The 547,014-nt window shown below is 56.9% G+C and overlaps 30 protein-coding genes and 3 long non-coding RNA genes across 95 annotated transcripts; 13 read left to right on the top strand and 20 right to left on the bottom strand.

The window, feature by feature from the left end:
* Positions 1-17,400: 17,400 nt before the first annotated feature.
* On the top strand, positions 17,401-65,906 carry LOC309853924 (USP6 N-terminal-like protein; the record flags this gene model as incomplete). The annotated part of the gene is made up of 13 exons (XM_082712527.1): positions 17,401-17,423; positions 17,998-18,083; positions 60,123-60,162; positions 60,466-60,546; positions 60,881-60,988; positions 61,377-61,486; positions 62,158-62,206; positions 62,571-62,691; positions 63,366-63,460; positions 63,684-63,749; positions 64,284-64,383; positions 64,671-64,823; positions 65,125-65,906. Exons 4-13 carry the CDS (start codon positions 60,508-60,510, stop codon positions 65,904-65,906), a joined length of 1,623 nt encoding a protein of 540 aa, XP_082568653.1. The 5' UTR covers positions 17,401-17,423; positions 17,998-18,083; positions 60,123-60,162; positions 60,466-60,507.
* A 50,658-nt stretch (positions 65,907-116,564) lies between these two features.
* On the top strand, positions 116,565-123,078 carry LOC309853296 (USP6 N-terminal-like protein; the record flags this gene model as incomplete). Its single annotated transcript, XM_082711135.1, has 13 exons — positions 116,565-116,668; positions 117,073-117,155; positions 117,452-117,521; positions 118,098-118,183; positions 119,350-119,389; positions 119,692-119,772; positions 120,107-120,214; positions 120,603-120,712; positions 121,384-121,432; positions 121,788-121,908; positions 122,582-122,676; positions 122,900-122,965; positions 123,019-123,078. The coding sequence occupies exons 3-13, from the start codon at positions 117,456-117,458 to the stop codon at positions 123,076-123,078; spliced, it is 882 nt and encodes a 293-aa protein (XP_082567261.1). The 5' UTR covers positions 116,565-116,668; positions 117,073-117,155; positions 117,452-117,455.
* Positions 123,079-129,119: 6,041 nt separating this feature from the next.
* LOC309853295 (USP6 N-terminal-like protein) lies at positions 129,120-182,853 on the top strand (the record flags this gene model as incomplete). The annotated part of the gene is made up of 12 exons (XM_082711134.1): positions 129,120-129,332; positions 131,358-131,531; positions 131,944-132,020; positions 132,352-132,421; positions 132,996-133,081; positions 179,527-179,566; positions 179,869-179,949; positions 180,283-180,390; positions 180,775-180,884; positions 181,555-181,603; positions 181,968-182,088; positions 182,732-182,853. The coding sequence occupies 12 exons, from the start codon at positions 129,120-129,122 to the stop codon at positions 182,851-182,853; spliced, it is 1,251 nt and encodes a 416-aa protein (XP_082567260.1).
* A 9,362-nt stretch (positions 182,854-192,215) lies between these two features.
* Positions 192,216-194,599, top strand: LOC309853358. The gene is made up of 3 exons (XR_014305618.1): positions 192,216-192,353; positions 193,719-193,882; positions 194,513-194,599. It is a non-coding gene; the product is annotated as an uncharacterized lncRNA (long non-coding RNA).
* Positions 194,600-214,476: 19,877 nt separating this feature from the next.
* RDH13 (retinol dehydrogenase 13) lies at positions 214,477-225,822 on the bottom strand. The gene is made up of 7 exons (XM_082711422.1): positions 225,623-225,822; positions 223,403-223,521; positions 221,753-221,908; positions 219,294-219,398; positions 218,230-218,442; positions 217,329-217,430; positions 214,477-215,974 (listed from the first exon to the last, which is right to left on the bottom strand). The coding sequence occupies exons 1-7, from the start codon at positions 225,685-225,687 to the stop codon at positions 215,745-215,747; spliced, it is 990 nt and encodes a 329-aa protein (XP_082567548.1). The 5' UTR covers positions 225,688-225,822; the 3' UTR covers positions 214,477-215,744.
* A 10,014-nt stretch (positions 225,823-235,836) lies between these two features.
* Positions 235,837-246,934, top strand: EPS8L1 (EPS8 signaling adaptor L1). Its single transcript, XM_082709814.1, has 20 exons — positions 235,837-236,079; positions 236,689-236,741; positions 238,329-238,369; positions 238,498-238,556; positions 239,083-239,244; positions 239,579-239,728; positions 240,239-240,321; positions 240,951-241,206; positions 241,469-241,595; positions 241,762-241,850; positions 241,940-242,014; positions 242,124-242,272; positions 242,814-242,955; positions 243,061-243,089; positions 245,150-245,276; positions 245,364-245,495; positions 245,639-245,744; positions 245,929-246,103; positions 246,378-246,510; positions 246,596-246,934. The coding sequence occupies exons 1-20, from the start codon at positions 235,852-235,854 to the stop codon at positions 246,680-246,682; spliced, it is 2,403 nt and encodes an 800-aa protein (XP_082565940.1). The 5' UTR covers positions 235,837-235,851; the 3' UTR covers positions 246,683-246,934.
* On the bottom strand, positions 237,306-240,965 carry LOC309852708. Its single transcript, XR_014305342.1, has 2 exons — positions 240,828-240,965; positions 237,306-240,342 (listed from the first exon to the last, which is right to left on the bottom strand). It is a non-coding gene; the product is annotated as an uncharacterized lncRNA (long non-coding RNA).
* Positions 246,935-248,837: 1,903 nt separating the features above from the next.
* On the bottom strand, positions 248,838-268,031 carry PPP1R12C (protein phosphatase 1 regulatory subunit 12C). 3 transcript variants are annotated; one of them, XM_082709816.1, is made up of 22 exons: positions 267,667-268,031; positions 263,649-263,779; positions 263,443-263,561; positions 257,897-258,056; positions 254,792-254,936; positions 254,615-254,689; positions 253,332-253,405; positions 253,128-253,255; positions 252,751-252,824; positions 252,337-252,495; positions 252,189-252,256; positions 251,579-251,662; positions 251,278-251,368; positions 250,990-251,073; positions 250,852-250,912; positions 250,610-250,692; positions 250,478-250,518; positions 250,314-250,395; positions 250,070-250,174; positions 249,802-249,852; positions 249,569-249,619; positions 248,838-249,483 (listed from the first exon to the last, which is right to left on the bottom strand). In XM_082709816.1, exons 1-22 carry the CDS (start codon positions 267,985-267,987, stop codon positions 249,397-249,399), a joined length of 2,274 nt encoding a protein of 757 aa, XP_082565942.1. In that variant the 5' UTR covers positions 267,988-268,031; the 3' UTR covers positions 248,838-249,396. The 3 variants fall into 3 exon arrangements, with proteins under 3 accessions (XP_082565942.1, XP_082565941.1, XP_082565943.1); XM_082709815.1 differs by having other exon boundaries at positions 250,610-250,695; positions 267,667-268,029; XM_082709817.1 differs by lacking the exon at positions 252,337-252,495 and having other exon boundaries at positions 250,610-250,695; positions 267,667-268,029.
* Positions 268,032-272,618: 4,587 nt separating this feature from the next.
* On the bottom strand, positions 272,619-284,941 carry TNNT1 (troponin T1, slow skeletal type). 6 transcript variants are annotated; one of them, XM_082709827.1, is made up of 15 exons: positions 284,850-284,941; positions 282,771-282,838; positions 281,802-281,841; positions 281,680-281,693; positions 281,461-281,490; positions 281,194-281,226; positions 280,467-280,488; positions 278,549-278,609; positions 278,144-278,260; positions 277,861-277,938; positions 275,665-275,778; positions 275,025-275,134; positions 273,468-273,558; positions 273,314-273,354; positions 272,619-272,751 (listed from the first exon to the last, which is right to left on the bottom strand). In XM_082709827.1, the coding sequence occupies exons 3-15, from the start codon at positions 281,831-281,833 to the stop codon at positions 272,706-272,708; spliced, it is 789 nt and encodes a 262-aa protein (XP_082565953.1). In that variant the 5' UTR covers positions 281,834-281,841; positions 282,771-282,838; positions 284,850-284,941; the 3' UTR covers positions 272,619-272,705. The 6 variants fall into 6 exon arrangements, with proteins under 6 accessions (XP_082565953.1, XP_082565951.1, XP_082565948.1 ...); XM_082709825.1 differs by lacking the exon at positions 282,771-282,838 and having other exon boundaries at positions 284,850-284,936; XM_082709822.1 differs by lacking the exon at positions 284,850-284,941 and having other exon boundaries at positions 282,771-284,788.
* TNNI3 (troponin I3, cardiac type) lies at positions 284,884-288,958 on the bottom strand. The gene is made up of 9 exons (XM_082709828.1): positions 288,850-288,958; positions 288,036-288,187; positions 287,774-287,786; positions 287,541-287,627; positions 287,076-287,117; positions 286,652-286,783; positions 286,181-286,270; positions 285,520-285,696; positions 284,884-285,031 (listed from the first exon to the last, which is right to left on the bottom strand). The coding sequence occupies exons 2-9, from the start codon at positions 288,044-288,046 to the stop codon at positions 284,948-284,950; spliced, it is 636 nt and encodes a 211-aa protein (XP_082565954.1). The 5' UTR covers positions 288,047-288,187; positions 288,850-288,958; the 3' UTR covers positions 284,884-284,947.
* DNAAF3 (dynein axonemal assembly factor 3) lies at positions 288,955-294,515 on the bottom strand. The gene is made up of 12 exons (XM_082709818.1): positions 294,409-294,515; positions 294,222-294,310; positions 293,823-293,956; positions 293,371-293,464; positions 291,907-292,064; positions 291,447-291,629; positions 291,166-291,291; positions 290,939-291,061; positions 290,654-290,783; positions 289,923-290,037; positions 289,704-289,778; positions 288,955-289,619 (listed from the first exon to the last, which is right to left on the bottom strand). The coding sequence occupies exons 2-12, from the start codon at positions 294,304-294,306 to the stop codon at positions 289,280-289,282; spliced, it is 1,563 nt and encodes a 520-aa protein (XP_082565944.1). The 5' UTR covers positions 294,307-294,310; positions 294,409-294,515; the 3' UTR covers positions 288,955-289,279.
* Positions 294,516-297,911: 3,396 nt separating this feature from the next.
* Positions 297,912-305,021, bottom strand: SYT5 (synaptotagmin 5). Of its 3 annotated transcripts, none has more exons than XM_082709821.1 (9): positions 304,352-305,021; positions 303,139-303,262; positions 302,414-302,586; positions 300,733-300,852; positions 300,452-300,619; positions 299,938-300,105; positions 299,577-299,691; positions 299,187-299,320; positions 297,912-298,516 (listed from the first exon to the last, which is right to left on the bottom strand). In XM_082709821.1, the coding sequence occupies exons 2-9, from the start codon at positions 303,215-303,217 to the stop codon at positions 298,316-298,318; spliced, it is 1,158 nt and encodes a 385-aa protein (XP_082565947.1). In that variant the 5' UTR covers positions 303,218-303,262; positions 304,352-305,021; the 3' UTR covers positions 297,912-298,315. The 3 variants fall into 3 exon arrangements, with proteins under 3 accessions (XP_082565947.1, XP_082565945.1, XP_082565946.1); XM_082709819.1 differs by having other exon boundaries at positions 299,577-299,694; positions 304,352-305,019; XM_082709820.1 differs by lacking the exon at positions 304,352-305,021 and adding an exon at positions 303,696-304,266 and having other exon boundaries at positions 299,577-299,694.
* A 66-nt stretch (positions 305,022-305,087) lies between these two features.
* PTPRH (protein tyrosine phosphatase receptor type H) lies at positions 305,088-325,399 on the bottom strand. 2 transcript variants are annotated; one of them, XM_082709812.1, is made up of 19 exons: positions 325,382-325,399; positions 324,615-324,730; positions 323,707-323,740; positions 323,226-323,489; positions 321,070-321,333; positions 318,914-319,177; positions 317,746-318,030; positions 316,722-317,021; positions 316,121-316,387; positions 314,056-314,134; positions 313,890-313,937; positions 309,130-309,220; positions 308,627-308,717; positions 308,342-308,418; positions 308,122-308,256; positions 307,691-307,813; positions 307,355-307,515; positions 305,793-305,928; positions 305,088-305,706 (listed from the first exon to the last, which is right to left on the bottom strand). In XM_082709812.1, exons 2-19 carry the CDS (start codon positions 324,663-324,665, stop codon positions 305,596-305,598), a joined length of 2,781 nt encoding a protein of 926 aa, XP_082565938.1. In that variant the 5' UTR covers positions 324,666-324,730; positions 325,382-325,399; the 3' UTR covers positions 305,088-305,595. The 2 variants fall into 2 exon arrangements, with proteins under 2 accessions (XP_082565938.1, XP_082565939.1); XM_082709813.1 differs by lacking the exons at positions 317,746-318,030; positions 325,382-325,399 and having other exon boundaries at positions 324,615-325,311.
* Positions 325,400-334,327: 8,928 nt separating this feature from the next.
* TMEM86B (transmembrane protein 86B) lies at positions 334,328-336,138 on the bottom strand. 4 transcript variants are annotated; one of them, XM_082709808.1, is made up of 3 exons: positions 335,898-336,138; positions 335,456-335,702; positions 334,328-334,975 (listed from the first exon to the last, which is right to left on the bottom strand). In XM_082709808.1, the coding sequence occupies exons 1-3, from the start codon at positions 336,030-336,032 to the stop codon at positions 334,593-334,595; spliced, it is 765 nt and encodes a 254-aa protein (XP_082565934.1). In that variant the 5' UTR covers positions 336,033-336,138; the 3' UTR covers positions 334,328-334,592. The 4 variants fall into 4 exon arrangements, with proteins under 4 accessions (XP_082565934.1, XP_082565935.1, XP_082565936.1 ...); XM_082709809.1 differs by having other exon boundaries at positions 335,456-335,699; positions 335,898-336,137; XM_082709810.1 differs by having other exon boundaries at positions 335,456-335,699; positions 335,912-336,034.
* Positions 336,139-337,247: 1,109 nt separating this feature from the next.
* Positions 337,248-358,355, bottom strand: PPP6R1 (protein phosphatase 6 regulatory subunit 1; the record flags this gene model as incomplete). 14 transcript variants are annotated; one of them, XM_082709799.1, is made up of 26 exons in its annotated part: positions 357,819-357,915; positions 357,108-357,212; positions 353,351-353,489; positions 349,343-349,575; positions 348,909-349,095; positions 348,678-348,815; positions 348,530-348,595; positions 347,095-347,207; positions 346,858-346,971; positions 346,375-346,537; positions 346,132-346,284; positions 345,562-345,696; positions 345,054-345,118; positions 344,845-344,960; positions 344,660-344,745; positions 344,465-344,554; positions 344,294-344,391; positions 341,921-341,978; positions 341,656-341,837; positions 339,488-339,618; positions 339,216-339,396; positions 339,055-339,125; positions 338,843-338,924; positions 338,379-338,489; positions 338,226-338,297; positions 337,248-338,132 (listed from the first exon to the last, which is right to left on the bottom strand). In XM_082709799.1, the coding sequence occupies exons 4-26, from the start codon at positions 349,567-349,569 to the stop codon at positions 338,129-338,131; spliced, it is 2,643 nt and encodes an 880-aa protein (XP_082565925.1). In that variant the 5' UTR covers positions 349,570-349,575; positions 353,351-353,489; positions 357,108-357,212; positions 357,819-357,915. The 14 variants fall into 14 exon arrangements, with proteins under 14 accessions (XP_082565925.1, XP_082565926.1, XP_082565914.1 ...); XM_082709800.1 differs by having other exon boundaries at positions 357,306-357,824; XM_082709788.1 differs by lacking the exon at positions 357,819-357,915 and adding an exon at positions 357,452-357,756.
* A 3,264-nt stretch (positions 358,356-361,619) lies between these two features.
* On the bottom strand, positions 361,620-373,203 carry HSPBP1 (HSPA (Hsp70) binding protein 1). 5 transcript variants are annotated; one of them, XM_082709783.1, is made up of 8 exons: positions 372,888-373,203; positions 372,276-372,570; positions 370,013-370,217; positions 368,061-368,285; positions 365,114-365,269; positions 364,902-364,998; positions 364,302-364,413; positions 361,620-361,915 (listed from the first exon to the last, which is right to left on the bottom strand). In XM_082709783.1, exons 2-8 carry the CDS (start codon positions 372,477-372,479, stop codon positions 361,841-361,843), a joined length of 1,074 nt encoding a protein of 357 aa, XP_082565909.1. In that variant the 5' UTR covers positions 372,480-372,570; positions 372,888-373,203; the 3' UTR covers positions 361,620-361,840. The 5 variants fall into 5 exon arrangements, with proteins under 5 accessions (XP_082565909.1, XP_082565910.1, XP_082565911.1 ...); XM_082709784.1 differs by having other exon boundaries at positions 372,276-372,573; positions 372,888-373,077; XM_082709785.1 differs by having other exon boundaries at positions 372,835-372,980.
* Positions 373,204-376,800: 3,597 nt separating this feature from the next.
* On the top strand, positions 376,801-395,463 carry BRSK1 (BR serine/threonine kinase 1). Of its 2 annotated transcripts, XM_082709765.1 has the most exons (19): positions 376,801-377,271; positions 378,811-378,905; positions 379,007-379,092; positions 380,694-380,834; positions 384,569-384,685; positions 384,766-384,799; positions 384,883-384,951; positions 387,620-387,766; positions 388,163-388,194; positions 388,459-388,629; positions 389,145-389,242; positions 389,934-390,093; positions 390,304-390,364; positions 390,781-391,150; positions 391,553-391,601; positions 391,698-391,821; positions 392,464-392,662; positions 393,932-394,021; positions 394,775-395,463. In XM_082709765.1, the coding sequence occupies exons 1-19, from the start codon at positions 377,136-377,138 to the stop codon at positions 394,930-394,932; spliced, it is 2,337 nt and encodes a 778-aa protein (XP_082565891.1). In that variant the 5' UTR covers positions 376,801-377,135; the 3' UTR covers positions 394,933-395,463. The 2 variants fall into 2 exon arrangements, with proteins under 2 accessions (XP_082565891.1, XP_082565892.1); XM_082709766.1 differs by lacking the exon at positions 376,801-377,271 and having other exon boundaries at positions 379,007-379,096.
* On the bottom strand, positions 392,859-401,143 carry TMEM150B (transmembrane protein 150B). 15 transcript variants are annotated; one of them, XM_082709774.1, is made up of 10 exons: positions 400,714-401,143; positions 400,273-400,315; positions 399,884-399,959; positions 399,479-399,538; positions 399,320-399,387; positions 398,933-399,102; positions 397,218-397,401; positions 395,534-395,747; positions 395,322-395,387; positions 392,859-394,885 (listed from the first exon to the last, which is right to left on the bottom strand). In XM_082709774.1, exons 3-8 carry the CDS (start codon positions 399,949-399,951, stop codon positions 395,554-395,556), a joined length of 744 nt encoding a protein of 247 aa, XP_082565900.1. In that variant the 5' UTR covers positions 399,952-399,959; positions 400,273-400,315; positions 400,714-401,143; the 3' UTR covers positions 392,859-394,885; positions 395,322-395,387; positions 395,534-395,553. The 15 variants fall into 15 exon arrangements, with proteins under 15 accessions (XP_082565900.1, XP_082565902.1, XP_082565904.1 ...); XM_082709776.1 differs by having other exon boundaries at positions 392,859-394,882; XM_082709778.1 differs by having other exon boundaries at positions 392,859-394,062.
* A 12,098-nt stretch (positions 401,144-413,241) lies between these two features.
* On the top strand, positions 413,242-420,191 carry KMT5C (lysine methyltransferase 5C). 4 transcript variants are annotated; one of them, XM_082709761.1, is made up of 9 exons: positions 413,242-413,365; positions 414,953-415,190; positions 415,346-415,511; positions 415,917-416,026; positions 416,817-416,980; positions 417,104-417,123; positions 418,395-418,531; positions 418,628-418,806; positions 419,019-420,191. In XM_082709761.1, the coding sequence occupies exons 2-9, from the start codon at positions 415,081-415,083 to the stop codon at positions 419,510-419,512; spliced, it is 1,380 nt and encodes a 459-aa protein (XP_082565887.1). In that variant the 5' UTR covers positions 413,242-413,365; positions 414,953-415,080; the 3' UTR covers positions 419,513-420,191. The 4 variants fall into 4 exon arrangements, with proteins under 4 accessions (XP_082565887.1, XP_082565888.1, XP_082565890.1 ...); XM_082709762.1 differs by having other exon boundaries at positions 413,260-413,365; positions 419,022-420,191; XM_082709763.1 differs by lacking the exon at positions 413,242-413,365 and adding an exon at positions 413,377-413,513.
* Positions 420,192-424,541: 4,350 nt separating this feature from the next.
* On the bottom strand, positions 424,542-426,006 carry COX6B2 (cytochrome c oxidase subunit 6B2). The gene is made up of 4 exons (XM_082711233.1): positions 425,886-426,006; positions 425,643-425,772; positions 424,828-424,928; positions 424,542-424,721 (listed from the first exon to the last, which is right to left on the bottom strand). Exons 2-4 carry the CDS (start codon positions 425,752-425,754, stop codon positions 424,668-424,670), a joined length of 267 nt encoding a protein of 88 aa, XP_082567359.1. The 5' UTR covers positions 425,755-425,772; positions 425,886-426,006; the 3' UTR covers positions 424,542-424,667.
* A 168-nt stretch (positions 426,007-426,174) lies between these two features.
* GARIN5B (golgi associated RAB2 interactor family member 5B) lies at positions 426,175-433,743 on the bottom strand. Of its 2 annotated transcripts, none has more exons than XM_082711231.1 (11): positions 433,382-433,743; positions 433,032-433,186; positions 432,638-432,896; positions 432,262-432,286; positions 432,037-432,101; positions 431,848-431,948; positions 431,706-431,758; positions 431,548-431,624; positions 428,598-431,314; positions 426,445-426,532; positions 426,175-426,355 (listed from the first exon to the last, which is right to left on the bottom strand). In XM_082711231.1, the coding sequence occupies exons 1-10, from the start codon at positions 433,529-433,531 to the stop codon at positions 426,505-426,507; spliced, it is 3,630 nt and encodes a 1,209-aa protein (XP_082567357.1). In that variant the 5' UTR covers positions 433,532-433,743; the 3' UTR covers positions 426,175-426,355; positions 426,445-426,504. The 2 variants fall into 2 exon arrangements, with proteins under 2 accessions (XP_082567357.1, XP_082567358.1); XM_082711232.1 differs by lacking the exon at positions 426,175-426,355 and having other exon boundaries at positions 426,450-426,532; positions 428,598-428,926; positions 429,979-431,314.
* Positions 433,744-435,333: 1,590 nt separating this feature from the next.
* On the bottom strand, positions 435,334-445,303 carry IL11 (interleukin 11). Of its 3 annotated transcripts, none has more exons than XM_082709756.1 (5): positions 445,218-445,303; positions 437,242-437,414; positions 436,958-437,044; positions 436,675-436,836; positions 435,334-435,954 (listed from the first exon to the last, which is right to left on the bottom strand). In XM_082709756.1, the coding sequence occupies exons 3-5, from the start codon at positions 436,985-436,987 to the stop codon at positions 435,784-435,786; spliced, it is 363 nt and encodes a 120-aa protein (XP_082565882.1). In that variant the 5' UTR covers positions 436,988-437,044; positions 437,242-437,414; positions 445,218-445,303; the 3' UTR covers positions 435,334-435,783. The 3 variants fall into 3 exon arrangements, with proteins under 3 accessions (XP_082565882.1, XP_082565881.1, XP_082565883.1); XM_082709755.1 differs by lacking the exon at positions 445,218-445,303 and adding an exon at positions 438,587-438,742; XM_082709757.1 differs by lacking the exon at positions 445,218-445,303 and adding an exon at positions 437,844-437,964.
* Positions 442,437-444,542, top strand: TMEM190 (transmembrane protein 190). Its single transcript, XM_082709758.1, has 5 exons — positions 442,437-443,318; positions 443,411-443,446; positions 443,890-444,015; positions 444,087-444,171; positions 444,260-444,542. The coding sequence occupies exons 1-5, from the start codon at positions 443,261-443,263 to the stop codon at positions 444,498-444,500; spliced, it is 546 nt and encodes a 181-aa protein (XP_082565884.1). The 5' UTR covers positions 442,437-443,260; the 3' UTR covers positions 444,501-444,542.
* A 117-nt stretch (positions 445,304-445,420) lies between the features above and the next one.
* TMEM238 (transmembrane protein 238) lies at positions 445,421-450,040 on the bottom strand. Of its 2 annotated transcripts, XR_014305340.1 has the most exons (3): positions 448,425-450,040; positions 445,691-445,767; positions 445,421-445,545 (listed from the first exon to the last, which is right to left on the bottom strand). XR_014305340.1 is itself a non-coding variant. In XM_082709759.1 (2 exons), the coding sequence occupies exon 1, from the start codon at positions 448,963-448,965 to the stop codon at positions 448,432-448,434; it is 534 nt and encodes a 177-aa protein (XP_082565885.1). In that variant the 5' UTR covers positions 448,966-450,040; the 3' UTR covers positions 445,421-445,545; positions 448,425-448,431. The 2 variants fall into 2 exon arrangements, 1 of the variants encoding a protein (XP_082565885.1); XM_082709759.1 differs by lacking the exon at positions 445,691-445,767.
* A 502-nt stretch (positions 450,041-450,542) lies between these two features.
* RPL28 (ribosomal protein L28) lies at positions 450,543-452,961 on the top strand. 2 transcript variants are annotated; one of them, XM_082709752.1, is made up of 5 exons: positions 450,543-450,720; positions 451,037-451,128; positions 451,230-451,353; positions 452,603-452,721; positions 452,828-452,961. In XM_082709752.1, the coding sequence occupies exons 1-5, from the start codon at positions 450,624-450,626 to the stop codon at positions 452,915-452,917; spliced, it is 522 nt and encodes a 173-aa protein (XP_082565878.1). In that variant the 5' UTR covers positions 450,543-450,623; the 3' UTR covers positions 452,918-452,961. The 2 variants fall into 2 exon arrangements, with proteins under 2 accessions (XP_082565878.1, XP_082565877.1); XM_082709751.1 differs by having other exon boundaries at positions 450,682-450,750.
* Positions 452,962-461,240: 8,279 nt separating this feature from the next.
* UBE2S (ubiquitin conjugating enzyme E2 S) lies at positions 461,241-465,723 on the bottom strand. The gene is made up of 4 exons (XM_082709760.1): positions 465,501-465,723; positions 464,740-464,887; positions 463,144-463,334; positions 461,241-461,712 (listed from the first exon to the last, which is right to left on the bottom strand). The coding sequence occupies exons 1-4, from the start codon at positions 465,501-465,503 to the stop codon at positions 461,383-461,385; spliced, it is 672 nt and encodes a 223-aa protein (XP_082565886.1). The 5' UTR covers positions 465,504-465,723; the 3' UTR covers positions 461,241-461,382.
* A 5,606-nt stretch (positions 465,724-471,329) lies between these two features.
* On the top strand, positions 471,330-475,892 carry LOC309852693. Its single transcript, XR_014305341.1, has 2 exons — positions 471,330-471,594; positions 475,351-475,892. It is a non-coding gene; the product is annotated as an uncharacterized lncRNA (long non-coding RNA).
* SHISA7 (shisa family member 7) lies at positions 475,349-491,648 on the bottom strand (the record flags this gene model as incomplete). Of its 3 annotated transcripts, XR_014305339.1 has the most annotated exons (7): positions 475,349-475,428; positions 475,501-478,058; positions 479,951-480,100; positions 480,575-480,640; positions 482,306-482,460; positions 483,942-484,633; positions 491,277-491,648. XR_014305339.1 is itself a non-coding variant. In XM_082709731.1 (6 exons), the coding sequence occupies 6 exons, from the start codon at positions 491,646-491,648 to the stop codon at positions 477,415-477,417; spliced, it is 2,079 nt and encodes a 692-aa protein (XP_082565857.1). In that variant the 3' UTR covers positions 475,349-477,414. The 3 variants fall into 3 exon arrangements, 2 of the variants coding, with proteins under 2 accessions (XP_082565857.1, XP_082565858.1); XM_082709731.1 differs by having other exon boundaries at positions 475,349-478,058; XM_082709732.1 differs by lacking the exon at positions 480,575-480,640 and having other exon boundaries at positions 475,349-478,058.
* ISOC2 (isochorismatase domain containing 2) lies at positions 491,631-498,216 on the bottom strand. Its single transcript, XM_082709754.1, has 6 exons — positions 498,089-498,216; positions 494,421-494,558; positions 493,976-494,185; positions 493,727-493,797; positions 493,468-493,585; positions 491,631-492,034 (listed from the first exon to the last, which is right to left on the bottom strand). The coding sequence occupies exons 2-6, from the start codon at positions 494,553-494,555 to the stop codon at positions 491,954-491,956; spliced, it is 615 nt and encodes a 204-aa protein (XP_082565880.1). The 5' UTR covers positions 494,556-494,558; positions 498,089-498,216; the 3' UTR covers positions 491,631-491,953.
* Positions 498,217-499,556: 1,340 nt separating this feature from the next.
* Positions 499,557-505,501, bottom strand: LOC309852686 (uncharacterized protein C19orf85; the record flags this gene model as incomplete). Its single annotated transcript, XM_082709753.1, has 3 exons — positions 505,449-505,501; positions 504,061-504,288; positions 499,557-500,013 (listed from the first exon to the last, which is right to left on the bottom strand). Coding segments are annotated over exons 1-3 (687 nt in total). The 5' UTR covers positions 505,451-505,501.
* Positions 505,502-512,364: 6,863 nt separating this feature from the next.
* ZNF628 (zinc finger protein 628) lies at positions 512,365-519,387 on the top strand. The gene is made up of 2 exons (XM_082709728.1): positions 512,365-512,602; positions 516,078-519,387. Exon 2 carries the CDS (start codon positions 516,083-516,085, stop codon positions 519,242-519,244), a length of 3,162 nt encoding a protein of 1,053 aa, XP_082565854.1. The 5' UTR covers positions 512,365-512,602; positions 516,078-516,082; the 3' UTR covers positions 519,245-519,387.
* A 98-nt stretch (positions 519,388-519,485) lies between these two features.
* NAT14 (N-acetyltransferase 14 (putative)) lies at positions 519,486-522,601 on the top strand. 5 transcript variants are annotated; one of them, XM_082709746.1, is made up of 3 exons: positions 519,486-519,875; positions 520,563-520,679; positions 521,488-522,601. In XM_082709746.1, exons 1-3 carry the CDS (start codon positions 519,786-519,788, stop codon positions 522,034-522,036), a joined length of 756 nt encoding a protein of 251 aa, XP_082565872.1. In that variant the 5' UTR covers positions 519,486-519,785; the 3' UTR covers positions 522,037-522,601. The 5 variants fall into 5 exon arrangements, with proteins under 5 accessions (XP_082565872.1, XP_082565875.1, XP_082565873.1 ...); XM_082709749.1 differs by lacking the exon at positions 519,486-519,875 and adding an exon at positions 519,885-520,051; XM_082709747.1 differs by lacking the exon at positions 519,486-519,875 and adding an exon at positions 520,064-520,163.
* Positions 522,602-523,308: 707 nt separating this feature from the next.
* On the top strand, positions 523,309-546,539 carry SSC5D (scavenger receptor cysteine rich family member with 5 domains). 4 transcript variants are annotated; one of them, XM_082709725.1, is made up of 14 exons: positions 523,309-523,573; positions 524,109-524,135; positions 524,427-524,735; positions 524,941-525,060; positions 525,253-525,366; positions 525,956-526,264; positions 528,115-528,432; positions 528,622-528,798; positions 530,812-531,129; positions 532,539-533,147; positions 533,222-533,536; positions 533,656-533,823; positions 541,420-541,584; positions 544,880-546,539. In XM_082709725.1, exons 1-14 carry the CDS (start codon positions 523,549-523,551, stop codon positions 546,463-546,465), a joined length of 4,560 nt encoding a protein of 1,519 aa, XP_082565851.1. In that variant the 5' UTR covers positions 523,309-523,548; the 3' UTR covers positions 546,466-546,539. The 4 variants fall into 4 exon arrangements, with proteins under 4 accessions (XP_082565851.1, XP_082565850.1, XP_082565852.1 ...); XM_082709724.1 differs by having other exon boundaries at positions 533,219-533,536; XM_082709726.1 differs by lacking the exon at positions 533,222-533,536 and having other exon boundaries at positions 523,313-523,573.
* The last annotated feature ends 475 nt before the right edge of the window (positions 546,540-547,014 follow it).

The following is a 547,014-nucleotide window of genomic DNA, read 5'->3' as shown; positions in this document are numbered from 1 at the left end:
TCCAGAAAGAACGCAGGCATCCAGGGGAACGTAGCCTAGTGAAACCTTGCACAGTTCGGGGGCATCCAGGACCACAAGGTGACAACAAAGTGACAAATGGGAATTGTTTGAGGCAGCTAAATCTGCTGGGAATTCTCGACGGGACGTGGGGTCCTTGCCATGACTGTCCTGCTACTGGAAGGCTTGGGCTTCTGCCTTTGGACACCATATTTCTTAGCTTTCCCTCTCTCAATTCCCAGCATTTCTTAGTTTGTCCCTTGGACTTCTTCAGCCCCTCTTCTTTCTTCTTCCCTAGAGGAAGACAGCTCCATGGCCAGTGTCTTCCAGGACACTCTCCTTGGCATTCTGTTCTTTTCTCTTTAATCCATGTCCCTGTGTTCTGACCTCCTCTGGTCCCAGAGCTTCCGGTTCGTTCCTCCGTCCCCAAAGGAGACGCCGTTTGCCCCCAACCTACTTAGCAGAATGCCTAAAGGTAACACCAAGAAGAAGACGCCCATCCCCGCCCAAACGTGTGGTCCTCACGGCTCGGCTTTTGCAGCCAAAAGCGGCCACAGATGACACATTATGAGTGAATACCTCAGTCACTAAAGCTGATATTTGAATTGCATGTAATTTTCACTGTCACACGTTATTATTTTTTTTTAATGTCTAGCCATTTAACAATGGCAAAGCCATTCTTGGCTCACGGTTCTACAGAAAGAAATCAGGGCAGGATTTGGTGGACTGCCAAAAGAAGTCCATGTGACAGCTGCTGCCCATGGAGTACCTCAGGCATTTTCCCAAGCACACAGAGATTAGAACGTCCAGGAACAAGCTTTGCTGAAGGGAGATGGATCACAGGATGCGGCGAGTCCAGACCTGGGGCCAGAGGCAGGCAAAAGGGTGTCAGGGCTCCTTAAGGCATCTGTCCCCGGCTCCTGCTCCCGTGACAATATCATTAGAGTTCAGCTATCCCTGGGCCATCAGCCGACATTTTTAAACTCTATTTTTATTTGAGAGAGAGAGCATGAGTAAGAGGGGCAGAGGGAGATGGAGAGAGGATGTCAGCAGACGCCAGGGTGAGAGTGAATCTCGAAGCAGCGCTGGACTCCATAAACCTGAGATCATGAGCTTAGCTTAAACCATGAGTCAGAGAACCCCCAGGCTGAGCCCCCCAGGCTGAGCCCCCCAGGCACCCCCAATGTGTTGGGAAGATAGCGGTCACGGAGGCCGCATGCATGTGACCTGAGTCTCCTGCAACTCAAGAGAGGCATGCCACTCTACATCCCAAGTCTGGTCCTGCCCTCCGTGGAGACAACCTTGAACACTGGGACCCTGGCTGAGCCTCGCCCACCCCACTCATACTGCCCTGTGGGGCTCAACTAGGACGCCTCAGACATTCGTCTGCAAGACACCATGAAATTGTCCAGAGCAAAGCCTGGTTCGGAGATTTCAAACCCAAACCCTGATGGCTCCAGTATTGCCCAGGAACCAAATGATAAGTCTGGACAGGCTAATGTTTCCGCCCACAGCATGACGGGCCTTGCAACGGGGTGGGTTAAGATGGACGACCGGGTCAGGCATCCCCTTAGCAGAGGGGACGCTCTGCTCCACTCTAATATGTAGAGAATTTTCTGTCCCCATAAAGAGGGCACCAAGCAGCAGAGGCTGATCTGGCCCAAGACCAAGGTGGGAGGAGGTCCGAAACCCAAGGTCAGGACTAGGGAGACCGGTGCTCGAGTCCACACACCTTCTGTCCCCCATGAGACCCACCCCAGTGAGCCCACGGTCTCAGGGAAGCTTCATCGTGGGTCGTGCCTCTTTTGGCCTCACAGTAAATATCGGGAGACCTGAAGCCCAGCCTGGGAGAGTCTGTGGGCTACTGATCATGCCCCAAACCTCAGTCCTGACTGGGAAATGAAAGAATCACTAAAAAAATTCTTGGAAACAAATGGAAAGGACAACAGATTTCTTCAAACATTTGGGATGCAGCAAGGACCGCCCTCACAGGGAAGTGTAGAGGGATACAAGGTTTTCAGAAGAAATGAGGAAGGTCTCAAATACACAACCTCACCTTCCACCTAAAGGCGACAGAGAAAGAAGCACAAATCAAGGTGATTTCCAGCAGGACAGAGAATTCATAAAGGTTAGAGCAAACATCAATAAACAGAAACCAAAAGAACAGAACAACAGACAATGAAGCCAAGAGCTGATTCCTTGAAGGACTCATAGACCAACAGAAACGTAGCCAGATGTATGTACCAAAAAGTAAAGAATGGAGAGACAAGAGATCACAACCGATATCAAAGAAATACAAGCAATCTTAAGAACACAAGTTGAGCAACAATAGGCAAACAATGAGGCAATCTGGAAGAAATGGAGGCACCCCAAGAAACAGAGATATAACCAAAACTGAAAGCAAAGAAGAAAGAGAAAACCTGAACAGAACCACAACCACCAAAAAGAAAAATGGAAAGGAGGGATCAAAACTCTCCCAGCAAACAAGAATACAGCACTGGACGGCTTCCCAGAAAGTGACCTCACTCCCAATCCTCTTTTTCTGTGTATGACGACCTTGTCCAGCCACTACACACCTTCCCCTTCCCTCGCCCTTTAGAGCCCTCCTCCACCCACTCGACAAGAGGCCGCCAAGACAAGAGCGGTGTCTGAAACCCTTTAGATCTTCAGATCACATCATCTGTGGCTTGGGAAAACAGCAAGAACCTCCCAAGAGAAGTTCCTCCACCACCCGCTTCGGTCCCTTTCCCAGGCCAACAGAGCCCATCCGCTGGTTCCGAGCTCCGTGCAGTTCAGGTGCGGCAGGACCTTGCTTGCAGAGATGGCCTCCCCTTCATAAAGGCCTGGGCCAAGCAGGGCCAGGTGAGCAGGCTCCCAACCCACAGCGAGCCAGGGACCCATCCTGCCCTGCCCTGCCATGGCCCTGCCAGCCAGCAGTGCTCACCGTCCCCTCTCCTTCCACACAGGGCAGCCACACTGGCTCTCACTCCAGCTCCAGTACCCTCTCCAATACTCCGGGAGCCCTGCGACCCCGTGGCTTCTAGCACTTCTAAGTGTCCCTGGACCTCGGCGAGGTGGAGAATGCCGGCGCTCAGGGTCTAGTCTGAACCAGCTCCAGGGAGAGGGGGAGCTCCCTGGACAAAACTGCCCTAAGCGGGCCCTAAGGGTGACCTGGGGGCCCTGGTCCCTAGGTCCCCAGGCTTCCTGTGGGCCTTGTTTTTCCTGCCCCTTTCATGGGCTTGTGGGGACAAGGTCGTTGCTCAGACGGGAGTGGGACACTGGATGTTCAAGCCGGGAGCCAGACCCCAGGTACGCCCTGTGGTGGACTTGGGTAAGGACCTCCTGAGGAGTGAGCTGCCTGGTGCAGGCAGGCCTGGGGCTGTGGAGTGAGTAGGACAAGCTGCCCCTTTTGTCAGAACCTGGGCAGACAGCGGGAAGAAGGAAGAGGCCACTGGCACCCGGCTGACACTCTGTTCCTACTCCTCTCCTGGCCCTTTAGGCACAGGCTCGGTCTCAGTCCATCATTTTAGGGACTGGACCCTGGCGTCTGGCCGATATGGGAAGGGCCCCGGGTCCCTCAGCGTTGTCTACCTGGAGGCCCCTCTGCGGAGAGCCCTGCGTGGACGGGGGAGGCGGCCTGAGCCGAGCCCCCCTGTTCTGTCTGGGTGTCTGTCTGGTGTGTCTTGCAGACAGTCTCCGCACCACAGGACAGGCCGGCTTTGTGTTGGACCACGACAACATTTTATTGAATATCAGCAGTCAACGGGGGCTCAGAACCAAGAGTGGGAGTCTTCCCCTGGGGACGGACACCAGCTTCTCCTTCAGAGGAAGGCGGAAGTCCCACGGAGGCCTGGGCACTAGAGTCCCCCACTTGGCGCCTGTGCTTACTGGGGGTGTGGGCATGTTTTGGGAGTTTGAGCCCTGAAAAGCAGGTGCTGAGGCCAGTGGACCTGAGCCAGGGTCCATCGTCCGGGTTCCCGGACAGGTTCCTGACACGTCTGCCTGGCCACGGCCATAGCCCCAGGGCTGCAAGGGGACCGCTGGAGACAATGCTCTGATGGCTCCTGCCTCCTGAGGTTTGGAAGGGGAGGGCGGGGCTCACCGGCCTGTCCCGGCTGTCCCCAGGCTGGGGTGACCTGTTATCCCTAGCGCTGCCCTCGGTGGGAGTTGTGGATCCATGGGGCACACCCAGGATGCAGGCAGACTCACAGAGTTCTTCGAGCACTTGACCAGCTTTGGGTCAGAACTCAGGACTGCCCAAGGCCAGGGGGCCTCGGATCCCTCAATCTTCCTTTTGGGCATGGTAGGGCTCATGTCGTCTCTGCTCCCTGGGGCGATCTGGCAATGCTGTGAGTCAGAGCAGAGGGGCGCCTCCCCACCGTCCCGGGATCCTGCCCAGAGACAGCAGTTAGGCGTCCCGCTATTCCCAGGAGAACCAGAGGAAGAGCCGGGCAGGGGAGGCCCCAGGCCTGCTGCTCCTCTGCAGTGGGGCCTGAAGCCATCTGCAGACCTGTGACCCTCCACCAAGGTCTCGCTCCTGGGAGCAAGAACCGTCTCCCCAACTCCCACACCTGCATGGGGCACCCCTGGGCTCGACGCGGTCCCTAACTGCGGTGAAGCCTGAGGACGGTGTAGGCCATAGCTGTGAGGACGCGCTCTCCGTCCAGCATGTAGGCATCCCACAGCTTCCGGGTGAGCACAAAGGGGGTCTGCGGGGAGAGCGGGTGTGGGAGGAGCCTCCTCAGGGTGGCCCAAGGGGTCTTCACAGGGTGAAGGCCTCCCCTCTGCCCAGCCACTGACGCCCCACTGACTGTGTTGGATGTTTCCCTGCAGCCAGCTGAGTGGGTGACCGGGCTGTGCAGCAGACCTGGCGGACCCAGCACACTTCTTGCAAGAAGTGGGATATGCCACCACCTGGGCTTCATCAGGCCGTAGGCCTCCAGAGGGACCCGGCGGGAAAGGTGGCAGCCAAACAGGAGGTTCAAGGTCCCTTGGGAATGGGACAACAATCTGAAAACGAAGCTACCAAAGGCCATGGCTACAGATGCCCTAAAGAGGCTGTGCACTTTGCCGGTAGGTAGGCGGGCTGGCTGGGGGTCCCAGCCTGCCCCTCTGCTGCGGCCGCCCTGCCGGGAGGGAGTCCTGAGTTTCAGGTCCCGCCTAGGTGCCCTACAGGTCCCCTACCATGCATGGCGTGGGTCTCCAAGTTCATCAGCTGTGCCAAGGCCCAGAAGGTGTCTTCCTCACGCAGGTACACCAGCAGTATTTCCACAATGTCACTGATAGACGTCCACCTCCTGCAAGACGCAGACCCCATGGAATGGGCACTGGTTGCTGGGGAGAGGTCAGGGCAATGGGAACCGCCCTCCCCACACCAGTCCCGATCCACCCACGGGCTCTTCAGGACCCAGCCCCAAGTGTTAGCACCACAGATGTGCAGGCCAGAGCCCCCCAGCACCCAGCCCTCGGGAACTTAAGGCCCGTCCCTCCCCACACTGATGTCTGCATCCCAGTCCGGTCTCAGTCCTAGGGTCTGGGCCCCTCCTCTGTGTGTCTGGGCATATGGGAAACAGAGTCCCAACTAGGAGTCCTGCCTGCTCAGGCATCCTGGAGACAAAGGGCACCTTCAGGGCAGGAGGGCAGGGGCAGGGACTCTCACAGGGTTGTAGACCGAATAGGCCAGGAGGACGTGGAACAGGGCTCGCTGCCTAGGACGGGGAGAGCAGGGTAGCTGGCTCTTGTCTGACCAAGTCACATGGGAGCCCCCCGAGGAGCAGAGTGCAGCCCCAGGGAACTCGCGGGCTTCAGCAAGGCTCAGGGCGTGATACTTGTGGTGGGGGATGCAGGTGGTGAGCACGGGACCCTGGGTGGGGCCGGGTGGCATTTGGGGGTTCATGATCCTGGCTATCTTTACAAACAGTGTCCACTGTTGAAAATACAATGCCAGTCCATGCAGAAACACACCCAGCGGGCTGTCCCCTTGAGCGTGTGTCCCTCGTTCATCCATGTGTGTCCTGGCCCGACCGAGTCTGTGGTGCCAGGCCCCCAGCTCCCTGTAGTCCCCCTGCCACAACCCCACACTCTGGCTCGGCTCCCCTTGTACCAGCTCCATGCCTTCTTTAAGGCTTCTGCTCACATGGCTTCCCTGAGAAGCCCTGGCCCGGCGCTCTCCCCATCGCGGCAGCCCCGGAGGAGAAGGTAGTGACCCCTGTGTCCTCTCGACCATGATCACCATGCGGCTGGACCATGTTTGCTGCCATTCCTCCTCTCTTCTCAGTGACCCCGCATCCCCCACCCAGGAGTCACCTGGGTCACGCCTTACACCCCGGAGCTCCTGTGTCCCCAGAGCCCTGCTTGTCCCCAAGCCTCACCTGACGCCATAGCGGTCCCCCAACATGACTTGGTTCCGGAAGGTCCGGTTCACATCCAGGTCGATTTCCCTGATGTCCTTGGAGGAGAGCTGGGCCTGCTCCTTTATTTTCAGGGGGCAGAATCGGGAAGGAGTAACCAGCCTCAGGGCACGGAACTCCAACTGCCGCCAATTGGCCCCAAAGCAGGGACTGTCCGGAGCCGCCCCATGACTTGTCCTGAGGACACGTCCTTCCATCCCTGGTTTCTGAGGTGAGGCCCCCCACAGGAGCCCATCCGGCCGGGGACACCTGCGTCAGGGATCACACTCGGCAACCCAGGAAGCCCAGGACAGTCACGAGGGTCAGCCCGCGTGTCTTCACCTCCTCCGACCAAGCCCAGTCCTCCGGGGCCTGAGGCTCGCCTCTCCCCACGGTGTGCCCTCAGCTCCTGCCCAGGCCTTCTCCGAGGGCCACGTCTCCATGATGGCGCAAGGACTTAGCTCATAGAGCCCCTGTTGGGGGGACTTCACCTTCTCAATATGGAGCAGGAGGGCCCACATATTACCCCTCACCTGGCGAGGGATCCCATGATAGACACGCAGATACATCTGCAGGAGACAAGGCAGTGCTGTGACCCAGAACCAGGGCCGCCCCAACAAGCCCAGGGATTGCGAGGCAACTGAAAGCTTCTGGTCTTGGCTCTCGGGGCATCCCCTGAGAGGCTGGGACTCCCTTTAGCTGGGTCCCATATGCCACGAAGAGGAGGGGACTGGGGCACAGACCAGTTTCTCCCTCCACTGCCTGCTTGGGCCTGAAGAGGATGGGGCTCTACCAGCAGACTCGCCCCAGAGAGGGGCACTCCCATTGGGTCAGGGTCCAGGGGAGGCAGGGGGCTTTACCCCCAACGCCAATGGGACGGACGCCTTCTGTGGGCATATGGCACCCACCTTCTCGCTGGGCCCATAGTGGTCCCAGTTGCATAGATCTTCACCCACTTGTCGGCCCTGCAGGTGTCCTGGCGATGTTGCTGGAACAGGAGAAGGAGGGCATCGGATAAGACACGCGGAGCGGGAGACGGCCCATGGGCAGCATCCAGGTGCTCTGCGGGTGGGGACCTCATGGGAACAGACTGAGAAGAGCCTAGGAGGCACAGGGCCACTCCCACAGACCATGTCTCTGGGGCTCAGGTGTGTTCCAGCCACGTGAGGATTCCCGGACAGTAGCATAGGTGACATAGCCTTAGGGACAGATTTGGGGACTGGGTCTGCTCTTCCCTGGCGCCATGCTCACCATCCGTGTCCTGCCCATGACCCAGGACAGGCTCGAACCTTGGCCCCATGGCTGCTGAGGCCGGGCAGCTCCTTCTCCCCAGAAGGCAAGAGAAGCAGAGCCCTGAGGACCAGGCCCCGGCCCCAGAGTCCCCAAGACCCGGGAGGGGTTCCTGACCCGGGGAGGGCCGGGGCTGCCAGCTGCCTGTGGCTCGGGGGGGAGAACAGCATCCCTCCTGTGGGTGAGAAGGTGCTTGCTGCCAGGTGGACTGGGCTGGGGTCCCTCAGCGGTCCTCCAGGAGGGACCTTCTCCTAATGTGGGATGGGCCACCTCTAGACCTATCAATGCCACCTGGGTGTCCCCTGTGACCATCAGTCTGAGGACACCATGGGCTCACGGGGCCTGCTTGTCCAGTGTCTAGCCTGCCTCTCCTTCACTGTGTGCATCAGCCTGCTGTCCCATGACTCCCCCCATCTTGCTGGTCACTCCGGCCGCTCTGGCCGCCTGTCTTTTCAAGAGCCACGAACATGACCACACCCTCCCACTGATCTCCACGGCCACAGGTCATTGGGTGGCGAGCAGTGCCTGGAGACACGGAAGCAGCGCTGTGACCACTCACGGAGTCTCTAGCCACGGTAGGTCTCGCGGGGCCCCTCAGCATAACAACCTCCTTCCCTCGTAGCAAGGCCACTGTGCGGTCCCATACTCTAATGCCCCCCTTCCATGACAGCCTCCTGTCCCTCTTCCTGCTCCCGCACAGGTCTGTCGGCCCCTGCCTCTGCTGCCCATCACCCCTCCCTGACCTTGCCATGGCTCTGGCCTCATCCTACCAACCCCAAAATCATTCGGAATCTATGGTGGGCTTGACTGGGGGTGTCACCTAAGGTACCCCTTGGCCATTGCCCCAGACCACACCACCCTCCCACAGAAAGGACACCACCGTCCCAGAGCCCCTCATCCTCTTCAGACCCAGCTGAACAAACTGGACGCACAGACAGAATGCAGGAGGCAGGCCCCGGGCCTCCCCGAAGCAGGTATGGAGGCCCCTCGTTGGGGTGCCAGAGGCCTGGCCCAAGGCCCAACTCAATTCCTGCCATGTGCTCGATCTGCCTTCCGGGTTGCTCAGCTTCAGCCAGAGCAATATGCCCCTCAGAGAGCTCCAGGGAACAGGCCCTGGGCTAGGGACATGGGTCCTGCTACCAGAGAGAGAAGTTCCTGTCAATGCATTCTGCCCCTGAGCTGGAAGGAGGAGGTATTCAAGTATTTCTCATGTCGTGTGCCTTGGCCTTCCAAACCTTCATGGTATTTTTTGATCAACACCTATGCTTGATATCGCCACAGTCAACTCTGGTCATCTCTTCCTTGAAGTTTATTGATTTTCCATCTTATTTAAGGAAGATGTTTTCTATAGGAAAGAGGTGAAGACCATTTCTCACATCATCTTCCAATGTCCTGAGCCTTGCACCATACTATGTAGACACTACCTTCCTGGTTTCTGAGTATGATGGAAAATATGCATCTACCTTCCTCCTTTTCTGCTTAGAGAATTAGTGCTCACAGCAGCATTTAACTGAAAGACCCATTTATTTCCATATTTCTCCAGCACTGATACTCAGAAATTGGCAAACTCTTCTGACCATTTTAAAGGTGCTCTTCATAGACTTTGGGTAATAAAAAGAATTTTTTTTTTTTTTTTTTTTTTTTGCTCCTTTGCACTACAGTCTATTCTTAGGGCACCCTACTGGCTCAGTCAGTGGAGTATGGCTTTGATCTCAGGACTATGAGTTCAAGCCCTATGTTGGGTGTGGAAATGACTCAAATAAAATTTAAAAACTTTAAAAATTATTGTTGAACATCATTGATTGGTTCTTCAGTTTATTTGTTGGGCATTTGGTTGGACGAAGTACACAATATTGTCATTGGACCGTGTTGCAATCCCTCCATAATTTCTTCTCTTCTCAGGGCTTTCTATGTCTTGCTTCAGGGCCCACTCTCTACCCACTGTCATCATTGTATTATCCCATACTGCCTTCTCAAAGCTGTATGGCTTTGCAAGTCACATGGACACATACAATCTTCTTCAAACTGAATTTTATGTGTGAGGGAGACAATAGACGCATTCATTTTTTAAAGATTTATTGTTTATTACTTGAGAGAAAGAGAGCACAATAGGGAGGAGCCGTATGAGGGAGGGACAGAGAATCCCAAGCACACTCCCTCCTGAACACAGAGCCCTACTCAGGGCTCAATCCTAGGACCGTGGGATTATGACCTGAGTGAAACAAAAGCCCACCACAACATGATTATCCATTAAGCACACCAAGACCTACAGCTTCTCAGGACCAGCCCCCTCCCCAAATTGAGCCAACCGGAACCCCACCGTGTTGGTTGTAGAACCACATAGGGTGGGGAAGGGAGAATCCTTGGGCCTCTGTAGGGGATCCTGACTTCCCATCCCTGACGAGGTGGTGTGATCTTCCATAAGCCGAGCTTTCTGTGGACCCACGGCAATGTTCTGTACGTTGGGTGTCCAGGACGTTCCTGTCTTCTAGTAGGTTTGTTCTGAAGTACTGGATGATTTTAGAATTGACTCCTTCATATGATCAATAACATTCCTTCTAAACTTCACATTGTGGCTATCGGTGGAGAATACCAGGAACCTGGCTCCATCCACACATTAACATTAGTAGATCCTTTACAGATGTTCAGGGCTTTTGTATGGATGTTTAGGATTACTGCACATCACGAGTTTGGACTCATTCCACCTCTCTTGCTCTTGCCTGTACTTGTCAGCCTCTCTCATCAGTGCAGAATGCAGCATCCTTGTGTTCACAACAAACTGAAGGAGAAACGGTTTGGATGAAGCATGTTGGCTATGGGTTTGGGGATCAGATGAAGAAAGGTCCATTCGATTTTGAGTTTGCTGAGGGTTTTGATCATCAACTGATATTGAATTTTATCGAATTTTATCATCTGTTGAGATGATCCTATGACTTTTGTCTTTTATTCTATTCATGTCTTGAATTATTTGATGAATATTGTGGGGAAATCTTTATTGAGATAGCATTTACCATACTGTATAATTCACTCAGTGGGAGGGTACAATTCAGGGGTTCTTGGTACAGTGCCAGAGTTATGGGACAGAGACCACCATCAGTGGAGCACCCCAAAGCTGTCACATCAGAAGTTTGGTTTCTCCCTGCCCTCAGCCTCAAGCATCCATGAATCTATTTTCTGTCCCTATAGATCTGCCTGTTTTGGACATTTCCCAGAAATGCAATCACACAACACATGGCCTTCTGAGCCCAGCTTCCTTCATGGACAGGAACATTTTCAAGGTGTGTCCATGCTGTAGCAGGGTTCAGAATTCCTCTCTCTTTTTGGACCCGTGATACTTCACCATGTGATTAATCATGTTCTGTTTATCCATCACCCACTGATGGACATTTGGGTTGTTTCCAGCTTGTGGAGTTGTGAATGGTGCTCCTAGGAGCCTTCCCCTCTATGATTCTGTGTGGAGAGTTGTTTTCAATAACTCAGGTGGATCTCCATGCCGGAAATTGCTGGGGCTCAGGGCAACTCCACGCTTCAGTTGTTCAGGATCTGCTGGACTTCAAAAGGAGGACATTAACATAGTTCTCACTGTGCTCTCATCGTCAGATCCCACAGACCTTATGCCTAAGATCCCAACCACACGGGTTCCATCCAAGGGTGTGGTTCAGACTTGGCATGCATTTCAGTGATTAAGTTCCTTTCATCTTCTTGGCTCTGGAATAGCTTCTCAGTCTTTCTTCAGCTTCCATGACCTTGATGTTCTGGTGGTGATAGAGAAGTTATCCTGTGAAATGTCTTCTGAGTTGGCTTGGGTTGTGTGGAGTTTGCTCACGGCCACAGAAGGCACTGTAGAAGTGAGGCTTGGCTCTTCTCCTGCCTCCTGTTGGGGGTGTCCACTTGGTTTGCCTGTGACGAATGGTGCTCGCCCCAGTGGTTGGATCAAAGTGGTGTCTGCGAGGCCCTCAGCATCAAGATACTCTTTTACCCTTCGTAAGGAATACGTACTTTGCTGGAGACCATTTGAGACCCATTGTCTTCTCATTCACGTTCATTGAGTCAGTCATTTATTTATGTTAGCATGTCAGAAAATACTCACATTTTCTCATTGTGCTCAGAGGGATATCAGTTCTGTTACTATGGTTCCTTATTTTTACTCTTGGCTTGTTTCTGATTTAGCCAGTAGGAACCACTTTGAGCTGACTTCTGAGTCCGTTTCACACGTATTCAAATTCCTTAATTCCTATCTTACTTTCTAGCACAGCCTGGTTGTCCAGATCCCTTATGGGCTCTCATACTGGCATGAGGCATTTCTCTGAGGATGACCTGGCTTTCTTTTCATGCACAATGGTATTTAGGAGCCAAGACTGGGTTCTGGGTGTGCTTATAAACTTCTGGAATTTTCCCCAGTCTCTTCCAGTCCACCATCCAGACCTTCTCGATGAACATAGTACATACACGGGTGTCTGTGTGTATGTGTGTGTGTGTGTGTGCATGGTGCGTGTGTACATAAAGGGTGTGTATATATATATAGTGTACACACACAAAGAAACACACATTTACACTGATTTCTGTATCTTTATATATCTTTTATATTTCTACTGTTCTTTCTTTATATAGAAATTAAAAATTATATTTTATGCAGACACTAAGGATTCTAACAATTTGGAGTTCATTCCAGTGTCCCATCTTCCATATTCAACGAGAGAAGCCTGTAGCCATTTTCATTGAAATACCAGCTTACTCGATGGATTCCTTTGCTCCTACTCTGTCTCCTGTGCCAATGCACCACGGCCTAGCTCATTTCCCCAAGCCAGCCTCTCCCTTCATGAGAGACCCTGGGCTCAGTTTCTCCTGCTCCACTGCCACCTAGGATGGTCCCTTCTTCCACCAGATCTGGATTTGATGTGCTTTCATTGCCTACCCCCGGCCCTGTTTCAAGATGCCCCCAGGATTTGTTTGAGTCAGGTAGACTAAGGTGACAGACACAGAGACACCATGTCTGAGAGGAGAGGTCACTATTCATGGCTCTGGAGAGAAGGAGCCATGCCACTCTGGGCCCCATGGGGCCCCACAGGGAAGCATGTGGTGAGTGTGGAGGCTCAGGGACTGAGAGGAGAGCATGGGCCAGGTATCTATTGTGGGTTTTGTGGGAAGGAACAGCTGAGTCAGGGTATGCGAGCCAAACAGGCTTAGGATTGGATAGTTTGAAAAATTTCAGTGAGCTCTGGATTATATCTATGGTCCCTAGTTGTCTGGTACCTAGCCCTGGCATGATGAGGCCAGGGGGAGAGTGTCCCAAACCATACAAGTTTCGTGAAAAGAGCAGATGAGAGACACAGGTGGTTTGCATCTCCACAGGGAGTTTCAGGCTAGTTGTTTTCTGCTTCGAGGAACTGGATGACCCTGGCAGGGACAGACTGTCTGCAGGTGCAGAATTTATGTATTTCCTTGACAGAGAGAGAGAACAAGCAGGAGGAGTGGCAGAGGGAGATGGAGAAGCCGGCTCCGCACTGAGCAGGGAACACTGGGATCATGACCTGAGATGAAGGCAGACGCTCAACCCATTCCCCCCTTGGTGCCCCTCTAAAATCCCTCTGAAAAGTAAACAGAGATATCTTTGTAAAAATACATTCTATGTCACAAGGAACAGGTCATGGGGCATCAGGTCTCAACCCCGAGGGCACCTGACTGTCCCCTCCACCATGAACCAGCACCGGCATAAACTGAGGTTTGGATGGGAAGGCAGACTCGTGACCTTCCTATGTTGATGCCCTGACCCCCAGGGTGACTGTATTTGGGGATGGAGTCCATAAGGAGATAACTAGAGGGAGACAAGATGCCCAGGTGGGCTCTGTTGAATCAGGTGGACACGGCCTGCTACGGCCTCACACCTCCATGGAGAACTATAATACACAGATGCTAACACACAATACGTCATTAACAAAATGTAATTACGATGACAATGGTAGTGACAGGCAGAGCCTGAAAGGAGTGGGCACGTGGGTAGGGTGCCGGGGCGGTGCCTCGAAGGAGGGAAGGGTGAATCCAGTGGAGTTTGCAGCACTCACTATGGCGCATTGGAGGGGGCTGCAGGGTCGAGCAGGGCACGGCTTTGCTGAGACCCTACTCAGGGCGATGACGCCATCCCAAAGCTTGCAGGTGTCCTTGGAACCTGGGCAGATGGACTGTGGCAGGGGTGAGGCCGGTGTGTCGGGCTGTGCTGGATCCAGAGCATTGGTTGGGAGCAGCAGGGACGGAACCCGCTCCTGGTCTCATCTGCAGCCCAGAGGATGCTGGTCTGAGCCTCATGGTGGGCAACGGGGTCCCAGGAGGTGGTGGTACCTTGCTGGTCCATGCCGGGCCGGGAGCTCCCAGAGAAACAGAGGTCTGCTCCCTTCACCGGACTGGAGCCTGCTGAGGACCTCCACTGGTCAGTCACCCGCAGGGAGCTCGGGGGCCTCTGCACCCCTGAAGGGGCCACCCTGAGTCGCAAGTGCCACGCACACACCTGGGCCCTGCACCAGGGCCGCCTCGACAGGCTCAGCTCCAACCAGCCTGCCGACAGTGTTTGTTGGAGGACTGCAGGGGCTACCGGGACGTGGCTGTCCAGAGCTGCACGTGGGAAGCCCAGCCACCCTCCTAGGGCCTGAGGTGGGGCCGCGCCTGTGCCCCAGGCTGGGGCTGGGGTCTGAGCCAGGCTGTATGTCTCCAGGCTGCAAATTGGCCCAAGGTGTGAATCCCTGCCCCCTCACAGGGATCCTGAAGACCCTCCGGCCAGCGACTCAGCTCAGGGTGCAAGTCTGTGACCCTGTCCCCTGCGACCAGCACCCTTGGGTCTCCCACAGTGTTGGCTTCCAAGCCCTTCCCCCTGGAGGGAATCCCATCCTCCGTCTGCAGCCACGAGCACCTCCGGGCTAGGTTTGTCTCGGGATTTGCCCCTGAGTGGAGGGAGCTGGGTGGACACTCCCAATCCCATTGAGTGGGGAGAATGCTCTGGGCATTTTAATGATAGACATTTAATGGTAGACATTTTAAACTGATAAGAACAGATACTACACTTGATCTTAGCCAAAAGGCCGAGAAGCGATTAATGGTAGACATTTTAATGATACTATGTCTTCCTAACCATGAGCACGGAATATTTTTCTCCTTCTCGGTGTCTTCCTCGATGTCTTTCACAAGTGTTGTCGTTTTCAGAAGAGCGATCCTGTACCTCCTTGCTGGGTTGATTCCTCCGTATCTTCTGGGTTTGGGTGTCATCGTAAGTGGGATGGATTCCTTCATTTCCCTTTCATCTCCCTGTTAGCGCACAGAAAAGCAACTGACTTCTGTGCATTCGACGTCTATCCTACGACTTTCTCAATTCCCAGATGAGTTCTAGCCATCCTGGGGTGGAGACTTTTAGGTTGTCCATAGAAAGGTTCCAAGAAGAGGATCTCATCTGTGAGGAGGACAAGTCTGATGTCTTCTTTTCCAATTCAGATGCTTTGAATTTCTTTGTGTTGTTTGACGGCTGAGGGTAGGACTTGCTGTGCTCTGCTGGCAGCTGTGGTGAGGGTGGACATCCCTGCCGTGCTCCTGGCCTGAGGGGAAAAGCTCTCGGCTTACCCCATTGAGAGTGGTACTCGCTGTGGGGTCTCTTAGACGGCTTTTCGAACATTGAGGTATGTTCCCTCTCTCCCTCCACTGTGGAGAGTTTTTATCAAGAATGGAAGCTGTCCTTGGTCCCAGACTCTCTGTGCATCCATTAAGATGCTAATACGGCTTGGGTCCTTTATCTAGTGAAAGTGGGGCATGGCATTGGAGGATTTGCAGGAGGGAACATGGGTGGTGGGTGCGGGGTGGGCAGTAGACCTGAAGACTCTTGAGAGCTCTAAACTTCCAGTGCGAAGCTAAAGAGGTCCCAGAAACGCGAACAGAGAATGTAGGGAATGCAGTCCCTCGTCCTGGGATGGTCAAAACTTGGTATGGGGACAGAAGGGGAGGACACTACTCTTCCAGAGCACAGATGAATGTGGACAACCATTGAATCACTGAGTGGCACTCCTGAAACGCATGTACCATGACGTGTTGACAACACCGTAGTACACAGGGACGACGAGGGGCTTCCTGTAGAAATCCTCATGGGTCCATGAAAGGCCATGATTCTGCCGTTCTAAGGAGGCGGCACCTCTGCAGACATGAGAGCGATTCCTCCCATGGTCTGCAATGTGTATTGAAAACCACTGATTTCTTAGTTATTTGAGAGAGAGAGAGAGAGAGAGAGAGAGCTGAGGTGGAAGGAGGGCAGAGGGAGAGGGAGAGAGACCCTGACGCGGACTCCCAGCAGCATCCAGGAACCAACACAGGGTCCATCTCTCCACCAGGCAGATCATGTCCTGAGCCAATATCTAGAGGGGGACCGTCACCCAACCAAGACCCCCAGGCACCCCTCCAATGTGCTCGAGGACAGAACGCACGCTGGCAATCCATGGGTTGGGAGCACATTCATAAACCTGTCTACGAAGCAGGGGGTTGCCTTAAGGGCCCCCGCATAGGAGCCAGGATAGTGTGAGGGTGCCAAACATTCCCTTCCCACCATGGGTGGTACCAGGACCCTCCTAGAGAGTGAGAGCTGCAGGGGGAAGGGCTCAGTGCAGACAGAACCCCGCTGACCCACACGGATGACACGGGACCCGCCGTGGAAGGAATGGTGGCGCCTCAGGGTTCCGCAGCTGCCTGGCGAGCACTGTGCTCTGTGTCCGCCGGCAGCTGGAGTCGCTCGCGCTCTCTGTTCCCGGCTCTGCCAAACGTTCACTGATGTGCTCCCCCCACGAACCCCGTGTAGACCACAGGCGCAGCCCCCACAGCGACAGGTCACAGGTGAGTGTGAGCTGCTCCTTTCGGGCCGCTGTGGGGCCTACAGGCTCAGGGGGACCAGCACAGGCCTCCAGGGCTGTGGCCGAGAATTCCAGACCCCAAGCGCAGTCCTTAAAACGGCGCGTCAGCCTTTCCACATCCCCCTGGAGGGTAGGCTGCACCCGCTGCCACCCGGTCCCAGCCTCATAGGCAAGGAGCCCACAAGCCCCTCCCTCCAGGGACCACAGAGTCTCTCCTGCTCTCCCCTCCGCCCCTCTTCGGACAATTCCCAAACCCCAGGCTGCCAGTTGGGGAGCCCGTTCAGACTCTTGCTGTCATGTATTCATGTGGGGACGTCACGCTCACAGGCTTTTCCCTGTTGTCCCATGAGCTTGTCACAACTCAGAGTCACATTCAACCCCCCCCCCAAGCCTGCAGGGACACTCGCTGGCCGGTCATTCCATCCAGCCTGGCACTGTCGGCCCCAGGCTCGGGGACGCCACCCCAGCTTCAGGTAAGCAATTCCCGGAGAAACCCAGACCTCCCTGTGCTCCTGGGTACAAGGTGTACGGGTGAAGTACCGTGGGGACTGTGGGGACCGAGGGTACTGTGCTCTCAGTGTGACCACGTGCCAGGGACGGTGGCTGGGAAGGGAGTCTGGAGGCAGGAGTGTCCCTGGGAGGCATTGCCCACGTGGGATCCGTCGACCCAGCACAGCCCTTGGAGCCCCAGGGTTCTCTCCACTCTGGGCTCAGACAGACTGGGGATCTGCCTGATGGGAACACACGCCTTGGTTCCCTGGAGGTTCTCATGCAGGGTCCCCTCGGGATGTTTTTAGTTGGCAGCACCATGAACCAGGACCTGGAGACACGGATGGCCTTGGAACGGGCCCACATCCTAGCCAATTACACCCAGGTGAGGCCCAGAGGGGACCTATCAACTCGCCGGACCCTCATTGCAGGGATGGGGCCCGAGCCGAGGATGGGCCCGTTCAGACCAGAAGAGGACAAGAGTCTTCGGGAACAAGTGCGACATGAGGGAGGGTCCCGGGCATGGGAAGCAGCTGAGGGTCCATCAGGGATCCTAGGTGTCCATCGTCGATGAATTCAAGGTGGGGATCGTAGACGGCAGGAGTTCGGGAGGCCCTGCTGGATTCCAGACAGCGGGTGCTCAGGAGATCCAGGTGGGGTCCTAGGCGTGTAGGAGCAGGTCTGGCCCCAAGGGAGACTTCAGCAGCGAGAGCATGAATGCCCCAGGCAGGGACCAGAGCCACAGTCCCGTAGAGGAGACCAAAGTGGGGCATCACGGACAGACGCAGGCACGCTGTCAGCCTGCTCCAGAGCCGAAAGGGCCTGGCTCTCATGCTGCCCCTTTTCGGAGGGTCCTCGGCTCCCTGAGGATGCAGGGGCAAGGGGAGCCATTCTGCTCCCTCCTTTCCCCCTGCCCCTAGCTCAGACGGGACCCCCACCACGGACCCTCTCTGTTTCAGGCACGCCCAGCGGGGTCTCCAGGGGACGCCCAGGAAGGTGCTGACCTCTCGCTGTGCAGGCTCACGGACCATCATGGCTTCCTGCAGTGAGTCCCGAGGCCTTCCTCCGTCTAGCTCAGGGGCAGAATGCATTGACAGGAACTTCTCTCTGTGGAGGCAGGACCCATGTCCCTAGCTCAGGGCCTGGCTCCCTGCAGCCCTCTGAGGCCCGACTCTGCTCTGGCTGGAGCTGGGTGAAGCGGGAGGCAGACTGAGATCATGGCAGGAATGGAGCTGGGACTTGGGCTGGGCCGCTGGGCACCCCAACAAGAGGCATACACGCCTGTTTCCGGGAGGCCCAGGGACTGCCTCCTGCATTCTGTCTCTATGTCCAGTCAGTTCAGTTCGGACTATAGAGGGTGAGGGGCTCTGGAATGCTGGCGTCCTTTCCGAAGGAGGGTGGTGTGGTCTGGGGCGAGGGCGGAGGGGTACCCCCAGTGACATCCCCAGGCTAGGACCGCCACAGCTCCCAAAGGCTTCTGGGGGATGGCAGGTTGATGCCAGGTACAAGGCCAGGTCAGGGAGGGGTGATGGGCAGCAGAGGGAGGGGCCGACATACCTGGGCGAGGGTCACGGAGAGGGACAGGAGGCTGTCCAGGAGGGGGGAACCAGGACAGGGGATGGCACAGTGGCCTTGCTACTAGGAATGGAGTCTGTTAGGTCGAGGGGCCCGGCGAGTCCTCACCGTGGCCAGAGATTCCACGTTCGGTCGCCACGCTACTCACAGGTCCTCAGACCCTGCTCACCGCCCAGTGATATAGGTGGGACGGTGGGGTCTTACCCGTGGCTCTGACAAGACTGGGGCCAGAGTGGCAGAAGTGACCAGCAAGAGGGGTGGAGTCGGGACAGCAGCGTGATGGACACAGTGAAGGAGTGGCAGGCCAGACACTGGGCACGTGGGCCCGGTGAGCCCGTGATGTCCTCAGACTGATGGTCACAGGGGCCACCCAGGCAGCAGTGACAGGACTAGGAGTGGCCCATCCCACTTTAGGAGCAGGTCCCTCCTGGGGGACAGCTGAGGGACACCAGCCCAGCCCACCTGGCAGCAACCACCTTCTCACGCCCCAGGCGGGATGCTGCTGCCCCCACCTGAGCCACAGGCAACTGGCAGCCCCAGCCCTCCACGGGGTCAGGCATCCCCTCCCGGGTCTTGGGGGCTCCAGGGTGGGGGGCCTGGTGCTCAGGACTGTTTCTCTTGCCTTCCAGGGAGAAGGAGCTGCCCGGCCTCAGCCCCCGAGAGGCCAAGGTACGAGCCTCTCCTGGGGCATGGGCAGGACACGGTGGGTGGGCATAGGGCCGGTGACGGCAGACCTAGTCCCCAAAGCTGTCCCAAGGGCTAGGTCACCAAAGTCCCTGTCCCAGGAATCCGCACGTGGCCAGGAACGCGCCTGAGCCCCGGTGACTCGGTCCGCGGGACGGCCCTTTGCCTCTCAATCCCCTCTGAGTCTGTTCCCAGCACAGTCTCGGCCCCCAGGGCTTCTGGACACTCTACATGGGCCGGTATCCCGCTCCGCGCAGCTTATCCGCTGCCCCCCTTCTCCTATTCCAGCAACATCGCCAGGAGACCCGCAGGGCCGACAAGTGGGTGAAAATGCTACGAAACTGGGACCACTAAGGGCCCAGTGAGAAGGTGGGTGCTGTGGGCCCGCAGATGGCATCAGTCCCATGGGGGTGGGGGGAAAGCCCCCTACCTCCCCAGACACTGACTCCACGGGAGTGCCCCTGTCTGGGGAGAGTCTTCTGGCAGAGCCCCAGCCTCCCCAGTTCCAAGCCGGCAGCAGAGGAAGCGACGGTTCAGGGCTCAGTGCCCTCCTCCTCATGGGAGACGGGGCCCAGCTCCAAGGAAACCGAGCCTCTCGGGGACGCCACGGAGCCAAGCCAAAAGCTTCCGGATGCCTCTTGCTCCCAGGCCTGGCAGGGCAGGCCTGGTTCTGGGTCCCAGCACTGCCTTCTCTCCTGCAGATGCGTCGGCGCCTCTATAAAGGGGTCCCTCCCCAGGTGAGGGGTCAGGTGTGGGCCCTGCTGCTCGATATTCCAAAGGTCAAGTCCACCCACCAGGGGCTGTACGAGGTAAGCTTTGCGCCCTCAGCAGAGAGGTGGCCCTTGGAGGAGGCCTGGGCAGGAGCCGAGGACACCCCGCAGGGAAATGCTAGTCAGGGTCCTGGCTGGAGCTCAGTCCTGAAGGACAGGGCTCCATATGGGGGAGGGGAAGACCCGAGGGCTGACCCTTGGTAGTGTCTTCGGACCCCAGGCCTGCCCACACGATCCCTGATGCAGGCATCCTGAGCACGGTGGATCCTGGGGGAGGGGGCCGCCTCAGAGACCACGAAAGGAAGGAGGTGTCCTCAGGACATGGCCCAAGGCGGCTCGGGACGCTCTCTCTCGGGGGCCGTCGGTGGCAGTTGGGGATCTGAGTGCTGATGCTGGCTCCTCCTCCCCGGTTCTGCCCCCAGAAAATGAAGGAGCAGGCCCAACTATCCTGCAAAGACATCAGACAAATCGACCTGGACGTGAACCGGACCTTCCGGAACCACATCATGTTCCGGGTCCGCTATGGCGTCAGGTGAGGCTGGGGGACAAGCAGGGCTCTGGGGGCACGGGAGCTCATTGGGGGATCCGGCGCGACCCAGGGGGCTTCTGGGTGGAGGACACAGGGTCGCTAAGGAGAGGTAGAGGAATGGCAGCAAATGTGGTCTCAGCCACATGGTGAACGTGGAAGGGAGGACCCAGGGGTCCCTACCCACACCCCGGGGCTGCTGCGATGGGGAGGGCATGGAGCCAGGGCCTGGCGGGGATCCATGTGAGCGGAACCCAAAGGTTGGCGTGGAGCACGTAGGAGGGGAGCCGAGCCAGAGTGTGGGGTCGTGGCAGGGGTCACTACGGGGAGCTGGGAGACTGGCAGCACAGACTCGGCCGGGCGAGGACACACATGGACGGACTAGGGGCACACGCTCAAGGGGACCGCCCGCTGGGTGTGTTTCTGCGTGGACTGGCATTGTATTTTCCACAGTGTACACTATAAAGATAGCCAGGACCGTGAACCGCCAAATACCACCCAGCCCCGCCCCCGGTCCCGTACTCACCAGCCCCATCCCCCTCTGCAAGTTTCCCCCGCCAAGTCTGGCTGAACCGCGGGTCCCCTGGAGCTGCACTCTGCTCGTGGGTGGTGGGGCTCCCAGGCGGCTCGGTCAGACAAAGCCACCCACCCTGCTCTCCCCATCCCCAGGCAGCGAGCCCTGTTCCACGTCCTCCTGGCCTATTCGGTCTACAACCCTGTGAGTGTCCCTGCCACCAGCACTCCTGCTCCGCAGGTGCCCTTTGTCTCCAGGATGCCTGAGCAGGCGGGACTCCTGGTTGGGACTCCAGTTCCCATGGGCACAGAGACACAAGCGAGGGACCCTACACCCTAGGACTGAGGCCGGGCTGGGGTGCAGACCTCAGTGCGGGAGAGGGAAGGCCCATGAGTCCCTGAGGGCTGGGTGCCTGTGGGCTCTGGCCTGCACCACGGTGGTGCTAACGATCAGGGCTGGGTCCTGAAGAGCCCGTGGGAGGATCGGGACCTGGGTGGGGAGGGCGGTTCCCTTGTCATGACCTTCCCCCAGCAAGGTGGCCCCATTCCATGGGGTCTGGCTCTTGCAGGTGGTGGGCTAATGTCAGGGGATGAGCGACATTGTTGGACTCCTCCTGATGTTCCTGGGTGAGGAAGACGCCTTCTGGGCCCTGGCCCAGCTGATGAGCTTGGAGACCCACGCCATGCACGGTAGGGGGCCTGCAGGGCACCTGGGCAGGAACTGCAACTCAGGACTTCCTCCCTGCAGGGCGGCAGAGCAGTGGGGCCACTGGGACCCAAAGCCAGCCCGCCTCCACACTCGCAAAGGGCACGGCCTCCTCAGGGCGATTGTAGCCATGGTCACTGGCCCCAGCGTTTGCAGACCGTTCTCGCCTTCCCACAGGGCCTTCAGCACCCTGTCTGGCAGCCAGCTTACCCGCAGGGTACCCCGGCAGGCCACGGTCAGACGAAGACCTGATGGTGGCATGACCCGCTCCCTGGACCCTCAGTCCAGCACCCAAGCCCAGGCCATCACCCTCCATGTGGGAGCCTCATTCTGCCCCTCAGGGCTGGTGACCCCCTTGTCCCTGCTGTAACCATCACAGGAACTGTGCTGGGTCTGACGAGCCTGGTGCTCAGCCGGGCCACCCACTCACCTGGGTCTCTGTGAGGAGGAGGGACCTCTGGCACGGCCCCCAGACCTGGACGGCTCTGCTGTGGTTGTGGACCAGCGGGCGCAGCCAGGGCTGGGAGGGCTATGGCCACACACTCCAGTCAGGGCATGGGAGCGGAGCCCCCTGGCAGAGTCACCCCCCACCGGGTGGGGGACAAGACTCTGATGGTGGGGGTGCCTGCGGCCTTCTCAGGGTTATTCGCTCCGGGATTCCCAAAGCTGGCCCGATTCCAGCGGCATCATGACATCATCATGAAGAAGGAGCTCAAAGGCCTGAAGAAACACCTCGTGAGTAGACGCTCCCCGGAGGACCAGCCCTCTCCGCCCAGGGCAGGGTTATGGGACCCACAGAACCCTGCCCATGCTGCCCAGAGCCCGGTGTCCTGCTCTGTCTCCTGCTGGGCCCAGGGTGCCCTCGGGGCTGAGTGGAGACAAGGGGTGTGTACACCTGGCTGCGCGGGTGGTGTGAGGCCACTGGCTGGGCCCCGAGCACCTTGTGTCCTTCTGCCAGGACGAGCAAGGGATGAGCGCGGGGCTGTACACCACCAAGTGGTTTCTCCAATGTTTCATCGGCCGGGTAAGACCCTCAGGCAAATCTGGTCCCTGACCTGCTCCTGGCCCCGGGCCCAGGGGAAGCCCGAGCTCAGCCTCACGATCCAGACCAGCCAGTCCCGACCACGAAGGCCCTGAGCCTGAGGCTCACGGTCCAGACGCATCCTGCAGCCTCGAACGGGGCCCCTGGAGGAGGTTCCGGGGACCGGCCCTGTCTGTCTCCGCCTCCCCAGGAAGGCCAGGTCAGCCTGGGAGCAGACGGGACCTCGGCCCATTCTGCGGCCAACCTGCAGTCCCGTCGGGGTTTGTGGGCACCGAGAGTGGGGCAGAGACTGTGGCCCCGCATTTCTGGGTGTCGTACTGGCCAGTCCGTTCCCGCCCAAGGTCGTCTAAAGCCCATCTTCCCCAGGAGGAGGACACCCACGGGACGGGTTGCAGATCCCCGTCCGTCGCAGCCAGGGAGACGGGATGGCAGGGGCAGGGCAGACGGGAGGCCTTCACGCAGGCTGAGAACCACTGGGCCTAACTGAGGCTGCTCCCCCAACACCCGCTCACCCGCAGACCCCAATCGCGATCACCCTGAAGCTCTGGGACACCTACATCCTGGTCAGAGAGCGCATCCTCACAGCTATGGCCTACACCGTCCTCAGGCTGCACCGCAGTAAGGGACCGCGCGGGAGCCCAGGTGTGTCTGATGCAGGTTTCGGGGACTGGGGAGATGGCCCACTCCTCCCAGGAATGAGGAGCAGGGCTGGCCTTGGTGGAGGGACACTGGCTGGCTGGTGGCTTGGGGGCTGCCCTGCAGAGTAGCAGGGGCCACTGGCCCTCTCCTGCGAGGCTCTGCCCGTGGTGCTCCTGGGAACAAAGGGACGCCCATCCGCTGTCCCCGGGCAGGATCCTAGGATGGTGGAGAGGCGCCCCTCTGCTCTGACTCACACCCATTGCCCAGAACCCCTCCTGAAGCTGCCCCTGGAAGGGCTACAGGACTTCCTTCAAGACACCCTGGCCCAGCCCTGGGCCCTGGAGGATGAGGCCGTCCTCAGACACCTTCGGGCCTCCATGGCCCATCTCCGACGGAGGAAGTGCGACCTGCCCCTGCCAGGTGTGCTCCGGTCCCCAGCCCCTCCCGCCTCACCCTCCTGGGGCAGCTCACAGTGGACCCAGTCCCCGGGGGCCCTCCTCTGTGTCTCTGTCCCTCTGTTCTTCTGCTCCAACCTCGGGGAACCCAGGCCCGGCCCGTGCATTGTGGTGCTCCCTGTGGGGGCAGGGCATGCGCAGCCTGGATTAACTGTGAGGGGCAGGCCGGGGTGGACACCCAGGGAGCCGGGAGCACAGCCTGGGGGCACAGCCTGCTAGGCACAAGCAGCCTACTGGAGACGCTGACCCAGTCTGCCTCTTTGCAGCCGGCCCTGAGGAGCTCCCCAAGATGCCCTTTGGCCAGGAGCCGGGGTCCCCAGCCCCAATGGCCCTCTTCCTCTCTCCTACCCTGGAGATGCTCTCCGGAGCAGACGGGCTGGCCTCCCCAGGCCCAGCCAGACACGCTGAGGAGCCGGGACCCCTTCCACGCCAGGCCATGATCAAGGCCGAGCAGCCGCTGCGGGAGGGAAGGTCTACGCAGCCCTTGGCTGCAACCCTACGGCCGGGAGCCCCTGGCACCCCAGTCTGTCGCGGCAGCCCCGGCAGCAATGCAGTTCCCTCCCCAACCTCCGAGGACACCAGGGGGATATGTGCAGCGGGCCTGTGGACATGGCCTTGAGGCCACAACCGTGGGCCCCTTTTCCTTCAGCCACTACCAGAGCCACACCTGTGGCCACAACCCAGTCCAGGCCCCAAAATGTTTCTGGGTCTCCTGGGATGAGGTCTCCCCAGCCCAGGAAGGAGGACGCTGTAGGGCCCGGGACACCATTCCTGCCCTGGGGCCTCCGCAGCCCCTACCCCTGTGTGCGCTTAGACCGGCCCAGCCGAGACACCTGCAGGCCAGTGCAGAGCCCGCAGCCCCGGAGCCCTGCACATGCCTGGGCCCCGCTGACCGCCTCCTCGATGCACAACGTCGATTCCCCAAGGCCTCTGGAGAAGAGCTTGGGGGCTGAGAGGCTCTGGGCAGCCAGCACGGTGCCCTGCCTCCTCACTCTGGACTTTTTAGAAGATCGCACCCCCGCCAGGAGGTACAAGTCACTGACCTAGAGGGACCTCTGCTGGCCTGACCCCAGGCCCGGGGGAGCAGAGACGACACAAGCTCCCCACCCCCACAAAGACCAGAAGGAGAACTGAGGGGTCTGAGGCCTCATGGCCTTGGGCAGTCCTGAGTTCTGACCCAAAGCTGATGAAGTCCATGAAGAACACACTGTGTCTGCGTGGGGACTGGGTGTGCCCCACGGGTGCACGACTCCCACCAAAGGTCACCCCAGCCTGGGCGCACAAGGAAGTGCAGTGGGCTCCGCCCTCCCCTCCCCCTCAGGAGGAGGCAAGGGCCACCAGAGCCCAGGACTCCAGCGATCACCTGGCAGCCACGGGGCAGTGGCCGAGGCCAGGCAGACGTGTCAGGACCCAGTCCGGAACCCCGACGCTGCATCCCAGCTCAGGTCATCATCCTAGCACCTGCCTCTCAAAACCCCAAGCTCGGGAAACATTCTGACACCTGCACTCAGCACAAGTGGAAGCGACAAGTGGAGGACACCAGCGCTCAAGCCTCCGTGCAATTTCCTCCTGTCCCTGAAGGAGAAGCAGGTCTCTGTTCCCAGGGGAAGGCTGGCACCCATGGTTCTGAGCCCTTCTTGACTGCTGACATTCAATAAAGTGTTGTCGTGGTAGACACAAAGCCGGCCTGACTTATGGAGCCCAGACTCTCTGCGAGACGCGCCAGACAGACACTCAGACAGAAGAGGGTGGCTCGGCCCAGGCCGCCTCCCCAGTCCCGGCAGGGCTCCCCGCAGAGGGGCCTCCAGGCAGACAACGGTGAGGGACCCGGGGCCCTACCCATCTCGGTTTGACGCCACCATCCAGACCCTGAAATAATACACTGCGACCCAGCCTGTGCCCAAAGGGCCAGGATGGGGCTGGCAGCAGAGTGACTGCAAGGTGCCGCTGGCCTCAGGTCACCACAGTCTGTGCAAAGCTCGTCCTCCTTCCCTCTGCCCACCCAGGCTCCCACACAAGGAGCGCCGGGCTCTGCTCACTCTGCAGCCTCAGGCCTGCGTCCACCACGCAGCTCAATCCTCAGGAGGTGCTGCCCACACCCACACACACAGTGCGGGCCCGGGGTCTGGCCCCTGGCTTGAACACCCATGTCCAACTCCCTTCCGACCTACCGACCTTGTCCGCACAGGACCACGAAAGGGACAGGGACAACAAGGGCCCACAGGGCTCTCCCGGGACCTAGGGACCAGGGCCCCAAGGTCGCTGCTCGGGTCTGTCTCAGGGCAGCTCTGTCCAGGGACATTCCACTCTCCCTGGAGCTTGGTCAGCCCAGACTCTGAGCCCCGCACTTCTCTATCATTCCGCCATCCGGGGACACTTACAGCGCTAGGGGCCGCTGGGTCCCGGGGTCCCGGAGTGGTGTCAGAGAGGGTCCTAGAGATGGAGTCAGAGACAGTGTGGCTGCCCTGTGGCCGAGGAGAGGGGGCAGGGAGCCCTGCTTGCTGGCAGGGGTGGGGTGGGGCGGGGCGGTGCAGGTCCCTGCCTTGCAGTGTGGTTTGGAGCTGGCTCACCTGGCCCATCTTGGTCAAGATCTCCATGGAGGGGATGCCACAGCTGTAGGTGAGGTCTTGTCCTGCCTGTAATTTTTTTTTTTTTTTTTGATGGGGTCTTTGTACAGTTTGGGGATCAAGGTAAAGTTGGCTTCATAAAATGAGTTTGGTAGATTTCCTTCCATTTCTATTTTTTGGAACACTTTCAGGAGAGTAGGAATTAATTCTTCTTTAAATGTTTGGTAGAGTTCCCCAGGGAGTCGTCTGGCCCTGGGCTCCTGTTTGTTTGGAGATCTCCATCTCCTTACTGGTTACGGGTCTCTGCAGGTTTTCTGTTTCTTCCTGGCTCAGTTGTGGTAGTTTCTATGTCGCTAAGAATGCATCCATTTCTTCCAGCTTGTCTCATTGGTGGCGTAGCGTTGCTCACAATATGTTCTTAGAATGGTTTGTATTTCTTTGGTGTTGGTTGTGATCTTTCCGCATTCATTCATGATTTTATTAATTTGGGTCCTTTCTCACTTCTTCTGGGTAAGTCTGGCAGGGGTTTATCAATCTTACTAATTCTTTCAAAGAACAAGCTCCTAGTTTTGTTGACTTGTTCTATTGTTTTGTTTTGTTTTGGTTTTGGTCTCTATTTCCTTGTTGTCTGCTCTGATCTTGATTATTTATCTTCTCCTGCTGGGTTGAGGTTATCTTTTCTGTTCTTTCTCCAGCACCTTGAGGTGTAGGGTGAGGTTGTATATTGGGGACCTTACCTGTTTCTTGACAAAGGCTTGTATTGCACTATACTGTCCTCTCAGGACCGCCTTTGCTGTGTCCCAGAGGTTTTAAACACTTGTGTTTTCATTTTCATTTGTTTCCATGAAATTTTTTAAATTCTTTACGTTCCCGGTTGACCCATTCATTCTTACTAAAGGATGGTCTTTAGCCTCTAGTGTTTGAGTTCATTCCAACGTTGCTCTTGTGGTTGAAATCTAGTTTCAGAATATTACTGTCTAAAACTATGCAAGGGATGACCCCAGTCCCTTGGTACTGGTTGAGACCTGATTGGTGACCCAGGATGTGATCTATTCTGGAGAAGGTTCCATGTGCCCTAGAGAAGAATGTGTACGCTGCTGCTTTGGGATGGAATGTTCTGAATATATCTGTGATGTCCATCTGGTCCAGGGTGTCATTGAACGCCTTTATTTCTTTGTTCATCTTTGGCTTAGATGATCTATCCATTTCCCTGAGAGGGGTGTTAAAGTCCCGTACTGCTATCCTTTATTGTCAGTATGTTTCTTTGATAGTGTTCTTCATTGATGTGTATAGTTGGCTGCTCCCCTGCTAGGGGCACAGATATTTAAAATAGGGAGATCTTCTTGTTGGACAGACCCTTTGAGTAGGATAGAGTGTCCTTCCCTCATCTCTCGTTATAGTCTTTGGTTGAAAATCTAATTTATCTGACATAAGGATTGCCACCCCAGCTTCCTTTTGATGTCTATTAGCAGGGTAAATTGCTTCCTACCCCCTCACTATAACTCTCCAGGTGTCTTGGGGTCGAAAATGAGTTTCTTGCAGACCACCTACTGATGGATCTTATTTTTTTAATCCGTTCTGGTACTTTGTGTCTTTTGGTTGGGGCACTGAGCCCATTTACATTCAGGGTAACTATTAAGAGAGATGAATTTTGTGCCATTGGATTTCCTGTATGCTGACTGTTACTGTATATTGTCTCTGTTCCTTTCTGGTCTGTTCAATTTAGGCTCTGTTTTGCTCAGAGGACCCCTTTCAATATTTCCTGTATGGCTGGTTTGGTGTTTGCAAATCCATTTAGTTTCTGTTTGTCCCAGAAGCTTGTTATCTCTCCTTCTCCCACAGCCCATTCCATGTTAAGATGGAATATATTTTTACAAAATAACTCCATTTGCTTTTCAGAGGGACTTTGAGAGTGGTGCCTGGGTGGCTAAGTGGGTTGAGCATCGGCCTTCAGCTCACGTCTTGATCCCAGGGTTCCCTGCTCAGTGCAGGGCCTGCTTCTCCTCCTCCCTCTGCCACAACTCCTGCTTGTTCTCTCTCTCTCTGTCAAAGAAATACATAAAATCTTTTTAAAAATGAAAGGGAATTGAGTGAGAAGAATGTCTCATTCTGTGTCTTTGCAAATGTCTTCATACTTGGTGTAACTGGAGAGACCTTGGCCTTCACACCCGTGTCTATATATTGGGGAGAGGGCTAGGTGGGTGGGGGTAGCCCCGTACCCCATTTCCCTGTTTAGAGGGTTCCAAATAGAGATTGTCAACTGAGAACGGTGCAGCCCACCAGGACGTGGGTGTGGCCACCAAGGGGCGGGGACGGAGGAACAGGCTCCTCAGGCTCACCTGGACAGGTAGAGACCATGGGGTCCCTTCCTGCCCTCTGTCCCTGAGCCAGGTAAAGAGGGCCCCAGTGTAGGCAGGAGAGACCAGGCATGGGGTTTGGACCTCGGGGGGAAGAGAAGTTATTAGTCATATTCTGTACTTTCTATATTTCATGATGCTTTGACTCTCAGGGCCTTGCACACCTGGAGACGTTCTGTTCCTCCCAGGGTCATCCAGTTCCCAGAAGCACAAAACAAGTATCCTGCAACTCCCTGTGGAGATGCAAACCACCCATGTCTCTCATCTGCTTTCTTTCATGAAACCCCTGTAGTTTGGAACACTCTCCCCACCACCTCGCTAGGGCTGGGTACCAGAAAACTAGGGACCAGCAGTATAGCCCTGAGATCATGGAAATGATTCATCTCCTAGGATAAAGCTCCTACAATCATCAAGACATCAAGGTCATGGAAGCTATTTAAACACTAACAAGCTTTTCCAGAGGTGGACACAGAAGCCTTCCTATTGCGTGCTTATGTTTGTATGAAATGTCCAAAACAGGCAAATCGATAGACACAGAAAGGAGATTCGTTGATGCTTGAGGCTGACAGCAGGGAGAGACTGAGATTGGGACTGACAGCTAAAGGGTCCAGGTTTCTCTCTGGGGTGACACTCATGCTCCACTGATGGTAGTCTCTGTCTCATAACTCTGGGACTGGGACTGCACCAAAAACCCCTGAATTGGACCCTCCCAATGGGTGAATTATACGATATGGTAAATACTATATCAAGAAAGAGGTCGCCAAAATATTAATCAAAGTCATTCCAGACATGAATAGAATAAAAGACAAAACTCATAGGATCATCTCAATAGATGATAAAATTTGATAAAATTCAATCTCAGTGGATGATAAAAGCCCTCAGCAAACTCAATATCGAATGGACCTTTCTTCATCTGATATGAAAACCTACAGCCATCATGCTTCATTGGAACCCTTACTATTTGGTGGGGCTCCTGGGTGGCCCAGTGGGTTAGGCCTCTGCCTTTGGCTCAGGTCATGATCCCAGGGTCCTCGGATTGAGCACCGCATCGGACACCCTGCTTTGCGGGGAGCCTGCTTCCCCCACCCCCTTCCTGCCCCTCTCTCTACTTGGGATCTCTGTCTGTTAAAATTTTTTAAAAATCTTTAAAATAAAAAAAAACTTTCTCCTTGAGTTAATGATCAACACAAGATTGCCGCATTCTGCATTTCTTAGAAAGGCTGACAAGCACAGGAGAGAACAAGAAAGAGAGGCGTAAAGATGGCAGGGATAAAGCAAACTCATGACATGCAGAAAACCTGACCCTACGTGCAAAAGCTCCAAACCTGGTCAAAGGATCTGTTATCGCGAACATGTGGATGGAGCAAGGTCCCTGGATATTCTCCATAGACAACCGCAACGTGAAGTTTAGAAGGAACTTTGTTTATAATACGAAGGAGTAAATTCTGAAACAATCCAATACTTTGGGACAAACCCGTTGGAAGACTTGAAGGATCTCGACACCCAACCTACAAGACCTTGGTGCGGGAAAGTACAGAAGAGCTGGGCGCCCAGAGGAGCACGCCGCCGCCAAGGATGGGGAGAGGGGATAACCCGCGGACGCCCGTGGATTCTCCCTCCCCCACCCCATGCGGTTCTGCAGGCAACAAGGCGGGGTTCTGGATGGCTCTGTCCGGGGAGGGGGCCTCTCCTGAGGAGCTGCAGGTCTCGGTGTGGCCAAGGGGCCATTGTTTCATGGTGGGCCTCTGTTCACGGGTTTCTCCCATTCACAAGGAAGAAAAGGAAATGAAGCAGATAGAAAGCCCACGTTGGGGAAGTTCCCCGAGGATGGGAGAAAGGGAGGGAAGGGCAGGGATGTATATACGAGAAGGGATAGGTCATTAAAAAGAAGCACAGAAAAACTCATTTTTTCACTGAGCTTGACGTTAATGACCCCCAGAAGCTACTCGTTTGCCATGTTCAGGGCTTTGTGACATCAGAGAGGAAACACACCTGCCCAGACACACAGGTTTTCCCCGCCCAAGTTCGATGCTCTGGAAGGAGGCTCTGTGCAGGGGGGGGAGGGGTCGGTGCCCCAGGGTGACCTGTCCTGATGGCTGATGGTGGGAAAGCCAGACACAGCGGCTGGAGAATGAGAGCCAGCAGCAGAGACGGCTTGACCCTCAGGCCCCAGAGAATTTCCTGGGGGAACCGTGAGCCGCGGGAGGCACAAAGAGATAGCAGTCTTCCCAGGGGGACCCCCAGCGGGTGTGACACAAGGCGGGTCTGGGGTTCCTGGAAGGCTCCAAGCAGTGGAGCCAGAGGAGCGGCTCTCCCTGGTCCAGCTCCCAAACCCGGCAGCCGCCACTGCCACACCCTGTCCTCATGCACAGAACCCCCGGGGGCCCAGCCGCTCTGAGAGTGGGTGCAGAAGCTACAGGCTCCGAGCGGCCCTTCCCTTAGGGCCATCGCCTCATGGGACCCTTCGTTGTTTCCCATGTCCTTGGAATGCCCCCAAAGTTCCAGGAAACACAGCCGTGTACTTGAAAGGATGTTTCTCTCTCTTTTTTTTTTTTTTTAAAGAACTTTCCATTGTTTTACAACTAAAGCTTTTGTCAACATTTCTGGCTCACCGCTTAGCATTTCCAGAACTGAACATCCACGCCAGTGTCTGGGGGCACTTCAGAAACATCAGCCTGCCGTCTCCAAGGGCCAGCTCTCGGCGAGGCCATTTAGGACAGCTTCTCCCTAGGCGTGTGAAGACTGGAGTCTGAGAGGACACGCCACTTCTGGGGTCGCATCTGTGGCCCGGCCCCCCGCTGGCTTCTTGGGACACTGGAAGGCCACGGGGCTGACAAGGGGCAGAAACCAAGGCCCACCACCCACCCACTGTGTCTGAATGTCACACCAGGATGCAAAGGGGAAATAGCTCCTCAAGACACAGGGATTCTTTTGTTGCTTGACGGCAACGTGGCAGGAGCAGGTTCTCACACCTGGCACAGAGACTCCACTGTGCAGTGGAGGGTGTGTTCACCTGGGTCCCCCTTGAGAGCAAACCCTGAGACAAGGAACTGGGTGGGAGAAGTTTATCTGGGAGTAGGTCCCTGGAGGCAGGTAGAGGGGGAAGGGCTGCGAGTCAACAAGATGGCGGCATGGGGGAGGTTGAGTGGCCACCGCGTGTGCAGCTAGGACGGACCCACCAGAACCTTCGAAAGTCTCTCAGAGCTGTCCACCCAAGGTGGGACAGAGAAGGGGACTTATTCACCAACTAACCATCTGTCCCTCGAGCACCCCCTGCGGGGCATTAACCCTCCCTAACCCAAGCACGAAGGCTGTCTACGTGTGCCCACGGGCTCCTTCCTGCTTCCCAAGTCATGGTCTCAGAGAAGCACAAACAGGAGGCTGGGCAGATTCCATAAAGACTCAGTTTGCACCTGGGACCAGCTGTGATGGCGGGAAGATGGGGGCATGAGAGGCGTCTGAGCCCGTCCACCCCTGCACTAGTCAGAGCCACCAGAACTCCATAAGAAGGGTGGCTAGAGCCAACACTTCACAGAAGCAGCCAAAGGGACACTTGTCTGCGTGGCTGAAGACTTTCCGCGGTGCCTAGGGCCCACTCCCCAAGGCTATAATGAATATTCGTCATCTGTCATCCACCATTCTGTGTGTCTCTGTCTAGTGGCTGCTTCCCCAGGAGGGTGACCCAAACCTTCATCGTTGGGAAGTCTGAGCCCGTCCTGACCCGTGACGGCTGGGTCTCCCAACCATGCTATGTGCCACTGCCCAAGTCCACGTTCCTCCTTATCGCAGACCACGTCTTCTTCCGCACAATGCGGACCCCATGCCCGTAGCTCTGTCCACCTCACGAACGTCCCCTCCCTGCTGTCCTTTGTAGACACCCCCCTCATAGGGCTATGCTGGGACGGCCGTTCATGCTATGCTCCGACCAACATGTCAGCCCACCCATAAGGTACCCACGTCGTCCCCCTCCACGCTGTAGCCCCTGGGAACCGCCTTCACGTCTTTAAGAGTGAGCTACCATATGCCTTCTTTGATGTGGAGGTCTGAGCCGCCTGATCCTAATGCCGGGACCCACTGGGCCTGCTCTTGCCCAACCCCTAAGCAACGCATCGGCTGAGGACAGATTTCTGCCTGCCTGGCTGACATTAGGACTCAGGAAGTCTAGCAAACCCCAGGTCCGGGTGGGCCCCTCAGAAGACACACATGGGCAGAGATACAGTCCATTGTGGTCTCATGAGACAGGCACCGTCGCCCAGACTCGTCCAGTGCAAGTGCTCCGTATCCTTCCCGCACCCTCAGGATCATGGGGTCAGCTCACTCTGCTTATCCAGTCCGGTGACTGCCACCTCATTCAGGGAGAACCGCTGGGTTCTGACCATGTGGACACTCCCGTGACCTCTCCATCTAGGTTGTCCAGCTTGAGAGCAGAGGCCAGCAGGACATGGACGGGGTAGACTGACGCCACTCCTGCACAGAGGGTCCCTCCCGCGAGGCTGCCGTGTGCTACATGGGCCTCACTGTGGACCGTGGTTGGGGGCCCAGCCACCTGGGCTGGAAGACCACACCAGCCTCTTGTTTCCTATCTCACGGGAGAGGGATCTCTCCATTTGAGTGCCTTCAAGAAAGGCTCCAATAAAGAGAATGTCGTTTCTGGGAGCAGACTCTACATATGTGGTGGGACGAAGAGCCTCCCTTGTCCATCCCCTCCAAGTCCCTCTCGGTTCCACAAATCCTCTCTCTGGGCCATAAGCACCAGGGGATCACAGCCTCCCTGCAGCAGAGTGAAGCTGAGATGGGGTGGGCCTCACACACTCTCAGTCCCCCCACCCAGTGCTGGGGAGGGGGCAGTCAGGGGTCTCTGCTGCTCTCCCTGCCCAGATGCATTCCCTAAGAAAAGAAACTTGTAAGCAAGGAGAGGAATTTATTGGTTAACATGGAGGATAGTACAGGGCTCTGACTGGCTTCTGGTCTGGCTGGATCCAGGGGATGCCCCTGTCCTTAGAACTTGGGCCTCTCCACCCCCTCCCCTGCTCAGCTCCTCTGCCTCTGCTGGCTCCCTTCATGACCACATCAGGGCCCTATGGCCTCTGCCTTGCCAAGTCCCTGGTTTGAATCCAGCAAGAAATCAGTGCCTGTGTCTCCTTGCTGGGTCATAACTCCCATCCCTGAACCAGTTAGCTGCAGCCCGGGGGCACCCCACAGAGGACCAGGAGGTGTCTGAGAGGCAGGAAGAGTGGAAGGTGAGTCCCCAAGCAGCACACAGCCCTCCCACACGCCCTGGTCCAGGCACGGGCTCTGGGCGGGCTCACCCTCCTATCCCAGGAGGACTCTCCTCAGGGTGCAGCCACAGGCACTGGACCGGCCAAGCCTGCACTGAACCTTCCCCTCAGCTTCCCACAGTGACAGCAAGGCTCCCACAACATGAATCAGGTTGTGCCCGAGATGTAGGCCCAAGCAGAGGGACACGCTTCTCTCCTTCTCCAAAGACTGCCCCCATAAGAAGGAGTTTTTCCTGATGGACAAACGGACAAGGCAAATGACGATTCAGTTTCCCACCAACCCACAAGGGGCCATGACCGCCATGATGGACGGGAAGAGCAGGTGGATAGCAGTGTCCACTCTCAGAGCCACTCTCCTAATCCCTGGAATCAGTGACTATATTAGGTTGGCAAGAGGGAATGAAGGTTGCGTATCAGCTGGGCATGAAAGAGGGAGGTGGTCCTGAATTGCCCAGGTGGGCCCTCCATGGAAACACGGGGTCCTTGTAAGGACGAGGCTTCGAAGGACGGGATCATGGCAACTGAGGCTCAAGTCATGTATTGTTGGCTTTGAAGACGGTGGACTCCAGGAGACCGGGGATGCTGGCAACCTCCAGAGGCTATTGATAAGGCAAGGGAACACGTCCGCCCCTAGAGCCTCCAGAAAGAACGCAGGCCTCCCGGGGAACGTAGCCTAGTGAGACCTCGCACAGATCGGGGGCCTCCAGGACTGCAAGGTGACAACAAAGTGACAAATGGGAATTGTTTGAGGCAGCTAACCCTGGCGGGAATTCTCTACGGGGCATGGGATCCTCACCGTGACTCTCCTGCTGCTAGAAGGCTTGGGCTTCTGCCTTTGGACGCCATATTTCTGAGCTTTCCCTCCCACGATTCCCAGCATTCCTTAGTTTGTCCCTTGGACTTCTTCAGCCCCTCTCCTTTCTTCTTCCCTGGAGGAAGACACCTCCATGGCCAGTGTCTTCCAGGACGCTCTCCTTGGCATTCTGTTCTTTTCTCTTTAAACCATGTCCCTGTGTTCCGACCTCATCTGGTCCCAGAGCTTCCTGTCCTTTCCTCCGTCCCCAAAGGACACACCATTTGTCCCCAACCTACTTATCAGAATGCCTAAGGGTAACACCAAGAAGACGCCCACCCCTGCCCAAAAGTGTGCTCCTCGCGGCTCGGCTGTTGCAGCCAAAAGCAGGCACAGATGACACGTGATGAGTGAAAACCTCATTCACTAAACCTGATATTTGAATTTCATGTAATTTTCACTGTCAAGGGTTATTATTTTTTTTGTAATGTCTAGCCATTTATTTATTTATTTTATTTTAAACCTAGCCGTTTTTTTTTTTAAATTATTTATTTATTTATTTGACAGACAGAGATCACAAGCAGGAGAGATGCAGGCAGAGAGAGTGAGAGGAGGAAGCAGGCTCCCTGCTGAAGCAGAAAGCCCGATGCGGGGCTCAATCCCAGGACCCCGGGATCATGACCTGAGCCGAAGCAGAGGCTTTAACCCACTGAGCCACCCAGGTGCCCCAAAGTCTAGCCATTTAACAATGGAAAAGCATTCTTGGCTCACGGTTCTACAGAAACAAATCAGGGCAGGATTTGGTAGACTGCCAAAAGAAGTCCATGTGACAGGTGGTGCCCATGAAGTACCTCAGGCATTTTCCCAAGCACACAGAGATCGGAACACCCAGGGACAAGCTTTGCTGAAGGGAGATGGATCACAGGACGCGGCGAGTCCAGACCCGGGGCCAGAGGCAGGCAGCAGGGTGTCAGGGCTCCTGAAGGTATCTGTCCCCGGCTCCTGCTCCTGTGACTGTACCATTAGAGGTCAGCTATCCCGGGCCATCGGCCGACATTTTTAAACTCTATTTTTATTTGAGAGAGAGAGCATGAGTGAGAGGGGCAGAGGGAGATGGTGAGAGGATGTCAGCAGACGCCAGGGTGAGCGTGAATCTCAAAGCAGCGCTGGACTCCACAACCCTGAGATCACGAGCTGAGCTTAAACCATGAGTCAGAGGCCCCCTAGGCTGAGCCCCCCAGCCACCCCCGATGTGTTGGGAAGACAGCGGTCACGGAGGCCGCATGCATGTGACCTGAGTCTCCTGCAGCTCAAGAGAGGCATGCCCCTCTACTTCCCAGGTCTGGTCCTGCCCTCCATGAAGACAACCCTGAACACTGGGACCCTGGCTGAGCCTCACCCGCCCCACTCACACTGCCCTGTGGGGTTCAACGAGGATGCCACAGACATTCATCTGCAAGACACCATGAAGTTGTCCAGAGCAAAGCCTGGTTCAGAAAGAGAGCTCAAGCCCAAACCCTGAGGGCTCCAGCATTGCTCCAGGAACCAAATGATCAGTCTGGACAGGCTAAGGCTTACACCCACAGCACGACGGGCCTTGCAACGGGGAGGGAGAGACGGATGACGAAGGCAGGCATCCCCTTAGCAGAGGGGATGCTCTGCTTCACTCTAATATGTAGAGAATTTTCCGTTTCCCATAAAGAGGGCACCAAGGAGCAGAGGCCAATCTGGCCCAAGACCAAGGTGGGAGGAGGTCCGAAGCACAAGGTCAGGACAAGGGAGACCGGTGCTCGAGTCCACACACCTTGTGTCCCCCATGAGACCCAACCCAATGAGCCCACGGTCTCGGGGAAGCTTCATTGTGCGTCGTGCCTCTTTTGGCCCCACAGAAGTGATCGGGAGACCCGAAGCCCAGCCTGGGAGAGTCCGTGGGCTACAGCTCACGCCCCAAAACTCAGTCCTCACTGGAAAATGAAAGGAGCATTAAAAAATTTATGGAAACGAAAAGGACAACAGATTTCTTCAAACACTTGGGATGCAGCAAGGACCACCCTCACAGGGAAGTGCAGAGGGATACAAGGTTTTCAGAAGAAATAAAGAAAGTCTCAAATATACAACCTCACCTTCCACCTAAAGGAGCCAGAGAAAGAAGCGCAAATCAACCTGAATTCCAGCAGGACAGAGAATTCATAAAGATTAGAACAAACATCAATAAACAGAAACCAAAAGAACAGAACAACAGACAACGAAGCCAAGAGCTGATTCCTTGAAGAACTCATACGACCAATAGAACCGTAGCCAGATGTACCAAAAAGGCAAGAAGAGGACCTACATCGATAAAATCATGATGGAGAGACAAGAGTTCACAACCGATGTCAAAGAAATACAAGCAATCCTACGAACATAAGATGAGCAACAATTGGCCAACAATGAGGCAATCTGGAAGAAATGGAGGCACCCCTAGAAACAGTGAAACGACCAAAACTGAAAGCAAAGAAGAAAGAGAAAACCTGAACAGAACCACAACCACCAAAAGAAAAATGAAAACGAGGGAGCACACCTCTTGCAATAAGTGGGAGATGCCACCACCCAGGCTTCGTCAGACCGTGTGCTGCCAGAGGGACCCGGCAGGAAAGGTGGCAGCCAGACAGGAGGTTCAAGACCCCTTGGGAATGGGACAATGATCTGCAAACGCTAGGGCCAGTGGCCATGGCTACAGACGCCCTGAGGAGGCCGTGCCTTTTGCCAGTGGGGAGGCGGGCTGGCTGGGGGTCCCAGGCTGCCCCTCTGCTGCGGCCGCCCTGCAGGGAGGGAGTCCTGAGTTCCAGGTCCTGCCCAGATGCCCTGCAGGCCCCTACCGTGCATGGCATGGGTCTCCTAGCTCATCAGCCAGGTCAGGGCCCAGAAGGCATCTTCCTCACCCAGGAACATCAGGAGGAGTCCCACAATGTCGCTCATCCCCAGACAGTAGCCCACCTCCTGCAAGAGCCAGACCCCATGGAATGGGGCCACCTTGCTGGGGGGAAGTCAAGACATGGATAACCACCCTCCCCACCCAGGTCCCAATCCTCCCACCGGCTCTTCAGGACCCAGCCGTGAGCCATAGCACCACAGATGTGCAGGCCAGAGCCACCGGGTACCCAGTGTTCAGGGACTCAGGGGTCATCCATCCCCCTCACTGAGGTTGGCATCCTAGCCCGGTGTCAGTCCTAGGGTGCTGGGCCCCTCGCTTGCTTCTCTGGCACGGTGAGAACTGGAGTCCCAACTAGGGGTCCACCCTGCTCAGGAATCCTGGAGACAAAGGGCACCTGCAGGGCAGGAGGGCTGGCAGCAGGGACACTCACGGGGTAGTACACCAATAGGCTCAGAAGACATGGAACATGGCTTGCTGCCTGGGGACATGGAGAGCAGGGTGGGTGGCTCTTGTCTGACCAAACTGCATGAGAGCCCCCGAGGAGCAGAGTGCAGCCCCAGGGGACCTTGGTCATCAGCGAGGCACAGGGGATGGACACTTGCGGCGGGGGATGCAGGTGGTGAGCACGGGGCCCGGGGCGGGGCCCGGTGGCATTTGGGGATTCATGGTCCTGGCTATCGTTATAAACAGTGTCCACTGTAGAAAATACAATGCCAGTCCACGCAGAAAAACACCCAGCGGGCTGTCCCCTTGACTGTGAGCCCCTTATTCGTCCATGTGTGTCCTCACCCAGCCGAGTCTGTGCTGCCAGGCCCCCAGCTCCCCATAGTTCTCCCACCCACGAACCCACCCCAGCCTGGCTCCCCTATACCAGCTCCACGCCTACTTTATGGGTCTGCTCACATGGCATCCCTGAGATCCCTGGCCTGGAGCCCTCCCCATCACGGCAACCCCAGGGGGGAAGGAAGTGACCCCTGGGTCCTCTCGCTCATGTTCACCATGTGGCTGGACCATGTTTGCTGCTATTCCTTCCCTCTCCTCAGTGACCTCGTGTCCCCCACACAGAATCCGCTAGGTCACACCTGACCCTCCGAAGAACTCCTGTGCCCCCAGAGCCCTGCTTGTCCCCGAGCCTCACCTGATGCCATAGCGTTCTGCCAACATGATGTGGTTCCGGAAGGTCCGGTTCACATCCAGGTCGATTTGCCTGATATCCTTGGAGGAGAGCTGGACCCGATCCTTCATTTTCTGGGGGCAGAACCAGGGAGGAGGAACCAGCATCAGAGCACAGAACCCCAACTGCCACCAACTGTCCCTGAAGCAGGGAGCATCCCGAGCCGCCTCGAGACTTGTCCTGAGGACATATCCTTCCATCCCTGGTCTCTGAGGTGAGGCCCCCACAGGAGCCCATCCTGCCTGGGACACCTGCATCAGGGATCATACTCGGCAGCCCTGGAAGCCCAGGACACACCCGAGGGTCAGCCCGCGGGTCTTCCCCTCCTCCGCACCGAGCCCAGTCCTCCTGGGCCCCGAGCCCGCCTCTCCCCACAGGGTGGCCTCAGCTCCTACCCAGGTCTCCTCCAAGGGCCACGTCTCCACTTAGGGCGCAAGGCCTTAATTCGTAGAGCCCCTGTTGGGTGGACTTCACCTTCTCAATATGGAGAAGGAGGGCCCACACCTGACCCCTGACCTGGCGAGGGACCCCTTGTTACACTCGAGGATGCATCTGAAGGAATCAAGGCAGTGCTGCGACCCAGAACTAGGGCTGCCCCACTGAGCCCGGGGATCGCGAGGCATCTGGAAGCTTCTGGTTTTGGGTCTCGGGGCATCCCCGGAGAGGCTGGGTCTCCCTCTAACTAGGCCCCTCTGCCACGAAGAGGAGGGGACTGGGGCCCTGACCCATTGCTCCCTCCGTCGCCCGCTTGGGCCTGGAGAGGCTTGGCTCTGCCAGCAGACTCACCCCAGACAGGGGCACTCCCATGATGTCGGGGTCCGGGGGAGGCACAGGCTTTACCCTCAACGCCAATAAGCCACAAGCTTTCTGTGGGCACAAGGCACCCACCTTCTCGCTGGGCCGCAGTGGTCACAGTGGCATAGCATCTTTGCCCACTTGTCGGCCATTCCTCCCCTCTCCTCAGTGACGCCGCATCTCCCGCTCAGAAGCCCCCTGGGTCGTGCCTGACCCCCCGAGTAGCCCCGGGTCCCCAGAGCCTGCTTATCCCTCAGCCTCACCTGACGCCATAGCAGTCCCACAACATGACATGGTTCCCGTAGGTCCGGTTCACATCCCGTCGGATTTGCCTGATGCCCTTGGAGAAGAGCTGAACCCAACCCTTAATTTTCTGGGGGCAGAACTGGGGAGGAGGAGCCAGCGTCAGCACACAGAACCCCAACTGCCACCAACTTCCCTCGAAGCAGTAAGTGTCCTGAGCCGCCCTGTGAACGATCCCTCGGCTTCTGCCCTGCCCTCCTCCAAGGACCACGCCTCAGCTAAGGGTGCAAGGGCTTACCTCATAGTGCCCCTGTTGGGTGGACTTCACCTTCTCAATATGGAGCAAGAGGGCCCACACCTGACCCCTCACCTGGTGAGGGACCCCTTGATAAACGAGCGGACACATCTGCAGGAGACAAGGCAGTGCTGGGACCAAGAACCAGGGCTGCCCCACCAAGCCCAGGGATCGCGAGGCATCCAGAAGCTTCTGGTCTTGGCTCTTGGGGCATCCCCTGAGAGGCTGGGACTCCCTCTAGCTAGGCCCCATATGCCACGAAGAGGAGGGGACTGGGGCCCTGACCCATTGCTCCCTCCACTGCCTGCTTGGGGCTGGAGAGGCTGGTGCCCAGACAGGGGCACTCCCATGGGGTCAGGGTCCAGGGGAAGCAGTGGGCTTTACCCCCAACGCCAATGGGACAGATGCCTTCTGTGGGCGTGTGGCACCCACCTTCTCACTAGGCCCATAGTGGTCCCAGTTGCGTAGCATCTTCGCCCACTTGTCCGACTTGTCCACCCTGCAGGTCTCCTGGCGATGTTGCTGGAACAGGAGAAGGGGGCAGCAGATAAGAGACGCGGAGCGGGAGACCTCACATGGGCAGCGTCCAGGTGTCGTGCAGGTGGGGCCATCATGGGAAGAGACTGAGAGAGCCTAGGAGGCACAGGGCCACTCCCACTGACCACATCTCCAGGGGTCAGGTGCGTTCGAGCCTCGTGTGGATTCCGGGGACAGTAGCTAAGGTGACATAGCCTTGGGGAAAGTTTTTGGGGACTGGGTCTACTCTTCCCTGGCCCCATGCTCACCCTCTGTGTCCTGCCCATGCCCCAGGACAGGCTTGTACCTTGGCCTCATGGCTGCTGAGGCCAGGCAGCTCCTTCTCCCTGGAAGGCTTAGCAGAGCCCTGAGGACCAGATCCCAGCCCCAGAGCCCCCAAGACCCGGGAGGGGAGGCCTGACCCCAGGGAGGGCCGAGGCTGCCAGCTGCCTGTGGCTCGGGGCGGGGGGGGACAGCAGCATACCCTCTGTGGGTGAGGTGGTTGCTGCCAAGTGGGCTGGGCTGGGGTCCCTCAGCGGTCCTCCAGGAGGGACCTGCTCCTAAAGTGGGATGGGCCACTCCTAGCCCATCAGTCTGAGGACACCATGGGCTCACGGGGCCTGCTTGCCCAGTGTCTAGCCTGCCTCTCCTTCACTGTGTGCATCACCCTGCTGTCCCGACTCCACCCCTCTTGCTGGTCACTTCGGCCGCTCTGGCCGCTTGTATTGTCAGAGCCACGAGCACGAACCCCCCCGCGGCACAGATCTCCACAGCCACAGGTCAGTGGGCGGCGAGCAGTGCCTGGAGACACAGGAGCCACGCTGTGACCACTCACGGAGTCTCCAGCCACAATAGGTCTCGCGGGGGCCCTCGGCCTAACAACCTCCTTCCCTCGTAGCAAGGCCACTGCGCCGACCCCTTCTCTGGTGCCCCCCTTCCATGACAGCCTCCTGTCCCTCTTCCTACCCCCGCACAGGTCGGTCGGCCCCTCCCTCTGCTGCCCATCACCCCTCCCTGACCTTGCATGGCCCTGGCCTCATCCTACCAACCCCAAAATCATTCGGAATCTATGGTGGGCTTGACTGGGGTGTCACCTAGGGTACCACTTGGCCCTCGCCCCAGACCACAGCACCCTCCCACAGAAAGGACACCACCAACCCAGAGCCCCTCCCACTCTGCAGTCCCAGCTGAACTGATGGGATGCACAGACAGAATGCAAGAGGCAAGCCCCAGGCCTTCTCGAAGCAGGCGTGGAGGCCCCTCGTTGGGGTGCTAGAGGCCTGGCCCAAGGCCCAACTCAATTCCTGCCATGTGCTCCATCTGCCTTCCAGGTCGCTCAGCTCCAGCCAGAGCAGAGTCTGCCCCACAGAGGGCTCCAGGAGACGAGGCCCTGGGCTAGGGACATGGGTCCTGCCTCCACAGAGAGAAGTTCCTGTCAATGCATTCTGCCCCTGAGCCGGATGGAGGAGGACCCCAGGACTCACTGCAGGAAGCCATGATGGTCCGTGAGCCTGCACAGCGAGAGGTCAGCACCTTCCCAGGCATCCCCTGGAGACCCAGCTGGGCGTGCCTGAAACAGAGAGTGTCCGTGGTGGGGTCCCGTCCGAGCCAGGGGCAGGGGGAAAGGAGGGAGCAGAATGGCTCCTCTCGCCCCTGCATCCTCATGGAGCCCAGGACCCTCAGCAAAGGGCCCAGCATGAGAGGCAGGCCTTGTTGGCTCTGGGAGCAGCCTGACAGCGGCGCCTCGGTCTACCAGAGATGGCCCTCACCTGGCTTCCCCCACTCCTAGGGCCAACCACAGCCCCTTGGACTCCTCTGCAGGACTGCAGCTCTGGTCCCTTTCTAGGGCATTCATGCTCTCGCTGCTGAAATCTCCCTTGGGGACAGACCTGCTCCTACATGCCTAGGACCCCACCTGGATCCCCCGAGTTCCTGCTCTCTGGGATTTCAGCTTGGGCCTCCCAGCTCCTGCGGCCTATGATCCCTGCCTTGACCCCATCAACAACTGACCCCTAGGATTCCTGATGGACTCTCAGCTGCTTCCCATGTCTGGGATCCTCCCCCGCTTCACACTTGTTCCCATGCACTCTGGTCCTTGTCTGGGCTGAATGGGCCCATCCTTGGCTCTGGACCCCATCGGGGCCTCCCCTGGGCCTACTGGCTCCAGTCCACACCCCTGAAGTGGGGAACCATCGAGTCAATGGGCAGGGGGCAGTACAATGTTTTTAACTATGTAAAACGCTGTATTGAGCCTAATATATGGGTTCAACACAGATGCACATATTCCCATTTCTCACTCGCTTTAGACATGAACAACTGCCATTCTAACCTGTGCTTCTGTGTCTGGCTCTTTTCACGTAGCTTAGGTCCTCCAGGTGGATCCGTGTTGTGATTGACTTGTTATATATACAGATATTTTTCAATTCACATATATTGGTTATATATTGTCAATGGACAAATAAGATTAATTTCCGCATTTTCTCTGTTATGAGGCACACTGAAACATTGATTGCATGTGTGTACTTTTTAAAATTTTTCATTGGAGTGGCTTGACTTCCAGTATGAAGTTGAATGAGACACGTGATCGTAGATTTTGCTCTTATTCCTGGTTTCAGGGAGAATATCTAGTGCTTCCCCATTACACCTGATGGAAGCTTCTGGATGGTTTTGGAGATGGCCCTTACGGGTTGAGGAGGTTCCCCTCTATTCCGATTTTGCTGGAGGTTTTCATCACGAATGAGTGTTGGGTTTCATCAAATGTTCTTTCTGTATCAAGTGATATGACCTGTGATCTTTTTCTTTAGATCATTAACACGGCACGTTGCAATGATCCATGTGCACCTGTGAACCTATCTTGCATTTTCAAGAGAATTCGCACTTGGTTGTAGTGCCTTATTCTTTTATATATTTTAGCATTTGAATTCATTAGATATTGAATGAGGGTTCTCATTGGGTTCAAAGGGATATTGGTCTGTAGTTGGCCCTTATTTTCCTTCTCTCTTCTTTCTTCCTTCTTCTCTCTCTCTCTCTTTCTTTCTTTCTTCCTGTCTCCCTCTTCCTTCCTTCCTTCCTCCCTCCCTCCTGCCCTTTCTCTCTCCTTTTCTTGCTTCTTCTTTCTTTCCTTCCCCCTTTCCTTTTATCCCTTCTTCCCTCTATCCCTTCATCTTACCCTCTGTCCCACCCTCTCCACCTTCCTCCCTTCTCTTTCTCTCTGACTCTCTCTCCCACCCTCTTTTCTTCCTTGTTTCTCTCCATTGTACTATTAGTTGTGGGTATCTAGATAATGCTGTCCTCATAGGTTGGGACATAGCCCCTCCTATCCTGTTTTTTCTGGAAGAGACTTCATATCATGGGTGCTCTTACTTCTTTAAGTCTCTGGTATAATTTACCATCGAAACCATCTGGGCCTGAGGATTTCTCAGTAAGGTAACTACAGATTCATTTTTTAATCATCGCTCTACAGCTCAGATACCATGCTTTAAAGATGTCATCTGGCCTTCATCTAGGTTTCTGGTTCACACCTCCCAAACCCTTGCATTTTCTAGAGCAAAAAGTGTACCTTTTGTTTTAAGCATTGGTCTCTAGACCTCTGTTCCTGAAATTCTTTCAGAGCCATGGAGGTGATGTGAATGTCTTGTTATACATAACCAGCCACTCTCCACCACAGCTGGGTTTACGATCTTGAGGGGAATTTTGGGAAGGCCACGTGTGATGAGGGGTTTGGAGGCTCCATAAAAACTCAAAAGGCGGGTGGTCAGAGTGCTTACAAGTCGGTGAACCCTATTCTAGGAGACTGGGCCCAAACTCCTGAAGGGACCAGAGTCCATTTCAACCTCACCCTATGTATCTCTGTATCTGGTCACTCATTCAGTTCCTTGACCATCCTTTGTATGAAACCTAGTCTAATGACTGGTAATGAACCTAGTATGAAACACTAATCTACTAGTCAGCTGGTCTCCCAAGTTCTGTGAGCTGCTCTAGCAAATGAATAGACCTGAAGGAGGGGATTGGAGGGTCTCTGATTCTTAGTTGGTCCGTCAGAAGCACTAGAAACAACCAGATTGGGTCTAAACTGGAGGCTGTCTTATGGGCCTGAGTCCTTCAGCTACAGTGCTCTCTTAAGGGAGGTACAGTCAGAATGGAGTTCATTTGCTGGGATACCTGGTCAGTGTCTGTGAATACTGAGCTCATTCCTTGCTCATATAGAAACACACACGTGCGCACGAGTGCGACGCGCAAGTGCACACACACGCGCGCGCTAAAGACTGCTCTAGTTATATGTTGCCTCTTGAGGGTGATAGCAAGTGTGGGGTTTTGAAGAGTTGTTCCATGTCATTGGCCTTGTCCAATTTATGTGTGTAGACTTGTTTGTCATTTCCCTTCTTCCCCTTTCCATGCGTTCATGCATTGCAGTGATATCTTTCTTTCCTAGTATTGGTGAATCGTGTGTTCCTGTTTTTTATTCTTTCTTTCTCGCTAGCCATTTATCAATGTTCAGATGAGAAGCAACTTCTGGAAGGATATAAACAGTGCACCGTGTCTCCATGGTTCACTACATGCAAAACAGACCTTTTTTTCGCTTAAGAATGTATACTCATGTAACCGATGATCTTTGGAAATAATGGGCCTTATACACTTCATTTCTAAATTTCCCATCCATTTCTATTTTTTGGAACAGCACCAGGAGGATAAGGGTCAATTCTATCAGGTGGGGTAGAACTCTTCTGGGAGGCCATCCAGTGCTATACCCTTGTTTGGGAGAGTTTTGATCACTCGTTTCAATTTTTCAGTTTGGGGGTTATGGATCTAGTCAGGTTTTCTCTTTCTTTCTTGTTTTCAGTTTTGGTCATTTCTATGTTTCTAGGGATGCCCCCATTTCTTCCAGATTGCCTAATTGGTTGGCCTATTGTTGCTCAGAATATGTTCTTAGAATTGTTGGTATTTTTCTGATGTCGGTTGTGATCTCTACTCTTTCATTCGTGATTTTATCCTTTTGGGTCCTTTTCTTTTCTTTTTGATATATCTGGCTATGGTTTTACTGTTCTTGTGCATTCTTTCAAAGATGCAGGACTTGGTTTTGTGGATCTGTTGTACTGTGCTTTTGGTTTTGGCTTATTGATGTTTGCTCTAACATTTATTAATTCTCTACCTGGTTGAATTTCAGCTTTAGTGGCTGTTCTTTCTCCAGCTCCTTTAGGTGGAAGGTGAGGTTGTGTATCGGAGACTTTTCTTGTTTCTCCAGAAAGGTTTGAATAGCTCCATGCTTCCTGTATGGACTGCCCTTGCTGCACCCCAAGGGTTTTCATATGAATGTCATTCCACGGGATTACTGTAAAGTCACTGTTTTTTGTACATTCTCTATTTCCTTTTGAGCTTTTGTTCCCTTCAGGTCTCTCTTCACTTGCTGATCCTATTTACTATTTCTTGCAGGGTTGGTTTTCTGATCACAATTTCTTTTGATTTCTCTTTGCCCCAAAAGCTCTGTGTCCTTCTTTCCATTCTGAATGTCAGCCTTGCTGGGCAAAGGATTCTCGCCTGCCTCTTTTTCTCATTTATCCTCTATATATGCCATGCCAGTCTTTTCAGCCTGCCAGGTTTCTCTGAACAAGTCCAGTGCCAGCCTTATGTTTCTACCCTTGTAGGTTAAGGACCTCTTATCCTGGGTTGCCTTCAGGATTTTCTCTTTGCTCTGAAATTTACAACCTTTATGATGCTATGTTGAGGTGTTCACATCTTTTTATTGATTTTGAGGTGGACTCTCCATTCCTCTTAGACTCGAATGCCTATTTTTTCCCCCAAATCTGGAAAGTTTCAGCTACAATTTGCTTAAATATCCCTTCTGCTGCCCTCTCACTTACTTCTTCCTCTAGGATCCTACTTCTTCTAAAATTGTTTGCCTTTGTGGTATCCCTTAGGTCTCAAACTCTCCCCTCCTGACCCAGGAGCTGTTTCTCTCTCTTTTTCTTAGTGGTTTGTTCTTCTTTGTTTTCTAGAACACGGACTCCCTCTTCTTCCTCATTTATCCTGCCAGTTAGAGCCAACATTTTTGTTCCATCTCAGAAATAATCTTTGGGATTTTGACCGGATCCAATTTTAGTAATTTTATTTCTCCAGAAAGGGTTTCTCTAGTGTCTTCTGTTTTTTTTTTTTTTCTCCAAGCCCAGTTAGTATCTTTATAATCATTATTCTGAATTCTAGCACTGGCATCTAACTTATATCCATATTGATTAAGTCTCTGGCAGTAAGTACCACGCTATCATGTAAGAATCCTAACAACAGTAATTCGCAAGCTTGGCTGCAGCATAGGAAAATAAGTCAGAAAACAGATCTTGAGGACTCTGCTCTTGCTGCCAACACCTCCCCCATGTATGCACAGCACACAGGGACCCAATCGGCATGCTCTCCCGTGGCACTGGGCTCTCAGGACAGCCTCGAGGATGTGACAGTGAGCTCACTGTGCCCTAGGAGGAGGTCCAGTCCTGCTGAATGTTAAACTGCTCATCTCTCACCCCCTGTGTCTGCAGCAAGTATTTCTCATGCCGTGTTCCTTGGCCCTCCAACCACTCATGATATTTTTTGATCAACACATATGCTTGATATTGCCACAGTCAAGTCTGGTTGTCTCTCCCTTGAAGTTTATTGATTTTCCATCTTATATAAGGAAGATGTTTTCCTATAGGAAGGAGGTGAAGACCATTTCTCACAGGATCTTCCAATGTCCTGAGCCTTGCACCTTACTGTGTAGACACTACCTGTCCTGCTTTCCGAGTATGATAGAAAATATGCATCTATGTTCGTCCTTTTCTGCTTAGAGAATTAGTGCTCATAGTAGCATTTAACTGAAAGACCCATTTATTTCCATTTTTCTGCAGCACTGATGCTCTGAAATTGGCAAAATCTTCTATTTCAAAGGTGCTCTTGATAGACTTTGGGTAAAAAAAATTTAGTTTTGCTCCTTTGCACTATAATCTACTCTTGGGGCACCCCACTGGCTCAGTCAGTGGAGTATGTGGCTCTTGACCTAAGGATTATGAGTTCAATCCCTATGTTGGGTGTGGAGATGACTCAAATAAAATTTTCAAACTTTAAAAATTATTGTTGAACTTCACTGTTTGGTTTTTCAGTTTATTTGTTGGGCATTTGGTTGGACGAAGGAAACAATATTGTCATTGGACAGTGTTCTAATCCCTCCATACTTTCTTCTCTTCTCAGGGCTTTCTACATCTTGCTTCAGGGCCCATGCTATCCCCAGTGTCATCATTGTATTGTCCCATACGGCCTTTTCAAAGCTGTATGGCTTTGCAAGTCACATGGAGACATACAATATTCTTCAAACTGAATTTTATGTGTGGGGGAGACAATAGCCGCATTCATTTTTTGAAGATTTATTGTTTATTACTTGAGAGAAAGAGAGCACAGCAGGGAGGGGCCAAATGAGGGAGGGACAGAGGACCCCAACACCCTCCCGCCTGAACACAGAGCCCTACTCAGGGCTTAATCCTAGGACCGTGGGATCATGACCTGAGTGGAACAAAGTTCCACCACAACATGATTATCCCTTAAACACAACAAGATCTACAGCTTCTCAAGAGCCGTCCCCTCCCCAAACTGAGCCAACCGGAACCCCCCTGTGTTGGCCTTAGAACCACACGGGGTGCGGAAGGGAGAATCCGTCGGCCTCTGTAGAGGATCCTGACTTCCCATCCCTGACAAGGTGGTGTGCCCTTCACATTTTCTCATTTTGCTCCAAGAGTTATCAATTCTGTTCCTAGAGTTGCTTATTTTGACTCTTGGCTTGGTCCTGATTTGGCCAGTAGGAGCCCCTTTGAGCTGGCTCCTGGGTCCGTTTGACACGTCTTCAAATTCCTTAAGTCCTATCTTAATTTCTAGCACAGCCAGGTTGTCCAGATCCCTTATGGGCTCTCACCCTGGCATGAGGAATTTCTCTGAGGATGACCTGGCTTTCTTTTCATGCACAATGGTACTTATAAGCCAAGACCTGGGTTCTGGGTGTGCTTATAAACTTCTGGAATTTCCCCACTCTCTTCCAGTACACCATCCAGACCTTCTCGGTGAACATAGTACATATACGTGTGTCTGTGTGTCTGTGTGTCTGTTTGCGTGTGTGTGAGTGTGTGTGTGCATGGTGCTGTATACATAAAGGGTGTGTATGTATATAGTGTACACACACAAAGAAACAAACATTTACACTGATTTTCGTATCGTTTTATATCTTTATATTTCTACTGTTCTTTCTTTATATAGAAATTAAAAATTATATTGGGACGCCTGGGTGGCTCAGTTGGTTGGGCAGCTGCCTTCGGCTCAGGTCATGATCCCAGCGTCCTGGGATCGAGTCCCACATCGGGCTCCTTACTCAGCAGGGAGCCTGCTTCTCCCTCTGCCTCTGTCTGCCATTCTGTCTGCCTGTGCTCGCTCTCTCCCTCTCTCTCTGATAAATAAAATCTTAAAAAAAAAAAAAAAGAAATTAAAAATTATAATTTATGCTGATACTAAGGATTCTAACAATTTGGAGTTCATTCCAGTATCCCATCTTCCATATTCAAAACTCCCTTCTCCAATGAGAGAAGCCTTTAACCCATTATCCTCGAGATATCAGCTTACTCGATGGATTCCTTTGCTCCTACTCTGTCTCCTGTGCCAACACACCATGGTCTAGCTCAATTCCCCAAGCCAGCCTCTCCCTTCATGAGAGACCATGGGCTCAGTTTCTCCCACTCCACTGCCACCTGGGAGGATCCCCTCTTCCACCAGATCTGGATTTGATGTGCTTGCCTTGCCTACCCCCAGCCCTGTTTCAAGATGCCCCCAGGATTTGTTTGACTAGGGTAGACTAAGGTGACAGACACAGAGACATACCATGTCCCAGAGGAGAGTTCACTACTCATAGCTCTGGAGAGAAGGAGCCATGCCACTCTGGGCCACACGGGGCCCCACAGGGAAGCATGCGGTGAGTGTGGAGGCTCAGAGACTGAGAGGAGAGCAGGGCCAGGTATCTATTGTGGGTTTTGTGGGAAGGAACAGCTGAGTCAGGGTATGCGAGCCAAACAGGCTTAGGATTGGATAGTTTGAATAATTTCAGTGAGATCTGGGTTATATCTCTGGTCCCTAGTTGTCTGGTACCTAGCCTTGGCATCATGAGGCCAGGGGGAGAGTGTCCCAAACTACATGATTTTCGTGAAAAGAGCAGGTGAGAGACACAGGTGGTTTGCATCTCCACAGGGACTTTCAGGCTAGTTGTTTTCTGCTTCGAGAAACTGGATGACCCTGGCAGGGACAGACTGTCTGCGGGTGCAGATTTTGTTTATGTCTTTGACAGAGAGAGAGAACAAGCAGGAGGAGTGGCAGGGGGAGAGGGAGAAGCAGGCTCCGCACTGAGCAGGGAACACTGGGATCATGACCTGAGCTGAAGGCAGAAGCTCAACCCATTGCCCACCTAGGTGCCCCTCTAAATTCCCTCTGAAAAGCAAACAGCGATATCTTTGTAAAAATACATTCTATGTCACTTGGAATAGGTCGTGGGGCATCACATCTCCACCGCGAGGGCACCTGACTGTCCCCTCCACCATGAACCAGCACCAGCATAAACTGAGCTTGTGAATGGGAAGGCAGACTCGGGACCTTCCTATGTTGATGCCCTCACCCCCAGGGTGACTGTATTTGGGGATGGAGTCCATAAGGACCTGTCTAGAGGGAGACGAGATGCCCAGGTGGGCTCTACTGAATCAGGTAGACCCGGCCTGCTATGGCCTCACACCTCCATGGAGAAGAACTAAAAATAAACAGACGCTAATGCACAATAAGTCATTAACAAAACGTAATTACAATGACAATTGTAGTGACAGGTAGAGCCTGAAAGGAGTAGGCACCTGAGTAGGGTGCCAGGGAGGTGCCTCGAAGGAGGGAAGGGTGAATCCAGTGGAGTTTTCAGCAGTCACTGGGGTGGGCACAGTGGAGGGGGCTGCAGGGTCGAGCAGGGCAGGGGTTTGCTGGAGCCCTGCTCAGGGAGATGACACCATCCCAAAGCATGCCCGTGTCCTTGGAACCTGGGCGGGTGGACCGTAGCAGGGGTGAGGCCAGGGTGTCGGGCTGTGCCGGATCCAGAGCACTGGTTGGGAGCAGCAGGGACGGAACCCAAGGAGGGTCACGGGGCTCCACTGACTTTCTGGCCACAGGACAGAGGGGCTGATGACTTGTTCCTAGTGCTCAGGATGGAGGGAGAGGGTCATGCCTGGGACAGACCTGGGGCGGTGTGTGAGGTGGACTGAGAGCCAAGGAGCTGAGGTGGAGTGTGAGAGCTGCCTGAGTCTGGATCCAGGACAAGCTGGAAGAGGCTGGAGAACCCCAGCTTTGGCCTGGATTTCAGGTCACCAAGCCTCACACGGCTCCCTTCCGATGCTGTCCTGGATCTTTCCTGGCTCTCCAGGGAAGGGGGGTGGGGAAGGGGAGGCTAAGGGGAAGGGAGACATAGATGCAGGTCATCTGGGACATGGGAGGGATACACAGGAGCGATGGAGGCACCACCTCAGACGGAGGGGTGCAGGACCCCTTTAGCTGTACTCTTTCCCATCTGGTCTCCGGGGATTTTTCCGGGCGGTGGGGGAAAGGGGTCGTCAGGAGAGGAAGCAATTGGGACTCAGCATCCCATAGAGCACAAACAGCTTTCCTGGGTCAGAAGAGCACCCGTGCCACGGCCTCAGGACCCGAGGGCCCCTTCCCTTCCCCTCTCCATCCCACTCAGCAGGATCCCCAGGGACCACAGACCCCACCTCCTGCAGAGATGCAAAGCCAGGACATAGAGGACTGGAGCAGCCATCCCGGCCTAATGGACTGGAGAAAGGGGACTAGGCAGGCCAGGCTTGGGGATCCTTGTTGTAGCCCGTGATTAGTGACCGTGAAGGGCAGGCTCCAGAAGAAGACAGGGACAGCCGCCATGTGGAAGACCAGGTAGGTCCCGGCAGGGGAACACCACTGGGAGCGCCGGAAGGCCAGGCTCAGGCTGGACACTCACATCGAGGCCCAGGAGCAGGTGGAAGGCCTCCCATCCTCCTGAAGCCAGTCACATGGGGGCTCTGTCTCCAGATCAGCACAGACCTCAGTCCTGAGGTGCACACAGAGGGCCGGGGCACAACTCAGGGTGCTCGGGGTCACCGAGGTGCCCTGTTGGTAGCAGCGGCCCCAGGTGGGGACGTGGGCCACTGAGAAGCTCTGGGTGGCTGTGGCCACCGGGAGACAGAGGCCCACCATGAGACAGAAGCCAGTTACCACCTCCTGGACCACGACTGCCTGTCATGTCCCAGGGGGCCACCCATGCAGGGTTTTCTACAGCTGGATGAACACCGAGCAGCCAAGGCTCAGGCTGTGGGCAGCGGCCAGCTGCAGGAAATAGATGGGTGGGCACTGCTCGGACGTGGAGGCAGAGAGTCAAGGCCACCACACCATTGCCCAAAACCCCGCACAGGACTGCTAGCACCGGGAGGGGGAGGAACAACTCTGACTACGCCCGTTCCCTGTCTCATCTACAGCCTCGAGGTTACAGGTCTGGGCCTCATGGTGGGGAACAGGGTCCCAGGAGGAGGCGGTGCCTCGATGGTCATGCTGGGCCGGGCGCTCCCAGAGAAACAGAGGTCTGCTCCCTTCACCGGTCTGGGGCCTGCTGAGGGCCTCCACTGGTCAGTCACCTGCAGGGAGCTCGAGGGCCTCTGCACCTCTGAAAGGGCCACCCCGGGTCGCAAGCGCCACGCACGCACCTGGGCCCTGCACCAGGGCCGCCCCGACAGCCTCGGCTCCAACCAGCCTGCCGACAGTGTTTGTTGGAGGACTGCAGGGGTGCTACAAGGATGTGGCTGTCCAAAGCTGCACATGGGAAGGCCGGGAACACTTCTGGGGCCTGAGGAGGGGCTGAGCATGTGCTCCAGGTTGGGGTTGGGGGTCTGAGCCAGGCTGGATGTCGCCCAGCTGCAAATTGGCCTAAGGTGTGAACCCCCGCCCCCTCGCAGGGATAGCGAGGCCCCTCTGGAGAGTGGCTCTGCTCAGGGTGCAAGTCTGTGACCCCGTCCTCTGCGACCAGCACCCTTGGGTCTCCCACAGCAATGGCTTTCACGCCCTTCCCCATAGAGGGAATCCCGTCCTCCATCTGCAGCCACGAGCACCCCCGGGCCAGGTTTGTCTCGGGGTTTGCCCCTGAGTGGAGGGAGCTGGGTGGACATGCCCGATCCCAGAGAGAAGAGGGTGGCTGGAGCCCCGCGCTCCCACGCTCAGACCCTTTCCACAATGACCCTGCGGCCAACACCTGGCCTGCTGCTCCCCGGAGGAGCTCTCCCAATGGGTGTGTGGCATGGGAGCGTACTGGGGTTGAGCTGAAAGCGTCTCTGCCGAACCTGAGAGAATGGCCTGACGTCCGTGGCTCTTCGGACCCCACTTCCGAATAAAACGTACCCGCAGTCATCCTGTCAAAATCACCTCTGCCCTCTCTCTCTCGATGGCTTTGGGGAGACATCCCCGGTACGTGTGAAGATGGGCAATGGCCATGAAGGGGGCTCCTGGGAGCTCAAGAAGGGGCTGCATCAGGGACCTACAGAAGGGCCAGCACCCAAAATGACCCTGGATGCAAGCACACACATCACGGGTGTGGGTCTCAGGGGGGAGCCTTCTGCCTCTGCAGCCCAGGTAAGGACCGCGTGTGGTCACCTTCTCCAGGGACATGAGCCCTCACACATGGAGCTCACGCAACAGAGACTCACAGCCCCCTGTCCTGGGGGCTGAATACCAGGTTGCAGGCGTGGGCAGGGAGGGTCCTCCTGAGGTTGTCTCCTGGAGTGTGGATGGCCGTGCTCCTCCTGTGTCCTCCCTGGTCATCCCTCTGAGTGCACACGCCCCTGGTGTCTCTTTGTCTTCTCATAAGGACACCAGTCAGATTGAATCAGGGCCCTACTGTATGAGCTCATGGAACCTTAGTATGTCTGGAAAGGTCCTTTTTAAGAAACTATTATATTTCAATTTGATTAATGACCATAGAACGTATTCCTCATTTCAGAGGGAGTCTTCAGTGGTCCGTCAGTCTTCCATGACACCCAGGTCACCTCCATCCCCACCCCGCCTCCCCTCCAGGATCCCTATTGTTCTCAGAGTCAGGAGTCTCTTGTGCTTTGTCTCTCTCTTTGTTTTTATCTTATTTTGTGTTTCCCTCCCATTTGCTACGATCCTCTCTCCTGTCTCTGAAATTCCACCGTGAGTGAGAGCACGTGATCATGGTCGTACTCTGACTGATTGACCTCGCTGAGCCTCATACTCTGCACTTCTATCCACACCGTTGCAAATTCCAAGAATTCATTATGTTTTTTAAAATATATTGGATTTATTTTGTGACACAGGGCAAGCAAGTATGAACTCGGGAAACAACAGAGGGAGAGGGAGAAGCAGACACCCCGCTGAGCAGGGGATCCCGATGTGGGACTCGATCCCAGGAGCCTGGGATCCTGTCTACCCAAGAGGCAGACGCTTACTCAACTGAGCCACCCAGCTGGTGCATGAAATCATTGTTTTCATGACTGAGTAATATTCCATGGTGTGTGTATATGTATCTCCCCCTCAGCTTCTTTATGCATTCCCCTCTTGATGGACGATGTCTGGGCTCTTTTCATCGTTTGCATATTGTGGACACAGTTGCTGTAACTATGGGGTGTGCGTGTCCCTTCCCAGCACCACGTTTCTATCCTTCAGGCGATTACCGAGTAGTGCATGGGTGGGTTCGAGGGTAGCTCTGTCGTTCCTCTCCTTCTGAGGAGCTGCCATCCTGTCTTCCAGAGTCCTGCCCCAGACAACATTCCCATCAATGGAGTAGAGGGTCCCATTTCTCTGCATCCTCTCCAACATTTCTTGTTTCCTGACTTGTTCATTTAAGCCATCCTAACCAGGGAAAGCTGGTGTCTCATTGACACTCTGATTTCTAATTCCCTGATGCTACGTGATGTTGACTATATTTTCATGTCTCTGTTGACCACTTGTACATCTCCACTTGTACGTTCATGCCTTTTGCACATTGCATCAATGTATTGGGGGTGGTTCAGGTTGATAAGCTCATTACAGATTTTGGACACTTGTCCTTTAACTGATATAACATCTGGAAATTTCCTCTCTCATTCAGGAGGCTGTCCTTGTCTTGATCAACTCTTTCCCTTGCTAGGCAAAAGCTTTTAGTCTTGACGAATTCCCAATAGTTCCTGTTTGCTTTTGTTTCCGTTGCATTTGGAGGCGTGTCTGAGACAAGCTGCTGAGACTGAGGTCTGAGCGGTCGCCGGCTGCGTGCTTCTCTGGGCTGTGGTTGGATTCCTGCGTCACGGGGAGGTCTTTCAGCCCTGCTGAGTCCATTTCTGGGTGTGGTGCCAGAAAGCTGTCCAGGTTCCCTCTCTGCATGTGGCTCTCCAATGTTCCCAACACCAGTTACTGAAGGGACTGTGTTTCTCCATTGACTAACTAGCCTGCTGGTTGACAATGACCAGACCATAGAGTTGAGGGTCTACTTTGGGGTTCTCTATTCTGTTCCAATGAACTCTGTGTCGGTTTTGTGCCGGTCCCATACTGTCTTGATGTTGACGGCCGTGGACTAGTTCTGGAAATCCAGAAGGATGCCAGCAGCTTCGGTATTCTTTTTCCACCTCCCTTTAGGTATTTGGGGTTTGTGCTCATTCCCGAGAAACACTCGGTTTGCTTATTCCAGCTCTGAAAAACAGGCCAATGTATACTGAGAGGGATTCCATTGAGTGGGGAGAATGCTCTGGGCAGTGTAGACATTTTAATGATACTATGTCTTCCTAACCATGAGCACGGAATATTTTTCTCCTTCTCGGTGTCTTCCTTGATGTCTTTTACAGTGTTCTGTTGTGTTCAGAAGAGTGATCCTTTACCTCCTTGCTTGGGTTGATTCCTCCGTATCTTCTGGGTTTGGGTGTCGTCGTAAGTGGGATGGATTCCTTCATTTCCCTTTCACTCCTTGTTAGCCCAGAGAGAAGCAACTGACGACTGTGCATCTGTCGTCGATCCTACAAATTTCTCAGTTCCCAGTTGAGTTCTAGCCATCCTGGGGTGGAGACTTTTAGGTAGTCCATAGATAGGAATTCAAGAAGAGGAACTCATCTGGGAGGAGGACGAGTTTGATGTCTTCTTTTCCAATTTGGATGCTTTGAATTTGTGTTGTTTGACTACTGAGGGTAGGACTTGTCATGCCCTGTTGACAGCTGTGGTGAGGATGGACATCCCTGCCGTGCTCCTGACCTGAAGGGAAAAGCTCTCGGCTTCCCCCCATTGAGACTGGTACTTGCTGTGGGGGCTCCTACATGGCTTATCGGACATTGAGGTATGTTCCCTCTCTCCCTCCACTGTGGAGAGTTTTTATCAAGAATGGAGGCTGTACTTTGGTCCAAGACTCTGTGCATTTATTAAGATGCTAACGCCTTGGGTCCTTTCTCTAGTGAAAGTGGGGCATGGCATTGGTGGATTTGCAGGAGGGAACGTGGGTGGTGGGTGCAGGGTGGGCAGTAGACCTGAAGACTCTTGAGAGCTCTAAACTTCCAGTACAAAGCTAAAGAAGTCCCAGAAACGAGCACAGTGAATGTAGGGAATGCAGTCCCTCGTCCTGGGATGGTCCAAACTTGGTATGGGGACAGAAGGGGAGGACACTTCTCTTGCAGAGCGCAGATGAATGGGGACAACCGTCGAATCACTGAGTGGCACTCCTGAAACGCATTTACCATGACGTGTTGACAACACCGCAGTACACAGGGACGACCAGGGGCTTCCTGTAGAAATCCTCGTGGGTCCATGAAAGGCCATGATTCTGCCGTTCCAAGGAGGCAGCACCACTGCAGACATGAGAGCGATTCCTCCCATGGTCTGCAATGTGTATTGAAAACCACTGATTTCTTAATTATTTGAGAGAGAGAGAGAGCTGAGGCAGAAGGAGGGCAGAGGGAGAGGGAGAGAGACCCTGACGCGGACTCCCATCAGCATCCAGGACCCAACACAGGGTCCATCTCTCCACCCGGCAGTCCATGTCCTGAGCGAATATCTAGAGGGGGACCGTCACACGACCAAGCCCCCCAGGAACCCCTCCAATGTGCTCGAGGACAGAACGCACGCTGGCAACCCATGGGTTAAGAGCACATTCGTAAACCTGTCGACGAAGCAGGGGGTTGCTCCAAGGGCCCCCGCATAGGAGCACAGGATGGTGGGAGGGCACCAAACCTCCCCTTCCCACCATGCCTGGTACCAAGACCCTCCCGGAGAGTGAGAGCTGCAGGGGGAAGGGCTCAGTGCAGACGGAACCCCGCTGACCCGCACCTATGACATGAGACCCACCGTGGACGGAACGGTGGCGCCTCAGGGTTCCGCCGCTGCCTGGCGCACACTGTGCTCTGTGTCTGCCGGCAGCTGGAGACGCTCCCGCTCTCTGTTCCCGGCTCTGCCACACGTTCACTGACGCGCTCCCCCCACGAACCCCGTGTAGACCACAGGCGCAGCTCCCACAGCGACAGGTCACAGGTGAGTGTGAGCTGCTCCCTTCAGGCCACTATGGGGCCTATAGGCTCAGGGGGAGTAGCACGGGCCTCCACGGCTGTGGCCGAGACTCCCGGACCCCAAGCGCAGACCGTGAGCCGGCGAGGGCAGCCTTTCCACATCCCCCTGGAGGGTGGGCTGCCCCCGCTGCTGTCCAGGTCCCAGCTCCTGGGCAGAAAGCCCGCAAGCCCCTCCACTCCAGGGAGGACAGAGTCCCTCCTGCTCTCCCCTCTGCCCCTCTTTGGGCAATTCCCAAAACCCAGGCTGCCAGTTGGGGAGCCTGTTCAGAATCTTGCTGGCATGTGTTTATGAGGGGACGTCCCGCTCACGGACTTTTCCATGTTTGCAATGAGCTTGTCACATCTGAGTCACAGTCGATCCCCCCCAAGCCCACAGGGACACTCGCTGGCCGGCCATTCCATCCAGCCTCGAGCTGTCGGCCCCGGGCTCGGCTACGCCACCCCAAGCTCAGGTCAGCAATCCCCGGAGAAACCTGGACCCCCATTTGCTCCTGGGTACGGGGTGAAGGGACCGTGCTCTCACTGTGACCACGTGCTGGGGACGGTGGCTGGGAAGGGAGTCTGGAGGCAGGAGGGTCCCGGGGAGGCAGTGCCCGCGTGGGATCCGTCGACCCAGCATGGCCCTTGGAGCCCCAGGCTTCTCTCCACTCTGGGCTCAGACAGACTGGGGATCTGCCTGCTGCGAGCACACGCCTTGGTTCCCTGGAGTTCTGATGCAGGGTCTCCTCGGGATGTTTTTGGTTAGCAGCACCATGAACCAGGACCTGGAGACGCTGATAGCCTTGGAACGGGCCCACATCCTTGCCAATTACACCCAGGTGAGGCCCAGAGGGGACCCATCGACTTGCCGGACCCTCATTGCAGGGATGGGGACCGAGCACAGGATGGGCCCCTTCAGCCCAGACAAAGACCAGAGTCTTCGGGAACAAGTGCGACGTGGGGAGGGTCCCGGGCATTGTGAAGCAGCTGAGGGTTCATCAGGGATCCTAGGTGTCCATTGTCAATGAGTTAGAGGCAAGGATGATAGGTGGCAGGAGCTCAGGTGGCCCAAGCTGGGATCGCAGACAGCGGGTGCTCAGGAGATCCAGGTGGGGTCCTAGGCGTGTAGGAACAGGTCTGGCCCCAAGGGAGCCGTCAGCAGCGAGAGCACCTATGCCCCAGGCAGGGACCAGAGCCGCAGTCCCGTAGAGGAGACCAAAGCGGGGCATCACAGACAGACGCAGGCACCCTGTCAGCCTGCTCCAGAGCCAACACGGCCAGGCTCTCATGCTGCCCGTTTTCTGAGGGTCCTGGGCTCCCTGAGGATTCAGGGGTGAGGGGAGCCATTCTGCTCCCTCCTTCCTCCCTGCCCCTGGCTCAGACGGGACCCCCACCACGAACCCTCTCTGTTTCAGGCACGCCCAGCGGGGTCTCCAGGGGACGCCGGGGAAAGTGCTGACCTCTCCCTGTGCAGGCTCACGGACCATCACGGCTTCCTGCAGTGAGTCCCGGGGCCCTCCTCCGTCCAGCTCAGGGGCAGAATGCATTGACAGGCACTTCTCTCTGTGGAGGCAGGACCCATGTCCCTAGCTCAGGGCCTCGCTCCCTGCAGCCCTCTGAGGGCCAGACTCTGCTCTGGCTGGAGCTTGGTGACCCGGGAGGCAGACCATTTTGTGGCAGAAATGGAGCTGGGACATGGGCTGGGCCCGTGGGCACCCCAATGAGAGGCGTCCATGCCTGTTCTAGGGAGGCCCAGGGCCTGCCCTCTGCATTCTCTCTGTGCATCCAGTGAGTTCAGCTGGAACTACAGAGGGTGAGGGGCTCTGGAACAGTGGCGTCCTTCCGTGGGAGGGTGGTATGGTCTGGGGTGAGGGCTGAGGGGTACCCTCGGTCACACCCCCATGCCAGGCCCGCCACAGCTCCTGAAGGCTTCTGGGGTTTGGCAGAATGATGCCAGGGACAAGGCCAGGTCAGGGAGGGGTGATGGGCAGCGGAGGGAGGGGCCGACCCACAAGGGCGAGGGGCACGGAGAGGGACAGGAGACTGTCCTAGAGGGAGGAACCAGGACAGGGGTCGGCACAATGGCCTTACTATGAGGGATGAAAGCTGTTAGGCCGAGGGGCCCCGCGAGACCTCACCGTGGCCGGAGACTCCACGTTTGGTCGCCATGCTACTCACAGGTCCTCAGACCCTGCTCGCCGCCCAGTGACCGGTGGCTGTGGAGATCGGTGGGAGGGTGGGGTCGTGCCCGTGGCTCTGACAAGACAAGGGGCCAGAGTGGCCGAAGTGACCAGCAAGAGGGGTGGAGTCGGGACAGCAGGGTGATGGACACTGTGTGAGTGGCAGGCTAGACACTGGGCACACAGGACCCGTGAGCACGTGGTATCCTCAGACTGATGGTCACGGGGACACCCAGGCAGGAGTGACTAGGAGTGGCCCATCCCACTTTAGGAGCAGGTCCCTCTGGGGGACAACTGAGGGACACCAGCCCAGCCCACCTGGCAGCAGCAACCTTCTCATGCCCCAGGCGGGATGCTGCTGCCCCCACCTGAGCCACAGGCAGCTGGCAGCCCCTGCCCTCCCTAGGGTCAGGCCTCCCCTCCCGGGTTTTTGGGGCTCTGGGGTGGGGGGCCTGGTGCTCAGGACTCTGCTTCTCTTGCCTTCCAGGGAGAAGGAGCTGCCCGCCCTCAGCCCCCGAGAGGCCAAGGTATGAGCCTCTCTTGGGTCATGTGCAGGAAACAGTGGGTGGACATGGGGCCAGTGACAGCAGACCCAGTCCCCAAAGCTGTTCCCAGGGCTAGGACACCAAAATCCCTGTCCCAGGAATCCACACGTGGCCAGGAACCCACCTGAGCCCCGGAGACGGGGTCCGTTGGACGGCCCTTTGCCTCTCAATCCCCTCTGAGTCTGTTCCCAGCACAGTCCCAGCCCCCAGGTCTTCTGGACGCTGCATATGGGCCGGTATCCAGCTCTGTGTGGCTTATCCACTGCCCCACTTTTCCTGTTCCAGCAACATCGCCAGGAGACCCGCAGGGCCGACAAGTGGGTGAAAATGCTAGGCAACTGGGACCACTACGGGCCCAGCGAGAAGGTGGGTGCTGTGGGCCCGCAGATGGCATCTGTCCCATGGGGGTGGGGGTAACATCCCCTGCCTCCCAGGGACCCCGACCCCACCGGAGTGCCCCTGTCTGGGGGGAGTCTGCTGGCATAGCCCCAGCCTCTCTAGTTCCAAGCCGACAGCAGAGGAAGCCACGGGTCAGGGCCCAGTGCCCTCCTCCTCATGGGAGACGGGGCCAAGCTCCAAGGAGACCCAGCCTCTCGGGGACGCCACGGAGCCAAAGCCAAAAGCATCCGGATGCCTCTTGCTCCCAGGCCTGGCGGGGCGGGCCCGGTTCTGGGTCCAGGCACTACCTTCTCTCCTGCAGATGCGTCGGCGCCTCTATAAAGGGGTCCCTCCCCAGGTGAGGGGTCAGGTGTGGGCCCTGCTGCTCGATATTCCAAAGGTCAAGTCCACCCACCAGGGGCTGTATGAGGTAAGCCCTTGTGCCCTCAGCAGAGGGGTGGCCCTGGGAGGAGGCCTGGACAAGAGCCACGGAAACCCCGTGGGGAGAGGCTAGTCTGGGCCCTAGCTGGAGCTCCATCCTGGAGGACAGGGTTCGGTGCGGGGAGGGTAAGACCCAAACGCTGACCCTTGGTAGTGCCCTCGGCCCCCAGGCCTATGCACACGATCCCTGATGCAGGCATCCTGGGCACATTGGGCTCCAGGGGCGGGGGGGGCCGCCTCAGAGAACACGGAAGGAAGGAGGTGTCCTCAGGACACGGCCCAAGGCGGCAGGGGACACTCTCTCCTTCAGGGGCCGTTGGTGGCAGTTGGGGATCTGTGTGCTGATGCTGGCTCCTCCTCCCCGGTTCTGCCCCCAGAAAATGAAGGAGCGGGCCCAACTATCCTGCAAAGACATCAGACAAATCGACCTGGACGTGAACCGGACCTTCCGAAACCACATCATGTTCCGGGACCGCTATGGCGTCAGGTGAGGCTGGGGGACAAGCAGGGCTCTGGGGTACGGGAGCTCCTCGGGGGGTCCGGCGCGACCCAGGGGGCTTCTGGGTGGAGGACACAGGGTCGCTGAGGAGACTGAGAGGAATGGCAGCAAATGTGGTCTCAGCCACATGGTGAACGTGGGAGGGAGGACCCAGGGGTCCCTACCCGCACCCCGGGGCTGCTGCGATGGGGAGGGCATGGAGCCAGGGCCTGGCGGGGATCCATGTGAGCGGAACCCAAAGGTTGGCGTGGAGCACGTAGGAGGGGAGCCGAGCCAGAGTGTGGGGTCACGGCAGGGGGCACTACGGGGAGCTGGGGGACTGGCAGCACAGACTCGGCCGGGCGAGGACACACATGGACGGACTAGGGGCACACGCTCAAGGGGACCGCCCGCTGGGTGTGTTTCTGCGTGGACTGGCATTGTACTTTCCACAGTGGACAGTGTAAAGATAGCCAGGACCGTGAACCCCCAAATGCCACCCGGCCCCGCCTGGGTCCCGGATCACCAACCGTATCCGCCTCCGCAAGTGTCCCCCCCCTAGCCTGGCTGAAGACCGCGGGTCCTCTGAGGCTGCACTCTGCTCCGGACGGGGGGACGGGGGGTGCCTCCCATGCGGCTTGGTCAGACAAAGCCACCCACTCTGCTCTCCCTGTCCCCAGGCAGCGAGCCCTGTTCCACGTCCTCCTGGCCTATTCAGTCTACAACCCCGTGAGTGTCCCTGCCGCCAGCCCTCCTGCCCTGCAGGTGCCCTTTGTCTCCAGGATGCCTGAGCAGGCGGAACTCCTAGTTGGGACTCCAGTTCCCATGGCCCCAGAGACACAAGCGAGGGGCCCTACACCCTAGGACTGAGGCCGGGCTGGGGTGCAGACCTCAGTGCGGGGGAGGGAAGGACCCTGAGTCCCTGAGCGCTGGGTGCCCGGGGGCTCTGGCCTGCACTGCTATGGTACTAACGATCAGGGCTGGATCCTGAAGAGCCCGTGGGAAGTTCGGGACCTGGGTGGGGAGGTTGGTTCCCTTGTCATGACCTTCCCCCAGCGAGGTGGCCCCATTCCATGGGGTCTGGCTCTTGCAGGAGGTGGGCTACTGTCAGGGGATGAGCGACATTGTGGGACTCCTCCTGATGTTCCTGGGTGAGGAAGACGCCTTCTGGGCCCTGGCCCAGCTGATGAGCTTGGAGACCCACGCCATGCACGGTAGGGGGCCTGCAGAGCACCTGGGCGGGACCTGCAACTCAGGACTTCCTCCCTGCAGGGCAGCAGAGCAGTGGGGCGGCTGGGAACCCCAGCCAGCCCACCTCCCCACCAGGAAACGGCACGGCCTCCTCAGGGCGATTGTAGCCATGATTACTGGCCCCAGCGTTTGCAGACCGTTCTCGCCTTCCTACGGGGCCTTCAGCACCCTGTCTGGGAGCCGCCTTGCCTGCCGGGTCCCCCGGCAGCCCACGGCCAGACGAAGACCTGACGGTGGCATGTCCCGCTCCCTGGACCCTCAGTCCAGCACCCAAGCCCAGGATTTGGGCCTACGCAACACCATCACCCTCCCTGTGGGAGTCTCATTCTGCCCCTCAGGGCTGCTAACCCCCTTGCCCCTGCTGTGACCACCGCAGGAAGTGTGCTGGGTCCGACGGCCCTGGTACAAAGCCTGGCTACTCACTCAGCTCGGTCTCTGGGAGGAGGAGGGTCCTCTGGCCCAGCCACCAGGCCTGGACGGCTCTGCTGCGTTTGTGGACCAGCGGGCACAACCAGGGCTGGGAGGGCTATGGCCACACACTCCAGTCAGGGTTTGGGAGCGGAGCCCCCTGGCAGAGTCAACACCCACCTGGTGGGGGACAAGACTCTGATGGTGGGGGTGACTGGGGCCTTCTCAGGGTTCTTCGCTCCGGGATTCCCAAAGCTGGCCCGTTTCCAGCGGCATCATGACATCATCATGGAGAAGGAGCTCAAAGGCCTGAAGAAACATCTGGTGAATAGACGCTCCCCGGAAGCCCAGCCCTCACCACCCGGGGCAGGGGTATGGGACCCGCAGAACCCTGCCCATGCTGCCCAGAGCCCGGTGTCCTGCTCTGTCTCCTGCTGGGCCCAGGGCGCCCTCGGGACCGAGCGGGGAAGTGGGGTGTATCCACCTGGCTGCTGGTGTGGCGTGAGGCTGCCAGCTGGGCCCCGAGCACCTTGTGTCCCTCTGCCAGGACGAGCAAGGGATGAGCGCGGGGCTGTACACCACCAAGTGGTTTCTGCAATGTTTCATCGGCCGGGTAAGACCCTCAGGCAAACCTGTTCCCTGACCTGCTCCTGGCTCGGGGCCCAGGGGAAGCCCAAGCTCAGCCTCATGTTCCAGACCAGCCAGGCCCGACCCCGAAGGGCCTGAGCCTGAGGCTCTTGGTCCAGACCCATCCTGCAGCCTCGAACGGGGCCCTTGGACGAGGTTCTGGGGACCGGCGCTGTCCGTCTCCGCCTCCCCAGGAAGGCCAGTTCAGCCTGGGAGCTGACGGGTCCTCTGCCCAATCTGCGGCTAACCTGCAGTCCTGTCCGGGTGTGTGGGCACCGAGAGTGGAGCAGAGTCTGTGGCCCCGCATTTCTGGGTGTCCTACTGGCCAGTCCCTTCCCGCCCAAGGCTGTCTGGAGCCCATCTTCCCCAGGAGGAGGACACCCACGGGACGGGTTGCAGAGCCCCGTCCGACGCAGCCAGGGCGACGGGATGGCAGGGGCAGGGCAGACGGGAGGCCTTCACACAGGCGGAGAACCCCTGGGACTAACTGAGGCTGCTCCCCCCACCTGCTCACCCGCAGACCCCAATCGCGCTCACCCTGAAGCTCTGGGACGCCTACATCCTGGACGGAGAGCGCGTCCTCACAGCTATGGCCTACACCGTCCTCAGGCTACACCGCAGTAAGGGACCCCGCGGGAGCCCAGGGGTGTCTGATGCAGGTTTCGGGGGCCGGGGAGATGGCCCACTCCTCCCAGGAGCGAGGAGCAGGCTGGCCTTGGTGGAGGGACACTGGCTGGCTGGTGGCTTGGGGGCTGCCCTGCAGAGGAGCAGGGGCCACGGGGCCTCTCCTGCGAGGCTCTGCACGTGGTGCTCCTGGGAACAGCGGGACGCCCAACCGCCGTCCCCGGGCAGGATCCTAGGATGGTAGGGAGGCGCCCCTCTGCTCTGACTCACACCCGTTGCCCAGAACACCTCCTGAAGCTGCCCCTGGAAGGGCTGCAGGGCTTCCTTCAAGACACCCTGGCCCAGCCCTGGGCCCTGGAGGATGAGGCCGTCCTCAGACACCTTCGGGCCTCCATGGCCCATCTCCGACGGAAGAAGTGTGACCTGCCCCCGCCAGGTGGGCTCCAGTCCCCAGCCCCTCCAGCCTCACCCTCCTGGGGCAGCTCACAGTGGACCCAGTATCCGAGGGGCCTCCTCTTTGTCTTTGTCCCTCTGTTCTTCTGCTCCAACCTCGGGGAACCCAGGCCCGGCCTGTGCATCGGGGTGCTCCCTGTGGGGGCAGGGCATGCGCGGCCTGGATTAGCTGTGAGGGGCAGGCCGGGGTGGACACCCAGGGAGCCGGGAGCACAGCCTGGATACAGAGCCTGCTGGGCACAAGCAGCCTACTGGAGACGCTGACCCAGTCTGCCTCTTTGCAGCCGGCCCTGAGGAGTTCCCCAAGATGCCCCTGGGCCAGGAGCACGGGTCCCCAGTCCTGACGGCCCTCTTCCGCTCTCCTACCCTGGAGACGCTCTCCGGAGCAGTCAGGCTGGCCTCCTCAGTCCCAGCCACACATGCTGAGCAGCCGGGACCCCTTCCACGCCAGGCTGTGATCAAGGCCGAGCAGCAGCTGCGGGAGGGAAGGTCGACGCAGCGCTTGGCTGCACCCCTGCTGCCGGGAGCCCCTGGCACCCCGGTTCTGTCGCGGCTGCCCCAGCAGCGATGCAGTTCCCTCCCCAACCTCCCAGGACACCAGGGGGGTGTGTGTAGGGGGCCTGTGGACATGGCCTTGAGGCCACAACCGTGGGCCCCTTTTCCTTCAGCCACTGCCAGGGCCACACCTGTGGCCACACCCCAGACCAGGCCCCAAAATGTGTCTAGGTCTCCTGGGATGAGGACACCCCAGCCCAGGAAGGAGGAACCCTTAGGACCCGGGACACCCTTCCTGCCCTGGAGCCTCCGGAGCTCCTGCCTCTTTGTGTGCTTGGACCGGCCCAGTCGAGACACCTGCGGGCCAATGCAGAGCCCGCAGCCCAAGGGCCCTGCACACGCCTGGGCCCCGCTGACTGCCTCCTCGATGCGCAACGTCAATTCCCCAAGGCCTCTGGAGAAGAGCTTGGGGGCTGAGAGGCTCTGGGCAGCCAGCACGGTGCCCTGCCTCCTCACTCTGGACTTTTTAGAAGATCGCACCCCCGCCAGGAGGTACAAGTCACTGACCTAGAGGGACCTCCGTTGGCCTGAAACCAGGCTCGGGGGAGCAGAAGCGACACAAGCACCCCAACCCCACAATGACCAGAAGGAGAACTGAGAGGTCGGAGGCCTCATGGCCTTGGGCCGTCCTGAGTTCTGACCCAAAGCTGGTGAAGTCCACGAGAACACACTGTGTCCGCGTGGGGACTGGCCGTGCCCCACGGGTGCACGACTCCCACCACAGGTCACCCCAGCCTGGGCACAGCAGGGAAGTGCAGTGGGCTCTGCCCTCCCCTCCCCCACAGGAGGAGGCAAGGGCCACCAGAGCCCAGGACTCCAGCGATCACCTGCCAACCTCGGGGCAGTGGCCGAGGCCAGGCAGACGTGTTGGGACCCTGTCCGGGAACCCCGACGCTGCATCCCAGCTCAGGTCAGCATCCTAGCACCTGCCTCTCAAGACCCCAATCTCGGGAAACGTCCTGACACCCGCAGTCAGCACCAGTGGAAGCGCCAATGGGGGACCCTAGCTCCCAGGCCTCCGTGCGATTTCCTCCTGACCCTGAAGGAGAAGCAGGTCTCCATCCCTAGGGGAAGGCTGGCACCCTTGCTTCCTAGCCTCTCTTGACTGCTGACATTCAATAAAGTATTGACGTGGTCGAACACAAAGCCTGCCTGAATTGTGGAGCCCAGACTCTCTGCAAGATGCACCAGACAGACACCCAGAGAGAAGAGGGTGGCTAGGCCCAGGCCGCCTCCCCAGTACCCGCAGGTCTCCCCTCAGAGGGGCCTCCAGGCAGACAATGCTGAGGGACCCGGGGCCCTTCCCACCTCGGCCTGACGCCAGCGTCCAGACCCTGAAATAATGGACTGCGACCCAGCCTGTGCCCAAAGGGCCAGATTGGGGCTGGCAGCAGAGTGACTGCAAGGTGCCGCTGGCCTCAGGTCACCACAGTCTGTGCAAAGCTCGTCCTCCTTCCCTCTGCCCACCCAGGCTCCCACACAAGGGACGCCTCCATAGGAGGGGCAGCGGGAGCCAACCCTTCACAGAAGCAGCCAAAGGGACACTTGTCTGCATGGCTGAAGACTGTCCCCGGGGCTCAGGGCCCACTCCCCAAGGCCATAATGAATATTTGTCATCTGTCGTCCACCACTCTGTGTGTCTCTGTCTAGTGGCTGCTTCCCCAGGAGGGTGACCCAAACCTTCATCGCTGGGGAGTCTAAGCCCGTCCTGACGCTTGACGGCTGGGTCTCCAACCATGCTATGTGCCACTGCCCGAGTCCACGTTCCTCCTTATCGCAGACCACATCATCTTCCACACAATGTGGACCCCATGCCCGTAGCTCTGGCCACCTCACGAACATCCCCTCCCCGCTGTCCTTTGCAGACACCCCCCTCGTAGGGCTATGCTGGGACGGCCGTTCATGCTATGCTCCGACCAACATGTCAGCCCACCCATAAGGTACCCACGTCATCCCCCTCCACGCTGTGGCCCAGGGAACCGCCTTCAAGTCTTTAAGAGTGAGCTACCGTAAAGCCTTCTTTGATGTGAAGGTCTGAGCCGCCTGATCCTAATCCTTGGACCCACTGGGCCTGCTCTTGCCCAACCCCTAAGCAACTCATCGGCTGAGGACAGATTTCTGCCTGCCTGGTTGACATTAGGACTCAGGGAGTCTAGCAAACCCCAGGTCCGGGTGGGCCCCTAAGAAGACACACATGGGCAGAGATAGGGTCCATTGTGGTCTCGTGAGACAGGCACCGTCGCCCAGACTCGTCCAGTGCAAGTGCTCCGTATCCTTCCCGCACCCTCGGGATCATGGGGTCGGCTCACCCTGCTTATCCAGTCCCGAGACCGACACCTCATTCAGGGAGAACCGCTGGGTTCTGACCGTGTGGACACTCACGTGACCTCTCCATCTAGGTTGTCCAGCTTGAGAGCAGAGGCTAGCAGGACCTGGACGGGGTGGACTGACGCCACTCCTGCACAGAGGGCGCCTCCCGCGAGGCTGCCGTGTGCTACACGGGCCTCACTGGGGACCGGGGGTGGAGGCCCGGCCACCTGGGCTAGAGACCACACCAGCCTCTTGTTTCCTATCTCATGGGAGAAGGATCTCTCATTTCGAGTGCCTTCAAGAAAGGCTCCAATAAAGAGAATGTGGTTTCTGGGAGCAGACTCTACATATGTGGTGGGACGAAGAGCATCCCTTGTCCATCCCGTCCAAGTCCCTCTCAGTTCCACGAATCCTCTCTCTGGGCCCTAGGCCCCAGGGTACCACAGCCTCCCTGCTGCAGAGTGAAGCTGAAATGGGGTGGGCCTCACACACTCACAGTCCCCCCCAGTGCTGTGGAGGGCGCAGTCAGGGGTCTCTGCTGCTCTCCCTGCCCAAAAGCCTTCCCTAAGAAAAGAAACTTGTACACAAGGAGAGGAATTTATTGGTTAACATGGAGGGTAGTACAGGGCTCTGACTGGCTTCAGGTCTGGCTGCATGGGATGGACCGTGGCAAGGGTGAGGCCGGGGTGTCGGGCTGTGCCGGATCCAGAGCATTGGTTGGGAGCAGCAGGGACGGAACCCAAGGAGGGTCATGGGGCTCCACTGACTTTCGGGTCACAGGGCTAAGGGGCTGATGACTTGTTCCTAGTGCTCAGGATGGAGGGAGAGGGACCTCCCTGGGACAGACCTGGGGCGGTGGGTGAGGTGAACGGAGAGCCAAGGAGCTGAGGTGGAGGGAGACAGAGCTGCCTGAGTCTGGATCCCGGACAAGCTGGAAGAGGCTGGAGAACCCCAGCTTTGGCCTGGATTTCAGGTCACCAGGCCCCACACGGCTCCCTTCCGATGCTGTCCTGGATCTTTCCTGGCTCTCCAGGGAAGGGAGGTGGGGAAGGGGAGGCTAAGGGGAAGGGAGACATAGATGCAGGTCATCTGGGGCATGGGAGGGATACACAGGAGCGATGGAGGCACCACCTCAGACAGAGGGGTGCAGGACCCCTTTAGCTGTTCTGTTTCCCATCTGGTCCCCGGGGATTTCTCCGGGGGGCAGGGGAAAGGGGTCGTCAGGAGAGGAGGCAATTGGGACTCAGCAGCCCATAGAGCACACACAGCTTCCGTAGGTCAGAAGAGGACCTGTGCCCCAGCCTCAGGACCCGAGGGCCCCTTCCCCTCCCGTCTCCATCCCACTCAGCAGGTCTCGCTGTAGGAGGATCCCAAGGGATTCCAGACACCCCCCTCCTGCAGAGATGCAAAGCCAGGACATAGAGGATTGGGGCTGCCGTCCTGGCCTAATGGACAGGAGCAAGGGGACGAGGAAGGGCTCGGGGATCCTTCTTGTGGCAGGTGATTAGTGACCACGAAGGTCAGGCACCAGAAGAAAACAGGGACAGCCACCATGTGGAAGACCAGTTAGGTCCCAGCAGGGGAACACCACTGGCAGCGCCGGAAGGCCAGGCTCAGGCTAGACACTCACATCGAGGCCCAGGAACAGGTGGAAGGCCTCCCGTCCTTCCTGAAGCCAGTAACATGGGCGGTCTCTCTCCATGTCAGCTCAGACCTCAGTCCCGGGGTGCACACAGAGGGCCGGGGCCCAGCTCATGGTGCTCAGGGCCACTGTGGTGCCCTGTTGTTTGCAGCGGCCCCAGGAGGGTACGTGGGCCACCGGGAAGCTCTGGGTGGTCGCGGCAGCCAGGAGACAGAGGCCCACCATGTTGCAGAAGCCAGTTACTACCTCCAGGACCACGACTGCGTGCCATGTCCCGGGGGGCCACAGCTGCAGGGTGTTCTACAGCTCGATGAACACTGAGCAGCTAAGGTTCAGGCCATGGGCAGCAGCCAGCTGCAGGAAGTAGACGGGTGGGCACCGCTCGGGCGTGCAGGCAGAATGTCCAGGCCACCACACCGTTGACCAGCACCCTGCACAGGACCGCAAGCAACGGGAGGGGAAGAACACCTCTGCCTACACCCACTCCTGGTCTCATCTGCAGCCCAGAGGATGCTGGTCTGGGCCTCATGGTGGGCAACGGGGTCCCAGGAGGTGGTGGTGCCTTGCTGGTCCATGCCGGGCCGGGCGCTCCCAGAGAAACAGAGGTCTGCTCCCTTCACAGGACTGGAGCCTGCTGAGGACCTCCACTGGTCAGTCACCCGCAGGGAGCTCGGGGGCCTCTGCATCCCTGAAGGGGCCACCCCGGGTCGCAAGCGCCAAGCGCACACCTGGGCCCTGCACCAGGGCCGCCTCGACAGGCTCGGCTCCAACCAGCCTGCCGACAGTGTTTGTTGGAGGACTGCAGGGGCTACCGGGACGTGGCTGTCCAGAGCTGCACGTGGGAAGCCCAGCCACCCTGCTAGGGCCTGAGGAGGGGCCGCGCCTGTGCCCCAGGCTGGGGCTGGGGTCTGAGCCAGGCTGAATGTCGCCCGGCTGCAAATTGGTCCAAGGTGTGAACCCCCGCCCCCTCGCAGGAATCCTGAAGACCCTCCAGCCAGCGACTCAGCTCAGTGTGCAGTCTGTGACCCTGTCCCCTGCGACCAGCACCCTTGGGTCTCCCACAGTGTTGGCTTCCACGCCCTTCCCCCCGGAGGGAATCCCGTCTTCCGTCTGCAGCCACGAGCACCTCCGGGCCAGGTTTGTCTCGGGGTTTGCCCCTGAGTGGAGGGAGCTGGGTGGACACGCCCAATCCCATTGAGTGGGGAGAATGCTCTGGGCATTTTAATGATAGACATTTAATGGTAGACATTTTAATGATACTATGTCTTCCTAACCATGAGCACGGAATATTTTTCTCCTTCTCGGTGTCTTCCTCGATGTCTTTCACAAGTGTTGTCGTTTTCAGATCCTGTACCTCCTTGCTGGGTTGATTCCTCCGTATCTTCTGGGTTTGGGTGTCATCGTAAGTGGGATGGATTCCTTCATTTCCCTTTCGTCTCCCTGTTAGCGCACAGAAAAGCAACTGACTTCTGTGCATTCGACGTCTATCCTACGACTTTCTCAATTCCCAGATGAGTTCTAGCCATCCTGGGGTGGAGACTTTTAGGTTGTCCATAGAAAGGTTCCAAGAAGAGGATCTCATCTGTGAGGAGGACAAGTCTGATATCTTCTTTCCCAATTCAGATGCTTTGAATTTCTTTGTGTTGTTTGACGGCTGAGGGTAGGACTTGTGCTCTGCTGGCAGCTGTGGTGAGGGTGGACATCCCTGCCGTGCTCCTGGCCTGAAGGGAAAAGCTCTCAGCTTACCCCATTGAGAGTGGTACTCGCTGTGGGGGCTCCTAGACAGCTTTTCGAACATTGAGGTATATTTCCTCTCTCCCTCCACTATGGAGAGTTTTTATCAAGAATGAAGGCTGTCCTTGGTCCCAGAATCTCTGCGCATCTATTAAGATGCTAATACGGCTTGGGTCCTTTCTCTAGTGAAAGGGGGGCATGGCATTGGTGGATTTGCAGGAGGGAACGTGGGTGGTGGGTGCGGGGTGGGCAGTAGACCTGAAGACTCTTGAGAGCTCTAAACTTCCAGTGCTAAGCTAAAGATGTCCCAGAAACACTAACAGAGAATATAGGGAATGCAGTCCCTCGTCCTGGGATGGTCAAAACTGGTATGGGGACAGAAGGGGAGACACTACTCTTCCAGAGCACAGATGAATGGGGACAACCGTCGAATCACTGAGTGGCACTCCTGAAACGCATGTACCATGACGTGTTGACAACACCGCAGTAGACACGAACGACCAGGGGCTTCCTGTAGAAATCCTCGTGGGTCCATGAAAGGTCATGATACAGCCGTTCCAAGGAGGCGGCACCTCTGCAGACATGAGAGCGATTCCTCCCACGGTCTGCAATGTGTATTGAAAACCACTGATTTCTTAGTTCTTTGAGAGAGAGAGAGAGCTGAGGCGGAAGGAGAGCAGAGGGAGGGGGAGAGAGACATTGACGCGGACTCCCAGCAGCATCCAGGAACCAACACAGGGTCCATCTCTCCACCCGACAGATCATGTCCTGAGCCAATATCTAGAGGGGACCGTCACACGACCAAGACCCCCAGGCACCCCTCCAATGTGCTCGAGGACAGAACGCACGCTAGCAACCCATGGGTTGGGAAGACATTCGTAAACCTGTCGACGAAGCAGGGGGTTGCCCAAGGGCCCCCGCATAGGAGCACAGGATGGTGGGAGGGCGCCAAACCTCCCCTTCCCACCATGCGTGTTACCAAGACCCTCCCGGAGAGTGAGAGCTGCAGGGGGAAGGGCTCAGTGCAGACAGAACCCCGCTGACCCACACGGATGACACGGGACCCGCCATGGACAGAACGGTGGCGCCTCAGGGTTCCGCCGCTGCCTGGCGCACACTGTGCTCTGTGTCTGCCGGCAGCTGGAGACGCTCGCGCTCTCTGTTCCCGGCTCTGCCACACGTTCACTGACGCGCTCCCCCCACGAACCCCGTGTAGACCACAGGCGCAGCTCCCACAGCGACAGGTCACAGGTGAGTGTGAGCTGATCCTTTCGGGCCGCTGTGGGGCCTACAGGCTCAGGGGGAGGAGCTGGGCCTCCAGGGCTGTGGCTGAGACTTCCAGACCCAAGCGAAGACCTTGACCCGGCTCCTCAGCCTTTCCACATCCCCCTGGAGGGCAGGCTGCACCCGCTGCCACCCGGGTCCCAGCCTCATAGGCAAGGAGCCCACAAGCCCCTCCCTCCAGGGAGCACAGAGTCTCTCCTGCTCTCCCCTCCGCCCCTCTTCGGGAAATTCCCAAACCCCTGGCTGCTAGCTGGGGAGCCCGTTTAGACACTTGCTGGCATGTGTTCATGTGGGGACGTCCCATTCACGGGCTTTTCCATGATGTCCCATGAGCTTGTCGCATCTCAGAGTCACATTCAACCCACCTCCCAAGCCTGCAGGGACACTCGCTGGCCAGTCATTCCATCCAGCCTGGCACTGTCGGCCCCGGGCTCGGGGACGCCACCCCAAGCATCAGGTCAGCAATTCCCGGAGAAACCCAGACTCCCCTGTGCTCCTGGGTACAAGGTGTACAGGGTGTAGTACCGTGGGGACTGTGGGGAACGAGGGTACTGTGCTCTCAGTGTGACCACGTGCCAGGGATGTTGGCTGGGAAGGGAGTCTGGAGGCAGGAGTGTCCCTGGGAGGCATTGCCCACGAGGGATCCGTCACCAAGCACGGCCCTTAGAGCCCCAGGGTTCTCTCCACTCTGGGCTCAGACAGACTGGGGATCTGCCTGATGGGAACACACGCCTTGGTTCCCTGGAGGTTCTCATGCAGGGTCCCCTCGGGATGTTTTTGGTTGGCAGCACCATGAACCAGGACCTGGAGACGCTGATGGCCTTGGAACGGGCCCACATCCTAGCCAATTACACCCAGGTGAGGCCCAGAGGGGACCCATCAACTCGCCAGACCCTCATTGCAGGGATGGGGCCCGAGCCGAGGATGGGCCCGTTCGGCCCAGAAGAGGACCAGAGTCTTCGGGAACAAGTGCGACATGGGGGAGGGTCCCGGGCATGGGAAGCAGCTGAGGGTCCATCAGGGATCCTAGGTGTCCATCGTCGATGAATTCAAGGCGGGGATCGTAGACGGCAGGAGTTCGGAAGGCCCCGCTGGATTCCAGACAGCGGGTGCTCAGGAGATCCAGGTGGGGTCCTAGGCGTGTAGGAGCAGGTCTGGCCCCAAGGGAGACTTCAGCAGGGAGAGCATGAATGCCCCAGGCAGGGACCAGAGCCACAGTCCCGTAGAGGAGACCAAAGCGGGGCATCACTGACAGACGCAGGCACGCTGTCAGCCTGCTCCAGAGCCGAAAGGGCCTGCCTCTCACGCTGCCCCTTTTCGGAGGGTCCTGGGCTCCCTGAGGATGCAGGGGTGAGAGGAGCCATTCTGCTCCCTCCTTTCCCCCTGCCGCTAGCTCGGATGGGACCCCCACCACGGACCCTCTCTGTTTCAGGCACGCCCAGCAGGGTCTCCAGGGGACGCCCAGGAAGGTGCTGACCTCTCCCTGTGCAGGCTCACGGACCATCATGGCTTCCTGCTGTGAGTCCCGGGGCCCTCATCCGTCCAGCTCAGGGGCAGAATGCATTGACAGGAACTTCTCTCTGTGGAGGCAGGACCCATATCCCTAGCTCAGGGCCTGGCTCCCTGCAGCCCTCTGAGGGTCCGACTCTGCTCTGGCTGGAGCTGGGTGACGCGGGAGGCAGACCGAGATCATGGCAGGAATGGAGCTTGGACTTGGGCTGGGCCGCTGGGCACCCCAACAAGAGGCATACACGCCTGTTTCCGGGAGGCCCAGGGACTGCCTCCTGCATTCTGTCTCTATGTCCAGTCAGTTCAGCTCGGACTACAGAGGGTGAGGGGCTCTGGGATACTGGCGTCCTTTCCGAAGGAGGGTGGTGTGGTCTGGGGCGAGGGCGGAGGGGTACCCCCAGTGACATCCCCAGGCTAGGACCGCCACAGCTCCCAAAGGCTTCTGGGGGATGGCAGGTTGATGCCAGGGACAAGGCCAGGTCAGGGAGGGGTGATGGGCAGCAGAGGGAGGGGCTGACACACCTGGGCAAGGGGCACGGAGAGGGACAGGAGGCTGTCCAGGAGGGGGGAACCAGGGCAGGGGATGGCACAGTGGCCTTGCTACGAGGGATGGAGTCTGTTAGGCCGAGGGGCCCGGCGAGTCCTCACCGTGGCCAGAGATTCCACGTTCGGTCGCCACGCTACTCACAGGTCCTCAGACCCTGCTCACCGCCCAGTGACATAGGTGGGACGGTGGGGTCGTACCCGTGGCTCTGACAAGACTGGGGCCGGAGTGGCGGAAGTGACCAGCAAGAGGGGTGGAGTCGGGACAGCAGCGTGATGGACACAGTGAAGGAGTGGCAGGCCAGACACTGGGCACGTGGGCCCGGTGAGCCTGTGATGTCCTCAGACTGATGGTCACAGGGGCCACCCAGGCAGCAGTGACAGGGCTAGGAGTGGTCCATCCCACTTTAGGAGCAGGTCCCTCCTGGGGGACAGCTGAGGGACACCAGCCCAGCCCACCTGGCAGCAACCACCTTCTCACGCCCCAGGCGGGATGCGACTGCCTCCACCTGAGCCACAGGCACCTGGCAGCCCCGGGTTCCCGGGGTCAAGCATCCCCTCCAAGGTCTGGGGCTCCAGGGCGGGGTGCCTGGTGCTCAGGACTCTGTATCTCTTGCCTTCCAGGGAGAAGGAGCTGCCCGGCCTCAGCCCCCGAGAGGCCAAGGTACGAGCCTCTCCTGGGGCATGGGCAGGACACGGTGGGTGGGCATAGGGCCGGTGACGGCAGACCCAGTCCCCAAAGCTGTCCCAAGGGCTAGGTCACCAAAGCCCCTGTCCCAGGAATCCTCACGTGGCCAGGAACGCGCCTCAGCCCCGGAGACTCGGTCCGCAGGACGGCCCTTTGCCTCTCAATCCCCTCTGAGTCTGTTCCCAGCACAGTCTCGGCCCCCAGGGCTTCTGGACACTCTACATGGGCCGGTATCCCGCTCCGCGCAGCTTATCCGCTGCCCCCCTTCTCCTGTTCCAGCAACATCGCCAGGAGACCCGCAGGGCCGACAAGTGGGTGAAAATGCTACGAAACTGGGACCACTACGGGCCAGGTGAGAAGGTGGGTGCTGTGGGCCCGCAGACGGCATCAGTCCCATGGGGGTGGGGGGAAAGCCCCCTACCTCTCCCGGACACTGACTCCACGGGAGTGCCCCTGTCTGGGGAGAGTCTTCTGGCAGAGCCCCAGCCTCTCTAGTTCCAAGCCGGCAGCAGAGGAAGCAATGGTTCAGGGCTCAGTGCCCTCCTCCTCATGGGAGACGGGGCCCAGCTCCAAGAAAACCGAGCCTCTCGGGGACGCCACGGAGCCAAAGCCAAAAGCTTGTGGATGCCTCTTGCTCCCAGGCCTGGCAGGTTCTGGGTCCTCCCTGGTTCTGGGTCCAGGTACTGCCTTCTCTCCTGTAGATGCGTCGGCGCCTCTATAAAGGGGTCCCTCCCCAGGTGAGGGGTCAGGTGTGGGCTCTGCTGCTCGATATTCCAAAGGTCAAGTCCACCCACCAGGGGCTGTACGAGGTAAGCCCTTGCGCCCTCAGCAGAGAGGTGGCCCTTGGAGGAGGCCTGGGCAAGAGCCACAGACACCCCGCAGGGAAATGCTAGTCAGGGTCCTGGCTGGCACTCCGTCCTGAAGGACAGGGCTCCGTGAGGGGGAGGGGAAGACCTGAGGGCTGACCCTTGGTAGTGTCCTCAGACCCCAGGCCTGCCCACACGATCCCTGATGCAGGCATCCTGGGCACGGTGGGCTCCTGGGGGAGGGGGCCGACTCAGAGACCACGAAAGGAAGGAGGTGTCCTCAGGACACGGCCCAAGGCGGCAGGAAACGCTCTCTCTTTCGGGGGCCGTTGGTGGCAGTTGGGGATCTGTGTGCTGATGCTGGCTCCTCCTCCCCGGTTCTGCCCCCAGAAAATGAAGGAGCAGGCCCAACTATCCTGCAAAGATATCAGACAAATCGACCTGGACGTGAACCGGACCTTCCGGAACCACATATGTTCCGGGACCGCTATGGCATCAGGTGAGGCTGGGGGACAAGCAGGCCTCTGGGGTTCGGGAGCTCCTCGGGGGGTCCGGCGCGAACCAGGGGGCTTCTGAGTGAAGGACACAGGGTTGCTGAGGAGAGGGAGAGGAATGGCAGCAAATGTGGTCTCAGCCACATGGTGAACGTGGGAGGGAGGACCCAGGGGTCCCTACTCGCACCCCGGGGCTGCTGCGATGGGGAGGGCATGGAGCCAGGGCCTGGCGGGGATCCATTTGAGCGGAACCCAAAGGTTGGCGTGGAGCACGTAGGAGGGGAGCCGAGCCAGAGCGTGGGGTCGTGGCAGGGGGCACTACGGGGAGCTGGGGGACTGGCAGCACAGACTCGGCCGGGCGAGGACACACATGGATGGACTAGGGGCACACGCTCAAGGGGACCGCCCGCTGGGTGTGTTTCTGCATGGACTGGCATTGTATTTTCCACAGTGGACAGTGTAAAGATAGCCAGGACCGTGAACCGCCAAATACCACCCAGCCCCGCCCCGGTTCCCATACTCACCAGCCCCATGCCTCTCCGCAAGAGTCCCCCCACAAGCCTGGCTGAACCGCGGGTCCCCTGGGGCTGCACTCTGCTCAGGGGTGGGGGAGCTCCCAGGCGGCTCGGTCAGACAAGAGCCACCCACCCTGCTCTCCCCGTCCCCAGGCAGCGAGCCCTGTTCCACGTCCTCCTGGCCTATTCGGTCTACAACCCTGTGAGTGTCCCTGCCGCCAGCCCTCCTGCCCCGCAGGTGCCCTTTGTCTCCAGGTTGCCTGAGCAGGCGGGACTCCTAGTTGGGACACCAGTTCCCATGGCCCCAGAGACGCAAGCAAGGGGCCCTATACCCTAGGACTGAGGCCTGGCTGGGGTGCAGACCTCAGTGCGGGGGAGGGAAGGACCCTGAGTCCCTGAGCGCTGGGTGCCCGGGGGCTCTGGCCTGCACCGCTCTGGTGCTAACGATCGGGGCTGGGTCCTGAAGAGCCCGTGGGAGGATGGGGACCTGGGTGGGGAGGGCGGTTCCCTTGTCATGACCTTCCCCCAGCAAGGTGGCCCCATTCCATGGGGTCTGGCTCTTGCAGGAGGTGGGCTACTGTCAGGGGATGAGCGACATTGTGGGACTCCTCCTGATGTTCCTGGGTGAGGAAGACGCCTTCTGGGCCCTGGCCCAGCTGATGAGCTTGAAGACGCATGCCTTGCAAGGTAGGTGGCCTGCAGAGCACCTGGGCGGGAACTGCAACTCAGGACTTTCTCCCTCCAGGGCAGCAAAGCAGTGGGGCGGCTGGGACCACAGCCAGCCCGCCTCCCCACTGGCAAAGGACACGGCCTCCTCAGGGCGTATGTAGCCATGGCCTCTGCCCCCAGCGTTTGCAGACCGTTCTCGCCTTCCCACGGGGCCTTCAGCACCCTGTCTGGCAGCCAGCTTACCCGCAGGGTCCCCCGGCAGGCCACGGCCAGAAGAAGACCTAATGGTGGCATGTCCCGCTCCCTGGACCCTCAGTCCAGCACCCAAGCCCAGGCCATCACCCTCCCCGTGGGAGCCTCATTCTGCCCCTCAGGGCTGGTGACCCCCTTGTCCCTGCTGTACCGATCACAGGAAGTGTGCTGGGTCTGACGAGCCTGGTGCTCCTCCAGGCCATGCACTCACCTGGGTCTCTGTGAGGAAGAGGGACCTCTGGCACGGCCCCCAGACCTGTACGGCTCTGCTGTGGTTGTGGACCAGCGGGCACAGCCAGGGCTGGGAGGGCTATGGCCACACACTCCAGTCAGGGCATGGGAGCGGAGCCCCCTGGCAGAGTCACCCCCCACCTAGTGGGGGACAAGACTCTGATGGTGGGGGTGCCTGGGGCCTTCTCGGGGTTCTTCGCTCCGGGATTCCCAAAGCTGGCCCATTTCCAGCGTCATCATGACATCATCATGGAGAAGGAGCTCAAAGGCCTGAAGAAACACCTGGTGAGTAGACGCTCCCGGGAGGCCCAGCCCTCTCCACCCAGGGCAGGGGTATGGGATCCGCAGAACCCTGCCCATGCTGCCCAGAGCCCGGTGTCCTGCTCTGTCTCCTGCTAGGCCCAGGGTGCCCTCGGGGCTGAGTGGGGACGAGGGATGTGTCCACCTGGCTGCGCGGGTTGTGTGAGGCCACCGGCTGGGCCCCGAGCACCTTGTGTCCTTCTGCCAGCACGAGCAAGGGTTGAGCGCGGGGCTGTAAACCACCAAGTGGTTTCTACAATGTTTCATCGGCCGGGTAAGACCCTCAGGCAAACCTAGTCCCTGACCTGCTCCTGGCCCTGGGCCCAGGGAAAGCCCGAGATCAGCCTCGCGCTCCAGACCAGCCAGGACCGATCACGAAGGCCCTGAGCCTGAGGCTCACGGTCCAGACCCATCGTGCAGACTCGAACGGGGCCCCTGGAGGAGGTTCCGGGAACCGGCGCTGTGTGTCTCCGCCTCCCCAGGAAGGCCAGGTCAGCCTGGGAGCAGACGGGCCCTCGGCCCATTCTGCGGCCAACCTACAGCCAACCTGCAGTCCCATCGGGCACCGAGAGTGGGGCAGAGTCTGTGGCCCTGCATTTCTGGGTGTCGTACTGGCCAGTCCATTCCCGCCCAAGGTCGTCTAAAGCCCATCTTCCCCAGGAGGAGGACACCCACGGGACGGGTTGCAGATCCCCGTCCGACGCAGCCAGGGGGACGGGATGGCAGGGGCAGGGCAGACGGGAGGCCTTCACACAGGCGGAGAACCAATGGGCCTAACTGAGGCTCTCCCCCCACACCCGCTCACCCGCAGACCCCAATCGCGCTCACCCTGAAGCTCTGGGATGCCTACATCCTGGACGGAGAGCGCGTCCTCACAGCTATGGCCTACACCATCCTCAGGCTACACCGCAGTAAGGGACCACTCGGGAGCCCAGGGGTGTCTGATGCAGGTTTCGGGGACTGGGGAGATGGCCCACTCCTCCCAGGAATGAGGAGCAGAGCTGGCCTTGGTGGAGGGACATTGGCTGGCTGGTAGCTTGGGGGCTGCCCTGCAGAGGAGCAGGGGCCACGGGGCCTCTCCTGCGAGGCTCTGCCCGTGGTGCTCCTGGGAACAGCGGGACGCCCAACCGCTGTCCCCGGGCAGGATCCTGGGATGGTGGGGAGGCGCCCCTCTGCTCTGACTCACACCCGTTGCCCAAAACCCCTCCTGAAGCTGCCCCTGGAAGGGCTGCAGGGCTTCCTTCAAGACACCCTGGCCCAGCCCTGGGCCCTGGAGGATGAGGCCGTCCTCAGACACCTTCGGGCCTCCATGGCCCATCTCCGACGGAGGAAGTGCTACCTGGCCCCGCCAGGTGTGCTCCGGTCCCCGGCCCCTCCCGCCTCACCCTCCTGGGGCAGCTCACAGTGGACCCAGTCCCCGGGGGCCCTCCTCTGTGTCTCTGTCCCTCTGTTCTTCTGCTCCAACCTCGGGGAACCCAGGCCCGGCCCGTGCATTGTGGTGCTCCCTGTGGGGGCAGGGCATGCACAGCCTGGATTAACTGTGAGGGGCAGGCCGGGGTGGACACCCAGGGAGCCGGGAGCACAGCCTGGGGGCACAGCCTGCTAGGCACGAGCAGCCTACTGGAGACGCTGACCCAGTCTGCCTCTTTGCAGCCGGCCCTGAGGAGCTCCCCAAGATGCCCTTTGGACAGGAGCCGGGGTCCCCAGCCCCAATGGCCCTCTTCCTCTCTCCTACCCTGGAGATGCTCTCCGGAGCAGACGGGCTGGCCTCCCCAGGCCCAGCCAGACACGCTGAGGAGCCGGGACCCCTTCCACGCCAGGCCATGATCAAGGCCGAGCAGCCGCTGCGGGAGGGAAGGTCTACGCAGCCCTTGGCTGCAACCCTACGGCCGGGAGCCCCTGGCACCCCAGTTCTGTCACAGCTGCCCCAGCAGGAATGCAGTTCCCTCCCCAACCTCCCAGGACACCAGGGGGATATGTGCACCGGGCCTGTGGACATGGCCTTGAGGCCACAACCGTGGGCCCCTTTTCCTTCAGCCACTGCCAAAGCCACACCTGTGGCCACAACCCAGTCCAGGCCCCAAAATGTGTCTGGGTCTCCTGGGATGAGGTCTCCCCAACCCAGGAAGTAGGACGCTGTACGGCCCGGGACACCATTCCTGCCCTGGGGCCTCCGCAGCTCCTGCCCCTGTGTGCGCTTGGACCGGCCCAGCCGAGACACCTGCAGGCCAGTGCAGATCCCGCAGCCCCAGGGCCCTGCACACGCCTGGGCCCCGCTGACCGCTTCCTCGATGCCCAACGTCGATTCCCGAAGGCCTCTGGAGAAGAGCTTGGGGGCTGAGAGGCTCTGGACAGCCAGCACGGTGCCCTGCCTCCAAACTCTGGACTTTTTAGAAGATCGCACCCCCGCCAGGAGGTACAAGTCACTGACCTAGAGGGACCTCTGCTGGCCTGACCCCAGGCCCGGGGGAGCAGAGACGACACAAGCTCCCCACCCCCACAAAGACCAGAAGGAGAACTGAGGGGTCTGAGGACTCATGGCCTTGGGCAGTCCTGAGTTCTGACCCAAAGCTGGTGAAATCCACAAAGAACACACTGTGTCCTCTGGGGACTGGGCGTGCCCCACGGGTGCATGACTCCCACCACAGGTCACCCCAGCCTGGGCGCACAAGGAAGTGCAGTGGGCTCCGCCCTCCCCTCCCCCTCAGGAGAGGGAAGGGCCACCAGAGCCCAGGACTCCAGCGATCACCTGCCAGCCACGGCACAGTGGCCGAGGCCAGGCAGACGTGTCAGGACCCAGTCCGGAACCCCGACACTGCATCCCTGCTCAGGTCATCATCCTAGCACCTGCCTCTCAAAACCCCAAGCTCGGGAAACATTCTGACACCTGCACTCAGCACAAGTGGAAGAGACAAGTGGGGGACACCAGCGCTCAAGCCTCCGTGCAATTTCCTCCTGTCCCTGAAGGAGAAGCAGGTCTCTGTTCCCAGGGGAAGGCTGGCACCCATGGTTCTGAGCCCTTCTTGAGTGCTGACATTCAATAAAGTGTTGTCGTGGTAGACACAAAGCCGGCCTGACTTATGGAGCCCAGACTCTCTGCGAGACGCGCCAGACAGACACTCAGACAGAAGAGGGTGGCTCGGCCCAGGCCGCCTCCCCAGTCCCGGCAGGGCTCCCCGCAGAGGGGCCTCCAGGCAGACAACGGTGAGAGACCCGGTGCCCTACCCATCTCGGTTTGACGCCACCATCCAGACCCTGAAATAATACACTGCGACCCAGCCTGTGCCCAAAGGGCCAGGATGGGGCTGGCAGCAGAGTGACTGCAAGGTGCCGCTGGCCTCAGGTCACCACAGTCTGTGCAAAGCTCGTCCTTCTTTCCTCTGCCCACCAGGCCCCCACACAAGGAGCGCCGGGCTCTGCTCACTCTGCAGCCTCAGGCCTGCGTCCACCACGCAGCTCAATCCTCAGGAGGTGCTGCCCACACCCACAAACACAGTGCAGGCCCTGGGTCTGGCTCCCGGCTTGAACACCCGTGTCCCACTCCCATCCGACCTACCGACCTTGTCCGCACAGGACCACGAAAGGGACAGGGACAACAAGGGCCCACAGGGCTCTCTGGGGACCTAGGGACCAGGGCCCCAAGGTCGCTGCTCGGGTCTGTCTCAGGGCAGCTCTGTCCAGGGACATTCCCTTCTCCCTGGAGCTGGGTCAGCCCAGACTCTGAGCCCCGCACTTCTCTATCATTCCGCCATCCAGGGACACTTACAGCGCTAGGGGCCGCTGGGTCCCGGGGTCCCGGAGTGGTGTCAGAGAGGGTCCTAGAGATGGAGTCAGAGCCAGTGTGGCTGCCCTGTGTCTGAGGAGAGGTGGCAGGGAGCCCTGCTTGCTGGCAGGGGTGGGGTGGGGCGGGGCGGTGCAGGTCCCTGCCTTGCAGTGTGGGTTGGAGCTGGCTCACCTGGCCCATCTTGGTCAAGATCTCCATGGAGGGGATGCCACAGCTGTAGGTGAGGTCTTGTCCTGCCTGTAATTTTTTTTTTTTTTTGATGGGGTCTTTGTACAGTTTGGGGATCAAGGTAATGTTGGCTTCATAAAATGAGTTTGGTAGATTTCCTTCCATTTCTATTTTTTGGAACACTTTCAGGAGAGTAGGAATTAATTCTTCTTTAAATGTTTGGTAGAGTTCCCCAGGGAGTCGTCTGGCCCTGGGCTCCTGTTTGTTTGGAGATCTCCATCTCCTTACTGGTTACGGGTCTCTGCAGGTTTTCTGTTTCTTCCTGGCTCAGTTGTGGTAGTTTCTATGTTGCTAAGAATGCATCCATTTCTTCCAGCTTGTCTCATTGGTGGCGTAGCGTTGCTCACAATATGTTCTTAGAATGGTTTGTATTTCTTTGGTGTTGGTTGTGATCTCTTCGCATTCATTCATGATTTTATTAATTTGGGTCCTTTCTCACTTCTTCTGGGTAAGTCTGGCAGGGGTTTATCAATCTTATTAATTCTTTCAAAGAACAAGCTCCTAGTTTTGTTGACTTGTTCTATTGTTTTGTTTTGGTTTGGTTTTGGTCTCTATTTCCTTGTTGTCTGCTCTGATCTTGATTATTTATCTTCTCCTGCTGGGTTGAGGTTATCTTTTCTGTTCTTTCTCCAGCACCTTGAGGTGTAGGGTGAGGTTGTATATTGGGGACCTTACCTGTTTCTTGACAAAGGCTTGTATTGCACTATACTGTCCTCTCAAGACCGCCTTTGCTGTGTCCCAGAGGTTTTAAACACTTGTGTTTTCATTTTCATTTGTTTCCATGAAATTTTTTAAATTCTTTACGTTCCCGGTTGACCCATTCATTCTTACTAAAGGATGGTCTTTAGCCTCTAGTGTTTGAGTTCATTCCAACGTTGCTCTTGTGGTTGAAATCTAGTTTCAGAATATTACTGTCTAAAACTATGCAAGGGATGACCCCAGTCCCTTGGTACTGGTTGAGACCTGATTGGTGACCCAGGATGTGATCTATTCTGGAGAAGGTTCCATGTGCCCTAGAGAAGAATGTGTACGCTGCTGCTTTCGGATGGAATGTTCTGAATATATCTGTGATGTCCATCTGGTCCAGGGTGTCATTGAACGCCTTTATTTCTTTGTTCATCTTTGGCTTAGATGATCTATCCATTTCCCTGAGAGGGGTGTTAAAGTCCCGTACTGCTATCGTTTATTGTCAGTATGTTTCTTTGATAGTGTTCTTCATTGATGTGTATAGTTGGCTGCTCCCCTGCTAGGGGCACAGATATTTAAAATTGGGAGATCTTCTTGTTGGACAGACCCTTTGAGTAGGATAGAGTGTCCTTCCCTCATCTCTCGTTATAGTCTTTGGTTGAAAATCTAATTTATCTGACATAAGGATTGCCACCCCAGCTTCCTTTTGATGTCTATTAGCAGGGTAAATTGCTTCCTACCCCCTCACTATAACTCTCCAGGTGTCTTGGGGTCGAAAATGAGTTTCTTGCAGACCACCTACTGATGGATCTTATTTTTTTAATCCGTTCTGGTACTTTGTGTCTTTTGGTTGGGGCACTGAGCCCATTTACATTCAGGGTAACTATTAAGAGAGATGAATTTTGTGCCATTGGATTTCCTGTATGCTGACTGTTACTGTATATTGTCTCTGTTCCTTTCTGGTCTGTTCAATTTAGGCTCTGTTTTGCTCAGAGGACCCCTTTCAATATTTCCTGTATGGCTGGTTTGGTGTTTGCAAATCCATTTAGTTTCTGTTTGTCCCAGAAGCTTGTTATCTCTCCTTCTCCCACAGCCCATTCCATGTTAAGATGGAATATATTTTTACAAAATAACTCCATTTGCTTTTCAGAGGGACTTTGAGAGTGGTGCTTGGGTGGCTAAGTGGGTTGAGCATCGGCCTTCAGCTCACGTCTTGATCCCAGGGTTCCCTGCTCAGTGCAGGGCCTGCTTCTCCTCCTCCCTCTGCCACAACTCCTGCTTGTTCTCTCTCTCTCTGTCAAAGAAATACATAAAATCTTTTTAAAAATGAAAGGGAATTGAGTGAGAAGAATGTCTCATTCTGTGTCTTTGCAAATGTCTTCATACTTGGTGTAACTGGAGAGACCTTGGCCTTCACACCCGTGTCTATATATTGGGGAGAGGGCTAGGTGGGTGGGGGTAGCCCCGTACCCCATTTCCCTGTTTAGAGGGTTCCAAATAGAGATTGTCAACTGAGAACGGTGCAGCCCACCAGGACGTGGGTGTGGCCACCAAGGGGCGGGGACGGAGGAACAGGCTCCTCAGGCTCACCTGGACAGGTAGAGACCATGGGGTCCCTTCCTGCCCTCTGTCCCTGAGCCAGGTAAAGAGGGCCCCAGTCCAGGCAGGAGAGACCAGGCATGGGGTTTGGACCTCGGGGGGAAGAGAAGTTATTAGTCATATTCTGTACTTTCTATATTTCATGATGCTTTGACTCTCAGGGCCTTGCACACCTGGAGACGTTCTGTTCCTCCCAGGGTCATCCAGTTCCCAGAAGCACAAAACAAGTATCCTGCAACTCCCTGTGGAGATGCAAACCACCCATGTCTCTCATCTGCTTTCTTTCATGAAACCCCTGTAGTTTGGAACACTCTCCCCACCACCTCGCTTGGGCTGGGTACCAGAAAACTAGGGACCAGCAGTATAGCCCTGAGATCATGGAAATGATTCATCTCCTAGGATAAAGCTCCTACAATCATCAAGACATCAAGGTCATGGAAGCTATTTAAACACTAACAAGCTTTTCCAGAGGTGGACACAGAAGCCTTCCTATTGCGTGCTTATGTTTGTATGAAATGTCCAAAACAGGCAAATCGATAGACACAGAAAGGAGATTCGTTGATGCTTGAGGCTGACAGCAGGGAGAGACTGAGATTGGGACTGACAGCTAAAGGGTCCAGGTTTCTCTCTGGGGTGACACTCATGCTCCACTGATGGTGGTCTCTGTCTCATAACTCTGGGACTGGGACTGCACCAAAAACCCCTGAATTGGACCCTCCCAATGGGTGAATTATACGATATGGTAAATACTATCTCAAGAAAGAGGTCGCCAAAATATTAATCAAAGTCATTCCAGACATGAATAGAATAAAAGACAAAACTCATAGGATCATCTCAATAGATGATAAAATTTGATAAAATTCAATCTCAGTGGATGATAAAAGCCCTCAGCAAACTCAAAATCGAATGGACCTTTCTTCATCTGATATGGAAACCCACAGCCATCATGCTTCATTGGAACCCTTACTATTTGGTGGGGCGCCTGGGTGGCCCAGTGGGTTAGGCCTCTGCCTTTGGCTCAGGTCATGATCCCAGGGTCCTGGGATTGAGCACCGCATCGGACACCCTGCTTTGCGGGGAGCCTGCTTCCCCCACCCCCTTCCTGCCCCTCTCTCTACTTGGGATCTCTGTCTGTTAAAATTTTTTAAAAATCTTTAAAATAAAAAAAACCTTTCTCCTTGAGTTAATGATCAACACAAGATTGCCGCATTCTGCATTTCTTAGAAAGGCTGACAAGCACAGGAGAGAACAAGAAAGAGAGGCGTAAAGATGGCAGGGATAAAGCAAACTCATGACATGCAGAAAACCTGACCCTACGTGCAAAAGCTCCAAACCTGGGCAAAGGATCTGTTATCGCGAACGTGTGGATGGAGCAAGGTCCCTGGATATTCTCCATAGACAACCGCAACGTGAAGTTTAGAAGGAACTTTGTTTATAATACGAAGGAGTAAATTCTGAAACAATCCAATACTTTGGGACAAACCCGTTGGAAGACTTGAAGGATCTCGACACCCAACCTACAAGACCTTGGTGCGGGAAAGTACAGAAGAGCTGGGCGCCCAGAGGAGCACGCCGCCGCCAAGGATGGGGAGAGGGGATAACCCGCGGACGCCCGTGGATTCTCCCTCCCCCACCCCATGCGGTTCTGCAGGCAACAAGGCGGGGTTCTGGATGGCTCTGTCCGGGGAGGGGGCCTCTCCTGAGGAGCTGCAGGTCTCGGTGTGGCCAAGGGGCCATTGTTTCATGGTGGGCCTCTGTTCACGGGTTTCTCCCATTCACAAGGAAGAAAAGGAAATGAAGCAGATAGAAAGCCCACGTTGGGGAAGTTCCCCGAGGATGGGAGAAAGGGAGGGAAGGGCAGGGATGTATATACGAGAAGGGATAGGTCATTAAAAAGAAGCACAGAAAAACTCATTTTTTTCACTGAGCTTGACGTTAATGACCCCCAGAAGCTACTCGTTTGCCATGTTCAGGGCTTTGTGACATCAGAGAGGAAACACACCTGCCCAGACACACAGGTTTTCCCCGCCCAAGTTGGATGCTCCGGAAGGAGGCTCTGCGCAGGGCGGGGAGGGGTCGGTGCCCCAGGTGACATGTCCTGATGGCTGATGGTGGGAAAGCCAGACACAGCGGCTGGAGAATGAGAGCCAGCGTCAGAGACGGCTTGACCCTCAGGCCCCAGAGAATTTCCTGGGGGAACCGTGAGCCGCGGGAGGCCCAAAGAGATAGCAGTCTTCCCAGGGAGACCCCCAGCGGGTGTGACACAAGGCGGGTCCGGGGTTCCTGGAAGGCTCCAAGCAGTGGAGCCAGAGGAGCAGCTCCCCTGGTCCAGCTCCGAACCCGGCAGCCGCCACTGCCACACTCTGTCCTCATGCACAGAACCCCAAAGGGCCCAGCCGCTCTGAGAGTGGGTGCAGAAGCTACAGGCTCCAAAAGCGGCCCTTCCCTTAGGGCCATCGCCTCATGGGAACCTTCTTCGTTGTTTCCCATGTCCTTGGAATGCCCCCAAAGTTCCAGGAAACACAGCCGTGTACTTGAAAGGATGTTTCTCTCTTTTTGTTTTTTTTTAAAGAACTTTCCATTGTTTTACAACTAAAGCTTTTGTCAACATTTCTGGCTCACTGCTTAGCATTTCCAGAACTGAACATCCACGCCAGTGTCGGGGGGCACTTCAGAAACATCAGCCTGCCGTCTCCACGGGCCAGCACTCGGCGAGGCCATTTAGGACAGCTTCTCCCTAGGCATGTGAAGACTGGAGTCTGAGAGGACACGCCACTTCTGGGGTCGCATCTGTGGCCCGGCCCCCCACTGGCTTCTTGGGACACTGGAAGGCCACGGGGCTGACAAGGGGCAGAAACCAAGGCCCACCACCCACCCACTGTGTCTGAATGTCACACCAGGATGCAAAGGGGAAACAGCCCCTCAAGACCCAGGGATTCTTTTGTTGCTTGACGGCAACGTGGCAGGAGCAGGTTCTCACACCTGGCACAGAGACTCCACTGTACAGTGGAGGGTGAGTTCACCTGGGTCCCCCTTGAGAGCAAACCCTGAGACAAGGAACTGGGCGGGAGAAGTTTATCTGGGAGTAGGTCCCTGGAGGCAGGGAGAGGGGGAGGGGCTGCGAGTCAACAAGATGGCGGCATGGGGGAGGTTGAGTGGCCACCGCGTGTGCAGCTAGGACGGACCCACCAGAACCTTCGAAAGTCTCTCAGAGCAATCCACCCAAGGTGGGACAGAGAAGGGGACTTATTCACCAACTAACCATCTGTCCCTCGAGCACCCCCTGCGGGGCATTAACCCTCCCTAACCCAAGCACGAAGGCTGTCTACGTGTGCCCACGGGCTCCTTCCTGCTTCCCAAGTCATGGTCTCAGAGAAGCACTAACAAGAGGCTGGGCAGATTCCATAAAGACTCAGTTTGCACCTGGGACCAGCTGTGATGGTGGGAAGATGGGGGCATGAGAGGCGTCTGAGCCCGTCCGCCCCTTCACTAGTCAGAGCCACCAGAACTCCATAGGAAGGGTTGCTAGAGCCAACACTTCACAGAAGCGGCCAAAGGGACACTTGTCTGCGGGGCTGAAGACTGTCCCCGGGGCTCAGGGCCCACTCCCCAAGGCCATAATGAATATTCGTCATCTGTCATCCACCACTCTGTGTGTTTCCGTCTAATGGGTGCTTCCCCAGGAGGGTGACCCAAACCTTCATCGTTGGGAAGTCTGAGCCCGTCCTGACCCGTGACGGCTGGGTCTCCCAACCATGCTGTGTGCCACTGCTCGAGTCCACGTTCCTCCTTATCGCAGACCACGTCTTCTTCCGCACAATGCGGACCCCATACCCGTAGCTCTGTCCACCTCACGAACGTCACCTCTCTGCTGTCCTTTGTAGACACCCCCCTCATAGGGCTATGCTGGGATGGCCGTTCATGCTATGCTTCGACCAACATGTCAGCCCACCCATAAGGTACCCACGTCGTCCCCCTCCACGCTGTAGCCCCTGGGAACCGCCTTCACATCTTTAAGAGTGAGCTACCATATGCCTTCTTTGATGTGGAGGTCTGAGCCGCCTGATCCTAATGCCGGGACCCACAGGGCCTGCTCTTGCCCCACCCCTAAGCAACGCATCTGCTTAGGACAGATTCTGCCTGCCTGGCTGACATTAGGACTCAGGGAGTCTAGCAAACCCCAGGTCCGGGTGGGCCCCTCAGAAGACACAAATGGGCAGAGATAAAGTCCATTGTGGTCTCATGCGACAGGCACCGTCGCCAAGACTCGTCCAGTGCAAGTGCTCCGTGTCCTTCCCGCACCCTCGGGATCATGGGGTCAGCTCACTCTGCTTATCCAGTCCGGTGACTGCCACCTCATTCAGGGAGAACCGCTGGGTTCTGACCATGTGGACACTCCCGTGACCTCTCCATCTAGGTTGTCCAGCTTAAGAGCAGAGGCCAGCAGGATATGGACGGGGTAGACTGACGCCACTCCTGCACAGAGGGTCCCTCCCGAGAGGCTGCCGTGTGCTACATGGGCCTCACTGTGGACCTTGGTTGGGGGCCCAGCCACCTGGGCTGGAAGACCACACCAGCCTCTTGTTTCCTATCTCACGGGAGAGGGATCTCTCCATTCGAGTGCCTTCAAGAAAGGCTCCAATAAAGAGAATGTCGTTTCTGGGAGCAGACTCTACATATGTGGTGGGACGAAGAGCCTCCCTTGTCTATCCCATCCAAGTCCCTCTCGGTTCCACAAATCCTCTCTCTGGGCCATAAGCACCAGGGGATCACAGCCTCCCTGCAGCAGAGTGAAGCTGAGATGGGGTGGGCCTCACATACTCTCAGTCCCCCCACCCAGTGCTGGGGAGGGGGCAGTCAGGGGTCTCTGCTGCTCTCCCTGCCCAGATGCATTCCCTAAGAAAAGAAACTTGTAAGCAAGGAGAGGAATTTATTGGTTAACATGGAGGATAGTACAGGGCTCTGACTGGCTTCAGGTCTGGCTGGATCCAGGGGATGCCCGTGTCCTTAGAACTTGGGCCTCTCCAACCCCTCCCCTGCTCAGCTCCTCTGCCTCTGCTGGCTCCCTTCATGACCACATCAGGGCCCTATGGCCTCTGCCTTGCCAAGTCCCTGGTTTGAATCCAGCAGGAAATCAGTGCCTGTGTCTCCTTGCTGGGTCATAACGCCCATCCCTGAACCAGTTAGCTGCAGCCCGGGGGCACCCCACAGAGGACCAGGAGGTGTCTGAGAGGCAGGAAGAGTGGAAGGTGAGTCCCAAGCAACACACAGCCCTCCCACACGCCCTGGTCCAGGCACGGGCTCTGGGCGGGCTCACCCTCCTGTCCCAGGAGGACTCTCCTCAGGGTGCAGCCACAGGCTCTGGGCCGGCAAAGCCTGCACTGAACCTTCCCCTCAGCTTCCCACAGTGACAGCAAGGCTCCCACAACATGAATCAGGTTCTGCCCGTGATGTAGGCCCAAGCAGAGGGACACGCTTCTCTCCTTCTCCAAAGACTGCCCCCATAAGAAGGAGTTTTTCCTGATGGACAAACGGACAAGGCAAATGACGATTCAGTTTCCCACCAACCCACAAGGAGCCATGACCGCCATGAGGGACGGGAAGAGCAGGTGGATAGCAGTGTCCACTCTCAGAGCCACTCTCCTAATCCCTGGAATCAGTGACTATATTAGGTTGGCCAGAGGGAATGAAGGTTGCGTATCAGCTGGGCATGAAAGAGGGAGGTGGTCCTGAATTGCCCAGGTGGGCCCTCCATGGAAACACGGGGTCCTTGTAAGGACGAGGCTTCGAAGGACGGGATCATGGCAACTGAGGCTCAAGTCATGTATTGTTGGCTCTGAAGACGGTGGACTCCAGGAGACCGGGGATGCTGGCAACCTCCAGAGGCTATTGATAAGGCAAGGGAACACGTCCGCCCCTAGAGCCTCCAGAAAGAACGCAGGGCTCCCGGGGAACGTAGCCTAGTGAGACCTCGCACAGATCGGGGACCTCCAGGACTGCAAGGTGACAACAAAGTGACAAATGGGAATTGTTTGAGGCAGCTAACCCTGGCGGGAATTCTCTACGGGGCATGGGATCCTCACCGTGACTCTCCTGCTGCTAGAAGGCTTGGGCTTCTGCCTTTGGACGCCATATTTCTGAGCTTTCCCTCCCACGATTCTCAGCATTCCTTAGTTTGTCCCTTGGACTTCTTCAGCCCCTCTCCTTTCTTCTTCCCTGGAGGAAGACACCTCCATGGCCAGTGTCTTCCAGGACGCTCTCCTTGGCATTCTGTTCTTTTCTCTTTAAACCATGTCCCTGTGTTCCGACCTCATCTGGTCCCAGAGCTTCCTGTCCTTTCCTCCGTCCCCAAAGGAGACACCATTTGTCCCCAACCTACTTATCAGAATGCCTAACGGTAACACCAAGAAGACGCCCACCCCCGCCCAAAAGAGTGCTCCTCGCGGCTCAGCTGTTGCAGCCAAAAGCAGGCACAGATGACACATGATGAGTGAAAACCTCATTCACTAAACCTGATATTTGAATTTCATGTAATTTTCACTGTCAAGGGTTATTATTTTTTTTGTAATGTCTAGCCATTTATTTATTTATTTTATTTTAAACCTAGCCGTTTTTTTTTTTAATTAATTATTTATTTATTTGACAGACAGAGATCACAAGCAGGAGAGATGCAGGCAGAGAGAGTGAGAGGAGGAAGCAGGCTCCCTGCTGAAGCAGAAAGCCCGATGCGGGGCTCAATCCCAGGACCCCGGGATCATGACCTGAGCCGAAGCAGAGGCTTTAACCCACTGAGCCATCCAGGTGTCCCAATGTCTAGCCATTTAACAATGGAAAAGCATTCTTGGCTCACCGTTCTACAGAAACAAATCAGGGCAGGATTTGGTAGACTGCCAAAAGAAGTCCATGTGACAGGTGGTGCCCATGAAGTACCTCAGGCATTTTCCCAAGCACACAGAGATCGGAACACCCAGGGACAAGCTTTGCTGAAGGGAGATGGATCACAGGACGCAGCGAGTCCAGACCCGGGGCCAGAGGCAGGCAACAGGGTGTCAGGGCTCCTGAAGGCATCTGTCCCCGGCTCCTGCTCCTGTGACTGTACCATTAGAGGTCAGCTATCCTGGGCCATCAGCCAACATTTTTAAACTCTATTTTTATTTGAGAGAGAGAGCATGAGTGAGAGGGGCAGAGGGAGATGGAGAGAGGATGTCAGCAGACGCCAGGGTGAGCGTGAATCTCAAAACAGCGCTGGACTCCACAACCCTGAGATCACGAGCTGAGCTTAAACCATGAGTCAGAGGCCCCCTAGGCTGAGCCCCCCAGCCACCCCCAATGTGTTGGGAAGACAGCGGTCACGGAGGCCGCATGCATGTGACCTGAGTCTCCTGCAGCTCAAGAGAGGCATGCCCCTCTACTTCCCAGGTCTGGTCCTGCCCTCCATGAAGACAACCCTGAACACTGGGACCCTGGCTGAGCCTCACCCGCCCCACTCACACTGCCCTGTGGGTTCAACGAGGACGCCACAGACATTCATCTGCAAGACACTATGAAGTTGTCCAGAGCAAAGCCTGGTTTAGAAAGAGAGCTCAAGCCCAAACCCTGAGGGCTCCAGCATTGCCCCAGGAACCAAATGATCAGTCTGGACAGGCTAAGGCTTACACCCACAGCACGACGGGCCTTGCAATGGGGAGGGAGAGACGGATGACCAAGGCAGGCATCCCCTTAGCAGAGGGGATGCTCTGCTCCACTCTAATATGTAGAGAATTTTCCGTTTCCCATAAAGAAAGCACCAAGCAGCAGAGGCTAATCTGGCCAAGACCAAGGTGGGAGGAGGTCCGAAGCCCAAGGTCAGGACAAGGGAGACCGGTGCTCGAGTCCACACACCTTGTGTCCCCCATGAGACCCAACCCAATGAGCCCACGGTCTCGGGGAAGCTTCATTGTGCGTCGTGCCTCTTTTGGCCCCACAGAAGTGATCGGGAGACCCGAAGCCCAGCCTGGGAGAGTCCGTGAGCTACAGCTCACGCCCCAAAACTCAGTCCTCACTGGAAAATGAAAGGAGCATTAAAAAATTTATGGAAACGAAAAGGACAACAGATTTCTTCAAACATTTGGGATGCAGCAAGGACCACCCTCACAGGGAAGTGCAGAGGGATACAAGGTTTTCAGAAGAAATAAGGAAAGTCTCAAATATACTACCTCACCTTCCACCTAAAGGAGCCAGAGAAAGAAGCGCAAATCAACCTGAATTCCAGCAGGACAGAGAATTCATAAAGATTAGAACAAACATCAATAAACAGAAACCAAAAGAACAGAACAACAGACAACGAAGCCAAGAGCTGATTCCTTGAAGGACTCATACGACCAATAGAACGGTAGCCAGATGTACCAGAAAGGCAAGAAGAGGACCTACATCGATAAAATCATGATGGAGAGATTAGAGTTCACAACCGATGTCAAAGAAATACAAGCAATCCTACGAACATAAGATGAGCAACAATTGGCCAACAATGAGGCAATCTGGAAGAAATGGAGGCACCCCTAGAAACACTGAAACGACCAAAACTGAAAGCAAAGAAGAAAGAGAAAACCTGAACAGAACCACAACCACCAAAAGGAAAATGGAAATGAGGGATCAAAACTCCTTCAGCAAACAAAAACACAGCACTGGATGGCTTCCCAGAAGGTGATCTCACTCCAAAACCTCTCTTTTTCTGTGTATGACGACCTTGTCCTGCTGCTACACACCTTCCCTTCCCTCGCCCTTTGGAGCCCTCCTCCACTCACTCAACCGGAGGCCGCCCAGTCAGGAATGGTGTCCGAAGCCCCTTAGATCTTCAGATCGCCTCGCCCATCGCTTAGGAACACAGCAAGACCCTCCCAAGACAAGTGCCTCCGCACCCCGTGTCGGTCCCTTTCCTTGGCCAAGAGAGCCCATCCTTTGGCTGTGAGCTCTATGCAGTTCAGGTGGGGCAGGACCTTGCTCGCAGAGATGGCATCCCCTTTATAGAGGCCTGGTCCAAGCCAGGACAGATGAGCAGGTTCCCAACCTCACGGGAAGCCAGGGACCCATCATGCCCTACCCTGCCCTGGCCCTGCCAGCCAGCAGTGCTCCCTGTCCCCTCTCCTCCCACAAAGGGAAGCCACACTGGCTCTCACTCCAGCTCCAGGACCCTCTCCAACACTCCAGGTGCCCTGCAACCCCAGGGACCCTAGTGCTTTAAGTGTCCCTGGACCTCGGGGTGGTGGAGAATGCCGGCACTCAGGGTCGAGTCTGAACATGCTCCAGGGAGAGGGGGAGCTCTAGGGACAAGGGGAGCTCCCTGGACAGAGATGCCCTGAGGCGGGCCTTAAGGGCGACCTTGGGGTCCTGGTCCCTAGGTCCCGAGAGCTTCCCGTGCTCCTTGTTGTTCCTGCCCCATTCAAGGGCTGGTGGGGACAAGGCCATTGCTCAGATGGTAGTGGGACACTGGATGTTCAAGCCGGGAGCCAGACCCCAGGTACGCCCTGTGGAGGAGTGGGGTAACGACCTCCTGAGGAGCAAGCTGCCTGGTGCGGGCAGGCGTGGGGCTGAGCAGTGAGTAGGACATGGCGCCCCTTGTGTGGGAACCTGGGCAGAGAGGGAGAAGGAGGAGCTTCGCACAGACTGTGGTGACCTGAGGCCACCGGCACCCGCCTGTCACTCTGCTCCTACCCTATCCTGGCCCCAAGAGAGAGCACAGGCTCGATCTCTGTCGATTATTTCAGGGACTGGACTCTGGCATCTGACGAGATGGCAAGAGCCCCGGGTCCCTCAGCGTTGTCTGCCTGGAGGCCCCTCTGCGAGGAGCCCTGCGTGGACTGGGGAGGCGGCCTGGGAAGAGCCCCCCTGTTCTGTCTGGGTGTCTATCTGGCGTGTCTAGCAGACGGTCTGGGCACCACAGGACAGGCCTGCTTTGTGTCGGATCATGACAACAATTTATTGAATATCAGCAGTCAACGGGGGCTCAGAACCAAGAGTGGGAGTCTTCCCCGGGGATGGACACCAGCTTCTCCTTCAGAGGAAGGTGGAAGTCCCACAGAGGCCTGGGCGCTAGCGTCCCCCACTTGGCGACTGTGCTGACTGCGGGTGTGGGCACCTTTCACGAGTTTGGAGCCCTGAGAGGAGGGGATGAGGCCGGTGGACCGAGCCGGGGTGCAGTGTCCGGGTTCCCGGACAGGGTCCCGACACATCTGCCTGGCCACAGCCATAGCCCCAGGGCTGCAAGGGGACCGCTGGAGACAATGTTCTGGTGACTCCTGCCTCCTGCGGTGTGGAAGGGTGGTGGAACCCACCGGCTTGTCCCTGCTGTCCCCAGGCTTGGGTGACCTGTGATCCCCAGCGCTGCCCTCAGTGGGAGTCGTGGATCCATGGGGCATGCCCAGGACGCAGGCAGACACACAGAGTTCCTCAAGCACTTGACCAGCTTTGGATCAGAACTCAGGACTGCCCAAGACCATGGGGACGCCATTCCTCAGTCTTCCTTTTGGTTGTGGTGGGGCTCGTGTCATCTCTACTTCTGGGGGCGATCTGGCAATGCTGTGAGTCAGAGCAGAGGGATGCCTCCCCACCATCCCAGGATCCTGCCCAGAGACAGCAGTGAGGCGTCCCGCTATTCCCAAGAGCACCATAGGAAGAGCCGGGCAGGAAAGGCCCCATGCCCGCTGCTCCTCTGCAGTGGGGCCTGAAGCCACCTGCCGGCCTGTGTCCCTCCACCTGCTGCTCCTCGTTCCTGGGAGCGGGGGCCGTCTCCCCAACCCCCACACCTGCATGGGGCACCCCTCGTTTCCCACGCAGTCCCTTACTGGGGTGCAGCCTGAGGACGGTGTAGGCCATACCTGTGAGGACACACTCTCCAGCCAGCATGTAGGCATCCCACAGCTACAGGGTGAGCAAAAAGGGGGTCTGTGTCCAGAGCGGGTGTCAGAGGAGCAGTCTCAGGGTGGCCCAAGGGGGGCTCCACAGGGTGAAGGCCTCCCCACTGCCCAGTCCCTGACATCCCCCTGACTGGGTCGGATGTTCCCCTGCAGCCAGCTGAGTGGGTGGCCAGGCTGTGCTGCAAGCCCGATGGACCCAGCACACCTCTTGCAAGAAGTGGGAGATGCCACCACCCGGGCTTCGTCAGGCCGTGTGCTGCCAGAGGGACCCGGCAGGAAAGGTGGCAGCCAGCCAGGAGGTTCAAGGCCCCTTGGGAATGGGACAATGATCTGCAAACGCTAGGGCCAGTGGCCATGGCTACAGACGCCCTGAGGAGGCCGTGCCCTTTGCCAGTGGGGAGGCGGGCTGGCTGGGGGTCCCAGGCTGCCCCTCTGCTGCGGCTGCCCTGCAGGGAGGGAGTCCTGAGTTCCAGGTCCTGCCCAGATGCCCTGCAGGCCCCTACCATGCATAGCGTGGGTCTCCTAGTTCATCAGCCAGGTCAGGGCCCAGAAGGCATCTTCCTCACCCAGGAACATCAGGAGGAGTCCCACAATGTCGCTCATCCCCAGACAGTAGCCCACCTCCTGCAAGAGCCAGACCCCATGGAATGGGGCCACCTTGCTGGGGGGAAGTCAGGACATGGATAACCACCCTCCCCACCCAGGTCCCAATCCGCCCACCGGCTCTTCAGGACCCAGCCCCGAGCCATAGCACCACAGCTGTGCAGGCCAGAGCCACTGGGTACCCAGCGTTCAGGGACTCAGGGGTCATCCATCCCCCTCACTGAGGTTGGCATCCCAGCCCTGCTCAGGCATCCTGGAGACAAAGGGCACCTGCAGGGCAGGAGGGCTGGTGGCAGGGACACTCACGGGGTAGTACACCAATACGCTCAGAGGACATGGAACATGGCTCGCTGCCTGGGGACAGGGAGAGCAGGGTGGATGGCTCTTGTCTGACCAAACTGCATGAGAGCCCCCGAGGAGCAGAGTGCAGCCCCAGGGGACCTTGGTCATCAGCGAGGCGCAGGGGGTGGACACTTGCGGCGGGGGATGCAGGTGGTGAGCACGGGAACCGGGGCGGGGCCCGGTGGCATTTGGGGATTCATGGTCCTGGCTATCGTTATAAACAGTGTCCACTGTAGAAAATACAATGCCAGTCCACGCAGAAAAACACCCAGCGGGCTGTCCCCTTGACTGTGAGCCCCTTATTCTTCCATGTGTGTCCTCACCCAGCCGAGTCTGTGCTGCCAGGCCCCCAGCTCCCCATAGTTCCCCCACCCACGACCCCACCCCAGCCTGGCTCCCCTATACCAGCTCCACGCCTACTTTATGGGTCTGCTCATGGCTTCCCTGAGATCGCTGGCCTGGAGCCCTCCCCATCACGGCAACCCCAGGGGGGAAGGAAGTGACCCCTGGGACCTCTCGCTTATGTTCACCATGTGGCTGGACCATGTTTGCTGCTATTCCTTCCCTCTCCTCAGTGACCTCGTGTCCCCCACCCAGAATCCCCTGGGTCACACCTGACCCTCCGAAGAGCTCCTGTGCCCCCAGAGCCCTGCTTGTCCCCGAGCCTCACCTGATGCCATAGCGTTCTGCCAACATGACGTGGTTCCGGAAGGTCCGGTTCACATCCAGGTCGATTTGCCTGATATCCTTGGAGGAGAGCTGGGCCCGATCCTTCATTTTCTGGGGGCAGAACCAGGGAGGAGGAACCAGCATCAGAGCACAGAACCCCAACTGCCACCAACTGCCCCTGAAGCAGGGAGCATCCCGAGCCGCCTCGTGACTTGTCCTGAGGACATGTCCTTCCATCCCTGGTTCTGAGGTGAGGCCCCCACAGGAGCCCATCCTGCCTGGGACACCTGCATCAGGGATCATACTCAGCAGCCCTGGAAGCCCAGGACACTCCAGAGGGTCAGCCCGCGGGTCTTTCCCTCCTCCGCACCGAGCCCAGTCCTCCTGGGCCCCGAGCTCGCCTCTCCCCACAGGGTGGCCTCAGCTCCTACCCAGGTCTCCTCCAAGGGCCACGTCTCCACTTAGGGCACAAGGACTTAATTCGTAGAGCCCCTGTTGGGTGGACTTCACCTTTTCAATATGGAGAAGGAGGGCCCACACCTAACCGCTGACCTGGCGAGGGACCCCTTGTTACACTCGAGGACGCATCTGAAGGAATCAAGGCAGTGCTGCGACCCAGAACTAGGGCCTCCCCACTGAGCCCGGGGATCGTGAGGCATCTGGAAGCTTCTGGTTTTGGGTCTCGGGGCATCCCCGGAGAGGCTGGGTCTCCCTCTAACTAGGCCCCTATGCCACGAAGAGGAGGGGACTAGGAACCTGACCCGTTGCTCCCTCCACTGCCTGCTTGGGGCTGGAGAGGCTGGTGCCCAGACAGGGGCACTCCCATGGGGTCAGGGTCCAGGGGAAGCAGTGGACTTTACCCCCAACGCCAATGGGACAGATGCCTTTTGTGGGCGTGTGGCACCCACCTTCTCGCTAGGCCCATAGTGGTCCCAGTTGCATAGCATCTTCGCCCACTTGTCCGACTTGTCCACCCTGCGGGTCTCCTGGCGATGTTGCTGGAACAGGAGAAGGGGGCAGCAGATAAGAGACGCGAAGCAGGAGACCGCACATGGGCAGCGTCCAGGTGTCGTGCAGGCGGGGCCATCATGGGAAGAGACTGAGAGAGCCTAGGAGGCACAGGGCCACTCCCACTGACCACATCTCCAGGGGTCAGGTGCGTTCCGGCCTCGTGAGGATTCCGGGGACAGTAGCTAAGGTGACATAGCCTTGGGGAAAGTTTTTGGGGACTGGGTCTACTCTCCCCTAGCCCCATGCTCACCCTCTGTGTCCTGCCCATGCCCCAGGACAGGCTTGTACCTTGGCCTCATGGCTGCTGAGGCCAGGCAGCTCCTTCTCCCTGGAAGGCTTAGCAGAGCCCTGAGGACCAGATACCAGCCCCAGAGCCCCCAAGACCCGGGAGGGGAGGCCTGACCCCAGGGAGGGCCGAGGCTGCCAGCTGCCTGTGGCTCGGGGCGGGGGTGGACAGCAGCATACCCTCTGTGGGTGAGGTGGTTGCTGCCAAGTGGGCTGGGCTGGGGTCCCTCAGCAGTCCTCCAGGAGGGACCTGCTCCTAAAGTGGGATGGGCCACTCCTAGCCCATCAGTCTGAGGACACCGTGGGCTCACGGGGCCTGCTTGCCCAGTGTCTAGCCTGCCTCTCCTTCACTGTGTGCATCACCCTGCTGTACCGACTCCACCCCTCTTGCTGGTCACTTCGGCCGCTCTGGCCGCTTGTATTGTCAGAGGCACGAGCACGAACCCCCCCGCGGCACAGATCTCCACAGCCACAGGTCAGTGGGCGGCGAGCAGTGCCTGGAGACACAGGAGCCACGCTGTGACCACTCACGGAGTCTCCAGCCACAATAGGTCTCGCGGGGGCCCTCGGCCTAACAACCTCCTTCCCTCGTAGCAAGGCCACTGCGCCGACCCCTTCTCTGGTGCCCCCCTTCCATGACAGCCTCCTGTCCCTCTTCCTACCCCCGCACAGGTCGGTCGGCCCCTCCCTCTGCTGCCCATCACCCCTCCCTGACCTTGCATGGCCCTGGCCTCATCCTACCAACCCCAAAATCATTCGGAATCTATGGTGGGCTTGACTGGGGTGTCACCTAGGGTACCACTTGGCCCTCGCCCCAGACCACAGCACCCTCCCACAGAAAGGACACCACCAACCCAGAGCCCCTCCCACTCTGCAGTCCCAGCTGAACTGATGGGATGCACAGACAGAATGCAAGAGGCAAGCCCCAGGCCTTCTCGAAGCAGGCGTGGAGGCCCCTCGTTGGGGTGCTAGAGGCCTGGCCCAAGGCCCAACTCAATTCCTGCCATGTGCTCCATCTGCCTTCCAGGTCGCTCAGCTCCAGCCAGAGCAGAGTCTGCCCCACAGAGGGCTCCAGGAGACGAGGCCCTGGGCTAGGGACATGGGTCCTGCCTCCACAGAGAGAAGTTCCTGTCAATGCATTCTGCCCCTGAGCCGGATGGAGGAGGACCCCAGGACTCACTGCAGGAAGCCATGATGGTCCGTGAGCCTGCACAGCGAGAGGTCAGCACCTTCCCAGGCATCCCCTGGAGACCCAGCTGGGTGTGCCTGAAACAGAGAGTGTCCGTGGTGGGGTCCCGTCCGAGCCAGGGGCAGGGGGAAAGGAGGGAGCAGAATGGCTCCTCTCGCCCCTGCATCCTCAGGGAGCCCAGGACCCTCAGCAAAGGGCCCAGCATGAGAGGCAGGCCTTGTTGGCTCTGGGAGCAGCCTGACAGCGGCGCCTCGGTCTACCAGAGATGGCCCTCACCTGGCTTCCCCCACTCCTAGGGCCATCAACAGCCCCTTGGTCTCCTCTGCAGGACTGCAGCTCTGGTCCCTTTCTAGGGCATTCATGCTCTCGCTGCTGAAGTCTCCCTTGGGGACAGACCTGCTCCTACATGCCTAGGACCCCACCTGGATCCCCCGAGTTCCTGCTCTCTGGGATTTCAGCTTGGGCCTCCCAGCTCCTGCGGCCTATGATCCCTGCCTTGACCCCATCAACAACTGACCCCTAGGATTCCTGATGGACTCTCAGCTGCTTCCCATGTCTGGGATCCTCCCCCACTTCACACTTGTTCCCATGCACTCTGGTCCTTGTCTGGGCTGAATGGGCCCATCCTTGGCTCTGGACCCCATCGGGGCCTCCCCTGGGCCTACTGGCTCCAGTCCACACCCCTGAAGTGGGGAACCATCGAGTCAATGGGCAGGGGGCAGTACAATGTTTTTAACTATGTAAAACGCTGTATTGAGCCTAATATATGGGTTCAACACAGATGCACATATTCCCATTTCTCACTCGCATTAGACATGATTAACTGCCATTCTAACCTGTGCTTCCGTGTCTGGCTCTTTTCACGTAGCTTAGGTCCTCCAGGTGGATCCGTGTTGCGATTGACTTGTTATATATACACATATTTTTCAATTCACATATATTGGTTATATATTGTCAATGGACAAATAAGATTAATTTCCGCATTTTCTCTGTTATGAGGCACACTGAAACATTGATTGCATGTGTGTACTTTTTAAAATTTTTCATTGGAGTGGCTTGACTTCCAGTATGAAGTTGAATGAGACACGTGATCGTAGATTTTGCTCTTATTCCTGGTTTCAGGGAGAATATCTAGTGCTTCCCCATTACACCTGATGGAAGCTTCTGGATGGTTTTGGAGATGGCCCTTACGGGTTGAGGAGGTTCCCCTCTATTCCGATTTTGCTGGAGGTTTTCATCACGAATGAGTGTTGGGTTTCATCAAATGTTCTTTCTGTATCAAGTGATATGACCTGTGATCTTTTTCTTTAGATCATTAACACGGCACGTTGCAATGATCCATGTGCACCTGTGAACCTATCTTGCATTTTCAAGAGAATTCGCACTTGGTTGTAGTGCCTTATTCTTTTATATATTTTAGCATTTGAATTCATTAGATATTGAATGAGGGTTCTCATTGGGTTCAAAGGGATATTGGTCTGTAGTTGGCCCTTATTTTCCTTCTCTCTTCTTTCTTCCTTCTTCTCTCTCTCTCTCTTTCTTTCTTTCTTCCTGTCTCCCTCTTCCTTCCTTCCTTCCTCCCTCCCTCCTGCCCTTTCTCTCTCCTTTTCTTGCTTCTTCTTTCTTTCCTTCCCCCTTTCCTTTTATCCCTTCTTCCCTCTATCCCTTCATCTTACCCTCTGTCCCACCCTCTCCACCTTCCTCCCTTCTCTTTCTCTCTGACTCTCTCTCCCACCCTCTTTTCTTCCTTGTTTCTCTCCATTGTACTATTAGTTGTGGGTATCTAGATAATGCTGTCCTCATAGGTTGGGACATAGCCCCTCCTATCCTGTTTTTTCTGGAAGAGACTTCATATCATGGGTGCTCTTACTTCTTTAAGTCTCTGGTAGAATTTACCATCGAAACCATCTGGGCCTGAGGATTTCTCAGTAAGGTAACTACAGATTCATTTTTTAATCATCGCTCTACAGCTCAGATACCATGCTTTAAAGATGTCATCTGGCCTTCATCTAGGTTTCTGGTTCACACCTCCCAAACCCTTGCATTTTCTAGAGCAAAAAGTGTACCTTTTGTTTTAAGCATTGGTCTCTTGACCTCTGTTCCTGAAATTCTTTCAGAGCCATGGAGGTGATGTGAATGTCTTGTTATACATAACCAGCCACTCTCCACCACAGCTGGGTTTACGATCTTGAGGGGAATTTTGGGAAGGCCACGTGTGATGAGGGGTTTGGAGGCTCCATAAAAACTCAAAAGGCGGGTGGTCAGAGTGCTTACAAGTCGGTGAACCCTATTCTAGGAGACTGGGCCCAAACTCCTGAAGGGACCAGAGTCCATTTCAACCTCACCCTATGTATCTCTGTATCTGGTCACTCATTCAGTTCCTTGACCATCCTTTGTATGAAACCTAGTCTAATGACTGGTAATGAACCTAGTATGAAACACTAATCTACTAGTCAGCTGGTCTCCCAAGTTCTGTGAGCTGCTCTAGCAAATGAATAGACCTGAAAGAGGGGATTGGAGGGTCTCTGATTCTTAGTTGGTCCGTCAGAAGCACTAGAAACAACCAGATTGGGTCTAAACTGGAGGCTGTCTTATGGGCCTGAGTCCTTCAGCTACAGTGCTCTCTTAAGGGAGGTACAGTCAGAATGGAGTTCATTTGCTGGGATACCTGGTCAGTGTCTGTGAATACTGAGCTCATTCCTTGCTCATATAGAAACACACACGTGCGCACGAGTGCGACGCGCAAGTGCACACACACGCGCGCGCTAAGGACTGCTCTAGTTATATGTTGCCTCTTGAGGGTGATAGCAAGTGTGGGGTTTTGAAGAGTTGTTCCATGTCATTGGCCTTGTCCAATTTATGTGTGTAGACTTGTTTGTCATTTCCCTTCTTCCCCTTTCCATGCGTTCATGCATTGCAGTGATATCTTTCTTTCCTAGTATTGGTGAATCGTGTGTTCCTGTTTTTTATTCTTTCTGTCTCGCTAGCCGTTTATCAATGTTCAGATGAGAAGCAACTTCTGGAAGGATATAAACAGTGCACCGTGTCTCCATGGTTCACTACATGCAGAACAGACCTTTTTTTCGCTTAAGAATGTATACTCATGTAACCGATGATCTTTGGAAATAATGGGCCTTATACACTTCATTTCTAAATTTCCCATCCATTTCTATTTTTTGGAACAGCACCAGGAGGATAAGGGTCAATTCTATCAGGTGGGGTAGAACTCTTCTGGGAGGCCATCCAGTGCTATACCCTTGTTTGGGAGAGTTTTGATCACTCGTTTCAATTTTTCAGTTTGGGGGTTATGGATCTAGTCAGGTTTTCTCTTTCTTTCTTGTTTTCAGTTTTGGTCATTTCTATGTTTCTAGGGATGCCCCCATTTCTTCCAGATTGCCTAATTGGTTGGCCTATTGTTGCTCAGAATATGTTCTTAGAATTGTTGGTATTTTTCTGATGTCGGTTGTGATCTCTACTCTTTCATTCGTGATTTTATCCTTTTGGGTCCTTTTCTTTTCTTTTTGATATATCTGGCTATGGTTTTACTGTTCTTGTGCATTCTTTCAAAGATGCAGGACTTGGTTTTGTGGATCTGTTGTACTGTGCTTTTGGTTTTGGCTTATTGATGTTTGCTCTAACATTTATTAATTCTCTACCTGGTCGAATTTCAGCTTTAGTGGCTGTTCTTTCTCCAGCTCCTTTAGGTGGAAGGTGAGGTTGTGTATCGGAGACTTTTCTTGTTTCTCCAGAAAGGTTTGAATAGCTCCATGCTTCCTGTATGGACTGCCCTTGCTGCACCCCAAGGGTTTTCATATGAATGTCATTCCACGGGATTACTGTAAAGTCACTGTTTTTTGTACATTCTCTATTTCCTTTTGAGCTTTTGTTCCCTTCAGGTCTCTCTTCACTTGCTGATCCTATTTACTATTTCTTGCAGGGTTGGTTTTCTGATCACAATTTCTTTTGATTTCTCTTTGCCCCAAAAGCTCTGTGTCCTTCTTTCCATTCTGAATGTCAGCCTTGCTGGGCAAAGGATTCTCGCCTCCCTTTTTTTCTCATTTATCCTCTATATATGCCATGCCAGTCTTTTCAGCCTGCCAGGTTTCTCTGAACAAGTCCAGTGCCAGCCTTATGTTTCTACCCTTGTAGGTTAAGGACCTCTTATCCTGGGTTGCCTTCAGGATTTTCTCTTTGCTCTGAAATTTACAACCTTTATGATGCTATGTTGAGGTGTTCACATCTTTTTGTTGATTTTGAGGTGGACTCTCCATTCCTCTTAGACTCGAATGCCTATTTTTTCCACCAAATCTGGAAAGTTTCAGCTACAATGTGCTTAAATATCCCTTCTGCTGCCCTCTCACTTACTTCTTCCTCTAGGATCCTACTTCTTCTAATATTGTTTGCCTTTGTGGTATGCCTTAGGTCTCAAACTCTCCCCTCCTGACCCAGGAGCTGCTTCTCTGTCTTTTTCTTAGTGGTTTGTTCTTCTTTGTTTTCTAGAACACGGACTCCCTCTTCTTCCTCATTTATCCTGCCAGTTAGAGCCAACATTTTTTTTATAATTTTTTATTTTTTATAAACATATATTTTTATCCCCAGGGGTACAGGTCTGTGAATCACCAGGTTTACATACTTCACAGCACTCACCAAAGCACATACCCTCCCCAATGTCCATAATCCCACCCCCTTCTCCCAAACCCCCTCCCCCCAGCAACCCTCAGTTTGTTTTGTGAGATTAAGAGTCACTTATGGTTTGTCTCCCTCCCAATCCCATCTTGTTTCATTGATTCTTCTCGTACCCACTTAAGCCCCCATGTTGCATCACCTCATGTCAGGAAGATCATATGATAGTTGTCTTTCTCTGCTTGACTTATTTCGCTAAGCATGATACGCTCTAGTTCCATCCATGTTGTCACAAATGGCAAGATTTCATTTCTTTTGATGGCTGCATAGTATTCCATTGTGTATATATACCACATCTTCTTGATCCATTCATCTGTTGATGGACATCTAGGTTCTTTTTAGAGCCAACATTTTTGTTCCATCTCAGAAATAATCTTTGGGATTTTGACCGGATCCAATTTTAGTAATTTTATTTCTCCAGAAAGGGTTTCTCTAGTGTCTTCTGTTTTTTTTTTTTTTTCCAAGCCCAGTTAGTATCTTTATAATCATTATTCTGAATTCTAGCGCTGGCATCTAACTTATATCCATATTGATTAAGTCTCTGGCAGTAAGTACCACGCTATCATGCAAGAATCCTAACAACAGTAATTCGCAAGCTTGGCTGCAGCATAGGAAAATAAGTCAGAAAACAGATCTTGAGGACTCTGCTCTTGCTGCCAACACCTTCCCCATGTATGCACAGCACACAGGGACCTAATCGGCATGCTCTCCCATGGCACTGGGCTCTCAGGACAGCCTCGAGGACGTGACAGTGAGCTCCCAGTGAGCTCACTGTGCCCTAGGAGGAGGTCCAGTCCTGCTGAATGTTAAACTGCTCATCTCTCACCCCCTGTGTCTGCAGCAAGTATTTCTCATGCCGTGTGCCTTGGCTCTCCAACCACTCATGGTATTTTTTGATCAACACATATGCTTGATATTGCCACAGTCAAGTCTGGTTGTCTCTCCCTTGAAGTTTATTGATTTTCCATCTTATATAAGGAAGGTGTTTTCCTATAGGAAGGAGGTGAAGACCATTTCTCAGATGATCTTTCAATGTCCTGAGCCTTGCACCTTACTGTGTAGACACTACCTGTCCTGGTTTCCGAGTATGATAGAAAATATGCATCTATGTTCGTCCTTTTCTGCTTACAGAAATAGTTCTCATAGTAGCATTTAACTGAAAGATCCATTTATTTCCATTTTTCTGCAGCACTGATGCTCTGAAATTGGCAAAATCTTCTATTTCAAAGGTGCTCTGGATAGACTTTGGGTAAAAAAAAATTTAGTTTTGCTCCTTTGAACTATAATCTACTCTTGGGGCACCCCACTGGCTCAGTCAGTGGAGTATGTGGCTCTTGACCTAAGGATTATGAGTTCAATTCCTATGTTGGGTGTGGAGATGACTCAAATAAAATTTTCAAAATTTAAAAATTATTGTTGAACTTCACTGTTTGGTTTTTCAGTTTATTTGTTGGGCATTTGGTTGGACGAAGGAAACAATATTGTCATTGGATAGTGTTCTAATCCCTCCATACATTCTTCTCTTCTCAGGGCTTTCTACATCTTGCTTCAGGGCCCATGCTATCCCCAGTGTCATCATTGTATTGTCCCATACGGCCTTTTCAAAGCTGTATGGCTTTGCAAGTCACATGGAGACATACAATATTCTTCAAACTGAATTTTATGTGTGGGGGAGACAATAGCCGCATTCATTTTTTGAAGATTTATTGTTTATTACTTGAGAGAAAGAGAGCACAGCAGGGAGGGGCCAAATGAGGGAGGGACAGAGGACCCCAACACCCTCCCGCCTGAACACAGAGCCCTACTCAGGGCTTAATCCTAGGACCGTGGGATCATGACCTGAGTGGAACAAAGTCCACCACAACATGATTATCCCTTAAACACAACAAGATCTACAGCTTCTCAAGAGCAGTCCCCTCCCCAAACTGAGCCAACAGGAACCCCACTGTGTTGGCCTTAGAACCACATGGGGTGGGGAAGGGAGAATCCGTCGGCCTCTGTAGAGGATCCTGACTTCCCATCCCTGACAAGGTGGTGTGCCCTTCCATGAGCCGAGCTTTATGTGGGACCTGCGGCAATGTTTTGTACATTGGGTGTCCAGGTCCTTCCTGCCGTCCAGTAGGTTTGTTCTGAAGTACTGGATAGTTTTAGAATTCACCCTTTCATATTATCAATAACATTCCTTCTAAACTTCACATTGTGGCTATCGGTGGAGAATACCAGGGACCTGGCCCCATCCACACATTAACATTAGTAGATCCTTTACAGATGTTCAGGGCTTTTGTATGGATGGTTGGGATTACTGCTGCTCGTGACAAGTTTGGAATCGTTCCACCTCTCTTGTTCTTGTCTGTACTTGTCAGCCTCTCTCATCAATGCAGAATGCAGCATCCTTGTGTTGATCATAAACTGAAGGAGAAAGGGTTTGGATGAAGCATGTTGGCTATGGGTTTTTGGATCAGATGAAGAAAGGTCCATTCGATTTCAAGTTTGTTGAGGGTTTTTGTCATCAACTGATATTGAATTTTATCATCTGTTGAGATGACCTATGACTTTTGTCTTTCATTCTACTCATGTCTTGAATTATTTGATCAATATTGTGGGGATATCTTTATTGAGATAGCATTTACCATACTGTATAATTCACCCAGTGCGAGGGTACAATTCAGGGGTTCTTGGTACAGTGCCAGAGTTATGGGACAGAGACCACCATCAGTGGAGCACCCCAAAGCTGTCACCCCAGAAGTTTGGTCTCTCCCTGCCCTCAGCCTCAAGCATCCAGGAATCTATATTCTGTCGCTATAGATCTGCCTGTTTTGGACATTTCCCAGAAAAGCAATCACACAACACATGGCCTTCTGAGCCCAGCTTCTTTCATGGACAAGAACATTTCCAAGGTGTGTCTATGCTGTAGCAGGGTTCAGAATTCCTCTCTCTTTGTGGCCCAGTGATACTTCACCGTGTGATTAATCATGTTCTGTTTATCCATCACCTGCTGCTGGACATTTGGGTTGTTTCCATCTTGTGGCCGTTGTGAATGGTGCTCCTAGGAGCCTTCCCCTCTGTGATTCTGTGTGGAGATTTGTTTTCAATCATCTCAGGTGGGTCTCCAGGCTGGAAATTGCTGGGGTGCAGGGCAACTCCACGCCTCAGCTGGTCAGGATCTGCTGGACTTTAAAAGCAAGACATTAACATAGTTCTCACCATGTTCTCATCGTCAGATCCCACAGACCTTATGCTGAAGGTCCCAACCAAATGCGTTCCATCCAAGGGTGTGGTTCAGACTTGGCATGGATTTCAGTGATTATGTTCCTTTCATCTTCTTGGCTCTCAGTCTTTCTTCAGCTTCCATGACCTTGATGGTTTGGTGGTGATAGAGAAGTTATCCTGTGAAATGTCCTCTGGGTTGGCTTGTGTTGTGTGGAGTTTGCTCACGGCCACATTTGGGTTTTGCATCTCTGGCAGGAACTGTGCAGAAGTGAGGCTTGGTTCTTCTCCTGCCTCCTGTTCAGGGTGTCCACTTGGTTTGCCTGTGAAGAATGGTGCTTGCCCCAGGAGTTGGATCAACGTGCTGTCTGCAAGGTCCTCAGCATATAGATACTCTTTTACCCTTCATAAAGAATAAGTACTTTGCTGTAGATTTTGAGACCCATTATCTTCTCATTCACGTTCATTGAGTCAGTCATTTATTTATGTTAGCATGTCAGAATAGACTCACATTTTCTCATTTTGCTCCAAGAGCTATCAATTCTGTTCCTAGAGTTCCTTATTTTCACTCTTGGCTTGGTCCTGATTTGGCCAGTAGGAGCCCCTTTGAGCTGGCTCCTGGGTCCGTTTGACACGTCTTCAAATTCCTTAAGTCCTATCTTACTTTCTAGCACAGCCAGGTTGTCCAGATCCCTTATGGGCTCTCGCCCTGGCATGAGGCATTTCTCTGAGGATGACCTGGCTTTCTTTTCATGCACAATGGTACTTATAAGCCAAGACCTGGGTTCTGGGTGTGCTTATAAACTTCTGGAATTTTCCCCACTCTCTTCCAGTACACCATCCAGACCTTCTCGGTGAACATAGTACATATACGTGTGTCTGTGTGTCTGTGTGTGTGTGTGTGTGTGAGTGTGTGTGTGCATGGTGCTGTATACATAAAGGGTGTGTATGTATATAGTGTACCCACACAAAGAAACAAACATTTACACTGATTTTCGTATCTTTTTATATCTTTATATTTCTACTGTTCTTTCTTTATATAGAAATTAAAAATTATAATTTATGCTGATACTAAGGATTCTAACAATTTGGAGTTCATTCCAGTATCCCATCTTCCATATTCAAAACTGCTTTCTCCAATGAGAGAAGCCTGTAACCCATTATCCTCGAGATATCAGCTTACTCGATGGATTCCTTTGCTCCTACTCTGTCTCCTGTGCCAACACACCACGGTCTAGCTCAATTCCCCAAGCCAGCCTCTCCCTTCATGAGAGACCATGGGCTCAGTTTCTCCCACTCCACTGCCACCTGGGAGGATCCCCTCTTCCACCAGATCTGGATTTGATGGGCTTGCCTTGCCTACCCCCAGCCCTGTTTCAAGATGCCCCCAGGATTTGTTTGAGTAGGGTAGACTAAGGTGACAGACACAGAGACATACCATGTCTGAGAGGAGAGTTCACTACTCATGGCTCTGGAGAGAAGGAGCCATGCCACTCTGTGCCCCACGGGGCCCCACAGGGAAGCATGAGGTGAGTGTGGAGGCTCAGAGACTGAGAGGAGAGCATGGGCGAGGTGTCTATTGTGGGTTTTGTGGGAAGGAACAGCTGAGTCAGGGTATGCGAGCCAAACAGGCTTAGGATTGGATAGTTTGAATAATTTCAGTGAGATCTGGGTTATATCTCTGGTCCCTAGTTATCTGGTACCTAGCCTTGGCACCATGAGGCCAGGGGGAGAGTGTCCAAACTACATGATTTTTGTGAAAAGAGCAGATGAGAGACACAGGTGGTTTGCATCGCCACAGGGACTTTCAGGCTACTTGTTTTCTGCTTCTAGGAACTGGATGACCCTGGCAGGGACAGACTGTCTGCAGGTGCAGATTTTGTGTATGTCTTTGACAGAGAGAGAGAACAAGCAGGAGGAGTGGCAGAGGGAGAGGGAGAAGCAGGCTCCGCACTGAGCAGGGAACACTGGGATCATGACCTGAGCTGAAGGCAGACGCTCAACCCATTGCCCACCTAGGTGCCCCTCTAAATTCCCTCTGAAAAGCAAACAGAGATATCTTTGTAAAAATACATTCTATGTCACATGGAACAGGTCGTGGGCATCACATCTCCACCCCGAGGGCACCTGACTGTCCCCTCCACCATGAACCAGCACCGGCATAAACTGAGCTTGTGGATGGGAAGGCAGACTCGGGACCTTCCTATGTTGATGCCCTGACCCCAGGGTGAATGTATTTGGGGATGGAGTCCATAAGGAGCTGACTAGAGGGAGACGAGATGCCCAGGTGGGCTCTATTGAATCAGGTGGACCAGGCCTGCTATGGCCTCAACCTCTATGGAGAAGAACTAAAAATAAACAGACGCTAACGCACAATACGTCATTAACAAAACGTAATTACAATGACAATTGTAGTGACAGGGAGAGCCTGAAAGAAGTGGGCACGTGGGTAGGGTGCCGGGTAGGTGCCTCGAAGGAGGGAAGGGTGAATTCAGTGGAGTTTTCAGCAGTCACTGGGGTGGGCACACGGGAGGGGGCTGCAGGGACGAGCAGGGCAGGGGTTTGCTGGGGCCCTGCTCAGGGAGATGACGCCATCCCAAAGCTTGCAGGTGTCCTTGGAACCTGGGCAGGTGGACCGTAGCAGGGGTGAGGCCAGGGTGTCAGGCTGTGCCGGATCAAGAGCACTGGTTGGGAGCAGCAGGGACGGAACCCAAGGAGGGTCACGGGGCTCCACTGACTTTCTGGCCACAGGACAGAGGGGCTGATGACTTGTTCCTAGTGCTCAGGATGGAGGGAGAGGGTCATGCCTGGGACAGACCTGGGGCAATGTGTGAGGTGGACTGAGAGCCAAGGAGCTGAGGTGGAGTGTGAGAGCTGCCTGAGTCTGTATCCAGGACAAGCTGGAAGAGGCTGGAGAACCCCAGCTTTGGCCTGGATTTCAGGTCACCAAGCCCCACACGGCTCCCTTCCGATGCTGTCCTGGATCTTTCCTGGCTCTCCAGGGAAGGGGGGTGGGGAAGGGGAGGCTAAGGGGAAGGGAGACATAGATGCAGGTCATCTGGGACATGGGAGGGATACACAGGAGCGATGGAGGCACCACCTCAGACGGAGGGGTGCAGGACCCCTTTAGCTGTACTCTTTCCCATCTGGTCTCCGGGGATTTTTCCGGGCGGTGGGGGAAAGGGGTCGTCAGGAGAGGAAGCAATTGGGACTCAGCATCCCATAGAGCACAAACAGCTTTCCTGGGTCAGAAGAGCACCCGTGCCACGGCCTCAGGACCCGAGGGCCCCTTCCCTTCCCCTCTCCATCCCACTCAGCAGGATCCCCAGGGACCACAGACCCCACCTCCTGCAGAGATGCAAAGCCAGGACATAGAGGACTGGAGCAGCCATCCCGGCCTAATGGACTGGAGAAAGGGGACTAGGCAGGCCAGGCTTGGGGATCCTTGTTGTAGCCCGTGATTAGTGACCGTGAAGGGCAGGCTCCAGAAGAAGAAAGGGACAGCCGCCATGCGGAAGACCAGGTAGGTCCCGGCAGGGGAACACCACTGGGAGCGCCGGAAGGCCAGGCTCAGGCTGGACACTCACATCGAGGCCGAGGAGCAGGTGGAAGGCCTCCCATCCTCCTGAAGCCAGTCACATGGGGACTCTGTCTCCAGATCAGAACAGACCTCAGTCCTGAGGTGCACACAGAGGGCCGGGGCACAACTCAGGGTGCTCGGGGTCACCGAGGTGCCCTGTTGGTAGCAGCGGCCCCAGGAGGGGACGTGGGCCACTGAGAAGCTCTGGGTGGCTGTGGCCGCCGGGAGACAGAGGCCCACCATGAGACAGAAGCCAGTTACCACCTCCTGGACCACGACTGCATGTCATGTCCCAGGGGGCCACCCATGCAGGGTTTTCTACAGCTGGATGAACACCGAGCAGCCAAGGCTCAGGCTGTGGGCAGCGGCCAGCTTCAGGAAATAGATGGGTGGGCACTGCTCGGACGTGGAGGCAGAGAGTCAAGGCCACCACACCATTGCCCAACACCCCGCACAGGACTGCTAGCACCGGGAGGGGGAGGAACAACTCTGACTACGCCCGTTCCCTGTCTCGTCTACAGCCTCGAGGTTACAGGTCTGGGCCTCATGGTGGGGAACAGGGTCCCAGGAGGAGGCGGTGCCTCGATGGTCATGCCGGGCCGGGCGCTCCCAGAGAAACAGAGGTTTGCTCCCTTCACCGGTCTGGGGCCTGCTGAGGGCCTCCACTGGTCAGTCACCTGCAGGGAGCTCGAGGGCCTCTGCACCTCTGAAAGGCCACCCCGGGTCGCAAGCGCCACGCACGCACCTGGGCCCTGCACCAGGGCCGCCCCGACAGCCTCGGCTCCAACCAGCCTGCCGACAGTGTTTGTTGAAGGACTGCAGGGGTGCTACCAGGATGTGGCTGTCCAAAGCTGCACATGGGAAGGCCGGGAACACTTCTGGGGCCTGAGGAGGGGCTGAGCATGTGCTCCAGGTTGGGGTTGGGGGTCTGAGCCAGGCTGGATGTCGCCCAGCTGCAAATTGGCCTAAGGTGTGAACCCCCGCCCCCTCGCAGGGATAGCGAGGCCCCTCTGGAGAGTGGCTCTGCTCAGGGTGCAAGTCTGTGACCCCGTCCTCTGCGACCAGCACCCTTGGGTCTCCCACAGCAATGGCTTTCTCGCCCTTCCCCATAGAGGGAATCCCGTCCTCCATCTGCAGCCACGAGCACCCCCGGGCCAGGTTTGTCTCGGGGTTTGCCCCTGAGTGGAGGGAGCTGGGTGGACATGCCCGATCCCAGAGAGAAGAGGGTGGCTGGAGCCCCGCGCTCCCACGCTCAGACCCTTTCCACAATGACCCTGCGGCCAACACCTGGCCTGCTGCTCCCCGGAGGAGCCCTCCCAATGGGTGTGTGGCATGGGAGCGTACTAGGGATGAGCTGAAAGCGTCTCTGCCGAACCTGAGAGAATGGCCTGACGTCCGTGGCTCTTCGGACCCCACTTCCGAATAAAACGTACCCGCAGTCATCCTGTCAAAATCACCTCTGCCCTCTCTCTCTCGATGGCTTTGGGGAGACATCCCCGGTACGTGTGAAGATGGGCAATGGCCATGAAGGGGGCTCCTGGGAGCTCAAGAAGGGGCTGCATCAGGGACCTACAGAAGGGCCAGCACCCAAGATGACCCTGGATGCAAGCACACACATCACGGGTGTGGGTCTCAGGGGGGAGCCTTCTGCCTCTGCAGCCCAGGTAAGGACCGCGTGTGGTCACCTTCTCCAGGGACATGAGCCCTCACACATGGAGCTCACGCAACAGAGACTCACAGCCCCCTGTCCTGGGGGCTGAATACCAGGTTGCAGGCGTGGGCAGGGAGGGTCCTCCTGAGGTTGTCTCCTGGAGTGTGGATGGCCGTGCTCCTCCTGTGTCCTCCCTGGTCATCCCTCTGAGTGCACACGCCCCTGGTGTCTCTTTGTCTTCTCATAAGGACACCAGTCAGATTGAATCAGGGCCCTACTGTATGAGCTCATGGAACCTTAGTATGTCTGGAAAGGTCCTTTTTAAGAAACTATTATATTTCAATTTGATTAATGACCATAGAACGTATTCCTCATTTCAGAGGGAGTCTTCAGTGGTCCGTCAGTCTTCCATGACACCCAGGTCACCTCCATCCCTACCCCGCCTCCCCTCCAGGATCCCTATTGTTCTCAGAGTCAGGAGTCTCTTATGCTTTGTCTCTCTCTTTGTTTTTATCTTATTTTGTGTTTCCCTCCCATTTGCTACGATCCTCTCTCCTGTCTCTGAAATTCCACCGTGAGTGAGAGCACGTGATCATGGTCGTACTCTGACTGATTGACCTCGCTGAGCCTCATACTCTGCACTTCTATCCACACAGTTGCAAATTCCAAGAATTCATTATGTTTTTTAAAATATATTGGATTTATTTTGTGACACAGGGCAAGCAAGTATGAACTCGGGAAACAACAGAGGGAGAGGAGAAGCAGACACCCCGATGAGCAGGGGATCCCGATGTGGGACTCGATCCCAGGAGCCTGGGATCCTGTCTACCCGAGAGGCAGACGCTTACTCAACTGAGCCACCCAGCTGGTGCATGAAATCATTGTTTTCATGACTGAGTAATATTCCATGGTGTGTGTATATGTATCTCCCCCTCAGCTTCTTTATGCATTCCCCTCTTGATGGACGACGTCTGGGCTCTTTCCATCGTTTGCATATTGTGGACACAGTTGCTGTAACTATGGGGTGTGCGTGTCCCTTCCCAGCACCACGTTTCTATCCTTCAGGCGATTACCGAGTAGTGCATGGGTGGGTTCGAGGGTAGCTCTGTCGTTCCTCTCCTTCTGAGGAGCTGCCATCCTGTCTTCCAGAGTCCTGCCCCAGACAACATTCCCATCAATGGAGTAGAGGGTCCCATTTCTCTGCATCCTCTCCAACATTTCTTGTTTCCTGACTTGTTCATTTAAGCCATCCTAACCAGGGAAAGCTGGTGTCTCATTGACACTCTGATTTCTAATTCCCTGATGCTACGTGATGTTGACTATATTTTCATGTCTCTGTTGACCACTTGTACATCTCCACTTGTACGTTCATGCCTTTTGCACATGCATCAATGTATTGGGGGTGGTTCAGGTTGATAAGCTCATTACAGATTTTAGACACTTTTACTTTATCTGATAAAACATCTGGAAATATCCTCTCTCATTCAGGAGGCTGTCCTTGCCTTGATCAACTCTTTCCCTTGCTAGGCAAAAGCTCTTAGTCTTGACGAATTCCCAATAGTTCCTGTTTGCTTTTGTTTCCGTTGCATTTGGAGGCGTGTCTGAGACAAGCTGCTGAGACTGAGGTCTGAGCGGTCGCCGGCTGCGTGCTTCTCTGGGCTGTGGTTGGATTCCTGCGTCACGGGGAGGTCTTTCAGCCCTGCTGAGTCCATTTCTGGGTGTGGTGCCAGAAAGCTGTCCAGGTTCCCTCTCTGCATGTGGCTCTACAATGTTCCCAACACCAGTTACTGAAGGGACTGTGTTTCTCCATTGACTAACTAGCCTGCTGGTTGACAATGACCAGACCATAGAGTTGAGGGTCTACTTTGGGGTTCTCTATTCTGTTCCAATGAACTCTGTGTCGGTTTTGTGCCGGTCCCATACTGTCTTGATGTTGACGGCCGTGGACTAGTTCTGGAAATCCAGAAGGATGCCAGCAGCTTCGGTATTCTTTTTCCACCTCCCTTTAGGTATTTGGGGTTTGTGCTCATTCCCGAGAAACACTTGGTTTGCTTATTCCAGCTCTGAAAAACAGGCCAATGTATACTGAGAGGGATTCCATTGAGTGGGGAGAATGCTCTGGGCAGTGTAGACATTTTAATGATACTATGTCTTCCTAACCATGAGCACGGAATATTTTTCTCCTTCTCGGTGTCTTCCTTGATGTCTTTCACAGTGTTCTGTTGTGTTCAGAAGAGTGATCCTTTACCTCCTTGCTTGGGTTGATTCCTCCGTATCTTCTGGGTTTGGGTGTCGTCGTAAGTGGGATGGATTCCTTCATTTCCCTTTCATCTCCTTGTTAGCCCAGAGAGAAGCAACTGACGACTGTGCATCTGTCGTCGATCCTACAAATTTCTCAGTTCCCAGTTGAGTTCTAGCCATCCTGGGGTGGAGACTTTTAGGTAGTCCATAGATAGGAATTCAAGAAGAGGAACTCATCTGGGAGGAGGACGAGTTTGATGTCTTCTTTTCCAATTTGGATGCTTTGAATTTGTGTTGTTTGACTGCTGAGGGTAGGACTTGTCATGCCCTGCTGACAGCTGTGGTGAGGATGGACATCCCTGCCGTGCTCCTGAACTGAAGGGAAAAGCTCTCGGCTTCCCCCCATTGAGACTGGTACTTGCTGTGGGGGCTCCTACATGGCTTTTCGGACATTGAGGTATGGTCCCTCTCTCCCTCCTCTGTGGAGAGTTTTTATCAAGAATGGAGGCTGTCCTTTGGTCCAAGACTCTGTGCATTTATTAAGATGCTAACGCCTTGGGTCCTTTCTCTAGTGAAAGTGGGGCATGGCATTGGTGGATTTGCAGGAGGGAACGTGGGTGGTGGGTGCAGGGTGGGCAGTAGACCTGAAGACTCTTGAGAGCTCTAAACTTCCAGTACAAAGCTAAAGAAGTCCCAGACACGAGCACAGTGAATGTAGGGAATGCAGTCCCTCGTCCTGGGATGGTCCAAACTTGGTATGGGGACAGAAGGGGAGGACACTTCTCTTGCAGAGCGCAGATGAATGGGGACAACCGTCGAATCACTGAGTGGCACTCCTGAAACACATGTACCATGAGGTGTTGACAACACCGCAGGACACAGGGATGACCAGGGGCTTCCTGTAGAAATCCTCGTGGGTCCATGAAAGGCCATGATTCTGCCGTTCCAAGGAGGCAGCACCACTGCAGACATGAGAGCGATTCCTCCCATGGTCTGCAATGTGTATTGAAAACCACTGATTTCTTAGTTATTTGAGAGAGAGAGAGAGAGAGCTGAGGCGGAAGGAGGGCAGAGGGAGAGGGAGAGAGACCCTGACGCGGACTCCCATCAGCGTCCAGGACCCAACACAGGGTCCATCTCTCCACCAGGCAGATCATGTCCTGAGCGAATATCTAGAGGGGGACCGTCACACGACCAAGCCCCCCAGGAACCCCTCCAATGTGCTCGAGGACAGAACGCACGCTGGCAACCCATGGGTTAAGAGCACATTCGTAAACCTGTCGACGAAGCAGGGGGTTGCTCCAAGGGCCCCCGCATAGGAGCACAGGATGGTGGGAGGGTGCCAAACCTCCCCTTCCCACCATGCCTGGTACCAAGACCCTCCCGGAGAGTGAGAGCTGCAGGGGGAAGGGCTCAGTGCAGACGGAACCCCGCTGACCCGCACCTATGACATGAGACCCACCGTGGACGGAACGGTGGCGCCTCAGGGTTCCGCCGCTGCCTGGCGCACACTGTGCTCTGTGTCTGCCGGCAGCTGGAGACGCTCACGCTCTCTGTTCCCGGCTCTGCCACACGTTCACTGACGCGCTCCCCCCACGAACCCCGTGTAGACCACAGGCGCAGCTCCCACAGCGACAGGTCACAGGTGAGTGTGAGCTGCTCCCTTCAGGCCACTATGGGGCCTATAGGCTCAGGGGGAGTACCACGGGCCTCCACGGCTGTGGCCGAGACTCCCGGACCCCAAGCGCAGACCGTGAGCCGGCGAGGGCAGCCTTTCCACATCCCCCTGGAGGGCGGGCTGCCCCCGCTGCTGTCCAGGTCCCAGCTCCTTGGCAGAAAGCCCGCAAGCCCCTCCACTCCAGGGAGGACAGAGTCCCTCCTGCTCTCCCCTCTGCCCCTCTTCGGGCAATTCCCAAAACCCAGGCTGCCAGTTGGGGAGCCTGTTCAGAATCTTGCTGGCATGTGTTTATGAGGGGACGTCCCGCTCACGGACTTTTCCATGTTTGCAATGAGCTTGTCACATCTGAGTCACAGTCGATTCCCCCCAAGCCCACAGGGACACTCGCTGGCCGGCCATTCCATCCAGCCTCGAGCTGTCGGCCCCGGGCTCGGCTACGCCACCCCAAGCTCAGGTCAGCAATCCCCAGAGAAACCTGGACCCCCATTTGCTCCTGGGTACGGGGTGAAGGGACCGTGCTCTCACTGTGACCACGTGCTGGGGACGGTGGCTGGGAAGGGAGTCTGGAGGCAGGAGGGTCCCGGGGAGGCAGTGCCCGCATGGGATCCATCGACCCAGCATGGCCCTTGGAGCCCCAGGCTTCTCTCCACTCTGGGCTCAGAAAGACTGGGGATCTGACTGCTGTGAGCACGCGCCTTGGTGCCCTGGAGTTCTGATGCAGGGTCTCCTCGGGATGTTTTTGGTTAGCAGCACCATGAACCAGGACCTGGAGACGCTGATGGCCTTGGAACGGGCCCACATCCTAGCCAATTACACCCAGGTGAGGCCCAGAGGGGACCCATCGACTTGCCGGACCCTCATTGCAGGGATGGGGACCGAGCCCAGGATGGGCCCCTTCAGCCCAGACAAAGACCAGAGTCTTCGGGAACAAGTGCGACGTGGGGAGGGTCCCGGGCATTGTGAAGCAGCTGAGGGTCCATCAAGGATCCTAGGTGTCCATTGTCAATGAGTTAGAGGCAAGGATGATAGGTGGCAGGAGTTCAGGTGGCCCAAGCTGGGATCGCAGACAGCGGGTGCTCAGGAGATCCAGGTGGGGTCCTAGGCGTGTAGGAACAGGTCTGGCCCCAAGGGAGACTTCAGCAGCGAGAGCACCTATGCCCCAGGCAGGGACCAGAGCCGCAGTCCCGTAGAGGAGACCAAAGCGGGGCATCACGGACAGACGCAGGCACCCTGTCAGCCTGCTCCAGAGCCAACACGGCCAGCCTCTCATGTTGCCCGTTTTCTGAGGGTCCTGGGCTCCCTGAGGATTCAGGGGTGAGGGGAGCCATTCTGCTCCCTCCTTCCTCCCTGCCACTGGCTCGCACGGGACCCCCACCACGGACCCTCTCAGTTTCAGGCACGCCCAGCGGGGTCTCCAGGGGACGCCCGGGAAAGTGCTGACCTCTCCCTGTGCAGGCTCACGGACCATCACGGCTTCCTGCAGTGAGTCCCGGGGCCCTCCTCCGTCCAGCTCAGGGGCAGAATGCATTGACAGGCACTTCTCTCTGTGGAGGCAGGACCCATGTCCCTAGCTCAGGGCCTCGCTCCCTGCAGCCCTCTGAGGGCCAGACTCTGCTCTGGCTGGAGCTTGGTGACCCGGGAGGCAGACCATTTTGTGGCAGAAATGGAGCTGGGACATGGGCTGGGCCCGTGGGCACCCCAATGAGAGGCGTCCATGCCTGTTCTAGGGAGGCCCAGGGCCTGCCCTCTGCATTCTCTCTGTGCATCCAGTGAGTTCAGCTGGAACTACAGAGGGTGAGGGGCTCTGGAACAGTGGCGTCCTTCCGTGGGAGGGTGGTATGGTCTGGGGTGAGGGCTGAGGGGTACCCTCGGTCACACCCCCATGCCAGGCCCGCCACAGCTCCTGAAGGCTTCTGGGGTTTGGCAGAATGATGCCAGGGACAAGGCCAGGTCAGGGAGGGGTGATGGGCAGCAGAGGGAGGGGCCGACCCACAAGGGCGAGGGGCACGGAGAGGGACAGGAGGCTGTCCTAGAGGGAGGAACCAGGACAGGGGTCGGCACAGTGGCCTTACTATGAGGGATGAAAGCTGTTAGGCCGAGGGGCCCCGCGAGACCTCACCGTGGCCGGAGACTCCACGTTTGGTCGCCATGCTACTCACAGGTCCTCGGACCCTGCTCGCCGCCCAGTGACCGGTGGCTGTGGAGATCGGTGGGAGGGTGGGGTCGTGCCCGTGGCTCTGACAAGACAAGGGGCCAGAGTGGCCGAAGTGACCAACAAGAGGGGTGGAGTCGGGACAGCAGGGTGATGGACACTGTGTGAGTGGCAGGCTAGACACTGGGCACACAGGACACGTGAGCACGTGGTATCCTCAGACTGATGGTCACGGGGACACCCAGGCAGGAGTGACTAGGAGTGGCCCATCCCACTTTAGGAGCAGGTCCCTCTGGGGGACAACTGAGGGACACCAGCCCAGCCCACCTGGCAGCAGCAACCTTCTCATGCCCCAGGCGGGATGCTGCTGCCCCCACCTGAGCCACAGGCAGCTGGCAGCGCCAGCCCTCCCTAGAATCAGGCCTCCCCTCCCGGGTTTTTGGGGCTCTGGGGTGGGGGGCCTGGTGCTCAGGACTCTGCTTCTCTTGCCTTCCAGGGAGAAGGAGCTGCCCGCCCTCAGCCCCCGAGAGGCCAAGGTATGAGCCTCTCTTGGGTCATGTGCAGGAAACAGTGGGTGGACATGGGGCCAGTGACAGCAGACCCAGTCCCCAAAGCTGTTCCCAGGGCTAGGACACCAAAATCCCTGTCCCAGGAATCCACACGTGGCCAGGAACCCACCTGAGCCCCGGAGACGGGGTCCGTGGACGGCCCTTTGCCTCTCAATCCCCTCTGAGTCTGTTCCCAGCACAGTCCCAGCCCCCAGGTCTTCTGGACGCTGCATATGGGCCGGTATCCAGCTCTGTGTGGCTTATCCACTGCCCCACTTTTCCTGTTCCAGCAACATCGCCAGGAGACCCGCAGGGCCGACAAGTGGGTGAAAATGCTAGGCAACTGGGACCACTACGGGCCCAGCGAGAAGGTGGGTGCTGTGGGCCCGCAGATGGCATCTGTCCCATGGGGGTGGGGGTAACGTCCCCTGCCTCCCAGGGACCCCGACCCCACCGGAGTGCCCCTGTCTGGGGGGAGTCTGCTGGCATAGCCCCAGCCTCTCTAGTTCCAAGCCGGCAGCAGAGGAAGCCACGGGTCAGGGCCCAGTGCCCTCCTCCTCATGGGAGACGGGGCCCAGCTCCAAGGAGACCCAGCCTCTCGGGGACGCCACGGAGCCAAAGCCAAAAGCATCCGGATGCCTCTTGCTCCCAGGCCTGGCGGGGCGGGCCCGGTTCTGGGTCCAGGCACTACCTTCTCTCCTGCAGATGCGTCGGCGCCTCTATAAAGGGGTCCCTCCCCAGGTGAGGGGTCAGGTGTGGGCCCTGCTGCTCGATATTCCAAAGGTCAAGTCCACCCACCAGGGGCTGTATGAGGTAAGCCCTTGTGCCCTCAGCAGAGGGGTGGCCCTGGGAGGAGGCCTGGACAAGAGCCACGGAAACCCCGTGGGGAGAGGCTAGTCTGGGCCCTAGCTGGAGCTCCATCCTGGAGGACAGGGTTCGGTGCGGGGAGGGTAAGACCCAAACGCTGACCCTTGGTAGTGCCCTCGGCCCCCAGGCCTATGCACACGATCCCTGATGCAGGCATCCTGGGCACATTGGGCTCCAGGGGCGGGGGGGGCCGCCTCAGAGAACACGGAAGGAAGGAGGTGTCCTCAGGACACGGCCCAAGGCGGCAGGGGACGCTCTCTCCTTCAGGGGCCGTTGGTGGCAGTTGGGGATCTGTGTGCTGATGCTGGCTCCTCCTCCCCGGTTCTGCCCCCAGAAAATGAAGGAGCGGGCCCAACTATCCTGCAAAGACATCAGACAAATCGACCTGGACGTGAACCGGACCTTCCGAAACCACATCATGTTCCGGGACCGCTATGGCGTCAGGTGAGGCTGGGGGACAAGCAGGGCTCTGGGGTACGGGAGCTCCTCGGGGGGTCCGGCGCGACCCAGGGGGCTTCTGGGTGGAGGACACAGGGTCGCTGAGGAGACTGAAAGGAATGGCAGCAAATGTGGTCTCGGCCACATGGTGAACGTGGGAGGGAGGACCCAGGGGTCCCTACCCGCACCCCGGGGCTGCTGCGATGGGGAGGGCATTGAGCCAGGGCCTGGCAGGGATCCATGTGAGCAGAACCCAAAGGTTGGCGTGGAGCACGTAGGAGGGGAGCCGAGCCAGAGTGTGGGGTCGCGGCAGGGGGCACTACGGGGAGCTGGGGGACTGGCAGCACAGACTCGGCCGGGCGAAGACACACATGGACGGACTAGGGGCACACGCTCAAGGGGACCGCCCGCTGGGTGTGTTTCTGCGTGGACTGGCATTGTACTTTCCACAGTGGACAGTGTAAAGATAGCCAGGACCGTGAACCCCCAAATGCCACCCGGCCCCGCCTGGGTCCCGGATCACCAACCGTATCCACCTCCGCAAGTGTCCCCCCCCTAGCCTGGCTGAAGACCGCGGGTCCTCTGAGGCTGCACTCTGCTCCGGATGGGGGGACGGGGGGTGCCTCCCATGCGGCTTGGTCAGACAAAGCCACCCACTCTGCTCTCCCTGTCCCCAGGCAGCGAGCCCTGTTCCACGTCCTCCTGGCCTATTCAGTCTACAACCCCGTGAGTGTCCCTGCCGCCAGCCCTCCTGCCCTGCAGGTGCCCTTTGTCTCCAGGATGCCTGAGCAGGCGGAACTCCTAGTTGGGACTCCAGTTCCCATGGCCCCAGAGACACAAGCGAGGGGCCCTACACCCTAGGACTGAGGCCGGGCTGGGGTGCAGACCTCAGTGCGGGGGAGGGAAGGCCCCTGAGTCCCTGAGCGCTGGGTGCCCGGGGGCTCTGGCCTGCACTGCTATGGTACTAACGATCAGGGCTGGATCCTGAAGAGCCCGTGGGAAGTTCGGGACCTGGGTGGTTCCCTTGTCATGACCTTCCCCCAGCGAGGTGGCCCCATTCCATGGGGTCTGGCTCTTGCAGGAGGTGGGCTACTGTCAGGGGATGAGCGACATTGTGGGACTCCTCCTGATGTTCCTGGGTGAGGAAGACGCCTTCTGGGCCCTGGCCCAGCTGATGAGCTTGGAGACCCACGCCATGCACGGTAGGGGGCCTGCAGAGCACCTGGGCGGGACCTGCAACTCAGGACTTCCTCCCTGCAGGGCAGCAGAGCAGTGGGGCGGCTGGGAACCCCAGCCAGCCCACCTCCCCACCAGGAAAGTGCACGGCCTCCTCAGGGCGATTGTAGCCATGATCACTGGCCCCAGCGTTTGCAGACCGTTCTCGCCTTCCTACGGGGCCTTCAGCACCCTGTCTGGGAGCCGCCTTGCCTGCCGGGTCCCCCGGAGCCCACGGCCAGACGAAGACCTGACGGTGGCATGTCCCGCTCCCTGGACCCTCAGTCCAGCACCCAAGCCCAGGATTTGGGCCTACACAACACCATCACCCTCCCTGTGGGAGTCTCATTCTGCCCCTCAGGGCTGCTAACCCCCTTGCCCCTGCTGTGACCACCGCAGGAAGTGTGCTGGGTCCGACGGCCCTGGTACAAAGCCTGGCTACTCACTCAGCTCGGTCTCTGGGAGGAGGAGGGTCCTCTGGCCCAGCCACCAGGCCTGGACGGCTCTGCTGCGTTTGTGGACCAGCGGGCACAGCCAGGGCTGGGAGGGCTATGGGCACACACTCCAGTCAGGGTTTGGGAGCGGAGCCCCCTGGCAGAGTCAACACCCACCTGGTGGGGGACAAGACTCTGATGGTGGGGGTGACTGGGGCCTTCTCAGGGTTCTTCGCTCCGGGATTCCCAAAGCTGGCCCGTTTCCAGCGGCATCATGACATCATCATGGAGAAGGAGCTCAAAGGCCTGAAGAAACATCTGGTGAATAGACGCTCCCCGGAAGCCCAGCCCTCACCACCCGGGGCAGGGGTATGGGACCCGCAGAACCCTGCCCATGCTGCCCAGAGCCCGGTGTCCTGCTCTGTCTCCTCCTGGGCCCAGGGCGCCCTCGGGACCGAGCGGGGAAGTGGGGTGTATCCACCTGGCTGCGGGTGTGGCGTGAGGCTGCCAGCTGGGCCCCGAGCACCTTGTGTCCCTCTGCCAGGACGAGCAAGGGATGAGCGCGGGGCTGTACACCACCAAGTGGTTTCTCCAATGTTTCATCGGCCGGGTAAGACCCTCAGGCAGAACTGTTCCCTGACTTGCTCCTGGCTCGGGTCCCAGGGGAAGCCCAAGCTCAGCCTCATGTTCCAGACCAGCCAGGCCCGACCCCGAAGGGCCTGAGCCTGAGGCTCTTGGTCCAGACCCATCCTGCAGCCTCGAACGGGGCCCTTGGACGAGGTTCTGGGGACCGGCGCTGTCCGTCTCCACCTCCCCAGGAAGGCCAGGTCAGCCTGGGAGCTGACGGGTCCTCTGCCCAATCTGCGGCTAACCTGCAGTCCTGTCCGGGTGTGTGGGCACCGAGAGTGGGACAGAGTCTGTGGCCCCGCATTTCTGGGTGTCCTACTGGCCAGTCCCTTCCCGCCCAAGGCCGTCTGGAGCCCATCTTCCGCAGGAGGAGGACACCCACGGGACGGGTTGCAGAGCCCCGTCCGACGCAGCCAGGGCGACGGGATGGCAGGGGCAGGGCAGACGGGAGGCCTTCACACAGGCGGAGAACCCCTGGACTAACTGAGGCTGCTCCCCCCACCTGCTCACCCGCAGACCCCAATCGCGCTTACCCTGAAGCTCTGGGACGCCTACATCCTGGACGGAGAGCGCGTCCTCACAGCTATGGCCTACACCGTCCTCAGGCTACACCGCAGTAAGGGACCCCGCGGGAGCCCAGGGGTGTCTGATGCAGGTTTCGGGGGCCGGGGAGATGGCCCACTCCTCCCAGGAGCGAGGAGCAGGCTGGCCTTTGTGGAGGGACACTGGCTGGCTGGTGGCTTGGGGGCTGCCCTGCAGAAGAGCAGGGGCCACGGGGCCTCTCCTGCGAGGCTCTGCCCGTGGTGCTCCTGGGAAGAGCGGGACGCCCAACCGCCGTCACCGGGCAGGATCCTAGGATGGTAGGGAGGCGCCCCTCTGCTCTGACTCACACCCGTTGCCCAGAACACCTCCTGAAGCTGCCCCTGGAAGGGCTGCAGGGCTTCCTTCAAGACACCCTGGCCCAGCCCTGGGCCCTGGAGGATGAGGCCGTCCTCAGACACCTTCGGGCCTCCATGGCCCATCTCCGACGGAAGAAGTGTGACCTGCCCCCGCCAGGTGGGCTCCAGTCCCCAGCCCCTCCAGCCTCACCCTCCTGGGGCAGCTCACAGTGGACCCAGTATCCGAGGGGCCTCCTCTTTGTCTTTGTCCCTCTGTTCTTCTGCTCCAACCTCGGGAAACCCAGGCCCGGCCTGTGCATCGGGGTGCTCCCTGTGGGGGCAGGGCATGCGCGGCCTGGATTAGCTGTGAGGGGCAGGCCGGGGTGGACACCCAGGGAGCCGGGAGCACAGCCTGGATACAGAGCCTGCTGGGCACAAGCAGCCTACTGGAGACGCTGACCCAGTCTGCCTCTTTGCAGCCGGCCCTGAGGAGTTCCCCAAGATGCCCCTGGGCCAGGAGCACAGGTTCCCAGCCCTGACGGCCCTCTTCCACTCTCCTACCCTGGAGACGCTCTCCGGAGCAGTCAGGCTGGCCTCCTCAGTCCCAGCCACACATGCTGAGCAGCCGGGACCCCTTCCACGCCAGGCTGTGATCAAGGCCGAGCAGCAGCTGCGGGAGGGAAGGTCGACGCAGCGCTTGGCTGCACCCCTGCTGCCGGGAGCCCCTGGCACCCCGGTTCTGTCGCGGCTGCCCCAGCAGCGATGCAGTTCCCTCCCCAACCTCCCAGGACACCAGGGGGGTGTGTGTAGGGGGCCTGTGGACATGGCCTTGAGGCCACAACCGTGGGCCCCTTTTCCTTCAGCCACTGCCAGGGCCACACCTGTGGCCACACCCCAGACCAGGCCCCAAAATGTGTCTAGGTCTCCTGGGATGAGGACACCCCAGCCCAGGAAGGAGGAACCCTTAGGACCCGGGACACCCTTCCTGCCCTGGAGCCTCCGGAGCTCCTGCCTCTTTGTGTGCTTGGACCGGCCCAGCCGAGACACCTGCGGGCCAATGCAGAGCCCGCAGCCCAAGGGCCCTGCACACGCCTGGGCCCCGCTGACTGCCTCCTCGATGCGCAACGTCAATTCCCCAAGGCCTCTGGAGAAGAGCTTGGGGGCTGAGAGGCTCTGGGCAGCCAGCACGGTGCCCTGCCTCCTCACTCTGGACTTTTTAGAAGATCGCACCCCCGCCAGGAGGTACAAGTCACTGACCTAGAGGGACCTCCGTTGGCCTGAAACCAGGCCCGGGGGAGCAGAAGCGACACAAGCACCCCAACCCCACAATGACCAGAAGGAGAACTGAGAGGTCGGAGGCCTCATGGCCTTGGGCCGTCCTGAGTTCTGACCCAAAGCTGGTGAAGTCCACGAGAACACACTGTGTCCGCGTGGGGACTGGCCGTGCCCCACGGGTGCACGACTCCCACCACAGGTCACCCCAGCCTGGGCACAGCAGGGAAGTGCAGTGGGCTCCGCCCTCCCCTCCCCCACAGGAGGAGGCAAGGGCCACCAGAGCCCAGGACTCCAGCAATCACCTGCCAACCTTGGGGCAGTGGCCGAGGCCAGGCAGACGTGTTGGGACCCTGTCCGGGAACCCCGACGCTGCATCCCAGCTCAGGTCAGCATCCTAGCACCTGCCTCTCAAGACCCCAATCTCGGGAAACGTCCTGACACCCGCAGTCAGCACCAGTGGAAGCGCCAATGGGGGACCCTAGCTCCCAGGCCTCCGTGCGATTTCCTCCTGACCCTGAAGGAGAAGCAGGTCTCCATCCCTAGGGGAAGGCTGGCACCCTTGCTTCCTAGCCTCTCTTGACTGCTGACATTCAATAAAGTATTGACGTGGTCGAACACAAAGCCTGCCTGAATTGTGGAGCCCAGACTCTCTGCAAGATGCACCAGACAGACACCCAGAGAGAAGAGGGTGGCTAGGCCCAGGCCGCCTCCCCAGTACCCGCAGGTCTCCCCGCAGAGGGGCCTCCAGGCAGACAATGCTGAGGGACCCGGGGCCCTTCCCACCTCGGCCTGACGCCAGCGTCCAGACCCTGAAATAATGGACTGCGACCAAGCCTGTGCCCAAAGGGCCAGGATGGGGCTGGCAGCAGAGTGACTGCAAGGTGCCGCTGGCCTCAGGTCACCACAGTCTGTGCAAAGCTCGTCCTCCTTCCCTCTGCCCACCCAGGCTCCCACACAAGGGACGCCTCCATAGGAGGGGCAGCGGGAGCCAACCCTTCACAGAAGCAGCCAAAGGGACACTTGTCTGCATGGCTGAAGACTGTCCCCGGGGCTCAGGGCCCACTCCCCAAGGCCATAATGAATATTTGTCATCTGTCGTCCACCACTCTGTGTGTCTCTGTCTAGTGGCTGCTTCCCCAGGAGGGTGACCCAAACCTTCATCGCTGGGGAGTCTAAGCCCGTCCTGACGCTTGACGGCTGGGTCTCCAACCATGCTATGTGCCACTGCCCGAGTCCACGTTCCTCCTTATCGCAGACCACATCATCTTCCACACAATGTGGACCCCATGCCCGTAGCTCTGGCCACCTCACGAACATCCCCTCCCCGCTGTCCTTTGCAGACACCCCCCTCGTAGGGCTATGCTGGGACGGCCGTTCATGCTATGCTCCGACCAACATGTCAGCCCACCCATAAGGTACCCACGTCATCCCCCTCCACGCTGTGGCCCAGGGAACCGCCTTCAAGTCTTTAAGAGTGAGCTACCGTAAAGCCTTCTTTGATGTGAAGGTCTGAGCCGCCTGATCCTAATCCTTGGACCCACTGGGCCTGCTCTTGCCCAACCCCTAAGCAACTCATCGGCTGAGGACAGATTTCTGCCTGCCTGGCTGACATTAGGACTCAGGGAGTCTAGCAAACCCCAGGTCCGGGTGGGCCCCTAAGAAGACACACATGGGCAGAGATAGGGTCCATTGTGGTCTCGTGAGACAGGCACCGTCGCCCAGACTCGTCCAGTGCAAGTGCTCCGTATCCTTCCCGCACCCTCGGGATCATGGGGTCGGCTCACCCTGCTTATCCAGTCCCGAGACCGACACCTCATTCAGGGAGAACCGCTGGGTTCTGACCGTGTGGACACTCACGTGACCTCTCCATCTAGGTTGTCCAGCTTGAGAGCAGAGGCCAGCAGGACCTGGACGGGGTGGACTGACGCCACTCCTGCACAGAGGGCCCCTCCCGCGAGGCTGCCGTGTGCTACACGGGCCTCACTGGGGACCGGGGGTGGAGGCCCGGCCACCTGGGCTAGAGACCACACCAGCCTCTTGTTTCCTATCTCATGGGAGAAGGATCTCTCATTTCGAGTGCCTTCAAGAAAGGCTCCAATAAAGAGAATGTGGTTTCTGGGAGCAGACTCTACATATGTGGTGGGACGAAGAGCATCCCTTGTCCATCCCGTCCAAGTCCCTCTCAGTTCCATGAATCCTCTCTCTGGGCCCTAGGCCCCAGGGTACCACAGCCTCCCTGCTGCAGAGTGAAGCTGAAATGGGGTGGGCCTCACACACTCACAGTCCCCCCCAGTGCTGTGGAGGGCGCAGTCAGGGGTCTCTGCTGCTCTCCCTGCCCAAAAGCCTTCCCTAAGAAAAGAAACTTGTACACAAGGAGAGGAATTTATTGGTTAACATGGAGGGTAGTACAGGGCTCTGACTGGCTTCAGGTCTGGCTGCATGGGATGGACCGTGGCAAGGGTGAGGCCGGGGTGTCGGGCTGTGCCGGATCCAGAGCATTGGTTGGGAGCAGCAGGGACGGAACCCAAGGAAGGTCATGGGGCTCCACTGACTTTCGGGTCACAGGGCTAAGGGGCTGATGACTTGTTCCTAGTGCTCAGGATGGAGGGAGAGGGACCTCCCTGGGACAGACCTGGGGCGGTGGGTGAGGTGAACGGAGAGCCAAGGAGCTGAGGTGGAGGGAGACAGAGCTGCCTGAGTCTGGATCCCGGACAAGCTGGAAGAGGCTGGAGAACCCCAGCTTTGGCCTGGATTTCAGGTCACCAGGCCCTACACGGCTCCCTTCCGATGCTGTCCTGGATCTTTCCTGGCTCTCCAGGGAAGGGAGGTGGGGAAGGGGAGGCTAAGGGGAAGGGAGACATAGATGCAAGTCATCTGGGCATGGGAGGGATACACAGGAGCGATGGAGGCACCACCTCAGACAGAGGGGTGCAGGACCCCTTTAGCTGTTCTGTTTCCCATCTGGGGATTTCTCCGGGGGGCAGGGGAAAGGGGTCGTCAGGAGAGGAGGCAATTGGGACTCAGCAGCCCATAGAGCACACACAGCTTCCGTAGGTCAGAAGAGCACCTGTGCCCCAGCCTCAGGACCCGAGGGCCCCTTCCCCTCCCGTCTCCATCCCACTCAGCAGGTCTCGCTGTAGGAGGATCCCAAGGGACTCCAGACACCCCCCTCCTGCAGAGATGCAAAGCCAGGACATAGAGGATTGGGGCTGCTGTCCTGGCCTAATGGACAGGAGCAAGGGGACGAGGAAGGGCTCGGGGATCCTTCTTGTGGCAGGTGATTAGTGACCACGAAGGTCAGGCACCAGAAGAAAACAGGGACAGCCACCATGTGGAAGACCAGTTAGGTCCCAGCCGGGGAACACCACTGGCAGCGCCGGAAGGCCAGGCTCAGGCTAGACACTCACATCGAGGCCCAGGAACAGGTGGAAGGCCTCCCGTCCTTCCTGAAGCCAGTAACATGGGCGGTCTCTCTCCATGTCAGCACAGACCTCAGTCCCGGGGTGCACACAGAGGGCCGGGGCCCAGCTCATGGTGCTCAGGGCCACTGTGGTGCCCTGTTGTTTGCAGCGGCCCCAGGAGGGTACGTGGGCCACCGGGAAGCTCTGGGTGGTCGCGGCAGCCAGGAGACAGAGGCCCACCATGTTGCAGAAGCCAGTTACTACCTCCAGGACCACGACTGCGTGCCATGTCCCGGGGGGCCACAGCTGCAGGGTGTTCTACAGCTCGATGAACACTGAGCAGCTAAGGTTCAGGCCATGGGCAGCAGCCAGCTGCAGGAAGTAGACGGGTGGGCACCGCTCGGGCCTGCAGGCAGAATGTCCAGGCCACCACACCGTTGACCAGCACCCTGCACAGGACCGCAAGCAACGGGAGGGGAAGAACACCTCTGCCTACACCCGCTCCTGGTCTCATCTGCAGCCCAGAGGATGCTGGTCTGGGCCTCATGGTGGGTCCCAGGAGGTGGTGGTACCTTGCTGGTCCATGCCGGGCCGGGCGCTCCCAGAGAAACAGAGGTCTGCTCCCTTCACAGGACTGGAGCCTGCTGAGGACCTCCACTGGTCAGTCACCCGCAGGGAGCTCGGGGGCCTCTGCACCCCTGAAGGGGCCACCCCGGGTCGCAAGCGCCAAGCGCACACCTGGGCCCTGCACCAGGGCCGCCTCGACAGGCTCGGCTCCAACCAGCCTGCCGACAGTGTTTGTTGGAGGACTGCAGGGGCTACCGGGACGTGGCTGTCCAGAGCTGCACGTGGGAAGCCCAGCCACCCTGCTAGGGCCTGAGGAGGGGCCGCGCCTGTGCCCCAGGCTGGGGCTGGGGTCTGAGCCAGGCTGAATGTCGCCCGGCTGCAAATTGGTCCAAGGTGTGAACCCCCGCCCCCTCGCAGGAATCCTGAAGACCCTCCAGCCAGCGACTCAGCTCAGTGTGCAGTCTGTGACCCTGTCCCCTGCGACCAGCACCCTTGGGTCTCCCACAGTGTTGGCTTCCACGCCCTTCCCCCCGGAGGGAATCCCGTCTTCCGTCTGCAGCCACGAGCACCTCCGGGCCAGGTTTGTCTCGGGGTTTGCCCCTGAGTGGAGGGAGCTGGGTGGACACGCCCAATCCCATTGAGTGGGGAGAATGCTCTGGGCATTTTAATGATAGACATTTAATGGTAGACATTTTAATGATACTATGTCTTCCTAACCATGAGCACGGAATATTTTTCTCCTTCTCGGTGTCTTCCTCGATGTCTTTCACAAGTGTTGTCGTTTTCAGATCCTGTACCTCCTTGCTGGGTTGATTCCTCCGTATCTTCTGGGTTTGGGTGTCATCGTAAGTGGGATGGATTCCTTCATTTCCCTTTCGTCTCCCTGTTAGCGCACAGAAAAGCAACTGACTTCTGTGCATTCGACGTCTATCCTACGACTTTCTCAATTCCCAGATGAGTTCTAGCCATCCTGGGGTGGAGACTTTTAGGTTGTCCATAGAAAGGTTCCAAGAAGAGGATCTCATCTGTGAGGAGGACAAGTCTGATGTCTTCTTTCCCAATTCAGATGCTTTGAATTACTTTGTGTTGTTTGACGGCTGAGGGTAGGACTTGTGCTCTGCTGGCAGCTGTGGTGAGGGTGGACATCCCTGCCGTGCTCCTGGCCTGAAGGGAAAAGCTCTCGGCTTACCCCATTGAGAGTGGTACTCGCTGTGGGGGCTCCTAGACAGCTTTTCGAACATTGAGGTATATTTCCTCTCTCCCTCCACTATGGAGAGTTTTTATCAAGAATGAAGGCTGTCCTTGGTCCCAGAATCTCTGCGCATCTATTAAGATGCTAATACGGCTTGGGTCCTTTCTCTAGTGAAAGGGGGGCATGGCATTGGTGGATTTGCAGGAGGGAACGTGGGTGGTGGGTGCGGGGTGGGCAGTAGACCTGAAGACTCTTGAGAGCTCTAAACTTCCAGTGCTAAGCTAAAGATGTCCCAGAAACGCTAACAGAGAATATAGGGAATGCAGTCCCTCGTCCTGGGATGGTCAAAACTGGTATGGGGACAGAAGGGGAGACACTACTCTTCCAGAGCGCAGATGAATGGGGACAACCGTCGAATCACTGAGTGGCACTCCTGAAACGCATGTACCATGACGTGTTGACAACACCGCAGTAGACACGAACGACCAGGGGCTTCCTGTAGAAATCCTCGTGGGTCCATGAAAGGTCATGATACAGCCGTTCCAAGGAGGCGGCACCTCTGCAGACATGAGAGCGATTCCTCCCACGGTCTGCAATGTGTATTGAAAACCACTGATTTCTTAGTTCTTTGAGAGAGAGAGAGAGCTGAGGCGGAAGGAGAGCAGAGGGAGGGGGAGAGAGACATTGACGCGGACTCCCAGCAGCGTCCAGGAACCAACACAGGGTCCATCTCTCCACCCGACAGATCATGTCCTGAGCCAATATCTAGAGGGGACCGTCACACGACCAAGACCCCCAGGCACCCCTCCAATGTGCTCGAGGACAGAACGCACGCTGGCAACCCATGGGTTGGGAAGACATTCGTAAACCTGTCGACGAAGCAGGGGGTTGCCCAAGGGCCCCCGCATAGGAGCACAGGATGGTGGGAGGGCGCCAATCCTCCCCTTCCCACCATGCGTGTTACCAAGACCCTCCCGGAGAGTGAGAGCTGCAGGGGGAAGGGCTCAGTGCAGACAGAACCCCGCTGACCCACACGGATGACACGGGACCCGCCATGGACAGAACGGTGGCGCCTCAGGGTTCCGCCGCTGCCTGGCGCACACTGTGCTCTGTGTCTGCCGGCAGCTGGAGACGCTCACGCTCTCTGTTCCCGGCTCTGCCACACGTTCACTGACGCGCTCCCCCCACGAACCCCGTGTAGACCACAGGCGCAGCTCCCACAGCGACAGGTCACAGGTGAGTGTGAGCTGATCCTTTCGGGCCGCTGTGGGGCCTGCAGGCTCAGGGGGAGGAGCTGGGCCTCCAGGGCTGTGGCTGAGACTTCCAGACCCAAGCGAAGACCTTGACCCGGCGCCTCAGCCTTTCCACATCCCCCTGGAGGGCAGGCTGCACCCGCTGCCACCCGGGTCCCAGCTCATAGGCAAGGAGCCCACAAGCCCCTCCATCCAGGGAGCACAGAGTCTCTCCTGCTCTCCCCTCCGCCCCTCTTCGGGAAATTCCCAAACCCCAGTCTGCTAGCTGGGGAGCCCGTTCAGACACTTGCTGGCATGTGTTCATGTGGGGACGTCCCATTCACGGGCTTTTCCATGATGTCCCATGAGCTTGTCGCATCTCAGAGTCACATTCAACCCCCCCCCCAAGCCTGCAGGGACACTCGCTGGCCAGTCATTCCATCCAGCCTGGCACTGTCGGCCCCGGGCTTGGGGACGCCACCCCAAGCATCAGGTCAGCAATTCCCGGAGAAACCCAGACTCCCCTGTGCTCCTGGGTACAAGGTGTACAGGGTGTAGTACCGTGGGGACTGTGGGGAACGAGGGTACTGTGCTCTCAGTGTGACCACGTGCCAGGGATGTTGGCTGGGAAGGGAGTCTGGAGGCAGGAGTGTCCCTGGGAGGCATTGCCCACGAGGGATCCGTCACCAAGCACGGCCCTTAGAGCCCCAGGGTTCTCTCCACTCTGGGCTCAGACAGACTGGGGATCTGCCTGATGGGAACACACGCCTTGGTTCCCTGGAGGTTCTCATGCAGGGTCCCCTCGGGATGTTTTTGGTTGGCAGCACCATGAACCAGGACCTGGAGACGCTGATGGCCTTGGAACGGGCCCACATCCTAGCCAATTACACCCAGGTGAGGCCCAGAGGGGACCCATCAACTCGCCGGACCCTCATTGCAGGGATGGGGCCCGAGCCGAGGATGGGCCCGTTCGGCCCAGAAGAGGACCAGAGTCTTCGGGAACAAGTGCGACATGGGGGAGGGTCCCGGGCATGGGAAGCAGCTGAGGGTCCATCAGGGATCCTAGGTGTCCATCGTCGATGAATTCAAGGCGGGGATCGTAGACGGCAGGAGTTCGGAAGGCCCCGCTGGATTCCAGACAGCGGGTGCTCAGGAGATCCAGGTGGGGTCCTAGGCGTGTAGGAGCAGGTCTGGCCCCAAGGGAGACTTCAGCAGGGAGAGCATGAATGCCCCAGGCAGGGACCAGAGCCACAGTCCCGTAGAGGAGACCAAAGCGGGGCATCACGGACAGACGCAGGCACGCTGTCAGCCTGCTCCAGAGCCGAAAGGGCCTGCCTCTCATGCTGCCCCTTTTCGGAGGGTCCTGGGCTCCCTGAGGATGCAGGGGTGAGAGGAGCCATTCTGCTCCCTCCTTTCCCCCTGCCGCTAGCTCGGATGGGACCCCCACCACGGACCCTCTCTGTTTCAGGCACGCCCAGCAGGGTCTCAAGGGGACGCCCAGGAAGGTGCTGACCTCTCGCTGTGCAGGCTCACGGACCATCATGGCTTCCTGCTGTGAGTCCCGGGGCCCTCGTCCGTCCAGCTCAGGGGCAGAATGCATTGACAGGAACTTCTCTCTGTGGAGGCAGGACCCATATCCCTAGCTCAGGGCCTGGCTCCCTGCAGCCCTCTGAGGGTCCGACTCTGCTCTGGCTGGAGCTGGGTGACACGGGAGGCAGACCGAGATCATGGCAGGAATGGAGCTTGGACTTGGGCTGGGCCCCTGGGCACCCCAACAAGAGGCATACACGCCTGTTTCCGGGAAGCCCAGGGACTGCCTCCTGCATTCTGTCTCTATGTCCAGTCAGTTCAGCTCGGACTACAGAGGGTGAGGGGCTCTGGGATACTGGCGTCCTTTCCGAAGGAGGGTGGTGTGGTCTGGGGCGAGGGCGGAGGGGTACCCCCAGTGACATCCCCAGGCTAGGACCGCCACAGCTCCCAAAGGCTTCTGGGGGATGGCAGGTTGATGCCAGGGACAAGGCCAGGTCAGGGAGGGGTGATGGGCAGCAGAGGGAGGGGCTGACACACCTGGGCGAGGGGCACGGAGAGGGACAGGAGGCTGTCCAGGAGGGGGGAACCAGGGCAGGGGATGGCACAGTGGCCTTGCTACGAGGGATGGAGTCTGTTAGGCCGAGGGGCCCGGCGAGTCCTCACCGTGGCCAGAGATTCCACGTTCGGTCGCCACGCTACTCACAGGTCCTCAGACCCTGCTCACCGCCCAGTGACATAGGTGGGACGGTGGGGTCGTACCCGTGGCTCTGACAAGACTGGGGCCGGAGTGGCGGAAGTGACCAGCAAGAGGGGTGGAGTCGGGACAGCAGCGTGATGGACACAGTGAAGGAGTGGCAGGCCAGACACTGGGCACGTGGGCCCGGTGAGCCTGTGATGTCCTCAGACTGATGGTCACAGGGGCCACCCAGGCAGCAGTGACAGGGCTAGGAGTGGTCCATCCCACTTTAGGAGCAGGTCCCTCCTGGGGGACAGCTGAGTGACACCAGCCCAGCCCACCTGGCAGCAACCACCTTCTCACGCCCCAGGCGGGATGCGACTGCCTCCACCTGAGCCACAGGCACCTGGCAGCCCCGGGTTCCCGGGGTCAAGCATCCCCTCCAAGGTCTGGGGCTCCAGGGCGGGGTGCCTGGTGCTCAGGACTCTGTATTTCTTGCCTTCCAGGGAGAAGGAGCTGCCCGGCCTCAGCCCCCGAGAGGCCAAGGTACGAGCCTCTCCTGGGGCATGGGCAGGACACGGTGGGTGGGCATAGGGCCGGTGACAGCAGACCCAGTCCCCAAAGCTGTCCCAAGGGCTAGGTCACCAAAGCCCCTGTCCCAGGAATCCTCACGTGGCCAGGAACGCGCCTCAGCCCCGGAGACTCGGTCCGCAGGATGGCCCTTTGCCTCTCAATCCCCTCTGAGTCTGTTCCCAGCACAGTCTCGGCCCCCAGGGCTTCTGGACACTCTACATGGGCCGGTATCCCGCTCCGCGCAGCTTATCCGCTGCCCCCCTTCTCCTGTTCCAGCAACATCGCCAGGAGACCCGCAGGGCCGACAAGTGGGTGAAAATGCTACGAAACTGGGACCACTACGGGCCAGGTGAGAAGGTGGGTGCTGTGGGCCCGCAGACGGCATCAGTCCCATGGGGGTGGGGGGAAAGCCCCCTACCTCTCCCGGACACTGACTCCACGGGAGTGCCCCTGTCTGGGGAGAGTCTTCTGGCAGAGCCCCAGCCTCTCTAGTTCCAAGCCGGCAGCAGAGGAAGCAATGGTTCAGGGCTCAGTGCCCTCCTCCTCATGGGAGACGGGGCCCAGCTCCAAGAAAACCGAGCCTCTCGGGGACGCCACGGAGCCAAAGCCAAAAGCTTGTGGATGCCTCTTGCTCCCAGGCCTGGCAGGTTCTGGGTCCTCCCTGGTTCTGGGTCCAGGTACTGCCTTCTCTCCTGTAGATGCGTCGGCGCCTCTATAAAGGGGTCCCTCCCCAGGTGAGGGGTCAGGTGTGGGCTCTGCTGCTCGATATTCCAAAGGTCAAGTCCACCCACCAGGGGCTGTATGAGGTAAGCCCTTGCGCCCTCAGCAGAGAGGTGGCCCTTGGAGGAGGCCTGGGCAAGAGCCACAGACACCCCGCAGGGAAATGCTAGTCAGGGCCCTGGCTGGCGCTCCGTCCTGAAGGACAGGGCTCCGTGAGGGGGAGGGGAAGACCTGAGGGCTGACCCTTGGTAGTGTCCTCAGACCCCAGGCCTGCCCACACGATCCCTGATGCAGGCATCCTGGGCACGGTGGGCTCCTGGGGGAGGGGGCCGACTCAGAGACCACGAAAAGAAGGAGGTGTCCTCAGGACACGGCCCAAGGCGGCAGGGGACGCTCTCTCTTTCGGGGGCCGTTGGTGGCAGTTGGGGATCTGTGTGCTGATGCTGGCTCCTCCTCCCCGGTTCTGCCCCCAGAAAATGAAGGAGCAGGCCCAACTATCCTGCAAAGACATCAGACAAATCGACCTGGACGTGAACCGGACCTTCCGGAACCACAAATGTTCCGGGACCGCTATGGCATCCGGAGAGGCTGGGGGACAAGAGGCCTCTGGGGTATGGGAGCTCCTCGGGGGGTCCGGCACGAACCAGGGGGCTTCTGAGTGAAGGACACAGGGTTGCTGAGGAGAGGGAGAGGAATGGCAGCAAATGTGGTCTCAGCCACATGGTGAACGTGGGAGGGAGGACCCAGGGGTCCCTACCCGCACCCCGGGGCTGCTGCGATGGGGAGGGCATGGAGCCAGGGCCTGGCGGGGATCCATTTGAGCGGAACCCAAAGGTTGGCGTGGAGCACGTAGGAGGGGAGCCGAGCCAGAGCGTGGGGTCGTGGCAGGGGGCACTACGGGGAGCTGGGAGACTGGCAGCACAGACTCGGGCGGGCGAGGACACACATGGATGGACTAGGGGCACCCGCTCAAGGGGACAGCCCGCTGGGTGTGTTTCTGCATGGACTGGCATTGTATTTTCCACAGTGGACAGTGTAAAGATAGCCAGGACCGTGAACCGCCAAATACCACCCAGCCCCGACCCAGTTCCCATACTCACCAGCCCCATGCCTCTCCGCAAGAGTCCCCCCACAAGCCTGGCTGAACCGCGGGTCCCCTGGGGCTGCACTCTGCTCAGGGGTGGGGGAGCTCCCAGGCGGCTCGGTCAGACAAGAGCCACCCACCCTGCTCTCCCCGTCCCCAGGCAGCGAGCCCTGTTCCACGTCCTCCTGGCCTATTCGGTCTACAACCCTGTGAGTGTCCCTGCCGCCAGCCCTCCTGCCCCGCAGGTGCCCTTTGTCTCCAGGTTGCCTGAGCAGGCGGGACTCCTAGTTGGGACTCCAGTTCCCATGGCCCCAGAGACGCAAGCAAGGGGCCCTATACCCTAGGACTGAGGCCGGGCTGGGGTGCAGACCTCAGTGCGGGGGAGGGAAGGCCCCTGAGTCCCTGAGCGCTGGGTGCCCGGGGGCTCTGGCCTGCACCGCTCTGGTGCTAACGATCGGGGCTGGGTCCTGAAGAGCCCGTGGGAGGATGGGGACCTGGGTGGGGCGGGCAGTTCCCTTGTCATGACCTTCCCCCAGCAAGGTGGCCCCATTCCATGGGGTCTGGCTCTTGCAGGAGGTGGGCTACTGTCAGGGGATGAGTGACATTGTGGGACTCCTCCTGATGTTCCTGGGTGAGGAAGACGCCTTCTGGGCCCTGGCCCAGCTGATGAGCTTGAAGAGGCACGCCTTGCAAGGTAGGTGGCCTGCAGAGCACCTGGGCGGGACCTGCAACTCAGGACTTTCTCCCTCCAGGGCAGCAAAGCAGTGGGGCGGCTGGGACCACAGCCAGCCCGCCTCCCCACTGGCAAAGGACACAGCCTCCTCAGGGCGTATGTAGCCATGGCCTCTGCCCCCAGCGTTTGCAGACCGTTCTCGCCTTCCCACGGGGCCTTCAGCACCCTGTCTGGCAGCCAGCTTACCCGCAGGGTCCCCCGGCAGGCCACGGCCAGAAGAAGACCTAATGGTGGCATGTCCCGCTCCCTGGACCCTCAGTCCAGCACCCAAGCCCAGGCCATCACCCTCCCCGTGGGAGCCTCATTCTGCCCCTCAGGGCTGGTGACCCCCTTGTCCCTGCTGTACCGATCACAGGAAGTGTGCTGGGTCTGACGAGCCTGGTGCTCCTCCAGGCCACGCACTCACCTGGGTCTCTGTGAGGAAGAGGGACCTCTGGCACGGCCCCCAGACCTGTACGGCTCTGCTGTGGTTGTGGACCAGCGGGCGCAGCCAGGGCTGGGAGGGCTATGGCCACACACTCCAGTCAGGGCATGGGAGCGGAGCCCCCTGGCAGAGTCACCCCCCACCTAGTGGGGGACAAGACTCTGATGGTGGGGGTGCCTGGGGCCTTCTCGGGGTTCTTCGCTCCGGGATTCCCAAAGCTGGCCCATTTCCAGCGTCATCATGACATCATCATGGAGAAGGAGCTCAAAGGCCTGAAGAAACACCTGGTGAGTAGACGCTCCCGGGAGGCCCAGCCCTCTCCACCCAGGGCAGGGGTATGGGATCCGCAGAACCCTGCCCATGCTGCCCAGAGCCCGGTGTCCTGCTCTGTCTCCTGCTAGGCCCAGGGTGCCCTCGGGGCTGAGTGGGGACGAGGGGTGTGTCCACCTGGCTGCGCGGGTTGTGTGAGGCCACCGGCTGGGCCCCGAGCACCTTGTGTCCTTCTGCCAGCACGAGCAAGGGTTGAGCGCGGGGCTGTAAACCACCAAGTGGTTTCTACAATGTTTCATCGGCCGGGTAAGACCCTCAGGCAAACCTAGTTTCTGACCTGCTCCTGGCCCTGGGCCCAGGGAAAGCCCGAGATCAGCCTCGCGCTCCAGACCAGCCAGGACCGATCACAAAGGCCCTGAGCCTGAGGCTCACGGTCCAGACCCATCGTGCAGACTCGAACGGGGCCCCTGGAGGAGGTTCCGGGAACCGGCGCTGTCTGTCTCCGCCTCCCCAGGAAGGCCAGGTCAGCCTGGGAGCAGACGGGCCCTCGGCCCATTCTGCGGCCAACCTACAGCCAACCTGCAGTCCCATCGGGCACCGAGAGTGGGGCAGAGTCTGTGGCCCTGCATTTCTGGGTGTCGTACTGGCCAGTCCATTCCCGCCCAAGGTCGTCTAAAGCCCATCTTCCCCAGGAGGAGGACACCCACGGGACGGGTTGTAGAGCCCCGTCCGACGCAGCCAGGGGGACGGGATGGCAGGGGCAGGGCAGACAGGAGGCCTTCACACAGGCGGAGAACCAATGGGCCTAACTGAGGCTCTCCCCCCACACCCGCTCACCCGCAGACCCCAATCGCGCTCACCCTGAAGCTCTGGGACGACTACATCCTGGACGGAGAGCGCGTCCTCACAGCTATGGCCTACACCATCCTCAGGCTACACCGCAGTAAGGGACCACTCGGGAGCCCAGGGGTGTCTGATGCAGGTTTCGGGGACTGGGGAGATGGCCCACTCCTCCCAGGAATGAGGAGCAGAGCTGGCCTTGGTGGAGGGACACTGGCTGGCTGGTAGCTTGGGGGCTGCCCTACAGAGGAGCAGGGGCCACGGGGCCTCTCCTGCGAGGCTCTGCCCGTGGTGCTCCTGGGAACAGCGGGACGCCCAACCGCTGTCCCCGGGCAGGATCCTGGGATGGTGGGGAGGCGCCCCTCTGCTCTGACTCACACCCGTTGCCCAGAACCCCTCCTGAAGCTGCCCCTGGAAGGGCTGCAGGGCTTCCTTCAAGACACCCTGGCCCAGCCCTGGGCCCTGGAGGATGAGGCCGTCCTCAGACACCTTCGGGCCTCCATGGCCCATCTCCGACGGAGGAAGTGCTACCTGCCCCCGCCAGGTGTGCTCCGGTCCCCGGCCCCTCCCGCCTCACCCTCCTGGGGCAGCTCACAGTGGACCCAGTCCCCGGGGGCCCTCCTCTGTGTCTCTGTCCCTCTGTTCTTCTGCTCCAACCTCGGGGAACCCAGGCCCGGCCCGTGCATTGTGGTGCTCCCTGTGGGGGCAGGGCATGCACAGCCTGGATTAACTGTGAGGGGCAGGCCAGGGTGGACACCCAGGGAGCCGGGAGCACAGCCTGGGGGCACAGCCTGCTAGGCACGAGCAGCCTACTGGAGACGCTGACCCAGTCTGCCTCTTTGCAGCCGGCCCTGAGGAGCTCCCCAAGATGCCCTTTGGACAGGAGCCGGGGTCCCCAGCCCCAATGGCCCTCTTCCTCTCTCCTACCCTGGAGATGCTCTCCGGAGCAGACGGGCTGGCCTCCCCAGGCCCAGCCAGACACGCTGAGGAGCCGGGACCCCTTCCACGCCAGGCCATGATCAAGGCCGAGCAGCCGCTGCGGGAAGGAAGGTCTACGCAGCCCTTGGCTGCAACCCTACGGCCGGGAGCCCCTGGCACCCCAGTTCTGTCACAGCTGCCCCGGCAGCAATGCAGTCCCTCCCCAACCTCCCAGGACACCAGGGGGATATGTGCAGCGGGCCTGTGGACATGGCCTTGAGGCCACAACCGTGGGCCCCTTTTCCTTCAGCCACTGCCAAAGCCACACCTGTGGCCACAACCCAGTCCAGGCCCCAAAATGTGTCTGGGTCTCCTGGGATGAGGTCTCCCCAACCCAGGAAGTAGGACGCTGTACGGCCCGGGACACCATTCCTGACCTGGGGCCTCCGCAGCTCCTGCCCCTGTGTGCGCTTGGACCGGCCCAGCCGAGACACCTGCGGGCCAGTGCAGATCCCGCAGCCCCAGGGCCCTGCACACGCCTGGGCCCCGCTGACCGCTTCCTCGATGCCCAACGTCGATTCCCGAAGGCCTCTGGAGAAGAGCTTGGGGGCTGAGAGGCTCTGGGCAGCCAGCACGGTGCCCTGCCTCCTCACTCTGGACTTTTTAGAAGATCGCACCCCCGCCAGGAGGTACAAGTCACTGACCTAGAGGGACCTCTGCTGGCCTGACCCCAGGCCCGGGGGAGCAGAGACGACACAAGCTCCCCACCCCCACAAAGACCAGAAGGAGAACTGAGGGGTCTGAGGACTCATGGCCTTGGGCAGTCCTGAGTTCTGACCTAAAGCTGGTGAAATCCACAAAGAACACACTGTGTCCTCTGGGGACTGGGCGTGCCCCACGGGTGCATGACTCCCACCACAGGTCACCCCAGCCTGGGCGCACAAGGAAGTGCAGTGGGCTCCGCCCTCCCCTCCCCCTCAGGAGAGGGAAGGGCCACCAGAGCCCAGGACTCCAGCGATCACCTGGCAGCCACGGGGCAGTGGCCGAGGCCAGGCAGACGTGTCAGGACCCAGTCCGGAACCCCGACGCTGCATCCCTGCTCAGGTCATCATCCTAGCACCTGCCTCTCAAAACCCCAAGCTCGGGAAACATTCTGACACCTGCACTCAGCACAAGTGGAAGAGACAAGTGGGGGACACCAGCGCTCAAGCCTCCGTGCAATTTCCTCCTGTCCCTGAAGGAGAAGCAGGTCTCTGTTCCCAGGGGAAGGCTGGCACCCATGGTTCTGAGCCCTTCTTGAGTGCTGACATTCAATAAAGTGTTGTCGTGGTAGACACAAAGCCGGCCTGACTTATGGAGCCCAGACTCTCTGCGAGACGCGCCAGACAGACACTCAGACAGAAGAGGGTGGCTCGGCCCAGGCCGCCTCCCCAGTCCCGGCAGGGCTCCCCGCAGAGGGGCCTCCAGGCAGACAACGGTGAGGGACCCGGGGCCCTACCCATCTCGGTTTGACGCCAGCATCCAGACTCTGAAATAATACACTGCGACCCAGCCTGTGCCCAAAGGGCCAGGATGGGGCTGGCAGCAGAGTGACTGCAAGGTGCCGCTGGCCTCAGGTCACCACAGTCTGTGCAAAGCTCGTCCTTCTTTCCTCTGCCCACCAGGCTCCCACACAAGGAGCGCCGGGCTCTGCTCACTCTGCAGCCTCAGGCCTGCGTCCACCACGCAGCTCAATCCTCAGGAGGTGCTGCCCACACCCACACACACAGTGCGGGCCCTGGGTCTGGCTGCCGGCTTGAACACCCGTGTCCCACTCCCATCCGACCTACCGACCTTGTCCGCACAGGACCACGAAAGGGACAGGGACAACAAGGGCCCACAGGGCTCTCTGGGGACCTAGGGACCAGGGCCCCAAGGTCGCTGCTCGGGTCTGTCTCAGGGCAGCTCTGTCCAGGGACATTCCCTTCTCCCTGGAGCTGGGTCAGCCCAGACTCTGAGCCCCGCACTTCTCTATCATTCCGCCATCCAGGGACACTTACAGCGCTAGGGGCCGCTGGGTCCCGGGGGTCCCGGAGTGGTGTCAGAGAGGGTCCTAGAGATGGAGTCAGAGCCAGTGTGGCTGCCCTGTGTCTGAGGAGAGGTGGCAGGGAGCCCTGCTTGCTGGCAGGGGTGGGGTGGGGCGGGGCGGTGCAGGTCCCTGCCTTGCAGTGTGGGTTGGAGCTGGCTCACCTGGCCCATCTTGGTCAAGATCTCCATGGAGGGGATGCCACAGCTGTAGGTGAGGTCTTGTCCTGCCTGTAATTTTTTTTTTTTTTTGATGGGGTCTTTGTACAGTTTGGGGATCAAGGTAATGTTGGCTTCATAAAATGAGTTTGGTAGATTTCCTTCCATTTCTATTTTTTGGAACACTTTCAGGAGAGTAGGAATTAATTCTTCTTTAAATGTTTGGTAGAGTTCCCCAGGGAGTCGTCTGGCCCTGGGCTCCTGTTTGTTTGGAGATCTCCATCTCCTTACTGGTTACGGGTCTCTTCCGGTTTTCTGTTTCTTCCTGGCTCAGTTGTGGTAGTTTCTATGTCGCTAAGAATGCATCCATTTCTTCCAGCTTGTCTCATTGGTGGCGTAGCGTTGCTCACAATATGTTCTTAGAATGGTTTGTATTTCTTTGATTTTATTAATTTGGGTCCTTTCTCACTTCTTCTGGGTAAGTCTGGCAGGGGTTTATCAATCTTACTAATTCTTTCAAAGAACAAGCTCCTAGTTTTGTTGACTTGTTCTATTGTTTTGTTTTGGTTTGGTTTTGGTCTCTATTTCCTTGTTGTCCGCTCTAATCTTGATTATTTATCTTCTCCTGCTGGGTTGAGGTTATCTTTTCTGTTCTTTCTCCAGCTCCTTGAGGTGTAGGATGAGGTTGCGTATTGGGGAACTTACCTGTTTCTTGACAAAGGCTTGTATTGCACTATACTGTCCTCTCAAGACCGCCTTTGCTGTGTCCCAGAGGTTTTAAACACTTGTGTTTTCACTTTCATTTGTTTCCATGAAATTTTTTAAATTCTTTACGTTCCCGGTTGACCCATTCATTCTTACTAAAGGATGGTCTTTAGCCTCTAGTGTTTGAGTTCTTTCCAACGTTCCTCTTGTGGTTGAAATCTAGTTTCAGAATATTACTGTCTAAAACTATGCAAGGGATGACCCCAGTCCCTTGGTACTGGTTGAGACCTGATTGGTGACCCAGGATGTGATCTATTCTGGAGAAGGTTCCATGTGCCCTAGAGAAGAATGTGTACGCTGCTGCTTTCGGATGGAATGTTCTGAATATATCTGTGATGTCCATCTGGTCCAGGGTGTCATTGAACGCCTTTATTTCTTTGTTCATCTTTGGCTTAGATGATCTATCCATTTCCCTGAGAGGGGTGTTAAAGTCCCGTACTGCTATCGTTTATTGTCAGTATGTTTCTTTGATAGTGTTCTTCATTGATGTGTATAGTTGGCTGCTCCCCTGTTAGGGGCACAGATATTTAAAATTGGGAGATCTTCTTCTTGGAAGAAGAGTAGGATAGAGTGTCCTTCCCTCATCTCTCGTTATAGTCTTTGGTTGAAAATCTAATTTATCTGACATAAGGATTGCCACCCCAGCTTCCTTTTGATGTCTATTAGCAGGGTAAATTGCTTCCTAACCCCTCACTATAAATCTCCAGGTGTCTTGGGGTCGAAAATGAGTTTCTTGCAGACCACCTACTGATGGATCTTATTTTTTTAATCCGTTCTGATACTTTGTGTCTTTTGGTTGGGGCACTGAGCCCATTTACATTCAGGGTAACTATTAAGAGAGATGAATTTTGTGCCATTGGATTTCCTGTATGCTGACTGTTACTGTATATTGTCTCTGTTCCTTTCTGGTCTGTTCAATTTAGGCTCTGTTTTGCTCAGAGGACCCCTTTTAATATTTCCTGTAGGGCTGGTTTGGTGTTTGCAAATCCATTTAGTTTCTGTTTGTCCCAGAAGCTTGTTATCTCTCCTTCTCCCACAGCCCATTCCATGTTAAGATGGAATATATTTTTACAAAATAACTCCATTTGCTTTTCAGAGGGACTTTGAGAGTGGTGCCTGGGTGGCTAAGTGGGTTGAGCATTGGCCTTCAGCTCACGTCTTGATCCCAGGGTTCCCTGCTCAGTGCAGGGCCTGCTTCTCCTCCTCCCTCTGCCACAACTCCTGCTTGTTCTCTCTCTCTCTGTCAAAGAAATACATAAAATCTTTTTAAAAATGAAAGGGAATTGAGTGAGAAGAATGTCTCATTCTGTGTCTTTGCAAATGTCTTCATACTCAGTGTAACTGGAGAGACCTTGGCCTTCACAACCGTGTCTATATATTGGGGAGAGGGCTGGGTGGGTGGGGGTAGCCCTGGACCCCATTTCCCTTTTTGGAGGGTTCCAAATAGAGATTGTCAACTGAGAACGGTGCAGCCCACCAGGACGTGGGTGTGGCCACCAAGGGGCGGGGACGGAGGAACAGGCTCCTCAGGCTCACCTGGACAGGTAGAGACCATGGGGTCCCTTCCTGCCCTCTGTCCCTGAGCCAGGTAAAGAGGGCCCCAGTGCAGGCAGGAGAGACCAGGCATGGGGTTTGGACCTCGGGGGGAAGAGAAGTTATTAGTCATGTTCTGTGCTTTCTATATTTCATGAGGCTTTGACTCTCAGGGCCTTGCACACCTGGAGACGTTCTGTTCCTCCCAGGGTCATCCAGTTCCCAGAAGCAGAAAACAAGTATCCTGCAACTCCCTGTGGAGATGCAAACCACCCATGTCTCTCATCTGCGTTCTTTCATGAAACCCCTGTAGTTTGGAACACTCTCGCCCCCACCACGCTAGGGCTGGGTACCAGAAAACTAGGGACCAGCGGTATAGCCCTGAGATCATGGAAATGATTCATCTCCTAGGATAAAGCTCCTACAATCATCAAGACATCAAGCTCATGGAAGCTATTTAAACACTAACAAGCTTTTCCAGAGGTGGACACAGAAGCCTTCCTATTGCGTGCTTATGTTTGTATGAAATGTCCAAAACAGGCAAATCGATAGACACAGAAAGGAGATTCGTTGATGCTTGAGGCTGACGGCAGGGAGAGACTGAGATTGGGACTGACAGCTAAAGGGTCCAGGTTTCTCTCTGGGGTGACACTCATGCTCCACTGATGGTGGTCTCTTTCATATAACTCTGGGACTGGGACTGCACCAAAAACCCCTGAATTGGACCCTCCCAATGGGTAAATTATACGATATGGTAAATGCTATCTCAAGAAAGAGGTCGCCAAAATATTAATCAAAGTCATTCAAGACATGAATAGAATAAAAGACAAAACTCATAGGATCATCTCAATACATGATAAAATTTGATAAAATTCAATCTCAGTGGATGATAAAAGCCCTCAGCAAACTCAAAATCGAATGGACCTTTCTTCATCTGATATGAAAACCCACAGCCATCATGCTTCATTGGAACCCTTACTATTTGGTGGGGCTCCTGGGTGGCCCAGTGGGTTAGGCCTCTGCCTTTGGCTCAGGTCATGATCCCAGGGTCCTCGGATTGAGCACCACATCGGACACCCTGCTTTGCGGGGAGCCTGCTTCCCCCACCCCCTTCCTGCCCCTCTCTCTACTTGGGATCTCTGTCTGTTAAAATTTTTAAAAAATCTTTAAAATGAAAAAACTTTCTCCTTGAGTTAATGATCAACACAAGGATGCCGCATTCTGCATTTCTTAGAAAGGCTGACAAGCACAGGAGAGAACAAGAAAGAGAGGCGTAAGATGGCAGGGATAAAGCAAACTCATGACATGCAGAAAACCTGACCCTACGTGCAAAAGCTCCAAACCTGGGCAAAGGATCTGTTATCGCGAACGTGTGGATGGAGCAAGGTCCCTGGATATTCTCCATAGACAACCGCAACGTGAAGTTTAGAAGGAACTTTGTTTATAATACGAAGGAGTAAATTCTGAAACAATCCAATACTTTGGGACAAACCCGTTGGAAGACTTGAAGGATCTCGACACCCAACCTACAAGACCTTGGTGCGGGAAAGTACAGAAGAGCTGGGCGCCCAGAGGAGCACGCCGCCGCCAAGGATGGGGAGAGGGGATAACCCGCGGACGCCCGTGGATTCTCCCTCCCCCACCCCATGCGGTTCTGCAGGCAACAAGGCGGGGTTCTGGATGGCTCTGTCCGGGGAGGGGGCCTCTCCTGAGGAGCTGCAGGTCTCGGTGTGGCCAAGGGGCCATTGTTTCATGGTGGGCCTCTGTTCACGGGTTTCTCCCATTCACAAGGAAGAAAAGGAAATGAAGCAGATAGAAAGCCCACGTTGGGGAAGTTCCCCGAGGATGGGAGAAAGGGAGGGAAGGGCAGGGATGTATATATGAGAAGGGATAGGTCATTAAAAAGAAGCACAGAAAAACTCATTTTTTCACTGAGCTTGACGTTAATGACCCCCAGAAGCTACTCGTTTGCCATATTCAGGGCTTTGTGACATCAGAGAGGAAACACACCTGCCGAGACACACAGGTTTTCCCCGCCCAAGTTGGATGCTCTGGAAGGAGGCTCTGCGCAGGGCGGGGAGGGGTCGGTGCCCCAGGTGACCTGTCCTGATGGCTGATGGTGGGAAAGCCAGACACAACGGCTGGAGAATGAGAGCCAGCGGCAGAGACGGCTTGACCCTCAGGCCCCAGAGAATTTCCTGGGGGAACCGTGAGCCGCGGGAGGCCCAAAGAGATAGCAGTCTTCCCAGGGAGACCCCCAGCGGGTGTGACACAAGGCGGGTCCGGGGTTCCTGGAAGGCTCCAAGCAGTGGAGCCAGAGGAGCGGCTCTCCCTGGTCCAGCTCCCAAACCCGGCAGCTGCCACTGCCACACCCTGTCCTCATGCACAGAACCAACGGGGGCCCAGCCGCTCTGAGAGTGGGTGCAGAAGCTACAGGCTCCGAAAGCGGCCCTTCCCTTAGGGCCATCGCTTCATGGGACCCTTCTTCGTTGTTTCCCATGTCCTTGGAATGCCCCCAAAGTTCCAGGAAACACAGCCGTGTACTTGAAAGGATGTTTCTCTTTCTTCTTTTTTTTTTTTAAAAAGAACGTTCCATTGTTTTACAACTAAAGCTTTTGTCAACATTTCTGACTCACCGCTTAGCATTTCCAGAACTGAACATCCACGCCAGTGTCGGGGGGCACTTCAGAAACATCAGCCTGCCGTCTCCACGGGCCAGCTCTCGGCGAGGCCATTTAGGACAGCTTCTCCCTAGGCGTGTGAAGACTGGAGTCTGAGAGGACACGCCACTTCTGGGGTCGCATCTGTGGCCCGGCCCCCCGCTGGCTTCTTGGGACACTGGAAGGCCACGGGGCTGACAAGGGGCAGAAACCAAGGCTCACCACCCACCCACTGTGTCTGAATGTCACACCAGGATGCAAAGGGGAAATAGCTCCTCAAGACCCAGGGATTCTTTTGTTGCTTGACGGCAACGTGGCAGGAGCAGGTTCTCACACCTGGCACAGAGACTCCACTGTGCAGTGGAGGGTGTGTTCACCTGGGTCCCCCTTGAGAGCAAACCCTGAGACAAGGAACTTGGTGGGAGAAGTTTATCTGGGAGTAGGTCCCTGGAGGCAGGGAGAGGGGGAGGGGCTGCGAGTCAACAAGATGGCGGCATGGGGGAGGTTGAGTGGCCACCGCGTGTGCAGCTAGGACGGACCCACGAGAACCTTCGAAAGTCTCTCAGAGCTGTCCACCCAAGGTGGGACAGAAAAGGGGACTTATTCACCAATTAACCATCTGTCCCTCGAGCACCCCGTGCGGGGCATTAACCCTCCCTAACCCAAGCACGAAGGCTGTCTACGTGTGCCCACGGGCTCCTTCCTGCTTCCCAAGTCATGGTCTCAGAGAAGCACAAACAGGAGGCTAGGCAGATTCCATAAAGACTCAGTTTGCACCTGGGACCAGCTGTGATGGCGGGAAGATGGGGGCATGAGAGGCGTCTGAGCCCGTCCGCCCCTGCACTAGTCAGAGCCACCAGAACTCCATAAGAAGGGTGGCTAGAGCCAACACTTCACAGAAGCGGCCAAAGGGACACTTGTCTGCAGGGCTGAAGACTGTCCCCGGGGTTCAGGGCCCACTCCCCAAGGCCATAATGAATATTCGTCATCTGTCATCCACCACTCTGTGTGTCTCTGTCTAATGGCTGCTTCCCCAGGAGGGTGACCCAAACCTTCATCGTTGGGAGGTCTGAGCCCGTCCTGACCAGTGACGGCTGGGTCTCCCAACCATGCTGTGTGCCACTGCCCGAGTCCACGTTCCTCCTTATCGCAGACCACGTCTTCTTCCGCACAATGCGGACCCCATGCCCGTAGCTCTATCCACCTCACGAACGTCCCCTCCCTGCTGTCCTTTGTAGACACCCCCCTCATAGGGCTATGCTGGGACGGCCGTTCATGCTATGCTCTGACCAACATGTCAGCCCACCCATAAGGTACCCACGTCGTCCCCCTCCACGCTGTAGCCCCTGGGAACCGCCTTCACGTCTTTAAGAGTGAGCTACCATATGCCTTCTTTGATGTGGAGGTCTGAGCCGCCTGATCCTAATGCCGGGACCCACTGGGCCTGCTCTTGCCCCACCCCTAAGCAACGCATAGGCTGAGGACAGATTCTGCCTGCCTGGCTGACATTAGGACTCAGGGAGTCTAGCAAACCCCAGGTCCGGGTGGGCCCCTCAGAAGACACACATGGGCAGAGATACAGTCCATTGTGGTCTCATGCGACAGGCACCGTCGCCAAGACTCGTCCAGTGCAAGTGCTCCGTGTCCTTCCCGCACCCTCGGGATCATGGGGTCAGCTCACTCTGCTTATCCAGTCCGGTGACTGCCACCTCATTCAGGGAGAACCGCTGGGTTCTGACCATGTGGACACTCCCGTGACCTCTCCATCTAGGTTGTCCAGCTTAAGAGCAGAGGCCAGCAGGATATGGACGGGGTGGACTGATGGTACTCCTGCACAGGGGGTCCCTCCCGCGAGGCTGCCGTGTGCTACATGGGCCTCACTGTGGACCGTGGTTGGGGGCCCAGCAACCTGGGCTGGAAGACCACACCAGCCTCTTGTTTCCTATCTCATGGGAGAGGGATCTCTCTATTCGAGTGCCTTCAAGAAAGGCTCCAATAAAGAGAATGTCGTTTCTGGGAGCAGACACTACATATGTGGTGGGACGAAGAGCCTCCCTTGTCCATCCCCTCCAAATCCCTCTCGGTTCCACAAATCCTCTCTGTGGGCCATAAGCACCAGGGGATCACAGCCTCCCTGCAACAGAGTGAAGCTGAGATGGGGTGGGCCTCACACACTCTCAGTACCCCCACCCAGTGCTGGGGAGGGGGCAGTCAGGGGTCTCTGCTGATCTCCCTGCCCAGATGCATTCCCTAAGAAAAGAAACTTGTAAGCAAGGAGAGGAATTTATTGGTTAACATGGAGGATAGTACAGGGCTCTGACTGGCTTCAGGTCTGGCTGGATCCAGGGGATGCCCCTGTCCTTAGAACTTGGGCCTCTCCACCCCCTCCCCTGCTCAGCTCCTCTGCCTCTGCTGGCTCCCTTCATGACCACATCAGGGCCCTATGGCCTCTGCCTTGCCAAGTCCCTGGTTTGAATCCAGCAGGAAATCAGTGCCTGTGTCTCCTTGCTGGGTCATAACGCCCATCCCTGAACCAGTTAGCTGCAGCCCGGGGGCACCCCACAGAGGACCAGGAGGTGTCTGAGAGGCAGGAAGAGTGGAAGGTGAGTCCCCAAGCAACACACAGCCCTCCCACACGCCCTGGTCCAGGCACGGGCTCTGGGCGGGCTCACCCTCCTGTCCCAGGAGGACTCTCCTCAGGGTGCAGCCACAGGCTCTGGGCCGGCAAAGCCTGCACTGAACCTTCCCCTCAGCTTCCCACAGTGACAGCAAGGCTCCCACAACAGGAATCAGGTTGTGCCCGAGATGTAGGCCCAAGCAGAGGGACACGCTTCTCTCCTTCTCCAAAGACTGCCCCCATAAGAAGGAGTTTTTCCTGATGGACAAACGGACAAGGCAAATGACGATTCAGTTTCCCACCAACCCACAAGGGGCCATGACCGCCATGATGGACGGGAAGAGCAGGTGGATAGCAGTGTCCACTCTCAGAGCCACTCTCCTAATCCCTGGAATCAGTGACTATATTAGGTTGGCAAGAGGGAATGAAGGTTGCGTATCAGCTGGGCATGAAAGAGGGAGGTGGTCCTGAATTGCCCAGGTGGGCCCTCCATGGAAACACGGGGTCCTTGTAAGGACGAGGCTTCGAAGGACGGAATCATGGCAACTGAGGCTCACGTCATGTATTGTTGGCTCTGAAGACGGTGGACTCCAGGAGACCGGGGATGCTGGCAACCTCCAGAGGCTATTGATAAGGCAAGGGAACACGTCCGCCCCTAGAGCCTCCAGAAAGAACGCAGGCCTCCCAGGGAACGTAGCCTAGTGAGACCTCGCACAGATCGGGGGCCTCCAGGACTGCAAGGTGACAACAAAGTGACAAATGGGAATTGTTTGAGGCAGCTAACCCTGGCGGGAATTCTCTACGGGGCATGGGATCCTCACCGTGACTCTCCTGCTGCTAGAAGGCTTAGGCTTCTGCCTTTGGACGCCATATTTCTGAGCTTTCCCTCCCACGATTCCCAGCATTCCTTAGTTTGTCCCTTGGACTTCTTCAGCCCCTCTCCTTTCTTCTTCCCTGGAGGAAGACACCTCCATGGCCAGTGTCTTCCAGGACACTCTCCTTGGCATTCTGTTCTTTTCTCTTTAAACCATGTCCCTGTGTTCTGACCTCATCTGGTCCCAGAGCTTCCTGTCCTTTCCTCTGTCCCCAAAGGAGACACCGTTTGTCCCCAACCTACTTATCAGAATGCCTAACGGTAACACCAAAAAGACGCCCACCCCACCCAAAAGTGTGCTCCTCGCGGCTCCGCTGTTGCAGCCAAAAGCAGGCACAGATGACACATGATGAGTGAAAACCTCATTCACTAAACCTGATATTTGAATTTCATGTAATTTTCACTGTCAAGGGTTATTATTTTTTTTGTAATGTCTAGCCGTATATTTATTATTTTTTTTAAACCTACCGGGGTTTTTTTTTAATTATTTATTTATTTATTTGACAGACAGAGATCACAAGCAGGAGAGATACAGGCAGAGAGAGTGAGAGGAGGAAGCAGGCTCCCTGCTGAAGCAGAAAGCCCGATGCGGGGCTCAATCCCTGGACCCCGGGATCATGACCTGAGCCGAAGCAGAGGCTTTAACCCACTGAGCCACCCAGGTGCCCCAATGTCTAGCCATTTAACAATGGAAAAGCATTCTTGGCTCACAGTTCTACAGAAACAAATCAGGGCAGGATTTGGTAGACTGCCAAAAGAAGTCCATGTGACAGGTGGTGCCCATGAAGTACCTCAGGCATTTTCCCAAGCACACAGAGATCGGAACACCCAGGGACAAGCTTTGCTGAAGGGAGATGGATCACAGGACGCGGCGAGTCCAGACCCGGGGCCAGAGGCAGGCAACAGGGTGTCAGGGCTGCTGAAGGCATCTGTCCCGGCTCCTGCTCCTGTGACTGTACCATTAGAGGTCAGCTATCCTGGGCCAACGGCCGACATTTTTAAACTCTATTTTTATTTGAGAGAGAGAGCATGAGTGAGAGGGGCAGAGGGAGATGGAGAGAGGATGTCAGCAGACGCCAGGGTGAGCGTGAATCTCAAAGCAGCGCTGGACTCCACAACCCTAAGATCACGAGCTGAGCTTAAAACATGAGTCAGAGGCCCCCTAGGCTGAGCCCCCCAGCCACCCAGGATGTGTTGGGAAGACAGCGGTCACGGAGGCCGCATGCATGTGACCTGAGTCTCCTGCAGCTCAAGACAGGCATGCCCCTCTACTTCCCAGGTCTGGTCCTGCCCTCCATGAAGACAACCCTGAACACTGGGACCCTGGCTGAGCCTCACCCGCCCCACTCACATTGCCCTGTGGGGTTCAACGAGGATGCCACAGACATTCATCTGCAAGACACCATGAAGTTGTCCAGAGCAAAGCCTGGTTCAGAAAGAGAGCTCAAGCCCAAACCCTGAGGGCTCCAGCATTGCCCCAGGAACCAAATGATCAGTCTGGACAGGCTAAGGCTTACACCCACAGCACGACGGGCCTTGCAACGGGAAGGGAGAGACGGATGACGAAGGCAGGCATCCCCTTAGCAGAGGGGATGCTCTGCTCCACTCTAATATGTAGAGAATTTTCCGTTTCCCATAAAGAGGGCACCAAGGAGCAGAGGCTAATCTGGCCCAAGACCAAGGTGGGAGGAGGTCCGAAGCCCAAGGTCAGGACAAGGGAGACCGGTGTTCGAGTCCACACACCTTGTGTCCCCCATGAGACCCAACCCAATGAGCCCACGGTCTCGGGGAAGCTTCATTGTGCGTCGTGCCTCTTTTGGCCCCACAGAAGTGATCGGGAGACCCGAAGCCCAGCCTGGGAGAGTCCGTGGGCTACAGCTCACACCCCAAAACTCAGTCCTCACTGGAAAAAGAAAGGAGCATTAAAAAATTTATGGAAACGAAAAGGACAACAGATTTCTTCAAACATTTGGGATGCAGCAAGGACAGTCCTCACAGGGAAGTGCAGAGGGATACAAGGTTTTCAGAAGAAATAAGGAAAGTCTAAATATACAACCTCACCTTCCACCTAAAGGAGCCAGAGAAAGAAGCACAAATCAACCTGAATTCCAGCAGGACAGAGAATTCATAAAGATTAGAACAAACATCAATAAACAGAAACCAAAAGAACAGAACAACAGACAACGAAGCCAAGAGCTGATTCCTTGAAGAACTCATACGACCAATAGAACCGTAGCCGGATGTACCAAAAAGGCAAGAAGAGGACCTACATCGATAAAATCATGATGGAGAGACAAGAGTTCACAACCGATGTCAAAGAAATACAAGCAATCCTACGAACATAAGATGAGCAACAATTGGCCAACAATGAGGCAATCTGGAAGAAATGGAGGCACCCCTAGAAACACTGAAACGACCAAAACTGAAAGCAAAGAAGAAAGAGAAAACCTGAACAGAACCACAACCACCAAAAGAAAAATGGAAACGAGGGATCAAAACTCCCCCAGCAAACAAAAACACAGCACTGGATGGCTTCGCAGAAGGTGACCTCACTCCAAAACCTCTCTTTTTCTGTGTATGACGACCTTGTCCTGCTGCTACACACCTTCCCTTCCCTCGCCCTTTGGAGCCCTCCTCCACCCACTCAACCGGAGGCCGCCCAGTCAGGAATGGTGTCCGAAGCCCCTTAGATCTTCAGATCGCCTCGCCCATCGCTTAGGAACACAGCAAGACCCTCCCAAGACAAGTGCCTCCGCACCCCGTGTCGGTCCCTTTCCCTGGCCAAGAGAGCCCATCCTCTGGCTGTGAGCTCTGTGCAGTTCAGGTGGGGCAGGACCTTGCTCGCAGAGATGGCATCCCCTTCATAGAGGCCTGGGCCAAGCCAGGCCAGATGATCAGGTTCCCAACCTCACGGGAAGCCAGGGACCCATCATGCCCTGCCCTGCCCTGGCCCTGCCAGCCAGCAGTGCTCCCCGTCCCCTCTCCTCCCACAAAGGGAAGCCACACTGGCTCTCACTCCAGCTCCAGGACCCTCTCCAACACTCCAGGTGCCCTGCAACCCCAGGGACCCTAGTGCTTTAAGTGTCCCTGGACCTCGGGGTGGTGGAGAATGCCGGCACTCAGGGTTGAGTCTGAACATGCTCCAGGGACAGGGGGAGCTCCAGGGACAAGGGGAGCTCCCTGGACAGAGATGCCCTGAGGCGGGCCCTAAGGGCGAACTTGGGGTCCTGGTCCCTAGGTCCCCAGAGCTTCCCGTGCTCCTTGTTGTTCCTGCCCCATTCATGGGTTGGTGGGGACAAGGCCATTGCCCAGACGGTAGTGGGACACTGGATGTTCAAGCCGGGAGCCAGACCCCAGGTATGCCCTGTGGAGGAGTGGGGTAACGACCTCCTGAGGAGCAAGCTGCCTGGTGGGGGCAGGCGTGGGGCTGAGTAGTGAGTAAGACACGGCGCCCCTTGTGTGGGAACCTTGGCAGAGAGGGAGAAGGAGGAGCTTCGCACAGACTGTGGTGACCTGAGGCCACCGGCACCCACCTGTCACACTGCTCCCAACCTCTCCTGGCCACAGGAGAGGGCACAGGCTCAGTCTCAGTCCATTATTTCAGGGACTGGACACTGGCATCTGGCCGATATGGGAAGAGCCCCGGGTCCCTCAGCGTTGTCTGCCTGGAGGCCCCTCTGCGGGGAGCCCTGCGTGGACTGGGGAGGCGGCCTGGGAAGAGCCCCCCTGTTCTGTCTGAGTGTCTGTCTGGCGTGTCTAGCAGACGGTCTGGGCGCCACAGGACAGGCCTGCTTTGTGTTGGATCATAACAACAATTTATTGAATATCTGCAGTCAACGGGGGCTCAGAACCAAGAGTGGGAGTCTTCCCCGGGGATGGACACCAGCTTCTCCTTCAGAGGAAGGTGGAAGTCCCACAGAGGCCTGGGCGCTAGCGTCCCCCACTTGGCGACTGTGCTGACTGCGGGTGTGGGCACCTTTCACGAGTTTGGAGCCCTGAGAGGCAGGTGATGAGGCCGGTGGACCTGAGCCGGGGTGCAGCGTCCGGGTTCCCGGACAGGGTCCCGACACATCTGCCTGGCCACAGCCATAGCCCCAGGGCTGCAAGGGGACCGCTGGAGACAATGCTCTGGTGACTCCTGCCTCCTGCGGTGTGGAAGGGTGGTGGAACCCACCGGCTTGTCCCTGCTGTCCCCAGGCTTGGGTGACCTGTGATCCCCAGCGCTGCCCTCAGTGGGAGTCGTAGATCCATGGGGCATGCCCAGGACGCAGGCAGACACACAGAGTTCCTCAAGCACTTGACCAGCTTTGGAGCAGAACTCAGGACTGCCCAAGACCATGGGGACTCCATTCCTCAGTCTTCCTTTTGGTTGTGGTGGGGCTCGTGTCATCTCTACTTCTGGGGGTGATCTGGCAATGCTGTGAGTCAGAGCAGAGGGATGCCTCCCCACCATCCCAGGATCCTGCCCAGAGACAGCAGTGAGGCGTCCCGCTGTTCCCAAGAGCACCATAGGAAGAGCCGGGCAGGAAAGGCCCCATGCCTGCTGCTCCTCTGCAGTGGGGCCTGAAGCCACCTGCCGGCCTGTGTCCCTCCACCAAGGTCTGCCTGCTCCTCGTTCCTGGGAGCGGGGGCCGTCTCCCCAACCCCCACACCTGCATGGGGCACCCGTCGTTTCCCACGCAGTCCCTTACTGGGGTGCAGCCTGAGGACGGTGTAGGCCATACCTGTGAGGACACACTCTCCAGCCAGCATGTAGGCATCCCACAGATACAGGGTGAGCAAAAAGGGGGTCTGTGTCCAGAGCGGGTGTCAGAGGAACAGTCTCAGGGTGGCCCAAGGGGGGCTCCACAGGGTGAAGGCCTCCCCACTGCCCAGTCCCTGACATCCCCCTGACTGGGTCGGATGTTCCCCTGCAGCCAGCTGAGTGGGTGGCCAGGCTGTGCTGCAAGCCCGATGGACCCAGCACACCTCTTGCAAGAAGTGGGAGATGCCACCACCCAGGCTTCGTCAGGCCGTGTGCTGCCAGAGGGACCCGGCAGGAAAGGTGGCAGCCAGACAGGAGGTTCAAGGCCCCTTGGGAATGGGACAATGAACTGCAAACGCTAGGACCAGTGGCCATGGCTACAGACGCCCTGAGGAGGCCGTGCCCTTTGCCAGTGGGGAAGCGGGCTGGCTGGGGGTCCCAGGCTGCCCCTCTGCTGCGGCCGCCCTGCAGGAAGGGAGTCCTGAGTTCCAGGTCCTGCCCAGATGCCCTGCAGGCCCCTACCGTGCATAGCGTGGGTCTCCTAGTTCATCAGCCAGGTCAGGGCCCAGAAGGCATCTTCCTCACCCAGGAACATCAGGAGGAGTCCCACAATGTCGCTCATCCCCAGACAGTAGCCCACCTCCTGCAAGAGCCAGACCCCATGGAATGGGGCCACCTTGCTAGGGGGAAGTCAGGACATGGATAACCACCCTCCCCACCCAGGTCCCAATCCTCCCACCGGCTCTTCAGGACCCAGCCCCGAGCCATAGCACCACAGCTGTGCAGGCCATAGCCACCGGGTACCCAGCGTTCAGGGACTCAGGGGTCATCCATCCCTCTCACTGAGGTTGGAATCCCAGCCCGGTGTCAGTCCTAGGGTGCTGGGCCCCTCGCTTGCTTCTCTGGCACCGTGAGAACTGGAGTCCCAACTAGGGGTCCACCCTGCTCAGGAATCCTGGAGACAAAGGGCACCTGCAGGGCAGGAGGGCTGGCGGCAGGGACACTCACAGGGTAGTACACCAATACACTCAGAGGACATGGAACATGGCTCGCTGCCTGGGGACAGGGAGAGCAGGATGGGTGGCTCTTGTCTGACCAAACTGCATGAGAGCCCCTGGGAGCAGAGTACAGCCCCAGGGGACCTTGGTCATCAGCGAGGCGCAGGGGGTGGACACTTGTGGCGGGGGATGCAGGTGGTGAGCACGGGCCCCGGGGCGGGGCCCGGTGGCATTTGGGGATTCATGGTCCTGGCTATCGTTATAAACAGTGTCCACTGTAGAAAATACAATGCCAGTCCACGCAGAAAAACACCCAGCGGGCTGTCCCCTTGACTGTGAGCCCCTTATTCGTCCATGTGTGTCCTCACCCAGCCGAGTCTGTGCTGCCAGGCCCCCAGCTCCCCATAGTTCCCCCACCCACGACCCCACCCCAGCCTGGCTCCCCTATACCAGCTCCACGCCTACTTTATGGGTCTGCTCACATGGCTTCCCTGAGATCCCTGGCCTGGAGCCCTCCCCATCACGGCAACCCCAGGGGGGAAGGAAGTGACCCCTGGGTCCTCTCGCTCATGTTCACCATGTGGCTGGACCATGTTTGCTGCTACTCCTTCCCTCTCCTCAGTGACCTCATGTCCCCCACCCAGAATCCCCTGTGTCACACCTGACCCTCCAAAGAACTCCTGTGCCCCCAGAGCCCTGCTTGTCCCCGAGCCTCACCTGATGCCATAGCGTTCTGCCAACATGACGTGGTTCCGGAAGGTCCGGTTCACATCCAGGTCGATTTGCCTGATATACCTGGAGGAGAGCTGGGCCCGATCCTTCATTTTCTGGGGGCAGAACCAGTGAGGAGGAACCAGCATCAGAGCACAGAACCCCAACTGCCACCAACTGCCCCTGAAGCAGGGAGCATCCCGAGCCGCCGCGTGACTTGTTGAGGACATGTCCTTCCTTCCCTGGTCTCTGAGGTGAGGCCCCCACAGGAGCCCATCCTGCCTGGGACACCTGCATCAGGGATCATACTCAGCAGCCCTGGAAGCCCAGGACACTCCCGAGGGTCAGCCCGCGGGTCTTCCCCTCCTCCGCACCGAGCCCTGTCCTACTGGGCCCCGAGCTCGCCTCTCCCCACAGGGTGGCCTCAGCTCCTACCCAGGTCTCCTCCAAGGGCCACGTCTCCACTTAGGGCGCAAGGACTTAATTCGTAGATCCCCTGTTGGGTGGACTTTACCTTCTCAATATGGAGGAGGAGGGCCCACACCTGACCCCTGACCTGGCGAGGGACCCCTTGTTACACTCGAGGACGCATCCGAAGGAATCAAGGCAGTGCTGCGACCCAGAACTAGGGCCGCCCCACTGAGCCCGGGGATCGCGAGGCATCTCCAAGCTTCTGGTTTTGGGTCTCGGGGCATCCCCCGAGAGGCTGGGTCTCCCTCTAGCTATGCCGCTTTGCCACAAAGAGGAGGGGACTGGGGCCCGGACCCATTGCTCCCTCCGCCGCCCACTTGGGCCTGGAGAGGCTGGGGCTCTGCCAGCAGACTCACCCCAGACAGGGCCACTCCCATGGGGTTGCGGTCTGGGGGAGGCAGGGGCTTTACCCCCAATGCCAATGGGCCAGATGCCATCTGTGGGCACAAGGCACCCAACTTCTCGCTGGGCCACAGTGGTCACAGTGGCATAGCATCTTTGCCCACTTGTCGGCCATTCCTCCCCTCTCCTCAGTGACCCCGCATCTCCCGCTCAGAAGCTCCCTGGTTCGTGCCTGACCCCCCGAGTAGCCCCGGGTCCCCAGAGCCTGCTTATCCCCCAGCCTCACCTGACGCCATAGCAGTCCCCCAACATGACATGGTTCCGGTAGTTCCAGTTCACATCCCGTCGGATTTGCCTGATGCCCTTGGAGAAGAGCTGAACCCACCCCTTAATTTTCTGGGGGCAGAACTGGGGAGGAGGAGCCAGCGTCACCACACAGAACCCCAACTGCCACCAACTTCCCTCGAAGCAGAAAGTGTCCTGAGCCGCCCTGTGAACGATCCCTCGGCTTCTGCCCTGCCCTCCTCCAAGGACCACGCCTCAGCTAAGGGTGCAAGGGCTTATCTCATAGTGCCTCTGTTGGGTGGACTTCACCTTCTCAATATGGAGCAAGAGGGCCCACACCTGACCCCTCACCTGGCGAGGGACCCCTTGATAAACGAGCAGACACATCTGCAGGAGACAAGGCTGTGCTGGGACCAAGAACCAGGGCTGCCCCACCAAGCCCAGGGATCGCGAGGCATCCGGAAGCTTCTGGTCTTGGCTCTTGGGGCATCCCCTGAGAGGCTGGGACTCCCTCTAGCTAGGCCCCATATGCCACGAAGAGGAGGGGACTGGGGCCCTGACCCGTTGCTCCCTCCACTGCCTGCTTGGGGCTGGAGAGGCTGGTGCCCAGACAGGGGCACTCCCAGGGGGTCAGGGTCCAGGGGAGGCAGTGGGCTTTACCCCCAACGCCAATGGGACAGATGCCTTCTGTGGGCATGTGGCACCCACCTTCTCACTAGGCCCATAGTGGTCCCAGTTGCGTAGCATCTTCGCCCACTTGTCCGACTTATCCGCCCTGCGGGTCTCCTGGCGATGTTTCTGGAACAGGAGAAGGGGGCAGCAGATAAGAGACACGGAGTGGGAGACCGCACATGGGCAGCGTCCAGATGTCGTGCAGGCGGGGCCATCATGGGAAGAGACTGAGAGAGCCTAGGAGGCACAGGGCCACTCCCACTGACCACGTCTCCAGGGGTCAGGTGCGTTCGGCCTCGTGAGGATTCCGGGGACAGTAGCTAAGGTGACATAGCCTTGGGGAAAGTTTTTGGGGACTGGGTCTACTCTTCCATGGCCCCATGCTCACCCTCTGTGTCCTGCCCATGCCCCAGGACAGGCTTGTACCTTGGCCTCATGGCTGCTGAGGCCAGGCAGCTCGTTCTCCCTGGAAGGCTTAGCAGAGCCCTGAGGACCAGATCCCAGCCCCAGAGCCCCCAAGACCGGGGAGGGGAGGCCTGACGCCAGGGAGGGCCGAGGCTGCCAGCTGCCTGTGGCTCGGGGCGGGGGGGGACAGCAGCATACCCTCTGTGGGTGAGGTGGTTGCTGCCCTGTGGGCTGGGCTGGGGTCCCTCAGCGGTCCTCCAGGAGGAACCTGCTCCTAAAGTGGGATGGGCCACTCCTAGCCCATCAGTCTGAGGACACCATGGGCTCACGGGGCCTGCTTGCCCAGTGTCTAGCCTGCCTGTCCTTCACTGTGTGCATCACCCTGCTGTCCCGACTCCACCCCTCTTGCTGGTCACTTCGGCCGCTCTGGCCGCTTGTCTTGTCAGAGCCACGAGCACGAACCCCCGCCCCCCACCGCACAGATCTCCACAGCCACAGGTCGGTGGGCGGCGAGCAGTGCCTGGAGACACAGGAGCCACGCTGTGACCACTCATGGAGTCTCCAGCCACAATAGGTCTCGCGGGGGCGCTCGGCCTAACATCCTCCTTCCCTCGTAGCAAGGCCACTGCGCCGTCCCCTTCTCTGGTGCCCCCCTTCCATGACAGCCTCCTGTTCCTCTTCCTACCCTCGCACAGTTCGGTCGGCCCCTCCCTCTGCTGCCCATCACCCCTCCCTGACCTTGCATGGCCCTGGCCTCATCCTACCAACCCCAAAATCATTCGGAATCTATGGTGGGCTTGACTGGGGTGTCACCTAGGGTACCACTTGGCCCTCGCCCCAGACCACAGCACCCTCCCACAGAAAGGACACCACCAACCCAGAGCCCCTCCCACTCTGCAGTCCCAGCTGAACTGATGGGATGCACAGACAGAATGCAAGAGGCAAGCCCCGGGCCTTCTCGAAGCAGGCGTGGAGGCCCCTCGTTGGGGTGCCAGAGGCCTGGCCCAAGGCCCAACTCAATTCCTGCCGTGTGCTCCATCTGCCTTCCAGGTCGCTCAGCTCCAGCCAGAGCAGAGTCTGCCCCACAGAGGGCTCCAGGAGACGAGGCCCTGGGCTAGGGACATGGGTCCTGCCTCCACAGAGAGAAGTTCCTGGCAATGCATTCTGCCCCTGAGCTGGACGGAGGAGAACCCCAGGACTCACTGCAGGAAGCCGTGATGGTCCGTGAGCCTGCACAGCGAGAGGTCAGCACCTTCCCAGGCATCCCCTGGAGACCCCGCTGGGCGTGCCTGAAACAGAGAGTGTCCGTGGTGGGGTCCCGTCCGAGCCAGGGGCAGGGGGAAAGGAGGGAGCAGAATGGCTCCTCTCGCCCCTGCATCCTCAGGGAGCCAGGACCCTCAGCAAAGGGCCCAGCATGAGAGGCAGGCCTTGTTGGCTCTGGGAGCAGCCTGACAGCAGCGCCTCGGTCTACCAGAGATGGCCCTCACCTGGCTTCCCCCACTCCTAGGGCCATCCACAGCCCCTTGGTCTCCTCTGCAGGACTGCAGCTCTGGTCCCTTTCTAGGGCATTCATGCTCTCGCTGCTGAAGTCTCCCTTGGGGACAGACCTGCTCCTACATGCCTAGGACCCCACCTGGATCCCCCGAGTTCCTGCTCTCTGGGATTTCAGCTTGGGCCTCCCAGCTCCTGCGGCCTATGATCCCTGCCTTGACCCCATCAACAACTGACCCCTAGGATTCCTGATGGACTCTCAGCTGCTTCCCATGTCTGGGATCCTCCCCCACTTCACACTTGTTCCCATGCACTCTGGTCCTTGTCTGGGCTGAATGGGCCCATCCTTGGCTCTGGACCCCATCGGGGCCTCCCCTGGGCCTACTGGCTCCAGTCCCCACCCCTGAAGTGGGGAACCATCGAGTCGATGGGCCGGGGGAGGTACAATGTTCTTAACTATGTAAAACGCTGTATTGAGCCTAATATATGGGTTCAACACAGACGCACATATTCCCATTTCTCACTCGCTTTAGACATGAACAACTGCCATTCTAACCTGTGCTTCCCTGTCTGGCTCTTTTCACGTAGCTTAGGTCCTCCTGGTGGATCCGTGTTGCTATTGACTTGTTATATATACACATATTTTTCAATTCACATATATTGGTTATATATTGTCAATGGACAAATAAGATTAATTTCCGCATTTTCTCTGTTATGAGGCACACTGGAACATTGATTGCATGTGTGTACTTTTTAAAATTTTTCATTGGAGTGGCTTGACTTCCAGTATGAAGTTGAATGAGACGCATGATCGTAGATTTTGCTCTTATTCCTGGTTTCAGGGAGAATATCTAGTGCTTCCCCATTACACCTGATGGAAGCTTCTGGATGGTTTTGGAGATGGCCCTTACGGGTTGAGGAGGTTCCCCTCTATTCCGATTTTGCTGGAGGTTTTCATCACGAATGAGTGTTGGGTTTCATCAAATGTTCTTTCTGTATCAAGTGATATGACCTGTGATCTTTTTCTTTAGATCATTAACACGGCACGTTGCAATGATCCATGTGCACCTGTGAACCTATCTTACATTTTCAGGAGAATTCGCACTTGGTTGTAGTGCCTTATTCTTTTATATATTTTAGCATTTGAATTCATTAGATATTGAATGAGGGTTCTCATTGGGTTCGAAGGGATATTGGTCTGTAGTTGGCCCTTATTTTCCTTCTCTCTTCTTTCTTCCTTCTTCTCTCTCTCTCTCTTTCTTTCTTTCTTCCTGTCTCCCTCTTCCTTCCTTCCTTCCTCCCTCCCTCCTGCCCTTTCTCTCTCCTTTTCTTGCTTCTTCTTTCTTTCCTTCCCCTTTCCTTTTATCCCTTCTTCCCTCTATCCCTTCATCTTACCCTCTGTCCCACCCTCTCCACCTTCCTCCCTTCTCTTTCTCTCTGACTCTCTCTCCCACCCTCTTTTCTTCCTTGTTTCTCTCCATTGTACTATTAGTTGTGGGTATCTAGATAATGCTGTCCTCATAGGTTGGGCCATAGCCCCTCCTATCCTGTTTTTTTCTGGAAGAGACTGCATATCATGGGTGCTCTTACTTCTTTAAGTCTCTGGTAGAATTTACCATCGAAACCATCTGGGCCTGAGGATTTCTCAGTAAGGTAACTACAGATTCATTTTTTAATCATCGCTCTACAGCTCAGATACCATGCTTTAAAGATGTCATCTGGCCTTCATCTAGGTTTCTGGTTCACACCTCCCAAACCCTTGCATTTTCTAGAGCAAAAAGTGTGCCTTTTGTTTTAAGCATTGGTCTCTTGACCTCTGTTCCTGAAATTCTTTCAGAGCCATGGAGGTGATGTGAATGTCTTGTTATACATAACCAGCCACTCTCCACCACAGCTGGGTTTACGATCTTGAGGGGAATTTTGGGAAGGCCACGTGTGAGGAGGGGGTTGGAGGCTCCATAAAAACTCAAAAGGCGGGTGGTCAGAGTGCTTCCAAGTCAGTGAACCCTATTCTAGGGAACTGGGCCCAAACTCCTGAAGGGACCAGAGTCCATTTCAACCTCACCCTATGTATCTCTGTATCTGGTCACTCATTCAGTTCCTTGACCATTCTTTGTGTGAAACCTAGTCTAATGACTGGTATGAAACCTAGTATGAAACACTAATCTACTAGTCAGCTGGTCTCCCAAGTTCTGTGAGCTGCTCTAGCAAATGAATAGACCTGAAGGAGGGGATTGGGGGGTCTCTGATTCTTAGTTGGTCCGTCAGAAGCACTAGAAACAACCAGATTGGGTCTAAACTGGAGGCTGTCTTATGGGCCTGAGTCCTTCAGCTACAGTGCTCTCTTAAGGGAGGTACAGTCAGAATGGAGTCCATTTGCTGGGATACCTGGTCAGTGTCTGTGAATACTGAGCTCATTCCTTGCTCATATAGAAACACACACGTGCGCACGAGTGCGACGCACAAGTGCACACACACGCGCGCGCTAAGGACCGCTCTAGTTATATGTTGCCTCTTGAGGGTGATAGCAAGTGTGGGGTTTTGAAGAGTTGTTCCATGTCATTGGCCTCGTCCAATTTATGTGTGTAGACTTGTTTGTCATTTCCCTTCTTCCCCTTTCCATACGTTCATGCATTGCAGTGATATCTTTCTTTCCTAGTATTGGTGAATCGTGTGTTCCTGTTTTTTATTCTTTCTGTCTCGCTAGCCGTTTATCAATGTTCAGATAAGAAGCAACTTCTGGAAGGATATAAACAGTGCACCGTGTCTCCATGGTTCACTACATGCAGAACAGACCTTTTTTTCGCTTAAGAATGTATACTCATGTAACCGATGATCTTTGGAAATAATGGGCCTTATACACTTCATTTCTAAATTTCCCATCCATTTCTATTTTTTGGAACAGCACCAGGAGGATAAGGGTCAATTCTATCAGGTGGGGTAGAGCTCTTCTGGGAGGCCATCCAGTGCTATACCCTTGTTTGGGAGAGTTTTGATCACTCGTTTCAATTTTTCATTTTGGGGGTTATGGATCTAGTCAGGTTTTCTCTTTCTTTCTTGTTTTCAGTTTTGGTCATTTCTATGTTTCTAGGGATGCCCCCATTTCTTCCAGATTGCCTAATTGGTTGGCCTATTGTTGCTCAGAATATGTTCTTAGAATTGTTGGTATTTTTCTGATGTCGGTTGTGATCTCTACTCTTTCATTCGTGATTTTATCCTTTTGGGTCATTTTCTTTTCTTTTTGATATATCTGGCTATGGTTTTACTGTTCTTGTGCATTCTTTCAAAGATGCAGGACTTGGTTTTGTGGATCTGTTGTACTGTGCTTTTGGTTTTGGCTTATTGATGTTTGCTCTAACATTTATTAATTCTCTACCTGGTTGGATTTCAGCTTTAGTGGCTGTTCTTTCTCCAGCTCCTTTAGGTGGAAGGTGAAGTTGTGTATTGGAGACTTTTCTTGTTTCTCCAGAAAGGTTTGAATGGCTCCGTGCTTCCTGTATGGACTGCCCTTGCTGCACCCCAAGGGTTTTCATATGAATGTCATTCCACGGGATTACTGTAAAGTCACTGTTTTTTGCACGTTCTCTATTTCCTTTTGAGCTTTTGTTTCCTTTCAGGTCTCTATTCACTTGCTGATCCTATTTACTATTTCTTGCAGGGTTGGTTTTCTGATCACAATTTCTTTTGATTTCTCTTTGCCCCAAAAGCTCTGTGTCCTTCTTTCCATTCTGAATGTCAGCCTTGCTGGGCAAAGGATTCTCGCCTCCCTTTTTTTCTCATTTATCCTCTATATATGCCATGCAAGTCTTTTCAGCCTGCCAGGTTTCTCTGAACAAGTCCAGTGCCAGCCTTATGTTTCTACCCTTGTAGGTTAAGGACCTCTTATCCTGGGTTGCCTTCAGGATTTTCTCTTTGCTCTGAAATTTACAACCTTTACGATGCTATGTTGAGGTGTTCACATCTTTTTGTTGATTTTGATGTGGACTCTCCATTCCTCTTAGACTCGAATGCCTATTTTTTCCACCAAATCTGGAAAGTTTCAGCTACAATGTGCTTAAATATCCCTTCTGCTGCCCTCTCACTTACTTCTTCCTCTAGGATACTACTTCTTCTAATATTGTTTGCCTTTGTGGTATCCCTTAGGTCTCAAACTCTCCCCTCCTGACACAGGAGCTGCTTCTCTCTCTTTTTCTTAGTGGTTTGTTCTTCTTTGTTTTCTAGAACATGGACTCCCTCTTCTTCCTCATTTATCCTGCCAGTTAGAGCCAACATTTTTTTTTTATAATTTTTTATTTTTTATAAACATATATTTTTATCCCCAGGAGTACAGGTCTGTGAATCACCAGGTTTACATACTTCACAGCACTCACCAAAGAACATACCCTCCCCAATGTCCATAATCCCACCCCCTTCTCCCAAACCCCCTCCCCCCAGCAACCCTCAGTTTGTTTTGTGAGATTAAGAGTCACTTATGGTTTGTCTCCCTCCCAATCCCATCTTGTTTCATTGATTCTTCTCGTACCCACTTAAGCCCCCATGTTGCATCACCACTTCCTCATATCAGGAAGATCATATGATAGTTGTCTTTCTCTGCTTGACTTATTTCGCTAAGCATGATACGCTCTAGTTCCATCCATGTTGTCGCAAATGGCAAGATTTCATTTCTTTTGATGGCTGCATAGTATTCAATTGTGTATATATACCACATCTTCTTGATCCATTCATCTGTTGATGGACATCTAGGTTCTTTCTAGAGCCAACATTTTTGTTCCATCTCAGAAATAATCTTTGGGATTTTGACCGGATCCAATTTTAGTAATTTTATTTCTCCAGAAAGGGTTTCTCTAGTGTCTTCTGTTTTTTTTTTTTTTTTTTCCAAGCCCAGTTAGTATCTTTATAATCATTATTCTGAATTCTAGCGCTGGCCTCTAACTTATATCCATATTGATTAAGTCTCTGGTAGTAAGTACCACGCTATCATGTAAGAATCCAAACAACAGTAATTCGCAAGCTTGGCTGCAGCATAGGAAAATAAGTCAGAAAACAGATCTTGAGGACTCTGCTCTTGCTGCCAACACCTTCCCCATGTATGCACAGCACACAGGGACCCAATCGGCATGCTCTCCCATGGCACTGGGCTCTCAGGATAGCCTCGAGGATGTGACAGTGAGCTCACAGTGAGCTCACTGTGCCCTAGGAGGAGGTCCAGTCCTGCTGAATGTTAAACTGCTCATCTCTCACCCCCTGTGTCTGCAGCAAGTATTTCTCATGCCGTGTGCCTTGGCTCTCCAACCACTCATGGTATTTTTTGATCAACACATATGCTTGATATTGCCACAGTCAAGTCTGGTTGTCTCTCCCTTGAAGTTTATTGATTTTCCATCTTATATAAGGAAGGTGTTTTCCTATAGGAAGGAGGTGAAGACCATTTCTCACATGATCTTCCAATGTCCTGAGCCTTGCACCTTACTGTGTAGACACTACCTGTCCTGGTTTCCGAGTATGATAGAAAATATGCATCTATGTTCGTCCTTTTCTGCTTACAGAATTAGTTCTCATAGTAGCATTTAAATGAAAGATCCATTTATTTCCATTTTTCTGCAGCACTGATGCTCTGAAATTGGCAAAATCTTCTATTTCAAAGGTGCTCTTGATAGACTTTGGGTAAAAAAAAATTTAGTTTTGCTCCTTTGAACTATAATCTACTCTTGGGGCACCCCACTGGCTCAGTCAGTGGAGTATGTGGCTCTTGACCTAAGGATTATGAGTTCAATTCCTATGTTGGGTGTGGAGATGACTCAAATAAAATTTTCAAACTTTAAAAATTATTGTTGAACTTCACTGTTTGGTTTTTCAGTTTATTTGTTGGGCATTTGGTTGGACGAAGGAAACAATATTGTCATTGGACAGTGTTCTAATCCCTCCATACTTTCTTCTCTTCTCAGGGCTTTCTACATCTTGCTTCAGGGCCCATGCTATCCCCAGTGTCATCATTGTATTGTCCCATACGGCCTTTTCAAAGCTGTATGGCTTTGCAAGTCACATGGAGACATACAATATTCTTCAAACTGAATTTTAAGTGTGGGGGAGACAATAGCCGCATTCATTTTTTGAAGATTTATTGTTTATTACTTGAGAGAAAGAGAGCACAGCAGGGAGGGGCCAAATGAGGGAGGGACAGAGGACCCCAACACCCTCCCGCCTGAACACAGAGCCCTACTCAGGGCTTAATCCTAGGACCGTGGGATCATGACCTGAGTGGAACAAAGTTCCACCACAACATGATTATCCCTTAAACACAACAAGATCTACAGCTTCTCAAGAGCAGTCCCCTCCCCAAACTGAGCCAACAGGAACCCCACTGTGTTGGCCTTAAACCACATGGGGTGGGGAAGGGAGAATCCGTCGGCCTCTGTAGAGGATCCTGACTTCCCATCCCTGACAACGTGGTGTGCCCTTCCATGAACCGAGCTTTCTGTGGGACCTGCGGCAATGTTTTGTACATTGGGTGTCCAGGTCCTTCCTGCCTTCCAGTAGGTTTGTTCTGAAGTACTGGATGGTTTTAGAATTCACCCTTTCATATTATCAATAACATTCCTTCTAAACTTCACATTGTGGCTATCGGTGGAGAATACCAGGGACCTGGCCCCATCCACACATTAACATTAGTAGATCCTTTACAGATGTTCAAGGCTTTTGTATGGATGGTTGGGATTACTGCTCGTCACGAGTTTGGAATCATTCCACCTCTCTTGTTCTTGTCTGTACTTGTCAGCCTCTCTCATCAATGCAGAATGCAGCATCCTTGTGTTGATCATAAACTGAAGGAGAAAGGGTTTGGATGAAGCATGTTGGCTATGGGTTTTTGGATCAGATGAAGAAAGGTCCATTCGATTTCAAGTTTGTTGAGGGTTTTTGTCATCAACTGATATTGAATTTTATCATCTGTTGAGATGACCTATGACTTTTGTCTTTCATTCTACTCATGCCTTGAATTATTTGATCAATTTTGTGGGGATATCTTTATTGAGATAGCATTTACCATACTGTATAATTCACCCAGTGCGAGGGTACAATTCAGGGGTTCTTGGTACAGTGCCAGAGTTATGGGACAGAGACCACCATCAGTGGAGCACCCCAAAGCTGTCACCCCAGAAGTTTGGTCTCTCCCTGCCCTCAGCCTCAAGCATCCAGGAATCTATATTCTGTTGCTATAGATCTGCCTGTTTTGGACATTTCCCAGAAAAGCAATCACACAACACATGGCCTTCTGAGCCCAGCTTCTTTCATGGACAAGAACATTTCCAAGGTGTGTCCATGCTGTAGCAGGGTTCAGAATTCCTCTCTCTTTGTGGCCCAGTGATACTTCACCATGTGATTAATCATGTTCTGTTTATCCATCACCTGCTGCTGGACATTTGGGTTGTTTCCATCTTGTGGCCGTTGTGAATGGTGCTCCTAGGAGCCTTCCCCTCTGTGATTCTGTGTGGAAATTTGTTTTCAATCATCTCAGGTGGGTCTCCAGGCTGGAAATTGCTGGGGTGCAGGGCAACTCCACGCCTCAGCTGGTCAGGATCTGCTGGACTTTAAAAGCAAGACATTAACATAGTTCTCACCATGCTCTCATTGTCAGATCCCACAGACCTTATGCTGAAGGTCCCAACCAAATGCGTTCCATCCAAGGGTGTGGTTCAGACTTGGCATGGATTTCAGTGATTATGTTCCTTTCATCTTCTTGGCTCTCAGTCTTTCTTCAGCTTCCATGACCTTGATGGTTTGGTGGTGATAGAGAAGTTATCCTGTGAAATGTCCTCTGGGTTGGCTTGTGTTGTGTGGAGTTTGCTCACGGCCACATTTGGGTTTTGCATCTCTGGCAGGAACTGTGCAGAAGTGAGGCTTGGTTCTTCTCCTGCCTCCTGTTCAGGGTGTCCACTTGGTTTGCCTGTGAAGAATGGTGCTTGCCCCAGGGGTTGGATCAACGTGCTGTCTGCAAGGTCCTCAGCATCAAGATACTATTTTACCCTTCATAAAGAATAAGTACTTTGCTGTAGATTTTGAGACCCATTATCTTCTCATTCACGTTCATTGAGTCAGTCATTTATTTATGTTAGCATGTCAGAATAGACTCACATTTTCTCATTTTGCTCCAAGAGCTATCAATTCTGTTCCTAGAGATCCTTATTTTCACTCTTGGCTTGGTCCTGATTTGGCCAGTAGGAGCCCCTTTGAGCTGGCTCCTGGGTCCGTTTGACACGTCTTCAAATTCCTTAAGTCCTATCTTACTTTCTAGCACAGCCAGGTTGTCCAGATCCCTTATGGGCTCTCGCCCTGGCATGAGGCATTTCTCTGAGGATGACCTGGCTTTCTTTTCATGCACAATGGTACTTATAAGCCAAGACCTGGGTTCTGGGTATGCTTATAAACTTCTGGAATTTTCCCCACTCTCTTCCAGTACACCATCCAGACCTTCTCGGTGAACATAGTACATATACGTGTTTCTGTGTGTCTGTGTGTGTGTGTGTGTGTGTGTGTGTGTGTGAGTGTGTGTGTGCATGGTGCTGTATACATAAAGGGTGTGTATGTATATAGTGTACACACACAAAGAAACAAACATTTACACTGATTTTCGCATCTTTTTATATCTTTATATTTCTACTGTTCTTTCTTTATATAGAAATTAAAAATTATAATTTATGCTGATACTAAGGATTCTAACAATTTGGAGTTCATTCCAGTATCCCATCTTCCATATTCAAAACTCCCTTCTCCAATGAGAGAAGCCTGTAACCCATTATCCTCGAGATATCAGCTTACTCGATGGATTCCTTTGCTACTACTCTGTCTCCTGTGCCAACACACCACGGTCTAGCTCAATTCCCCAAGCCAGCCTCTCCCTTCATGAGAGACCATGGGCTCAGTTTCTCCCACTCCACTGCCACCTGGGAGGATCCCCTCTTCCACCAGATCTGGATTTGATGGGCTTGCCTTGCCTACCCCCAGCCCTGTTTCAAGATGCCCCCAGGATTTGTTTGAGTAGGGTAGACTAAGGTGACAGACACAGAGACATACCATGTCTGAGAGGAGAGTTCACTACTCATGGCTCTGGAGAGAAGGAGCCATGCCACTCTGTGCCCCACGGGGCCCCACAGGGAAGCATGAGGTGAGTGTGGAGGCTCAGAGACTGGGAGGAGAGCATGGGCCAGGTGTCTATTGTGGGTTTTGTGGGAAGGAACAGCTGAGTCAGGGTATGCGAGCCAAACAGGCTTAGGATTGGATAGTTTGAATAATTTCAGTGAGATCTGGGTTATATCTCTGGTCCCTAGTTATCTGGTACCTAGCCTTGGCATCATGAGGCCAGGGGGAGAGTGTCCAAACTACATGATTTTCGTGAAAAGAGCAGATGAGAGACACAGGTGGTTTGCATCGCCACAGGGACTTTCAGGCTAGTTGTTTTCTGCTTCTAGGAACTGGATGACCCTGGCAAGGAAAGACTGTCTGCGGGTGCAGATTTTGTGTATGTCTTTGACAGAGAGAGAGAACAAGCAGGAGGAGTGGCAGAGGGAGAGGGAGAAGCAGGCTCCGCACTGAGCAGGGAACACTGGGATCATGACCTGAGCTGAAGGCAGACGCTCAACCCATTGCCCACCTAGGTGCCCCTCTAAATTCCCTCTGAAAAGCAAACAGAGATATCTTTGTAAAAATACATTCTATGTCACATGGAACAGGTCGTGGGGCATCACATCTCCACCCCGAGGGCACCTGACTGTCCCCTCCACCATGAACCAGCACCGGCATAAACTGAGCTTGTGGATGAGAAGGCAGACTCGGGACCTTCCTATGTTGATGCCCTGACCCCCAGGGTGACTGTATTTGGGGATGGAGTCCATAAGGAGCTGACTAGAGGGAGACGAGATGCCCAGGTGGGCTCTATTGAATCAGGTGGACCCGGCCTGCTATGGCCTCAACCTCCATGGAGAAAAAGTAAAAATAAACAGACGCTAACGCACAATACGTCATTAACAAAACGTAATTACAATGACAATTGTATTGACAGGGAGAGCCTGAAAGAAGTGGGCACGTGGGTAGGGTGCCGGGGAGGTGCCTCGAAGGAGGGAAGGGTGAATCCAGTGGAGTTTTCAGCAGTCACTGGGGTGGGCACAGGGGAGGGGGCTGCAGGGACGAGCAGGGCAGGGGTTTGCTGGGGCCCTGCTCAGGGAGATGACACCATCCCAAAGCTTGCAGGTGTCCTTGGAACCTGGGCAGGTGGACCGTAGCAGGGGTGAGGCCAGGGTGTCGGGCTGTGCCGGATCCAGAGCACTGGTTGGGAGCAGCAGGGACGGAACCCAAGGAGGGTCACGGGGCTCCACTGACTTTCTGGCCACGGGACAGAGGGGCTGATGACTTGTTCCTAGTGCTCAGGATGGAGGGAGAGGGTCATGCCTGGGACAGACCTGGGGCGGTGGGTGAGGGGAACTGAGAGCCAAGGAGCTGAGGTGGAGTGTGAGAGCTGCCTGAGTCTGGATCCCGGACAAGCTGGAAGAGGCTGGAGAACCCCAGCTTTGGCCTGGATTTCAGGTCACCAAGCCCCACACGGCTCCCTTCCGATGCTGTCCTGGATCTTTCCTGGCTCTCCAGGGAAGGGGGTGGGGAAGGGGTGGCTAAGGGGAAGGGAGACATAGATGCACGTCATCTGGGACATGGGAAGGATACAAAGGAGCGATGGAGGCACCACCTCAGACAGAGGGGTGCAGGACCCCTTTAGCTGTTCTCTTTCCCATCTGGTCTCCGGGGATTTTTCCGGGTGGTGGGGGAAAGGGGTCGTCAGGAGAGGAAGCAATTGGGACTCAGCATCCCATAGAGCACAAACAGCTTTCCTGGGTCAGAAGAGCACCCGTGCCACGGCCTCAGGACCCGAGGGCCCCTTCCCTTCCCCTCTCCATCCCACTCAGCAGGATCCCCAGGGACCACAGACCCCACCTCCTGCAGAGATGCAAAGCCAGGACATAGAGGACTGGAGCAGCCATCCCGGCCTAATGGACTGGAGGAAGGGGACTAGGCAGGCCAGGCTTGGGGATCCTTGTTGTAGCCCGTGATTAGTGACTGTGAAGGGCAGGCTCCAGAAGAAGACAGGGACAGCCGCCATGTGGAAGACCAGGTAGGTCCCGGCAGGGGAACACCACTGGGAGTGCCGGAAGGCCTGGCTCAGGCTGGACACTCACATCGAGGCCCAGGAGCAGGTGGAAGGCCTCCCATCCTTCCTGAAGCCAGTCACATGGGGGGTCTGTCTCCAGGTCAGCACAGACTTCAGTCCTGAGGTGCACACAGAGGGCCGGGGCACAACTCAGGGTGCTCGGGGTCACCGAGGTGCCCTGTTGGTAGCAGCGGCCCCAGGAGAGGACGTGGGCCACTGAGAAGCTCTAGGTGGTTGTGGCCGCCAGGAGACAGAGGCCCACCATGAGACAGAAGCCAGTTACCACCTCCTGGACCACGACTGCATGTCATGTCCCAGGGGGCCACCCCTGCAGGGTTTTCTACAGCTGGATGAACACCGAGCAGCCAAGGCTCAGGCCGTGGGCAGCGGCCAGCTGCAGGAAATAGATGGGTGGGCACTGCTCGGACATGGAGGCAGAGAGTCAAGGCCACCACACCGTTGCCCAACACCCCGCACAGGACCACCAGCATTGGGAGAGGGAGGAACAACTCTGCCTATGCCTGCTCCCTGTCTCATATACGGCCTCGAGGTTGCTGGTCTGGGCCTCATGGTGGGGAACAGGGTCCCAGGAGGAGGCGGTGCCTCGATGGTCATGCCGGGCCGGGCGCTCCCAGAGAAACAGAGGTCTGCTCCCTTCACCAGTCTGGGGCCTGCTGAGGGCCTCCACTGGTCAGTCACCTGCAGGGAGCTCGGGGGCCTCTGCACCCCTGACAGGGCCATCCCGGGTCGCAAGCGCCTCGCACGCACCTGGGCACTGCACCAGGGCCGACCCGACAGCCTCGGCTCCAACCAGCCTGCCTACCGTGTTTGTTGGAGGACTGCAGGGGTGCTACCAGGATGTGGCTGTCCAGAGCTGTACATGGGAAGGCCGGCAACCCTGCTGGGGCCTGAGGAGGGGCTGAGCGTGTGCTCCAGGTTGGGGTTGGGGGTCTGAGCCAGGCTGGGTGTCACCCGGCTGCAAATTGGCCTAAGGTGTGAACCCCCGCCCCCTCGCAGGGATAGCGAGGCCCCTCTGGAGAGTGTCTCTGCTCAGGGTGCAAGTCTGTGACCCCGTCCTCTGCGACCAGCACCCTTGGGTCTCCCACAGCGATGGCTTTCACGCCCTTCCCCCCAGAGGGAAACCGTCCTCCATCTGCAGCCACGAGCACCCCCGGGCCAGGTTTGTCTCGGGGTTTGTCCCTGAGTGGAGGGAGCTGGGTGGACACGCCCGATCCCAGAGAGAAGAGGGTGGCTGGAGCCCCGCGCTCCCACGCTCAGACCCTTCTCCACAATGACCCTGCGGCCAGCACCTGGCCTCCTGCTCCCCGGAGGAGCCCTCCCAATGGGAGTGTGGGCATGGGAGCGTACTGGGGTTGAGCTGAAAGCGTCTCTGCCGAACCTGAGAGAATGGCCTGACGTCCGTGGCTCTTCGGACCCCACTTCCGAATAAAACGTACCCGCAGTCATCCTGTCAAAATCACCTCTGCCCTCTCTCTGTCGATGGCTTTGGGGAGACGTCCCCGGTGCGTGTGAAGATGGGCAATGGCCATGAAGGGGTCTCCTGGGAGCTCAAGAAGGGGCTGCATCAGGGACCTACAGAAGGGCCAGCACCCAAAATGACCCTGGATGCAAGCACACACATCACGGGTGTGGGTCTCAGGAGGGCGCCTTCTGCCTCTGCAGCCCAGGTAAGGACCCCGTGGGGTCACCTTCTCCAGGGACATGAGCCCTCACACATGGAGCTCACGCAACAGAGACTCACAGTCCCCCTGTCCTGGGGGCTGAAAACCAGGTTGCAGGCGTGGGCAGGGAGGGTCCTCCTGAGGTTGTCTCCTGGAGTGTGGATGGCCGTGCTCCTCCTGCGTCCTCCCTGGTCGTCCCTCTGAGTGCACACGCCCCTGGTGTCTCTTTGTCTTCTCATAAGGACACCAGTCAGATTGAATCAGGGCCCTACTGTATGAGCTCATGGAACCTTAGTATGTCTTGAAAGGTCCTTTTTATGAAACTATTATATTTCAATTTGATTAATGACCGTAGAACGTATTCCTCATTTCAGAGGGAGACTTCAGTGGTCCGTCAGTCTTCCATGACACCCAGGTCACCTCCATCCCCACCCCGCCTCCCCTCCAGGATCCCTGTTTGTTCCCAGAGTCAGGAGTCTCTTATGCTTTCTCTCTCTCTTTGTTTTTATCTTATTTTGTGTTTCCCTCCCATTTGTTACGATCCTCTCTCCTGTCTCTGAAATTCCACCGTGAGTGAGAGCACGTGATCATGGTCTTACTCTGACTGATTGACCTCGCTGAGCCTCATACTCAGCACTTCCATCCACACCGTTGCAAATTCCAAGAATTCATTATCTTTTTAAAAAAATATTGGATTTATTTTGTGACACAAGGCAAGCAAGCATGAACTCGGGAAACAACAGAGGGAGAGGGGGAAGCAGACACCCCGCTGAGCGGGGGTCCCGATGTGGGACTCAATCCCAGGAGCCTGGGATCGTGTCCCGACCCGAGAGGCAGACGCTTACTCAACTGAGCCACCCAGCTGGTGCACGAAATCATTGTTTTCATGACTGAGTAATATTCCATGGTGTGTGTATATGTATCTCCGCCTCAGCTTCTTTATCCATTCCCCTCTTGATGGACGACGTCTGGGCTCTTTCCATCATTTGCATATTGTGGACACAGTTGCTGTAACTATGGGGTGTGCGTGTCCCTTCCCAGCACCACGTTTCTATCCTTCACGCGATTACCGAGTAGGGCATGGGTGGGTTCGAGGGTAGCTCTGTCGTTCCTCTCCTTCTGAGGAGCTGCCATCCTGTCTTCCAGAGTCCTGTCCCAGACAATATTCCCACCAATGGAGTAGGAGGGTCCCATTTCTCCGCATCCTCTCCAACATTTCTTGTTTCCTGACTTGTTCATTTAAGCCATCCTAACCAGGGAAAGCTGGTGTCTCTTTGACATTCTGATTTCTAATTCCCTGATGCTACGTGATGTTGACTATATTTTCATGTCTCTGTTGACCACTTGTACATCTCCCCTTGTACGTTCATGCCTTTTGCACATGCATCAATGTATTGGGGGTGGTTCAGGTTGAAAGCTCATTACAGATTTTGGACACTTGTCCTTTATCTGATAAAACATCTGGAAATATCCTCTCTCATTCAGGAGGCTGTCCTTACCTTGATCAACTCTTTCCCTTGCTAGGCAAAAGCTCTTAGTCTTGACGAATTCCCAATAGTTCCTGTTTGCTTTTGTTTCCGTTGCATTTGGAGGCGTGTCTGAGACAAGCTGCTGAGACTGAGGTCAGAGCGGTCGCCGGCTGCGTGCTTCTCTGGGCTGTGGTTGGATTGCTGCATCACGGGGAGGTCTTTCAGCCCTGCTGAGTCCATTTCTGGGTGTGGTGCCAGAAAGCTGTCCAGGTTCCCTATCTGCATGTGGCTCTTCAATGTTCCCAACACCTGTTACTGAAGAGACTGTGTTTCTCCATTGACTAACTAGCCTGCTGGTTGACAATGACCAGACCATAGAGTGGAGGGTCTACTTTGGGGTTCTCTATTCTGTTCCAGTGAACTCTGTGTCTGTTTAGTGCCGGTTCCATACTGTCTTGATGTTGATGGCCGTGGACTAGTTCTGGAAGTCCAGCAGGATGCCAGCAGCTTCGGTATTCTTTTTCCACCTCCCTTTAGGTATTTGGGGTTTGTGCTCATTCCCGAGAAACACTCGGTTTGCTTGTTCGGGCTCTGAAAAACAGGCCAAGGTATACTGAGAGGGATTCCATTGAGTGGGAAGAATGCTCTGGGCAGTGTAGACATTTTAATGATACTATGTCTTCCTAACCATGAGCATGGAATATTTTTCTCCTTCTCGGTGTCTTCCTCGATGGCTTTCACAAGTGTTCTGTCGTGTTCAGAAGAGCGATCCTTTACCTCCTTGCTTGGGTTGATTCCTCTGTATCTTCTGGGTTTGGGTGTCATCGTAAGTGTGATGGATTCCTTCATGTCCCTTTCATCTCCTTGTTAGCCCAGAGAAAAGCAACTGACGACTGTGCATCTGACGTCGATCCTACGACTTTCTCAGTTCCCGGATGAGTTCTAGCCATCCATGGAGTGGAGACTTTTAGGTTGTCCATAGATAGGAATTCAAGAAGAGGAACTCATCTGTGAGGAGGACGAGTTTGATGTCTTCTTTTCCAATTTGTGTGCTTTGAATTTGAATGTTGTTTGACTGCTGAGGGTAGGACTTGTCGTGCCCTGCTGACAGCTGTGGTGAGGGTGGACATCCCTGCCGTGCTCCTGACCTGAAGGGAAAAGCTCTCAGTTTCCCCCCATTGAGTCTGGTACTTGCTGTGGGGGCTCCTAGATGGCTTTTCGGACATTGAGGTATGTTCTCTCTCTCCCTCCACTGTGGAGAGTTTGTATCAAGAATGGAGGCTGTCCTTGGTCCCAGACTCTCTGTGCATTTATTAAGATGCTAATGGCTTGGGTCCTTTCTCTAGTGAAAGTGGGGCATGGCATTGGTGGACTTGCAGGAGGGAACGTGGGTGGTGGGTGCGGGGTGGGCAGTAGACCTGAAGACTCTTGAGATCTCAAAACTTCCAGTGCGAAGCTAAAGGGGTCCCAGAAACGCAAAGAGAATGTCGGGAATGCAGTCCCTCGTCCAGGGATGGTCAAAACTTGGTATGGGGACAGAAGGGGAGGACAATTCTCTTGCAGAGCGCAGATGAATGGGGACAACCGTCGAATCACTGAGTGGCACTCCTGAAACGCACGTACCATGACGTGTTGACAACACCGCATTAGACACAGACGACCACGGGCTTCCTGTAGAAATCCTCGTGGGTCCATGAAAGGCCATGATTCTCCCATTCAAAGGAGGCGGCACCTCTGCAGACATGAGAGCGATTCCTCCCACGGTCTGCAATGTGTATTGAAAACCACTGATTTCTTAGTTATTTGAGAGAGAGAGAGAGAGAGAGAGAGCTGAGGCGGAAGGAGGGCAGAGGGAGAGGGAGAGAGACCCTGACGCGGACTCCCAGCAGCATCCAGGACCCAACACAGGGTCCATCTCTCCACCAGGCAGATCATGTCCTGAGCCAATATCTAGAGGGGGACCGTCACCCAACCAAGCCCCCCAGGCACCCCTCCAATGTGCTCGAGGACAGAACGCACGCTGGCAACCCATGGGTTGGGAGCACATTCATAAACCTGTCGACAAAGCAGGGGGATGCCCCAAGGGCCCCCGCATAGGAGCTCAGGATGGTGTGAGGGCACCAAACCTTCCCTTCCCACAATGTGTGGTACCAAGACCCTCTCAGAGAGTGAAAGCTGCAGGGGAAAGGGCTCAGTGCAGACAGAACCCCGCTGACCCGCACGGATGACATTGGATCCGCCGTGGACGGAACGGTAGCGCCTCAGGGTTCTGCCGTTGCCTGGCGCACACTGTGCTCTGTGTCTGCCGGCAGCTAGAGACGCTCGCGCTCTCTGTTCCCGGCTCTGCCACACGTTCACTGACGCGCTCCCCCCACGAACCCCGTGTAGACCACAGGTGCAGCTCCCACAGCGACAGGTCACAGGTGAGTGTGAGCTGCTCCCTTCAGACCACTGTGGGGCCTACAGGGTCAGGGGGAGCAGCAAGGGCCTCCACGGCTGTGGCCGAGACTCCCGGACCCCAAGCGCAGACCTTGAGCCGGCGAGGGAAGCCTTTCCACATCCCCCTGGAGGGCGGGCTTCCCTCGCTGCCACCCAGGTCCCAGCCTCCTGGGCAGGGAGCCCGCAAGCCCCTCCACTCCAGGGAGAACAGAGTCCCTCCTGCTCTCCCCTCTGCCCCTCTTCGGGCAATTCCCAAAACCCAGGCTGGAGCTGAGGAGCCCGTTCAGACTCTTGCTGGCATGTGTTCATGTGGGGACGTCCCGCTCACGGGCTTTTCCATGTTTGCAATGAGCTTGTCACATCTGAGTCACATTCGATCCCCCCTAAGCCCACAGGGACACTCGCTGGCCGGCCATTCCATCCAGCCTCGAGCTGTCGGCCCCGGGCTCGGGGACGCCACCCCAAGCATCAGGTCAGCAAACCCCGGCCCCCCGTTGGCTCCTGGGTACGGGGTGAAGGGACCGTGCTCTCACTGTGACCACGTGCTGGGGACGGTGGCTGGGAAGGGAGTCTGGAGGCGGGAGGGCCCCGGGGAGGCAGTGCCCGCGTGGGATCCGTCGACCCAGCATGGCCCTTGGAGCCCCAGGCTTCTCTCCACTCTGGGCTCAGACAGACTGGGGATCTGCCTGCTGTGAGCACACGCCTTGGTTCCCTGGAGTTCTCATGCAGGGTCCCCTTGGGATGTGTTTGGTTAGCAGCACCATGAACCAGGACCTGGAGACGCTGATGGCCTTGGAACGGGCCCACATCCTAGCCAATTACACCCAGGTGAGGCCCAGAGGGGACCCATCGACTTGCCAGACCCTCATTACAGGGATGGGGCCTGAGCCAAGGATGGGCCCCTTTAGCGCAGACAAGGACCAGAGTCTTCAGAAACAAGTGCGACGTGGGGGAGGGTCCCGGGCATTGGGAAGCAGCTGAGGGTCCATCGGGGATCCTAGGTGGCCATCCTTGATGAGTTCGAGGCAGGGATCATAGGTGGCAGGAGCTTAGGAGGCCCAAGCTGGGATCGCAGACAGCGGGTGCTCAGGAGATCCATGTGGCATCCTAGTCGTGTAGGAGCAGGTCTGGTCCAAAGGGAGACTTCAGCAGCGAGAGCACCTATGCCCCAGGCAGGGACCAGAGCCGCCGTCCCGTAGAGGAGACCAAAGCGGGGCATCACGGACAGACGCAGGCACCCTGTCAGCCTGCTCCAGAGCCCACAGGGCCTGCCTCTCATGCTGCCCCTTTTCCGAGGGTCCTGGACTCCCTGAGGATCAGGGGCGAGGGGAGCCATTTTACTCCCTCCTTTCCCCCTGCCCCTGGCTCGCACGGGACCCCCACCACGGACCCTCTCTGTTTCAGGCACGCCCACCGTGGTCTCCAGGGGACGCCCAGGAAAGTGCTGACTTCTCGCTGTGCAGGTTCACAGACCATCACGGCTTCCTGCAGTGAGTCCCGGCGCGCTCCTCCGTCCAGCTCAGGGGCAGAATGCATTGCCAGGAACTTCTCTCTGTGGAGGCAGGACCCATGTCCCTAGCTCAGGGTTTCGTTGCCTGCATCCCTCGGAGGGCCAGACTCTGCTCTGGCTGGAGCTCGGTGACCCGGGAGGCAGACCATTATTGTGGCAGGAATGGAGCTGGGACATGGGCTGGGCCCCGGGGCACCCCAATGAGAGGCGTCTGTGCCTGTTCCAGGGAGGCCCAGGGCCTGCCCTCTGCATTCTGTCTGTGCATCCAGTGAGTTCAGCTGGGACTACAGAGGGTGAGGGGCTCTGGGACAGTGGCGTCCTTTCTATGGGAGGGTGGTGTGGTCTGGGGCGTGGGCTGAGGGGTACCCTCGGTCACACCCACAAGCCAGGCCCGCCACAGCTCCTGAAGGCTTCTGGGGTTTGGCAGAATGATGCCAGGGACAAGGCCAGGTGAGGGAGGGGTGATGGGCAGCGTAGGGAGGGGCCGACCCACAAGGGCGAGGGGCACGGAGAGGGACAGGAGGCTGTCCTAGAGGGAGGAACCAGGGCAGGGGTCGGCACAGTGGCCTTACTATGAGGGATGGAAGCTGTTAGGCCGAGGGGCCCCACGAGACCTCACCGTGGCCGGAGACTCCACGTTTGGTCGCCATGGTACTCACAGGTCCTCAGACCCTGCTCGCCGCCCAGGGACCAGTGGCCGTGGAGATCGGTGGGAGGGTGGGGTCGTGCCCGTGGCTCTGACAAGACAAGGGGCCAGAGCGGCCGAAGTGACCAGCATGAGGGGTGGAGTCGGGACAGCTGGGTGATGGACACTGTGGGAGTGGCAGGATAGACACTGGGCATGCAGGACCCGTGAGCACATGGTGTCCTCAGACTGATGGTCACAGGGGACACCCAGGCAGGAGTGACTAGGAGTGGCCCATCCCACTTTAGGAGCAGGACCCTCTGGGGGACAACTGAGGGACACCTGCCCAGCCCACCTGGCAGCAACCACCTTCTCATGCCCCAGGCGGGATGCTGCTGCCCCCACCTGAGCCACAGGCAGCTGGCAGCCCCAGCCCTCCCTAGAGTCAGGCCTCCCCTCCTGGGTCTTTGGGGCTCTCGGGTGGGGTGCCTGGTGCTCAGGACTCTGCTTCTCTTGCCTTCCAGGGAGAAGGAGCTGCCCGCCCTCAGCCCCCGAGAGGTCAAGGTATGAGGCTCTCCTGGGGCATGTGCAGGAAACAGTGGGTGGACATGGGGCCGGTGACAGCAGACCCAGTCCCCAAAGCTGTTCCCAGGGCTAGGACACCAAAACCCCTGTCCCAGGAATCCGCACGTGGCCAGGAACCCGCCTGAGCCCCGGAGACGGGGTCCGTGGGACGGCCCTTTGCCTCTCAACCCCTCTGAGTCTGTTCCCAGCACAGTCCCGGCCCCCAGGTCTTCTGGACGCTGCATATGGGCCGGTATCCAGCTCTGCATGGCTTATCCGCTGCCCCCCTTCTCCTTTTTCAGCAACATCGCCAGGAGACCCGCAGGGCCGACAAGTGGGTGAAAATGCTAGGCAACTGGGACCACTACGGGCCCAGCGAGAAGGTGGGTGCCGTGGGCCCGCAGAGGGCATCTGTCCCATGGGGGTGGAGGTCACATCCCCTGCCTCCCAGGGACCCCGACCCCACCGGAGTGCCCCTGTCTGGGGGGAGTCTGCTGGCAGAGCCCCAGCCTCTCTAGTTCCAAGCCGGAAGCAGAGGAAGCCACGGGTCAGGGCCCAGTGCCCTCCTCCTCATGGGAGACAGGGCCCAGCTCCAAGGAGACCCAGCCTCTCGGGGACGCCACGGAGCCAAAGCCAAAAGCATCCGGATGCCTCTTGCTCCCAGGCCTGGCGGGGCGGGCCTGGTTCTGGGTCCAGGCACTACCTTCCTCCTGCAGATGCGTCGGCGCCTCTATAAAGGGGTCCCTCCCCAGGTGAGGGGTCAGGTGTGGGCCCTGCTGCTCGATATTCCAAAGGTCAAGTCCACCCACCAGGGGCTGTATGAGGTAAGTCCTTGTGCCCTCAGCAGAGGGGTGGCCGTGGGAGGAGCCCTGGGCAGGAGCCAAGGACATCCCGTGGGGAGAGGCTAGTCAGGGCCCTGGCTGGAGCTCCATCCTGGAGGACAGGGTTCGGTGCGGGGAGGGTAAGACTTACACACTGACCCGTGGTAGTGCCCTCGGCCCCCAGGCCTACCCACAAGTTCCCTGATACAGGCATCCTGGGCACGGTGAGCTCCTGGGTGGGGGGCGCCTCAGAGAACACGGAAGGAAGGAGGTGTCCTCAGGACATGGCCCAAGGCGGCAGGGGACGCTCTCTGCTTCAGGGGCCGTTGGTGGCAGTTGGGGATCTGTGTGCTGATGCTGGCTCCTCCTCCCCGGTTCTACCCTCAGAAAATGAAGGAGCGGGCCCAACTATCCTGCAAAGACATCAGACAAATCGACCTGGACGTGAACCGGACCTTCCGGAACCACATCATGTTCCGGGACCGCTATGGCGTCAGGTGAGGCTGGGAGACAAGCAGGCCTCTGGGGTACAGGAGCTCCTCGGGGGGTCCGGCGCGACCCCGGGGGCTTCTGGGTGGAGGACACAGGGTCGCTGAGGAGAGGGGAAGGAATGGCAGCAAATGTGGTCTCGGCCACATGGTGAACGTGGGAGGGAGGACCCAGGGGTCCCTACCCGCACCCCGGGGCTGCTGCGATGGGGAGGGCATGGAGCCAGGGCCTGGCGGGGATCCATGTGAGCGGAACCCCAAGGTTGGCGTGGAGCACGTAGGAGGGGAGCCGAGCCAGAGTGTGGGGTCGCGGCAGGGGGCACTACGGGGAGCTGGGGGACTGGCAGCACAGACTCGGCCGGGCGAGGACACACATGGACGGAATAGGGGCACACGCTCAAGGGGACCGCCCGCTGGGTGTGTTTCTGCGTGGACTGGCATTTTATTTTCCACAGTGGACAGTGTAAAGATACCCAGGACCGTGAACCCCCAAATGCCACCCGGTCCCGCCTGGGTCCCGGATCACCAACCGAATCCCCCTCCGCAAGTGTGCCCCCCCAAGCCTGGAGAAGACCACGGGTCCTCTGAGGCTGCACTCTGCTCCGGACGGGGGGGCGGGGGGTGCCTCCCATGCGGCTTGGTCAGACAAAGCCACCCACTCTGCTCTCCCTGTCCCCAGGCAGCGAGCCCTGTTCCACGTCCTCCTGGCCTATTCGGTCTATAACCCCGTGAGTGTCCCTGCCGCCATCCCTCCTGCCCCGCAGGTGCCCTTTGTCTCCAGGATGCCTGAGCAGGCGGGACTCCTAGTTGGGACTCTAGTTCCCATGGCCCAAGAAACGCAAGCGAGGGGCCCTACACCCTAGGACTGAGGCCGGGCTGGGGTGCAGACCTCAGTGCGGGGGAGGGAAGGCCCCTGAGTCCCTGAGCGCTGGGTACCTGGGGGCTCTGGCCTGCACCGCTATGGTACTAACGATCGGGGCTGGATCCTGAAGAGCCCGTGGGAAGTTCGGGACCTGGGTGGGGAGGGTGGTTCCCTTGTCATGACCTTCCCCCAGCGAGGTGGCCCCATTCCATGGGGTCTGGCTCTTGCAGGAGGTGGGCTACTGTCAGGGGATGAGCGACATTGTGGGACTCCTCCTGATGTTCCTGGGTGAGGAAGACGCCTTCTGGGCCCTGGCCCAGCTGATGAGCTTGGAGACCCACGCCATGCACGGTAGGGGGCCTGCAGAGCACCTGGGCAGGAACTGCAACACAGGACTTCCTCCTTGGCAGCAGAGCAGTGGGGCGGCTGGGACCCCCAGCCAGCCCGCCTCCCCTGTGGCAAAGGGCACGGCCACCTCAAGGCGATTGTAGCCATGGCCACTGGCCCCAGCGTTTGCAGACCGTTCTCGCCTTCCCACGGGGCCTTCAGCACCCTGTCTGGCAGCCAGCTTACCCTCAGGGTCCCCCGGCAGGCCACGGCCAGAAGAAGACTTGATGGTGGCATGTCCGGCTCCCTGGACCCTCAGTCCAGCACCCAAGCCCAGGCCATCACCCTCCCTGTGGGAGCCTCATTCTGCCCCTCAGGGCTGGTGACCCCCTTGTCCCTGCTGTAACCATCACAGGAAGTGTGCTGGGTCTGACGAGCCTCGTGCTCAGCTGGGCCACGCACTCACCTGGGTCTCTGTGAGGAAGAGGGACCTCTGGCACGGCCCCCAGACCTGGACGGCTCTGCTGTGGTTGTGGACCAGCGGGCGCAGCCAGGGCTGGGAGGGCTATGGCCACACACTCCAGTCATGGCATGACCCCTGGCAGAGTCACCCCCCACCGGGTGGGGGACAAGACTCTGATGGTGGGGGTGTCTGGGGCCTTCTCAGGGTTCTTCGCTCCGGGATTCCCAAAGCTGGTCCGTTTCCAGCGGCATCATGACATCATCATGGAGAAGGAGCTCAAAGGCCTGAAGAAACACTTCGTGAGTAGACGCTCCCCGGAGGCCTAGCCGTCTCCACCCGGGGCAGGGGTATGGGACCTGCAGAACCCTGCCCATGCTGCCCAGAGCCCGGTGTCCTGCTCTGTCTCCTGCTGGGCCCAGGGTGCCCTCGGGGCTGAGCGGGGACGCGGGGTGTGTCCACCTGGCTGCGGGTGTGGCGTGAGGCCACCGGCTGGGCCCCAAGCACCTTGTGTTCTTCTGCCAGGACGAGCAAGGGATGAGCGCGGGGCTGTACACCACCAAGTGGTTCCTGCAATGTTTCATCGGCCGGGTAAGAACCTCAGGCAAACCTGTTCCCTGACCTGCTCCTGGCCCCGGGCCCAGGGGAAGCCCGAGCTCAGCCTCACGATCCAGACCAGCCAGGCCCGAACACGAAGGCCCTGAGCCTGAGGCTCACGGTCCAGACGCATCCTGCAGACTCGAACGGTGCCCTTGGAGGAGGTTCCGGGGACCGGCCCTGTCCGTCTCCGCCTCCCCAGGAAGGCCAGGTCAGCCTGGGAGCAGACGGGCCCTCGGCCCATTCTGCGGCCAACCTGCAGTCCCGTCCGGGTGTGTGGGCACCGAGAGTGGAGCAGAGTCTGTGGCCCCGCATTTCTGGGTGTCCTACTGGCCAGTCCCTTCCCGCTGAAGGTCGTCTGGAGCCCACCTTCCCCAGGAGGAGGACACCCACGGGACGGGTTGCAGAGCCCCGTCCGACGAAGCCAGGGGGAGAGGATGGCAGGTGCAGGGCCGACAGGAGGCCTTCACACAGGCGGAGAACCCCTGGGCCTAACTGAGGATGCTCCCCCCACACCCGCTCACCCGCAGACCCCAATCGGGCTCACCCTGAAGCTCTGGGACGCCTACATCCTGGACGGAGAGCGCGTCCTCACAGCTATGGCCTACACCGTCCTCAGGCTGCACCACAGTAAGGGACCGCGCGGGAGCCCAGGGGTGTCTGATGCAGGTTTCAGAGCCGGGCAATGGCCCACTCCTCCCAGGAGCGAGGAGCAGGCTGGCCTTGGTGGAGGGACACTAGCTGGCCGGCGGCTTGGGGGCTGCCCTGCAGAGGAGCAGGGGCCACGGGGCCTCTCCTGCGAGGCTCTGCCCGTGGTGCTCCTGGGAACAGAGGGACGCCCAACCGCTGTCCCCAGGGCAGGATCCTGGGATGGTGGGGAGGCGCCCCTCTGCTCTGACTCACACCCATTGCCCAGAATGCCTCCTGAAGCTGCCCCTGGAAGGGCTGCAGGGCTTCCTTCAAGACACCCTGGCCCAGCCCTGGGCCCTGGAGGATGAGGCCGTCCTCAGACACCTTCGGGCCTCCATGGCCCATCTCCGCCGGAGGAAGTGCGACCTGCCCCCGCCAGGTGTGCTCCGGGCCCCGGCCCCTCCCGCCTCACCCTCCTGGGGCAGCCCACAGTGGACCCAGTCCCCGGGGGCCCTCCTCTGTGTCTCTGTCCCTCTGTTCTTCTGCTCCAACCTCGGGGAACCCAGGCTCGGCCCGTGCATTGGTGTGCTCCCTGTGGGGGTGGGGCATGGGGGCCTGGATTAGCTGTGAGGGGCAGGCCGGGGTGGACACCAAGGGAGCCGGGAGCACAGCCAGGGGGCACAGCATGGTGGGCACGAGTAGCCTACTGGAGACGCTGACCCAGTCTGCCTCTTTGCAGCTGGCCCTGAGGAGCTCCCCAAGATGCCCTTTGGCCAGGAGCCGGGGTCCCCAGCCCCAATGGCCCTCTTGCTTTCTCCTACCCTGGAGATGCTCTCCGGAGCAGACGGGCTGGCCTCCCCAGGCCCAGCCAGACACGCTGAGCAGCCGGAACCCCTTCCACGCCAGGCCATGATCAAGGCCGAGCAGCCGCTGCGGGAGGGAAGGTCGACGCAGCCCTTGGCTGCACCCCTGCTCCCGGGAGCCCCTGTCACCCCAGTTCTGTCGCGGCTGCCCCGGCAGCGATGCAGTTCCCTCCCCAACCTCCCAGGACACCAGGGGGATATGTGCAGCGGGCCTATGGACATGGCCTTGAGGCCACAACCGTGGGCCCCTCTTCCTTCAGCCACTGCCAAAGCCACACCTGTGGCCACAACCCAGTCCAGGCCCCAAAATGTGTCTGGGTCTCCTGGGATGAGGTCTCCCCAGCCCAGGAAGGAGGACGCTGTAGGGCCCAGGACACCATTCCTGCCCTGGGGCCTCCGCAGCTCCTGCCCCTGTGTGCACTTAGACCGGCCCAGCCGAGACACCTGCGGGCCAGTGCAGAGCCCGCAGCCCCAGGGCCCTGCACATGCCTGGGTCCCGCTGACCGCCTCCTCGATGCACAACGTCGATTCCCCAAGGCCTCTGGAGAAGAGCTTGGGGGCTGAGAGGCTCTGGGCAGCCAGCACGGTGCCCTGCCTCCTCACTCTGGACTTTTTAGAAGATCGCACCCCCGCCAGGAGGTACAAGTCACTGACCTAGAGGGACCTCCGTTGGCCTGAAACCAGGCCCGGGGGAGCAGAAACGACACATGCTCCCCACCCCCACAATGACCAGAAGGAGATCTGAGGGGTCCGAGGCCTCATGGCCTTGGGCAGTCCTGAGTTCTGACCCAAAGCTGGTGAAATCCACGAAGAACACACTGTGTCCGCCTGGGGACTAGCCGTGCCCCATGGGTGCACGACTCCCACCACAGGTCACCCCAGCCTGGGTGCAGTAGGGAAGAATGGTGGGCTCCGCCCTCCCCTCCCCACAGGAGGAGGCAAGGGCCACCAGAGCCCAGGACTCCAGCGATCACCTGCCAGCCTCGGGGCAGTGGCCGAGGCCAGGCAGACATGTCGGGGCCCTGTCCGGGAACCCCGACGCTACATCCCAGCTCAGGTCAGCATCCTAGGACCTGCCTCTCAACACCCCAATCTCGGGAAACGTCCCGACACCCGCACTCAGCACAAGTGGAAGCGACAAGTGGGGGACCCTAGCGCCCAGGCCTCAGTGCGATTTCCTCCTGCCCCTGAAGGAGAAGCAGGTCTCCATCCCCAGGGGAAGGCTGGCACCCTTGCTTCCTAGCCTCTCTTGACTGCTGACATTCAATAAAGTGTTGACGTGGTCAAACACAAAGCCGGCCTGAATTGTGGAGCCCAGACTCTCTGTGAGACGCACCAGACAGACACCCAGACAGAAGAGGGTGGTTAGGCCCAGGCCGCCTCCCCAGTACCCGCAGGTCTCCCCGCAGAGGGGCCTCCAGGCAGACAATGCTGAGGGATCCGGGGCCCTTCCCATCTCGGCCTGATGCCAGCTCCAGACCCTGAAATAATACACTGCGACCCAGCCTGTTCCCAAAGGGCCAGGACGGGGCTGGCAGCAGAGTGACTGCAAGGTGCCACTGGCCTCAGGTCACCACAGTCTGTGCAAAGCTCGTCCTTCTTCCCTCTGCCCACCCAGGCTCCCACACAAGGGACGCCTCCATAGGAGGGGCAGCCGGAGCCAACCCTTCACAGAAGCGGCCAAAGGGACACTTGTCTGCGTGGCTGAAGACTGACCCCAGGGCTCAGGGCCCACTCTCCAAGGCCATAATGAATATTTGTCATCTGTCTTCCACTACTCTGTGTGTCTCTGTGTAGTGGCTGCTTCCAAAGGAGGGTGACCCAAACCTTCATCGTTGGGGAGTCTGAGCCCATCCTGACACTTGACGGCTGGGTCTCCAACCATGCTATGTGCAAATGCCCGAGTCCACGTTCCTCCTTATCGCAGACCACATCATCTTCCACACAATGCGGACCCCATGCCCGTAGCTCTGTCCACCTCACAAACGTCCCCTCCCCGCTGTCCTTTGCAGACACCCTCCTTGTAGGGCTATGCTGGGACGGCCGTTCATGCTATGCTCCGACCAACATGGCAGCCCACCCATAAGGTACCCACGTCGTCCCCCTCCACTCTGTGGCCCGAGGGAACCGCCTTCAAGTCTTTAAGAGTGAGCTACCGTAAAGCCTTCTTTGATGTGAAGGTCTGAGCCGCCTGATCCTAATGCCTGGACCCACTGGGCCTGCTCTTGCCCAACCCCTAAGCAACGCATCAGCTGAGGACAGATTTCTGCCTGCCTGGCTGACATTAGGACTCAGGGAGTCTAGCAAACCCCAGGTCCGGGTGGGCCCCTAAGAAGACACACATGGGCAGAGATAGGGTCCATTGTGGTCTCGTGAGACAGGCACCGTCGCCCAGACTCGTCCAGTGCAAGTGCTCCGTATCCTTCCCGCACCCTCGGGATCATGGGGTCGGCTCACCCTGCTTATCCAGTCCCGAGACCGCCACCTCATTCAGGGAGAACCGCTGGGTTGTGACCGTGTGGACACTCACGTGACCTCTCCATCTAGGTTGTCCAGCTTGAGAGCAGAGGCCAGCAGAACCTGGACAGAGTGGACTGATGCCACTCCTGCACAGAGGGCCCCTCCCGCGAGGCTGCCGTGTGCTACACGGGGGCCCAGACACCCGGGCTGGAAGACCACACCAGCCTCATGTTTCCTATCTCACGGGAGAGGGATCTCTCCATTTGAGTGCCTTCAAGAAAGGCTCCATTAAAGAGAATGTGGTTTCTGGGAGCAGACTCTACATATGTGGTGGGACAAAGAGCCTCCCTTGTCCATCCCCTCCAAGTCCCTCTTGGTTCCACGAATCCTCTCTCTGGGCCATAAGCACCAGGGGATCACAGCCTCCCTGCTGCAGAGTGAAGCTGAGATGGGGTAGGCCTCACACACTCACAGTCCCCCACCCCCCCAGTGCTGGGGAGGGGGCAGTCAGGGGTCTCTGCTGTTCTCCCTACCCAAAAGCCTTCCCTAAGAAAAGAAACTTGTACACAAGGAGAGGAATTTATTGGTTAACATGGAGCATAGTACAGGGCTCTGACTGGCTTCTGGTCTGGCTGGATCCAGGGGATGCCCCTGTCCTTAGAACTTGGGCCTCTCCTCCCCCAGCCCTGCTCAGCTCCTCTGCCTCTGCTGGCTCCCTTCATGACCACATCAGGGCCCTATGGCCTCTGCCTTGCCAAGTCCCTGGTTTGAATCCAGCAGGAAATCAGTGCCTGTGTCTCCTTGCTGGGTCATAACGCCCATCCCTGAACCAGTTTGCTGCAGCCCAGGGGCCCCCCACAGAGGACCAGGAGATGTTTGAGAGGCAGGAAGAGGGATGGTGAGTCCCCAAGCAACACTCAGCCCTCCCGCACACCCTGGTCCAGGCTCGGGCTCTTGGCGGGCTCCACCCTCCTGTCCCAGGAGGACTTTCCGCAGGGGTCAGCCACAGGCTCTGGGCCGGCAAAGTCTGCACTCCACCTTCCCCTCAGCTTCCCACAGTGACAGCAAGGCCCCCACACAACATGAATCGGGTTGTGCCCGAGATGTGGGCCCAAGCAGAGGGAGGGACACAATTCTCTCCTTCTCCAAAGACCTCCCGCATAAGAAGGAGTTTTTCCTGCACCGATATCAGCCACAGCAACTTCTTTCAAGATATGTCTCCAAAGGCAAAGGAAACAAAAGCAAAAATAAACTTTTGGGCCTTGCCCTTTGGAGCTCTCCTCCACCCACTTGACGGGAGGCCGCCCAGTCAGGAACAGTGTCCTAAGCCCCTTAGATCTTCAGATCGCCTCGTCCGTCGCCTGGGAACACAGCAAGACCCTCCCAAGACAAGTGCCTCCGCACCCCGCGTCGGTCCCTTTCCCTGGCCAAGAGAGCCCATCCTCTGGTTCCGAGCTCCGTGCAGTTCAGGTGGGGCAGGACCTTGCTTGCAGAGATGGCCTCCCCTTCATAGAGGCCTGGGCCAAGCCGGGCCAGATGAGCAGGCTCCCGACCCCACAGCGAGCCAGGGACCCATCCTGCCCTGCCCTGCCGTGGCCCTGCCAGCCAGCAGTGCTCCCCGCCCCCTCTCCTCCCACACAGGGCAGCCACACTGGCTCTCACTCCAGCTCCAGGACCCTCTATAACACTTCGGGAGCCCTGCGACCCCGCGGCCCCTAGCGCCTTAAGTGTCCCTGGATCTCAGGGTGGTAGAGAATGCCAGCGCTCAGGGTCCAGTCTGAACCAGATCCAGGGACAGGGGGAGCTCCAGGGACAGGGGCAGCTCCCTGGACAGTGCTGCCCTGAGGCGGGCCCTAAGGGCGACCTTGGGGCCCTGGTCCCTAGGTCCCCAGAGCTTCCTGTGGGCCTTGTTGTCCCTGCCCCTTTCATGGGCTGGTGGGGACAAGGTCGTTGCTAAGATGGGAGTGGGACACTGGATGTTCAAGCCGGGAGCCAGACCCCAGGTACGCCCTGTTGGGGAGTGGGGTAAGGACCTCCTGAGGAGCAAGCTGCCTGGTGCGGGCAGGCCTGGGGATGTGGAGTGAGTAGGACACGGCGCCCCTTGTGTGGGAACCTGGGCAGACAGGGGGAAGAAGGAGGAGCTTTGCACAGACTGTGGTGACCTGAGGCCCCGCCTGTCACACTGCTCCCAACCTCTCCTGGCCCCAAGAGAGGGCACAGGCTCAGTCTCAGTCCATTATTCCAGGGACTGGACGCTGGCGTCTGGCTGAGATGGGAAGGGCCCCAGGTCCCTCAGCGTTGTCTGCCTGGAGGCCCCTCTGGGGGGAGCCCTGCGTGGACGGGGGAGGCAGCCTGGGCCGAGCCCCCCTGTTCTGTCTGGGTGTCTGTCTGGCGTGTCTTGCAGACAGTCTCCGCACCACAGGACAGGCCGGCTTTGTGTTGGACCATGACAACATTTTATTGAATATCAGCAGTCAACGGGGGCTCAGAACCAAGAGTGGGAGTCTTCTCCTGGGGACGGACACCAGCTTCTCCTTCAGAGGAAGGCGGAAGTCCCACGGAGGCCTAGGCGCTAGCGTCACCCACTTGGCAACTGTGCTGATGCAGGTGTGGGCACCTTTCGCGAGTTTGGGGCCCTGAGAGGCAGGTGGTGAGGCCGGAGGACCTGAGCCAGGGTTCAGCGTCCGGATTCCCGGACAGGGTCCCGACACATCTGCCTGGCCAGAGCCATAGCCCCAGGACTGCAAGGGGACCGCTGGAGACATCCACTCTGGTGGCTCCTGTCTCCTGCATTGAGGAACGGGAGGGCGGGGCCCACTGGCCCGGCCCTGCTGTCCCCAGACTGGGGTAACCTTTGATCCCCAGCGCTGACCTCGTGGGGAGTCTTGGATCCATAGGGCACACCCAGGACACAGGCAGACACACAGAGTTCCTTGAGCACTTGACCAGCTTTGGGTCAGAACTCAGGACTGCCCAAGGCCACAGGGGCTCGGATTCCTCAGTCTTCCTTTTGGTCGTGGTGGGGCTTGTGTCGTCTCCACTCCTGGGGGCGATCTGGCAATGCTGTGAGTCAGAGCAGAGGGATGCCTCCCCACCATCCCAGGATCCTGCCCAGAGACAGCAGTGAGGCGTCCCGCTGTTCCCAGGAGCACCAGAGGAAGAGCCGGACAGGGGAGGCCCCATGCCTGCTACTACTCTGCAGTGGGGCCTGAAGCCACCTGCCGGCCTGTGTCTCTCCACCAAGGTCTGCCAGCTCCTCGTTCCTGGGAGCGGGGGCCATGTCCCCAACCCCCACACCTGCATGGCGCACCCCTGGTATCTCGTGCCGTCCCTTACTAGGGTGCAGCCTGAGGAAGGTATAGGCCATAGTTGTGAGGACGCACTCTTCGTCCAGCATGTAGGCATCCCACAGCTTCATGGTGAGCGAAAAGGGGATCTGTGTGGAGAGTGGGTGTGGGAGGAGCCGCTTCAGGGTGGTCCAAGGGGGGCTCCACAGGGTGAAGGCCTCCCCACTGCCCAGTCCCTGACAACCCACTGACTGGGTCGGATGTTCCCCTGCAGCCAGCTGAGTGGGTGGCTGGGCTGTGCAGCAGGCCCGTCGGACCCAGCACACTTCTTGCAAGAAGTGAGAGATGCCACCACCCGGGCTTCGTCAGGGGTCCCAGCCTGCCCCTCTACTGCGGCTGCCCTGCAGGAGGGGGTTTTGAGTTCCAGGTCCAGCCCAGGTGCCCTGCAGGCCCTCTACCGTGCATGGCGTGGGTCTCCAAGCTCATCATCTGGGCCAGGGCTCAGAAGGCATCTTCCTCACCCAGGAGCATCAGGAGGAGTCTCACAGTGTCGCTCATCCACCGACAGTAGCCCACCTCCTGCAAGACGCAGATCCCATGGAATGGGCCACCTCGCTGGTGGGAAGTCAGGACATGGATAACTGCGCTCCCCACCCAGGTCCCAATCCGCCCACCGGCTCTTCAGGACCCAGCCCCGAGCGATAGCACCACAGCTGTGTAGGCCAGAGCCACCGGGTACCCAGCGTTCAGGGACTCAGGGGTCATCCATCGCCCTCACTGAGGCTGGCATCCCAGCCCAGTGTCAGTCCTAGGGTGCTGGGCCCCTCTCTTGCGTCTCTGGGACCATGGAACTGGAATCCCAACTGGGGGTCCCCCCTGCTCAGGCATCCTGGAGACAAAGGGCACCCGCAGGGCAGGAGGGCTGGCGGCAAGGACACTCACGGGGTAGTACACCGAATACGCTCGGAGGACATGGAACATGGCTCGCTGCTTGGGGACAGGGAGAGCACGGTGAGTGGCTCTTGTCTGACCAAGCTGCATGAGAGCCCCCGAGGAGTAGAGTGCATCCCCAGGGGACCCGCAGTCTTCAGCGAGGCGCAGTGGGGGACACTTGAGGTGGGGGATGTGGGTGGTGAGCATGGGACCCGGGGTGGGGCCCTGGCATTGGGAGGTTCATGGTCCAGGCTATAGTTATAAACAGTGTCCACTGTAGAAAATACAATGCCAGTCCACGCAGAAAATCATGCAGCGGGCTGTCTCCTTGACCGTGTGCCCTTTGTTCATCCATGTGTGTCCTCGCCCGGCTGAGTCTGGGCTGCCAAGCCCCCAGATCCCCGTAGTGCCCCCGGCCATGACCCCACCCCCAGCCTGGCTCCCCTTATACCAGCTCCACGCCTCCTTTATGGGTCTGCTCACGTGGCTTCCCAGAGAGGCCCTGGCCTGGAGCCCTCCCCATCACGGCAACCCCAGGGGGGAAGGAAGTGATCCCTGGGTCCTCTCGCTCATGTTCACCATGTGGCTGGATCATGTTTCCTGCCATTCCTCCCCTCTCCTCAGTGACCCCGTGTCCCCCACCCAGGAGTCCCCTGGATCGCGCCTGACCCTCCAAAGAGCTCCTGTGCCCCCAGAGCCCTGCTTGTCCCCGAGCCTCACCTTACGCCATAGCGGTCCCCCAACGTGACGTGGTTCCGGAAGGTCCGGTTCACGTCCAGGTCGATTTGCCTGATATCCTTGGAGGAGAGCTGGGCCTGCTCCTTCATTTTCTGGGGGCAGAACCAGGGAGGAGGAACCAGCATCAGGGCACAGAACCCCAACTGCCACTAACTGCCCCCAAAGCAGGGAGCGTCCCGAGCCGCCGCGTGACTTGGCCTGAGGACATGTCCTTCCTTCCCTGGTCTCTGAGAGGAGGCCCCCACAGGAGCCCATCCTGCCTGGGACACCTGCATCAGGGATCATACTCGGCAGCCCTGGAAGCCCAGGACACTCCCGAGGGTCAGCCTGCGGGTCTTCCCCTCCTCCGCACCGAGCCCTGTCCTCCTGGGCCCCGAGTTCGCCTCTCCCCACGGGGTACCCTCGGCTCCCGCCAGGACCTCCTCAAAGGGCCACGTCTCCGCTGAGGGCGCAAGGACTTAATTCGTAGAGCCCCTGTTGGGTGGACTTCACCTTCTCAATATGGAGAAGGAGGGCCCACACCTGACCCCTGACCTGGCGAGGGACCCTTGGTACACTCGAGGTCGCATCTGAAGGAATCAAGGCAGTGCTGCGACCCAGAATTAGGGCTGCCCCACTGAGCCCGGGGATTATGAGTCATCTGGAAGCTTCTGGTTTTGGGTCTCGGGGCGTCCCTCAAGAGGCTGGGTCTCCCTCTAGCTAGGCCGCTTTGCCACAAAGAGGAGGGGACTGGGGCCCGGACCCATTGCTCCCTCCGCCGCCCGCTTGGGCCTGGAGAGGCTTGGCTCTGCCAGCAGACTCACCCCAGACAGGGGCACTTCCGTGAGGTCGGGGTCCGGGGGAGGCACAGGCTTTACCCTCAACGCCAATGAGCCACAAGCCTTCTGTGGGCACAAGGCACCCACCTTCTCGCTGGGCCACAGTGGTCACAGTGGCATAGCATCTTTGCCCACATGTCGGTCATTCCTCCCCTCTCCTCAGTGCCCCCACATCTCCCGCTCAGAAGCCCCCTGGGTCGTGCCTGACACCCCGAGTAGCTCCGGGTCCCCAGAGCCCTGCTTATTCCCCAACCTCACATGACACCATAGCAGTCCCCCAACATGACGTGGTTCCGGAAGGTCTGGTTCACGTCCTGTTCCATTTGCCTGATGCCCTTGGAGAAGAGCCGGACCTGCCCCTAAATCTTCTGGGGGCAAAACCTGGGAGGAGGAGCCAGCATCAGCACACAGAATCCCAACTGCCACCAACTGCCCCCGAAGCAGAGCGCGTCCCGAGCTGCCCTGGGCCATGCCCTGCGGACAGCTCCATTCTTCCCCGGTCTCTGAGGCAGAGATCAGCTCGGTGTCCACAGTGCCTGGGACACTGCGTCAGGGATCACACTCAGGAGCCCTGGAGGCCCAGGACACTCCCGAGGGTCAGCCCCCGGGTCTTCACTGGAAGCTTCTGGTCCTGGCTCTCGGGGCGTCCTCTGAGAGGCTGGGACTCTCTCAAGCTGGGCCCCAAATGCCACGAAGAGGAGGGGACTGGGGCCCTGACCCGTTGCTCCCTCCACTGCCTGCTTGGGCCTGCAGAGGCTGGGGCTCTGCCAGAAGACTCGCCCAAGACAGGGGCATTCCCATGGGGTCAGGGTCTGGGGGAGGCAGGGAGCTTTACCCCCAATGCCAATGGGACATATGCCATCTGCAGGTGTGCAGCACCCACCTTCTCGCTGGGCCAGTGTGGTCCCAGTTGCGAAGCATCTTCGCCCACTTGTCGGCCCTGTGGGTCTCCTGGTGATGTTGCTGGAACAGGAGAAGGGAGCAGCAAATAAGCCACCCGGAGCAGGAGACCGGCCCACGGGTAACATCTAGGTGCTCTGCGGAGGGCGGCCAGCATGGGAACAGACTGAGAGGAGCCTAGGAGGCACAGGGCCATTCCCGCTGACCACGTCTCCAGGGGTCAGGTGTGTTCCCAGTATCGTGAGGTTTCCTGGGACAGTGGCTTAGGTGACATAGCCTTGGGGACAGCTTTGGGGACTGGGACTGCTCTTCCCTGGCCCCACGCCCACCCTCGGTGTCCTTCCCATGCCCCAGGACAGGCTCATACCTTGGCCTCATGGCTGCTGAGGCCCGGCAGCTCCTTTTCCCTGGAAGGCAAGAGAAACAGAGTCCTGAGGAACAGGCCCGGCCCCAGAGCCCCCAACACCTGGGAGAAAGGTCTGACCCTGGGGAGTGCTGGGGCTGCTAGCTGCCTGTGGCTCAAGGGGGAACAGCAGCAACCCACCTGTGGGTGAGAAGGCAGTTGCTGCCAGGTGGGCTGGACTGGGGTCCCTCAGCGGTCCCCCTGGAGAGACTTGCTCCTAAAGTGGGTTGGACCACTCCTAGTCCTGTCACTGCTGCCTCAGTGGCCCCTGTGACCATCAGTCTGAGGACACCACGGGCTCACGGATCCTGCATGCCCAGTGTCTAGCCTGCCACTCCCACACTGTGTCCTGCCTCCAGAGAGAGAAGTTCCTGTCAATGCATTCTGCCCCTGAGCTGGCCAGAGGAGGGCCCCAGGACTCACTGCAGGAGGCCGTGATGGTCCGTGAGCCTGCACAGTGAGACTGCACAGCGAGAGGTCAGCACCTTCCCGGGCGTCCCCTGAAGACACAACTGGGCGTGCCTGAAACAGAGAGGGTCCGTGGTCGGGGTCCCATCCAAGCCAGAGGAAAGCAGGGGGAAAGGAGGGAGCAGAATGGCTCCTCTCGCCCCTGCATCCTCAGGGAGCCCAGCACCCTCGGAAAAGGGCCCAGCATGAGAGGCAGGCCTTGTTGGCTCTGGGAGCAGCCTGACAGCGGTGCCTTAGTCTACCAGAGATGGCCCTCACCTGGCTTCCCCCACTCCTAGGGCCAACCACAGCCCCTTGGTCTCCTCTGCAGAACTGAGGCTCTGGACCCTGCCTGGGGCATTCGTCGTCTTGCTGCTGAAGTCTCCCTTGGGGCAAGACCTGCTCCTACATGCCTAGGACCCCACCTGGATCCCCCAAGTTCCTGCTGTCTGGGATCTTAGCTTGGGCTTCCCGAGCTCCTGCGGCCTATGATCCCTGCCTTGACCCCATCAACAACTGTCCCCTAGGATTCCTGATGGACCTTCACCTGCTTCCCATGTCTGGGACCGTCCCCCGCTTCACACTTGTTCCCGTGCACTCTGGTCCTCCTCTGGGCTGAACGGCCCATCCTTGGATCTGGACCCCACCGGGGCCTCCCCTGGGCCTACTGGCTCCAGTCCCCACCCCTGAAGTAGGGACCCATCGAGTTGATGAGCAGGGGGCAGTACAATGTTCTTAACTATGTAAAACGGCTGGTTTGAGCCTCATATGTGGGTACAACACGGACGCACATATTCCCATTTCTCACTCGCTTTAGACATGAACAACTGCCATTCTAACCTGTGCTTCCGTGTCTGGACCTAAGCTGGACCTAGCTTAGGTCCTCCAGGTGGATCCGTGTTGCTATTGTCTTGTTATATATACACATATTTTTCAATTCACATATATTGGTTCTATATTGTCAATGGACATATAAGATTAATTTCCGCATTTTCTCTGTTATGAGGCACACTGCAATATTGATTGCATGTGTGTACTTTTTAAAATTTTTCATTGGAGTGGCTTGACTTCCAGTATGAAGTTGAATGAGACGCGTGATCGTAGATTTTGCTCTTATTTTTGGTTTCAGAGAGAATATCTAGTGCTTCCCCATTACACCTGATGGAATCTTCTGGATGTTTTTGGAGATGGCCCTTACGGGTTGAGGAGGTTCCCCTCTATTCCGATTTTGCTGGAGGTTTTCATTACGAATGAGTGTTGGGTTTCATCAAATGTTCTTTCTGTATCAAGTGATACGACCTGTGATCTTTTTCTTTAGATCATTAACACGGCACGTTGCAATGATCCATGTGCACCTGTGAACCTATCTTGCATTTTCAGGAGAATTGGCACTTGGTTTTAGTGCCTTATTCTTTTATATATTTTAGCATTTGAATTCATTATATATTGAATGAGGGTTCTCATGGGGTTCGAAGGGATATTGGTCTATAGTTGGCCCTTATTTTCCTTCTCTCTTCTTTCTTCCTTCTTCTCTCTCTCTCTCTTTCTTTCTTTCTTCCTCTCTCCCTCTTCCTTCCTTCCTTCCTCCCTCCCTCCTGCCCTTTCTCTCTCCTTTTCTTGCTTCTTCTTTCTTTCCATCCCCCTTTCCTTTTATCCCTTCTTCCCTCTATGCCTTCATCTTACCCTCTGTCCCACCCTCTCCACCTTCCTCCCTTCTCTTTCTCTCTGACTCTCTCTCCCACCCTCTTTTCTTCCTTGTTTCTCTCCATTGTACTATTAGCTGTGGGTATCTAGAGAATGCTGTCCTCATAGGTTGGGACATAGTCCCTACTATCCTGTTTTTTCTGGAAGAGACTGCAAACCATAGGTGCTCTTACTTCTTTAAGTCTCTGGTAGAATTTACCATCGAAACCATCTGGCCCGGGAATTTCTCAGTAAGGTAACTACAGATTCAATTTTAATCATTGTTCTATGGCTCTGATACCATGCTTTAAAGATGTCATCTGGCCTTCATCTAGGTTTCTGGTTCACACCTCCCAAAACCCTTGCAATTTCTAGAGCAAAATGTGTATCTTTTGTTTAAACATTGGTCTCTTGACCTCTGTTCCTGAAATTCTTTCAGAGCCATGGAGGTGATGTGAATGTCTTGTTATACATAACCAGCCACTCTCCAACACAGCTGGGTTTACGATCTTGAGGGGAATTTTGGGAAGGCCACGTGTGATGAGGGGGTTGGAGGCTCCATAAAAACTCAAAAGGCGGGTGGTCAGAGTGCTTCCAAGTCAGTGAACCCTATTCTAGGAGACTGGGCCCAAACTCCTGAAGGGACCAGAGTCCATTTCAACCTCACCCTATGTATCTCTGTATCTTGTCACTCATTCAGTTCCTCGACCATCCTTTGTATGAAACCTAGTCTAATGACTGGTATGAAACCTAGTATGAAACACTAATCTACTAGTCAGCTGGTCTCCCAAGTTCTGTGAGCTGCTCTAGCAAATGAATAGACCTGAAGGAGGGGATTGGGGGGGTCTCTGATTCTTAGTTGGTCCATCAGAAGCACTAGAAAAACCAGATTGGGTCTAAACTGGAGGCTGTCTTATGGGCCTGAGTCCTTCAGCTACAGTGCTCTCTTAAGGGAGGTACAGTCAGAATGGAGTTCATTTGCTGGGATACCTGGTCAGTGTCTGTGAATACTGAGCTCATTCCTTGCTCATATAGAAACACACACACGCGTGCACGAGTGCGACGCGCAAGTGCACACACACACGCGCGCTAAGGACTGCTCTAGTTATATGTTGCCTCTTGAGGGTGATAGCAAGTGTGGGGTTTTGAAGAATTGTTCCATGTCATTGGCCTTGTCCAATTTATGTGTGTAGACTTGTTTGTCATTTCCCTTCTTCCTCTTTCCATGTGTTCATGCATTGCAGTGATATCTTTCTTTCCTAGTATTGGTGAATCGTGTGTTCCTGTTTTTTATTCTTTCTGTCTCGCTAGCCATTTTCAATGTGCAGATAAGAAGCAACTTCTGGAAGGATATAAACAGTGCACCGTGTCTCCATGGTTCACTACATGCAGAACAGACCTTTTTTTCGCTTAAGAATGTATACTCATGTGACCGATGATCTTTGGAAATAATGGGCCTTATACACTTCATTTCTAAATTTCCCATCCATTTCTATTTTTTGGAACAGCACCAGGAGGATAAGGGTCAATTCTATCAGGTGGGGTAGAACTCTTCTGGGAGGCCATCCAGTGCTATACCCTTGTTTGGGAGAGTTTTGATCACTCGTTTCAATTTTTCATTTTGGGGGTTATGGATCTAGTCAGGTTTTCTCTTTCTTTCTTGTTTTCAGTTTTGGTCATTTCTATGTTTCTAGGGATGCCTCCATTTCTTCCAGATTCCCTAATTGGTTGGCCTATTGTTGCTCAGAATATGTTCTTAGAATTGTTGGTATTTTTCTGATGTCGGTTGTGAGCTCTGCTCTTTCATTTGTGATTTTATCCTTTTGGGTCCTTTTCTTTTCTTTTTGATATATCTGGCTATGGTTTTACTGTTCTTGTGCATTCTTTCAAAGATGCATGTCTTGGTTTTGTGGATCTGTTGTACTGTGCTTTTGGTTTCGGCTTATTGATGTTTGCTCTAACATTTATTAATTCTCTACCTGGCCAGATTTCAGCTTTAGTGGCTGTTCTTTCTCCAGCTCCTTTAGGTGGAAGGTGAGGTTCTGTATTGGAGACTTTTCTTGTTTCTCCAGAAAGGCTTGGATTGCTCCGTGCTTCCTCTATGGACTGCCCTTGCTGCATCCCAAGGGTTTTCATATGAATTTCATTCCACAGGATTACCTGTAAAGTCACTGTTTTTTGTACATTCTCTATTTCCTTTTGGGTCTTTGTTTCTTTTCGGGTCTCTCTTCTCTTGATGATCCCATTGACTATTTCTTGCAGGATTGGTTTTCTGATCACAATTTTTTTTGATTTCTCTCTACCCCAAAAGCTCTTTATCCTTCTTTCCATTCTGAATGTCAGCCTTGCTGGGCAAAGGATTCTCGCCTGCCTCTTTTTCTCATTTATCCTCTATATATGCCATGCCAGTCTTTTCAGCCTGCCAGGTTTCTCTGAACAAGTCCAGTGCCAGCCTTATGTTTCTACCCTTGTAGGTTAAGGACCTCTTATCCTGGAATGCCTTCAGAATTTTCTCTTTGCTCCAAAATTTACAACCTTTACGATGCTATGTTGAGGTGTTCATCTCTTTTTATTGATTTTGAGGTGGACTCTCCATGCCTCTTGGACTTGAATGCCTATTTTTTCCCCAAATCAGTAAAGTTTTCAGCTGCAGTTTGCTTAAATATCCCTTCTGCTGCCCTCCCACTTTCTTCTTCCTCTAGGATCCTACTTCTTCTAATATTGTTTGGCTTTGTGGTATCCCTTAGGTCTCAAACTCTCCCCTCCTGACCCAGGAGCTGTTTCTCTCTCTTTTTCTTAGTGGTTTGTTCTTCTTTGTTTTCTAGAGCACAGACTCCCTCTTCTTCCTCATTTATCCTGCCAGTTAGAGCCAACATTTTTGTTCCATCTCAGAAATAATCTTTGAGATTTTGACCGGATCCGATTTTAGTTAATTTATTTCTCCAGAAAGGGATTCTCTAGTGTCTTCTGTTTTTTTATTTTTTTCCAAGTCCAGTTAGTATCTTTATAATCATTATTCTGAATTCTAGTGCTGGCATCTAACTTATATCCATCTTGATTAAGTCTCTGGCAGTAAGTACCATGCTATCATATAAGAACTAACAACAGTAATTCGCAGGCTTGGCTGCCTCATAGGAAAATAAGTCAGAAAACAGATCTTGAGGACCCTGCTCTTGCTGCCAACACCTTCCCCATGTATGCACAGCACACAGGGACCCAATCGGCATGCTCTCCCATGGCACGGGGCTCTCACGACAGCCTCGAGGATGTGACAGTGAGCTCACTGTGCCTGTGCCCTAGGAGGAGGTCCAGTCCTGCTGGATGTTAAGCTGCTCATCTCTCACCCCCTATGTCTGCAGCAAGTATTTCTCATGCCATGTGCCTTGGCCTTCCAACCCTTCATGGTATTTTTGATCAACACATGTGCTTCATATTGCCACAGTCAAGTCTGGTCATCTCTTCCTTGAAATTTATTGATTTTCCATCTTATATAGGGAAGATGTTTTCCTATAGGAAGGAGATGAAGATCATTTCTCACATCATCTTCCAATGTCCTGAGCCTTGCACCTTACTGTGTAGACACTGTCCTGGTTTCCGAGTATGATAGAAAATATGCATCTACGTTCCTTCTTTTCTGCTTAGAGAATTAGTGCTCACAGCAGCATTTAACTGAAAGACCCATTTATTTCCATTTTTCTGCAGCACTGATGCTCTTAAATGGCAAACTCTTCTGACTATTTCAAAGGTGCTCTTGATAGACTTTGGGTAAAAAAAAATTGTTTTTCTCCTTTGCACTATAATCTATTCTTGGGGCACCTCACTGGCTAATTCAGTGGAGTATGTGGCTCTTGATCTCAGGATTATGAGTTCAAGCCCTATGTTGGGTGTGGAGATGACTCAAATAAAATTTTAAAACTCTAAAAATTATTGTCAAACTTCACTGTTTGGTTTTTCAGTTTATTTTTTGGGCATTTGGTTGGACGACGGACACAATATTGTCATTGGACAGTGTACCAATCCCTCCATACTTTCTTCTCAGGGCTTTCTACGTCTTGCTTCAGGGCCCATGCTATCCCCACTGTCATCATTGTATAGTCCCATACTGCCTTCTCAAAGCTGTATGGCTTTGCAAGTCACATGGAGACATACAATCTTCTTCAAACTGAATTTTATGTGTGGGGGAGACAATAGCTGCATTCATTTTTTTAAAATTTATTGTTTATTACTTGAGAGAAAGAGAGCACAGCAGGAAGGGGCCGAATGAGGGAGGGACAGAGGACCCCAAGCACACTCCCTCCTGAACACAGAGCCCTACTCAGGGTTCAATCCTAGGACCGTGGGATCATGACCTGAGTGGAACAAAGTCCACCACAACATGATTATCCCTTAAGCACACCAAGACCTACAGCTTCTCAGGACCAGCCCCCTCCCCAAACTGAGCCAACCGGAACCCCACTGTGTTGGCTGTAGAAGCACATGGGGTGTGGAAGGGAGAATCCGTGGGCCTCTGTAGAGGATCCTGACTTCCCATCCCTGACGAAGTGGTGTGCTCTTCCATGAGCCGAGCTTTCTGTGGGACCTGGGGCAGTGTTTTGTACATTGGGTGTCCAGGTCCTTCATGTCTTCCAGTAGGTTTGTTCTGAAGTACTGGATGGTTTTAGAATTCACTCTTTCATATGATCAATAACATTCCTTCTAAACTTCACATTGTGGCTATCGGTGGAGAATACCAGGGACCTGGCTCCATCCACACATTAACATTAGTAGATCCTTTACAGATGTTCAGGGCTTTTCTATGTATGGTTGGGATTACTGCACGACACGAGTTTGGAATCATTCCACCTCTCTTGTTCTTGCCTGTACTTGTCAGCCTCTCTCATCAATGCAGAATGCAACATCGTTGTGTTGATTATAAACTGAAGGAGAAAGGGTTTGGATTAAGCATGTTGGCTATGGGTTTTTGCATCAGATGAAGAAAGGTCCATTCGATTTTGAGTTTTCTGAGGGTTTTCGTCATCAACTGATACTGAATTTTATTGAATTTTATCATCTGTTGAGATGACCTATGACTTTTATCTTTCATTCTACTCATGTCTTTAATTATTTGATCAATATTGTGGGGATCTTTATTGAGATAGTACTTACCATACTGTATAATTCACCCAGTGGGAGGGTACAATTCAGGGGTTCTTGGTACAGTGCCAGAGTTATGGGACCGAGACCACCATCAGTGGAGAACCCCAAAGTTGTCACCCCAGAAGTTTGGTCTCTCCCTGCCCTCAGCCTCAAGCATCCACAAATCTATTTTCTGTCCCTGTAGATCTGCCTGTTTTGGACATTTCCCAGAAATGCAATCACACAAAACTTGGCCTTCTGAGCCCAACTTCTTTCATGGACAAGAACATTTCCAAGGTGTGTCCATGCTGTAGCAGGGTTCAGAATTCCCCTCTCTTTGTGGCCCAGTGATTAATCATGTTCTGATTATCCATCACCCGCTGATGGACATTTGGGTTGTTTCCATTTTGTGGCAGTTGTGAATGGTGCTCCTAGGAGACTTCCACTCTGTGATTCTGTGTGGAGAGTTGTTTGCAATCACCTCAGGTGGGTCTCCAGGCCAGAAATTGCTGGGGCGCAGGGGGACTCCATGCCTCTCCTGTTCAGGATCTGCTGGACTTCAAAAGCAGGACGTTAACATAGTTCTCACCATGCTCCCATCGTCAGATCCCACAGACCTTATGCCGAAGGTCCCAACCACACGGGTTCCATCCAAGGGTGTGGTTCAGACTTGGCATGGATTTCAGTGATTATGTTCCTTTCATCTTCTTGGCTCTCAGTCTTTCTTCAGCTTCCATGACCTTGATGTTTTGGTGGTGATAGAGAAGTTATCCTGTGAAATGTCCTCTGGGTTGGCTTGTGTTGTGTGGAGTTTGCTCACGGCCACATTTGGGTTTTGCATCTCTGGCAGGAACTGTGCAGAAGTGAGGCTTGGTTCTTCTCCTGCCTCCTGTTCAGGGTGTCCACTTGGTTTGCCTGTGAAGAATGGTGCTTGCCCCAGGGGTTGGATCAACGTGCTGTCTGCAAGGTCCTCAGCATCAAGATACTCTTTTACCCTTCATAAGGAATAAGTACTTTGCTGTAGATTTTGAGACCCATTATCTTCTCATTCACGTTCATTGAGTCAGTCATTTATTTGTATTAGCATTTCAGCATGGACTCACATTTTCCCATTTTGCTCCAAGGGTTATCAATTCTGTTCCTAGGGTTCCTTATTTTCACTCTTGGATTGTTCCTGATTTGGCCAGTAGGAGCCCCTTTGAGCTGGCTCCTGGGTCCGTTTGACATGTCTTCAGATTCCTTAAGTCCTATCTTACTTTCTAGCACAGCCTGGTTGTCCAGATCCCTTATGGGCTCTCGCCCTGGCATGAGGCATTTCTCTGAGGATGACCTGGCTTTCTTTTCATGCACAATGGTATTTAGAAGCCAAGACCTGGGTTCTGGGTGAGCTTATAAACTTCTGGAATTTCCCCACTCCCTTCCAGTACACCGTCCAGACGTTCTCGGTGAACATAGTACATATACACGTGAGTGTGTGTGTGAGTGTGCATGGTGCGTGTGTACATAAAGGGTGTGTATGTATATAGTATACACACACAAAGAGACACACATGTACACTGACTTCTGTATCTTTTTATATCTTTTATATTTCTACTGTTCTTTCTTTATATAGAAATTAAAAATTATAATTTATGCTGATACTAAGGATTCTAACAATTTGGAGCTCATTCCAGTAACCCGTCTTCCATATTCAAAACTCCCTTCTCCAACGAGAGAAGCCTGTAACCCATTATCCTCGAGATATCGGCTTACTCGATGAATTCCTTGGCTCCTACTCTGTCTCCTGTGCCAATACACCATGACCTAGCTCAATTCCCCAAGCTGGCCACCCCCTCATGGGAGACCCTGGGCTCAGTTTCTCCCACTCCACTGCCACCTGGGAGGATCCCCTCTTCCACCAGATCTGGATTTGATGTGCTTGCCTTGCCTACCCCCAGCCCTGTTTCAAGATGCCCCCAGGATTTGTTTGAGTCAGGTAGACTAAGGTGACAGACACAGAGACACACCATGTCTGAGAGGAGAGTTCACTACTCATAGCTCTGGAGAGAAGGAGCCATGCCACTCTGGGCCCCACGGGGCCCCACAGGGAAGCATGGGGTGAGTGTGGAGGCTCAGGGACTGAGAGGAGAGCATGGGCCAGGTATCTATTGTGGGTTTTGTGGGAAGGAACAGCTGAGTCAGGGTATGCGAGCCAAACAGGCTTAGGATTGGATAGTTTGAATAATTTCAGTGAGCTCTGGGTCATATCTCTGGTCCCTAGTTGTCTGGTACCTAGCCCTGGCATGATGAGGCCAGGGAGAGAGTGTCCCAAACTACACGAGTTTCATGAAAAGAGCAGATGAGAGACACACGTGGTTTGCATCTCCACAGGGAGTTTCAGGCTACCTATTTTCTGCTTGTAGGAAATGGATGAGCCTGGCAGGGACAGACTGTCTGCACATGCGGATTTTATGTATTTCTTTGACAGAACAAGCAGGAGGAGTGGCAGAGGGAGAGGGAGAAGCAGGCTCCACACTGAGCAGGGAACACTGGGATCATGACCTGAGCTGAAGGCAGACGCTCAACCCATTGCCCACCTAGGTGCCCCTCTAAATTCCCTCTGAAAAGCGAACAGAGATATCTTTGTAAAAATACATTCTATGTTCACATGGAACAGGTTGTGGGGCATCATGTTGCCACCCCGAGGGCACCTGACTGTCCCCTCCAAGAACCAGCACCAGCATAAACTGAGCTTGTGGATGGGAAAGCAGACTCGGGACCTTCCTACGTTGATGCCCTGACCCCCAGGGTGACTGTATTTGGTGATGGAGTCCATAAGGAGCTGACTAGAGGGAGACGAGATGCCCAGGTGGGCTCTATTGAATGGGGAGGTCCCTGCCTGCTACGGCCTCACACCACCATGGAGAAGAACTAAAATAAACAGATGCTAACACACAATACGTCATCCACAAAATGTAATTACGATGACAATTGTATTAATGGGAACAGGTGACAAGCAGAGCCTGAAAGGAGTGGGCATGTGGGTAGGGTGCTCGGGGAGGTGCCTCGAAGGAAGGAAGGGTGAACCCATTGGAGTTTGCAGCAGTCACTATGGTTCAGGGGAGGGGGCTGCAGGGGCGAGCAGGGCAGGGGTTTGCTGGGGCCCTGCTCAGGGCGATGAGCAGTTCCTGATTAAAACGCTTCACAGTATAAGGATAGAGGGAACATTCCTGAACTTCATCAAATCTATCTATGAAAGACCCACAGCAAATATCATCCTCAATGGGAAAAAGCTTGCAGCCTTCCCGTTGATATCAGGAACAAGACAAGGATGCCCACTCTCACCACTCTTGTTCAACATAGTATTAGAAGTCCTAGCAACAGCAATCAGACAACAAAGAGAAAAGGTATCCAAATTGGCAATGAAGAAGTCAAACTCTCTCTCTTCACAGATGACCTGATTCTTCATATGGAAAACCCAAAAGACTCCACCCCCAAACTACTAGAACTCATACAACAATTCAGCAACGTGGCAGGATAAAAAGTCAATGTACAGAAATCAGTGGCTTTCTTATACACTAACAATGAAAATACAGAAAGGGAAATTAGAGAATCGATTCCATTTACTATAGAACCAAGAACCATAAGATACTTGGGAATAAACCTAACCAAAGAGGTAAAGGATCTGTACTCGAGGAACTACAGAACACTCATGAAAGAAATTGAAGAAGACACAAAAAGATGGAAGACCATTCCATGCTCTTGGATTGGAAGAATAAACATTATTAAAATGTCTATACTGCCTAGAGAAATCTATACTTTTAATGCTATTCCAATCAAAATTCCACCGGTATTCTTCAAAGAGCTGGGCAAATAATCCAAAAATTTGTATGGAATCAGAAGAGACACCGAATCGCTAAGAAAATGTTGAAAAACAAAAATAAAACTGGGGGCATCATGTTACCTGATTTCAAGCTTTATTACAAAGCTGTGATCACCAAGACAGCATGGTACTGGCATAAAAACAGACACATAGACCAGTGGAACAGAGTAGAGAGCCCAGATATGGACCCTCAACTCCATGGTCAGTTAATCTTTGACAAAACAGGAAAAAATATACAGTGGAAAAAAGACAGTCTCTTCAATAAATGGTGCTGGGGAAACTGGACAGCTATATGTAGAAGAATGAAACTCGACCATTCTCTTACACCATACACAAAGATAAACTCAAAATGGATAAAAGACCTCAGTGTGAGACAGGAATCTATCAGAGAACATAGGAAGTAATCTCTTCAATATCAGCCCCAGCAAATTCTTTCAAGATATGTCTCCAAAGGCAAAGGAAACAAAAGCGAAAATAAACTTTTGGGACTTCATCAAAATCAAAAGCTTCTGCACAGCAAAGGAAACCGTCAACAAAACAAAGAGGCAACCCACAGAATGGGAGAAGATATTTGCAAATGACAGTACAGACAAAAGGTTGATATCCAGAATCTATAATGAACTCCTCAAACTCAACACACACGAAACAGGCAAACACATCAAAAAAATGGGCAAAAGATATGAACAGACACTTCTCCAATCAAGACATACAAATGGCTATCAGACACATGAAAAAATGTTCATCATCACTAGCCATCAGGGAGATTCAAATTAAAACCACATTGAGATATCACCTTACACCAGTGGGAATGGCCAAAATTAACAAAACAGGAAACAACATGTGTTGGAGAGGATGTGGAGAAAGGGGAACCCTCTTCCACTGTTGGTGGGAATGCAAGTTGGTGCAGCCTCTTTGGAGAACAGTGTGGAGATTCCTCAAGAAATTAAAAATAGAACTTCCCTATGACCCTGCAATTGCACTCCTGGGTATTGACCCCAAAGATACAGATGTCGTGAAATGAAGGGCCATCTGTACCCCAATGTTTATAGCAGCAATGGCCACGGTCACCAAGCCATGGAAAGAACCAAGATGCCCCTCAACAAACAAATGGATAAGGGAGATGTGGTCCATATACACTATGGAGTATTATGCCTCCATCAGAAAGGATGAATACCCAACTTTTGTAGCAACATGGACGGGACTGGAAGAGATTATGCTGAGTGAAATAAGTCAAGCAGAGAGAGTCAATTATCATATGGTTTCACTTGTTTGTGGAACATAACAAATAGCATGGAGGACATGGGGAGTTAGAGAGGAGAAGGGAGTCGGGGGAAATTGGAAGGGGAGGTGAACCATGAGAGACTATGGACTCTGAAAAACTATCTAAGGGGTTTGAAGTGGCAGGGGAGTGGGAGGTTGGTGTATCAGGTGGTGGGTATTATAGAGGGCACAGATTGCATGGAGCACTGGGTGTGGTGAAAAAATAATAAATACTGTTATGCTGAAAATTTTTTTAAAAATTATTATTATTTAAAAAAAAAAGAAATGCTCTAAGCGGGTTCCCTTTCTCCACACCCTCTCCAATACTGTTAGTGAGAATGCAAGTGTGGAGATTCCTTAATAAATTAAAAATAGAGGGGCACCTGGGTGGCTCAGTGGGTTGAAGCCTCTGCCTTCAGCTCAGGTCATGATCTCAGGGTCCTGGGTTCGAGCCCTGCATCAGGCTTTCTGCTCAGCAGGGAGCCTGTTTCCCTTCCTCTCTCTCTGCCTGCCTCTGCCTCCTTGTGATCTCTGTCTGCCAAATAAATAAATAAATCTTTTTAAAAAAAGAAATTAGAAATAGGGCTACCCTATGACCCTGCAATTGCACTGCTGGGTATTTATCCCAAAGATGCAGATGTAGTGAAAAGAAGGGCCATCTGTACCCCAATGTTCATAGCAGCAATGGCCACAGTCACCAAACTATGGAAAGAGCCGAGATGCTCTTCAATAGATGAATGGATAAAGAAGATGTGGTCCATACACTATGGAGTATTATGCCTCCATCAGAAAGGATGAATACCCACCATTGCATCGGCATGGACAGGACTGGAGGAGATTATGCTGAGTAAAATAAGTCAAGCAGAGAGAGTCAATTATTACATGGTTTCACTTACTTGTGGAGCATAAGAAATAACACGGAGGACATTGGGAGATGGAGAGGAGAAGGGAGTAGCGGGAAATTGGAGGGGAAGGTGAACCATAACAGCCTGTGGACTCTGAAAAACAAACTGAGGGTTTTAGGGGGGAGGGGGATGGGGGGGTTGGGAGAGTCTGGTGGTGGGCATTAAGGAGGGCACAGATTGCGTGGAGCACTGGGTGTGCTGCATAAACAGTGAATCTTGGAACACTGAAAAAAAATTTTTTAAGGGTAAAAATTTTTTTTAAATGCTCTAAGCTACAGGAACAATGTTCCTTCCCATGTTTTCAACAGGTAGAATCAAGCTCTTGATTGTAGTTAATTGTAACTGCTTTCACGTGTTCCGATCTCCCCAGGCATTTTGAGGTTATGCTGCCCGTTTGGTGGGTAGACCACAGTCTCTGTGCCTTCCCCAGAAGCTCCCTGCCGTTCCCAAGTTCTGGCCGGAGAGATTAATGCCTACTGCTCCAGTCCCAGCACTCGATCTCCCCGACCGTCACCCCACAGCCCCTGTTAAGCACCATGCTATTTTCTCTCTCTGTAAATCTGGCTTCTTTAGAAACATCATGTCTATGAAACCACACAGTATGTGTCTTTGCGACTGGCTTATTTCACTCAGCACAGTGTTTTCAAGGCTTATCGTTGCAGTAGCAGATGTGAGGGCTGAATAACATTCCACATTTCCTTTACCCAGTCATCTCTGATGGATACTGGGTGACTCCCAGGTTTGGACTGTTTTAAGTATGCTTGTGACCATGAGAGGAACACAGGGAGTTGTTCAAAATGTTGTGCGTAGGGTTACCATGCAATCTCCCAGTTCTGCTCTTGGGTGTGTATCCGTTGGGTTTGGGGATTCTTATGTTCTGGTTTACTTGGATGGCAGTGTTTGACGAATAATGCTGGCACCTGTGTATTTCTGTAAACAGGGCAGGTGATTGGGATGGTTTGTTTGGCTCGTGGGGACAGGTGTTCTAAGATAACGCCCGTGGTTTCCGTAGTAGAGATTTTTAGTACAAGTGTGCCCTCTGCTGTTACTGTGGTGAAGTACAGCTTTTTACGTGTCGGCTCTTGCCAGGAGGCGGAGAGTAGGGAGAAAGGTTATGTCCCTGATTTTTTTTTTTTTTTTTTTTTTTGGTCCTTTCTTCTTGAAAAATCCTAATTTCCCCTTTTTCCCTTCACCGTGCCATGTTCAAAAGGTGCCTCCCCCTGTTTTTCAGTCTCTCACAGACCGCGGTCTGTGCTCTGCCATCGCTGCCCTGATCTGTCCAAATGCTCTTTTTGCTATTTGCACAACTTTCTCTTACTGCTGCCGGCTTTCATCCACGGTAGGGATGCCAACAGCACCCACCTCTGTTTTTTGCATGGCTTCCCTCAAACCATCCCCGTGGCATCTCTGTGATACATCCACGTGATAAAATAATCCACAAGTACTTTTTTTTTTTTAAGATTTTATTTATTTGAGACAGAGCAACCAAGAGAGCAGGAGCAGGGGGAGCAGCAGAGGGAAAGAGAAGCAGGGAGCCCAATGCCGGGCTCAATCCCAGGACCCTGAGATCATGACCTGAGCCAAGGGCAGATGTTTGACCCACTGAGCCACCCGGGTGCCCCTGTACAGGTATTTTTTTTTTTAATGTGATAGATATTTGCGTAGCGATGTAGAAGATCTTCACACTGTCTTTCTAAATGGAAAACGAGATGCAGAAGTAGATGATAGCATCTTACCATGTCCCTTTGCTTTTATTTATTGAACTTAATTTTATTCTAGTAACACATGCACATGGTTCAAATATAAAAAACATTTAAAAAGTGTGAGAGTGGTGCTCCTCGGTGGCTCAGTCGTTAAATGTCTGCCTTGGGCTCAGGTCATGATCCCAGGGTCCTGGCATCCAGCCCCGCATTGGGCTCCCTGCTTAGCAGGAAGCTTGCTTCCATCTCTGCCTCTGCTAGTGCTCCCTCTCTCACTGTCTCTCTCTATCTGTCAAATAAAATAAAATGTTAAGAGAGAGAGAGCATGAGAGCTTGCTCACTGGAAATTGGTGAGGTTTTCCCTTTCTGTTTTGCTTGGCATTGTCTGGAAGGGCAGCCAGTCTCTGTCTCCTCCCGCGGAGAAGTGGTTTTGTGCTGTTTTTTAATTCTGCACTGTTTTTCTTTTCCGTCTATTTATTTTGAAACGAACTTAGGGAAGAGTATGTAAATGCAACACAAAGAAGCCTTTTCCCCCCTGAACCATTTGAGACTATGCCACACACCTGATGGGACTCACCCAGACACTGATCTTTCCTCCTTGCAAGCAAGGTCATTCCCCTAGTTAACCATAATACATCATTAGAACGGGAGTACTGATACTGCTGTCTCTAGACGTTATGGGGGAGAGCCATAGTCACGTAACAGCCATCGTCTTCCGCTACTCAGAAAGCCCAATATACTAGCTAATGCCTTCATCATAGGTGAGTAACCCCACGTCCCTGGATTCCTCCCAATTTGTCTCGTGGTCCACCCCATCTACCACCCTGGAGATCCCCTTGCAGTGCTCTCTGGGTTCCTGGAAAACACATGAGCCAGACCCTACAATTCATGGAGAATGAGCTGGGATCTGCCACAGGCAAGGAAAGGGAGATTGTGGGGTAAAGGAGTATCACCCCAGGAGACACCTGCTTACGAAGGAACTGTGACCAATGAGGAGGTCCTGGTCTCTTCTCACAAGGGCACCCCAGGAGAGATGGGGGTTCAAGATTTTCAGGTCTGTCCCCACAAATGACCCAATCCCAGATCTCAGATTTCATTTCCTTTGAAGCTCTGCTGCCACCACCCAGAGCCCCTGGCCTGACATCAGTGGGATCTGTCTGCAGATCCCGTCCCCCTCTGTCCACTCTAGAGGACTCTGGGTGTCGTGGCACATCTTCAACGGAAACTGCAATTTTGAGCCGGGTCCTGTGTTCCTAAGGCTCATGTCGCCATCAGAACAGACCGTCCACTGCCATGCACATGGTTTCCATGAGGGTCTGTCGACTTCAGAAGCCACTTGGTCCCCTCGCACCTGCCCTCCAGTACCACCATCCCGAGTCCTCCCAATAGCACAGATGACAGCAAGCAGCCATGACGCTCTGGGGCTGATGGTTAGTTCCATGGTCGTCCACCTGTGGCTGCTCATGTTCATGGCCCAGAGAGGGGACCACACAGGTCTGTACAAGGGGTTCTCAATGGAAGGGGACTTCCTTCCCAGGGGCATTTGGCAATTTGGGCGGGGGGTGGATGCTCCTGGCACCAGCAGGTGGAGAGCAGCAATGCCGTTAGCTTCCACTGTGCCCAGGACGCCCTGGCCCACAGCCAGGGTCAGCCAGGCCTGAATGCTAACAGCACTGGTGTTGGGAGACCAGCTACTTGTCCATTACTTCTTGGCATTCCCTCAGGGGCTTTTATGGGTTTTGAGATAAACCCCAGTAGACGAAAGAGAAGCCCTTCTCTCTCCCACCGGACAGAAAACAAGCACGGGGTCCACACTGGCTCTGGCAAGAATCCTGGGACCCCCAAGGAGACTGTGTCAATTTCCTCTGGCTGTTGTGATGATGATCATCGACTTGCCGATTTACTCTCAGAGTTCCCGAGGCCAGACATCCAAGCTGAAGGTGCCAGGAGGGCTGTGCAACCCCCAGAGCCTCAAAAGGCATCTGTCCCTGCTGCCTTCGACAGCTTCTGGGGGTCCCCACCATTCCTTGGTATGAGGCCGCATCACTCCCGTCTCTGCCCTATCTCCACGTGGCCTTCCCCACTCCACTCTTTGTCACTTAGAAGGACCCTTGTCGCTGGATTTAGGGGAGCCCCCCCACCCCGGGGATAATCTAGGATGATCTCATCTCGGGATCCTGCATTTAATTTTATCTGCAAAGCAACTCTTCCCAAATGGGCTCACACTCCCCGGTGCTGAGGATTCAGACTTGGACAGCTCTCATAGGGGTTCACACTTGGACTGGCTAGAGACGCGGCCCGGGGATGAAGCTGACCCTGGTCAGAGGGTCAGTCCAGCAGGAGGACGGAACACAAGGCCCACCTTTCCTCTGGGCTCCCACCGCTGGGACAGCGTTCCTTCTTGCTTATGCCTGGGGTGACATCAGCCCCACTTACACCCCGTGTGTGTCCCGGCACAGCAGATACAGGCAGCACCCCCCATCCTGGCAGAATTCTCAAAGCCAAGAGAGCAGTCTGAAGGGTTTGACGCCACCTCAGGTTCCTTTTTTGGGAAAACAAAACAAAACAAAACAAACCACCCCCAAACCATCATCCGTTCACATTCAGTTCCTCGGACTGCTTATTACCTGACCACAGTGCTCTCTCTGGGCTTCTGTGGGTTTGGGTGGTTTTCTTTTAGGCCCGCTCTTATCATCTGTCATCTCAGGGGACTTTCTGCAGGGTTGTGAGCCACCTCAAAACCTTCAGACGAAGCAGGGGTTACGTGGTTTGTGAGTCACCGTTTGCGGTCCTTGGGGTTTCTCGTTCCAGAGGGGAAGCGTATGTTGGTTATGAGGGTTTATGGCCAGAATTAACCCCAAGCCACGTTGCACTTGTCTACACAAGAGATGGGTCCCTGTGGGGACAGCCGCCCCAGTGGGCTGAGCTTTGCACTCCTTCCACCTGGGTTTGTCTCCCACACAAATGTGGGCTTCTGAATCAGACTGGTTCCCACTCTCCTTGCTCCTGACCCCAGGGCTTGGTCAGATTTTGTTTTTAAATCAACACCCCCACAGTGGGGCTTGAACTTGCAACCCTGAGATCAAGAGTCATGTGCTCTTCCAACTGAGCCAGCCAGATGCCAGCCCAGATCCTAAAGAGCGAGAAGGGGGAGTTCGTGGTAACATACACTCGTTAAACTTGACTTGCTTAAAAGTGACACCCATGATGTGGGTTCTGCTTAAAAGCAGAAGGGAATTGACAGGAAGTGTCCCGGGAAGCTCACAGCCCTGAGAAAAAAGCTAAGGAAGCCGGTTTTGAAGAGGACGGTGTAGCAGGCAGAACACTGGCTGCCCAGAGTCCATACCCTCATCCCCAGAACCCGTTATTTTGCATGGCAAAGAAGGGTTAAGGTGGCAGATGGAATTCGATTGCTTACCTGCTGCTGCCCCTCGGAACAATTTGTTACTTAATCTGTAACCCCTGGAGGATTTTACTAGTTACCAAGCACATTTAGATATGGCCTTAAGAAATACATATACTCGCAACAGGTCTTTGGGGAGAAGGACGATATACAACCGTGAAGCTGGGCAGCTGCAGATGCCCGGCTCGCTCAGGGCGGAACGCCGCCCCTTCACAGAAGACAGGGAGCCGGGAACGCCCGGTCAGCTCAGGGTGGAACGAAAACCGCCTGCTTCCCTTTTCTGTTATCGCTCCTTTCTCTTCCCAGAAGCACCCGTTGTTAGTTAGATGAGTCCTTTGAATGTGCATGGTTAACTATAAACATTATCCTCCTCCTTGCTTGTCTGCAAAACGGGATTAACGTTTGACCTTCATCAATCCTTCTGTTGGCTATTGTTTTCTATCCAATAAAAGTGAGACTGTGGAGTTGCTCGCGGCAGCAGTCCTTTTCAACTGTTGTCCCCTGCTCCCAGTATTTTGCAGCTGACTTGTTTGTGCCTAATTCTTCTCTCTGGAAGCGGCACTTACCGGCTGACATAAAGGACAGAGGTGATCCTGAATCACCTGGGGATCTTCCGTAAAAGGAGGGCGGAGGGAGAGCCAGAAAGACGGCAGTATGAGGATGACAACCACGGCTGGCCCTGTGGACTAAGGAAGGGCCAGGAGGTGAGGAATGTGGGGGCCCCCTAGACGCTGGACAAGGCAGGAAGCAGATTGTCCCCTTGAGCCTCTGGAAGGAAAACAGCTCTGGCTGACACCTTGACGTTGACCCCAAGACCCATTCTGGACTTTGGACATCCAGAACTCTTAGAGAGTGTGTATCATTCAAGCCCCCAGTTTATGGTCATATAGACCAGAGCCAGGGTGCAGGGACCAGGAGCCAACAGACATCTCTGGAACACACGACTGGTCTTGGTGTCGGCCTCATCAAGATCCACATTCAAAAAGAGGGTCTGGTTGGCCTTGCTCAAATCCCATCTGCAGCCCACTCACCAGATATGCAAAGACAAGGAACCCTGACTGAGAGACCTGCCAAACTGTGGACAACGGGAGCAGGACGTCCATGCAGGAGCTCCAGGGCTGGTGAGCAAGTGGAGGTGCAGGGGGGGGGGGTGTCCGGAGCAGCAAGGCTCTGGGCCCTTTGGCCATGAGTCTCTGCCAGCGAGAGGGTGTCATCACAACAACACTGATGATGGGGCAAAGAAGACATCTGTCTCCTGATGGAAGGCACCACGAAGACAGCATTGCTCCCGTGGTACTCCTCCCGACAACACATTGCCTGAGTTTAAGGATCAGGAAATCACAGACAACCCCAACTGGAGCACTTACTATGAAATTCCTGGCCAGGACCCCTCAGAAAGGGCCAGCTAATGAGAGAAAGACCGTTTCTGTCCAAAGCAGGTTAAGGAGATGTGCCAACTAGCAGAACATAGATTCTGGGTTGGATCCTGGGTCAGAAAAGAATTTTGTTAGTGTTTTTGCTATAAAAGATATTGCCACTGAAAAAATCCCAGTGTCTATAGATCGATATCAGATATTAGTACCATGATTGTTATTTTCTTGACCTTGATCATTGTATTTCGGCTATGTTAGCAAATACCATTACATCCAGGCGAATCCTGTACCTGTGTTTAGAGAACCAGGGGTTTCCAGGTTACCCTCCAACTACCATACTACCAGTAGAAGGATTTCTCAAGCTTGAGTTTTTCCGATGCCGCAGTGAGAAATGCGCATGTTATATAAGGCTATGCACACGCGTGTGATCTGTGATTGCGTGACACATGTGTGGGGTGTTATGTATCCCTGGGGTGGACAGACTCCCAGGGATTCCACCTCCTGGCGCTCACACCTTCTCCTGCACTCCTGCACATGCCTACCCAAGTGCATTCATCAAAGAAAACTAACCGTACTGACACAGCCCTGAGCAGTCTTTAATTCTGCCCTCAGCACCATCAGCATTTACAGCAGGGCATGGGCCACTGTTCTAGGTAGCGAAGGGTGTAGAGCAGCATCCCTGGCCTACACAAGTATCTCAAATGTTACAATTTCTTGTTAAAATATGTGTGTACGGATTACTGAACTTTCTGGTGCATCCCCTCCCCCAATTTTGTGTGGGAGCGGAGTGCCAACTTGGATTCTGTCACTGAAGCCACGCAGCTGGTGGGTCTTCCGCTCTCACTATCCCGAGCAGGGCTGGCATCACAAGGCCTGTCCTCAGGGCTGTCCCCGGTGGCTCGGCCAGGGTACGGCACGTGCAAGGGAACATTCAGCAGTGAATGGCCCCATTCACTCAGCTAGGCAAGAACTCATTCATCAACACTCCCTCCAGTGAGGTGGTCAGGTTATTCTGCACGTGCACCAGGGGAGAAACCGTGGCTCAGAGACGCACCTGAGGTCCCACAGGGAACCAGGAACTTGACCATAGCTGGTCGACACCCTCCCCAGCAGTCTGCACAGTGGCCACCACTGGCTCTCCTGACAGGCCCACGGCAGATGGAGCAGATGCCTCCCACAGCAGTTCCCAGTTACACACTCAAGGCAGGTTTCTGAAGGCCCCATGCACCTATGGGCTACAGGGCGCGCTGCACCAGCTGACCACTGTGCCAGGTGCACATCTGCAGTCCTGTCCACTGTGCCTGAGAAAAGAGAAAAGGGCCGCTAGTGACCCCTATAGGGTGGTGTGGACATGGCAGCCAGCGTTCCCTGGGCACCTGCCACCTTCAGGGCAGTACCAGCATGACAGCGGTGATCTCCAGGCTCACACAGCCAAAAGTGCCAGCTAGAGGTGACGTGGGGAGGGCAGTAAGCATTCCTCAACCAACACTGCCACCTAGAGGGTGCTGGGGGTATGACAGTAGCGATCTTGGGCTCAAGCAGCCAACAGCGCCACTTAGAGGGTGACATAGGCATGGCAGTCAGTATTCCTTGGCCAATACTGACTCCCAGAAGGTGCGGCAAGGCATGACAGCAGTGGCCTTGAGGCTCAGGCGACGGGCACTGCCATCCGGAGCGTGACAGGGGCATGGATGTCAGCATTCCTTGGCCAACACTGCCACCCAGAGGGTGCTGCAGACAGAGCGGCCAACCTTGGTTGGTCTTGCTGCTCCATCCTGGTACTCAGCCTCCCACGTAGTTTCCACAGGCTCCAAGAGGTTATTTGGGGAGGGGCTCCAAGAGGTTATTTCCTCACAGAGGAAGCATGAGGCATCTCCAAGCCCACCAGGCGGGCACTTTCAGCCCAAAGTCTCTGGGCTGTCTCCTCATTCTCAGCTTCAGGGGCCGGAGCCTTCTCTTTGAGTCCGTCGAAGTACTTCCCAGAAACACCCTCCAGTTCCTCCGCCACAGCCAGGTACGTGCTGGGCTGGGCTGCCAGCTCGGGGCTCTTGACCAGCAACCAAAAGACAGGCCCTGCAATCAGCCCACAGAGCATTCAGTCCACACACGCTCAGGGAGGACAGGAAAAGCCCCACGCCATCCGTGGGGTTCCCCGGGGCCCACAGGCCAGACGTGGGACTGCAGTCCCATACCAGCCCCCCTCCAGGACTGTGCCTCCCAAGATTCCCTCCACCAGGAGCTCCCTTCCCTGGCACTGCCCAGCCAAATCCCTCCAGATGCAGAGACCGGCCCAAAAGCTGCCTCCCCCAGCAAGCCTCCCTGGCATTTCCCCAGGCAAATGGAAGCTCTCCCTCCTCAGTCAGCTCTGAGTCCTTACCCTATCCCATTTTGCTTTAAAAATAACTTTTATTTATTAAATGTCTCTGGGGCCAGCCTCAGCTTAAGATCCTTGAAATCGGGTACCCACCCCATAAATGATTTTCAGGATTACAAATACTAGCTCTAAAGTTCTAAGTATTTATTCACCTTAAAGCTGGTCAGGCCCTGTGCTGGCCCTGTTAAGGCCCATCTCAACCTCCCAACAACTGTAGAACACTATTACGGCCTCACTTTGTAAGGAGGGAAACCGAGGCCCCAAGAGGTGAAATGGCTTCCCTGGGTGGCACAGCTAGTTTGAGGTGAAGCCAGCATCCCCCTATGCACAACTCCCTGGTCTCCTTCTCTGAGACTCGGTCTGTTTCATCAAACAGGATCCAGCCTGTTTTCTGGGCCTATTCTGACGCCAGCAGGCTGGATACACACATAGAAGTGACTCGTTCTCAGGACCCAGGAAGACACAGGGGAGGGGGAAGAGCCAAGCCGCCGACACAGTATCTGGAGTGTGCAGTTAATTTTGCGTCAACTTGACTGAACTAAGGGATGCCCAGAAAGCCAGTAAAGCCCTGTTTCTGGGCGTGTCCATGAGGATGTGACCAGGAGAGATCAGAACTGGAATCGGCAGATTGCATAAAGACCCGCCCACGCTGACTGGGCAGCCACCACGCTATTAGCTGAGGGTATGAACAGAACGAATTCCCCCTCTCTCTGCGTGAGCTGGAACACCCATCTCCTGCCCTCAGATACTGCTCCTGGCCTTTGGGCTGGGACTTGTGCCATCGCTCCCCCAGTCTGCAGGCCTTCGGGTTTGGACTGGGACTACACCACCAGCTCTCCTGGGCCTCCAGCCTGCAGACAGCAGATCATGGGTTATCACAGCCTCTCTGAATGCACAAACCAGCCCCGCATGACAAATCTCTCCGAGCATCTATATAATCCTCTTGGTTCTATTTCTCGGCAGAACCCTGACTAATCCCCCGAAGAGAGCCCAGGCCCCAGGCTGTGAGGGCAGGGGTTCCGCTCAGGGAGCCCAGGCCAGGAGGTGGCTTACCAAGCGTGAAGCTGGAGAAGGCAGAGCTATGCATGCCCGTGTGCCTGCCCAGCTCCGTCCTGGCCACACCAGGGTGCACAGCGTTGACCGTCACACCCGTGCCTAGGAGAGAAGGGAAGAGGAGGGATGACGGCAGATGCCAGGTTCACCCCCAACCTGGAAGCCTGACATGGCCCACCCTCAGCTTTAGGGTTACCCCATACTGTGCTGGGTCCTACCCTTAACCTCACACCACCCCTCTTGCTCTGACACTTCCACATCCGATGGTTTCATCTTGCAAAGCCATTCTGTTGCATGACTGCCCAGAGCAGAGCCTCCCAAACCTGCGTGTACATAAAAAAATCACCGAGAGGGCTTGAGATGCCCAAACGGCTGGGCTCCACCCACCTCAGGGAACCTGAAGCAGTGGGTCAGGGATGGGGTCTGAGGTGCTGCAGTCAGGACAGGCTCCCAGCTGAGCTGATGTTGCTGGTCCACGGATGCTCTCCGAGGAGCGGGGCAAAGGGGAGGCTTCAGCTTCAGCTCTGTGGACACTGAGGTCCCATCATGCTTTATCCTGTGCATGGAAGGATGCCAGGCGGCTAGATGCCAGCAGTAACACCCGCCCCACCTCCACTCCCTGAAGCAACGGTCACAGCCATCTTCAGACACTGCCGTGGTTGAGCACCACTAGCGTAGAGCACCAACGGCCTAGATGCCATGTGGGATAAACACAGAAGGCCACAATCGATTAGTCATGTCTGCCTCAGGCACCAGAGAACAAGGGGTATGTGTGTTACACATCTGCCTGCTCTGTTCCGGGACCAAGGCTTGACCTCCCCTAGACCCAGGGTTGCAGCAGGACATTCCAGGCCCAGAGCTAGAGCAGGAGGAAGGCCTGTGAGGCTCGCCATGCACATACCCTGCAGCCGCCGGCTCAGCTCCTTGGTAAAGAGGATGATGGCCAGCTTACTCTGGCAATAAGCTGCTCTGGTGTCATACTTCCTTTTCTCCCAGTTCAAGTCGTCAAAGTCTACATGTCCTGCGATGTGGGCCAAGGACGAGAGGTTGATGATCCGTGAAGGGGCCGAGGCTTTCAGTCTGTCCAGCAGCAAGTTTGTCAAAAGAAAGTGACCTAGAGGAAGGACAAGGAAAAGACAGTTTTCACTAAATTCTTAGCTGGTACATAGGATCGTGCTGAGAATAGTACCTCCTTTGACCTTCCCAGTAACCCAGGGCTCTCGACAGGGGCCAGTTCTCTCCCCCACGGGACATCTGGCAAGGTTAGAGGTTCCAGTCATCATAACTCCAGAGAGAGAAGGGGGGTGCTCCTAGCATCTGGCGGGAGGCAGCCAGGGATGCTGCTGGACACCCTGTAGTGCACAGGATGAGCCCACAGCAAAGAGTGACCCAGCCCCAGACATCAGGCCCTGCAAGAACCCCAAGGGGATGGACTGCCTCCCGCATCTCCCTCAGCAACAGAATTGTGGCTGTGCACAGTACTGCCCAGTGAAAGACTACATTTCCCAGACTCCCTTGCAGCAATGTCAGGTCATGTGACTGCATCCCAGCCAATAGGATCCGAATGATAGCAATGTGTGTTACGACCTCCAGGGCCTCAGCAAGGGCCGTATTTGGAGAGGGGTCTTCACAGTGAAAATGAGGTCACTAGGGTGGGCCCTGATCCAGTGATTGGCGCCCACCCAGTATCTACCCGCCTTGCCCTTACTAACAGAACTCCAGTCACATCCAGGGTGACAGCGGGTGGACAGCATGAGTGACTGATGGACAGACAAACTGGAGGACAGACAAAGGCTCACATGGCCAAGAGATGGACAGAGGATCCGAAGGACTGACAGGGCATCCAGCAACGAAGGGGAGCCTTGGAGCCCGAGTCCAGCCCACCGGGGACCCCGCTCACATCCGGGTCCACCGCTCACATCCGGGTCCACAACACGCCACGCAGCCCTCAGCCCGGGCCCTCACCCAAGTAGTTAACGCCAAACTGCATCTCGAAGCCGTCCTCCGTGGTCCAGTGCGGGCACCGCATCACAGCCGCATTGTTGACCAGAACATGCACCTGCTTCTCCTCTGGAAGACAGAGGTGAGGGCAGACGCCATCAGCATCTGGGCCTGCATGGAGGGCCAGCACAGCCAGGGGTACAGTGCCCCCGGCACTGGGCCGAACAGTGCCTGGAACATTCATGTCCACCCGGAGCCTGTGAATGCAACCCGTGTTTGGAAAGAGTCTTTGCAGAAAGTCATCAGGTTAAGAGAAGGTCACAGCATGGGCCCTAACCTGGGAGGACACAGACCGAGACCCCCCAGGAGACAGAGGCAGAGACTGCAGCGACACAGCAAAGAGCAGAGCGCCGGGGACCAGCAGCCACCAACAGAGGCTGGAAGAGGCAGAGGGCCTTCTCCAGTCTCGGGAACAGGGCCGCCCAGCTTACGCCCTGATCTCGGACTTGTGGCCTCCACAAACATGAAGAGAACGGGTTCTCATCTCAAGGTACTCAGTTCACTGCACTTGACCACGGCAGCCCCAAAAGACAGATACATGCCCACCTAAGGCCTGGAGGCCTTTCCTGGAAAGGAAAAGAAGCCACACCTGCAGGGGCCCCAGGCATCAGACTGAGGGGTTACTCGTGGGAACCCCAGCTCGCTGGGCAGCCAGTGCTGCACCTGATTCCAGACCTAGCACTTCCTCCCATATCGGTTAGCAAGGGCCACTCTGAGAAAGCATCACACAATGGGCCGCTTGAACATACTGTGTGCCGGCCCTGCAGGTGGGAAGCGCGGGGTCGGTGCGTCTCAGGGCTGTTTCCTTCTGAGGACCAAGGGCCACAGGGGAGAACCTGCGCTAGGCTCTCTCCTGGGCTCCTAGGTAGCTCAACTCCCAGTCTCTTCCCTTGGGCCTGTCTGCGTGCTCACCTCCCCTCTGTATGAGGACACCAGGCTTAACCACCTCTCTGCAGACCAGGTCTTATGCTGAGGTCCTGGGGGTCAGGACCCCAACGCACCTTCGGAGGGCACACAGGAGAACCCACACACTCTGGCAGTGCTTTGCAGGATCCGTGGAGACAACAAACTAGTTATCGAGCATCGATGAAACAGCCTCTGCCTGCCTATTGGAAGGGCCTGCACAGCCGTCGGGAGCTCCCACCCTGGAGCCCCAGGCTCTATCTACCCTGGGCAGCTATACAACCCTGGCCAAGTCACACAGCTTCTTTGTGACTCAGTTTCCCCCTCTGTAAAAACAGGTAACACGTGCACGTGCTGGGCCCGATGAGGGAGAAAAAGCAGCACAGCTCCTCACGTATTACAGGTTCTGATTGTATTAAAAAAACCAAGGCAGGGGGGCGGGGCCTGGGCAGCTCTGTCGGGTAAGCATCTGACTCTTGGTTTCAGCTCAGGTCATGATCTCAGGGTCGTGAGATCGAGCCCCAAGTTGGGCTGCACTGGGTGCAGGGTTCCCTCCCTCCCTCTGCTCCTTCCCCTCCGCTCATGAAACCTCTCTGTAAAAAAGACAAAAGCCACAGGGCGGTCTCTACACCTGCCTGCTTTATAAATGCATAAACTGTCTCCAGAAGGTCACACGAGGACCCTGAGCACCACTAAGGAAGGCAGCTGGTAGCCGGAGGCAGGGAGGTGCTGGCTGCACCCTGGTGTATCCTTTCTGAATGTTTAATCCCATAAAATGGTACTCCTGTTCGAAAATATAAAGACATGAGCCAGTTCTGAGAACATCCGGTGGGGAGCGAAATGAGCGAGTCAGGGAGGCGGAGTGGGGGAAACGCCGGCGGAATCCCTGCACCTGCAGAAAGACACACCCAGCAGAGGAAGCAGGGGTCGGACATCACCCCATGCGACCCGCACTAGACTGGGCGCAGAGCCTATGTCCCAGGCAGCACCCACCAGCCTCAAGGGCCAGAAGCTGCAGGAACCGCCGGCTCAGTCAGTCAGCATTTCCACTGCCTCCAGCTCCCCATACACCTAACCGCACCCGGGCCTCTGCATCTTGTCGGCTCTGATGCCGACGGAGCTCATCTTCCTGCAGAGCAGGAGTCCCACAGAGCAGACTTGCCCTGTAAGGGCCCAGACTACATATTGTTGGCTCTGCAGGCCAGATGGCCTTTGCTGCCACCGGACTAAAGCAGCCGCAGGTAATACGTAAACTAACGGGCACGACTGAGTGCCGAGAACTGTACTGGCGGACGCTGATATTAAACTTCCACACAGTGTTCACATACCCAGAAATACTACTCTTCCAATTTAGGCAACAGTTGAAATGTAAATGTTTCCACGTGACAATGGAAGGAGCTATAAAAATGTACAATCTTCACCCATAGAGACATGCATCTGTCCGAAAACACCAGCGCCACACCATGGGACTTGTGGCCACCCAGGACCTCATCCCCCAAGGCCAGCATCGTCCCTCCTACCTTCAGTGATCTTTGCGGCAAACTCTCGGATGGACTTGAGGGAGGCCAAGTCCAAGTGCCGGGCCCTGACGCGGTGATTAAGGGTCTCCCCGCGAATGTCCTTTGCCGCCGCCTCACACTTCTCCATATCTCGACAGGCCAGAATGACGTTGCCTCCTGCGAGCCCAAGGCAGGAAAAAATTAGTTTTTAGATCCTCTCCCAGGTACAGACACCCAACAGACATGAAAACACAGGCACCGTTTACAGCGGCCGAAAGATGGACACCACCCAAATGTCCACCAGCAGCTGAGCAGAGAGGCACAAGGCGTCCATCCAGACCATCAAACCTACTCGGCCACGGAAATAATCGTGACATGCGCTACCACGTGGACGGACCTCACGAACGTGCTCGCTGGGAGCAGCCGGTCATGAAAGCGGACACGGCCGATGATTCCGCTGATAGGAAATACCCGGAACAGGGCCAATCGACAGGAGGCAGGATGGCTCCCTGGGAAGAGTGGGAACGCAGATGACCACTAAAAGGACCGAGCTGTCATTCTGATGAAAACGTTCCGAAACTGACTGGCAACGTTCGCACAACTCTGGGAATATACTAACCACCATGGGGGAATTGTGTGACGTGTGGACTGAATTTCTGTAGGGCCACTAAAAAATAACTTTGAAAAATTAGAGAAGTGAGAAGCAGCAGGGACTGGAGGAGGACGGGCAACCACGAGGTAGATGGCATGGATCTGTGGATCCATGTGGATCCCTGTGGCTCGCTCCCTGCCGTGGGCCCAGCTGCCTCCCCTCACATGGTCCACGAGGGAACTCAGTGGACCCCAGATCTGTCCATCCTCTGTTGGGGCCCAGCCCTCCAGATCCAGTGGGGGTGTCCATCCAATGTCACTGCTCAGCCTCTCCTGGGAGGACTACATGCCCCCTCCTCGGGGAAACGCCATGTGGTGGAGGGGGCAGGATGCCGCCCATCACAGCCCCCTCCAATCTGACCTCAGAAGGAGACCGGCAGCTCCAGCCTGGCCAATCGGGACCCGTTCCCCGGGCACCTGCAACCCATCAAGCCCAAAAGGAAGTTTCCGATCTCCCCCAGCCCTCACAGCTGCCCTGCCACAGCCTTCCCACTTCAGCCAAGAGCAGGTCTGGTCTCCCCGTTGCTCAAACCTAAATCCTTGACTTCTTTTCTGGAGCACGATCCAACAGGAAATCCACTAACTCTAACTTCGAAAGCGATCACTCCTCCTCCGTGGACGTCCTCCATAACCCCAGTCTGACCAGGACAAAAACACTGAACGCACCCAAATCGAGGGGCCTTTAGAACGCCTGACCAGTAAGCCTAGAAGGGCCTGAAACCTGATTCTGAGCCAGGCCCCAGCCCAGCCATGAGCACCAAGTCAGCTATAGTACAGAAGCACACAGCCAGTGCAGAGAGAAAAACCAGCACTAGCAGCCACTGGGTGGCCACAGCCTCCTCTGAGACCCATCGTCTCCCTTGCCTGTCAGGGACACCAGCCCTTCTGGCTTAAGCCGACGGGAGTCTGGTCTCTGTCATTTGTTACCAAAACCATCAAACGACCTTACCAACCCCTGAGAATGCAAGGCCTCCACCCCAGACCACACACCCCAAGACCAGGTGCCCCCTGGGACTTCACCTCTCCTGGCCAGTTCCATGGCTGTCTGCTTTCCGATCCCCGTGTTGGCGCCAGTCACAATGACGGTTTTCCCGGGAATGGTGGCCTTGCTGGGACAGGCCCCGCCCGCAACGTAGTCTCTGTAGGTAAGAAGCGAGGCGGTCACTTTGGTCCACGTGTGCACTGTGACTGTTACAATCTTGGGCGCTGTGTTCCCACAGTGATAAGACAGGAAGGACATCTCCTAACTCCGTGGGGGCCCGTGTGGTGTTGCAGGCAAAGGCTCCGCATGGCTGGGTGTTGGGGAGGCTCCGCACGGGAACATCACTACTTTGCAAAGACCCAATGGACTGGTTTCCTATGGCTGCTGTAACAAGTAACCACAGGCTCAGCCAGTTAAAACCATGCACAGGTAAATCTATGGGTCGGCAGGCCGGAGCCCAAGATGGGTCTCATCGGGAGAAGGACAGGTGTTGGCAGGGCTGTGCTCCTCCTGGAGGCTCTAGGGAGAGGTGGGTCACATGCCTTTTCCAGCTCCAAGGGATGCCCACACTCCCTGGCTCACGGCCCCTCCTCCTCAGCACAGCATCTTCAGGTCCTGACTCTGAAGGACCACTGTGACTGCACTGGGCCCCCACCTGGACAATCCAGGACCACCTCCCCATCTCAGGGTCCTTAACTCAGTGGCACCGGCAGAGTCTCCTATGACAGGCAAGGGAAGACCTTCACAGGTTCTGAGCATGAGGACATGCACATCCTTGCGAGACTCTTACCCTCTACCCACATTCCCCAGAAGCCAAATACTGGAAACAAGCGAATGTCACTGATAGGGGCCGGGCCAAGCAGACAGTGCCACCAGCCTATGACAGAAGAGCCTTGTACAGCATGGAAACCACCACCCTCCCGGGGCTAATTCTTTAAGTTAATTAAAAAGAAATAACCATCCTCTTCCCCAGGGCATTCTGCTAACTGTTCATTCTACCCATCCCAAGTTGTCCCTTTAGTATTGTTACTATTTTTAGCTTCGTCAAAACTGAAAAACAAGACTATGAATAAAAAACTAACAGCAGCTGATGAATTTTATCAAAAGAGGAAATTATTTCCATTTAAAAAAGAATCATCTCCATTTTCTAGAACTTTCAAAAACACCCAGTTACCATCCTAGAGCTGCAGTGTCATGAATTATAAATCACAAGAGACAGCCCAGCTACACGAAAATGACGTTATTGGGTCAGAAGCAACAAGTTCACCGTGAAGCCTCATCACAGCGCAGGCAAATAAACCCAAAGGTAATTTATTCAAAGAGATTTACATTCTATGCTTCATACCCTTTAAAAAAAAAAAAAGTATTTAAATATTCCAATTACTTGGAGCACCTGGGTGGCTCAGTGGGTTAAGCCTCTGCCTTCAGCTCGGGTCATGATCTTGGGGTCCTGGGATCAGGCCACACATCGGACTCTCTGCTCAGCGGGGAGCCTGCTTCCTCCTCTCTCTCTGCCTACCGCTCTGCCTACTTGTGATCTCTCTCTGTCAAATAAATAAATAAAATCTTTATATTAAAAAAAAATCCCAAATTACTTTCAGGCCTCCCAGCTAATCTCTTATTTTGTGTAAGTGTAATAAAATTATATATTGCTAATTCTTTTTTTTTTAGTGGCAAGAACACAGGAACTGCACGCTCTTCACAGGTGTTTAAGGACCATATTGTTAACTGTAAGCGTAACACAGTGGAACTGGGAGTGCTCTGTGGGATGGCTATCATCATGGACCGCACCACCCAGACACACTTCCATCCGCCGAGAAAGTTCTACCAAACAGTGCTGCTCTAGAATATTCGGGAGCCGGGTCTTCTGTGGGGTTTTGAGTGCGTTAGCCTAGAAAAGACAAGAACTCTGTGTGTATCCCATGCAGTACAACCGTTTTGTTCACCGAGCTGGACAATCCGGTTTGCGTCTCTGATTGCGGGTAACGAGAGCTTAGGGGGCCCTGGGTGACGCATGGGGTCCCCCAATGCCTGTCTGCAGGATAGACTCACTAATCGATGACCAGAAGGTTTCCAGGGCCCGGGCCCGCCCCTTTCCTCAGGGTGACCTTGGGCCGTGACCTGCCCTCGAGGCCCGCCCTAGGTTTGCCCCGCCGCACTGTCTACACCGGTCCTAGGCCGGCGACCTTCAGGCCACCTGTCCCCGGCCAGTCCCCACCTGGCGGCCGCCGACCCGCCCACCCGGGGCGCGCACTCACCGGAGCAGCACCGCGCCACCCACCGCGGTGCCCAGCACGGACAGCGGCAGGAGGTAGCGGTTCATGCCGGGAAGGAGCTAGGGTCCGACGCCGAGCCCCCCGCGGGGTCTTTCGGAAGAGAGGAGCGGGCAGCCGGCGAGACCCACGTGAAGAAGGGCAAGCTCTGCTCAGCACGGAGCTTCCGGAAAGGGGCGGGGCGCTGTGGGCAGGGCTTCAAGGGGCGGGCCTGCCCGGAGCGGGGCCTATGAGGATGGGCCCCCGCGCCGCGGCAGCCAGGAATGGGAGGTTCCGGAGTCGTGGGCGTGGCCGCGTACTGGGGGCGGGGCATGGGGGGCGAGCCTGCGCACTGTTCCATGACATCACGTTCGCGGTACTGTCACCGCGCGGCTGTTCCACAAGAGGCGAAGTTAGAGTCCTGCTGCTTCCGCCGCGCCCCGCGCTGCCGCTCGCAGGCTGCGCTCCTCTGTGTGCCTTTCCCATATATCAGCCTCTTCACACCTAAAATGCGTGTTCACCACTAGTACCTTCCTCATGGACGATGAGAGAATTTGAGAATTTCGAGGCTCCGGGCCGGGACCTACTGGCCTGGGACTTCCCAAACCCCTGGTGTCCTGGGAGATCAGGGCAAAGACTCTAGAATCTGAGGGAGGAGGGGCTGGGGGTCTGGACTTCCGGGTCTGAGGGAGGAGGCGCTGGGACTGGACTCCTGGGTCTGAGGGAGGAGGGGCTGGGGGTCTGGACTCCCGGGTCTGAGGGAGGAGGGACCGGATGAGGACTCCTGGGTCTAGGGGAGGAGGGGCTGGGGTCTGGACCTCCCAGGTCTGAGGGAGGAGGTTTTGGGTGTCTCAACTGCTGGGTCTGAGAGAGAGGAGGAGATGGAGGCCAGGACTCCTGGATAAAATATTATAAATGCGTACAACGGATCATTATTAAAAAAAAAAAATGAATGAAATGCTGCAATTATGACAGCCGAGATGTGCTACAAAAGTATCATTCTGCTTGAAAGAAGCCAGTCGCAGAAGACAGCATGCCGTATGAGTCCAGTTATATGGCATGGTTCTAGGAAAGGCAAGCCAGTAGTGAAGGAAGGAAGATCCGTGGTTGCCAGGGGCAGAGGGGGAGGAGGAAGTGATTGCCAGAAAGGGAACTTCTTTGAGTTTTGGAAATGTCTCTCTTGTAATCCTACTGACAGTTATATGCATGACCGCATACATTTATTTGTAACATGTTATCAGCATTTTCACTTAAAAATAGTGACTTTTGTTGCATGTAAATTAACCTGCAACAAAGGTGACTCAAAAGAACTGAACATTTTCTCCAATTTTGTTCTGGAAATCTTTTGACTACAACTAACTCTTAATTTATTAATCAGTCTGCTTTGTCTGCAATCAACAGATATATTTGAGAAATCTTATGAGGTGAGAAATATCGCCTTGATAAATTATTTCCAGATGCCCAAGAGGTTTTCGAATTGGATTGGACAACAAATTTGATGTGACGTTTTGTAGACAGAATGAAATTATTCACTTTGGGTCTGCAGCTTTTGCAGTTTGGAGCTAAGTTGTTTGTTTGTTTGTTTGTTTGTTTGTTTCTTAGAGAGATATTGCTTATCTCTGTAATGCTGTGATAACTGTGAGCTCTGTGTGCCCTCCCAGACACAGGGCACCCAAAAGGAGCAGAACAGCACTGGGTCCAGGATTTGTAATTGGAGTCTCGGCCTAGGAGTGAGGAAAAGTTTCCCAGAGGAAGGGAAACATAAATAGAGTTTTGAAGGATGAGTAGGAGTTCTTTAAGTGGACCAAGTGGAGAGAGACAACTAGACAGATGTAACAGCATATTCGAAGGCTAAGCATCAGGACGCAAGTTGCTTGGGGAGGGACACATGTTTGGGATGGTAGGAGGTTGGCTTGAATGGGGAGGCAGCTGGCAAGAGATGTGACTGAAGGGAAAATTTTAAAGAAAAAATAAGCAATAATACCAGCTGCTACTTATTGAATACCAATATATGTGCCAAGTATTTAACTGACACAACAAACCAAACAACAGGTTTGCTGTTAGGGATGAGGCAAAGGTGACTGGGTTTGGCAAGAGGTCCCTCCCCTTTGAGAGACTGTGGGAACTCAGGGCTTCTGGCCATGGAGGGAGCAAGGCCTGGGAAAGGGGAAGGTGCCACGAAGGCAGGTAATAAACCCCAAACGTTGATCTACACACATCTTGTTTCAAATTCCTGCTCTACCTCTTATGTGTGCGTTGAGCAGTGGCTTCCCTTCTCTCAATTTCTGGCTCCTCTTACCCACCAAATGGCAAAGAGACAGTATCCTTAATATGTAAAGAGCTCTTACAAATCTCTAACAAGAGAAGGGAGCATAGGCAAATGGTATGACAGGCTATTTGCAAAGAAGTGATGTCAACACACACATGAAACTATTCAGCCTTCCTAGGAATCAAAGAAATGCTCATTAGGGTAATTATGAGATGGTACTTTTGCCTATCAGATTGACAAGGTCAAAACAATGCTAACAGCCTGTGTTGGCAAGGATGTGGTGACATGGGGACTCATACTCGCCAGTGGAAGTCTCCTAAAAGGCCGTTCAGTAATTCATGTCAAAACCATTTGTGCATGGGGGCACCTGGAGGGCTCAGTTGTTGAGCATCTGCCTTTGGCTTGGGTCATGATCCCAGGGTCCTGGGATTGAGTCCCACATCGGGCTTCCTGCTCAGCAGGAAGCCTGCTTCTCCCTATCCCACTCCCCTTGCTGTGTTCCCTTTGTTGCTGTCCCTCTGTGTGTGTGTCAAATAAATAGTTTTTTTTAAGAAACATTCATGCATATATTCCCCTTGTAAGAAATTATGCTAAGGGAGTAGTCATTCAGAAAGAAAGACACTTAGGAAAATATTCTTCAAATTGCCAAAAGCAAATAAAATTAAGCCCAATGCCTATCCACAGAAGAGGGGTCTACTCTCTACTATTCCAACTTCCACACTCCTTTCAACAACTATGTCATGAGCACTCACTGTGTTCCAGACATTGAACTACACGCTGGCAACTAGGCAGAATAATGGTCCCTCCGATACTAACAGTAAAATTAATTCCTCTATATGTGGTTCCAGAAAGACTCTGTCTGCAGCTTTATCAGGTCCAAATGTTTAAGAACATATATGACTTAACCGCACCAATACAAGGTGGGGAGAGATGGGCTGATTCATTCTCCATCTCTCTTTCTCTCTCTCTCTCTCTCTCTCTCTCTCTCTCTTTTTAAGTGTCTATACTGCAGTGCATACTTTTAGAGTTAGGAAAAAAAAAACCTATAATATTCAGCATCGGGTCTCTGCCAGGCAAAAAATTGGGTGATTTCACTGTTTTTCACTTCCTTGTTCATGTGCCTTTTCTCACTGTATGAAGATGTTAAGCCACGTGAAATAAGCCAGTCACAAAAATGCAAATGCCATATGACTCCACTTGTTTGACGTCCTTGGAGGAGACAAAATCCTAGAGACAGAAAGTAGAATGGTGGGTGCAAGGGCTGGCAGGTGGGGGAAAGTGGGGAGTTAGGGTGTAGTGGGTACAGAATGTCAGGTTTGCAGGATGAAAAGAGTTCTGAATGTGGATAGTGGTGATGGTTGCACAACAGTGTGAATGTGCTTAATGCCACTGAACCGTACAGTTGAAAATGGTTAAGGTAGTAAATTCTATGTCGTGTGTCTTGTACTGTACTTAAGGAGAAGGAGGTCTGAGAGGGGAGGGGGAAGATGAGCACTGTGTGTTCAGATGCTGGTTCTCTCGATTTTGAGTAAAGCCCTTCCTCTCTGAGCCTTTTTCCCCTTCTATCATCTACCTCAAGGGGGTTTTCTGCAAAGGACAGGATAGTAAATAATTTCGCCCTTGACGACCATACGGTCCCTACTGCAACTATCCTGCCATTAGAGCAGGAAAGCCGCCAGAGACAGATGCACACAAATGAGAGTGGATGTGTTCTAATAAAACTTTATTTACAAAAAGGAGCAATGGGCCGTAGTTTACCAGCTCATAGAATCTGGAAGGTTGATATAAAGTCATTCACAAGAAGGACCTAACACAGATTAAGTGCCAGAACTTGCTGGCTGCTAATGTAGTTATTACACAGGAAACAATGCGTGCAAATTCTTTCCTCTCTGAGGACCTCCCACTTGATTCCCAAGCACACCCACGGTGTTTAGAAACTCTCCAGGTAGGCTATGCACCTCTTTATCATTGTCAGTGTTGGTGAATTCTTGATAAGCCTTGGTGCTGTCCCAGGTGCTGAGAGACCTTTCCCACAAAACCCTCTGCTTTCCCTATCAGGGGCTTATGGCCCCAAATCATTCTGTCTCAATCTCCATCTATCTGTTCTTTTAGGAAATACATTTAAAGTCTTCAGGGGTGGGGCGCCTGGGTGGCTCAGTCAGTTAAGTGTCTGCCTTTGGCTCGGGTTGTGACCTCAGGGACCTGGATCGAGTCCTGCATCATCTGTCTCCCTGCTCAGTGGAGAGTCGGCTTCTCTCTCTCACTCTGCCGCTGCCCCTGCTTGTGTGCTCCCCCCCGACAAATAGATAAATAAAATATTTCTTAAAAATAAAAATTTTAGGGGTATAAGGATATTAGGTCTGGGAGTGACTCTTAAATTGTTCAGGGAAAAAATGTGTGCGAGAGAGAAAGAGACAGGGAGATAGAAATGATAAGCAAGTGTTTATGTTCATTGTTAAGCTCTGGGGATTCTGGGTGTAGTATAGGGAGTTCTATGTATTATTTTGCAGCTTTTCTGTAAGTCTGAAATTATTCCAGCACTTGAACAATACATATATGCACCTCATGAGTTTCTGTGAGATCATGTAGTGTATGGTTGTACGTATATGAAATGTCCAGATTGGCCAATCTGCAGGTACAAAGAGCAAATTAATGTTTTCCAGGGGTTCAGGGAGGGAGGAATGGGGAGTAGCTGCTAATAGATTTGGGGCTTTGTTGTGGGCTGATAAAGTGCTTCAGAACTAGACGCAGGTGGGTGGTGGCACAACAATGAAAACGTAGTAAATGTTACTGCATTATTCACTCTAAGATTAATTTTATGTCAATTAAAAAAAAAACTTGACCAAAATACTTCTAGACACTTCTCATTCTCTCTGATGCTTATAGTGACCCTGGGAACCCACGATCTGCTCTCATAATCTCTCTGATTTCATGTTCCACCCCTCTGCCCTCAGCCACTGTGCAGCAGATATGCTGGCCTTGCTGTGAATATCCCAGACAAGATCCCACCACAGGACCTTTGCACTGGCTGTTGCCCCTGCCTGGAGATCCTTCCCCAGGTATCCCCCACCTAACTCCCTCCAGGTCTTCTTCACTCAGTATCATCCCAACCACATTATGGCTTTTCAGCAGAAACCCCTAAAACACCTTTTGGACCCTCCGTGGCACTGTTGCCATTGGATGTTCTAAACAGTTTACTTTTTTAATTTCTTTTCCACCAGAATATAAACTCCACAAGGGCAGGTTTGGGGCTGAGTTCCCTGGTCCCCAGAACAGTGTCTGGTGTAGAGTAGATACTTAATAAACATTGGTTGGATGGATGCATGGATGTCTGATAAGCGGACATCCCTGGAAGCTGGGACCTGGGAGCCCTGGAAGGCAGAGCTGTGTGCAGAGCTATCCCTTGTTCCTGCCCGTTGCTGGGTCATGGAGCTCTTGGTCCATTGCTCTGGCTATTTTCCATGGAGGCTGCGCCTAGAGCCATTCTAAGCACTGTTCCTGCCTTCCCACACCTCATCTCCTGCTGGCCCTACAGCAGGTACTAGGATTTATGCTTGTTTTAGAGGAAGAGCTCCGAATAAACTGAGTCACCTGCTCCAACCCAGAACCTAAACCCAAGTCCGCTGGAGCCCCTTCCAGTCGCTGCCCCTCCCCCCCACCCTGGGGCTCAGCCCACTCCTGCCAGCCTAGGGGCCAGGCTTCCCCAGTTTCAGGAGACTGACCCACCCGACATCCCTCCCAGAGAATAAACAGCCCAGCCGCCAGCCTCTCTCCCCCACTCTCCTCCCCCACCAGCCCCGGCAGCTTCCCAGACCCACCCTCTGGGGCGGGCCCATTCCAGGATCTTGGGGAAGCACCTCACCCTTCCTCTGGGCTGCTGCACTGCCTGAGCAGACGCCACCACCGCCCATTGAGGGCAGCCCGAGTCTGCGCCGCCTGGGACGACCCCATCCGCGTTGGACTTTGGCCACCTCTTGTTGGCGCTATTTCATATTTGTCATCTTAATCGTCCTGGTAGCCAAGTGTCCGGGTCTCCTGTGCTCTGGCCAAACACACCCTGACAGACTTCACCTGCAAGCCTCCCCAAGGTATTCCCTCTGCCTGGAACCTTCTCTGCATTCCTGACTCATTCTCGAAATCCAGGTCAAAGCTCAGATGCCACCTCCTCATGGAGGCCCGCCCTGACTGCACCCCCCCCCAAAGCGACCACACCTGCCTGCCCCCAGTCACTCCATCTCTTCACCTGTGTTCTAGGTCCTCCATGGCACTTACCACAATCCAAATGTCTTCCTCATGTATGTGCCTCCCTGTTTACCTTCTGTCTCCCACCACACCCACGAAGGTGACAATAACACGGGGCAGGGCTTTCGTCCATCCAGCACTCAGAAATGCTTGGCACAAAGTAGGTTCGTAAGTCTTTGCTACTGCATGACTTTGGGACTTTGCATATTGCCACTCTCAAGCTTAGTGTCATCCCTTGCCACATTGTCCTTGGGAAACTCCTATTCATCCTTCAGAACCCTGTCCAGTCACCACTTAACTGGACATCCAGTTAGACTCTTCTTGAGCGCAAAGAGCGGGGCACAGATTGGGTCTCAGGAACCATTCATTGAATGATTAAGTTCATTGACACACATGTTAATACACACATCTCTCGGAGACCCAGCCCCACCTTATTTATATTTGCCCAAAACCTGCCATACCTATTTCTTGTGACTATGCCCGCCCACCCCCGGGGTTCCATCCTAGCAGTTCATCAGCAAACCCGATGGCTGGGGAGTGGGGACAGGCATGTGTGTTGGGAGAGGAGGAAGAAGAAAGAGATGGGGTGGTTTTAGACATGACCCCAGGGGATCTCAGCGGATCAAGCCCCTGTGGGGAATTCTGTGTGCTGCCTCGGTGCCCCCAACCCAGATAATAAGCAATCCAGTCCCCAGTGACAAAGCTATCCCAGTTTAGGGACAGAAACAAACACACCCACAGAGTCCTAGAGCTCACTTAATGAAAGGCACTGACTGTGGGCAGACAAGGGGTTGGAAAGGGATCTCAGGTGGCTGTTCCCGTGGTGAGTCTCTAAGACCGGGGTTCACTGCCTCTGCCCCGGACTCACTGAGTCAGACTGTGCTGGGCTAGGAGCTCCACTGGTATCTGGGAGCCACTCGCTATGGTTTGTGAAGAAAGGGAGGGCCGCCTTTGTGGCCACAGAAGGAGGAAGGAGCCCTGGGCCCCGAACTAGGGTGGAGGCTCTGGTTTCGGTCTCACCGTCTCACCTGCTGCTTCAGCCTTCAGAGCACCTGGAGGCAGGGACTGGGTCACCTGTCTCTGACCTGCCCTTCTCCCTCAGACCCAGGAGTCCTGACCCCCAGCTCCTCCTCCCTCAGACCCAGGAGTCCAGGCTCCCAGAACCTTCCTCCCTCAGACCCAGGAGTCCAAAATCTCCCAGTCCCCTCCTCCCTCAGACCCAGGATTCCAGGCCCCAGCCCCTCTTCCCTCAAACCCAGAATTCTAGACCCCCAGTCCCCTCCTCTCTCAGACCCAGGAGTCCAGACCCCCAGCCTCTCCTCCCTCAGACCCAGGAGTCTAGACCCCAGCCCCCTCCTCCCTCAGACCTGGGAGTCCTGGCCCCTGACTCCCATGGAATGCCTATTTGAGGATAGTTTTCTCCGTTTGCACATGAAGAAAGGGCCTGGTCTCTGGTCAGCTCTGCATTTTGTTCCCTAGCCCAGGGCTACGGTGACCTTGGGTTAGTGGCCTCTGCACTTTGAGCCTCTGTCTTCTGTGCCAGTGGGCACCCATCCCAGCCCTAGCTGCCTGTCAGAGTTAAGGGGTCTGCTCCTTTCTGCAGACCCCAACCCAGGCAGGGCCACGTGCAGAAAGTACTTGTGGCATGAACGTGACAGGAAGCCAGAATGACAGCTGTAGCAGACAGTGGAGCAGGACTCTGGGCCTCTCCCTGCAGCTCCCGGGAGAGCACACCCACATGGGCCAGCCGGCCCTCCCCTCCTGGGCTCAGGCAGTTCCAAGGCCTTCGACACTCCTCCCTCAACCTCCCGGCCACCTCCAGCTGCCAAACTCGTCCTTCAGGTTCAGCTCCGGCTGCCCCTCCTCCTCCAGGAAGCCTGCCCTGACCTCTTAACGGCCTCCTCTGGGCTTCCGCAGGGCCCTTTGCATCCTATCACAGCAGATCCAGAAAGAAAGGCCACTATCTCTGCCATGGCGAATACTCAACCTAGCATCTCCTCTTTGGCTGGGACGGCGCCGAGAGCTGTCCGTGACCTCATTTAATCCTCCTAATGTTGCCATCCCACGTTCCAGTTGGGGGCCTGGGGCACAGAGAGGTTAAGCGATTTACCTAGGGTCACACAGCTAGAAAGGGCAGAGTCACAAGGTGGCCGCAGGACGCAGGGTCAGAGTTGCATGGCCTGGGTTCAAGCTTCCCCACCATGGACGAGCCGTGTGATTGTGACAAATTCCTCAATGTGTGTGTGTCTCTTCCTCACATGTAAAAGGGGGCTAATGAAACCCGTTTCACAGGATGTTGTGAGGATGAGACGTACATACGCGTACACACACACACACACACAGTGTGCTCAGAAGATGGAAGCACTCCTGCATAGGGATTAAGTCAGGACCTGAACCCACACCCACCTGGGCTCCCTGCCATCACCCCGCCCCATAGGATGGTCTCTCGTTACCTCTGTTCTTTCATCCCCACCAGCCCGGGACAAAGGGGTGCTTTCTCTGGTTTCAGGCCTCACTCTGCAGAGCCCGTGGGCTCAACGCACCAAAGCAAACAGTGGAGCACAATGCATGCAAACGCAGATGTCTCTTCAGCCCTTACGGTGTGTGGCAAATAGAGCGCAGGGCCGAACACAGAGGAGTCTGTCCTCCTGAAGCTTACGTTCTTTTTTTTTCCCTGAAGCTTACATTCTAACAGGGGAAACATAAAATAACCGAAATGATCAGGTAACACAATATGTTAAAAGGTGGGGAACGATTTGGCAAAAAATTAATTAGGGAGCAGGGAGAGACCACGAGGAACAGGAGGGTACGGGGGAATAAGCAGTACACGCAGAGGGCACAGCAAGTGCAAAGGCCCTGAGGCAGGGCCGGGCTCTCAGTGTTCAAGGAGCAGCAAGGACGCAGTGTGCTGGAAGGGAGGGATGGAGGCCCAGAGGAGGTCAGGCCTTGCAGAGAAATGGGGAGCCCCTAAGGGAACAGGAGCAGGGAGTGGTGTGAGCTGAGCTAGGTTTCTTCGGGCTCCCTGCAATGACAGGAGACCGAGGCGAGGAAGGGAGCAGGGGCCAGCTGGGAGGCTCTCCAAATTCAGGTGTGAGTCTGGAGGACACCAGGATTGATCCCGAGGTGGGGATCCTTGATAAAGTGAAAGGCTAAAAGGGGTCATGCCCGCCCGTCCTGCTCTCCCAGCTCTGTTCTCACCCACTCCCTGCAAGTGTAACCTCAGGCCCATGCGGGACTCAGTTTCTTCATCTGTGAAGTGGAAACCCCCAACCTCACCTCACGAGATTTGGGGAAGAAATAGCATGGATAACGTGGTCGGCAAGGACCGTGGCAACGAGGAAGTTCTGGAAAGCAGATTTCAAGCCTGAAGAGCTCGTCAGTGTTTGAGAAGTACTTGGAGCCAGGTGGGGTGCTGAGTATTAGTTGCCATAATTAGAGGGGTTCCTGGGTGGGGGGCTAGTTTCCAGAAGAAGAGGCAGGAACCATGGACAGGAGGTGCGCACCGGGCCGGGACAGGCACCGGTCCCGGAGACAGAAAGGCAGCCCCGGGTTCAAATGCCACCCTCCCACACTGACAACCCCCTCTTGAACTGCAAACAGGTGCGACTCAAACATCTGACCTCCCAGAGGTATAAGGGCAAGTGGAAGAGGCTTTCTGAGACAGAGCTTCTGCGTCTCTGGCCGAGCGTGATGCCCAACAGCTTGCTGTCCTTGAGCTAGTGTTATGACAGAGACCGTCACAGCTCCTGGCTCCCCGCAGGCCGCTCCAGTCCCCCCCACCCCACCCCAACCCGGGTGTCTGTGCCAGCCCCGCCCAGGGGCCAGGGCGGTGGGGCTGTGCCCCGTGAGTGCGCTGGTATGCGGAGGCGGGCGGGCCCGGCGGGGAGCAGGAAGGACGGGGCAGGCATTTGGAACCCTGGAACAGCAGAGAGCAGGGCCTCTCCGGTGGCAGGTGAGGAGGGGGCCCCCGCCAGGAGGGGCTGGAGGTCGGGACTCCTGGGGAGCAGGAGCAGGGGGCTAGGACACCTGGATCCACATACCAGGAAGGCTGGCAGACCTAAACCCATGAGTCCTGAGGAGGTGAGGGCCGGGAGATGGATCGGACAGTTTGAGGTCACAGTGGCTGAGGAACTGGCTAAATGGCTCTCTGAAGGGACTTGGAGACAAGACGCTTTGGTTCTTAGGGCCCAGAAGTTCTGAGCTGGAACTCCTGGGCCCCTGAGATTAGGCTAGAGACAGGATCCCTGGAAAGAGGAAGCAAAATGGGATACACATAGATTAGGGAGCCAAATGCATGGATCCCTGAGAGATTTGAGGGGCAGAGTACAAAGTGTGGAGGAGGAAGGGCTGGGGGCCTGGACTCCTGGGTCTGAGGGAGGAGGGGATGGCGGTTCTAGACTCCCAGGTCTGAGGGAGGAGGGACTGGGGGTTCTGGACTCCCAGGTCTGAGGGAGGGGAAACTGGGGGTTCTGGACTCCTATGTCTGAGGGAGGAGGGCCTGGGGGAAAAAATCCTTGGTACAGTTGGCCAGGTCAGGCCCTCAGTCTCTGCTGGTTCCCAGGGCACCTCTAGGTGGCAGGAGCTTCCCATTCTCACCATGAGCACCTCCACAGGGTAAGTGGTCCCACCCCTGGGCTACCCAGCCCCTTCTGCCACCCTCTTCCCCGCACCCCCAGGGGGCATTCGCAGCATTCCCGGTATGGACACTGAGAAGGAAGCCTGTACTCCCTCTTCCCTGCCCAACTAACACTCAGCAGGGGGGGACCCTGGCCACGGAGCCTGAGTCTGAGTCTGAGCTCCTCTGGGAAACAGAGCTCGACAGGATAATGAAGGTACAAGATTAGCAGACTCTGACCAAGAGCAGGTGCTCCGCTCCTGAGAGCCACTGTTGCCGTGGTTAGCTTGTTGTTAAATATTGATGCTTTGCAGACAAATCTGGGCGTTGTTGTTTTCATTTTTTTTTTTAAAGACTTATTAATTTCATGGGGCACCTGGGTGGCTCAGTGGGTTAAGCCTCTGCATTCGGCTCAGGTCATGACCTCAGGGTCCTGGGATCAGCCCGCATCAGGTTCTCTGCTCAGCAGGGAGCCTGCTTCCCCTTCTCTCTCTGCCTGCTTCTCTGCCTACTTGTGATCTCTCTCTCTCTGTCAAATAAACAAATAAAATCTTAACCCCCCCAAAAATTTAAAAGACTTATTAATTTCAGAGAGAAATAGCATGGGGGAAGGGGCAGAAGAGAGAGTGTCTTCAGCAGACTCCACACTGAGCGGGGAGCCCCATGTGGGGCTCGATCTCATAACCCTGAGATCATGACTGGTGCCAAAACCAAAAGTCCAACGCTTAACCACCCAGGAGCCCCTGGGCTGTTTCTAATAAAGTTCAAGTCTTCTGGAGTGAACAGCGAAAAGAACAAAGAGAGGACCATGGGAATAGCTGTATGGGAGATATAAGGTAGTGAGTTCTCCAGCACAGAGGTAATCAAATTGTGCAGAGAACTGACTGGTAGGAGCAGGATAGGGAGCAGAGGTTTGACTGAAAGTGTGTGTTTTCTGTCCCTCATCCCTGATCCCACCCGAGCTCTGAATCTCTGTCATATCTGTGGAATTCTTCTTGGAGAAGGTGACCTAGAAGGGCAGGCCAGAGCAGGAGACAGAGAAGTATTCGGCTGGGAAGAGCCAGGCCCATGGGAATAGGAGGGGAAGATAAGTATCTGTCTACCCCAAATGTTAATGCTGTTGTAAACGCCCCCCCCTTTTATTGAGCACCCGCTGTTTGCTACCCTTTGTACCATGGCACTGAAAGTTAAGTTATTGAGGCTTTGAACTCTCTCAACTTTCCATGTGTCCACCAAGTGCTCTACCAGACGGCGGCTAACAGATTACTAACCCCTATCTCACAGAAAGGGAAACTGAGGCAGGAGAGATTAGGTCTCCTGTCCAGGGTCTTATGGCAAAGCAGTCTGGACAGGGGAGCCCAAGCCAGTTCTTTGCGACAGCTGAGACCATTCTCTCCACCACCACCTGCTACCACACTGCCTTACTTGTGTGAACGGCCAGCTCTGGCCCTGCCCTCCCCTGCTCAGAACACTCCAAGGTTGCCCACTGCCTTCACAGTGAAGTCTTTGCTGCTCTGCTTGGCATTCAAAACCCCCATGCTCTCGCAATTCCCATGGCCCCTCTCACTCTTTTTTTCCTTAACCAGCCCAGAAGCTGCCCCCAAACCAAGTGCCAAGTCAATCTATGGTGAGTTTGGGAACAAGAAACCCCCAGGCTGAAAGCAGGTCTGAGGGAGGAGGGGCTGGGGGCCTGGACTGCTGGGTCTGAGGGAGGAGGCACTGAGTTTTCTGGGTTCATTCTCCTCTCCCCCACAGAGCAGAGGAAGCGGTACTCCACTGTGGTTATGGCTGACGTTTCCCAGTATCTAGTCAATGTGAGTTTGGGGTCTGCGTTGCCCCAGGGAGGCTTGTGGGAGGAAAGGCAGGCAGGCCTGGGAAGATGACAGTGTTGAAAGCAGAAGGAAGCCGGGAAACTGAGTTTGCTCATTTGCAAGATGGGCTGTTCCTGCCCCCCGCCTCAGAAGTGGGCGTTTGTCAGAGGAAGTCCCTTCCACTTGAGTCTGTGCTGGACAGTCAGGCCATGGGGACAAACATTAGGTACACCTGTGTGAGGACGACTCAGACCAAGTGTGCCCGGTGCTCTAACGGAGGCAGAGGAGCTTAGAGGGGACTGGACAGAACCAGTGCCTTCAAGGAGCCTCCAGTGTTCGGGGAAGCTGGACTCAGGTACTGGTGGCTCAGATGGAAGCAAAACTCAGGGCCCTGGGAGGGGCCCCATTGGTGGAGCCCAAGATCGGGAAGGCTTTCAGGAATGGTGTTTAGTCTCCGGTGGGAAGGCTGATATGAGCCCCCCACCCCGGCGTCCCCCTGGGACTCCCTGCTTTCTCCACGACGTGCCAGCACCTGGTGACGTTCTGCCTGGGTGAGGAGGATGGCGTGCACACCGTGGAGGACGCCTCGCGGAAGCTAGCCGTCATGGACAGCCAGGGCCGCATCTGGGCCCAAGAGATGCTGCTGCGTGTGTCTCCGGACCATGTCACACTGCTTGACCCCATCTCCAAGGTGCCAGGGGACACGTGTGTAGCAGAAGCGGCTGGCGGGAGTGGGGGGCGGCCCAGAGACTTGACCCCAGGAACTTCTGAGTGTGAATCCTGTCCCTTGCATATCCTTTCTCCGGGAACTTTGGGAGAGATCTCCGCTCCTTTTTCAAGCATCCTTAGTTCCTCTATTAAACTGGGGCGCTATCTGGAAACCCCCAGCACAGCGGGGCCACCGTCCGGAACCCCCAACCACGGGCGGCTGCCTGGGCAGTGTCTCCGTACCCGCGGGCACTGCTGTCCCCATTGAGTCCCCGCAGCTCTGGGCCTCAGTTTGCCCGCCGTGTCCCGGCCCGCAGGAGGAGCTGGAGTTGTACCCGCTGGGTGCCATCGTGCGCTGCGACGCGGTGCTGCCGCCCGGCCGGAGCCGCTCGCTGCTGCTGCTCGTGTGCCAGGAGCCCGAGCGCACACACCCCGACGTGCACTTCTTCCAGGGCCTGCGTCTCGGGGTGAGCCCGCCAGGTCGGGAGGAGCCAGGCCACTGGGACAGGGCAGGGACCCTGTGGGTTCCGAGAGCCGGGCTGGTGCGCAGGTGGGGTGGGGACTGGGGCGGGGCCAGTTGAGGGGGCGGGGCCTGGAAAGTTCTGGGAGGGAGGGGGTTTTGAGGACAGCTGGACCGGTTCGCGATAGAACGTGACGAAATGGAACCGAGCATCCGGGACAGAGCACGACAGCACGTGGGGGAGAGGGTCAGGGAGCGGCGGGACCTGGAGGCGGGTATGGTCTAGGGGCGAGGCAACACCGGGACCGGCCTCTGGGCCTGACGAGAGGCCTAGGGCCGAGGCAGAGGTGCAGTGCGGGCTAGTGTTCAGGGCGTGGGCGTGTGTGGGGCGCCGCGTGGGACAGCTGACTGGAGGGGGTCTGGCGCCCAGCCAGGGATCCCATCCTCGGGGCCGATGCCGGGGTACGCGGTACGCGGTAGGCGGGGTGGGGACCTGGCCTGACAGCACCATTGGCAGGCGGAGCTGATCCGCGAGGACATCCAGGGGGCTCTGCACGACTACCGGTCGGGCCGCGGGGAGCGCAGGCCGGCGGCGCTCAGGTGAGGGTGCTGGGCTGGAAGCTGGGGGAGAAGAGGAGGACGGTAGGATCTCTGGGAGGCCAGCTTCCCCAACCCCCGCCTCGGTTTTCTCCCTTCCTCCTCCTCCTCCTCCTCCCCCCTCCCCCACCACCGCCACGGTCTCCCCACTCCCCCACCGCCGCCTCGGTCTCCCCCCTCCCCCCGCCTCGGTCTTCCCCTCCCGCGTCTCCCCCCACCTCCGCTGTCTCCCCCCTCTGCCCCCCCTTGGCCTCCCCCCTTCGTTCTCTTCTCCCCTCCCCCCTCCCCGGTCTCCCCCTCCCCCCCGCCTTGGTCTCCCTCCGACAAATGAGCAGATCCCCGTAGCCTGGCACAGCACGAGTTTTGGAGTCAAAGCCTGGTTCGAGTTCCCCCGTAGCATCCAGACAAGTGTACCCGCTCTCCAAAACGACTTATTCTAATTTTGGTCCTCGGTTTCTCCTCCCTCGGGCTTCAGTTTCCCTCCAGAGGGGCGTTCCCCTTCCCCTTACCTCCGATTTCTCCCTGTCCCAGGTTTGGCTCAGCTGACCACAGTGTCTCAGTTTTAGGCCCAACTTCGTCCGCTGCCCTATCCCCCCAACGGACCCAGGCTGCTTCCCCTTGTCCCTCCGCAGGGCCACGCAAGAGGAGCTGCAGCGCCGCCCCTCGCCAGTGGCCGAGACCCCTCCCCTGCAGCGCCGCCCATCGGTCCGAGCGGTCATTAGCACGGTGAGCGCCGGCCGGGGGCACTCCCAGGCGGAACCCATCCCCGAAGCAGAAGAGTCGCAGAGGCCCGGCCCGGCCGGGACCGCGGGCAGCCCTGACCCGGCCTCCCCGGATCTGGGCCCCCGCGGTCCGGAGCTGGCCAGTCTGCAGGCGGAGCGGGACGTGGTGAGTGGGGTGGGCCTGGGCCTGGAGGCGGGACCCGCTGTGGGGAGTGAGTCCCAGCTCCTAGGAGTGGGGCTTTGCTGGGGGGCGGTGGGCGTGTCAGACTCCTCGGGGAGTGGCCGACGGCGACTGGAATATGGGGACAGGGCCTGGCAGCAGAGGGCGTGACCTGGCCCGGGAGGGTGTCCAGGCTCTGGACCTGAGAGCTTTGGTTTGATGAGCGGCCAGGACTCCACATCCCTGAGTCCCCAGCTCTCTCCCCCAGGACATCCTGAACCATGTGTTCGACGACGTGGAGAGTTTTGTGTCGAGGCTGCAGAAGTCTGCGGAGGCAGCCCGTGTGTTGGAGCACCGAGAGCGCGGCCGCAGGACCCGGCGCCGGGAGGCTGGGGGTGAGAGGCGCTCCCAAGCGGGATCCTGAGCCTCCAGTCACTCCCAAACCTCTTCCCTCGCCCTAGGGTCTCCCCACACACCCCCTGGCCAGGGGTGACTCCCCTTGCCTGGGGATCTCTGAGGGTGCTGTCTCTTTGTCCCCGCACCTGCCTCCCCTCCCCACAGAGGGTCTCCTGACACTTCGGGCCAAGCCCCCCTCCGAGGCCGAGTACACCGACGTGCTTCAGAAAATCAAGTACGCCTTCAGCCTGCTGGTGAGAACGCGTTTACCCCGGCCGTCGCAGGGCAGGGGTATGGCGAACCCACGGGCGCGAGCGCTAACCTGGCACCTCCCGTCCCGCAGGCCCGGTTGCGCGGCAACATCGCCAACCCCTCGTCCCCAGAGCTGCTGCACTTCCTGTTCGGGCCGCTGCAACTGGTGAGAGCCGCGGCCCTGCGGGCTCCCTGCAGTGGAAAGAAGGGGCGCGACTTTGGGTGGGGGTGGGGGTGGGGGTGGAGTGGGTCGCTCACTCCTGCACCCCGGGCAGGTTGTGGACACATCGGGTGGCCCCCGATTCGCAAGTGAAGTGCGGCGGCCGCACCTGACGTCCGAGGCGGTGGCACTGCTGCGGGACCACCTCACCCCACGTGAGAATGCGCTCTGGACATCGCTTGGGGACTCGTGGACCCGCCCGGGGTGAGGCGGGGGTGGGGGGCTGGGAGGCGGGGAAGGGTTGCCGCGGGGCTCGCGGGGCTCGGCTGGCAAGACAGAAGCTGCTGCAGAAGCTGGGACAAATGGCGGGAGCCCACGGGGTGGGAGGGGCAGACATTCCTGAGGGGCAGGGGTCGCAGCTTGAACCCCAGCTCCAATCGCAACAGGAAAGGCGGGCCTCCGCGGAGAGTTGTGGGACCTGTAGATTTGAGAAAGGGGTGCCGTCTGCGCTGGGAGGCAGCGAGTCTGCGGGGGGAGGGGTGAGAGCAGAACTGGACTGAGGGGAGGGGGTGGGATAGGTGCAGAATCGGGGAGATTCAGAGGCCCCCCGCAGCATTTGAGCGAAATCGGTGTATTTACTAGCACAGTCGATGCGGGGGCCGGGGGTTGGTTGAAGCTCAAGTGTGGGGCCGCGAGGTTGGAGGAGCGGCGCTTACGCCCGGGGTGCAGGCTGGGGAAAACCTGAGGTTAATCATAGGGCTCGGGCCCAGACTAGGTCCCTGAGCCCTCAGCCCCATGGCCGCAGGTTGGAGCTGCCCCCAGAGGAGGGATCCCCATACAGCCCTGAGTTCTCCAGTGGCTGGGAGCCCCCAGCCACCGACCCGCAGGGCCGAGCCTGGGAGGACCCTGTGGAGAAACAGCTGCAGCATGAGCGGCAGCGCCAGCAGGTAAGGCTCCCTGGAGAGCCACGCACTCCCCCAGGGGCGCAGTGGGGCTGGGTGCCTTAGTCTGGCCCTGCCTGAGCTGCCACTCTCCTCTCCTCTCTCCTGCAGCAAAGTGTGCCCCAGGTCGCTGTCAATGGGTGAGTGTCCCACTCCCCCCAAGGAGAAACAGGTGGGGTCAAGGAGGGGTGCATCCTGGGGGTTCCAGGCACTAACTCCACTCCTTTTTTGTCTTTCCTTCCGTCTCTCTGGCTTGTCACAGGTGGGTGAGGTGGTGAGGAGGGAGGGCCAGGGCTGGGAGAGGGGGGAGAAGGGAGGGAGGGGGCAGGGCCCAGACTAAGGGGTCCAAGGGAGGAGGCCCAGTTTGCAGGGTCTGAGGGAGGAGGGGGCTGGGAGTGGGTCAAGTCTGAGAGGCTGGGAGATGGCAGTTTGGTTTCCCAGGGCCAGGGAAGCTCCCTGTCTGGGCCTCTAAGAAGAGCACCCCAGGTGTCAGAGGGAAGAGACTGGGGGTTTGGGCATTTGAGTTTTGAAGAAGAGCTCAAGTCTGGTGCATGGGACCTTGGAGATCAGAGAAGACCTGGGCCTTCAAGAGTCGTGGGGCACGTTTCTGGGGAAGTTAGGAAGTGGTAGTATTTCTGGGCCCCTGAAAGAGGCAGCCACGGGGAGGCCAGACCCACACTTTCCCAAGGCCTGTGGAAAGCAGTTGTCTCCATTCCTACAGGGTGTCAGGCAGAGGTTAGAAGGTGGGGGAAATTAAGATCTGAGAGCTGGACTCCAAATCTCTGGGAAAGGAAAGAGCTGGGGGTCTGAGTCCCTGACTCCAAAAAGCAGTGGGGGCACAGAAGGGGCATGGAGAAGCCAGGACTCTAGGGCCCTTGAGCAAGTTGAGGATGGATGCGAGGGAAGCTTCGTGGGATGAGACGACGACCAAGCAGCGGAGCTGCAAGAGTGGAAGGGGGGTCTGGCGGGGGCCTGGCAGGGTCTCAGCAAGGACAGCGCGCTGGGAGCTGCCAGCCCCAAAGGGGGCGCCGGCCCTGAAGACCCCCCCTCTCCTTTGCACAGGTAGGCCTGATCCGGGCTGGGGTCCCTCTTCCTGGGGGATCAGAGCCAACATCATGTCCCGCCCCCGCCGGCTGCCTGGTCTCGCAGAACTTCACCCATTCCCTGTGCTTCTGAATCTTGGGCTTGACACCCCCAGCTTTTTTTTTTTTTTTTAAGATTTTATTTATTTATTTGACAGAGACCGCACAAGCAGGAAGAGTGATAGGGAGAGGGAGAATCGGGCTCCTTGCTCAGCAGGGAGCCCCATGCGGATCTGGATCCGAGGACCCTGGGACCATGACCTAAGCTGAACAGACACTTAGCTGACTGAGCCACCCAGATGCCCCACATCCCCAGCTTTTGACTTCCCTTCTCTGAGTTTCCAGTTCAGAGAAACCGAGAATAATAATCCCTTCTTGGAGGAGTTAGAAATCTAGGAGGTACTATAGGCAAGCCGGTCAGAGCTGCCCTGGTAGCTCAGGCTCACCCCCAGTGGCCCGCACCATGTGGCCAGAAGTACTCAGGACACGGACTCTGGGGCCAGCCTGCCTGGGTCTCCCTCAGTCTGGCCAGTGCCTCTTTCTTGCTCTGTGACTTGTCACTATCGTGCCTCTTTCTCTCGTTCTTCCACTTCCTCATCTGTAAAATAGAAAATAATAGGGTCGGGAGTGGAGGAGGAAAGTGTGGGAGTGGAGAGGGGAGTCCAAGGTCAGGGTTATAGCAGGGGCTGGGTCAAAAACCAGATTAGCCAATACACGTGAAGTCTTTGACCAGGGCTGGCACCGAGTTTGTGCTGGAAGTCAACAAACAGGTAACCACTGTGTTGTAACTATGGGTCCTCCTAAGCTGGAACCCAGTACACAGGAGGTGCTCAATAAACAGCAGCTGGGGAGCAAGTGATTTTCTCTGAGCCTTACTGTTCTCATCTGTCGGATGGAGGTGATGTTAGTACTCCTATCATGTGCTTTCAAGCTGGGATCCAGGTACAGAAGGAGCAAAATGCATTCGAGATGTCGTTCTCATTTCAAGTCTTTATTAACAGTATTAACCTGGCCCCTGCCCTACCCCTGCTTGGCTCTAACCCCAGCTCACACCAGTACCCTACTGCCCAAGCAGCGGGACCGGCTACCTCCTTATCCCCAACTCTCCTGCTCCACAGTCATCAAGACCCAGAGCCAGAGGCTGAGCCGCAGCCGGAGCCGGACGGGAAGTGGGTGCTGTGTAATTACGACTTCCAGGCCCGCAACAGCAGTGAGCTGTCGGTCAAGCAGCAGGATGTGCTGGAGGTGAGGGGGTGTAGGCCCCAGGGACTGCAGGGGCCCAGCCCTAGCTGCAGACCCAGGCTCTGAGCCCTCCTCTCCTACCTCCCTCAGGTCCTGGATGACAGGCGCAAGTGGTGGAAGGTTCGGGACCAGCAAGGGCAGGAAGGATACGTGCCCTATAATATCCTGACACCCCACCTGCGACCCCGGGGAAGTTGCAGCCACAGCCCTTCCAGCAGCCTGGTGAGCCAGGGCAGACTCCTAGGGCTTAAGGGAAGGAGGGATGTGAGGATCAGGTGCTAAGGGCACTGGGGGGGTGGGTGCTCAGAAATTGACCTCTGGAAGGTGGAGGGGCTGGGACTCAGTGCTCTGACCCCCCTCTCTAGGCGGCTAGCACTCCCCATCATGCACCAGCGCCGGCCTCAGCTCCTACCTTGTCTCGGCCCCATTGGGACAGTTGTGATAACCTCAACCTGGACCCCAGAGAGAAGGGTGAGTGGTGGGGGCACCCCTTCCAGGAATCCATCCTTGTCCTCGCTTTCGGGTGCAGGGAGCCAAGGCTCAAAAAGAGGAACCAGACTCCCAACCCATCCTGAGGATGGTGGAGATCTGTTCCCCTCAGGCCCCGGGACCCTTCATCCTGAATCCACACTCCCTCCCGGTTTTCTGCCTGCAGAGAGATTCTCCCAGATGCTGTGTGTCAACGAGGAGCTGCAGGCACGCCTGGCCCAGGGCCGCTCAGGCCCCAGCCGCGCAGCCCCAGGTCCCCGAGCCCTGGAGCCCCAGCTCAGCCCGCACTCCGACACCGCGGAGGTCCGCGCCTGGCTGCAGACCAAGGGATTTAGCGCCCAGTGAGTGCCTGCCGCCAGCTGGGGACCCTGAGATGGGGTGTGTCTGGGTGCCCTACTGGCCCAGGTTTGCATGGGTGTGGCCAGGGAGCTCGGGCCTCCGTGGAAAGCCGGGCGAACGCTGCCACCGCAGCACGGGGCGGGGGAGGGAAGCTGGCGCAAGAACGCCGTTGTGATTGGACAGCTGCTAGGCAGCAGGGACGTGATTGGGGGGCTGAGGGGCTGAAGCGGGGATGGACGGGGGCTGACCGCTCCTCCTCTCCTCGGCTCTGCTCAGGACCGTGGAGGCACTGGGCGTGCTGACAGGCGCGCAGCTCTTCACGCTGCAGAAGGAGGAGCTGCGGGCCGTGAGCCCAGAGGAGGGAGCCCGTGTGTACAGCCAGGTCACCGTGCAGCGCGCGCTGCTGGAGGTGAGCCGTTGCTGTCCCTGGCCGGGGCCTGGGTGGGCGCCCAGGGCTCTGAGGCCAGGCTTCTGCTTTCCACCCCGCCCTCCAGGACAAAGAGGAAGTATCAGAGCTGGAGGCGGTAATGGAGAAGCAAAAGAAGAAGGTGGAAGGCGACCTGGAAACAGAGGTTATCTGACCACACCCAGCGGCTCTGCTCGAAGTTTCGAGGCAGCCCCGTGGGAGAACGGACTCTGCAGACTACTCCCACCCACAGAAGATGACCCCTGGCAAAGGCTCCAGACCTGTTCCGCCTCTGGTCTTCCCTCAACCCCGTGGAGTCTCCTGAGTGAGGGGACTGGCCAGGAGCGGGGTGGGTGGGGGCACACTCGGGTGCCCTGCCCACTGTGAGACGCCACCCAGACCATAAACAGCCTCCTCTTCCCAGGCATTGTCAACTGTTTCCCTTCTCTAGGCGGCCACCAGGGGGTCCAGCAACCTGCCCTTCAGCCCAGGTCCCAGTCCCTACCTTTTCTGGTTTCTTTCTCAGGCTTCCTCTTCCCCTGCTGGCTAGTTCTGTAGTCCAGAGAGAGCTTTGAACACCCAGTCTCCTTCCCTGGCTCCCCAAGGCCACCTTAGCCCCAGCGCCTCACGTTTAAGGCCTTGAGAGGTTTGGTCCCTACCCCACCTCATCCCCTCCCCCTGCCCCCTGCACTCTGGCCCTTCCCTCCTCAAACACCCCCAGGACCCCTCAGCCACTGGGCTCTGGCATGCTCTCTGCTGCCTGGTGAGCAGCTCATCAGCCTCCCTGCTGCAGCTCAAACACCCACTTCAGAGAAGCCTGTCCTCTCCCAGTGCCCTCTCCCCTCCATCCCCACCAACTGCTGGGGGCCCCGCCACAAAGGAGGCCTGACTTTTGCATGTGCCACAGGCTTCCTGGCCACTGTTCTCCTGTAAGGGGACAACTGTCAGGGACAGCCAGCTCCTTTTCCCATGGTCCAGACCGTGAGCACGGCTGGTTTAGGACAGGTTTTCCCTCATTCAGACTGGATGCCTCTCTAGCTTTAGGAAGATGACCCTTTCCTCCTCGACCTGTGATCACTTCTGTGTCCCCAAGATGCCCACTGCCAAGCCTCCCCTCCCCCCAACCTAGTTCCTGTGAGCTTCTACCTAAGACCCCCAGGCTGCCCTCCAAGATCAGATGAGCTCAGACCCAGCCCTGGGCACGCAGGAGTTCTGATTCTGTTCCCCTCTGCCCCCACCACCTCTGCTGCCCCCCCCCATAACCCACCAGATAAAATGCAAGATGCAGGGTTGGAGCAAAGCAGACCCCACGCCCTATCCTATCACAATCTGCCTGTCAGGATCTGCAGGCTATTGTCCCCTCCACTGTTCCCAGAGTTTCACGGTCTCTCACCATCTCTAGCCACCCCCACTTCTTGCTGAGATCATAGCAGCTAGGCCCCCCCTTTCCGTCCCTGTCATCCCCCAGACTGTTGTCAATGCAGCAGCCAAAGGGACCTGTTAAAGCCTAGGTCCCACCTCACCAGGGCCATCCCGACACAGCTGGCCGTCACCTCCAACCTCATCACTCCTGTCTCTCTCTGCCCACACAGGCTGCTTCCTTCGTCTCCACATTTCAGGTATCACTCCTGTCTCTCTCTGCCCACACAGGCTGCTTCCTTCGTCTCCACATTTCAGGTACACCTCTGCCCTACAGACTCGGTCCCTGCTGTTCCCTGACAACCTGCCTGGCTCCCTCCCTGACACCTGCAAGTATCTGCCCCTGCCAGCTTTCCGGAGGGCTGACCCAGAGCTGCTGGTCCACAATCCTGTGGGCACACAGATGCCCCTGCCTCCTCAGCCCCTGCCCCACCCCCCACAGCCCCCTCCTCTCCTCACATGTCAGGTCTTTCCCATTCCCTCACTACCACAGCACCAGGAGGTAGGACGGGGTCCAGAAAGGAGAACATAACCAGGAAAGAACGCCCCCACCTCGTGTCCAGCCCCAGCCACCTGTGACCGTGCTGGACGAAGAGGTCCTACTACCCCATTCAAATAGCCAAAAAAGCCCAAATCTAGCATTTTTAAGATCAGTGTTGGCAGTTGGCTCAAATTCGTTTCAGGAGCACTGGTGAGCCCAGGCCTCTGGGCCAGCTGCGCATTCCCGCCTGTGGCTACCGCGGCAGCCCTGGTTCGGGGCCATGGCTCGAGGTGGCCCCCCTCCCTGCAAGCCCTTCCCATGCACCCCCGGCAACCCCACCCCTGCACTACAGGGGTCTGGCCAGGGACACAAAGGCACAGGGAAGGACTGCACACCGACCCCCTCACCCCAGGGACACAGTCACTGGGCAGCAACTTCACGACTTTTATTTGTGGTGCCTGTGCTTTGTCTTGAAAATATCTTCTCCCCCTGCCCCTGACAGTGGGCGGGGAGGGGGCAGCAAAAAATAGAGACCTCCCTCCCTATTGCACACGGACCCTATATACAGCCCCACCTGGCCCGGGCGGGCGGGACTCTTGGCACTCTCGGATCCCTGTTCAGGAATGGGAGGGGTGACTGGGGTGGCATCACACGTGAGAGGGGCACCTCTGGTGGCCACTCTGGTCCTGGCTACTGGTCCTGGCACTTCCTGGTCCTTGGTTCCTCCCTGGTCCCACCTCCAGCCCCGAGCCCCCCTCAGCAACATCCCCCTACCTGGCTCGGCCTGTTGCCTCCATCCTGGCCTCAGGGGCCCCCCTTGGCTCCTGGGGACTCTGTACTCCCCTCACAGTCTGGAGGCCCCGAAGGGAGGCTATGGCTTCTCAGAGACCCCCTGGGAGCCCTGTCACTCGTGCTCACACAGGGGAAGGGATGCGTGTGGCAGAAGCAGCTGGATAAATACGGGTAAGGGGGAAGGTCCTTCTCCAGAGTCACTTAGAGAGTTTGCTGATGACGCGGATCAGGGCTGCGTTTTCATCCTTGAGCCTCTGGTTGTCAGCCCGGAGATCGGACAGGGCCTGTGGGAGAGGAGTGGCAGAGAGTAGTCAGCCGGGGCCCCGGGCCAGTGGAACCCCCTGCCCACGGCGCCCCCTTAGTACTCACCTTTAGCTCCTCCTCGAGCTCGGCTGCCTTTCTCTCCAGGGCCCTGCGCTCCTGGAACCAACAACAGGAGGCATGAGGCCCAGGGGCCAGGGGTTGGGGAGGGCCAGCAGCCATTAAGGCTGGGAAGGGCAGAGGTCAGAAGGCCAGGTTGGGTCAGTGTGGCCTTCTGCAGGCCCAGAGTGGTTTGTAAGGCTGAGGCCACACCAGGCCCCGCTCCAGCAGCCCCTACTCACGAATCTCTCCAGCTCCAGGAGGGCCGGTCTCTCTGCGAAGCGCTCCTGCCTCTGGTGAGAACAGAAGAAAGACAAATGTCCAAACCACAAAGTCCGGGAGGTGGATAGCTGCCCAGGCTCTGGAGGGCCCCATCCCTCAACACCCAGCCCGCCCCCAAGGATCCACCCCACCCCGACCCGGTCCCCCCTCTGTTGCTCGGGCTTCCCTGCCCAGCGGCGGGTGCTGAGCCCGCATGGCATGCCCGGGGAGCACAGACCACGGCCGCACCTGCGTGGCGCGCTCCAGCTCCACCTTGAGCTGTGCCAGGCGCAGCGTGGTCTCCGTCAGGGCCTCGCGAAGCCGCTCATTCTCGCTGCGTAGCTCTGAGTATAGCTGGGGGCCCGGGGGGAGGGACAGGGTCAGGCCTGCCAGCCCCTAGGCTGTGGGGTGGCAGTGCAGGGATGTGTGGCAGGCAGAGCCACAGATGGGGGGCGACAGGGACAGAGGCCGACTTGGGGGGATGTCTGCAAACCTTCCTGAAGCCTCCATCGGGCTCTTCCGAGGCTGGTTCGGGGTCCCGCTGCCTGCGAGGTGATGGGCCGCCCTCTGAAGTGCTGGGGCGGAGGCGGGCCGGGCGTCAGCGGGGCTCTCGACAGCCCTGCAGACAGCCCAAACCCTTCCCGGCCAACCCTGTACCTGGAGTCTGGGCTGCGGTCGGCTGGCTCTGCCTCCTCCCCCTGCGGGTGGAGGTGGAGTTCAGCCTGATGCCAGGAGGGGAGTCTGGCCCACCACCCTGCCTCCAAGGCCCACCCGGGCCCCACCCCTCACCTCTGCAAGCCCCCTCCACTCCTTGCCGACTCTGCGATGCTCCTTGCTGGCCTGTGGTCCCTGCCCCTGCCCGTCAGGCTCCTCTGCTAGGGGGACGGACAGAAATCAGTCCAGAAACCTGTGGAGGGGCCTCCCTTCCTGCAGGGTCAGGGTCCTTAGCCCGACACCCCAGAAAACACTGCAGCAGGAGCACTGGAAGGGCCAGAGGGCAGGAGGACCATCTCCCAGAGACCAGACCTCACCTCTCGGGGCAGGGCCATCAGAGTTCTCCACCCCAGGGACTCGGGGTCGCCGAGATGGGTCCTGGAGGAGAGGGTCAGGGAGGTCAGAAGCCAAAGCCATCTTCCACCACCCTGTGCCTGCTCCCCGACCCCTCTCACCAGGCTCTGCAGGCACGACTTCTCCGGCTCTGGGGCCTTCCCTGCTACCTTCTCCGCTTCCTTCAGATCGGTCAGAGTCACACCCTGGCAGAGTGGGGACAGTCAGGGATCTCCAAGCTGAAGCCCCAGCCCCTCCTCCCTCAGACCCAGGAGTCCAGACCCTGCAGCCTCTTCCCTCAGACCCAGGAGTCCAGACCCTGCAGCCTCCTCCCTCAGACCCAGGAGTCCGGACCCCCAGCCCCCTCCTCCCTCAGACCCAGGAGTCCAGGCCTCAGCCCACACCCCCACCTGTGTGGATCTCCGAGACTGGCGCATGAGGCGAGATCGAGCCTTCCGCTGGGATTCAGACTCCTCATCCCGCACCGGCATCTGGTAGGACCTGAGTGAAAGGTTCCAACCTCAAGGAGGGTCCTTTGAACCCTGTTCCCCTCTCATGGCTGACACTCTTCAAGGAACTTCCAACTCACAGCCAACCCTGGGACAAATGCCCCCTCTAGAGAGGGCCTGCCGGAGGCGTGGGGACCCAGGCCCAGGCCATGCAGTTCTTCCCAGCAGGAAGAAAGGGGCTTCCCACCCGCTGCCTCTTCACCTCCGCCGGTCCCGGGAGTCAGCTGGGGGCGCTGTGGAGGCTACAGGGACACTGGGCTTCACCGGGGATTCAGGCTCCGAAATCCTAGAGGGAGGAGAGTGGTTAGCTGAGGGAGGACACCTAGAGATCTCAAACCTGTGTGAATTCAGGCATCCAGCAAATTTTACTCAAACTCGAGTTACGTGGCAGGTGCTGGAGACGCAGCAGTGAGCAGAAGCCAAGTCCCTCTGCCCCCAAGAGTCCAACATTAAAAGATGCAGAACAAACACAAAGCATAAAAACTCATGTACGTCCTATGATATGCCAGAAGGCTAAAGGACTCTGGAGTGAAGGAAAGGGCTGCAGAGCCAAGGCCCTGGGGCAGGAGCACGTCTGCATCAGGAAGGAAGGGGGCAGGAGGTACAGCCAGAGGCAACAGGAGGTCCTGTCACTGTGACCTTGAAAGATTAACAGTGAGCTTTACTTGATGCACTGGAGGAAAACAGAGCCCGAGAGCGATGGCAGGCAGAGACCTCAGAGAGCAAAGGGACTTGCTGAGGGTCATGCTGACGAGGGTGGACCCCAGACCTGCCTCCCACCCCGACAGCCCAGGCCCTAGGCTGCTACTCACAAGGCGGAGGGCTCCGGCAGCTTGCGGGAGGGCGTCGGCATAATTCTGGCCAGACGGGGCTCCTTGGCCTGGGGAAAGAGGCCAAGATTGGGGTGGACTTTCTCCTCGACTAGTCAGGGCTCAGTCTCCCGCCCCTCGCCCCACTCACCTGAGCAGAGCTCCCTTCCAGCCTCGAGGAGGAAGCTGAGCGCTGCAGCGCAGCCCCAGGGGTGCCCTCGGCCCCCTGCCTATCTGTGGGCCCCAGGGTCCCAGAGCTGCCTGTCTTCTGGAGGCCAAAGCGCCTGGAGAAGGGGGCCTCCTCTGGGGGCTGGGGAGGAGAAAGGTCTCCGTTACACAGAGGATCCTTCCCCAATTCTTCAAGTGTCACCCCAGAAGGACCACCACACAAACCACAACTCCCAACAGCCCCTGAGGCTGCCACCAGAAAGAAGCAGACAGTTGGTGGGGGGAACTCTGGAAACTAATCTTCACCCTACATACCCTGAGAGAGAGTTGCAGAGTTCATGGCATCCCTCCCTGCCCCTCCCAAGTTAGCATCACCCTCTAGGGCACCCAGACTCACCATGGGGCCCTGAGGGCCAGGGGGTGGCGGGGAAGACACTCCATTGAGAGCTCTGGATTCTGGAGAGGGTGGCCCTGTGGCACAGGAAAATGGAAATGCCAGTTGTCTCTCAGCCCCCCAGCTCCCCACCCCTCAGACCAGGACTCCAGCCCCAGTCCCCCTCAGATCCTGGAGTCCAGCCCCCAGCCCCCTCCTCCCTTAGACCTAGAAGTCAGGCCCACAGCCTCCTTCTCCCTCAGACCCAGGAGTCCAGACCCCCAGCCCTCTCCTCCCTTAGACCTAGAAGTCAGGCCCATAACCCCCTTCTCCCTCAGACCCAGGAGTCCAGGTTCCAGCTCCCTCTTCCTAGATCCAAAAACCCAGACTCCGGCCCCCACCTGTGAGGCCTTCTTCTCCCTCATCCTCGTCCTGTATTGGGGGCCCCCCTGCACCCCCAGGCCGGCGCTCTTTGGACAGATCCTGGAGGGAGATCTTCTCTCGGCTGCTCAGGCGACACACAGAGCTCCTGGTGGGAAGAGGAGGGTGTCGGGGACTAAGCCCCAAGAGACCCCAGCACACCCATCCAGGCGCCCGCCTACTACCTTCGGTGTTTGCTGCTGGAAGGCCCCTGGGGCTCCTGGCTCCTGCTCTGGGAGGCCTCCTTCTGGTTCCGCAGCTGTGAGGGGAGAAAGCAGGCTGCTGGGAGGCCCCGCAGCGCCCGCGTCCAGCCCAGCATGCAGTGCTCTGCTTGTCTGAACTCGAGAATGCTCTAGACATGATGCGCTCTGCTCCAGGGGTGCGCGTGGAGGGTCTGTGGGCTCATCAGGGTGTTGCGCAGGTGGCTGTGTGGTGTCTGGGTCCCTCAAGCTCTCAGAGCCACCTCTGGGCTCATCGCCAGAAAGGCTCTTTCCTCCCAGGAAGCCCTGCTCGCCCAGGACACTGGCCTGGTCCTCCACCCCAGGAGCCCCCTCTCTATGGCTCGCTGGGCACAAGCCTAGCCTCTGCACAATGGTTCCTCCCCTAGAACAGCCAGTCACCACGTCTGCCAGACCCCAGCCCGGCCCACAAGCCGCGGGCGGAAGCACTCCCTCCAGGCTGGAGGCACACACAGATCTGTGCTCCCCCTCGCCAAGGGCTGACCCTGCCTCATCGACAAAGCCCACTGTGGCCCCTTCATCTTCACCCTCAGTCTCACACCGCTCCTCCACCTGGCAGTCAAGCCCTTCGGCTGGGTCCCCAACCCAGGGCCCCCCTGCCTCATGCTCCCCCAGCCTTGGCATATGCTGTTTCCCCCAACCCGTGCACATTGCCCACCAGGCCAGAACCATGGCCGACCTTCCAACAGAGGGATGTGCGTCCATCTACCTGCCGCTCATGGGAAGCTCTGGGCTAGGGCCCGGCCCCCAGGAGAGGCCACTGGCCACCTGCACAGCTTACCATCTGCCGAGCAATGACCAGACATTCTCGTTCAGTAACGTACATGCCCGTCATAGAAGAGCATATACCCCACACAGCTCCTCATAAAGCTGCACACACCGTTATCCCCATTTCAGAGGTGAGGAAACGGAGGCCCAGAGGGGTTCAGTGACCAGCCTGAGCTCACACAGCAATTCCATGGCCGAGCCAGGCTTCAGAGCCCAGAAGCCATGCCATTCATCCCTTTACTCTGCATTATTCCAGCAACAAGGCCAGGCTCAGGCAGGTCCCCTGAGCCTGGGACAGTTAATCCTCATCCTTATCCCAAGGTGTGACTGAGCCTGGGGCCCTGCCTCCGCCCCAGACCCCATCCCCTCCCCACGACTCCTCTTCCTGCTGGTCACCGCTGGGGCAGAGCAGGGGGGCCTCACTCAGCCAGCTGCAGGGACAGAGGGTGCCCGAGACTCACATCCTCCTGCTTCCGGGCCAGCTCCTCCAACAGACTCAGCACCTCTTCATCCGCCAGGTCACAGGGACGCTGGCCCTGGTGGAGGGGGAGGACGGCGGAGGTGAGCAGGCCTTCCCCACAATCCCTCCCCTACCAGCCCCCAGCCCCACCCCCGCCCCCAAGCCGCCTGGCCCTCACCGCGTGGGTCAGCGAGTCCATGCCCCCACCGTGCTCTGCCAGCAGGCGGCAGGCATCCTCCACACCCCAGTGGGCCGCTGCGTGCAGGGGGGTCCAGCCATCCCCGTCCCGGAGCTCAGGGTCGTAGCCAGCCTGAAGGAGCAGCCTGGGGGCCAGGACGGCTGAGAGTCAAGGACCAAGATAGGGCTTCCACACCGAGGGTTGACACATGGCTGGCGGCGCAGGGCCCACGACAGCACTGACCTGGTCCCAGGCCCATGGCCGAGAGCCCTTGTGTGCGGCTGCTCTGCCTGCCAGCAGGCAGCCTCCAAAACACTGCTCCTGGCACCTGCAGGAGAGGGGCCGCTCTCTTGACCGTCGCCCCCCACCATGGGACAGACAGCCCCAGAGCCGCTGAAAAGGCTGAGGCCCCAGAAGGAGCAGCCTCGGGGCGGTACTGCTCTAGGAACCGGCCTGCAGAGGGTCCCAGCCACGGGGATACTGGCCACCAGGGACATTGGGCAGTGTCCAGAGTCACTACTGGTTGTCCCAACCTGGGCGTGCGTGCCTGGGATGTTACCAACACATCCCAGGGCATGGAGGGCAGCCCCACAGCACAGGCTCATCTGGTCCACACGCCATGAGTGGGGAGGCTGAGGAAGCCTGGCTTCCGTGAGTCTGCGATCGTCAGCATCTCAGAGCACAGGACGTGGGGAAGGCACGGTTACAGGCTCAGGGCCACCGCGCACACGGCTGGCACCAGGCGCCGAGGCCGTGGGAAAGAGCCAGCGCACAGTAGGACGATGGGGGGGGGTGTTATTTCACAAGGAGGCTTTCCGAATGAAAGTGCCGCATACCCCGCTGACCTCAACATTGACCTTCCCAGAGCTCACTCTCCTTACCGCACTGGGCACCTGCTACTTCCCCGAGGACGCCCCTTCGGCCCTCTGTCCCGGGGCGTGGGAGGGGGTCTCAAATGGTCAGTCACCAGTTGTCCCCAGGCCACCGCTCACACGCTCACTCCCCCACTGCCCTGGAGTGGGCATTATATCCTTCTAGGCCCGAGGTGGTCAACCAGGGATGGTGCTGGCCCCCTGGGAACACTGGGCAATGGCCACACAGGGCCGGCTGTCATGACTGTGGTGGGTGTGTTCCCAGCACCCCCGGAGGCTGCTCAACCTTGTATGATGAACCTGGAATCAGCCAGCTCCAGGTCCCCAGCGTGGCGACTGGCAGCCCTCCATGCACACAGGGCCCTCTGATGTGGCCTGCTTCCCTGGTCACCTGTCTGGGGGCCGCACATGGGCCCAGACCTGGCCCATTCGCCCCTGGGTCCCCAGCCCTAGAAGACGGCCTGGCACACAGCAGATGTTCCATGAGTCGCCAAACAGCTGCCTGCCGCATGTCTCTACCCTGCCGTCTGTCTCCAAGGAGGAGCCGGGCAGTTACATAGTCCTACACGTGCAATGGGTCCAGCTGTAAACAGAGCCATTCTGAGGGGCAGTAACGAACTCAGAGAATGAGACTCAGAGAATATGTCTGCATCCAAAGCATTTCAGAAAGTGAGGCTGCCCCAAATACGGCCTCTCCTCCTGCTGGGGACAGTGCCGACTCCTGGCTGGACACACTGTCGCCTGGCTGCAGAGGAGTGTCCCAGTCTCCGCGGCAGCTGTGAGTGGCCAGGTGAGTCACTGGGATGGGGTAATGCTGGGCAAATGCCAAGTGGTCTGACAAATGGGGTGTGAGCGTTAAGTGTGTGTGTCCCTTCTGGGTTGCTCTTCTAAAGGGAAATGGACACTTGCTCCTCTCCCCCTCTCTCCCTTCTTGCTGTCTGGGATGCAGACGCTATGGCAGGAGGTGAAGCAGCCACCTGAGACTCAGAGATGGAAAACATGGGCAGAAGAGGGAAGGGCTGAGTGCATGCCGGGCACGGCCATGTACAGTATCCCATTCCCCTCGCCAAAGGGACTAGCTCTGAGACGGGCAGGTGCCCATGGCGGCCCACGAGCATCAGACCTGATCTTTTGCTTTAAGTATGGAGAACAAAACATTCTACCTTCAGAGCAGGTGTGCCACCAGGACACGAGCCTGGAGCTACTAGGGGTCATCTTAAGTGCCTCCCTAGAAGACCTGCCTGAAATCCAACACGGAAGTGAGCAGAGATGAAGGGTTCGTCTCTATTCCACTTTCAGACTAAAAATAAAGTACAAATCACAAAGAGAGGAGAGGAAGTTTGAGAATAAGAGCTGGAACCAACGACCCCAACAGAAAAGGGCGAGGCATCCAAGCATGGACAAGGGCCAGCGGAGGACGGCAGCAAGGGAACATGCACTGTTCAAGTTCACGCAGTGTAAACACATACGCACCAGATAACCTGGCTTTGAAATACAGAAATAAAGCCTGCTAGAGCCATAAGGGTGAACAAGCAAAATCCATGAACACAGTAGAAAAGTTTAGGGGATGCCTGGCTGCCTCAACTGTAGAGCACATGACTCTTCATCTCGGGGTTGTAAATCTGAGTCCCACGCTGGATGTGGAAATTTCATAAAATCTTAAAAAAAAAAAAAAAACTAAAAAAATGTTTTTTACACCTCTCATAGTAACTGGCAGAATAGGCAGACAGAAAAAAAAAAATCACTAAGAATATAAAGGATTTAAACAGTATAACTACAAAGCTGGCCTAATGACCTACATAGAACGCCATACTTGACAGCACGACTCCTCTCCAGCCCACATGTATTGCTGTCTAAAGCAAACCTCAGAGGACTTCAGAAGTCTGGAATCAGAGAGGACCTGCTGCCTGACCACACTGCAGTCGAGCCCAGAAAGGAGTAACGAAACACTGACCGGAAAATCCCACGCATCTGCATGAAATGGACGACACACTTCCAGATAATCCATGGGTCATGGAGGAAAGACTACAAGCTGGAAAATGTTTTAAACTGAATGGCAACGAAGAGGCTGGACGTCAGGAGTTGTGGACACAGCAAAGGCTGTGTTTAAAGGGAAATACTCAGCCTACATACCCAACTTAAAAAGTCCACAGGGAAGCGGAAGGGCGAGAAGGAACAGATGGGCCCAAGTCAAGGAGCAGGGAAAAGGGAGCACCCCGCCAGCCCAGCTCACCTCATCACTTCGATGTAGCCCTTGGCAGCAGCCACATGCAGGGCAGAGGCCCCCGTGCGGGGGTGCCGGGCCTCTGGCATGGCGCCCCCATTCAGCCAGCACCTGGTATCATGAAGCAGCAACTCCTCCTCCGCCCGTTTGGCCGCCTCCACATCCACACCTGGGAGGACAAGAAGGGGCAGCAGGTGGGACGCACACCTTGGGCTCCAGAAGGCACAGGGCAGCGCGGCCCTGCCCTGTCCCTCTCCATCTGTCTGCTCCACTGGGACGCGAAGGACCTGGACTTCCCCACCGGGTCTCCAGGTCGCTGCTGGTGGGGGGAGAATGGGGATTGCAGGCAGGCCTCCTCCCATTTCAACTGAAGTGCTACGTTTACCAGTTTTTGGTTTTTTTTTTAATTTGACAGAGAGAGAGAGAGATCACAAGTAGGCAGAGAGGTAGGCAGAGAGAGGAAGGGAAGCAGGCTCCCCGCCGAGCAGAGAGCCCGATGCGGGGCTCGATCCCAGGACTCTGGGATCATGACCTGAGCCGAAGGCAGAGGCTTTAATCCACTGAGCCACCCAGGCGCCCCTACCGGTATTTTTAAGTATAAAGCCTGGAGTTTACAGAGCAAACCCAGTGTCTGATGACATGCGACTCTCCCGGGCACCACCCATAAAATGCTTAGCCCTGCACCCCCACGCACTTTGTCCTGACCACTTCTGCTGCCTGTGAGCAGGGTGCACCAAGCCAAGGGTCACCGAGGCAACAGCTGCTTTCCTCCCCAGGAGCTGCTCCCGTTCACAGCTGCACTGTCACCTGGGACAAGCGGTGAGGCCAACAGGCTTCTCTGTCGGTCAGGTTCACCCTTTCCTCTGGTTTCACGGGAAAGCCATCCTGCACTCACGGATGCGGAAGGCAAGCTGCCACTTCACACATCAGCGGATTTGGGGTCAAAACAGGCAGCCTTGTGGAGGCTGGAACAGTGTCTGCCGACCGTCCCCGGTATCCACAGTGTGCGCGGTACAGCCCATTGAGAAAGGACTCAGAAACAGTCCTTCCCTTTCCCAGGAAACGTTCCATCTCTCCCCCAAGTCTGTTGGTGTCTCTGCTTTTCCAGCTGGGGTTTCTCATGCTCTCCGAAGTGCTGCATGGAGCCGGGCCTTCCTGCTCCACAGCCATGGACCACATGCAGAGCCGGAGCTCTGGAGCCACACTAGCCCGAGCTCGGAGGTGTCACGAACGTAAAGGACGCACTGGATTTTGGTGGGGGGCAGGGGAGAGCATGCGACAACCCATGAATAGATTTTTTTTTTCTTTTTTTTGGAGAGAGTGAGGTGAGCATGAGCCAGGTGGAGGAGCAGAGGGAAAGGGAGAGAAAAATATCTCAAGCTGGCTCCACGCTCAGCACAAGCCCATGGGGTCCAATCTCACCACCCCAAGATCAAGACCTGAGCTGACACCGAGACTTGGACACTTAACGGACTAAGCCCCCCAGGCTCCCCTGCACAGTTTTCTTTATACTCATTAATGTTAACATGATAATGTCTCGGACATATGGCCTTAAAGAAAACGTATTATTAAAATTAATTTTACCGGTTTCTTTTTACTTTTTTAACTGCACCTACTTAAGACATCTGTTCTGCTTGCAGCTCACGCTGGCTTTCTGCTGGACAGCACCGGCAAAGAGCAACCACGGCCCCACCATTTAGGTTTGAAAAACTCAAATATGACAGAGAGACACCCTGTGGCCCCCGAGGTGACCACCGCCGCGGACGGGCTCCTGCACAGGCATCCGCTTTATCCTTCCTCCGAATCCTTGTAAACCTCCTGCTCTAAGTCTCCACGCCAGATCCCAGAAGGCACGCCCGAAGCGGCAGAAAGCAGAGGCGACCTGGTGGCCCAGCTGCGCCACCTGCTGGCCCCTGAGCACTCGGGCCCCATCTCCAGTCCGAGTGCCTCAGGGTCTCGGCTTTGGTTCACAGGGACTCAGCTGTGGGCAGCCGCCCCAGGAATGTGTGCCTGGTGAGGGCCCACCTGCAAGCCCCAGCCAGGGTGGGACAGCCAGGCGAGTGCTGGGCGCTATGGGACAGGTTCCGGCCACAACTCCTTCAGGGGGAATCCCCTGCAGCCTATGACAGGGCCGTGGGCCTTACCTGCGCAGGGAATGGGCGGGGCGGGGCTGGGGGCTTGCTGACCTTCTCTTCAACCTTCGGCATGTTCGTACATCCCCCTGCAATCTGTTTTTTTGCTGAAATCTGCCTGTTCACTGATGGAGCTCCTGACCGGGGTTGGCAAACCTGTTTGGTGTTTTACTGTTTTTGTTGTGGCCATGGCAAGATAAAGGTAACATAAAACGGGCCAATTTTGCTACTTTAAACTGTGCGACTCAGTGGCATTTAGATTTACAATGTGCAACCATCGACCCCCATTCCTTTTCCAGAACTTTCCCATCATCCCAAAAGGAAACCTCGTACCCGTGAAGCAGTCATTCCCTGTACCTCCCTCCCCACAGCCCACAGATCTACTCCCTGTCACTAAAGTTTGCCAAATGTGGAAGTCCTCTGTGTTTATAAATAAAGCTTTATTGGAACACGGGCATGCCCACCAGTCACATAGCGCCCCCTGCTGTGATGGGGGAAGCAGCCACAGGGGACAGTGGCAGCATGACAGGGCCTCCCACGAAGTCTCAAATACTTCCCATGTGGTTCCTCGCAGAGAAAGCTTGCCAGCCCCGCTCAGTCCATGGATTCGCAGGTTACTGATTTATCCATTCTTCCTTTGGTGCAGGCCCCCACCTCTCACGCCTGCTAACAACTAGACGAAGGTTCTCGCCCCAGGGTGGGAGGGCCTGTCAGGTGGCTTAGGAGTGGACCTGCCAAATACTCCTCTCCTGCCCAGTCCTGTGGGCAAAGTGGCTGGAGTACTGTCTGCGCAGGTCCCTGAGGCCTGCCCTGTGGCCAGGCCTGGGGGCAGCATGTGCGGCATGGCAGGGCCGCTGCTGGCCTTCCGGGCATATACTCTCTCTCCTGTGTGACCTCCAACAAGACTGCGCCCTTGGTGGGGCTCCATAACCGCCCATCCCTCCTGCCCCAGTGGCTGGCTCAGGGCTGGCTCAGACCGAGAGTGGCGGCTCAGACCGAGAGTGGCAGCTCAGACAACTGAGTAAGTCTAGCTCCGGTTCAGCTGGAGTATCAGGCTCAGCTGTGAGAATCCGAGCCATGTACTCCATTGAGAGACTCTGCCTAAGAATGAGTTCAGTACAGTGACTGGTTTGATGCTGTACCCCTGGATCAACCCTTGCCTGAAGCCTGCAAAATTCCTGGACTTCAGTTACACAGCCTGTAAACTGGCTTTTTTTTTTTTAAACCGTGGTAAAAACACACACAAAAGTTACCATCTTAACCCCTTTTTAAACGTGCAGTTCAGTGGTATTAAGTACGTTTGCACTTGTACAACCACCAGAACACTCATCTAGAGAAACTGAAACCCAGTCCTCATTAAACAGCAACTCCCCATTTCCCCCTCCGCCAGCCCCTGAAACCCACTGTTCCTCTTTGTCTCCACAGACATGACTGCTTTAGTCCTGTTCCTCGGGTAAGCAGAATCATCCGGTCTTTGTACTTTGTGTCTGACTTATCTCACTGAGCAGAACGTCCCTGTGGCTCATTCACACTGTAGTGTGTCAGAATCTTTTGCCTTTTTGAGGCTGAACACTACCCCATCGTATGCACACACCGCATACTGCTTATCCGTCTGTCTGCCGAGGGACACTTGGCTGGGAACATCGCCAGGGTGCCCACAGCCATACGGACACCCTGTCGGCCCGAGCCAGGCTCCCACAGCAGCTGCTGTCAGAATCCCCCCGCATACTACTTCTTGCCTCCACACTGGAGCCATCTGGCCAAGGCCCATGTGGGGTTCAAGGCTAAGGTCAACAACGACGAGGCAGACACACAGCACATGTCTCCCGGAGTGACACCCTGAGGAAATTCCTGGCCCAAAATGCAGACCTGAATCTCCTGGAGAAGTAGCAGCCCACCGCAGGCCAAGGGACACGCCGCGGACACGAGGCTGGATGAGGAAGGCGAGGGGAGGACCGAAGGCAGGCGGGGTGCGGCCTCGTGAGACTCCGTAACAGGAGGGGACCACAATCAACAGCACAGCCTCAAGGTCCCAAGACCCAGAGAGGAGTAACAATGTGACATCCCATTGTCCTTGTTGGAGGAGACTCTGGCTCCCAGGGCAGGACGGGGGTTACAGTCTGCAACGCATTCTCGAGATGGCCAGGGGCAGAGAGGGAGGCAGCCAAGAAGGGCGAAAACGGGAACGGGGCAAGGGGGAGCTATTTATGTAGAGTGGGGGAGGAGAGGCAGGGCAACTGCAGATGTGCCAAAACGTGACAAGCTGATGGATCTCTAGCGCGTGATTCCATCTGTATGAGACACCCACGATGGGCACATGCATGGGCACCGAGGGCTAAGAGGCCTCCCGGGGCCGGGGGCCGTGGGCTAAGGGTTACTGTGGGGTTACTGTGGGGTGACTGAAGCCCCCAGAGCAGGTGGCTGACAGACGCAGCACACTCGAAACACCAAAGAACCCACGGACGGTACACCTTCAGAGAGAGCCAACCGGGCTTCACACCTCAGCTCCACAGAGCGGCCGAACCCTGGAGAAGCTCGGTCAGGGTCACGTGCGCACCCCGAGGCTGCCCCAGCCTTTCTCCAAGCTCAAAGCATCTCAGAGCAAGAAGTCAAGGAGCCGAGGGAAGCTCGGCTCAGGTCAGCTTTGCCCATTGCGCACCCACCCCCACCCCCGCCAAGCACAGCAGGGCACCCACCTACACCTCCACGGGGCCAGCAGCCAACCTGCCCAAGCCCAGCGGGGGACCTGGGTGTCCCCTTCAACGGCCCAGTGCCTGCTGCACAGCAGCCTCCCTGAAGCTGCCACGTGGCCCCACAGCCGCCCAGGCCCTGTGCTCATAGCAGCACCCAGACCAGTGCCCCCCACCCGTGTCCTCTCCTTCCAGACCCATCAGGCCACAGCCTTCCCCACACACCCCACGCATCAGCGGGTCCCAGACAGCTGCTCCGGTGGGGGAGCATGTTCAGTCGTAAGCCCCTCTGCGAACTTGCTAGAAACAACACACATTCTCTCTAGAAATATGAACGAAGCCATATGCAGAGTTTTGGGGGGCCCTGGGCCCCACATTAAAGACCACCGAGGTGCACTGACCCTGTGCATGAGATGACCAATCCCCCAGACCCCTGCACTGAATCCACGAGTAGACAATCTCACCCAGGAGACTCCAAACAAGGCTCTCCCCTCATTTCCTCACCTACTCAAGTGGTAAGGTGACGACTGGGGTCACCAGTGCTGGGCTCATATTCTGTGCCCGGCGGTACAAGCGCCATATACAATCAGTCACTCCATGTCCCGAGCAAGGCTGGGGACACACTCACACTCCCACTGCTCAGGAAAGGAAGCGGAAGCACAGAGAGGCCGACAATCCCGGGATGAGCAGAGGCCGGCCGCGGAGCCCTGGCTGTCCGCTCCCGGGGGCCCACCTCGGAAGGCAATCTCCGCCTTCAGCAGCCCCTCCATGGCATCCGACTCGGCCAAGTCCAGGGGCAGGTCCCCGTCGCTGTTGACGGCGGCAATGTTGGCCCCGTGGCTCAGGAGGTACCTGGGGGCAGGGGTGGGGTGGGAAGGTCAGGGCTGAGGGGCTGAGCTCCGGCCCCCAGGGGATCCCACGTTACCTCCCCTGCCTCACCTGGCGATGTCCAGATAGCCGCAGGAGGCAGCCACATGCAGGGGCGTCCAGCCCTCATTGTCTGCCTGGTTCACCGTGGCCCCCTGCTCCACCAAGAAGCGCACCACCTCCAGGTTCTCGTCGATGCAGGCCTGGGCGCAAGGGGCACAGCTGTCAGTCCTTGCCTGGCCCACGCACTGTGTGCCCAGCAAGGCAGGACACCCATAGGGGCCGCAAGACAGATCCAGGGAACAAGCAGTTGTGACACTCAAGGGAAAGACCGTGGTGTCGCTGGGATAGAGCCTGGAAGAGCACCAACCCGACTCCTGGAACGACCCAGCTCCCGATGACACCCCTGGCTTCCCAAAGGTTAGATCAGCTGGGCCTCTGGAGCTCAGCAGAGACCATGACAGCAAGACACCCAAATCCCTGCAAGCACAAACCAGATAGAGACTTTCCTCCAGGTGCAGAAATCCCGGAAGATGCTTTGTCAGATACAGTGTACCCCAGTCACCACCAACAGGACAGGGCTTCCGGTAATGGACCCCTCCTCCTCTGACCCAGCAGTCCAGACCCGCAGCCCCTCCTCCCTCAGACAGGGGAGTCCAGGCCCACAGTCCCTCCTCCATCAGACCCAGGAGTCCATGCCCACAACCCTTCTCCTTCAGACTCAGGGGTCCGAGTCCCCAGCCCCTCCTCCCTCAGACCCAGGAGTCCTGGTCCCCCAGGCCCTCCTCCATCAGACCCAGGAGTCCAGGCCCCCAGCCCCTCCTCCCTCAGACCCTGGAGTCCAGGCCCCCCAGCTCTCTCCTCCCTCAAATCCAGGAGTGTAGGACCCCAGCTCCTCCTCCCACAGGCCCAGGAGATACACTCTAGGAACTGACCATGCCCCTGACTTATACCCTGAGGGGAGAGGCTAGGCCCCTGGGGCCCAAGGCTATGCAGGGCTCTTAAAGTCACCAAGTCCCTGGGAACGTGGGGCAGAAAGAGAGTCCTGGAAAAGACTCCTCAAGGTGTACAAACGGCTGCGTTTGCCTGTTCCCAGAGCATGGAGCCCAGACGTAGCTCCCATGCACTGAGGACCCACTACACATGGAGCACTGTTCCAAGAGGTTCACACTTGGGAAGATCCTCCCTGATCTGCTGTCAGGGCCCTGCACAGTGGAGGAAGAAATCAGTCTCAGGGAGGTAAGAGCCCTGGCCCAAGCAGGCACAGCAAGTGGGGACAAAGAAGGGATTTATAGCCCAGGGCACGTGCAAACACGGGGTGGGAGCTGGGACCTGAGCTGGGTCAAGGGAAGGGGTAGGCCTGGAGTCCTGAGTTCTCAGGGTAAATTAACCCCCCAACTCCCTCACCTCTCCAAAACCACCCATCTGGAGAAGGGAAAGCAGGCCATGAGGGCCAAGAGCATGAAGTCATGGAAACTCAGGCCGTGAAAGGGGGGCCACACGTGCCCTGGGAACGGGATGAACTCGGCTCCGTTTATTTCTACCCGGTTGTCATGGTGATGGGGGGGGTGTCAAGCAGGGAGATGGGCCTTTCCCTTTCAAGGACCTGGCCAGGCACAGGAATCCATGTGAAAGATGCCCGAGGCTTGGGCACCAGGGATTCAAGAATCCAGATGACAGCCCCCACCCCCCGCACCCCCCTAGACCCAGGAGTCCAAGCCCCTCCCCCACCCAGACCCAAGAGTCCCAGCTGCCACCCTCCCTATTCAGACCTAAGAACTGCAGCTCCCAATCTCTTCTACTCCACACTGCAGAGCCAGCCACTAATGCACAAGGCGATTTTGTGGAGAGGGGACAGTACAGGAGCCTTCTCAAGTGGTCAGCGAACCCACCTGAAGCACAGTACAGGAGCCTTCTCAAGTAGTCAACGAACCCACCTGAAGCAAGCACCGGCTCTAAGAACTCCCAGACCACAACCCAGGCAGGGGGCTGACGCCCCGGGGCCCACTCCAGGGAGAATTCAGAAAAGAAATCACAGTCCCAGGACTCACCCAGACAAGGCCCAGGAGCGTGGGACAGGAGATGCCTGAGACCTGGGACTTTCCCTGCAAAAACCAGACCAGTCTCATGCAAACCACCATGAGCTGGTCACCCCACCCCAGGCCTGACCCAACCCCAGCTCGCCCGCTTGCTGGCCATGTGACCTGAGGCGGGAACTTCCCCTCTCTGAACCTCCAAAGCCCTAACCCTTCAGGCCTCCTATAGAGTGAGTTTACCAGGTACCTGCCTGGAGAAAGATCTCACCTAAAAAGGCAACCTGCTAGGTAAGCTCAGAGTGGCCTTTTGCAAGGGTCCAGGCCCAGGGGATGCCAGAGAAGGGGGGATTCAGTCTCAAGAGCAGGACCAAGAGCCCCTGAGGGGAAGTCCAGGTGAGCCAAGTCATGGATGATGGCGAAGGGGGACACGGGAGCCTGACACACCCCTCCTGGACTTGCCAAGTCCTCTGAGAACTTACAAGATCTCAGGGAAGCAGGACTGTTCTGTGGGTGGAAGAAAATTTCCCAGATAGCACGAGGAACTCTGTAGGGGACAGGCCTGGGGGGTTGGGAAAGAGAAAAAGGGAGAGGCCGGGCACTTAGACCAGGCGGCAGCAACTCCCCAGCTGAACGCCTACGCTGCTTCCTGAAGGGATTTCCACACATACAAGCTCCCTCCTTCTCCAGAGCCCAACCAGGGAGGGACCCACCGCTAGTCCTGCTGCACAGGAGAGGAAACTGAGGCAGAGAATGGACAGTAAAGCAAAGCCACAAAGCTGAGCAACTGAGGTTAGAACTTAGGGCCAGTTCTGCTTCTCCTCAATCGCTCCTCTCCTCTTTGTGGAGACCTGAGAAGTGGGCTACTTACAACATCCCTGCCTCCCCCATCAACCTTTCCTTCCCAGGGTCTGCTGTGACTCCATCCATTACCGAGCCCTGTGGGTTCTGGCACAGAGGAGAGGGCTGAGGACTGGCCCAGGAAGAAGACGGTCTAAGGGATCACACAGGAGCCAGAGGCTCTTCCGTGACCAGTCCTGTGCCCGGAGGTCCCACCGTGGGGGAACAGATAAATGCACCCAGAACCGGAGAGATTCCTGGAGCATAAGGCGGCCCTGCTTCTGGGCCACAGATACACTGGAGGCAACAATCAGGGAGTCTTGGAAAGGCACGGGGGCCAGCTTGTGGAGGAGAGGACCAGCAGGGTTCTAGAAGACTTGCGGAGGTGACATGACGAGAGCCAGAGAGATCAGCCTATGGGAAAGAAGCTGCCCAAATCTCCAAGAGAAGGCATCGGGCCCGGAAAGCAAGATGACCGAGGACAGAGAGGTGGGTGCTCTGAGGTTCCCCAGAAAAGACCGAGGATTCAGGCCTAGCCAAGCAAGGGAAGGGGCGTGAGGACGACGCGGTGCCCTGAGAAGGACAAACATCCCCCACACTAGGCCGCCTGTGGAAGACAGGTGGCACAGCCTCCGGAAAGTGCAGACGGCATCGGCATCGGGGTGGAAAAAGGACGAGGTGACCCAGACAAGGAAGCAAAGCCTAGCAGAAAGCGGCCCAAAAAAGAGCATCCTCCCCCAGCCTCAGAGGGCACTGCCCAAGGCTGAGAAGGAACAGGGAAGGAGCACGAAAAGGAAGCCGAAAGCAGCGACACGGAAGATCCGGATCTAGCAAAGGCGGCAGCCCAGGCCAGGGACCAGGACAGGAAGCCCGGGGGGCGCCAGAGCGAGAGGACCCTGCTGCTCGAGTACCTGCCTGGAAAGGGGCAACGGGGGCTGGGGGGGGGCACACTCGTACAGCGCGCTCGGGGTCGGGAGAAGGCGGCGCGCAGCGGCAACAACGAAGCCGTTGGAACGGACCAGACGGAGGCTGTCAGTAGGGGCTCGCGTCCGGAGAGGGGGCGGCGCAGGGTGGCAAAGACCCGACCGGCTGAGGAGGCTCAAGACTAGAAGCGACGAGCTCCAGCGGGTGGAGCGGCAGAGGGGGCGCAGACCAGGGCGGCAACCGCGACTCATGCTGGGAGCACGCTCGAGGGGGCTCGGACCCGGGGCGCTGACCTGGTGCAGGGCGCTGATGCCGTCGGCGTTGGTGGAGTCGAGCACCGCGCGGGCGGGCGGCGGGGCGGCGGGGTCGAGCTCGGCGCCGGGGCCAGGGTCCGCCGCGCGCAGCATCAGGCGCGCCTCGTCCAGGTCGCCGCCCGCGCAGGCCGCCAGGAACTCGGCGGCGCGCTCGAAGCGCACGGTGCGGGCGCGCCGCTCCGCGGGGCCCGGCTCGGTGCCCGCCCGCGCCCCCCACTGCCGCAGCTGCTCTCGCCGCCGCTCCCGGGCCGCGGCCGCGGCCGCCCCCGGGCCCGCCCCCGGGCCGTCCTCGCCGGACATCGCGCCGCCCGCCCGCCCGGTGAGCGAGCGAGCGAGGGCCGGGCCCCGAGGACGAGCCGCCGCTGCGCCGCCGCCGCCGCCGCCCGCCCGGGGCAGCCGGGAACTGCCGCTGGCCCCGCGCCGCCCGAGGATCTGTCTGCCTCCGCCCGGCACGCTGACGTCAGGACGCCGCCACGGGGCGCGCTGGGAAATGGAGTCCGCAAGCGGAAGTTGCTCCTGGCAACCGTCCGGCCTCGCTCCGCCCCGGGGCACGCTGGGAAGTCCGCCGCTCCTCGGATCCCAGGCGATGGGGCGGGGAGCTTCGGGAAATGCAGTGCTCGGTCCCACGGGGCCCGGGAGCCGGGAAAGCTATAACGCCCATTTCCCCACGTGACTCTTTACTGTGGGCCCTTGGGTCGGCTCCCTTCAACTAGAAGTACGCGGCCGGACATTTGTCTTCTTCCCGGCGCCAGAGTGGGGCCCAAGAGTGCGCGACCCATGAATGGAGGGATACCCGAGGTCACGGGACACGCCAGGGCGCCACGCGACCCAGAGAGCCTTCGGGACAACCCGGGTCCCAGCCTCCCCGGGTGACTGGGATCGTGATTCGAGACAAAAGTGGGCAGAGGTCACTGCCTTCGGCCCGCAGCCCCAACGCACGCCGGGAAATGTAGTCCTCAGGGCCCGCCCCTGGAGGCACGGTGGGTCCTAGGCAGAACCCCAAGCACCGGAAAAACCAGGCCCAAGGGCAAGAGGAGTCCAGAGTCCCTCATGGTAACCCTTGGATCACATCGGTAAAGGTGCCCAAGGGGCAGGGTCCACAACAATAGCGCCCCCAGAACCTTCATGCGCCCGCCCCTCTCCCGCTCGTGTGCACGTTGGGAAATGTAGTCCAGGCTCTATTTCCTCGCAAGCCATGCTGGGATTTGCAGTCCTCAGTGAAGCGTTCGGCGTCGCGTTTTATTACGATTTTTTTTTAAGTATTTATTTATGTATTTATTTGACAGAGATCGCAAATAGAGAGGCAGGCAGAAAGAGAGGAGGAAGCAGACTCCCCGCTGAGCAGAGAGCCCGATGCGTGGCTCGATTCCAGGACACCGAGATCACGACCCGAGCCGAAGACAGAGACTTAACCCACTAAGCCACCCAGGTGACCCCGCGTAGCATTTTAAAGCCCGAAATAATCTCACTTTAAGTGTCCTGAACCTGAATCTGGCTAGGAGAGATGCAGATACTTTGAGATCAGATCAAAGAGTGGGAAAAATAGCCCAGGAAGGCTGTAAAATTTGGATGGGGCGACAGCCTTTTTTGCCAAGGGATGTTGGAGGAGCCCACCCACTCAAGTCCTTGGGCCTGTAGGAAGAAATAAACTACAAATCCCATGAGGCCTAGATAACGCTGGCCATAGATATAAAAGGACTGGGGGGGGGGGGGGTCTTGGGATGTGTAGTATCAGGTCTGCTCCCTTGTCCAGAGTGAAAACAGAACGAGGCACAGTGTAGGTCAATTGTGATTTCTGATATTTTAAAACCGTTAAAGGAAAGTTTTAAATTTAAGAGAGATGTACTGTGAAAGACATGCCGTAGCTAGCCTTCTAGTGACTGTCGACACACTAACATATCCCCTGGGCCCTCAAACTCCTCTGCTTACCTGTAGCATCAGGAGCCAAAATAATTACAGAAGAGGGGTTTTATCCCAATGTGTAGAGCCACAGAAGTTAACATATGATTTCTGTTCCTACACAATCCTCTTTTTCCTGTGGAAAAATTGTCTGAATTGGTATGATCATAATTCCCTGCACCTTCTCCATTGTGGATTTGTTAGGAAGGGAGAAGTTGGGTGTGCATTTATAGGATCCCAAACCAGTGGGAGGCACACACAATTCTGAAAGATAGGGCTGGTCAGGCCCCAAGAACCCAGTCTGACCACCAAGACCTGGGCTTGGGTCTCGGACTAATTGCCTGCCCATGACTAGTGTTTCCATCCTCAAAAATAGAACCCTGGTTTTATCTGAAGTGGCAGAGCCCCAGCTAGCTAAAGAGTGAGCCAGAGACCTAGTCATCTTTGCAATGAAGGGTGGCCTATCCAATGGGAATGAACACTGCTGGGTGGGGTTTCCATGAAGGCTCTTTAAAGGGGTCCAAGCCCCAGAATCAAGCTGCCAAAACATGAGGAGCCATTCACAGGATGACAGAGGAAGATAAACAAAATTCTGGGAGCGTGAGATTAGGCTGAAATATATGAAAGAAAACCCTAGATGTCCCTCCTTAGAAAGAAGCATACAACCACATGGAGAGAGGTCCCAGCCATCCCAAACAGGGCTGCCCTAAACCAACCAGTTCCACTGAGCAGCCAGAAGACTGCGGCTGCACCAGCAAGCTGGGGCCAGATTGGCCGCGCCCAGAAGAACCACCCAGCTGAGCCCAGCACCAGCTGCCAACCGACCCACAAACTCATACGGTAAATAAAACTATTGCTGAAACCCAGTCAGATGTGAGGCCGCTGCTTCTACAGCCCAAACCAACGGATACAGCCAGTCAGCTGTTCAGCTTCCAAGAACCCCCCAAGTCTGCTGATTGCAAGCACTTGGAGAGTGGCCAGATGCAGTGGACGGAGAAACAGTTTTTCCACTAATGGGCCCAGGGACAGACCTGCTTATCCCGCATGATTCGTTTTCCCCTTCTACCGCTGATTTCAGGCTGGGCTTCAAAGCCACTAGAACAAACAACTAGAGGTTGCGACATAATGAACTTCTGCCTGGGGATGCGGGGGAATCAGAGGTGGGAGCCTGTCTCCTCCTTCTGCTTTGCCCCTTCCTGCTATCTGGAACCAGAGCTGGGGGAGCAATCTTAGTATCCTGGTCAACTCAGGAGGTGAGGTCAAATGTGCTTAAGCCACAACGGTTCACTTCTCACAGTTCTGGAGGCTGGAGGCCTGAGGTGAGGGGCGCCTGTGTGGTTGGGTTCGGGAGACAGCCCTCCTCCCGGCTTGTGGAGGTCCCCTCCCTGTGGTGTCCTCAGCTGGCGGAGAGAGTGCTCGGGACACTAATCCCATCCTGGGTCCTCATCTAAGCTCACGTACCTCTCAGAGACCCCACCACCACACCCTGTCACACTGGGGTTAGGACTTTGACGTATGGGGACACAAAGCTTTAGCACTGCACCTTACGTCAGGGACAGATGACACAGCCTCAGGATAAAGGAGCCGGACCAGGACAGCTCCACAAGACAAGAGCCTCCGCCTCAACTATGTGGGAGGGGTTGGCGACCTTCTCTAAGCCACTGATAGTTGTGATTCTGGGCCCAGGAGCCAGACCTACATGCTCAGGTAGGTCCTCGCCTCCTGAAGGTTCCAAAGGCAGAGCGGCAAGTGGTGGGCATTGCTTTGTCACCAAGAGTGTTGCCTCGTCCCGTGAACAACTTGACATGGTGTTTGATGTGTGCTGGTCTTGCATTTTAAAATTCAGATATAATTTACACCGAGAAAGAAAAAAAAATAAAGCCTCTTTAAAGTGTACAGTTCACGGAGCACCTGGCAGGCTCTGTCGGAAGAGTGCAAGACTCTTGAACTCAGGATTGTGAGTTCGAGCCCCAGGATGGGCATGGAGATCACTTAAAAAATACAATTGAGGGGCGCCTGGGTGGCTCAGTGGGTTGAGCTACTGCCTTCGGCTCAGGTCATGATCTCAGGGTCCTGGGATCGAGCCCCATGTTGGGCACTCTGGTCAGCAGGGAGCCTGTTCCCCCTTCTCCCTCTGCCTGCCTCTCTGCCTACTTGTGATCTCTGTCTGCCAAATAAATAAATAAAATCTTTTTTTTTTTAAATACAATTAAAAAAAAAGTGTACAGGGGAGCACCTGGGTGGCTCAGTCAGTTAAGCATTTGCCTTCAGCTCTGGCCATGATCTCAGATCCTGGGATCGAGCCTCCCATCCGGCTCCCTACTCAGGGGGAAGACTGCTTCTCCCTCTGACCCTCCCCCCACCATGCTCTCTTTCTCAAATAAATAATACCTTTAAAAAAAACAACAGAGTGTTGAGTGGCCTTATATACTCCCAAGGTTGGGTGTGTCACCATCATCACCAGTTTCAAGCATTTCCAGCCCCCCATGTGCCCTCCCCCAGCCGCTGGGAGCCGCCAGTCTCCTTCCTGCCTCCATGGCTTTGCCCCTCAGGACAATTCACATGCGGGAAATCACACAGGCTGTGGCCCTCTGATTCTGGCCCCTATCATCGAGCACCGTGATTGTTTTGAGAGTTGTGGACACGGCGATGTGTGTCAAGACCTCGCCCCTTTTTCTCCCCGCGTGGTAGCGCCTGCTACCCACCCCCCAGCTGGTGGATGTTGGGGCCGTTTCCACCTCTGGGCTGCTGTGAGGAATGCTACTGCCCATGTCGGTGCCCACTGCGCATGTGGCCAGACACATGTTTTCCCTTGCAGCGGGCAAACACCTGGGAGGGGAGTTACCAGGCGCTTAGCTTTCTGAGGAACTGCCAGACTGGTTTCCAAAGGGGCCATACATACCCTGTGGCATTCCCTGCAGCGCAGGGTTCAAGGTCACCTACCACCACAGGGACTGTGCAGGTTCTCCAGGCTCGAGGTCAGAGTGACCACTGATTCCGGTGGGAATGACAGCCAGAGAACTGGGCAGGTGTCTGCGAGGTGCATTTATTTCAACCACAGATGGGACCCATGCTCCAACAGCGGCTCTGAGACTTGCTGGGCACATAGCCCCAGGCCCTCACTTCCAGCGGCCTCCAACGCGGCCCTTCCCTGCACCCTTCCGGCTGTAGGAGAAGAGGGAAAGGATGGCAGGAAGGAGGGGCTCCCCCAACCTCTGAGAGGGGTCCTGCCCTCAACTCAGAAGTCTGCCCCCCAGTTCCCACTCTCCCTGCCTCCTGGAGGAAGGGGCAGGGCAAATGCACTCTCTGTTCAGTGACAGGGATGGGGTGGCTGATGGGGTGTGGGGGACTCCCACGCACCTGCGGGAGCTGACATTGGGGGGTGAACTCAGGATGTTCCCACGGGTGCTGAGCGATATTGAGGAGAAGGGGCTGGGGGAAAGGGAGGGATGGGAGATGGGAGTGGGCAGCACTGAAGAGGGGCCAAGGCTGGGGTGAAAGAGACAGAAAGTGGGAGACAGGAGAGATGAACAGTGAGCAGGAGAGGGGAGCGGAGTAGGAAGAGCAAGAAACAGAAGCTATGGGGCGCGGGGTCTCAGCCTTTGACACTTGGGGCAGGGGCTGTCCTCGGTGCTGCAGGGGGCTGAGGGCCCAAGGGACCAGGTGCACAGAGGGGTGGGGGCCCAGAGAAGGAGAGACACACCCCAGTCTGGGGAGGCACACTTACAACTTCTGAGCATGGCTGATGCGGTTGTACAGAACGTTGATCTGTGCAGGAGAGAGGGAAATGCTGGGAGGACTGTGTGGGGACGCACCCACCAGCCCCTGCCCTTCATCCACCCCCACGCTGCACCGCCTTCTCCCTGGGAGATGGGTCTCACCTCGTACTTCTGCTGCTTCAGCTTCTCCATCAGGTCAAACTTCTCAGATTCCAGCTGGTGGATCCAGTCCGACAGTTCCTGGGCCTTCTCCCTGATGGGCCAGAAGGGCTGTCAGAGAGGGGCTGGCCCATACCCCCGGCCCAGACAGAACCACCCAAGGCCACCCAGAGAGACTCAGTGGGCGTCACTACTGCCATTTTGTTAATATCCAAGGCCAAAACATTCTAGGTGAGTGGAAGGAAAGGGTTCTTAAGTCCCTGCCCGCCGCCTCCACATCCAAAATTCCTGCTTCCCCAAGGGAGAACGATGTCACGGCTAAGGACCCAGGCTTTGGAGTCAAGAAGCCTGGCTTCAAATCCCAGCTTTGCCATTCTCTGACTTGTGACCTTCGCCAAGTAACCTCCCCTAGGATCCTGCTTCCCTCTCCCAAGCTGGTCCTGGAGCCATGCAAACACCTTGAGAGCCAACCCTAACCCTGAACGTCCTTTCCAGTGCTCAGACCCCTACTGATAATTTTAAATCTGCATGGTGGGAGCAGTTACGTCACAGAAACGGGCAAGTGCTACCCTCAGGACTTTTTGCCCCTGGAGAGCTGGCTGGTGAACATGCAGCACTGTAACACCAGCGGCAAGGACGGGCTGCTGCCCCAGGCCTCCCAGGGTTCAAATCCCAGCTCTTCCACTTGCAGCTGTGCCACCCTGGAGAGGCTACTTAACCTCTCTGTGCCTCGGGTCCTTCATCTTTAACAGGAGGATAATCATAGTATCTACATCACAGGGTTGACTGTGAGGGCATGACTGTGGCAGCCACCACCATCAACATCACCACCATCACCACCATCACCACCATCATCACCATCACCACCATCAATCACCACCATCACCACCATCACCATCATCATCATCATCAGAGAAATTACATAACGTGCTCAGAGAAATTACATAACGTGCCTATGATCCCACAGTGTGTAAGAGGCTGAGCTCCAGCCCCCCTCGCTGTGCTGCCTCTGGGAAGGTGGGGGTTTTGGACTTCGTAAGTCATGCCCAGACCAGAGAACATCAAGCTACCACTAAGGGCCCAGAAGGAACAGCCCTCTGCCACCTTCCCTCTGGTGGCTTATCACAATACGTGGGCTGTTCTGTGAATGGGAGGTAAAGAGGTAGATAGAGACCCACAGGACAGAGACTTGGCTGGAAATTTCTCACCAGCATGTCTGGCTTTAATTCACGTAAAGATGGGGCCTTTCTGAGTTTCCAGGGCACATCAATAGGTCAACATAATCTCTTAACTTTTCGTGAGCCATCTTGTCTGGCTTCCCACCATATCCCCTCCCAGACTCTACAGCTCATGATACCCACAAAAAGTAGGTCCTATATCAATGACGTCTCCCAGGGAAGAAAACAGGGCACCCGCCCAGAGAGAGAGACGCACTAGCCAAAGTCACACAGCGCCAGGGCTCAGACCTGGGATCCACCCTCCCAGAGCTTTGTAGGGGTCCCCTTATCTCGCCGTCTTCCAACCAGCCCCCTCCCACCCTGAGCCCCCCATCCCACCTACCGGAGCTGCTCTTCTCCCATGTGGTCGATGTTCAGAGGCTTTTTACGCTCAGAAAGGATGCGCAGTTTCATCTCCCGTCCTGTCTGGCGCTTACCGCGCTTCTGTTCTGCCTGAGGGTATGGAAGGGGACACACTGAACTGTGAGATAGATCAGACCCCAGGGCTGGGCTCCTCACCACCATGTCACTACATGCAGGAGTCCAGACCCCTCCTCCCAGCCCCTTCTCCCTCAGACCCAGGAGTCCAGACCCTCAGCCCCTCCTCCCTCAGACCCAGGAGTCCAGACCCTCAGCCCCTCCTCCCTCAGACCCGGGAGTCCAGACCCCCAGCCCCTCCTCCCTCAGACTCAGGAGTCCAGACCCCCAGCTCCTCCTCCCTCAGACCCAGGAGTCCAGGCTCCCAGCCCCTCCTCCCTCAGACTCAGGAGTTCAGACCCCCAGCCCCTCCTCCCTCAGACCCAGGAGTCCAGACCCCCAGCCCCTCCTCCCTCAGACCCAGGAGTTCAGACCCCAGCCCCTACTCTCTCAGACCCAGGAGTTGGGGCTCCCAACCCCCACCTCCATCAGGAACCAAGAGTCTAGGCCCTTAGTTGCCTCCTCCCTGGGAACACAGACCTTAGGTCCCAGCAGGCTGAACTCACCTTGACAAGGTAACCCCCAAAATGGGCTCCCATGTTGGACAGAACCTTCTTCTTTTTGGCGTCGTCCTCCGCCCGCTTCTTGGCCTCTTCCTCCTCCTTCCGCATCTTCTCCTCCTGAGGGAAGAAAGGAGTTAACCCAGAAGGCTGGCCCAGCCCCTGTGGGGAAGGGGTCTGAGTGACACAGGGATCCATCGACCCAATGCATGAGACAAAGTCAATGCCAGAACAGGTTAAATGCAGACATACTGCCCCGGGTCCATCCAGGCCTGACTGTGACCACCCACAAGTCCCTTCTCCTCTCTGGGCCTTAATATCCCCCAAGCAAAACTTTTACAGTAGGTAAGGGATATTCCTGCTTCTTTCTGCATTCTTCCATTCTGAATGGCCTGTGCTGAGCTTGCTGTGTGCCTCAGTGCAGATAGTCCCCCTCTCTGGGCCTTTGTCTCCTTTATTCTCACGAGACAAGAATGATGCCTCAGAGGATGCCAGAGGGTGACTGGGGATGGGGATGGGGGACTCAGCACACTAAAGGGGCCATGGCCTTGAGCCTGAGGATGGGGCTCTAGAATGTCAAATGAAGGCAGCCCCATGTTCCAGAAAGAGTGGCTTGTCCAGCCCAGCTCCTCCCCACACTGAAAGCGCTGGTGAGGCGGGCACAATGGCTTCTGGCACGTCCAGCACACTCCATCTGAATTTCTTTCCTATCGCTTTGCTGTAATGTGCAAATTTAATAGCTTAAAACAGCATGAGTTTGGGATGCACGGAGTTTGGGGGGCTCAGTCGGTTGAGCATCTGCCTTCAGCTCGGGTCCTGATCCCAGGGTGCTGGGATCAAGCCCCAGGTCCTGCTCTCTGCTCAGTGGGGAGTCTGCTTCCCCCTCTGCCTGCCGCTTCCTCTGCTTGTGCTGTCAAATAAATAAATAAAAATCTTAAAAAAAAAAAAAATAGCCCAAGTGGGGCGCCTGGGTGGCTCAGTGGGTTAAAGCCTCTGTCTTCGGCTCAGGTTGTGATCCCAGGGTCCTGGGATCAAGTCCCACATCAGGCTCTCTGCTCAGTAAGGAGCCTGCTTCCTCCTCTCTCTCTGCCTGCATCTCTGCCTACTTGTGATCTCTGTCTGTCAAATAAGTAAATAAAATCTTAAATTTTAAAAAAAAAAGCACAAGTTTATCGCCTTACAGCTCTGCAGGTCAGAAGTCTGAAACGAGTCTTCTGGGCTGTAATCAAGGAGTAAACAGTGTGGAGGGTCTAGGGGAAAAGTCACTCTCTTGCCCCATACTTCTCACCTGCATTCTTTGGGTCCTGGCCCCTTCCTCCGTCTTCTAAGCTAGTAGAGCAGCATCTTCAAACATCCCTGACTCCGACTCTACAGCCTCCCTCTTCCAATGACCATTGTGGTAACACAAGGCCCATCTGGATAATCCAGAATTATCTCCCACCTTAACTTAATCCCACCTGCAAAGTCTCTTTTGCCATGCAGGGTACCATATGCATAGACTTTGGGAATTAGGATGAGAACATCTTTGGGAGACCAGTAGGATGTTTACCATGTCACCCTACTCTTAATCTTTTAAAGTGATTCAAGTGGCAGATCATGTTTCCAAAGCCCACACCAATGGGAGTATTTTCACCAACCTCCTACAACTAGCCAGCAATTTGCTCCAAGATGGACAGGTGACCAATCTGAACTTATCCCAGAATCAAGGAGAAGACAGATAAAAGAGGAATGAAAGCCAGATTTGCTGGTAGTCACTTGCCTCCCCTGAGAACAAGGTGTCCAGTTGGGTGACCTACCATCTGGTTCACCTGGGACTGATGGGATACAGGATTTTCAGGGCTCAGACCAGGAACATCCCAGGCAAACCCATGACGACCTCATCACCCCCAGTGTCCATAGAAAGATGGGACCAGGGATAGGAAGAGAAAAGATGGGTCTTTGTGATCTTATTTGAGTTCCTTGATCCAGCCATACCTGAAACCAATCACATTCTACTTTTTCTTAGTTATATGAGCCAATAAAATTCTCTTTCTGCTGAACTCAGTTTGGGTTAGGGCTTCTGTCCCTTCCAACAGAAAAATCCTTGAATAACACAGTGCAAGTCCTGCCTTCCTCAGGACTGCAGAAAAGATCATGAACGGGAAATAGAGCATTCGGCTTAAGAAGTAGCATTTGGTCTCACAGGACAGGAGAGGCACCCACCGCCAGCTTGGCCTGACGCTCACGCTCCTTCTCAGTTCGGAAGCGCTGTTGTTCAGCTCTCTCAGCCCGGCGCCGCTCCTGGGGGAAGGGAGAGGAATGAGGGGGTGCAGGGTTGCCCCGTCCCCAAGGAGGTCAAGAGCAGAGATGAGCTAGTTTGAGTATGGCCACCGACTTGGACAGCCTTGGGGCTGCACTGGATGGGAAGCACTCCGGGCCACAGGACGGCACAGCACAGGCACCGGGGTGGGGAGGATGCTGCGGAACTCCGCCTCCCTCCACTCACAATGCGCTCTTTCAGCGCAATGAGCTCCTCTTCCTCTTTCTTCCGCTGTTCAAAATGCACATCGATGAGCGTCTGCAGCTCCAGCAGATCTTTCTCCATGCGCTTCCGGTGGATGTCCTGCAGGACGCAGGGGTGGGGGTAGGGGGGTGCATCACTTCCAGGCAGTGCGGGGGACCGGGCACCCACCTGTGCGCCCTCTGAGGCACATCGAGGCAGGGCCCTCCCTGCAACGGACGTGGGCCTGGGCCATTTAGGGGACCAGGGGCTGCTGTTGGTGATGTTCCCAGCAGGGGCACTAGGGGACACCTTGGGTCCATTTAGGAGACTCTGAAAGGAGGGAAAAGCCAGAGGCACCACTTCCTAATTTGCACAAAGGCACCTGGGGACTGGAGGTCCCTTACTTACATCAAAGTCCACACGTTCCCCTTCTGGGATCTTCGGGGGGATCAGTGGTGGGACCACAGGCCTGGCGGGTGGGAAGGGGGAAAGACTGAGCAGCCTGAGCTCCCTGACCGAGCTCCCCGCCGGCTGTCCCGACCAGTGTGGCAGCCACGGCCCAGCGTGGTTTGGGGCACCTGACAGGGGGCTGGTCCGAATCAACATTCCCTGGGCTGTCTGAGAAACACACTGGATTTTGAACACTTGGTTCAAACAGAAAAATGGAATATATTTCACTAATAATGTCTCCTATCATCTACCTGTTGAAATGATTAAATTTCCGATTTAATGGGTTGAATAAAAAATTCGGCAAAGACTAATTTTACCTGTTTTCCTGTTCTGTTTTACTTTTTAAAGTGCGACTTGTAAAAATACATATATTTACACACGTGGCTTGCATTAAATTCATAAATCGTATTGGGTGCTTCTGTGGTTTTTAAGACAGCACCTTCAGACGATTTGCTTCCTACTCCACTGGCTGTCCCACTTCTGTCTCCTCATCCCCAGAGAGCCCTTTAAAGGGTTTCACTCTTTTATTTATTCACAGGAATCTCTGTCTCCAGCCCAGGCTCTCTCTGAGATCCCAGACTCAGGTTAACCAGCGTCTCCTGAACATCTCTGCATTCTCACGTACCATGCCTCCAATGAGCTCATCAACCTCCCCAAGATGGAGGGGTGGGGTGGGGAGAGTGCACCGCCCCTCCGGTTCTCAGCCGAGACCCTGAGCAGGTGATGCCCACCTCCTCCCTCCCCTTGCCCCAATGACAAGTCCTGGCCTCTTTGCCTAGGCATCTCCCCAGTCTGTTTCCCCTTTCCACCCCACGCCCCCTGCCCAGCTCAGGCCTCAGCCACTCTCCTGTGAACCTTCATGCCAGCCTCCTCCTGGCCTCCCAGCCTCTGGCTGTCCACCTTCAGCTCACCTCCCTTCCTGACTTTAGCTCAGAGCTCACCATTAAGACAAAGCCCAAGCAACCCAACATTCACAGCCCTTCTCACCTGATCACAGTCAACTCCTCCAGCAACTTCTCTCCTCCCTCACAGACACACACATTTCATTGTTCCCTGGCTATGGCATGTGCCTTTGCACCCCTGGACCTTTGCATATCCTGTTCCCTCTGCCTGCAATGCCCTTCCCCTGGTATACTGCATCCCCTGAGGCCTTCCCTTCTCCCACAAGCTTTCCCTGATCCCCCTTGCTCTCTCTCTCAGATCTGACCCAAAGTCATCTTTGCTCAAAACCCCGCACGACCCCATCCCTTCTTACACTCTACACTCTGGCCACAGTGGAATTGGCACCACTGCTCATGGCAGCCCACAGAAGTCTGCTTCTAGGTTCTTTCCTCATGCTCAGCTTGCTGCCTCCCTGCATCTCCAAGCTTTGGCCTTAGTCTCTCTTCCTTCAGGACCCTCTGCCTCCACGAGCTCTCATGGCCTCCACAGATCTGCCTAGTTTAGGAACTTCGTCATCAGAATGACCTGTGTCTGTATCTGTTTCCCCCAAAAAGTGGCCTAGATCCAGCCACTGCCCCAGGCATGTACCGGTCAGCTTTCTCCTCTACAATATCCTTCCCACCTTCTTCAGGTAGTGATGCAGGAATCTCCTTCCCTGGGAAGCCTTCCATGACTGCCAAGGTCAAATATAGGGCCCTGGTGTGTGCTACCATAACTGGATCCCAGTCTGTTTCACCAACAGAGCCGATGGGATCTGACTTGCCAGATGCCATGGAACATTCTCTGAACCATTCATTGAAAGAAGAAATCACTGTCCTTTCCTGTTCCAAGTGCCCCACTCTCCTTTTCTGCCTTTTTCATGCCCTGTCTCTGGGAGTGGGGGACATATTTAGGAGGATGGGATTGGGACCCTCCCAGCCCTATAGTATCTCACCTTGGTTTGGGGCGCTCTTCTTCTAGTGGGGAGATACAAAGACATGATTAGCAAGAGTTCATGGGGGTGGGGCTGACACACCCAGAGAAGGGAGCCCCTCCTCCAAGCCACAGCCCCCAGGAGCAGGTCTGGGGGAGACGCATGAGTCGGGGTAGAAGAGGGGAGAAGGGAAATCAGGGTGGTCATAAAGAGGGAAGAGGGTCACACGCTTCAGATATACATTCAGAACTGGTGTGGGGATCCCCCTCCCACTTCTCTGGGAACCCAGGAGTCCAAACCCCCCAGGCCTTCCTCCTTCTACATACCCAGAGTTCCTGCTCTTCTCCATTTACACCTAGCCCTGCAGAGTGTCGCCAGCCCCAACCCCTCTGGGGACACAGGAACCCAGACTCTCAGGGAGAGCCCCTTCTGCATCTTGGGCCCCAACCTTTGAATGTATATGGGGGTAAAACATGACAGGGTCGGGAATGCCTGTCTGCAAACATCCAACCCTTCCACAAGTATTCCTCCAGTCTGGGGGAGAAGGCTTGGGTGTCGGTCCCTTTAAGAAGGAAGGGAAAGGATTAAAGCCTTAGCGAGGCTATTTCCCTTCGTGGACACCAGAGGGCGCGCGAGCTCTCCGGGGCTTAAAGGACCGGGCCTGGGCGGGTTACGGGGGCGCAGGGGGTCCTCGCAGGGGTCAGGGCCCGAGGAAATCCGTCTCGGGAAGCGAAGCAGCCGCGGTCACCTCGCTCTACCACCGGCTCCGGCTCCTCGGCGGCTGGGGAGGAGGAGGCAGGGGGAGAAGCGAGGATGGGGAAGCGAGGGGGAGCGGCCACGCAGGGGTGTGGGGGGCAGAGAGGAAAGAGAGGGGAGAGGCTGTTAAAGGACCTGAAGCCCGGGCGGTAGCGAGCCCAGTGCCCGCTGGCCCCGCCCCGACCAGCGCCCCCCACCCCCACCCCACCCGGCCCCTCGGGGCTGCTGGGGCTGCAGACCTGCGGGGGCCAGGCCTCACCTTCCTCCTCCTCCTCCGCAGCCTCCTCTTCTGGAAAGGGGGCGGGGGCAGAGAAGGCGGATCAGGAGCCCCGCGGGGCCGCAGGCCGTGCGGAGAGGGCACGCAAGGGGCGCCGCCACGCCGGAGGGTGGGCGCTGGGGGCAGCGGGCGACCCCGGTGTCCTCTCGCCCCCCGCGTGCGTGTCCCCAGGCCACCGAGGCCCGCCCACTCCCCACTCACCTTCGGGCTGCTCCCTGAGGGCAGGGGTGGGGAAGAAAGGGCGAGAGGCAGGGTTACACGTTTGGAGGTGGGAGAGTGTCCCACGTCTCCACGCCCCCAGCCCTCCCGCCTGCGCCACTCACTCCTCATATTCCTGCTCCTCGGTGTCCGACATCCTGTGACCTGAGGACCAGAGAACACGCGAGTGAGGTGGGGTCGCAGTGGAGGAGGGGCGGGGGCTGGACCCCCGGATCAGAGGGAGGAGGGGCTGGGGCCTAGACTCCTGGGTCTGAGGGAGGAGGGGTTGGGGGTTTGGATTCTTGGGTCTGAGTGGTGGTGGTGGGAGGGGGTTGTTGCTGGGGACTGGACTCCTGGTCTGAGTGAGCAGGGGCTGGTGGTTTGGACTCCTGGGTCTGAGGGAAGAGGGGTTGGGGGTCTGGACTCCTGGGTCTGAGGGAGGTGGGGCTGGGGGTCTGGACTCCTGGGTCTGAGGGAGAAGGGGTTAGGGGCCTAGACTCCTGGGTCTGAGGGAAGAGGTGCCAGGAGCCTGGACACTTGAGTCTGAGGGAGGAGGGGACTGGGGGCCTGGACTCCCAGGTCTGAGGGAGGAGGGGCCTGGGGGCCTGGACTCCTGGGTCCGAGGTAGGAGGGGCCTGGGGACTGGACTCCTGGTCTGAGTGAGCAGGGGCTGGGGGCCTGGACTTCTGGGTCTGAGGGAGGAGGGGGCTGAGGGCCTGGATTCTTGGGTCTGAGGGAGGAGGGTGCTGGGGGGTCTGAAATGGAAAGGGCTCTGGGAGGTTGGGGGGGGGGCACTGCCTGAAAGCTGCTGCTTCAGCCCCTCCACCACCACAGCTGTCCTCTTTTGTCTTATGACATGTCCATGGGAACCTGATCTGAGTGGGGATTAGGAGAACGTATTTGGGAAGGGATGGTGGCCTGAAGACAATAGCTGCCCCACCCCCACCAAAGGCTATTTCAGGGGGGATGTCTTACATGGTGAAACAGAGGACATTTCCTAAGAAGGGATTCTCCCAGGGGGAGGCCCCTGGGAGAATTAGTTACACCAACTCCCTCTCACACCCCACCCCACCACCCGCTCGTTATCTTCCCACCTGTCCCCTCCTTGCCGCAGCACCCACAGACTGGGGAGGAGGGTTGTCCACAGACCTCATCCTGAGCCCTACATAGACAGCACACCATCTTTGAGATCCCCCGGGACCCACAGGACCCAGGTTTAAGAGCACCCCAAATCCTGAGATCCACAGATCCTGACACCCCAACTGGTGACCCCCCTGGTTTCTGGGGACAAGCAAGTCCCCATGTCTCCAGAGTCTGAGACCCCAATTCTTGAGACTCCAGACTGGGCTCAGATATCCTCAGCGCTTGATGCCCTAGGTCTCAACACATTCTGAAGCCTCAATATCCTGAGACCCCAAAACCCAGATACCCAAGCTCCGAGATGTATTCACGATGCTCCAAAATTTTGACAACTCCAGTCATAAGGCCTCTGACCCAGAGACCTCAGTTCTCAAACCCCCAAAGTCTGAGACTCCCTGTCCTGAACCCCAGACCATCCAAGCCCAGATACTCCCATCTTCTGAGATTCCCTCAGAATCAGATCTCAGACCTGCTAGGTCTGAGGGTGCCCCATTCTGGGACACCCCAATCTTGAAACCCCAGACTCCGGAACTCTGAAATCCTAATAACTCTGTCTTCAGTCCCCTAAAAGCCCGAGCTTCCCCAGAATTCCCAAGCCTCCATCTTGTGCCCCATCCAGCCCTATAGCTCATCACACCCCTCATGTCTCCCACCCCTCCTGTTCTCTCCCTCAAGGACAAAGTCCCTGGAGACCCCAGGACCGTTACCTAAGGCTGGGTCTGCAGAGTCCACGAGCTTTGGGACAGAGCCTTCCTGACAGAGCTGAAGCACCCCTGGGGTTTATAGGGGAGGCTAGGCCCCGCCCCCCCAGGGGAGAGGGAGGGCCAGAGAATTCCTTTCTCCAACCTCGAGTCCCAGCTCAGGGGCTGCCCTGCCCCCAGTCTGGCTTCACATTCAGGATCCCAGACCTCCTGGCTGCTTGGGGACCCCTCCACCCCATCGGCATCACCTTGAACCCAGGCTGGGTCAGGTGACCTCTAACCTCTGGGCTCCCCACCCCTTACAGCAGGCTGTGCTCTATGCTTTGAGGTCCCTGGGCTCAGCACACAATAGGCCCTTGGAGAATACTTGTTGACAAAAGGGGTACAGGGGCTGCTTTCTCTTATATGGCTCTGGTTCTGGTTTCTGTGTCTCTCCGACGCTGTCCTTCTTTCCTTTGTCTCTATGACTCCCCATCTGTTCGTTTCTGTCCCCCCCCTCCCTGCCCCCACCCCTTTGTCTGCCACCAGGATTCCACCCTGGTGACAACAGGCGCTAAAGTGGGGAAGCAGGTGTGCGCTGGGGGAGGGGAGAGGGTGTGGTGTCAGGCCTGCTCGACCTTACACTCCCCCACCTCCATCTGACACTGATCTGTTTTGGTATTCCTCCCCACCCCGTTTCCCTGCCAAGCCATGACCTTGAACTCTAGGGGAGCTGGCCACCCCTCCTGCCTCTCCGTTTCTCTGTCTCTCACAGTCGGCCATCTCTGTGTCTATTTCTGGGGCATTTCTCTGGGGGTTCTCTCTGGGTCCCTTTCAGGCTCTATCTGCATCTCTCTGCCTCTGTGTCTTTCACTCTCCGGGTCTCCCCGCACATTTCTGTCTCTGCATTTCCTCAGGGGTCTCTGTGAATCTGCCTCACTCTCAGTATCCATCTATAGATCTCTATCTGTGACCCCATTTCCCTCTCTCCTTGGCTCTGGATCTGTGTCTCTATCTTTCTAGATCTTTCTGGGGCATCCTCCTCCACATCTCTGTCATTCTCCCTCTTTGGGTCCCCATGTCTGTCTCCGTGATCTCTGTGCCCTGCGATGCACAAGTGCCTCTCCAGCGTCCCTTTCTTTGCACATCTTTCTAGGAATCTCTGTCTCCCCCCCACCCCAACTCCATGGGTCTCTGGCTCTGTCTGTGTCTCTGGGTGTCTCTTTTTGAGCCTTGGTCCGGGCATCTCTGGACACCCCAAGAATTTCCCGTTCTGCAGCCCAGCTCCGCTCCTGCGGTATGGTGTAGCTCTGGGGGGCCCTCCCCTCCTCCATCTTCTCTTCCACCTCACACCTCACCCCCCAGGCAGCAGACAGGCAGCCGCTCCTAGCCTGAAGAGCAACTTTATTACTCCGGGACGCCTCCAGGGCTAGCGCAGGGGGCAGGCGGTCTCAGCCTTCGAACTTTTTCTTGCGTCCCTCCATGCCGCTCAGCGCGTCGATGTTCTTCCGCCAGTCTCCCACCTCCCGGTTCTCCTAGGGGAATGTGGTCAAGGGTTAGGGTCTCCCCCTGGTCGACAGTCTCTCAAATATCCTCCGGCCACCCTCCAGCCTGCTGAGCCACGGTGTTCCGGATGTCCGCCTAGGGATCTGGTTCTGAACATGTCTCGTCCCCCAGGCAATCCCAACAAATTTGCCCCCAGGAACACCCCATCCTCCTCACACACTGCAGGCCTCCAGGCTCATCTTCCCCTTCTGGCCTCCCCCCATGCACTACTTTTCTCTCATGGACATCCCAACTCCTTGCTACTTCCTTCCTCCCTAACACACTTCCTGCTTTCCTCTTCCAGCTTCTGTCTTCCTCTCGCCCTTCTAGCCCCTCCTAGAGGGGTGCCAGAGGACCCTCTACCAGATTCTTCTCCCCATAACTCCAAGTGCCACTTGCCCTGAGCTGAGGCCCAAGGACTGCTGTCCCAGCACCCTCTCCCCGGAGCAGCCCATTTCCTGGCCCGAGCCACACTCACCTTCTCTGTGTCCTCCTTCTTCACCTGCTTGAGGTGGGCCCGCAGGTCTAAGGTCTCCTTAGCCCTGGTGCCCAGCAGGGCCTGCATCATGGCATCCGCGGAGATTCTCACCCTCCTCAGGGTGGGCCGCTTAAATTTGCCCCGAAGGTCAAAGATCTTCTGGGTCAGATCTGCGATCTGGGGGCAGTGATAAGGGGAGGTGGAAACTGCCCCCCCATCCACCTCCCCCAGCCCCATGCGTCCACTCTACATTTCCCTCCTCTCTCTCCAAGCCTAAGGAGGCTCAGCTACCACTGCCTTCAGGGAAAAATCCACCGGCCTCATCAGTAACTGTAAGTCCTCCCCGATCTGCCCCGTTTCCTCTCAGCAAGGCACTGACACATCTCGGTCCAGCTGCAGGCGTCCCATGATTCCCAACCCATGCCTGGGCTCACGCATCAACCCCTGATGCTCTGGCTCCACAGTCTCCCATCTCCTGGCTTCTGTGTGCTGTCCCTTCTGCCTGAACCAGCCTTTCTAGCCACTCTACTCATTCTTCTGCTCCGTCCCTTCCAGACCCACAGAGCTGTCCTGGGTCTCCTGGTGTCTGCAAACGCAGCTGCAGGGGGTAAGACACGAGACCCTACCCTGAAGAGACCAAGACTGCCCGGGACCCCCCAACCTCTGCAATGTTCTTTGTGACTTTCGCCTCCACGTCGTATCTCTCTTCATCCACTTTGTCCACGCGGGCGTGGAGTTGTCGGCACAAGTCCTGGTCAAGGAATTGTGGTATATGTGGTGGGGGGCCCCCGACTCCTGAGTCCAAGGGAGGAGGGGTTTGGGGTCTGGAGATTTGGTCCTGGAGGCACAGTTTGAAGCGGACTCTGGGGCAGCTCGAAGAAAGGGTGCTAGGAGCCAGGAGTCCTGAGAATCTGACAGAATTGGAGCTGGAGAAATCAACCTCCGGATTTTGAGACCCTAGGCAGCCACAGGCCACATTTCTAAACTGGGTAAGGACTGGGTAAGGACTGGGAGGCTGGACCCTAAGGTCCCCGAGCATAGTGACTCGACCCATGAGCCCCAAGGATGCGAGAGCGGACGTTAGGAACCTCGGATCCCCAGCTGGGCAGGGGTCCCTGATAAGAGTGGGTACCTGCAGCTCCGCGAAGCCCAGCCCGGCCAACTCTAGGGGCTGGCACCGCGTGCTCAGAGCGCGCCCCTTCTCTCCACGCCGTTCCTCCGCCTCCCGCTCCAGCTCTTGCTTCGCAATCTGCAGCATCAGGGTCTGCGGAGGGAAGGCCAGGGACCGCAGCCCACCCGGGACAGCGGATGAGGGCCGCGCCACACGGGGGAAGCCGCCCTGGCCAGGACAGCCCTCTCTCTAGGCCCAGGACAGATCAGCTGTCCCGCAGGGCCACTCCCCTTCAAAGTCGGGTTCATCGTTCCAAGGCTCCGCCCCTGTAGCGGGACTGCCCACCTCGAGCCCCGCTCACTAGCCATCGAAGGCCCCGCCCCTACACCCCCAAACCTCAAGCACCCTGAGGACACCTAGGCGCCCGCTCCAGGCCCACCGGCACCTTCAGCTGCAGCTTCCTCGAGGCGGAGATCTTGGACTTTTTCTGCCAGAGTGGAATGGAGCCAGTAATAGTGAGGGTGGGGAACTGAAGACGGAGGGTGGGCAGGGGGCCTCACGGCCACTCCCTCACACCTGGTCCGGCTTTGGACCTGCCTCCAACTCTGGCCAAACCTACGGGAAGCCACGCCCCTCGCCCCACCCACCAATCCTGGGCCCTGATCTGTTAGGCACCGCCCCCTATACCCTAAGCATTGCAGTTCCCACGGACAACGGGACTCCACCCATAGGCAGGTCTCACCAATCCGAGCCCTCCCTCTGCAAAGCCCCGCCCTTAAAGAGCGGCAGGCTCCTAGGCACCGCCTACGAGCAAAGCCCCGCCCCATCTAAGGCTCTGGTCCCGCCCTCATGCCTAGGTGCCACCACCTCTGCAGACTGGGAACCCCGACCCGCACAACCCCCTCCTCACCTTGGCGTGCGGCTCCGTGGCGTACGCGCGGTAGTTGGCAGAAGACCGGCGTCGGATCGGGGCCGGAGCTGGGGGCGGGCACCCCGCCTGGGATTGGGGGAACGGGGCCGCGTCACCGCCGGGCCCCCGCTTCCCCCCTCCACGCCGTCTCCTGGGATTGCAGCCTCCCGTCCCAGGCCCCACCCTGCTGCGCCCTCCCCTGCCGGTCGCCCCTCGCCTGTGCCCGCTCTCACCGCATCGCCGCTCCTGGAGGGAGAGACCGGGAGAAAGGATTAATGGTGGGCCTGTGTCCCCTCCAGTCTAAGAGACCCCAGAGGAAGGCCTACCAGCTCCTCCGTCCTAAGATCCTAGGAGCCCTGATTCCCAAACTCTTCCCTCCTGCAGATACCAGGGATGCTGTCCCCACCTCCCTTCTCAGACTCTGTGTCCAGCCTTGCAGTCTTACCCCCCACCGCCTTGGGCTTCTGGGAGTCCCAGTTACCAAGCTGCACTTACTCGTCCGCCATGCTGAGACTCGGGCCAGGGGTTGCAGGAGGCACTGACGGGGCAAGGGGCGCTTGGAGGGTCAGTGAGAGCACGCCCTGGGTGACCTTGAAGGCCCCCAGGACTTCGTGCTTGTCTGGGCTGCTCAAGCTTCACTGAGGACACTGAGATAAGGGGCGTGGACTGAGACTAAATATACTGCTGCCACCTCCTCCCCCTGCCCAGGATGTGAGATAACCAGGCGCGTGAGAGGTGGGGTGGGCTGCTGTCCAGCTGGGTCACCCTTCCACCTTGGCGGCCTGGGAGCTCAAACCCAGCAGTGCAGACCCCCAGCCTCTTCTCTCTCCCTCAGACCCAGAAGTCCAGACCCCCAGCCCCTCCTCCCTCAGACCCAGGAGTCCAGACCCCCAGCCTCTCCTCCCTCAGACCCAGGAGTCCAGACCCCCAGCCTCTCCTCCCCCAGACCCAGGAGTGCAGACCCCCAGCCCCTCCTCCCTCAGACCCAGGAGTCCAGACCCCCAGCCTCTCCTCCCCCAGACCCAGGAGTGCAGACCCCCAGCCCCTCCTCCCTCAGACCCAGGAGTCCAGACCCCCAGCCTCTCCTCCCTCAGACCCAGGAGTCCAGACCCTCAGCTCCTCTTCCTTCAGACCCAGGAGTCTGAGCCTCATCCCCACATTGGACTGCAATATTCCTAAGAGCTATGGTCAGTTTCTGTATCCGAAACTTGTTAGCCACTCAATAAAATTTGTTGATTTATTTGAGGATCCAGGTATGGCCCAGACTCTCAGGCCACAACAGTTGGAGAAACAGTAAGGAGAAATTCACCTCTGGTTCAGTAGGAACTGGGTCTCTCCTGACCACTCTAGCTCATCCCGTGTCCTAGTCCTGGAGACAAGACTGAAGACCAGAAAGACACAGGGGCACACGAAGAAGAGGACCCCGCTCTCTTTACTGGGCTCTTGGGGGTGTTGAACAGCCCTGGAGAGCAATTCCCCCATCCCCAGTTAAAACAGGACCTTGGGGGACAAGGAGACCACACAGAGGGCCTGAGACTCAGGGCCCATCTCTGTAGGCGGTGTCTCAAGAGCAGAACATGTAACTCTAAAAGAACAATCTAGAATTCTAGGAACAGAACACAGAATCCCAGGACGATAATTTGAAATGCCAGCAACACCTCTGGAGCTGATAGAGACTGCTGAGAACAGAACTGAGTGTTCTAGAGGCGGGCTCAAATTCCAGGACCTGACTTTACAAGTCAGAGATGGGGACAGGGGTCAGACTCTCTGGTTGTGGAGTCTGACTCTGTGGGTAGAGCCGGAGACTCTGGGGGCCGCTTGAGGGGCTCAGGGGGTGGGGTCCCGCCTTCCAGAGCCTGGCTCAGGTCCTCAAGGGGCGGGGTTGGGACGTCAGGGGGCGGAGTCATGGAGTCCACAGTGGAGCCAGTGCCACAAGTGGAGTCTGGGGCCTTGTGGAAGCGCGCGAAGGTCTCCAAGGGCCTGGCCTGCGGCAGTAGGGTGAACCCAGCCGCCCGAGCGAGCTCCTCAACCCGGCTGGCAAACCCCTGCAGCTGCTCCTGCCGCAGGTCCACCAGGTATCTGAAACCAAGAAGGGGGCCATTAGGGGTCCTGGCTTCCAGCCCTCAGCCTGGATGCTCCCTGCCCAGCCCTCCGCTGGCTCACCGCGCTAATTCCACCACCAGGCGTCCTCCAGGGGCCACGGTGGCCCCCAGATCTGGGCTAAGAAGATGCACCATCCTGCGCAGAGGGAAGGGAGGGCCGAGGCTGAGACTTCCAGGTCCTGAGAGAGGAGTGGGGCTGGGGGATCTGGCTGGGGGACTAAGGATCCTGGGTGTGAGGAGGAGGAGCTTGGGGAGTGAAGTCTGGGAACCTCTCTCTTACCCACAGGCCACATAGAGAAGCTGGAACCGTTCCTTGTAGCAGCTTTTGTGGTGAAGTGTCTGGGCAGAGCCGAGAGGCAGGAAGTGCACAGTGAAGAATTCCGGGGCAGGAGCAGCTGGGGAAGAACTGGCAGAGTTAGGCCGACCCACAAAGCTTGGAGAAAATACTCCTTGCCTGTCCTGAAGCCCTTTCTCATCCTTTCTCATAGATGGATTCCTGGAAAATTCTGGGAAGGGCAGCCCGGCAAGCAGCGTGGCAAGCAGACCCATTTTACAGAGTAGGCTGCTGAGCTCAAGAGAGGGAAAGAGTGGGTGGCCCATGGCCATACAGGGCATCCAGACACCAAGCAAGAGCCAGGTTGGGGGATGGTTACAAGGAGGCATGACCAGAATGGGGGGGGGGGCTCCAAAGGTGAGCTGGGACCCAGCACCTTGCTAGAATGCTCTGTCTTTTAGACTTCTGCAGGTAGGATTAGAATACAACTGTTGGAATTCAGAATGATAACATGGTGTCGGGATTTAGGAAAGAGAGAAATACAGAGAAAGAAAAAGACAATGTCAGGAACAGGAGATCACTTGTTCAGACACTGGAAACCATATTGGTACGTGCTCGGACATGAAATACCTGAAGCCTGGGATGGAGGTCCGGGTCCCACTGTTGCCCGGAGGATGATGTGCCCTCTTTACCATTCAACTCCCATTTCAGGGGGGTGAGCTGATGCGGACGCTTACCGCGCTCTGGTCTTCCATCCTGGTCCTGGTGCACCTGCTCGGGGTTTCCCTGGGCAGTTCTTGGGCGCCCCCAGGCGGCCACCTCTCGGAACAGCTCTGTCACGTTGTGTTGCGTGATCTCACCGGCGGTCTGGGGAGAGAAGAGGCACAGCCCCCGTGACCCGGCAGGGCCTAGAGTACCTCACCCCTCCCCCGAATGCCCAGGCTAGCTCGGATTTCCGGACCGGGTTGAGAAAGTACAGAACAGCGGAATGTCCCCCAGCCCCAGCACCTCTGGTCACACACCTTGACTGGCTGTCCATTGCTGGTCCGCAGGAGGCTGTCATCATCTGCTTCAATGCCAAAGGCCACGAATGGACCCGTGGCGATGTCCCCCCAATACCCGCGCGCTGCGACACGCTCTCCGTGCTGGGGAAGAAGGGAGAGAAGAGGCAAGTGAGGTCAATGTTGGAGACCCCAGTTCCTGTGTCCCCGAAAAGGACGACTGGACAGGGTAGGGAGTGGACACGCACATGACTCAGGAGGCGACCTGACGCAAGGGTCCGGTTCGGCACGTGGTAGGCGCTGGAGTCTCTGAGCTCAAAGGCCACACCAGTGTCCCTCCAACGCCGGAATTCGCGAGTGTGGATGACTCGGGCCTGGGTAGGAGGACGAACAGAGGTCGAAGCAAATCTGGTATATGGGCCCCTGGCCCCTCCTCACTCAGACTCAGGAGTCCGGGCCCCCAGCCTCTCAGCCCCACCTCCTGCACATCCAGAAATGGGGCCTCCAGCCCCCTTCCCAGGGCCCTCACCCCACGGTCGTGCAGCTTCATGTGCAAGTCCCAGTCGCTGACACCGCGCCGGGCGTCGTAACGGGAGCCCAGGTAGTGGCGCAGCCTGGAGTCCCAGAGGCGGCTCATGGGGAAGGCCTCAGGCCCCTTCTCCCCGCCGGCCCAGAAGCGGAACACAGCTTCCAGGGCGTCGCGCTCGCGGAACTGCACCGCCGGCATGCGTGGGAAGAGAGCAAGGGAGAGGGGGCTGCAGGGAGAGCCGTTTCTCCCGCTCTTCCCTCCCTCCCGAGCCCGGGCGTGGGAACCGTTCTCCCATTTCTCAGATGAAGAAACTGCAGTTCAGCGAGTAGAAACCACCCCCAAGTCACATCCCACACTGGGAGCTGGGGAGCTAGGGCTCAAACTCCATCAGGGAAAACCCTTTGGGGCTGCCCACTTCCATTCTCCGCGTGGCCATTCGGATCCTGGGCGGTGACAGCACCTTGAGGGCGCCCAGGCTGAGCCAGGGCAGCTGCTCCGCCAGGCGGTCGGGCTCGGGAACCAGGTGCACCAGGCGCTTGGCCTGGGCGCGCACGAAGGCGGCCACCTGGGGGCGCAGCAGCGCGTTCCCCCACACCTCCAGGAAGGTCTCGCTCCTCTCTGGGGGGTTGGGGAGAGAGGGGCGGATTAGTGGGGGGAGCAGCGGAGGGAAGCCAGAAACTGGACCCCGTGTGGGTGACGCATATCCTCTTTATAGTAATCTTATGATGTCATAGTCATGTGAGCATAAGGGATACTGGCCAACTCCTCATCCACCCCTCAAACATGAATAGCTTAAACCTAATCTAGGCATCCTTCTAGTCTTCCCCACCCTGCAGATGAGCCCAAACCTGAATTTCATGTTCAAATTTTCCTTGCCTTAAAAAAGAAAAAGTTATATATAGATCGGGGTGGAAATGGAGATTTATGGGTGCTAAAATAGTACAGTGTTAAATTGTTCCATTTTAATCAGGAATCTTACAAGAGAACTATATACCTTTAGTTGTTAGAACATATACATCTGTATCAACGAATCTCTATCAATATGTAAATTGTTTCATTTAGTGGTTTGAGAATCTTAAAGTTATTTAAAGACAGAGAACCATATACCCTTAGTTAGATCTAGTTCCTTCAAAGGCTTTTACAAGGTGTGCTGTGAAGTGTGTGCCATGTATCCTGAGTGCTCTGGGATATTAAGGAAAAACTACCACCCATAATCGTGATAAAAATAATCAGCACTAAGAGGTACTGAGTCTATAGCATAAGCCAGGAGCTGTGTGTTTTTTTGTTTTTGTTTTTGTTTTCCAATTGAATCCTCACAAGCACTCTATGGGAAAAGAACTTTTAGGATCTCCATTTTATCAATGTAGAAACAATGTAGGCCCAGAAAGCGGCAGATACTAGCCCCAGGTCACTTAGCAAGCAGAGCCAGAATTTGAACAGACTGTCTCAATCCAGACTCTCCTCAAGGTGCTAAGCCAAAGTCATTGTCACTGAGAAGTTGTCATCCCTGCCTCCCTGCCCAGATCCTCCTCTTCCTTCCAGGGCTGCATCCTCAAGGCAGACCCTCTGGGATTTGTGCCTCTAACTGAGGACACTGAGGCCCGTGGAGAGGCTCTGTGAAGGACTGAACTCCACCGAACCTTCCCCATATCTGGGAGACTCGCTACCTCTTAAGAAGTCCTTTGTTCTCCTTTGACCCTATGCTGTGTCAGGAGGTTTGGAATGCTTACCCTGTGTCATGCATGGGGCTGAGAATTTATGTGAATTTTTTCCTGGAATTCTCTCAGCGGCTCTAGGAGGTAGTATATTTTTGCACAGGTGGGAACAATGACCAGGACGTTTAACTGGACCATTGAAATGCCAGAACCCCTGTGGGCATGGGGAAGAGGCTGGCGGCCAGAATATACCAGGTTTTGCAACTCACCTTGCAACCCCATCTTCTCAGGTTCCTCCAAAGCTAGGCTGAAGATCAGTATGTGTCGAGCCACAGCTTCCAGATTATTCTCTAGCACATAGAACTGGAAAGACAAAGCAAAATGATTCTGAGATCAGTGTCCCTGGCTCCCAGGAGACCCAAGAATGGAAGACCTCAGCCTCCTCCCTCCACAGGGTCCAGGCATTCTGTACACTGGCCTCCTTCCTTCAAATAGGGGAGTACGGGCCCTCAGAACCCCACCACTACTCAGGACACCCAGTCTTTAGGCTCTTCGTCCCACTTGAACCCAAAAGTCCACAACCCAGGAATTTGAGTCCCCAGCTTCTACCTCCCTTGGACCTAGCAGTCCAGGCCTCCAGTTCCCTTCTCCTCAAGGACTCAGGTATCTGGGCTCTCATCCTCATTCTCCTCCCTCCAACGAACCCAGAATCCCAGCTCACGTGTAACCTCCTGCGAGGCCAGAGCGCCGCCCGGGCCAGGGTCCGAAGCAGGTGCCGCCCATCCACGGAGCCCAGCAGCAGTACATCTAGCTCCGGGTCTGCATCGCCCCGCAAGTCCGAGTCCACAGGAGGACCTGGCAAGATGGCACAGGCTGAAGTCTGTGGCCTGGAGAGCGCCCCCTGCAGCCTCCGCAGAACGATGGACTACAACTCCCAGCAAGACTCGCACTCCTGGCCTAGGTTCCTAAGGGAGCTGTGCCTCTAAGCATTCTGGGAATCGTAGTCCTCAGAGGCCACTTGGGGTGCCCAGTGAGGGGCGGCTCCACCGTTGGAGCCTCGGAGAACGTTAGCACGCCACCTGCCAGGATGGGTCAGATGCGGTCCTGGGTGGGGACTCACTCTCAGCCTGCAGGTCCAGCGCCGGGGACAGGCCCCACCAGGACACGTTGCCGAAGCCTGCGCCCGAGCCTGCCGGTGTGGTCATCGCCCTGCAGAACAGACGTCCTGAGAGTCCCAAACCACCGTTTCTGCGTCGCCCACCCATGCCCCTCTCACCGCCCCTCTCCTCCCTGGGACACTCCCTCACCTCTGTCTTTCCAAAGACTCCGGGACGCCCCCTCCCTCCCTCCCTGCTCCGTGCTGCGCCGCAGTTCCACACTCGCTACACACAACTGCCCGGAGCCCCCGTCCTTTTCGACCAGTCAACCAATGGGAGTACGCGGGTTGGCACAGGCGCGATAGACTGACCAATAGGAACGAGTGGGACCGGACAGCTACGAACTTTTGGCCAATGGGAGCGCTCGCGGGAGTGAAGGGCGTGTGGACGCGGTTGTCATGACGACGGCGAAGGAGAAGGGACGGAGCTGGGGGTGTTGGGGGCGGGGCCTTGGACGATCCACTTTTCTGGGATGGGTAAGTCTGGGTCGACTCAAATTGACCTAGAAAGGTACAGAATCTTGATTAATTCAAATTAAAGTGACGTCGCCTAGACCTCTGGGTCCCCTTCCCACCTCACACCGTGGTTCTACCACCCAGGAGGGAAAAGCAGCGAAGGGCTGGGGCTAGCTAACACTGGCCCCTGGTTGTTCAAGTGTCAGTAATTTCGCGACCTGGTTGTTATGCACAGTCATTACTAAAAATTAAATTGTTTTACTAATTACTAAAATTAAATTCAAATTAAATGCATTACATTAAAATAAAGGTAATATACACTCAAAACTCATTACTTCTTATTTTACTATACTTTCCTGTTGTTGATGGTCTTAAGGTTTTTTACATTAATTGTTGTACACAAATGAAGGAAATAATATTTTAACGCAATAGTTTAAAAAGTCAAACTGGCACACTATGACCACTGACTGTCTACTTTTCTAAATAAAATTTTATGAGAATCAGGGCCAGGATTACGGTGAAGCAGAGTGGTCCAAGTGCAGAGTCAGATGCCATCTTTAAAATTTTTATATTTTATGCGTCATGGATCTCTCTTTGTGTGTGTGTTAATTTTGATTCTTATTGTATTAAAATACTATTTATCTTGATGACTGGTGGTTTAGATTGTCATCAGCTTCACCTTAAATTTTGGGACCTTCATCCTGACCCTGGGAAATACTATATTACTATATGAGAGCATACTAATAGGTATCTCCTCTCTACTCCATATTCAGTGATCACATTGGTGGCTTGAAATCAGCCACATTGTGAGTATTTACACAACGGAAATAGACTATGCAGCAGGGCTCCAGAAAATGGGTAAGGGCACATTCATGAGAGGCACACCAAGTTCTCTCTGGCTTCTGCGTCTGAATTCTTTGCATCATCCCCTCTGCTCCTCCAATTTCTGCTCTTCTGCCCTCACCCCCCACCTCCCTCCACTGCCCCTGGAAATGTCCAAGTCCAGCAGGGGGATCTCCTGCCTTCCCAGCAGAATGGCCACTGCAATCTACACCCTGTGACTCCCATCACTTCATATTCAGACCAGATGGCAGGATCCTGGAGAATGTGGCTTTTGGTGTCAGATAAGCCTGGCTTTCTGTCTTGCCTTCACCTGCTGGCTGAGAGACCTTGACCAGGTGACTTAACCTGTCTTCGAGGTCTATAAGGGCAGGGACTTGAGTGAGTATCTCCTCCAGCTACGCAACCTGAGACGAGTCAGTCACCCTTTCTGGGCCTCGGTTTTCAGCTCTGTAAATTGGGAAATTGGGAATAGTAACGTGCGGCTGGCAGTGAGTGGTGTGATGGACTGAAGGGGGCCATCCCCCTTCTGAGGACAGCTGTGGGCACTGGGGAGCGAAGATGAGGTTTCAGCACAGCCTGCAGGACTCACTGGCCTCCTGGCTCTCTTGAGAACACACCAAGTCTGCAACTTAGGGTGCCTTCTGCCTGGAACTCTCTTTGCCTTCATCTTTGCTTATTTTTATTGTAGTAAAATACACACAACATAAAGTTTAATAACATTTGCTATATTGACAATGTTGGGCAACCATCACCATTATCTAGTTGCAGAACTTTCTTGTCATTCCCTAAGGACATCCTGTAGTCATTAATCAGTCACTCTCCATTTCTCTCTCTCTCCCTAGTCTTGCAAACCACAGATCTGCTTTTCTTCCCTCTATGGATTTGCCTATTTTGTATATTTCACACAGATGAAATCATACAATATGTGGCCTTTTGCATCTGGCTTCTTTCACTTACAATCATGCTTTCAAGTTTCATCATGTTGTAGCATGAATCAGTATAAACTTTCCTTTTTATGACTGAATAATATTCCATTGTGTTTCCTGCTCATCTTAGACAGCCTCATTCCTTCTTCTCCTTCAAAGCACAGCTCAAAACCACCTCTTTAGGAAAGCTGGCCCTGACTGCCCTTTCTAAATGATCTCAGCTCTCACTAGCTTACTGCCCAGTATGGACCACCATTTGCAATGATTTTATTCTTCTCATTTGTCTGCTCTCTTGTTGAGACACAGAATAAGGGACCCCAATGTCATCATAACACAGAACAGAATTCGATCCCAGGAATTACAGATGGATTTCCTGGCTGTACGATCCTAGCCAGGTCATGTTACTTCTCAGCACAGTTTCCTTATTTGTCAACTGCGAATAACTATCATGTCTATTTCATGGGGTGGTTGTGAGGATCATTGTTAGCAGGAGTAGCAGAAATAGTAATAATAGTGATACCTTATGATGTTCTCATAAAAATGTCCCCTCACTCACTCACATAGGAGAAATGAACAGATCCCTTTGAAGAAATTTGTTAAATCACATAGATATTACAATCGGTGTAACTGATCAGATTTCCCTTTTCCCATTGGCTACCAGGAAGCTCAGTGCAAGTTAATGCTCTGCCCTTTCTTTAGTACATGGGGGAACCTTTTGCCTCATTTTCCACTTAATCTCCAGATCAGAGAGCTCTCTTGCCAAATTTCAAAGACCTTTGTCTACCACCTGAAATCCTGTCTGGAATGAGAGGAGGGAGGAGCAAGGAAATGATCGTCTTTCCTAGACACAGATTAGGAGACAGAATTTGTTGAGGGAAGGAAGAGGTGCAACCATTGGCTTTTCCCTGCATAACTCTGTCCTTTCTCCCAGTCTCTGGGGATCTCATTCCCAGACTCTACATATCTACTTTGTTTCTAAATGACAGTAAGTCGCTTGGGGAAAATTCTGGATCTGCATCAACTTGGGGTTCCAGCATCCAACAGAAGTTGCCACCCTGAAGACCTCAGGGAAAGTAGAATGGATGAATGATGGAAGAAAGAAGGGAAGGGAGGGAAATATGGATATGAAAATCTATGGAAGTCACGGATGCAGGAGCAAATTAAAATCATGAGTAAGTGATTCTCACGGACTCTTCACAGCAAACATACAGGAGGTATTGTTCCGACCACAATATTTTCAGAAGAAAACACCCAGGTTTAGAGGGGTGTGTGAACGAAAAAGTGAACACGTGGATGGGGGGGGTGGATGGGTCAGTTTCCCTCAGTGTATCCGCAGGATGGGCAGCCCTATCCTTGCCCTTAGGTGATCCCACCCTCTTGCCCCCCACCCCACCCTGCCCACCCCCACCAGTAAGCACCAGGTCAGGTCGCCAAAGTTGCTGAGTATTTATTTGGTCCCAGGAGCGGTGCAGGAGTCCGACTAGGGACAGGAGCAGGTGATCCTGTGCAGGAAGAGGGGTGCTGGGAGCGAAGGGAGAAGAAGGCAGGGTCACTGATTGTCAAAGCAGAGAGTGGGAGCAGGGGTTGGGGGAGGCCAGATTGCTCTCCTCCCCCAGGGGTCCCTGGGGCTTCTGGATGTGTGCTGGTGGGAGAGCTGGCAAGTCACCATGATTGGCATAATGGGAGATGGGAAGGCAGGAATGGGAAGGGTTGGTGTGGGGTGGGGGTGGTTAGGGGTCAGAGAAAGCTTAAAGGTGGGCCTGGGTGTGGTTTTGGCCAGGAGTCTGAGGTCAGGGGCCGAGTCCAGGCTTGGCAAGGGGCTTGAGGTGGGGATCAGGGAGCAGGCAGTGGCCTCACTCGGTCAGGGGGCCTCAGTGAGTGCCACTGGGCAATGGGCCGCCGGGGGTTGGCCAGCATGTCTGCCCAGTGCCGCAGGCCAGCTCCCCCCACCGCTGCCCCGACAGCCACCCTCCCAATGGCCTCATTCTTGCCCAGCTTGTCATAGTCCAGCACAGTCAGCTCCACCTGGACCTTCTGGAGACAGGAAGAGCAGGGGGGAAGAGAGACAGGAGTGTTCGAGAAGGAGGCAAGGCAAGGAGGGGATCGCGTGTCATTGCCAAAGAGACCCTCTCCCTAGCAGCCAGAGGTCTAGGGGGACTTGCTAGCACCCTGCGCTAAGGCCTCTCAGGGGACTCCAACGGTGCCGGGGGTGGGAGTGGACAGAGGAGACAGTCTCTGTTAGAGGGCTGCTCTGGAGTCTTTCTTCCTCCGTGATCCGATTTCAAAGGAGATGAACCCTCAGGACCCGGTTGGTAAGGGATTGTTAGGGGCTTCCTTAGAGACTAGCCTCCTACGGAGGGCAAACCGTCAGGACTCTGAAATGGGAGGAGGGGTCAGGCCTGAGTCCTGGCTGGGCCCTCTTCCTTAAGAGTTGTGGGAAATCTTTCCCTTAGTACCCATAGTTTCTGAGCGGGACAGCCAGGATCTTGCTTGGGGGCGGAACATCCTGATCTTGCTTGGGGGCGGGGCGCCCGGGTCCTCACAAGAGGAAACTGACTTTGGAAACACAACCTCAGGGCCCCAGGACCTGGGTTCGAATGGCTGAGATGGGTTCTTCCTCCCCCTAGCAACAGGGGCTTTTAAAGGCCTGGGACCGTGTGGGGAGGGCTGCTCTGACAGGGGCTTTGGGTAGGTCCGAGCTCACCTGCACCTGGTCACAGGGCACCTCGAAACTGAAGGCCTCGTTGTAATAAGGGTTCAGAGTGTTCTTCTTGATGGTCGTTTTCTTCTTCCGCACCTTCTTGCCGCCCTGCAGCAGGTGGACCTTGACGTACGGATCTGGGCGGAGAAAGGAGTCTTAGAGGCCCCGACTGGCCAGTGCAGGGCTCATGTTGAAGAGGTGCTTCTTCGGAAGAGCACAGAGACACCCTGTGTACCCTGAAGGCTCTCTCCATGTCCACAGCAAACCTACACCTCCCAGGCAGTCCGGGCCCCTCTCCACCAGGGACGCTCGGGACTCAGAAACTGCGAGAAGCTTTGCTCCAGAGCCTCCCTCTCCACCCCCGGCCGCACCATTTGCATGCTCGCCACACACCTGAGAGTCCTCCCACGTCCATCTTCTTCAGGTTCTTAGCCTCCAGGACGATGACTGTGAGCTTCCCGGCCGTGGGGACGTAGCGGAGGGAGAAGCAGATGTCACCGAGTTTCTCCTGCTGGAAGACAGAGAGGGACCCCTCGCCAGAGCCCCAGCTTCACATCCATTCCCTCTCGGGCCTTTCTTCCCCACCCCCCGCCTTAGAAAGGAGTGGTCCAGTGACGACCACAGCGGTGCACCCCAAGGAGGGGAGCCGCAGTTGCAAGGGCTGGAGCCCTGAGAGTCCAAGAAGCCTGTGATCTGATTGGTACGGGCGCGCGGTGGGCGGGCCCAGCGTGGGGTCGTGGCCCCGTATGCTCACCTCCTCCCGCGGAGCAGCCTGCAGCTCGCGCCAGGCCAACACTGGCCGCCCCAGGTCCACGGAGCTCATGGGGACCCGCACCTCCCCAATGGCATCGTTGCGGGAGAAGCGATCAAAGTCGTACACCGCCATGACCAGTACCCTGCCTCCCAGCTCCACGTAGGGGACCTAGATGAGGGGCCACCGGGAAGAGAACACAAGGGGGAGAGTGGTAAGTCAGAGAGACCAGAAGTGCGGCACAGCACATCCAGGTAGAAGGCGACGACTCGGGCAGCAAGGGTCCAGGGGAACAGCTGTGCGGAAGTCTCGGGAACCCAAATGGCACAAAACAACAGCCCAGAGGTCAGCAGCGCCCCACGGGGACAATCCAGGGTCTGGTGTGATAGTCCCCAGAGCTGGAGGCTGCTACCTGAGCTGTGGGCTGGCTCCAGAAAAAGTTGAAGGGGTCGCTCCCCAGTGTTCCAGGGACGGGAGGCAGGTTACCAAGCCTAGGGCACAGAGGCCAGGAGCTCACCTTGAAGGCAAAGTTCTCCCCAAAGTGTGGGTTCAGCGTCTGCCGATGCACCTTGGTCTCATGCCGCCTCCTCTTGTCTGGCAGCAGGTAGACCCGCACGTAGGGGTCGGAGGAGCCCCCCAGGTCCAAGGCTGCCAATCCCTCAGCTTGAACGATGCCCACCAGCAGCTGAAAGGTGATAAGAGGACTCTAGTCTTAGCTTCCTTCTTGGGGCCTCCTCTATAAAGGGGCTAGAACCCTCAGACCCTCCCCTCCACACCACCCCCATCCTCCACACCCACCTGGCCGCTCTGGAAATCATAATCCAGTGAGTACTGCAGTCGTCCGAGCTCATGCTTCTCAGCCACCTGCGACCCTGGCCCAGATGGTGCTGGCTCCAGCTCCTCCACTTCTGGCTGCACCTTAGGGGGCCAGGAGCAAGGGCAGGTGAACTCTTCCCCTGACCCAGAAGCCAAGGGAGACTCACTGATCCCTGAGCACTTGCTGGCTAAGCAGAGTCAGAGTTTGATTAGTGATGTCTGCCACAGGCAAGCACTAGTCATAGTAACAGAGAGGCTTTATTTAGTCAAAATTTGATTAATGATGTCTGCTATGGGGGAGAACAGACAGGGTGACACACGCAGTGTGCTTGTCATGCCTAGACTAGAAAAGCAGGTGCTCATAGCACCTTGTTGCCTACAAGAAGGATGCAGAAGATTTATTTCACATACAAATGGAGGTACTGGGGTTGTTGTCCAAACTGACATGTTGACTAGTGTTCTCATCACAGAAAATCACAGAGGAGGAATAGTGTCTTTACCCTGTATTTGAAATTCTAAGCTAGAACACTCCTTAATCTAAGCCAGCCATTTTCAAAATTCAACGCAAATCAGAATTCCCCTGAGAAATGTGGTAAAATGCCTTCACTTCAGATTGATTCGATAGGTCTGGGGCAAGACCCAGAATTCGTGTTTCCACAAGAACCTGAGGTGAGTCTGACGCAGGTGGTCTTTAGATGTTGATGGCTTGAGGGACAGGGATGGAGGCTGGGCACCAGGACCCTAAAGGTCCTGCCTTATGGATGATTGTGACAACAGCTATTTGTTGACAAGGGAGGAGAGGAAATACTAGTTACAGACCACACACCTGAGGCTCAGAGAGGGACTGTGAATTCTCCCAGGTCACAGAGCTGGGGAGTGGTTCCTCTGGGTTGGGAACCTGGGACTTCCTGGCTTCCAGGTGAGCACCGTTCCACTCTGCACTCAGACCTTGACACCCATAAGCTGTCATCTACCACTCTGGTGACCTCTGCCAATTCATGTTTCTTTCACTCTCTTGGGACTGCCACACCAGCCTCCTCCCTGGTCTCCTTGTCCCAAATCTGTCCTCCTCCTGAGTTCCAGAGGATTCATTCCAACACCCATGTGACCCTATTCCTTGGCTGCACATGAATCTTCTGTGGTTCCCAATTGCGCTCGTGACATGTGTACAACTGAGCTCCTCAGACACCCACTCTGGAGGGCAGCCTATTTGCCATCTGTGCCCCAGCTATTGTGAAATGCCTCAGGGTCTGGATTCCAGACCTTGAGCTACAATGTCCTCCTCTCTGTCCTGGGCGAACTCTGAGTGTTATTTGGGTCTCAGCACAGAAGACATCTCTACTGGGAAGCATCCTTGGACTGTCCAGGCTATCAGATGGTTTTTCTGTACCCACATACGCTCTGGGAGCTCCCATCACGGGGCACATACCACCCTGTGTTGTGAATGTCTGTGTGAGGGTCTGACTTCACCACCAGAGTGGTTCTCAGGAACAGGGACTCAATCTAGCCTATCTCCAGATCCCCAGGGTCCAGGTCAGGGCTAAACACCCACAGAGATGAGCCAGTAAGGTGGGCATGGGAGGGAAGAAAGCGGGGACTGAGGCTGCTGGGCCAACAGGAGGTGCAGGACAGGGTACGGCCGAGGGGCTGGGCCAGGCCACACCTTGTCTATGTAACTCCTGCCCAGCTCCTTCACTTCCTGAAGGTGGACCTGGGCTTGGGCCTGGCTCTTCTTGCCCAACCGCCTCCGACAACGCTTCCGGTAGACACAGAAACAGCAGCCGAACACGAGGAGGCCTGAGACCAGAACGATTGCGGCCAGGGCCCAGAGGGGTACTGCAGAGGACGTGGAGACAACACTCATTGAGGCCATAAGAAGCAAGCTGGCTGATTCAGTCCGAATTACACGCGGAAGCTGGAATCCTGGCCTTGTTTTCCCTCGGCCAGGTCTACTCCGTTTTGTCGCCCGTTCTTCTTCCCACTGCTCTCACCTATAATGTGATCTGATGCCCTATTCTAGCCTGACACCATCCAGACTGTCTAGCCTGTTAATTCCACCTCCCCTTCCACCCCAGTTTCTGCTCAACCCCTGACGGGTGTAGAAGTCATGCCCCTCCCCCAGCCTCAGTTTCCCTGTCTTTAAAAGAAGACAGAGGTGGACCTTCCAATTCACAGTCCCAAGAGCCCACTCCATTCCACACTCTTTGATCTGGTTCTCGATTTCCTGTCAACCTGTTCCGTTTCCATTTCACTTCATGTCAAGCCCAGGATTCCGACTACAGTGCCACCCGGATTTTCCCGCCCACCCGCCGAGTACACCTGTCCGAACCACGCCCGTGGGAATCCCAGTCGATCTTTCCCTCTGCCCTGGCCCCGAGGCTCGCTCACCCGGGGCAGGGCCGATGCGACTCGAGTCAGGAGGCGCGTCGGGCGCTGGAGGCTCTGGGGTTGGAGGCTCCGAGAACATGACGGCGGGGTCTTACGGTCCTTTCTGCGGAGATACCCAAGAGCCCTAGCCCCCCACGCCCACCCCGTGCATTCATTGAAGCCTCCAAACAACGACGAACTCCAATTCCCATCGGCACCCTGGGCGACCGACCACATAGGACACAACCAGCAGCCGCGAGGCATGCTGGGGGTTGTAGTGTCAGCCTCCCCGCGATGGAGGACGCGCGCCAGGAGTGGGTTCCAGGACCTAGGTCCATCCCACAGGGACGCCCCCGCCCTCCAAGGCCGGAATGCCCTCCAAAGCAGGAATCCCTCCGACTTCTATCCCTTCCGTGCCCGTCCCCGCGGGCCTGAACCGGAAATGGGCCAAGGCGGGCGTGGGAACCGGGACCCTGGGTTGCCCCGAGCGACGGGCGGCAGGTTCGGGCGGGGCGGGAGCTACGAGGGGTTGCCCTGGCAACGGGCTGTTGGCAAGACAACGGGCGAGGCTGACGTACAGATGCAGAGTCCAGGCGCCGCAGGCTCGCTCCTCGCCGGGTCAGGACCCCAGCCCCTGACCCCGCGCAGAGCGAGCGTGGGGAAAGGGCCGCCTCGCGCGTCGGTGCACGCCCCCTCGACTGGCTCCTCCCAGCACATCTGGCCCTTGGGGCGGTGACTCAGGCTCCCCGCCCTCTCCCGCCAGGGCCGAGGGCTCCCTGGTGCCACAGCCGGGGTGGGGTTGGGAGGGGGTGTGGGGTGGGGGCGCACATCCTTCCCGGCCTGCTGTCTCTCCCGCGCATCCCGAGCTCTGTCTTCACACCTGGCCTCGTGACCGCCTCGGGCTCCGCACCTCTCTCTCCACTCCCTATTTCTGTCCATTCCCCCACCCGGCTCTCGCCGCAACCCGGTCTGTGTCTCTCTTGTCCTCGGCCTGTGGTCTGGTCTGTGACTCCAGGGGTCTCCCAGTCTCGCCGCCTGCCTGCTCCGCCCTGCCTCTGCTCTTTGTCTCCACACCTGTCTCTAAATCCCGATCTCTCCATTTCAGGCTCCAGTCCTCCCACTTCCTCGGTCGGTCCCTCCCCAGTGCCCTCCCGCCCCCACCCTGCACACGCCCAGTCTCTCTAGGGATGGGAATGAGGAGGGGGCTTAGGGCGGGCGTCCCAGAGGCTCCTACCTGCTCGGCGGCTGGACTGGACCCTCGCAGGAGACACCGAGGCGCCGGCCCCTCCCGGACCCCGCCCCCGCACGCGGGCGGGTGGCGCTGTCCTCCGTGCTGATCGCCCCGCTCAGTGGGGTGGGGGCGCGGCAGAGCGGAGCCGGCTCGTGAGTGCGGGTGTGTGTGTGTGTGTGTGTGTGTGCGCGCGCGTGCGTGTTAGGTCCCGGGTACAGGGAGAGCCCCGGCCCGCCCCTCGTCCCGCCCCCAGCCAGGAACCACTAGGGTGCCCACGGATATTTATCCTGGTCCCCGAGGATTTTCTGCTTTCTGATCCAGCTGTGTGGCGTCCAGGCCACCTCTCCCTACCTGGGCCCCCACCCCCACCAGTATACCCAGTCCAAGGACTCTGGAGCCTCCCTCCGGAGACCCAAGTAGTCAGATATCCAGCCGGAAAGTCTCCAGTGAATACGCCCCAGACCTCCCTCTACCCTCTAGGTTTCCTAGCACCAGGCCCAGGAAGCAAGACCCTATGCGCCTAGCTTCAGCAAATGGCGTCCGCACTGCCCAGACCCTGGACATAAGTGTGGACCTCCAACCCTCTCTGAGAGACTGGACCATCCAAACACTTTTTTGGGGGGATGCCAAATTGTGGGTCCCTCTGGCTTCTCTCCCAGGACATTAGCCTCAGGACCTGAACATCAGGAATCCAGCCCTTCTCCCACCCCAGACCCAGAAATCCACTATAGCAAGCGTCTCTGGAGAGAATAGTGATTTAATAAATTATGGGATAGAAGAGAAAATATGTACAAGCAGTGGGGTGCAGGGAAATCTCAGATACTAGGAGCCTGATTTGGTTTCTGGAATAAAACATGGGTGGATCCTGCCTGCCCTTGCTCCTGGGGTCACTAGAATTCCAGACTCTAATTTCTTCCTTCCTCAGAATCCATCTTCTTTCTCAAAGACCCTGCAGCCTGAGCCCCCAGCCTCCTCCTCCATCAAAGAAGAAGGAAATCCTAGCTCCCATCCGTCCTTCCTCAGAGGAAGTCCAGGATACATGAATACCTGGATAACCAGGATACCTGCTCCCACCTGTCCTTCATCCTCCATGGAAATAGTTCAGGCTGCCAGGCCTCTTCTCCCCCTGCAAGACCCCAGAGTCTGGGACCCCAGCCCTGTGCTGTCCCAGGACTCCAGGAACCTGGGCTGAAGTGGCGGTCCAGACTTCGAGTCTAGCCGGTCTGGCATCTCAGCCCTCTTGAGGCTCAGACATTCTCATACAGCGGGTTCTCATATGCAACCCCATTGTCTGTTGGGACTCGGCCTGACTGCTGGAGAAACCGTAGGATGCAGTGGTGCAGGAAGACATACTGGGCCTGGGGAGGGACACAGGGCAGGGGGGTGAGCCTTGACCTCCTCCCTCCCGAAGCCCCAGGCCTTATGCCCTCAGGAGCCCCATCACCTCAGTCTGCACCATCAGAGGCCGGCTTTCCCTCATCTTCTGCACGTAGCTGAAGGGCCCCACACGTTGATCCCGGTCCAGCTGCCTCAGTAGGACGTCCAGGGCAATGAGGGTACCCGTGCGGCCCACACCAGCACTAGACAGGAAAAAGAAGGGGTCAGGTCACAGGGAGGGGAATCTTGGCTGACCAGAGGGATCTGTGTTTGAGCACCCAAGATCGGGGTATTATTCGGCAAGACGGTGTTCTGGGGGGGGGGGGTGGATACAGTGTAAGTGGGGGTTATTGAGTAGAGTGAAAAGCCACTGTGAGTGATTAGGCCTGGAGTTCCATCTCTCTGCCAGGCCCTGCCTCAAGTGCCTGACATACCCTTTACACTTCCCCCAGCCATGAGAAGTTGGAGCTGCCAGCATACCCATTTCAGGGATGGGAAAATGGAGGGGGAGTGACATGAGGTCACTTGTCTGTCCTGGGTCACTTAGACAATAAACCACAGAGCTGAATTTCATACTCAAGAAAAGGAACTCCCAAGCTGATTATTAAAAAAACAAACAAACCAACAACAACAACAAAAAGAAAACAATTCAGTGGCATTTAGGACATTCACAATGCTGTGGGACTGCCAGATCTAATTAGTTCCTAGACACTTCCATCTCCCCAGAAGGAGACCCTGTGCCCATTGAGCAGTCGCTCCCCCAGCTCCCCTGTCCCCAGCCCCTGGTAAGCATTGAGTTGTCTTCTGGCTCTGGAGAGGTTCCCATCCTGGACATCATCTGCAAGTGGGATCAGACGACGTGGGACCTTTTGTGTCTGGCTTCTCTCACTCACCATCAGGTTTTCAAGATTCCTCCACAACCTCGAACAAATCAGTACTTCATTCCTTTTTATGGTTCAAGTTAATCCCTGTGACCAGTCTGTACCAGTCCCCTCTGTGCCTCAGGGGACACCTCCAAGGGGTGCTCTCCAGGGACAGAGCAGGTGTTGGGACACACTTCAGCACAGTTTAAGAGTGCCAGCCCAGGCATCAGTTCGGCCACTTCCAACTGGCCTTGAACCCAAGACTTCAGCTGTCTGACTGGGCTTCCCCAGCTTTGCAGCGGGGAGGAACCCCTTTTGGTCATGAGGTTGCCCTGCAGACCAGGGAGAGCGAGGCCGTCCCTGCAGCCAGAGTCCCATTTCAGAGGCTGTCTGCCCCTCTGGAGCGTGCTCCTTGATCCCCCCCAGAACCTCATCTCAGAGGCATCAAGCTCAGTATCAGGAGAATGGCGACAGGTGAGGTCCTGGACAGCGTTGGAGGTGTTCCAAATGCTTCTCAAAACCGCTGGGTGCTCACCCCTCCTGCTCTTCACCCCTCCCTCCCTTGTCCCCACCACTGTGTTCCCTTCCTTGACCTTTCTGCCTGGCTTTCCAGTCCTGTCACCCCAACCTCCTGTCCCTCTACCTCACTGCCCCTTTGCTTCTGCCTCTGTGTCCTCCATCCTTGCCTCCTCTCTCCCATCTGCAGAGATGCCCGAGGACCCACTGACCCATGTTCCTGACTCCCCTCACATGAGGAGGTCCTCACCTGCAGTGCACAATGGGGGGGCCTCCCTCCGCGGTCTGGTCCAGCCACTGCCGCAGCACCTTCCGGAAGGCCAGCATGGGGTCTGTGGAGTGGGGGACGCCATGGTCTGGCCAAGTCATGTAATGGAACTGTCGCACAGGCAGCGTTTTCTGCTCTTGCATCTAGAGGGAGGGTGGGTTGGGGAGGGAGAGAGTTGGGGGGGGTGTCCGTGGGCACACTGTGGTCCCCTGGGAGAGTGACAGAGGGCTTGCTTCGGGAGGGGCTCAGAGGCACAGAACTGGTGTGAGGGGAGGAATGGATCGTCAGGATGGGGCTGGCCAGTTACCACAGACTCACGTGCTGGAGCAATAGGTCTCGGACTGTCCAGTCCTCCAGCACCTCCTCACCCTCCAGCGTCACTTGGAGGTGCCCATGTGTGCAGGGCTTGGCGTCAAGAGGCCAGTAATGTTCACACTTCACCTGGGGGCAAACTGGGAGGTCAGAGAATAGGAGGCCCCAGACAACCCATCCGCTGCCCGTCTACACTGGGGCACTTGCATTCGGTGCCTAATGAGGAGGTAAGACCCCAGCACAGCTGGGATCCATTAATCCCAGCCAGGGGGACCCCTCCCTTCTCCAGGTCAGTGGGTTATATGAACCAAGGGATGCGCTGGGGCAACCGGAAGAGGCTGCCATCGTATGGCAGGGACTCAGCGAGGTCTGGGTCAGGGTGGATGGTGGGATCTGTGTCTGAGCCAGCGGGGTGGGTTGGAGCTCAGGACTCTCACTTGGCCAGATTCCACACAGTTGGTCAGCATGACGAGGGTGCGGCTCTGCTGCTCCCACACCAGGCGCCAGAAGTCACCCACCGTCTGGGGCAGGGGGCCCTGGGTTGCAATAAACTCCTGGGGGTTCTCGAGACCCTGGTAGAGGGAAACAGGCTCCAGTCCCTCCCATCTCGGCGTCACCCAGGCCCAGCACCCTCTTGGCTCCGGACCACCACCTTACAGGCATGAAGCTGGCGTTGATGTAGTCAGAGCCTGGTTCCTCCTGGATGGCTTTCAGGGGCACACGGGACCAGTCATCTGGGGGGAGAGGCCAAGGTTAGTGAAGCAAAGAGGAGCATGTGGGGGGAGAGACCCAGGGACAGAAGTCATGCAGACGGCAGACAGGCACTGGGAACTCTAAGAGGGACCGGGTGCCCACTTCTCAGGGGCAGGAGCTTGGTGTCCCCTAGGGGATAAGGGACTGGTGTTGATAAAGTCATGAAATCAGCAGAGGCCGAAGACTCACAGGGGAGCACGTTTCTGTAACGGTTCTTGGCGCTGTTTTCAGGAGCCAAGGCCACTGTTTGAGACTGGCTGTGGGTCTCCAGAGCCAATTGCTGGAGGCAGAGGCAGAGGGGAGGTGAGCGCACATCGGAATCTCTCCACCTTCCCCTGCAGGTACCCCGTTCAGCACCACCCCACTCACCCCCACGCCCTGGAATTCTCTAGCACCCACAAAAATAAAACATGCATACCCCAATCCCCTCAGAGCACTTGGGAGGATTTGGGGAATAGTGGGGGCTGGAGAGGTAGAAGAGAGAAAGGGGAAAACCCTTTCAGAGGAAAACAAAGGTGCTCCTCCAGGACTGACCTGAGGGCCCATCACAGTGTAAGATTTCGAGGATGCAAAAACAGAAGCTCTTGTTTGCATCAGCGAACAAAACAGGTGCCCTACTTTAGTTTCAGCCCAAAGAGTGTGAGGAGGTCTGAGCTCCAGGGGAGGCGGGGGACACTGGGCTTCCCACCCACCTGGTACTCCTCCTCAAAGCCAAAATTGCTGTCCTTCTCATTTTTCCTGACATGGTCAGCAAAGTCTTCCGCCAGGATGTCCTCTGAGAAGCTGTGGGAAAGGGGCAGAATTTAAGCTCCTCCAGTTCTGTGATCTTGGAAAGAGAGAGAAGCCCCCCTCTTTTTTTTTTTTCCTCCTTATTATGTTTCTTTCTTTCTTTCTTAATTTGATAGAGAGAGGGAACACAGCAGGGGGGATGGGAAAGGGAGAAGCAGGCTTCCCACTGAGCAGGGAGCCTGATGCGGGGCTCGATCCCAGGACCCTGGGATCATGAACTGAGCTGAAGGCAGACGCTTAACCACTGAGCCACCCAGGTGTCCCTTGTTGTATGTTTCTTAGAATCCCCAGGACCTGTTCATCTTATCATCTTATAACCGGAAGTTTGCACCTTCTGATCCCTCTCACCCAACTGGCCAGCCCCCCTTCCTCTGCCTCTGGCCATTACCCTCTGGTCTCAGTTTCTATGAACTCAGTTTTGTTTTTTTAAACTTCAAATACGAGTGATGTCATGCAGAATTTCTCTTCCTCTGTCTGACTTATCTCACTTAGTGTCATGTCCTCAGGATCTGCTCCTCATGTTACCAATGTCAGGATTTCCTTCCTTTTTAGGGCTGTATCATACTCCGTTGCATTACACCACATTTTCCATATGCACTCACCCATGAGTGGCCGCTCAGGGTCTCCGAATCTTGCCAGCACACATAAGGCTGCAGGGAACGTAGGGACCCACATACCTCATCAAGAGAGTGGTCCCGGGGCGCCTGGGTGGCTCAGTGGGTTAAAGCCTCTCCCTTCAGCCCAGGTCATGGTCTCAGGGTCCTGGGGTTGAGCACTGCATCGGGCTCTCTGCTCAGCGGGGAGCCTGCTTCCCCCCCTTCTCTCTCCACCTGCCTCTCTGCCTACTTGTGATCTGTCTGTCAACTAAGTAGGTGAAATCTTTAAAAAAAAAAAAAAGAGAGAGAGAGAACAGTCCCGTTTCCTGCACACAGATATTCAGAAGGGGACATGCTGGGTCAAAACGGTGTGTTTGAGGGGCGCCTGGGTGGCTCAGTGGGTTATGCCGCTGCCTTCGACTCGGGTCATGGTCTCAGGGTCCTGGGATCGAGTCCCACATCGGGCTCTCTGCTCAGCGGGGAGCCTGCTTCCTCCTCTCTCTCTCTACCTGCCTCTCTGCCTACTTGTGATCTCTCTCTGTCAAATAAATAAATAAAATCTTTAAAAAAAAAAAAAAAAAAAAAACGGTGTGTTTGATTTACAGTCCCACTCCCAAGCAGGAAGTGGGGTCTTGAAAGGACAAGTGTGCCCCCAGGTTCATACCAACATTATTCAAAGAACAAAGGCAGAAGCAGCCCGGAGTCCACTATCTTTCATTCCCCGCTCACTCACTCAACACTGCGTTCATCGGCAGAACACGGATGGACAAAACGGCGTCTGTGCACTGGAATATTGTCTTGCCTTAAAAAGGAAGGACATTCTGGGGGTCCCTGGGAGGCTCAGTTGGTTAAGTGTCTTCCCTGGGCTCGGGTCATGATCCCGGGGTCCTGGGATCGGCATTGGGCTCCCTGTTCAGTGGGGAACCTGCTTCTCCTCCTTCTGCAGTTTTCCCTGCTTGTGCTCTCTCACTCTCTTTCTCAAATTAATAAATAAAATCTTTCAAAAAGAAAGGTTATTCCAACTGAGGCTACACCATGATGAGTCTGGAGAACATGATGCTGAGTGAGATAAGCCAGCCACAGAAGGACAAATACTGATGAGTCACTTCAATGAGGTCCCTAGAGCTGTCGGATTCATAGACAGAAGGTGGATGGTGCAGCCAGGCGCTGGGGCAGGGGAGGGGGGAGGGCATTTCATGGTTTCAGTTCTACAAGACAGAATGTTCCGTGGACGGACAGGGGTGATGTTTACACCACAGCGTAAACGTCCTTACAGCCACGGAACTGGACACCCAGAGACAGGTACGATGGCAAATGCTATGTTATGTGTAACTGACCACAATTAAAGTCATTTTTAATTATAAAAAGGAAAAACGTGCTTTTTCTCCCATTTCGGGCCACTCTGCGTCTCCCGGGTTCCAATTCGTTTCAACCTCTCCAGCATTAGTCCCTCCTCCTCGTCTGCTTTTCTGCCTCTTTCCCTTTAGCTAGTAAATGGTAGTAATCTCTCGTCTATATGAACAAAAAGGCTTTTGACTCATGGGGCTCCAGCTGCAGCCCCCTCCTGCTCCTCTCCCTGCAGGACAGCTTTAGAAACCCTGTCTTGACCCAGTTTGGAGACCCTGGCTGGGGGCCAGTGTGTCCCATGTCTTGAGCTGTGGTTAAACCCACACACACACCACCTCCTCCATGGGGTCTCACGCTCTGGGCCACTAAGCACCTGCCCTCGGCCCCCAGGGGCAGCCCCTGTGCCCCAGAGCTCAGCGAAGTGATTCCCTCCGAGCCTGTCAGCCTGCTGTTGCCCACTCCTTCCCACAGAAACCATGATCGAGGCTCTTGCCCGCCTTACCCCCAGCTCCCCTCTTTCCTGGTTGAACTGGGTGCTTCCCTGTGTAGCCCTGAGGGCTATCCTGTGCCCCCCTCTCTTGGGATCTGGGAGTCTCATAGCCTGTGTTTTCAGTGGTGGTCATCTCTCCACCCTTTGGCTTTATTGCACCTAAACAGCAACAAAACGTGTTCAGACAGCCCTGCTGGTTGAACTTTCCCAAGGCCTTCTCCAAGGGTCTGCAGCATTGCTCCATGGGGGAAGGACATCTTCTCCCAGAGTCCTGCAATCTCATTTGCCTCCTGCTCTCAAATTCCAAAGGCCACCTCTCAGGCGGTCCTTGGAGAGACTGCTCAGCAGCGTGTAGCCCCGCCCACCATTCCTCCCTTCCTTTTGGACCCCCTCCCCTGCTGCCACCACCCCCAGGCCCCTGGCTGCTGCATCTCCCTCTCCTCCATGGGCCCCTCTTCCTGCATCCACGAGACAAAATGGATGGTCCTGAGGGTCCATCTCCAAGCCCATCTTCTCACTGCACACTCACCAAACTCTTACAGGACTTGGTCCACCCCCAAGGCTTCCCTTTTGAGCTCTACACTTCTGATTCCAAAATCCTACACTATTTCCTCCTGCCGCTCTCCTGAGCTTCCTATCGGTGTGCTCCCCGGCCCCCGCCTCCTGAAACCTGCACCTGACGCCCGGGAGGGTTATCACGAGGACATCAGGACACAGATACGGAAGTTGCAACGTGCTCAACATAGAGAGAGGGCCAGGCTTGTGACCCAGTGACTGTCTAGACTCATGACTTGTCACCGATGCTGTAGAGGGAGGTGGGGAGAAGTCAGCTTTACCAGGGGTGGGACACAAGCCAGAACAGCTTCTACAGCAAGGGACGCACTGGACATCACCTTTCCCCACACCCCATGCATCTGCCTCTTACGCCCCTGCCTCAGTTCACACCTCCTTTTTCGTCCAGCCCAGCTCGGCTGGTCTCCCAGCTTCGCGTCTCTCCTCTGTCAGTCCCTAGGGATCATTCTAACACAGAGAGTCGACTCAGAGCGATGAAAACACTTGCACAAAGCTTCTCTTGAACTGTCTGTCCAGCCGCCCCATCAGAGGCATCTCTGCGTGGAGGTCGCCCAAACAGCTCAAACTTGAACGTGTCCATAGCTGAGCTGCTGATACTCTCCCCTGAACCTGCCCCTAGAGTCACTCCCTCTTAAGCAAAGGCGACTCCCATCTTCCTGCGGCCCAGGCTGAATTCGCTGGGCTCACCCTCGAGCCCTCTCTGGCTTCCACACCACACGCCCATTCTTGAGCCAGACCTGCTATTCCAACACTCAGACCATATCTCGAATATGACTACCTCTGACCATTTCCTGGTCCAAGACAATCGTCTCTTGTTTGGGTTATTACATACCACTTCCTCTGTCTCTTGACTCTCGCCTTTGCTTATAAATAGGTTAGATTGGGTCACTGAGTCTATTCAAAGTCCTCCAAAAACTCCTATCTCAGAGTAAAATCAAACTCCTCACTTGTATCTGAAAGGCCCTAGCTGATCTGGTCCCACCTGATACCCCTCTGACCTCATGTCCTACGCTACCCTCTTCACCACCTTCCTCAGTCTCAGGACTGACCAACATTCTCGAAACACTGCCAGTAGGCCCCTGCCAAGGGGCCTTTGCCCTTCCTGGTCCCGCTGCCTGGAATGCCCTTTCCCAAGACATGCACGTGAGTCTTTGCACAAATGACTTCCTCTTAGTCATCTTCTTAGTCCAGCTTTTCCTCGACACCCATCTACAATCTTCTCTAACTTCAACACCCGATCTAAAATATTCTTCTACCCTTTCTATCCCCACCTCTTGCTCTATTCTCTATTGTGAGAGTCACAACCACTAGGATCTTGTTAATTAAGGACTTCTCGTGCTCAAATGCAAGCTCCATGAGGGCAGGAATCTTTCTTTAATTCACTGTGCCCTCAGCCCCTAGAAGAGCGCCTACACGTAAGAGGTGTTCAGCGAGTGTGTTGTTGGATGCATGAGGTCCCAGAGCTGGAACCGGGACCGCCTCCAAAGCCTTCGGCCCGGGGTATGGGAAGCATGAAGGCTTGTGATCCTTGGCGCAGAGGACACTGTGTGCGAGGGTTCACTGAGCCCACCCTCTGACCTCTCCGGTGACCAGCAAACACCCCTTGATTTGACCTGACAGTGATCCTTCCAGATGTTCCCCAGCACCTTCTGCTTACCTGAAGACCAGACCCCTGGGTGCTGGTTCCCTCTGGCTCTTCTCGTGCCTGGAAAAAAGACATTGCAGTGGGAGGCCCAGGGTGTCAGACCAGAATCAGGGGCCCTTATACTCCCCCCGGGCCCCCGCCCCTTCAGGTGGTCAGTGAGCCCCATGCAGAATCCTACCTCTTCTTCAGGAAGAAAATCAGCAGACCCACCGGGATGAGAAACAGGGTGACACCAACAATGGCTCCCACAATGACCCCTGGGGGAGGGGGTGTGGGGACCTGTTAGAGTCGACCTCATCTACTAGCACCCTGTCTCTCCTGCCTCCATCCTGGCCCGGACTGTGACCAGTGGGCCTGCAGGGCAGATGCGAGGACAGCAAGGCAGAGGGAGAAAGCCTCTGGATAGAGCCCCACCTCCCACCCAGCCTTCTCCTGGAGCCTGTCCAAAGACATCATTTGCTTGGGCAGCCTGGTTGCCGGAGTAACTCAGCCCCACCTCGGCCTATGCTAATCGTCCTCAGCGAGGGCGCTTTGCCCCCAGAGAGCACATCACCAATGTCTGGAATCACTGAGGCTTGTCACGACTGGAATGGTGGTGCACTAGCATCCAGCAGGGGGAGGCTGGGGTACTGCTCGAAATCCTATAATGCACAGGACAAAGAATGATCCGTCCCCAAAAGCCAATAGTGCCAAGGTCGGGAAGCCACTGTCCGGCATTGATTGCATTCCAGGTTTTCCCCAGCATGGAGGCTTGTCTTCTCCAAGGTTCTGTTTGCTAGCAGAAGGGCTCACCCGTGATGGTGGGGCCGACGTTCTGGGTCCCGGACTCTCACGGGCACAGATCTCCTGGGAGCTGTCCTTGCACACCTGGTCTTGGCATCATCAGCCTGCCTCCATCAGCCTCGGGGGCCCTAGACTGCAGCTTCCCAATAGTCTCCGTGACTAGGACCTGTCAACAGGCCTGGTAGGTTCTGACACAGCCTGGTGGGGAGGCCATTCCCCTCATGGACCTGGTCCCCCACAGACCTTGCTTGCTAAGCAAGAGACCCTCCCCAGCAGTAGGGCCCAGAGAAGCCCAGGAGTGACTAGCATCTACTTAGCCTTGCCCTGACCTGCCATCTCTCCCCAGATCACAGACCCAATCTTATAAGAGGTCCTGATTCACAGGAAGAGACTGAGAGAGCACAGCGAAGCCTAGCGCCACGGTCAAAGGTAAACTATCAGAGATTTCCGGAGTAAGAGGTTCAGAATTCCCCAAAATACCCCAGTGATGAGCAAAAAATGGTGTAACCACCTTGGAAAAAATATTGGCGGTGCTCCAAAGGATAAACACAGAGTAGCCCATCTGATCCCATGATGGGTCCTCTGGGTATATACCCAAGAGAAGTAAAGACATGCGTCTGCACAGAATCACATACATGAATGTTCATAGCAGACTTACTCGTAACAGCCAAAATGTGGAAACCATCCAACGGCTCCATCCCCAGACAAATAGATAAACAAAATGTGGTCTCTCGATACAATGGAATATTACTGGGCGAAAAGAAGGGAACATATCACCAACACGTGCTACAACATGGATGGACCTTAGAAACGTTCTTCCAGGTGAGAAAAGCCAGCCACAGAAGACCACATATTGCTTGACTGTGTTTTTAGGAACTATCTTCAAAGAGGAAATCTTCAGAGACAAAAGGTGAATTTGAGATTCCCTAGGCTAGGTTGCTGGGAAAATGGGGAAATCAAGGGGTGATAGCTTAAGGGGGTGACCTTTCTTGGGTGAGTAAGGAAAACGTTCCATGTGAAGGAAATGGGGTGGCACAGTCCCACGGACGTTCTGGAACCCTGAGCTGTGTACTTTAAGTGGGTCCATTGGATGATATGTGAATTATGTCCCAACAAAGCTGTTTGAAAGAAGGCAGAGGGCGCCTGGGTGGCTCAGTGGGTTAAGCTGCTGCCTTCGGCTCGGGTTATGATCTTGGGGTCCTGGGATCGAGTCCTGCATGGAACTCTCTGCTCAGCAAGGAGCCTGCTTTCCTCTATCTCTCTCTCTCTGCCTGCCTCTCCATCTACTTGTGATCTCTCTTTGTCAAATAAATAAAATATTTTAAAAGAAAGAAAGAAAGAAAGAAAGCAGAAAGCAAAGCAAACAGAAAAACACACAGGACCCCTTAGGCAACGGAGACTACTTCCAGCAGAGCCTGACGGGGTCCCTGTAGCTCCCATCCCCATGGGGCTCTGCTCACCTGAGTTCTCGGTGCGACAGGTCACAGAGGCAGACGGGGCCCTCATTCCATCCCAGATGGTCGTGACAATGGCTGGATAGGACTGGGCCGGCCAGAGACCCCACACAGACACCCTCTTCCCACAGGACGACCTGTTCTGAGAGTCCTGCTGTCCACCCACCTGCAACTCAAAGGCCTCATAGCCTCCTCGGGGGCAGGACCAGGTCAAGACGACCCCGTGGCCCCCAGAGATGCTGATGCAGGAGGTGATGGTGACCGGGCTTGGGGCTGGGAGGAGAGGACAGGAGAAGTCAGTAGGAGCCATATGGGGGGGCTTTCCACCACCCCCCCACTTCCCACCTGTGGTGCCAATTCTCTGAGAACTAGCCCATCCTTTCCTTCCCAGAACCAAAATCCCTCTTCATGTCTCATAGTCTGTCCTCCCCAAAGGGACACACAACAGACCCTTCAAACTACAACTCCCATGAGCCCTGCACGCTCTGTATCACTTCAGCTTATGAAGCTATGACCCCGTGACCTCATGGGATTTGGAGTCCACTCACCGCCCACTGCCCCCAGGTCGGACTTAGGTCCCTACCGGGTAGAAGGGGGCCCAAATAACCTGTGGATTCAAGGAGGCCCTGTGGAGAACTGGCCACGTTGCTCCTCTCTGCCCACACGCTGAAGTTGTACAGAGTCCCGGGTTCCAGGGCCTGAACCTCATAGTAGGTGTGATTTGTCTCTCGTGTCTGGTTGGCCTGATGTCCTCGGGTGTCATGGTCTCCTTGGGGATGCCCCCCAGTGGCCCACTGGACGCAGTATTTGTATGCCTGAGAGTGGGGGTCTGTGGGGGACTTCCATCGCAGGGTGATAGAGCTATTGGTCTGAGCTTCCTTGTGCAGATCCATGACCCTGTTGGGAGCTGACACATGGCCACAGAAGCTCAAGGAGCTGTATGGTCAAGGACCCTCCATCCCGAGCCTGCTCACATCCCCTGATTGCTCAGTCATCAGATGAGTCCACTTCCTAGAAAGTGTGAACCACAGAGAAGAGGCCAGGCGGGGACCAAGATCCCCCAGGGCCTCTCTGCCCTGTGTCTACAAACCTGGGTCCCACCCATCACCTTTCTCAACACTGTCTTCCCAAGGAGCAGCTTGAGGCAGGGTCCTTCCTTACTTCTGGACACTCCTTTCTAGACAGAGCAGAGCTGTTGATCTCAGTCTTCTTAGCCCAAATGGCCGAAGACTAAAAGTTGCAGGTTCCATCCACCCACAGTGAACCTAGCTCTTGGCATAATCCTGGTTCCCATCTCACACTTGGGGCCGGCCATGTATAGGCTGAGAGACAGGTCCCTTTGGGTTCAGCCAATACAGTGGGACAAGAGTGTGCACTTCTCAGTGTGCACTTGTCCTCTTCTGGCTTTGTTGGTTCCCAAGGGGTGATGCTGGGTGGTCAGGGGCTCTCTTCCTACCCAAAGACAGCCTCATAATTAGAAATCCCTGGCTGCTGAGGACAGACTCCTCCTAGAAGCAGACCTACAAGCTCAAGGTCCAGTGACGCTAGGTGGGGTCGCCAAAGTCTCCCCAGTCCCCTCCTTCCCCCATCTCCACAGTACTGGGTCTGTCTAGACCCAGCTTGAGTCTCACCAGTGGCTTCTGTGAGTGTCCTGATGTCACTGCTGACCCCATTCCTCTCCGCCTGGACAGTGAAGGTGTACAAGCTCCCAGCTTCCAGCTGCTCCAGTGTGATCCTCGTATCCGAAGTGTTAGAGACCCTGGTATCCTGAGTGTTAATGACCATAGTGCCCTCTATGACCCACGAGACCCAGTAGGTGTAGGAAGGACGATCTGGGCCCACGGGAGCTGTCCAGCTCAAGGTGAGGGAGCTGTTGGTCCGGTTCTGTATCCTGAGACTTGTCACTACATTGGGAACTGGCAGAAGGAGCAGAGAGTCAGAGTTCCCAGTCCCTGGTCCACAAGAGCCAGAACACAGCCTCCCTGTGCAGCCAGACTTGTCAAGGAGCACTTCCTAGACATGGGACCCAGGGAGGGCTGGACACCTGCAGCCCTAAGCTCAGCGGCAACCTCTAGAAAGGCCTGTCCCCAGGAATGGCCACAACTCTCCTGCCAACTCAGGGTTTGGGTCTGGCTCAATGAGGTCACAGAGACGGTGGCTGGACCCCAGAACCAGAGGAGATGCCACCTTGGCCAGTTCTTAACCTCTTATCAAAACAGAGAGTGGGCACTGATGCTTGTCCTCTGTGGAGCTGCTGAGGCTCTATCCGGAGCAAGGCACTGCATTCCTTTCAGCCCACGCAGAGATTTTGTATGAGGCCTCAGTTTGGGGTCCCTCCACTGTGAAACTGAAGTCAGCTGAGTGTCGGGTCACAGTTCTGTCTCCCTCTCCAGTCCACTGGACCCAGTGCGCATCGTCCTGAAGGCCAGGGCCAGAGGCACCTCCCAGATCAGGGTGAGGGAGCTGATGGTCTGAGCCCCACCTTCAAGACTGTGACACATCTGGGGACCAGGAGAAGACTCAAGGGGCTGGAGTAGTGTCCACATTCCACACCCCTAATCTCCCACGGCCAGGGACACATGCCTGTGCTCCCTACACAGCCCTGACAGCTAAGTCTTATGGTCTGCATAAGGGATCCTAGACCCTGACTAGTCCCAACTCAGAACCTGGGATGTTCTTTCTTCATCTCCTACTCCACAAGACCAAGGAGACGTGGGCTAGTGTCAGCTCCACTGTCCTGTCAGCTCTCCAAACCGACCTGTCCCCCCACCAAGAACAGGATCGGTGGCTGCCTCTCACCTGTGCTGACATTGCAAGTCTCCTCGGAGCTGCGGGTTCCATTTAGCTCCACCCACACGGCAAACTGGTACCAGGACCCGGGCTGCAGTCCGTCCACAAGGACGCTGGTGTTGTCCGTGCTTTTGTTCCCAGGTGTGCCGGTACCCTCCCATTGGATCCTGTACAGGTAGTGCTGAGAGGCCGTGCCATCTGGCTCTGTCCAGCCCAGGGTGATGGAGCTGTTGGTCTGAGCTTCCTTGTGCAGATCCATGACCCTATTGGGAGCTGACACATGGCCACAGAAGCTCAAGGGGCTGTATGGTCAAGGACCCTCCATCCCGAGCCTGCTCACATCCCCTGATTGCTCAGTCATCAGATGAGTCCACTTCCTAGAAAGTGTGAACCACAGAGAAGAGGCCAGGCGGGGACCAAGATCCCCCAGGGCCTCTCTGCCCTGAGTCTTCAGCCCTGGGTCCCACCCATCACCTTTCTCAACACTGTCTTCCCAAGGAGCAGCTTGAGGCAGGGTCCTTCCTTACTTCTGGACACTCCTTTCTAGACAGAGCAGAGCTGTTGATCTCAGTCTTCTTAGCCCAAATGGCCGAAGACTAAAAGTTGCAGGTTCCATCCACCCACAGTGAACCTAGCTCTTGGCATAATCCTGGTTCCCATCTCACACTTGGGGCCGGCCATGTATAGGCTGAGAGACAGGTCCCTTTGGGTTCAGCCAATACAGTGGGACAAGTGTGTGCACTTCTCAGTGTGCACTTGTCCTCTTCTGGCTTTGTTGGTTCCCGAGGGGTGATGCTGGGTGGTCAGGGGCTCTCTTCCTACCCAAAGACAGCCTCATAATTAGAAATCCCTGGCTGCTGAGGACAGACTCCTCCTAGAAGCAGACCTACAAGCTCAAGGTCCAGTGACGCTAGGTGGGGTCGCCAAAGTCTCCCCAGTCCCTTCCTTCCCCCATCTCCACAGTACTGGGTCTGTCTAGACCCAGCCTGAGTCTGATCAGTGGCTTCTGTGAGTGTCCTGATGTCACTGCTGACCCCATTCCTCTCCGCCTGGACAGTGAAGGTGTACAAGCTCCCAGCTTCCAGCTGCTCCAGTGTGATCCTCGTATCCGAAGTGTTAGAGACCCTGGTATCCTGAGTGTTAATGACCATAGTGCCCTCTATGACCCACGAGACCCAGTAGGTGTAGGAAGGACGATCTGGGCCCACGGGAGCTGTCCAGCTCAAGGTGAGGGAGCTGTTGGTCCGGTTCTGTATCCTGAGACTTGTCACTACATTGGGAACTGGCAGAAGGAGCAGAGAGTCAGAGTTCCCAGTCCCTGGTCCACAAGAGCCAGAACACAGCCTCCCTGTGCAGCCAGACTTGTCAAGGAGCACTTCCTAGACATGGGACCCAGGGAGGGCTGGACACCTGCAGCCCTAAGCTCAGCGGCAACCTCTAGAAAGGCCTGTCCCCAGGAATGGCCACAACTCTCCTGCCAACTCAGGGTTTGGGTCTGGCTCAATGAGGTCACAGAGACGGTGGCTGGACCCCAGAACCAGAGGAGATGCCACCTTGGCCAGTTCTTAACCTCTTATCAAAACAGAGAGTGGGCACTGATGCTTGTCCTCTGTGGAGCTGCTGAGGCTCTATCCGGAGCAAGGCACTGCATTCCTTTCAGCCCACGCAGAGATTTTGTATGAGGCCTCAGTTTGGGGTCCCTCCACTGTGAAACTGAAGTCAGCTGAGTGTCGGGTCACAGTTCTGTCTCCCTCTCCAGTCCACTGGACCCAGTGCGCATCGTCCTGAAGGCCAGGGCCAGAGGCACCTCCCAGATCAGGATGAGGGAGCTGATGGTCTGAGCCCCACCTTCAAGACTGTGACACATCTGGGGACCAGGAGAAGACTCAAGGGGCTGGAGTAGTGTCCACATTCCACACCCCTAATCTCCCACGGCCAGGGACACATGCCTGTGCTCCCTACACAGCCCTGACAGCTAAGTCTTATGGTCTGCATAAGGGATCCTAGACCCTGACTAGTCCCAACTCAGAACCTGGGATGTTCTTTCTTCATCTCCTACTCCACAAGACCAAGGAGACGTGGGCTAGTGTCAGCTCCACTGTCCTGTCAGCTCTCCAAACCGATCTGTCCCCCCACCAAGAACAGGATCGGTGGCTGCCTCTCACCTGTGCTGACATTGCAAGTCTCCTCGGAGCTGCGGGTTCCATTTAGCTCCACCCACACGGCAAACTGGTACCAGGACCCGGGCTGCAGTCCGTCCACAAGGACGCTGGTGTTGTCCGTGCTTTTGTTCCCAGGTGTGCCGGTACCCTCCCATTGGATCCTGTACAGGTAGTGCTGAGAGGCCGTGCCATCTGGCTCTGTCCAGCCCAGGGTGATGGAGCTGTTGGTCTGAGCTTCCTTGTGCAGATCCATGACCCTATTGGGAGCTGACACATGGCCACAGAAGCTCAAGGGGCTGTATGGTCAAGGACCCTCCATCCCGAGCCTGCTCACATCCCCTGATTGCTCAGTCATCAGATGAGTCCACTTCCTAGAAAGTGTGAACCACAGAGAAGAGGCCAGGCGGGGACCAAGATCCCCCAGGGCCTCTCTGCCCTGAGTCTTCAGCCCTGGGTCCCACCCATCACCTTTCTCAACACTGTCTTCCCAAGGAGCAGCTTGAGGCAGGGTCCTTCCTTACTTCTGGACACTCCTTTCTAGACAGAGCAGAGCTATTGATCTCAGTCTTCTTAGCCCAAATGGCCGAAGACTAAAAGTTGCAGGTTCCATCCACCCACAGTGAACCTAGCTCTTGGCATAATCCTGGTTCCCATCTCACACTTGGGGCCGGCCATGTATAGGCTGAGAGACAGGTCCCTTTGGGTTCAGCCAATACAGTGGGACAAGTGTGTGCACTTCTCAGTGTGCACTTGTCCTCTTCTGGCTTTGTTGGTTCCCGAGGGGTGATGCTGGGTGGTCAGGGGCTCTCTTCCTACCCAAAGACAGCCTCATAATTAGAAATCCCTGGCTGCTGAGGACAGACTCCTCCTAGAAGCAGACCTACAAGCTCAAGGTCCAGTGACGCTAGGTGGGGTCGCCAAAGTCTCCCCAGTCCCTTCCTTCCCCCATCTCCACAGTACTGGGTCTGTCTAGACCCAGCCTGAGTCTGATCAGTGGCTTCTGTGAGTGTCCTGATGTCACTGCTGACCCCATTCCTCTCCGCCTGGACAGTGAAGGTGTACAAGCTCCCAGCTTCCAGCTGCTCCAGTGTGATCCTCGTATCCGAAGTGTTAGAGACCCTGGTATCCTGAGTGTTAATGACCATAGTGCCCTCTATGACCCACGAGACCCAGTAGGTGTAGGAAGGACGATCTGGGCCCACGGGAGCTGTCCAGCTCAAGGTGAGGGAGCTGTTGGTCCGGTTCTGTATCCTGAGACTTGTCACTACATTGGGAACTGGCAGAAGGAGCAGAGAGTCAGAGTTCCCAGTCCCTGGTCCACAAGAGCCAGAACACAGCCTCCCTGTGCAGCCAGACTTGTCAAGGAGCACTTCCTAGACATGGGACCCAGGGAGGGCTGGACACCTGCAGCCCTAAGCTCAGCGGCAACCTCTAGAAAGGCCTGTCCCCAGGAATGGCCACAACTCTCCTGCCAACTCAGGGTTTGGGTCTGGCTCAATGAGGTCACAGAGACGGTGGCTGGACCCCAGAACCAGAGGAGATGCCACCTTGGCCAGTTCTTAACCTCTTATCAAAACAGAGAGTGGGCACTGATGCTTGTCCTCTGTGGAGCTGCTGAGGCTCTATCCGGAGCAAGGCACTGCATTCCTTTCAGCCCACGCAGAGATTTTGTATGAGGCCTCAGTTTGGGGTCCCTCCACTGTGAAACTGAAGTCAGCTGAGTGTCGGGTCACAGTTCTGTCTCCCTCTCCAGTCCACTGGACCCAGTGCGCATCGTCCTGAAGGCCAGGGCCAGAGGCACCTCCCAGATCAGGATGAGGGAGCTGATGGTCTGAGCCCCACCTTCAAGACTGTGACACATCTGGGGACCAGGAGAAGACTCAAGGGGCTGGAGTAGTGTCCACATTCCACACCCCTAATCTCCCACGGCCAGGGACACATGCCTGTGCTCCCTACACAGCCCTGACAGCTAAGTCTTATGGTCTGCATAAGGGATCCTAGACCCTGACTAGTCCCAACTCAGAACCTGGGATGTTCTTTCTTCATCTCCTACTCCACAAGACCAAGGAGACGTGGGCTAGTGTCAGCTCCACTGTCCTGTCAGCTCTCCAAACCGATCTGTCCCCCCACCAAGAACAGGATCGGTGGCTGCCTCTCACCTGTGCTGACATTGCAAGTCTCCTCGGAGCTGCGGGTTCCATTTAGCTCCACCCACACGGCAAACTGGTACCAGGACCCGGGCTGCAGTCCGTCCACAAGGACGCTGGTGTTGTTCGTGCTTTTGTTCCCAGGTGTGCCGGTACCCTCCCATTGGATCCTGTACAGGTAGTGCTGAGAGGCCGTGCCATCTGGCTCTGTCCAGCCCAGAGTGATGGAACTGTTGGTCTGGTCCTTCACGCTCAGGTTTCTGACGGGCTTGGGGACTGAGATTCGGGAAGGAGAGCCCATTGTGATCCGGGAGCGGCATTGTGCCTTCCCGTAGCCCCAGCTCTTGGCCCGAGTCCAGGAATGACCACGTCCATCAACACCGGTCACGAATCACCCTTCCCTCCCTGAGACCACCCCCTGCCCACCAGAGCTCAGGGGGATTCAGTGCACCCTCCCCTCCTGTAAGGGATACACTCAGCAGGGGTCACTCACCAGTTGCCCAGGACCCTGTCCAGCTGCACAGGCCCTGGAGAGAACCCAGAGGGAAGAGTCAGATTCAGAGTCTTATCTCCCTGACCCAGGGGAGACTGTGGTGCTGGGAGGGCCCAGTCAGTGAGCCTCCCGTGCTCTGTCCCCACCCTGAGCATTTCTGTGCCTGAGGGAGAGGGGGGACACAGGGAGTTGTCTCCACCCCCAGACTCGGCACTAACAAAGGTCACCCCAATGGCCCTCTGTCTTTTCTGGGTGTGTATGTGTTGGGATCAGAAAGAAGAGTGTGGCAGGGGTGGGACTCGGGGAAGCCAGAAGCTGGAGTCAGCTCTACCCATAAGGTCAGACAGACATATACCTAATGGTTACACTTCCTGAAAAATACCACCTTGGAAGACTCCACGCAGGAGAGCAATCAACAGGGTGGGAAACAGAGAGGATACAGAGGTTGGGAGCCAGGAGCCAGACACCTGGTCTGAAGGAGGAGAGAGGGCTGGGGGCCTAGACTCAGAGTCTGAGGGAGGAGGAGCTGGAGGCCTGGGCTCCTGGGTCTGAGGGAGGAGGGGCTGGGGGCCTGGACTCCTGGGTCTGAGGGAGGAGGGGCTGGGGGTCTGGACTCCTGGGTCTGAGGGAGGAGGGGCTGGGGGCCTGGACTCCTGGGTCTGAGGGAGGAGGGGCTGGGGGTCTGGACTCCTGGGTCTGAGGGAAGACGGCACTGGTGGCCGGGACTCCTGGGTCTTTGTGAGCAAACCTGAGTCTTGCCAGAAAGCAGAGTTCCTTCTCACAGTGGATGATCTGTTATGAGAGCTCAGGTGCGTCTGACAACCCACAGGCCTGCTTCCTTCTCCAGGAGACCTTCAGCCACTACTCCCTCAGGGCCTAGCCCCCTGTCCTTGTCTGCAAGCACTCACCAGCAGCACCAGGCTCCCCCAGGCCTCAAGGCTCCCTCTGGTCCTCTTCATGTCTCCTGTCTCTGGTCACTGCCGATGGACTCAGATGCCCTGGCCCCGACCTTTCACCTGCTGGACTTTAAACGCAAGAATTTCCCCTTTCTGAGCTGCACGATGAGGCCACAGACCAGGGCTGGAAGGGAGGAGGAGGAAGTGGAGGCTCCCAGCCCCACCCCCAGGCCTCAGCTCTGGTCCTGGGCCTGGATGCCCCTGCTCCCCCGGCCATGGGGTCTCCCCTCCAGCTCCTGCCTTGCCTTACACTTTCCCACAAAAATGGCCTGGATATGGGGCTGTTCCCCACTCCTGTGTGAATGCACAGCACAGGTCCTGGGCGGTCCGATCTGAAGGCAGACCCAGGAGAGAAACACCCCCCCCCTTCTGTGTCTCAAGTGGGGCAGGCTGGGTCTAAACCCATGGGCTGTTGTAGGCTCTGCCGTGGACCCAGGCCTTGTCACCTCTCCCTGCCTCCACACACCCAGCAGCCCTCCCTAAATGAGCCAAGTTCACTCCCGCCTGCCTCCCGGCCTTTGCATATGTGGGCTCCCTGCCAGACACATGTTTCTATCTTCCTCCCCAAGTAAGGGCCTCATTCCCACTCCTCCCCTGGGACGCGGTCCAACAGGGACTACACTGGGGTGGATGTCTTTTTAGCCCCGGCAAGACTCTGGGCTATATCTGTCACACACACCAGACGGTCACTGTTTGCTTATGCACCTTGCCCGTTCTACCTGTGACCTTGAACATGTGGCTTCAATGCACAGTGACTCAAATTCACTACAAAAAAAAAAGGCTATAACCCCTTATAAATATGCTGTGAATAATAGATGAGTTTGTACATACAAAATCTTAGAATGAGGACTTTTAACACGTTTGAATCATTGCCCCGTCCCTCAGACCTCCAGTGTCCGGATGGGCTTCTTGGGGTATTTGGGGGACTTACTTATATGTACACGTGGCTTCCTTCGCTTCACGGGCAATATGAGAGCAAGAACACGAGTCTTGGAATCACACGCCCACCTCTACGTCCCTCCCACTAACTGCCCGTGGGACCTTCCACTCATCTAAACCCTCTGTGTCTCTGTCTTCATGATTTTCTTTTTTTTTTTTTTTAAAGATTTTATTTATTTATTTGAGAGAGACAGTGAGAGAGAACATGAGAGGCGAGAAGGTCAGAGGGAGAAGCAGACTCCCCATGGAGCTGGGAGCCCGATGCGGGACTCGATCCCAGGACTCCAGGACCGTGACCTGAGCCGAAGGCAGTTGCTCAACCCACTGAGCCACCCAGGCGCCCTGTCTTCATGATTTTCAAATGGAATCGGAGACGCTGTCTACAGATGGAGAGCGGCTGACTGCTTCTGCCCTGTTCTGGGGTCACGGGCATTGCTGGGTCTCCTAAATGGTAAAAGCCCACCCTTTCTCCATCCCTGTGACAAATACAACCCACCTCAAGGAGCTGTCGTGAGTTATAGCGAGGGGACGCGTGCGCATGGGTGACCCACGGCTGAGCCCCAAATCGCCCCAACTGGAGGGCCGTAGACAACCATGAACACATCCTCTCTCCCGAGTTCTGTGTGCGAGGGTCGAGCGGCGACCCAGCTGGGCAGTTCTGGCTAGGGAGGAGGATTCCAGGATGTCAGCAGGGGCTGCAGGGTCCAAAGGCTTCCGGCCACGGCTGGGGAACTGCCTGGCAGGAGGGTTAGCGGGCGTGGCTGCTTGTGGGAGGCCTCAGGTCTTCACCTCATGCCTCATGCACGGGACATCTGGGCGCCCACCCAGCGCGCTCCCAGCTGTCCCTGGAGTAAATGGTCCGAGAGAGACAACAAGACAGAAGGCACACACCATCGCTGCTGGGACATCCTACTCATTAAACCACCTGCCTCTCTCATGTAGGAGGGACTGCACAGGAGCCTGAAAGCCGGGATGCATGGATCATAGGGGTCATCTCGGACGCAGGCCACAGCCCCACTGTGCCCACACAGTGGTCATGTTGTAGGCAAGGCCTTATCTACCACTTTCTGTCCTATGTGTGACAAAGTGGGAAGCAGGGATAGGCGGCTAATAACGCTCTGTCACTCGCTCTGGGAGCCTCTCCGGGCTGCGACACCATCCCCACCCAGAGGAGGAAGAGGGACTCGATGTTGAGTCCCTGGCCTCTCATCTCCCATTTCTTCTGTGATGAGACTGATGACAAAGGTGTCCCCAGGGTACCAAGTACATTTGCACCTTCCCCATCTCCAGTGACCATGGCCTTGGCAGTGGGGTTCAGCTAGCTCTTCATTCCAGGCTCCCATCCCCGTGGGGCTCTGCTCACCTATGTTCGTGGTGGCAGGTCACAGAGGCAGACGGGGCCCTCATTCCATCCCAGATGGTCGTGACAATGGCTGAATAGGACTGGGCCGGCCAGAGACCCCACACAGACACCCTCTTCCCACAGGACGACCTGTTCTGAGAGTCCTGCTGTCCACCCACCTGCAACTCAAAGGCCTCATAGCCTCCTCGGGGGCAGGACCAGGTCAAGACGACCCCGTGGCCCCCAGAGATGCTGATGCAGGAGGTGATGGTGACCGGGCTTGGGGCTGGGAGGAGAGGACAGGAGAAGTCAGTAGGAGCTATATGGGGGGGCTTTCCACCACCCCCCCACTTCCCACCTGTGGTGCCAATTCTCTGAGAACTAGCCCATCCTTTCCTTCCCAGAACCAAAATCCCTCTTCATGTCTCATAGTCTGTCCTCCCCAAAGGGACACACAACAGACCCTTCAAACTACAACTCCCATGAGCCCTGCACGCTCTGTATCACTTCAGCTTATGAAGCTATGACCCCGTGACCTCATGGGATTTGGAGTCCACTCACCGCCCACTGCCCCCAGGTCTGACTTAGGTCCCTACCGGGTAGAAGGGGGCCCAAATAACCTGTGGATTCAAGGAGGCCCTGTAAAGAACTGGCCACGTTGCTCCTCTCTGCCCACACGCTGAAGTTGTACAGAGTCCCGGGTTCCAGGGCCTGAACCTCATAGTAGGTGTGATTTGTCTCTTGTGTCTGGTTGGCCTGATGTCCTCGGGGTCAAGGTCTCCTTGGGGATGTTCCCCAGCAGCCCACTCTGACCCAGTATGTGTAGGCCTGAGAATGGGGGTTAGTGGGACCTTCCATCGCAGGGTGATGGAGCTGCCGGTCTGAGCTTCCTTGTACAGATCCATGACCCTGTTGGGAGCTGCCAAGTGAGTAGCTTCTTCTGAAGCCGGGAGTGGTCTTGGCGAGTCCTCACCTTGCTGACTGCGTGGGTTGTCTTATGTCCACGTCCTAACCCCTGGTGCCTGGGAATGTGACCTTGTCTGGAGATAAGGGTCTTCGCAGACATAGTCAAGTAAAGATGAGCTCCCATGGAGTAGAGTGAGCCCCAAATTGAATGACTGGTGTCCTTAGAAAGAGAGAGAAATTTGGACACAAACAGGAAGAACATCATAAGAAGCCAGAGGCAGAGACGGGCATGATGAGTCTCCAAACCAAGGAATGCCAGAGATTTCCAGCCATCCCCCGATGCCAGAAGAGGTGAGAAAAGATGTTTGAGGCTCCAAAGAGAGCATGAGAACACCTCAATTTTGGAATTCCAGCCTCCAGAACTGTGAGACAACATGTTTCTGTTGCCTTAAGCCCCCAGTTGGGGGTACTTCGTTGTGGGGGCCTCGGGAATCAAATGCAATGACCTTTCTCTTTCTCTTTGGGAGGGTCAGCCCGAGGGAGGGTCATTTGTCACCTGCAGACACACAGGGGGTCTCCCTGGAGCTGCTCACTCTGTCCTGTTCAGCCCGCATTAAGAATTTATTCAAAGTTAGAGTTCAAGTGCATCCATCACAACCCAGGTGTCTACAGTGCTATGAGGACCACCTGAGATGCTCTCCCTAGACCACTGGATCCCATGGAGGTATAGCTAGCTGAGGGCCTAGGCCCTCAGGGACCACCCCCTTCTCAGAGTGATGGAACTGCTAGGCTGAGCCTCTACCTTTAGGCTTCTGACTGGGTTGGATGCTAGAAGGGGGAAGACAGGCCTCTTAGGGGCAGGACATCAGACAGTGCCTTGCCCCTTCATCTGCCCCAAGCCCATCCACAAGTCCCACAATGTGTGTTTCCCATCAGCTCTACAGTGAACCCCACAAGTCCTCTACAAGGAACCCCCTGGAGGCTCAGGGGGAGGGCAGCCCAAGCTCCTTTGTCAGCAGTGGGGGTGGAGGAAGTGGGGGCCATTGGTGAGGCTCGGGACAAGTCACCACCAGCTGGTGAGTGATCCTCTGCTCTACATACATATAAAGACGGTCTCCATTTTGTTTATTCATTCATGTGTCAATGGACGCTTGGGTTGCTCCCACCTCTTGGATATTGTGAATAATGCTGCTTTGAACATGGGTGTACAAATATCTCTTCGGCGGGGCGCCTGGGTGGCTCAGTGGGTTAAGCCACTGCCTTCGGCTCGGGTCATGATCTCAGGGTCCTGGGATTGAATCCCACATCTGCTCAGCAGGGAGCCTGCTTCCCTCTCTCTCTCTGCCTGCCTCTCCATCTACTTGTGATTTCTCTCTGTCAAATAAATACATAAAATCTTAAAAAAATATATCTCTTCAGGACCCTGCTTCCAATTATTTCAGGTATATTCCCTTTAGTGGAATTGCTCGATCATATGGTAATTTGTGTTTAGTTGTTTTGGGAACTGCCATGCTGTTTCCCACCATGGCTGCTCTGTGTTCCATCCCACCAGTGGCGCCCAAGGGCTCCCATTTCTCCCACCCTTGCCAACACCTCTGATTTTTTCTGACCATCACCAGCCCTGATGGTGGAGAGGTGGTACCTCCTGGTTTTGATTGGCATTTCCTCAATGACCAATGACATTGGCCATCTTTTCACGTGGAACTCACTCACTTCTTCTCTGTAGTATGAACTCCTTTCTCTGCTAGAGCGCATCTAGCCTATGTAGACTTCATAAATGTATTTCCACAAGCAAGCCTCCTGTATATGCTCCCTTTTCCACCCTCTGCTCCTGGCCCGTGTGAAACCCTTCTCATCTGCTCAGTCTCACAGACTCTGCACACGGGCCCACCCACCACGTGAACACGCCCCCCCATGCCACTTGCACCTGACGCCCCACAATGGATCCCTGCCTGGTCCCACGACCACCACCATTCATGAACGCCTATGTGGCTCATCCCCATCAAATGGCTTTAGGACTGATATGTCCCAAAAGTGAAGGAAAAGGGAGAGGAAGAAGGGGGAAGAGAAATAGTTCATCTTTGGTGGGTTTTGTTTTGCGTTTTTGATGAATAAATTTCCACATTTTCTTCGACAATTTGTTTTGAAATTATTTAAGACTCTCAGGAAGTTGCAAAAAAATAGTACAAGAGGCCCCCTGTGAGCTTTGTTCCACTAACCCCCGTGGTAACATCTCAGGCACATAAAATTTGCTATCAAATGCAAGAGCTCGATAGTGGTAGAATGCCGTTGCCCGGCTCCAGACCTCATTCTTCAGGTTTCACAGCTGTTGTTTTAACAACGTGTGTGTGTGTTTGTGTGTAGTGCTGTCCAATTTTAATCTATGCAAAGAACCGTGGAACAACCACCAGTCAAGATATGACCCTGCCCTGTCACCGAGGAATGACCTTGAGCCACCTCCTTCTATATTTGACTGTCCCGGATCTTTATCTCCCAGCAACCATGGGTCTGTCCTCCATTTTTAAGTCTGCCATTTCTTTTTTCTTTCTTTTTAAGATTTGCTTATTTGTTTTTAGATAGAGAGAGGAGCGGAGTGGAGGGGCAGAGAGAGAGAGAGAGCGTGGAGCCAGACACGGGGATCCATCCCAGGACCCCGAGACCATGACCTGAGCCGAAGTCAAGAGTCAGACGTTCAACACATGGGGCCACCCTAGCACCCCAGGCCGGCCATTTCCAGAGTGTGATAGGCATGGACTCCCATAGCAGGAACCCAGCCAACTGACACCTTGATCCGGGCCTTCTGGCCTCCAGGACCAGGAGACACGGAGTTCTATTGTCTCAGCCACTCCTTCTATGACCTCCCATGCCATCCCTGCTCAGACCGCCACCAGCCGCCAACCTTGTCACCCGCCACCACCAGTCCCTGACCCCCTTCCTCTCCTTATTGTCCTGTGCTCCATGCTAACCTCTCCCCGTACGGCTCCTTCAGGAGCTATATCCACATTCGTTCACCATCTGGAACCAATCCCATCAGTCACCCAACACCTGCAGCTTCTGGGCCACAAGCTCAGTGGGCAAACACAGTCTTCTGGTCCGGAGGGCACAGGGCTGAGGCGGCGGTCGGGGAAACAGACCCCAGTGTGAGATGAATGTGCCTTGACTGGGGTAGCAATGGGCATGGCAGGAATGCCTGGGAGGTGTCTGCCCCAGTGCTGAGTCTCCACACAAGAGTAGGATTTGGTGAGTGGAGAAAGGCATGGGGAAGGCGACAAGCGGTGGAGGGCAGGTGTTTGGGGGAAGAGCGAGTGGAGACCTGGGACAACTCAGGGCATCTGAGAGTATTTTGGCCAGAGCTGTGTGTGGAACAGGGACAGGATGGGGTGACACTGAGGGGTCAAGTTTGCGGGCCCCCAGCCTTGCCTGGACTTCCCATGGCATGCGAGGTCGGTGGGCACCTGGAGGCAGGGGAGAGGCCGCTGGAGCCCCATGCACTTCCCCATCCCACACCCCACCTGGCCATAGCGACTCTCCCATCTGGCTGCTCCCCAGCTGGACCCTTTAGCCCAAGGCGGGTGATGGTAAGTGGACGACTTTCCCGAGTTCTGTGAGCTGCTCTAGCTTGTTAACCAAACACAAGGAGGGGCTGGTGGGAACTTTTCATCCCCATCTGGTGGGTCAGAAGCCCAGGGGACAGTGAGGACATGGACGAGGGGAATGGGGGGTGTGGGGAGGGGGGGAGCAGTCCTGTGGAACGGAGTCGCCATCTAAGGGATGTGAAGGGTAGGAGCCACCTGGGGTCCGGGAACCCAGGCACCGGGATGGGTAGAGTCGTAACCAGGAATCATTGTGAGATGCTGACAACAACCCGAATCCCAAATGATCGGGAGCACTTGAAGATGAATTGTGCTGGGCTGGAGGGCATGAGTGGTCGGGGAGGTGAGGCTGGAGAATAGGGATCTCTTTTCCGGGTGATGAAGGTTCTAATGCTGACTGCGGGGATGGTTGCCCAACTCTGTGGAGATACCATAAACCACTAACGTCCACACTCTTCTTTCTTTTCTTTCTAAGTAGGCTCCGCGCCCAGCGTCGGGCTTAAATTCACCACCCTGAGGTCAAGCGCGGCAGGCTCCACCCACTAAGCCCAGGTTCCACCCACCCACCGGGCCCCCGGCCCACCCACTGAGCCCAGGCTCCACCCACCGAGCCCGCCGGCCCGGCGTCCCGCACACACTTGGCTGGAACGTGAAGAGGATCTCTGCAAAGCCGCGACCAGGACATTTTTTCTGGGCTGGAGTAGAAACGACCTCACACATGGCCACAACACAGCAATGCCCGCCAACAACGGCCGGGTTCCAAAGTTCACCGTTGTTAGACCGGACCTACGTGTTCCCAGGAAATGTCCCTTCTTGGTCCTTTCCAGGGGGGTGGGAGGTCTGCTGGGGGGGGGGGGGCGCTCCACGTGCGGGAGGGAGCAGCACTGGGGACCTGGGCGGCGGAGTCAACTGGCGCGACCCCCGCGTGGGCACGAGGCCGGTGTGCACGGAAGGCAGTGCTGGGCCTCTGAGGTCGGGAGAAGCAGAGTGCACCCCGGGGGAACCCTCACCCCTGCCTAGGGTTGTACCACAGCAGCGAGCCTCAAGTGGCCCAAGGCCCTCCCATGCAGTGGCCTGACAGTGGGGCAGGGACTGAGAAGCAGGGGTGAGCTCAGAGAACACAGAAGCACAGAGTCAAAGAGGCACATGCCCCCGAATTTTCTAGCAGCAGCAGCAGTTTAGAGAGCCCACGGGTCCACCGGTGGTTGAAGGTGTGGCACGTCTGGAATATTATGTGGCCTTCGGAAAGATGGAGATCTTACCGTTTGCAAGGTCTGAAGGGGGCTGGAGGGTATTATGCTGCACCCAGTTAAGTCAGAGAAACACAAACCGTGCAGGATTCCACTCTTGGGGGGAGGCAAACCACAGGACAGAGTCTTAACTACAGAGAAGCAACTGCTGGCGCCCAGAAGGGAGGGGATGGTGGAAGTGGAGCCAGGTGATGGGGATGAAGGAAGCCTGTGTCCTGATGAGCACGTGATGAGCATGGGGGACAAAGCCACTCTACAATGCACCTGGAACTAGTAGGACATTGTGTTAACTACACTGGAATTTAAAATTAAAAAAAAAAAAAAAAACCCAGGAGCGGGTTCTGGGGATCCCTAAGAGCACAGTGGGGATGGAGAAGTCTCCCCTCTGCTCTAAGAGTCCCTGAGAGCACGGCATGGGTGGAGAAGCCTCCCCTCTGCTTTAAGAGTCCCAAAGTGCACAATGGTGGGCGGTAAGCTTCATTAGCATAATGTGCACGTGTACAGGCATGTTTTTTCTCGTGGGCAACATCATGCTTGCTTAGCACAGGTGGTGGTGACTCCCCCTCTCGATCTTCCTCCCAAACCCTAAAACTCACCCCCGTCTGGGGTGCCCTGGCTTTGCAGAGGCCTCCCCTTGATCTCTGGGTGTGCACACATGAGAAGACCTCATGAGCCACCTCCCCAGGGCTCCTCTGTGTGCAAAAGTCACCGAGAGCTGGATGTACCCTGACCCGGGAACACTGTGGGGACCCATGTTCCCCAGGCCCACGCATAGTCAGCAATGCTGACCTGTATGAACGGGGGACCTGGGTACAGCTCGCAGCAAGGTTGCCACAGGAATGGCTGCAAAGGGCAGATTCAGGGCCTAACACTGGGGATGGACCTCATGTCCCTGAATGGTACATGTGAAAACAGTTCCAACGGACCTTAGTGGCTTCAGAAAACAAAAGGGGCATCTGGGTGGCCCAGTCAGTTAAGCAGACTTTTGGTTTTGGCTCAAGTCGTGATCTCAGGGTCATGAGAATGAGCCCCATATCAGGCTCTGTGCTCAGCAGGGGGTCTGCTTGAGCTTCTCTCCCTCTGCCCCTCCCCACTGCTCACTCTCTACATACATACATACATACATACATACATACATGTATTTAAAAAAATAGGGGCACCTGGGTGGCTCAGTCATTAAGCATCTGACTTCAGCCCAGGTCATGGTCCTGGGGTCCTGGGATGGAACCTGCTTCTCCCTCTGTCTGCTGCTCTGCTCCCTCTTGCTGTCTCCCTCTCTCTCTCTCTCAAATAAATATTTAAAAAAAAAAATACAATTAAAATTGGGACACCTGGGTGGCTCAGTTGGTTAAGCGGCTGTCTTCGGCTCAGGTCATGATCCCAGCGTGCTGGGATGGAGTACCACATCGGACTCCTTGCTCAGCAGGAAGCCTGCTTCTCCCTCTGTCTCTGCCTGCCACTCTGTCTGCCTGTGCTCACTCACTCTGACAAAAAAAAAAAAAAAAAAAAAAAGACAAAAAAAAAAGCCCTTAAAAAAATACAATTAAAATTTTAAAAATAAGAAAGAATGCTTTGCTGTTCTTTTCTGTGAGCAGCCCTCCCCTGAAGCCCCTCCCCCAAATAATGGAGATGTCGCTGTTTCAATGTCCGCTTTACTTGGGCATGAACTAGATCAGGGCCGCAGGGAAGGGGGCAGGTGCCCAGGGGAGGCAGGTGGGAGGCTGCGGTCAGAGCAGAGGGAAGGCGGCCACGGGGAATCGGCGGTGGATGTGGTTTTCCACAGACGGTTCTCATGGGTCCCGAGCCGCACAGGCACTTGCAGGCAGGAGTCCAGGAGCCCGGGGTCTGTGGGGGCCTTGCCAAAGGCCACGGGGTGCCGCCAGTCCATCCAGGCCCCTGGTCAGTGGGTCTTGGGCCGGGGGCTCTGGAAGGCCGACAGGGTGATGAGGAGCTGGGCAGCGTAGTAGGTGATCATGACCACAAGGCGGGCATGTGGCAGCGGCTGGACGAAGGTGTCCCACGCCAGCACCATATCCGAGAGCGTGAAAAGCAGGGCCCCCCCGCGGACACTCCCGCCGCTGGCCAGGCCGCGCCACAGCATGGAGCCCAGGACCAGGGAGTAGACCGCCAGCGCCGGGACCATGCTGGCTGGGAGGTGGAGCAGCAGGAGGCCGTAGTATGGCATGGAGACCAGAGCGATGGACAGCAGGAGGCCAGGCCGCAGCGGAGTGAGGCCAAAGGCCCAGAGGTAGAGCAGGTGGGCCACAGTGAAGGCAGCCACGCCTAGAGGACACAGGACCGGTCACTCCCTGGTGGCCACCTCCGGTGCAGAGCCCGAGGGGAAGGACTGCCCAGCAGCAGCATCCACACCGGCCAGCCCCCTACCCCCCCACCCACCACATCGGACTCCCTATGGGGGTTCCCCTCACCCTGCCCCCGGGCCCAGAGTGACCTTAAGATGCACACTTGCATCCCATCCTTACTCTGCTTGCCACTGCCTGCCAGCTCCCCATTTCGCTCTGCTCCCCACTTGGCTCCATCCACCTACCCATCCTGCCCACCCCAGGGCCCTTGCACTTGCTGGTCCCCTGCCTGGGCACCTCTTCAAGACGGGAACTCCTTGGTGTGACCATCCTCAACCAGCTACTCCAGACCACAGCACCCAAAGCCCTGCTCTGTCCCTCCGGGCCGCTCACACTTTCCAAGACCCAACCCCCCGAGGGGAAGGAGGGTTCTGCGAGAGCCTGGGGCCACCCTGCTCACCAGAGAGGAAGGCGTCGGGCCAGATGAGGCAGGCATCACCCACGGCTGAGCACAGAAGGGCCCCCTGCAGGAGCACGCGGTGGCTGGTGCCTTGGCACGCAGCTTGCAGGGACCCGGCCAGGCAAAGCACCGGCAGGCACTTGACGAGGGCGCCGACCCAAGACGGCTGGTCTTGAGGGATCCAGAGGAGGAAGTAGGCAGCACAGGTGACAAAGAAGGGGCTCAACCACAGGCACAGGCGCGGCTGCTTTGGGAGACAAGGGAGTCAGCGAGTTCCCAGGGGGCAGGCGCCCCGCAGCCAGGACTCAGGTCGGGGTCACTGTACTCCCACCCAGGAACCCGAGTCACGACCCACAGGGAGCCCAGCAACCTGAGAGCAGGACCCCCAATTCCCGCAGGCTGCTCGGATTCCCCAGCACCCAGGCCCAAACCTCTCCCACACCTGGCGTCTCTCACTTGGGCTAAGAAGCAAGGCTTTCCAGGCAGACCCTCCTCTTGAGCGCCCATGTTGGCCATTGACCCCCCAGAATGGCACCTGTGTGAGCGCGGGTGGCTCTGGGGGTGGAGGGGACAGCATGTGGTTACACGTTAACCCGAGGAGCGTCCTGTGGACTCTGGGGCTGATAACAGGGCCCAGGGAGATGCTGCCCCCACCCTGGGGATGGCCCCGCCTGGCACCACTGATAAGGTGCCCACTCAGCACCCAGGGTCCCTCCTCCCCCCCCAGCACCCTGCCCCCCAGACCTGGATTCCCCTCAGCTGCCCAGGAGGTATGAGGCCATATACTCTCCTCCCATTGTCCCATGCCCCACCAACTGAGAGGGACCCGGTGTGGGATTCCTACACGTTCCCCTGCACCCGGAACTCTGGGGCAGGGGGTGGAGGGTTGGTGCTGACCGCCATCAGCCCCAAGGTCAGATCAGCCCTGGCCAGGGTGTGGGGAAGGACGCCCACCCACCGTCCCCCCAGCAGGCCACCCAGGGGAGCCTCCTGGACTCTGGCCCATCAATCCCCCCCACAATGTGGCCTCCACTGACCCGCACCGCCCCCCTGCCACGGATCCCCCCAAGGGAGCATGTGCCAGTGCGGAGTCCAACGAGGTCCTCACGGCACGCTGGCTGCAGCTTCACGAGCACATCCTACGAGTGCATTCGGCTCGCCTGTAACTCTGGGTTTGGCAGGAACGGCTTACCACGTGCCCACCTATGTTGGGGGGCTGGCCACCCCCAGGCGCCCACGGCTCCACCACAGGAGAAAAGGCTCAGGAGACATCACTTCCACAAGGTCACCCAGCCATGTCACCCTCCCCAAGGCTGGAGACTGGCCTGCCACCTCCTGGAGGGTATATGGACCCAGGACACACAGGGCCAGGAGCACGAAGGGGACCCCAGGAAACAGCTGATGGGGACAAGGCCCCAGACAAGACTGGGCAGGGCTCCATTCCTCCTCCCAGGACATTCTTTCCTGGTCTAAGCACAAGTGACCCCACCCTCAGCAGAACATGGAAGTCCAGGAGCCCAACTGCACTCTGAGGACTACACCCTGGGACTGAGGAAAGGCCTGGGGTCCCAAGGCCAGAGCACAGGGACAGCTCGGGCCCCCCGGCCTCAGGTCCCAAAACTCAAGGCCCGCGGCAGGGGATAGGGACAGTCCAGGGCCTCAGCCCCAGGTCCCAGAACTCAAGGCCCAAGTCCAGGGTACAGGGACAGCCCAGGCCTCCCAGCCCCAGGTCCCAGAACTCAAGGCCCAGGAACAGCCCAGGGCCCCGGCCCCAGAACTCATAGTCTGAGCAGGAATCTTAAACGGTCTTTATTTATATTTGCAATACGAAATAGAAGCTCAGCACGAACACACGCACACTCACGCCAGCCTGGGAAGAGGGAGCTGGGACAAGGTCACTTGGCAGCTGGGCTGGACCCCAGACCCTTGGGCATGGGAAGGGGACCCCAGCCAGACCCCTGCCAACCTACCCGCCCCAGGGTCTGTGGGAGGTGCAGAGGGGGCAGTCTCAGTGAGTGCAGTGGGGCCCCACGGGAATGTCACCGAAAGACCCCCTTGGACGGGGACCACCAGCTCCCACAGAACCAGCAGGGCGAGGCAGAGGGTCCTTTAGCTCCCAGCCTGGGTCAAAGTGCAGGGTCCAGGGCAAGGGTTTGGGCAAAGGCACGGCCCCCACTCGGGCCCTTCCTGGAGGCGGGCCTGAGCCGAGTGCGGGTGTGGGCACTGCACCGGAGGCTTTGGGCGTGGTGGGATGGGAGGGTGGACAACGGCCCCCAACACAGCCCCCACTGAGAGGGGATGCAGGTCCCACTTGCTGCCCCGCCCGGCCGGGCCGCCTCCTGGCTCTCCACCCACCCGCTCGCTCTCTCCATATATAATATATAATATAGGTCTCTCTCTCTCTCTCTCTCTCTCATTTCTTTCTTCTCAACTCTGTTTCTTTATTCTCGGAGACATAACTCCATAATTTCTTTTCTCAGTGCAAATGGGGGTGGACGAGGGCCTGTCTCCCTGGCGCCAGGCTCCTGGGAGTCCAGAGGAGAGCATGTGGGGGCGGACAGGGTGGGGAGCGGTGATGGGGCAACAGGGCCATCATGGGACCCGCCCTGCCCCAACTCCGGAGGGTCCAAGTGGAGGACGGAGGAGTTAGCCGCCACCACTGGGACCAGGCAGTTACCTGGGAACCAAGAAGGAGAGCTGCGTGAGGAACCCGCTGTCCCCAACCTGCCCCCCCAGCACCCCCACTACCCACGCAGCCCTCGCCACTCACTGGGAGCCCAGGGATGCTGGCCCTCCTGGGGCAGAGCCGTTGGGCATCGGAGGCGGCTCAGGGGCCTGGGCACTGCAGGGCAAGAGAAACATAGAAAGTTCAGGGTCTCCCCGCCAGGACACCAGCTGCCCTGGGAGGCCGCCCTGTGCTCACCTCTGGCTTTGGGGGGGCCCCGAGGGCTCTGGGCTCCTCTCCCCCTCTGTGGTCTGGGGGTGCTGGCAGGCCCCAGGGGCTGGGACCGAGGTAGCAGGGTCTCCGGTTGCACTGTGTGGGGGATGCAGGCATCAGCAGGGTCATTGTCACCAACCCCCTCCTGACCCCTACGTCCCCTGTGCCTGCAGGAAGAGGCCCATGGCCAGGGTAGTCCCCCCTTATCAAAGATCCAGGGAGCCACCCCAAGCAGGAGGAGCTCAAGGCTGGGGCGCAGGCTCCACATGCTGCCTGCCCCCTTCTGGAAGCCTTTCTGCCCCTAGAGCGAAGCAGGCTGCCCCAGGCTCCAGGGCCTCTAGGGCACCCACACATGGGCATGGGCACAGCATCCGACCCTCGGCTGGTATGAGGCCCCAGGCAGTGGTGCAGACCTGGGGGGGGTCCCACCAGGGGTCCCAGCTGGTCACCTGTCCAAGGAGCTGGGGGTGGAGCGTGTCCCTCTGAGTGTGGCCTGGAGGTCCCCGACGCTAACCAAGGCCTGGCAGGGGGCTGTGCGGAGAGAAGCCAGGAGACGCAAGGCTCAGAGAGTGTGGTGCCGGCCAGGCGCCTTGCTCCAGCCCATAGCAGGTGCACAAGGCCAGGGGACAACGGGGAGAGCAGGTAGGGCTGGCCAGCTCACCCGAGGGTTCCGCTACGTCACTGCCATCTGGGGCTTCCTGAGGTGCTGAAGGGGACGCGGGGTCCTGAGACCTGGGGTACAAGAGAAGCAGCCCGAGGGCCAGCTGGGGTCAGCGCTCTAGCCCGAGGGACCCAGGACCTGGGCGCCCGCCAGGCCCTTACCTGAGCTGTGGGGCAGAGTGGGCCACAGGGCTGGCCAGGCTCAGGGCGGGGAGGTCCTGTGATACGCCAAGGGACCCCCGTGGGGTGAGGAGCCCAGAGCACGGCTCCTTCTCCCCAGAGTCTCGGGGGCCAGTCAGGGCATCTATAGGCACTGGGTCAAAGGCGGCTGTCCGGCTGGAGCCTGGGCAGGGGTGAGGGAAGAGGGTGAGCACAGGAGGCAGACGGCCCGTGTGCACCCCGTCACCCACCCCCCACCCTGTGCATTCACCCACCCAGAGGCTGGGGGCCGGGGCCAGGATAAGAGGGGGGTCTGGCCCCCCCACCAGCCACACGGCCATCGCCGTCCTCCTCGTCCTCCTCGTCCTCCTCGTCGTCCTCCTCGCTGTCTGTGCTGCCTCCGCTCCTGCCCGGAAACCACCCATCAGCAGCTGCGCTGACACAAGGGATGGAGGAGCGGGGACAGCTGGGAAGCCACAGGACAGACCGGTCAGGGCCTCACTGGGCACAGGGCATGGGGAGGCGGGTGGCAGCCCTCCACCAGAGTCCGCCTCATCCTGGGCGCTCCTCCTGAGGGCTGAGGGCTGACAAGATACTCTCCCTCTGCCTACAACAAGCGTGGGGGCACCGAGAGCAGCATCCCGCACACGCAGGCTCCACCACTACAGTGTAAACGTGGATTGACACAGGGCCCGAGCCAGGGAAGGTCCACCTGGCCCACGTGGCCACCAACTGCGGAAGGGCTGAGCACACCACATGTGCGGTCTTTCTGGTCACTGCAGGGAAAGGGACCCCCGTGCACATCACTGAACATAGCTGACGAGAAAGACACTCAGCAAACGGGAGAGAAGGGGGCATCTCCCAAACCCACGACCCCCCACCCCATCCGTGCGGGAAGACCAGCCACCCCCCAAGGTCAGGAGCAAGACGGGTCTACTCGCCACCCTGCTCAGGACCACACTGCTGTGCAAGGAAGCAAAACCACGACGTGGAAAACGTCTGCACTGGAAGAGGAGGCAGACTCTGTTAAGGAAGCAAAACCACGACGTGGAAAACGTCTGCACTGGAAGAGGAGGCAGACTCTGTTAGCAGGTGGCCTGACTGCAGCCAGGAGACCCCAGGGAATCGCTTAACTGTCACAGTGAGCGAGCTCCGCAGGGCTCGACGTCCATGTACCAACATCCACTGTATTTCTCTATGCTTGCGACAATCTCAAAATTCCACTTATGTAAAAGATGCAGGAAAAACTTGAACAAAGGAAGTACAAAGCTTATTCTCTAAGAGAGACCTAAGTAAACGGAAAGACGTTCCATGCTCAGGGACTGGAAGATGGGATACGGTTCCAGGTCTCTGGGCTGACCTAGAGGTTCAGGGCAAGTCCTCCCAGTCCGGACCAGCTTCCCTGCTGAAGTCAACAGGCTGGCGCTAACTGTCCCACAGGATCCCCAGGGACCCTGAGCAGACAACCATGTCAGAGAACTCACTTCCTGACTTCAAACCTTACCACGACAGATATGGAGACAGGGAGGTCCTGGCATAAAGACCAGCAGGCTTGGAGGGGCCAGAAGACAAACCACACACGTGCAGCCAGGTGCACTCAGTGGGGAGAGGCCAGGGTCTCCGACAACAGATGCTGGGATGTCGGCAATCGCACATGCAGGAGGAGACTGGACCCCACCTCAGAGCACACACAAAACCTTAGCTCAAGACAGGATCAAGAAGTGAAAAGCATGGGGCACCTGGGGGGCTTAGTCCGTTGAGCAGCTGCCTTCAGCTCAGGTCACGATCCCAGGGTTTTGGGATCGGGCTCCCTGCTCAGCAGAAAGCCTGTTTCTCCCTCTCCTGCCTGCCACTCCCTCTGCTTGTACTCTCTCTTTCTGACAAAATCTTTAAAAAAAAGAAGTGAAAACCAAGAGCAAGCGAGTGCTTGAAAGAGAATGAGGGGTGAACCGTGACCTTGGGCTCACCAGCCTGGCCACCCAGCAGGTGGGAGCGACACATGAGCCCAGCTGCCAGGGCGGTGGACTCACGAAGGGGACAGGGCAGGCCTGTGCCAGCCTCAGGGGCAGAGCCACAATGGGGGGATCGGATGCAGACACAGGTCTGTGCCGAGAGGGCAGAGCCCACTGAGTCGGTGGCCATGGGGCCAGCTAGCGCCGCAGGCGTATGACGAGCAGGCGGCAGCTCACCCACACTCTACCCAGCTCTCCCATTACTGCAAGGAAGGGACAGAGAGCGGATGGGAAGCCCTGAGTGAGAGCTGACCAGGGAGGGGGGGGGGTGGACGACCGCACACTGGGGCTGGCCATACATCAAATACCCACTGACTTCCCACTGACTTCTAACCGCACACAAGCAGTTAGATCCTCAGCTGAGCGCAACACACCCTCCTTCCCGCTTCCCTCCCACACTGGGGCTGGGGCTGAGCAGGTCTCAGACTCACCGCATGCCCGGGGCCTGGCCCCGGCGGGCTCCCCTGGCCGGCTGACTGCCCTGCCAGGCGCCGTCCTCCTCGTCAGACTCCCCGGAGCCCTGGCCCTCCTCCTCGTCCTCCTCCTCGTCCTCCTCATCGTCAAACTGCTGGATGCGGTCCTTGTAGCAGATCTCCAGCAGGCTGGCATTGGGCTGCGGGGTGCAGGGCGGCATAGTCTGCAGCATGTCCCCCCTCCACCCTGGACGCCTCACCACCAGGGATGGGTAGCACTCACATTCTCGTCGTCGGCATTGAGGGAGAAGGTGATGTTGGCGGTCTTGTCGAAAGGCGCGCTAGGAGAGAGGCATGGGGGCAGTGAGGAGGGCGCGGCAGCTCCTGCCGCGTCGGCTCAGCACGCCGGCTACACACTGGCCTGCAGCTGCAAACCGGCTGATGGGCTACAGCTTATCCGTGGCCTCCCATCAGTACCTGTGACCCATTCCAGGCATCTGTCCGGCTGCCCAACTGGCAAGCTGGCGGCTGAGCTCCAAGAGAGACGCACCACCTGCCTGTCTCTGCCCACACAGGGGTGCCCTGAGGGCCGCAAGCCTCAGACCCACGCAGCTGGCAGAGTGGCCCCAGACAGGCCACAGAGCTCATCTCTCTGCCTGCTTCTCTCGGTCTGGAGAAAGAGGCAGCATCTACCCAGACAAGGCGACCATCCAGGCACCCACGTCCCCTGGGAGCAAGGGTCCGGGACTCACGGGGCCGTCATTCATCAGGACGGCAGCCAGGAATCGAGTCACAACCATGCACGGCTCAGCAGTCTGTCCCCACCTCTGTTCCACGCTTCCCTAGGCCTCTGGACCTCCAAGTCCAAGAAACAACAATGAAAGAGATGACGGGACATGACCGGGGTATGGCTGTCATCCAGCCTGTCATCTCCGAGCCTGCAGCGCCATGCACACAGAGCAGGGGAGACCGGGCAGCCACGGTTCACTGTGTTGCAAACACCCCTCCGCCAAGTGCAAGGCCACGGCACACACAGCTTGACGCCCAGCCTGCAGCTGGGACCCTGGACTCAAGGTCTCAAGGGCAGGGTGACCCGCAGTCTTCCACGGGGGCCAGTGACACCCAGCTCCCTGGGCTCCACTTTCCGGGAAAGCCTCAGAGAAGCACAATTCCTGCGCTAACTACGGACGAGAACCCGGCTGCTGCTCGTTCCACAGCCTGACTCCTGTCCTCCAGGGGCGCTGTCTGTCTGGGTGAGGATCCACACTCTGGCTCTGTGTTCTATTGTTTGTCTAATTCAGGAGACGCTTGGCCACAAAGGGCCACGGATAAGTGGGAGTCAACAAGCTGAGGGTCACCTCGGCGTCCACACCACACAGCCAAGCTCCCACACCGTGTCCTCTCAGCCTCTCCTCCAGGCACACGAATGCGCAGAGCCGCCCAGAGCGGGCTGGGCCAAGCGCCACCCATTGGTCAGAGCGGGACAGCCGACTCTGGGGACATGATTCCCACAGGGCCAGATGTTCAGCCCCAAAGCTATAAAGATATTCACCTACCTTCCATTCTAGAACATTTCATGCCTTTCAAGGTTTTTATAGGTTTTTTTTTTAGATTTTTATTTATTTATTTGACAGACAGAGATCACAAGTAGGCAGACAGGCAGGCACAGAGAGGAGGAAGCAGGCTCCCTGTCGAGCAGAGAGCCCGATGCGGGACTCGATCCCAGGATCCTTAGACCATGACCTGAGCTGAAGGCAGAGGCTTAACCCACTGAGCCACCCAGGTGCCCAAGGTTTTTATATTTTTTAACCCCACTGGCAACTATGCACTAGAGGCAGCAACAGCTTCACCCCCGAGGACGCCCGGCTGTGCCCACGGCACCCATCCAGTGGTCGGTCTGTCCTCCCTTGGGCGGGGTCTGCTCTAGGACCATCCACACACCAGGCACTGGGCTGAGCAGAGCCCTGGCAGACACAGAACTCATGACTGCCCCCAAGGGGGACCTGTCTGGCAAGAAAGGCCAGCAGCTGACCACTGTGCTACACAGAAGCGATCCGCTCTCATACATACCTTGGTCTCCCCAGCTTTAATTAGGCTCCTGAGCCCTGAGCCGAGAGGGAAGGTGGGCACACGATGGGAAGATACCCGAAATGTGCCAGTGCACAAGTACCACGATAAAACAGATGCCGACGAGGACCCCAGGAGCAGCTGAGGCCCCAACTGCCTATCCCTGGAACCTGCCCCTAAGGGGCCACCTGGCCTCCCTCCCCTGGCTTCCTGCAGTGTCATATTAGGAATGCTCCTGTCCTGCCCTCTGCTGGTCCTTCCCCTTTCCCTCATGTCATCATAAAAGCCTTCAGAGTAACCCCTTCTGCTCTGATGGCCCTTCCCGCAGGGCCTCTCAGGGTGAGCTCCCCACCGAGACCATGGTCTGGCCACCTCGTTCCCAGCCCCAACCCGGGCTCCCCTCCAGGGCCTTAGCTACTGCCCCCCAAGGAGGGACCGAGAAGCAGGGCTGGCCGCTCTCCAGGCTAAGGCCCGATGCTAGGACTGGCAGGCAAGCCATGGGGGTAAGCAGGGAGGACACGGGAAGGCTGGCAGGAGGAGCCCTGGGCCCAGCAAGGGCCCCCGCCCTCCCATGGAAGGGCATACTCACTTCACACTCTCCTCCTGCTCCCCAAACTCCTCGTCATTGAAGCCAAAGTGGTCGATGAAGGCTGAGGTCATGCGCTGCATCTGGAAGTCCATGAAGGCCTGCAGAGGGGTGGCAGTCAGGGGCAGGTGGGGTCGGGCAGGACAGGCCCCCCCGGCCCCGCCCCCAGCCCACCTGCTGCAGCACGGCCTCCTCAGGGAAGTTGAACTCCTTGAGCCGGTCGTCTTCGTCGTCGCTGGAGGAGTGCAGGTGGTGGGTGCTCACCTGGGGCAGGGCGGTGGGCAGGGGGTGAGGACCAGGCTGGGGAGGGTGCGGGTGCGGGGAGGTGCGGCGGAGGGCAGACCCTCACAGAGAGTCGAGGCGCCTCACCAGGTCCACGGTGTTCTTCTTGTTGGTCTCCGCCAGGGGTCCGGACACGAAGGCCTCCCACTGCTCCTGCTGCTTACCAGGCAGTTCTGCTCGGTACAGGGGAGAGACGGCGTGAGGGGCCCCTCGGCCTGCACCCCTGCACACCCTGCCCCCAGCCCCGGGGCTGGCCGCTCCCTGTGCCTCACCCTTCAGCAGCTGCCCCAGCTGCTCAGCGTTGGGCCCCTTCTCTGTGTTCTGCACCAGAGCATTGGCCAGTCTCGTCAGGTGGCCCATGTAGCCTTTGCGGGGGCCCCCGGCAGACCTGGGTGAGCCCAGAGTGATAGATGGATGTGGCCCTGCACGCCTCGGCCTCCCCACCCCCACCCCTGGCGCAGGCAATGCCCCCAGCGCTCACTGCACAAGGTCATTCTCCTCCCAGGAGGTCAAGATGCGCTCCACCAGGCGGCACTGCTGCAGGAGCTGAGGGGGCAGAGTGGGCGTGGGGGCAGGGCCGGGGCACCCCCAGACCCGCTGTAGCCCAGCCCCGAGCCCCAGCCCCCGGGCTCTGTCCACCGCCATTCCAGCTCACTTCACCCCCACCTCCACCGACACAGCAAACCTGAAGATCCCCCTCCACACACCCCTGGCCACTGACACCCACAGCGACCGCGACCTGACCGTGCTACTGGACAGCTCCTCCCTGAGGCCCCTCTCACCACACCATGGCCTTGTCCCAGAGGGCATTCTGTCTCTCCACCCACCTGCATGGCATCCCCCATTCTCCCAGACAGACAGACCTAAGGACAAGGCTGGACGCCTGGCCCCCCACAGCCCGTGAAGCTGCCTGGCAAGCACCGGCAGCAGGACGGGGACGGACGGGGACCCACGGGGACAGGGAGGGGGACCTGGGAGCCCCAGCGCACGTGTTTCACCGCGGGGTTTGGGGCAGGGATCTCAAGGTTGCTGTCAGAAGGAGGCCCGGCGCTCAGCACGGCACGGACACACAGCTCCACTTGGGCATGCAGGAAGTTGTTGAACGTGTAGTGGAAGAACAGGTCCTGGGGGGCAGCACAGGCTGGCATCAGAGGCCTCCCATACCCCCGCCCCAGCACCCCCGCCCAGGGCTCCCCCTCCACACCCCTGCCCAGGTCCCTCTCCATGTCACCTGTCCTCTGCACCCCTGCCCAGGACTCCCCCTCCAGGCCCGTGCCCTCCACAGCCCTGCCCATGACCCTCTCCATGCCCCCTGCCCTTGGCACCCCTGCTTAGGGCTCCCTCCATACCCCTGCCCTCTGCAGCCCTGCCCAGGTCCTCCTCCGTCCCCCTGCCCTCCACACCCCTGCCCAGGGCCCACCCCCCACGCCCCCACCCTCAGCACCCCTGCCCAGGTCCGTCTCCATGCCCCCTGCCCTTGGCACCCCTGCTCAGGGCCCCCTCCAAGCCCCTGCCCTCCGCACCCCTGCTCAGACCACCCGCGGCCCCGCCCTCCATACCAGCATGGTGTTGGGCACGTCCAGCGCCAGGAGCTCCTGGGTTAGAGCTGCATCGTTGGCACTCAGCGCACTGGCCAGCAACTTGACCACATGCAGCCGGGTGTTGCCCAGCGGCGGGGCCAGGCTGCCCCACGTAGTTTGCAGCGGCTCCAGCTACGGGCACAGGGGAAACTCAGTGCCGCCCAGACCCATAGGCCGCCCTCCCTGCCGCCCTGCCTCCTCGGCTCCCCAGCCTCGACCCACCTCTGGGGGCTCACGCAGGAGCTGGTGGAAATGGCCGAGACGCGGGCGCAGGGCGTGCAGGACGCCCACACTGGACGTCATGCTGTCCAGGGCCGCCTGGGCCAGGAGCTCCAGCTGCCCATCCACACTGCTGAAGAAATTGTTCACGGTCACAGACTCGGACCTGCAAGAGAGGACAGGAAGCAGGGCTGTGTGTGGGACACACTCATGTGCAGCTCTTTGGGAAGGGAGGGAATAGCGGCTCCCGGGGACTTGCACGCAAGGCCCCATCACTCCGGACAACGACCCGCCTGGACGGCCGTGCATTCACACAGGCAGCTCAAAGCCACAGGCGGTGTGCAGGCCTCGGAAAGGCATAGAGGACTCCTCTCCCAGGACCCCAAGTGACCTCCCAGAAGAGAAACTGCCTGTAGAGGCCGTGTCCCCACAACGCCCCCACAACCTTCACCTCTGGACTTCACTGGGGAAGCTGGTCCCCCTCACCTCGGCCTTCTGGGCTCCAGCAGGGTCAGCAGCACCTGGATCCCGCTCACAATGACGGACTGGCTCTGCTCCCCCTCCAGCATGTTGCTCAGGAGCTGCTCAATTGTCTCCTGCCTGCGGCGGGGGCCAGGACAGGGAGAAGGGTGGGGTCGGGGTACGGGGCACAGGGTGGCAGGCGGGGACAGGGAGGACGCCCCAGATAGTCTCCCTCCCTGGGTCTGGGAACCGCAGACCCACTTCTCCAGGGTGGCCAGCAGCTGGTCGGGCTCCGGGCTGTCCTGCACCTGGATCATCTGCTCCCGGCTTAGGCGGATGATGTCGCACAGTGACTGGGATGCATTGGAATGTTGCTGCAGAGGCAGAAAGAGGACTGAGAACGCCGGCCCAGCTGCTGGGCCCATCGCATCAGGCTTTCAGGGCCCCAAGGGAGCTGGGGGTCATGCAGACACAGGGACGTGGGTGCCGAGGGAAGGGACACAAGGCACCAAACACCAGGAGAGGAGAGATGTTAAGGAATTGGGAAACCCAGAAAAGCTTTTTGGAAGAGGGACATTCCCACACCCCACACCATGTGCTGTACGGCCGAGGAGGGAACTACCCCTATGTCCACTGGCAGGTGAGCAGTGAGCAGAGAACATGCCTCAGCTTCAGGAGAGGAGAAAGCACACGGGTGAACGTGGGACATTGGGGCTAAGGCAGAGGCCAGACAGGCACGCCAAGTACAGTGTGACTGCACTTACATGGCAAACACAGCAGACGCATACCCAGAGACAGAGTGCAGCCTGGGGGCGCCGGGGGTTCACGAGAGGAATGGATGGTGAGAGCTAAAGGGCCCAGGCTTTTCTTTTGGGAATATGAAAAAATAATCCCAAACCGATGTGACAGTAACTAGACAATTTTGAGAATAGGCTAAAAGCCGGTGCATGCTATGTTTGAACAGCCAGCCCACATGGTATGTAATCTCTACCTCAGCAAAGCTGCTCAGGGAAACACCAAGGGAAAAATGGGAACAGAACTCCAAGTCTAACCCAACAGAGCAGCAAGCAGGGCCCACCTGCGCAGACCCCACACCTTTCCAGGACACAGGCCGCACTTCAGAGCCCGTCACAGGTGCCCCTGGTCCCCTGCCCCTGGGCCTTCGTGGTCCTCACCTACTGGCCGGATGCCTGGGCTAAGTACCCGCACCTGTGGGCCTCTGTTCTGTAAGCCAGCAGCCCCGGTAGACAAGGCAAGACCCCCTGGACTGCAGCAAGAACGTGGGGCCACTGCATGGGTTCGCTGAAGGACAAGCAGGGTGTGCCCAGCCACGGGAGCCTCAAGAAGCGGCCAGGTCCCAGTCAGCAGGAGAGCAGGGAAGGGGAGCTGGGAAGGAGTCCCTGGAAGGCTGGCAGTGAGGGGGGCCAGGCTGGAGCCTGAAGTCTGAGACCCCCGCCAGACCCCCATCCTACCAAGAGACGCAGGACCAAGCTTCTGGCTCATAAGACACGTTCCTGCGGGCGACAGGAGCCCTGTCCGGGAGAGATTGGAAGGACGGGCACACACAGCACCAAACACTTCCCTCCTTGTTGAGTTCACCTTCCGGGGAGGGAGGGGCCGAGGGTGGCGTGAAGTACAGACATGGGGGAGGAGGCCGGGCCACAGGCGAAACACCTGGTGAGGAGGGGACACTCACATTGTCATCCTTCAACGGGTGGATCTGCTCTATGAGCCGCTGCACAATCTTCTCCTCGTTTAGCCACTGGGGGTGAGAGGGGAGGTGGGCCTCTGTGCGTGGCCCCTGGCCCGCCCCCGGCCCCCACTCTCTCCGGCCCCGCGCTCACGTTGACCACGTCCTGCCTCAGCTGGGGCCGCTCCACGCAGGTGAGGAGACGCAGCAGCAGGTCCATGATGGCCGAGGTGCCGATGTGCTGCAGCAGCAGGCCCACGAAATCGTCCTTCTTCCGCAGGAAGGACACAAGCTGGGACGAGAGGGACAGCACGCGTCACACGGCAGGACCCGGGGCCTGTGCCCTCCCGTCTGCCTGCCCGCCCACCCTGCCCCAGGACAGCACCTGGTCTGTCTTGCGGTTGATGAGGATGCCCATGACCTTGCTGAAGAAGCTGGCCAGCAGCGGGTTGAGGCTGCCACTGCTCTGCAAGAAGCCATAGAGCCGGTTCAGCAGGGACTCATCGGCGCCCAGCGCATCGTTGATCTGCGGCACGTCTGAGGTCAGGATCTCGCAGGCCACGCTGGGGTACCTGGCAGGAGTGTGTGGGGGGGGTTCACATCCAGAAAGGGAGGCAGGCTGGCCATCCTTGCCACCCATGGCCTCCTGCCAGAATACGTACAGGGTCTCCATGGCCCCCGTCCCCACCAACCTTCCCTGAAACCCCACTTCATCCGTCGCCCACCCTTCCCCAACAGACTCCACAGCCCCGCCGGGAGGCAGCCCCTCCCGGGAGCAGCAGGTCCTGGCAGCCCCGGGTCGGATGGGCAGGAGCTCACTTATAGCGCAGCCGCTCCTCGCCACTGGCCGGTGGCTCCTGAGTGACCCAGGCCACCATGGCCTGCAGGTGCGGTGGCTGCAGCAGGAAGTCCAGCAGCTTGCGGTTGACGACCTTGCACTCCTGTAGCACGTCCTCCTCATCGAGGAGCTCGGGCAGACTCAGGTCCTCCCGCTCCAGCAGCGTGTCCAGGTGTGAGCTCGTGTGCAGGTCAAACTTCCAAAACATGGCGCCCTGAGGGCAGGACTGCTTGTCACACTCTGGCCTGGCCTGCCCCACCCCCTCCACCTCAGTCCCCACATCCTGACCACCGTGACAGCCTGCGAGGGGCTCCCTATAGTCTAAGGGTCACTTCTTAGCGGAAGCCAGCTGCCCTGACCACCTCTTGGCCCCCAGACCCCGCAAAGGAGAGCAGTGAGCAGAGCCATCACCATCCTGTCCCCCTCCAGGGCCTGTGTCCTCTGTCTCCCATCTGGGCAGGGATCCCCCTGGGGCAGGGCTAGAGCGGTGCTCATCCTAAAATCTCCAGTGTCAGATTCACTTCAATCCATATTTGCTGAACAAATTCAAATGCCCCATGGTGGCCAGCACCCAGCTGCCATCCAGCCCAGCAGATCATCATGGCCCAGGCAGAGTGTGGGGCGGCGGCAGAGGGAAGTCTAAGATGTCCCCAGGCCGTGGCTGTTGCCTGGATGCCACATATACACACACAAACACACCCCACCCCCAATCTAGTGGCCGGACAAAAAAAGAGGAAAAGTGGGGGAGGGGGCCTTTCAGAACAGCCACTGACGGGGGCCCAAAGGAACCAGCACAGTCAGTGACTCAGTGGGGAGGAGGACAAGGCTGTCCCCCAGCACCTGCAGAATGGCACCCTGCTCCCCAGCCAGCATGGAGGCACTGCGTGCCCGGCCCACCCCAGTACAGGTGACCAGCTGCCCCCTCTGCACACACACTCAGCCACTCCTCTGAGGAGGCCTACAGGCTCCCATCCAGACCACCTGCGAGGCCCACCCTGCATATACCATCAAGCTCCCAGGCCACTTGTTCCCCACCCCCTCCATCCACCGTGCACAGCACCCATGTGCTCCTGGGAGGGGCTGTCGCCACCCCACCACGAGGGAAGTTGGGGGCTTGCCAGCACCATGCAGGCATGGACCAGAGCTCACATGCATCACCTGCCTTGTGAAGACTGCATGAGGCAGAGGCCACAGAGGATAAGCTGAGAGGGCGCCCTGGGTACCACCTGGACCCACGGACAGCAATCCCTCTCCTAGATGCCCTCCTAACCCTGTCTGCCCCACACCACCATGAGCATGGAAAACCCATTGGCCACAGATGGAACACCAGCCTGGAGCAGAGAGCAGCTCTGACGCAGGTAGCAGTCAGGACTAAAAGCCAGCGCAGAGTAGAGGGTCATGTGTGACCTTGGGCAGGACTGGCTTTCTGAGCCTCTACCACCAGCTCTCCCTTCCAGCCTCCGCAAGAGATGGCTCTCCTCCTTGCATCCTCTCCACCCTCCATGATCAGCAACAACAGCTCTAAGTCTGCTGTGACCCCGGATCCCGGCCCAGGATGACGGCAGGTGGACCGGGGGACTCCCAGTAATGGAGGACAGCAGCAGGCACCAGGCCCCGGCAGGGGCGGTGAGGACATCCCACAGGCCTACGCATCCTGTCCCACAGAGACTTGCCCCTTTCCCTATGCCCTTCACCCCAGGTTGGCCACTTTTCTGAAACACAGACCAGACTGCCTGATGCTCACTCCTGGCCAAAAGTCCAAAAGGGTTCCTCAAGGTTCCTCGAAGCCCAAAAGGGTTCGAGACCCCAGGGCCCCAGCCAGCCTTCCAGGCCCCCTTATAGGGGACCTCCAGCTCCTGCTGCGCTCACTGTTCCATGCCTGCCGGCGGAGCTGGCCAAGTCTGCACACCTGCCGGACCCTTCTGCAGGCCCGCCTCACGGGGAAGCAGCCCCCAAGCAAGCTCCAGCCCAGCCCCTCCCATGGCGTCCAGGGGCTGCTGTCTTGGGCAGTGCCTCCCCAGCCCGCAGCTCTCCGGAGGAGGTCCCTGCATGCCATCGCGGCCCCAGCACCATGCTGGACATCCCGGCCTCCTGGCATTACACAACCGTGACGCCAGACACATGACGGACACATGCCGCACTGGCTACATTGTTGGGCCCACTCTCAGGATCGGCCTACCCACCCCCACGCAAGGCACAGAGGCCCCACCCCACAGTCTCCTGGGTGTGGAAGCAGAGGTACACAGAAGTACTGGCCACCCAGGCCCCAACGCAACATTCCCAAAGGAATGGGCAGGGTGCTGGGCCAGGGCTCTGACCCACCACCACCTCCCCATAGCTCAAGGCTGGCTCCTTCCTGGACCTCACTAGTCAAAAGCCTCCTCTGAATTCAAGGAGGAAGCCAAGGCCCGGGCCCCCACTGCGCCAGCCCCCTCTTGCATCACTCAGCCGCCAGAAATCCAGGGGCTTCTCTCCACCTGCACGAGCCTCCCCCATCAGCCCGTCCCTCTCCAGCCTGCCCTGTGCTCTCTGTGCTCTCCACATCCCCCCGGCATCCCGCCGCACAGGCATCCAGGCAGAGCTGTGCTGGGACCTGACCATGCCCCCCGTCTGTGCTCAGATGCCCAGGGTGCCCCTCCACAGTCCCACGCCTCTGCATCCTACCCTGCTGCCCTCACCGGCTCCGGACACAGGGGCCTTTCTGGCTGCAGAGCACACTGCGCCTGGGTTTTTCTCAGCAACTTGGCTCTGGCTGCCTCACCTGCCTGGGACGCCCCAGGCCCGGGCTCCTCCTCCTCCTCGGGGTCTCCTGCCAAGCACCTGCCGTGTGTCACCCTGTCCTGTGGCCCCAGCTCCATCTACCACCCACACCCATCCACTTGCACAGCGCGCACACACCCCGAACAGATGACGGTCCGCACGGGCACCGCCATCCTCGCTGGGCTGCCGGGAGCGGCAGGACAGCTCCAAGCACACAATGTCTTATGCAGGTCTCATTCAGAAATACCAGCAGAGGACACCTGGGGGGGCTCAGATGGTTAAGTGTCTGCCTTCGGCTAAGGTCATAATCCCGAGGTCCTAGGATCGAGTCCTCCATTGGGCTCCCTTCTCAGTGGGGAGCCTGCTTCTCCCTCTGCCCAACCCCCCGCGTCTCTTACAAATAAACACATAAAATCTTTAAAAAAAAAAAAACAAAAAAAAAACAGAAATACCGTAGAAGGGCACCCCAACTGCACCCCCACATGTTATGAGGCCCCTGCCCCTCGGAAGCAGCAGGCGAAACCCCTGCCAGGGCATGACTCCCACCCAGTTACTCCCTAGCCACCCGTGCGGGGGGGTGGGGGGATAGAGGGAGCAGGTCACAAGGCCGGGGTGGGTGAGGGGGGTTGCAGGGATGGAGTGGGCAGGGAGCACCACTGCCCCAGAAGCACAGCCAACAGCATCCCCCCAATCCTGAGGTGCTCAGCGACCTTCCTTTGCACACCAGCAACTCCCTCCTTTTGCCTGGACCCCTGACTGTCCCCAGGAACCCCTCCACAGCCGATGGACGTCCCCCCTCATTTGACGACAAGGCCGTGACAGAGCTCATGCTCCACGCACTGGTGGCTGGCACCGGCACAGGTCCTGAGGTGGACGAAGCGGGGACCAGAACCGCCTCCAGGGGTAGCCACCACCAGGGGCCACAGGGAGCTCTGCAGGGTGAGCACTCCACCTCCTCCCACACCCGACACCTCCATGCCCAACGAGGACACCAGAGGGTTCAAAAGGCCACCTAGGGGCACCGGGGTGGCTCAGTGGGTTAAAGCCTCTGCATTCAGCTCAGATCATGATCTCAGGGTCCTGGGATGGAGCCCCGCATGCATCGGGCTCTCTGCTCAGCGGGGAGCCTGCTTCCTCCTCTCTTTCTGCCTGCCTCTCTGCATACTTATGATCCCTCTCTGTCAAATAAATAAATAAAATCTTTTAAAAAAAAAAAAAAGGCCACCTACACAGAGTAAACGAAGCAGTCACCAAGGACGGCGTGTGGTCGGACTCTGTGCGCTGAACTGTCCGAAGACGCAAATCCACAGACGGAGTCGCGGGAGCCTGGGGGTGAGGAGTGCCTGCTCACTGGTATGGGATTTTCTTCTGGGAAAAGCATGTTTAAAAAAAAAAAGGTCTGAAATTGCTTGTATACAATTTTGTCAATTATACCTCAGTGAAAAAACCCACTACGGTGACGGCTGCACAGTTCAGAATACGCTAGAAATCACTGATGATTTAAACAGATGAATCACTCGGCATACGAATTACATCTCAACAAAAACCATGACCAAAAACAAAACCAAAGTTGCCCAAGGCTGCGGTGACAGGGCTGGGCCCAGACCCTGCTGTGTGTCACAGTCAGCCCAAGCTGACAAGACAGCAGCTGCCAGAAGGGCTGAGGCACAGCAAGCGTATCCCGGTTCCCCTTCCCCACTCGCCCCAGTGGCCTCCCAGTGTCCCCAAGGGCGCCACGGCCGAGGGTGGGCACAGGGCCCAGCCCAAGCCTCTTGAAAACCCGTGCACCCACACGGGCTCCCAGTCTCCGAGATGAGGAGGTAAAGCATGATCACGATCCCCACCCCTGGGGATGGAGCCACCGCCACCCAGAGGCAGAAGCAGGACTCGCCTGCCTGACTACAGGCGGAACTTCTCAGCACTGAGACCCGCCCACTTTCCAAGCACCTAGTTAGAGGGCCCTGGCCCCCAGGCACCACCCCACGCCCCCACAGCAGGCCCACTTGGGACAGCAGGCAGGGTCTCCTTCCCCAAGTGAGCCTTCCAGAGAACTGGCTTGGGGCCGGCCACCCACAGTAAGACAGGAGGGTGCCAGGTGGTGTGGGGTATAGGCTCCAAGGGCCCCAGACCCGGGCAGTCCCTTAAGCTCTCCCTCAGGAGAAGGCTGCAAGGGTCAGATGCAAGCGAGTGGTGTAGGGACCCCACACCCATCACTTTGCAGGCTCTGCACACAGCAGAGATGCCAATACGTGACAACTAAATACACACATGGTCACAAGTGCTGATGGCCAAGCCCTTCGTCCCACTTAGCAGCAGAAGCCCTGGGAAAAGGACAGACAGGAGGGGAGTTTCCATTCTCACTCTCTAATGGGGTGAACTTGGCCCAGGATTGGCATCCCCATCTGTGCAATGGGGCCACGCTGTGAGGACCGCCACCTCAGGCAGGTGCTCCTGACTGCACAGAAGCCTGGACACCCTAGCAGGAGGGCAGGAGCCAGCCACGAACCTGGGGTGACTGCTCTAAACACCAAGGACCCTGAAAAGTACTGCCCCTCCATCTGCCTGAGCCACGCGGGTCATTCAAACATGCTGGAGGACACCCCACACACCCTCACCCCCACCCCAGGCAATTCTGAGCAAGCTTCAAGAAAGCGGAAGTGACTAGCGCTGGCTCTCAGTGGCAGTTTGAAAACCATGACTCTGGCTGCAAACGGAAGAAGGGGAAACCGTAAGTGAGAAAGGAAGCCATTAAACAAGAAAACGACCTCTGCCTCCACCGCCTGGCACCATCCCCGTGGGTTCCCTGCTCTGCTGGGTCGCTGTTAGGCTCTGACACCAGCTGCTCTCTCCAGAGCGGCCGGCCCCCATCTGGGCTCCAGCAGGGCCTGGCTACAGCTCCCAAGGTGTGGGACCTGTGGCCCTGCTGTGGCCGCCACCACCGCTGTGTCTATCCAGACATGACTCCGCCTGCCGGGGGGCCCATGGGCAGGTCCTTCATCTTCCACCTCTTTCTTGCCTGCCCTGGCCCCGAAGCACCCGGAAGTGGAGGTCAAGGGCACAGAGGCCTCTGGGAGGGCCTCCAGGGTGGCCACCTGGGCTGCCACCTTCAGCCATCACAGGCCCACAGGCTGCTGTTATGAGGCCCAGGCTATGTGAGCCCTATGAGGGGAGAGAGCCCACCACCAAAAGGCTGGCCCCAGCCCCTTGCAGGGCTCAACAGACCCAAAGACAGTGAGACCACCTCCCTCAAGCCCCCCAGCCAACTGTCAGTTCTCCACCAAGTCTGGAAAGCGGGTAGGAGACTTGGATTCCGAGGACAGGGTAACAGTAATGGCGGCCCCATTACCTCTGAGGAGGACCCATGTGTATGCTAGATGCAGAACCCAGCACAGACGCAGCAAGATGGGCAGCAGGATGCCTATGTGGGACAAAGAGCAGACCTGGCCAGAGCCACGGAGGACGATGAGCTGGGACTTTCCCATGACTTGGGAAAGCCTGGGAGGGATACCCAGTTAGGGGACAGCCCAGAGCATAGTCTCCCAGGGGAGGCAGCTGCTCTGGTCCAACCCAGGGAAGGCATAATCAGGAAACAAACTGCAGACCCCAGGCCAAGGGCCGAGGAGGGGCCTGAGAGCTCACAATCAGGGGACCATCTCCCGGATTAGGTACAGGTTCCAAGGAGGAAAGGGAAAGAAGAGACCCTGAAACCGCGCTTGGGACACCAAGAGAAGCAGCCTCAGTGTTCGGAGTGATCTGAAGTCAGAGCAGCCGAGGGTCCAGCCCTGCCCCTCCAAATGAGGTCCCTGTGACCCTGGACCAGGTCCTACCAGCACCGAGCCTCAGTCTCCTCACCTGGGAGACACTGCACGGGGACTGGTGGACCACACCTCCCACGGGAAGACCTATAAAACGGGGTTCAAAGAGAACCAGAGCTCTGGCCTGGAAAGGAGGGCGTGTCCCCACTCCCCACGTGCTGGGCCTGCCCCAGGGAGCCAGTGCATCACGGAGGCCAGGAAGGCCTCTCCTTCTCCCCAGAGCTCCCAGGCCTCTCTCACCTCATCTCTGGCGGCCACCTGCATGGCGCTCAACTCTCCCGCCACACCACACCTGACTGCTCTCGCACTGCCCTGGCTGGCTGCTCCCTCTGCCTCCCCTCCAACTATTCGAGCCTGCCTAGCTCCTCCTGGGTCCTTCAGGCTTCAGCACAGACACCACTTCCTCCAGGAAGCCTCCCCTGACTGCGTGAGGGGCCTGCTCCACGCTCCCACAGCTTCCGTGGTCACCCTAGGACGGCGTCTGCGTGCTGTGACAGGATTCGCCTCTCCTGTCACCTGCCTCCCTATGCAGAAGGCCAGGCCGGCAGCTAGAAATACTTGTTGAATTAATAAAAAAGTGAAGTCCAGAAGAGGAAAGTGAACTGCCAAAGTCACTTACCACAGATCCTGAAAAAAAGGGTTGGTGCTGGGGGTGGGGGGGATGGGGGGAAGGGAACCAGCAGGTTCTCCTCTAATGCAGAGAAACAGCAGGGGACCCAACGAAAACAACCAAAAACAAGAAAGTCAATCAAAATACACAACTCAGAACACACAGCCACTGAGAGAGCTGGGTTTTTCCCCCACAGCACTTCTGCCGTTGGGGCTGGAAAATACTGCAGTGGGGGGCAGTCCTGTGCTCTGTGCCAGCCAGCAGCACCCCAAGCCTCTACCCACCCGGAACCAGGAGTAACGACCGCTGTCTCCTGCCATTGCCGAATGTTCCCTGGGGGACACCATCGGCCCTAGGACGGCTGCAACAGACAGAGCCAACCCCAGCAATCACCGTCAGAGCTCCCAAACCCCAGCACGCCCTAGGCCTCGCATTCTGCTACAGGCTCCCGCCCCACAGCCCGCCAGAAGGCCCAGAGCCACCGCAGGAAAAGAGCACCGACGTCAGCACCCGTCTACACCCCACTGAAGTTTCTTTACAACTCCAAACCCCACACCATACCTCACACAGCTTCCCTTCCAGAAACATCTTGCCTTCCGGTGTTCCCGTCCCGTCTAGGGCCTCAGCGGCGGCACCGGGGTGTACAAGAGCGCGCAAGGAAGGACCCTAACCGGAAGGGGTCATTCAAGGGTCTGGACAAGTAGCGGCTCCGAGGTCCCCCGCCTCCCCACGCTCCTGCACCCAGTCCCGGGTCCCCACCTTCAGAGACTTGCACGTGCTGTTCCTTCCGCCCGGAAGGCCCCTCTTCCCACTCTCCATCTGTCAAGCCCTACCGTCCACCCAGACAGCGAGCGCCGCGCCGGTCTCACCGGCCCCTCCTCGGCTGCCCAAGGGCCCTGAGCTACCTCATCACAACACCACTAATTGTGACTGTCCGGCGAGGCCTTTGTGTCCCCTCCCGCCGCCGCCACAGGACCTCACGGCAAGTCCCCCGCACACGCTCAGCCGGGCAGAGGGGCAGGGAGAGCCCCACTGCCCTGCTGGGGCCCGAGCCCGGGCCGGGGAGGCCGAGCAGGAAGAGGGTGCTCCCGGGGAGGGGGCCAGGGACGAAACGGTGGAGACGTCCCAGGGCGGTGGGGCTGCGTCCGAGCACGGGAAGTGGGACAGGAGGAGAGCCAGGAGAGGCGGGCTGCTGCCGGGAGACTAAGGAACTGGGGGCGGGGGCCCGGGGGCTGTCCGGTGGGCCGAGGGGACCCCGCGGCGGCCGCTCACCTGCGCGGGGGGGCGGCGGCTCCTCGCACTCGGGGCTCATCCGGGCGCCCCCCCCGCCCCGCCGCCGGCGGCTCCGGCCCCTGCTGAGGGGCCCGGTATGAGGGGGCGGGGGGCGGCGGCGGGGACTCGCGCACGCGCCTTCGGGCCTAGGGGGGGCCCCGGTGCGCCAAGCCGCGGGGTTCGGGGGACGGAGGCGGGGGTTCGGGGCTCGCCGGCGGCCGGGGGGCGTGGGGAGGTCAGCGCGGTCGCGAGGCCCGCGGAGGCCCTCAGCGGGGAAGTCCTCCCGGCCGGCCCGGCCCGGCGCCGCGCGGGAAAGCAAAGGCCCGTGAGGGAAGACTTTTGCCTCCTCAGTCTGGACAGGCGCAGGGCTGAGGAGCGGCCGACGGAAGCCGAGGCCCACTTCCCTGGCCGCCCCTTCTCCCGAACACGCTGGGTCTTCAGGCTGTACAGTCGGCTCGGGGCCTCCGACGCCCGACTCCGTCCGCCACTATCCCACAATCCCTTAGCGCAGGGGCACGCAGGAAGCCCCGCCCACCCGCCGCAGTCCCGGTGCGCGGGCGCCGTGCGCCCGGGCCCAGTAGTGCGCGTGCGCGCAGAGGCCCGCTTCACCCACCCACCCCACCCCCGCCCCGCCTCCGGCTCCGCCGGCCCTCAGCGCCGACGCGCTTGCGCTGCTTTGGGTCAACAGTCTCTCCCCGAGTAAACCCAAACTACCCAACGCGCAGACGCCACTGTGCGCCGCCGCCACTGCGTGCTGCTAGCCTTTCTCTGCGACTCCGTTCCAAAGCCTAGAGAAATCCTGCTCCAAGATTTCTCTTTCCGCTCGCTCCTCGGTCTCGTCCAATTATAGTACCGCTTTGGCTGCAGGGTCCAGCTCCTGGGGATTCCAGACCGGGTTTTCTCTCCAGCCAAGGCTCCGCGCTCTGGTCCCGCGCGGTTCTTCACGTCTTTCTGGCTGCGCGCGGACGCGGGTCTCACCTGCACGCGTGTGTCCGGGCCGTGTCTTACTGTTGCTTCAGTTTCCCCGGCTTCGTGTCCCCACAGTAAGGATCGGACGACCGAGTGCGCATACTGACCCACTTTCCATGTTTTAACCCGCAGACTTCTTGTATCAAATGAGAGAGTGCGGTTGAGGACATCTTCCTGTACTAGTTCTGTTTCAGGGTTGCCAGTTGTGCATTGTCCTTCCCATGTCTTCGCTTCTCTCTCCTCGCTCCGATAATCTTGGTCATTTTCACCTGTCTCTTCCCGGCCTTGCTATTTCCAGTGTATTTGTGGCATGGAACGGTTTTGGTCCTTGTGTCAGCTGCCCGTGGCTGTGTGACAGTCACCACCTGGGCAGCCTGCGCCGGCCTTGCAGCTTTGAGCTGCCTTTGTGAAGGGTGGCAAGGCTGGCTCTGCTCCCGTGTCTAGGATACCGAGGCCATAAAGAAAGGCAGAAGCACCGCAGGGCATCTGCCACCATCCCTCGGTGAAAGCACAGCACACTCATGCCCAAAGTCATGGGGTGGCATTTGCACTCCACACCCCACGGGTGGGAGAGTCTCCTGCTCTCAAGAGGTTGGAATGGGAGGAAGCAAATATTCCCTGAGCAAACCACCACAGTCCTGTTGCCTTAGTTTGGCCAATCTTACCTTTCATATTCAAGGTTTGTTTTTGTCTTTTTTTTTTTTTAAGATTTTATTTATTTGACAGATCACAAGTAGGCAGAGAAGCAGGCAGAGAGAGAGGAGGAAGCAGGCTCCCCACTGAGCAGAGAGCCCAATGCGGGTTTCCATCCCAAGACCCTGAGCTGAAGGCAGAGGCTTTAACCCACTGAGCCACCCAGGCGCCCCCATCTTCGAGGTTTTAACATGGACCCAGGTTCCTACTTGTGATTCAACTTGAAGCTGTTGTGGGGCATGTCCTTTTGTTCCTTGAGTCCTCTTTTCCTCTGTCACATTCTTCCATCTTACTCAACATTTTGCTTTCTTTCCTCCCCATTATGATCGCACAGCTGCCATATTATTTTAACACATAAGCTTGGGAACTGAGGGGCGGGCGGGGGGGGGGGGGTAGCCATATTCAACCACGAAACGAAACCCAGGACACAGTCTGTCTGGAAGAAGTTGGAAGCTGCAGGAGCTTTAAGGACTGAAACCTGTCTCCCTGCTATGGGGACTCACAGGCTGACCACAGCATTCTGTGGATTGGAATGGGAAGGGGCGGAGCCCCTACCTGGCTCAGACAGTCAACCGTGGGACTCTTGGTTTCAGCTCAGGTCATGATCTCAGGGGTGTGAGATCCAGCCCCACATGGAGCTCTGTGCTTAACGAGGAGCCTGCTTGAGAGTCTCCCCCATCTCCTTCTGCCCTGCCCCTGCTGGCGTGTGCACACACTCTCTCTCAAATAAATAAATCTTAAAAAAAAAAAAAAAAAATTGGAAGGGGCTTCTTAAAGGTATTTCTGGTGGAAACACCCATTCCCCATCGTTCACACCTCCACATGAAGGAACTTGAACCCCTTAGTGCCTTCTCCTGGCCACTCCACCCCTCCCAGGGGCTGAAGAACAATTCGCCAGACTGGATGGGCATCGTGGCTCACTGCAGGTCTCCCTCTCTCAGAACCGGCCTGCCCAGCGTCTGGCCTGCTACACCCAAGGGAAGACCTGTGCTTGTCCAGTGCTGCCTGCGACCCGACAGTCTGCCATGTCCAATGCTGGGCATTAGCATTAGAAGGAACACTAAAGCCACCTCCTCTTTTTGGCACTAATAGTAATAAAAGTGACACTGGATCTCCAATTCTGGAATCCCGTAGCTGCCTTTCAATTTATCCTGAATTGGGGAAGGAAGGTGAAAATCACCGATCCTCCCAAATCCCAGGAGAACAGGTAAATTCCACATGAGAGGAATGAGCTAGGAAGCCAGAATATGGGAGGGGGACACAGCTTTGTCTGAAACCTGGCGTTATGAACTTCTGCCCATGGTTCAATCACCCTGGACTTGGATTCCTCACCTGAAAAACGGCACTGGCCAGGAGCCTTGGTTGCAAATGATGCAACCTCCTTTAGCTAAACTGACAAGGAGTTTAGGAAAAGAGATGGGGCCCCATCTCACTGCCCCTATCTCTGAGAAAGCTGGAGAGGGCTAGATGCTTTGTAGTCGGAACAAGGCCCATGGAAGCCTTGGGCACACAGAGCCCTGGGTGCACCTGCTACAGCCTTCTCCCAGCATCAGCACCATAGAAGCCCTGCAGGGCACTCTAACTGGCTGAGCTGATGTCACATGACACACCTTGGCACGGGATGCTGGGCAATAACCTGGCTTCGCCAAAGAGCAGAAAAGCCTCAGGGCAGGCAGCCTGGGCACCAAGGGCAAGGGGGTTCTTCAAATGGAGCAGCCGGAGACAAGCCGATGAGAAGCGCGGGTGTCCCCCACTCCCTGTCAAGAGAGGCTGAGATGAGGGCGCCTGGGTGGCTCAGTGGGTTAAGCCGCTGCCTTCGGCTCAGGTCATGATCTCAGGGTCCTGGGATCGAGTCCCGCATTGGGCTCTCTGCTCAGCAGGGAGTCTGCTTCCTCCTCTCTCTCTCTCTGCCTTCCTCTCTGCCTACTTGTGATCTCTCTCGGTCAAATAAATAAATAAAATCTTTAAAAAAAAAAAAAAAAAGAGAGAGGCTGAGATGAAAGGCAAAGGCTCTGGGCTGTAGAGAGCAGCACATTCATGTCCAGGCTCCACCTACTGCTGGGGTCCACTCTCCAGAGAGCATGCCCCTCTTACCCAGTCCCCCTCCAGGGGAGCAGATCGAGGCCATGGTGAACAAGCTGGAGGAGGAGAAACACCTTTATTAGAAGAACAGTGTGGACACAGAAGGGAGAACACAGGGAGGGCCGGGATCCAGGGAGCCGGCACCTTCCCCCGTGCCCCTTCCAAGGGCTGAGCAGAGACGGGCTGGTATGCCCTGGCCGCACACCCACAAGGCCCTGCTCCCCCAGGGAGGCAGGATGCCTGAGCTTCCCATGGAGAGGGGTGATAAGCCGCCAGGTTCACCGATCCATGCTGTCATCCGTTGGGCTGGAGAAACAGGTCTGCAGCAGCTTTTCGCAGAACTCCAGCTCCTCCTGGATTGGGGGGGGACAAGAGTGGGAGTCCTGAGTACGCGGCGGGGCCCTGGCTCCAGCATGCTGTGCGCCTGAGATAGCTTCTCTTCCCCCCCGACTGCATGCCCCAGAAGCCTCCCAGCGTTCTCTGACTTCTGCTGAGATTCACGACTCACTGTTTCTCTTCTCACCTGTGCCTGGATTACTGAACCAGAATGGGGGGAGGGGGTCGCCCAAGGCCATCTCACCCCACTGGTCTGTCCTCGCCTCAGCCCCCTTGGGCTCCTTCTAACAACCCGGTATGACCAACCCCTACTAGTCCCCACTCAAAATTAAAACCCCTTCCACGGGTACAGACCCCAGAAACCAAGAAAGAAGCACTCATAGGTGGTACTGCGCGAACAGAAAAGGTATCTGCACGGTAGAAAGATGCCAGAAACAAAAACCAAAGAAAAACAACCATGTGGGCTGAAAAATCTGCAACTCATCAGGAAGGGCTAACATATTTAATAGTTCAAGAACTTTAACAAACCCACTGCAAAAGCCACCACCCAGTAGACAAACGGGCACAGGATATGCATGAACAGTTCACAGAAAGGGAAAACCGTCCAACTTCACTCGTGGGAGAAACGCCAATGCAAACTGGACTATACTACTACTTTTCACCGATCAGCTTGAAAAAACAGGTCAAATGGCCTGAGGTACGCTTGGGCACTCTCACAGCTGGACTAACAACTGGTCCAACTTTTATACAGAGCCACTTAGCAAAACATAGCAAAAACGGCCCTTAACTCTGTAACTTCACCTTTCCTCTGCCCTCACCCAGCTGTCACTTTCCAGCAACTGCTCCACAGACACACTCACGCGCATAAACATAGGTAAAGGGTTACTATTCTAGCCAGGGTGGTAGCAGCAACCAGCGTGTCCAGTAAGAGGGGTCATGACACAAAAGCAGCGACCTACCTTGCAGCCCTAAAAGAAACAGGGAAAAGACACACACAACACATTCCTGCACTCCTCCCTGAGACGCTGTGAAAGGGGATGAGGCAAGGAGCAGAAAAGTGATCGGGACAGGCAGATTTTGCACAAAAGGGAGATAGAAAAAAGAAGAATTTATACACACATTTACTTGTGTCCCCAGACTGTCTTAGGAAGGTCACACACGGAACTGGGGGAGCTACTGGGTAGTTAGGAATGCGGGCAACAGGGAGACTTTTCACTGTTCACCCTCCTGTGCATCTTGAATTTTGAACCACGTGACCACAGGACCTTCTCACAAGAAAGGATTCATGAAATTTAACTTTTAAGTTTACCTACAAAAATACAAAAGAGGGCCGTCTAAGTCATGATAGAATGACCTTCTAGAACACCATGCCGCTTGCATTATTCAACTATGCTAAAATTAAAGCAGACCTTGGGGCGCCTGGGTGGCCCAGTGGGTTAACTGTCTGCCTTCAGCTTTCAGCTCACATCATGATCCTGTGGTCCCACGATCAAGCCCTGTGTCACTTATCCCTCTTCCTCTGTCCTTCCCCCGGCTTGTGCTGTCTTTCTTATGAATAAATAAAATCTTTAAAAAAAGATTTAAAAGAAAAGAAAGAAAGAAAAAAAATCAAAGCAGACCTCTATTTAAGTATCTGGAAAGAATTCCAAGACACAGACACATGGGAAAGAAGCCATGTGGAGAGACTGGCATGGCGCATGGATGGGCCAAGGAATGCCAACAGCTCCCAGCAGCTGGAAAAGGAAGGATTCTCTCCCGGAGCCTTCAGAGGGCGCACGCCCCTGCTGACACCTGGACGTCAGGCTCCTAGTCCCCAGAACCATGAGACAATGAGTTTCCGCACTAAACCGCCCGGTCTGCTGTAGTGTGACAGCAGCTGTCAGGAGCGAACACAGCACCGCACAGAAAACAGCACTGTCTGGCCTCCTTATTCCCTCACAGGCTGTTTCCTTCACCGCAGGCCTAACTTCCTGCCGTCACCGTGTCCAGAACAGAATGTTAAATTGCACAGATACCCATACCATGTGAGCCATATGTGCTTCACACACATCAGGTGTGTCTTTGTAAATAACGTACTCCAGTGTGTTTGCCTATGTTTCTCCCCCGCCCAACCCGGGCCCCATGAGGACCAAGACTGGATCTCTCTGCCTACCTCTCTACCTACTTATGGTCTCTATCTGTCAAATAAACAAATAAAATCTTAAAAAAAAAAAAAAAACTGGATAATAAACAAATGACTCAGTTAATCCCTTCAGACACTCCAAGCTCCTCATCCTCCGGCAGGCCCACGGCCTGGGCTGGGGCAGCAAGCACCTGCTGAGCGGATGGCAGGAGAAACACGTGAGCGAAGGGATAGGACACAGATGCACGACGCACAATGTGACGCCCGAGGCCCCGCCGTACCTGGTATTCCTCGTGCTGTTGCAGCAGCTGGCAGCGGTGACGGAGAAGCTCCTCCAGGCCCAGCTCAGGCTCCCGGCACTCCCGCACACCCTGGGGGAAGTCTGTCACCAGGCTGCAGGGACAGGAGAGCCATCCTTGGGCTTCCCTCTGCACAGGGCCGCCCCTCCCCCAGGAGCTGGGGCGAGACAGTTCCCTGCATTAGGCCTCAGTTTCCCTATCTGCAATACAGACCTCACACTGTCCCCACCCCACCCTAGGGCCTATGGGGAGACTTGTACATAAGACGCCCAGCACAGAGCCTGGCCTGCAGCCACTCCGCACGCAGGAGCTGCCACCTGCTCCAACGGCTGCTCTGTTCTGTCATCTTTTCCAGACGCTAATCTGCAGGTCCCATGTGCTGCAGGGGCGGGGGGAGTGGGGTCAGAGAGACTCCGCCTCTGCCCAGGCTGCAGGGTCAGCCCCCCACATGTGAGGAGAAAGGAATGCTCCCAAGTCCTGAATCCTAGAGGGGAGGAGGCTGCGGGGCTGGAGCCCAGTGGTGTCAGCCAAGAGGTGGGGGCGCCGGCCCCAGGCCTCGCCCCCTCGGAGGCCCCAGCATACCTGCACAGGGCTCCAAGCACATGCTCATGGAAGGGGCTGTGTTCTGTCCGGATCAGAGCCACCAGCTGCTGGACCATCCCCATGGAGCACAGGGTCCCTGGGGGAAGGGTCTTGGGGGTCAGAGGGGCAGTCCACACCCCTCCCCCAGGCATTCTCCTCCCCCTGCCCTCCCTTAGGGATGGTCCCTGGGCCCCCTGCCCTGGCCGCCCCACCTTTGTGTTCAGGGTGGCCCACCAGCAGGTTCTGCAGCAGGAATGCCGACTTGACCTTGAGCTTTTGCACCTGCTGCTGCATGGCCCGCATCAAGACTGAGAAGCCATCCAGGCGAAGGAACTGCAGCAGCCCAGCCTCCTGCTCCCGGACCAGGCCTGGGTTGGGGGTGGGGAGGTGAGAGAGAGGGAGGGGCCCTGAGGTTACCATCAGCACCCACAGCAGAATTACCCCCGCCCCCCTCTCACCACCCTAACTTCAACCAGCTTGAGCTTCAGAGGCATTAACTTCTCCATGTTTTTTGTTGAGATGTAATTAATGTCAGCTATTACAAGAAAAGTCTGCCCCATCCCTCCCGCATCCCGCTCTGGCTCTTGGTACCTCTGGGGAACTGAGTCCTCTGTCTATCCTTTGTGGCTGAGCCACCAGAGGTCTGGCTGTCCATCTGTCTCCTGACTTTTGGACATGACTTTCCAGATACCACCCACTCTGGGTGTCTTTCTCTCACTCTTGCCAAAATTCCTTTCCAGCCTCTCTGTTCTTTTTCCAGGGCCACCATGACATGACAAATATATATTTGGTCTTTGCCTGCATTCCTGAGACCAAGCTCCTAAAACCCATGGAATTTCCCAAATGATGGGGGCAACTTTCATTCCAGGAAGGGACTGTGGGCGGACTCCTGGATGGGGTTTACTTACCAGAAACACCAAAGCCAGGATTAGAAACCTGGAACTTCCAGCCCCACTTCCCAAACCCCAGAGGAGGGGGACGGGAGCAGAATTCATGATCTATCACACCTCCACGAGGAAGCCCCCATTGAAATCGCTAAATAGCGAGGTTCAGAGAGCTTCTGGGTTAGTGAACACATGTGTGTGCCCCGACTCCAGGGACAGAAGTCCCGCTAGACCTTGTCATCCTATGCCCGTCTTCATCTGGTTGTTCATCCGTAGCCTTTGTAATAAGCCACCAAACACAGGTACTTCCTTGAGCTCTGTGAGCTGTTCTAGCAAATTATCGAACCTGAGGAGGGGGTCATGGGAACACCCAGTATATGCCCAGTAACTAAGAAGTACACGAAGCCCAAACTTTTTTTTTAAAGTTAAACCACACCCAACATGAGGCTCGAACTCATGACCCCGAGATCAAGAGTTCCATGGTCTAGCGACTCAGCCAGCCAGGGGCCATCTCATGCAACAGAGCCCTTAACCTGAGATGTGCCAACCCCCAGGAAGTCAGTGTCAGAATGGACCAGAAAGGGACTGCAGAACACCCAGCTGCTGTCCTGAGAGTTGAAAACTGGTCATCTGTAAGCGCCCCCCACATATTCGGTGTCAGAAACATTGGGATTGTGGGGCACCTGGGTGGCTCAGTCGTTAAGTGTCTGCCTTCGGCTCAGGTCGTGATCCCGGGGTCCTGGGATTGAGCTCTATATCGGGCTCCCTGCTCCGCGGGAGCCTGATTCTCCCTCTCCCCCTCCCCTGCTTGTGTTCCCTCTCTCCGTCAAATAAATAAATAAAACCTTTAAAAACAACAAAAACAAACACTGGAAGTGGAAGAAATGGACTCTCCTCCAACATCAAACAGAGAACCATGGGGGTGGCATGGGACTCAGCAATTCCAACCCCAGGCTTGCCCCTCCAGGAGAAAGGAAAACATGTCCACCAAGAACCCTGTCCACGTGGTTCAGGGCAGCACTGCCACCCAGCCAGAGGCAGAAACCGCCTGACACCCCCTGAGCAACTGATGCACAGATAAACAAGACGCAGCCCCTTCGGAAACGACCTATTATTTAGCCATAAAAAGGCATGAGGCGTCAGTATAGGCTAATGAACCTGAAAACAAGAGCTCGGTGAAAGAAGCCAGACACAAAAGGCCACGTGGTGGACACATCCAGAGCAGGCAAATCCATGGAGACAAGAAGCAGACTTGTGGCTGCCGGGGGCTAGAGGGAGGGCGTGAGGAGGGGCTGCTAATGGGAATACAGCTCTTTTGGGAGGGATGGGAATGTCCTGTAATTGGACAGTGATCACAACCTACAGAACATGCTAAACTGTATACTTTCAAAGGATGAACTGCATAACCTGTGAATTCTATCCCCGTAGAGCAGATTTAAGATGGAAACAGTCCGGGGCGCCTGGGTGGCTCAGTTGTGAAGCGTCTTCCTTCGGCTCAGGTCATGATCCCAGGGTCCTGGGATCGAGCCTCGCATCGGGCTCCCCACTCAGCAGGAAGCCTCCTCCTCCCTCTCCCACTCCCCCTGCTTATATTCCCTCTCTTGCTGTGTCTCTCTCTGCCAAATAAATAAATAAAAATCTTTAAAAAAAAAAAAAGAAGGAAACAGTCCAGTGGGGCCCCCAGCACAGCACACACACAGACGGGGGCCCAGCTTACGGTGAAACACGGAGAACAACGCAGCCTGGGTTCACGTCTCACATCCGACTCCGCAGGGTGCCCCGGGCTATCACCTAGGTGACCTGACCGGGTGGCTCCACCACGTGGGTCTGGTCTCCATACCTCAGAGGCTGTGTGTGGACTACACAAGGTAACATGTGCATAGGGCTTGGCGTGGGGCCTGGCACAGAGGGCCCCACAGGCGCTGGCATCATCCCATAGTGGCACCTGCTCCCCAGGAGATGGCAGGAGTGAGAGCCACCTCTCTCTTTAACAGGTGCAGGCCAGCAGTCGCTCAACACCCCACCACACACAGGCCGCACCCCTCCTCACCACAGGGAGCATCAACAGCGCAGAGGCCACAGACCCTGATGTGCGGGAAGCACCTGAGCTAAGTAGCGCTCCTGTGTCCTCAGCATCTGACTCTCTGCCCGGTGAGGGGTTGACAGGCTCTCCACCCTCTCCCCAATGCCCAGCACAGTCTTCATTGGCGACGGGAACATATGACCAGTATGGCCTCTCCCCCTCAGCCCCTCCCCAGCTGCCCGAGACACTCACAGGAGATGGCGAAGAGGGCCTTCACACGCACCAGGTCGCAGGCGTCCCGGTCAAGCAGCCGCAGCAACTTGCGCAGGGCGCCCAGGCCTAGCACCTGCTCCTGGATGGCCGCCACGTTCTGGCTGCACGTGCCGATGAGCTGCGCTGCCCGCCACCGCAGCCCCGCGGGCCCCGCCTCCAGGTACCGGCCCACCAGCAGATGCATGCCCGACAGCTGGCAGAAGTCTGTGCCAGAGAGAGGGACCGTAAGAGTCCAGCTGGGATGGGCTGAGCTCCGCACCCCCCCAAAACTTGCCTGCTGAAGCCCCAACCCCCAAGTGCTTCAGTATGTGACTGTATTTGGAGACCAGGCCTTTTAAGAGATCATCCCAGTCAAGTGAGGTCCCCAGGTTGGGTGCTGATCCTGGTATGACTGGTGTCCTTCTAAGAGGACATGAGAACACAGACGGGCACACGGGGAAGACCATGTGAGGACACACCGAGACCTGTGCTACCTGCAAAGCAAGGAAAGAGCGCCCAGGAGAGACCAGCCCTGGCCATACCAGGATCTCAGACTTCCAGCCTCCAGAACCCTGAGAAAATACGCTTCTATTTCAGCCCCCGTGGCTACGGCAGCCCTCACACACGAATACAGCAGGGCAGGCTTGGGGGGTGGGTACAGGCTGGCTCCCAGGGTGGGGGGGGGTCTGCTTGAAATGCGGGCCCCGTCAAGCACCCAACTGGGGGTCCCTCCAAGGCCAACGTGTCTCCATATCACCAGCACATGGAAGGTTAGGATCCTGGACTCCAGCCCACTAGATGCCAGTGCTGCCCCCCAGTCCTTGTGACAATCACAACCTCCCCTAGACCAGGCCTCAGCAAACGATAGCCCACCACCTGTTTTTGTGTTTAAAAAAAAAAAAAAAAAAAAGTGGTACCAGTGAGCTTGGCAGCTCCTCAAAAAGTTAGATGCAGAGTTATCACAGGTCTGCTGTGACGTAAATATCCCAAATCCCGGAGAGCAGGAACCAAAGCTCCCAACAGCGTTATTCTCTATAACCACAGCGGAAAGGACCCAAGTGCCCATCAGCGGATAACAGGCGAACATGCAGGGTATTAGCCACACGAAGGAATAAGGCTCCCAGACAGGCCACAAGGTGGAGAATCTTGAAAATGCTACACTCAGGGAAGCCAACCACAAGAGCTCAGAGTCTACGATTCCACTTAGAGAAACATCCAGAGAACCAGGGAACACCCATCTACACCCTCGATGCCTACAGCACGCCCCTCCAAAGAGCTCCTCATTTAGAACAAAACCCATGGCGCCTACGTCAGGCTAAAGGCTCCGCCCAGCGGCACCCTCTACCTCCAGCCCCTCACTCACTGCACTCTGCCTCGCTGGCCTCACTGCTGTTCCCGCACACACCAGGCAGGTTCCCACCTCAGGGCCCTTGCACTGGCCATTCCCTCTGCCTGGAATACCTTTTCCAGAGCTCATCTCCTAACCTAGTCAACCACAGCCCCGCGGTTCTCAGATCTCTCTGGTCTTCAGGTCTCTGATCGGTTGGCACCCCCTAGGGAGGCCTTCTCTGACTATGCCACCCAGAACCACCTCCTCACTCATGTTCTAGGCAGTGACGGTGCACTCCCAAGAGACGAGGGAGAAATGACCAGTTTTGGAGAACATCAGGGAAGTAGACCTGCTGTCAGGCGGGTGGGGTGAGAGGATGTCACTCCTGAGGGGACCAAGCAGGAAGACCAAGCAGGAAGACAGGAGAGTCTCTTCTAGGGCCTGAGTTGGAGGCAGCCTAGAGAGGGAGAGGCTGGAGGCTGGAAGGGTGGGGAAAAGGTCAGTGGTGTGGTGTGGTCCCTGAGAGAAAGGACAAGAGCCAAGCCCCAGCAGGAGGTGGGGCTGAGGAGGAGGGAAGAGACAGAGGGAGACCAGGGGCTGCCACAGGCAGGCCTGGCTGTACCTGCAGCATTGTCCATGTTTTCACACAGGTCGGCCAGCAGCTCCAGGGCCCCCTCGCGTTCCTGCTGGTCAGAGGCCAGCTCAGCCTCAGCAGCCAAAGAGGGTGTAGGCTGGGTCAGCACTCGAAGGCAGTTCTTCATCTGCTCGACTTCCTCCCGCTGGCCCCGGAAGGCGGCTGACATAGCCTCCTGCAGCCACTGACGCCTCTGGTGTACAAGCCAGGACAGGAGGGTCAGGGCAAGAAGCAAACATCTATCAGTGACGAATTCTTGAATAACACTTCTTCCTTTTAAGAGCCAACGTATGGGGGCACCTGGGTGGCTCAGTGGGTTAAGCCGCTGCCTTCGGCTCAGGTCATGATCTCAGGGTCCTGGGATCGAGTCCCACATCAGGCTCTCTGCTCAGCAGGGAGCCTGCTTCCCTTCCTCTCTCTCTGCCTGCCTCTCCGTCTACTTGTGATTTCTCTCTGTCAAATAAATAAATAAAATCTTAAAAAAAAAAAAAAAAGAGCCAACATCTGAGAGCTCCCTGCTCCTTCAGTCAACAGATGCCTACTGAGGCCTTTCCCAAGACAATTTCCTAGGTACTAGATTTACAGGGCAACTGGCTATGGGGTGTGAGAGAAGGGACTCCCAGGCCTGTCCAGTGCAACCAGGAGATGGGGAAAACAGTATGAGAAGGTATGGAGCAGCAGGAGCAGAGATTACAGCTCATTTTCCACCGTGTTAAGTTTGAGGGATCTAAGACGCACCCAAGGTAAAACACTGCGTAGGCCGCCTGACGCTCAGGGAGGAGATCCAGCTTAGACCTGGCTCTCTCAGCCCTGGCTCTACGGACACTCTGAGCTGGGGACCTTGGGGGCGGGGCGGTGGAGGGGACATGGGGGAGATGCCAGTGTCCTGAGCATGGTTAAGATGTTGAGTAGCACCCCTGGTGTCTACCCACCAGACGTCAGTAGCCCCCCCACCAACCCCAGTGGGACGACATGTCTCCAAGTGTTCCAAATATCCCCAGGGGAATCAAATCAGAACTACTGGCCTAGCGATATAAACTTGAGAGTCATCAGCATAAAAATTTCAACACGATATGAGATCACAAAGGAAGTGAGCAGAGGTAGGGAAGAGAAGAGCCCTGGTGTGTGCCATCATCCAGCGGCTGGGGAATGGGGAACGGCCAGTGAGTGAGGATGAAAACCAGGACACTGTGTTGTTCTAGAAACCAAATGAAGAAAGAGATTTGAGGAGGCCAGTAACCAAATGCTGCCTATTAAGTCAAGTAAGATGACAGCTGAGAGCCGGCCACTGAATTTTCTTTTTCCGCTGGGCCTATCAGTGCTCAAATGTGGGCTCTGTAATCAAAGTCCTGGAACAGTTTAAGCAAGATGTTAATCTTTCTGTGCCTGTTCCTACTTCATTGTCCTAAAGGTGACATCATGGAAGTTACTGGGTGACCACGATGTTTTATACACTGGGAACACCATCATCAACTGAACATCACATAAAACAGATATTGCTACTCATCTCCAAGACAGCCCTCTGAGTGTTTTTGTCATCACCACTTCACAGACGAGAAAAACTGAGGCCCAGAAAGGTTGTAACATGCCAAGGTCACGTGGTCAGCCATGCACAAAGCCTGAAGTCACACCTAAGTCTTCACGACAGCCTGCTACCCGCAGGAGTCCTGCCTCTGCACCAGCACCATGTGGCTCCTCAGAAATACCCCCATGAGGCACCCTGACTACTCTTATCATCAACTTGCAAATAAAGACCCTGCTCAGGAGTGCCCAGGCGGCTCAGTCGGTTAAGCATCTGCCTTTGGCTCAGGTCATGATCCCGGGTCCTTGGATGGAGCCCCACCTTGAGCCCCCTGCTCAGCGGGGAACCTGCTTCTCCCTCTCTTTCTGCCTTTCAGCACCGCTTGTGCACGCTCTATCTCTAATAAATAGAATCTTGAATTTTTTAAAAAAAGACCTTGCTGGTCAGAAAGATGAAGCGATGTGCCCAAGGTCACACAACTGGATACTGCTGACACCAGGTCTGCCCGGCTCCCAGAACCCTCCCTCCTCCTTTTCACCTCAAGGCTACTCCGCATCCCCGCGCGGTGCTGGGATGCGGGCATCTGCCCTCGCAGACACTTAGGAGCTCTGACCTGCAGTGGACAATAACCCATCTAGCACCAATACAGCCTACTCCTCCGCCTTCACCCCTAGACTCCGCCCCTGCCCAGCCACCCCTCCCCCGACTTCGCTGGGTCCCCACCTTTACCTCCTCACTCATGGGTTCTGGAGGGGGATCTGGCTCCTCAGAGCCCGCCGTGATAGCCATCTGCAGCAGGCCTTGGAGGTTTCGCGGGGGCGGAGGATGGCCCGAGTTCCCCGCCGAGGAGCCGCCGCCCCCCGATGAGCAGCCCTGGGAGGCTGAGGGCAGCGCCAGGGGGAGGCGGCTGCCCCCCGAGCCTTGGTCCGCCATGGGCGGTTTGTGAAGGGAAGAATGTGTTTGGGGTAGGGGGTGGTCACCGCTGAGGTAGCTCTGACGTCCTGACCGGTCGACTCCTGGGGGTCTGCTGAGAAGGTGACGTTTCAGGGGAGTTCCGAGGCCCCCCATGACCCCAAACCTGAGACCCCTCTGCTTCCTCCATACGAGGCCCTTCCCCAAAGTCCCAAGCCCCTCCTTTCCCCGCTCGCAGCATGACCCACCCACTCCTCCTAACAACCCCCTCCCCCATCTCCACTAAATGCGTTCCCGTCTCTTAGCAACCCCTCCGCCCTACCTCCATAGCAACAAGTCCTCCCTTTGGACGTCTTAGCAACAAATCTCCTCCTACCTCTCCAAAGAGGGGAGCCAAAGCGGGGCGGACCTCACTTCCCTGAGCCTCACCTTCCCCGGGCCTCGAGTCGCCGCGGCGCCTAAAGACACAGTCGGTCGCACCTGACTGCGGTGGGCGCCGCCATATTAACCGGAAATACGCCAGTCTCGCCCGGAAGTTCTCGGAGCACCCTCCCAACCAGGGGCTGACCTGAGGCTGAGGCGCCTTGCCAGGCTCTGAAGCCCTAAACTGGCCGGTAACAGCGCTCGGCTCCGCCCCCCGCCCTCGCTCAGCCTGAGCTCCGCCCCCGATCCAGAGCCCGCTCCTTAATGAGCTCCGCCCCTTCGACCTCCCTGCAAGCTCCACCTCTGCCTTGGCGTATGCCCCGCCCCCGCAGCCTAGCTCCGCCTTAGAGGGCCCCGCCCCCACCTATGTCCCCGCCCCTCCCTGCTACCCCCACCCCGGGCTCCGCCCCTGTTCTAGGCCTTTCGGCCTCTCCCAACTTAACCCCGCCTCTCCCCTAAGCCCCGCCCCGTGCTGGTGAGCGGGCCACTCCCCGTTAGGCCCCACCCCCTCATTGCAGAGATGTGCAGGTCCCTCGCCCTTGGCGCTTTTCCCCTCCACCTGGACCCCTGGCCTATCTTTTCTGGAGCTCTGGGTTCTCACCCCTCGTATTTGATGTTAGCCCCGTTGGCCCACCTCACCCCTCACTTGGTCTCAGTTTCCCCAGTCGTCAAAGGGGGCCAACTGGTTCGCGCTGCCAGCCCTCTGCAGACGCCTTTACCACCCTGGCTCCCTCTCTTGGAATCCTCCCTGAGTCCTGCCCGGTGCTCCGTGCTCGGGAGGGGATTCTTTTTTTTTTTTTTTTTTTAAAGATTTTATTTATTTATTTATTTGACAGAGAGAGATCACAAGTAGACAGAGAGGCAGGCAGAGAGAGAGAGAGAGGGAAGCAGGCTCCCTGCTGAGCAGAGAGCCCGATGTGGGACTCGGTCCCAGGACCCTGAGATCATGACCCCAGCCGAAGGCAGCGGCTTAACCCACTGAGCCACCCAGGTGCCCCTCGGGAGGGGATTCTTGAAGGCCAAAGCTGAAGCAAAACGCCCAGGGCGGGGTGCTTTGCGAGGCTTACTCACTCTGTGCGCGGCCTTTGGGGTTCGGGTCTGGGAATGGGCCTGGGCTGTAGAGGTGTACACCTTGAGCTGGGCTAAAAGAACCCCTGGTGCTGGTCTTTATCAGAGGCCCCACTGCGCCTGGAAAAGGCTGTGCTCACCCTCAGGTGGGGTCCACTGCTAGGCCTGGGGTGGGCCAGGTTATATTTGGGGCAGAAATAGGAAGGCAACATAGAAGCCGTATGCACTGTGGGGTGTTCCTAGCACTGACCACAATAGCCCTCAGACGGGGGTCTGGGCTCCCACCCCCATCCCCAGTGCCCTATTGTATTAGTTTTCTATTGGTGCCTTTAAATTATGAGATACTGGGGGGCCTTAAAACAACACTGATTTATTATCTTGCAGTTCTGGTGGTCAGGAGTCTAAAACTTCTTACTGGGTTAGATGCAAGGTGTGAGCCCGGCTGTGTTCCTTCCTGAAGTTCTGGGAGAGACTCTGCTGCCGGCCTCTTCTGGCTCCTAGTGGCCACCTGCACTCCTTGGATTGTGGCTGCATCCCTCCAGCTTCTGCTCCCGTCATCATCCCATCTCCTCCTCTGCCTCTCCTACATCCCCCTCTGAAGGGCCCTTGTGATTACATTAGGACCCCCAGATAGCCAGGACCCTCGTCCCATCTCAAGATCTTCAATTCGGTCATGTCTGCAAAGCTCTTTTGTCACGAGTTGATAATATGCGCCGGTTCTGGGGATTAGGATGTGGGCATCTGTGGGGACTGTCATTCGGGATTTTACAAGTTCATTTGGGCTATTTACTACATGCTACCATGCATAATACCATATAACATATGTGTCCATCGTATGAAATCATGTGTAACATTGTGTATATTAATATATGTATAACATACTGGTGGCCCACACGAAAACTCTCCAGGTAGCCTATAGAATCCATAGTCCCTACAATGACTTTCTAAGTAGGGTGAGCATACAGTTTTCCAAGGACAGCAGTGTACTTCAGAGTGCAGACCCCAGTAATAATTACAGAATACCAGGTGTATGGTTGCCCTGCTTCTAAGGCCTTATGTGATTTACCTCTTCACTTCATTTTCTCTCTCTCCCCCTCACTTGCTCTCTTCTGGTCACACAGGCCCTTCAATGGTCCCACAACATACCAGGCACACTTCCACCATGGGGCCTTTGCACTTGCTGTCCCCAGTATGGATGGTACTTTGTCCACACAGCTCTGACCCTCATCTTCCTTCAGTGTCCCTTCACTGGAGAGTTCTTTCTTGGCACCGTATCAAGAATCATACTCCACCTAACGAATAATTCCTGTCCCCCTCCCTGCTTTAATCTGTTCTTTAGCATTGGCCTCGATTGTCAAAACATATGGTGTATTTTGCTTAACTTGCTTATCACCTGCCTATCCACTACTGGGAGAGCTCCACAGGGCAGTTGATCTGGTTTGCTGCTGTCCCCTCACCACTTGGACAATGGTACCTGCTCAGATGTCGCCCTTGGTAAAGGAGCCTAGAAGCTCTTGGGTCCACTTTATGGGGGACTCATGGATTAAAGGGGTGCCTAACACCTTTGGGTACCTCATACAGGGGAGTCCTGAATTCTGTGGAGATCTATCCGGGTACAGACCCAGGGATGTGCCCTGGCAGGGATGTAGAATTATATGGAAGCACATGTGAAGATGGAGGAGACCCTGTGTTGGACACAGAGAATATTGGGCATCTAAAAAAATACACAGGGACGTGAGAGGGTTCTGGAAGTTTCTCTGGAGGAGCATTAAGGATCCTAAATGGAGATGTGGGCCAAGATGATCTGAGAACCTGCACCGTGTTGGATTTCCCTGACGCTAGTGGGGCAGGAGGCCTGGGTGAGCAGGCTGGGAGGCCTGGGGAAGCACGTTGTTTGAGTCTTGGTTCAGCAACTCCCAAATTCTTTCCCTGGCTCTGCTTGTCACCCTCTTTCTCTGTCTCCATATTCTCCAGCATGTGCCCTGCACCTGTATGTACACTACTGTTCTTTTAAGGTCCCCCCTTGCCATAGCTCTGCCTCTCTATCTCTCTCCCTCCACCTGTCTGTTTTTCCTGCCCCTGATCCCTTTCTCTCTCTCCCACTTTTCCCTCTGACTCTCCATCCTTTTGTCTGTCTGTGCCTCACTCACCTCCACATCCTTCCCTCCCTGTTTCTGTCTCTCTGTTCTTCCCCATCTCTCTCTCCCACCTTCCTGTCTCTTTCCCCTCACCTGTGTCTCTTCACCCTGCCTTCTCTCCCCTTCCCCTTCATATCTGTGTTTCTGTACGTCTCTCTCCATCTCTCTGGCTGGCTTTTTCCCTCTTTTTCCTCCTCTGTGCCTCTCCACCACGGTATCTCTCCAGCTGGGGCCCTTCCTACGACTCTCTGCCATCTCCCAGTCTCTTCTTCCCACTCTGCTCTCCTTCTCTGCCCACCTTAGCCCGATTCTCTGCCTTGCGCCAGCGCTGTCTCTGGTTGTCTGCATCTCTCTAGCGAGCTGCCTCTTGTCCCCATCTCTATGTCACACTTCCTCTCCCTTTGTGTAGCTCCCTCTCGCCCGGTCTCTTTGCTCCGCATCTCTCTCCCTCGCCTTTCTTCCATCCTCTCCTGCATCCTCCCATCCCTCCCTGCACCCTCCCACCTCCTCTCCATCCCTCCGGCGCCCAGGCCCGCCCCCTGCCCCCGCTCCCCCTCCCCCCTCCGAAAGGGTTAACTTTGGGGAAGGGCCCGGAGTCCCCGGATGGTGATGTCAGCGTGCCGGAGAGAAAGGACGAGGTGGCGGGGGGAGGCGGAGAGGAGGAGGAGGCGGAGGAGAGAGGGCGCGTGGGGGGGCGGGGGGGACCTCGGCCTGCAGCATCCGCCGGCCCGCACCTCAGACCCCCCCGGCGGGGGGAGGCGCAGGAAGGGGGGGGCCGGCCAGGGACGGGCTGGGGAGGGGGGGCCGCGCAGCCCCCCCGGGCCATGCTGACTCCCGGGGCCTGACCCCCCCGGGCCAGCCCCCCCTCCCCCAGCTCCGCGGCCCGCCGACTGGGGGGGCCCAGCCCAGCCCCCTGGGGACCCCCGGAGAGGTGGGGGGCAGCCGGGGGGGCCGGGACGGAGCTGTCGCCGGCCCCCACCGGAGGGACGGGGCGACCTGCCGCAGGGGGGGCGGCCGGGGGGCCTGTCGGACCGGGACCAAGGGCACCATGTCGTCCGGGGCCAAGGAGGGGGGCGGGGGCTCCCCCGCCTACCATCTCCCGCACCCACACCCACACCCACCCCAGCACGCCCAATATGTGGGCCCCTATCGGCTGGAGAAGACGCTGGGCAAAGGACAGACAGGTGAGTCAGGGGAGGGGACACCTGCAATGGGGGCAGGAGAGCTGGGGGACAAGGGCCGGACTCCTGGGTATTCAAAGGGCAGGGGCTGATCGCCCAGACCCCGGGGTCCCTCACAGAGAAGAGACTTGGGGTCAAGTCTGCTGGGTCCCCAGGATGGAGGGGGCAGGAGGCTTGGACTCTGGGGGGAGGTGCTGAGGCCCAGAGGCTCCCACCTCAGGGTTGGGGAGGGTGGTTAGAAGTTGGAGGGGCTCCAGGGCCTCAGTGGGGAAGGGAGGCCGGCCTGCAGCAGGGGCTCCGCCGGCCCTGGGAGCTGAGGTCCTTGCTGCAGTACACCTCGGGATGGGGGTGCACCCTGGGCGGCCGCTTCCCTCTGCACTGCTGTTTGGCTGAGGAGGGCCCGGGCTCCCCTGGCAGGCTGTCCGGGTAACCGGCAGTGAGGCTCGGGTGGTGGGGTGTGCCGCAGTCTCCCCCTTCTCCAGCGTGCTGGCTCTGTGTGGGGAACACAAACGGCTAGGTGGAAAGGTGGATCCGAGAGTCAAATCTCCCAGGAGTGGTTGGGGAGTCAGGGGTCATCCTTTGCTGTTGCTAAACGCTGGCTCCAGCCCTGGCCTCTCTCCTGCCAGGTGGAGGGTGGGTGGGCGTGAAGCAGGAGCTGCACACCTGTGTCCGGGCGGGGTGGGCCCAGCATCTCTTGTGAAGCTGAGGGCCAGGGTGCTAGGGAAGGGGAAGGGCTCAGACCTCAAGATCCTAGTGGTAAGGTTGGGAAGGTGTCACTGACCTGAATTCCTGAGTTATGGAAGAGGAAGGGGCCATGGGTCCTGGACGCCTGGGTCAGAGGGAGGAAGGGCTGCCCCCTCCCCATCCAGGATCTGTGGCTTCGGGGCTTACTCTTGGGAAGTGGGCGCACTCTTGGGGTTTGAATGCTCCCAGCCACAGCTCCTATTAAAAGCAGATCAAAGAAGGGGATGAAAAGGTCAGGGTTTAGGAGGAGGTGGAAGAGGATGGTCTGGGAAGGGGGCAGATGTGAAAGTACATTCCTCAGGAGACATGGAGCCTCCAGAAGATTGAAGGGCAGAGAATTCAAGGAAGTGATGGGCTGAGAGAGAGAGAGAGAGGCTGAAGGCAGCAGTCAGGGAGACAACATTGTGGAGACACAGTGAGGAAAGATTGTGTGGAGACATGGACAGAAGGACAGAGAGTCCGGGTGAGAACCAGGGCGACTGCGGAGAGATGGACAATCAGAAGGGACAGAACAGGGGTATCTGGCCGGCTCAGTTAGTGAAGCACTTGGAGACTTTTGGTCACGGGGCTGTGAGTTCGAGCCCCACATGGGTGTAAAGATTACCTCCGGGGGAAAAGAAAAGAAGGGACAGCACCGAAGGTCTATGTCTATGGAAAACAGGAAGAAGAGAGCCCTCAGAGCTCGGTCAGGGCCACTGTCAAAGAGCCAGCAGGGAAAGGAGGAGGAGTCAGGGGGACTTAGGAGCTGGGAGAGGGCTCTGGGAGCACACCCCCCCATTTTCAGTCCTGCTTCCCCAGGACTGGTTAAACTCGGGGTGCACTGCATCACGGGCCAGAAGGTCGCCATCAAGATCGTGAACCGGGAGAAGCTGTCTGAGTCGGTGCTGATGAAGGTGTGTGTGCACTGGGGCAGGGCGTCCGTTTGGGGACAAGGTGGGGTAGGAGGAGGGAGGCCATGCTGACCTTCATTCCTGTGTCCCCCACTGACCCCCAGGTGGAGCGGGAGATAGCCATCCTGAAGCTCATTGAACACCCACACGTCCTCAAGCTACACGATGTCTACGAGAACAAGAAATATTTGTAGGTATTTATAGACACCCAGCCCTCATGCACCCCCCCACCCCAAGTTCCTAGGGTGGGACCTTTCTGGAAACAAGGCCTGGAGAAGCCTGGAGAAACTTAAGATCTCCTGGCTGGAGCCCCCGAAGGGCCTGTCAGCCCCTTCCCTCCTGCACAGAACACCCTCCCACACACGCATCCACAACACACACATAATCCTCCTTGTTTCCACACTGACTGGCCTGGTACTAAGGGCCAAATGTGCCCTAGCAACCTAGCAACAGGACAGCCAAGCCTCAGCCGTCTTGGTGAGGGACCAAGCCCCCCCCCCCCCAACAGCCCTGCAGGGAACACTCTCTACTAGATAACCCAGATGTCCTCAACAGGGCCGGTCTTGCTAAGGGCAGCTCCCCGCCCTGCTCATCTTTGCAGAGGCCATGGGGACTTATCAAAGCATGAGGCTCTGTGAATCCTGCTTCTTCCTAGGCCCCCTCCTCCTCCCACATAATTCTGGGTGCTATATGATGGACACCCCAACAATGGCCTTCTTAGGAGTTCCGATCCATATCTCAAAGCTGATTACCTACCCCCCAGGAAGATGGGAGTGGAGTCCAGCTGCCCAGGGTACAGACAATAGGCCTTTGTCTGGACTCTGGTGACCCAAGGGACAGCTGGGCTGGGCAGCGAGTGAGGGAACAGACCCCTGTTTCCGCCACGCAGTCCCCAGGATGAACTGACTCCAGTACCCATCAGATGCTGGGGAGGTTCCCCCAGGCAGTAAGTGGCCCAGCCCCAAGTACTCATGGGAATTGTAGTCCTCAGGCTTCCCCAGGTGTGGCGGCGGGGTGGGGCTTTGTCACCAACTGGTGGAGCTCGCTCTCCCACTCCTTCACCTAGGTAGGAATAGTGAGGGCTCATGGGAGTTTGGGCTTCACATAGGACCGTCAGCTTTCCAAAAGCTCCTAGAAATTGAGCTTTTGTTCCCAGGGCCTGATGGGAATCCGAGTTTGGGCCTCCCAGAGCCAGATGGGATTTGGAGTCTTAAGGATCCAGGTGGCTGATGGGAATTAGGAGTCTATGTCCCAGAGGCTTGTGGGAGTTGGGAGTTTTAATCCTCTCAGGCACTGATGGGACTTGTAGTCTTTCTTAAAAAAACCTCACGGTCGTCAACTTAAATTGAAGCACACTTCAATTGTTGTAGCCAGAAATTAATGAGAATTTGTGTTGTTGTTGTTGTTGTTTTTAATAACTGAGGCTTATAGGAATGAAAGGCTTGGCTTTCCAGAAGCTAATGGGAGTGGGGGAGGGGAGATGTCTTTATTTCCCAGGATCCTGTGAGAACTGAGGTGTTTCTGTCTTCTAGGCGTTATCACAGTTGTCTTACCTGCAGGAATAACTAGGAGTCCAAGTATTGATACTCCTAAAGTCGTCATGGGAGTCTCTGCTGCACAGAGCTTATGGCGGGGAGGGGGGGGGTGCGGCGCTGGGGTGGAGTACTTTGCTTCCAAAGGCCAGTGGGATGGGGGTCTTGTGCTGGGGTCCGGGGGCTTTTGAAAGAGAGTCCAGGCTCTTTGGTCCTCCACATGCCCCTTCCAGCCCTCTGCCCCCTCCACGTCCCCCAGGTACCTGGTTCTGGAGCACGTCTCTGGAGGTGAGCTGTTTGACTACCTTGTAAAGAAGGGGAGACTGACACCCAAGGAGGCCCGGAAGTTCTTCCGCCAGATAGTGTCGGCGCTGGACTTCTGCCACAGCTACTCCATCTGGTGAGGGGGCAGCTTGAGGGGAGGCCGAGATGAGCACTGCCCACAAGGCTGACTGGAAGCCAGTGTGGTGCAGCCCCAAAATAAATCTTTATCCCTTTTTAAAAATTGAGATAAAACTCACATATCATAAAATCCACCCTTTTCAAGTATACAGTTCAGGAGTTTTTAGTATAACCAGTGTTGCGCATCACTGCTATGTAATTTTAGAACATTCTCCTCACCCCCAAAATCATCACCTCGTACACGAAGCAGTCACCCCTACAGCCTCTGACCACCTCTGTCTCTATGGGCTTGCCTATTCTGGACGTCTCATGTAAACAGAATCATACTGTATGTGGCTGCCTGTGTCTGGCTTCTTTCTTTCTTTCCTTTTTTTTTTTTTTTTTTAAGATTTTATTTATTTATTTGACAGAGAGAGATCACAAGTAGGCAGAGAGGCAGGCAGAGAGAGAGAGAGGAGGAAGCAGGCTCCCTGCTGAGCAGAGAGCCCCATGCGAGGCTCGATCCCAGGACCCTGGGATCACGACCTGAGCCGAAGACAGAGGCTCTAACCCACTGAGCCACCCAGGGGCCCCTGTGTCTAGCTTCTTTAACTCAGCAAAAGGTTTTCAGGGTTCCTCCTTGTCATAATGTGTATCAGTACTTCCTTTCCGTGGCTGAATAGTACTCCATCGTGTGGCTGTGCCATACCTCCTTTATCCGTTCCCCAGTGGATAGACACTTTATTGTTTCTCTTTTTTGGTTCTTGTAAACAATACGGATCTGGGAACAATCAAGTACAAGTTTTGATGTGTACCTGTGTTTTCAATTCTCGGGTGCATCCCTGGGGCTGGAATTGTCAGGTCATATGGGGACTCTGCTTAGCCTTTTGAGCAAGTGGCAGACTGTTTTCCAAAGTGGCGGTACCCTTCACCATCCCCACCAGCAGTCCACGAGGGTTCCAATCTCTATATGTCCTTGCCAACACTTGTTATCATTTGACTTTTTTGATTATAGCCATCCTAGTAGGTATGAAGTGGTATCTTGTTGTGGTTTTGATTTGCATTTCTATGATGACTAATGTTGTAGAACATCTTTTCATGTGCTTATTGGCCATTTGTTTTATCTTCCTTGGAAAAATGTCTCTTCGGGTCCTTTGCCCGTTTTTTTTTTTTTTAAAGATTTTATTTTTTTATTTGACAGAGAGAGTTCACAAGTAGGCAGAGAGGCAGGCAGAGAGAGAGAGGAGGAAGCAGGCTCCCTGTGGAGCAGAGAGCCTGATGCAGGACTCGATCCCAGGACCCTGAGATCATGACCTGAGCCGAAGGCAGTGGCTTAAACCACTGAGCCACCCAGGCGCCCCTCTTTGCCCATTTTTTATTGTTGTCTTTTTGATATTGAGTTCTAAGAGTTTTTTTTTTTTTAAAGATTTTATTTATTTATTTGAAAGACGGAGATCACAAGTAGGCAGAGAGGCAGGCAGAGAGAGAGAGAGAGGGAAGCAGGCTTCCTGCGGAGCAGGGAGCCCGATGCGGGGCTCGATCCCAGGACCCTGAGATCATGACCCGAGCCAAAGGCAGCAGCCCAAACCACTGAGCCACCCAGGCGCCCCTAAGAGTTCTTTATTCTAGGAACGAGAGATAGCTCTAGGAATAACTCCTAAGAGATTCCCCCCCCCCCCCCCAAGACATTATTTATTTGTCAGAGAGAGAGTACAAGCATGGGGAGCAGCAGGCAGGGGGAGAAGCAGGCTCCCTGCTAAACAATGCAGGACTCCATCCCTGGACACCAGGATCATGACCTGTGTTGAAGGCAGATGCTTAATCAGCTGAGCCTCTCAGGCATCCCTCCTAAGAATTCTTTATTCTAAGAGCAAATCTTTTTTTTTTTTTCTTTTTTTAATTATTGCTTGGGGGTTTTTTTGCTTTTTTGTTTTGTTTTTAAGATTTTATTTATTTATTTGACGGAGAGAGAGAGATCACAAGTAGGCAGAGAGGCAGGCAGAGAGAGAGGAGGAAGCAGGCTCCCCGCTGAGCAGAGAGCCAGATATGGGGCTCAATCCCAGGACCCTAAGATCATGACCTGAGCCAAAGGCAGAGGCTTAACCCACTGAGGCACCCAGGTGCCCCTAAGAGCAAATCTTTTATTAACTGTATATTTTTCAAGTATTTTCTTCCAGTTTGTGACATACTTCTAAGTTTGAATTTTTTTAATTCTTTTTTTTTTTTTAAGATTTTATTTATTTATTTGAGAGAGGGAGCATGAGAGGAGAGAGGTCAGTGGGAGAAGCAGACATTGGGAGACCAACGTTGGACTCAATCTGGGACTCCAGGATCATGACCTGAGCCAAAGACAGTCGCCCAACCAACTGAGCCACAAGGCACCCCCTTTTATTTTTTAATTTTTTCAAAGTTTTTTATTTAGCTAAGTGATCTCTACGCCCAACATCAGGCTCAAACTTATGACCCTGAGATCAAGAGTCACAGATTCAGGGTACCTGGGTGGATCAGTTGGTTAAGTGTCTGACTTTGGCTCAGGTCATGAAATTGTGGTGCTGGACTTGAGCTCCGCATGGAGTCTGCACCCAGCGGGACATCTGCTTGTCCCTCCACTCCCCCAACTTGTGCTCCCTCTCTGTCTTCTCTGTCAAATAAATAAAATTTCTCAAAAAAAAAAAAAAGTCGTATGCTCTCCCAATTGAGCCAGCCAGGCACTCCACTTTTGTTTTTATAACAATGTTTGGTGAAAAGCAAGTTTTACATTGCGATAAATTCAAGTTTGTCATATTTTTTCCTTACCGTTTGTCTTTTCTGCCTTATCTATATAAATCTTTGTCCCTAAGGCTTCCTCCTACATTTTCTTCTGAAAGTTATATAGTTTTAGCTCTTGTATTCTGGTCTGGGATACATTTCAAATTAATATTTGTCTGTGATGTGAGTCAAGGGTTGAGGTTCCGTTTTTTGGCATGTGACTGTCCATATGGAAAGATCGTCCTTTCCTCACGGAATGGCCTTCAGCTCATCTTTCACCCGCATTTGTTTGCGCTCCTTCCCTCCCTGGGGTGGGGACTGGAGCTGGGGTGGGTGTGGGGGTGGAGGGGCTCAGAGGTGGGGATAAAGCTTGGTGATGGGAAGGCTGCCCATTTAAACTGTCAACACAGCCCTATTGGCAAGACCCAGTCAAAACCCTGACGTTACAAGCGCCGACCTCTAGGGGGCAATAGTCAACATATTTAACAACAAGTATGACCCAGTTACTGACCACGTCGGACAGAAGCTAGAATCCTCAGGCCCCACTGCACCCCCAGACATCAACCCTTAAAACTTGAGGGGTTTCCCTCCAGGGACCAGTGACTGGCTTGGGGTGACCATATTCTTTTTATTATTCAGTATGGAAGTATTTCAGTATTTCAATATTGAATAGCTCAACATTAGCCCTCTTTGCTCAGAATATCTCACGTGGTAGATATGCAAATATTTGTGGATAAAATGATACACGGTCCTGGGTACCCTACGAAATAATCCAGTGGAGGAAGGAGAGAGTGTGTCTAGGTAGAGAAGAGAGAAGATTTGCCCTGAGTTGAAACAGGTGGGGCTGGGGGATGGGTACATGGGGCTTTCTCATGTTCTTCTCACTGCTTGGAGCACGTTTGGAATTGCCCATAATGGTTTTCAGAAGTGCCTCTGAGAGACAGCAAATGGGGCCTCGGCCTCCAGGAGGAGGGCAGAGGCCTGAGCCCCACCTGCCTGTCTCAGCCACAGAGACCTGAAGCCCGAGAACCTGCTTTTGGATGAGAAAAACAACATCCGCATCGCAGACTTTGGCATGGCGTCCCTGCAGGTGGGGGACAGCCTCCTGGAGACCAGCTGTGGGTGAGTGGGGGCCTGGCCTCCGTCGTTCCAGGGAGGGGGCGAGAAGCCGGCCAGAGGCTCACACCGCCTCTCTCCCGCAGGTCCCCCCACTATGCGTGTCCAGAGGTGATTAAGGTAAGTGAGCGGGTGGAGAGGAGGGAGGCGTGGGGAGAGCATGGTGGAGAGACCCTGTCATGGCCAGGCCTGTTCCTTTCCAGGGGGAGAAGTATGATGGCCGCCGGGCGGACATGTGGAGCTGTGGAGTCATCCTCTTTGCCTTGCTTGTGGTAAGGTGCCCCTCACCTCTCCTGTCCCACTTTCTAGAACAGCCCTGCCTGGTGGGAGCACAAAACATTAAGCAAGTTCCATCTTTCCCCTCAGGCATTGTCTTCCAAATATTTAACTGGTATCAGGAAGGTGAGAGGCAGGAACCAGCAGACCAAGACCCTGGAGCACCCTTGCCCCACCCTTGCTGTGTGCCCAGAGCTAACCATGGAGTCAGAGCACTGTGAGCTAGTCCAGGGTGTCCCCGAAATGGACAGGGTAGCCAGGAGCCCTTGGACGGCTTGGGACAGTGACTGTTCTAGGGAGCTTGTTGCAATATGGTAATAACGAATATAATCAGAGCAGACCTGTGAGCCTGGCTCTGCCCCCGGGTCTTTGCGCCTGCTTTTCTCTGTCTAGAACACTCTTCTGTCCTGACCTGTCCTGTTGCTCATCCAGTTCACAACTAGACTTCTCTTCGCTCCCATTCTCCCCGCCCCCCCCCCCATGAGGTCAGACCCTCTAGGGGAGGTTCTGTCCTTCCTGGCGACTCTCAGAGTTGCCATCATGTGCTGAGTTGTGAGCTCCTTGTGCGGTGTCCCCTTCTACACCATCAGCTCCCAGAAGTCAGGGCTTTTGTCTCTGTGGGTTTTATTCTGTCGGCTCGCTGTGACCTGAGCTGGCACGTAGTCGGCCCCGTCAACACGCGTGGCGTGAGTAAATGGAAGGTTTACTCTGTGCCAGGCACTGTTCCAAGCACATCATCTCGCACACTTCACTCAAAAACCCCAGAGACGAGAAGTGACTGGCTCACAGGCACTCTGCTGCACGGCGGCAGGGCTGGGATCAGTGTGTGGTCTCTCATCCAGGAGCCTAGATGACACTGAGGGAACCGAGGCTCAACAGGAGCGCCTGGGACTCACAGCTTCCCCAGGGAAGATGGGGGACGCCCGAGAGGTGGGCTCAAACAGTCCAGGCCTCCACCCTTCTGCAGCTGGTGATTCTGGAGCCTGTCCAGCTGAGTTCAAACCCCGGCTCCACCACTGTGACCAAGCCGGTCGCTCTCCCTCTCCAGGCCCATTTCCTCGCCTGCCCAGGGCCAGTAATTAGGGTACCAGGAGTCACAAGAATGTGATTCCCTAGAATGTTCCCTGTCAGCCTTTTGAGCGGCGCCCCATTACTAGTAGTTACTGTTATTATTACAGCTGACTCTCATAATCGACACATTCCATGTTTGAGAAGCTGCACACTCATTGGGGTTCACATATAGCCTCCCATGCTTGGTGTTTCCGAGGTCATTCCCAGATGTGCGCAGAGCAGAGAAAAAGCTGAGTCCCTATCACACGTGTCCCAGCTGAAGAGGCACAAAGCGACCCTCTGCTTCCCTGCCCCACGCCCGGTTTCAGTCCATCTTGTAAACAAGTGTGTTTTCTGTGGTCTAGGGAGTGCCACAGTTTTTGCTTTTTTGCACTGTTTGCTGGTGATTTTAAATGCTTGCGCCCAGAGTACCGCCGTGTGTTCCTGAGGGCAGGCGGGGTGTTTGGTGTTGCCGAGAAAATTCCTGTGCTCGTTGAGCGTCTCTCCGGCGTGAGTTAGAACGCTGTTGGCCATGCACGCCGTGGGAACAGATCAGCTGCTCATGAGAGGGTGTCTGCCTTAGCTTGGGCTCCTATAAGAGACACACAGGGCGGCGTGAACAACACACTTCTCACTGTTCTGGGGGCTGAGAAGTGGAGGTTCAGGGGCAAGGCCAACAGCAAACACATGGCCACACTGAATGAGACAGATAAGCGGAGTCTCATCCAGGCTTCGAGGCCCCAGACCAGCATTGTGGGGCGCCCCTCCCCCTGCTCCCCCACGCCCTGCCTCCTCAGTCCAGAGGCCTCTGACACCAGGGGTAACACCTGGAAAAGCCCTCAGAGTCATGCTGTTACCCCTGCAAGTTTTTGCCCAGCATCATCTCCTCTGAGGCCCCTCCCCCCTGACTCCCTGCTCCCCCTCCAGCTACCTGCTCACTCTGCTTGTCTCATCTCTCGGACTCCTGCCTGTCTCATCCTATGTGTCCCTTTATTGTTTGCTCTCCCCACTACTCATTCATCAACCGCTGTTTGTTAATCCGTGTGTGCCAGGCACCACTGGAGACAAAGCTCCATGGGGCCAGTGACCTGGTGTTGTCCCCTGCTCCATCCCTCGTGGTTCAGATCAGAACCTAGGGGACAGCAGGGGTGCCTGCTTCATGACGAGGCTGCTGAAGTTCCTTCCGTCACTGGGGTCTCACAGTCTAGGGTGTGAGCTGTAGGAGGGCGAGGGCTGGTTTTGTCCAGTACAAGATCCCTGACCCAAAGTGGATGCTCCCCTTCGGTTGAACCAGTGCGTGAGGATTACCCCTCCTGAAACCAGTCTGGGGAGAAACCTGTTTCTCAGATACACCCTCCAAGCTGCAACCGCAGCCTCTTAAGGCCAGGGGCCTGGCTTGTCTGTTGCCAAACCCCTCCTTGCTGTGGGCCTGGAGGCTGTGGGCCAGTTGCTGGACCGCTCTATGCCTCAGTTTCCCCATCTGTAAAGTGAGATGGTCCTAGTCCCCCGTCTGCCAGTGCTTGTGGTAAGGACCACACGGGCGTTGTGTCAAGCGCTTAGGCTCTTGCTGAGACACCCTAAGCTCTGTGTGAGGGGCCTGTTATTTCTCCACAGGGGGCTCTGCCCTTTGATGATGACAATCTCCGCCAGCTGCTGGAGAAGGTGAAACGGGGCGTCTTCCACATGCCCCACTTCATCCCTCCAGACTGCCAGAGCCTCCTGAGAGGGATGATCGAAGTAGAGCCTGAGAAAAGACTCAGTGTGAGTTGGGGGAAGCGGTGGGTCATGAGGACAGAACCCCTAGAGGGACCATGAGAATGGACTTCCAGGAATTGCCTGTCAGTCCTGGGGGCGATGGCTGGGGGCGGGGGAGGGGGAGGTCACTGGATGAGCAGCAGCCCAGGGTCTGCAAATCGCACCCTCCAAACTGGGCAGGTCCTCCACAGGGGAAGGGGTGCCACTGTGCACACAGGCAATGTCCCAGGCCTGTGGTCACAGGTCGTGGTGCCCAGTCACCACTAGGGGAAGACCTAAGCTGTCATCCTGCCCCTGGGAGAGGAGGGGCACCTTTACGGAACCCCAGAGCCACCCCATCAACTTTCCTTGCGGCCCACTGTGTTCACACGACCTCATTTCTGCCTCTCTCCCTCCGCACAGCTGGAGCAAATTCAGAAACACCCCTGGTACCTGTGAGTATGGGACAACTAAGCACCTGGCTCCCTGGGGCAGAAAGGGAGGGGGCCCAAATATCAAGGGTCCCCAGCGGGAGAAGCTGCTGGAGGGTGGGATACCAAGGTTGCTCAATGAGGAGGAGCTAGAGACTCTGATTTTTGGGTCCCAGGGGAGGACACAGGCGCAGCAGGGGCTGAGAGCCAGCAATCCTGGGTTTCCAAGGGAGGAGCAGGTTGGGGCCCGGACGCCCGGTACCCTGTAACGTTTCTCCCCCTCCCCAGGGGTGGGAAACACGAGCCCGACCCTTGCCTGGAGCCAGCCCCAGGCCGCCGGGTGGCCATGCGGAGCCTGCCATCGAACGGAGAGCTGGACCCCGACGTCCTGGAGAGCATGGCTTCGCTGGGCTGCTTCAGGGACCGCGAGCGGCTGCACCGCGAGCTCCGCAGCGAGGAGTAAGACCCCCTGCTTCAGGGACGCACACCAGCTGGCTGACGTCCAGCCAGCCGGCCTCTGTGCCCCAACCAGCCAGAGGAAGGCGCGCCCGGGCCTCGCGCACGCGCAGACTCCGTGGGGCGTGGCGCCCGGCCGCTAGAGGGGGCGTGGCTTAGAGTTCCCACGTGGAGCTGTTCCCAGAGCAACCAGGAGGGGGCGGCAGGACACGGGGCAGCGTGGGGAGACTAGATGCTGCAAAGTACCGGTAGGTGGTGAGGCCCACGTGGTGTCCCACAGAGTGCTTGCAAATAGCAAGTGCTCGATTATTCGGAACTGTCACGACTGAGTCAAGTAAGGGTCCGATGTGCACTGACACAAAGTCTCACCGTGTCCATGCCTAGGAAGAGGGAAGCATGGGCGCAGATACCAGTGTACCAGGCTCCTAAGAGCCACAGCTACAGGGAGGGGGTGAGACCTCTGGAGTCCAACTCCTGACCCCAGGCCTCTCCCACCCCCTCCCTCCCTTCCCCATCAGGGAGAACCAAGAAAAGATGATATATTACCTGCTTCTGGATCGGAAGGAGCGGTATCCCAGCTGTGAGGACCAGGACCTGCCTCCCCGGAATGATGTCGGTGAGAAGGCAGGGCTGGGGGTCCAGACCCCAGACTCTGTAGTGGGGGGGAAGGGGCTGCAGGCCTTAGGATTTTGCTTTTGTTTTGTTCAAGATTTTATTTGAGAGAGAGATTTTATTTTTTTATTTTTAAAGTGGGTAAACCTCTGTTTTTTAAAGATTTTATTTATTTGAGAGAGAGAGCATGAGAGGGGGTAGGGTCAGAGAAGAAGCAGACTCCCTGTTGAGCAGGGAGCCTGATGTGGGACTTGATACTGGGACTCCAGGATCATGACCTGAGCTGAAGGCAGTCACTTAACCAACTGAGCCACCCAGGCACCCCCCCTTTTCTTTAAGTGGGTAAACCTCTGTTTTCTTAAAGATTTTATCTATTTATTTATTATTATTTATTTGAGAGAGAGAGAGAGAGCACCAGTAGAGTGAGGGGCAGAGGGAGAAGCAGGTTCCCCGCTGAGCAGGGAGCCCAATGCGGGACTCGATCCCAGGACCCTAAGATCATGACCTGAGCCGAAGGCAGAACTTCAACCAACTGAGCCACCCAGGCGCCCCTAGCTTCCGGGTTTAGGCTCCCTGACCCACTCTGTGAACTTGTCAAAAGTCTCCTCTCTGCACCTCCGTTTCCCACCTCTGCGAGTGCCATGTACAGCTGGGTGAAGATGGCTTCTGACTGGCTTGAAACTCTCCGCCCTCAGACCCCCCTCGGAAACGTGTGGATTCCCCCATGCTGAGCCGACACGGGAAGCGTCGGCCAGAGCGGAAGTCCATGGAAGTTCTGAGCATCACGGATGCTGGGGGCGGTGGCTCCCCAGTTCCCACCCGCCGGGCTCTGGAGATGGCCCAGCACAGTCAGAGGTGAGAGCCCCTGGCCCTCCCGCGGGTCCACAACTCTGGGTGGGTTGGGAGGGGGTTCATGGTCTATCCCCAGCTCCACCTCAGGGGCCCCTCTCAGGGCCTCAAATCCCCATCGCAAAGGTGTGTGGAAGGGAAAGGACATCTGAGCCTTGAGAAACCCACACACCTGATCTAAAAACAAAACAAAACAAAAATCTCTCCTGGAAACAGATCCCGTAGTGTCAGTGGAGCCTCCACCGGTCTGTCCTCCAGCCCTCTCAGCAGCCCACGGGTAAGCCCCGATTCATTAAGAAGGGGTAAAGGGGTGAACACTGGACCGGAAACTACAATTCCCAAGAAGTCTTGAGGCATTGCCTCTTTGTCTCTAAAGGGCCCCCAATCCCGTTTTAGAGCATTGCACATTTCCACCTCCGATAGGATCCGGTTTTTAGTGTTTCAAGGGTTCCTTTATGCGCTTAACAAAAGCTAATTGAGCGCCTACTGTGTACCAGTCACTGTGCTACAGCAGTGAGCATGATAGAAAAAGTCCCTATCCCCTAAAAAAAGGGGGGGGTGGAGGCGGGTGGGTAATAATTGGACTACAAGTTCCAGCATGCATCGGGACCCATCTCTGTGAGTATGGGCCTATGGGGTTCCTAAAGGCTCCTGGGAGTTGTCCGCCATCTCACTCGTTTCCCCTCTTCACAGAGTCCTGTCTTTTCCTTCTCACCGGAGCCCGGGGCCGGAGATGAGGCTCGGGGCGGGGGCTCCCCGACTTCCAAAACGCAGACGCTGCCTTCTCGCGGCCCCAGGGGTGGGGGTGCCGGGGAGCAGCCTCCGCCCCCCAGTGCCCGCTCCACACCTCTGCCTGGCCCCCCAGGCTCCCCGCGCTCCTCTGGGGGCACCCCCTTGCATTCGCCCCTGCACACGCCCCGGGCCAGCCCCACTGGGACGCCAGGAACAACGCCACCCCCAAGCCCTGGCGGTGGCGTCGGGGGAGCCGCCTGGAGGAGTCGTCTCAACTCCATCCGCAACAGTTTCCTGGGTTCCCCTCGCTTTCACCGGCGCAAGATGCAGGGTACGGGGTCCCCCAGGGTGCAAGGGCTGGGGGCCTAGATTTCCGTGTCGTGTGAGAAGATGGGACTGGGAATAGAAATTTAGGTGTTGGGGACAGGGGGTGGGGCTTTCAGCGCTGGAGGAAGGAGGAGCCTCTCTGAAGGACACCTCCATTCAATGCCTTGGCTCATCTTATCATTGGCTCATGGCGAGCAAGTTCCACCCTCGGAGGGCGTGGTCTACCTGGAGTGGGCTGGCATCCCCAGCAGGACCACCAGGTAGCATGCCAAGTGGGCTTTAGCTACTGGGAGGTGAATGGGCACTGGGATCTGGAACCTCTAGTTGGAGGGGACTACTGGCCCACGTGCTGGACCCAGGGTAATGGGCAAGTGTTGATCATACTCTCCCCTCCATCGCACGCCAGTCCCCACTGCGGAGGAGATGTCCAGCTTGACGCCAGAGTCCTCTCCAGAGTAAGTCTGACAGGGAAGGGAAGCCAGAGGTTGGAGGGAGGGATTTATTCTCTGAGCCTGCTCCTGACCCACCTCCAACCCTCCCCTTTCACTCAGGTTGGCAAAACGCTCCTGGTTTGGAAACTTCATCTCCTTGGACAAAGAAGAACAAATATTCCTTGTGCTGAAGGACAAACCCCTCAGCAGCATCAAAGCGGACATCGTCCATGCCTTCCTGTCGGTGAGGGGCCTGGGTCTTCCTGTGTCCTGGCCAGCACAAGACTACAAATCCCAGCATCCCCTGGAGTCCACCTCCACTCTGGCCTGACTTCCTCCTGAGGCTCATGGGATCTGTAGTTTTCCGTTCAGAGTTGGGTTGGGTCACTATAGGGGCAGGGAGGTGGAGAGGTTTACTGGACCCTGGGGCCTGGAGGTGGTGCAAAGTACACCTCCCTAGCGTATTAGTGAGTTGCCATTCCCTGACCACCAGGTCTGAGATTAGCAGACAGAATCGCTTTTTCCCCAGGGACCTCTGGGTTTTTGCTGCAGGAGCTAGTGGGACTTACAGGTTCTGACACAGATGTGGCAATGCTCACAGAGGCAGAGAAGTTTGCGTCATGTAATTCTGGAGGCTGATGCTGACTCCTAGATGTGACAGGCCCTGTTACCAGCCTTTCCTCTGATTCCCTTTATAGTGGGACAAGAAAACTACAAGTCCTAGCAGGCAATGGGGCCTCCCAATGGCTTTCCTGTTATTCTTTTCCCCGTAGTGGCTGATGGAACTTGTAGTTCCTTGGGCAGAGGTCTTTGTGGGGTTGGCTATCCAGTCCCTGGAATCAGGTCACTGGAATCACCCCCTCCTTTTGTCCCCTGCCTGTCTCAGATCCCCAGCCTGAGTCACAGTGTGCTGTCACAGACCAGCTTCAGGGCCGAGTACAAGGCCAGTGGCGGCCCATCTGTCTTCCAGAAGCCCGTCCGATTCCAGGTGGACATCAGCTCCTCAGAGGGCCCAGAGCCTTCCCCACGACGGGATGGCAGTGGCAGTGGTGGCATCTACTCGGTCACCTTTACGCTCATCTCCGGTAAGCTTCCCTTGGCGAGACACTGCCTCTACCCTTTGTGTGGGATGCTCAAGACAGCTGAGCTGCGAGAGTGGCCCTGGAGGGCAGCAGGAGGGAGGAGGAGATGGTGCTCAGCTAGCGCTGACCCTATGAGCCCCCTCCTCATTCAGATCTCTGCATTCTGTCCTTCCCCCTTCTCTCATTAACATTTCATGGATTTTTTTTTTTTAAGATTTTATTTATTTGGAAGAAAAACAGGTTACAAGTCAGGGGGAGGAGCAAAGGGAGAAGCAGACTCCCCACTGCGCAAAAGCTCAATGCAGGGCTTGATCTCAGGACCCTGGGATCATGACCTGAGCCAAAGGCAGACACTTAGTGGACTGAGTCACCCAGGTGCCCCTTCATGGACATTTATGATGTTTCACGTGCTTTACGTGCATTGTTACATTGACGCTTCCCAGAGGACTTTGAGGTATTAGTGCTCACCCACTTTACAGAAGAGAAAACAGAGTCCTGTTGAAGCAAATTGACTTGACACAGTCCCACTGCACACTGAGGAAGCTGGGCTCAACCTAGCCCTGCTGACCTTGAAGTGCAGAGCTGACTGTACAGCCGAAGGGCAGATGGGGCTCTCTGCCATCCCGTGTCATTCCCGCACCCAGAGCAGACAGCACCAGGTGATCACGGCACTTCTTCCTGCTGGGCTCAGCGGCAGCCTCAGAAACTACAGTCAGCCATGACCGATCAGGAGTTGGCACCAGAGATGGGAGCCACAGAAATGTCTTGCTGCCAGTCCAGCAAGTTCCTGAGCCATGATAGTGAGTCCGAATAACAAGAGACACTTCTGTCTGCTACCTTTGTTAGCAGTCTTAAATGTCACAGTGACCAGCCTGCCACAATGTTAGCCCTAAGATGAAATAAGTTGCATTTTTCCCCCTTTCCTTTATTTTTTTTTTTATTTTTTTTTCCCCCTTTCCTTTAAAGGCTAATATGCAGGACTTCCTCGATTTTAAGATTTTTTTTTTAACTTCCTGTTTATTTTTCTTATATTCCTGTCTCTTCGGGGCCTCAGCTAGAAACTAACACGATAAATAGAAAGCCACATCCATCATTATTTTAACTCCAATCTTTCTTAGTCCCATTTGCAAATTGCGGGTTTATAATACCTAGTCCCAACACAGGGCCGGAAATTGAGCCCAAGAGGAGGCAAGTCCTTTGCTGGTTTCCACAGGGTGGAAGGGCCTTTTCTGTCTCTGTCCCCAAGTCAGCCCATCTCCGTATCTCTTCCAGGTCCCAGCCGTCGGTTCAAGCGAGTGGTGGAGACCATCCAGGCACAGCTGCTGAGCACTCACGACCAGCCCTCCGTGCAGGCCCTGGCAGGTGGGCGGCAGGGGTCCGAAGCCATGTGGCCCTCCTTTATCCTGTGGGCCAGAGGGGCGACCTGCTGAGCAAGGGCTCCAGGGCTTTGGTCCATGGGCAAGGATCACAGATTCTCAGAGAGGCTGGGGCCTGAGCTCCAGGCCAGGGCACGGGCCATCCTGGCCTGAGAAGCCCTTGTGGCCAGGGAAGGCACCTCCAGGGACCCCCAGAGGGTGCCTAGTCTCTGTGTGGGGTTGTGGAACTTCCTGCTAATGAGGGTTCTGGAACAGTGTTCTGGAGAAGGGCAAGCAGTCCTCCGGGTTTGTTCGGATCCCCCAAACAACCCCCTGTAAGGCTCCCCTGTGCCCTGTCACTAAGGAGCATTCCCCTAACAACCAGGGTAGCAGAAGGAGACCTTTGGCTGTGATCTGGGGACTTGAATGTGATCTGCTGCTGTGACAAGCTGTCCCTTAGCGAATAATCTCATAGCCAGAGTCTGTGACAATGCCCCTGGAGTCAGAACTCTGGGTCTCACTGGGACTAACTTGGCCCGGTTTCCAAAGCCACGAGAGTTGGAGGGGTCCAGGATATATGACCTGCTGTCCGTGACCTTGCTGGCTCTGGTTGCAAATGGGTATCCTCCTGGCAGCCGTCCCCACAGGCTTCCAGCCCCAGGATGGAGGCCCTTGGCCTCACCACGATGTTGCCGGAACATATTCCTTGGGGTTCGGCAGCCTCGAGGTTCGTGATGCTGCACTGCTTCCTCCTCCACAGATGAGAAGAACGGGGCCCAGACTCGGCCTGCTGGCACCCCACCAAGAAGCCTACAGCCCCAAGCCGGCCGCCCAGACCCAGAGCTGACCAGCTCTCCCCGCCGAGGCCCTGCTAAGGACAAGAAGCTCCTGGCTACCAACGGGACTCCTCTGCCCTAACCCCAGGGGGCCGGGGAAGGAGGGGAGCCCCCTCCACCCCTCTTCCCTGCCCCCCAACTGTGAATCTGTAAATAGGGCCCATGGAGTATGTAGGGAGGGGAGAGACAACAAACCCGGCCTTGCCCTGCAGGGATGGGGCTCAGGGGGCCGTGCCCAATGGGGGGTGGTTCTAGGGGGGACTGAGGGCGGGGGAGCTGTTTCTATTTTATTTATTGATTAATTTATTATTTTATTTATTGATCAATCTCTCTGCGGGGTGGGGTGGGGGAGGGACGGGGGCTGGTTGGGGTGGCTTAGCAGATCCGGACAGGGAAGGCCATCTGTCCTTGTGTCCCCAACTCCTCCTTCCCAGGCCCCCCCTTCCCCGGTTCTCCCCCTTCCCTCACAACCTTCTGTACGGATTTGCTCTCCGGAAGGAATTCTGGTTTCGCGTGACCCTGCCTGCGTCCGTGTCTCTGATTCCGCCGGCGGCAAAAAAAAAAAAAAAAAAAAAAATTAATAATAATAATAATAAATAGCCTTGAGCAGGGATGGCTGGCTGGCCTTGACCTCTCACTTCCTGGGTGGCCCTGATGGCAGCACGGAGGGAGGGGGCCCAGACCTCATCACCCGGGCTACTGTTCACAGGTGAATCTGCAGGGAGGTGGGGGAGGCTGGCGGGGAGCTGAGGTGGCCTGGCTGGAGGTGTAGGGTGCAGCCGTCCAGGCAGGAAAAGTCCACAGCAAACAGGCCGAAGAGTGCAAACAGCAGCATGGCGATGGCCCACTCGCAGGCGGCAGAGGCTGAGCGCAGCGGCCAGAAGTGGAGGATCATCACTTTACAGCAAGGTCAAGGGCCACACGCAGCAGGAAGGATCCCGGAGCCCAGCCAGGTCACCAGGACCAGGCGCCCTCTCACGACGCAGCTGCCTCGCCCTGGCCAGAATGGCGTCTGGTAGGCCACCCACCTCTGCGGCTGCCCTCCTCCCTGGCTGACTGTTTCCCACATGTTTGTCCTGCTCAGACTCGCCCTCCAGGTGCCCCCTGAAATCCTTTTCACCTGTGAACCCACACTCACTCCAAGCTCAAGCTAGCAGAGAGGCCCTCTGCTTTCTGAGATCCCTCCCTGCAACACCCTTCCTGCTTCTCGGCCAAGCCAGCGCCCACTCCCTCCTAGATCAGTTCAGACACTATTTCATTCATCCAAGGATTTTTAGGCAGCCCATAAGGTGACATCACCCCTGATCCCATGAATCCTAGAGCAAAGGAGAGGTGAGAGCACCTACACAAGGGGGTTACCCCCAGAATTGGCTTTGGTCCTCCCCCACTCTTATGCTTCCCACGGCTCTCTGTTGCCCCCAGGAAGAAACCAGTCTCCCTGTAGGCTCTTCTGAGCACCAGCAGCCTTCTGGCTTTCCCTCCGTTCTCCCCAAGGAGGAGATGGGTCCCTAACGCTACGTTTATAGCCTCTCCTCTCTCAGGGCACTTTGCCAGTAACAACCATTATTACGATCAAAACAACTCCGTTTGACAGATACAGAAACTGAAGCACAGTGATTTGAGTCACCCAGAGGCACATTAGGTTGGCAAAGAGCATCTGGGCTCCCGTGACTCAACTGGGTTGGGTAGGATCTTCAGCCAGTGCCAGGCATGCTGGTGAATGGTTAACGACCAGCCCTGATTCGCAGCCTTGGCTAGTTTCTGGCTGTGAACACTCCCATCAAGGCCAGCCAGAGCCTCTAACAGGACAGAACCGGACAAGGAGCGGGGAGGACATGCGGACTGTTCTCCAGAGCCTGCACAAGCTGCCTCCCTGCCATCCACCGCCAGCGCCACCGCTGGACTCTGCGACACGTCTTGGCCAAGAGACTCCCCCTCTCCGAACCTCAGTTTCCGGTCTTCAACATGATGCCCGGCGCAGGGCAGGTAGTGCCTGCCGCCGCTGGCTTGCCATCCTCCCAGTATTTCTTGGCGGCTCACTGCACTGGTCACTGAGCTAAGCACCTCATGTGCATTACTCCCTTCATTCCTTCCAGTTCCGGGGGCAGCCCTGTTATCATCCACACTGGAGAGCTGCAGGAGCTGAGACACTGAGTCCAGCCTGTGGAGTCCTTCCCCCACCAACACCCGGCTAGCATGCAGGGGAGGTGGACTTCAGCCCAGGGTGCCCTTCCCCAAGGCTGACACTTCCCGGGATACTACCATCCCCAGAAGACTGAGGCCGAGAACAGACTGCATGGAGATGAACCACCCCAGTGGAGGACCGCCCCCCACCCCAACCCCTGCCACCGGCCCCAGGAAGGATACTGGTCACCAAGAGGATGCTGCAGAGGCTGCAGAGGCCCAGACGGAGTGGCCCGATCCAGGGGGCCCCGGGCTGGGGCAATCTCCTCATGTACCAGACAAGAATAAGCTGCAACCAAAAGTAGGAGTTGCCCAGGAATAAGGCAAAGAAGGCCCCGACCAGGTGCATGTGCAGCTGGTTCTTTTGCTGCAAAGAAAAGGGACAAGAATTGAAAGGAAGGTAGATACACACAGGTGGGGGGTGAGGGGCAGGGACATGAGAGCAGACTGGTGCGGCCTCACTCTGGAATACGGGGCCTGGCACATTGTAGGTGCTCAGGAAATATTAATGCAATAAAATCTCTTGTTCTCAGCTGGGGTGGTGGAGGGCTGATATTGTCACCCAGGGGCTGAAAAATTGGTTTTGGAAGTTCTTAAAGATTGCAATGGTTTGTGGCTTGCAGATACATAGTGTATGTCATTTAATATTTTCTAAATCATAAAAGTTTAATGAGGGGAAGCGATGACCAGCAGGAAATGTCTTTAGAAAGCTCCTTATGGGAGCAATATAACAATTTTAAGAAGAGGGGCGCCTGGGTGACTCAGCCGGTTGGTTGACTGTCTGCCTTCAGCTGAGATCATGGTCTCAGGGTCCCGGGATGAACTCCTGCATCAGGCTCCCCGCTCAGCAGGGAGTCTGCTTCTCCTTCTATCCCTCCCCCTTGCTCATGATCTCGCTCTCAAAAAGACAAAAATCTTTTAAAAAAAAATTTTTTTAAGAAGTTAAAGTTGATGGGGCGCCTGGGTGGCTCAGTGGGTTAAGCCGCTGCCTTCGGCTCAGGTCATGATCTCAGGGTCCTGGGATCGAGTCCCGCATCGGGCTCTCTGCTCGGCAGGGAGCCTGCTTTCTCCTCTCTCTCTCTCTGCCTGCCTCTCTGCCTACTTGTAATCTCTGTCAAATAAATAAATAAAATCTTAAAAATAAAAAAAAAAGTTAAAGTTGAGGAGCCCAGGAATAAACGATGGGTGATGAGGAACGATGAGTTATGGGGAATTTTTCTTAGCAAGCGGAAGGCAGTCTCTTAGCCCGTAGTACTTTCATCAGGAGCAGTTAGGAGTCAGAGGCGCCACGGAAAAATTAAATATCAATATACAATCATCAATAGACTCTCTCCTATCATTGTCCCTTCTTTTGTTCTATAAATATCTACTGAACCTCAAGGTGAGCAATGTGAGTTCTAGAGTCTGAATCTGGGTTCATTTCTGACCACCACGAACCAGCTGATTAATACAAAAACAAAAACAAAAAATAAAAAAGCCCTCTGTTGGATTTGACTGAAAGGGTCTGTCTAGAGATGGATGAAAACCTACACAGGGTAAAGCCTAGCGCCCCGCACGGAGTGAACGCTCCATCTAAGTGGTGAGAATGAGCGGCTCTGAGTAATTTCATTATTAAAAGGGCAAAGGGGTAAGGGACGGCAGTAAATTGCCCCAGTCTTCTGGGGTTCCGTGAATAATTACACCAAGGCCTCCCACGGGGGCCTCCATTCAGACCTCAGACCGCAGAGGAGCTCACCTCCCTCCCCGGCCCAAGGACCGCATGAGAAGCACAAGTCCCAGAAGGCCGTGCGCGGACAAGCCCCCACAATGAGAAGCCAGAGGCCCCGGGGGGTGCTGGGAGCTGTAGTCTCGGGCTCATCGGCGTGCCTGGCTGCGCTCACGAGCCGACGCCTTCTCACCTGGAAGTTGCCCACCACGGAGGTGCCCAGGGCACACAGGAGCCCCGTCCACAGGATCAGCCGGTTAAACCATTTTCTGACTCCCCAGTCCCGGAGCTGGTGGTAACGGATAATGCAGATCCAGGCGGCTGGGAGGAGAGGGAAGTGGGCCGGCAAGCCGGGCCTGGACTCTTGGGGAGGGGGTGCGGAGAGACTGGGCGTCTAGGGGTTGGGGCCTAACTCTTACATCTGGAGGAGAGGTGGGGGCTTGGATCCCTGGGGCCGGGGGCCCCCTTGGCCAGGGTGGGGTAGGAGTAGGGGTGGAGGTAGGGGTGAAGGTAGGGGTGGGGTAGCGGTGAAGATGGGGGTAGGGTTCTCCCCTGAACAGGAAGGACTGAGGATATTTACCCATAGCAGCTCCCATGTTGAGCAGCTGGCTGAAGATGCAGCTCTGAGGGGGGTAAGACCCACAGAGGCTGGGAGAAAGGAAGGATCATCCTGTGGCTCCTCGGAGCCAGGCCACCTCTTCTCCCTCGGAACCCCCTGCCCCGCCAGCACCATAACTACCTGATGTAGGGGAAACCTTCCGTGAGGTTCACAGACCTGTTGGTCACCGCAAGGGCAAAACTGAAGTACAGGAGACATCAAAGTGGTTTTTAACGACAGCTTTTCCTTTTGTTACCCACAGAAACAAGGACTTCTAACTCCCCCCCACTTCAGACCCAGGAGTCCAGAACCCCAATCCCTCCTCCATCAGACCCAGGAGTCCAAGCCCCCAGTCCCTCCTCCATCAGACCCAGGAGTCCAAGCCCCCAGTCCCTCCTCCCTCAGACCCAGGAGTCCAGAACCCCAATCCCTCCTCCATCAGACCCAGGAGTCCAGGCCCCCAGTCCCTCCTTCATCAGACCCAGAAGTTCAGAACCTCAGTCCCTCCTCCAGCAGACCCGGGGTTCTCCTGCTTCTAACACTCACATGCTCCAGACTCCAGTGATAGCGGAAAAGGCCAGGAAAGCGGGCAGCACAGACAGGTAACCCCACATGCTGGGCTCTGCAGGGGAAGGAGAGGGACCACGAACCTTTCTCTCTCTCTCTCTCTCTCAGGTGAGGAATCTGCCCTATGGGTCCAGGTGCCTCTGAAGGTGGCCTCCCAGCTCTGAGCCCCTCCAGCTCTGAGGCTCCCGTTGGCTCCCAGGGCAGAAACAGTGGATGAGGCTCTGGTCTGCTGAGACCAGCTCTCTGCCTGCGGCGCTCTCCATCCTGTAACAGCTGTCTTCCCATCCTGACCTCCCTGTTGGCTGGCCTCCCTCACCCAGCTTCAGAGCCTCTCCCAGATAGCCTCTGGGCTTCCCCAGAATGCTCACCTGTCCAAACTTTCTTCTCGCTTTCCCGGTCCTGGGCCCGCGGCTGTGGGAGAGGTTGGAAAAGGAGAGGGGACGTGGGGTAGGGCTTGGGCGGTGTCGTGGCAGAACCAAAGTCCAAGCTGCCGAGCAGTCTGACCGCCCCACTGCCCGACCGTCCGACCATCCGACCCGCCACTGTGTTCGGGACCTAACCCTGCACCACCACTTCCCCTCTCAGAAACTAGTAGGGAGCACCTTACTTAGCTTCAAGGGGCCCCCAACTTCCTTCCTTCAGCTTTAAAAGTTCAATGTCCAAGTGCCCAGCCCGTGTCCTCCCCAGAACCCAGAATCTGAGCCTCTAGCTCTCTTCACCCTTCCTTCCTTGGGGACCCAGAAGTCCAGTCCCTTCTAGAATTCCTGCATTTGGTTCTAGCCCCTGGGGTCCAGCCTCCTAGCTCTTACCTTCTTTGGGGCCCCAGAATCTAGGCCCACAGGTCAGACTCCTTCCTGGGTGCAGTTTGTGTCCTTAGGCTGTTGGGGATGGGCCCGCAGTGACCCTGCCTCCTCCCCTCAGTTGCCTTCCCCTCTCCCTTCCTCTGGGCCATCTCCTGGAATTCCCCAGTGGGCAAGCTCAGGGTGGGAAGGGAGGCCTTGGTGTCGAAATTGCCATCCGATGAAGCTTCCGCCAAAAGCAATTGCTTCCTCTGCCCTGATCATATTTTTCTGTATGTCACATAGCAACCCTCATCTTGCCGGTTTCCTCCCCTCTTGGTAATCAGACATTTGGGCCCCAGCCTCCTCCAGCTTCCCCTGGACCCAGGAGCCCAGGCCCCCACCCCCTCCTCCCTCAGACCCAGGAGTCCAGGACCCCAGTCCCTCCTCCCTCAGACCTAGAAGTTCCAGCTCCCTTCTCCCTCAGCAGCCCACCTCTTTTTTTTTTTTTTCAATTTGTGGTAAAATTCAGAAAACAAAAGTGAACAGTGGCATTTGGTACAGTGCCAGGGTTGTGCAACTATCACGTTATTTATCTCCAGAACTTTCTCCTCACCCCTAAAGAAACCCTGTACCCACCAAGTGTAGGCACTCCCCATTCGCTCCTGACCCCAGCCCCTGGCCACCTCCAGACTGCTTTCTGTCTCCGTGGATTTATTAATTCTGGATGTTTCACCCACGCTGAGTCTCGTCCAGTGTTGTAACACACACCAGCACTTCAGCCCCTCCCCGGGCCGGAGAGAATTCCACTGACCCTATGTCTTTGGGGACTCAGACATCTGAACCCACCTTTTCTCCCTGTGATCCTGCGTTTCCACGGCCGCAGCAGTGAGGACTTGAGGCTGTCGGCTTCATCTAGAGTGCAGATGAGACCGTGCAGGCGCAGACACACAGACATGGCACAGCCAACCAGCAACGGAGGCCAGGGTGTCACCCCTGCCCACAGTGGCTTCCCAGGCTGGAAGGCAGCCAGTCTTGGACCCCGAAAATTGGAATACAGGTGTTATAGTGAAGGTGGCACAAGGCATGCTAGCTAACTAGCCACGGTGTCCGGTGTATACTGGTGGTGAGGGAAGGCCGGGAAAATCTCACAAGCCATACTTAAAAGGAGGGAGTGTGCTGCAAGTGTTCAGGATGCAGGAACCCTTTCTCAGAAGAGTTCAGGGGGCCACCCAAACCTGGCCCGTGGGGGTCGGGTGCCTTTGTCTGCTGGGTTACCAGGAGACATGAGCCAGGCCCCAGAGTTTGCATTGCCTTAAAGGGCTTGGTCATTATCCTGAGGGTACTGCGGAGCCATGGAAGGTTCTTGAGCAGAAAGGACCGAAAGGAACTGACACTGTGTGTAGACAGGAAGGAGGTACAATAATGATAACCATTAAAACATTTACAGTGTCGGGCACTGCCCAGCAACCCTGGAGGGGGGGGTAGATCTGGAATAATGGAAGATTCACCCTTCCAGAAGATATCAGAAGATCTAGAGCTTCCAAATCCCAAGACTTGAGTTCAAATCCCATCTCTGCCACCTGGGAGCTGGATGCCTGCATGAGCTTTCAGAGGCTGCTCTAAGAAAGTACCCCAAATTTCATGGCCTAAGGCAACACAAATTTAGGGGCACCCAGGTGGCTCAGTGGTTTAAGTGTCTGGCTTCAGCTCCGGTCATGATCCCAGGGTCCTGGGATTGAGTCCAGCATCAGACTCCTTGCTCAGCAGGAAGCCTGCTTCTCCCTCTCCCTGTGCCTGCTGCTTCCCCTGCTTGTGCTTTCTGTGTCACCAAGAAAAAAAAAATCTTAAAAAAAAATCCTTAATTGAATATATGTGCAAAGTCATTTTTGCTGCGTAAGGTGCCCTAGTCACATGTCCTGGAGAGGAAGGCGTAGATATTTTGGGGACCACTATGCTGTCTCCCACAGGGTCCCTGGATTGGGGACTTCATTTTCTTCAATCTGTAAGATAGAGCTTGCAGCATGGCTCTGGAGACAGACTTCCTGCTGGTAACAAGGAAATTACGAGCGAAGATGGAGTCACTTACGTGAAGGGTCCCAGTCAGCAAAACAGGACTTAATTCTAAACTAAGAGCGGCCTCAGCCTCCCTGCCCCCTCCACCCCCCCCCAAAGATAGTTAACATTCACCTATTCATCTAGGCCACCTGGAGTGCCCTGGTTAGCACTAGGAAATGCGCGCAGAGACCCTTCCACTCCCCTGCGGAGGGCAGCCTCCCCGAAACAATGCATTCTTTGCTAAGAATTTTCTTTTCTGCTCCCTAGGGACTTTTAAAGACTGTTCCTTTTTGGGGGCGCCTGGGTGGCTCAGCGGGTTAAGTGTGTGCCTTCAGCTCAGGTCATGATCCCAGTGTACTCTGGGCTACTTTCATTTGGAAATAGAACCCTCCCACTGGGCAGGCTTGAGAGGGGGGGAGCCCCTCTGGACTCTCCCAGATCCTTCTGGAAACATGTGCTTGCTGGTGGGCTCCTCCGAGGGGAGGAGGCTGCACTTGGCCTTCCTCCGTGTGACATGATACTTCACTACCGCGTGTAGGAAACCATGTCTGGTTCATTGTGAGGACGTTTTTTCCCAGAGAGGGGAAGCTGCCCGTGCAGCGGATCTCTGTTTTGTCACCTGTCAAAGCAAGGATCCTAAGGGTGCCCCCGTCACATGCCTGTGAAGGTTCAGGAGGGAGCCTGCGGGGGTACGAACATTTTGGGGTCCCCCGAGTCACCATTCTTCTGAGAAGTTGTGCCACTTCGTGGAGTAGATGCTTGGCACTCAAGGCATCCTGCTGTGTTATCTGGTGCTAGAGATGTTGCAATGGTGTTTGCAATACAAGGGATTTACAGGGGGGCGGGTGGCGATGCCAGGAGAGATAAAGGGGAGAGGGAACAGGGCTGGGCCAGGAAGTGGGTGGGCCACCTTTGGAAGAAGAGGGGGAAGGGAAGTGTAGGTAAGAAGGGTCTCCAAAAAATCTCAGCCAGCCAACAGGGCAGGAGAATCACAAGGATTTCTTGTCACGGATCCATAGAAACAGAAAGTAGACTGGTGGTTACCAGAGGCTGGAGGGAGGGGTGGATGGGGAGTGATTGCTTAATCGCTTCTTTTTTGAGGTGATGAAAATGTCTTGGAAGCAGATAGAGGATGGGCGGTTGCACAACAGCAGTACTAAATGCCTCTGGATTATACCCCTTAAAATGGTTAAAGTGGTGAATTTTGTGGTGTGTGAATTTTACTTCACTTATAAAAGAAAAAGAGGAGCACGTGGGTGGCTCAGTAGGTTAAGGGTCTGACTCTTGATTTCAGCACTGGTCACAATCTCAGGATCAGGAGGTGGAGCTCCGCAGGGACTCTGCTTCTTTCCATCTTCCTCTGCCCTTCCCCCACTCCTTGCACTTCTGCTCACTCAGGCATGTGCTCTCTCTCTCTCTCTCAAAATGAATAAAAACTTAGGGTGCCTGGGTGGCTCAGTCACTTAAGACTTCAGCTCCAGTCATGAATCTGGAGTCCTGGGATGGAGCCCCCATCTGGCCCCCTGCTCAGCAGGGGAGCCCGCTTCTTTCACTTCCCCTGCTTGTGTGCACTCTCCCTCTCTCTCAAATAAATAAAATCTTTTAAAAAGAAAGAAAGAGAAAGAAAGAAAGAAAGAAAGAAAGAAAGAAAGAAAGAAAGAAAGAGAAAGAAAGAAAGAAAAAGTACCTTTGGAGGAGCCACATTAGGTGGAAATGACCAAGCCCTAGTACCCCCCTCCCCCACCCCCACCTGTGATGCTTAGTCATGGTTGGGGGCTGCCAGAAAAGAACATGACCTTGATCCAAACAAAATAGTAGTTACTGATGCTGCACCTTGGGGCTGTCCTCCAAAGGTGCTCTTCAGGACTAATTAAGTTCTTTCTTCCAGAGAGTTCCACCCTGGCTACTGCACAGGCCCAGTATCACTCAGTGACTGACTGCAGGAGCTGGAGCCAGAGCACAGATCTGTCTGATTCCAAAATTTGGTTCTTTTCCATATTTTCATTCTTAAATCTCCCAACACACCATCTCCCTTCTTATTCCCAGTCCATGAACATGGTATGTATCTCCCTGTTTTAGATCTTCTTTAAGATCTCTCAATAATGTTTTACAGATTTTTATTTTTTTTTAAGATTTTATTTATTTATTTGACAGAGAGAGATCACAATAGACAGAGAGGCAGGCAGAGAGAGAGAGAGAGAGAGGGAAGCAGGCTCCCTGCTGAGCAGAGAGCCCGTTGTGGGACTCGATCCTAGGACCCTGAGATCATGACCTGAGCCGAAGGCAGTGGCTTAATCCACTGAGCCACCCAGGCACCCCTTTACAGATTTTTCTTGAAGTAGTTTTGGATACCTTTCATTCGATTTATTTCCCCTTACTGGATATTTGTAAAAACTATTGTAATCCATACTGGTTTAATTTTAATTTTAGAACTTAGTTTGTTGTACAAAAAATGGTTAATACAGCATATCTGAATCAGCTATCATGCTTGCAAGCTTTGCCTTGGCCTGGTGTCTGCGGAATTGGCTGTTGAACTATTCTGAGGGCCTGAATTATTTGTGCTAAACCTGTGGTAATGCTGAATGCCTGCTTTCCTTCTGGGAGTTTGGAATTTTGGTGCCTTCTAAGCAGACAGTGTTTGAATGATTAGTCAGCAATAAAAACCTTGGGTGCTGAGTCTCTAATGGGCTCCCTTGGGCAAAAACATCACACATTTTGCTGCATTTTTTAAAAAGACTTTATTTACTTATTTCACACAGAGAGAGAATAAGCAGGAGAGCCTCAGGCAGAGGGAGAGGGAGAAGCAGGCTCCCCGCTGAGCAAGGAGTACAATACCAGGCTCTATCCCAGGACCCTGGGATTATGACCTGAGCCAAAGGCAGATGCCCACCAACTGAGCCACCCAGGCACCCCTTTGCTGAAGTTTTGTTTGGGGAAGGAGCGAGCTCTGTTGGTCCTCATGAAGGGAGAGACCACGAGGAAACCTGCATATGAATCTCTAGTCTCTGTGACATTTCCCCTCATGATCCTCTATTTGCTACAATAAAGCTTAGCCACAAATAGAACTCTGTACTGGGCTCTGTAAGTCCCAGTGAATTTCCAAACATGGGTGGTTTGGGGGACTTTTCAATGCACAGGTAAAAAGACATACAGTTGCTGTTTGTATATTGACTTTGTATCCAGCTCCTTGTTAAATTCCATCCTTAATTCTGATATTTTATCGGGAACTTTTTTGGATCTTCTAGGTACCTAATCATATCTGAAATTAATGGCAGTTTTGTTTCTTTCTTTTCAATTTTTCTTTTAAGATTTTTATTTATTTATTAGAGAGATAGAGAGAGCCATGAGCAAGCACGGGAGCATGGGGGAGTGGTAGAGGGAGAGGGAGGAGCAGATTCCCCACTGAGCAAGGAGCCTGATGCTGGGCTCAACCCCCCCACCTCCGCCCCAGGATCATGACCTGAGTTCCTGTCGGTAGCTTAACTGAATGGGCCACCCGGCGCCCCACCTTTCTTTTCAATTCTTTTTTTTTTTTTTTTTTTAAGATTTTGTTTATTTATTTGACAGAGATCACAGGTAGGCAGAGAGGCAGGCAGAGAAAGAGGGGAAAGGCAGGCTGCCCGCTGAGCAGAGAGTCAGATTCGGGGCTCGATCCCAGGACCCTGAGACAATGACCTGAGCTGAAGGCAGAGGCTTAACCCACTGAGCCGCCCAGGTGCCCCTTTCTTTTCAATTCTTACACCTTTTTTTTTTTTTCCTTCTTTTTGCCTCACTACCCAGGAGGCTATGTCTTCAGAACACTGTTGAATGCAGTGGTAAGGGGACTCCCCGTCTTGTTTCAGATTTCAAATAAAAAGCTTTCGGGGTTTCATCATGAACATGAATTTTCTCTAGGTTTTTTTTATCATGGTAAAATACACATAATGTAAATGTTGCCCTTTTAACCAATTTTCAGTGTTCAATTCACCGGTGTGAAGTACACTCACAGTATTGTGCAACCATCACCACTGTCCGTCTTCAGAAGTTTCTCATCATCTCAAACAGAAACTTTTTACCCATTAACGAATACTTCCTAGTTCCCCTCCCTCAGCCCCTGGCAGCCACCATTCCACTTTCTGTCTCTATAAATCTGGCTCTTCCAGGAACGTCATGTTAGTGGAATCACACAATATATTTATGTGTGTGTGTCTGGCTTATCTCACTTCCAAAATATTTTCAAGGCTCATCGGTGCTGTAGCCAGTGTCACAATTCCCTTTCTATGTTTTGTTTGTTCATTTGTCAATCGTAGATGTTTGGGTTCGTTCCCAAGATGTTTGGCTAATTATGAATAATGCTGCGATAAACATTCACGTATAAGTTTTTCTTTCTTTCTGTCCTTTTTTTTTTTAAGATTTTAAGTTTTAAGTTATTTATTTGAGAATCAGAAGGAGAGAGCATGAGTGTGGGGTAAAGCAGAGGGAGAGGGAGAAGCAGGCTCCTCTCTGAGCTGGGAGCCCCATGGCAGGACTAGATCCCCAGACCCCAGGCCTCCTTGTTTAATTTTTTTAAATAAAGATTTTATTTATGTATTTGAGAGAGAGAGAGTGCATGAGAGAATGAGTGTGAGCAAGGGGAGGGGCAGAGGGGGAGAGGGGGAAGCAGGCTCCCCATTGAGCAGAGATTCCCAACTCGGGACTGGATCCCAGGACCCTGGGATCCTGACCTGAGCTAAAGGCAGACACTTTACTAACTGAGCCACTCAGGTGCCCAGGATGTTGGATTTTAATCCACTCGCCTATCAATTAACTATAGTGGCATAAAACAATAAGAATTTGTCATCTCACACCATTTCTGGGGGTCCAGAATTCAGGAGCAGCTTAGGTGCCTGTCTCTGGCTTGGGGCTGCTCTTCGGATTATAGTCAAGGTGTCGATGGGGGCACAGTCTGGAGACAGGAGGATCGTTTCCAGGTGGTTCACTCACATGACACTCAAACTCTTGGCAAGAAGCCTCAGTTCCTCCATGGCTGTTACCACAAACCTTTGGTTCCTTGCCACGTGGCCTTCTCCATAAGGTGGCCTTGACCTCTCAGAATGGTGCTGAGTTCCTCCAGAGGAGTGGTCCCAGAGATAGCAAGGATGGAACCCATCATGTCCTTGGTGCGCTGGCCTTGGACATGCCATCGTGTTTGCATTATCCTTCGCATAGAACCGGCTCAGCCCTATCCAGAGGGTTGTGAATTCTCCTAGGGGAGACAGTCCCTGGGGATCATCTCGGAGGCTGGACCACCAAGGTGTGAATTCATTGCAGAAGTTTGAGCATGATGGCAATGATACAGAGTTATATATGTACATATGCATATGCATAGGTATATGTGTGGCTATCAGTGTTTATAAACTAGTATACAGAATATAATACTTACATTTTATCCTATTATTATAGACATTTGGTCATTACATAAGCCATACCTGGAAACAGAGAGACAACTTCTCCCATAAGCACTTATTTTTTCCCAGCTTTATTGGGGTATGATTCACAAACAAAAGTTGTAGAATCACAAGCAAAAATTGTATATATTTAAAGTATACAGTAGGGGCGCCTGAGTGGCTGAGTTGGTTAAGTGGCTGCCTTTGGCTCAAGTTATGATCCCAGGGGTCCTGGAATCAAGTCCCACATTGGGCTCCCTGCTCAGTGGGGAGCCAGCTTCTCCCTTTGCCTGCCTCTTCCCCTGCTTATGCTCTCTCTCCGACCAATAAATAAATAAATCTCAGAAAAAGAAATAAAGTATAATGGCTTGATATACGTACACACTGTGACATGATCACCACATCAACTAATTAGCACATCCCTCACCTCCCAGTTACCCTCTCTGTGTGTGTCTTATGATCTACCGTCTCAGCAAACTTCGAGTATACAATACAGTATTGTTAACTCTAGTCATTCATTCATCTCACAACTCTAAGTTTGTATCCTTTGTCCAATCTCTCCCCTTCCCTCCCCAACCCCTGGTAACCACCTTCCCACTTTCTGCTTCGAAGGACTCAACTCTTTTTAGATTCCACATGCATTTGAGATCCTACAGTATTTGTTTTTCTGTGTCTCTTATCTCATTCAGCAGCGTGCCCTCCAGTTTCTTCCATACAGTTGAAATGGCAGGATTCCCTCCTTCCTCACTGCGAAATAATAGTCCATCACACATACGTACCCACCTTCTTTTTTTTTTGGTCATGAATCCATTGCCAGATACTCAGGTGGTTTCCACATCTTGGGTGTTGTGAATAATGCTGCAATAACCACGAAAATGCAGATATCTCTTTGCAGGAGTGATCATTCTATTTGGCTATATATCCAGAAATGGGATTGTTGGATGACATGGCATTTCTTTTTCTAATTTTTTTAAATTTCTAATTTCTTAAGGAGCTACCATATTGTTTTCCATAGCAGCTGCACAAACTTACATTCCCATCATTAGACACAAAGTTTCCCCTTTCTCCAAATCCTGGTCCCAAATCTCGTAATTTATATATGCCTATAAATAGATATCCCTTTCCTCTTGAAATATCATCATCCTAAATTACAGTCTTTTAACAAGTTTTAGGAGTTAGTAAGCTGTCCCTCCAGCGAGTGAACGTGTGGTCGGAAAAAGGCACCTGCAAAGGTGTGCTCTGAGGCATGCCTCTCAAGCATTCCAGAACATTCCAACCACTGGTCTGGGTGATTCTGATTTAGGAATTCTGGGATATGGCCCAACATTCTGCATTCCCACCAAGCACCCATGTGATCCTGCTTGAGGCTGTTGGGGCACAGACCACACTTGGGCAACACTATCCTAAAATAATTGATTATTAAATACCCAACAGGGCTTTCTGGCTCCTGAGACTTAGAATCTATATTTTCACTGTATTTCTTAGGTGATTATTTCTTTCTCTCTCTCTTTTGATAGTAAAATACACTTAACATCAAATTTACCCTTTTAGCCATTTTGAAGTGTACAGTTCAATGACTTTATGTACCTGCATGATGTTCTGTGACATCAGCATTCTCTAGTTCTGGAATCTTTTCATCCAAAAAGGAAACACCATACCTCCCCAGTTTCCGTTAATCCTCCCCCCCACCCTGTCCAGCCCTGGCAATCATGAATCTGCTTTCTGTGTCTATGGATTTACTTATTCTGGAAATTTCATAGAAATGGAATCATTGGCCACCTGGGTGGCTCAGTGGGTAAGCCACTGCCTTCGGCTCAGGTCATGATCTCAGGGTCCTAGAATGGAGTCCCGCATTGGGCTCTCTGCTCAGCAGGGAGCCTGCTTCCTCCTCTCTCTCTCTCTCTGCCTACTTGTGATCTCTCTCTCTGTCTAATTAATTAATTAATTTAAAAAAAAAGAATTCTACCTTAAAAAAAAAAAAAAGAAAAGAAAAAAGAAATGGAATCATTCCTGGGTGACTGGGGGGCTCAGTTGGTTAAGCGTCCAACTCTTGATTTCCGCTCAGGTCATGATCTCAGGGTTGTGAGATCAAGCCCTGAGCAGGGCTTCATGTTCAATGGGGAGTCGGCTGGAGGTTCTCTCCCTGTGCTCTGCACCCCCTCCCTGCACACACTCTCTCTAAAATAAATACATCTGCTTAAAAAGAAAAAAGAGGGATGCCTGGGTGGCCCAGTAGGTTAAACGTCTGCCTTCGGCTCAGGTCATGATCCCAGAGTTCTGGGATCGAGCCCCATGTTCGGCTCTCTGCTCAGCAGGGAGCCTGCTTCTCCCTCTCCCTCTGCCTGCTGATACCCCTGCTTGTGTCTCAGTCTCTCTCTCTCTCTCTGCCAAATAAATACATAAAATCTTTAAAAAATAATAAAAAATAATAAAAAGAAGAAAGATATGGAATCATTCCAAACGTGAATTTTGGCTTCTGGCTCCTTTTACCCAGCACGATCTCATAGTCCGTTTGCGATACGGCTTGTGTCCAAGCTTCACTCCTTCTCTGGGGTGCCTCTTCCTGTGCCATCTGAGGTTGAGAACCCACAGGATGCTAGGTGGGCACTGTAGCCCCGAGTCTGAGAGTAAACCTCTGGTGTCTGTTGGCCTCTATAAGCCTCACTTTGCTCAATGGGCATTATAACAGCCCTTCCCTCTCACAGCTATTTGCAAAGTCTCTGGCCCATGCTGAGAGCTCAGGAACTGCTAAACATTGTTGTTATTCCGTCTGCTGGATTTGCTGTTGTGATCCAACCAATCTTCTATTGTTGGACATTAAGGGTTTTTCTATTTTTCTGGGTTTTTTTTTTTAAGATTTTATTTATTTATTTGACAGAAAGAGATCACAAGTAGGCAGAGAGGAAGACAGAGAGAGGGGGGAAGCAGGCTCCCCACTGAGCAGAGAGCCCGATGTGGGGCTTGATCCTGGGACCCTGAGATCATGACCTGAGCCGAAGGCAGTGGCTTAACCCACTGAGCCACTCAGGTGCCCTTATATACAAATATCTTAACACTTCTCAGTTATTTCTTTCGAATAAACCCTGGAATTGGCAGGTCAAGTTTGTTCCCCCCCCCCCCAAGATTTTACTTATTTATTTGAGAGACAGAACAAGCCAGGGGAGGGGCAGAGAAGCAGACTCCCCACTGAGCAGGGAGCCCCAGGTGGAACTCTGGGATCATAAAAGGAGCCATCCAGGTGCCCAGCAGGTCAAATTTTTATTCATATTATGAATTCTTTTGACGGAGAGAAAAACAACAGATAGTGTTTATAGTGAACTCGTGGTTTCCACCTCTGGGCTTACAAGAAAAAAAAAAAAAAGTACAAATACCAATGTCACGTGTGGCTTCCTGATTTCATTCCTTCCCCTCCACCTGCAGGGGTCCCGCTCCTCCTTTTGTCACCTGATGCATGTTTATACGCATTTAAAACACGCATCCACACACCACCCTTGTGTTGTGTGTTTTATGACTCCGCGCTCCGCTACGCAGACTTCCGCAGCTAGCAACACGCTTTGGAGTTGTCCGGGTGGATATAGGGAGCGCGGTTCACTCCCTTCCCTTGCTGCTGTATGGTGCTCCCCTGTATGAATGTGTCACGATCCATTTACCCATTTTTCATGTGATGGACATTTAAGCCGTTTCGTTTTTTACTCCTACCAACACCGTTAGGAGCTTATCCTTCTGCTCACATTTGCTGGTGCTGATCCAGGGCAGACACCCGCGGATTGAAGGGCTGCGCCTCTAAGATGCGGACACGCTGCTAGGACTTTGCCAGAGAGCTAAGCTTTCAGAGTCCTCTCTGCTTGCTGGCCGCTGCTGCCCTCTGGAGTTGTGACCGTCCCTACTGGGGGGCGGGGAGAGGTACCTCGGTTGGGGGGAGCGGTGTCAGAGCTGGGGTAGGGGGTCGTCCCGGCTGGGCAAGGAACAGCATAAGCAGAGATGCGGGGAGGGAAGCTGGAAGCGCGGATAGAAGACACCTAGGAGGGTGTTAAGAAGAAACCCTCAGCGAGGGCCCGGGTGGTCCTTGTCCGGCCAGCGCCAGCCCGAGGGCCAGAGAGGGCGAGCCACCTCCCCGACGCCACAGAGTGACGCGGACATCGTCCGCGCCCGCCTCGCGCTCATTCGGTCGGTTCCCAGTGGGGCCGCCCTCCCCGTGCCGGGCCCTGTTCCCGGCGCACCAGACACACGCGGCGCGCGAAACAAAGAGCGCCGGCCCCGAGCGCGCAGCTCGTTATTCCGGGCGCAGCGGCGGTGAATTGCTGATCATGTGCGCCTCCAGGGTGGGAGCAAGTTGGGGATCCGGACTGCGGGAGGCGCCGCCCCGCGGAGCCCTCTCCAAAGGCCGCGCTTCCCAGGCTCCTCCCCCACCCGCTCGCTAGCAGAGCTCTCGGGGCGCTCGCGAAATCGCCCGGGGCACTCGCGGCGGCGAAGGCGGTCGAGCAGAGAGCGGGAGCAACGCGCCCTCCGGAGCCGGGCAGGGCTGTCAATAAACTCTGGTCGCCGCGGCAACGGCCCGCCGGGCGGGGTCTGCCAGGCGCCGCCGCGCTCCCACCCCTCGTGTCCGCCCCGGCTCTCTGCCCGCGGTCCGCGAAGGTTTCACGCGGGAAAGAGAATGGGCCGGTCGCGACTCCTCCGGTGACGGGCGGAGGCTTTAGCCTATGGAAGGATGAGCCGTTCCAGGGCCGGCCAATCACACGCGGGCAATGGAGCCGGCAGGGCCCGCCCCCTCCCCTCCTGGACCCGAATAACCTGACCCAAACCCGAGTTTAGCCTGGAGCCACGACGCTCTCGGCCAATGAGGGCGTCGACTCAGGGCAGAGGGCGGGAAAAGTCTCCATGGCAGCGGTGGAAGGACAGCGACAGGAGCCATTAGCTGCCGTCGGCGGCGCTTGGCAGCGGCGCGGGCGGAGCGGGGTTTCGTAGGGGCACTGACGGGAGGGCCGGCGGGGAGGGGACGAGCGAGACTCGGCCAATGGGAGCGGCGAGAGCGCCCAGCCACTGAGGAGCGGCGGCCGCCTCGACCAATGGGAGCTCCGGCTGCCGGTGGTGGGGCGGGCCCGGCGGCGCAGACGGGAGGCGCGGCGGCCGTGTCTGACGAGAGCTGGAGCAGGCAGTGGGAGGTGGTGGCGGCGGCGGCGCGGGTGCCTGAGGAGGAGGAGGCGGAGGAGGAGAAGCGGGTGAGGGGCGGCGCGGGGCCCGACCTCTGAGCCCCCTCTCGGCCCCCAACCCGCGCCGCCTTGGCTCCCGGTCGCCCCCAGCCCCGACCGTCCCCCGCCCCGCCCGGCCCCTCCTCGTGTCCAGGCGCCCGCGTCTCCCGGCCTTTCGGTGGGCCTCAGGCTGCTGCGGGCGCCCAGCCGCTTCCCTGTGCTTCCTCACCTAGGCCCCTCCCCGCACTCCCGGGCCTGAGCGGACCCCTCGGGTCGCCTTGCGACTCTCCACTCCCCTCCCTGGACCTCAGGCCCTTCCCCTGCACTCTCACTGCCCGCCAGGCCCCCGTCTGCTTCCCCACTGCTTCCGCGGACCTCAGCCCCCGCTCCTGGATCCTCAGTGCCTGCCCAGGTCCCTGCCTGGACCCCAGGCTCTCTCCTCCCTGACGGGCAGGACTTGCCCCTTCTCCGCCTGTCCAAGCCCGGCTGTGGACCCCTAGGCCCCCCTCCACCTCCTCGGGACCTGCTCTTGACCCCAGGGCTCCACTCTGGCCTTCGCGAGGTCGTCCCTGACGTCCAGGCCTCCCCGGCGTGCTCCGTGTCCAGCAGGCACCCCCGGCCCTCTCCCGGCCCCAGCACCCTTCTGTGCAGTCTGTGTATTTCGTCTTTACCCACATGCCTCTTTGCAGCTTCCGCTCGGTCCGGCGTCCTCTCTCAGCGCCCCCTCCTTCATCCCCAGCCTTCTAGTCTTTTCTAGAACCCCTTTCCCCAGCTCTAGCTGCTGATCCCTCTTCGACTCCCCCTCCCCTGCGGTCCCCCATGGACTCTCCCTGAAGCACCGCGGTCTGGATGGTCCGGATGCCCAGCCGGCCCTCCACCGCCGTCAGGGTTAGGGGTCTTGTTTTGTTTCCTTTTGCTAATTCCCTTCTTTCTCCCCTTTTGATAGACCTGTTCTGCCTCTCCATATCATTCCTTTTCTCTCCCCTCTTCCCCCCTTTGTCTTCTGAGCACCCCCCCCCCAATCCTTGGAGAGGGAGCAGGTGCTGGGATCCCTCCTCCGCTCTCCCTCCCCTCACCCCCCCTCCAGGCTGCCTGGGGCTTCACCCAGAGCCTCCTGATGATTCCCAGGAGCTGTTGGTTGGGGGGAGGACGGGGGAGCGGGAGGGAGGTGGAGGCTGAGGCCAACAAGTGTGGGGGTGGGTGGAGGAACAGTCTGTCCTAGAGGGTGGGAAGCCTTGGACTTTTCCTCAGTGAGGGCTGGAAGTGGAGATGGGTTCCCCCGACTCCCACCTCCTGCCGGGCTAAGCCTTTAGGGTTATCCCTGACTGCCAATTAATCAGTCTTCCCTGGGCCAGTAGGGACTGTGCGTGCGTGCGTGCGTGCGTGCGTGCGTGCGTGGGTGGGTGTGGGGGGGGTACGAGGGGGCATGAGGGAATCTGCGTGTGAGTGTGTGAGTTGTATGTGCCGGGGGACTGGTGTCTGTGCCCCAGAGTGTGAAGATACTCATGACGGTGACGGGCATCCTTTCTGGGCTTCCCCACTGTCGGAGTACTTGTTGCATCCCGACCTCGCTGAGGGCCCTGCAAAGTCAGTCTTGCTTTACGCCCTGATTTGTAGATGAGACTGGAGACCAAAAGGCTTGCCAAATCCCGTGCAGCTCAGAAGTGGGAGTCCCGGGGCGCTGCCCCTCCCCCTCCATTGCCCCCTCCACTCTGGGCCAGAGGCAGCATGGTCCGTGGGGCACCATGGGACCCGACAGAGTGACAGCCAGAGAGCTGTGTGAGAACGACGACCTTGCCACCAGCCTTGTCCTGGACCCCTACCTCGGCTTCCGTACCCATAAGATGAACGTCAGGTGAGGCGGCCTGGGACAGGGAGGACCCGGGGCCCAGCTGGGACCCCTTCCCTTCCTCCACACCCGGCAGCCCCGAGTGGGGGTGGGGGCGGGGCTGGGAAGGCCCGGAGGGAATAGGCCAAGGCCCTGGGACCCAGGCGTGCCCTCTCCCCCAGCCCCGTGCCCCCGCTGCGGCGACAGCACCACCTGCGCTCAGCGCTGGAGGCCTTCCTGAGGCAGCGGGACCTGGAGGCTGCGTACCGGGCCCTGACGCTGGGAGGCTGGATGGCCCACTACTTCCAGAGCCGGGGCCCTCGGCAGGAGGCTGCCCTCAAGACCCACGTGAGGGCACCCTTCCCTTCCCCCACCCTCAGCCCACGTGTCCTCCCTATCACCTCGGCCTGTCCTGGGTCCTCCACCCTGCCAGGCCGAGCTTATGGAGCCCCAGGCTCCAGGCCCCTCCACGAAGCGCCAACCCTTCCCCCTGAGACTCCCTAACTTCCTAGCCATTGGGTCCATCTGAGAGACGAGGCTCAGAGAATCCTAGGAGAGGAGAGTTGGGGGCCCTCGGAGGTGGAGCACAGCCTCTTCATTTGACAGATGAGGAAACTGAGACTCCCAAGAGGGGAAGTGAGGCCCCTAAGACCACATAGCAAGTCAGTGGCAGAGCAGGCCTAGGACCCAGGAGAGGGCCGAGGATGACCCTGCCCCAGCTCCTCACCCCGCCCACCCCATCACCTCCCCCAGATCTATCGCTACCTCCGAGCCTTCCTGCCTGAAAGTGGCTTCACCATCCTGCCCTGTACACGGTACTCCATGGAAACGAATGGAGCCAAGATTGTGTCTACCAGAGCTTGGTAAGAGGCCGGAGCTCGTACACCAGGGCCCTGGAGGCTGCTGGGAGAGGAGACCTCTGCAGACGAGGGGAGAAGCCTCTGCGGCTGAGGCCAGGCCCAGGCCCACAGACCCTCTTTGCCTATCGCAGCCCCAGTGGGAAATGAGAACCCCGTGGGACCCCAGGGTTCCAGGGACTGCTGGGGAAGTAGCATTTGTGCCCAGGGGGGCAGGAGGCCAGGGCAGGAGAGGCCGCTGCTGGGTAAGGGACAGGACAGTGGCAAGACGGACCCTGCCAGCCACATACGGTGTAGCTAGAACGCAGGTGGTCACTGGGTACACCCACAGGTCCTGACCACGGCTGCTCAGGTCTTCAGGAGTCATGAGGGAATTTTGAGTGTTCTTGGAAACCGGCCTAAGCAGAGGCCCACCAGAGAATCTGCTGAAGCATGGCGGTGGCGGGGGCGTGGGGTGCTGGGTGACAGTTTGCAGGGCGTTACTAGCACTCATGGGGAGTCCAGGCAGAAGAACCACTTGTGTGAGGCCCAAGGGCAGTTGGGGCTGGAGGACGAGCCCAGGGCGAGCAGACAGCAGGAGGGGTGCCTGTCTGGGTACTATCCTGTGTCAGAGGATGCTGGATCCAGGAAGCACCCCAGGGAGGTGAGTGGATTGGCAAAAGCCAGGAGGAGGACCACGGTGGCAGCAGCAGCCTACAGGAGGCCCAGTGCCCTGGTCCCTGGAGGCTCCCGTCTGCTGAGACACTGGGCTGGTTGGAGGCCCTGCTCACAGCCCCACGGCCTGGCCTCTTGGCAGGAAGAAGAACGAGAAGCTGGAACTGCTGGTGGGCTGCATCGCGGAGCTGCGGGAGGCGGACGAGGGGCTGCTGAGGGCTGGGGAGAACGACTTCAGCATCATGTACTCCACCCGGAAACGGAGTGCACAGCTGTGGCTGGGCCCGGCAGCCTTCATAAACCATGGTGGGGGTGGGGGCAGGGTGGGGTGGGGGGAGGGGGAGAGGAATGGGGGACGACCCCCCACTCTGCCCAGCCCTCCACTCATCTGAGTTTCTTCTCTCCCCCACCCTCCTCTCAATGCTCTAGACTGCAAACCCAACTGCAAGGTGAGACTTGGGGACCCCCCCAATGGAGGAGTGGGCATGGGGGAATTGAGGGGGCCCCGGGGAGCGGCATGTGACTAGCCAGAAAGTGGCTGGAGCCCCCCACCCGGGCCACAACCTGCAGCTATCCGAGGGGGGAGGGGCTGTGGCCAGAGGCTTGGCTGCCGCCCTTGGCCCTTGGAGGGAGGAGCGTGGTGATGGGGACACAGGAAGTGCCCCTGCACCTGGAGACCCCCTGGCCTGGCCTCGTGCGGAGCAGGGAGGCTGCCCAGAAGTCCCGCCAGAGCCCAGCACTGAAGGAGGACTAGGATTTTTCTCGGTGTTGGAGGAAAACTGAGGCGTGTCAGGGCATCCCAGACAGCTACACCTCAGTGGAGGGCCAGGAGGTAGGCCCGGCACGGTGACTCTGGCCTTGTGTGCCACAGAGGAGCTCAAGTCATCACCGTGGACGCTCTGGCTGGGTGAATGATGGGGCTGGGTTTTGAGATGGCCTGGCAGCCCGTGAGCCACAGGCTTGGCAGGCAGGAGAGGGACTAGAGGCTGGCGTGTGACCTGGTGTATAACTGAGTGAGAAGCTGGCTCCAGCTGGAGTCCGGGGGAATAGAGAGAACAAGGACAGAAGACCCTGCTGTGCATGGCGGCTCTGGCCAATTGGCCGGGGATCAGGAGGGTGGGTGGGTGGTGAGAGCCACCCCTAAGCACGTGTGAGGCTAGACTGCAGGCACGGAGGGGAGTCCCACTCCTCCCAGACCAGGAATGGGGCCAGGAGCAGGAGGCGGAGGCAAGAGGCAGGGGCAGGAAGTGGGAGTGGGGTCAGGGGCAGGAGGCTGGGGCAGGGACAGGAGGCAGGAGGGGCCTGGGCGGGCGGCTCTCACAGACTGTGGTTGCAAAGCAGACAGGCACTGGGAAGGGAGACAGCCAAGACTGGCAGAGGTTGGACCTGGCCGCTGGGGTACAGGCTGGCAAGGAGTGAGCTGTGGGTCTAGGGGGGTCTGGGGGCGGAGGAGGAGTGCAGGAAGGAGCAGGCAGTGTGCACTGGCAGGGGCCAGTTGGATCATCATCCCGCAGGGAGGGTGGGGGCCAGCAAATGGGCGGAAGGTCAGGGAGTGTGTGCAGAGGGCAGGCCCAGAGGGATGCCCCCACCAGAGGACTCTGGGCTCCCAGCCCCTGCCACTCCTCTCCCTGCCCCAGTCCCAGCCCTGGGAGTGTGCTTAGCTAGGAGGGGTGGAGGCCGGCAGCCACCAGGACCAGCGCTGAGCAGCCCCGGTCCCCAGTTTGTGCCCGCAGATGGGAATGCGGCCTGCGTGAAAGTGCTCCGGGACATCGAGCCAGGGGACGAAGTCACCTGCTTCTATGGGGAGGGCTTCTTTGGTGAGAAGAATGAGCACTGTGAATGCTACACATGTGAGAGGTGAGGTGCCCAGGAGGGGTCCTGGGGAGGAGGGCAGCGACCCGGACGTGCTTCCTCAGGGCCTGCTTCTTTCCTTCTCCCTCCTGCCACCCCCAGGAAAGGCGAAGGAGCCTTCCGCCTGCAGCCCAGGGAGGTCCTACCGCCACGGCCCCTGGACAAGTATGAGCTCCGGGAGACCAAGAGGAGGCTGCAGCAGGGCCTGGATGGCGGTGGTCGCCTGCTGGGCCCCAGGGCCTGTGCTCACCTCTCCGCGCTGCGCCGGGACCCGTTCTGTGGTGAGTGCCCCCCTAGTCCCGCCCTTGTCTGTTCTGCCACCTCTGGCCCCCATGCCCACCTATCTGTGCTGCCAGCTCCTGACCTCTGTCGCCCCCACGCCCCCCTTGTCCTGCCACCACCTGCCATTGCCCTTGGTGGTGGGGGAGGGTTTGCCAGAGCCCAGCTCATGCTCCATTTTCTCCCCCGTACCCCCCTCCCCGGGCCTCCACAGCAGCCTGCCAACCCTGCTGCCCTCTGCCCTGTGGTGCTCGCCCGGAAGCCTCGCCCCTCTGGCTCCAGTGGCTGCCGCAGCCCCCACTCCGAGTGCGGCCCCGGAGGCGCCGACGCCCTCAGCAGCGGCGGGCCCCAGCGCCCCCCGTTCTCCGTGCTGCCCGCGTCTCCCTGCACCAGTGGGGCGGCTGTGGTCCCCACTGCTGCCTGCGAGCAGAGGCCCTGGTGGCCCTGGGCCCAGCCCCCCGTGCCCACTGGGCCCCTCAGCAGGACTGGCACTGGGCCCGGCGCTACGGGCTGCCTTACGTGGTGCGTGTGGACCTGAGCCGGGTGGCTCCGGGCCCACCTGCTGCCCCCGCCCCGGCCGGGACCCCAGGCCCTGCCCCCATCCCCAAGCAGGCCCTCGCCTTTGCCCCCTTTTCCCCACCCAAGCGCCTGAGGCTGGTGGTCAGCCATGGCTCCATTGACCTGGACGTCAACAGTGACGGGCCATGACAGGCTGGACAGGGAGGCCCCAGGCCAGGAGAGGAAGGAATCCCTCCTCGCCCCCCTCCCCCCAAGCCCCAAGTTCTCGGGGACTCACTGACCTCTAGAAGGAGCCATTGGCTGGCCCTAGGCCCCAGCACAGTTCTGCCCTGGGCTGGGCTGGTTTGGGGATACCCGGGGGTGTGACCCCTGACCCTTTGTGACTGCTGTCCCCTGAGCCACCCCCACCCCAGCAGGGTACCGTGGCTGCTGTTGCCTTCCTACCCCAACTCCAGCCTCAGGACTGCGGGAGCTGCTCCCTTCTCCACCCACCTCCTTCCTGCCCAGGGAGCAAAGCCATAAGGGGTAGGGGCCGCCCTGTGGCATCTCCCCAGAAGCCCAGGCCTCAGGAGGCAACGGAGCTGACCCAGGGTGGCACTGCCTAGAGACAGCATGACAGAGGGGAGAGGAGTGGGCTTGCTCCTGGCTCTGCGACTGTCTGAGGCAAGGGGCTGTCTGGGACACATCCTCACCAGCTGGGGGGGGTCTCAGGGAGGCCGGATGCGACCTCGTCTTTCTCATGGTGCTATCCCTGGTGCTACTGGGGTGTGGGGGGGGTCCCTCCCCTCCCCCACACCAGAATGGGGTATGTTGGGGGATTGGAAGCACTTGAACTTTTTATTTTATTAAAACCTTGTTATAAGCAGCACCCTTTGTAGCTTTTCATTTTGATTGACATTTTGAGGGGATGTTGTCAGCCTACTGAGACCCTCAGCCCTGCTGGGGAGACCGGGCCGGGGGGGAGGTGGCCAGGGCTCCGGGGGCCTCTGAGTTCAGAAGGGTGAAGGGTCCACAGGCTATTGCTGGGGATGGCGGGGGACAGAGGCAAGAGTCACATCTCAGCCCGAAGCGTGCTTCTGAAGAGGGCCCCACGTGAGAGAGGATGCCTGCCATCATTCAGACAAGGTGACATTCCGGCAAGAAGAGGGACTCGCTACCGGCCCCCCCACCCCCCGGCACAGGGTCCTAGCCACCCCTCTGAAGTCAGCTGCGCCCGCACCCTCGTCCGTGTGCTGTTGGCCCAGCTCTGGGGGACCAGGGCAGTGGGCCTGCTCAAACTGCTCAGGACCCAGGTCCATGGGGATTCTGCCGCCCCTCCTCATTCTCCCCTCCACCACAGGCGGTGCCCAAGAAATGAGGACAGCTCTCTAGACCAGTGAGCTCAGATGGTGTGGGCCTGAGGCCTTCTCCCTCCAGAGCATCAGGTGGGGCTGGGGGCTGAGCGGTGGGAGGGGCGGGACCCAGCAGAGCTGTAACCTTTCTCCAGTTCCTTCCATCTGCAGAGGGCCCCCCCCTTCCTTTCAGGAGACAGTGAGAGAGCCCATCTCTCCTCCCTGTGGCTCCTAGTGCCCATGGTCATTTCCTCCCTCCTGTTAACGATGAGGGAGAAGAGAACGCAGAGGGATGGCTTCTGTAAAGAAAGGGGCCTCCGCCCGGACTGGTGGGCAGGTGCCCTCACCGAGGCTTCTGGACAGGGCTCAGAGCTGGGAGCCACCTCCCAGACGGCCACAGGGTGGCAAGAACCTCTGGAAATTTTGCTTTAAATGTAGCAAGTGCACATGTGCCTGTGGGTTCTTCTCAGGGAAGAGGGTTTGAAGCCTTCCTCTGATTCTCAAGAGTGTCTCGAACCCCAAAAGCAGAGATCAGAGACATGGCCTCCATCTTGAGCCAGCTAATGTGTGTGTTGTAGGCTGAGGAGCACCAGTTGTGACAAAGGTGTTTCCTGACCTTTCCCAATGGCCCCCTGGAGCCAAGGCCACCCCTGCTGAGAGTCAGGGAAGACCTCCAGGGCAGGAACTACGTCCCCTTTCATAGATAGCTTGCCCCCTTTCATAGATAGCTTGCGGCATCCACCTTGCTGGCAGTTTCCACCCTGACCAGCCCTGCCCCCATAAGGGCCCCCAGCCCAGCTCCACTGGGAAATGCGTGGAGGCCAGGAAAGTGTCAGGACCTGGAGGGCTTGGCATCAGGAGCTCCCCCTGGTGGCTCAGGCCCCAGGGACGGGGGTAATAAGGGCCGCAGGCCTTGGGGCCTAAGCCCCATACAATCCAGGCAGCCTGAGGGAGGACAAGGGGAAGACCCTGAGATGAAGGAAAGAGGAGCTGTGAGAAACAAAGTAACTGCAGCTCCCAGGACGAGGGCTGTGCTCTGCTCTCTCCTCTCCCCAGCTCACTGTCCTCTCTGGTGGCTAGGAGGGCAGCAGAGCCAGGTGCTCCCCAGGCCGGCGCCCCAATCCTGGGCCCACGTGTCTCCTCGGGGGATGCTCTCCTACCCTGCCAACGCCATGTGTGTTGACCAGATGGCTCCAGCAACTCCAGGCCCCTGTTGGTGGGCCGGCCGGCCTGGAGCTGCTTGGTCGAGGAGGGATCCAGGCTTCCTGTCGCTGCCACCGTCGGGTGTGGTGTGGGGTACCAGCATTGAACCGCCGCACTAATTCTGAGTTCCTCGAATCGCCCACACAGACTGAGCCTCCTGCACATGCACCCCGAGAACACTGGGCTGTGTAACTCCTAACAGCGGCATCCTCCCAGCAGCCCTGTGACCTACCCGTGGTGCAGAGGGTTTAGGGAGTCTGTCTGGACTGGAGCTGCGCCACAGGGCTTCCATGGCGGGGGAGGGAGAGGGAGAGCGGGTGCCTCGAGGTTTGGGGAGCAAAGGATGAAGGCTGCTGAGCCCCTTGGTGATTTTGAGCCTCCGGAGGCACCTGAGCCTGTCTGCAGAGATGGAGGAAGGAGCTGGCTGAGGTCTGCAGAGATGGGAGGAGGAGAGATGGACTGAGGGCGAGGGGGAAGAGGGGAAGGAGGTGGCGATAGCAGAGGTGCAACTGGGAGGGGGAGAACTAGTGAGAGGCCTCAGTTTCCTCCAGCCAGTCAGGCTGCTGCAGGTCCGTGAGGTTGACATCAGGTGCTTCCGAGGAGCTGGTAGAGGAGCAGCGGAACAGGTGTTCAGAGTTCGGGGCCTGGGAGTTCGCAGTGATGTTGGTGTAGATCCTGCCTTGGGATCCGGCATCCACAGGACCGTGGAGGCAGAGTGTAAAGAATGTTCCAGAATGGGGCTTCTGGGTGGATCAGTCAAGTGTCTGCCTGGGGCTCAGGTCACAATCCTGGAATCTGCTTTTCCCTCTGACCCTTCCCCCTCTCTCATGCTTTCTCTCTCAAATAAATAAATAAAATCTTTTTTTTTTTTTTTAAAGAATCTTCCAGAAGAGGAGCACGTGGGTGGCTCAGTCAGTTAAGGGTCTAACTCTTGATTTTGGCTCAGGTCATGATCTCAGGGTGGTGAGATTGAGCCCCATGTGGGGCTCTGCTCTCTCTCCCTTACCACTCCCCCCCACTCACACAAGCGCATGTGCCTTCGCTCTCTCTCTCTCTCCAAAATAAATAAAATGTTAAAAATGTTCCAGAAGTGGTCGAGGAATGATGGTTGGGAGGATCCTGGGCCAAAGATGGAAAGGAGGAGGAAGGCTAGGAGTGGCTTCTGGGCAGCCAGCAAAGCACTCTAGGCACTGGTACCCTGGGGGAGGTCAAGGGGCTGGCTGGGGCTGCGTGGGTGTCAGGCCCTGTGGTCAGAGGCTACCTGGGTGACCTCACTGAGTGTCAGACACCCATCAGCCCCATTCGGTAACTCAGAGCTGCCTTGCCTGTGTCCCTTGATCCAGCAGCGCAGCCACTAGAGTGGGACAGCCCTTCCTGTAGCTCTCAGCACACCCTGCACCTTCCTGTGCCCTCCTGCTTCTCAGGCTGTGGTTGGAGCAAGGGAGTCCTGGGGCAAGGTATCTGGGTGCTGCCATCCCAGCAGATGAGACGCCGGGGGTGTGCCCTGGATGGGGTGATGAGGGCAGTGTAGAGGGTATGCAAGTGTGGGAGAAGTCATCAAGGGGGATGGGAGGAGTGAGGAGCAGGATTGAGCCAGTCCTCCCCTGAGTCCACTCAGCCCCTCCCATCAACCCACCTCTCCTGGTAACGGGACTCTGCACCATCTGGGTTTACAGCTGGGGAAACTGAGGTGCACACAGGTCAAGAGGCTTGTTCAGGTGTTATTAGTAATAGCCACCTTTGAACCCCAGGATTGAACAGGCCTCTTTGAGACTACTTCAGGCAGAGTGTGGGTCCAGGCTGTTCAAGGAAACGTACAGCTTCTGGGAGGAACAGTGGGATCCAGTCCATCCCCTGCCCAGGACTCAGGCCCAGGCTAGAATCCCAGGGCTCTGTGCTTATGAAGGGTGACTCCTCAGCCTTGGCGGGGGGGCGGCGGGTTGGGGGGAGGACAGCAGGGGGGTGGGTGGTTAGACAGGTGACATTTCAAGAGGCATTTGGAATCAATGCTGCCACCTCTGAGGCTGGCTGAAGGCAGATCCAGTGCCTGGATGGGGCAGGAGCAAAGCATTATCCAGACAGGAGCCTGGAGCATCCGGCAGAAGCATCCTGGAGAACGTCAGAGGAGACTGCTCTGGCCTGGGAGCAGTGCTGAAAGGACGGCTGGGCCTACAGAAGACTGCTGGGAGGGGCTCCAGCGTGAGGACAGGGTGTACTTGGGGGGGAATGGGAGTCAGACGGGGGCGGGGGAGTGACGTAGAGTGGTGAATAGCTGGGAAAGGGTCTAGAGACGGAGAGGGATAGTTGGGGTCAGCGCTGGGGGGCACACAGTCAACACCCCAGAACTTGGGAATGTAAGTCCCAAAGGAAGACTCCTTTGGGGAGGTAAGAGGGGAGGAGGATCCTGAGGGAGGAGATGGAGGGCGGACCAGGTGTGGGGGTGGACAGTCAGGAGCACCCTGGGGGGCAAGCGCGGTCATCCACAGAAGTCTGGTCCGGCGGCTGCTGGCTGCTGGAGGTACTGGAGCGGGCGCAGGAGGGGCTGGGCTGCATCCCACTCTGGAGATTCCACGATCCTCCTTCCACCCCTGCCCCCTCTCCCATCAGCACCAGTAGTGCTAGCTGCAGGGCCCTGACGCAAGAAGGACTTCTCCAGCCCCCACACCACATATTAAGAAGAAATATCAGCAGCAACAGAGCTTTATTGGTGGTTTAGAGGCTGGGGAGTGTACAGCCGGGGCCGGGGCTCCGGGAGACGCGAGGACGCGGGGTCAGTGCGCTGATCGTTCGGAGGAGCGGCCCTCAGACCGTCAGATTTTGCCGGCGAAGGTCCCGTCCTGGATCTGCTCGGTCCAGCGCCGCACCTGGGAAGGGGCGGGCGGGGGTGGGAGAGGAGGCCGAGGGCGCCGGCTCAGCTCCACGGAACCCGGCACCCCCGGCCGGCCGCCGGCGCCCCCCCGGCCTGCTCACCCAGCTCATGGGGCACAGCGAGTGGAACACGCGGAAGTAATACTCGCAGGGTTGCGTGCTCTTCCCGCGGCGGTTCATTCTCTTGACACAGCGGTGGTAGTCTGCAGGGTGGGGCCCCGCGAGCCGGCGGGGTGGCTCTGTGGCCCCGCCCCTCACCCCGCCCCCAACAATGGCCCCACCCCCTCCGTGGCCTCGTCCTCCACGACTCAATCCCGCCCCTCCACTCCAGGCCCCGGCCCTGGCCAGGCGCTCGCGTTGTATCTCTGCATTTTTGTATCTCTCTCTGTCTCTCTACCTCTCTCTGTGTATCTCTCTCGCTCTTTCTTTCCCTCCCTCCCTCCCTGCCTCGCCGCTACCTCGTCAGACCAAGTTCCTCCCCTTCTCGGGAAGACCCCGCTTAGCCCTCCTTTGCCCCGCTCCTGGACTTGGTCCCGTCCTCTCCAGGCCGCGCCCCTCCACGACCAGACCCCGGCCCACCAAGGTTGGCCCACCCGCTCCAGACCAAGCCCCGCCCCTCCAGGGCTCCGTCCTCGCCGCTCCACACCAGGTCCCACCCACTCCCGACCAGGCCCTGTCCCACCATGGTCGGTCCACCCCCTCCAGGCCAGGCCCCGCCCCTCCAGGACTCGGTTCTCCCCATACTAGACCCCATACTAGACCCCGCCCCTGCGGACGGTGGTCCCCTCCCCTTCCCTCCCAACGGTCTCCGCCGCCAAGTCGGGTCCCCGACCCTCTCCCCATCTTCAGGTGGGGCGCGCCCCTTGCTGTCTCCCCTCTCTTACCCCCTGCCCCTAACCTGGCCCGCAAGGTCTCACCCAGGAAGTTCTGGTAGCAGTTTCGTGTCTGGTTCTGGTTGGGGAAGCGCGGGTCGAAGGGCGGTGTCGACCATTTCCCCTTAGGGGGCTTCTGGGAATCGACATCCAACATCCACGGAGGCGGCAGCTCCTGCGTGGGAAGGGGGCTCCGTGGCGCTCGGGAGCGCCCCTCGTTCCGACCCACACCCCGCTGCTGGCCCCGACCCGAAGGCCAGCCCCTGAGCCCAACCGCCCTGCCCTCACCAGAGAGATGTTAGCGTGTCACTGGGTCAGCTGTGGTGTGGGACCGTCCAGGGTTACCCGTCGCTTCTGAGTCTCCCGGGTCCAGCTCACGAGAAACCCGACCCCCAGCAGGATTGGCTGGGACCCCTGGATCGCAGCCAATGGGAGCCGCTGCGCTGCAGGGGATGTTCTAGGGCGTGGGGCGGGGTCTGCGCGGACCTCTCTTCGCCTCTTACCCCCAGCCGCACCAAGCTCTTGAGGTTCCCCCGCGCACACACAGGCATCCAGGCACGACTTTTGCTGAGTCTGACTCAGGTTTTTAATCTCTGCGAAGCTGGGCCACCCCGCGGGCTCTCACCCGTCCCGCTCCCCCCCCCCCAATATATAAAGGTATAGATAGCTCTGGTCTCTGCCGGAGAGGGAGCATACCCCCGCCCGGCCTTTTCAGCACCCTGCTTCTTAGTGGTAGAGGTGCACAGCACCCTGGGGGCCTGTGGGGAAGAGGAAAGAGCCAGGGTGGGGTCTGAGCTCCCGGACTCCGGTGCCAGGACTTGGGCGGGTCTACGGGGTCTCGGGCTACCTGGCCAAGCTGGGCTCCTTTGGACACTTTGGCAACTGAGATCGAGTTCCCGGAATCCCGCTATTGAGGGCTCTCGGTACTGAGCATGCTGGAGAGAGAGAGAAAGCCAAAGGAGGCGTTGGAGGCCACAGTTTACTGAGTGCTCAGTAAACCCGTCCCAAACGGAGCATGAGATGGAACAGGGTCCCCATTGCGTCTTCCTGGCCCTGACGGACCTGCAGGTTCCTCTCTCTCCTGCCTAGTCGCTACCAAGCCCAGCTGTGCACCCTTCACCCCACATCCAACTGCACTCTGGTCACTCTCCTCTCAAGAATCGCTCTTGCGCCTGCTTCCTACCCCAGCTGCCTCTCCACATCCCTTCTCCCCTTGCAGCAAGCCACTCGCAGAAAGCTTGTCTACTCCTCCCCTCAGAATGCCCTCTTTGCCAACGCCTGGAGGTAGGTATGTAGGGATACAGTGGGGAAATACCCATCACATAAAATTTACCATTGCAATCATTTTAAAGTGCATAGTTCAGTGGCATTTGTTGCATTTGCCACGTGGTGGGACCACAACCTCTGAGCTCCAGAACGTTTCATCAGCCCACAAGGAGACCCTGTTCCCCATGTGCCATCCCTCCCCATCCCAGCTCCTGGCAACCACCAGTCAGCTGGGATTTGTCTGCCCCACAATTGTCAAAGGGCATCATCCGCGACAGGGACCCTTGCATCTGGCTCCTTTCAGCCAGCATCACGTTTTCAAGGACCCTGGCAGGTGACCTCCTGCTCTCTGTGCCTCTTCAGGCCTGCCCCATTCAACTCGTTACCACCATGTAACAAATAATCGAATCCTTGCTGATAAATCCAGAGGCCTCATCTCAGTCCCACCTCCCCCCACCTAGATGCGGCATTAGACACAACTGCTCTTTTCCCATGGTGGCCAGGATGTCTGTGTCTCACCATCTGCACACCACTACTGTGGTCTCCCCTCTTCCCAACACTTGCTTTGTTTACACTTGCTGGCCAGAGACCTCCCCTAGTCTTCTAACTTGCAGTAGCCATCCCCGAGCTGATGATTTCCCAAGTCACCTGTGACTCACGCATCTGGCTACCTAACCCACATCTTCACCAGACATCTTGGAATTCAGATATCCAAAATGGAATTCCTGATGCTCTACCTGCCATCCATTTTATTCACAGCTTCTCTGACTGCTGCCAATGGCCACAGCATTTCCCCAGTGTCCCAGACCACAACCCTTACACTTTCCCTTCATACCACACGGACACAATCTGTTGGCTCAGCCATCAGAGCGTCTCTAGAACACTGTCTCCTCTCAACACCTCCAACACCTCCCCTCGTGTCCAGATCCACATCATCTCATGCCTGGATCACTCCGACTGCCTCTTGCCAACTCCCAGCTTCCATCCTTGCCCGCTTACCTTCTCGATGCTTGGACCAGAGAGAGCCCTTTCTAACACACATGAATCCCAACTATTTAGCTCAATCCACCTGCCCCCAGCTCACTCATCAGCATCAAAGCCTAAGTTCTTAAAACGCCCAGCAAGGTCTCCTGTGATCGCCACCAGTTCCCTGACTCTTCTAATGGCATTCTTCTCTCTGGAGCCCCTTGGAACTCACTCTTGGTCAACATACTGCACACTCATAACTTCCCCAGATGTGTGCATGGAACCCTCCCTCTTCTCCTCCAAGTCTTTTACAAGTGACATCAGCTCCCTGAGGCCCTCCCGGATCCACCAGTCCCATTCTGGAGGCTGCCTACCTTCACGCCTAGTCCGCCCTCCTGTACTGTCTCCCCATGGAGCTATCAGCTTACATCATACAATATAATTGCCTTAGTTTTTATTGTCAGGATTCCTAACTTCATCACTACTGATAGTTTGTGTGGATCATTCTTCGCTGGGGGTGGGGTTGAAGGAAGAGCCTGTGCATTGCGGGAGGCTAAACAGCATCTCTGGGCTCTACACACAAGATGGCAAGGGCATATATGCCCCAAATTGCTCAGTGCTGGATTCCCAGTACTTAGAACAATGCCTAGCACAAAGTCAACACTCACTAAATACCAAGTCCATGAATAAAAGTGAGAAAAGAGGGCGTGATCCTCCACCTGGCAGAGAATGGGGTTGATGGAATATATCAGTCATCACCCCAAGTACCTGTCTGAAGGGCTGAAGACATCCTGTTCCTCTTCCTTATCCCCGCTGGCAGCCAGGTCCGTCCCGCTCTCAACTTCCAAGGGTGAGGGTGAGACACCCGCTGAGGACAGCCCCGTTGTGGTCACAGGGCTGAGGTCTGACATCTCCTTGGGCTCGAGAGGCTCTTGAAATAGGCTGCTGAGCGGTGGGGACCCCCCAGCTCCCACTTCTGACAAGGGGGTCAGTGAGGTTGGCGACCGGGTTGTATCCTCCCCCTCTGATGCAGGCAGAGGGGTGGGAGACAGGGAGACATTGTCCATCTTCTGGCTGCTGGAGACACTGCCCATCTCCTGCTCGGGGAGGTAGGGCACCTCAGGAGGCCCCATGGTATCCTGGGACAGCTCCTCTACATTTGCTCTCTCCTCTGCCCACTGATGCCTGCTCCTCTCTGCCCACCGATGTATTTTCCCCTTCACCCAGGTGCCCACTGGGGACTGCTCTCTACCCCCCACTGAGATCCCCTCCATTGAGGGCACCCAGGAGCCCACTGGGGACTGCTGTGTACCCCCTGCTGGGGTCCCCTCTGTTGAGGGCGCCCAGGAGCTCACCGGGGACTGCTCCCTAACTGCCACTGGTTTCCTCTCTGGCGAGGGTACCCAGGAGCCCACTGGGGACTGCTCCCTACCTCCCACTGAGGTCCCCTCTGTCGAGGGTGCCCAGGAGCCCACCGGGGACTGCTCCCTAACTGCCACTGGTTTCCTCTCTGGCGAGGGCACCCAGGAGCCCACTGGGGACTGCTCCCTACCCCCCATTAAGGTCCCCTCTGTCGAGGGTGCCCAGGAGCCCACTGGGGACTGCTCCCTACCCCCCACTGAGGTCCCCTCCATTGAGGGTGCCCAGGAGCCCACCGGGGACTGCTCCCTACCCCCCACTGAGGTCCCCTCTGGCGAGGGCACCCAGGAGCCCACTGGGGACTGCTCCCTACCCCCCATTAAGGTCCCCTCTGTCGAGGGTGCCCAGGAACCCACCGGGGACTGCTCCCTACCCCCCACTGAGGTCCCCTCTGTCGAGGGCACCCAGGAGCCCACTGGGGACTGCTCCCTACCCCCCACTGAGGTCCCCTCCATCAAGGGTGCCCAGGAGCTCACCAGGGTCTGCTCCCTAACTGCCACTGGCTTCCTCTCTGGTGAGGGCACCCATGAGCCCACCGGGGACTGCTCCCTACCCCCCACTGAGGGCCCCTCCATTGAGGGTGCCCAGGAGCTCAATGGGGACTGCTCCTTAAACCCCGCCAGGGTCCCCTCCATCGAAGGCGCCCAGGAGCCCACTGGGGACTGCTCCCTAACTGCCATTGGTTTCCTCTCTGACAAGGGAGCAGAACAGGGACTGAAGGGCCCTGTACCCTCTGCTGACATAGATGCCTGGGGAGCTGAGAGCCAGGAGGGCAGGCCGACTGCAGCTTGTCTCTGTGGGGGCTCCTTGCAGTTGGCCATGATCATCATCTTGGCGAGCGTGAGGCCTTCTACCGAGAAGGGCCTGCTCTGTTCCTCTGGGCCTCCCTCGATGGCCAGCTCCTGGGTCTTGAGCCACCTGTGCTGCTCTCCCCTCTCCTTGGATCTGAAGCCAGGCATGTCCAGGGATATCTTCTCCTTCTTTCTGTGGACCTTGTCCTCCAGCAAGCCCCGGCCCTTCAGGCCATCCAGGGTGATTTCCCGGGCTTTGCTGATCACGACTTCCTCTGACTGCTTCTTCGTGGTGGTGAAAGGCAGCTCCATGGATGTCTTCTGGGTCCTCGTCTCCAGTACATCCATCTCCTGGGTGCCCACGAACAACATGGGCTGGGGTGCCCCTTCCTGCTTCCTTCTCTCAGCCACATCCCTTCTAGGACCTATCTCGGGCCCCAGGCCAAAATCAGCTCTCTTCGGGGTCATCTTGTACCGACTAGGTGAGGTCACAGCCTTCTGGGATGGGGTAGGGATGAACAAAGATTTCTTCCTTTGGAGAGTGGGGGACACGGCCTTTGGGGGAAGAGCCAGGGTGGGTGGGGACTTCTGAGACAGGAAAGGTACGGCTGGAGGCTTCTGAGGACTAGCCAACATGGGTGGGGGCTTCTGAGATGGGGCAGGTATGGCTTGGGCCTTCCGAGAAACAGCCAAGGTAGCTGGAGGCTTCCGGGATGCACCGTGAGCTGGTGGGGCCTTCGGGGAGGTGGTCACTACAGGTGTTGCCTTCCGAGATGGGCCCCGTGCTGCTGGGACCTTTTGAGGGGGACCAGGCGCAGTGGGGACCTTCTGAGGGGCACCAGGAGCAGTGGGAACCCTCCGGGATGGGCCAGGGGCAGCTGAGGTCTTCTGGGATGGGGCGCGCACTGCCGAGACCTTCTTGGACTGGTCGAGGATGAATGGAACCCTCGAAGAGGTGGCCCGGGTAGATGGGGACTTCTGGGAGCGCGATGGCCGCGGCTTCTGCCCGGCCTTTTCCTTGTGCTTCCGGCCGGAGGGTAAAGCATGAGGGAAGTAGAAGGCTGGAGGGCCAGGGGCGGGGCTGAAGGAGGAAGAAGACAAGGTGCTGGTATCCGGGTCCATCAGGTCTTCAACATCCTGCTGCCACAGGTAGGCGTCCAAGCAGTCATAGGAGCCCACCAGGGAAGGCTCCTGGCTGTCCTCCGAGATGCACCGGACAGGGGTCTCCACTAAGCCTCCGAGAACCGTGCCCACCTCTGAGTCAGATGAGTGACCCTAGAGACGGGCCGAGAAACGGGAAGGATGATCAGGACCAGAGAAAGCTTGAGACCCAGGACCCAGGAGACCAGAGCCTCAGCCCCACCTCCTCCCTCAGACCCAGGAGTCCAGACCACAGCTCCTCCTCCCTCAGACCACCCCCAGTCCCTCCTCCCCACTCAGACCCAGGAGTCCAAACTTCCAGTCCCTCCTCCCTCAGACCAAGAGTTGGGCCCCCAGTATATAGCTGCCTTGGAAGAGGACTGTGTGTGGTTGATGGTGTTGGAAATGATGCTGAAGATGGTACGGATGGTGATGCTGGGCTTCTCTGGATGGAAAGAAAGTAGTCTGAGCTTTCAGCCAAAGGGCCAGAACTTTGGGGATCCACACATGTGGGGGGTGTGCTCACCAGAAACCTGGATTTTCGTCTGAGATGTGTCCAAGTAGAGTTTTGGTTGGGACCTGTAGGACCACATGGCATGACTGACGGCATCGGCACTGGGTCCTCAGCCTTCCCCTGCTTCCCCCCAGGAGCCAGACCCCCAGCCTACTTTTCTGTAGGTTTCTTCTTAGCTTGAGCATGCTCCGCATGTGACCAGATAAGAGGCACAGAATCGCCCACGGCCTGAGACTTGAATCTGCGCTTGAGGGTCTGACAGTGGAAGGAGGGATGGGGGCAGTGAGGGAGCCCAGTATCCCTGCCCCATCCCTCCACAGCCAAGCCTGGCCTGCATGCTCACCTTGGTCTTCTTCTGTCTCTGAGATGCCATCAGCTTGTAAGGAAATGTGGGCTTGGCAATCATGACTGCAGAGGAGGGGATGCTTTGAGTCAATGTCCCGGACAGGGAGGACACAGGGAGACACGCGGGGGGCTTGGCCAGGGAAGAAGGGGAAGGTCAGACCATGCTTGGTGCAGAAGATGCTGAGAAGCAGGGGAGAGCCTGATGGACACTGAACCTGCTCACCTGAACGTTTGGACTGGGGCTGGGCCTGCGGACAAGAAGGGGGACAGTGAGGAGGGGTGGCCTCCTCCTGGTCTCCACATCTCCCTTACCTACTCAGCCCAAGACTCCAGGACCCCAGCCCATCCCTCTCCCAGGACTCAGGGATCCTGTCCTCTGCTCCTGCAAACCCTGGAATCTAGGCCCCCAGCCTCCTCCTCCCTAAACCAGGAGTCCATCTCCCAGCCCCTCCTCCCTCAGATCCAGGAGTGCAGGTCCCAGGCCCTCCTCTGTCATCCAGGCCCCCGGCCTCATTTCTTGGGGCTCTGGGTTGCAGGCTGTTGGACTTGGTTCTGAGATCTAGAACCGCAGCTGCCCCAGGGTGGGGGGCAGTACCCACCTGGAGGCGCCAGGTGGAGGCAGGGGGTACCACATGGACCAGGCCCATGGTTGGTGTGCTCAGGGTCCGGGGGGCCCAGGTTGTGGCCGGCTCATGGAGTAGGTTGATGAGACGGATCCAGCGGTCAAACAGGAAGCCAAGCTCATTATCAGGGGCATCCAGCTCCAGGTAGTAGTAGCGACCTGTGACCAGTCGTAGCTTCAGGCGGCAGGCAGACAGGTCATGCACGTAGAGGTGGGCCAGGTCCAGTGGGAGCATCCTGGGGGCGGAGAAGCAGGAGATGCCAATGGCAGAGCAGGAGATGGGACAGAACAGGAACAGATGGGAGGATGGAGGCACCCAATGAGGACCAGGTGGGAGCACTGTCTGGGGCCGCTGGGGGGGATGGAGGCACCTGGTGAGGACGAGATTGGAGCACTCCCTGCCCTCTCCGCGCTCAGCGATCAGCAGGATGTCTGGCAGTACCAGGCCTGGCAGGGAGGCAGCCACACCCATGGTCAGACGGTTGGTTCTGTGGTGCACGTACACGGGGGCCCCTCGATTGTTCACCTGGGGGGCCAGGGAGAGGGGCTGGAACCACTCCTTTCTCCAGCAGTCCTCCGGCACCCCCAGCCCAAGCCCCTGGCCACCGGAGCCCCGCCCCCACCCCACCTCATGCCTGCCTGGGTCCAAATCCCCCAGCCCGGGGGGGTTTCCAATCCCCTCCTGCCCCTCTCCACCCCCAGGGTGCAGGAAGCTGGGGACCTGCACAAAGTTACTCTCGAACATGGGCAGCGGGCGGAGGGGCAGGTACTCGCCCTTCTGGAGGGTCTTCTGCAACTCGCCCAGAGTGGGGACCCATTTTGAGGGTCCCTGGAGTGGCTGCATGCGCTTGATGTTGCGAAACCGGTTCATGGCGGCTGGAGAAAAGGTGGGTCACCACAGATACATGGTCAGGGAGCCAGGCACCTGGGCACATGGCCAGCCCAGTGTCCCCCAGCCCACCCGTCCTGGCCTTTTGGGCTTCACAGGTGCGGGAGCTCAGTGGTTCCAGAAGGTGGAGCTTCTCCAGGGCTTGGCCATGGCCCTGCAGAGGGGGGGTGGTCAGCCCTGGCCTGGGGGAGGAGCCTTCCGGTGGAGGGGCTTTGTGACCTCATCAGACACCTACGTGTAGGTCTCTTGCTGGGAACTCTCTGGGGGGCACGGATGGGTTCCTGACTCCAGGATGTGGCTTAGGGCCTGTGGCTCAGAAGCCCCAGTCCAGACCCAAACTAGTGAAAACACAGGACCCTTGTGGGGGGTCCCCGAGCCAGGGGGTGTGGGAACTGCTCTCTTGGATATTGTAAATGGATAATTAACTAAAGAGTTTCTGACTCTTAAGAAGGGAGGCCCGAGTACAGCCCCAACTCACCACTGACCTTTCTCTAGACCTTAAGTAAGACTCATACCCACACTGGGCCTCGGTTTCCCCATTTGTAACAGATTTGTGTCTGTGTGGGTTATAAAGAAAGGGAGAGACGTGCGCTTTGGAAGGAGCCAGACCTCTGGCAGAATCACAGTTGTCTCTCCCTAGCTATGTGACTTTGAACAACAGCCAAACACCCCCTCCAGCCTCACCTTCCCTCACCCAGTCAAGTGGGTCATGATGCCTCATTCAGGGGGTCATGTAAGTAAAACCCCACACTTCAGGCACGGCCCAGAGCAGGCACTCAGTGAGCCGTGATTCCTGACTCCTTCTGAGAGCTAATTTGTGGGGGAAGGTGGTGACTGGTATTCTTTCACTCTAAAAAGTGTTTATTTATTTTATTTAAATATGTCATGCAAAATACATGGTCATTGTGGAAATTCTGGATAATATAGACAGGCACAAATAAAAACAAGTCACTCAGAACTCCAATCCACCTTCCACCATGGTCAAAATTTGGGTGTATTTTCTTCTAGGATTTTTTATTTTAAAGATTTTATTTATTTGAGAGAGTGAGCACGAGAGCAGGGTGCGAGGCAGGGGGAGAAGCAGACTCCCCACTGAGCAGGGCCCAATGCACGGCCTCGATCCTGGGACTTTGGGATCATGACCCGAGCTGAAGGCGGATGCTTAATCGGGTAAGCCACCCCGGCACCCCTATTATTATTTTGAAAGTAAAGTGTATGCCCAGTGTACGGCTGGAATTCACAACCCCAAGATCTAGAGTCACACGCTCTACTGAGTCAGCCAGATTCTAGGACTTTTAAAAACGTCTGTATATCCATCCATCCATCCATCCATCCATCCAAACACAAAATGCAAATCACACCGTGGTTAGTAGCCTGCTTTCTCTGGTCTTAAAGCAGCCCCCGGAGCATCCCCTCAGCATGGCTGATGGCATCCCATCAGAGAGATGGGTGTAATTTATTAAACCATCCCTCACTGTTGGACATCTAGGTGGTTTCTGGTTTGCTCTTGTGAACATCACCTTAACAAACGACATCAAACTTGCAGCTTTGTCACATACAAGTATTGTAGGGCACAGGACGGCCTTCTGGAGCCTTCCATTAAAGATTCATTGAGTGCCTACAAAGTGCAGTCTCGGACCCTGCCCCTCAGTGCTCAGGGTCTCTGGGGAACAACGATCTCCCCTCTGCTGTCCTGCCCACTGAGGGTCCATGCCTCCCTCTATTCCACAGACCCCAGCGTCCAGCCCCCAACCCTCAGCCCTCAGATAAATCACCTCTAAGTGGATGTGTATGACAAATTTAATTCCCCCTTCTCCATCTTACAAAGGTTTCTCACATTTTTGTACAAAACCCAGGCCTCCTTTCCCTTTCCCTCCCCACCCCAACCCAAAAAGTAATTGTTTAATAAATAATATATGCTCCTGCCCAGGCCCAGAGGGCTAGGGGATAGGGAAACCCTGCAGCCAGACTTAAGAGATTCAAGAATCTAGGACTCCAGTTCCCAGCCCCTTTGGTCCCCAAGTCTACCTGCTTCCCACCCACCCCCCCCTTAAATAAATAAGTATAAATAAGGCACAGAAACCCCCCTACTCTGCCCAGGTCTCCTGGAGGGACCGTCTCAAATTAAGGGGAGAGAAGGAGGGAGTGTTTTCCTGCTGCCATGCACCCAGTCCCCAAATAAATAAATAAATAAGATGTGGCATCGAAGGACGTTGGTGGTTCCTGGTGGCGGGTCACAGCCGAGTCTTCAGCAGCAGCAAGCCCCGCACAGCCCAGTCAAGGGTCAGGTGCAGCCCCCCAAGAATAGCATGGGCTGCCCTGATGCCTCCCCAGGCGGAGGCCGGGGGCGCTAGTGGGGGAGCTGGTGGGTCCGGGGGCGCCTGGGGTAAGGCCAGGCGGGACATCTGTTGGGAGAGGACAGAGGGTTAGCAATAGGCCCAGGGTGCAGTGGGGGTTTGGGGAAGGGGTGTTTGGAGCTTCTACTAAATGGGGGGGGGGTGTTGGGAAGTCCAGGCTGCCGGCTTCCGGAGCTTCTCTGGCCTGTGGCATAGGCTTTCTGGGCAGGCAGTTCTCAGCATGTTGGGTGCAGAAAATGAAAACTGAAAGGTGGGGGTGTCAGAGCAAGTCCAGGGGCTTGGGGGACAGGTCTATAGAGTTAGGACTGGGATCCTTATGCTAGGCAAGGGCTGGGGGCTCAAGTCTGGAGTTGGGTCCAAGATCTTGGGGCTGGGGTCTTAGATGTGGGATCTCTCCAATCCAAGATGAGAGACTCATGGGTGAGGGTTAGGCACTCAGAAGTGGGACCTGGAATTTGGGGTCAGGCCCAGGAACTGGTATTTGAAGTTTTCTGTCCTGGGTCTAGGATTTAGCAGTCAGGTCTTAAGGGCTCATGACCAGTGTCTGAGGTCTTAGGGACACAGAGCTCAAGGTTGGAGGCCTCAGGGTCTAGGCTCTTGAAGTCTGGAGATGGTAGACTCAGGGTCTCCAGGCTGCCTTTGGGTCAGGGTCTGGGGGGTCTTGGGGCCACAGGATTTGAAGGTCTCAGAGCAGGTCTCAGAGCAGGCCCAGAGTCTGGGGTTGGGTTTCAAGCCTAGGTGTCAGGCCTGGGGGCTGGGGGATCCTACCAGGAGCTGCAGCCGGCGCAGCAGTCGGTCCAGCCGGGCCTGCAGGGCACCTAGCTCGGGCTCCAGGGTCCGCAAGGAAGGGCCCCCAGCTCGGCGCAGCCACTGCACGTGGCGCAGATAGGAGAACAGGTCCGCCCGCAGCCGTGTCAGCACACCTGGGAGCTAGGACACAGGGCATGGGGGGCATCAGGAACACATGCCACCAGCCTGCTCTGGCCCCCAGTCCCCCTCCATACTCATATCTCACCAATTCCCCCCACCCGCCCTTTCCCCTTTCCCTTACCTGCAGGGCTCCCAGAGCCCCTGCACTCATGGCCAAGGTGGGAAGAGAGTCCAGGTTGTGGTCTCCGTCGGCTGGAAATTTATCCCTCTGTGGGGACAAAGAAGCCTTGAGGGGGACCCTGCCCAGCTCCAAGGGTCCCTCCATCCTCCAGATAGGCTCAAAACTCCTCTCCCCCACCCCCACCCTCCACCCCACCCCACCTCCCGTTTCTGCCACCGTGGTAGCCCAGAATCCCTCCCCACTCCTCGTCCTGGTCCCTGCCCGTCCCTTCCAGTCTCTCCTACCAGCTGGGCGGCAAGCTGCCGAGTGTCCGCCAGGAGAGAACGGGTCAGGAGGACGGCGCTGTCCAGCTCAGCCCGAGGGTCTGGGGAGGCCCGTGGGGGGCCAGGAGGCGGCCCGGGGGCAGCAGCTCTATCTGGCCACAGGCTCAGGGCGACCAGGACCAGGCAGCAAACACCTGGGGGCGGGAAGAAGAGAGCTCAGACCGGACTGATGGGTCTGAGGGAGGAGGGACTGGGGGTCCTGAGTCCCAGGGTGGAGCGCCCAGGGCAGGTCGCAGGGCTGGGGCGGGCTTCCCTCTCCCTCTCCGGCTCAGGCTGCCCCGCCCGTCGGAACAGACGCGGCCCGGGGCGGGTAGACGGGCCGGGCGTCTCCCGTCCGCCCCCGGACGCCGGAATCTGGGCCCCGGGGCGGGGCATGAAGGGGGGAGGCACAGGCCAGAACCTGCCCCCTCCCCGGGCCTCGGAGCCAGAGCCGGACTGAGAGCAGAGGCAGGAGACCAGGACAGAAACCTGGAGGCCCAGACCCCTCCCCAGGGGTACATCCCCACCCCCTGGTGGACCGCGGAAGGCCGGGCCGCGGAGCCGGCGATGCCCCCGGAGCACACCTGGGCGAAGAGAGGCAGAGGTGCTGGCGCAACCGGGCCGCGGGAGGCTCAGAGGGACCCGGCGGCGGCGCGCGGCTCGGGGGCTCGGGCCCGCTGGCTCCCCGGCAGCCCATCCCCCAGCTGCCCCGCCCACCCCCGCGTCCGCCAGCCAATCAGCGCCCCCCGGGCCGCCCCGCTCCCGCATCACACCCCCAGCCCGCCCCCCGGCCCTCCCCGGCCGCTGTCTGTCCGTCGGTCCGCATCTGTCTGGCTCTCCCGTTCCTGTCTGCACCACTGTCTCTCTCTCTCTCCTCCCCGTGGCTGGGGTCGGTGTCCTGGACTTGGCGCTCACCTCCTGGAGGCTCTCTGCCTCAGTTTTCCCTCCCGGAACCTCTTTGTCGGGATTCCTGGGCGTCTGCGTCTCTCTGTCCCCGCTGACTCCCTGGGGTCCCCGGGCCCTCGGGGATCCCCTCCGGGCATCCGTCTCTGTCTGTCTGGGGTCTCCATCTCTCTGGCGCTGCCCTGTGCATCCCTCCACGTCTCAGCTTCGTCCTCTCATCTCTCTGCCCCCCTCGTCTCTGGGCCGCCTGCTTTCTGGGAATCTCCTTTCCTCTCCCATCTCTACCCACCCCCATGGCTCCCTCACTCTCCTCTGTCTCTTTCTACCCCATTCAGCTGCGCCTGTCTGCTCCCCACCCTCCTTGCCACTGGCCCTCCCTCCTCCCTTCCTGTCCCCCCCACCCCATGAACTTGAACCAACTTACTGTTCATGTCCCCACAGGGCAGGGGTTCCCCAGGGCAGGGAGCAGGGAGCTGGGGGCCTTTAACCCTTCCCTGTCCGCTGCCGGGGGGAGCCCTGGGGGTCAGCTGGGCCTCGGCCTGGGGAGGGGAGGCATGTGCGTGTGAGCAGCGAGGGCCGTGGCAGTGAGGGAGTGTGTACGCCTGGGGGGTTATATAGGGGGCCAGGGCGGTTGGGCGGGGGGCAGGCGGCAGGGGAGGGCGGCCTGACACATCCTGACTCACCCTCCCTGCCTGCCTTTTCCATTCAGAGGGAGCCGGCTGCCTCGCAGGGCTCAGGCTGCCTCGCTCAGAGGAGGGCAAGGAAGGAAAAGTTGGAAAAGTTGAAGAGAGAAAGGGGGGGGTGGTCGGAGAGGGGCTGGTGAGGTCATTGGCGTCCCCTCCCTCCACCTCCTCCTCCGGGCTGCCACAGGGGCAGACACAGTGGCTCAAGAGCTGGGGCTGGGCTGTGTGGGGGGTGTGCGGGGGGGTTCTGGTGGTCTGGGTTGGCTGGACCAGGACCATCAGAGAGGTAGGGAGGCTAGGGAGAGAGGGACGGGAAAGCCGAGGACAGAGCCACAAGACGCAGCCCTGGGGAGATGGAGGTACAAGGCAGAGCCATTCAAAGGGACAGAGTGAGTGAGAGGGATGGAGAGAGTGAGACCCAAGCGAGGACAGAGAGAATATGGGGACGCTGAGGCAGAGGAGGAGTCTGAAAGGCAGAGATAGACTGTGATCCACGGAGAGATGCGGGACATCTCACTGCAGGAGCAGAGAGACCCACACAGAGACCCCAGGAAGAAAAGGGACATCAAGTTGTGGGTTTAGAGAGAGGGGAGGCAGGCAGCAGGAGAAACACACCGGGGACAAAGTTGCAGAGGCCCCTAGAGACAGGCAGGGAGCCAGAGACCCTCAGAGGAGGTGCTGGGCGCTGGGACAGAGAGGAGTAGTCTCTGGGAGACAGACAGGGACATGAAGGTGGAGAGAGAAGCAGAGCTGAGAGGGAGAGAGAGAGAGAGCAAGCATGAGACACCCAGACTAGGTGCGATCTTGCATAGGTGCTGCATTCCCTCTGGGCCTCAGTTTCCTTATCTGTGAAATGGGGATAACCGAGCACCCATCCCCTTGCTGCCCTCCCCATGCCTGGTAAGGATGAGTTCACTCGTGTAGAGGTGTAGGACACACAATCAGCTGTCAATAAACATGAAGCATTGCAGTTCTCTTCCTCAATTTTTATTAACACATGCCCAGAGGCCCAGAGAAAGATGCAGCATCCAGTAGGGCTGGGGATGGCAAGTGAGTGGGCAAGGTAATGAGGGTGACAGACACATGGAGAGAGTGGCTCAGCCAGGGAGTGGAGATGGGGACAGGGCAGAGATGGCAATGTGCCTCCGCACATTGTGCGGAGGCACTGGAGCAGGGGATGGGGGGGGGGGGATGGACAGGACAGCCCTGGGAGCACAGGCGCCCTAATGAATGCTGGGGACAGAGGCAGAGCCAGTGAGGGACTGGGTCTAGAGCCCCATCCCCTGGAGCATCCCCCCTTCCCAGCGAAAGACAGGGTAGGAGTGAGAAGGCAAAATGACAAGGTCCCCCTGTAGGCCCCCTCCTGGCTCTCAACTGTTCTGAGCTGGTAGGGGGGCTCTGGGGATGAATGGCAGCTAGAGTCCTCCCCCTCCCATCCCCCACCACGTGGGGTGGGGGATGAGGGCTCACATCCCCAGGGAGGTGAGGTCACAGCCCCCCCCATGGTGGGACATGACCTCATTGCCTCAGGTAAGAACTCTCTCTGCGGGTCTGTCATGGCCACCCCTTCCAGGGCCCCCCAGGGGCCCTCCCCAGCCCCCTCTCCCACAGGGACCCAGGCCTCTGACCACTGGGTCTCCGCCCCTCAGGGGGCCTGTTTCCGGCTGAGTCAGTGTGGGGGGCCCAAAGCTGCGTCAGTGAGGGGAGAACTGACGTAGCCCCCCCCCAGACTGGCGGGGCCAGCCAAGGTGACTCAGGCCACCAGCCTGGGGGATGGACTGGCCTGAGGGGATAGGGACTGGGCCTGGGGCCAGTCTGAGAGCAACAATAGGGATCCTGCACTGGCAGCCCCTTCCACCTACTAGGAACCAGGAGTGCTACCCCAGACCCTCTTCTTCAACCCAGGATCCTGGGCCCCCAGCCCCCTCCTCCCTCTGAACCAGGTGGCAGGTGTCCAGGCCTTAAACCCTGGTTCCCAGGTGGAGAAAAAGGTGTTTCCATTCTGCCATTTGGAAAATGCTCTATGGGAAAGGTCAGGAGTCTGAGGCTGGGTCAGTGTACCTGGCTGGTACACTGCGCCCCCCCTCCCCCCGCATCGTGCCTTGGCCTGCACCCTGAGGCCGTGGGGTCATCTTTCCCCTAATTCCAGCTTTCCTGGCTGCAGGAGTCTGAGGGAGATGGGGTGGGTAACGCAGGTGGTCAGGGGGATTCCTCAGCATCCTGGGTCTTCCCCAGGGTTGGAGGCAGGGAGGCCCGGGCTCCTTCTATTGCAAGGAGAGCAAGAGGGCACAGGGTGCCTCCACTGACAGGCAGAACTGGGGAATCACAAAAAAGTGACGACACTGACACATACACACAGATGCTGTAACACAGACACCCAGGGTGAGCAAAAGACCAAGTTGTGAAACAATAGGATATACAGATACAAGCAGCTTTAAGGAAACCAGCTCATAGGCTCAGAGACAAGGACCAGGGAGACATAGTGCCGAAGGCTCTGCGTGGAGGGTCCCGCACGTGAGGGAAGATGCCACTGGAATATGAGTGGGGAGCTGGGGGTCCTTTCTCCTGTGCTGGCCCTGGGTGAGGTAGGGCTGGCTGGTGTGAGGTCAGCAGGTCCGAGGCTGTGTGTGTCCGTCTGTCTATCCCTGGGGGGTCCTGTCTGGCCTCTGGGGGGTGACGGGGCAGGCAGGCCGCAGAAGCAACCCAAACCTGTCATTAGCGGTGAGGGCCGTGACGGCGGGGGCCCCCCCAGTCCCAAGCCGCGGTCCAGGGCCCAGCAGCCCCGCCCCCCACCCCCTCCTTGATCCCTGAGGAATCCCGGGAATTGCGAAGTGGGTCCAGATGATGTTGACACAGGAAATGGTCATCAGCTGCTGGCCTCAGCCCCATAACCCCTATGACCCCCCACCCCCGGCCCCCTGCTGAGCCCCCTCTAACCTGTGTCATCTCTGACGGAGGCAGCCCAGGGCCACTCAGCTCCCACCAGGATGTTTACAAGAGATGCACAGACCAGGAGTCAGCCTCACGAGGCTTCCTGAGAAATGGGGTCTGGACTCCTGGACAGCTGCCCTCAGACCTGGTCCCTGGCCTTCTGTCTCAGACCCGAGAGTCAGGCCCCCAGCCCCTCCTCCCTCAGACCCAGCAGTCCAGCCACCTCCTCCTTCAGATCCAGGAGTCCTGGTCCCCAGCCCCCTCCTCCCTCAGACCCTAGAGTCCAGATCTCCAGCCTCTCTTTCCTCAGCCCCAGGAATCTGGGCCCTCAGCCACCTCCTCCCTCGGACTTGGGTCCAGACCCCCAGCCCCTCCTCCCTCAGACCCCAGAGTCCAGGCCCCAAAGCCACACTGCCCTGGGAGGCTCCCTTCTCACTGTACTACAAAGCTGAATGGGGCGCCTGGGTGGCTCAGTGGTTAAGCCGCTGCCTTCGGCTCAGGTCATGATCCCAGGGTCCTGGGATCGAGCCCCGCATCGGGCTCTCTGCTCAGCAGGGAGCCTGCTTCCTCCTCTCTCTCTCTGCCTGCCTCTCTGCCTACTTACGATCTCTGTCTGTCAAATAAATAAATAAAATCTTTGAAAAAAAAAAAAAAAAGCTGAATGGAGGGTCACCTGAGAGAACTAGGGATCATGGTCCCAGCCCAGCCCTCCACTGGGCTCCTCCACCACTGAGGGGGACTAAATGGGAAACCTGAGGACCTCCACATGGACCCCTTTCCCCATTTGTGGGTGGAGAGACTGAGGCCCGAGGAGAAGGGTCTTCCTCCCCACGAGCCACACTCAGGGCCTGCACATCCTCATGGCCCTTACACGTTCCCCATCCGTTCTCCACCGGGAGGCCTGGAGAGCCCTCGGAACAAGAGGACTCCCAAGCAAGTGCTCTGGCCTCTGGCCCAACCCCCATTTTCCCCTTGTCCTCCTGGGCCACCTGGTTGTTGGGGGGGCCTCCCTAACAATGGGGCTCAGTGAGCCTCAGGGCGCCTGCCCCTGGTTGCTAGGGGGAAGACCCCTGGCAACGACATCTCTGGAGACTTTGGGCCACCTGGGGCTGCCCTGCAGGCATCAGGTTACCAAGCAGAGGGATTCCCTGGCAAGAAGGTCTCCCAGGCCCCGTAGCTTGGGGTCCCCTGGTTGTCAGGCAGGAGGTGCCTTAGGCCCCCACCTACTTTCTACCCAGGTTGGCTGGCCCCCACCACTGTGGGCCCTTCAACCTGGTTGCTAAGGAAGCCACTTCCTACCAACCAGGCATGACCAGGCCAGTGTGACCGCCCCCCCTCCTTCCCCACTGCTAAGGGGGCTCCCTAGCAACAGAACTTGGAACCTTGAAAGCTGGGTGGGCAGGTGGGTGGGGCCCCACTGGTTGCTGGGGTGATGGCCTTCAAGGTCTGTCCCCACAGAGGCCCCAAGGGTCTGGGGAGGCAACATGGTGGGCTCTGGGATCCCCGCTTTGAGCCTCTTCCTGCTGATGCAGGGCTCAGTAGGTGAGGGGGCTGAAGGGAGGGTCAGAGAGCCTAGCACAGAGCCTCTTCAGCCTCCTTACAGCCCCTCTAACACTGACCCTTTTTCTCCACAGACGGGAATGGGATCCAGGGATTCTTCTATCCATGGAGTGAGCAGTGGCTGAACCCCGATCCCCCAAGGACAGGGAGTCCAGACTCCTAGGAGACTAACTCCATGGGTCTAAAGGGAGAAGGGGCTGAAAACCTGATCCTGGTCTGAGCCAAGAGGGCTGGGGACCCAGACTCCTGGGTCTGAGGGAGGAGGGGGCTAGGGTTCTGGACTCCTGGTATTGAGGGAGGAAGGGCTGGGGGTCTGGACTCCTGGTATTGAGGGAGGAAGGGCTGGGGGTCTGTACTCCTGATATTGAGGGAGGAAGGGCTAGGGGTCTGGACTCCTGGGTCCGAGGGCGGAGGGTGTTGCCAGCCTGGACTCCTGGGTCCTCCACAGAGTAAGCCCTCGGCAGGAGGCCAGGAGCCTGACTTTGAGGTCCTGGGATTCTGGGGCCCTTGGGTCAGAATCTGTGACATAGGTGCCCTTGTGGTTGGTCTCAAGGCTGTGAGGGAGATGTATGGGACCGGGAGAGCTGTGGGGGCCAAGCGGCAATTGAGAACCCCAATCTGTGTCTGCGTCTCCGGTGCTGCTATCGTGATGGGGTCTGCTACCACCAGCGGCCAGATGGTGAGTGCCAGGAAACCGGGTCCCCGGGGCCACTGAGACTCCTGGGTCTCAAACCTGCCTCCTTTGTGCAGAAACCATGCGGAGAAAGCACATGTGGGCGCTGGGCTGGACATGTGGAGGCCTCCTCTTCCTGATCTCCAGCATCTGCTTGTTCTGGCAAGTGGGGTTGGGGCTGAGGGTGGGCTCCCGCACCCCTGCAGGAGCGGGCAGATGGTCAAGTCTGAGTGTGACCATTCCCTATCAGGTGGGCCAAACGTCGAGATATGCTGCACCTTCCAGGATTCTTAAAGGGCAAATGTGACCTGTCGAGGACTGTGTCTCTGTTATCTAAGGACAGGGGGCCTTCCAGCGAAAAGAGGACATCCGCAGGCAGCATGCCAACCTCTGTTACTCCAGAGGGGAACACGGAAGTGTCAGGGGTTACCGAAGGGGAAGGGACGACAGAAGGGGGTGATGAAACAGAAGGGGCGGAGGACGAAGATTAGGGGCACCCCTGGGGGGGCCCCTCAATACAGATATAGCATATAGACGCGTGGTCTCATTTCTAAGATCCATGGGAGCAGGAGGCACAGGAGCTCCAGGGCAGGGAGTGTGCGTGTGTGGTGTGTGTGTGTGTGTGTGTGTGTGTGTGTGCGTGCACAAGGGGACTGGGCTGTGATCATGAGGTTTCCAGCCTGAGTGGGATCTGGAACCAGGGAGCGGTGGGTTGGTGGGAGGTGGCCTGCCGTTCTCCTGCAGGAGCACCACTGACAGCCTTGGTTGCCGACCCTTGGGATCCTGCCTTATCTGCCAGCACACCTCCCACCAATGCCCAAGCATGGCAGGGCTCCCTGCGGGACACAGGCCACCCCGGGTGGACAACGTTACTCTCAGATTCTCCAGTGGCCCGGTGGAAATTCTCCAGAAAGCACCTACGGTACAAGATTTGTCCTGCCCAGCCCTCGGGCCTTCCTCAGGCGTACCCTGTACCAGGTCCCCTCTACAAGTACTTCCAGGGCACCTGGGTGGCTCAGCAGGTGCGGACTCTTGATTTCGGTTCTGGCCACGATCTCAGGGTCGTGGGCTCGAGCCCCCTACCCGGGCTACTTGCTTGGCCGGGGTCTGCTGGAGATTATTTCTCTCCCTCTCCCGCAGCCCCTCCCCTCTAAAATAAATAAATCTCTCTCTCTCTTTTTTTTAAGGTACTTCCTCCTAATAAATACCTGGCGAGTCTAATTTGTCCCTCTGTCTGCTACTCAGAGGACGCCCAGAGGTCTGGGTTCAAGGTCCTGGCGCCACTCTCCCACCTCCTTCCATGAGAGGCTTGTGTGCAGCTGGGCTCCAAGGTCCCCAAGGGTGTGGATGGCCCCTCTGTGGGTGTGGCCAGGCCCCAGTACTGTCCCTCTCCCAGACAGACACACGGCACTAGGAGGCAGAGCCATTTATCCGAGAGAGGATAGGGGCAGACAAGCAGGCATCCTGGTGGCCCAGATGGCGGTGGGTGCAGCTGCACACGCAGTCCCGTCCTCACAGGTGGGGCTGTGGGGCTGTCTGCAGGACAAAGAACAGGGTTAGTGGCTGTGCAAGACCTCTCCCAGGGACCACGTGTTCCCGGGGCTCACCACCAGCGGCCTGAGGGGAAAGGGAAGGGAGCCCTTTCTTGCTGCTCTGGCCCCTGGTACATTGACTCACACACCTGCTTGATCGCTCCTTCATCTCTCCACCGCCAACCTGGGCCGGCATACTTGCCTCCCTGGGGGCCAGCAGCACAAGCTGGAGAATGAGAGACAGGAAAGTAAGGGACGAGAGACAGAGAAACAGAGATACACAGGAGACCAGAGAGACACAGGAGACCCAGACAGACAGACACAGAGAAAGAAAAGACAACCTGGCAGTGACTGCTGCTGGTGGCTCTGTGGACTCCATTCATTTTGGTCTCGGAGGGAGGAGGGAGGAGGGAGGGACCCGGGCCAGAAGCTCCAGGTCCCTGTGTTAAAATTCAAGTTTTCCGGGGTGCCTGGATGGCTCAGTTGGTTAAGCAACTGCCCTGGGCTCAGGTCCTGATCCTGGAGTCCCGCATTGGGCTCCCCAGTCAGCAGGGAGCCTGCTTCTCCCGCTGACCCTCCCCCACCTCAGGCTCTCCATTTTCTTTCGAATAAATAAATTCTTTAAAAAAAAAAAATTCAAGGGGCGCCTGGGTGGCTCAGTGGGTTAAAGCCTCTGCCTTCGGCTCAGGTCGTGATCCCAGGGTCCTGGGATCGAGCCCCACATCGGGCTCTCTGCTCGACAGGGAGCCTGCTTCCCTTCCTCTCTCTCTCTGCCTGCCTCTCTGCCTAACTTGTGATCTGTCAAATAAATAAATAAATCTTAAAAAAATAATAATTCAAGTTCTCTGGCCCTCGGGTGCTAGAAGCCCTTGACTCTGCCCACTGAGGAGTCCCATGTTCGAACGAACAGGCCCGTCTTCCTTCGAAGAGGGGCCCACACACCAGTTGGCTTGGCCCACATTTCTGGCAGGTGGTTCCAGCAGACCTGCCCAGTTGTTTTAGACTTCTGGGCAAGGTAAAGGACTCTCACTGCTGGCAGGTGGTTCTACAACTCTCGGCCTTATTTTTGTGGGAGAATGCATCTCGTCTTAAACCCATCTCCTCCTCTGAGCTGCAGAGCATGGCAGAGGATGGGAGGGACTATTTTCTGTTTTCACAAAGAAGCACATTCAGGATCCATAGAACAGCTCAATTCTTCACATACAGAGGTCTTAGCACATCAGGATTTAAGTTTGTTAGGAACTCCCGTTTGAGAAACTGGGTCAGTCACTCATCTGTTGTTGATGCTGTTCCTCCTCTCGGTTCATCCATGGGTCAACCCAACCATTCTTTCATCTACCGTCCTATCTACGTGCCCAAACCACCCACTCAACAGTTCTGAATTGCACCCATTCCTCAATCTAACCATATCCATCCACCCATCAACTGAACATCCATCCCTCTATCTGCCCATCCATTCACTAGTCCGTCCAGCCATCCGACAGCCAATCCATCCACTAGTCAAACAACCCAACCGTCCATCCACGCATCCACCCTTACTGCTTGCGGGGCGATGCTAAGAATGAAGGCACCGGAGATCCAGGCCTTACCAGTGGGATGCTCCCTGTCCAGCGGGAGAGACATAAACCAGCACACAGACCCCACAAGACACACAACAAGCAATAACGGGGTAACTCAGACACTGGGAAGACCCAGAGAAAGGCAGAGAGTTGAGCTGGAGCTTAATGGGCACATGGGACATTTTCCATGTGGAGTACAGATGGCAAGGGCACTCCTGCTATAGGGATAGACAAACAGAGGCCAATTGACTTCAGACAGCCTGGCTGTCTGTGGGCTGAGGGATGCCGTCATAACCCAAAGAAGGAAGGGGATGTGGGGCTGAAACCTGTGGGGCCCAGGGAGTGGCAGGGGTTTTAATCAGAGGGCAACAGGGAGCCACAGCAGAAGTTTGAGCAAAGGAGTACAAGCCGGAGAGTGTGTGTTTAGGAAAGAGGAGAGAAGACAGAGGAGAGAGAAAAGGAAAGGGATGAGCAGTAGCTCCTTTCCGGGGTCTCACACTCCTGGTGTTCTGCTCTTTCCCTCACTCTTAGAAGAATCCTAGCTGTGTGCCCTCGGACAAGAGATGGTACCTTTCTGGACCTCGGTGTCCTCCCCTGGGATGGGGACCGTACTGGTGGTGGCCCCTGAAACTCATTACAGTCATAGGATTAAAAGGGACCTGGTGCCCCTGGGGGCTGGAGTGCAGAGCAGGGTCTCTAAGTGGGCGGTGAGCAAGTAGTGACTCTCTAGGCCTCAATTGGGGGGCAAGGTCTCTTTGTCTCTTCCAAATCTGCACTCATGCCTGTGGTCCAAGGCTCCAGCCTCTGGGCCCTGCTACTCTCCTCTTGATCTGGTCCTTTGTTTTTCCCTCCCTGTTGTCAGTCTTCCTATCTCTCCATTTCTCCTCTATTTCCACCCCCACATCTCCTTCCCCCTCTCCGTCTCTCCAGCTCTCCCCCACCCTCTTGCTGTCTCTCCAGCTCTCTCCCACTCCATCTCTCCCCACTGTCCATCTCTGGCCTGTCTCTCCATCTCTCCCCGCTGTCTGTCCATCTCTCCCTCTGTCTCTTCATCTCTCCCCGCTGCCTGTCCATCTCTCCCCCGTCTCTCCATCTCTCTCCATTTCTCCAGCTCTTCCCCTTTCTCCCCCCAACCCCGTGTCTCCATCTCTCCCCCTGTCTCTCCAACTCTCCCACTGCCTCTCTCTCCTCCCGTTTCTCCAGCTCCTCTCCTGTCTCTTTATCCCCCCCAACCCCAAGTCTCCAGCTCTCCCCCCCCCCCCCCCCGGCCTCTCCAGCTCTCTACAGCTCTTCCTGCCGCCCCACTCGCTGCCCCACCCCTCACCTCGGGCTCACTCGGTGCCCGCGCCCGCCGCCCCCGGCCCGGCCTCGAGCGTAGCGAGCTGCAGGCGCACGCGGCGGGAGCCGGCGGCGGGCGGCGGGGGCGCGCGGGCGGCACGGCGCGTTCCCAGAGAGCCGGGCGCGGCGCGCGGGCCGGAGGAGGAGGCCGGCGCAGACCAGCGGCGGGAGAGCTTGCGCGCCAGGCGGGCAAGCGCCGAGGGGCGCAGGCCGTAGTCGCGCTCGAGTTCCTGGCGCGAGATCTCGATGTTGCCGGTGTACCAGAGGATCCAGCCGAGCAGGCTCAGGAAGACGAGCAGCGCGCCCGAGTAGATGAGCAGGTCGCCGAAGTCGCGGCCGCGCACCTGCAGCTGCGCGAACACGCCGGTCAGCAGCGCCGCCATGCCCGCCACGTCCAGCGCCACGGCCAGTAGCAGCGCCATCCGGCAGCGGCCCAGGCCGGACGCAGGCCCCGGCGCGCCGGCCGGCGGGGACGGTGCCCCCAGCGGGGGCCCCTGCGGGACGCCCACCGCTGGCGCTGCTGCCATGGCCCTGCTGCGCCGCGCTGGCTCCCCCAAAGAGCTTTCCGGGGTGCGGCCCGGCCCGGGGCGGGGTCAGGGGACGGCGCCAGGTGTGCCCGGCGCCCTCCTGGTCACCTGAGCTGGCTGGGGTGCACACAGGCCCGACTCGGGGAGTGCCCCGGCCCTGGTTTCTGGGCCCGTCCTGGCCCTCAGAGGCCTTGATGGGGGCAGCTGGGCTCCCGGATAAGGGTGGGAGGGGCCTTACGCACCCCAAGGAGCGCGAAGGAACACATTCAAAATTCAGGGTGCCCTAATGGAGGCAGCGTGGGGTGCTGCGGGAGCCCGGACGTTGCTTCTCTTCAGCGCCTGCCTGCGGGGCCCTCTGCGCCCCAGGCCCCGCGGTGGGGACAGGTGGGGTCAAAAAACAAGGACCAGACAAGACGCCTGGGCCCGGAGCCCCGGGACGCCGGAGTTAGCGGGCAGGGCGCCCTAATGGAGGAAACACGGGGCTCTCGGGAGCTGATATTTCTCTCCCTCATTGCCGGTCCCCTGGGGCGGCCCGTGCGCCCCTGGGAGGTGATGGAGCTCCCGGCCCTGAGCGCACCCCCGTCGGGCCTGGGGGCTGTGGTGCGGGCAGCGGGGCGGGCCCCCAGGCTTCTCCCAATGACTCTGGACGGCCGGGATTCCCTAGGGGCGAAGCCCCTGAGCACGGAGGGGGACCTCATGGAGTTCCCGGATACAGTCCCAGGTCCAGCCGCACTCGCAGGGGCGACACAGGCCGTGGCCGTTCCCTTTGGTGAGCCGAGGTCTCCGGATCCCCCCGAGCGCCAAGCCCCGTGCTGTTGAGTCCGAGGACCCGGGGTACATCAGGCGGGGCTCCTGCCCCTGAAGAGGGCCGTGGCAACAGAAAACAAGGGAGTTTAAGGGGTGCGACTGGGGGCAGACTGGGGGTAGACCGGTCGGGGCAGAGGCCAACAGATGCGGCCCCCCAAGGAATCAAGAGCTTTTAATGCAAATCTCTCCCCCGCCAAACGACTCGCCCTCGGGGGGAACCGACGCCCTCCTGGGACGGAGGGCTAGTCAGTCCGCTAGAAGATTACCTCCAGCTTCTCTCCAGACTAAAGCGTTTGAGATCGTCCTGCGGAGGGTGACCCCAATCTACCCGCATCAGCCACAGATTTCCGAACGTGGCCCGAAGGAAAACGAGTGTTTCCGAAGAGACCCGGGAGGGCGTCTCCGAAGGGTTCCGAAAATGCCCGAGCGGGCCTCTGTGCATTCGTCGGGAATAGCCGAGAGCTCGCGAAGAAGACCGGAAGCATCCGGAGACCCTGGGGCTGGCCTTAAGTAACTCACGCATCCGCAAGTACAGACGTAAAACACACACTTATTGAGCACCTATACTGTGCCAAGCGCTGGTGAGCAACCCTGGAGAGAAACCCCTGCGGAAAGGGACTTAGGGCCTCTCGAACTGGACCTACTCGGAAATCCAGCGCTGCCCTTCCGAAAACCCACGAAGGGCCCTCGGAAGGGTGATGCTCTGCCTCCGAGGACACGCCCTCGGGTCACTAGCCGAACAGTTCCGAAGGCCCCCGAGCGGTTGGCGACGGGCTGGCGGAAGCAGCCGAACGTTACCGATCCGGCTCGCTGGCGGACGGGAGGAGGCGGGGACAGGCGAGTCCTTGCGCATGCCCACAGAGGAAGCGGAAATGCGTGTGGATATTAAAGGCGTGGTCCCGCCTCCTCCTTGTCTCTTTCCGTCTCCGGCTGCCTTAGCAAGAGGAGGTGAGCGCGCGGCTCTCTGTCGACCGCGTGGTCGTATCGTTTTCCCGAGGCCCGGGGCCTCTGGCTTTGTCTGGCGTCTGTCACCGCGCCCCTCGTGTCCTTGGCCGCCCCTCGACCCCGCCGCCGCAGCTCGCTGCGGCTTCTCACGTTCTGTCCCCCTGCGTCCCCCGCCTGAGCTCAGCCCACTGCGCGCTGCGGGGACCCCCGCCGGCGCGGTTTCCAGTCACGCCCCTGCCCCTGCCGCGCGGGTGGGGCCGCAAGGCCCGCCCCCTGCCCGCCGCGCCCCCTGACAGCCGACCCGCCGCTCTTCCCGCAGCCGCCGCAGCCATGTCGGCCCACCTGCAGTGGATGGTCGTGCGGAACTGCTCCAGCTTCCTGATCAAGAGGAACAAGCAGACCTACAGCACTGTGAGTGAGGCCCGCGCGCCGGCCCCGGGGGGGATGCGCGCCCCGCCGCGGTCGCCAGGCCGCTTCCCCGACTCACGGCCCCGCTGCGCCCTCCTCCCCAGGAGCCCAACAACCTGAAAGCCCGCAACTCGTTCCGCTACAACGGGCTGATTCACCGCAAGACCGTGGGCGTGGAGCCGGCGGCCGACGGCAAGGGCGTGGTGGTGGTCATGAAGCGCAGATCCGGTGAGCACCTGCGGGCCGCGCTCTGGTCCGGCCTCGGGCCGCACGGGGCGGCCGAGGGGCCGGGGTGGAGCATCAGCCGGGGGAGCCCTTGCGCCGGCTCAGGTGCGGGCAGCCGCCCCTGTCCAGCCGTGGGAGTCGTCCCCGGCTCTCACTGGTAAGGACCGTCGCACCGGCCGTGGGCAGGTGGACCCCGGCCCGCTGTGCGCGTCCAGGAGCGGCCCCGGCCGTGCGGACCCAGGAGCTTCCAGAGGCAGCTTCTGCTGAGTGTGGCCTGCGTGGCCCCAGGGCCTTTGTCTTCTACTGGGGTATGTCCTGGTCTCCGTTCGGGTGTGGAGCCCAGCCTCCTGCGCTGCATGGCGGGGTCGGTGGCATGGTGGCTCTGGATGGACTCCTGCCCACCCCCTTGGGGGATACCTTCCCCATCAGCTCGCCAGTGAGCTCCTAGGGTTCTCATGCTCGGAGAGCCCCATTGTGCTCTCTGGGCCCTGAGAGCTCGCTCGCCTCTCTTGGGTTGATGGGTGGCCTCCGCTGGGCTGTTGGGAGCCAGACTGACCTTGTCTTTGGTCTGGGGTTGGGCCCAGTCCAGGCTGGTGTTGGAAGTCACTGGTAAGGTGAAGGGTCTTTGCTTTTGGGTGAGCTGTTCCTTTTCTGCCGTTTGGGGGTACAGGACTCGCCAGGACCCCCTAGGTGGGGCGTACTTCACATCCTGAGTGAGGCCCACAGCTTTGCGCACAAGGAGGGGTGCTTTCGTCCTCATCCGGGGTCGGTAGGGTCCAGGCCCCACGTGTGCATGGCTGGGGGACTGCTTGCCGCAGGGCTCTCCCTCTCCCTGGCCTTACTGGACTCCTCCTGGCTCTCCAGCACTCTGGCCAGGCCTCCCAGCTTGTGTCAGGTCCCTGCTCCAGATGGGGTAGCCTGGGCCCTGGAGGGTGGGCAGGAAGAGGCCAGAGCTGCAGTCTCCCGGGCAGCAAGTGTCTGGCCAGTGTGGGGCCCATGACCCACGCTGGAGTGGGGCAGGCAGTGCCTCTGACTTGGACGAGAGCCCTTCTTCCGTTGCTTCTGCTTTGCTCTCTGAGAAGTGACTAGAATCTCACGTCAGGGACACAGGACAGGACCCACCTCAAAGTGCAAGGCTGGGTGTGGATGGGGCTGGCTGCAGAGAGTGGCCTGCCCAGGCTCACAGCACTGGGGCGAGAGCGCACTGTCACACACCCCTGCCGCTATCCCCTTACCCCTACCCCCACCCCAGGCCAGCGGAAACCTGCCACCTCCTATGTGCGGACCACCATCAACAAGAACGCCAGGGCCACCCTCAGCAGTGTCCGGCACATGATCCGCAAGAACAAGTACCGCCCAGATCTGCGCATGGTGAGTGGGGGCCATCTGTGGGCGGCTTGTGAGGAGGGCCTCTGCTGACGGCCGGACCCACGCTCGGGAATGGGGGCAGCGTGCTGAGCCTTCTCCCTGTCCCCAGGCTGCCATTCGCAGAGCCAGTGCCATCCTGCGTAGCCAGAAGCCTGTGATGGTGAAGAGGAAGCGGGCCCGCCCCACCAAGAGCTCCTGAGCCTCTGCCCCACCTCCAGAGCAATAAAGCAGTCAGCCTCCTCACCTGGGCCTCTCTCTGTGCTGCTCTGGCCTTGCCCCGTGTGTGTGTGTGTGTGTGTGCGCGCCTGCGTGTCACCGTGTGCTCCTCCATGTGCAGGTCCCGGTCAAGGGCTGCTCTGTCCCAGCATTCCCGCCCCTGGGGATGGGGCGCGGTCTGGGTCCTTGCATTAGGGGTGACCCATGCACATGTGTGTGCACATTCAGCAGTCCGCCTCTGTTACGGTCCTCATGATCCCAGGCTCTTTGTGGACACGTGACCGTTTCGAGAAAGACCACTGAGAGCCCTTGTCTAAGGGCTGGGCATCCAGGCCAAGGGTCTGTGCCCCATGCAGTGTGTGCCATGGGGCCTGTGCCTGTGAAAGGATGTGCTGTGTGTGGGGCTTTGTCCTCTGGGATTGGGCTGTGGACCTGGCTGGGGGAGGGGGGAGTGGCCTGGAGATGGACGGAAGCAGGTCAGGGTTGCTTCCCTCCAGGGTTAAGAACTAGGTCCACCAGGAGAGAAGCGGACGGAGTTGTGGGGCAGGAGTGTACCCATGCTTCTTGGTTTGAAGTGGGAGCTGCTGGTCTTGGGCACAGATGCAGGTCTAGAGTCCTCACAGGTCCAGGCTGTTAAAACAGCCTGTTCCTGGGTAGGAACCTGGGTGCCACCTGTTTGTTTTCTGCTGGACGGAGAGTGTGAGTGCCTCATCTCCTCTGTGCTGTCTGGTCCCAGCCCTCCCCAGTGCCTCCAGGACCCCAGAGCAGTGCTGCTTTGGCCACTCCTCATTGCTGCCCCTTCCCTCCCCGCCACACCCCATCTACCCCAGACGACCCTTGTCTCTCATCCTTGGGGGCTAGAATAGGTTCTCTGGGTTTCCTGCTTGCTCACCCCTTTCCTGCCTCCTGGTGTTAAAACTGGTAATGGCTCATGGTCATACCTCTCCACTGAGGACACTACTAGTGTGGCTCTGGGCATGGACCAGGACTTCTCTGTGCCTCTTGGTAGAAGTCCGTGGGTTAAAGGAAGCAAAGAGCTGAGCAGGGGCTGCGCATGGCAAGTGCCTGGTAGACCGTGTACTGTCTTCTAGAAGGTACACAGTTGCATGTGGTGACACGTGTGCATATGCACGCATATGTACTTAGACCATCTCATCCCAGATATCCCACATGCCCCACTTGACAGATGAAGTCACTTAAGTCTGCTGTGGGCAAAGATTCTCCACTGCCCCTGCGTTGGCCTGTTTTCCTGCATACCTGCCATGTGCTGGCCAACATTCCATGGATTAAGGATCTGGCATTGAAAAGACCCCTCCCTGGTCCCTACTGTTCTGGAGACCATGTCCTGAGACAGTGACCTGCTCTCTGTCACCACACCAGATTTCTGTGGCCAAGGGCATCTGCCTCCAGAGGTCCTGTTTTGGGACAAGACCCTGCCTCCAAGGGCTGCCTTTGCTTGCCTGGACACAGATTGGGATAGAGGAGGCCCTGCCTCCACCTTTCCTTAGTCCACAGATGTGAACCTGACCTTTTTCCTGATAGAAACCTGTCTTGCTTGGACTCTTGGAGTAGCCTCTACTCTTGCCCCACTTGGGTCTGTTCTTGACCCAGATAAAGGCAGCCTTTTTTGGAACTAAGTCAAGTGGCTCTAAGTCTGCTGAGAACCCTCCCACGGTTCTCTCACTGCAAATGAGAAGCAGGCCCTTGGCCATGGCTGCCTAAGCTGGCCTCCACCCTACCAGGCGGTGTGCCTCAGAGCATCTGTACTTGCTGTTCCTCCCCCTGGAAGGTGCTTCCCACCTGCTAAATGTCACCTAAACCTGAGTTGTTTCCTGACCTGTCCATTAGAAGTTGTAGCTTTTCCTCCATCTTGGGGTTATTTTTGTCCATAGAACCGATGGCCGTCTAATGCACATGCCCGTGCTGGTGAGCCACAGTGGGGTCCAGGGCCCCAGTGTTTGGATGGTGCTCGGTAGGTACTGGTCGTTGACAAAATGTGAGCCCTCTGCTCATCCCCCTCGTGCTGTCTCTGTCCGTCCGCCCCAGAGTCCTCAGTCCACGTGGAGTCCTGCTAGCTGCTGGCATCTTCAATAGAAGTACTTGAATCCTCCCACATGTGGCCTCTCCTGACCTCAGTGTCTGCGACATGGGCTTGTGCTGTGGGAGTCCTCGAGGGGGCTGGGCTGGGGAGGCAACACCAGGCATCTGGATGCCTGCCACTGGCCTGCTAGAACCAGAAGGGTGGGTGGAGGGAGCAGTTCTCCACTGAGTCCCCAGTGCTTTCGGACTCAAAGGCGTGGTGTCCTCTCCCCAGGCCTCAGCTTCCCATCTCCAAGTTCTCCAAGAGAACATGTTGAGGTGTGACTGGCATGGGGCTATCTATTCAAAGCTTTTTCTTACAAGTGACTGTGTGTTCACGTGGAAATTGGAAAACGGTAAAGGTGAGATAAAAAGTGAACCTCGGGGCATCTGGGTGGCATGAGATAGAGCCCTGTGTGGGGCTCTGTGCTGAGCATGAAGCCTGCTTCAGATCCCCCCCCCCCCGCCCGGCCCCTCCAGCTGCATACTCAAAAAAAGAAAAAACCCTCAAAAACCCAGACACATCACAGTAATAATGCTGAAAGACAAGGGAAAATCTGGAAAGCAGCAAGAGAAAGATGACTCACAGCAAGGGAACCCCAAGACCAACACTGACTTCCCAGCAGACAGTGCAGTCAGGAGACAATGAGGGGACTGGTACGGAGAGACCACCCCACCCCCTCAGCTCCGACCACACAGACCACACGGGGACCAGTTCAGCAACATCGGTACAAATGACAGATGAATATACCCTTTGGCACAGTACCGTCACTGCTGAGATTTGCTCTAAAGATCTGTTCCCTTGTGGGCCACATGGCCCACGTCTAAAGGTTATTCATTGCAGTGTTGTTGGTCAATGCCAACAGGACATGCTATAGAAATCGGGGCACGTGTGTATGATGGGGTGCTCAGCGGCGAAGAGCGGGGAGGTGCTGCTGTGCGCAGACTTCCAAGACTTCCGGGGCAACCGACCCGCAAGGAGCGGGGGTGCCCGGGGGGGCTCCGTTGCTTCAGTCGGTTTAGCATCTGGCGCAATTTTGGCTCAGGTCTCGGGGTGGTGAGACTGAGCCCTGCATCCAGATTCGCGCTTGGTGCGGACTTCTGCTTGGGATTCTCTCTCACCCTCTGCACACTACCCCCACAACAGATAAAATCTTAAAGAAAATCTTAAAGAAAAAGCAAGGAGCAGCAAGCTGCGTACAAGACACTGTGTGCCATGTGAAAATAAAAGAGAGTGGGCTTAATAGAATACATATTTAAATTTGATCATGCTCCTGTGGAACTTCTTTGGAAAAATATACATGAACCTAGTAACAGTGTTTGTCCGTGGTGAAGGGAACCGGGTCTCGGAGAGACACGAACGAGAGGGAGCTGTTTCTTTGTAGAAACTTTTTTTGGCAGAGAGATCCCTGTTGAGCAGAGAGTCTGATGCGGGGCTCCATCCTGAGATTGAGCCTGAGACCCTGGGATCATGACTTGAGCTGAAAGCAGAGGCTTTAACCCACTGAGCCACCTAGGTGCCCTTTTTTTTTTTTTTTAAGATTTTGTTTCTTTATTTGAGATAGAGCAAGAGAGAGAGCAAGCAGGGGGAGGGGCAGAAGGAGAGGGAGAGCAAGCTTCCTGCTGTGCAGGGAGCCCAACGCAGGGCTTGATCCCAGGACCCCAAGGTCGTGACCTGGGTCAAAGGCAGATGCTTAACATACTGAACCACCAAGGTGCTTCCCTTTGTAGAAACCTTTACCTAAAAAAAATATGAAGAATTTGCTTTTTGAAGGAGTTACATTCACGAGGTATCATCCTAAGCTCTCCTTCTTTGAGGCAATTAGTATTCCTGGTTCCAGTGCGCTCTTCCAGAAGCATTAAAATCACATGCAAGCAAGTAACACATATCCTATTTTATTTTATGTTTTATTTATTTGTCAGAGAGAGAGGGAGTGAGAGAGCATGCACAAGCAGGGGGAGCAAGAGAGGGAGAAGCAGGCTCCTGGCTGAGCAAGGAGCCTGATGCGGGGCTTGATCGCAGGACCCTAGAATCATGACCTGAGCGGAAGGCAGATACTTAATGGACTGAGTCATCCAAGCTTCCCAACGCATATCCTATTTTTTTTATTTTTTTAAAGACATATTTATTTATTTGACACAGAGAGAGAGAACACAAGTAGGCAAAGTGGCAGGCAGAGGGAGAGGGAGAAGCAGGCTTTCCACCTAGCAGGGAGCCCGATGTGGGGCTTGATCCCAGGACCTTGGGATCATGACCTGAGCAGAAGGCAGCCACTAAGTCAACTGAGGCACCTAGGGGCCCAACATATATCCTATTTTATTATTTTAAAAGATTTTATTTATTTGACAGAGTGAGAGAAATCACAAGTAGGCAGAGAAGCAGGCAGAGCGGGAGGGAGAAGCACAAGAGAGGGGGAAGCAGGCTCCTAAGCAGAGAGCCTGATTCGGGACTCAATCCCAGGACCCCGGGATCATGACCTAAGCTGAAGGCAGAGGCTTAACCCACTGAGCCACCCAGGCGCTCCTGGTATCCTATTTTAAACAAAAATTTTAGGATGCCTCCCCCAACTTGTGCCGTCTCTCTCTCTCTCTCTCTGACAGATAAAATCTCTTTTAAGATTTTCTTTATTATTTATTTGACAGAGAGAGACAGTGAGAGAGGAAACACAAGCAAGAGAGGAGGGAGAGGGAGAAGCAGAAATCCCAACTGAGCAAGGAACCCAATGTGGAACCCTGAGACCATGACCTGAGCCCAAGGCAGACGCTTAACAACGGAGCAACCCAGGTGCCCCAGATAAATAAAATATTTAAAAATATAAACAAAAATTTAAAAAATTAACATGGGGCACCTGGGTGGTTCAGTCAGTTAAGCATCCAACTTTTGGTTTGGTCTCAGGACATGGTCTCACGAATTGTGGGGCTGTGCGCCCCCATGGGGCTCCACGCTCCGTGGGGAGTCTGCTTGGGGATTCTTTCTCCTGGCCCTCCCCCTACTCACACTTTCTCTCAAATAAAATAAATGTATTTTTAAAATTAACAGAATGGTAATGGTAGCATGTCGTATGCGCTGTTTGCATGCTGCTTTTTGTTCACTTACTCTAGTTTGGAGACCAGCCCGTACTCACACATAATGAGTTTCTTCAGGTTTTAAAAATTCTGCAATACAGGGGTGCCTGGCTGGCTGGCTTGGTGGAGCGTGCAAGTCTTGATCTCAGGATTGAGTTCAAACCTTGTGCTGGGTGTAGAGGTCACTCAAAAATAAAAATCGTTAAAAAGGGGTGCCTGGGTGACTCAGTTGGTTAAGCATCTGCCTTCGGCTCAAGTCATGATCCTTGAGTCCTGGCTCTGTGCTCAGCAGGAAGTCTGCTTCTCTCCCTCCCTCTGTTCCTTTCCCCTGCCTGTGCTCCCTTGCTCTCTCAAATAAACAAATAAATAATCTTTTAAAAAATTAACACATAGTACTACTTGTTTTGGGGTACAAGTCTATGATTCTACAGTCTTAAACAACATAGCACATATCCTCCCCAGTGTCCATCACCCAGCCACCCCATCCCTCCCACCCACCTCCACTCCAGCAACCCTCAGTTTGTTTCCAGAGATTGAGTCTCTTATGGTCTGTCTCCCTCTCTGGTTTTGTCTTATTTCATTTTTCCCTCCCTTCCCCTATGATCCTCTGTCTTGTTTCTCAAATTCCTCTTATCAGAGAGATTATATGATAATTGTCTTTCTCCGATTGACTTCTTTCACTTAGCATGATATCCTCCAGTTCCATCCACATCGTTGCAAATGGCAAGATTTGGGGGGTTTTTGATGGCTGCATAGTATTCCATTGTATATATATATACACCACATCTTCTTTATCCAATAAATAAATATATGTATATATATGGAAAAATACAGTATATATACAGAAAATAATTATAAAGCAAGCTCCACCCAATAGACAGGCCTACCAAGTCCTCAGAAGCCCTCCTGGGTTCCTCGTGGGCTTAAGGTCACCAGAATCCCCAGCTTTACAGAAACAATCTTTTTTTTTCTTTTTTTTTTTTTTTAAGATTTTTTATTTATTTATTTGTCAGAGAGAGAGCGAGCGAGAGCAAGCACAGGCAGACAGAGTGGAAGGCAGAGTCAGAGGGAGAAGCAGGCTCCCCGCAGAGCAAGGAGCCCGATGTGGGACTCGATCCCAGGACGCTGGGATCATGACCTGAGCCGAAGGCAGCTGCTTAACCAACTGAGCCACCCAGACGTCCCTACAGAAACAATCTTGCTTGTACAGTTCTACCACCTATTTACCTGTTCAGCTGTATCACTTATTTTACTCATTTTTGCCTGCTTTGGAATCGTGCTCGAAGGCATCCGAATTGGGGGAATCTTGCATGACTTGCTGGTTTGAGTGATTGTGACATCTGTCATTTCTTCCTGCTGCTAGAAGCAACAGTAGTTCCACTTTCTTGTTCTGGGCATCGTTTCCTGAATGTATGACCACGTGTACACTGCCTGTGATTAGGACAAATGGTGAAAGCCTGCACCGTATGTACAAGGATGCCGGGGAAGGGCTCCGGCTTACACTGTTTTCTCAACTGCTTGTGAGGAGTGTCTTCTTGTGCTTGGCAGTCCCGTGGATTTCCTCTTCTGCGAAGTGTTGAAAGGGCTTTTGCCAACTCTTGTGTTTTCTTATTGATTTGTAAGGACTCTTTATATACTGTGATTAGTCTGTTTTGGTTCTGTGTCTTGCAAGTATCTTCTGTCCCCCTGACTTCTCTTCCCTTCTCTAGAGAAACAAGCAGACTTTAAAGTATCTAATAAGCGTCATGGATATAGTTTACACAAAAACACACCTTTTCCGAGTTGGAGCTTTGACAAATTCATGCAGCCATTTGACCAAGAGTATGCTAGATCTGGAGTATGCTTCTCATCCCAGAACGCTCCCCAGGTCTTCCCCGATCCCTGGCGGCCAAGGCCCTGCTTTCAGCCCCTGGTGCCTGGTGTGAGGCTTCATCTATGGGGCATCGGGTATCTGGCAGACGGTGTAGACGGCTTCACTGCAGTATTTTTGGGGTTAACATTCTGCTGAGTGGTGTTCCCTGCTAGGAACGTTTTTTTTTTTTTTTAAAGATTTTATTTATTTGACAGAGAGAGATTACAAGTAGGCAGAGAGAGGAGGAAGCAGACTCCCTGCCGATCTCAGGACCCTGAGATCATGACCTGAGCCAAAGGCAGCGGCTTAACCCACTGAGCCACCCAGGCGCCCCTAGGAACTGTTTTACTCCTCACCTCTCGAGCATTTGGGTGGTTTCCACTTTTTGTCTATTACTAAGGAAATAACCACAACAGCTCACATACAAGTCTTCACACAGACAGGTTTTCCCTGAGCCAATTTAAAGCCTCTGTGCCTTCATTGATTTCTGCCAAGACCCGCTCTGTTCCTCCCCACTCTGCTGCTCTGGCTTTGCAGCCTTCACTTCTGGCCCTGACAGATGTCTGTGACCAACAGGAGCCACCAGCCTGCAGTTAAGCGGGATGGGACAGCAATGGCAGCCTGCTGTGTCCACGAAGCTAACTTGCTGCCTATCTCCTGACCCTCCCCTGGAGAGTGTGTGTGTGTGTGGGGAGGAACAGAACCTGTCCCCGTGGCAGATTGGTTTCTGTGATTAGGTCACTTGGGTTTAAACAGGAGCACCCGGGCGGCCTCACCCAATGCACTGAACCTCCGAAGGACCCGGCCCTTTAGTGGACACCTGAGGCTGAGAGGGGCGGGGAGAGGGGCCCAAGGGGAATAACCCAGGAAGCTTCCAAGAGTGGAGGACAGCCTCCAACAGCCAGAGGGCCTGAGACCTGTCAGCTTGAAGAGCTAGGGACGCGGACTGGAAGGGGACGTCACTTATGAAGCCAGGAGCAGCCAACAAGGCCTGCCCAGGCCGCAGAGCAGCGGAGGGGGATGCAGGATGCACAAGTACACGTGGAACGTGCTCTGTCACCCTGAGCTGGGCCCACACCGGTCACCTGGCTGTCCCAGGCAGGAACCCTGCCAAGCCACACACTTACTTCAGGAAAGAATAAGGGCAAGTGTGATGGGAGTATGGGCCCAGCTCCCGGGATCTCTGCAGGGTCATGGGGCTCCCTCCTCCCTTGGCACGCCCCACGGCAGCCCTGCACACACACTTCGAGGCCCGGGGGACCAGTGTGGCAGAGGCAGCAGTCCTGGGGGGTCTGTGAGGCAGAGCAGCTGCTTTTCCAACTTTATTTAGAAAAACAAATCCAGGTCCCATTGCCCCACACCCTCCCCCACCCCAGCCATAATTTAAATAACTTAGAGACAGCGTTGGGGGTTGGGGTCTGGGGAGGGGGTAGAGCTGGGAGAAAAACCCACTACAGTCGCCGCAGGGCCCGTTTCTTGTCCGTCTTCTTCTTGGCCGCCAGCTTCCTATCCCGCTCACCAGCATGCTTCTTGGCCATGGGACCATCGGCCCCTCCTGGGCCCCCGGGGGCCATGGGGTCAGTGGAGGGGGCGGCACCCCCACTGGCCAGGGCCCTGCCAGCCTCGGTGCTCCCACTGCTGGGCCCGCCAGCGCCCCCGTGGATCTCCGTGAGCAGGCGGGCGCGGGCGGCGTACTCCTCGTAGTTCTCCAAGAGCAGGCGGCCTGCCTCCTCGTTGAGGGCGGACTCAGGGTTTGGGTGGATCAGCAGGCACTTGATGGTCTGTGGGGAGAGGGCCAAGGTCAGGGCTAGGCCACCCACGGGCCTCCAAGCCTCCAGAGTTCAGCCGCTGCCTGTTCCCTGCTCTCCACACCACCCCCCAAGCAGACTCTGGCCCTGCTCACACTGGTGTCCTCACCTTTGCTCAGTGTCTCCTGCACAGGCCCACGGGGGGACAGGTACTTGAGGAGCACCCAGAGGGAGGTCCAGGGTGGGAACCAGCCCAATACGCCTTATTGAGCCCCTTTAACGAGGGGCGAGCTGAAGCCGAAAGTGCACAGACTCTGTGCAGGTGCAGTGGGCAGCCCTGCAGGCCTGAGTTGGGTCTGGCTGGACCAGTGGCGGCCCCCGCACTGTGGTGTCTATCCTACCTCCACGTTCAGGCACAGTGACAGGGAGCCTGCAATGCCCAACACATGCCTGGCCTCCATCAGGCGACAAGACCCTTCTGGCCTGCAAATGAGGCCCGTAAGAGCTGCTCCCTGGCTGCTGAGACACACAGCGCACCCGGTCTGGCACCCGTCACTGACGCTCATCAGGGACCCCTGACCCTGCCGCTCCCACAGTGGGCCCACACTGCAGCTCCTCGGGATCACTGGGGACACAGTCACTCTGTGAGCTCATTTCCAGGGTCCCTGGTAGCCGTGGCTGACACTCCCAGGAGAGGAGGAGGATGTTTACTTTGGAACTCCATCTTCCCCGTGTGCCCTAAAGGAAACTCCATGTTTCCTCATCCCCCGACCATCTGCCCCAGAGCTTGTCAGCAATTCCATTAAAAAATTCCTTTTTTTTTTTTTTTTTTTTAAAAAAAGTAAGTTCTATACCCAACACAGGGTTTGAACTCAGGCCAAGATAAAGAGTCCCTGCTCTTTTGGTGGAGCCGGCAGGGGACCTAACTGCTTTAGGGGCCTGTGTCCTGCTGGCTCAGCCAACAGGGTGCTGTGGGGGCCATCAGGCAGACCCCTGCTCTGCCCCACTAGAAATGGCAAAGACAAGACAAAACGCCCCCGCGGGGCACATCGCTGCTGGCGGACAACAGGCAGCTCATTGAAATACTCAAGAACCACAGTGGTGACAACTAACGGACTGCACACCTGAGAACGCTGGATTTGACAATACCGCAAACTCTGCTCAGGAGGGAAACCAGCTCCGTAACTGCATACTGACTTGTCCCATCAGGAAAGCGTCTAAGACACAGGCCCACAGATGGCCCTACAGCAGACACGCCCCATGTACTACGCTGCCTGGACAGCTGCACTTAGGTGTCCTGGCTCAAACACTGCCGACGCTTCCAGAATTTTCCAGCTGGACCTGGAGTTTTACACGGAAGATCCCAACTCCTTCAGGGTTGATTTTCAAACAGACACCATGCACCATGGCTCAGACATCAGTGGGACGTCCGGAGGGAGGCCCCTGGGCCACCCCAGAACTCACCAGCAGCACGTGCCGGATGCCCAGCTCAGCCGTCCAGTCCCTCTTGAGCACGTTGACACAGATCTCACCGTTGGCGCCCACGTTGGGGTGGAAAATCTTGGTCAGGAAGTAGCCCTTGGGTGGGGAGGCAGGAAAGTCCTTCCCCAGCAGGAGTTTCATACGGAACAGGCCTCCGGCATAAGGGGTCCCCTCTGGAGTGAGGGAGAAGGGGCTTGATCGGGAAGCTCGGACTCTCTAGCACCGCCTAGTCTCCTGGGCTGGCTCGGAGGCCAGTGTCCCACCGCCTCCCCCACCACTCCGGGGCATCCCTGACGGGTGTGTGTGTGTGTGTGTGTGTGTGTCTGTGTGTGTGTGTGTGTGTGTGCAGGTTCCCAGCAGACCCAACGGCAATCCCGAATATATGTGTGTGTGTGTGTGTGTGTGTGCAGGTTCCCAGCAGACCCAACGGCAACCCCGAATGCCTGTCTCTCAAGTGTCTCAGTCACACACCCTTCCCAAGAAGGGCAGACACTTCCCGTGAGCACTTGTCTTTCTGGAAAACTATCTACTTGGTAGGAAAGCCCGCAGAGATGAAGGGACTGTTCTGTCACCTCCAGTCTTTCCATCTGCCCAATCAGTGAATGGTTCTCATCCCCCAACTTGCTCATGTCACAGAAAAAGTGGGAGTGGTTCTGGACCCTGTTGTTCCTCATGCCTAGGTCACCAGATCCCTCTGTGGTAGCTTGGGCAGCTGACCTCCTGGTCCCCTCCTGAATTTGACCCCACCTTCTAGTCCGGCCAAGCCACTTCACCTCTCACCCAACTCCAGTGGTCCGTGGTCTCCTGGCCACCCTTTCCCCATGAGCTCAACACTGCAGCCTTCACATCTGCTTGAAACCCACCAATGGCTTCCTTTCCATACTCCTTCCAGGATCCTACAAGCCCTAAAAGCTTCCTCGGTCTCTTCTTCCTGCTTCTACCAAGTATCTAGGTTGCCTGCCTCAGGACTCGGCCTATCGGGGAGCACGGACACCCTCACCACTGTCCCACTCCCGACCAGCTGGGACCTTCTCAGCTTACTTTGTAGAAACAGCTCACTACATCACTACACATGTGATCACTCGGTTATTACTGTTCCCTCCTGAGACACTGGGTCTGGCTGGTTCCCTGTCCCAGGAATCCCAGGCACAGCAGCAAGGAGTTGGTCTATGGTCATCGGGCCCACCCTTCAGAGAATCCCCATCTGATGAACCTGGTAAGGCAGGGATCAGGGTTTTCTCACTACCTACTGGAAAAATATCCCCAATGATTTGTTACTTATGGAGTCCTCAGGGATCAGGGTTTTCTCACTACCTACTGGAAAAATATCCCCAATGATTTGTTACTTATGGAGTCCTGCCTACAAACCGTGAGCCCCAAGAGGTGTCTCTGTGCAGTCCCCAGCACCTGGCAGAGCCCAACTCTTAACAGGGGCTTCCTGTTCTAGTACCAGTTCTGCTTTTTGGTGTTCGTTTGCATTTCTGATTCCACGTATAGATGAAACCGTAAGCTGTTTGTCTTGTACTGAAGGAGAGAATGCTATAAGCACACTCCTCCTCCTCTCAATCCCACACTCACCAGGGCCCTCGATGGTGACCTGCAGGTCAGTGAGGTCTTCCTCATTGGGAAAGACCTTGATGCCATCAGGCGGGTCAGCAGTCAGCGTTGTCACCTCCTTATACACCAGGCGAATGATGTGGGGGGGCAGGTTCTCCACATTGGAGTTCTGGACACAGAGAAGAGGGTGAGTAGCTGGCGGAGTCGGGGCCTCCTGCAGTATCTAAGGATGCAGTGGCCACCCTGGTGTTGACCTGCCGTCCCACATCCCCCACCCGGTAGGCTTCAGATGGCCATCCCAAGCTGACCTCCCACTAGACATGGGGGCGGTTTTCGAGGGGCTTGTGGATGGGTCCACCTTCGCCAGAAGCATCCAAAGCTCGCTCATAGTCCAGCATGGTACCCCATAGTTCCGGGTACGCCCGAGGCCTACCCTGGCCCCCCATCCCTACCTAACCTTGGTGAAACCCTCTTCGAAACCCCAGCTCGGGGCTGGAGAAGGAGGCGTTGCGTCCTTGGTCCCAGATCACCCACGGGCGAGCCACAAAGCCCCTGAGCCCTCCCCGGGACTCAGTCGGCCCTTCCCCTCCGGAGAACCTGCGGGCCGCCCAGGCTCCGCTCCTGCCCCGCCTCCAGGAAGGCCCGTCAGCCCATTCCAGGCCCGGGACCCCAGGCGGGCCCCCCCACTCCGCCCGGCCGTCCGCGAGAGGCTCCTGAGACCCCGCCTCCTCCTCTAGTGGGGCCCCTCGGCCGCCCCTCCCAAGCCTGGCCTCCGCGCTCACCATGACTGTGGCCGGCCGGGGGCGGGTCCCCCCGGCCCCCTTCCTGCGCTCTCCGGGCCACCGGCTGGGGCGGGGGGCCCAACTGCTGCCGCTGCGGCCCTGGAGAGGCCCCGGCGGCCCCGCTCCACTCCCCGCTGCCTCCGACAGCCGCCGCGCAGCGCGCCTAGAACTCCTCCCGCCCCGAGTGCCCGGCCGCACTGAGCCGGTCGCGCGCGCACTGCCGCCCTTTTATAGCCACCCGTAGGCCACACCCCCCCCGAGGCTCCGGAGCGCCGCGCCTTGACCCGTGACGTCACCGCGCACGGTCCTCGGCGTTCGAGGAGCTCGCTCTCTTCCCGAAAGCTGCGGGAAGAAGCCGGAGAAGCTGGGGACGGGGGCGTGCGGCGGGTTGGCCAATGGGGACAGGCGAGGGTCGTAATGGGGTCCCTGGAGAGTGGAGGCGCTGAGAAGGGAGGGGAGAGAGGGAAAAGACGCGAGGGGTAACGCGACCGCTAATTGGCCCGTTTGAACGAGACGCCGCCTCTTCCCGGCGTACGCGCGCGTGCCCCGACGCCCAGGAACTCGCGCACGCGACTAACGGTCGGCCGCGGAGCAGGGGCAGGGCCAGGATGGGCGGGACTCGGAGGGGTTTAAACGGATGATGGAAGGATGACTGGCCAATAGGAAGGCGCCATCGTAGATTGGCGTCAAGAGGCTCCTGGGCGCCAGCTCTTGGCAGAGAAGGCGGTGTCAGGGGGCGGGGACGAATGGAGTGGAACCAATGGGGGCTTGCCTAGTGCGGGCCTAGCCCCTCGCAGCCAACGAAATTCGTCGGTTTTGTATATGCAAAGACCGTGAGCGCGGCCCCCGCGCCCGCTCTCCAGCCTGCGGTGGGGGTGGGCGCTGGAAGTCGGCTGCATTTTTCTGTGAGGCGCCATTTTGTGCGGGCAGAGTCCCGTGACCCGTGTCGTGCATCGCGGGGGGCGAAGAGGCAGGCCGCACGCCCTGAGGGCTTGGCCGCCTGTGGCCTGGCAGCCTGTCCCGGCGTCGGTCACGCCGTCGGGCTTCTCTCTCCCCAAGTGGAAGGTGGACGCTAGGGTCCCTGGCGGTGCGCGGGAGGGAGGTCGAGGCACGGCCCTGTGTGCGACGGGCCCCCGGCCTCCACCCTGCAGGCCTGCAGGTCGCGGGTGCAGGGCACTCTGCCCAGGGGAGTGCGCAGACACTGAAGGAAGGGAAGGGAGCTCGGCTGCCTCACGCAGCCCCCGCCCCCGCCCCAGCCCCCACACCCCGGCAGGGACAAGGCCCAGGGGGCAAGCCAGGCCCTGCCACGAGAGCACGTGCAAACGACGGCGCTGAGCACGCCCGCGGCCCGACTGCGCCCTCGGGGTGCCTGGTGGTGGTCGCGCCCGGTGCTTGCAACAGCCCGTGTGCGGACCGCGGGGGGACCGGGCTCGGGACTGTGGCGCTGGGGCTGCGCACGCGGGTGCTTGCGGGCTGAGCAGAGCAGAAGGCGCGGAGGCCTGCGGCCCGCATTGCTAACCAGGGGTAGCCAGGCCAGACAGCAGGACTGCGGTCGACGGAAGAAGGGTGCCTCGGCCGGGGGGCGGAAAGGGGCGGTGGGGACCTGGAGCTGCGGGGAGAGCGTGCAGAGAGGGACAGCAGGTACCTCGTCCCGGTCAGGCAGCTGGCAAGGCTGGGTCAGTGAGCTTGGCGGTGGAGGATGCCCGGGGGAGAGGCAGGGAGGTCCCAAGTCCAGGCCGAGGGAGGCACGGTGTTCTTTCCTTCAGTCTGGGCAGGAGCAGAGAGAGAGGTGGAGATGCCGGCGCAGCCGCAGGTGTGTGCCCCTGGGGGTTGGGAGAGGGGATGGGCGTCTGTGGCGGTCAGCCAGACCTGGTGTGGGGGCGTGGGAAGGGCCGCCTGTGCCCTGAACAGTCACCTTAAATGGGGGTCAGCGACCTAACCTAGGACTCGGTGCTGCTGCAGCCCCGGGGGCCTCACCAGTGCACAGACCAAGGCCGGGGGCGGGGGCTATGTTCCAGTCCTGCTTGGTTTACAGAGGCGGGTGGTACCTGAGTGACCCCTCGGGTAGGTGGCTGTTTACAGACGCCTGGAGTTTTACTCCCGACAGGCACCTTACCTGCTGAAAACTTCGCCAGGGTCTTCTGCCCCCACCCTATGCTTTGACTAAACCCCTGGCCCTGGGCCCCTGGGCTGCCTTTCTGTGGGTCCCCAGCGTGCAGTCTCACAGGAGGACACGTGGGTGTGGGTCTGGGTCCCTTGTCTTCTCCCTCCTCATGGCCTCGGCTCACTTGTCCTGCCCCTCCTCTCCCATGCTTGTTCATGTGCCCCCCCCCCCTTTAAAAAGATTTTATTTATTTGAGAGAGAGAGCATGAGAGGGGAGGTCAGAGGGAGAAGCAGACTCCCCATGGAGCTGAGAGCCCGATATGAGACTCCATCTCAGGACTCTGGGATCATGACCCGAGCCAAAGGCAGTTGCTTAACCAACTGAGCCACCCAGGTGCCCCTCATGTGCCCTTTTTGATCTGGGTCCAGAATTTGTCATTTCTTGATCACTTGCATGTTTATCAGGGTCCCCTCTGAGCAGACCAGCCCCAGGACAGCAGGGACTCTTCCTGGGCCCCTAGCAGAGTGCCTGACGAATCAGAGGTGTTCATTCGTTCAGTAGGTATTTGCAGAGTGCCTGCTGTGTGCTGCGCACCATCCTGGCTGCTTAGGGTAACTCTTTGTCCCGCAGCGGGGACAGGCAGACGTAAAACAGTCCACAAATAAGTAAGACTTGGGGTGCATGGAAGGGAGCAAGAGCTGTGGAAGAAGTGGAACAGGCAGGGTTCGGGGCACTAGACAATGCAGGCTGAACTCTGTGAGCCAGCACCTCTGCCTGGTGCTGTTGCACGGTCTTGGGATGGAGCAGTGACCAAGACAGGAAACCAAGCGGTGCCTTCCTGGGGCACTCACTCCAGCAGGGCAGAGACAGAGAAGCCATAAGGACAAGAGCCGCGTGGTCAGCTGTCCCGGTTTGCCCCAGATGCAGACTTGATTCAGCACCAAGACGGGAGATTGGAGGCTCGTTTGCAGGACAACTTGGGAGGATGCAGTGATACTCATCACCGGACAAGATAGAGCAGGGCAAGGAGTATCCAGAACACCGGGGGAGGGAATTTTAGGCAGGCTGGTCAGGGGAGACTTCCACAGAGAAGAAGGCATTTGACCAAAGATCAAAAGGAAGCGAGGGAGCATGTTTTGTGGGAATCTGGAGTAAACAGTTCCAAGCAGGGGCACAATGTCCTGACACAGGCATGAGCCTGGGTGTCAGCAGGCTTCGCGGTCCATGCTGTCACGACAGACGCCGCGGCTTTCGTTTGCATGCGCCTCCATCTTCCTGTCGGAGGCTGTTTGGCCTCTGCCCTTGGTGGCCTTGTGGTCTCAGCTCAGTGTCCGCAGGCCTGCGGTGACTGATGAAGGAGAAGCCAGTTCCTTTGTGTCCCAGGAGCAGAAGGCGGTGCTCACCTGGGTGGGGGTGGCTGTCCTGCACAGGTGAACATGCCCTGCAGGGGACCAGTACCCACCAATGATGGACACACTGCGGGCTTTGGGCCCACTCCACAGACCCTAGACAGCAGGGCCGACTTCACGCTGGAACAAACGAGCTTTCCGGCGCTAGGGGCTTCCTTTGATGCCTGGAAAACCAATCCCTCTGACGCCCTCCCATATTCAGCAGATCGGTGCTGGCGAGGATGGGAGTAGACGGCATTCCAGGGCACGGCCTGGCCCTGAAGTAGCAACTCTTCATTTAGTTCAATGTTCAGGTTTCATTTATTTACTTGGTTTGAGAGCAGGTAGGGGCAGAAGGAGAGGGAAAGAGAATCCCAAGCAGACCCCCTGCTGAGCGTGGCACCTGACATGGAGCTCCATCTCCAGACCCTGAGACCATGACCTGAGCTGCAGCCAAGAGTGGGCACTTCCCCAACTGAGCCACCCAGGCAACCCCAAGCTGCAGATCTTTGAAACCTAACTCCGCCATTCATCTGGGAGCGCACCGCAGGGAGAAAGACGTGAATGCAGCAAGTGGTATATGATAGATGACCTTTAGGGTATTGTTAATAGCAGTGAAAAATGGGAAAAGCCCGAGCGTGTCTGGGCAGGGACTGTCATATGTCTGTCCTATAGTCACGTCTGCGTGTCCCTAAGATGTGGAAAACTCTGCCACGGTTGGAAACGCTGGTAAATTTGCTGTTGGAATCCCTGGCGCGTCTCACAGTCTGATGAAGGGACTGTATCCGCGGTGAGGTGGGGGGAAGTCACACGCAAATGCTAGCAAATGCCAGAGGAACCGTCAGAGTTGAACATTATCCGTTGACAAACAGCACAGCAGGAACTGATCTGGGCAGGACAGGCGCCGTGGAGGCACCAAGTGGAGCCCAAAGGCCTTGTGATGTCACCGGATCCTCGGCCGGGGTACTTCTGTTTACCGTGGTGCTCTGCTAGCATCACTGTCATGAAGAGGACAGAGGGACTGTTCAGGAGACATAAGCAGGTGCAGTGCTGCGTCCCCACATAACAGGGACTGAAAAGAACCAGCTCCCAAAGGACAATATGGGGACTGTTGGTGAAACTTGAACGTGGACTTTGTCAGCCTGAAGTGCTTGGTTTTAATCATCCCGTGGATGTGTGAGAGAATGTCCTTGTTCTTCAGAAACATCCTTTTTGGGGTGAAGGGCTAGGACGTAGGCAGCTTGCTTACTCTCAGATGCCTCCAGAGGGAAAAAAAGGCGGGGGGGTATTTGTCGGGAAAGAAAATCCTGAAGTGGTGTGTGGAAAAGTTAACCGTTGGTGAATGGGCGAAGGGTATACAGGGTTCGTGGATGTATTCTTGTCTCTGTTCTGCAAATTTGAAATTGTTTCAAAACACAAAGGTAAAAGAAGCAGGGCGCGGTATCCACACACACACACCACATCTGGTGTGGAACTGAGACACCGCAAACCTGGCCGGTCAGGTCTAGGAGCCACTGGGGCCGTGCTCACCAAGACTGTGCTGCTGAAGACGGAGTGCGTGTCAGGCCCAAGCCTCGCTTGGGCCCATGGCGGGGTAAACGGAAGGACACAGGCATCCGTCTGCTGCTGGCTCTCAAGCTTCTCCCTGGGAAAGTACTTCTGCTCCCATGTCACAAGAGTCACAAGAGTCACAAGAGCTCATCTGATCTCGAGGCCGTCCTGTGTCCCTAGGAGGAGAGTCTCTGAGTGCTCAGCAAACTGCTGGTCTGGTGCATGGCACAGTTGCCTGTCCTCCCTGCTCAGCCCCGTCTGCCCCAATGAAGACACTGGTGGAAGAGGTGATTGCTGAGACCACGCCAATGTTGCCTAAATTCCCCCCGGGAGGGGGGCGCTTTCCAAGTGAGCACAATAGTGATGTTCAGAGCCCCCCTGCCCTGCTCCCTGTAGCCAAGCAGGTGTGCCTGAGTGGGGGAAATCTGGCCAGTGCCGAATGCTTAGCACTTAGGATGAGGCTTTCTCAGACACAGATCCCCCTTTTTCCTCCTACAAGCAAACACCTCCCCGCACATGGTGGGAGGTGGTGGTTAGATTTCATGTGTCACTTGTTGGGTCAAACACCAGTCCAGATCTTGCTGGGAGGTATTTCATAGGTGTGATTTTTTTTTTTTTCTTAGAAGATCTGAGGGATCTATAGGGAGTTGGGGACAGGGGCAGTGGGAGAGAATCTCAAGCTGACTCCCTGCTGAGTACAGAGCCTGATGCTAGGCTTGATCTCAAGACCCATGACATCATGACTTGAGCTGAAATCAAGAGACTGATGTTTGGGTTGCCTGGGTGGCTCAGTTGGTTAAGCATCAGCCTTCTGCTCAGGTCTTGATCCCAGGATCGTAGGATCGAGCCCTGTGTCGGGATCCCTGCTCAGTGGGAAGTCTGCTTTTCCCTCTCCCTCTGCTCCTTCCCCCTGCTTGTGCTCTCTCAAATAAATAAAATCTTTTCTTTTCTTCTTCTTCTTTTTTTTTTTTTTAAAGAGTCTGATGCTTAACTGACTGATCTACCCAGGAGCCCCTTGCAGATGTGATTATTTTTATCCATTGACTTCAGGTAAAGGAGATTATTCTAGATCAGATGGGTGGGCCTCATCCAATCAGTTGAAGGCCTGTAAGACTAAAACCTGATGGAGCTCAGAAAAGAAGGAATTTTGTCTCAAGGCTGTAATAGAGAAAGCCTGCTTGAATTTTCAGCCTCTCAACCTGCCTTACAGACTTTGGATTTGCCAGCCCTCCCACAATCACGAGATGTTCTTTAAAATGAATCTACCCACACACACATCCTATTGGTTCTGTTTTCTGGAGAACCCTGATTGATAGAGTAAAATCTAAAATTTGGGGAAACACTTAAATGTGCCAGAGAGGAAGGGGTTTCCTTTATTTTCTTTTAAAGAGTTTATTTTTTTTAAAGATTTTATTTATTTATTTGATAGAGATCACAAGTAGGCAGAGAGGCAGGCAGAGAGAGAGGAAGGGAAGCAGGTTCCCTGCTGAGCAGAGAGCTCGATATGGGGGCTCGATCCCAGGCCCCTGGGATCATGACCTGAGCTGAAGACAGAGGTCCTAACCCACTGAGCCACCCAGGCGCCCCAAGAGTTTATTTTTTAATTTTTATTTTTTTTAAAGATTGTATTTATTTATTTGACAGGCAGAGATTACAAGTAGGCTGAGAGGCAGGCAGAGAGAGAGAAGGAGGAAGCAGGCTCCCTGCCGAGCAGAGAGCCCGATGCGGGGCTCGATCCCAGGACCCTGGGATCATGACCTGAGCCGAAGGCAGAGGCTTTAACCCACTGAGCCACCCAGGCGCCCCCAAGAGTTTATTTATTTATTTATTTATTTTAAAGATTTTATTTATTTATTTAACAGAGAGAAATCACAAGTAGATGGAGAGGCAGGCAGAGAGAGAGAGAGGGAAGCAGGCTCCCTGCTGAGCAGAGAGCCCGATGCGGGCCTCGATCCCAGGACCCTGAGATCATGACCTGAGCCGAAGGCAGCGGCTTAACCCACTGAGCCACCCAGGTGCCCTCCCAAGAGTTTATTTTTAAGTAATCTCTACACCCAATGTGGGGCTTGAACTCACAACTGTGAAATTAGGAATCACATTCTCCACTGATGGAGCCAGCCAAGCACCCCAGGAAGGGGTTTTCTTAGTGATAAAGTCAATACTGAAATGCACAGCTCACAACCCACACCCAGAGAGATGTGAAAATGAGACCTTCTATGCAAGAGAGCCTACAATTCTCAGCAAACACTTGGATGCCCCCAGGGGAGGGGTGTCCTAAAGTTCATAGGAAGGCCAAGCCTTGGAGGCACCTCTTCTCCCCACTGTGGTTCATAGTCAAGACACTAAGATTGGGGCAGGCAACTCTTATCATCACTATGCTAATATCTTAGCGCACTGGGGAAAATGCTCCCTGGTTCTCATAAGAGGTGGTGTTTGAATGAACGGTGCCATGCCACATGCACTTTCTGGTTTGAATCGTGTCTCCTCAAAGAGCTGTGGAAATGCTCGCCTCCGGGACCTGAGAACGTGACCTTACTTGGGAATAGGGTCTTTGCAGATGATTGAGTGTAGAAGTCACTGAGGGTGGGGACTGGTGTCCTCACCAAATGGAGAATTTGTACACAGAGGGAAGGTGCTGTGCATGTGGTGGGGTCCCAGCCAGTGCCAGCCAAGCCCCAGAAGCTGGGGGCAAGCCCCGGTACCAGCCCTCCCGTCAACCTCTCAGGGAACCAGCAGGTGGCTCGTTGCCGACGCTTCCGCTGCTTGTTAACAGCAGCCCCAGCAAATGACCAGAGCATCCCACTTCAATGAGCCTCGGCCAGGGAACTCACCCAGAAGGAGGTACAAACCATGCTGGAATGCCCCGAGGGAAGAGGCTTGGTTAGGAAGGTGCCCAGGGCGTAAAGGCACTGTGCTCCACCCCTGAGTCCGGGCTTGGAGGCAGACTCTGGGGCAGCCCTGACCACCTCCTAGATGTCTGCCCCCTCCTCAGCCACACAGGGGACTCCTCAGTGATAAACGTGGAGGTGGAAACCCATCTCTTCCCCACAGTAAACCTGGAGACCCTGGCTCAGGAAACATCTGTTTATTCCAAAAAAATCCCAAGTTGCCACTCGGCCCGCTGTCCTCACCAAGGGACTCCGGGGAAGATTCTGGTGTTGAGCAGAGAGAGGGAGGGATAAAGAAGCTGTGGAGAGTCTTCTGGTCCAGAACTGTTTATCTTCTCTCGGCACCCCTTCCCTGTCCCTCCCCAGAAAGGGTGTGTGTGTGTGTGTGTGTGTGTGCGCTCATGCACGCTTGTCTGGGGCCGGAAGACGCAGCTGGCGAGGTCCCAGCGCTGGAGGCATGGAGGGGGATCAGGCAGGACAAGCCCACTTCCTCACCTGCTGGAGACCTCTCCCCACTATGGCTTATTTGAGATCAGAGGTCAAGACCCCAAGGTCAGGCAGCCTGTGGCAGTGAGTGGAGGGAAGGGAACAAGATACCTGGACTCCAGGCCAGGAGACAGCAAGTCTGGGGAGTGGGGGTGGTGTACAAAAGCTGAAAGACCCCAAGCCCCTATATTCCAGGGGCGGCGGGGGGAAGCTGAGTGCTCAGTGGGGGTGGGGAACAGAGGGCTGGGGGTGTGAAAGGGGAGAGGCGCTCAAGCTGGCTCCTTTCTGGGGGATGTCACAGTCTGCCTGAGGGGCGTTGGGCACAGGGAGGCCCTGGATGGGACTGAGGGAACCCACAGGAGCAGCTAGAAGCATGGACACGGGGACCCAGGTAGATTGGGGTTGCTCCCCAGTTCCCCTGGGTGCTAGGAGCTGAGGGCCAGTTATCTGCCCCAGGCTTTTGATGAGAAGGAATGAGCTGAGGTGCCAATATTTGGGGGAGACAGAAGAGGGAGGGGGACGGCCCAGAGGAGGGAGAAGAAGCCCCCTCACCTTGCCTTGGGGGCTGGGGAGGGGGTATGTAGCCCTTTAAGAGTGGGGGAATGGCCGCCCCCCGCAAAATGGCTATATACAAAGAATTGGGGCAAATTGTGCATTGGGTATTGAGGAATCCCCAAAACCCCTGGAGGCTCCCTGGTGTGTGAGGGGGAATTAAGGAGAGAATGCTGCTTCCTCACCATCTTGAGATGATGCAGAGCACCTCTCCACCCCATGGCCTTGACAGTGGCCATGGCCCTCCAGATGTGCCTGCTCCAAGACCAGGCCAGCAGAAGACATAAGTGAAGGCCCCAGGGAGGTCAGCAGCTGTCCACCCAGCCCATGGGGTCTCTGAGGAGAGTTTGGCCCAAGCCAGTGGAGTGCTGTTTTGTGTGGGGGTCCAGGTAACAGGGGCAGGGATGTCACCTGAGGACTATGAGGCCCGTTCCCCACTCCCCTCGTGATGACAAAAGCTTTCTGTGTTGACCCTGTCACCGATCAGATGGTTGGGTGAAGGGCTTTGAGTTATCAGGAGGGGCCTAGATGCCCTCACCAGGGGGTGATGGGGTCTGCCCAAGACCAGGTCTGTGGTGGGGTTGATGCAGGCATCAGCTCAAGTCAGGAGGGAGGCAGTGACATCATTAAGAAGGGGCTGGCTAAGGTTGATGTCATCAGAGGGGACCCCACCCATTCCATTTTTGAAGGAATGGAAAAATGGTGTGTATTGTGCTAGTTCCCCTTAAAGGAACAGTTATAGGTGCTATGGGACCCCAGAAGACAATTGAAATACAGCCATTTTAGTACTTGACCCTCAAAATGATGGATCCTGGAAGATAGTGATGCATGGTTGAAGTGAATCCCAGTAAATGACATATTTTGATGTCATGGATCCTAGGAGATGATGATGCTATGGTTATGGTGGATCCTGGGAGATGATGACACCATGGTTGAAGTGGATCCTGGGAGATGATGACTCCATTGGTTCTCATGGTTCCTGGGAGGTGATGACATCATGGACGAAGTGGATCCTGGCAGGTGATGACACCATGGTTGAGGTGGATCCTGGGAGATGATGACACCATGGTTGAGGTGGATCCTGGGAGGTGATGACACCACAATTATGGGGGACTGTGGGAAATGGTGGCATCATCAGTACTCGTGGATTCTGGTAGAGGATGTTACCATCAGCCATAGAGGATTCTGGAAGGTAATGACCTAATATGTCATGGTAGATCTTAGGAGATGATGATACAATGGTTGTAGATCCTGGGAGATGAAGACACTATAGGTCATAGGGAATCCTGGGAAGTGATGTCATTATCAGGCATGGTTAGCATTTGACCCCAGGTACAATGCCATCATGAGTGGTGGAAGTCTTACAGTACTGATATCATCAGCAAAATCAATAGTGGGTACACCCCACCCAACCCCATCCCACCTCACCCCCAATAGGAAGCCAGGAGCTTTTTGACAGATGTGATGATATCTCTAGTCATGGCAGAAAGAAGTGACAAGGGCTTGGGCCACTATGTGTCCCAGGACTCTGGGAGACTGGTGGGCTAGAGTGGCTTCCTTGGGAGCAGAAGCCAGTCTGGGAGTCCTGTCCTCCAGGAGTCACACGGGAGAAGCCATCACCGAGCAGGGTGGTTTCTGAGGCCCAACCACCCTTTAGAGGGAGAGTCTGCTGGAGACCCTGCAATTAGTGTCCCTGGTGTCAGGGAAAGGAGTGACCATGTTAAGTCATGGCAGGACAAGGCAGAAACTCTGGTAACACCATCACAAGTGACGGCCCTCCAGAGCAGGCAGTGTCTCTGGTGATGACATCACAGCATTGGGACGGAGCCTCAGTGGGGGCCGGCTGCCAACAACCTACAGTCAAATCATCATCTCAGTGGAGACTTCTGCAGTTGGGGTTGCCTCCCCAGTGAGACAATCCGTCAAACAACTCCTCAGGTCAGGGCACCTTCTTGGGTGACCCCAGGGTTGCCATGGATCCAGGGCCTGCCCTGCCTTCCCATGACCTGGCATGGAGGCATCTTAGAGCATGACCCCAGAATAGGCAGAGTCCAGAGGTGAGATCGCAGAAGGGCCCTCATCCTGGAGGTATCCCAAAAGCGGGCTGTCCTCCCTGGTGATAACATTACAGGAAGAGGCACAGTCCTTCTGATCATGTCATAGGGCAAGGCACCTTCTCTGAAGATGGTGTCACAGGAAGGAGGCAGAGTCCCTGTGACAGTGTCCTGGAAAGGTCTTACTTGTAGGGAGGACACAGTTGGCAAGGCCTCTCCCCTGTGATGTGTCCTAGGAAGATGGCTTTGTCTGTAGTGACAACATAAACAGAGACATCTTCTCTGGAAGGAAATATTTTTCTGGTGTTGATGATGTCAAAAGAGGCCTCTCGGTGCCAGAGATGACATCATCAGGGTGAGATGTGTCTCTGCAGTGACATTCACAGGAAGGAATCTTTGTTTCTAGGGATGATGTCATAGGACAAGGCATTGTCTCTGCTGTGACATCACAGGGAGAAAGTCTGTGATGACTTCATGGAACAGAGACATGGCCTTTAGCGATGACCTCAGGGGTGGGCCTGTTCCTCTGTGATGGATTCATGGGAAGAAGGTGTTGTCCCTGTGATGACATCACAGAACACAGACATTTTCACTAGTGATGACCTCACGGGCAGGGCTCTTCCTCTGTGATAACGTCATGGGAAAGAGGCCTTGCCTCAAACAGTGACATAGGAGGAGGGATCTACCATGACATCCCAGAAGGAGGTTTCATCTCCGGTGACGAGTTCATCCAAAGCAGCGTCCTCGGAGGCAGCCCCCCACCCCCACCCCGTCCCGCGCACAGGCTGCTCCCGGGTCCCAGGCCCCTCGAGTGTGTTGGGGGATCCCGGCTGGGGTGGGGGCCTGCGAGGCCGCAGCCCGCCGCAGCCCGCCAGCCCCGGGGCCTGGCCTCAGACTGTCACCTCGTTCTTGCTGGCGGTGCGCAGGTGCTGCGGCAGGTGGTGGCCCGGGATGAACTGCAGCTGCTCCAGCGTGCCCTGGCGCTGGAAGGGCGGCCTGCGCGCCAGCGTGCCCCCTCCCCCGCCGGCGTCCGACATCCAGGCGGGCTGCGGGGAGCCGTGCAAGCCGTGGTGGTGGTGCGCGTGCAGGCCGGGCGGTGGGGGCAGCCCGTGCAGCGGCGTGGGCGGCCCTCCGGGGCCCAGCAGCAGGTTGGAGTGGGATGCGGCCAGGCCGGCACGGGCGCCGGGCTCTGGGGGCAGCGCTGGGCTTCGCGGCGGCGACAGCAGGTGCTCCCGGCTCTGGCGCAGGGCCTCCGGCGACGACAGAAGTAGATGCTCCTGCGAGACCAGGCGCGCGCGCGGCAGGGTGAATTCGTAGCGCGAGCGGCCTCCGTCGCCCAGCAGGTGCTCCTGGGACATGACCCGGCGCGGGTTGGGCGCAGGCGCCAGGCCCAGCTCCTCCGGGCCGCCCCAGGCGTCCATGCGGTAGCCGCCCCCAGTGCCGGGCCGCCGCAGCGCGTGCAGGGGCAGCGTCCCGCGGGGCATCTCTGTCAGGGGCCGGCGCTTCAGGTAGGCCTCATCCAGATCCTTCTCGGCTGGGGGAGGGGGGAGAAGCCAGAGGGGTGAGTCTTCAGCCAGCCCAGAAGCTCCCCTGTCCCCTGGCTTCGGTATGTCCCACCCCCACGAGGGCCCTGGGCATCACGGGAGCGCCCTGGTCAATATTAGCCTGGGCACAGATGGGTGAGTCCCACATTGTAATTAGTCAGAGCAATCAGGCTGCCTGTGTGACCAGAATGCAGATTCCTAGGCCCCGCACAGGATGGTGGGCCGGTAAATGGAGGGACTTCGTTTCTCACCCCATCTCCCAAAACTTGGAGATGTCACCTCTTCGTGGGTTATGAAGTCAGTTTTGTGGATGGTGACTGGTATTTTGAAAATGAAATAGAATTTAAAAATTATCAGAATGCATCCACACAGGGGCGCCTGGCTGACTCGGTTGGTAAAGCCTCCCAGTCTTCATCTCCTGGTCCTGAGTTTGAGCCCTATATGGGGCACAGATACCACTTTAAAAAAATCAATTAAAAAATTAAGGAGAGTGGTGGGGAAAAAGATTTTTAAAATTATATAAAAAAGAAGGTATCCAGGGGCGCCTGGGGGGCTCATTTGGTTAAGCGTCTGCCTTCGGCTCAGGTCATGATCCCAGCGTCGTGGGATAGAGCCCCGCATGGGGCTCCCTGTTCTCCCTCTCCCTCTGCTGCTCCCTCTGCTTGTGATCTCACTCACTCTCTCTGTCAAAGAAATAGATAAAATCTTAAAAAAAAAAAAAAAAAAGCATCTACATAATAGGGGAAAAAGGGTGAGTACCCATTCATAAATTTTTTATTTCAGGTATGTTTGTGTTACTGACATATTAATGGATGCAGTGACAGTACCTACGGTTTGTTTTAAAATAATTCAGCAAAGGGCTGCAGGAGTGGCACAGAGGGTTGGGCGTCCCACTGTTGGTTTCCACTCAGATCCTGATCTAGGGCTGTGGGACTGAGCCCTGCCCGCATGGACTCCACACTGAGCTTGGATTCAGCTTAAGATTCTCTCTCCCTCTCCCTCTGCTCCTCCCCACTCTCCCTCTCTTTCTTTCTTTCTCTCTCTAAATAAAAAAATCTTTAAAAAAAATAAAAGTAAAAAAAAAAAAAAAAAAAAAAAGAAAAGAAAGAATCCACCAAAAACTGGGGTAGAGGGAGTATAGATTAACAAAATTTTGCTCATTTTAAGATGAGTGATGGGAACATGGGGATTCATTTTACAATTTCCTCTAATGCTGGGTATATTTGAAAAAGTTCATAATAACAAATTTCAAATTTTTCCTGTAACTAAAAAATATGCATAGATATATGTGTCTCATGGGTCATAGCATAAAAAGTATTTCTTAATGGGGCTCTCAGTTTAAAGTGTTTGAAGGCTACTCCCATTGACCAAAAATGTCTGGAGTCACAGTGACTGGTTCAGGGACAAGCATGTGACCCAGGTTGGGCCAGTACACTCCAGACCTGGGATTTTTGCTGGAATCATTGGGAAGAATGCTTTTCTGCTGGCAGAATGACACCCTGAAATTCCTCACGTCAGTCTTTGCCACGGCTAAGGAAGAATCTATCTGAAAATGAAGCTAGCCCATCATTTAGTATAGCTGAGAGAAATAGAATCCTGGAGACAGCTTTTGAATTCCTGGATCTAGGCATACCTAAAGCTCATAGAGACTTTCCATTATCCAGCTAATGTAGTTTTTTTTTTTTTTTTTGGTCTTAAGTTGTGTTTCTGTTAATTGTTAAGTACAGGTCCTGATGAATACAGTAGCTCTTAGGAGGGCATGAATCTGCATTTTAAAAAAACACCTTCAGCGTCATTTGGGCCACTCTCCACCATTCTGAACCCAGGCCCTGGCTCTTCACCCTGCCCCATTGCCTGTGCCCTTCCCCTTCCTGGCACTCACCCAGTCTCTTGAGGGAGGAGTAGCGGTTGAGTTCGGATTTCACAGCGGCCTCGTAGGACGGGGGCAGATGCGAGAGGTTGTGGAAGGACCGTGAGCAGGAGAGTGTGGAGTAGTGCAAGGAGGGGCTGGGTGGCGGAGCCGCGCGCCAGTCTGGGGCAGAGGGGTGTGGCCAGGGTCAGTCCAGCCCCTCCTCCCTCAGACCCCTTAGTTCCAGCCCCCAGCCCCTTAGGGAGTGGAAACCAGGGATTCCAGCCCCTCAGAACCCCAGCAGCCAGCCCTGTACTCATTGCCCCGCCGCAGGAGACAGGCTCATAGCTGGGGAAGCAGGTCAGGGCACAGGAAGAGAGGCAACCAGCACCTGCTCAGCACGTGCTATGGGCCTGGCCCCAGGCAAGAGCGGCAGTCCACTCCGTGCATCATCCCACCAACCCAGGTGGGAGAGACATGACCACTTCTGGTGTCCCAACTGGGAAACCAAGGCTAGCTTGGTTACCTGGCTAGACTGGGAGGTCAAGGCTCACAGGGTCTCACGCCTGCTCTGCTGTGGGCCCCCAGCTCAGGCTCAATTTAAGGCAGGGGAGGAAAGGAGCCTTGTCCTCCCCACAGCCCAGCCCCTGTCCGTACCCATCGTGGCGGCATGGTGCTTGGGGCTGTTGACGTTGAGGTGCAGGTAATTGTGGTGTAGATTATCTGTGGGGACCAAGAAGGGAAGTGGTGTCACTGCTGTCACCTGCCCCCCACTGGCACTGCTGTCCTGGTCTTGTGGAAGGATTTCCACTCATGTCCACTCAGTCCCTGGCTCTGATTCCCTCCCACCTCCTGAATCTCTGCTCTGACCTGCCTTTCCCTCCTGGATCATCAAATCAGCCTTCCGGCCATCTAGCCAACCCATCTTCAAGATCAGCCCCCCAGGGTTGTACTCCCAACACCCACAGCTGCTGTTACAAACTCTTTCCATGTCTGTCTCTCACCCACAGGACAAAACTGAAGCCAGGAGGGGCACCTGGGTGGCTCAGTGGGTTAAGCCGCTGCCTTCAGCTCAGGTCATGATTCCTGGGATTGAGTCCTGGGATTGAGTCCCATATCAGGCTTTCCCTGCTCTGCAGGAGCCTGCTTCTCCCTCCTCCTCTGCCTCTCCCCCTGCTTGTGCTCTCTCTCTCTCTCTCTCTCTCTCTCTCTGTGAAATAAATAAATAAATAAATTGAAGCCAGGAATTACTTGGCTTAGATTTGTCTCAGCTGATGCCTTGCCTGAAGGAGCCTAGCTCAGTCCTGTCACCGGGTCTTTGCACATGCTGTTGATATTTTCTCTGCTTTGAATTCCTTCCTCTCCTTCTTTGCCTGAAGAACTCCTACTCATACCTCCAGATCCACCTCAAATGTCTTCTCCTTTTTACTACTATTCAAACCCACCTCTTCCCCTCCATTTCTGACCCCAGTTCAAGCCTTGTCCTGTACAGCCTGGAGTACCATCCAGCCTTTTCCTCTCATCTCTTCCCTTTCACATAGATTCCAGAAAAATCATTCTTCCACTCACTGCTCTAAGCTCCATGGTGGCTTCCCACTGCCATCAGGACAAAGGCAGAGCTCTTCAGCCCAGCCTGGTGCTCAGGTCCTTCCCAACACCCTCTTCCTGACCCAGCAAACTCTGCTGCAGCGGCCCAGAGCTCCATTGACCCAAATAACCCCCTCACCCTCCAGGCCACTACTCAAACAGCATTGACTGTGGGAAGTCTTCCTCCTCCTCTAACCCGCTACAGCTCCCTGGACTTCTCCACTGATGAGCTCATCATAAAATATAAGAGTAACACGAACAGCTGCTCATATCTATATGGCGCTTTTTCTGTGGGAGGCATTGCTCTCACCCTTCGGTCAATAGTTCCTTTGACCTTCACAATAACCCTGTGAGGTGAATGCTGTCGTGCTCCTGGTTTTATGGGTGAGGACGCTGAGGCCCAGACAGGTGAAATGGTTTGCCCCCAGCAGTGGCAGAGTTAGGATTCAAACCCAGGTTGTCTGGTTCAGAACACATTCTAATTCAATTGTTAGGAACTTTGACTTTGGCTGTTGGGAGCTCAGACACGGACTTTCTCAAGAGCAGGGGCTGTGAATGTCGAAATTTAAATCTCTGCGGCGTCCATGACACCCACTCATGATGGTTCTGAGATGGCAGAGGCCCGTGGATGGGACTGGGGGCGGGCCTGGGCCGCGGGAGGCGGGGCTATCGGGGAGGGTGGGGCTACAGCGCTGGAGGCGGGGCCTGGGCCGCGGGAGAAGCCGTGGAAGGCGGGGCTACAGCACTGGTGGGCGCGGCCAGAGGCAGCTGCTGCAGCCCCGACTCCCAGGTTCCACTCACCGAGATTGGAGGGCTTCACGGTGTTGTAGAGGTTCTTGGGCGTCCTTGGGGGAATGCTGTCGGGGCCTCCGACCCCTGGGGTCAAGGAGCTGCTTCGTGCCCGGTCCGGTCGGGTCCCGGGCCCCGCCTGATGCCTCAAAATGTCCACCAGAGCCCTAGAGGGGCAGAGCGACGGTTAGCAGCGGCCTGGGGACGGGGGTGGAGCAGGCAGAGGGAGCGCCCAGGGTTCTCATCTCTCCCCGTTCAGCCCTCTGCGGGAGTCAGTCGGGCCGGGCTCCTCGCCGGTAGCCGCACCCGTCGCTAATGTCAGTTTGAGCGCCGCCCGCCCCAAATGCTCCTCCGACCCCGTTTCTTGCTTGAAGCAGCCCCTGCCTCAATTCATTTGGACCCAACCCCTCTGAGGTGCTTCCCACACCCTGCCCCCACCCCCGGCCCCCTGCTCCCCTGAGCCTGGGACCTCACTCCTGTTCCTTTACAGTCGTCCCATGGCGGTAAAGTGCGTCCCAGTCGTACAGTTATACGACCGAAAACAATACAATCATCCCGGACTCCCGTGTTCTTTCTTTCATGCCCTTCAGCAATTCTGCAGATTCGGCTTCTAAAATAAATCCCCAGCGGACCACTTCTCACCGCCGGTGCTGCTCCCGGTACCTGCTCTCACCCGGCTCATTGCTAGTGTCCTGACTGGTCTTCCGCACCCACCCTTGTCCCCTGCAGTCCGGCCGCACACACGCAGCCCGGGGACTCTTGCAATGACCAGACGGCTTCACGTCGCGGAACTCAGTGCCCCCGAGAAGCTCCCCCATCACTCTCAGAATAAGCCTGCTCCGTGCCCTCTGCTCTGTGGCTTCAAGGGCCCCTTCCCTGTCCTGCAAGTACTCCCACCAGGCCCTGGCACGCCCTGTTCCGTCCACAGGGAAGGCCTTTCCCACAGATCCCTGGAGGAGTTGCTCCTTCCCTTCATGCCTCTGCTCCAGGGCCTTTCCTGACCACTTCGCATAAAGCAACACCCTCGGGCCCACTCTCTACCTGTCATGCGGCTTTCTTTTCTTCACAACGGTTATCAACACCTAAAATTATATTGCATATGTGGTTGCTTGCTTACTCTGTCCGCCACTAACGTTTAATGATAATGGCAGCCAACAGTTACTCAGGGCTTGCCATGTGCCAGGACTCGACATGAATCAATTCAGTTAATCCTCGCTACAGCCTGAATGGATGGGAACAGTTCTTAGGTCTATTGTACAAGCAAACGGAGGGACAGGCCCAGGGTCGCACAGCTCGCAGGCAGCAGACCCGGGGTTGGAAGTCGCGTTCACCCAGCAGAGTGGGGACCTTGTCTTGATCACTGCTGTATCCCCAGCTCCTGACCCACAGAAAGTCCTCAAAAAATAATCTGTTGGATGAATGAAGGCCTGAGCCTCACCTGTCACTCAGCAGCCAGGTGCGTTCTGTCGCATCTATTCTTAGTGCCCGCCCATATCCCTAGGCTCTGGTGGCGGCTCCCAGGCTCCCGGTGGCCTCCTTGGTCTCTGAATAGGCCCGCACCCCTGTAGCCACGCCCTCGCCAGGTGGCTCCACCTCTCACCGCCCAAGCCCCGCCCCCAGACCCCAGGAGACCTCAGCGCTCACATACCTGGGCACGTTGATCTCCCGATGCGCCCTGGGCGCACGGGACGCCTTGCTGAAGGCCACTTTGGCGCCGACGCCCACAGCCAGGGCGAAGCTGATGACCCCGCACACCACGTAGGCCGTGCTGCCCCCGGGGCCCTCGCCCCCGCGCCCCGCTGCGCCTCCCGCCCGGCCCCCTTCCAGCCACCCGGCCTGGCCGGGACCGGGGCCCCCTCCCGCACCCCCAGCACCCCCGACGCCCCCGGCCAGCGGCGGCGGCGTGGTGGCCCAGCGCGGCGTGTCGTAGTTGGAGCAGGAGGCCTGCGCCAGGCGCATGTGGCGATGCTCGCAGCAGAAGCGGTAGTGGCAGGTGCCGCAGCAGAAGCGGTAGGAGCCCGTGCTGCAGTTGAAGGTGGCGTCGTACTGGCCCATGACGTCGTAATATCCATGGCAGAGCTCGGCGGGAGGGGGCGCCCGCGCCGCCGCGCCTGTCCCGCTCGCGGGGCTGGTCCTGGTGCCGTTGGCGCCCGGGCCCGCAGTGCCCCCGCCGCCGGTCAGCGCCCCGGTCAGGCGCCGCAGGTGCGCCAGCAGGGCGGGCAGCGGGCCCGGCGGCTCGGCGCTTGTGGCGTTGGACGGGCGCGCCCCGGCCTGGCGGGCGGTCGAGGCCAGGAGCAGGAGGGTCCCGAGGAGCAGGAGGGACGGCATGGGGCCGCCAGGCTGGGGGACGAAGCAAGGCGGGAGCCGGCGCGCGAGAGAGACGGCCGGAGGTGCAAGATGTGGGAAATGGGTGGCCGGACAGGGTGAGGCAGGCGGGCCGAAGGTGAAGGATGAAGGAAGACAAGCATTAGGAGAGCGAAAGGATGGATGCACGGAGCGGGCGATGCACGGGCCCAAGGTGAGCAGCCCCACAGGGCGGTGGAGGGCATGGTGGGGGGTACGGAGATGTGCCCAGACGCGGCCAGGGAGGATGGAAGTGGTAACGCGCAGACGGGGAAAGGATCACAGTGAGCGATGAGGGCAGGAGCAGAGATTGGGGAGGTCGTCAAAGATAGCAGAGGGGTGAGCGGAAATAAAGACGGACGAACACCAGAAGCAAGATGTGATGAGGGGAGAGGCAAGCATGCAGGGGAGTGAAGGAGAGAGGGCGAGGGCGGAGGGGGCGGAGAGAGCGGCGGCCGTGGGAGATTGGGGGAGGAGGAGCGGTGAGGGCGGTGGGGTGGGTCGGTGCGGGTGGGGGTGGGAATGCAGACAGAGGTGCAGTGGGCCAGATGGGAGGAGCAGGGGAAATGGGGAAGGAGAGAGGGAGGGGTGGGTAAGGGGAGAGAGAGAGAGATTGAGTTGAGAATCTGAGTTTATTGACCAGGCCCGTGGACCCAGGGGGTGCGGCCACTAGGTGCCAGGAGAATTCGCATTCTTCACATGCCTACAGCGAAAGATGCCTCCGGACATTTCCAAATGTCCCCCTGGGGCCATAACTGAGCCCCACTGAGAGTGACTGGCTTAGACCCGGGCGGTCCTCAGCCGCCCCAAAGGCTGATTTCTCTTCCATTTAGGTTGGGTAATCCAGGAGTCTCAAGCATCTGTGTCTCTGCCTCTTCCTTCCTCCCTCATCTGCCCTGTCTCTATGTCTCTCTCACACAGAGACAGGCACACAGAGGCTCACGTAGAGACACACGTACACAAGCGCACACAGACGTTCTCCCAGTTGCAGGCCCGAAGCGTCTCAGAGCCACAGCGGGAGAGGCAGGGTGGCAGAACGCCACCGTGTGCCAGCTGCCTGACACTGCAAGGCTCTTACCCCAAATTCCCGTGCCTCAGTTTCCCCATGTGTAAAATGGGGGTAAGGATGGTTCTCAGAGGGCGGTTATGAGGATGAGCAGGGTTAACCTGTGGAGGGAGCCCGGAGCAGCCGGGCCTGTTGCCAGGCGGACTGTGCAGGCGGGCGCGCCGGTGTTTGCCGCGGTGGCTGCGGGCGGAGAGCAGGACGCAGGACGGAACAGGGAGGCGGAGCGGGTCTGCCCCCACCCGCCCCCGCACAGAGGACGCCCGCCGCGCGGACTGAGCTCCGAGGGGACTGAGCCCCGAGGAGACCGCGGTGACTGACCCACGGGGACCCCGCCTCTATGGGGCTCAGGGCCCAGCGGCGGGAGAGGACCAGTGCACAGACAGAAGCCCGTGTGGGGTGCGGGGGACACTGTGGTGAAGAGTATTAAGAAATCCTGAAGAAGTCACGGCTACAGGAAAGCGGCGCAAGGGGATGGGAGGGCGGGTAGGACTAATCCAGTAAGCATGACGGGGTAGTACTGTCACGTGCTCCTTTCCATTGAGCGCCTCTGTGTCTGGGGACCACACCATTACCCCCACAAGTCGCAGGCGCTGGCGTGGAGAGAGGGTTTTGGGAGCTGAGACTCCCCACGCCGTAGCTGGCTCCCCTTCCGCTTGGGGCCTCAACTTTCCCTTTAGCTCCGGCTCGGCCCCGCCGCTGCACTCTGGGCTAGAACCCCTCACTCCAGGTGTTTCATAGGCATCTTAGATGCGGCTTAGCCCACACTGCGGACAGCCGTCTGGTGGTTCCTCAAAAGTCAAACAGTTATCACATGACCCGGCAGTTCCGCTCCTAAGAACTGGAAATGTGCGTTCACACAAAAACTTCCGCACGAACATTCATAGCAACACGGTTCCTAATATCGCCAAAGGCCACCCAGATGGCCTTCAAGGGAGGAACAGATAAGCCAATGTGGTCTGTCCAGAGAACGAAGCGTTACTCAGCCTTAAAGGAGCACTGGTACACTGCCTCATGGGTGAGCCTCTAAACATCAGGGGAAGGAAGCCAGACACAAGAGGTCACATAATGTGTGATCCCGTGTATCTCAAATGTCCACAGCAGGAAAAGCCATAAAGCCAGACAGCGGATGATTAGTGGCTGCCTGGGGCTGGGGGTTGGGAAGAGTGTGGAGGGACTGCTTTGGGGGGATGAAGATATTCTGTGTGAGACAGTGCTGATGAATGTCCTAAGTATCATTGAACTGTACCCTTAACAGTTTAAAAATAGCTTAAATGGTACATTTTAAGTTAGGTGTATTTTACCACAATTTTAGGAAACAAACAAAAAAACACCAACATAGGTCAGATGACATCAAGCCCTCCCCTGCTGAAACCGCCCACTGCCTTCCTGCCATGCCTGCGATAACATGGGAAGCCTTCTCCCTTTCCTGTCCCTTCATGCCTTTCCCAAGCCCAAGGGAGTCCCTTCCTCTTGACTGCACCTGCGGCTCCTTTCGCCTGGGCCCTCCCTTTGCTGCACATACCAGTCTATGCCCCCCTCTTTCCTTCAGGTGTCCCTTACAGGTCATCTCACTGAGACTGTCCTGTCTAAAGCAGGGGCGCCTGGGTGGCTCAGTCCTTAAGCGTCTGCCTTCGGCTCAGGTCGTGATCCGAGAGTCCTGGGATCGAGCCCCGCATCAAGCCCCTCATTGTGCTCTCCACTTTGAGGAAAGCCTGCTTCTCCCTCTCCCACTCCCCCTGCTTGTGTACCCTCTCTTGCTGTATCTCTCTCTGTCAAATAAATAAATAAATAAAATCTTAAAAAAAAAAAAAGAAATGCAAGCTGAAAATTAAAAAAAAAAATAAATAAAGCAGGACTTCCAGCCGCTCTGGTCCCCATGCCTGCTTTCTGTCTTGTCATAGCTCACATCTCTACTTCCCAACTTATATGTGTTGGGACTTATTGTCTGTCTCTCCCACTAGATCATCAGCCCCGCAATGGTGGACTGTTTCGTCTGCTGGTTCCCCGTAGTGCCCACAGTACCCAGCACTTGTGCCGGACCCAGGAGGTGTTCCGTAAACATTTACTGCATGGCTGAATATTGAAAGGAAGTGTGAGAGGTGGGACTGCTCTCTCTCTCTCATACACACACACTTCAGATGAAATACTGAGGTTCCAAGAGGTCCCATCATTTGCCCAAGGCCTATAGCACCCAAGCATTGGAGCTGGGCTCTAAACTCGGGTCTCAGGGCACTGCTACCTGTAGAACCTTTATCTCATGCAGAGAAACATGGGTTGACATGCATACAGACACACACCTTTCATCAGTGAATCCACATGCATGCAGTGATGTGGATTTCTTCATTCACTGAAGGCTGCCACATACAGTTGGGCAGGTTGGGCACTGTGCAAAGAGGTCTGGTTGAGAGACTGGAATCCAGCCAGGCTCTCATCCTTAAGGCGTACTGGTGGGACTGCATCCATCTGGGGGAAGGGGCACCCTTTAGAATTCACACAAGGTTGCCATCTGCCTGCCAAACCACAGACACAGGGGAGCTATGTTGGGCCAGGGGGTACCTTTGTGTCATTGGCATAAAGGCACTGTATGGGCTAGCAGTTTTCCCACTCAGTCCCCATTCTGTGCCAAGTCTCCAACTGAGCTCCATGGACACAGTTCTTCCCCCTGCTAACAGAGTCCCATTGTCCCCTCCAACTGCATGTGCATGCACATGCCCAGGAAGACACAACTCCACACCACTGACAACTCTGGGGAATGGGGACTGTGGCATCCATCCCCTCAGACCCAGTGATGCACCCAGACACAGTACACACAGCACATCTACAGTGGGGGGAGTCGTGACCTCCTGTCCCTGCCTTACACCTCCTGGAGGGAGGAGGACACACACCGGGGGACACAGTGACCTGTCTGGACACAAGGATACAGGGGGACCCATTCTTACCTTGCCTCACATAAAACAACACATAGACATACACAGCATTGTATACACACAACAACAGAGGACACCCGCATGGTGTGTAGACACAACACACAAGGACACCCAATGTCATCCTGGTGGGCGCACCTGTAGCCTCCTCCCAACACATGCACACTGCTCCACGTGGACACACGGCTGTGCACTTCTGGGCATTTCCACCCACAGTACACAAGACCCAGACAATCTCAGACACTGCGACACATGGGGACCACACACAACTCCGGAATACATCAAGGGACCTGCCCAAGTCACTTCTACGCAGACACACAACCGGACACATGCCAGCCCACCATCAGGCAGCCTTGCGGGTGCACACAGGGGCCAGCACACCCTCACCCAGCGGTGGGGTCCGGAAGCATGCATGTGACACCCCCCACACACACAGACACAGCCTTCCCGCACCCCCCCTACAGGCACTCTCCTCCCCCATAGCTGGAGAGGAAGGGGGCCCTTCACCCCAATGTCCTTCCTTCCTGCAGCATGCATCCCCAGCAGCCAAGGGCCAGGACTATGGACCCCGGCGCTAGCCTAGGACCTGAGAGGTGGACAGAGGTCAGGGGAGTGGACTCGAGAAGGATTTCCAGAGCAGGCCCTGCTTGGTCCCTGGGCTCCTGGAGACCTCACAGTGCCTGCATAGTCCTGTGCCCCACACTCCACATCCTGCCAGCTGGGGCTGGGGCTGGGTGGGGCCAGGTGACCAGCCTCCCTCCTGAGATGTGTGGCTGCAGAGAATGAGAGATGGAGAGGATGGGGGGTAGGGACAGGGACAGGGAGAGAGTCTTGGGAGGTTGGTGGGGGGAGAGGCAGATAAAGGAGGAGAGAGACCCAGGGAGAGGGGGACAGAGACAGGGATCAGAGACCCAGAAGGCAAGCAGGCTGGGGGGAGACAGATACTCACAGGAGGGGCACAGACACTTGGGAAGTGGCAGAGATTGAGAAGCCAAGAGAGAATGAGAAAGAGAGAGGAGAGAGAGAATGGGGGAGGACAGAAACCCACAGAAGAGTAAGACCCAGAGAGAGAAGACCTGGCCTCAGGAAACTGGGGGCTGGAGGGGTTTGCAAGTGGTGGTAGAGGGGGGCTGAGGGTGCGCAGTGGGCATTGAGAGATAGAGAGAGGGTCTGGACACATGCAGGGTCTGGGTGGCGTGCAAAGGGAGGGGATCCGAGGCATATCTGGGGTCCAGGGGTCAGTTTGAGGTAGGGATGTGGAAAGCAGGCCAGAGGAGGAGAGGATGTGGGTTCACCAGCCGCTGCAGCAGAACAGAGGGAGAAGGGGAGGGGTCCAGATGTACAGCAGGGATCCCAGTATTGAGCACTCAGGCAGCAGGGACTCAGGGATGAGGACCCTCCACCAGATGCATCCAGAGGCTCACCCAGCCTTGGTCCCTGCACCCCCGCCCCATCCCCAGGTCTTCCTGTGTTCTGTGCCTCTCTGACTCTGGGTGTCTCTGCATCTCCCTGACCACCCCTCCTCCCGGACCCCGCCTCCCACCCGCCCGCAGGCCCCTCGCATCTCTAACGGGATCTGCCCTGGGTCACAGTCTTCCAAGCCTGTGCCTCTACATATCTCATCGCTTCTCTGCGTCCCTGAGTCTCTGTCCACCTCCCCAGCCCCCACGTGCTGTCCCATTCTCTGAGTCTCAGTTTTCCGTGTCCCTTCTTCCCTTTGCCCCGTCTGTCTCTGTCTCTTTAGATCCTGTCTCTGTGTCTCACCCCACGCCCAACCCCCACAGCCCTATCTCTTTGCCTCTCTGTCTCTGTCTCTGTATGTCTCTTTCCCAGGTTTGCTATCTACAGATCTCTGACCCTCTGAGTATCTCTGTGCCCCCCACCCCGGACCCCAGTCTTCCTCCCTGGTCCCCCTACTCTCACTCAGGCCGGGGTTGGAGGGGCGGGGTGGGGGGGCGCTGCAGCGGGAGCTGTGTGTTCCCAGCGCAAAATAGACTCCCGTTGCCATGGCGACGCGAGCGCGGCCTCCAAGACGCGAAGCATCAGGCTGGGGGGTGAGGAGGGGGGACACCTGGATCCGGAAGGCGGGGGCCGGGGGCGCCAATGCTTGTCCCGGGGGCTCCTGGAGGAGGGGGGAGGATGGGACTCCTAGGTTCCTGGGGAGAGGGGGTGCTGGGTGCTCTTGACGCCGGGTTCCGGGGACCCGGACTTCTGGGAGGGGTCTGGGATCCCAGAATTGGCGGGGGTGGGTGGGGGGACTCAGATTCCCCAGTGGGGGGCGGGCTAGTTGGGAGTTCTGACGCCTTGGTCTATGGGGGATTCAGAGGTTGCCTTTTCAGGTCTCCAAGGTTGGAGGAGTGGGGAGCAAGGACTGCAAACCTCAAGAGGCTGAGGGGTCTTGCCTGGGGGCTCCGTAGAGCCCGGGGCCCCTGGTCTCCGTGCGGGCTGCAGAATTCTGAGAGCCCCCATGTGGATCCCAGTCTCTTGCGTCTTAGGGGAGCAGGAAGCACTCAGGTGAAGCCGTCTGTCCTTCCCGGCCATTCATCCATCCATCCATCCATCCATCCGCATGCCGGTCTCTTCTTCCTCCCGTCCCCTTGTCCCCAGTGCCTCAGTTTCCCCCTCCGCACCGGGGTGCGGTCGCGCTCACCTCACTTTCCGGATTCGGGACCCTTGGGGCGTCGGGGGTGGCGGTGGCGATGGGGGCCGGCCGGGGAGGCAGAGCGAGCGCGTGTCTGCAAGCCAAGCGGCTGGGCGTGTGCGCGCGCTGGTGGGGGGCGGCCGGCGGCGTGTGGGGTGTGCGACCCGGCCGGCGGCTCCAGTCTGTGCAGATACGTGCAGATGCGCGCCGGCTCCCGTGCAGATGCGGCCGCGGCCAGCCTGCCTTCGCCTGGCACCGGCTGGGAGCGAAGAGGCACCTCCCCCTCCCCACCTGCTGGGACCCCTCTTCCCCCCACCCGCGGCCCCTACTCGCCCCCGGGACACCCCCCAAGTCCACAAATGGTTCGGTCCACAGCCACATCAGTGTTTATTCTGCAAGTCCGGGTTCCACAGCCTGTGACACTCCCTCCCCCGCCCCTCCCCACCCCGTGAAGTGGCCCGGGGCCTAGCCCCGCCCCCAGCTCAGCTCAGCCAACTGTAACCCAGCTTCCAGGAGTCTTATTTGCATTTCCGGGCGCTTTGGACCAATGGCAAGGTAGCGCTTCACCTCCCCTCTCGAGGGGCTGGTACTCCCGGTGGACTGCACCACTCTTGGGAGCCAAGGATGGGGGCGAAGCGATTCCACTGAGGTCCCGTTGACAGAAGGGTGGTCTTGGGGTGAGGAGTTCAGCGGAAGAGGGGGTTGGGGCCTTGGAAGACGCCTAGCAGCCCACTATCCTGGGCAGGCTCCTTGATGATCTTCTGGATCTGTAGGGGGAAGAGGAGGGCTCAGGAGGCGTCAAGAGTTCCCATCTCTGTGACTGATGTGGAGTGGCAGATCTCCATTTCATATGCCTTGCCCCCTTGGCAGCAACTGGCCAAGCCAACCACTCCCTCTTCTCGAAACTTCTCCTTGGGCGCCCCTCCACCATGGCTGCCTGGGTGAGTGCCTGATCACCCACCATCTTGGTCTGCTTTGCTGGCTTGCACCAAGGCCCTGTCCTGGAGCTTCTGTCTATACCAGATCCTGCTTAAGTAATCTCACCTCTCCCATCCCTCTCAACCTCTAAATCCAGACCATGCCTTGCCCCTCAACTCCGGAGTCATTGATCCAACTGCCTCTTAAAGGTGGGTCCCCACCTGACCTCTCAAACTGGCAATGGTCTTCCCCCAATCTGTCGACCACAGGGGCACAGATGCTCAGCCCCCTCTCTAGGGCTGCCTTCCCCCAAAGCCCCACACCGCACGCACCCACCAGCAGGCCCCACGGTGCTTGCCTCCAGAAAAGTCAGCCCAAATGCACCCCCACGGCCCCCACTCTGGTCTCCCTCCTTCCTGCCCCCCCCCCATCCATGGGCCACCCAAAACCAGACTGCAGATCTGACCATGGCCGGCTCCCTTGGGCAAAACCCTCAAATCTGTGAGAAGAGGGGGCTCAGGCTCTTCTCTGCCTCCCCTCCTCCCATGCTCACCATGTCCTGCTCGGTTCTCTGAATAAGGCCAAGTTCAGCCCCACCTCCAGGCCTCTGCCCTAGCTGTTCCTTCTGCCAGGAACACACTTTGGATGACTGGCTGCTTGTCCGACTTCAGGTCTCTGCTTCAAGGCCACCCCAGGGAAGGACCTCCCTGCGGCCAACCCCCATTTTATTCCTCACACATTATGAACATGTCCTTCTAGCTTCTGGCCACAATGTGTAACTGACAACAGACGGGCTTTGGCTGTCACCCCAGGACCTCCCACAGAGGCTGGCCCATAGTAGGTGCTTGAAAATGCTCAACAGAACTGAACTAGGAGGAGGGAAAGGGCAGACCTTGGGGGACTGGGCGCCTCCTGCCACCCTCAGGGCCAGCGGTGGCGGCTGCGGGGGCTGGAGGAATGGACAAAGAGGGTCACAGGGCTCCCATCGGCAGCGCCTCTGCCAGACTCTTCGTGCCTGTCTGCCTCCTGTACCTCTCTTCCCGGGAGGCCTCCCACTCCACCCCGTGCAGCCCCCTTCTTTTGCACCCTAGCCCTCCCAGTCCCCTCGCTTGCTTTCTTGCTCTCCTGTCCTCCTGGCCCCCCGGACAGCTTCCCTCAAGGAACGTAGAACTTTGCTCGCCTGGAGGCGGCCGCCTGCTGTGTTCCCAGATGTATTCTGTCAACTGATAGGTGGTGGGTGCTGGAAAGGGAGGCGCGGGAGGTCGGGGTGCGGGGCCAGTACCTCCTTAAACCGGGGGTGGGCAGCGTCACCCACGAGCTGCAGAATCAGCCCTTCGCTGGTGGAGAGGAAGGCCCCACTCTGCCGCATCCGGGCCAGTGCCACCAGCCTGTCCACCTGGCTGGGAGGGGCAGGAGGGCTGTTGGTACCTTGGCCGGGCCACCTGGATCCCTGGCACACTAAGGAGGGACCCCACTCCCCGGTTCTTCCTGGGCACCCCATCTGTACCCCATGTGTGCCACCCCCAGCAGGATCCGCTCACTTGCGAGAGGAGCAGGCGTCCACCACCACGTGGACCTGCAGCCCGCGGTCTAGGAGGTCCAAGGCTGTGTTCTGGGGGCACAGGCAAGAACAGGGATTAGGGAGGGTCCGATCAGGGCAGGATGGGAGCAGCAGGCAGAGAGGGGTCCTGAGTATGGATGAAGGTCCCAGGTCTTGTAGGGATGGGGTCCTGCCAGGATGGAGGGTTCTGGGCCAGGGAAGATACAGTTAGTGGGAGGAGGGGTCTCACCAGGATGCAGGCGTGTGCCTCGATGCCACAGAGGAGCACAGAACGCAGCTGGGGCCGGTTGTCCAGCTCCTGCTGCACTGCGGGGACCATGCTGAAGCAAGTTTTGGCCACTGGCCGCAGGCCTCCAGCCCCCAGCTCAGGCACCGTGGGGCCCAGGCCTGTTGGATACTGCTCTGTCAGTACAGCCGGCACCTCCAGGAGCCTGGCCACCTGTGCCAGAAAAAGGGACAAAGGCCTGAGCCTGAGGGAGGGGTCTGTAGGGTCAGACTCTGGGGTCTGAGGGAGGAGGGGGTTGGGGGTCTGGACTCCTGGGTCTAAGGGAGGAGGAGGCTATGGGCCTGGACTCCTCGATCTGAGAGAGGAGAGGCAGGGGGCCTGGACTCCTAGCCTGAGGGAGGAGGCCCTGGGGGCCTGGACTCTGGGTCTGAGGGAGAAGGGGCTGTACCTTGAGCATGCGGGCAGCCACAGAGACAATCTGGGGGAAGTATGCAACATGGCGGAACTTCTCCTGCATGTCGCACAGGAATAGGATGGATGATCCGGGGAGGACTCGGCCCAGGTTGGGCCCCACAGCTGCCATGTCCTGGGGATGGGCAGAGGAGCTGAGGCGGCAGGGTCAGATGGGCCAGGGGCTTCTCTGCACACCCAGCGTCCACGTACATAGACCCTTGAGGGTCCCACACAGGGCTTTGGAAACCATCGTCCTCCCACCCGCAGGCCACTGTATCTGCGGTTCCCGGTGCCCGGAATCCATTTCTTTCTTAGTGTGTCCTACTCAGCCGGGAGATCACATTCCGAAAAACCTTCTCTGACCTTGACTGCCCTGGTGCTTCCAGCCTCACTATCCCAGGGCCCTGGGAAGCCTTCTCCTTCCTCAAGGTCACTCTTTCTCCTGCCACATTGCAGGCTCCAACTGCAATCCTCACCCAGCACTCAGGGGAGAAACTGAAGCCTGAAGGACCCATCCAAGGGCCCACAGCAGCTAACACCGAGCTGATTTGATTCCTAAGGACAAAAGAGCCTGGTGCCCGAGTTCCTTCAGGTTGGACTCCTCCCACTCAGCCTCTGAAACTCAGTTTACCCCAATGTGCAATGCCCAGGCTGCACAACCCCTACAGGTCCTAGACAGGAAGGCGGGGGTCCCCTCTCAGAGGAATGTTATCCCCCCATAGAAAGGAATGGAGTGGTGCCCTGTGGGACATCATGCATGAACCTCGGAATCGCTGTGCTCGGGGAGAGGGGCCAGTTCCTGAAGGCCCCACGCTGTGCAAGCCCGTGAATATGAACTGTCCACAGGGATCAAGCCCAGAGGCAGGAAGCACACTGGTGGCTGCCAGGGGCTGGGGGCGGGGAGCGACCAGGACTGACCCCCTAAGGTGTTCAGTTTCCGTCTGGAGTGATGAACACATTCTGGAACTAGGTGCTGGCCACAGTTACACAGCGTCATCAGTGTTTGTAACGGCCACTTCCTGCTGCGCTTAAAAATGGTGGAAATGGTAAATTTCATTACATGAACTTCAGAGAGAGAGAGAGAGAGAAGGAAGGGGCAGGGCTGGTGGAGCCGTCTGCCCAGCAGCCCTTCTGGGGGGGGGTGGTCCACGGAGACCCAGAGGGGTCCCTGATTTGCCTGAGGTTTTGCACGAGTAGAGGACAGCAAGTCTCCCAGTCAGAGTGGCTCCTCTCTAGCACCTGGGGCCCTGCCACCGCAAGTCTCAGCATGTGCCAGCCATGTCCCCAGGAAGCTTGAGTCTTTGGGTCCCCAAGTTGCTGCAAAACTAGGGGGCCCTGGCCAGGCTTCTGCGCACAGCTCTCATCCCCTCTGCGTTCTCACTCGTTTGCTCTCCTTAATTTATCTGGGACACAGGAGACCCCGCTGGCCCAGTGGAAGGACAAAGGGTTAACACCGGGGAGGTGTGAAGGCGGGGTGGTGAGCACACACAGGCGTATATGGGAGTTCTCTCAAACACATCTACCACAGAAAATGTTTTCTACGGGCAACTATCTAAAACATAAAAACCCATGGATGCTTACAACAGGGAGTTTTATGCTATGTGAATTTTCTCTAAGAACAAAACAGCACGCATCTCCCACAAAAACAGTATCACAGTGAATGAGCTAACCACCTAATTACAACCGTGATCAGTGCTGGGATTTCTAGGGAACCTGATCTATCTTGGCGGAGTGCAGAATTCTCGCCAAGGAAGCGGCCAGAGACAGGGAGAGAAAACACTCGGAAAACACAAAGTGCATTCTGCCACTCCCGGGTCTCAGCCCGCACCCTCCCACGTGGCTGCTTCTGTACTCAGGACTAAAAGGTGACCCCCTGGTCCTGCAAGGTGCTGAGAACCCCTCCAGCCTCGGCCAGGTCGTGTTGCCCCGCCAGGACTTTTCCCCGTGGTTCCCTCCCACTGCGGCGCTCAGTCTCACTTCCACTCCCTTGAGTCTTCAGGAGGCAGGAGGGTCAAGGTCAGATCAGGGTTTTCTCTGGAGCAAGAAGGATCTCCCCAGCACGCTTGGAGGGGTGTGTACTGCGACAACCCTGAGGGAAGCACGTGGGGCCACATTTCTCAAAACTGGAGTTATCTGAACCCTGCGACCCAGAAAACTTGCTCCTGAGTGTTGGCCCCACAGACACCCATGGGAGATGACACCAGGTTATTCACCACCAGACCTAGGTTACACATCATGGGACTCTTCCCCTGAGCGAAGGAAGAGAAATCAATGTAAACATCTGCGGCTGGGGTCCTGCCCGCCTGTCACGGCCCATGCACACTACGGAATCCTCCGCAGCCAGGAAGAATGCCAAGGATGCTCTTTAAGTAACAGCGTGGAAAAGTGTCCAAGAGAGGTTAGCAGTGCAATGAAGCAGCACGGGACATCTGTGCCCCAATCCAGGGAGAAAAGCCAGTGGAGCCCTCCTCTCTACACTGACCACATACTTCAGGCCAGGAAGCAGGTGTCCACTGGGTGTGAAGATTTTATTTGCACTGTTCTGTTCCTTTTGGATTTTGGACAATCTGCTCTGTAACATCTAAAATACAATATAATCTTCAGGTAAGGTGAGAACCCAGCAAAACCAGTCTGTGGTGGTAAAGTTATGAATGAATGGCTATCCTTGGGTGGTAGTGAAGAAGGGAGTTCAAGGTGGGGGTGCTTCTGGGATGTGGGGGATGTTCTACTTCTGGCTGGGTTCAAATGCTGTTTACACCAGAGTGTTTGCTAGGTATTTGTAATTTGTGTGTTTTTCCTGCATATGCAGTATACCTCCATAAAAAAGTTTTCAAAATATCAGATAAAACGGGGGAGGCCTCACTGGCCTCTGTGGGGCTGGACTGGAGCGGGAGGCCAGGAAGGAAAAACCAGGGCTGCAGTCCAGGTGGGCAAGGGTGAGGCCTGGGCTCTAGGTCAAGGAGAGAACAGAGGGATTCAGGGTCAGGTGCAAATGGCTGTGGGGTAAGGGGGAAGGAGGAAGATCTTCGGGTTTCTGGCTCATGGGTGGCAGGTCCCAGGTACTAACTGGGGACCTGAAGAGGGGAACTGGTTTGGGGAAGAAGATGGAAAATTCAGAGCGGGTAATCTGTGAGTGTGCGTGGGCATATGGGGAGGTCTGGGCTGGAGACGGATCTGGGGGTGCCCTGGGGTAGTGGTGAGAAAGTACAGAACTGAGCTCTGGGTGGAGGAAGTCCAAGGCTAGAGGAGGAGGGGCAGCAGCAGGGAAGGGGTGCCGCTTAGATCCCCACGTGGCCTGGGGGGTGGGCAGCCCTGCAGCAGGGACTTCTGGCTGTGTGACCCTTCGCAAGTTTCACGCTCTGTCTGAGCCTGCAAACAGGGGTCAAAGCCACCCACCCCACGGCGATGATGCAAACCTGACCAGAGATGCAGACAGGGCGGGCACGACCCGTGGAGGGCCCGAGTCCCTGGCTAGCCAGTTCGGCAGGGCCTGGGCAGGCGTCCTCCCCTCCCAAGGGGAGGCCTGGCAAAGCCTCAGTTTCCCCATCTGCACGGCGGGAAGATCGGTCCCTCTGCAGCGCTCGGGGCCAGGGGCCTTACCCGGAAGGTGCCGGGCCCGAGGGTGGCCCGGCCCTCCGCTGGAGAAGCCCGGGGGAGACTCACCTCTCCGAGCCCAGACTAACGCCGCTCAGCCCCTCTCGACCGGTTCCAAGGCTGTGTTACCGTTTCGTAGGTCGCCACACGTGGCCCGCCCCCGCGCCCGCCCATCCAGACCGAGCCACCCAGTCGGTGCTCGACAAGCTCGGTTCCGCCCCTGCGCCGGCCAATCTACTGGCGAGGCTGTTTCGCCCTCCGTGGAGGGGCGGTGCAGGGCACGCTGGCAACGTTGAGAGCGTGACTGGCCCGCCTGAGGGAGGGGGCGGGAAGGCAGCGCCTCCGACCAATGGGGAGCCGCAAAGGCCGTGAGTGGCGGGCCCGGGGCGGAACAGCGCCGTTGGGTGCAGAGAGAGCGAACTCCAACTGGATAGGTGGGTAGCGGCCACCCGCATTGTCCCTACAAGACCTGGGAGGCCGAGGAACAGGGAGCGAGGAGCGTACCCTGGGCAGAGGCAGGCCTGGGGTTCGAACGCTGGCTCTTGTGGGTGGCTAGAGACAGGAATTTACCAAGAGACCCGAGCACTTTCCAGGAAAGTGCTTAAGCCCTCCCAACCCTGCTCAGTCTGTTTCTCCATCCGTACGGCACCTGCCTCCTAGGGTGGTGTTTGGCTATTTGTTTGTTTTGCGTCGTGTCTGTAATATTTAGACTCTGTGCTTGGAAATGGGGCTTAAGGAAGAGTTGGGGAGAGAATTTCCCCATCAGCTTTGGAATAAAATCCAAACTATTCCCAATTCTTGTTTGCCTTTGTGAACTTCTCTGACCTCATCTCTTACCACTTGCCCTGCTCACACTGCTCCAGCCACCCCAGGGCCTTTGCACATGCTGTTTCCTCAGCCTGCAGCCCCAGACCTTTGCTTAAACCCCTCCTTGTCATTCAAGGCTTTCCCTGACCCCCTGATGTCAATCAGCCACTCAGTCAAGTTTCTCTTTTATTTTCTTCACAGCACTAATTCCAATCTGAAATCGGAAATTTATCTTGCATTAAGAAAATGTACAAATGTCCTCATTGTCAGTTCCCCCCTACCGGTACCCGTGCCTCACGCCCTTAGATGCAGACATTTTGTCTGTTTACTCACTGCTGAATCCTCAGCACCTAGATGGGGCCTGACACATGGTGGGTGCTCGGTATATATTTGGGAATAAATGAGGCAAGACCAGACATTAGGCAGAAATGAGCCAAGGTGAGGAGGCTGGAGCAGCAGACACTGCGGAGATGGGGCTGGGAAGAAAGAGGGAGAAGGTGGGGGAGGGAGAGTGTAAGGGGGCACCCTGGCAGAGGCAGAGTTGGGGGACCTGGGTGAGCAGAAGATGTGGTCTGAGGTGGGAGGAGTCTGGGGATGGCTCATGCTCCTAGGAGTTGCCAGGAGGGGAGTGGACGGGGCAGGGGCTCTTGGGGGCAGCTGTTGAGCTATCGTAAGGGTGGCCTCTGATTTGTCTGGGGGCGATGGGCCTGGGTTGGGTCGTGGTTGAACATTATGGGGAGTAGGTCCCCCAGCCCTCAGGGATTCCCTGAGAATGGTAGGCACAGGGCACCTCCCACCTGCCCACCCAATCCCCCTCAGAAGCCCAGGGCCCGTCCACACCCTCCAGGGCATTTGAGGGAGGGGGTGGGGGATTATAGAAATGTGAAGGCTGCCTCAGGTCTGGTTGGCCCCCAGTGCAGCAGGACAACTCAGATGGCACTGAGGGACACTCTGGGGTGAGTGCAATATCATCAAAGAGGTCGAGGGTGGAGGCGTCCAGGGCCGCGAGGCTCAGGCTGGGGCTGGCATAGGGTGCCTCGGTGGGAGCCACAGCACAGGCCACCCCCAGGAAGGGGGACGGAGGTGGTGGGGGTGGTCTTCGGGGCGGAGGTCTCTGTGGAGGTGCCTCCTGGGACAGGATAGACAGGGCCAACTCCTGGGTGGCAGCTTCAATCTTGGCAAACTGCCTGCAGGGAGACAAGCATTACTAGCCATGAAGCATCCCCCCGCCCCTGTATGCCATCCCAGGACCAGTTTTTCCCTTTTCCTCCTCTCCATCTTTCTACTCTAGGCTACCTGGTTTCACTTTCTTGAGTCTGACGATTCAGTTTTTCTAACCCTGTTCACAGGGAAGCTCTGAACAGCTGTGGGGGTTGTGTACTGCACAAGGCGGCACTTCTGGTTCAGGACAATGCACATTTTTTACTTTTAGACTTATTATGGCCACATCCCAACATATAAAAGTAAAAAACATCTGAAGGAAAGGGTGCCTTAAAAAGTGTCTTCCACACAAGGCATGCCGTGGGCTGGGGGGCATGTGTAACAGTGACGCTCTGCTCCCTACAGAGCTCTTGAATCTGCCCACCTCCGCATCTCCACCAATCCTTGGTGAACTTGGTGAACTTTCCCATCTGGATGACCACAATAGCCACTTCACTGGCCTCCCCTTAGCGTTCCTTCCTGTCAAGAACTGTGTGGACGGAACTCACAAACCGTGATGGGCTCAGTTATGTCTCCCTGAAATTCATATGCTGGAGGTTGAACCCTCAGTACTTTAGAACATGAGAAATCACAATGCCAGTTTATGGGAAGGAGACCCCATGAGCACCTCTGGCGGCACGAAGGGCCCTGTTCCTGGATCCGAGTGTTGTTTACACTAGTGGGTTCCCTTTGGGGAAATTCGTCAAGCTCTATGCTGGTACTGTGTGCATTTCTTGTAGTTGCTAAACTTCCAGAAGAGGTTTTATTTAAACAGGTAGCTGACCTTGTATGCTTCTGTTGACATGAAATGTCCAGAACAGACCAGTCACTGGAGACAGGAAGCGGACTGGTGGCTGTTGGTCCTGGGGGAGGGGGCATGGGAACGACTAACAATGGGTATGGGATCTCCTTGTGGGGGATGAAAATGTTCTGGAACCCAATAGAGGTAATTGCTTGCAAAACATTATGAATATACAAAACACTAATGAACTGTACACTCTAAGACATTCAAAATGGTGAATTTTATGTTACGTCTATTTCACCCCAAGAAAAAAGTGTGAGCTGCCACTCCAGAACTCTCTTTGATGCCAGGGAGAAGCTTTTCTCTGAGTCCCCAGGGAAAATGTTCAGAAATGGGAGGTCAGGTTAAATGGCACAGGATGGGGGTGGGAAGAGAGAGAGGAGGAGTTGACTTGAACAAACTTGGTATAAATGACATTTAGGGCTGAAGAGTCATGACATTTGTGATTTGCTTGAGCTATTTTAAGAAGATAGAGGAAGGGAATAGGCTAGGATGTTATGGGCAGTGAAGTCTGATTGATGGTACGTGAGTGATCTTTAGATCAGCAGTTCTCAAACTTGAGTGCACAATGGAGGGCTTTGGCAACACAGGCCCTTGGGCCCCCGAGGTTTGGGTTCTGCAGGCCTGGGGTCGCGTCCACGGATCTGTGTCTCTGGCACACGCCCACGCCGTGCTGAGGGACTGATGCTGCAGGTCTGGGGACCACTTTTTGAGAACTGCTGTGCTAGACCGCTGTCTTGACTTTTCTGTAGGTTGGAAGTTCTTCACAATAAAAAGTCAAAAATCCACATGCATGGGTGGGAGGGGGCCCTTGAGGGAGCAGGACCTGAGGGGATCTGGAGGGAGGAGGAGGACGTGGGTGGGAAGGTGCCGAGGATAGTTTGCCTCTGACCTGGATTTTCTCAGGTTGAGGCTGGGTGCCCAGGGGGATATGCTGCAGAGCTTCCCCGGGCTGCCCATGAGACAGCTTGTGGGTGGCCTGGGTCTCCAGGAAGCGTGTGTCAGAGCCAGACATGGGGCTGGGAATGTCTGGGATGCTACAGGGGATAAGTTGGGAGCGGGGAGGCTGATGGGGAAGAGTAGATGGGGAACCTGGGAGGTGAGAGGCTGGCATCAACCCAGGGTCCGGACTGGAGGTGGGCAGGGAACCCAGATGGGGTTGGAGATGGGGAAGGTCCTGGAGTGGTTGATGAGGGGCTGAAGAGCAGTGAGAAGGCCCTGGGACCTAGCGCTGGACCCTCTTTGAAGAGATGCGTGTTTTCCTCTTCAATAATGGGTGTGTAGGGTGGTGGCCGGGACCATTCTGGGCGTAGCCAGGGCTGGGCATCCTGGAGGAAGGCAGCTTGTAGTGCGGAGGAGGCAGGAGTTAGGTGGGACCAGGCTCCTATTTACTCAGATTGGATTCCAATGCCTCTCGGAGCAAGGTCCTAGGCTGGTGGGGAGAAAAGCCTGCTTTGAAAAAAGCAGGTCCTTGGGCAAGTCACTTTACCTCTCTGTGCCTCAGTTTCCTCATCTGAAAAATGAGGATTATAATAGCATCTACCTCCTAGGGTTATTATGGGGGATTAATGTTCATTGTGAGTGAGTGTGATAAGTTTATACTAAAGTGCTTAGAACAAGCACCATTATCACCATCACCATCATCACCATCATTACCATCACCGCCATCATCACCATCACCACCATCACCATCACCATCACCATTACCAGCACCATCGTCACCACCTTTACCATCATCACCAGCGTCATCACCACCATCACCACATCGTCACCATCATCCCTATCACCAACATCACCTCCATCATCACCATCACTATTATCACCATCACCATCATCACCGCCATCATCATCACTGTCATCATCATCACCATCACCACCATCACCACCACCATCATCGTCATCACCATAATCACATCATTGTTATTGTCATGTGATGATCGTCATTGTCATGTGATCATCATCATCATCATCCCAAGTCCCAAGTCCAGGCAGGACAGCAAAGTGGTACAGAGCACAGGCTCTGGACTCAGAGTGCCTGGGTTGAATCCATTCTTCAACTATGTAGTTTGGATAAGTTGTCGAATCTCTCTGAGCCTCCTGTCTGTAATGTAGGGACAAAGTCAACCTACTGAGCAGATCCACTGCGAGTGTTAAGGAACATATTGTATGTCAAACCCTTAGTATCATAGACCTGGCCCACAGCAGGTGCTCTTAAGCAGGTTACTGTCACAGCGGGAGGGGAGAGCACAGGGCAAGGTGGGATGGGGCTGGGTGGAGTGTGAGAGGGACAAGCGTGACCACAGACCTGAAGGAGTTCAGGTCCCCTTCTACGTTCCCAGAGAGAGGGAAGGATATTGCCCCACAAAGGGTACAGATGTGCAAAGGCCCAGAGGCTGAATGGTATAGTGCTAAATGGGGATCTCCTTCTTTCTGTTTCCCTCCCCCTTGGACTCTGCTCCAGCCACACTTGCTCTCAGACATTCCAGGGATGTTCCTGCCTCAGGGCCTTTGCACGGGGCTGTCTCTTGCTTTGAATGCTCTTCCCTCAGGCATCCACAGTCTTGTTCCCTGGCTTCACTCAGGTCTTGGCTCAGTTGTCACCTTCTTCATAGAGCCTTACCCACTTTACCTAAAAGGTCAGTCCTCCCCCAGCATGCCATCCATAGCCCTTACCACTTCATAGCATGCCATATAATTTTTAAAAATGGAGGTAAAATTCACAGAACTTAAAACGGGCCACTTCAAAGTGTGCAATTCAGTGGCATTTCGTACCTTTACAATGTGCAACTACCACCTCTAATTTGTTCCAGAACCTTTTGTCACCCTAGAAAGCAGCCCCAAGGCCCTCCCCCAGCACCACTCCCTGACTCTCCGGCCCTGCCTGTTCTGGACGTTTCACATGAATGGCATCAGGCGATACATGGCCTTCCGTGTCGGGCTTCTTTCACTCAGCATCATGTTCTCGAGGTCCATCCATGTATCACTTACTTTATCCACTGTCCCTGACCAGCTGCCTTCCTGCTGGAGCCCAGGCTCTATGAAGGCAAGGGCTTCTGTCTGCCTTGCACGATGGATCTCGCGGGCCCGGGATACAGTTAGTGCTCAATAGATACATCTTGAGTGTTGATTGCCTCCCGAGGTCCCCTTCTCTCTGTTCTATATGGGCCCCATCTCCCCCACTCTGAGAGGCCCGCCCCCCCCAGCCCACCTCCCCTCTTCCACTCCCCCTCACCTGCAGATCTGGTTGTGCAGAAACCTCCTGTGGTTGGGCCTCCTTTTGGGGGGCCGGGTCCGCCGGGGGTGCAGGGTGCGCAGCATGTGGGTAGTGGCCCCGCTCACAAAGGCACACAGTTCCCGGGGGCTGGGCTCAGAGACTGCAGGGACAGCAGGCACCCCGGGGTGCATGGCCAGGCGACAGCGTAGCTTCTCCACAATATTCTGGCTGCTCAGAAAGGAGCTCCTAACTCAGAGGAGAGAGGAGCAGCCAGGGCTGGGAGCGCAGGGCTGGGGAGCGAAGCAGACAGGGGAGGAGAGGGGCCCTTTGGGAGGGGCAGGCCAACTCTGGAGGGGAGGCAGGGTTCTGGTTGGAGGAGGCTCAGGCCGAGGGAATTAGGACCGGTCCTCCTTCCTAAGCCCCATCCCTACCTCCTGGAGGCTGGATGCTGAGCTTCGAGGAACTCGTGGGTGGGTGGGGGCTGATACAGGAAGGGAAGGGGGGGGCTTTATGCGTGCCCCTCCCCAGAGACCCAATTAGCACATAGTTGGACCTGGGATATGGGACAGGGCAGCATGGTGGGGGGCAGAGAAAAGCGCCTGGAGATAGCCAATTACAGGCACAAAGGCCTCATTAGGAGGCGAGGCCATGGGCTGAGTCAACCGCATCGATTAGTGTTGAGGACCCTTAATGGGAATTGAGGGGAGGGGGCGGCAGGAGGCTTGGGTGCAGGCTGGGAGGGAGGGGGCATGGCTCCCTGGGAGGGTGTTGGGAGCCTCCAGCTGCGCCAGACATCTGCCCACCCACCTGCAGCTGTACAACCCCCCCCCCCCCCGCACCCCGTGCCTTCCCGGGCTCTGGCCAGGCATCCTGGAGAAACTGGCTCTGCGAGGGGGCTTGCGTGTGCCCCAGGCCTCCAGCCAGCAGGAAGGGTTGGCTTCTGTGTGGGGTTGAGCCCCAAACCCTGCATTTTGGCTGGAGCAGGAGCGAGCAAGGAAGGGGGCGGGGCACATATGCTGGCTGAACTAGTTGCTTAGGTGGGTGACAGGAGGGATTGTTCCTGGCACAGCCTGGCTGCTGCCATGGGAGGGGAAGAGAAAACATGGGTGTGGTTTCCCTGAAGGCATTTTACTGAGGGACTAGGGCGCCCTTGGCATTTGGGGGAAGCAGAGAATAGGCTGGGACATGGTGGGCGGAGAGGCTGGCTCCTGGGGCGTCAGGAGTGGGGTCCTCTTGTTTTCTGGGAGGGCGTTGGCCAGAGTGGGGGACCCTGGTCTGGGCTGTGGTGGGAGAGCATCTCCATGTTTGCTCTGGGGGGTTGTGTTGCAGGTTTGTGCTGGGGGAAGTGGGTGGGAGAGTCCTCGGGGTATGATTTACTACAAACCTGGTGCCTTAAAACCACCTACATTTATTCTCCTGCAGTTCTGGGGGTCACAGGTCCAAGATGGGTCTTCTGAGCTGAAGTGCCCCGTTCCTTCTGGAGGCTCCAGGCGAGAAGCCGTCCCCCGCATATTTTCCCGCCTCCAGAGCAGCCCAGATGTCTCCAAGCTCACGCTGCAAGTAAGTGGCCTAGCTGGGATTTGAACTCGAGGCACCAGAGGCCCTGACAGGACACCCTTGTGGGCAGGGTCATTTGGAGGGAGACGGTAACAGAGGCCGGCCCCAGCTGGGGATGGGACAGCAGCAGGCACCGAGCGTCCGCCTTGGGTGCCTCTGAGGGTCTCCAGCCCCCTCCTTGGGTGTCTCCTGTCCTCTCCTCCTCACTGTCTCTGACTGCAGCACCCAGCTTGGCTGTGCTTCTCAGCTTCTCTGACTGTCTCTGTCTCTACAGGGTCTCTCAGAGTCTGCGTCCCTGTCCCTTGGCCTGGGCAAGTCGCGCGCGTGTGTGTGTGTTCACGTGTGTGTGCGCATCCTGGGCGTGCATGTGATGTTGTGGGACAGCCTGGAAGTTTTCCTGTCCTGTGACTTTCAGGCCCAGAGGGGACCGCACAGGGTCCCTTGGCTAAGGGGCCGTGGGGGAGAAGACCCTCTGGAGGGCCGGGCTCAGGCTCAAGGACAGCCGATGCATGGCTGGGCGTGACCTTTCCTAGCCTGGCTCCACGCCACCAGGAACCAAGGACAGCATCTGCTGGCCGGCTCTGTCCCTCAGCCGGTGGGGTCGGACCGCAGCTAGGGCCGCCCGCCCTTCCGGCTGTGGCCTAGGGATTCTCCACCAGGGGGCGCCCACACCCAGGGCAGTGCAGCGATGCCGGGCGGGAGCGGCCCACCTTCGGGGCCCCTCTCCTCCTGCGTCGTCCTGGGTAAGCCGGGGAGGAGGTCGTTTAGTTGTTTAATCAACATGGATTGAAAACCTGCAGTGAGCAGAACAAGCACAGTCTGTCCCTGGAGGAGTCTGGGAGTGATGGAGCTTGGATGGGGAAGGGGTGGAGAGGGAGGAGGGAGGGAGAAGGTCTGAGAAAGTGACAACTGTCCTGTAGCCTGAGTGGAAGAGAGGGCAGCCAGGAGCTTCACAGGCAAAGGGAGCAAGAGGAAGAGGTGAAGTCGGAGAAGTGGACAGAAGCCCCAGGGTTCTGTAGGCCAGGTAGGAGGAGTTGGCTTATGAAGGCAAGAATGAGGAGGAGCTATGCAGGGTTTGAAGCTGACTTTTGCCTAGACCTCAGGGCCCTGCCCCAAACCTCCTTTCCCAGCCTCGCTGCACCTGGAATGCGGGGACCCCACTCCTGAATCCCCCGCTAATATTTGGAGGCGGGGGGTACTGAGGTGTCAGGATCAGGCCAGGAGCCCAGACAAAACTTGTCTCCCAGGGGCACCTGGGTGGCTCAGTGGATTAAGACTCTGCCTTCGGCTCAGGTCATGGTCTCGGGCTCCTGGGATCAGTCCCACATCTGGCTCTCTGCTCAACGGGGAGCCTGCTTCCTCCTCTCTCTCTGCCTCCTTGTGACCTGTCTGTCAAATAAATAAATAAAATCTTAAAAAAAAAACCATCTTGTCTCTCCCTGCCTCCATGCTGCTCATTGGCAAGCTACCTAGTCCCAGAGGGACTTTGTTTGCCTTAAAATTTATTGTGAAAATTTATAGGTGGCAGTTTCCTGGTGTTCCCAACCAAGAACTCAGTGGCCAACCAACCCTGTCATATTTGTTTCACACCATGGTGTGGCTAAGTGGTGTCTCCCTAGACTCATCCACTGACGTCCTAACCCACATGCATCAAAATGTATCTATTCAGAAATAAGGTCTTTATTATTTTTAAAAATATTTTATTTGGGGGTGCCTGGGTGGCTCAGTGGGTTAAAGCCTCTGCCTTCGGCTCTCTGCTCAGTGGGGAGCCTGCTTCCCCCTCTCTCTCTGCCTGCCTCTCTGCCTACTTATGATCTGTGTGTCAAATAAATAAATAAAATCTTTTAAAAAATAAAGATTTTATTTATTTGATAGAGATCACATGTAGGCAGAGAAGCAGGCAGAGAGCGAGAGGGGGAAGCAGGCTCTCCGATGAGCAGAGAGTCCTTCCTGTGGCTCAGTCAGGTGGACACATAAATGCAGGGCTCGATCCCAGGACCCTGAGATCATGACCTGAGCTGAAGGCAGAGGCTTAACCCACTGAGCCACCCAGGCGCCCCTAGAAATAAGATCTTTAAAGGGGTAGTTAAGCTAAACTCAATCATATGTCTATGTCCAATCCAATATGCCTGGTGTCCTCATAAGAAGAGGAAATTTGGAAAATGGACAGATACAGGGAAGACCATGTGAAGACACAGGGAGAAGACAAGCTGTGGAGGCAGGCCTCAGAAGAAACCAATCCTCCAACACCTTGCTCTTGGATTTCTAGTCTCAAATATAAGAAAATAAATTTCTGTTGGTTGAGCCACCCAGCCTGTGGGACCTCATTAGGGCAGCCCCAGCAAACGAACACAAGAAGTATATTAGTTATCTATGTTGTGTCACAAAGAACCACAATTACCATGGCTTGAAATCATGTACTCTGATTTTCTCACAGTTCCCATGGGTCAGGGAGTCCAGGCGTCACAGCTTATCAGGTCCTCTGGTCAGGCATGAGGCTGTGTTCAAGGTGTAGGCTGGGGCTGCAGTCCCGTCCAAGGTTGGGATCCTCTTCTGGGCTCACGTGGAAGAACTCATTTCCTTTCATCTGTAGAACCCATGGAAGCAGGTGGCTTCAAGGGCAGAATCAACTGACATTTCACATCTCTCACCTCTAGCCCCAGTTTCAAAGACCTCGCCTGATAATATCAGGCCCACCCAGGACAACCTTTCTATATTAGCGCTCTTCAGGGAAACAGAACCAATAGGATCTAGATTGGTGTCTATTCTATCTCTATATCAGGAGACAGAGAGAGATGTTATGTATCTTACACTTATTTTAAAGAGATATACTATATGATGTTGGCTCATGCAATTATGGGTGAGGTCCCATGATCTGCTATCTGCATGTTGGAAGCCAGGAAAGCCAGTGTGTATTTCCAAGGCCCAAGAACCAGAGAGCTGATGGTGTGGATTCCGGGTTGGGTCTGAAGGCCTGAGAACAGGAGCACTGAGGGCAGGCAAAGATCAGCTTTCCTGCTCAGTCAGGTAGAGAGAGAATCGAGCCTTCCTGCACCTTTTTGTTCTAGCCAGCCCGGGGATTGGGTGATGGCCACCCCCGGTTGGGAGGGCCATTGGCTTTACTCATTCTACTGATGCAAATGCTTCTCTCTTCCAGAAACACCTTCACAGAAACACACAGAAATCGAGTTTAACAAGATACCTGGGCTTCCTGTGGCTCAGTCAGGTGGACACATAAAATTAACTGTTATATTTCCTTTTGATTAACATCAAATGACAGGGAGCCTTGACTGCACCTTCCCAGATCCCTTCACCTTCACCATATCACATAACCTATCATGGGAGTGATGTCTGTCATGTCCACTGGCCACCTGAAGAAAGGGCACTTGGTGTACAAGGGCATGGGTCACTGGGGATTGGCATGGAAAGGGGTGGTCACTCCTGGGGAGGCCATTTGGTGCATATCTGTCCCTGTCCACGTTTTTTTACTGAAAACAGAGGGATGTGTTTTCCCTGTACAGAAGGTGTGACCTGTGTGACCCAGGGTGACTGCCAGGGAGTCTTCTCTGGCCCCCACGCTGGGATGTGACCATGCACATGGGGACCTGCTAGATGGGCCTTGGATGGGGGTGGACTCCGGGGCTGGAGACACTCCTGGTTACATCACGTCCGGGTTACAGGAATCACTTCCTGGTTCAGGATGTCACATCACTTCCTGGTTCTGTGCCTGGCCAAGAGACTTCAGAGGACCTCTACTTACCCCCCAGTCAAGTGGGGATCACACTCCTTCCCTAAGACAGGCCCATTTGGGCAGGGCTGGCTGGGCACCCATGGGAGCCCCAAGAGATGTCAGAAAGGAGCATCTTCAGTCTGTGGGAGGCATAGGCCACCCCCTGGGCTCCTGCCCACCACCCACCTTGCTTAATGTGCATCTCTGCTCTCTTTCCGGCACTCAGATGAAAAAAGTTATTTTATTTTTAGCCTCTGGCCCTGGGAGTCCTTCTTTGGTCCCTATGCCTCCTGCTATGTGTGTAGGGGGAGCAGGTGCTCCAGGGACATCTGTCACCCCAGCCCCTAATCCTTTCCTCTCTAGGGAGCACAGGTGGTCATCACGAAGATGGAGTGATGGGCAGAGTGGCCCAAACCAGAATCTAATTCCACATAGCCCGACATCACAAGCCCCCTCCTTCCAGAGGGAAGGGATTTGGATTGGAGGGCTTGAGCATGTGGGGGCACCACCCTGTGATCAAAGAGTTTAGGCCCAGGCTCTCATCCTGCCTGGGCCACCTTGGAGCTGGACTGTTTCAGAAACCCAGGACACATTTCCCAGGACCCACAGAGTGGCTGTCAGGGAAGGGAGGGGGGAGTGTGAGGAAGAGGGAAAGGTTCAGGCTCCCCAGTTCCTCTCAGGGTCTCTCTTCTCCTTTGACCACCTGTGAGGGTGGGGCTGCCTTTCTCTGGAATCGGGGGTGGGTGGAGTGCAGATCCTTGCCAACCCTTTCTTGGCTGGCAGCTTTGGGATGCTGGTAGACAGAGAGGGACACAGGGGCCTTTGGGGCAAGAGTAACAGCCGAGGTCCCTGGGAAGGGTCAGGTAGGTCTCAGGTACCTTCAAAGCCTGCAGTCCCCATGCCCAGCTCTGTCCTCCAGGATGAATGGTTCATCTGGCTGGTAAGGCGGGGGGCAGGGGCTCAGAGGGCCTAGGGCTGGATTAGATGCCTGATCTAGTCAAGGGGGTTAGTTTCCCCCAAAAGCACCGGGGGCAGGGTGTGGCTGGCCAGAAACAAGAACGCCAGGGGTCTACAGTGGTGTTTGCTAAGTTCCCCGTTTAAACTCCTAGAGGTCTTCACTCATCCATACCCACCTCTCCTGCTTTATTTTTCTTAGCATGTAGAATGCGACATACATTATCACTTGTTTAGATTTTATATAAACTCACCAGGACAAGACTTTTGTGGCCCTCACACCCTATTGCTTTGTCCCCAGCTCTAAAGACAAGACCCAGGAGGGGCCTGGATCAGGACAGAGGGTCTGGACACCACAAGGCCTAACCTGGGCCCCTCTGATGATTTCCTGTGATCTTATCTGTGTCTCAGACGCCTGGACTCCCAGTTTGCTTGTCCGTATGAGGTCCCATGAGGCCCCTCACAGAGGGTTCTACATGTTGTCTAGCTACTATTGTTTGAAAAAAGAAGTTAAATCTGCACAGCCAGTTGCTTGAGGCCATTGGGTTCAAAACCTTTGCTTACTTTCTGGCTCCAGAGTAGGGGATGGCAGAGGAGGGCAGGTGCTGGGACTCTGCCCTCTCACCTCTCTTATTGTACCTGCTGACTGGCAGGTAGAGGGAGACTGGCTGGGGCTCTGTTGGCGCGGATAACTCCTTTCACTATTGCGGACCCCAATGGCCTGAGATGAAGCAGGTGGGCTTGGGTTCTCCCCACAGCCATCTGGGCCATACATTCCACATCCACACCTTGACCCCGTGTGGAGTCCTCCATCTGAAAGCAACCTTAGGGAGTTGGGGAGCTCCAGAAGCAGGTGGTGACCAACCCCCCACCTTCGCCCCCCAGCCTGGGCCTCCTAACTCTATGCTGGTGCCTGCAACTCTCACCTTCCCCTCTGTATTCTTCTGTAGCTCAGAGCTCTGCTCCTATGTCCCTGCCAGTACCTGGGCAGCTTCCTTTCTGGCAGAGGAGGTAAAAGCTGAAGTGCCAGGGATGTTCAGGCTAAGCTGGAGTCCTAGGATTTCCATGTACGAGTTCACTGGAGACTGCAAAAACCATCCTGTAGGGCTGGGAGAGGTCCACATCCGCTCTGGTCACAGCGGAGTTTGGGCCTGCCTGGGGGCCTTGGGAAACCGCCTGGGAGGCTCATTCAATGAAGAGTAGCACTTGCTTCCGATCAGAACCTTGCTGGTTGCTGCAGATGTTCGGGTGAATCATGGCTGAGTGCGGCTGGGTCTGTAAGGGGACCCCACCTAGCATGGCGGGTTTTCCTGCAGGAGTTGAGGAGGTGTGGGGTAGGAGTAGAGGGGCCTTTTGGTCCAACAAACAGTTGAGGCTGAGGGGGATTTTCCTGGAGCAGTGGTTCTCAACCAGGGGCCATGTGGGGGAGAGAAGGTGGAGGCCCGGCACAGGGAGGCTACTGACCCCCTACGAGGCTCAGGATGGCCCTCACAACAAGGAACGGTCTGGCACAGATGTTACGAGTCCCATGGTTGAGAAGCTGAGCTGGATGACCTGCAAGAGCCGGTATGGCTCAAAAGGCTGAGGCCGTCCTGGGCTGTCATGGAAAGGAGGGATGGGGATCCGGGACAGCTCAGTGGTTCCCTAAGGTCCCAGGCCACGAAGGAGAGAAAGCATAGCTGGTTCGTGCGCAACCACACACACGAGCACGCAGCAGACGCCCAGGAACCGCGAGCGCTGGGACCTCTTCGGGGCAGGAAGCTTCGTGGGCCTCAGTTTCCCCAACAGGGCAATTAGAGACCAGGGCTTGGGGGCCGGGCCAGGAAGCATCACAGCCCTGGCCGGCGAGGCCGTTCGCAAACCAAGGTACCGCAGAGGGATTCTAGACAGAGAGGGAGAATCAATAGTCAAAAAAGGGAACAGGCTACCCCACGTCCAGGCCCGCCCTCCCTGGGCCTTGTGCGGACTTCCAAAACGACCCGGCAGTTGGGGGCCGGACAAGAACTACAACGCCCACAATGCCGCGCGCCGCTTACGCCACGGAAGGAGCGACTGCCGCCGGCCAACGGGAGGGGCGAGGCGGGGCCTCGGCGTACGTGGCGTCGTGACGCGCCAACGGCGACGTAGGGGTTTGTGTGCGCGAGAGGCCGCCGATAAAGGTTGGGTGCCTCGCGCCGGGGGCTGTTGGGAGGGAGCGCGCCCCCGCCCCCCTCTCAGGCCCCGACTCCCGTCCCACCGCTGCCGGGGCCCCGTCTTCCCGTCGGCCCCCGCGGGAAGGCCCTAGGTCTCCCCCGCTCATTCCCCCGGTCGGGGCCGCAGGTGAGAGACCGGAGGGGTGGGGGTGGGGGGAGGGACCGGAGGGCGGAGACGTTGGGGAAACGGAGAGCGTGAAACCGGAAGGGACGCCTTAAAGGGAAGGGCGCTACTTCACCTCCGACTTCGTCCGCTAGGCGGGCTCCGCCCTCTTAAAGGGCAAGGGCTGCTTTTAGAGGGGCGGGTCAGGTTGTGCGGTTCCCCGCCGTCCCCGGTTTTTCTCCGCTAAGGACGGGCCCTCTTGTGGAAAGGTCGCGGACAGTGTCCCATACATCGACGGGGTAGTTTATGAGCCCTGGTGGCTTCGACGCCCCCTCTAGCTTAGCTGAGCAAAAGGAGTTAGGTGGGCAGTGGGAGCAGCCTCTTAAAGGGGAAGTCGGGCCTGATGGAAGGGTGTGGTCCGGCTTTGGGCAGGATGGGTCCGGCTCGGGCCCAGGGCGGACCGCTCTCGTTTAAGGCCTACTCAGCCTTCCGAGAGGCACGTGCAGCTTCTCGTAAAAGGACTTGCTTCCATTTTAAAGAGGACGCTCATCGTATTAAAGGGAATCTTGATAGCCCGTCTAAAGGGGAAGCCCGGCCTTTTTCATTCAGGACACATCTTCGCAGGGCTCGCTCTGCCAGACGTTGTTTTAGGCGCTGGAGTGCGACAGTGACTAAGATGCCACTCGATTTAGTGGGCAGAGGGCTAGGGATGCTGCTGAGCGCCCCACAGCCCTCGGGACAGGTCCCCGGCACTGGCCAGCCCCACATCTCAACAGGGCTGAGGGTTGGAAACCCTGATGAGAAGCAGGTTGGGAGGTGATAAGTGCTGTAGAGAACGGGGAGTGTTGGAAGGGGTTGCAGGTCTACCTCTGGGGCAGGGAATGCCTCCACGCGGTGACATGTCAGCAAGCACCCTGGCAGGAAGGGGGTGGTCCCTGGTGGGGGTCCTGGGTGGTGTGAGAGGCTAGCGGGAGGTCAGGGAGGGAGGTGGCCGAGGGCATGGGAAGTCTGCAGGCTCCTGCAAGACATCTGTCTTCTCTGAAGTGGGAGCTGTAGAGGCCTTTGGCAAGTTCCCCACAGCCTCTGTGTTGGGCGCACACTGGGGTAGGGCTGGAAGCATGGAGATCTGTTTTAGGAGGCTGTTGCCGCTTCCCAGGAGGAAGGCCCTGGACAAAGGTGGCAATGGGGGACTCAGAGAAGTGGCCACATTCCAGATATGTTCGTGCTGGGACAGGAGAGCCCGCCGATGGGTTGGGCATAGGTGGTGAGAGAAAGAGGCGATGCCTGGGGAAGGGCTGAGTGGTATTCAGGGAGGGAGATGGTGGGTGAAGAACGAAGCAAGCAGGAGTAAACCCCTGCCCCCCCAAGTTAGATTTGGGGCATGTTAAGTTTGAGTTGTCTGTGGGGCGTCCGTATGGCACACTGTAGCAGAGGGATTAGAGTTCAGAGGAGACCGGGTCAAATAGAGATACAGACTGAGATCTGAGAATGAGTGGGGGCTCCTTGGGAGACACTGTGGATGAGGAAGAGGACAAGGATGTGCAGAGTCCGGGACTGAGTTCACAAGTCAGGGAGGTGAAAAGGCACCAGTGCCCCAAGGTGAGGAGAGTAGGTAAGGAGCAGAGACCATGCAGTTCAGCACCAAGGAATCCAGGAGTAGAGTCAGGGGAGGAGCATCTGAGTGATGGGGTTTGAGAGGGGAAAACCGCATGCTTTTTGTTTTCATTTGAGAGAAAGAAACAACGCAGAGGGAGAGTGAAAGGGAGAAGCTGACTCCCTGCTAAGCCGAGAGCCCAGTGCGGGGTTTGATCCCAAGACCCTGAGATCAGGACCACAGCTGAAGGCAGACGCCTGACTGAGCCACCTGGGCGCACTTTGACAGACTTGGAGTTGCTTTGTTGCAAAAGGGGTGGGGAGAAATAAGGCCATAGCTGGAGGGCGTGGTAAGGTGAAGGGTTTGTTGTTTAAAGAGGAGAGATGCAGCTCGTGGATACGTGAAACAGTCTAGGAGATAAGGAAAAGTTGTAGGTGGGAAGTCGAGAGTCCACGGGCCAGCAGCAGGCAGGGGACGGGATAGTTCCGGAATTCTCAGCTCAGTGCTAGTGGCGTTTGGTGCTGTGGAGGCCTGTTCTGTGCACTGGAAGGTGTCCAGCAGCATCCCTGGTTCCCCTTACCGGATGCTGGGAGCACCAGCCCCTCCAGGTGACAGCTCGAGTCTCCAGGCATCGTCCCCTGGGATGGGAGAGTCATCATTTGTTCTCGTTGAGAATCACTGCTTTTGCAGTTGGAACATGGGAACGTTCTCTTCTGCTTGCTTTTATGTTCTCAGTGGCAAGGTCACCTGCTAAGAGGAGGGGGCGGAAGGAGAGAGGTTTGAGGGGAGCAGAGGCATGTCCAGTACCACCTGTTGGGTGGGAGTGTGTGTGGTGAATGGACAGAGGAGGGCAGTGTGAGCGGTGCTGGGAACTTTGAGATGCTTGGGTGAGAGTGCAAAGGATGACTGAAGCCAAGGCCGCCCGCCGGCTTGGTCGGGTAGAGTGCTCGACTCTTGATCATGGAGCTGTGAGTTTAAGCCGCACATTGGGCATGGGGATTACCTTAAAAATAAAATTTTGGGGCACCTGGGTGGCACAGCCGGTTGAGCAGCCGATTCCTGGTTTCGGCTAAGGTAATGATCTCAGCGTCATGAGATCAAGGCCCACATCAGGCTCCATGCTCAGCGGGGAATCTGCTTGAGATTCTCTCTCTCTCCCTCTACCCCTCCTGCTTGTGCAGGCTGTCTCTCTCTCTCTCTCTCAAATAAATATATCTTTAAGAAAAATAAAATCTTAAAATAAAGAATTTTTTTAAAAGGGAGACTGCAGCCAGACAGGAAGTGAAGATGTGGATGGGGTGCTGGGCGCAGAGGCATTATGGGTCTAGGGGAGGTTAGGGATCTTTGATTAATACCCAAAAGGGAGAAGGTGAGCAGGATGGGGCGTGGTGGAGGGTAGAATGCTCGCAGGGCTTTAGTTACAGTGGCATTCGGAACTGGTGGGAACTGGTATTGAGGCGGGGTGGAAGATGAGGTTTTAGAGGGAGAAGGGTCAAGTGTCAGATGCCAGTGTGCTAGAGAGACCCCAGGCTTCTTCAAGGACAGTGTCTATCTGTAGAGGGAAGGAGCTTAGTCCTAGGGAAAGTGCTGGGCCTCCTAAAGACCACGCACAACTTTCTCAGACTTGTCTGGCGTGGAGGGGATGGCCAGCACCCTATGGCTGGTGAGCACTCCTCCCAATTTTCCAGAACTTTCTGTTTCAGCACCTAAAGCCTTGCATTGGGGCAGACCTAGACCACCAGGGGCCCTCATCTTAAGGGAGTCTCCCTATCCCTGGCTGGGGGGCTGGGGTGGTCCTCTCTGCCTCTTCCGGGGCAAAGGTGTATGTCCAGGTTGAGAAGATGGGGTGTTTGGGTGGAGGTGGGGTGAGCTCCCGCCTTCCCTTGACCCAGAATCCCCCGCCAGGTGTGATGGTCGGCTCCCACGCAGACATGGCACCCGCCTCTACCACTGAGGGGCCCGGGGAGAAGCCCGGCCCCACAGCCCCCACCCCGGCGGCCCAGTATGAGTGTGGGGAGTGTGGCAAGTCGTTCCGGTGGTCATCTCGGCTCCTCCACCACCAGCGTACGCACACGGGCGAGCGGCCCTACAAGTGCCCCGACTGCCCCAAGGCCTTCAAGGGCTCGTCCGCCCTGCTCTACCACCAGCGGGGCCACACGGGTGAGCGGCCCTACCAGTGCCCCGACTGCCCCAAGGCCTTCAAGCGCTCCTCGCTACTGCAGATACACCGCAGTGTGCACACCGGCCTGCGGGCCTTCACATGCGGCCAGTGTGGCCTGGCCTTCAAGTGGTCTTCCCACTATCAGTACCACCTGCGGCAGCACACAGGCGAGCGGCCCTACCCGTGTCCTGACTGCCCCAAGGCCTTCAAGAACTCGTCCAGCCTGCGGCGCCACCGGCACGTGCACACGGGCGAGCGGCCCTACACCTGCGGCGTGTGCGGCAAGAGCTTTACCCAGAGCACCAACCTGCGGCAGCACCAGCGCGTGCACACGGGCGAGCGGCCCTTCCGCTGCCCGCTCTGCCCCAAGACCTTCACGCACTCGTCTAACCTGCTGCTGCACCAGCGCACGCACGGCTCCGCGGCTACTGCCGCCCCCGCCCCCGCCCCCTCTGCCGCCGCCGCTCCTGCCCCGCCACAGCACGAGCCTGGCGCCAAGGTATTGGTGTCGGACGCCTACCTGCACGCGCCCGCGCCGCCGCCGCCGCCCGCGCCTCCGCCCGTGGTGCCGGAGCTCTTTCTGGCTGCTGCGGAGACCACGGTGGAGCTGGTGTACCGCTGCGAGGGCTGCGAGTTGGGCTTCGGCAGCGAGGAGCTGCTCCTGGAGCACCAGCCCTGTCCCGGGCCGGAAGCCGCCACCCCGCCACAGGACGGGCAGGGCACCACAGCACCCAAGGCAGACCCCGCCCCGCTGCCCTCCCAGTCCCCGCCGGCCCCCGCGCCGCAGCCCCCTCCTGCCTCCGCAGCCCCCGGCTTCGCCTGCCTCCCATGTGGGAAGTCCTTCCGGACGGTGGCCGGCCTCTCCCGCCACCAGCACAGCCATGGCGCGGCCGGTGGCCAGGCGTTCCGCTGTGGCAGCTGCGACGGCGCCTTCCCACAGCTGGCCAGCCTCCTGGCGCACCAGCAGTGCCACGTGGAAGAGGCGGCTGCCGGGCGCCCGCCCCCCCAGGCGGAGGCCGCCGAGGTCACCTGTCCCCAGGAGCCCCTGGCCCCAGCCGTCCCCACCCCGCCCACCGCCGTCCCGGCGCCGGCGCCCGCCCCCGCGGGCACCGAGCGGCCCTACAAATGCGCAGAGTGTGGCAAGGCCTTCAAGGGCTCCTCGGGGCTGCGCTACCACCTGCGGGACCACACGGGCGAGCGGCCCTATCAGTGCGGCGAGTGCGGCAAGGCCTTCAAGCGCTCCTCGTTGCTGGCCATCCACCAGCGCGTGCACACGGGCCTGCGGGCCTTCACGTGTGGCCAGTGCGGCCTCACGTTCAAGTGGTCCTCGCACTACCAGTACCACCTGCGGCTGCACTCGGGTGAGCGGCCCTACGCCTGCGGGGAGTGTGGCAAGGCCTTCCGGAACACGTCGTGCCTGCGGCGCCACCGGCACGTGCACACGGGAGAGCGGCCCCACGCCTGTGGCGTGTGCGGCAAGAGCTTCGCGCAGACCTCCAACCTGCGGCAGCACCAGCGCGTGCACACGGGCGAGCGGCCCTTCCGCTGCCCGCTCTGCCCCAAGACCTTCACGCACTCATCCAACCTGCTGCTGCACCAGCGCACGCACTCCGCCGAGCGCCCTTTTGCCTGCCCTGTGTGCGGCCGCAGCTTTGTCATGGCGGCCTACCTGCAGCGGCACCTGAGGACGCACGCCCCCGCGCCCACGGCCGCCGCCGGCCCCGCAGCCCCCGCTTCCAGCTCCCAGCCCCCCGCCCCGCTGGCTGCTGCCCCAGCCGCGTCTGCCACCCAAGACGTCCACGTTCTCCCACACCTCCAGGCCACGCTCTCCCTCGAGGTGGCAGGGGGCCAGGCTCCGGCCCCGCCCCCAGGCCAGGCAGCCCCCAACTCCCAGACTTTTCTCCTGGTGCAGACCGCCCAGGGCCTGCAACTCATCCCCAGCAGCGTCCAGCCCCCCACGCCACCACCCCCACCGGCTCCCCCCAAGCTCATCCTGCTGCCCTCCTCCAGTCCTAGTGCCGGGAGCAGCCGCGGTAGGCAGGGCCCACGGGCAGCAGGAAAATCCGGTCAGGCGCCTGGAGTAGTATGGCTGCCAGGTCCTGGGGGACTGGGGGTTCAGGGCGGGGGCAACGCAGGGGCCAGCGGGGGAGGGCAGAGCCTCATCGTTCTACAGAATGTAGGAGGTGGGGAGGCAGGGGCCCAGGAAGTGAGTGGGGTCCAGCTCCAGCCCCTTCGGCCAGGCCCGGAAGTGACCACGGTCCAGCTCCAGCCAGCCCAGGAGGTGACCACGGTCCAGCTCCAGCCGGCTCAGGAGGTGACCACGGTCCAGCTCCAGCCTGTGGCAGGCCAGCTCTCCAATCCCAGTGGAGGAGCAGTGACCACTGAGGCCCCCAACCTGCTGGTGGTTCAGAGTGGTACAGCGGAGGAGCTGCTGGCGGGCCCTGGCCCCGGGGAGCCCGGTGATGGTGACACCAGTACTGGCGTCGTCCAGGATGTGCTCTTCGAGACGCTGCAGACAGACGAGGGGTTGCAGAGCGTCCTGGTGCTGAGTGGGGCAGATGGCGAGCAGACCCAGCTATGTGTGCAGGAGGTAGAGACCCTCCCCACTGGGCTGGCAGAGCCTCCTGCCCCAGGCCCACCGGGACAGAAACTGCTCATCATCCGCAGCGCACCGGCCACGGAGCTGCTGGAGAACAGCCCTGGTGGGGGAGGCGCTCCCACACTGCAGCTGCTGACCCCTCCACCACCAGGCCAAGCCTCTGGTCCAGTGAGCATCTCCACGGCACCCACCTCCCAGATGGTCCAAGTGGTACCCACTGGCGCTGCCCCCGGAGGCATGCCCCCACAGGGCCTGCCTTCTATCCAGATTGTCCAGACTCTGCCCACAGTCCAGTTGGTGCACACATTTTGAAAAGAACCACTGGGTTCTTGAGGGCCCCACACAGAGACCTGGACTCCCTGCTTGGGCTGGGCTGGGCTGGGCTGGGCTGGGCTGCGCAGCGGGGCAGGGAAGCTGTGGTCTGCGCTTGCTAATAAAGACCGGAATCTCCTCTCCGCGGTTTTGTTCTCTTGGGGGCGGCTGCGGTGGGGGCAATGTCACGGCGGTAGCCACTGCTTGGGAGCTCGGAGTCTTGTTCTCTATTGCTTCCTGGCTCCCAGGGGACTGACTGCGATTGGGAGCCAGACACTTCTAAGTGAGGTTCTGTTTGTTCTCCAAGAAAAGGAGGCGCGGTGGTCATTAGAGTGGGGAAGAGTGGGGATCTAAAATCCGGGTTGTGCCACTTGTTCGCTGTCAGTCACCCGACTGGTCTCATCTGGAAAATGGGTGGGTGGGAATCCCTGTCCCGAAGTTCCCTGAGATAGAGCCCAGGTGGCTTGGGTGGAGGTTCCTGGGGTCGGATCTGAGTTTGGGAGCGCGGGACGCGGCCCCTCCCGCGAAGGCCGCAGAACCAATGAGAACTGGGGCACTCCCATCGCCGGCCCCCACCCGCCTCGCAGCTTGCTTAGCAACCGCCCTCGTGCGCGTCTCCTCTGCCGGCCGCGTAAGTACCGTCCTGCCCGGCCCCGCCGCCCTCGTCCCCTCCGGCCCGGCTCCGCGACTGCTCCTCCCTCTGTTCCATCCCCGCCCGGGTCGCTGCTCCCCGCTCCCGTCCCTCCTCGGCCACCCGGCGGTCCTCCGGCCCCGGCCAGGATGCTTGGCAACCGTTGCTAAGGCAGGGTGCGGGCCCCGCCCCCTTCGAGCGCGGTCGTGACGTCATTTCCGCAGGCGACCCCTTCCCGACCCTGCTGCCCCCCCTCACCTAGTGGAAGGATTGAGGCGACCTGCAGAGGTTCTTGCGGTGCCTGCTCCCGCGACGCGGGTCGGGGACGCCTGTGGGGCAGGGAGCGTGGTCCAGACCCTGGCTGTTTGGGGGCGGGGGGAGTTCCGCTGACTCCCCAGGGCAGCCCCAGAGCCTGGGAGGGAGCGCGGGCTGCGGGGTGTTGGCGTCTGCAGGGCTTTTGGGGGGAATTTGCTGAGCACCGCGGCAGGCGGAGCGGGGCGGTGGTCCGGGAGACTTGAGAAAGGTCGCAGGTTGGAGGGTGAATCCCGTCCTGCCTGGAACCTCGCTCGGGGGCCCCGAGCGTCCCCAGTGTCCCCATTTGGACCCTGCTGCTGCTGGTCCCCATGCCTGGGGCGCTGTGGGGACGAGGGGGGCCCTTCACTGACGCTGGCCTGCTTGTTTCACCAGGTGCACGCCTGCTCCCCTCGGGGGTGCGGGAGCCTGGGGGCTGCCATGGCCCCCGGCCACTTGTCAGTGCGGGAGATGAGGGAAGATGAGAGACCCCTGGTGCTGGAGATGCTGAAGGTGAGAGCCGGCGGGGACGCCTCTTGAGCGGCTCCGGACACCTGCCTGAGCCAGCCCGCACTCCCGGAGCAGGATGCGTTCCTCCTGAGAGGCTTCCTGGCTCGGTCCCTTCCTTTCCTAGTGCCTTCTTCCTACCCATGGGGTCAAAAAGGTTTTAGGGGCACTTGGCTGGTTCATTGGGGACCGCGGGGTCGTGAGTTCAAGCCCTACTTTGGATGTAGAGATTACTTAAAAGTTTTCATAGCTGGAGAGCTGTGAGATGCGTGTGACATCAGCTCTGTACTCCCTTTGCAGACTTCAGCCTGCCCTGCGCCCACCCACCGCCTGAACCCCCCCCCCCCCCCCCCCCCCCCCCGCCAGCCCACAGGAGCCAGCCTCCCAGCATAGCCCTTGGGTCTCAGCCTGGCGCTGAGTAACCCCCCCCTACCCGCCACCCCCCAGTGCCACCTCCTGCTGCCCAGAGAATGGTCCTCCTCGGAACTGGGCCAGTCCCCTGTACTATTCTGGGCTCAGCCTCACACCTGCAGCTCCCCTGCATCGTATGTCCCCCCACAGCTCCCACCTCACTCACTCGCTCAGGACCCAGTGTGCCGGACTCTGTTTACCGGAGCCACAGCAGATGTGGGCTGTTCCCTGCCTGTTCCCTGGCTGCAGGCCCCAACACAGCGCCTTCCCTTCTCCTCCACCCCTTTGCCCCTACCTGGGCACAGCTCACCCCCTCTCCTCTCCCTGTAGGTCCCCTACCATGGGGGCCCTGGTGGGAGGGAAGGCCCAGGACCCCGGCTCTGACGGCGCCTTTCGCCTGCAGGCAGGTGTGAAGGACACGGAGAACCGAGTGGCCCTCCACGCCCTGACGCGGCCACCAGCCCTGCTCCTTCTGGCAGCTGCCAGCAGTGGCCTGCGCTTCGTCCTGGCCTCCTTTGCCCTGGCCCTTCTCCTGCCCGTGTTCCTGGCTGTGGCAGCCATGAAGCTGGGCCTGCGGGCCCGATGGGGCTCGCTGCCTCCGCCAGGTGGCCTGGGGGGCCCCTGGGTGGCCGTGCGTAGCTCAGGCGATGTGTGTGGGGTTCTGGCCCTGGCCCCAGGCTCCAGCGCTGGGGACGGGGCCCGGGTCACCCGCCTCTCTGTCTCTCGCTGGCACCGCCGCCGAGGTGTGGGCCGGCGGTTGCTGGCCTTTGCTGAATCCCGGGCACGGGCCTGGGCAGGCGGCATGGGGGAGCCCCGGGCCCGGCTCGTGGTCCCTGTGGCGGTGGCAGCGTGGGGTGTGGCGGGGATGCTGGAGGGGTGTGGCTACCAGGCTGAAGGGAGCTGGGGCTGCATGGGGTACACGCTGGTGAGGGAGTTCAGCAAGGACCTGTGACTCCAGACCGCGTGCGAGGGAGAGCACTGTGTGAGTGCTAACGGTGTGCAGGTTCTCCCTTGGTGGATGCCCAGCCTGCCCAGGGCTCAGAAGCAGGTCTGCAGAGGGCGAGACACCCCACTGCAGGCCAATATCTGCCTGTAGTGTCTGAACTTTTCATAGAGGTCAACTGTCCAGCCCCCAACCCAGATTTTGTCTGCACTAAGACCTCCTCAGTCTGGTGCCAAGGTTGCACCATTTGTGTTCCAGGCCTGAGCCCGGGAGAGAGAAATGGGGAGGAGGAGAGTGGACCCGCCATATGGGGTAGGACTTGTGGCAAGGGCACCCCAAGTAGGGACGAGGCCCTCCTGGGAGTGGGGAGGGGTTTACTGACTGCTCGGAGTGGGTCAGCAGAGCCTTTGCAAAGGAGGGTAGCCTACCCAGAAGAAGGCCCTGGCCAGGACAGGGTGGGCACCAGGCTGCCCATGCCAGGCCCCTCCCCGGAAGGTGAGCTGAGAGGGGCCGCCAGACCCATCTGGTTTTTTGCACCCGATTGTTAATAAAGCCTGAAACTGCTTTGTGCAGAGCTCTCTCTCTGATGCCTTTTCCAGTCCGCGTCTGAGCGCCCCCCCTTCTGTCTGGCTTCTCCTTTCCCCGACTTGACATTAATTGTTGCTGGGGGTGCTGGACCGGGAGAGCGGGAGGCAGTGAGCTCACAGCAGCCCTGCTCCCTGCCAGCCCTCTGACTCACGCTCCCCATTACCGAATTTTTTCCGACTCACAGCTGCCTGGTGCAGAGTGGGGGGTGGGGGAAGTGAGTGAGTGTGGGTTTGTGTGTGTATGTGAGTGTGCGTGTGGAGTCCCCCTCCTTCACCTTACACTCAGCACTTAGTCCGCCTGCCCCCCCATCTCTGGTTTCCCTGGGTCCCCCCCTCGGATGGGGGCCCAAAGGGTTTGCATCCAGCCCCGCGAGGGCCAGCCGGGAGGGCTTCCTCAGTCCCCTTTCCCAATCCAGGAAGTCCTTCCTGGTGTCTAGCTGTAAGCCCTCTTGCTGCCAGTCAGGATCCATGGTCCACCCGCTCCACCCTGGTCTCACCGCGTCCCCTGGCTGTATAGAGGAGGCAGACGGTAGCGGCCTGTGCATGCCTCTACCGGGTCCTTTTATGGGGCCCGCCCTCCCCGCAGCATCTCTTAGCACAGCAGGGCGCCGGGCCTGGCGGCTCTGGCTCCCTGTGGGGGTTTGCAGCTGGACACCCTCCCCCCACCCAGCCACCCCCTCCTCCTCAGGCCACCGCTGCGGCCAGCCCCCTCCCTGCCCCCGCTCCTGTCCCCTGCTGCCTCCTCGGCAGGCAGTCTCTCTTCCTTCTGGCAGAGCGTCCAGCCACTGCCTGCTCCTCCCCGGTCCAGGGCGCCTCTGGCAGGCGCTTCCCTCCCTCTCTCCCTCTCTCCTTCCCTCCCTCCGGTGGCCGCAGCCTCCTCCCCTCTCCTGCTCGAGTCCCCTTTCACCCTGTCCCTGCCCTGGAGTCTGCAAACATGAGGGTCTTGGCCTGCCTTATCGGTGAGTGACCCCTTCTCCATGGGGACTCAGGGACCTCTGACCCCTGAGCTCATACACTTAAGCGACTCAGACTTCCGGGGCCCTGTCTCGAGTGCTTGGGATGAATGACATCTGGTCGTCCTTGCCTGATCCCCCCAAGGTACCCAGCCTCTGGACACGCATCTCACCCTCTGAAGACCCCAGGGACTACTCCCCCTGCAACTGGCCCTGACCTTGGGGGGGGGGTCACTCCCATTTGACATTAACCAGTCCCCTGGGGGAGCACAAAGGGCCTGGCTCCTAGTCCTGACCCAAGGCATGTGGGGCCCCGCCCGTCTCAGGGACCTGAGTCTTGCCCAGCCCTCTGTCCAGAGTCCTGCCTCCCAGCAGGGGTTTCTGGTTCAGAGGAGTGTGGATTTTGTGTGTGTGTGTGTGTGTGTGTGTGTGTGTGTGTGTGTGGTGCGTGCGCGCACTTGCTTGGGTATTTAAAACCAGGAGAAAGCACCCCCATGGGGCCTGTCCTCACTCTACCCCACCCCTCCAACCTCCCTTCCAGCGGCTCTGATGGGGATCCAGGCTGTTGGTAAGTGGCCCTGAGCACCTCTGTCTGGCCTTGTCCAACTCCAACCCACCCGGTCCAGTCTCCCCCTCCAGGGGAACCCCAGCAGCCCTGCGGGCAACTATGACCTTGGACATTGCTTCCTCCAGAACCGCTGGTGACCAACCCCCCATTTATCATGGGGGTCACCTCTCTCCTGAGAACCCAGGAGGGGTTCACCCTGGCCTCACCCACACCCTGCAGGCAAGCCCCTGGCCCTGCCATTCCCAGGGACCGGGCCTCCCAGGTGTCCCAGCCTTTCCTCTGTACCCTCAGAGCGGCTGCGTCTGGCTGACGGCCCCCATGGGTGTGCCGGCCGCCTGGAGGTCTGGCACGGCGGCCGCTGGGGGACCGTGTGCGACGATGGATGGGACCTGCGGGACGCCGCTGTGGCCTGCCGGGAGCTGGGCTGCGGGGGTGCACTGGCCGCCCCTGGAGGTGCCTTTTTCGGGGAGGGCTCGGGGCCTGTGTGGCTGAGTGAGCTGGCCTGCCGGGGCAGCGAGGGACAGCTGGGGCTCTGTCCCCACCGCGGCTGGAAGGCCCACATTTGCTCCCATGAGGAGGACGCGGGCGTCGTTTGTGCAGGTGAGAGGTCTTGGAGCCTCCGTTGGGGGGCACTCCTACAGACATGACCCCAGGGACTCAGAGGGTCTGGACTTCCAGGTGTCCCCACCCCTCCGAAAACTGGGTGTCTCCCTGCGGTACTCCCAGCTGACCATTGCCTGAGGTGTCCCCATGCCGGCCTTGGTCAGGGCCGCCCAGCCAAGCTCCTGTGCTCTCCTTCCCTCAGGTCAGCGAGTGGCCAACTCCAGGGACAGGGAGGATCCGCCTTCCCTCCTGGAGGGGGACCTCTGGCCAGGGCTGTCTGGGGAGCTGAGCCCTGGCTCTCAGGAGCCTCCCGTGACCCATGGTGAGCCCACTCAGGCCGTGCATCCAGCTGGGAGGGAGAGGGCGGGGCCTTCCGCACTGATATGTCCCGGGGACAGACGATGCAGGGGCTTCACCCCCTCAAGGGGCCCCCTGCTGCACCCCCAGGGACTCCCAGGCAGCACAGTATGGCCTGGCGGGAGGATCCGCAGCGACCAACCACAGTCTCTCGCAGCCCCCCGCCAAGCTGGGACCCCACAGAACAACTCCAGGAAGAAGAGCCTGAAGCCAGTCAAGCAGCCCAAATCCACCAGGGCCCCCATGCTAACGGCTGGAGCTCCCCGACAGGGTATGTTCTCTGCATACCTCCCTGTCACAGTTCTGGCCTGGCCTGGACTGACCTGGGGACCCCTGGGTGGCCTCCTCCTAGCTGGTACCTGGGAGGGCTCCAGCGTGCACCATATCCCTCGGGGACTCAGTCGGGCCAGACTCCCATGCCCCGCCCCTCCGGTCAGGGGCCCCAGGCAGCTCCTGCCCCAGACACCTTGCTCCTTCTGGGACCCCAGCACTCTTAAAGGTCCAGCAGGCAGGGGCGCCTGGGTGGCTCAGTGGGTTAAAGCCTCTGCCTTCGGCTCGGGTCATGATCCCAGGGTCCTGGGATCTAGCCCCACAGCGGGCTCTCTGCTCAGCAGGGAGCCTGCTTCCTCCTCTCTCTGCCTGCTTCTCTGCCTACTTGTGATCTCCGTCTGTCAAATAAATAAATAAAATCTTTAAAAAAAAAAAAAAAAAAGGTCCAGCAGGCAGGTGGATCTCGGACCACTGCTCCCTCTGAGGCTCAGTTTTCCCAGTTGGAAAATGAAGGGTGTTTGAATCTGCTTTTCCCAAACTGCCTGGCATGAGACTCACCACCCCCTCCCTCCCTGCCCATCCCCCCACAGAGCGGCTGCGCCTCGTCTCAGGCCCCCACGGGTGCTCCGGGCGCCTGGAGGTGTGGCACGGCGGCCGCTGGGGGACTGTGTGCGACGACGGATGGGACCTGCGGGACGCTGCTGTCGCCTGCCGGGAGCTGGGCTGCGGGAGCGCACTAGCGGCCCCCGGAGGCGCCAGATTTGGCCCAGGCTCGGGGCCTGTGTGGATGGATGACGTGGGGTGTGGAGGCGGGGAGCAGGCTCTGCGGGACTGTCCCCGGAGCCCCTGGGGTCGGAGCAACTGTGACCACAGCGAGGACGCAGGGCTGGTCTGCACTGGTATGCCCCCGCCCGCACCACCCACCCCCTGCACCCCATCTGCTGCACTTGCTCTCTCTAGGGCTCTCCTCTGTCCTCCCTCTATCCTCATTCTCCCTCTTCCCTCCCTCCCCCTGCATCCTCTCCCCATTCCTTTCCTCCCTTCCTCATCCCTCCCTCCTCAGTTCTCCCCCCTTCCTTCCCTTCCTTCCTCCTCCCTCCCTCCTTCCTTTCCTCCCTCCTCTTTCCCCCCAGCCACTCCCATCCCTCCCTCCTACCTCTCTACTTCCCTCTCTCCCACTCTCCCTTCTTCCTCAGTTCTCCCCCTTCTCCATTCCCTCCCTCCTGCTTTCCTCCTTTCCTCCCCCTCTCCCTTTCCTCTCTCCACCCAGTTCTCTCCCCCTCTTCCTTCCTTCTCTCCTTCCCCCCTTCTCTCCCCCTTCCCCAATACCATTTGAACCCCATCCACTCCAGGCAGGGACAGCTTGAGACCCAGTCCTCACTCTCATGGACTCACAGCGGGTCTGCTGCAGGACCCGACAGGCACAGGGTGACGGCCGCCCAGAGTGGTGGGGTGGGAAAGCACAGGGGCTGCAGGTGGATAGTGGGTGCCCACCAGAGCAGGGGGGCAGGGGGTGGGCAGTGCTTCCGTGGGCTGATGTGAACGGGAAGAGGAAGAGGACATTATCCTGAGTCCTGCTCTGTGCTAAGCAGTGTGCTGGGTACCTCCCGGCTGTGTCTGAGCCTCACCACCACGTGTATACCCTCTGGGGTGGGTGCTCTCATCCTGTCTTCCCAGATGTGGAAATGAGGTTTGGAGAAGGACCCCAAATGACCCAGGTTATGGACTCAGCCCCAGACTCAGAACTTGACCAGCCATGTCTATCCCGCTGCAGACAGAGCTGCTGTGTGGGCGGGAGTCTAAAGCCTGGAGTGGTGGGGCCGGAGGCCACCCATGGGGGTTGGGGCCCTGAGCAGTGGGCTGGGACTGTGCTGTGCAGGATGGACAGCCCGGAGAGGCAGAAGCAGGTTCTCCAGAGACCAGATTGGGAGGTAAGTGGAGGCCCCAGGGAAGGCTAAATGGCTGGGGAAAAGAAGTGAAGGCTACTGAGGTGTCTGGGGAAGCTTGGAGCCTTACTGACACCTTAATCTTCAGAGCAGTCCTGTAAGGCAGCTCCTCATGTCTGACCCCTCCCTGCTCAGTTCTTTTCTTCAGAGCACTGACGGGGGCGGGGGTGATGTACCCCCCAAACTAGGGGGTAGAAAGATGGACTCTGTGCTACCCAGTGGTGACCCCAGTCTTACCCAGAGAGACCCAACAGAAATGTACCCTAAAGCCAGCAAGAGGTTAGTCCACAGACTAGGGTTTCTTTGCAGAGGGTGGGGTGTGATCTCCCCCCACCCCCAACTCCTCCCAGGGGACACTGGGCAAAGTCAGTCACACTGTGGATGTCCCTCACATGTGGGGATGGAGCCCAGGGACACTGTGGACATCCTACAGTCACAGCTTGGCCCCACACAATCCCCCCGATGTTGGTGATGCTGAGGTCAAGAAGTCTGCCGTACAGGACTGGGCTGGGGGTGAGGGCCAGTGTCCCCAGGGCTTGCTTCTGCACAAACGGGGCACTGGGAGGTGGACAGACAATTGCTGGACTCCTGGTGAGTGACTTCCCATCCTGGAGCCTTTTCCCCATCGGCAAACGGAAGGTGGGGCGTCTCCTGTTCCCCTGAGTACTGCTGCATGGGCAGGAAGCCCAGCCCTGGAGAGCTCAGCTTCTGCGCACGCACGTGGCTGCCTGCCCTCCGAGCTCACACCACTCACCCACTGCAGTCTCCCGTCTGTCTGTTCCCCTCCCTTTCCCCACGTCCAGGCCCAGCTCCCCGGCTGCGTCTAGCTGATGGACCCCACGGGTGTGCGGGCCGCCTGGAGGTGTGGCACAGCGGCCGCTGGGGGACGGTGTGCGATGACGCCTGGGACTTGCGGGATGCCACTGTGGCCTGCCGGGAGCTGGGCTGCGGGGGCGCGCTGGCCGCCCCTGGGGGTGCCTTCTTCGGGGAAGGGGCTGGACCCATCCTCCTGGATGACCTTCGATGCCGGGGTAACGAGACAGCCCTGCGATTCTGCCCCACACGGCCCTGGGGCCAGCATGACTGTCACCACCGGGAGGACGCCGGGGCCGTGTGTGATGGTGAGGAGGACACAGGGAGAGGCTGGGGGTGTGGGAGCCTCAAGTGGAGGCACAGGAAGTGGGGGGCTCGTGGGGCATTGGCACGCTCACCCGATGCACCCCTCTCTCCTGTTCTGATGCATGGACCCTCACTCTGAATCTGTGGTCCTGGGATCACCCATGGTGGTGATTGGCTCTTCCCTGCCCCAGGTATGCCTCTGGGGTATGTCCCCCCCACGGCCCCAGCAGCAGACAGCAACCGCTCTTCGTCCCAGGAGGCAGTGTCCAGGCCCTCGGCCCCCACAGGGAGCCTGTCCCTAGGCACAGCAGACATCCCACCTCCTCCTGCCTCCCCCACTGTCCCTCGGGAGACTGGACCGGAAGCTGGTGAGTCCGTTCTGCTCCCTGAGAAAACAGGGTCTTACTGACTGCCTCCTCCCCCAGAGTCAGTGCTCCCCCCCCCCAACCCCTGCCCTTTCTCCCTGCTCATAAGTTCTCATTGGGGGAAAGACAAGGATGGTGAATGGAACAGAGCCCTGTGCCCTCAAGGTTCTGTGCTTGGTTGAATGCCCTGCCGTGTTACTCAGGTGTGGTGAAGCCAGCAGATCAGGACGGGACTGCCCTTGGAAAGATATTGGGTTTCTAGAAACAGGGGCCAGGCAGGGAAGGAGCAGCATGGGCCAGGAGGCAGGGGCAGTGAGGGGAACACACAGCTAGAGCCTTGACCGTGGCTGCCGCCGCTGCTGCTGCTTCTTCTTCTTTTTTTAAAAAATACTTGACAGAGAGAGGGAGTGGGACAGGGAGAAGTGGGCTCCCTATTGAGCAGAGAGCCTGATGTGGGGTTTGATCCCAGGACCCTGGGATCATGACCTAAGCCAAAGGCAGATGCTTAACCAACTGAGCCACCCAGGCGCCCCTTGACCATGGCTTCTGTGGGAAGGAGCGGGCAAGGCTGAGTAAGCAAGCTCAGGGTCAGCTTGCTTGGATGGTTTCCAAGAGCTGTGGGGCACCAGGGCTGCCACTGGTTGTGGGGCACCAGGCCACGTGGACAGTGGACCAGAGTGTGAGCGCCCCCTGCCCCGGAGCAGGTGGTGGTGGTGGGCTCTGGATTGGCTGGTGTGCAGACAGGAGGCCGCTCTGCTGGCTTCCTGTCTCTTGATTTAGGTAGCCCTCCAGGGGTGGTCCCTTCAGGGTCAGCAAGGCCCTGAGAGGCCAAAGCGTCAGAACAGACTGTAGGGCACCCGGGTGGCTTCGTTGGTTGGGTGACTGCCTTTGGCTTGGGTTGTGATCCTGGGGTCTCAGAATTGAGTCCTGCATCAGGCTCCCTGCTCACCGGGGGGTCTGCTTCTCCCTCTGACCCTCTCCCTTTCATGCTCCCCCCACCATAATCAAATGAAAGAAAGAGAGAGAGAGAGAAAGACAGACAGACACACAGACAATAAAAAGGCCTGGTTAGCACAACTGACTCCTCCAGAATGGGAAACGCATTCTTGCTGGAGGCCACTTCCCCCTTTTCCTGAGTCACTCAGCGCTCACGGGCTTGTGTGTGATCAGCGCTGTTGCAGGCATGCTCCTTGTCTCCATCAGGGGACACTCCTGGCCACAGGGCCCTGGGTGCTACATGCTGTCCGTGTTACAGAGGAGGCCACATGGCTAAGACATAGGTGAAGGCAGAGCATCCCAGAGCCCACGTCCTCTGTTTGGTTCATTGTGGTCAACTATACGCAATGTAACATTGACCGCTTCGTCTGTTTTTAAGCATGAGTTCAGTGGCATGAAATCCATTCATGAGGTCGGGCAGCTACCACCATCCAGCTATGAGACTTTGTCACCATCCCAGACACCCCAGACAGATTACACGTGGGCTCCCCATCCCCCTGGCCCAGCCCAGGCACCCACCCTTCTACTGTTTCTATAAACTGGACTCCTCCAGGGGCCGGGTGCAGATGGGACCCTACAGTACTTGTGCTGATGTCCTCTGGCTTCACCCACGGGGCAGGTCACGGAATTCCCTCCCTAAGAAAGGCTGAATCCTATTCCATTTCATGCGCAGGCCTCACTCCGCTATCCCTCCATGCAGGGATGCACAGTCAGGCTGTGTCCATCCTTGGACTGCTGTGAACAGTGCCAGGACCCTGTGCGCAAGCACGTGTCTGAGTAGCCATCCTCCATTTACCGGCAGTAAAGCCCAAGCAGTGGGATTTCTGGATCATACAGGGATTCCGTGTCCCGTTTATCGAGGAACCCAGACCATGCCAGACTCTATCCCTGTGCCTGCCACTAGGATGGACGGATATGGGGAAGCCCAGATGAACAGAAGGCTGGATGAATGCAAGGCAGGCAGAGGGACGGACAGCTGGACAGTTTCCTGTCTAAGTCTTTGGGTCTCTTCCACCCTAGGGTCCCCCCAGCTGCGCCTGGTGGCAGGACCCAGCAGGTGTTCGGGCCGGCTGGAGGTGTGGCACAATGGACTCTGGGGGACGGTGTGTGATGACAGCTGGGACCTGCAGGACTCAGCCGTGGTCTGCCGGGAGCTGGGCTGTGGCAGAGCTCAGCAGCAGGACCCTGCGGCTGGCCGCTTTGGCTGGGGGGCTGGCCCCATCTGGCTGGATGACGTGGGGTGCTTGGGGACCGAGGCCTCACTCTCAGAATGCCCCGCTTCGCCCTGGGGGAAGCACAACTGTGCTCACAATGAAGATGTTGGAATCTCCTGCACTGGTAAGGAGGTCCTGACCACCTGCTGGCTCCTGGAGGGCTTCCTGGAAGAAGGAATGGGAACTAACATCTGCACTAACATCTTCTGAGTGCATGTCTTCCTAAGCCCCCTGCCCAGGCTGGCTGTTCCCACACATGTGACCGCACTCACGCCTCACAATAAGTACAAGCTGGTGGGTGTTATGCTCATTTTACTGAGGAAGCTGAGGCACAGAGAGGTTCAGTAACTTGTCCAAGGTCACACAGCAACTAAGTGGCACAGTTGGGATTCTTTCTCCTCAAGATAAAGGAAGTGAGGACAGGGATGTCGGGAGCTGGAGAGAGGCCAAGGTGAGGGCCAGCTGCAGTATACACAAGCTTTGTTGTGTCTGTTGTTTGCTAACGTTTACGAGTGCCAGACACTGAGCTGGGTGCTGGGGTGTCAGATAGAAGGAGCCCAGTCCTGGCCTTTGGGATGCTCACAGCTCACTGACACAAAGGTGCACCCACACATCTCTGCAAACCTGTGCAACACGGTATCATTCAGAAGGCCCCAAGACAACCCTCAGGTTCTATAATCTTCTAGAAGGACTCCCAAAAAATCAGAAAAGCCGTCATAAAAACCAGTTGAGGGCAGAGGCGCAGGGGCTGATGCAGGAGAGGTCTGCAGGGAGCCCCCAGCCTTCCTCCCTGAGGAGCCATGCAGAGACCACTTAGCTCTCCCAGCAGGGGCAAGTGACCACACACGTGCAGTACTGCCCAGCAGAGACGTCCCCCCAGCCTTGGGTGCAGAGTTTTTACAGGAGCTTGGCTACAACCTCTGGCTGCCTGCCCACTGGCTGCCAGTGAGTTACAGTATTGGTACTGACTCTCTGGGTAGCCCCATGAGCCAGGGGCCAGACATTTCCTTGGGCATAGGTGACACTTTACTGCACACACGTGCTAATCTAATCAGAGAAATATGACAAGGGCTGTGGCCCACACAATGGCGTCACAGAAGCTAAGGCCCTTTCCCTCTCCTCCCGAGGTCACAAGAGCCACAGAAGGGTTTTCAGCTGGGGAATGACCCGCCAGACCTGGTACCACTCTGGTAACTGGTGAGAGCTGGACAGGGAGAAAGGGAGACTGTCAGAAGTTATGGGAAGTGACACCGTGGGTGGCCAGTGGACAGGTTGATGTGGGAAGGGCAGAGAGGGTCAGGCATGTCCCAACTGGAAAAGCCAAGGAGCAGGGGATGGTGTGTCTGGCCAGCAGGTTTGTATCCCCAGAGTCTGGCACAGTGCCTGGGTGATAGAATATGCTGGATAAATGTTGGAGACATGCAGGAGTGAATGAATAAAGAACAAAGAGATGAGGGAGAAGGGGGGATCCAAAAGACTACCTTGTCATTATGGTGTCTGCCACCTTCCATGTCCTCTCCTCCCAACTTCCAGACACTCCTGGCCTGGACTCCATCTCAGACCCCTTCAGCTGGAGCTGGATCCCTGGCCTGGGTAGAGATCCGGATGCCTGGCTCCCTGGGGAGCTGACAACCAAGCCCCCAGCAAAGCTGACCCCCAGTGTTCCCGAGAAAACCACCACCAAAGCCCCAGGGAAAAACCCCAAGGGTACTAAGAAGTGGGTGACCAAAAATGCAAGGAGACTGACCACTCAGCCCCCCGTGATTCCAACCACTAAACACTCCAGGGTCCTGGGCACCCAGAGGCCCCCTGAACTGACCTCACAGACCACCACGACCCTGACCACTGAGGCCTCCCGAAGAACAGTTTCTGAGTCTACCGCCAGGTTGAGCACTGAAGCCCCCCACAGGATGACCTCACATACTACTGCAACACGGACTCCCCGGGCCCCCCGAGAACGGACTGCCAAGACCGTGGCAACACCGACCACTCAAAGCCCCCGAGAAATGACCTCTGAGGCCACAGTGGAGCAAATCCCTCTGGCCTCCACGGAGCCATCCACTGAGACCCCAACACAAGGTTCTCCAGACTCTTCCAAAGACCCAGCCCCCTCCCCCACTGGGAGCACCTCTAGGGGATCAGGTGAGTGGGGGGAACATGAAGAGGTGAGGCTGACCCCTGTTGACCCCTCCTGACTTGGGGTCTTCTACCAGCAGGCCCGTTCCGGGTGCGTCTGGCCGATGGGCCCAACCGGTGTGCTGGCCGGCTGGAAGTGTGGCATGCTGGGCGCTGGGGGACAGTGTGCGATGACAGCTGGGACCTGCGGGACAGTACCGTGGCCTGCTGGGAGCTGGGCTGTGGAAGGGTCCGGTCCCGAGTGGGCAAAACCCACTACGGCCCCGGGACCGGTCCCATCTGGCTGGATGACGTGGGCTGCAAGGGAATCGAGGCCTCCCTGAGTGACTGCCCTGCTGGGGCGTGGGGCCAGCACAACTGTGACCACGAGGAAGACGTGGGGCTCACCTGCACTGGTACTGGGAATGGGGTGGGGCACCCAGAGTCACTCCAGAAGGTTCTGGAAGGGTATCTGGAGCAGCAGCAAGGACCTGAGGCAGGGAGGGACTCAACCCATGTCCCACTTTCTCCCAAGGCCACGCCGATGAGGATGATTATCCCCCCTGGACGTGGGATCCCACCTCTGGAGAGGACCTGGCCAAGCTGACCACCACCGCTGGGGTACCTGGACACACGCTCTCCTGGGGCACCACCAAGAGCCCAGGCACCCCCTCTCCGGCGACAAGGCATCTTCCGGACACAGGTGAGGTGCAAGGCCAGGGTGCAGATGGGGCCACATCGACCTGTGTGCTCCTCCCAGCCGGGCTTCCGAGAGACCGTGGAGCTGGCCTGGGTGTCAGAGATCCCGGACAGGTTCTCCACGGCTCCAGAGGCCCAAAACGTTCCTTCCCTAGGCTCCTCTGGAGAGCCTTTAAGAGGAGACCCCCGTGTGTCTCTGAGAATCAGACCAGGCTCAGCAGGGCCCAAGCCCACGGTCCTCCAGCAAACCAGCCACGACACCTGAGGCTGGGCCCCTCCATCCAGAGCCCGGAGACCTCCCAGAGGGCCGAAGTCACCACGTCATCCCCCAGCCCCCTAGAGCTTGGTCCCTGCGGCTCGAGTGTCCTTCCACCCCTGCGACCACACCCGGAGCCTGTGCACCCCAGGCCCCGTGCTTTCCCAGCGCATGCTGCTCAGGTGGTTTCCCCGCAGCATCTCCCAGGCCCTGTGGCCCTGCGCATGTGCATTGCTTCCCCGTGGGGGTCCCGGTGTCCATGCACGTGCGCAGTGTCCTTCCAAGCTTCCCTGTGGCGTCTGTCTAGCCCCGCATCCCTGCGCGTGAGCGCGTGCTCTACGGGCTTCGCTGGCTCTACGGACCTTGCGTCCCTGCGCATGTGCGTGTGCATTTGTGCACACGTCCGCGGCCCTCGGTCCTCTCCCGCGCAGCCCGCTGGCTCTCTTCCACTGGCCCACTCCGCGTCTCTGTCGCACTGCTGTTCTCATGGTCCACTTGTCTGTCACCGTCACTCTCATGTGCTCGCATCCAGTGCACACGTTCCTGTTCTCCCCCTGCCGACGCCTCTACCCTCCGTGTTCTTGCTCTCTCTGCCACCAACCATCCACCGCCTGCCCTGCTGCTGTCTGCCTGCCCCCCGCCGGGCCACTTGCACCTCCGGCCGCCCCTCTGTGCCCGCGCGCGCACTCCACCTTCTGCTCACCAATGGCTCCTCCTGCCCCGGACCTGCCTGTTTCACTCCACCCAGCCTTGTGCCCCCGATTCACCCTCCCGCTGCCCTCTCCCTTCTCCGGGTGGTCTCCCACCCTCCGAAGGTCCCCCTTCTGCCTGTCGCCCTGCGTCCCTCTGCTAGTCTTTCACTGAGAGACTCGTCGCCTCAGGAACCGGGCATCCCGCCCCGCGGGCATTTTCCCGCCTTTTTCTGGCGCTCCGCACGCACGCGCGGCCCTCGGGGAATGGGCCCAATCCGCCTCACGGCTTGTGACGTCACAGGGGCGCTGCGCCTCCTGATTGGCCGGCTGACCCACGCCCGCGGCAATAAAAGCAGGGGGTGGGGCGGGAGGCGCTTACTGCGCTTTCAGAGCGGTGACTTGTCTGCGAGGTTGGGCTGGTGGTGAGGGGGAGACGGAGAGGAAGGGCGGGCCGAGGGGCAGCCGCGCGTTAGGGCGAGGGATCGGAGTTGTGAGGTCGGGCTTGTCCTGCCCGGCGATCCGAGGTGCTGCTCCTGGGTGCCGGGCGGCCGGGGTCCTAGAGCCTTTGTTCTAGAACTGCAGCGGGGCGCAGACCCCTGGCTATCCTCTAGCGCCCCCTCGTGGCAGAGACGGTCAGACGCGGGGCCCGGAGCGCCTACTGGGGTGCGGGGCGAGGGGAGTAGTCGGTGACATGAGCTCGGAGCGGCGTCGCGAGTCGGGGTAGTCCAGGTCCAGTGATAAGGAGGCCAGATGGCGAGTGGGAGGAAGGACAGAAGCGCCTTCCTCCCCCCTCACTGCGAGGTGACCCTGGGAAAGAGGGACGCGCCTCTCTGAGCCTGCTTCTTCCTGTGGGAAACAGCCCCGCACAGCTCCCTCGGTGCGGGGTGCACGCGATTCCGGCGCCCGGGAGACCTGGGCCCTGCGGCGAACGCCCGGGCTGCGGCGGGGGCAAATCTGCCTCAGCGGAAACTCAAAAGCTGCTGCTAAGGCCCGTCTTCGTGATTCCACACACATTTCGCTCTTCAGACTGGGAGAGATGACGGAGTTACTGAGCTAACGATCAGCGACTTGCTTAGTTCAGCTCTCGGGGGTGTTCCGGGGTTAGAACTAGCGGGCGACCTCGGGTCCTGATCCCAAGAACAAAATGTGTGTGAAACCGTTTAAAACCTCGGAACGCTGGTGGCGAGGCTGGTTTTGCGTGAATGTGGCCGCTGCAGGATCCCAGGGAAGCCATTGTTTCTTGTAGGGCGATGCTGAAGGGCCTCGCCAAGGACATGGCATTACCCAACAGAAGACACCAGGAGGAAGGGAGTTCTCCGGGGGGCAGAGGCCGGGGTTAAAGGGCATTGCCCGCCGGACACTGCCCTCTCCCTGGACTCTTGGCTCCATCCCGCCTTTACCGTGACATAACCGCCCGGTACTGCCTTGCAGCAGTGCAGGCTCACTTTGCAGTCCCCTGGGTCAGAAGTCCAGCAGGGATGTGTTCCTTCCCAAGGCTCTAGAACAAAATCTGTTCTCTACCTTTTCCGGCTTCTCGAGGTCCCCACATTCCTTGCTCGTGGCCCCTCCCTCCCTGTTCAGAGCTGGCAATGCTGCACCTCTCTGACCTTCCTTCTGTCTTCACGTCTTCCTCTGTCCTAATTTTAAGGATTTGTGTGATTGGATTGGGCCTACCTGGATTGATGCAGGATAATCTCTTCCTCTCAAGGTCTGCACCTTTAATCACAACTGCAATATCCCTTTGCCACATAAGGTAACCTATTCAGAGGTCCTCGGGACTAGGGTACAGGCGTCTTTGGGGGAGCATGGTTCTCCCACTGGTCTACCACCGAATCGTGCTGTAGAGACTCCGTGAAGACTTACACGCTTGTTGAATGAATGTAACAGCCGAAGCTAGAAGCTTAAAAGGTTGAATTTCACTTTCCAGTTCATTGAAGCAGTATTTCTCAAGGCTTCTCAGAATTTGGAGACATAGACATTTACATGCCTGTTGCCTGCTGTGCGGCAGGCGTGAATACTAACCTCTGAGAACACAGCGGTGAGCAAGGGAAAGGGAGGCTGAGATTTGCAATTTAGAATAGGATGGCCAAGAGATGCCTTATGGAGAAAGTGCCCTTTAAGTGATGACCTTTAGGAGGAGAGGGAGAAAGCCATGCAGATATCTGGTTGGAGAATGTTTTATACAGAGGGAACAGTGCATGCAAGGGCTTTGAGGTAGAATCGTGCTTAGCTGGTTGAAGAAACGGCCTCAAGGTCAGCGGGGCTGAAATGGAGTGGTCGATGGGAATGATGGCAGGAGATGAGATCTGCAATGGGGACCCTGGAGGGAGCTAAGGGTGCATTCCAGACGGAGGGAGCAGTGCATGCAAAGGCCCTCTGGTGAGACCTTGAGAGAATGGCAAGGATGCTAGCATGACCGAAACACAGTAAGCCAGGTAGTGTGAGAGTGATAAGAGAGGGCTAGACTCTGAGTTTTATTCTCTATGCAGTGAGAAGCCCTTGGTGGGGCATTTTGAGCTAGGAAGGACACGGTCATGAGTGCATTTTCAAAGCAGTCACTCAGGATGCCGCATGGGAAATGGATGGAGGAGCCAGAGTGCATACAGGGAGATGGAGAGGTCTCTGGAAAGGTGACACTGGTCTCTGCCAGGGTAGCAGTGGAGACTAAGAAGTGGATTGTGTAAGCTATATTCTGGGAGTTGAGCTGATGGATTCGAGTGAGGGGTTGGGTGGGGTGTGAGAAGAGGGAAGTGGGAGATGGGGACCCACCTTTTACTGGATCAGGGAACACTGCAGCTGGATCCACAGGATCCACAGTGGGAATATTAGATCTATTGGTGATGTGTTTGACACACCCAGGTGCAGACATTAGATACACCATCCTGGAGCTCTGCGGAGTGCCTGGGCTGAAGATATACATTGACAGAATGGAATGTGAGGCTGTGGGAATGGATGAGGCTGTGCAGACAGCTAGCCGTGTCTCATGGGCCTCCCATACCCATAGCTTGGAAGGTGGGATGACTCATGGATTTGGGCTGTTGCTGTATGTTATGGCTGCATGAGGTCATGCAGAGGGGAGAGGATCCAAGAGTAAATGCAAGATTAAATTCAGAGGTTGGGTGATAATATTAACAATCATAGCTAGTTTTCACTGAATGTACCCCATGTGTCAGGAACCATCTACCAGCATCACATGGCTTAACTCACTTCCTCCCCCAAGGAACCTTATGAGATCAGTACAACACCTAACACCATCCTACAGATAAGGAAACAGGTACAAAGAGGGCTAGTACAGCAAACAGCAGAGCTTGGATTCTAACTCCAGGATTTACACTCTTAACTACGCTAGTCATGGACACAGGGAAGGAGTATATGACAGAATTAGCTCTGAAGAACACAGGAAGCGTTATGCAGGCATGACTTTATTGAGGGGGGAAGGGGCGTGGCCTTTGAATAAAATCTTGAAGGACCAATAAAAGCTCACCAGGGGAGGAGTGGGGTAAAACTCAGTAGATTTGCACCTCGAGGGAAAGAGGTTTCCATTAAGGACCAGGTAGACCTGTGTGGGTCTGAAGCCTAACACTGCTCTTTGGCTGTGTGACTTTGGGAAAGTTCCTTGCCTTCTCTGGGCTTTAGTTCGGTCATCTGTAGCAAAACAGCAGCTTCGGCAGCCACCCTCTCCCCATGAGATTGCCAAAAATTAAAATGTCTGACAGCACAAAGGTTGTGGGGTGAAGGTGGGCATGCGAATCTGCGCCTCATTAGGAGGGCAGTTTAACAATGTCTAGGGAGACACCTCTGCCTTCCACACCACAGTTATACAATTAGGTGTTGAGGAGTTCTCACTCCTGAGCCCAAGGTCACAGATCTAAGGAGTTCACTGCAGCTGTATTTGTAACAGCAAAACATTGGCCACAGCCACAGCCTACCTGCCTGTCAACAGGGCACGGACGAATGTTGGTACAACAGAATATTAAATGAAGGTTAAAAAGAAGGAGCTAGAGAGAGATGAATTGAATTCAAAGAATAAGCTTATCACATGCCAGGCTTTGCGACCCTATGGAGTAGATCATCATGGTACCCATTTTACAGGTGAGGAAACTGAGTCATGGAGTAGTTCAGTGACTTGCTCACCCAGCTAGGAAGGGCCATGCCCACATCCAAACTATAAAACTACACAGTGTTATATAGATGGGCAAATCTTCAACTTAGGAAGCTAAAACATGGAGAAACAATATGGCCTTAGAGAGTCCTTTGGGGGAAGGGAGGTGATTGGGCCTCACAAGGGCTGTAACTCTGCAATGCTGCTGCTTAAATTTAAAATGCACATTTTAATGAAAAAAATCAAATTGACCCCACACTAATGGATGGGTGGCCATATATATATATATATATATTTTTTTTAAGATTTTATTTATTTGACATGGAGATCACAAGTATGCAGAGAGGCAGGTGGAGAGAGAGGGGGAAGCAGGCTCCCCACCGAGCAGAGAGTCCGATGTGGGGCTGGATCCCAGGACCCTGAGATCATGACCTGAGCCGAAGGCAGAGGCTTAACCCACTGAGCCACCCAGGTGCCCCACAGGTGGCCATATCTTAGAGCACAGTTCAAGAACACAGAGACCCAAGGAGTATGCCTGCAGTTGGTGGACTGACATTGTAACGGGGTTCAATTTGTGTTCTCAGTGGAGTTCTCCTAAAATCCAGCATCTTGAAAAGACATCTTCACCGCTAATGGGTTTTTTCCCCTAAGCTTGTTTCCGTTTTTGATTTTTTAACAATAAGGCTAATGGTTCTTAAAATTCCTAATGCGTATGACCATCAGGTAGGATTTCATAGTTTCCCTCTTAAAGTATGGGGACAGGCATGGGGAAGGTATTTAATTAAGAACGGTTAATAATAGGGAAATGGGACTGAGGTATTGGCAATGCCAGGCATCAAGGTGAAAATTGACCCATGTAATATATTAGCAGGTGACAGAGCCAGGGATTTCTGCAACTGGGACACCTAGCCGCAGAGCTCAAAGTGACCAGGACAAACGTGCCTAGTGTGTCAGACACCATCCTTCTGCTGGTTTCATGTGCAGAGTGGGAAAATGTCTATGGTGGAGAAGGGAATTCCAGGTGGGGGCAATAGCACGGGCAAAAGCTCAGAGGTGCACCGAGGCTAGATGGGAACACCTCAAGGTTTGGGGTCCGGTGTGAGCAGCAAGCCTGTGGGGAAGGCGGCACGGTGAGGGGGTGTCAGAGAGGTGGGCAAGGGGCAGTGTGTGAAGGGAGGGGAGAAACATGGAGTTTCTGATTTCCCAACATTGTGAATACACTCAAACCTACCAAACTGTACACATTAAGGCATGGGAATTATATCTCAACAAAGCTATTGTGTTTTTTAAATGATTTATTTACTTACCTGAGAGAGAGAGAAAGCATGTACATTTGCATGCAAGTGCAGGTGAGGGGCAGAGGGGGAAGGGGAGAACCTCTAGCAGACTCACTGGGCGTGGAGCCCCACGTAGGACTGGCTCGTCCAACCCTGAGATCGCAACGCGAGTTGAAATGAAGATTCAGACACTTAACCGACTGAGCCACCAAGGAGCCCGAAAAAGCTATTGTTAAAATAAGTTTTTTGATCCACCAAGCTAGAAGACTGAATTCAATCTTTCAATTCTCTCTATATAAAATGGTGTATTTTACATTATATTTTACATTATACTTATAAAATAGTTAATTTTTATATTACACAGCTGACCATTGAATTACACGGGGGGTTAGGGGCACTGACCCCCATGCAGTCAAAAATCTACATATAGATGAGAGAGTTTGACTCCCTCAGAACTTTACTAATAGTCTACTGTTGACAGGAAACCTTACTGATAACATAAACAATTAACACATATTTTGTATGTTATATATATATTATACAGTGTATTTTTTATTTATTTGACAAATACAGATCACAAGTAGGCAGAGAGGCAGACAGAGATAGAGAGGAGGAAGCAGACTTCTTGCTGAGCAGAGAGCCTGATGCGGGGCTCCATCCCAGGACCCTAGGATCATGACCTGAGCCGAAGGCAGAGGCTTAACCCACTAAGTCACCCAGGCGCCCCAATATACACTGTATTTTTATAATAAAGTAAGCTAGAGAAAAAAGTTACTAAAATTTTAAGTACAGTATAGTATTGTACTGTATTTGTGGGAAAAATCCACATACAGGTGGTTCTGCATAATCTGTAGAGTTCGAGGGTCACTGGATATTATACATTTATATGTTACATAAAATTGTCATGTAGAGATTATCCAAGTGTATTCATCCAAAATACATAGTGAAAATGCTACAGAAATGTTCCTGGTTGTTCATTAATAAAGATATTATAGGTGTCCCCCTCCCCCCGAGGGAAAAATAAAGAATGAGTAGGGGCGGGACATCAGGACATTGAAATAAGAACTGTTCTTATTTTATAAGCTGGTTTAGTCCCAGTTTCTGCTCTTAGTAGTTCAGAGCATCTCGGCTGAGTCACCGGGGTGGCTGTGAGGTCAGGAAGGAGATTGTGGGGGGTGCAGGTGAGACAGGGTAAGACCTGAGTTGGGGTCCAGGAGGAGCAGAGGGTCACAATAAAGGGAAACGAGATTCAGTTCTCCCTATATCTCTCAAGGTAATGAGGACAGTTACGAGCCTTCCTGGACATGGGATACACCTTCCGGAGGGGCTCCACCCGAGGGGACACCCACCACAGGCAGACCTGGATCCACTCTTACCACTGCTACCACCCAGAGTCCAGGCCGTCCCTCTTCAGCTCCAAGGATCCGTGGAGACACAGGTGAGGCATGTAGCTGTGGCAACCGGGTTGTTTGTGTTGTGGGTAGAGAGATGGAATCCGAATTCCCCAGTGCTGACCCCACTCTCACCCCAGAGATCCAGCAGAAATATATCCTGGTACAAGGGGTTATTTTCTACATCTGTGGCCCTCAACTGGGAGTAACTAGCAATATCTGAAGATGTTTGGGATTGTCATGACTAAGAGTGGGGAGGTTACTAGAACCTAATGGGTCAAGGCCACGGGTGTTGTTACATATCCTACTCTGTACAGAGCAGTCCCCCACAACAAAGAATCATCCAGCTCCAAATATCAACAATGCCCAGGTAGGGGAACTATAACCTATACTATGCAATTCACTTTGACAGATCAATGAAGAAATGACAGGAAGCCCTACAAGAGAATGGGTAACAGTTATGACCAGGCAATTCACAGAAGGGAAAGCCCAAATGGCCAACAAGTATATGTAGAAACATTCACACTCATGAAGAATTAGGGAAACTAAAGTTAAAGTGATGACAAGCATGGAGAAAATTTGGAAGATAGATAATATCAAGTGTGGGTGAAGATGTGGGAAAACGGACATCCCCACTGGATACAGGTATCTGATAAAGACAGTGAAATTAGATATGATTGTACATTGTGACCCACCAATCCTCTTCCTGTATTCCAGAGAAATTCTTTTTTTTTTAAAGACTTTATTTATTTATTTGAGAGAGAGAGAGAGAGAGCATGAGAGAGGTCAGCTGGAGAAGCAACTCCATGCTGAGCAGGGAGCCCGATATGGGACTTGATCTGGGACTCCAGGATCATGACCTGAGCCGAAGGCAGTCGCTTAACCAACTGAGCCACCCAGGTGCCCCATGTATTCCAGAGAAATTCTTGAATAGGCTTCTATGGTCAAGCTGTATGAGGGTTTTCTTTGGAACACTGTGATATCAAGGAGTTGGAGGCAGGTTATTGTCCAGCAGTGGGTGCGTGCGGTGAAATCCCATGGGGAGCTAAAGCGAGTCGAGCTGCACACACCAGAGCATGGGGCAGTGTGAGCAACTAAAGATGGAGAATGAGCAGAGTGAGATTTCCAGCGATTTGCAAAAGCTAAAAAGCACAAACACAAAAATACACGTACGCTTATTACATTAACATATATACATATATGCCTTTTCTATTTTATAAGGTATTGTGTAAGGACCTATCTTTAAGGACATGTGTCAAATACACTAATGGAGGTAGCTGTGGGGGGAAAGTGAGAGGGATGGAGAGCAGGAAAGAAAAAGGAGAAAAAAGAAGAGACATTGCCGGGCTGTTGATGACAATGTACAGAAGAGTATTATTAGTTTGGCTTTCTGAACCTTGGGTCCGAAAAATTAAAAATACCACTCTAGACATCTGAACCCCCCCCTACAATATTTAAGCAAGCTGTGATTCTTGAAATAATAAATAAATCAGTTAATAGTTACTGAACAGTACACCCAGGTGTTGGGGACTGTTCTAAGAACTTTATATATATTACCCCTTTAGCTCTCAGGCATCTGTAGGAGCCCTATGATGTAGGTGCTATCATTACGCCCATTTCATAGATGTGAGAAACTGAGGTATGGACATCAATGAGTGTGACAGTATTAGTCACAAGAGTGCCTGTTACATGCGAGGCGCTGTCCTAAGTCTCTGCACACACAGGAGCTCCCTGCACCAGCACAGTTCTACAAGGGAGGTCCGTTGATCATCCACAAACTGAGGTTCAAGGCAGTTAAATAACTTGTCCATGGTCACCCAGTTAGGAAGCGACAGATCTGGGGTTTAAGCACAGGCAGCATGACTGGAGGCCAACCCCCTTACTGAGCCACTTCTCTGACGCTGTAAACCAGTGGCAACAACAGGAGGCATGTCCAAAATCCTGCAGGAAACCTGGAATTCTCTAGAGCTGTATTGTTCAATATGCTAGCTATCAACACTGGTGGCTTTTTACTTTAAATGAATTAAAAATGTGAAAAAGGAGGGCAGTCCCCTTGGGTCCCCTCCCTCCTTGGGAGCTTTGTGTATTCACTTTGCTATCATTCAATAAACCTTGCTTTGCTGCCCACCAAAAATATTTTTTTTTAAAGATTTTAGTTATTTATTTTACAGAGATCACAAGCAGGCAGAGAGGCAGGCAGAGAGAGAGAAGGGAAAAGCAGGCTCCCTACTGAGCAGAGGGCTTGATCCCAGGACCCTGAGATCATGACCTGAGCTGAAGACCGAGGCTTTAATCCACTGAGCTACCCAGGTGCCCCCCAAAATAATTTTTGTTGAAAAAAAAAATTCCAACCCTTAGTTGGAATAGCCACACTTCAGATTAGGGTTGGCCACATGTTATCACACCCATCACTGGGAAAGTGATATTTAACGACCCAGACTCCGAATGCAAAGGACTTTGCTTCAAATCTTGTCCCCACAGTTTGCAAACTGTATCTGTGCGACCCATGGCAAGTTACCTACTCTTTTGGCCTGACTCCCCTCATCTGCAAAAAGGGATAAAATTCTCATTTACTTGGAAGCTGAGCCAAGAAAGGGATAAGGCTTCTCATTCTACTTAGGCCCTAAATATAAGGTGCCGCCAAAACACGCAGTTACCAAAGTAAATATCTTTATAGTTTTAAAAATCGAAATTAATGTAAAACATTTGCAATGAACTGAACATCAAAAATTTAACGAAAGGCAGGATCCCATCTACCTCACTTGACTTTCCCTAATCCTGGCCCAGTCAGATCCTGCTGGGCTAAAATTTGGACTCTTTTGTTCATAGAGGATCTTTTGCAATAATTTTGTTTAAAAAGTGACATAAAAATCTTGACCACTGAGATTACGCTCAGAAGCCTCTTGCATCCCCCCTCACGCTTCTGCACCTTCCGGCATCTCCCCCATTCCTTACCATTTGCTCCCTCATCCCTCCGCCCTTCAGCCCCTCCCGTATCCCCAGGTAAGCCGCCACAATCCCCACACTCCCGCGTTTTCCTCCCTGCTTCTGCAAGACCCTCCAGCCGCCACCCCCCACGTTTCCGCTCCCTCCCACCTTCCACGGTACCCCTCCCCTCCCTGAGCTCCCTCGCCCGCATAGGAGGACGCCAGGTGGCGTCTGGAGACATCACAGGTGGCGGGGAGGTGGGGCGCTGGGGAGGGGCAAAGTCTGCTGGGGAACCGTGACGTTGCAAGGCTCCGCGCCCTCCCGTTGGTCGGCTCCTCCCTGGAGGGGCGGGGCAGGCCAAGGGGGTGGGCGGGGCAAGCTGACCTCGACCATCTGTCTTTCCTCCTCCTCTAGGTTCCCTGAGGAAACTGTGGCCGGACCGTCGGCTGCAGCGTCCCACAGCGCCCAGGACAGCGCCCCCTGCCGCTTCCCCAGCTCCGTCAGCTTCACCAGAGCCCCCTGGCCCACCGGTGACCCTCGACTCTGCGCCTCGGCTCATTCCCGAGGCAGCTTCAAGGCGAGGGGTGACCTCTGACCCTCCTGACACTTCAACACCCAACCCAGACCTGGCCTCGCAGATGAACTCAGACCTCACTCTGACAACCCCTGGCCTCACTCTGTCCACCCCGGTGGGCGCTGTGACTCCAGCGCTTATACCTGATCTTTCACCCACCCCACCACCCACCTTGCCCAAAGAACTGACCTCTGACCCCTCTGCACCATCAGTGGTGACCCACCTTTCTTCTACCTCAGAGTTGACTCCGGAATCTGACACAACCCCAAACTTGGGCACAGCTCCATATGCCAACACATTTCCAGATCATTCCAAATCCCCAGACTCCTCCATAAACCCCCACCCTACTGGCACCCCTCATTCCACCTCTCAACCCATGACCACGCCTCATTCCGCCACAACCCCACCACTCACTAGGACCCCACAACCCACCACACCCCCTCAACCCACCATATCCCTTCAACCCACCACATCTATTCAACCCACCACAACCCCTCAACCCACCATATCCCTTCAACCCACCACATCTATTCAACCCACCACAACCCCTCATCCCACCATGACCCCTCAGTCCACTGCCTCTCCACCTACCACAACCCCTCACCCTATCACAAATCCTTACCCTGCCACAACCCCTCACCCCACCATGACCCTTCATTCTACCACCTCCACTCACCCCAGCATGACAGCTGACCCTACCTCAACCCCTATGATCACTACCAAGTCCATTCTAACTTCCTCAGGAACAGAACTGTTCTCTCCCACTCCAGCACCAACAGTCAAGTCTAGCCTACACCCCTGGTTGACTTCCACGGGGTCTTCTCATCTCTCTACATCCAAGATGTCAAGCCTAGCTCCTTTTCCAAACTCGGAGTCCAGCCACTCAAGGCCTTCTCCAGCTCCAAGTGTGGACACTCTGTCCACTGATGACTTCGAACCACCAAGAAGCCAGAGCCCCAAACCAAGCTCACCACCCCCACAGACCCCACACTCAGCCTCTGACCCCACAGTGACCTCTGACCTCCACCTGTCTTCCATGGCCCTACCCTTGGGTCAACCTTTCCCTGACCATCTCACCCCAAAGCCAACCCCTGGTCAGAGCCCAGACCCCCTTGGCCCATGTGTGGCTCCAACACCACCTGTAAGGGTCATGGCATGTGAGCCGCCTGCCCTGGTAGAGCTGGTGGCTGCTGTGAGGGAGGTGGGTGGCCAGCTGCAGAGGCTGACCCAGGTCCTGGAGAAGGAGCAGCAGCAGCGCCAAGCCCTGGGACTGGGGCTGACCCAGTTGGTGGAGGCCACCCGGAACCTAGGGCAACTGGGTGAGGTTGTAAAAAGACTGGCTGAGGGGGCCTGGCCCCCTAGTACCTCTGCACCAGCCACCACCACCCCAGAGGAGGAAGAAAGGCCTCTGAGGGGAGATGTGTGACCCCTATATGGGATTTGAGGGGGTAAGACACACCCAACCAAAAAATGAAAACCATAGTATCTAATTAAAAACAAGATATCAGTGACATTTGTGGGGATCTAGGGGAACTCCAGAGAGAGGGAATCCCAAGATTGGTCTTGAATTGTGTATCCCATAGGCACCTTGCAAGGCAATGATGTTTATGGTGATGGTGTTAGTGATAATGGGTGATGACCATGGTGGTCATGGTGATTACGGTAGTGAGAAGGAGGACGGTGAGCCTAATAGTGGCCATGATGACCATGGTGAGGATGGCGATGGAAGTGATGTTGGCCATGACCACGGTGGTGGTGATGATGAAGGTGATCATGGGCGTGATTGCGATGATTGTAGTGATGACGATCGTGATGGAGATGGGGGGTGGTGACGATGGTGCCACATTGGTACTGGTGAAGCCCCATGATGGCAGAGATCTTTGTCTTATTCACAGATGTATGCCCAGCTCTTAGAACAGAGCCTGACGCAGAGTGCACACGCCTTAAAAATCTTGAATGCATGAGTACATGATAA

This window comes from Mustela nivalis, assembly GCF_964662115.1.
Source record: "Mustela nivalis genome assembly, chromosome: 18".
Lineage (NCBI taxonomy): Eukaryota > Metazoa > Chordata > Mammalia > Carnivora > Mustelidae > Mustela > Mustela nivalis.
This window is presented reverse-complemented; position numbering and strand designations above follow the sequence as displayed.

What these genes read in the sequence shown, in the direction of transcription:
- RPL28 (XM_082709752.1), top strand. Translation starts at nt 450,624, where the DNA reads ATGCCCACAGAGGAAGCGGAAATGCGTGTGGATATTAAAGGCGTGGTC. An exon ending in ACAAGCAGACCTACAGCACT is followed by an intron (nt 451,129 to 451,229) that starts GTGAGTGAGGCC and finishes CCTCCTCCCCAG; the next exon opens with GAGCCCAACAACCTGAAAGC. An exon ending in ACCGCCCAGATCTGCGCATG is followed by an intron (nt 452,722 to 452,827) that starts GTGAGTGGGGGC and finishes CCCTGTCCCCAG; the next exon opens with GCTGCCATTCGCAGAGCCAG.
- ISOC2 (XM_082709754.1), bottom strand. Translation starts at nt 494,555, where the DNA reads ATGGCAGCTGTGGGGCCCAACCTGGGCCGAGTCCTCCCCGGATCATCC. An exon ending in AGGCACACGCCTGCATCCTG is followed by an intron (nt 493,798 to 493,975) that starts GTGAGACCCCTC and finishes CTGTGCCCCCAG; the next exon opens with AACACAGCCTTGGACCTCCT. An exon ending in CCCACCCCCGGTTTAAGGAG is followed by an intron (nt 492,035 to 493,467) that starts GTACTGGCCCCG and finishes TTCCCCCTACAG; the next exon opens with ATCCAGAAGATCATCAAGGA.
- IL11 (XM_082709755.1), bottom strand. An exon ending in GGCAGCTTGCCGCCCAGCTG is followed by an intron (nt 437,045 to 437,241) that starts GTAGGAGAGACT and finishes TTGTCCCCACAG; the next exon opens with AGGGATAAATTTCCAGCCGA. An exon ending in TGCGCCGGCTGCAGCTCCTG is followed by an intron (nt 435,955 to 436,674) that starts GTAGGATCCCCC and finishes CTCTCCCAACAG; the next exon opens with ATGTCCCGCCTGGCCTTACC.
- TNNT1 (XM_082709822.1), bottom strand. Translation starts at nt 282,858, where the DNA reads ATGGTGTGCTGTCTATGTAGGGCTCAGGATGAGGTCTGTGGACAACCC. An exon ending in GGAGCCGGTGGTAGAGCGAG is followed by an intron (nt 280,489 to 281,193) that starts GTGACCGCGGCT and finishes TCTCCCCACTAG; the next exon opens with AAGAAGAGCGCCCCAAACCA. An exon ending in AGCGTCAGGCCAAGCTGGCG is followed by an intron (nt 275,779 to 277,860) that starts GTGGGTGCCTCT and finishes TTCTTCCCTCAG; the next exon opens with GAGGAGAAGATGCGGAAGGA.
- BRSK1 (XM_082709765.1), top strand. Translation starts at nt 377,136, where the DNA reads ATGTCGTCCGGGGCCAAGGAGGGGGGCGGGGGCTCCCCCGCCTACCAT. An exon ending in CGCGAGCTCCGCAGCGAGGA is followed by an intron (nt 388,630 to 389,144) that starts GTAAGACCCCCT and finishes CTTCCCCATCAG; the next exon opens with GGAGAACCAAGAAAAGATGA. An exon ending in ATGGCCCAGCACAGTCAGAG is followed by an intron (nt 390,094 to 390,303) that starts GTGAGAGCCCCT and finishes TCCTGGAAACAG; the next exon opens with ATCCCGTAGTGTCAGTGGAG.
- PPP1R12C (XM_082709815.1), bottom strand. Translation starts at nt 267,987, where the DNA reads ATGTCCGGCGAGGACGGCCCGGGGGCGGGCCCGGGGGCGGCCGCGGCC. An exon ending in GGCGGAGATTGCCTTCCGAG is followed by an intron (nt 258,057 to 263,442) that starts GTGGGCCCCCGG and finishes TTGTCCTCCCAG; the next exon opens with GTGTGGATGTGGAGGCGGCC. An exon ending in CTGCCGGAGCCCTCCGCCTT is followed by an intron (nt 251,663 to 252,188) that starts GTGAGTAGCAGC and finishes TCCTCCCTCTAG; the next exon opens with GATTTCGGAGCCTGAATCCC.
- RDH13 (XM_082711422.1), bottom strand. Translation starts at nt 225,687, where the DNA reads ATGAACCGCTACCTCCTGCCGCTGTCCGTGCTGGGCACCGCGGTGGGT. An exon ending in GTTTGGCGTTAACTACTTGG is followed by an intron (nt 218,443 to 219,293) that starts GTGAGGGCCCGG and finishes TCCTTCCTCTAG; the next exon opens with GTCACTTTCTTTTGACAAAC. An exon ending in CTTCTCCAGCTTCACGCTTG is followed by an intron (nt 215,975 to 217,328) that starts GTAAGCCACCTC and finishes GGCTGATTGCAG; the next exon opens with GGCCTGTCTTTTGGTTGCTG.
- TMEM150B (XM_082709767.1), bottom strand. Translation starts at nt 399,951, where the DNA reads ATGTGGGGTTACCTGTCTGTGCTGCCCGCTTTCCTGGCCTTTTCCGCT. An exon ending in CCGTGGTGGGCAACTTCCAG is followed by an intron (nt 397,402 to 398,932) that starts GTGAGAAGGCGT and finishes TTTTCTTTGCAG; the next exon opens with CAAAAGAACCAGCTGCACAT. An exon ending in CAGCATCCTCTTGGTGACCA is followed by an intron (nt 395,748 to 397,217) that starts GTATCCTTCCTG and finishes CTTGCTGTAAAG; the next exon opens with TGATGATCCTCCACTTCTGG.
- TMEM190 (XM_082709758.1), top strand. Translation starts at nt 443,261, where the DNA reads ATGGTGGGCTCTGGGATCCCCGCTTTGAGCCTCTTCCTGCTGATGCAG. An exon ending in GGGATTCTTCTATCCATGGA is followed by an intron (nt 443,447 to 443,889) that starts GTGAGCAGTGGC and finishes GTTGGTCTCAAG; the next exon opens with GCTGTGAGGGAGATGTATGG. An exon ending in TCCAGCATCTGCTTGTTCTG is followed by an intron (nt 444,172 to 444,259) that starts GCAAGTGGGGTT and finishes ATTCCCTATCAG; the next exon opens with GTGGGCCAAACGTCGAGATA.
- TNNI3 (XM_082709828.1), bottom strand. An exon ending in CGAGGAAGCTGCAGCTGAAG is followed by an intron (nt 286,784 to 287,075) that starts GTGCCGGTGGGC and finishes TTCCCTCCGCAG; the next exon opens with ACCCTGATGCTGCAGATTGC. An exon ending in AGAAGGAGGACACAGAGAAG is followed by an intron (nt 285,032 to 285,519) that starts GTGAGTGTGGCT and finishes ACATTCCCCTAG; the next exon opens with GAGAACCGGGAGGTGGGAGA.
- ZNF628 (XM_082709728.1), top strand. Translation starts at nt 516,083, where the DNA reads ATGGTCGGCTCCCACGCAGACATGGCACCCGCCTCTACCACTGAGGGG.
- GARIN5B (XM_082711231.1), bottom strand. Translation starts at nt 433,531, where the DNA reads ATGAACCGGTTTCGCAACATCAAGCGCATGCAGCCACTCCAGGGACCC. An exon ending in GCCCCAGTCCAAACGTTCAG is followed by an intron (nt 432,102 to 432,261) that starts GTGAGCAGGTTC and finishes CCTCCTCTGCAG; the next exon opens with TCATGATTGCCAAGCCCACA. An exon ending in GTCTTCAGCCCTTCAGACAG is followed by an intron (nt 426,533 to 428,597) that starts GTACTTGGGGTG and finishes CTCTCTCTCCAG; the next exon opens with CATGCTCAGTACCGAGAGCC.
- DNAAF3 (XM_082709818.1), bottom strand. Translation starts at nt 294,306, where the DNA reads ATGACCACACCGGCAGGCTCGGGCGCAGGCTTCGGCAACGTGTCCTGG. An exon ending in GCTGGACCTGCAGGCTGAGA is followed by an intron (nt 293,957 to 294,221) that starts GTGAGTCCCCAC and finishes CCATCTTGCCAG; the next exon opens with GTCCTCCTGTGGACTCGGAC. An exon ending in TGAGAAGATGGGGTTGCAAG is followed by an intron (nt 292,065 to 293,370) that starts GTGAGTTGCAAA and finishes CCAACCCCCCAG; the next exon opens with AGAGGAGCGAGACCTTCCTG.
- TMEM86B (XM_082709808.1), bottom strand. Translation starts at nt 336,032, where the DNA reads ATGCTGTCCCCTCCACCCCCAGAGCCACCCGCGCTCACACAGGTGCCA. An exon ending in GCCCAAGTGAGAGACGCCAG is followed by an intron (nt 335,703 to 335,897) that starts GTGTGGGAGAGG and finishes TGTCTCCCAAAG; the next exon opens with CAGCCGCGCCTGTGCCTGTG. An exon ending in GCCCGACGCCTTCCTCTCTG is followed by an intron (nt 334,976 to 335,455) that starts GTGAGCAGGGTG and finishes TGTGTCCTCTAG; the next exon opens with GCGTGGCTGCCTTCACTGTG.
- PTPRH (XM_082709812.1), bottom strand. Translation starts at nt 324,665, where the DNA reads ATGAAGAGGACCAGAGGGAGCCTTGAGGCCTGGGGGAGCCTGGTGCTG. An exon ending in GACTTGCAATGTCAGCACAG is followed by an intron (nt 319,178 to 321,069) that starts GTGAGAGGCAGC and finishes GCCATGTGTCAG; the next exon opens with CTCCCAATAGGGTCATGGAT. An exon ending in CCCCCCATTGTGCACTGCAG is followed by an intron (nt 305,929 to 307,354) that starts GTGAGGACCTCC and finishes TTTCCTGTCTAG; the next exon opens with TGCTGGTGTGGGCCGCACGG.
- UBE2S (XM_082709760.1), bottom strand. An exon ending in GGTCACCATCGAGGGCCCTG is followed by an intron (nt 463,335 to 464,739) that starts GTGAGTGTGGGA and finishes CCCTCACTCCAG; the next exon opens with AGGGGACCCCTTATGCCGGA. An exon ending in GCATCCGGCACGTGCTGCTG is followed by an intron (nt 461,713 to 463,143) that starts GTGAGTTCTGGG and finishes CTCTCCCCACAG; the next exon opens with ACCATCAAGTGCCTGCTGAT.
- NAT14 (XM_082709746.1), top strand. Translation starts at nt 519,786, where the DNA reads ATGAGAACTGGGGCACTCCCATCGCCGGCCCCCACCCGCCTCGCAGCT. An exon ending in GCGTCTCCTCTGCCGGCCGC is followed by an intron (nt 519,876 to 520,562) that starts GTAAGTACCGTC and finishes TTGTTTCACCAG; the next exon opens with GTGCACGCCTGCTCCCCTCG. An exon ending in TGGTGCTGGAGATGCTGAAG is followed by an intron (nt 520,680 to 521,487) that starts GTGAGAGCCGGC and finishes TTTCGCCTGCAG; the next exon opens with GCAGGTGTGAAGGACACGGA.
- KMT5C (XM_082709761.1), top strand. Translation starts at nt 415,081, where the DNA reads ATGGGACCCGACAGAGTGACAGCCAGAGAGCTGTGTGAGAACGACGAC. An exon ending in ACCCATAAGATGAACGTCAG is followed by an intron (nt 415,191 to 415,345) that starts GTGAGGCGGCCT and finishes CCTCTCCCCCAG; the next exon opens with CCCCGTGCCCCCGCTGCGGC. An exon ending in ATTGTGTCTACCAGAGCTTG is followed by an intron (nt 416,027 to 416,816) that starts GTAAGAGGCCGG and finishes GCCTCTTGGCAG; the next exon opens with GAAGAAGAACGAGAAGCTGG.
- HSPBP1 (XM_082709782.1), bottom strand. Translation starts at nt 372,614, where the DNA reads ATGGGGGGCCTCGGAACTCCCCTGAAACGTCACCTTCTCAGCAGACCC. An exon ending in GGCCCTCTTCGCCATCTCCT is followed by an intron (nt 365,270 to 368,060) that starts GTGAGTGTCTCG and finishes CCCCCAACCCAG; the next exon opens with GCCTGGTCCGGGAGCAGGAG. An exon ending in GTGCTTGGAGCCCTGTGCAG is followed by an intron (nt 364,414 to 364,901) that starts GTATGCTGGGGC and finishes CTGTCCCTGCAG; the next exon opens with CCTGGTGACAGACTTCCCCC.
- SSC5D (XM_082709724.1), top strand. Translation starts at nt 523,549, where the DNA reads ATGAGGGTCTTGGCCTGCCTTATCG. An exon ending in TGTTGGAATCTCCTGCACTG is followed by an intron (nt 531,130 to 532,538) that starts GTAAGGAGGTCC and finishes CCCAACTTCCAG; the next exon opens with ACACTCCTGGCCTGGACTCC. An exon ending in CGTGGGGCTCACCTGCACTG is followed by an intron (nt 533,537 to 533,655) that starts GTACTGGGAATG and finishes CTTTCTCCCAAG; the next exon opens with GCCACGCCGATGAGGATGAT.
- SYT5 (XM_082709819.1), bottom strand. Translation starts at nt 303,217, where the DNA reads ATGTTCTCGGAGCCTCCAACCCCAGAGCCTCCAGCGCCCGACGCGCCT. An exon ending in GGGAGAACTTTGCCTTCAAG is followed by an intron (nt 300,106 to 300,451) that starts GTGAGCTCCTGG and finishes CCCCTCATCTAG; the next exon opens with GTCCCCTACGTGGAGCTGGG. An exon ending in AGGCTGCTCCGCGGGAGGAG is followed by an intron (nt 299,695 to 299,937) that starts GTGAGCATACGG and finishes TCTGTCTTCCAG; the next exon opens with CAGGAGAAACTCGGTGACAT.
- COX6B2 (XM_082711233.1), bottom strand. Translation starts at nt 425,754, where the DNA reads ATGTTGGATGTCGATTCCCAGAAGCCCCCTAAGGGGAAATGGTCGACA. An exon ending in CTGCTACCAGAACTTCCTGG is followed by an intron (nt 424,929 to 425,642) that starts GTGAGACCTTGC and finishes CCCACCCTGCAG; the next exon opens with ACTACCACCGCTGTGTCAAG. An exon ending in CGCTGTGCCCCATGAGCTGG is followed by an intron (nt 424,722 to 424,827) that starts GTGAGCAGGCCG and finishes GCCCCTTCCCAG; the next exon opens with GTGCGGCGCTGGACCGAGCA.
- TMEM238 (XM_082709759.1), bottom strand. Translation starts at nt 448,965, where the DNA reads ATGGCAGCAGCGCCAGCGGTGGGCGTCCCGCAGGGGCCCCCGCTGGGG.
- EPS8L1 (XM_082709814.1), top strand. Translation starts at nt 235,852, where the DNA reads ATGACAGAGACCGTCACAGCTCCTGGCTCCCCGCAGGCCGCTCCAGTC. An exon ending in ACCATGAGCACCTCCACAGG is followed by an intron (nt 236,742 to 238,328) that starts GTAAGTGGTCCC and finishes TTCCTTAACCAG; the next exon opens with CCCAGAAGCTGCCCCCAAAC. An exon ending in ATGAGCGGCAGCGCCAGCAG is followed by an intron (nt 242,956 to 243,060) that starts GTAAGGCTCCCT and finishes TCTCTCCTGCAG; the next exon opens with CAAAGTGTGCCCCAGGTCGC.